The sequence below is a fragment of the Panthera pardus genome, unplaced genomic scaffold (genome assembly GCF_024362965.1).
Source record: "Panthera pardus isolate Hobbes unplaced genomic scaffold, ASM2436296v1 HiC_scaffold_10, whole genome shotgun sequence".
Classification (NCBI taxonomy): Eukaryota; Metazoa; Chordata; class Mammalia; order Carnivora; family Felidae; genus Panthera; species Panthera pardus.
Window position 1 is genome coordinate 38,707,930 of NW_026526655.1, and position 576,716 is coordinate 39,284,645.

Sequence of the window (576,716 nt, forward strand, 5' to 3'; positions counted from 1 at the left end):
CCTTTCTTCTCTACCTGCTTCCATGTGGCTATTTGATTTATTTGTAACGCAGTTAGATTCATGAGTGCCAGTCTGCATTCTATCTTGTGTTCTGTGTGCATCCTGGTTGATTTTATTTAATTTACATATAGTAAAATTCACTTCTTGTGGTGTAGAGTTATATGGGGTTTGACAAGTTATTAGTCTTAGTCTCCCACCATGAGAACACTCTCCTCGCTCTCAAAACTCAAAACTCCATCATGCTTCCCCTTTCTAGTCAACCTCTCCCCCCACCTCCTAACCGCTAGCAACCACTGATATATTTTCCATACCTATAATTTTGCTGTTCCAAAATGTCACATTAATGGAGTCCCACCCTTTTGGGTTTAACCTCTCTCAGTTACCAGATGCATTTAAGATTGATCCATGTTGTTACATGAATCAATAATTCATTTGTAACTCAGAAAGTTCTTTTCAGTTCTGGGATGATAGACTTCCTAGAAAAAGCTATAAAGATAAAGCATGGTCTTGAAGATTATCTAAAGTATCCTACTGTTTTAAATTAATAAGGTTACTGAAAGGTTGATAATGATGTCCTGAGAAGACCCCAAGGAAGAACAAATTGAATAAATAGTTATATGTGGAATTGCTTATTCTTTTTTAAAGTTTATTTATTTTTTGAGAGGTGGGAGAGGAGAGGGAGAGAGAGAGAATCCCAAGCAGGCTCCGTGCTGTCAGCACAGAACCCAACACAGGGCTTCATCTCACGAACCATGAGATCATGACCTGAGCCAAGATGAAGAGTTGGAGGCTTAACTGAGTCACCCAGGCGCCCCTGGAATTGTTTATCCTTATACAGACACAGGCATGCTCTCATTCCCACTATCTCCCCAGGGAGCTTACTCCTTCACTTACCCACCTTCCTCCTCTACTTGGTTCCTTCTCAAAAGCCTAAAAATAGGGCGCCTGGGTGGCTCATTCAGCTCATTGAGCGTCCAACTTCAGCTCAGGTCATGATATCCCAATTCGTGAGTTCCGCCTGCATGGGGCGCTGTGCTGACAGCTCAGAGCCTGGAGCCTGCTTCGGATTCTGTGTCTCCCTCTCTCTCTCTACCCCCTTCCCCGTTTGTGCTCTCTCTTTCAAAAATAAACATTAAAAAAAGCCTAAAAAAACACATTTTCGTGACACTGCTTTGGTAGTAGGCTAGCAATACCTCCCTCAATCTTTCATTGACAAACTTTAGGAAAACATGATGTAGCAGAAATAATGCTCCATGTACTAAATGTCACCCTCACCCCTAGATTTCATATGTTGAACCCCTAATCCCCAACATGATGGTATTGGGAGGTAGAACTGTTGAAAGGCAGTTAGGGTTAGACTAAGTCCTGAGGGTGGGATTAATGCTCTTAGAAAAAGAGAAAGAGACACAAGATCTCTCTCTCTCATCCATCTGAGGATACAACAGGACAGCCATCAGCAAACTAGGCAGAGGGTCCTCACCAGACACTGAACCTGCCAGCGTCTTGATCTTGGACTTCCTAGCCTCTAGAACTGTGAGAAATAAGTGGGTTTTGTTGTTTAAAAAAATAATAATAATTCATTTATGTAACTTACTAACATTCCACTGAACGGATACATCTGAGTTTGCTTATTCATTCACTGGTTGAAGGACATTTGGGTTGTTTCCAGTTTTTGGTGATTTTTTTTTTAATTTTTAATGTTTTATTTATTTTTGAGAGAGAGAGCATGAGCAGGGGAGGGGCAGAGAGAGAGGGAGACACAGAATCTGAAGCAGGCTCCAGGCTCTGAGCTGTCAGCACAGAGCCTGACATGGGGCCTGAACTCACGAACTGTGAGATCATGACCTGAGCTGAAGTCAGATGACTTCAACCAACTGAGCCACCCAGGTGCTCCTGGTTTTGGTGATTATTAATAAAACAGGTATAAACATTTGCAAAGAGCTTTTTGTGTGAAAACAAAATTTTCATTTCTCTCGGATAAACCCTTATGAGTGGGATTGTGGCATTATTTATTAGGTAAATTAATAAGAAGCTGCCGAATTGCTTTCCAAAGTGGCTCTACCATTTTGCATGTCCATCCGTAAGATTGTATGACATTCTTAGTTGCTCCTCATCATTGTCCACACTTGATATTGTTAGCATTTTTAAGCCATTTTACTAAATGTGTAGTGGTATCTTGCTGTGGTTCAATTTCCATTTCCTCAATGACTAACGAAGTTGAACATATTTTCAACATGTATATATCTTTTGCCCATTGTTAAAATCGAGTGGTTCGTTTTCTTAATTAATGGTGGTTTATTTCTCAAATAAATTCTTTGAGATACAAACCCATTATCAAAATATTTTTTGACAACATTTTCTCCCCGTCTGTGGCTTGTCTTTTTATTCTCTGGACATTATTTTTGCATGGCAGAAGTTTTTGATTTGTTTTTAACTTTAAGTAATCCTTATACCCAATGTGGGGCTTGAACCTACAACCCTAAAATCAAGAGTTGCTTGCTCTGCCGACGAAACCAACCAGGTACCCCCAGAAGTTTTTAATTTTGTTAGAGTCCTACTTACCAGTTTTTCTTTTATGATTAGTGCTTTTGATATCATACCTAAAAACTCCTACCCTAGTCCTAGGTCATGCAAATTGTTTTTCTTACATTTTCTTCTAGAAGTTGTATCATTTTATGTTTTACCTTTAGGTATATGAATAAGGGATGAGGTATATGTTGTCAGGGTTTTGTTTTTGTTTTTGCTTAGGGACATCCAATTATTCTAGCACCGTTGTTGGAAAAATTACCCATGATTTCTCCATTGAATTGCCTTGGCACCTTTGTCAAAAATCAATTAATCTACCTAAAAGTCATGAGCCTGTTTCTGGCCTCTCAATTCTGTTTCATTGATCTTTGTGTCTCTCTTTCCACCAGTGCTACCCTGTGTTCAGTTAGTGTAGTTTATAATAATTCTTGAAATCGGGAGGTGTAGTCCTCCTACCTTGTTCTTTTTCAAAATTTTTTGGCTATTCTAGTTCTTTTGCCTTTCCTTAGAAAATTTTAAATCAACCTGTTGATACCTACACAAAATTCAGCTAGGGTTTTAATTGGGAATATGCTGAATCTATATATCAAATTGGGGAGAACTTAATATATTATGGAGTCTATCAATCCATGAACATGATACATCTCTACACTTTTTTATGTCTTCTTTGACTTCTTTAATCAGTATTTTGACGTTTTCAGCGTACAGGTCCTATACATAGTTTCATAGATTTATATCTACGTTTTCATTTTGGGGGTGTTATTTTAAATAGCAGTTTTTTAAGTTTCAAATCTGAGTGCTCATTGTTACAACATAGAAATATATAGAATATAGAAATAGTGTATAGAAGCATACTTGACTTTTGTATTTTGATCTTTTATCCTGCGACCTTGCTAAACTCACTTATTAGTTTTAGGAACTTTTAAAAAATGTATTCTTTGGTCTGAAATAATACAAAAACAAATAAAAAAAAAAAACATAAATAAAACCAACAAAAAAACTAAAAACTTTCTCTTTCTCATTTGTTTCTCATCTTGTTCTCATTTCTCATTTGTTACATTGATTAGGATTTTTAATAGGAGTAGTGAAAGAAAGATATCCTTGCCTTGTTCGCACTAAATTTGATATTAGTTGTGGGGTTATTATGGTTGTCCTTTATCAGGATATGTAAGTTTCTGGCCATTCCTACTTTCCTGAGAGTTTTTATTGTGAAAGGTATTAATTTTTGTCAAGTACTATTGAGATAATTATATATTTTTTTCTTCTTTAGTCTAGTAATCTGATTAATTACATTGATTTTTCAAAAGTTTAACCACCTTGCATTCTTAGGGTAATACACACTTGGTTGATCTGTATTATCCTTTTTATATATTCCTAGACTTGATTTGCTAATAGTTTGTCAAGGAGGTTTATGTCTGTATTTGAGGAGGGATATTGGTTTTTATTCTTCTTTCATTATAATGTGTTTGGTTGTGGTATTAGGATAATTCTACCCTCATAAAATGTATGGGTATTTCCTTTTCCTATATTTTCTGAAAGACATTGTATGGAATTGGCATTATTTTTTTCTTAAATATTTTTTAGAATTTGCCAGTGAAGCATCTGGACCTGAAATTGTCTTTATTGGAAGGTCTTTTAACTACAAATTCAATATCTTTTATAGTTATCAGACTATTGGGTTTTTGTTTGTTTGTTTTTTTTGTTGTTGTTGTTGTTGTTTTGTTTGAGTGAGTTTAGGTAGTTTGTATCTTTTTAATTTGTCCATTTTTTTCCAAGTTGTTGATTTATGGGTTTAGAGTTATTGGTAGTCTTACCTTATTATCTTTCTACTGTCTGCATGGATCTGTCATGACAATTTCTCTTTCATTTCTAGTACTAGTAGTTTTTGTCTTCTCTCTCTCTCTCTCTTTTTTTTCTCTCTCTTTTTTTTCCTGGTTAATCTGGCTAAAATTTTATCAATTTTATTGATTTTTTTTTCAGAGGAGTAGCTTTTGGGTTCATTGATTTTCTTGATTGTGTTCAAGTTTATTGATTTTTTCCTCTCATGTTTATTATTTAAACTAGAACGCTTTTGAAAATAAAAGGTGACATTATTAATAATTAAAACAAGACAAAAGGCACAAACTGGAAATGTTCTAGGAAAACCAGGATATATGGCCACGCTACCTGTAGGATACATAGGATGAGGAAAAAGGTAGATGGGAACTTCTATGCAAATAAAACTTTACAGTATATACCTTTTAGTATTATTTTGATTTTATTATTTTATTTAATTTTATTTATTTTAAAAAAAATTTTTAACGTTTATTTATTTTTGAGACAGAGAGAGACAGAGCACGAACGGGGGAGGGTCAGAGAGAGGGAGGCACAGAATCTGAAACAGGCTCCAGGCTCTGAGCTGTCAGCACAGAGCCCGACACGGGGCTCCAACTCATGGACTGCCAGATCATGACCTGAGCCGAAGTCGGCCGCTTAACCGTCTGAGCCACCCAGGCGCCCCTAATTTTATTTTTTTAAGTAAACTTCATGCCGAGTGTGGAAACCAGTGTGGGGCTTGAACTCATGACCCCGAGATCAAGACCTGAGCTGAGATCAACAGTCAGCCACTTAGGGGCACCTGCGTGGCTCAGTTGGTTAAGCATCTGACTTTGGCTCTGGTCATGATCTCATAGTTCATGGGTTCAAGCCTCGCATTGGGCTCTATGCTGACAGCTCAGAGCCTGGAGCCTGTTTCAGATACTGTGTCCCCCTCTGTCTGCCCCTCCCTTGCTCATGCTCTGTCTCAAAAATAAACATTACCGGGGCGCCTGGGTGGCGCAGTCGGTTAAGCGTCGACTTCAGCCAGGTCACGATCTCGCGGTCCGTGAGTTCGAGCCCCGCGTCAGGCTCTGGGCTGATAGCTCGGAGCCTGGAGCCTGTTTCCGATTCTGTGTCTCCCTCTCTCTCTGACCCTCCCCCGTTCATGCTCTGTCTCTCTCTGTCCCAAAAATAAATAAAAAACGTTGGAAAAAAAAAATAAACATTACCAAAAAAAAAAAAAAAAAAAGTCGGCCACTTAACTGACTGAGACATCCAGATGCCCCAGGATTATTTTGATTTTTAAATTGTTTGAATGTATGACCTATTCAAAAAATAAAATAAACGTACTTCTTCAATGTACTTCAATTGTACTTCAGAACTGGTAAAATTCCCGGCATATAGAAAATCTCAATGTATAAAGTTGAATAAATGAATGAATCAGTCAGTAAGCATTGAGGAGTACCTAAGTTTTATTGGAGAGAATGGGGTAGTATTATATAGCTAATTCTAAATGTCTACAACATATGTATCAGAATTGAATGATTGAACCAATCGTTAAGACCTGTAGTCTTAACCTGCAGGTTTGGTAGCATAAGTATTATCATCACAGACTTAGTTATTTTGTTTTTATTATTTATATCTCCTTTTCTTGCCTATTTTCATTTGTGGCATCTTACGTACAAAGAGTAAACTGCAACTTGCTTTAGGATATCAGGGGGAAGGTACAGATTCATTGAGGGTCTCTCCAGCTCTGCTCCTTTTGTTTACAACCTACGCCCTAGTTCCATAGTGACTGCAGGGATTTCCATTTTCCTACATGGTTCTATATGTATGTCCTTAGCATAAAATTCTCTTCTACATGATTTTTGGTCAAGAGAATCAATGCAAAAATGGGAAAACCGTTGCAAAATAAGATCTATAAGTGGTTATTTAGAATTCAACATCTGAGTGAAATGTTATAACTGTAGTCAGGACCTTGGTTCAGTTGTTTCTGAGACATAGTTACATTCTTAGATATTGAGTATGTCCTTGAATTCCATGAGTCAATAAATCAGATGAATAGCATAAAATTGTTTTATTTATGGAATGAAAAGGGTCAAAACATTATTCATTTTTCTATGACTTTGGGGAAAATCACATCTCTCTCTTAAAAACACATTGAAAATATGCACATACACACATATCTTAAAGAACTGATATGATGAGTTAAACACAAGTAATACATTCCAACAAGTATTCCTGAAAACAACAAGAATGCTCTTGGTTATAGTCAACAAAGATTAGTCCAGCCCTTCAAAATACAAGGCTCTGAGGTAAGCTATGTATCAGTGTCACAGCAGAAATATGTTGCATCCAAAGTGTAATAGAATTGTTTCTCTTCTGGCTCTCAACAAATAGAAAATCCATATTTACATTTCTTTCTTCGTTGTTTCTCCATAACAATCAATACAGAGGGCCCGCCAAGGTAGTAAATTTAATTGAACGTATTGATGATAAAATCAAACTTCTACATTAGGTCTGAAGTGCATATTGTCTCTTGAAGTCCTTGACAGCTTGACTGGTTTCATTTTCTACCCCTATATACTGCCTTCCTGGAAAGCATCCTGGCTTCTTAAAATAATTATTTATGAAAAAAGTCTTCTCTAGCTATAGTGCTATCAAGATACAATTTCTTTTCTTATATAAACTGAACAGCTTAATAAAATCAAAAGGACTACTTCTTATATGATAATGAAAGAATTGGGTTCCTCAGATTTTTCTTAAACAAAAATCTTTGTCCTAGAAATATTGACCAATATGCCTGACTCTCCTATTCTTTAGCTGTATGACCTTGGGAAAGTTACTAAATTCCCTGTGCTTTAGTCTACATATTTGTAAAGTAGAGAGAATTAAGTTAATAATACCATTAGAAGACAATCGTCCATAGATCTCTCCTATTTCTCTATGACTTGTAAGGAGAGGCATTGACCTCCCTTTGTTCTGGTCTATCTTTTCAAGAAGATTTGTATAGGGAACAGTCTTGAAACATAGACTGTCTGCCACTGGAACAAAGGCAGGTTTGCTTACTAACTTTTATAAAAGATTTGGATTCCCTAAACTCAAGGATCCCTTCCTGTAACATAATCCATGTGCAGTTATCCACCTGAGCCAATCTGTGATGCCTCTCTGGTGCTTAGGAGAAAGGGGAACTAATACAAACCTGCTGCTACATATGCTGCTTGTCCTAAGTAACAAAGTCCTTTGTCTCTGATTTGGGAGTTTCATGTCTTTGTCAGCATCTACGAAACTGTGGCAAGATAACTTGTTAGCTTGCAAGTAGGATAAAAGCTCATACCCTTTATAGTTCTTGATGCATGTGAAAGACTTAGAATCTGGAATGTAGAAAATGCTTAACAAATGTTAATATTTACCATCACCCACATTAACTAGCTAGCTTAAAAAATACTAAGATTTGACTTAACTATTATGCTTCTAGGAATTTATCTGGCTGAAAGTTGCATAAACGGATGGATACTTATTATAAATTTTTTATAATAAAATGTGATACCGCATAACAGAAAACACTCTAAAACTCAGTGTCATACAAAAGAAAGCATTTATTCTCAGAATCACAATGTCTACAAGCTGGCTGGGAAAGCTCTGTGTGGTCTCATTCCAAAAGAGGAAGGCAAAGGGGGTCAGTGACTACCTGGAGCATGCTCTTCCTGAGAGTGATAGAAGAACCAGAGGGCAGCCCAAGTGCACAAGCACATTTCAAGCCTCTGCCTGTGTCACATCTAGTAACATCCCAATGGCCAAAGTATGTAATGTGGCCAAGCTGAAGTCAAGACATAGGAAATTATACCAAGATCACTAGGAAGCCACAGCAAGGGTGTTAGATGGACTATAGGAGAGAGGAAAATTGGAATCTGTAATTTAATCTACCACAATCTTCAACAGGAAGTGGTTAGGTAATAATAGTACAGTAACACTAAACAGCCGTCAAAGAGAATGAGTATATCTGAATATACTAAATGGAAACTGTGCACCTCACATTGCTGGATGAAAAGAACAATCGTAAGATATGTATGTCATCCTATTTTTATTTAAAAGAAAAACTTTTGAATATATTTATTTTATGTGCCTAGTAAAGAGTTTGAGAAGGTACATAAACTGTTAGTATTTATCTCTCAGGATTGGAGTTGGGAGATGAGAACTAACTTCCTTCCACTTTATATTTTATGTATTAACATAAATACTTGTGTATCATTGGGAAATTTTTTATAGATATGTATTACTTTTATAATAAAAACTTAAAAAGATATAATAATAAAGCAAAAAACAAATACTAAAAATGACAAAAATGTTTTTATCTCCCAGGTACTCTCTAGTTGATAACACATTTCCCATTCCCTTTCCCCAGTCCCCATAAGAATAAAATAACATCCAGTATCTAGAGGTTTTAGGTCTGAGGTCCTGTGCTATAAAACTTCATTCTGCTTCAGAAATTATCTGTTTTATTCCTCATAAAGCTCATTTTAATCCTATTGGGTATCTTGGTGGAGCAGAGCATTACAAAGAGTATTTGAAGATTTCCTGAGTTTCTTAACATTTATTTTATATATATTTTTCTGTTTCAAAATTCCAATTTGTTATAGTAGATAGATAGAGATAATTTCCATTTCTCAGTTGAGAACTTTGAGTATCTTTCCATTCATTTCAAGAATGTTTACCTTCACTTCATGGAGTATTGTTACAATAGCTACTTAAAATTTTTTTTAATGTTTATTTATTTTTTGACAGACAGAGCATGAACAGGGGAGGAGCAGACAGAGAGGGAGACACAGAATCCGAAGCAGGGTCCAGGCTCTGAGCTGTCAGCACAGAGCCCAATGCGAGGCTTGAACCCATGAACTGTGAGATCATGGCCCGAGCCAAAGTTGAACACTTAACTTATTGAGCCATGCAGGTGCTCCTATATACTTTAGAGTGTTACTTCCAACAGCTAGACCAAGAGTCAGCAAGTGAAGGCCTGTGAACCAAATCTAACCTGCTGCCTGTTTTTGTATGGCCCATGAGCAAAGAATTGTTTCCATACTAAACTAAAGCTTTAACTAAGATTAAAGTTTTAAATGATTGGGAGAAAAATCAAAAGAAAGCTAATATTTTGTGACATGTCAAAATTATATGAAATTCAAATTTGTTTCCGTAAACACAATTTTATTAGAACATAGTTATATTCATTCATTGAAATATTATCTATAACTGCTTTTGTACCACAATGACAGAGTTGAGTTGTGACAGAAACAATATGGCCCACATAACCTAAAATATTCCTTCTATCTGTCTGTTTACGGAAAAAGTTTGCCCCGATCTGGGTTATCTCAGACTTTGCATCTGTTGATTGTCTTTTCTCTTAAAAGTTGGTCATATTTTCCTGGTTCTTTGTATGTTGAGTAATTCCAGATTGTGTCCTAGACAGTTAAAATATTATATGGTGAGGCTCTGACATCTATTCCGTGCATGCATAGCTTGGGAGTGAGCCTGGGGCTTATGTTGGTTCATACACAGAATTAGAAGATATTCTCCAGCTCTCTGCTCTCTGATATTTCCATTATTCTCTACAATTTCTGAGGGCCCCTTTTCCAGTACTGTGGTTAGAAAGATGGAATTTCTCTCAGAGTTATAGTTGTCCATGTTGATACATAGTTACATACAACTGAAGTTTTCTTTAGGTCAACACTGAAACAATAGATAACAGAGAGAGAAAAAAAAAAAAAAAGCAAAGCAAAGCAAAGAAAAGAAAAGAAAAGAAAAGGAAAGAAAAGAAAAGAAACTCACCCCCGTAAAGGTCTTTCAAGTGTTCAGTCTTCTCCATGAAAGAAGTCTCCATGACTTGCTGTTTTTACTCAGAGTGCTCAAGTAGTTGCTTTCATATGTTGTCTAGAGTTTTTCTTTGTATAAGGTTTTAACTCCTGTAAAGAATTAAGGAGATGAGATTTCCAGGGCATAAGCCCATTCTAAATAATATCTTAATAATTCATAGGCTACTATTTGGTGGTAATTTTGCTGTAACATCTTAAACTTCTTGGGATTAGGAATATGGAAAAGACAAGATCATTGTTTGATTTACTCAGGACATCAATACCCATGAATCCTGAGAATCTTTACTAGAGTACACTGGGTGGATGAATTCCTATGATGAAGCCATGTTGACCTGCGTGAAGAGGCTTATAGGCAATGATAAATCAAAGTGGACTCAAAATACTTATTCTGTTAGATTTTGTACAAGAAGTTGTATGGTCAGTTAGGACTCCTGTTTGCAAGTGACAAGACGAAGAGAAGAAGAAAATAATTTTTTTGCGAGCCTAGGGATGGGGTTAGTGTGATTAAAAGGCTAATGTAGAAGATCCTAAAGGTTTTTGTGGTAGAAAGCTCCCAAGGAAGCAGAGGTCAGAAAGAAAGATAGAGACATAGAGACAAAGAGATTTGAAAATTCTATGCTGCTGGTTTTGAAGATGGAGAAAAGGGCCATGAGCCAAAGAATGCAAGCAGGCCCTAGCATCTAGTAAAAGCAAGGAACCAGATTCTCCTATAGAATCTCTAGAAGGAACAGGTCCTGCCAATACTTTGATTTTAGCTCATTAAGATTGATTTTGGATTTCTGACCTCCAGAACTGTAAGGTAATAAATTATAATGTTTTAGGCCACTACATTTTTGGCCATTTGTTACAACAGCAATAAGAAACTACTGCAGTTAGCTAAGGCACAAATAGATCCAAGGAGTCAAATTATGTCATGAAATCTGAGGCCCAATCTCTTTTTCTCTCAACCACTTCCACCTACCCACTCTCACTTCTGCTTATCTTTTCTTTTTTCTTTAATGTTTATTTATTTATTTTGAGACAGAGAGCCAGTGATAGTGTGAGCAGGGGAGGGGCAGAAAGACAGGGAAAGAGAATCCCAAGAAGGCTCTACACTGTCAGCACAGAGCCCGAAGCAGGGCTCAAATTCACAAACTGTGAGATAATGACCTCAGCCAAAATCAAGAGTCAGACAGTTAACCAATTGAGCCACCCAGGTGCCCTTGTTTATCTCTTCTTGACCTCATTTCTGTTGCGGACTCAGGAAACATGGCTTCAACCAGCACCAGTTTTACCTCTTTCCTATTGTGTATATTCAGAGTCAAATGATGCTTTATCCTCTAGAGCCATTTAAGGCAATCTCAGAGGACTTTGATTGGCTTGGCTTGGGTCAAGTGTCTGCCATTGAACCAATCATCCCAATAAATGGAAGAGGGCACAGTTATAAGGCAGAATTGCCTGAGTCACTTGCAGACCCCCTTAAACTGAGGGGTAGTAATGTAATGGCAATCCCACTAGAAACACATGGAAAAAATAACAAATTCTCCAAAGGATTAAGGGGTGCTGATGAGACAAAGAGAACAAATGTCCACCATAGTTCGTCATTTTACTAGCCAAACCCAGCAAAACCACATTAAGGATAATGTCACACATAACCCCTAATTCCTGTTGAGATTACCAAGATCACAAACCATTTCCTTCCTATCAGCATGTCTACACTCCCTTGTCCACTTTCCCAGTTGTGTCAGTTAACGTTATTAGATCTTTCCTTTAGTGACAGTAAGCTCAAAATAGTAATGGCTTAAATAAGATAGCCATATGGGGGTGTTGTTTCACTCTCATGAAAACGCTGGAGGTAGACAGTTCAGGGCTGGCAGATGCCGGCTAGATGATTTCTCTCTTGTTGTCTACCATTCTTAGCAAGTAAATGCCCCCCTAATGGTCCAAGATGGTGCCTCAGGCTCTACCCATCATGTCTGTGTTCCAGAAATCAGGAAACAACTAATAAAGAAGAACACATCTCCTTCCTAAAGATATTTTCTGGAAATTGAACACATCCATTGATCTGAATACAGCTATTTAGTTTGGTTCTCAAGCCACCAGCTCATTTCGTAAAGCTGGTGGGGAAAATAATTGAACTTGAGGGAGGAAAAGTATGACTTTACCACTTTCTAGTTTGGTGACTTTGGGAATTCATAATCTGAGACTCAGTTTCTTTATCTGCAATTTGACAGTATGAAAGTTAAAATAATTTTTAACAAAAAAGGCTATTCATTCTTTTAGTTTGTAACAGAAAGAATGTCCTAAACTGATTGTATCCATTTCTTTTATCTGTCCATCTTTAGGCACTGTAATTGGGTGATTAGTTTCATTACTTTCTTGTAACGGCCATCTAGAATGGCCCTGTTGACCTCCATTCTGCAGAGTCCCAGTAGCCTTTTTTTTTTTTTTTTTTTTTGCCTTCATTCTTCTTGACCTCTTTGTAGCACATGAAACCATTGATTACCCTCCTTTTTATTAGCACACTCTCTTCACTTGGGTTTCGGAATAAATCACTCCAAATCAAGCACAGACAGACTTAAATCCTCAAGCTGAGCTGAAACTAGGCTCTACATCATAACAAAACTTGACTGTAGTCTTAGGGGAAATGGAAGGGAAGCATAATACAGACTACTGGCTACGAGATATGACTGTTTTTGTAATTCTGGTTCATCCGTACAGCATCACTTCTGCCTAGTTAACACATGAACTCATGGTAGAAGCCAGTTTCCTTCCTCTTATAAGGGGCTTCAGGTACATTCTTGCAACCCAGGCAGAGAGAGAGAGAGAGAGAGAGAGAGAGAGAGAGAGAGAGAGAGAGAGAGATGCCTTCTTACCCTATTTAGGGTTTTTCTCTTCCCAAGATGTTTGGCTGTGAAAATAACCATGTCTTTCAGAATAGCTTGTATACCCTTCCCCAGGATGAACCTTGATGTACAGTATCCAGTTTCAATACAGGAGATGCACTCCCAACAGTAGCAGGATAGCAACCCTAAATGCCTCACTTTCAAGTAGCAAACAAAAAAAATTTTTTTAACATTTCTCAAACCTGTGTTGTTACCTTTTAAATAACACCAGATGTTGGACAGCCGTAATTCAGTTCAAGATGAACTTTGTCAAACCCAGTCTGGTGCCTTTTGTGACGCCTTCTTCCATATGAGATGAAAACATCTGCACATGCTTCCTGCAGTTCTCAGGATTACAGGATATGATCTGTGATAACTTCCCAGACGAGAACATAAGCATCTCAACAAACGTAGGAACATTTTACAGGCACAGGGCAGTTTAAATCTACTCACAGTAAGCGTGTCTCTAAAGAGTATATAAACTGCAGAGATTCAGCTCTGGCTAGGGCGAAGAGACAAATTCATGATCAGAAATGCAGTTTAACTTCTTAGAACCCAAAGCAGACACTTGGGTGCCCCAGGCCCATGTAATTCTAGCAGAGCTGTGGGGGAAAATTCCAAGAACAGGGCCAGTGTTAACTGTATTCTCTGTCAACTTCCATATATCTTAGAAGTGTGAACTCACTTAACTCATTGACCAAATAAATGACCATTTCTTGCTTGGGTCAGAAACTATGGAAACTTTAGGGCAAACAGAAATTAATAAGACAAGATTCCAGAAGATAAGGAGGTCACTATCATATGAGAGACTGAAACAAAAAGAAATACCCAACTTTCTGTGATCAAGAAAAGCCCAGGTGGCTCAGACTGCACATAGGAGGGGCATCTGACTTAGACAGGGTCCAGGTAGTGAGGTCTAAGAAAGTGTTCTGGAGGAAATGATGCCAGAATTAAGTAAAAAGTGATGAATGGGAATTTTCCAGTTAACTAAGGACAGAAAGGGAGCACCGGGTAGGAGGAACAGTCTATACCAGTATATTTGCAGTGAAAAAACAAGATGCATGTGGGGAACTGGATGTGTGGTGTGAGGAGAGCGGAAATGGTGAGAAAGGAAACTAAGCAAGTAGGAGTAGTTGGATCAAAGTTATGCTAAGGACTCTGAAATTTTTTTTAAAGTTTGTTTATTTTTCAGGGAGAGAGTGAGTGGGGGAGGAGCAGAGAGAAAGAGAATTCCAAGCAGGATGTGGTACTTGATCTCACAAACCCTGAGATCATGACCTGAGTAGAAATCAAGAGTTGGATGCTTAACCAACTGAGCCAACCAGGTGCCTCAAGGACTCTGAATTTTGTCTTGAACCTGTCTGATTTTTCCAAGTCCCCAAAGTCATTTAGTTATGGAGTGAATTCATTAGATTTATGCTTTTAAAAAGATACATTTGGTAGTCCTATGGGAGTGGATTGGAAACAGTAAAGGTTAGAGGCAGAGAGACTGATTAAAAAGGCCGCAGTGATATCTAGGCAAATGATTCTAAAGATCTGAATTTATATATGGCATCCTTAAAGAATTAGGAAGCTATTCAGGAGGCAGAAGTGGTAGCCCAAAGGGATTGTTTGAATGTGGGGTGAAGAAGAGGGAAGAATTCAAGATAGCTTGATAAGTAGAGTAAAATATACAGTCCTTTAAAAAGATAGAGAAAAGGGGTTCCTGGATGGCTCAGTCAGTGGAGCATCCGACTCTTGGTCTCAGGGTTGTGAGTTCTAGCCATTGTTGGGTGTGGAGATTACTTAAAAAATAGTCTTAAAAAAAGAGAGAAACAGAGAAAAGAAGTAGAAGATGAAGTTTGGGGTGTATTAGTTCTGTCTTGCTATGTAACAAATTTCCACAAACTTAGCAACTTTAACATATTTATTATGTCACAGTTTCAGTGGGTCAGGAAGCTGGACATGACTTATTGGATCCTCTGCTTTAGGTCTCACAGGCGACAGTTAAGGTGCTGGCCAAGTTGCATTCTCGCCTGGAAGTTCATCTGTGGGCAGGGAATCTGCTTTTAAGCCCACTCAGGTTGTTGGCAAAATTCATGCCGTATGGTTGTAGGACTGAGGACCCCACTTCATTGGTGATGATCAGCTGGAGGCTGCCCCCAGCTCCTTGAGAACCAGTTGCAGTTTCTAGAGGTTTGCCATAGATTCTTGCCACATGGAATCTGCCAACATGACTACCAACTTTGTTAAGCCAGCAAAGAGAGTCTCTAGTGTGAGTCAGCTGGCAAGAGGGAATCTTAGAGAACATCATGTCCCAGAAGTGCCATCTCCTCAATTTTGCCACCTTCTACTGGTTAGAAGCAAGTCACAGGTCCCATCCACTCTCAAGGGGAAGAGCTCACGCAAAGGTGTGAACACTGTGTGGCAGGAATCAAGGGTCACCTTAGAGTCTGTCTGCTGCTATGGGGAAAGATGAGTTCAGTTTTGGCATGTTGAGTTTCATGAAACCTCCAAGTAAAGATGTTCAGTGGGATATGTTAGTCTAGAACCAAAAGACAGGTTTGGTGCTGGAGCAATAAATCCACAATCTGCATGTGGAATATAAATGGTAACAGAAATGGTGAAAGTAGAGGGTATTGTCCAGAAAGAGTATATACGTAGGCATCTGAGGAAATGGAAATGAACTAACATACTCTCCTTAAACTTAAGGATCGTCAAGTTGTTCCTTAGCCTTCTCCTTTGCGCAGTGAGACAATGCAAAGAGCCGCTTCTATTTTCTCCATACTCACTCCTTTTTATATTTTTTGTTTGTTCTCCTTCAGATGTTCATTTGTTTCTGTACATTACACTCAAATGAAGGAATTCAAATTAGAGGCAGTACATCAATAAAGGTTCTGATAAATCCTTAGTAAAGCAGAACTACCTTCAGAGTATCTCATTCTCTCTTTTGTTTGCCCCCATTAATATAATTTTAAACTTTTAAATAATATATTGTATCCTAAAGGTTATTTTACGTACCTAAGACAATATTGTAAGAAGCCAAAAATAATTGAAATCTCCCCAACATAATTAAGAGCCTCAGATCATATCTAATAGTAACTTAAAAGAGTAAGAGGGGAGCATGTAGTTATTGATTCGTTTGACACATTAATGTGGGCATCTGTATTGAAGGGTAATACATAAAAAAGGGAAGAATGTCAACCATGTTACCATAAATATATCTGGTTTAGTTCATGAGATTTTGGAGTCAGAATTTACAGGAAAATTATAAATTGTGTAAATTAGGAAATTGCATACATTACTTCTTATAGTGTGTGTGATAGCAAGTGACCAAGGGAGTTGAAAATGAAAGGGTAGTGGAGTAACAGCTAAGGGGTGTGGAATTTCTTACTGAGAAAATAAGGATGTTGTAAAATTGGTTGTGGGGATGGATGCAAAACTCTGAAAACAGCTGTAGTGTTCAGAGATAAAAGTTCTAGTTTAGTAACTTGAATTTTTAATTTATGGTTTTATGGAAGGAAGCAGTTCACACATCAATTAAAAATTAAATTCATGTACCTTTTGATAATAAATATGTTAATTTTTAAAAATATTTATTTTATTTTTGAGAGAGAGAGAGAGAGAGCGCGCATACAAGCAGGGGCAGAGAGCTCCAACTCACAAACAGTGAGATCATGACCTGAGCCAAAGTTGGATGCTTAACCAACTGAGCCACCCAGACGCCCCTATATGGTAGTTTTTAAAATACAGAGAAATTGTGTTATTATCCGTTTGCCTTTCCAGATCCATTTGCTACCCTTCTCTTTCCTGTTTTCTGCCATAAGAAACTGGCCTCTACCAATAGATCACATAGCCTCTCCTGCCATCTAGTTGGTTTGTGGCCAATGGGAGGCACAGGCAGGTGATCAGAAGAGGGAGGGAAGAGAGCCTGGTATTGATTTTCCCTGGTAGACCTTGGTTTGAACAACAATTGAGATCTTCTAATTCCTCTACTGAAAGTCAAAGCTGCTGTCAAACCCCTATCCCATGCTGTAACTCACAGCAGATTCTGGAAACATTAGTCCCTCTCTCTGCCCTTTCATGTTCAGAGGTGATAAGGACTTCCCACTGTTGCTACTCCCTGGATGTTTTACCATGTCTTGTTCTTTAAAACTGCCCATACTTCTATAAACAGTCTCTGCATTACCCTCTTTATCACTCTGTTTCTAATTAACCCTTTGTGCCATCATCAGCTTTTTGCTAGGATCCTAGCCATATTAGGATTGAACCAGAGTATATCTTGTGTCTGGATATACACATATGGAGAAAAATGTTAGCAAACACCAAAAAAAAAAAAAAAAAAAAAAAAAAGGATGCGAATGATATTCTATCTTCAGGGTGGTGGTTATTTCTGAGGAAGAAAAGGAAAAAGAAAAGTGGGAAGTAGGGGGTTTTAGCCATATCTAAACTATCTTGGTTCTGAAAATAATATTTAATACACAAAAACTAAAATAAATAAGGCAAAGAGTTCGTGCTTGTTTAATCTCAGTCATGGATACCTGGATGTCTATTTTCTGTATTTTGGAAAACTTAAGAAAGGAAATAAAATCTACCTTATTATATTATTTAAAAAATTGTTTTAATGTTTATTTTTGAGAGAGAGAGACAGAGAGTGATAAGGGAAGGGGCAGAGAGAGAGAGACTGAGACACAGAGTCTAAAGCAGGCTCCAGGCTCTGAGCTGTCAGCACAGAGCCCAATGCAGGGCTCAAATTCATAGACCCTGAGATCGTGACCTGAGCTGAAGTCGGCTACCCAACCGAACGAGCCATCCAGGTGCCCAGTTTTTTTAATGTTTATTTATTTTTGAGATACAGAGAAAGAGAGAATGAGTGGGGGAGGAGCAGAGAGAGAGGGAGACACACAATCTGAAGCAAGCTTCAGACTCTGAGCTGTCAGCACAGAGCCCAACACGGGGCTCAAACTCACAGACCACGAGATCATGACCTGAGCCAAAGTCGGATGCTTAACCGACTGAGCCTCCCAGGCACCCCGTAAATTTACCTTACTTTAGATTAAACCTATTTGTAAAAGAACCTACTGTATGACATGTGCATATGGATTTGGTGTACATTCACTAAGGAAAGGGAAAACAAAGCCTGAACATTGAAGGTACTAGACTGGTTGAATTGCACACAAGAAATGAGCTTAGTCTATGTGCATAAAAACAGGGAGAAGCAAGCTTCTATTGTTCCTAGGAGGTGATGTGCTGACATTACCCATTTTAGAGTTTGCATGGAAATAGTGTCTCAGGGCCATGTAATTTCTTGCAAAATGTATATGCCAATAAACTTGGAGTAGATTTAACCTTGGGGCTACCACCAAGAGAACTCTCTTCTGTTCTGGGGAAGACAAGAGTTCAGGAATGATGGTGTAAACAGAATGGAAGACTGAGGCCAGCTGTGGGCTAGGAATTAGACATGTTTGCATTAAATCCTCACTTCTTGAGGTAGAAACATTTTTGCTAATTATTGTATGGCTCAAATTCTCAAAGTTCCTAGAGAAGTCTGTTACGAAACTGGTAGGCTGACCCAGTAAACCTCCTAGGAATTCTCAATGTCTCTGTAACATACTTGGCACTTTACTACCCTCCCCTGGTTCTTAGCCATGTTGTTTGTGTGGGATGGATCCCACTCACATCTGTAGGGGTAGGCCCTGATTGGTGTGGGTGTAAAACAAAGGAAACAATATATCCCAACTCCTTCCTTTTTCTTTTCTTTCTTTCTCCTTCCTCCCTCTAATCTTCTCTTCCTCCCTCCCTCCCGCCCTCCCTCCTTTCCTTCCTTCCTTCCTTCTGTCCTTCTGTCCTTCCTTTTCTTAAATTTAGTTTGAAAGCCCAACTAATTATAGAGGCACATAGTGCAGTGTGACTCTCAAAAAATACCCTCTGATCAACTGACAAGGTAGATCTTCTGAATTAGACAATATCAGACAAGAACTGTGTTTGGCTGATAGTAATATAAACACAAGGAGTGACTTATGTACCCAAGAGTTTATTCTCTCATGTAAAATAAGTCCAGAGTTTGGCATTTCAGTCTGGTACAGTGACCCTGAAAGTCCCAGGGTTATTCTGTCTTTTTTGCTTCATTATCCTAGTCATGAGTTCTATTTCCAGTGTTAACCTCAAGGTCCAATGTAGCTGCTAACATCCAGCCATCATGTCTATGTTTTGGGCAGAAGGGAGGAAGAAAAGAGGAAGAACAAAAGAGTGCATTTTGCAGTTAAATCAACTTCCTTTAACTGTTCTTCCTAGAAGTTCTGCCTATTACGTCTCTTTGACCAAAATTTAACCTTATAATTGCATCTGGGAGAGAAGTTTGTAAATTTAATGTTTCAGCTGGAAATACAGCTACTTATGATAGACTGATTAATGGCCAGCTTCCTCCTCCAAATCTATGAATGTGTTACCTTACATGGCAAAAGGAACTTTGCTGATATTATCACATTAAGAATCTTGAGGTAGAGATATTACCCTGAATTATCTAGGTGGGTCCAATGTACTAACAAGGGTCCTTAGGGAGGCAAAAGGGTTAAAGGTAGAGTAGAAGAAGGGGATGGTACAATGGAAGGGGAGGTTGCAGTGATGAGCTTTGGAGATAGAAGAAGGCGTCACAAGGCAGGGAATATAGGTGACATCTAGAAGCTGGAAAAGGCAGGGAAGTAGACTCCCGGAGAGTCTCCCCATGGCAAGCCTGATGACACTTGGACTTTTTAGTTCAGTGAAACTGATACCAAGCTTCTGAACTCTAGGACTGCAAGGTAATACATTTGTGATTTACAAGCTGTTAAAATTGTGGTAATTTGTTACAACAGCAGTAGAAAACTAATACAGTGTTCTGTTACCAAGGAAACAGGTTCTAAACGTTTCTTCTGGCAGGAGGTAATAAATATGTGAAGTGTTGTGCAACCCCCAAAACCCATTGCTGCTTTGGTACAGCTCATTAATCAGTCCTGATAAACCCCTTGCAAGTTGAAAATCAGGTTAGGTTGAACATGTGTTTAATAAACCTGACTTACTGAACACCATAGCAACTAGTCCACCTTAAACATGCTCAGAGCACTTGCATTAACCGACAGTTGGGAAAATCATCTAAAAGAAAGCCTATTTGATAGTCAAGTATTGAATACCTCGTGTAATTTATTGAACACAATACCGAAAGTGAAAACCGGAAGGGTTGTATGGGTACAGGTAGCTGTAAGTGTGTTTATTGGTTGTTGACCCTCGTGATTGTGTGGCTGATGGGGAGCTGTGGTTCGCTGCCCCCGTCTAGCGTCATGAGCAAGTATTGTGCTGCATATCACTGGCCTGGGGAAGAAAGTCAGAATTCAGAATTCAAGGTACAGCTTCCACAGAATGCCTATCACTTTTGCACCATCGTAAAGTTGCAAAAATCACAAGTCAAACCATCATAAACTGGGGGCCATCTGCAATCATAAAAGTATGACGTATCGAAAAAGAGGATGGCCTTACCCAATGCACTTTAATTTGGAACCACGGTTGGCTGAAAAGTCCTCTCACACTTTAATTTCATCAGCTATTTAGCTTGTAAAAGGTTTAGTTGGTTTGTTTTTGGGGTTTTTTTTTGGTGGTGGTAGTGGGTTGGGGGTGTAATAACACCTATATTTGCCACAACTTTAGTTAACAAAAGAGAAAAGAATGTATTTGGGACTGGATTTCAAAAAGTGGTGGATTGGAGAGTTCATAATTGTATTAGGACACCTACCTCTAGAAATCTGATTGTTAGGAATACAATGGTTACAAAAGATATTTGGACAATTTTAATGACAGTGTAATTTGCTAACTTTGTTGATACATGCTAAGCATTTTGAAAAATTTCTTCTGTTGAATATCCTCATTGAAGTTGTAATGAACCAGAATTCTTCCCCAAAAGGAGCTTATGAAGGCCACAGGGTTTTCTGGTTTCCTTTGACAGCTAGGTGGGTGAGACAAATCTTATTACGAACAAACTAAACCAACATAAATGCCTAAATAATAAATCAATCAATAATAATAATAAATAATACCAAATGCTTAAAATAATAAACCACCATTATTATTATAAACAATCACATGATAATTCTCATAGAAAAATAATATTTTCTTTAGATGAGTCAAGGCAAAATGGAATGAAAGCCTTTATTGCAGGGTTTCTTTCGTGATGTTTCAGAATGTTGTTTAAACAAAGTCCCTCTGGCATGGCAACTGTTGCCAGGTAGGGCTTTGCTTCCTAAGGAGTTCAATGAGATGACGCTGTTTTTAATCAGTGCACCACAGGAACCATATGTAAGCTTTAGACTGACTACATAATGCTTGTTCCCACCAGTCAACATCCAGACAAAATAAACAAGAACCAAAATGGCCACTGTACAAATCCTTTGTCTACATACAAGTCTATGGGGAATTCTGGACTTCAAGTGGAGGGCTGCTGGTGCCACAAGAGTTTCTTAATGGCCCTTGGGTTTGGTTCTATGATCTTCCTCCAATAGTGTAAACTCTTAGCTTATTTTGTTATAAAATAAGGTAAATAAAACTCCAGAAGAGTGGTTTTGTTGGGTGGTAAAATATATGTAACATAAAATTTACTACATAAAGTTTTGTTTTTGTTTTTTTTAAAGAGCATGATCTGGGGAGAGAGGCAGACAGAGAGAGAAATTCTTTTTTTTTAATGTTTATTTATTTTTGAGAGAGAGGGAGAGAGAGAGAGAGAGAGAGAGAGAGAGAGAGAGAGAGAGAGAGAGAACGTGAGCAGAGGAGGGGCAGAGAGAGAGAGATGGAGACACAGAAACCAAAGCAGGCTCCATGCTCTGAGCTGTCAGCACAGAGCTTGACGTGGGGCTTGAACTCAAGAACTTCAAGATCATGACCTGAGCCAGAGTTGGACACCCAACCGACTGAGCCACCCAGGCGCCGGGAGAGAGAAATTCTTAAGCAGACTCCATGCTCAGCGTGGAGCCTAACACGGGGCTTGATCCCATGACCCTGGGATTATGACCTGAGCTGAAATCAAGAGTTGGATGCTCATTTAAAAAAAAAAAAAAAAAAAAAAAAAAGAGGGGCGCCTGGGTGGCGCAGTCGGTTAAGCGTCCGACTTCAGCCAGGTCACGATCTCGCGGTCCGTGAGTTCGAGCCCCGCGTCAGTCTCTGGGCTGATGGCTCGGAGCCTGGAGCCTGTTTCCGATTCTGTGTCTCCCTCTCTCTCTGCCCCTCCCCCGTTCATGCTCTGTCTCTCTCTGTCCCAAAAATAAATAAAAAACGTTGAAAAAAAAAAAATTAAAAAAAAAAAAAAAAAAAGAGTTGGATGCTCAACCAACTGAGCCACCCAGGTGCCCCACTACATTAACCATTTTTAAGTGTACAGTTTAGTGGCAGTAAGTAATTCACAGTGTTGTACAACCGTCTCTTATCATTCATCTTTAGGACTTTTTCATCTTCCCAAACTGAAATCTGTACCCATTGAACATTTACTCCCTATTCCCCTTCCCCTTGGTTCCTGGAAACCACCATTCTACTTTCTGTTTCTATGAATTTGACTACTCTAGGGACCTCATATAAGGGGAGTCAGACAAGATTTGTCCTTTTGTGTCTGACTTAGCATAATATCTTAAAGATTCACCAATGTTGTAGCACGTGTCAGAATTTTATTCCTTTTAAAGGCCGAATAATATTCCATGGCATGCTTATACCAGATTTTGTTTATTCTTTCATCCAGGGACATTTGAGTTGTTTCAACCTTTTAGCCATTGAGAATAACGCTGCTATGAACCTTGGTGTACCAATATGTGTTGGAACAGGAGAGCAGTTTTTAAGTAGGGAAGTGCGTATGATTCACCCAGGACACATTCTGAAAATATATACGACAAGAAACGACTCATGGAGGCTTTGAGTCAACAGGTGTGGAGGTGAGATTCCAAGGCACACATCTGACTACAAATCACTGCTCTGATGTATCCAGAGGCACATAAAAAATATTTTTAATTTTTTAATGTTTATTTATTTTTGAGAGAGAGACACAGAGCACAAGTGGGGGAGGGGCAGAGAGAGAGGGAAACACAGCATCCGAAGCAGGCTCCGGGTTCTGAGCTGTCATCACAGAGCCTGATGTGGGGCTCGAACTCACGAACCATGAGATCTTGACCTGAGTCGAAGTCAGACGCTTAACTGACTGAGCCACCCAGGCACCCCAAAAAATGTTTTTAAAAAACATCGATGGAACACTTTCCAGAAATAGTCCAGCCTAGGAAATTATTTCTAAGAATTTTGTGAAATGAAACCAGAGCATCATCATTATTTCATCATTCATTCATAATCTAGAATAGTTGTGATGAAGGAGCACCTGGGTATCTCAGTTGGTTGAGCATCCAACTCTTGATTTCGGCTTAGGTTATGATCTCATAGTTGTGAGATCAAGCTCTGCTTCAGGCTCCGCTGGACATGAAGGCTGCTTAAGATTCTCTCTCTCCCTCTCCCTCTCCCCCTCCCCTGCTTGTACTCTTTTTCTCTCTCTCTAAAAAAAAAATAGCTGTGATGTTGAACATTATTATTTGAGATAATATCATGATAGAAACTTCAAAACTGACAATGAATACCCCACTGGATAAACCAAGTTGGTGGTCATCGGTCAGTGGATCTACAGTATTGTCCCAAAGAGAGAAGCTTTGGTTCTAGAAGTGGTACTGGTAAATTTTTTTAAAAACTTTTTATTGAAGTGTAGTATAAACATAAAATATTTACCCTTATGTAGATGTAAATTTTCACAAACTGATCCACTTGTGTAAAGAGCACCTAGACTGAGAAAGAGAATATCACCCTCTCAAGAATCCCCCCTCATGGTTCTCTTCCAGTTATAATCCCCACCTTCACCCCCACACCAAGGTAACTACTATTGTGACTTCTAAATGGCAGTGATTAGCTTTCCTGCTTTGTGCTTATATAAATTGAATCATACAATGTATGACTCTTTGTATGTCTTCTTTCACTCAACATTACACTTGTGAGATTCACCCATACTGTTGGTTAGTTGTAATTTGTTCATTCCCATTACTTTATATAGCATTCCATGTGAGTGCTATTTGGTTTTGTTGTTGTTTTCATGTAGGCATATACTTGAAGTGTATAAAAACAATGTATTGTGGCAATTAAATTTGTAGGAAAAACCTCTAAAAATATACAATGACTGTATTCTAACTCTGTGTCCACCATGATGCAAACATTTGATCTATAATTTGAGACTCTAAAGGATTTAAAAATTTGTTAAATGTTTATTTATTTTTGAGACAGAGCATGAGTGGGGGAGGGGTAGAGAGAGAGAGGGAAATACAGAATCCGAAGCAGGCTCCAGGCTCTGAGCTGTCAGCACAGAGCCTGACACGGGGCTTGAACTCATGAGCTGTGAGATCATGACCTGAGCCAAAGTCAGACACCCAATAAACTGAGCCACCCAGGTGCCCCAAGTCTCTAAAGGATTTTATCCACCAGAAAGGAGACCACCTGAGCTGATGACCTTATGGTTCTGGTGTCAGATTCACTTCTTGAAGTTAATAAAAGGAAGTCTGGAAATATAACTCAGTGTCCTGTGAATTTGGCATGAATTACAGGTGAACTCCAGGTGAATTGATAAAATTGAAGTTCTTGAACCTTCAAAACTGAGTTGTAAACTCTCAATGAATCTAGGTCTGAAATTACCTGATAGAAATTGATTGGAGCTCTATTGATCTGAACTTTATTGATCTGAATTGTAGAAACTGTCTACTTTAAATGTACTTCTGTACCTAAATCTATCATTTTGTAAAGTGTAAATATCCTGGAAAAGAATGCCAAACAGGAACCCAGCAGAAAACATGCTATGCTGGAAAGTTGTACAGAATGTCAAGAAAAGTCTACTCACAGAAACTTGGGCAGAGTTAAGATAACCAACAAGGAATGTTGAGGCACTCTGGGACCAGAAACAGTGGGGAAACTGTTACTATCCATAGCCACAAAGGAGTAAGGGAAGGCAATAAGGTCCTAGAGTCCAGTGAGGGCTGGAGTAGTAGAAGCCGGGCTGTCTGACAGGGTGGGTGCTGGAAATACATCACCATCTCAAGGAGGGAGTTGGGAAGAAAACACAGTCCAGCCCCTCTCTTTTATACCCTCTAGTCTCTTCCATTGCGAGGGAGCAAGGGAGCCTATGATGCAGTCCATATGGGTCAGTCTCCCAGGACACAAAGCAGGGCAGAGAAGGGAGAGACGTGGGTCTCCGGAGGAGGTAGCTTGGCCTACAGAGAAAACCAGTGTGAAAGTGTAAGTTGTATGTAGTATAACATTGGCCCTAGGACATGGGCGAGAATAACACTTAAAAGGGCATCATAATTAAACTTTTTGTATATTTTATATTATTTTTCTAGGGCCTCACCCTTGCCTTTAATTTCACAATGTATTTTCTAGGCTGCTGTTTCATTTTCTGTCTTCTTAGATTAACTTCATCACCTGTTACCTCTGTGTGACCTTGAACTAAATCATGACATAAATGCTTTGGCACAAGTTTCAATAATGATACAACTTCCAGAAAATATGTCTTTTCTTTGGCCAAAGCTATAGTTTTCTCCCAAGACAGAATCATGTTTAGGCTGGAATTCTGAGCCAAGTAAGAATTCTGGGTTTATTTGACATATTTGTTCACCAACAAGGAACAAATGACAGCTATGGTATACATTTTGGATTTTTAAAGCTTTGATGGTATTTCTTAATTATATAACCAAAATGTTATCCTCTTGGGGGATCTCTTTCCACATCTTCAAGTTTATTTTGGCTTCTCCTAAATTGTGATAGCCAAATTGTGATAGTCATTCAAAGAGCAACTTGGGGCTCTTCATATGTGAATATTATTGAAAGTCCTGTAAGAGAGTCCTTAAGAAAGATGCTATAGGGGTGCCAGGCTGGCTCATTCATTTGGGCGCCTGACTCTTGATTTCAGCTCGGGTCAGATCATGGGATCAGCCCTGGTCAGACTCTGCGCTGGACATGGTGCCTGCTTAAGATTCTTTTTCTCTCTCCCTCTGCCCCTCTCCCCTCCTTGCACGTGCGTGCATGCGCTCTCTATCAGATTAAGAGAAAATACTTTAAAGAAAGATCTATAAAGAGGAAAACAATAAGACAGTAAGAAACTAATAAGGAAGTCAAAGAAATGCATAAGTGATCTGAGGTAGTGGGTGATGTGAGTCTTAAGGAAATAAAACTTTAAAAAGTAACTTAAAAGCTACCTTATCTTAACGAAAGGGACAATACACCATGGTGGAAAAACACTGGATGAGGAGTGAGAGGCCTCGTGCTAGTCCTGGCAAGTGACTTAGCCTTTCGGTGCTTCAATTTCCCACCTATTAAGTTGAGATAACAATGGAATTAATTTCTTAAATGAGATATTATATATTGAAGTTGTTTGAGACGTTAAATATTCTTTGTTAATGGTGCAGTTGCAATATTTTAGAATTGTCCCCTGATTTAGTTTCCCTTATTGATAAACCCGACTTTTTTGCTTCTATCCTGGCCTCATTAAGGCTTAGCAATGAGGCTGGGTTTGGGAAATAGCACATGGTGTGAAGACGTTGGACAGCAGAAGGGCTCATTTTTAGCCAAAGGAAGTTCCAAGTGGACAGGAAAATAAAGTAAAAGAAGGACATCTCTTCCAGTTCTGGCAGGTCATGGGAGAAGAAGGTAGACAGGGATAGGAGAGGCCCATCGTGTGGCAGATGTGCGTCTCATAACATATGCCCTCTCCAGGCTTTGGCCTGGATATATTAGAGCAGGGACACTTGCTTCAATTTGTTTTATTTATTTATTTATTTATTTATTTATTTATTTATTTATTTATTTATTTATTTATTTATATTGCGGTAAAGCATACATAACATAAAATTTACCATCTTAACCATTTTTCATGTATAGTTTTGTGCTATTAAATACGTTCACATTGTTGTGTGACCATCACCACAACTCTTTCATCCTGTAAGACTGAAACTCTATACCCATTAAACAGTAACTTCCCATTCTCCTTTCCATGCGGTCTTTTTGTCTTCATGATTTTGACTGCCCTAAGTACCTCGTATAAATGGAATCATACAGTCACAAAACTATATCTTTATACATGTGTGCCCCCAAAATAAATTAGTAATTCTTTAAAAAAATTTTTTTAATGTTTTATTTTATTTTTGAGATACAGAGACAGAGCACGAGAAGGGGAGGGGCAGAGAGAGAGAGACAGAATCTGAAGCAGGCTTAGAGTTGTCAGCACAGAGCCTGACATGGGGCTTAAACCTACAAACTGTGAGATCATGACCTGAGCTGAAGTGGGTCGCTTAACTGACTGAGCTACCCAGGTGCCCCAATAATGATTTTAAATGTATTGGCCTCTTAAATTATATAGAAAACAAGATCTGGAGTTACAAACCAAAGTTATAGTAATACTAACATTTACATTAATGATATTTTCTTTAAATGCATTAATCTTTTAAATCATGGGGAAAACAAAAAGTGCAGTAACAAATCATTGTTACAATAATACTAGCTTTCATAATTACCTGTGTATTTTTCTTTATTGAGATCTTTATTTCTCCATATGACTTCAAGTTATATGTCCAGTATCCTTTCATTTCACCTTGTAGGACTCCTTTGAGCTTTTCTTGCAGGGCAGGTCTAGTGGTCATGGATTCCCTCAATTTTTGTTTATCTGGGAATGTCTTAATTTTTCCCTCACTCTTGAAGGACAGTTTTGTCAGATATGGGATTCTTGGTTGAATTTTTGTTTTCTTTTAGCACTTTGAACATATCAGCCCACTGTCTACTGGCCTCTAAAATCTCTGATGAGAAATTGAAATCTGCTGATAATCTTAGATTAATGTGAGGATCCCTTGTATGTGATGATTTGCTTCTCTTTTGATGCTTTCAAGATTGTCTTTGTCTTTTGATACTTTGATTATAATGGGTCTCTTTGAGTTGATCTTGCTTGGAGTTTGTTGAGCTTCTTGGATGTTTATATTCGTGTGTTTCATCAAATTTCGGAATTTTTCAGCCATTATTTCCTCAGACATTCTTTCTGTCCCTTCTCTCTCTTCCCCTTCTAGGACTCCCATGGTGCATATTTTGGTCTGCTTGGGGGTGTCCTAGTAGCTGCTTAGGCACTGTTAACAGTTTTAAGTCTTTTTTGTTTTCTGTTCCCCAGACTCAATAATTTCCCTTGTCTTTCCTAATAATGTGGTAACTGTAAACCAGATTCTCCCACTTCCCCAAGGTTTGATGTTTTTTGTTATTTTTCTTTTTAAGTTGTGCTCTATATCTGGACCAAGGACGAGCCTGAGTTGTAAACTTAACGCCTCCTCAGGTGACCCTTTCCCTGGGAATGTATGGTCAGTTTCAAATTTTTCATGTATATACAGTAACTTTTGAAAGTCTTAATCTTTAATGTCTGGCTCTCAGAAGGGTAAAAAGTGAAAAACTAAAGGGGGAGAAAGGGTACCATCTTTTTAAATCCCTTAGAAATCCCTTCAGCCAGAGGGGGAGGGTTTAGTATCAAGGGGGTTAGGTGCGACAAGAATGGTTACCTGCTTTTTTTGTCTTTACCTCTGTGATCAGAAGCAGCAATCAGTGATCAGAGCACAGATCCCAGATATTTGGAGGACAGGGTCCTTTTTGCCCACCCTGGCTCCCAAAAGCTGTGTGCAAGTTGCTCAAGGACCATGTACAGAGCTGCCTGCCATGTGGCTGAGGATGGGGGATGGGTAGCTGCTACTGTAATAAGAACTGAAATTGACCCAAATTAACCACAGTTTACCATACAAGTATTCCCCTGACGTTGCAAGCCTGCAACAGACCCCAGAGTTCTAAAATAGTTACCTCAGACAGATTCTGAGAGTGCAATTATTGTCTAAGTGGAAACAGATTCCTAGTGCTTCCTACTCCACTATCTTCCCAGAATCTTCTTCAATTCATATTTAGGGTTTAGTGAGGAGCTTGCCTCACAGGCTGCCCTGGCACCAACTAAAGGGCAATTGCATCAATCTAGAAATGACCCACTTTGGTTGTGCTCACATTTCATTGGATAGAACTAGTCACATGGCCACATAACCATAGAGCATCCTGGGAAAAATAGAGAAGCACAAAGTGATTGGTAAAAACCAATATATTTGTCTTCTGTTCATCAATTATCCAGTTGTCCCACTTTCACCTGTGACAGACAGTGAACTAAATCCCCCAGTGAATCATGTCTTTGTAAATCCCTTTACTTGAATGTGGGTGAGGTCTGTGACTTGTTTCTAAGCAATAAAATATGGCAAAAGTGATAAAACATTAGTCTCTTGATTAAGTTATGTTATATAAGACTCTGTCTTAGAAGACTGGAAAGATAGATTCTCCTACTGGCTTTGAAGAAACAAGATGCCATTAGTTCTAGAGCCATAAGGAGATGAATTCTGCCAACACATTGATGGAGTGGGTTTTTTTCCTAGTCAAGCATTTAGATGTGAATACAGTTGGCAGACGTTTTGATTGCAGCCTTAGGAGACCCTAAGCAGAGGTCCCCATTGAGCTCTGCCCACATTTTCCACCCACAGAAACTATGAAATAATGTGTTGTGTGTTAAGCCACTGAATTTGTGGTAATTGGTTATGCAACAATAGAAAACTAATATATTCCTGTATTTAAAAAACACTCATTTTCTCCCTAAAGAAAACAATACAGTCATTTTTTTTTCTGGTTCTAAATTCAAGATCTTTGATGTATAGTCCTCTCTATCAAGTCCAGATGTGGTGCTTTACGGTGTAGTAACAACTTATGATGTAACAGGACAAGATATCTGCCTCCTATGAAGTCCAAAATATAATGATGGACACCCATAATAGATACCACATTCAGAAAAGAAAATAATGGAAGATATGCAACAGACTTGTCCAGAGTAACTCTGAAATCCTATGGGTAGGTATTGTTATATATCCCTGGCCTGGCAGTTTGCTAAGTTTCATGATTAAATTCTGGTTTTGCCCTTGGAGAGGACCTCCCTTGTCCATTGTTTCTCTCCACCCTCATCCTTTTCCCTTCCACCTCTGTGAGGTTCTTCCTTCCCCATTATCTTGCCTGGCCACATATGAAATGAGAAACATTATGTGAGATCTCCTTGGGGAGAGTATACAACATTCAAAGTCTGCTCCTTGCACATGGAAAATTATAAGTCTTGGACTGACAAATAATTTTTTGTCTGGGCTCGTGGTTTCTTTGGTAATATAATTTTCTCTAAAATAAACTGATTTGTGATTTTTCTTTTTTGCATCCAATCAGTAGTATGTTCCAGTAACTGCACTCAAAGTGTTTTTTGAAACATAAGTTTTAAACCTCTCTCAACTACATGGTAACCTTGAAGCTATCTGACCATACCCTCAAATTTGATATTTTCACTGTCTGAGTTTTACTGAGCTTTTGTCTCTCAAAGTCTTTATACATCCCATTTTTACTGCTTGGGATCTAAAGCAGTCATCCTTTCTACCTTTGCAAAGACCCAAATATCTAGACTCCGTGTATTCTCTTTCATTTATTTTTGAAAACTGGTGACTTATTTCCTAAATCATCTACTTATTGTGATACTTTGCCATGTGCTACCAATAGCTTCTTTTTTTATATTGTGGCATACTTGACGTACAATATCATATTAGTTTCGTGTGTATAATAAAGTGATTCAGTATTTGTATACATTGTGAAATGATCATCACAATGTCTAGTGACTATCTGTCACCATACGAAGTTAATACGGTATTGTTGACTATATTCTCCATGCTGTTCATTACATGCCTGTGACTTATTTGTTTTATAACTGGAAGTGTGTACTTGATTTCCTTCACCCATTTTGCTCACCCACCAACTCTCTCCCTTCTAAGGCAATCACCAATCTATTCTCTGTTTTATAAGTCTGGGTTTTGTTTGTTTGTTTTGGTTTGGTTTTTAGATTCCACATATAAGTGAAATCATGTGATATTTGTCTTTGTCAGACTTTTTTCATTTAGCATAATGTCCTCAAAGTCCATCCATGCTGTCATAAATGGCAAGATTTTGTTCCTTTTTATGGCTAAGTAGTATTCCATTGTGTGTATGCACAGCTTTTTTATTCATTCATCCATTGATGGACACTTAGATTGCTTCCATTTCTCAGTCATTATAAGTAATGTTGCAATTGACATAGGGGTACACATTTCTATTTGAATTAGGGTTCTCATTTCTATCTTTGCATAGATACCCAGAAGTGGAATTGCTGGATCATATGATCTATTTTTGTTTTTTTGAGGAATCTTCATACTGTTTTCCATCATGGTGGAACAATTTACATTCCCACCAAGAATGCTTGAAGGTTCCCTTTTCTTCACAACTCTCCAATAGTTATTTCTTTTTTGTAATAGTCATTCTGACAGGCATGAGGTGATATCTCGCTGCAGTTTTGATTTGCATTTTTCCAATAATTAGTGATGCTGAACATCTTTTCATGTGTGTATTTATCATCAGCATGCCTTCTTTGGAAAAATGTCTATTCAGGTCTTCTACCTATCTTTTAATCAGATTTGTTTGCTTGTTTGTTTTGTTATTGAGTGGGATGAGTTCTTCATGTATTTTGGGTATTAACCCCTATTGGATATATGATTTACAAATCTCTTCTCCCATTCACTACCAACCAATGGTTTCCATCACTGACTAGTTGTTTCTTCTAATCAATTTACTTAGAGCTGCGGACTCAGTGGCACAAGATAAATTTTAGTTATTATAGCAACATTTTATTGTTTTTCCACTGCATATCATTATAACCATATTTCTAGCTTCTAATATTAATTTCCTTGTTGCTTGCTACTGAACTCCTAAGTAAATGACACATATTTTAGGTTTTAATTATAGCAATACCCTACTTCAAAATACCAGTTTCTGTTGTAGTCAGGATCATTAATGCTGGCTCATGTAACAAATAACCCCACATCTAATTATCATAGCAGTTTATTTCTTGCTCACATCACAGTCTCATATCAGTTAGTCAGCTTTCCTCCAAGTGATGGTTCAGGGATCCAGTCTCCTCCTATCTTGGGATGACACCATTGCAATATATAGCCTCTGTGGTCTCAGTAAAGGTGAAGAGAATGAGAGAAGTCACATTAGATTCTTAATCTCGAGGTAGAAGTGACACCCATCATTGCTCCTTAAATATCTGCCAGAAGTGATCACATGGCTATCCTAAGTACAAAGGAGAATGGAAAATGTAGAGGAACATATGGATATTGTAAACACTCACACTTTCTGCTGTATCTCATTTGACCTCTCATTCCCTATCCTATTAGAATATAAGCTTCACAAAGGCAGTGATTTTTGTCTCTGCCCCTCACTTTTACATCCTCAACACTTAGAAGAGTACCTGGCTCACAGTAAGTGGTTATTAAATATTTACATAAGGAATATATGAATGGGAGAATCCAGAGCTTTTCACCACTGATAATGGGTGAGAAATTGGAAGAAAATGAGAAAAGATTCCAAGCAACCAAAATAGATGCCACAAAATGTAGGCACTAAAGCTCAAGTACATTATTCACTGACCCTCCTCCTTTCCACAAGCCATTCTAGACAAAGTTCTAATGAGAATATATATCTAGAGTATAGATTCCATGCAAGACATAAGCAGGAACTTAAGAATGAGATGTGATTATCAAAAAAAGAAAAGGTGATAGGAAAAATATGGGGTTCCAAGAAGAAGGTTACTTTTTAAGTACAACAACAACAAGAAAACTATAATGGTCTAAGGTCATTTGGTGTAGAGGCCAAAAACCTGCTATATACCTACATAGTACCTAACGACATCACTGAATTACAGCACAGTAAATAAATCATAGCCACTATGAAAATAATGAGGCAGTTAGGTTTGGTAAACTTTCTTTAAAAATACAGAAAAGTTGGAATACATTTAAGTTCCATTTTGGCATTCACATGAGTACCCTTATCTCAGACCCCAAATGCCCTAATTGTAATTCACCACTTATTCCCTTCTAATGGTTGATAGATAAAATACGACAGGAATGGACGTCTCAAAACATTATTGTATTTAGTCATTTCTGTGGAAGCTCCCACCCCATGAATGCTATACTGATTAGGCCACGTTTAGAGTATCTGTTTCAATAGGGGAGAGGTCCATGTTTTTTGGAGTCTGAAGATAATACAGCTCAGAACCTTCTTTAAGAATACACACACATACACACACACGAAAAGAATACACAGTTTAGATATTTTTTTAAATATTTATTTGGAATTAAAAATCACAACATATTACAAATTAAAATAAATTCACAAGTATCAGACATCAACAAATATAAACAAATACAATTATTAAAAAAATTAATTGCCTAATATACTTTTACAATACTTTCCCCTACATTTTGGCTGTATACTGTTTTCTTCTTCATGTAAAAATGATTCTGTCACATTTTGTTCTATAGCATTAATAGCTATTTCAGTATTTCCGTTAGCGTAGTTGATTGAAATTTCTTTTTATTATTGATACTTTAGAAGAGTTTCTTTCCAGTCTACAGTTCATTATTGGAAAAGTTATATACATTTTTAAGATTATCGTCAAATATGGAAAAATCTCTACCAAACTTCTTTCCCATATATTAAGGTGTGGGGGGATTTTCCACATTCCAGTTCTGGGTCCATGTATTCCAAATATTGTCGACCCCGTTACCTGTATATTTACATGCTGGATCCTGAAGGACATATTCATTTGCTGATAAGGTGTCTGGCCCTCCACCTTTGTGTCATAATAACCTGTGGTCAGATAACTGTAGGCCTTTGAGCTGCTGGAATAGATGTCACTGTTACTACAGGCTGTGATGCCCATGAACTACATACATTTATTCCACTTACAAAATCAATTTCCCCTTAGCCGGTCCCCAAATGTCCACGACCACCATAATGCTTCCAGACTGAAGGGAAGTTATGACAGAATGGAAGTTAGATGAAAGGATACAGCAGGCTCTTGAGATTAAAATATTTTACTGTTTAAACCTTTACAGAAATGTGAGACCATGGGAACATGTTGCTAGGATTCCGCCTGTGGTGTTAGAAGGGGCTTGATGCTTAAGTTTCTTGGAATCTGCCTTTGGGTTCAGCTTTGGACACTACACTTCAGAGGCAGTGTTCACAAACTTGAGCACATTCATAGAAAGGAGGTAACCTATGATGATGAAGAGTCAGGACACTCATATAATAAGCAGTTAGAGTCCATGCAAAGATCTTGGGAGACACAATTCAAGTAGTGTACAAGTCTGTCCTCAGTTCTTGGAGTCCTGTGAGGTAAAAGAAGTATTATGACTCAATATTAGGAATCACTTTTTAGGGTTAGGCCAGTTTCAACATACAATTGATCAGCTTGTGAAATACGAGTTTTCTTTATAGGAATGGTTTAAGGGGAGGGTTTAAGGAGAGGCTACGTGAGAACCTGTCACGGATTCTGTGAAGGGGAGACTCATATTAGGTAGTGGCGGTGATAGGGGATGGGGGGGGGGGGTTTCAGTATGAAATAACCTAACCCTTACACACTTTTACAAGTCTGAGATTCTAGGATGACTTTGCTATTAATTTTATTTGACACCTTAGCCTCAGGTTTAATGCTTGATAAATGGAAAATTTTAAAGATTAGATGGAGCTACTTTTAAGGTAAGAGGAAAAAAATTTTTTTCTTTAAACCTAAGGGCAGCAATAGAGATTCATTTTAGTGTTATTTATTTTTATGCTTTTTTTATTTAAGGCAAGATTCTAACATAGTTAATCAATACAGGAGGTTAAAGGTTGGAGGTATGGAGTTGCTGGGACTAAAGCAAGTTGTAGAAACAGAACATCATGTGGGATCTCTACGGATCCTGATTCTTCTAGTAGGAACAAAAAGAGGCTTTTTTTTTTTTTTTTTTTTTTTTCTTGCCATGTGCTGGGAGGGGGGTTCCTCAATTCTGTGGAATAGCCTAGCAATGGACAGATGTCTGGGAATAATGAGTCAGGGCTTTTCTATGACAGGTAACAGAACACAATTGAAACTGGTCTAAGGAAATAAAGAGGAAGGGGATTTATTGGCTTCAGGGGTAGTGTTCATTCAGACATATTTGCCTCCTAAGGCTCAAAAGGCATTATCCTCTCTCAGCATTCCTTCCCTTGAAGTTGGCTTCCTTCACCTGCATTAGTGGTACCTGTTATCACTGCCTTATTAGTTATCCTCGTTTAAAAGGCTTCTTGTTCTGAACTGATTCAGCGAAAGCCCCAGATGGAGTTCTCCGACCAAGATATCCATCTCAGAACCAATCTCTGTGGTCTGGACTATGATGACTGGCAGTTCTGGGGAGTGAGGATGGGAGGTGTAACCATCCAGAACCATTAAGACTCCTGGGCAAGAGGGAGGGGTAGTTCCCAAAGCGGGTAAAAAATTTTTTTCTTTTAACAGAGAAGGGTGGGGAAGATAGATAATACTGAGAGCACACACTCAAAAATTCCAAAATAATGGATATCCATTATTTAGGGGAGGGGACAATGTTTGGGGACTTCCTCTATAGGGCTATAGTTGTTAAACTGTAAAATCAAGTAAATCTTTCCCACATATGGATAGATATCATGCATAGGGGGCAAGATCCTTACATTTTGGCGTTTTTACTCTTTCCTCCAAGTGGGACTGAGAGTCAATGAAGATGCTACAGAAGAAGTAAATGGAAAGCTGAAGCTATTAATGCAGTAATTTTTTAATTTAGTGCCCTCTTTAGGCAAAGTACCCCGAAGCACTTTCAATAATCCATTTTTATTATGACCACACCCCGTGTAGGTGACATGAGTATTACCGTCTTGCCCTTGCAGTTGGGGAAACCGAGGCATGACACTCCTCCATTCAGCTTTTCGGTGGGATTTGGGCAGAGACCTGCTTGCATGACCTCAGAGGGTCTCCTTCCTCCACGGCGCCTCTCAGAACTCTCGTGTCCTTCGGCGTGGCAGGAGAGAAGCTCCGGATCCTCCGCAGCCTCGGGATTCGTCTTCCGCCCGGCTGTACCCGCCCCACTCTCCCGCACCTTCCTCAGGAGGTCCAGCTGGCCAAGGTCTGGCTGTCCCTCCCGTCCTTCCCCCTGCCCCCGACTCCCTTTCCCCGGTCCCCGACGTGCAGGAAGCCCCCAGCCAAGCGCCCCGCAGGAAGGTGCGGGCAGATGCTGCCCAGGCGTCTAACGGGAGGGGCGCCGGCGCCGCCGGAGGTGAGCGGGCCGGCCCTGCGCTCTCCAAGGGCCGGGGCGCAGGGGTTGGTTGGGGCGGGCGCCCGGGCTAGCCCGGCAGGAGGAAGGTGGCGGCGGGAGGGAGGCCGGGCCAGGCGGCGGGTAGCGGCGAGAGGGGAGATCCAGGCGGGCCGGCGCACTGCTCGCGGGCGACGCCAGGAGAGCAAGCGCCGGGGAGCCGGACGCTTGGGAGCCGCTCGGGCACGCGCCGCGCCCCGCCGGGGTCGCCGAACTCGGCCGGAAACCTCCTCGCGGCGCCCGGACCCCCGGCGCCCTCTCGAGCGCGGGCGGGAGACATGGCTTCGCGCGTCCCCGCCGCCGCGGGTGCTGACTCGACACAATCGGCGGGTCGCGCGGGGGGCGCGGCGTAACCCGGGGGTGGGCGGCGGCGCGGAGCCGCCAGAGGAGCTCCGAGTGTCGCTGGGAGCGAAGGAAGATGCCAGCACAAAGGCGAGCGGAGACCCAGCCCGCTGCGGAGGGCGGCGGGAAGAGTCGCTGAGGGGCGCACCGGACGCGCTCTGCTCTTGCGCCGCGTCTCTCCCGTCGCCGCCTCGGGTCGCGGGGTCGGGGACGGCAGCGCAGGGTCCCTGGGCCCCTTGGCAGCGGCCGCCGCAGTGGGGAGCTGCATGCGACGCGCGGCGGCGCCCCCGGCCGCCTGCTTTCCCCGCGGCGCGCACGGACCGGCCGGAGGGCGCCGGGGCCGCCGGTCTGGTCGACTGCGGGGGCGCCCTCCCGCCCCGCGGCCCCGTTCCCACCCGCAGCCCTCGGCGGCGCCGAGCCCCAGGTGAGTGTGCGGCCGGCGCCGGGCCCTGGCGCCGCAGGTACCGGCTAGCGGGAGGTGCCTTTGTTTTCCTTCCTCGCGCTCCGGCGCGGTCATTCATTTGACATTTTGGCTTCCGCTACCTTGAAATGCGGGCGAGAGACACCGGGACGTGTTTTCTGCTTTGGTTATCCGAGGGAGCTGAGACTTTCGGGTCCGTTTGGGCATCATTTGAGGGAGAGGGGGCTTCATTTCTTTTCGGTTAGGAATGTTTTGTGAACATCCTCTGCTGGAGCTTGGGGCCTGGAGAAAACTGGGGCTGCAGATTTAGACGTAGTCGTTTCCGAGGACGTGCAACTGCAGAGGTCTGGCTCTTCCATGCCTGTCTTTTCCTCCCTTTGCAGTGCTCAAGTGTTTTTCCTTTATGATTACCAACTTTAGGAACATCTTTACAGGCATGCTTATTTCTCTAAGAGTTGGAAGTCTTTGGAGACAGTATTGAGAGCTCACAGAGTTACAGGAGATCGATGTTAAAGTTCGAGAAGGCAAGCATCGGCGATCATCATAGATAGAGGTGGACGGTAGGCAAACTTCCTGGGAGGCTTTAGCCTTCCTGGTATGATTCTGCTCTCACTGCCCCAGAGTCAAGGAAACTCTGAATTCTCGCTGTACCTACACCTTTGCCAAAGGGTGAAACTTGTCTTTTCTTGCGCAGTTTTCTATACTTTGTCTTTTAGAAGAAAAAGATTTTTATGTAATTAGTAGAGTCTTCCATTAGACCTGGTGAAATTTCATGTATTCGTTTGTCTTACCAGTATGATTTTCATTTTACTGTTTCTCCTTTTCCCTCAAGGGCTCATTTCTTCGTTGCCTAGAGAGAGCTTTCCCCACCCCCCTCCTCCCAACAGATGGCTGTACCCTCTGAGAGATTATCTTTAACATGACACTCACATTACCTATACGGAGAAATCAGTTATATGGCTTATCTTTGGCATTATTAAAGCAAGAGGCCTAATCTGGATGGGGATATTATTAATGGTGTGAAAATCTGGAGCTTGCTAATCTGTTTGGTCATCAGAAGATTCCTGCAGGGATTGTTTATATAGTGTGGGAGACAGATGGCATCCTTAGCAGACAAGAGAAGCCCGGCATAAAGGGTCATTGTATTTTTCAGAAACTATCCACTTCACTGTTGGGAGGAGGGGTAGGGTGCTGTGGAGGGTGGGGAAAATGTAATTTTGATCTCCCAAAGGAGACATTATAACCTTACCATTTGATCTCCTAACCAGTTAATTTCTTCTTTCTTTGAGCATTTAAAAAGTCATCATTAAGTTGTTTGTTTTGATTATTTGTTTGGCACATTTTGGTCTCATTTGTGGTTATGTGAAGCAGTTTAAACAGTTATATTAGCGAAGATGTCTTTGCATTTAAGATTACCATACCACCTTTGGGGAGAAAACAGTCATAACTCTCTTAGCTCTTGTTCATTTCAACAAATGGCCCCTTGCTCGCATACAGTCTCCTCGCTGGAAGGATGGTAGTCCACTCTGCATGAATTCATCCACCATCTCTATGGCAGGTGGTTCCCAGTCTTACAGCCCTTGCCCCCAGAGCCTCAGCTATGGATAGTACTTACCTTCTGTAATTAGTTAGCCCAAGACATTTGCTTTACCATCACCTCTATCACAACTTTGAGCTGACTTTGGCAGCGAATCTTTATGAATGACCATGGAGTCTGTGAAGAATCAAAGTCATTCTGAATATTTGAGATAAGCCAGCTGGAGCTTTTCTGCTCCATCCAGTATTATAGCTCTTTATGTGCTGTAGATTATAAATCTGGTCTTCCCTCTCCGATTGTGAGGGAAAATATCCCAGCAAATTAATATTCATCAGTGACAGGACTAGATTTAATGAAGAACATGAGCAATGTTTGACCCCTCTGAACAGGAAATATGGAATAAAAGTAAGCATTGGCTCTGTTTTTCTTGGGCAATGTGATCTTGAGAGAAAATCATGGTTTCTTATTCTTTTCAAAGACTTTTTCACCCTTGATCTCAGCAAAAGGCAAAGAAACTTAGGTTGTTACCTGTAGTTGAGGACAGATGCTATAACCTTTTCTGTGGATGAATGTATTTTGCGGGAGAGGTGGCTTTTGGGCTCTGTCCAGTTTCAACGGGTGCCCTAGCGTCAGTGAAAGGATCTAACACTCGAAATACTTTTTATTTTTTATTTTATTTTATTTTTTTTTTTTTAAATGTTTTCAACGTTTTTTATTTTTATTTTTGGGACAGAGAGAGACAGAGCATGAACGGGGGAGGGGCAGAGAGAGAGGGAGACACAGAATCGGAAACAGGCTCCAGGCTCCGAGCCATCAGCCCAGAGCCTGACGCGGGGCTCGAACTCACGGACCGCGAGATCGTGACCTGGCTGAAGTCGGACGCTTAACCGACTGCGCCACCCGGCGCCCCTCGAAATACTTTTTAAATCACTGGCTGGTATCTGTGTACCCTCTTACCAAGTTGCTGTCTCATGAAGTGTTGCTTTAAGAGAAACCCGAGGCTCCAGGCCTGAGGCTTGCTATGAGCCTGGCCTGGATCCACGTTTTAGTGTGTTGCTTTTTTTCCTTGGGTAAAAATGGAACCAGTTTTGCATGGTGCGTTGAATAGGGAAAGGCAGCATGGAGTGAAAACCTTTCCATTTCCATTGTTGAAAGCCAGGCGTGACCTGAAAGAGAGAGGACTATATCTGAAGTTTGGTTGACCTAACAGAGACAGAGGTTGCTTCTTTATACACATGATGTCTTTTGTATGGGAATATGAATGGGGAATTAGAAGAGTGACCAGACCTCCTAGTTTGTCTGCAACAGTCCTAGCTTATTCCTGTTGACCTATCTTAGTTATCAAAAGCACCCCTTTTCACGTTTAAAAGTGCCCTGGTTGGGATGATAAATTTTTTGGTCATCCTAGATGTTAAGGAATCTTGACTTTTCTTTACCACCCTCTCCGGACCACAGATTTGTCTTTTATTCATTATATGCAAAGATAAGCAAGACAAACAAAACAAAACAAAACAAAAAACAAAAAATGCACACAGAAAAAAATATCAAGGAAGATAGAAGAATGAGGTAATTGATTATGTATTTATTTACACATACAGGAAAGAAATAGTTTTATCCTTAAGTTGCTAAGTGTCTGCTATGGCTCTAAGCCTATGTTATTATTGTCTTTCAAGAATGTGAGGAGCTAACACTTCCCCGTTTACCTAGGGCCAACAGGGCTTGCAGAGAAGAATGTGGTGAGCCTGCTCAGCCCATGAAAGTTCTCATAGGGGTTTGAGATTGTGCAGGTGACCTGGTAAGGGTTTGGGTTCCAAACCTAGATATTTGAAGCTTGTGGGATCTACTTCTGCAACTATTGCTATCTACCTCGCCGAAGAATTGCCTGTTTGAAATAGTTCACTTGCAGTTCTGGCCAGTATGTGTTAGAATTAATTATGGCTGTCACCTTTTCCATACGCACTCCAATAAAATCCTCAAAATTGAGGTCAGCATAGGAAGGGGTTTATTTATCTCCTTTATAACTTGGATGACTATGTAATTCTTTTGTCCAGACAAGGACGCTTTTGAGAGTAAAAAGTAGCAATAACTGGAAGAGGCACTGGGTCAACAAGCATAACCTGGGACTGTCCCAGGAAGATGATGATGTATGGTCATCTTAACTATGACCCAAGCCATTATCTTTTTATGAAGAATACCCATAAGATGGAAAAATGTCTTTAGCTTCTTCTAGATTTGTTCAACATAATTTTTTTTTAAACAGAGGGAACAGTTAAAACATTTTTTTAAAATGTTTATTTATATTAGAGAGAAACCGAGTGCAAGCGGCAGAGGGGCAGAGAGAGAGAGGGAGACAGAATCCGAAGCAGGCTCCAGGCTTTGAGCTGCCAGTACAGAGCCTGATGTGGGGCTTGAACCCACAAACCATGAGATCATGACCTGAGCCGAAGTCTGTCGCCTAACCGACTGAGCCACCCGACTGAGTTCACCCATGGGTGAACACCCCATGTTCAACATAAATTTTTATGCATGTGCATGCATATACATGTATGTGTGTATTGTTTACACAAACATTGATCATATGTCTATAGACGTGTGTACTGTAAGGTTGAAATAAACCATTCAAGAAGGCCTAGTTATTTGGAAAATTGTGGCCTTCATAATCTCTTCTATGGATTGACTTTTGAACTAAACTCTCTGCATCCAGCCTGTCTAAACTTTAAATCATCTCCTGACCTTGTGTAGTTTGAATACCAATCTGTTAGTATAATTCTTGTTTAAAAATCAGTGTTGGTTCTCACTTTCTGTTTAGTTCTCAAAGATCTGCAGATAGTTTGGTGGTTAGAAAGGAAAAGCAATGAAAACATTTTATTCATTGGTTCATTGACTCAACTACTATTTATTGGGCACGTTTCATAAGTCAGTGTCTCATCTAGTTGCTGAGGATATACCAATGAATAAAACAAGAGATCCCTGCCCTTGTGAAGTTCTCATTCTCTTGGGGCGGAAGGGTGGGATGGGAGACAGATAATTAAAAAAATGAATAAGTAGCTTAAATAGCATGCTAGAAGGAAGTACATGCTTTGGAAGAAAGGGAAAGTAGAACAGGATAAATGTGTTTGAGTAGCCTTCCTGGGGAAAGAGATCCTAACTTTAAGCCAAGACTTTGAAGGAGGCTAGAGAAGTTACTCATACAGAGTTTTCCAGGTGCAAGGAACAGCCAGTGTGAAAGCCTAAAGGATGTGTTCAAAGATTAGCAAGAAGATCAGCATGATGGGGTGGGGTGACTGGGTGGAGTTGGAAATGAGATCAGAAAGGTGTTATAGAAGTGGCAGAGCATGTAGGGCCTTGATATTACAATATGAAGAGTAATTACAATGTCAGCAGAAATCCCATTGTGTTCTTAAAACTCATAATATTAAAAAATTGTGTTTGTGCTATGAAGCCTGCACTGGTCAATATGACTTACATTTCACAAATAGTGCACTTCATCTTGGTTAATATACTCTTTGTGTCATTTGCTTACTGTTTATTTGTTAAACTAGCATATTTTTGGTTGTTGCTAGTCTTAAATTATACCCCCATTTTGCAAAAATACAACAGTGGCTCAAGAGTGGCTCTTTGAAGTGTGAAAATAGTAATTAAAATAGTAATGTAAATGCTGGGGTTCAGAATGTCATAAACATGCTTAGAGAACTCAATCCTGCTGCAAATATAAAATGTGAAATCTGTATGTATAAAAACAAGGGAATCCGTGATAATCTCCAAACAGTAACTGAAATTGAAAAGTGCTAACGGAAGTATGATGATGACTATCTTAAAGCTGTTTTTTTTTTCTTGACTTTGCCATCCATTCGCTCCTAATTCCCAGTCGTTCCCTGTTATGAAACTGTCCAATAGTGGCATGAAGCCATGGATGTTTTGGTGTCATTTTCAAACAAAGCACAGTGGCTTCTCTGTTATACCATTGAAGTTTTCCAGGACAAGCACACAACAATGCTTTCCATTACAAAATTAACATATCCTATTGCTACAGGTAGGGAAGGGACTAAAACCCTAGTAGCATCATTAAAGGACTCTTGTAGCAAAAATAAGAATGAGTCATATTATTGGATAGACACTTGCAAAATCGGCTAGATAGCTAAAGACAAACATCCTTAAAGAGAAACCAGAAGTTATTGACAGAATTCCTCTGTCAAATGACACGGTTGGCTGTTGCATAAGAGCAGTGGAGTAGCATGTGGAAGAGCGATTCCGATCAAGTACATACTAGCAGATATTTCACTTTATGGTTGGATGAAACCACTGAGGTCATGCACAGAATGAATCAGCTCTTGGCGCTTGTTCAGGGAGGAGTGCTTGGTGATGCTTTGTTCATTTATCACTGAAAACTCGTGCTACAAGAGAGGAGATTTTTCTTTTGGCTAACTGGTATTAATGAGACCGGAAAAGTTGCTAAGGGGGCAGGACTTACAGAGCACTAGTTTCATGTTCGAATGAGAAGGTGATGGCTTTGTAAAGAAAAGAAGCTGTACCGAGAAGCCAGTCTGTGTGCTGCTCCGTTCACAGAACAGATGTAGTGCCTTCTGATCTTGAGGAAATACTAAAAGAAAGAGAGAACTGGGTGTAGTCAAAGTGCAGCCCCTGAGTATAGGAGTGTGCTGTGCAAAGTGACAGGCAGGGAGCATAAGACTGCTTTTCCATGCTGACATATGCTGGCCATGTAGAGGGAAGGCACACGTAAAATATTTTATCTGTGGAGTAAGACGAATGTTTCTTCATGGCACCGATGAGAAACTATTTCTCTTCTATCAAGTGGCACACCTCAGCGATATACTCTGCCCACAGTGAGTGATGTCAAGGACAGGGAGGGAAGGAAGAATTGTCAACAAATAAAACAATCTGCAACAATCTTAGGACTAAGAAATTTTTTCATTAGAGAAAGTTGGAGATCTACATTGACTGTAAAGGGTTACGGAGGTAATATTTTCAGTAATGGACAGTCCTTTAAATAATAACCATATTTCCTCTTGATGACCCATTAAAAGAATAAGAACACAAAGAAGTAGAACTTAGACCTACTAATTTGATGGAGAGAAGGTACAAGTGTATACATGGTATTTGAGAGCATGTAGAGAACCATGCTGGGAGGAACCTAGGCTTTTAAGATTTTCATGGAGATACTGGGTGTTAGGGGGGGACAGGTAGAAAGAGATGGAGAAGTCTGACCATTGGACATCACTTTTTATATACGTTTGCCTTAGGCTTGGCTTCATTCGAGACAAATGGAGTTGATATTCAAAGGCTTTCAGGACATGATTTGTATTGCCCCTGACCTAACCTAGAAAAAATAAATGATCTCTAGTGGTCTTGGATTCTCTATGCATAGGCCTTCTTCCCTTCATCCCTCCTTCCCTCTCTTCTTCCCTCCCATCTTCTTTTCATTTGTTCTTTCCACCTTAAGTCATTTAATTGGCATCTTTAAGCTAGAAGAGACTTTGTGAGCCCATCTCTTGTATCTCCGTGTCTTAGGTGGATACCTGTGCTACCCAGGGCAAGAGGGATAAGGGCCTCTAGGGAAAGGAAATTCTGTTCCTTGCTCAGCTAACCCACTCTAATGTGTAATGTCCAGTTATAGCACGCATTTAAATTTGAACCCTCATTCTTCAATAAAGATCCATTTCCCTTTTTTTGAATATAAATAAAGATGGAATCTTTGTCTTTTGTCTGATAACCCTTCTATATTGGTCACCATTATTTACTTCTAGAACATAAGCGATTCATGCACTATTCATTGAACAAACATCGAGAGCTATATACGTGCCAGGCTCTATGCTAAGTGATAGGTATAAAAGAGGTTGATAATTAGACATGGCCCTGCCCAGATAAAACAGAGAATCTAGTAGGAAATAGACAACAAGGATATGATAAACAAATACATACATAATTGCAAAGCAAATGTGGCAAAAATGTTTACATTTGTTAAATGTGGGTGGTGGTATATGGGCTGCTATTAACTTCTGAACTAGATGAGCTTCTGAATATATATTTGCAATGTTTCCTAAGTAAAAAATGAAAAAATATGGTCGGAAGCATAAGTACTTTGTAGAGGGGACTTCAATAGACGGTGGAGTGTAACAGAGACTTCCTTTGGATGGAGTAGTCAGGGAAGACCTGAAGTGCACCTCATTGCCTGCCTATGTGAGAGGGATAAGGGTCACTTGGACAGGGTTCAGAGAAGAGTCACAAAGATAACTGATGACATGGTTGGAAATAAGACGTATCTATGAGAACAGTCTCGAAGAACTGGGGATGCTGAGCAGCGGGAGAAATTTACCTGATGCGGCGGGGTTGGCTGTCATTTTGTTAAATTTATAGGGTCTTTTACACAACCACATTCTCTTCAGTCACGTTCCATGCTCAACAGCAGGCAAGGCATGTTATCCCGGTTAGAATTATGTGCGAGAGGAAAATTGAACTTTTGTGCTTCAGCTGAGGAAAAATTGGAAAGGAACTGAGAGACAGACCAGTTCGGCCTTCCTGTGAAGAAATATCTCTTTAATGTTCTTCACAGGCGGTCATCAAGTTCTTAGGAGATCCTTTTCATGCTTCCTCTACTCAGAATGGGGTGGTGGTGAGTGGGGCACTCACTCTGGTTTACTTTTATTAGGCCAGTCTTCTTTCTGTCCCGTAGTAAATACCCCAGACTCTTCTCTCCCTCAGTACCTTCCTTCTACCACAAGAGGCACTTCCCTCCTGGAACACCCACCAATTGAATTTACTCTCCAGGCCCCGTACCTCCATTGCCTTTCTGTATACAATCTGAAAACAGTAGTTTTCCCATTTTTCCCTTCTTACCTTTCTGAAGAATATGGCATTTCTTGTAGCATATGTAGCTTCCTTTGTCAGTGACTGACAGAAAGGGCGGGTAGAATCAGTGTCATAATCTGAGGGGATAGAAGGAAGTGGGTTTGGTTTGACATCTTCCCCTCCAGATGCTGATATGCCACCCTCATATCACTGTTTTATAGTAGTTAATATCATAATCTTCTTTGCTTTAGATGGTGTACTAGTTATTTTGTTTCCTACCAGCCTTTCGCCAACTAGGTTTTAAGCACCCTCAATATGTGGAAACTTGGCCAACACCTGTGTATAATGCCCAGTATTGATCATGGAGTGAATATACAATTATCAATGCCTAATGGTTGAAAGGCATTGTTTCTTTCTCATGGACCATTATGAAAGGTTATTATTTATATAAATCAGATATTAAGTTGGCACAGATACTAAATAATTAACATTTTGTAGTTTTTAAAATGGCAGAAAGTCAAGTCTTGGGGGTCTGATTCATTGAGATAATTCTAATCTCAGAACTCCTTCTTCCTTTGTAAGTCTTCTAACTCCTTGCTAGTCAAAGTGTAGTCCATAGACCGGCAAGCATCAGCATCACCTGGAAGCTTGTCAAAAAAAAAAAAAAAAAAAAAAGAAATGCCGAATCTCAGGCCCCACACCAGAACTACTGTGAATCAGAATCTGCATTTGAACAAGATCCCCAGCTGTGTTGTATTAGGGAAAGCAAAGTTGGAGAAACATTGTTTTAACTTACCAGAATCCCGAAATTTAGGAGGAGCATTTATCTTCAAAGAGAAGGAAGACTGGAAATGAGGATTTCATCAGTCTCTGGGTGAGATTGTCAGTACTTTCTGCAGTGTGGCCTCATTACGCTGCTTCACGTAGAAGTTTCCAGGCCAGAAGATGTCTCTGTAGGAGTGTCCTGGAGGAATTTAAGTGGGTGATATGTGTGAGACATGATGGTGATTACAGGAATTTGAAGCAGTTGTTGGAGCGAGAAACTAGGAGAGCTTGGTAAAGGCGGAGGGGCGTGGCCATGCAACCTAATACTGAAAATAAAGGAAGAGGTCTTCCCTTTAGAATCTGAAACAATTTCTGATGCTGAGGGCTTGCACTTGACTTAAAGTCTAATGCCTCCAGAACCAGCAGGTCACAGATGAAACCAGCTGGATGTGGTGTGCATGGAGACCTTGTAGAGTGGTGAGGATCATGGGAGAGGCATTCTTCATCAGAGGGGAGAGGGGGCCACTCAGCTCGCTCCGTTGTTACCACATGGGAATTTGGGTCTAGCATGGCCAAATCTTCACATTTTTCAAACGAAGCTAGAAATGTAAGTTTGTATGTAAAACATCTCTTGAGTGGTAATTAAAATGTTTTTAGAACAGCACAGGCCAAACAAAATTCATATGCTGCCTGCATCTGTTTTACAACCCTTGTTCTGGAGCCACAGAACATATGAGATTGTATCACTGCTCAGCTTTTGTGATGCAGGGCACCAAACACAGAGGTGTTTGGGTTTTGGTAGGGACCATTTTGGATCGTTATTAAGTAAAAGAAATGAAAGACATGAAAGAAAGGAGCTGCATTTGTGTTGATGACCTGACAAAATGTATATGTGCAGAACCTTGGTGGCTAAAGGTGTTTGAAAGAAAGAGTTGGGGGCTTAAAGGAATACAGTTTAGGTCCTGTGAGATCTGAAGGGGGTTGGGACGAGGGTGAGGAAATGGAGATATGGACATTTCTTGGTACACCCAAGCTGGGATCCCACACAGCAACACAGCAATCAGGGCTGGAGGGCTGGACCACAACTTGGACATTCTTGTGTTGGGAGAGGAGTGTGACGGGAAATAGAATTTGAGTTAATTTTTCTTTAGCATCTGGTTGTTATATTTGGATGCCAGCTAATATTGAACGTTTGCTGGAATTAGATTTTCAATTAAAGTTTGTCATGGTAAAATTAGCATTTTATATATTTTGAAAGTGAAAACTAGGAGAAAGAATCAAAATTCTTTCCAAATATTTATTATTGATGATGTTTCTTGTTAAAAACTAAGTTCCTCAAGGATCAGTACTGTTTGTTATTTGTCTTTGCATCCTGGCATCTAGAACAGTCTGGGTTAGTGAATGTTTGTTGGTCTGAAATGATTGTAAGGCAAAATGTAATTTATTTTTCATCTTGGAAAATCATTCTGTAGGTATTCATTTTCCTTACTGATTAAAAAAAAACGATAGCCTTATTCAGATAATAATCCTCATACCATGAAATTCACCATTTTAAGTGTACAATTTGGCGAGTTTTAGTATATTTGCGAAGCTGTGCGACCACCACCGCTAGGTAACTTCAGAACCCTTTCATCCCTCCCAAAAGAAGCCCAGTTACCCATTAGTTACTCACCGTGACCCTTCCTCCCACCTCCTGGCAACTGCTGTCCTACATTCTGTCTCTATAAATTTGCCTATTCCAGACACTCAATGTTTGTGAGATTGCGTCCCGAGTTGGGCTCCCTGCTGACATCATGGAGCCTGCTTGGGATTCTCTCTGTCCTTCTCTCTGCCCCCGTCCAGCTTGCTCTCTCTCTCTCTGCCTTCTTCCCACTCACATGCAAGCATTCTTTCTCTCAAAATAAAATAAATAAACTTAAGAAAAGGTGGAGTTATATAATATGTAGTGTTTTGTGACTGGCATCTTTCACTTAGTATAATGTTTTCAAGGTTTATTCATGTTGTAGTGTGTATCAGTACTTTGTTCTTTTTCTTTTAGAGAGAGAGAGAGAGAGTGAGTGAGCACAGGAGTGGGAAGGGGGACAGAGAGAGAGAGAGAGAGAAAGAAAGTCTTTTTCAAAAAGATTCTTTTTAAACTTTTTTTTTAACTTTGTTTTGAGAGAGAATGAGCACAAGCAAGAGAGGGGCAGAGAGGGAGGGGGAGAGAGAGAATCCCAAGCAGGCCCTGTGCTGTCAGCACAGAGCCCAACACGGGGCTCGAACTCACAAACTGAGAGATCATGACCTGAGCTGAAATTGAGTCAGACACTTAACCGACTGAGCCACCCACCCAGGTGTCCCAAGAGAGAAAATCTTAAGCAGCCTCCAGGCTCGGTGCAGAGCCCAACACAGGGCTCTATCCCATGACCCTGGGATCATGACCTTAGCCAAAATCAAGAGTCAGATGCTCAGGCAAATGCTCAACCGACTGAGCCACCCAGGCTCCCCTATTTTGTTCTTTTTTTATAGCCAAATAAAATTTTACTGTATGGATATCCCACATTTTGTTTATCCATTCACCAGTTGATGGACATTTCAGATGTTCTCACTTTCTGGCTGTATTATGAATGATTCTGATATGAAAACTTGTGTGAAAGTTTTTATATGGATATGTTTTCAGTCCTGTTGAGTACATACCTCAGAGTGTAATTTCTGGGTCATATGGTAACTACATTTATCATTTTGAGGATCTGCTAAACCATTTTTCAAACTGAGTGTGCTATTTTGCATTTCAGTCAACGTGTGAAGGTTCCAATTTCTCTGTATCCTCAGCAACACTTGTTATTTATTTTTCTTTTTGACTTTAACCATCCAAGGAAGTATTAAGTGCTATCTCATTGTGGTTTTGATTTGCTTTTCCCTAATGACTAATGATGTTGAGCATCTTTTCATGTGCTTATTGGCCATTTGTATATATTCTTTGGAGACATGTCTCTTCAAATTCATTGCTTATTTATTTATTTATTTAGAGTGGAGGTGGGGTGGGGGGGGGGCGGGGGAAGAGAGAGAATCCCAAGCAGGCTCTGCACTGTTAGTGCAGAGCCTGAAGAAGGGCTTGAACTCACCAACCGTGAGATCATGACCTGAGCAGAAACCAGGAATCCGACGTTTAACCAACTGAGCCACCCCAGGCACCTCTCATTGGTAGTTTTTAAATTGCGTTATTTTACGTTTGTGTTGTATGAATTTGTTTTATATCCTGGATCCTAGACCTTTATGAAATACATGACTGGAAAATATTTATCCTATTTTGTGGATTATCTTTTTACTTTCTTGATAGTGTCATTTGAAGCACAATCATTTATAATTTTAATGAAGTCCAGTTATTATGTTTTTCACCCTTGTGCTTTTGGTGTCATACCTATCCTTGTTGGTCTAATTATTATGTAAGTTGTGACAAGTAGAATATTGACATCTCCAACTATTGTTGAATTGTCTTTCTCTCAACTCTATCAATTTGTACTTGTGTATTTTATAGTCCTGTTCTGAGGTACATACATTGTTTATATCATTATGTCTTCCTTCTGAATTGACTCTTTTATCATAAAATATTCTTCTTTCTCTCTAGTTACAGTTTTTGTCTTAAGGTCTATTTTGTCTGATATTAGTATTGCCAATCCATCTCTTTTTTTAAGTTGCTCTTTGCATGATGTATCTTTTTCCATCTTTTTACCTCCATCCTGTTTGTGTCTCTGAATCTAAAGTGTCTCTTTTAGGCAGCAAGTAGTTGGATCACTTAAAAAATATGTTCTGCCTATCTCTGCTTTTTGACTAGAGTGTTTAGCTAGTGACTGGAATGTTTAATTTATTTGCATTTAATGTTAATTACTGACAAGATTTTATTTGTCTACCATTTTGCTATTTGTCTTCTGTATGCCTCAGGTCGTTTTTATTCAGTTCCTTCATTACTGCCTTGCCTTGTGTTAAATATCTATTTTCTAGTGTGCCATTTCAGTTCCCTTGTTGCTTTTAATTCCCTTGTTGATTTTCATAGGTCTTTATTCTGTCATGACTGATAATATTATTATGATATTTTTTGAGTTATATCATTACGTTTGCTGTGGGGATTACAATAACCTTTTTAATTTAAAACAGCCTTACTCAGATGAATTTCGGAAGTATACAGAAGCTTCAATATAGCTCCATTCCTTGCTTTACATATTACAAGCCCATCACTGCACTTTTTTTTTTAAAAGTTTAATTTTGAGAGAGAGAGCACACGCGTGCATGTGCAGGCAAGTAGGGGAGTGGCAGAGAGAGAGAGGGAGATGGAGGATCCAGATCCCAAGTGGGCTCCCTGATGACAGCAGAAAGCCCGATGCGGGGTACGAACCCATGAACCATGAAACCGTGACCTGAGCTGAAGACAGATGCATAACTGACTGAGCCACTCAGGCTCAACTGTCAATGCAGTTGTTCTTAAATCAGATAATAGAAAAGGGTTATAGCAAATACATTTATGTTGTCTTTTACATTTAACTACGTAGTTAGCTTTACTGATTCTCTTAATGTCTTTGTGTAGGTTGGAGTTAATGTTTGGTGTTTTTTCATTTCAGCCTCAAGGACTAACTTTAGTATTTCTTGAAGGGCAGATTCTCTAGTGACAGATTCTCTCAAGTTTTGCTTAAATGGGAATGTCTTAATTTCTTCTTCATTTTTGAAGGATAATGTTATTGGATATAGAAGTCTTGTTTTACCTTTTTATTTCACTGCTTTGAATATGCTGTTCCACTGCCTTCTAGCCTTCTCTAGTGTCTGATGAAAAATCAATTGTTACTGTTATTGAGAATCCCTTTTATGTGGTAGACTTTCCTACTGTGTTTAAGTTTCTGTCTTTTGACATTTTGACTATGATGTGTCTTGGTGGGGTTTCTTTACAGTTTATCCTACTTCGGGTTTGTTGAGCTTCTTGGATGTATAGATTAATGTTTTCATCAAATGTGGGAAGTTTTTGGCCATTATTTTTTAAATATTCTTTCTGTTCCTTTTCCTTTCTTTGGGGGATTCCCCATATGCATGTATTGATACAATATTTGTTGTTCTCTAGATCTCTGAGGCTCTGTTAATTTTTCTTCATTCTTTTTTTTATTCCTAAGACTGGATAATTTCAACTGACATGTCTTCAAGTTCGCGGATTCTTTTTTCTGCCTATTCAAATTGTTGAATCCCTCTAGCGAATTTTCCATTTTGGGTATTGTACATTTCCACACCTGAATTTTTAATCTTTTTTTTTAAATAATTTTTGTCTCTATATTGATATTCTCTGGTGAAATATTCTTTTTCTATTCTACTTTAATTCTTTAGACATGGTTTACTTTAATAATTTGAACATGCTTATAATAGCATATTTAAATCTTCGTTTAGTATGCCCCATCTGGATTTCTCAGGGACATATTTAAAAAAAATTTTGGGGGGCACCTGGGTGGCTCAGTCAGTTAAGTGTCCGACTTCAGCTCAGGTCATGATCTCGTGGTTCGTGAGTTTGAGCCCGACATCAGGCTCTGTGCTGACAGCTCAGAGCCTGGAGCCTCTCTCTCTGCCCCTCACCATGCTTGTGCTCTCTCTCTCTCTCTCAAAAGTAAATAAACATTGAAAAATTAAAAAAAAATAAAAAAATTTTAATGTTTATTTGTTTTTGAGAGAGAGATAGAGAGAGAGAGAGGGAGAGGGCTCAAACTCATGAGCTGTGAGATCATGACCTGAGCCAAAGTCGATGCTTAACTGACTGAGCCACCCAGATGCCCCTCTTAGGGACATATTTTAATTTACTACTTTATTTCCTATGCAGGGACCATACTCTCCTATTTATTTGTGTGTGTGTGTGTGGGGGGGGGGGTAGGTTTTTGTTGGAAAGTGGACATTTCAAATAATATCTCATGGCAACTCTGAAAATGAGATTTCATTCCCTCCCCAGGGTTTGGTAGTTTTGCTCTTTGTTGTTATTTGTTTACAGACGTTTCTGAATAAATTCTGTAAAGTCTGTATTTTTTGTCACATGTGGCTACTGAAGCCTCTGCTTAGTTACCTTAGTGGTCAGCTAGTGATTTGACAGAAATTTCCTTAAATGCTTGGAATGAATAAGTCCTTCCATCGGTGCTGAGAAGCCCTGGGTGCATGTTAGGGTACATCTTCAGCAATCAGCCATGCTGCTATTTACAACTCTGCCTTGGCCTTCAGTTGCTGCAGGCATAGAGGCTCAGTGTCAGCCAGAGGTGAAAGATGAGGGTCTTCTCAGATATTTGTTGCATGTGTGTGTAGTGCTACATATGCATGTGGTCTTCTATATCCCAAGGAATATGTCAGAGCTCTTCAAGTCCTTCTATGTACGTCTTATTCCCCAGATTTTCGTTTTAAGTTTTTTTAGTCAGCCTCTCCCCCATCTCCTCCCCACCCCCCCCCCCCCCCCCCGCCCACAACTGGTATTGTTGCTTCAGGTGTTTGCAGTGTTGAACAACTGTTTTCTTTTCTTTTCTTTTTAAATGTTTATTTATTTATTTTGAGAGAGGGAGAGAGAGTGCGCCAGTGTGTGTGCACACGCGTGTGCATGCTAGCAGGAGAGGGGCAGAGAGAGAGAGAGAGAGAGAGAGAATCCCAGGGAGGCTTGACACTGTCAGTGCAGAGACTGACACAGGGCTCGATCCCACAATCATGAGGTCATGACCTGAACTGAAATCGGGAGTTGGAGGATTAACCAAATGAGCCACCCAAGTGCCCTAAACAATTGTTTTCAACAAATGCTGAGAGGCTAGAGCTTTTTCCAATGAGTGATCCCTGAGTTGGGCCCAGTAAGCACAAGCCCAGAGAATGGGGCTTTTCCAGATAACTGCCAGGTCAAATAATGACAGTTCTCTGGGATAGGGCCTTTTTAGGGGAACTCCAAACCCATTTTGCCTTCTCATGGATCACTAGAGTACTGGCTTTCTCAGTCATTTGTGGCTGCAAGGATGCTCATTTTCAAGGGTCCTGTGATACTAGGGAGAGAGTGATGGAAACAGGGAAATTAAAATCCTACAAAACTCAGTGTTCTTGTTGACATTCAAACATTCATGACTCAAGTATCATTGTAATGTTGTAAGTCTTTTGTTTATTTCCATAATTTTGAAAAAGTTGATTTTGACAATTTTTGGTAGCTTTTGTGCTTTTATGGAGGAGCAAATTTTGGGTGATTCTTACTTGGCTATGCTGGAAGTGCTTCCCCCTCCTACTGAATTTTACCACTGGCTGCTAGAATGTGATGTTACAATTGATTGGCTTCTTTTTTTTCCTCTTTCTTTCTTTCAAGATTTTGAAGCATGTTTTTTTTTAATTTATTTAATTTATTTTTATTTTTTAGCATTACTTATTTTTGAGAGAGAGAGAGAGAGAGAGAGAGAGAGAGAGACAGAGCATGAGCAGGGGATAGGGAGAGAGAGACACACAGAATCCCAGACAGGCTCCAGGCTGTCAGCACAGAGCCCATTGTGGGGCTTGAACCCACAAACCACAAGATCATGACCTGAGCTAAAGTCGGATGCTTAACCAACTGAGCCACCCAGGCGCCCCAGAAGCACAATTTTTATTACCTTTTTTCATCTTTTTTATCTGTTTTTTTAATGCTTTTTATAGGTATATACTTCTTTAAACATCCATGTGTATATTTTAAAAATATTTAAATTGAGGTAAAATACACGTAACAAAATTTTGTTGTCTTAATTCACCATTTTAAATGTACAGCTTGTAATGTTAAGTACATTCACTCTGTTGTATAAGCAATCTCCAGAACACTTCTCGTCTTGGAAAACTGAAAATCTGTACCCATTAAACAAAAATTCCCCCTTTCTCCCTCCCACTAGCTCCTGAAACCACCATTCTACTTTCTGTCTTTATGAATTTGACTACTGTAGCTACCTCATATAAGTGGAGTCGTGCAGTATTTGTTTTTTTTTTGTGACTGGGTTATTTCATTTAGCATAATGTCCTCCAGGTTCATCCAGGTTGTAGTATATGTCAGAATTTCCTCACTTCCTAAGGCTGATTAATATTCTGTTGTATGCATTTAACACATCTTATCTGTTCATCCATCAGTAGACACTTGTGTTGCTTCTACCTTTTGCTATTGTGAATATGAGCATAGATCTACACATCTCTTTCAATTCTTTTGAGTATATTGCATTTATTTATTTATTTATTTATTTATTTATTTATTTATTTATGCATGCTTTGTGTGGCAGCATGTACAGAAATACCCAACTTGATAGTTTTCTTAAACAGGTTAGTAAACTAAATGAGTTGCTCAGATTTTGCTATACAGTACATTCTTCATTTGACCCAATTAAGTACTATTTTCTGATTCTTCCTGGACTTAGACATTACCTCACTTGTTCTCCCATTTTTAAGCTGGTAAAGTTGAAAAAATTTTAGATGACTTGACGCCATGTCAGGGGTTAGGAAATGAATAAATCACAAAATTAAATGGAACCCAACTTCCGATTCCTAGTTGAAACCTTAAGTTGCTGTGTTTTGTTATTTTTTATGTACCTAAATAAAAAAGAGTGTAGGGATAAGAATTCTTGTAATCCTTTTGAATAAGAAACCAACATGGGATTTCATAGTTTAAATTTCATTGATAAATGAGTAGGCTACTGGGGACGCATATTTAGGGATAGAAAGTAACAGGTTTAGTCATGTAATAGATGTGAGTGGCCATACATTCTTTGTACATCTGGGGAGCAAGCTCAAATACCTGCACCACGTGGGAAGGTAACATAAATCTGTGAAGCAAACCAGATGAGAGCTCTGGTAAGCTGGACCTTACATGCAGTTTCTAAAGGGACAGCTGTTACCAGCTCCTTCCAGAGTGTTGCCCCAGGATGCTACATGAGCTAGTTTTTCTTTCTTTCTTTTTTTGTTTATTTTTGAGAATGACTGACAGAGGGTCAGAGAGAGAGGGAAACAGAGGCTCCAAAGTGGGCTCTGTGCTGAGAGCAGAGAGCCTGATGCAGAGCTTGAACTCGCAGAGCTGTGAGATCATGACCAGAGCTGAAGTTGGATGCTTAACCAGCTGATCCACCCAGGCACCCCGATAAGCTAGTTTTTTTAAAAAGAGAAATTAGAATTTTTATGTGTAATATTCTTATTTAAAAAGAAATGGGCAGATAATTTAAAAGTGAAAATAAAAAATCGTGCTGCCCAGCCAAACAAGATTGCAAGCTGGATTTATGACTTTGATTGAGGTCCAGGATAGTTATAAATTCAGGGGGTAGCCTGTTTGATGGATACCACATAAGCGATATGTTTGTAGTAATTGGAGAAAGTTGACTAGGGTAATTACGATAATACCATTTCTAGTATTGCAGAGGACTATAAGGGTCATCTAGCGTGTCTATTTTATCATATAAAGAAACAAGACCCACCAAAGTTATGTGACTTGCCGTGGTACCTGCTAAGACTCTTGGAATCATGCAAAGCAAGCTTAAGGATAACAATGCCAGCTGCTCTTTCTTAGTCCAAATGCATTTGGACTTCTCTTGTGTTATTTAAAAAAAAAAATTTTAAGCTTTATTCATTTTTCGGAGACAGTGAGACAGAGTGAGAATGGGGGAGGGGCAGAGAGAGAGGGAGACAGAATCCGAAGCAGGCTCCAGGCTCTGAGCTGTCAGCACAGAGCCTGATGCGGGGCTCGAACTCACGGACCGTGAGATCATGACCTGAGCTGAAGTCAGATGCTTAACTGACCGAGCCACCCAGGCTCCCCCCTTGTGTTCTTATTTACAATAACTTAGGTTTATATAGAGCTTTTCCATGTCATTCACATATGTCATCTCCTGTAATCATAAGTTGTAGCACAGAGGTTATTCTCCTCGGGCCAAAGAAGAAACTGAGTTCCAAAGAAGTTTTGTGACTTATTCAAGTTCACATAGCTAGCTAGTAATGGATAGTGTGCCCATTATACTTTCTCTTCAGCCTGAGATACCTTTGAGATTATTACAGTGGGACAACAGACACAAATGGGGATAGTCCTTGGTAGTCTGGGACAGGGTCACTTAGTGATAGTGCTGAAATTAAGGATCTAGTCGCCTTATTTGTATTGTAAACCTCACCCGTCACAGCGGGAAGATAAATAATATGATAAAATAAAGGTTTCTTAAGGAGAAAACACAAATGCTGAATAGACCAGAAGGCTATAAAAGTATCCTGCAGAAAAAGTAGACAGAAGGCATTTCTTGGATAAGTTTTGGTGTTTATCAAGGAGGAGTTGACATTTGAGACAAAGTTTTATTTCTATAATTTTTCTTAGGTTTTTGACTAGTGCTTTTTAAGGCTTGTTGTTTTCTTGCACTTAATTTTATTCACGCTTCTAGTCTCTATTTTGCATGAGGTGGGGGTGGGTAAAGTTCAGTCCTATGAGGTTTTAAGTTGGTGTCACTGTCAGACATGCTTTTGGGAACTACAGTTTCATATAATGAAAATAGAACGATAACTACCATAATATAGAGTTCTTTTATTTAGAGATATATTTGAGGGTTATAATAACTTCCCGATTTTTAAAGAAACATATAAGTTGACCTTGAATGAAGTTCTAACTAGTCTAGCTAAATTTGGAAATAAAAAGATATTAAGAAAGAGAGAACATGGGGCGCCTGGGTGGCTCAGTTGGTTAAGCGGCCGACTTTGGCTCAGGTCATGATCTCGCGGTCCATGAGTTCAAGCCCCGCGTCGGGCTCTGTGCTGACAGCTCAGAGCCTGGAGCCTGTTTCAGATTCTGTGTCTCCCTCTCTCTGACCCTCCCCCGTTCACGCTCTGTCTCTCTCTGTCTCAAAAATAAATAAACGTTAAAAAAAAAATTAAAAAAAAAAAGAAAGAACAAGTGAAGCAAAATATGCAAAATCTCCAATTAAATATATCTAAAGGAAATACGTCTGCAGTGATGTGTTTTATTGTTTTATTTATTTATTTAAGTTTATTTATTTATTTATTTTGAGAGAGAGAGAGAACACGTGCATGCCTGACGATGTGGGGCTCGAACTCACAACCTGAGCCGAAACCAAGAGTCGGATGCCGAAATGACTGAGCCGCCCAGGCGCTCGAATTGTTTTCTTTTTAGACATGTGTATCATCAAAGTGAAACAAGACTAACTAGATAACTGTGGTATATAAGATTAAAAATTTGTTTTCATCCAACAACTTTTGGGGGAAATAAAATATTCCATTTCTTAATTTCCAGAATCTGAGAAGGTTTTATTTAGTGCTTGCTATTTAATTCTTATTGAGGGAGGGATGAAATTAATCTGGAAACAAACTTAAGAAGGCATATTACCACAGATATTTTTATTATATGAGGTAGGGAAGCCTCTGACTTTTGCTGAAGAATGTAGTTAGTTCCAGGATTTCTTTGTGACAATAGCCCCTATCAGTGTTGGCTAATTAATTCTGGTGGAACACCCGGAATTATGGGAATGGCCCATTCTTGCACTTTCCATCTACTTTTTCCTTAGGGCAACTAGTTCTGTAGGTATGTGGTCGGCTGCCTTAGAGGTTGTCTCAGGTGAGAGATATACCAACTGTTTTACTCTGGCAAACAAGGGTCACCGGTTTAGGACATTTTTCAGCTAGCAACATCTTTCTTGTTACTTAGCACCCAATCGCTAACCCAGTGCCTTCTATTTTATATTTATTTAACATCAGCACCCCATTTCTGTTACCACTTCTTATGGTTGTTTGGGTATGAGCTAAGCTGAGGAAGTGTCCTCAAAATTACAGTGGCCCTAAAGATAGAAAAGCTTATTTCTCTCTAACATTTTCTCTGGCCATTTTTCACTTATTTTTTATCTGAGGTAGTGTTTTGGAAAAACTTCAGTCCTTCCCTCCTGTGTATCTCCTTTGCGTTCACACAGAATACTTCACTTCAGACACTTCTGGTTACCAAATGTGTGGAGGTTTTCTCCTAATAAGCAGTTCTCTGGCACACCAGCTGGTTGTCCTGTAATTTAACTCATTTCTGACCCTGTGTGCCTGGAGACAGCATCAAATGCCACAGGTTAAGGGCTCAGTTCCACAACTCTGCCATTTCACATGCCAAACACAAGTAGTAGGTCTCTAGGTTACCTATCACTTCTGGTCAACTTGGCTACGAATTGGAGGTTCCCGTGACCTTTGGATTAGATTAATTTGCTAGAGCGGCTCATAGAACTCAGGGAAACACTTAGGTTTACCAGTTTATTAAAGCATATAGTGAAGGACGCAGATGAATAGCAAGATGAAAAGATACCTAGGGTGAAGTCTGGGAGGGTCCTGAGTGCAGGAGCTTCTTTCCCTGTGGAGTTGGGGTGCACCACCTCCCAGTACATGGATGTGTTCATCCACCTGGAATCTCCTTGAACCCTATACTATAAGGATTTTTATGGAGGCTTCATCACCAAGGCATGATAGATCATTCACTCTATTTTCAGCCCTTCTTTCTTCTCAAGAGAATGGGAGGTAGGGTGAGAACACCAGGCTTCTAATCATGGCTTGTTCTTTCCAACAACCTGCCGTCATCCAGGACCCCACCTAGAGTCACCTGATTAGAACAAAAGACACTTCTATCTCCTAGGAAATTACAAAGGTTTCGGAAATCTTGTGTCAGGAACAGGGATCAGAGAGTACTGCATATTTTTTTCTATTATTTCACAGGTAGATGGGTAGTCCAGGATGGACGGGCCCTTTAGCACTGCTTGATTCCTGTGTTTTGTTGCTCCGCCATCCCTTAGGGTGCTGTTGTCATCTGCATGGTTGAAGCTGCCTCAGTTCCACATTTGTGTTCTAGCCTGAGAAAGGGGAGAGGCATGTAACACGGCAGGTACATACATCACCTCCACTCAGTGTGAGAACGTAGTTCACCAGTGAGAACTGTTGGTGAGAACTTAGTCCATGACCACATGGAAACTGAATGGAGGCTGCAGATGTATCCTCTTGCTGGGCGTCCATATGCCCGGCTATTACTCTGTGACTAGGAAAGAAAGGGACATTAGATTTTGGACAATGCCTAACAATATGCCATAGTTATTTAACTTTTCTGAATTTAGTGTCCTCATCTCTAAAATGTTGATAACAGTACCTGCCTCAGAGGATTATCAGAAGATTAGGTATGGTAATTTGTATACATTATTTACTCAGTTTCTGGTATGTAAAATATGCTCAATAAATATTAGATATTAACTATGAAGATGTTTCTAATGACAAGAATAACTTCCTTTTTTGTTTTTCAAAGCTTAAAGAAATCTTAAGCAGTATTTTACTTCAAGAGAACTGTACTATTTAAAGTAGTAAAAGGCACTAAATACATGGAGACAACATATTTTATAGGAATGTAATGTCTAGGCTTTTTATTTTAGCTTACTTTTGAAAAAGTATTATTAATGGAACATCTCATGCTATTTCTTAGAATGGTTTTAATGTGGATAACACATAAGTAGGTTTTGAGGTAAGTAGTCCATTAGAGTAATTTAATTTCGCTTGCAAAAATTTTAGTTGGATTTTTCTTTTAAAATGGGTCATCGCCAGAAGCAATTCATTTATTTGGCAAGGTGTTCTTAGCGTATAGATTTGCTGCAGAAGTGAGAATTCTAAAATGCCTCTGTAACTTTAAAAGTTGTTTTCTTGGTATTTCGCTGGGACGAATAAACTATAAAATCTCTTACTAACCTGAATCCAAACTTCTTTATTATTGATTTTTTTAAGTTTATTTACTTATTTTGAGAGAGAGGGAAAGAGAGAATAAGCAAGAAAGAGCGTGTGCATGCGTGTGTGCACAAGTTGGGGGAGGGGCAGAGAGAGAGAGAGGCAGAGAGAGAGAATCCCAAGCAGGCCCTGCACTGTCAGTCCAGAGTCCCATGCAGGGCTCGAACTCATGAACTGTGAGATGACCTGAGATTAAACCAATAATTGGGCACTTAACCAACTCAGCCACCCAGGTACCCCTATTATTGATATTTTTAACATATACCAAAGTAAAGAAAATTTGCTATTATTTTAAACTGATTTTGAAAGTACAGAAAGTAATCCCTACTTTTCCTGGCATAATACTATTGTGATTATTTTAGTGTACTAGATATTATGTGTCATTGGTAGCTGGAAAGAAACCTTTAAACAAATGATCTTTAATCCCCATAGCCAATTGTAACTATTTTCGAATTAAAAAAATAACTTTATTTTGTTTTGGGTTCCTTGTTTATTTTATCCTGTCCGTTGTTAAGGATCATTCATTAACTTAAAAAAATATATTTTTTAATGTTTATTTGTTTTGGAGGGAGAGAGAGAGAGAGCAAGTGAGCACATGAGTGGGGTAGAGGCAGCATCTGAAGCAGGCTCCGGGCTCTGCGCTGTCAGCACAGAGCCCCACATGGGGCTGGAACTCACTAACTGTGAGATCATGACCTGAGCTGAAATCGAGAGTTGGATGCTTAACTGACTGAGCCACCCAAGCGCCCCTTCATTAACTTTTTTGAAAGTAATTTTTAGCAAAGTTTTTGGTTAAAAAAATAAAGATAAAAAGAGGCTAGACATTTATTCAGGAATCTTCTTTAGTTTTGTGAGATAGTATGTTAATTTGGTTCAAGCAGAGTCTTTCCATTGGCAGTGTGTTTTAAATATGACAGAGCTTACCTATCAGTCTATTTGTGCATTCATCCCTTACTCTCTTTAGTGATAAGGACATGAGAAATAAACAAGTGAAGAATAGGTTAAGTTTTGTTTTGCCTTAGCATCTCTCAAGTGTGCTCATTTGTTGCATAAGAATTCTTCCTTGGTTTGCTATTTCTTGGGCCAAATGCCAGAAGGGAATATGTGTGCCATCTGCTCTGTCATCGTCAGTTTGAGATCGAATTCCCCCAATTTAGATTTTCTCATTGATTTAACCTGCAGCTTTTGGTAATTTTTTTTCTTGATCTCTGGTATTGCTGCTGGCTAATTTTGTGAGTGAGCTTAAGATGACCTTTTCATGTACATTTCACCCTGAACAACGTGGGTTTGAATTGTGTGGGTGCCATTATACGTGCATTTTTTCCATAAATATAATTGAAAATTTTGGGCAGGTTTTCACTTATGATTTTCTTGACAACATTCTCTTTTCTCTAGCTTACTTTATTCACTATGAGAGTACAGTATATAATACAACATACAAAATATGTGTTAATCAGCTGTTTATGTTATTGGTTGGGCTTCCAGTTAATAGTAGGCTGGTAAGAGTTTTGACTTAGAAAGTTATGCGTGGATTTTTGACTGTGTGAGCATTGGTGCCCCTGACCCTTGAGTTGTTCAAGGATCTACTGTGGGGAGACAGGGCTGGAGACACAGCTACCAGCCTTGTAATCTCTTACATTTGACTTCATTGTTCACTTGGTGTGGAGCATTGCACTAAGGACAGTTTTGCATTTTATCAAAGGGTTTCTCTAATTGTCTCTAAAGATAGTTGAAGTACTTGCCTCGGAAAAAATGGAAAGCAGAGAAACAGAAATGAGCACTCTGCTTTTCACCTATTATCTTCTGGACTACCCTGCCCATTAGACTTTTGATGCTCTGTTTTATTGTTAAATATATTTTTATTATGACCTCTCTAGATTTGGAATATTGAATGCATCATTCAGAGAGGACTGTAATTGTTACCACACTCCAAGGGTAAGTTAGTGGAAACTTCTGTAGTAGGAGGTATGAGGTTGAGGAACATAAGCTTTTATGTAAAAAATAAGGCTGAGGGGAAAAGAAACACTCATGAGTGTTTAAATTAAACAAAAGTTTATAGCCTTTTTCTTTCAACTTTTAATTTTGAAAAATTACTGTGAAAAATTTGAAAAAAAAAAACTTATATACTCTTCATCTGTAGCAATTGTTAACCTTCTGTCATATTGGATTCTCTCACTGTATGTCTATTTTTTCTGACCTTTTATTATTTTAAAATGTCTATTTTTTGAGAGAGAGAACGCATGCACGCACACGGGAGAGGAGCAGAGAGAGAGAGAATCCCAAGTAGGCTCTGCACTGTCATCGCAAATCCCGATGATGAGGGGCTCCAACTCATGAACTGTGAGATCATGACCTGAGCTGAAACCAAGAGTTGGATGCTTAACCAACTGAGCCACCCAGGTGCCCCTGAGCTTTAAAGAATAAGTTGCAGACACCATTGCACATCACCCCTAAATACATGTTTCCTGAGAATAAACACAGTCTCCTACCACCCCCAGTATTACTGTTACTGTTTTTATCATTGTTAAACCTAAGAAAATTAACCATAATTCAATAATATCATTTCATGTACATTTTATGTTGAAAGTGGTTGAGTAATTTTTTTTTTTAAGTTTGTCCGTTTTTATTTTTGAGGGACAGAGAGATAGAGTGGAGGAGGGGTGGAGAGAGAGGGAGACAGAGAATCCCAAGCAGGCTCTGCAATGACAGCGCAGCGTTGCCGGACTTGAACTCATGAACTGTGAGATCGTGACCTGAGCTGAAATCAAGAGTCGGATGCTTAACTCACTGAGCCACCCAGGGGGCCTCATGACTTTTTTTTTTTTTTTAGATCCAGGATGCAGTAAAGTTTCATGCATTGCATTTGATCACCCTGTCTCTTCCTTTTGTTTCGTTTTATAACACTGTTTTGAAGAGGTTAAACCAGTTGTAGAATGTTCCACATTTTGAACTTGTCTACTTGTTTCTCAATTTTTAGAATCAGGTTAGCAGTTTTGGCAAGAAGACAGTGGATGTGATACCACTTACTGTGCCACAGCAGGAGGCACATGAGGTCTGATCATCCTGCTGTTGGTGACAGTGAAATGGGTCACTTGGTTAAGTGGGGGCCTACCAGAGCTTTCCCATGTACAAGTACACTTGTCCTTTTATGAGTGGTAGGTAATCTGTGGGATGATGCTTGAGGCTATGTGAATATCTTGTTTCCTCGTTATCTTTTCCCAAGAACTTTTACTATTTATATGTGATTGTTGCCTAAATCAATTACCTAGAGATTGCAAAGGGATTATTTTCTAATTTTATCATTCCTTTTCCACTGATAGCTGGCATTTTGCAAGAAGAAATTCCCTCACCTCCCCCATTAATATGGATTCATGAATTTTTAAAATTAGATGTTATAATTATCAACATTACACTTTTAGATGTGCAAATTACCCTAAATCTGGTGCCATTACAAGCCAGCTCCTGTGTTCTTTTTATACATGACTTCTGTACTTTTTGAGCACTTCCCTGCTTTTTCAGAAGACATATTTTTTAGTGACTCAAGTGAAGTAATAATATTTATTTATAATAAAAGAAATAAAGGTATCTTAGACATTTATACAAATTGATTTCCTTCATTCCTTTCCTTTGATGGAATGTTCTCCTTTCCTTGTAATATCAGTGATATGTGCATAACTGGCTCATTGAAGATTACAAGCATATCAAGAGGCCAATTTTTGATTTCTCAAAGCTAGTCCTTTTCTGATTTATGATTCAAAATAAACACTCCTGTGTGCTATCTCCTGGGACCCTCTCTGATCCCAGAGAGGCAGAATAATGTGGATGCTTAAGATGGTAAAAAAGCTTTGGGACAGCCCTCCTCACATACATCTCTGCTCTGTCCTTCCTTCCTACCACACACTTTGTAAATACGGTGTATACTGGAGCTCGTTTTCCATTATCTTTCCCAAATTTTAATTGGAAAAACCCCTACTGCTTCTCTGACATCCACTTTACCTCCTCTATTACCAACCTCTCTTTAAGCATTAACCACAGAAATTGCCATTTGAAAGCAGTTTAAATAACTTATACAGGGACAAGTCATTACATTTTAATTACTGGGGCCTTATCAAGAGAAATTGCTGTCAAGTATACTGAAATTGAATCCCTCTTTTGTAGAGTTCTTATATGAGTATGTGTAAGAATTTATTTCAGTACATATGACTTGGGTTGTCTCTAATCGGTTGGAGGTTGAGAGGAATTGGTGGATGGAGGCTGGGCTGGTGGGAGGAAGGAAGCGGTCTTAAAGGGGTCTGTTCCTAGACTGAGGTTATTTCACCCACCTGCTGGATATTCTGTTTTACCACTGCCTTGTTGAAATCTAGGTATCTAGATGTCTGAAGCATTGTCCTAGTTCACCGTTCTTACAAGCCTGTCAGAAAGGAAGTAAAGGATTTGGCATCACTAATACTCAGTGAAACCATGCTGTTTTCTAGTGAATGCCTGTTTTTTTTTTAATCTGCCCTAAGTTCTCACAGACTGCTTATTCAGTAATCCATTTCAGAGGTTTGGAGGACATGAAATCAAGCTCTGTGATTTTCAGAATTTCCCCTTCCTCCTAGCCTTGGCTCCATTCTGAGGGCAGTCCTTTTCCTGCAACTGGATGTTGGTTGTACTCCTGAATAAGGTAAAACTGATCAAGAAGTCATTGTATGGCCCTCTTTTATGGAAGATTATTCTTTTTTTTTTTTTTTAACGTTTATTTATTTTTGAGACAGAGAGAGACAAAGCATGAATGGGGGAGGGTCAGAGAGAGAGGGAGACACAGAATCGGAAGCAGGCTCCAGGCTCTGAGCTGTCAGCACAGAGCCTGACGTGGGGCTCGAACTCATGGACCGTGAGATCATGACCTGAGCCGAAGTCGGACGCTTAACCGACCAAGCCACCCAGGCGCCCCTGGAAGATTATTCTTGAGTGCCCACCAAGAAAATGTCTGCAGACTCTGTTTTGAGAAAGCTGTCTTAAATAAAACCTATTTTCTGGAAATGCCTGTCAATTGTTTCTGCAAATGAGAAGTCTTTTGTCATTGAACTAGTACAATGTATGTTTTTTAGGTTATCCAAAATATGAAGGCACAATACATAATTTGTGTAAAGCTCAGTTTGCTGGGGCCAGTGTGAGGAACACTGGCATGTTAGTGAAGAAATGGAGGCTGAGATCTTTGCTGCTAAGGGCTCTTCTGGCTGTTCTCTGCACATCAAGGTCACTTGGGTGCTTGTTAGAAATGCAGAATCTTGGGCTCTGTTCTAGCCTGTTGAATCAGAATCTTCATTTGAACACTCTCTCCAGGTGGTTCACATACAAATTAGATTTGGGAAGCACTGAAAATCATTTTTTGTGAGCCTGTCCTTCTCTGCACATTAACTAGTTGGGTGATAAAGGCTTGTTGTGTGAAGTACCTGCAGATATTAAGTAGCATATTTTGGAAGATCCTTCTTGAGTGAAAGCATTTCCCATATATGGTGTAAGCTCTTGGCTCAATATAGTAGTTAGAGATCAACCTTCCCACATCGCTCCTCCCAAGAAGACTTAAAGAGATGTTTCCAAAATGCCAAGAATATTATTTTCAAAAAGTGATTTTGCTAGTCATAGGCTAGCATGCACAAATACTCCCCTCCCATTCCTTGCTTGACATATTCTTTGTATTTTGATGATACCACGGGGCTAAAATTTTGAAGTCCTGCTTCAACTTGTAAGGAAAACTTACAGAGAAAGGCTTTAGGCTGCCTCTGTTGTTTGCTGGATAGCCTGTTTGTTCCACGGCACTCGAGGGGTCGGGCATAGGTGCTGATTTACTGCATTACCCTGTGCGTAGTACTCAGCCGAACATTAGGTGTTTGTCTTTCACGTTAACCCAGCATTGGCTTTAGTAATGTTGATGGCAGCTTGATATAAGTCAGGTTTCCCCAGCTTTTTAGATGTTTCACTTAGATCTGGAGGTGATGGGGGTGATGGTGAAGAAACTGAGCCACCTCACCTCATGAATCTCCCTCAAGTCTCTAGATATTTCTGAGGGGAAGGTGGGTGAGATATGCCTCTGACAGGTTAATTAATGTGCTGTTGAAGCAAATGCCTTAAGCCAGTGCCAGACTGCAGGTGCACCCTACTGGCTCAGTCCGGTGGGAGGTCCATCGGGACCCACGGGTGTGAGGAGCTGACCGAGGGCAGCAGTATGGTGGTGTGAAAAAGAGTATTGCATTTGGAATTCGTGGGATGTGGATTTGAATTCCATCTCTTCTGCTTTTTAGTTTTTGACTTAGTAGCAGTTATTTAACCTCTGATTTTTGAGTTAGATAATTATAAAAATAAGGTTAATTGATTTCTTCCAGGGTTGTTGTGAGACTCTAATGAGATAATATATTAATAGCCTAATACTGTGCTGGCATAGAGTAGGTAACCATCGAATATTAAATACACATTATGATATACATTTTGTATATTAAATAATTCCTTACCAGTTTTTTTTTTTTCCTCAGTGCCTGCCTCAGCTAAACTAAGTAGGGATTTAAGTAGCTTCTGATAGTTTTGTTCATCAAATATATTTCCAAGTGATTCTTAGCCAGGTAAGCATCATTTTTTGTTATCATCACTATGGCAGTCCTTGGCCTTCAAAGGCACAGTGTTTTCAGCCTGGCAGATTCATCAGCTAGATCATAGCCAGGAGGGATTACATGTCCAGAAAACTGAGAATATTCCATTTTACACAGAGGATATGCCAACATGTAGTCGGAGTCAGGAAAAAGTGAGGATATGCGTAAAGCAGTAACGTTAACTTGTGATGAAAAGGGCTTTGGTGAATTAATCATGTTTGAGTGGTTGCAATGTGTAGAATTATTTTTCATGAAGAAGGCTAGGAGATGTGCTTATTACTATTATTTTATTATTGAATCCTTCTTTTTTCCATGGATCTGAAGTGCACTCTTATCATCTAATAAAATTTTATATATACCTCAAGTCTTTTATGTAGTTAGATTTTTTTTTTAAGCTTAATTATTTTGAGAGAGGGTATGTGCCAGTGTGTGCTAGTGGGCAGAGAGAGAGAGAGAGGCAGAGAGTGAGAGAGAGAGAATCCCAAGCAGGTCCCATGCTGTAAGTGTGGAGCTTGAACACACAGACCATGAGATCATGACCTGAGCTGAAATCAAGAGTCCGATGCTTAACTGACTGAGTCACCCAGGCACCCCTGCAGTAAGCTGTTTTGATAGGACCCATATTGATATTTTTTTCTTTACTTAATCCTACGTGAGGGGAAATCTGTTCATTCTTGATGTAGGCCTTATTTATCCTTATTCTTGTAGGCCTTATTTATCCTTATTCTTGGTGTCCTTATTCTAGGCTTACATTATAGGTTTTGTAATCCTCGTTTGGCCTTTTAAGTTAGAGGGCTAAGTGCTGTGCATTGTGTTACTGTGGGCTCTATTGTGTATAGATCTGTTGTCTAAAGCAGAGATTTTCTGATGTTGTGTTCTTGTTATCTTTTTATGAAGGTGAGAATTTATTCCTGGATGATCTGAGAAACTTACAGGTAATTTCCAAGCCAGCAGTTTTGCACACCACAGAATCTACTGCTTATTGTTCTTCTAGGCTAAACGCCAGCAATTGACTTCTTATTTGTGCACTGCACACTGGGAAGTGTAGTTGGCGGGAACTAAAGTGGATTTGGTACAAGAAAAGAAGTTTTGGCATATGGGGGGCAGCTCCCTGCTGCTTTAGAAAGCAGCACAAGAGAGTGGTTTGCTTTCTTTTTGTGCAAAGCCCAGATTTGGGCAGGGAAGGGGTGGGGGAAGTGCAGATATTTTTTGGTAGGGAAGGAATTCTCCTATATGATCACCTGCTCCCCTTCTTCAATTTAGGTCTCAGGGCTTCAAATGAGGGTCAGTTAGGAGATGTTTCTGTCAGATTTCCAGGACCTTGAAAATGTCACAGAGAAGTCAATGAGCCAATGAGTGTAAATCAGGGGTTGCTTATTTTCTGTCATTGTAATTCAGAAATCTTAAAAAAAAAAATCTCTCTATTCACATCTCAGATGTCTGGGAGATAACCTACCAGGTGAACAGCTTTTTGTCTTCTGTGGCACTTAGGGCTGGGTCACTTGAATGAGATCCTGAGGTTAGTGACGGTAGAGATCTTATTGGTTTTGTGAAAATGACACTAGCATATAAATGTGTTTTGAGGCTTGCATGGGTTGAATATTGTTGATGGCTCAAGTTAATAGTGTCTTTGGTGAAAAACTCATGCAGTCTGTGGGGTATCAATTTGATTAAATATAAAGCTCTGGAAGAGTCTCTTTTGGTCTAGTGAGTCATCAGCCTGAAGGCTTCTCCAGACAGTTGTTTTGCAAATCAGAGTTTAAATGCATATGTCCCCTAGACCAACAATTTTGTGCAATTTTCTACCATGTTTTCTTGGTCACTGCTTCATTCTGCTAAGGAGACTATGGCAATTGGGTAGTGCCTGGGAGTATAATTTTGTTGCAGGATGTGATGCAAACACCTATTACCATTTGTAATGCTCTATTTACTTGTTTACTTGTTTTTTTTATCTGTCTCCTCAGTAGTCTTTAAGCAGTGGGCACATTTATTTTATTCTCCACTGTGTGCTCAGAGCCTAATGCTGTATTGGGTGTGTGATACATGACTTACACATATTTGCTGAAGAAATGAATGAACTTGAAAGAGTCTAAGTACCTTCAGGTTATGGGGGAGTTACAGACTTAAGTTTTTGACTTTTGTTGGCTAACCCACAACTTTGATTAACTGGATTCTAAAACCTCTTGCAGGTTTTATAATTACTGCATGTAATCCATACTGTGAGCAGAATTTGAACAAAATGATGTTTCTGGAGAACTGTTGTTTGCCTGTGAAATCTATTTTCTAATGACTTGCAAAAACAATTGTTAGCTTCTAGTGTATCTAAATTTGGCTCCTAGAAAGCAGCTATAGTAAAACATAATGGCTTGTGAGAAAGGATTGGATTTTCTTCCCTTTGTGCCCACCATACCCAGTCTTTCTGGGGTTTGGAACACAGCCATTTTTCTTCTCTGGCCTTGACCAGGTTAGGTTAATGGGAACAGGTGTGGTAAGGTGGGTTGGAAATTTGGAGGTGTTTTTGGATCTAGGTTTATGTTGAGGGGGTGGCGGTCCTGGAGACTTCACTCTCAAGCTGGATCTGGAAGTTCGTTTCTCCTGATTCTCTGAAGAGGAAGGATCTTCACCTTCACTGCCATTCTCTCCTCCACCTTGTTCCACTGAAGGAAAATCTAGTGGAACCAAATGGGAGGAGACTCTTGGCCAGTAGCAGAGGAGGAGGAGATGAGCCTGGGGCTCTGGTTGACAAGTGAAGACATGTAAGGAACCATAGGGAAACAGGAGAGGAAGGACTTCCCTGAGCCTCCCAAAGTGATCATGGTAGGAGCTGGGATTTAAGAAAATCTAAAATAACTCCTTTGTACCATCCTCTGTACTGTATGCTTCATCTTGTAATAGTAAGATTTTTCTTCTAGTGGACTGTATTTCTGGTTTCTCTGAAGTTGAAGGTTAGGTCATCTTCTGTGTCTGAGGCAAACAGAGGCTGTCTGGAAATTTTGAGGAGAATGGAGAAAGTCAGAAATAGTTGTCATGTAAGTGGACCAGAGAGCTGCCCTAGGGAAAATCTAGAAGGATTTCCAGGCAGCTGAGGCCTGAGGACTACTTTGGGGGAATATAAATGTGTCTGGCACAAACCTAGTTGGTCAGCATCACATGCTCCAGGAAGCCTGCTTTCACCATAAATCCTCAATTCTGATTTACAACTTAAAATATCCCTCACTGATAGTCTTACACCAACTTGGTCATACCTTACAATTCTGATCATTTTGGGCTGAAATGTTAGTTACTTGCATCTCTCTCCTCAAGGACCAGACACGTCTTGATCCTTCTTTATCTATAGGATACAGTGTTGTGCCCATCTCCTACTAGGCTCTAGGTAATGTTTGAGTTAACAGAGATTGGGAAGAGAGGGAGAGAAGTGATTTAGGATGGTATATTGTTAGAAAAGCTGGAAAGTAGAGAATGTTAAGAAAGAGCAATATTCAACAGTAAGACATACTAGTATAAGAAAATTCAAGAATGAGAAGTATTGCATGTGGCATGAAGGAAGTCACTGATGACCATGGAGAAGAGAGTTTCCGGCAAGATTTCGATCGTGAAGTCAGACTGTAATGTCTTATGGAAAGAATATATGATTAAATAAAATCACATTTTCTCAACATTTACTGTAATTTTCAATTCATGTTGATTCTCTCACAAATCAGGGAGTAATTATTATACATCTGAGTTTAAAAGAAATTTATAATCATGTTTACCATTTAAACAAAATTATCAGACACTAACTATATTTGGATGTCTTGAAACTGTATAGTATAGCAGCGAAACACATCTTTACATCGTTTGGGGGAAAATTACACATTTGTAAAGAAGCATATTAAATTCAAGCATTTGTTCTGAATTACCATTTGGAATAGAGTTTTAGTGGTAAACAAGCCAACTTCTGCTTGGTGGTGTCTACAAATTCTTAGTCTTTCCACTTCCTAGAGTGGAGTGATTCAAAATAGTTGTGATTTCTATAGTCTGCCACTTTGTGTAGCTTGAAATTTTTTGTTCTTTTAAGGTGTCCTACAAAAATGCTTGTGAAAAATAGTATCTAATTACTGTTTTTCCTGCCCCTATGCTTGGCTGTAAGAGTTAGTGTATTTCTTCCTAATAAAATGAGGTGGGCGTGTTTTGTATTGTTTTCATTGTGAAACTTTTTTTTTTTTGGTCCCCAAGGCATTGCATTTCTTTGCCTCTTTCTTAACATATTAAGCAGATAAAGCTGTTTACCTGGTCTGTTGTGATGGAGATAGGAGGAACATTTGGATTTCATTGAATTTTCTAGTATGGAGACAATGGCAATAAAAATACTGGGCAAAAAGACACATTTTTACATTTTATCCTAATCAGAAGTTTGAATGTTTAGCACGGTCTTGCTTACATGCTAGCAATAAGGCATGAAGGATTTAAAATCTTTTCAGTCATTAATCTTTTGGGGTGTAATTAAGGTTCCTTTAGCATCTTGTAGTTGACTGTATTTGGTCGTAAACTGCAACAGATTACCAAGGCAGAAAATCAGAATGGAATGTTCTCATTCATCAAACATATACCTTTACAAAAAAGTTTACTTAGAGGCCTATTAGGTCTGTCTGTCTGGTACATTCTTACAATGGAATTCTATTTTGCCATTAAAAGTGATGATATAAAGAAAAAATGTTACCAGAAGATAGTCTTTGTAGTATATTTTTTTAAGACAATAAAGTAAATCACAAAATAATAAAAATTATAACATGATCTCATTTTTAAATCTATTTACCTATGTATTTATGAGTAGAAAAGAATAGACTGGAAGGATATGTGCCAAAATGTTAACAGTGATTATCCTCGAGGGTTAGAAATAAGAGTGACTTTCCCTTTCTTCCTAATAATTTTGTAGAGACTAAAAATAAATAATAAATTTGAAGGGAGAAGCTATTTTATTATTTAAAGAACTTTTGTGAATATTTCATATCTGTTGTAATTTCTTAATTTCCTTTTTTATTTAGCTCATTTCTACTTCACAGAGATACATCCAGAGTGACAGAAAAAAACAGCTTCCCAGTTGTGATTCATTTGTAGGGGAGTCACGTCGCCATTAGGACTGGAATTTAAGTTGGGATTGGAAAATAAAGCTGCTTGTCAGGACCAGGAATGAAATCTGAATGGAGACTTAAAAGCAGGTTTTAGGATCTAATACAAGTGAAGGATGGAAGGCCAGTCTACCTCTGCAGGTCCGGGGCATTAACAAGTAGATGAGTTAACCAAACTAGTGTCAGATATCAGCCTGAGATTGCAGACTGAAATCCAGTTCACAAAGGTAAGCAGATAGGCAAGGTCAGAGTACTGACACCATTAAGTTAAGTAAATCTCAAATAGAAGTGACCAAGGAGCAAGTCTCTGATCATTGAAAACCCAAGAATTGGGCAAGTCTGTATTGTTAGCATAGCCCAGCAAGTTACAATGTTGTCTTTCCTTTGAGGTCCTTTGAAATCTGTCAACTAGACCCTGACGAATGACTGTCCTCTCAAACCACTGAACCATCCCCTCTCTCATTTTTTCCTGCTGGTTCACGTATCTTGTGAGAAATGGTCTGTGGGCCAGTACAACCTTGAATATTATAGCATTGCCTAAAACGATCAAGTTGTTTAGTAAATATGCTTTGCAATGAGTATCATTTCTTGTTCAGTTTTTCTGGGAAGACGCAGAGGTAACAATGAAGAAAGTTGCTTGTGTTATAATCTGTCTTCATAGACACAAAAGCACAAAAGGCTTTTTTTTTTTTTTTTTTTTTTTTTTTTTTTGGGTAAGGAAAAAACCCCTTTTTTGTAAGGAACAAAAACTATAAGAGTAAGTTTTAGAGTAGTGCCCCAATCTCTCCCCACTGCCCCCAGCAAATTCATATGTTGAAGTTTAACCACAAATACCTCAGAAAGTGAACTTATTCTGAGTTGAGGTCTTTACAGAAGTAATCAAGTTGAAATGAGGTGATTAAGGGGGGGCCCTCATACAGTGTGACTGATGTCCTTCTAAAAAGGTCAAGTTTCAAGCTCAGCCACACGTAAAGGGAAGACATTGTGAAGAGACATCTACAAGCCAAGGTAAGAGGCCTAGATCCTTCCCTCACAGAACCAACCCTTCTGACATCTGGACTGTGGACTCGCCTCCATCTCTGTGAGATGATAAAGTTGTTGTTTAAGCCACCCAGTTTGCGGTATTTGTTATGGCAGCTCTAACCAAGTAGTGCAATTTAAAGGCTGAGGAAGATTTTACTTTGTCATTTAATCAGTGCCTTTAGTTATTACAATGACCTGTGTGGGTTTTTCAGTGCAGGGCAGGAGAGCTACTTTTCCCATGTGATTTAGGAGTCTCTCAGGTGATTGAAGAAGGTTAGGAGCAAGGGTGTGGTTTATTCTCAGATCATCCAGATTTTCCTTCATATAATAGTTACCTAATTATCTTTCAGGTCTTTTACTATTTTTTTTCTCTTTTTGTAAACATTTGTCAGTTTTATGTAGTGACTTCATAGTGGATTTCTTATTGGTGTTATTTAAGCAGTGAGTTTCATGCTTATATTAAATTCATACATACTGTGGAGAACAGATCTCACTCAAGTTTCCTCAGGTGATGGGAGCTGCACAGGGAAGAAGGCCCCCAATTGATGTATGAGAGTATAATTTCACTTAGTTTTCCTTTGGTTGCTAGTGTAGGGATTAATTTCCTTGCTGCCCTTGAAGCTAGGCATGATCATGTGGTAAAATCTGGCCAATGGGGAAGGAGTGTACCCTCCATTCCTCTTTCTGCCTTCCAACTGACTAGGGGATGGTGATACTTGAAAGAGCTATCTGGAACTGGAAGTGGAAGATTTTCCAGTGTGGACTGGTTACATCTGGACTGTTAAATATTAAGATATAAATATGGCTCTTGTTCAAACCATTTACTTTTTGGTTTTTGTGTAATCACACCCGAGTCTAAAGCCCCAATGAACATATCCCAGTAGTTAGAGGAAGGTAAGGGCTCCAGGTCTCCCACCAGTTCCCCCATCTCTAGATATGAAAGCCAAATGTACATTTGTAAGAGGGCATACAAATATACCTACAACTTATTTTATAAGTTTAATAAAGTCTGTATTTTTGCCCTTTGGATGTTCCTTGGTTTGCTTAAGAGATTCACTTGAGGCAAATATCACAATGTTGTAGAGGCAGGATTCAATTAAACTTAGAGTTGGCATTGGACAACTAAGATCATCTAAGTAAACTGTGCCTGAGTGCAGAATCCAGCCTGGGGCCTGTTCCTGAGAACGGCCTGGTGAGATTATACCCCTCATGAAATGGTGGGGTACCCCTGAAGTTTTTATACCCAACTCACAATCCTTTTTTTAAGCTTATTTATTTATTTTGAGAGAGAGCGAGATCACATGCACTTGTGCATGTGTGGTGGGGAGGGGCAGAGAGAGAGGGAGAGAGAATCCCAAGCAGGCTCTGTGCTGACAGTGCAGAGCCTGACATGGGGCTCCAACTCCCGAATCATGAGATCATAACCTGAGCTGAAATCAAGAGCCAGACGCTTAACTGACTGAGCCACCCAGGCAACCTGCCAACTCAGAAGTCTTAAGTGTCTCTGATTTCAACAATAAAAGCCTACTTCTAATGTCCATTTTGATAATTGACAACCTCAGCTCTTTAGTAGAGGTAAAGATAACTGAAAAACTTACAGTAGCTGTCTCTTAATGTGGCCTTTTCATCCACCGACCTCATGTTGTATTGTAAAGGAAATTTGAGACCACATTATAGTGGCTGGAGTTCTTTCCTGTTACTTGTCTCCGCTTCTTGCTGTGTCTTCTCTGTAGTCTTAAATGCTTCCTTCCCCCTACAGACCTCAAGATTTGAATTATTCTTGGCTTCTCTTGCTTTAGAGTTTCAGCTTTTACTTTCTTTTGATTTTTTTTTCTGTGCTATTCTCTGACAGCTTTCCCTGTCAGAGTTGCATTCACACACTCTGAGAAGGGATCTTACCGAGTTGCTTCATCACTATTCAGTACACTTTGTCCCTCCTGGGGTTCAGCTCTCATGCCTGGCCACCTTGGAGGCCAGTGGCCTTCCTCGTGTCCAGTCTCTATCTGACACGTTTAGGTCAAGCACCAACCCCTCGGCCAGAGAGCTGTAGCCAGGGTTGCAGGATATATTTTACAAAGGTTGAAAATTTGTTCAAAAGAACCTGTTTCAGGACCCCTTGTTCTTGGAGGGAGGGCAGACACCAAGTTTCTAAGACTCCTCTCCAGTACTTTCCTTGATGCTTGAAACTGAACAGTGACATAAAAGTCACAGACCAGATATTCTGGTAAGTTGTCGACAAGTGTAGTTAAATCCACACAACTGATGTTTAAAGTGTCTGCCAGACACTGTGCTAGACTAGTGATCAAGTCATCCAAAGAGCTGAGTCTAGTGGGGGCGACAGAAGCAAATGATGATAATGGTTTGAGGAGAGAGAAACTGTTTGCTTCTCTCCATGGCGTGGGTTAATTGGGACAAGGGGCTGGGAAGTGGTGCTGGGGGAGGCACTCAAAGAATGTAACCACACACAGGATTTGTGCCTGAAAGGAGGAAAAAAGTGGTACACTGCAGCCATTATTTGCCTAACAGGTGCTCCGATTGGAGCTTAGCTTACAAAGATGTATACTTTTGTCTTGTCCTACAAATTGGAGTGAGCATAAACAACTCCTTGTAATCGAAATAATGTGGGTTTAAAGAACCGACCTTAATCAAAGTATCAGAGCTATGTGTTCACCTTAGTGGAAAATATCATTGATATATTCCCATAGTCGGAAACTGTTGAGTACGTCATTTTGCTACAGTGAATGATTTTTTGATGCTAGAATTCACTGGAAGAAATTCACAACATTTAATTTGAATGCGTTACGAGTTCTCTTGGGTGCCATAGAATTTAATCTATTAAGTGGTTTTCGATTATTCTTGGTACTTGAGATCCAGTGATGCATCCCCATAAGAACTTGGGAACAAGGGATATGTGATTGCCCTCTGAGAGCTGGTTAAATGGAGCAGAGACAGGCTTGCCAGGCGGATTGAACATAATGAGCATGGTTTAAGAAACAGTGTGTCTGTGCAAGTGGCTCTGGTCAGATGTTGAAGGACAGAAGGATGCCCAAGGATGAGTGTTGGATTGCCTTGGTGTGGATACTAATGCATTAAGCTACTTTGATGTTGATTAAGCATTCAAATCATATTATAAACCTTCCTTAGTCGAATTCCATTTTCTCTGTGAAAGCACTTATATAAACAAGAAGAAAGGACTTCTTTTTGTTTACAGGAGATAGAATCCCAGCTCAAAGTGAGTTAAGAAAGGAGTTTATTTTCTCTCATAAGTGAAAAGTTCATTGGGTATCCTGGTCGCAGGCATGGCTTGGCTTCATTGTTAAATGGTATTATGAAGCAACGTCTCTCTCCATCTCTTGCCTTCATTTTCAGTCAAAGCTCTCTCATTTTGAGGGGGCTTTCTGCATCTCCCTGCTCACAGTTTAACAATCCTGTCAACTACTGGGACAGGTTCAGCTCTGGGACTGGCCACTCCTGGGACATGTGCCCACCCAACCATTTAAACCATAAGTTCTGTTAATGGGGAATGAACAGTTCTCAGAAATGAAATTTTGTAATCAGAATAAAGAGGAATGGATTTGGATAGGTGGAAATGGCAGTTTTTCTGTAGTTCGGTTATTTGATTTTCATGTATGTGCCCACAGAAGGAAAATGCACTTGCCTCCATGTTGAGTGTTTATGGCTCCTTGACAGAGTTCTTCCTGTAAATGAATACTTTGGCATTCTGTAAGTGTATGTGTTCACATACATACACGCCCAACGCCCACCCCTCCCCCCCGCCCCAATCATACACATAGATCTTATGAGTTACAATAAGGTGAATTTGCCTGAGAGAAGGGTCTGCTCTGAACAACTAATCAGGTTCCAAAGCCTTCCAGAGACGGGTGATGCAAAGTCTGGACTTGAGCAAGAAAAGCCTGAGGTATGAGACCCATAGGAGTCTCCTCTACTGTTCCCTCTTGCTTTTCCCTTTTGAATTCCCACACCGATTACCACATTGTATGTGTGGTATGCCAGTTTTTAAAAAGGCCATGGCATCAGGAAGAGGTGAATTGCCCTAACAGATCAGATCTGTCATCTAGCCAGCTTTGTATTTAATGTAAATACTCTTAGAGACCTCTGACTTGACTTGCTTTTTGGGAAGTAGCACCATCCCTATTTTTACACTGTGAAAATAGGACTTTGGATGGAATTCATTTCCCAAAAATGGTACCTGTGGAATTGTGAGGTAATTTTGCAAGAGTGGATTGAGACTTTCTGGGAGACTTATACATTGATCTATTAGAAATACCTGTATCTGTCTATCCCAAGTTTAATGCTTAAGATTATATTATTATTTAAATATATCTATGCTTGTATGCATGTACTGTCCCTGGAAGGAAACAGAAGCTAGTAACAGTAGTTGCCTCTGGGGGCGAACTGGTGGCTGAAGGAAAAGTGTGTGAGGGAGACTTGCTTTTCATTATTTACTCATTAATTGTCTGAATATTGTATGATGTGTATGTATTACTTTTCCTAAAATTATGGATGAAATAAAATGCCTAAAAATCACATTATGAGCAGTTTCTTTCATCAGGAGGTAGTTTTTAAAGAGCCAAGTTCTAACTTCTGCTTAATTTTCTCATGTTTATTTTTCATTTCACCAGTTCTGGTGTTTCAGAGTATTGGGTTAGCCTTTTCTCTGTCCAGTGTGGTTTTAGTTCCATGCCTTTCTCTTGCTCTTCTTTGTGTCCTGTGCTTTCCTTTAATTTGTAGTTTTGTGTTTGTATTTCATTCAAGTTCTTTTCAATTTGGCCGGCTTTTCCTTTATCTATTTGCAAAACATTGAGATAAAATCTCTCTCTCCCAAAATAAATAAACACTAAATAAAAAAAGAGTCTTCCCCCTGGTTTTTGACACTTGTCTTTTTGGAATAAAAGCCAAAAGGTGTTTTTTTTTTTTTAAATGTTTTATTATTGGGGTCTTTAAATATGTGGAGTCAGTTAAAACAGAGAGTCAAAAAGAGATTAAAAAATTTCTGTGCACACTCACCAGTCTTTTGAGAAGACTGAGGTGTTCTCTCTGAGTCTTTATCTGCTCATGGGGGTTCCTCATGGGCTTTCTTCTGTGAGCTGCACCCATACTGCCTCTTCCATGCTTTGCCGTTCCAACCTCTTCAGTAGGGAAAGTATGCAGACTTGTGAAGCAGTCTGAGTCAAGAATTCTAGAATTTTAAGATTTCCTCCAATCCTTTACTCATTCTTAATTTGACAGAAATATTTTTAGGTGCTTGCCTTTACCAGATCTTTCTAAAGTATTTAACTTGGTTTCCATAGTTACTACCACTCTTTCTTTTTGCTCTCAAATTTCTGGGATTTACATAATATTTAATTCAATTATATAATTAACAATAACAAGTAGAGCTGGCATAAACAGGTCTGGGAACAAACACAATTGGCTTTGGTGGGCACATGACTCAGCTGGTGGGAACAAAGGTGCAGAGGCAGCCTGGAGGGCAGCCTCCCAGGGGCTTCTGGGAACATCACTCAGGAGGGGCAGAGAGAGAGGGAGAGAAAGAATCCCAAGCAGGCTCTGTGCCACCAGTGCAGAGCCCTACACAGAGCTTGATCCCACGAACCATGAGATCATGACCCAAGCTGAAATCAAGAGTTAGATGCTTAACTAACTGAGCCATCCAGGCACCCAAGGTAAGAGAGTTTTTTAAGATAAAGATACTGATGGATAGAAGAGTACAGATGAACTGAGGATAGTTTTATGTATAGTCTTCTTGCTGCAATGCTAAATTGCCATGTTTTTTTTCTTTTTAGTTGCTGCTACTACTCGTATTCTCTGTCGTGTAAATAGGATGACCAGTCGTTTGTGTGATCATTCCATGGAAAAAGTGAAATGATTAAAAATATTGTACATCCTCATAGTGATTTCTTTGTTTTAGGAAAAAAATGGGTAATAGAAGATAGTATTTGAGATTTAGACTTTTTACTAGATCCTATTCCTGAAGCCAAGACTACACTGTATGTTATCTAATGTGAGAATAAAAATAAATAAATAATAAAAAAAAAAGATTCAGAGATTTAGACTTTTTAGGCACAAATACATTCCTCTCCTATACTTGATTACCAAATACTGATCAGTTTCATTGATATTAACAGATTTCTTTAGCATAGTAACTTTTTTTGTTTTGTTTTTTAGAGAGAGAGAGCATGAGTGGGGGAGAGGGACAGAGGGAGAGAATCTTTTTTTTTTTTTTTTTTAGTATTTATTTTTAGTTTTGAGAGAGAGGTGGGGGAGGGTCAGAGAGAGAGAGGGAAACAGAGGGTCTAAAACTGGCTCTGTGCTGACAGCAGAGATAATCTTAAGCAGGCTCCACGCTCAGCACGAAGCCTGATGTGGGGCTCCATCCGACAGCACTGGGATCATGATCCAAACCAAAATCAAGAGTTGGATGCTCAACCAACTGAGCCACCCGGGTGTCCCATAGCACAGTAACTTTAAAAGAAATTAATGAGGGGGCACCTGGGTGGCTCAGTTGGTTAAGCATTCGACCTTGGCTGAGGTCATGATCTCATGGCCTGTGAGTTTAAGCCCCGTGTCGGGCTCCATGCTGACAGCTCAGAGCCTGGAGCCTGCTTCGGATTCTGTGTCTCCCTCTCTCTCTGCCCCTCCCCCACTCTGGCTCTGTCTCTCAAAAATAAACATTAAAAAAAAAAGATTAACGAATAGGTATTTAATGGATACAGCGACGACTTGCTCTTTCAATTTTTAAAAGCCTTAAAGGAACAGCAGAGTAGCAATCATGGTGATAAAAATGTGTACAAATATTTGCTTATTGACTAGTATTTTATGGAAAGCTCTTCCATGTTTTCTGTCGTTCAAACCTTACCACTTCCTGTGAGGAGAGATGGTGGGGGATATTATCCCCATTTGACACATTTGTAAAATGAGCCTCAGAGGTTCAGTGATTCACCCAAGGTCCTACAGTGGTTGAGTTTCTCAGACAAGAACTCAGGAGTGTCCAGAATTTCTCTTCCAACCCACCTTTAGTCTCAGCTTAAGGCTCTAGGATACTTCTGCACTTCTGCCACTTTTCCATGCCATTTGGACAATAGTTACTTGCTTTTAGGACTGAAAAATTAAATAGACTCTTTCTTTGCAGACTACCACTTCTCACTGTTGGAAGGACTTGTTTTCTTTGTTCTGAGATATTTTTTCCTACCTTCAAAGTGTGTTTCAGCTCCAAGGAGACTGCCATGGCAGCAGGCTGATTTGGTATGGAGGCAACAGCTGGTTTCCTTGCACGTTACTAAGCTTTTATTTCTGGTAAGTTTTTTTTTTAAATTTTTAAATTTTTTATTTTTTTTTATCGTTTATTCATTTTTGAGAGACAGAGAAGAGACAGAGCGTGAGTGGGGAGGGGCAGAGAGAGAGGGGGAAACAGAATCCGAGGCAGGCTCCAGGCTCTTACCTGTCAGCACAGAGCCCGACGCGGGGCTCTAACTCATGACCCATGAGATCACGACCTGAGCCGACGTCGACGTTTAACCTACTGAACCACCCAGGCGCCCCTATTTCTGGTAAGTTTTGACGAGCAGCCAGCAAGCTGGCCTCTGTTTCCTCTCATATCACCAGGATTGTCTTTCATGTAAAAATAAAGGTACCTAGGAGAAAACCTTATACAAGCAAAACCAAAAGTGTCAGAACATGTTGGCTTATGATACCTTTGCATAGTTTTACAGATGCAGAGTTTTAAACAAGACAAATCTTTGTTTTTTTAAAAGAAACCAAAAATCCTGGGATGCCTGGGTGGCTAAGTTGGTTAAGGGTCTGACTTCGGCTCAGGTCCTGATCTCGCGGTCTGTGAGTTTGAGCCTTGCCTCGGGCTCTGTGCTGACAGATCAGAGCCTGGAGCCTGCTTCGGATTCTTTGTCTCCCTCTCTCTCTGCCCTTCCCCCATTTGCACTCTGTCTCTCTCAAAAAATAAATAAATGTTAAAAAAATTAAAAAAAAAATAAAAAAGAAAAGAAACAAAAATCATGAGTAGGCATGTAGGGGCACTGGCTAAGTTTGTGATTAACTGGCCTTTCAGGTACTGCCGTGATAGAAGAGTATTCTAAATTGGAGCCCTAACTTTCCCATAAGTGTAATGTGGGCAAGGTTTTTAGAACCCCTTTGCAGTAACCTCTCTGAGGATTGTGGAGGGTGCAGGGTACCTTTTATGCTGTCAAAACAAATCTGGAGCTGCTGGGCTGGCTGGAAAATTAGCCTTTTTATTGCCCTCTCTGTCGTTCAGTGTTTGCCAAACTGTGGTCCGGAACTGCCTGCATTAGGATTTCTTGGGGTGGGGTTTAGGATTCTTAATTAAACAAACTTTCCAAGTATTCATAGATACTTTAAGATTTGACAGCTACTGGCGCCTTTCTCATTTCCCTTATTTGTCTTAATCACAAGTAATTGAGCTACACTAAGGACAAATCACTTTGTGGAAGGGGGTGAGGAGGATGCAGGGGAATGGTCTCAAAAAGGTAGAGAAACAATTGCCATTCTCGACAGTCTCTGTTAGACTCTTGAGTCTTTCTACTGAGCGCTCTTCGGTCACACCTCAGCCTGGTCTGTTGTCTGCCCTGGTTCATGTTGTCCCTGGTTTTACGAGAAGTATTTTCATATTTATAATCATCTGTGCCCTGACTGGTCTGCCTGGCAGTCAAGAGCTCTGCATCTCCCCATCCTTGGCTTCAGTTGAATTATAAACCTTTGGATATAGCTACCTTGTCTCTAGATTGGATATTTGAGTTCCTCTTGGCTCTATTGCCTTCTATCCAGAGGCTTTCATTCATTCATTTTTTTTTAAAGTTTTTTATTTCAATTCCAATATAGTTAACATACAGCGTTCTGTTAGTTTCAACAGAAATTCAACAATTTCATACATTACTCAGTGCTCATCATGATAAGTGTACTCTTTAATCCCCTTTGCCTATTTCACCCATCCCCCCACCTACCTCTCCTCTGGTAACCATCGGTTGGTTTGATCTCTATAGTTACAAATCAGAGGCTTTCATTCTTCTCCCTTCTCATCTTGGTCCCATATACATATACAGCACATTCTCAAATTCTAAACAGTTTTTCCCGATATACTTTTTTGCTTTTTGTTTTTGTTTATGTCTACCGGAAACTCTCATAGTGTTAAGGTATTCAGGTTCTTCCACGAAGCTTAATTCACTTTATATGGTAACCGAATTGTTTCCCAGGAGCAGGAGGCTTGTGATATGGAGGGAGGACAGAGAACAGTTTTCCTTCTTCTTCCTAGTATAGGAATGACTTTTTGCCTACTCCTTTTCTTCCACTAGATCCACTCTTGGCTTCTGTATTTGAAGTCAGGTGATGGAGCTCTGAGGTGAATGATGCATCCCACACACAGGAGATGGCTGATGTGTGGGGAGCTCTGGCTTGTTCACTTGTGGCTGCTGCTGCCTTTCACCCAACACCACCACTGATGTAGCCATCAAAGACCCACTGAGTTAGAAGTCAGGACTTCTGGGGTGCCTGGGTGACTCAGCTGGTTAAGCGTCTAACTCTTGGCTTTGGCTCAGGTCATGGTCTCATGGTTCATGGGTTCGAGCCCTGCATTGGGCTCCACGAAGAGCCTGTTTGGGATTCTCTCTCTTTTCTTCTCTCTCTGTCCCTCCCCCACTTGTGCTTTCTATTTCTCTCTCCAAATAAATAAATCTAAAAAAAAAAAAAAGAAGTCAGGACTTCTAACTAGGTGGATCAATGCTCATTAGTTTATTCATGGAGTGCATTGGCCATTTGGCAGATTAATATGGAGGGTGACTGGCCCCATAGCTCTCAGCTTCTAGTCCAGAAAATTGGATGACATGCTGTCTGAAGATCATTTGCCCTGTAACTTTTTGGAATTTATAATCTCCTTTTCCCATTCAAGCTGGAAGTGAGTCCTAGAAGGGGGTCTAGGCACCAAATAGCAAGGCTAAAGTTTTTCAAGAAATTATTATATACTTTTTGCTTCTCTTTCTGCTTATCATTGGAACAATTCTAGAAGTTGATGGAGATAGGAGGTCTTTTGTGAGGCTGAGCATGCCAGCTTTTAAGATTTATAGGCTTTAGACACATAATCTGGAAAGCAAGTGCCCATGGACATTTCTGATTTTTCTACTTCAGCTCTCTTATGTGATCCTGTGGCCCCTACAGTAGTCCCTTATGCAGGATGCTGCCACAGCTGTCGTAGTTTAGAGTGGCACCGTGCACCAAGGTGAACCAAGAAAACTAACGAACTCAGAAGTGGACAAAGCTAGAGTGTCCGTGAATATTCTAGCAGAGCATCGGAGGGTTCTCATATCAGGTTACTCGCCAACTTATTAAGTGTGTCCTCCATATCCAACATTGGTCATTTAGAAAAAGAGAGTTTGAGTTTTTAGGATGCTGTATGGTTCCTAAGAGCCCACTTTACCTTTTCAGGTTGTTCTAAAGTGCTCCCAGATTATTAGGCCTCTGTCATCCTTTTCTTTCCTCTGTAGCTGTTCTCTGATAAATGTTAGGATAGAAAGCGATCTAATTAAATTCTTCATAGTATAATGATTCCCCTGAAGGTGGTTGGATTTTTTTTAAACAAATAATGCTTGTTGACTCATATCTTTAATTGGTGACATCTGAGGCAATGTATCATAATGAAGTGAGCAATTTCAGACATTCTGAACAGAAGTGAAGGGACAACACAAAAGAGGTCTGTAAGCTCTTTCTGCTTTCTCTGACTTTTGCTGCTTTTGAACTCCTCTCACCTCTGCATTTCCAAAGTGACTGTTAATAGTTTAGGGATGGGTGAGATGGGGGGTGGGTAAGACTAGCCAGGACTATTATGTATATGTTTAGGGTTGACTTTGCCACAGACAGACCTAAAAAACTATATGGTAAGAGGATAAGGCTTTTAATTAATTGTCTTGTAGTTTGCCTTAGCAAATCTCTTTATCTTTCAATACATTATGCAAGGCATTACATCAGACTCACCCAAACTGCCTATGGCATGTAAATGTGATGTGGAACAGTATAAAATTTCTAAACATTGATGTATTTGGACTAGCGTCCTTTCTTATGCATTATGTTGGAAGCAGCCCTTAAGAAATAACAAAGCCAGCATGGTGAGCAGTCTGTATGTCTCACATTGGTGGTAAGGACCAACCACATCTATTTTAGTATGATCCTGATTTTGAGTTTCTGCATTTGGAGTCGTTACCAACTTTCTGAAAGCAACACTGATTTTCACAGACTGGGAAATCTGTTTTCCCTCTTCTGGGAGTGCTGTGAGAAATGAGACTTGAAGCTTTAAATATGGCTTTTTAGGGGCTAGCTTTTTTAGCAGTTGAAGAAGAGTTATGTCGACAATTTGTTTTCTTCCTAGTCATTTTGTTGTGCGCATTGTGGAGAAGACTAGTTAGTTGAGGAGTTAGCTGCTATGCTCATTTAGTGTTTGCTATTTAAAAATTTCCGCATTTAGATGTGGGGAGCTGTGGGGTAATTGAAATGGGATATGATTTCGGTATATGAGGCTTGTAGCAAGATGCTTTGCCCTCACACACACTGTGGCAAGAAAAGCATGAAAGTGTCGTGTTGGTCTGGTTAACCCTGCCCGGTGTGGTGAAACCATGAGAGGAGGCAGATGAAGCCCATCTTGTTCCCCAGTAGAGACTGGCAGTGGAAATGCTGAGGCTCAGGCAGGCGGTTGTGTTAAGCAGGTTCTTGGGAGCTACTTTTAGTTCTTTGAAAAATTTATATCTCAAAGCCCCAAATCTCCCTCCTGCGTCACAGCAGCTGGCCTACATTCACCAGAATATGCAGCCTCTCATCTGATATTTATGGGTGGTGGAGTGAGGCAGAAGAGAAGAGGATTTAACTATCATTTCAACCCCGGTTTTCATTTCCAAGGCTGAAAAGATTCTTCTGTGGTCCTCAGGTATGTATTATTTAAAGAGGAAAAAAGTAACACATTCCCTCTGATGTTTCACTGGACTCACTGAGTTGAGATCTCAGAGCATGTTGCTGCTAATAATTGATTCCTGTGTATTAATGCTGACATATGAGCGGCCTAGTGTGTGTGGCAGGGAAGAGCTACATAATTTAAGAACAAAGCAGAGTAAAGATTTTTTGCTGCACATGGACAGGAGGTCCTGACATATACTGAAGACTCATTTACAGCCAGACTGAACCTTTCCTGTGGTCAGGCAACACATCTGGGAAATAGGACTATAAATAGCTGGATATTAAAATTTATACATACTACTTTCCAATTGGCTGATCTCATTTAGTTTAGGACACAAAATTGGGACCTTTTAGCAGTCTCATATTAACAGTAAAAACAACTGAAATCAGGATTCTGGGAATTGTGTGCAATAGTAAATCAGAGTGCAGTTATATAAAAAAAATACTCAGCCTTTGCTGATAACTGCTATCAAAAATGAGGTTATAAATTATGTACAGTAATCCTTTTTTACAAGGCTAGTATTATATTTTCACCTCAAGCAAAATTTGGTTTCTTGTTCTTGATGCAAAACAAGAATTGGAGGTGTTATAAAGCTTTCATCTTAGGCATTTAATTAAATTCTGCAATCTAGCATTGACCTCATACTGTTTTATAGTGAGGTAAGCTGAGCCAGAAAAAAGTCAGTCTAGTTTAAGGTGACAGTAACAGAGGCACTTGCCTAATTAAACACATTGTTAAAGGAAGATCAAGAATGAAATTACATCTGTATATTCCTTTTCTTGTGCTATGGACAAGAGAACAGATAATTTTGCTGAGATTAAAGAATAGGAGCTTCTCTGTCTTACAACCTTAAAATTGAAGGGGAAAGCAGGAGTATGGAAAGGGAAGTGAAATACAAAGTAAGGGGAAAAAAAAAGGCAAGTTGTCTCTTGGCTGTTGTGATTCAAAATAATTAAAGGACAAAGTTCATCTATGGTGGTTGAGGCTGCTTCAAAATATGAAAGGGGCTCTAGAATGTCCCACATCAATGACAGACATTTGTCTTCCAGCATCATGGCTTTGGAAGTAGATAGAGGTCATCGGTTGCTAATTCCCAACTAACTTGGGGGTCTTTCTTGGTTTCTCGACAAAGGATAAGGTAACTAAAGTTTGGACATATTTGCAATATTATGATTTATTTGTTTACTGGAAGATCAGCTGCCAAATCCCTGGCTTCCAGAAGAGAAAACATACTAGCTAAGCACCTGTCTTAGTCTTCAAACAAACATGGTTAAGATGCAGTTGAAGTTCTATCCAAGGTGAAGAAAGACATAGTAATAAGGCACCTAGTTGGTCTCCATACCACATAAATTATATGCTATGGGCTTGAAAAAAATTACAGCTAAAGAAACTATATGCTATCTAACTGTCTTCAACCCCCAAATATTTTGAATATATTTTCTTAACAAAGTGTTTTGGGAAGCAACATAGACTGAAAGGTTCACTAAACCATGCCAAATTATGCCATACTAATCTCTTCTTCTTCTCCGCCCCCACCCCCCCCCCCCCCCCGCCTTTTGTCCTCTTCCCTTTCCTTCTCCTTATTAGTGTTTTCTAGAAGTAAAATAAAACAAAATATGGAGATATTTCTAGATTGTAGTGAGGTAATTGACAAGATCTGTTGAGATGGCATTGTGGTCAAGATGGAGGTTTGCGCCCCGGATCATATGTTAGGTGCCAGATCCACAGGGTGCTGCCAATGCAGCAGTAGATGAGTGAGAAGTGGCCTCTGTCTGCAAAGAGCTTATAGTGTGTTGAAGGAAAGAGACTATTACAAAACAAAGGGTAGTAAAATATGTTGAGATAATGGTGGTGGGGGTGCAGGATCTTCTGTTGGATCTAATGGATCCTCAAGGTTAGGGAAGATTTGTCCAAGATAATCTTTAAGCTGTGGTTTGGAGGCTAATAGCTACATTAACGTGGGAAATGGTAGAGTATTCCAGTCATAGCCCTTGCATGTACAAGGACTCAGAGGTGAGAAGGACATGGTCTCTTCACAGACCTGAAAACCATTGAATATGGTAAGCGCATCTGTTAAGGTACAAGCTTAGCTGCTGTAACAAAGTCATCCCAAATTATAGTAGCTCAAATAAGACAAATTTATTTCCTCCCATGAAGTTGTCTGGAATTGGTCGACAAGCCAGGTTGGTTAGGCAACTCTATTTCTAAAGGAACTTAGATTCCTTTTATCTTTATCATTCATTTACCAGTGAAAAACTGTTTCAAGCATCTTTCATACAATTAATGAACCACTGGTGTCTAAAGTGATAACTGAAAGTCAGAAAGAAGTCTGCTATTGGAATACATATCAAGGGGAATGGAGCCCAGACTTAAGGTTAGGGATAATTTCTCCATGGAGGTGAGAACTGAAGTAGAAGTTGGCAAGATGCAAGTTAGGAGGTGGGAGAGTTCCAGGCAGAGGGAAGAACATGTGCAGAGAACCCATGGCAAGAGGGAATATCGGAGATTTAAGGAACTAAAAATCACTGGGTTTAGTATTAGATAGGGTATAATTTAAGGTGCAGCAACACAGAGACCACAAATTACAATAACTCAAACAAAACAAGTTTACTTTCCTCCCATAGAACAGCAGCTTCTAGAGGATGGATCCCTGAATAGGGTGTTTGCAATGCTAGCAGGAGTGAACTCTTGATTAGGGAACTTTAACTGTGAACTAATTGTCTCATGTTAATTTATATATATACTATATACTATATACTATATACTATATACTATATATTATATAGTATATATTATATACACACACATATATCACCATCTCACTATATTTTAAGAAGTTTAGGATTTATCCAAAGGCAAATATGAAGCCATTGGAAAGAAGGGAATTAAATTTATAATTTAGAAAGGTGGCTCTCGTTTTAATGCCATGAATGAATGGGTGGGCAAGATGTAAGGCTGGGGGGCCAGTGAGGCTATTGCTGTAATCCAGATGAGAAAGGATATGGTGATAAGGATATGGTGATAAGGGATGGTTATCTGTTAGCCATAATATAGTTAATAGGCAGAACTTCGTGGAGTAAGAGTTTCTCAGAGATGAGCTATTTTAATCTATTGCTATCCAGGGCTGAAATTCATAAAATTATATGAATTCCAAGAATTTTGAATGTCCACAAATTTATTTTGATGAGGGGTTGAAAAATCAAGTATTCACTGTGGCCTAAGAATAGGAAAACGAAATAAATAAAGCAGACCTATTGTAATGTTGGGAGGTTATGGAGAACTGGATAGTACATGCTGTCTCCAAAGGGGTCAGATATCTTCAGTTACAGCCAAGTGTTGTCATTTATAAATAAAAATTCATTGTTGCCAGATCTAATTTTTTCCCCTTTTATCTTGGGTTGTTATATGAAATCTTCTGATTTTTAAAAAATGTTTTATTTATTTTTGAGAGAGCACAAGCAGGGGAGGGACAGAGAGAGGGGGACAGAGGATCTGAAGTGGGCTCTGTGCTGACAGCAGCGAGTCCAGTGTGGGGCTTGAACTCACAAACCGCGAGATCATGACCTGAACTGAAGTCAGATGCTCAACCGACTGAGTCACCCAGGTGCCCCTGAAATCTTCTGATTTTGAATGTTGACATCTAAGTAAAAATTAAGCAAACATACGAAGTACTGTGTAGACCAACATTGTAAGGACCAAGCAAAACAGGTCTGTAAATGAGATTTGATTTGCACAGATTCATGTGTGCTTACGTCTTAATAACTGTATTAGTTTGGGTAGGCTGCTGTAACAAAGAAACCCGGTGGCCAAGAGAACAGAGATGTTTATTTCTTATGTGACAGTTCCAATGTGAATGGACTAGGTGGCTGGACATTGTTGCTCTTCGTAATCTTTCAGGTACTTCCCAAGTTGTTGTTGCACCATCCCCAAGTAGAGTGTTCATCTTCATGGTTAAAGTTGGATCATTACATCTGAATTCCAGTCCTCAGAGAAAGAGAAAGAGAACACAGATGAAGTATCTATCCATATATTCATAAAAACTCTTACTGTTTTTTTTTTTTTAATTTTTTTCTGGCATACTTCCTTATTAATTTTTATCCTTATAGACTTTTGAGCCTGGCATGATGGATTATTAGTCCTATTTAACAGATAGAAAAATGAGGTGTAACTAAGTTGTAACTTACCCAGGATCACAAAGAGAATTAGTGGCAGGACTAGAATCTACCTTGACTCCCTTTTAATAATAAAATGTCTTTGAAATGCATATGTAATACATATTTAAATAACAGTTTATTTGAATTCCTGTTATTGAAGTTCAGTCACTTACTGAAGCATGAAAACAGATGGCAATGTATATTTTTCCTCCTGGATACGTTATCATATCCCTCTTCCGAAGTATCATTCTTGTTGGCTCTTGACATCACATGGAGAATCCACAAAAGCCAACGGCCCTTCAAATATTTTGTAAGATGATTTTGCTCTGGTAGTACCAGAATATTCTTTTGTCTTAAATGTTACAGTTTAATTGTGTGCAGGAACATTGATTCCTTATAGCATGGTGTTTACATGTGGCTAGAGCTCTCAGCCTCATTCAATTTCTGTTTCTGAGAAAACTATTAGAGAGTGTCATGGCCAGAATTGCTGTCATTAGTCAAGTCACTTTTCTAGGTCTGGGTAACCACAACTGTGCACAGATAAGTGAAATTTCATTTGACAGTTTTGGGGGCATTTCACTAATACAGATCAGACAAAGCCACAGAATTTCCAGATACTTTCCAGATACTGTCTTTTGTTTTTACTCAGGCCTTTGAATGAAACATTTAAATAGTGGATTTGGAGTTCTAGAAAATGAAACATTGTAAGGATGTGGAATTCTCCTCTGGCTTTTATTAGAAAAAGGAAAAGAAGGCTTGACCATTTAATTGTGGCTGCTCTGATGAAGAATGGGCAGAACAATGAAGCAGTGATGTGTTGACAATGCCTTGGATATACACAATAGAAAAGCCTTCTGTTTTGTTTTGTTTTGTTTTGCTTTTTGAAGGAGCGTCATGTTCTGGTTGGTGGAGCCCAGGATTATAATGCCCATATACCAGGATTCTAGTTGCAGTGTTTCTGCCACTGATTCTCAGCATTGACTTTGGAAATAGCTTTCGGTTGCTTCAGGCAACAGATAATTTTTAAATGAGTGAGGGTGAGTGTGTTCTACCCCCCACATAGAGAACAGGATGGTGATATTGTTGCTTTTATGTAATTTAATTTATGTAATTAAAAAAATAATACATTTGACTTGTTTTCCGTTAGTCAATTTCCAGTAATGTAGGCACCAGTGTTAATATTTAATTAATTGTTGGATAATGCATCACATACTTCTGCAGTTGAATCATTTAAAGAAATATATTTAAAAGTCTATGTCATATTTATTGAGGGAAGAATTTGGCATATTAAATAATGGCCCAAATGATCTGGAAATATAGGTGGATATAAAGATAGCACCACCAGTACAGTCGCTGTTACCTTCATCACCAATATTAGGCTGTTGTGAAGGTTAAGTGAAATGATGTTCTCCTTTTTGTTTGAACCCTTTTCAGTATATTCCAGTATATTCCTATGCCACATAGCCATTGGGTAAGGATATGAGAAACATTAAGGAATGCATGGGAAGCTTGTCCCAAGCTGAAAACACATACTTTCTTTGATGTATCCTAAAACCATACTGTTTTATGTTTTAGCTAGCTTCTTCCTGTTTATGGTGTATTTTTTCTGACTTTATAAATAATTCTGTCTTATATATGGTATAATTATGACTCATATTTCCTCTTATGAGAACTGAACATTAATCTTTTTTAATTTTAATATTTATTAATTTTTGAGAAGCAGAGACACAGAGCGCCAGCAGGGGAAGGGGGCAGAGAGAGAGAGGGAGACAAAGAATCTGAAGCAGGCTCCAGGCTCCGAGCTGTCGGCACCGAATCTGATGAGATCACAAACTGTGAGATTGTGACCTGAGCCGAAGTCGGACGCTTAACCAACTGAGACTCCCAGGCGCCCCAAGCATTAATCTTAACTAGACAGGATTCCCTCAGACCTACCTGTCTCATGTTAACTGTTCTGCTTATCCATGAGGCATTGATGCACATTCATCTTTTGAAGTTACAGTTGAACAACTGTTTTGAGTATTGTATTACAAATGGATCTGGTTCTGCACAACCAGTAGACTCATCTGTTTTGGTAACTATGTCTAAACTCCAGTAATTAGGAGTAATTTCTTACTGGGTTATAATAATGAAAGCAAGTTTCAGACTTCATTCCACTGCATATAAAGATGTTTATTAGAGAAGGTACGAAATAACCCTATATAACCTGTTCTTTGAGCTCTGTGAATTCTCAACAGTCTTTCAGGTGCTCTCTAGGTGCACATTACAGGTGCCAGGTTTAATGCCATATTCTAAATGCTCACTCGGTTTTTACTTTTTGACAATCATTTGAGATTTATAGACAAATTGCGAAGATAATACAACGTTTTCATATACTTCTTACCTGATTTCTGCTCCTGTTAACTTTCTACATTACCATGATTTATCAAAACTAAGAAATCAATATTATTATTATCAGTATTAACTATATTCCAGACTTTTTTCCATTTATATCCTTTTTCAGTTCTAGAATCCAATCTAGAATATCACATTGCATTTAGTCATTAGACTTTTGTACCAGGTTCATGAAAAAGATCAGTTTATACATCTTAAACACCACTAATTTTAACCAATGAATATTTGTCTCTAGTATCTACAACACCTGTGATCAAAACCACCAGTATCAGTTGGAAAGAGATAGCCAGCTGCCTCTGGGAGTGTGGTTCTTTTGAGTAAATATCAGCTGACCACCAGTATAGTGTGTAGTTCCAGTTAGGGTAGGAGACAAAAACTAACATACACATGCATTTCATATTGCTCTGCTATGGTATTTGAAAATAAATTCCAGGTAATCTAACACTTGGGCTATATTGAAGTTCTGTTTAAGTTAAGTGTATGCTATAGATTATTGATGAAAGGAGATCCTTAGTCCTTTTTAAAAATTTATAACATTTTCTACCCTAATTATAAAAAAATAGTACTTTTATTCACTTGTCAGACATACAGAAAATATAGAAAAGCATACAAAGTAAACATTCACATAATTCCTGTCATACTGATTTTCTTGGCTTAAATGTTAATTTTTCCCTTAAATCTAATTACCTCTGTGACCTCCAGAAACAAAGAAATACTTTAGTCTGAATCTGTATCCATCTTTCTCTGACTTAGTGTTTCAGAGAAGCTTTAGCCTTTTTGCCATCAGGAGTGGACTGGACTCAAGAATTGAGGGGCAAGGAGACGAAGTGTTTCCTAGCATAAATTACTACTTTTAAGTAGAGTTCATTATGGAATTTTACACTTCTGTGTTTTCAAGAAGTATAAAGATGTGCAAATGTTCCTCAGAACATAAACTAACATGCTAATGTCATAGCTGAATAAAAGCTGCCAATGCTCTTTTCTGTTTATTTTGAATTATTATCATTATTTTTTTGTACAGTTGTTGAGTTACTGATACGGAATTGTGGGAGAAATTGATGACAGTGGCTTTGCATGTCTGTTTTACTGATAAACCTGCGAAGGTAGAATAGGGTACGGGGGAAAGTCAGGTTCACACAATGGGGGCATTTCGTCTTGACTCCACACCACCTTCTCAAGTTTAAGATTGGGCATGGATATGTCATGTAGCCTCTCCCTGCCTTGTTTCCTCACCTGTAGCACAGGGATGGTGATGAATGCCTCAGAGGTCCAAAGGTTACATTAACTCAGATGACGTGTGTAAAACACTGAAATACATGGTAGCTATTATTAATATTCAACGTATTTCCTTTTTTTTCCTTTTTAATTTATAAATTGAATCAGTTCCAGTCATGAGGCAGGCACATGTTGAGTTTTCCTCTGTGTGTTAAGATCTGGACATGGTGTTAGGGACATCGAGAAGTGACATGTCTGGGTTCTCAGGCACTGCACAGAGTAGTAGTGGAGACAGATGCCAACACCATGGGACGCGGTGGGACAGGCATTGTGGGAAGACTGGTGAGGAGTGAGCCACCCAGGCCTGTCTGGGAGAGGCAGAGATACAGGGAGGACACCCAGGCAGACAAGAAGGCAGTAGGCACTGAGCTAAGGCTGGGTTTTAAGTTATTGGGCAAGGGTGGTGCATGGCACAGAGGAATTAAGGATCCTACGGCTAATTTTCTCCCTACAGCCTCTTACCGTGAACTCTTTAAAGGAGTTCTCTGCAGTCATGCGCAGAAGCCTTTTGTAAAGCAAGCTACCACCACATGGGTCTTATAAATTTGGTTTCAGTATCCCCTGTCCCATCTAGGTGCCTCTGTGTATTTTTTAAACATTACACTTAATTTTTTTTTCATATATTTTTGGATTATAAAAGGCCTATAACAACATTACAGAAAATTTTGAAAATAAAGAAGAGGGAAAAAAAAGTCCACAATTTGCTAGCTGTGTTAATACAGTGGATTTCATTCTTTGTTCATCTTATCCTGAATATATATAAAAATTATCTTCCTCCATTTCCTTTGTTATAGGGATAAAATTTGATTGACACAAACTTTAGAGGAAGTCTAAATTGTAAGCCTCATGCTCTGTATGTGGTGTTAAAGGAAAAAGGGTTACAGTAAGGATGGGTTACCCCACAGGATTCCCTGGGTGATGCTTTGAGGCAGAATTATGGGAAATTATGTGCCCCAGGCCTTTTTTTTTTTTTTTTAAAGCAATAGCTGCCTCCCCTAGTTACTGGTGATCTTGAAATTGTGGGGAGGTGTGGCTGGGGTGGTTCACAGTGTTCATTACTTAGGACAGAACAGTTTTCACAGATTTTTACCTTATATGCTTCTACTATTGATTACGTAATATTTTCTTTTCTTTTTCTTTTTTTTTTGAGACTGAGAGAAAGTGCGAATGCAAGTGGGGGAGGAGCAGAGGGAGAGAGACAGAGAGACAGAGAGAGGGAGAGAAAGAGAGAATCTTAAGCAAGTTCCACGCCCAGCGCAAAGCCCATCTTGGGGCTTGAACTCTCGAAACTGTGAGATCATGACCTGAATCGAAATCAAGAGTCAGTTTCTTAACTGACTGAGCCACTCAGGCGCTACTTGATTACCTGATATTTTCTATTTACTTACTTTTTATTTAACTGAAGGAAATTTATTTTAAAAGGTAGCTCTATACTATTATTACATGATTAAGAGAAGGTCACTCTAGCATTCATTACAATGAAAACAAATGAAAACAACATAATTAACTTCTAGGTGGATATGGATACTTGCCAGAGGCCCTAAACCAAATTTCTGCTCTTTGTTAAAATGAGAGATGAGCAGGTGTTGAAGATTTGTTGGTGGGATCCTATCATTAAACAGAGACTATTTCATTAGAACTATTGGAATAAGATTTTTATATTGTATGTGTGTAATTTACTTTGGAAGCGCTTCAACATAAACAGCATGATTCTTGGCTAATTTTCTCCTTACAGGCTGGTATCATTTCAGGCACCTTAATAAGGAATTAACACCTTCGGTATTGGATACTTAGAACTTCAAATATTGGTTTTCTGTTAATTTTTTAATTTTTTTAGAGAGAGAGCATGCGAGTTGGAAGAGAGGAGCAAAGGGGGGGGGGGAGGGAGGGTGAGATAGAGAGAGAGAGATAGAGAGAGAGAGAGAATCTTAAGCAGGGTCCATGCTCATCATGGAGCCAACTCCCACAACCCCTGAGAGTTGATCTGAGCTAAAATCAAGAGTTGGATGCCTAAGCGACCGAGCCACTAAGGTGCCCCAGAACTTCAAATATTGTTATAGAAATATATGCCAGAGGATTTACTTAGCTTAAAGGATGTTAGGAACAATTTTTTATCTGTGACATGATTGCGAATTGTGTGAATGAACTGTGGGAAGCCCAGGAGGGCTCATTCTGCCATCTAGGTTTTCTGGTGTCTCTCTGGGAGTGTCTTTCATCTTAGGTGGTAATAGGAAGTGCCTTAAGAAAGTGGGACTTCCTTGAGCTACAAAACAGGTTTGGTGCCTGCTTGCTAAAGTACTTTTGGCTGAATTTAGTTTATGACTTGATTTCATAATGTACTACCCCGTAGCGAGGTATATGAGGAATGAGATATATGGCTTATACCTAGCTTGACAGGTCCTTCCTAAATGATGTAGACCCTTCCTGAACAGGTCAGCTTGCAGTATCTTTCTTCCTCTGATTCAGTGTGATTGAATGCCTTGTCTATGACCAATCAACACGTCCTGAATTTTTGGACAATATAGCCCAAGGGAAATCTTTGTTTGCATAACTCTGGCTTGTTTTCTAGCAGTCTTGGGTAGATCAGTATTTTTCAAATTATCTGTGGAGAAGGTCAGGTTTTTTTTTTTTTTTTAATTTTAATTTCCAATGCATTGTGGACTGGTACTCTGAATTACTAGAAAAATAAAATAGTGACTGTGCATACAAAATAGAAGTGTAGACTTTTTAAAATTAGGTTTAACAGATAACATGACATTTCAATAAATAACAAACCTAACATAGGAAAGAAGAGAAAACTGTGACAATGATAATTATGAAAATTACACAGATTTCTTGAAAATGTGTATATGTGTAGGCAGTTACTTTAGAGAATTGTTATTGCATTCATACCTTTCTTGACCTGCAGTTGTAACTAAACAAGTAGTTATAAGTGAAGTAGTGATCTCCATATGCACACTTTGAATATAAACTGTGTGTATATCAGTATTTATAGTTTCTAATTCTCCAAATGGGCTTGCTTCTTGCTTGTGGATGTATCCAATATAGGTTGAACTGCTGACATGCTACTCACAATGCATGTCTACCCAAAATGTTTAAGGTTTTGTTTTAATAACACTCACAGCAAAGAAGCCAGGCTCACAGAAGATATGTTTACAAGAATGGAAAAAGTATTTTTATAAATCAGTTTCTGCAAGCTCAGGATATTCATTTCAAACTTTTATCCAAAGTAAAGCAAGTAAGGCTACTATTTTCACATTAATCTTCTGTCCTTTGTCAGTAATCAATTTCAACAATTTTGTAGTAAATCACTTGCTTCTTGAAGAAAGATGGACACCTATTCAATGTTATTCATGACTAAAATACATACACATTTTTTTAGGCTTAAGGAATAAGGGTCTAAAGAATAAGGGTTACTTAAAGAATAACAGTGGAGTAGATTGTCTTATGGCTTTTTGTTTTCTTTGTCTGAAATAGTGTATGAGTAGTATATTAAAAAGTAAAACCAGCTGAAGAGTTAAGTCTTTTTTACATAGATAACAGAGGTAAAATATTGAAGGAAAGTTATAAAATGGTGACCCCCAAACTTGATTTATTTGGTCCACTATAGTTTTTAAAAAATTGGTGTGTCATATGAAAAAAAATCTAGTTTTCTAGTATATCTTTATTAAAAAAAATTTTTTTTAACGTTTATTTATTTTTGAGACAAAGAGAGAGACAGAGCATGAATGGGGAGGGTCAGAGAGAGAGGGAGACAAAGAATCTGAAACAGGCTCCAGGCTCCGAGCTGTCAGCACAGAGCCTGGGGTGGGGCTCGAACTCACGGACTGCGAGATCATGACCTGAGCCAAAGTCGGACACTTACCCAACAGAGCCACCCAGGCACCCCTCTCTATATCTTTAAAAAACCCTAATATTTGGCCCCTTGTGGGGCCTGCATCTCTAGGTGACCTCAGTCAGTGCAAGGTCTCCACAGTCCCCACCTTTCACACAGGGTGCATATAGCTGCTTCATTAATTTTCCTTACCTGCCACCCACTGTGGACATTGGAGTTTGTCACCTCCGGTCCAGAGTAATGTCTGAGTGTCTAGGGAGCAGGCTGTGTTGAGGGTCACCATCTAAAAGAGAATCCATCAGGTTGTGGCACTAGTGATGTCATACTCCTGTTGCCTTGATTCTCAGAGCTTGCTCTGAATGGTTGCTGTTCTCCTTACCCTGTCTTCTACCTAACTCTGCCCCTGCTTTCCTATTAGCCTTTCTAGAAACCTCTACCTATCAACCTCTATCTGCTTGCCTCTTATGGCTCTGTCCTTTGGATTACACATTTTTTTCTCATGTAGTGCTAACCTTACAATACCTCTGGTTTTGCCTTTGTATATCCCTTATTCTGGAATATTCTTGATAGCACTGTTTGTTTCCTTAATTGCACTTACCATAGTTTGTAAACATACACTTATTTATATGTTTACTTATTTAATCCAAAACTGTATGCTCTATGATGGACCATCTCTGCTTTGTTCACCACTGAATTATTTTTTTTTTAATTTTTAAAAATATTTATTTGTTTCTTACACACACACACACACACACACACACACACACATACACACACAGAATGTGAGTGGGACAGGTGCAGAGACAGAGGGACACACAGAATCTCAAGCAGGCTCCAGGCTCTGAGCTGTTAGCACAGATCCTAACATGGGGCTTGAACTCATGGACTGTGAGATCATGACCCGAGCTGAAGTCGGACACTTAACCGACTGAGCCACCCAGGTGCCCCATGTTCTCCACTGAATTCTTAACCCCTACTACTATGTGTGGCATACCTAGGACATTGTCATAGTTGATGGCTGGATGAAATGAAGGTGTTGGCGCAGTAGGCTTGAGGGTGGGTGGTGGAATTGATTTGCACCCATGCAGTGTGCAGTCACCAGTGAATCCTAATTTAGAGCTATTTGAATTATTTGAATGATTGAATTATTTCAGAAAATGAATGGAAATATTGATTGATGGTTTAGAAGTATATTAATTATTTTTTTGGTGCTCATGATTTCACATTTAGGAATGTGATATTTTATACTTCCAAAAATAATTTATTTACTGTATTTTACATTATTATCAATCAGATTTAAGTGTCTAATTTTTAGAGATTTTCAAGAAGGTAGGTCCTCCCTACTGATGGCTTGTGGTTGTAATTCTGAGGGGAGAAAAGAGTCACCATTAAATTAGCTTCATACTAATTAAAACTGCAGGCTACACAATAATTAGAACTGTTTGTCCATAAGGTCTTCTGGGCTTTTGATCACACCATTAAAAAATAGATGGTTAAGTAAAAAAAAAAATATGATAATCCTTATATTTGTGGAAAATAACTACTGAAATTCTTCTTTAGTGTTGAGAGCTGGAGGATTTTTTTGTTTTGTTTTGTTTTGTTTTTTCAAATTATGAAGTATAGCAATTTAGGGAATCATTTTAAAGAAAATCTTATAGTCCTACTAAACCATTTTTATTCTTGACCCAGAAGCTTATTTAAACATTTAATAAGTTATTTTTTGTCCTAATTATGGTAGAAATATCTTTCACAGAGTGATAATTGTGATTGTTTGAAAGCTCAAGATTAAAATATTCATAAAAAGAAATCCTATAGGGAATGATGGAGTTCTCTTCAGGGAGGAGCAAAATGGAGGGGAAGGAAAGAAACAAGAGTCATCATCCCCCACTAAGATGCCATTGGGGGATGAGGAGATGGAGGGCAAAGAGGCAGAGTGGGGACGGTTGGTCGGAGAGGCACATTCTGGGATAATTTGCATATTCTCAGAAATAGTAGTGGGAGGTTGGGATGAAGGAATTAAATCTGCTGAAGAACCAAAATACTGTTCTTTCTTATTATACCCCCACCTACTCATCCTACACACATCCCTCTGTACACACTGATGCTTTTTTATAATCCATGCATGTTGAAAGTCAAACATTTGATGTGCACCAGCTGCAGTGAGAACCCAGTAGGTTTCTTCTGCAGGCTCTTCGATTGTAATCTTGAAAAAAAAGTTTACTGGTTTGGTTTTCTAATTTATATTTTAGTTGCACCACTGGGAAGGGTGGAAATATTTGGCTTGTTTGTCTCGAATACACCCAGAGATTGATGGACTCAAGCTTCTCTGTTTGACACAGGTGGCTTATTAACTGTCTTTTCTCCTCTCTGCAGTCGGAGTACAGGAGTAGAAAACAGGTTAGAAGAAGTAGGTCATGAGAGTTAACTGAAGAAAAGTAAAGTAACATATTTATGTCTCTTTCCATCTTTCAGAAAGCAGTACACTTCTAGACAGCTGCAGAAAGGTAAAAATACTTGTTTAAAGTAGTCTGTTTTTTTTCTCTTAATACCTATTGTATAAATGACGTAAGCTAACAATATTTAACAAACACTAGCCTATTACAAAATTTCCCAGGCCCGTTTAAAACAATGGACCTAGGTTTCCAGAGCATATTGGAGTCAAAGAGAAATGTTAATGTCAGAGGAGAATAGCTGGACAGAGATTTTGGTCAACTGCTCTTAAACCTTCTGTCCATTGCCTGGTGGTAGAAGGAATTTGTTAACTTCTCTTGCCTGTAGCTCCACTAGGGAAAGAAGACTCCCTGTGGGGTGAATGTCCTTTCTCTTAATTATGACTCTTTAGTTAGGTATAGTGTTTAGGTAAGTTTTAGAGTTGGTTATTTGGAATTCAAAATGCATTTTTCCATAGAAATAAAGTTTTAATTCAGTGATAGGGGTGCATGGTAACAGTGAAAGAGCCCTGGACCCAGAATCCGATTTGGAATTAGATGTTGCATTTTGTCTAAGCCAGGGTTTCTCAACCTTGCCAGTATTGACATTTTAGACCTGTTTTTTTGTCCTGCAGGATTGTCCTGTATTTCATTGTAAGAGATGTAACAGCATTTCTGACCTCTAACCTGGTTGCCAGTAGCAGTCATCCAGTCATGACAATGAGAAATGTCCCCTGGGAGGCAAAATTGTCCCTGGTGGAGAATCCCTGCTCTAAATGTATGATGTCTAAGACCTTGGACATATTATCTAACAGTCCTCAGCCTGTTTTTCTGTCTATAAGTTAGGTACTACTTACTTCAAAAAAGTTAATGAATTGTCTTTAATTTGTAGTCTACATGTGTCTTTATTAATATATGTGTGTATATATATTACTTATATATAATATATATGTATATTAATTATATATAATTATTTCTGGAGTAAAACCTGATGGATCATGATATATTGTTCTTTAAAAGAATTTTTTGTATTAGATTTTCTAATATTATATTTAAAATTTTTTATACATAGAGTCATTCATAAGTAAGTTTGACCTATGTTAGTATTTCTTCAAATATGGTCCATATGCCAGTACCAAGTACTGGGAGAATGTAATCTACTCTTAGGTAGTATGCAGATAAATATTGCAAAAATTGTAATATGTATGTAATTATTCAATTAATTTTGACAGGTGATACTGTTTTTCATTCTTGACAGTGATAAAAATTTATTTTTTAGAGTAGCCAGTCAATTTAAATGAACATTAATAATATTTATATGTACTATTGGTGATTTCTGGATATGTTAAAAATTGTGAAGATGGTTTGAGGCACATAGGCCTTTAAAGTTGTGTGTGTGTGTGTGTGTGTGTGTGTGTGTATTTGCTAGATAAATGGGTGGAGGTGAGTAGGAGAGTTATCTATATCTATCTATCTATCTATCTATCTATCTATCTATCTATCTGGTTTGTTTTCCATATTCTATGAGCCTCATTAATGTTCTGAAGCTTTTCACGTAGGGGTTATCAGTTCTTCAAAGGCTTGGTGGAATTTACCTTTAAAGCTGTCTGGGCCCATTTTATTTTAGAGGTGTTTTCTGTTGTTTTTGTATTGTTTTATTCAGTTTTTAATTTTAATTCCAGTATAGTTAGCATACAGTTTTATATTAATTTCAGGTATACAATATAGTGATTAAACCATTCTATACATTACTACTCAGTGCCCATCATGATAAAGTGTACTCTTTATTTATTTATTTATTTTTTTAATTTTTTTAACGTTTTATTTATTTTTGAGACAGAGAGAGACAGAGCATGAACGGGGGAGGGGCAGAGAGAGAGGGAGACACAGAATCGGAAGCAGGCTCCAGGCTCTGAGCCATCAGCCCAGAGCCTGACGCGGGGCTCGAACTCACGGACCGCGAGATCGTGACCTGAGCTGAAGTCGGACGCTTAACCGACTGAGCCACCCAGGCGCCCCGATAAAGTGTACTCTTTAATCCTCATCACCTATTTCACCCATCCCTCCACCCACCCCCCCTCTGGTAACCATCAGTTTGTTCTCTATAGTCTAAGAGTCTCTTTCATAGTTTGCCCCCTCCCCTTTTTTCTCCGTTGCTAATTTGTTTTGTTTCTTAAATTCTACATGAGTAAAATCATCTCATATTTGTCTTTCTCTGACTGACTTATTCACTTACCATTATACTGTCTAGCTCCATCCATGTTGTTGTAAATGGCAAGATTTCATTCTTTTTCCTGGCTGAATAATAGTCCATTGTGTGTATATACCACATCTTCTTTATCCATTCATTGATCAGTGGACACTTGGGCTACTTCCATAATTTGGCTATTGTAAATAATGCTGCAGTAAACATAAGGTGCATGTATCCTTTTGTGTTTTTGTATTTTTTTGGGTAAATACCCTGTAGTATGATTATTAGATCATAGGGTAGTTCTATTTTTAACTTTTTGAGGAACCTCCCTACTGTTTTCCACAGTTGCTGCACCAGTTTGCATTCCCATCAACAGTACACAGGGGTTCCTTTTGCTACACATGTTGCCAATACATGTTTCTTCTGTTTTTGGTTTTAGCCATTCTGACAGATGTGAGGTGATATCTCATTGTGGTTTTGATTTGAATTTCCCTGATGATGAGTGATGTTGAACATCTTTTCATGTGTCTGTGGCCATCTGTATGTCTTCTTTGGAGAAATGTCTGTTCATATCTTCTGACCATTTTTAATTGGATTAGTTGTATTTTGGGTGTTGAGTTGTACGCATTCTTTATATACATTAGTACCAACCTTTATCGGGTATGTCATTTGCAAATATCTCCCATTCTGTAGGTTGCCTTTTAGTTTTGTTGATTGTTTCCTTTGCTATGCAGAAGCTTTTTACTTTGATGTAGTCCCAGTAGTTTATTTTTGCTTTTATTTCCATTGTCCTAGGAGATAAATCTAGAAATATGTTGCTGTGTGGCCAATGTCAGAGAAATTACTGCATGGGCTCTCTTCTAAGATTTTTATGGCTTCAGGTCTCACATTTAGGTCGTTAATCCATTTTGAGTTCATTTTTATATATGATGTAAGAAAGTGGTCCAGTTTCATTCTTTTGCACGTAGCTGTCCATTTTCCCAACACCATTTACTGAAGAGACTGTCTTTTTCCTGTTGTATATTCTATCCTCCTTTGTGGAAGATTAATTGACCATATAAATGTGGTTTTATGTCTGCGTTTTCTATTCTTTTACATTGATCTATATGTCTATATTTATGCCAGTACTATACTGCTTTGATTACTACAGCTTTGTCATATAACTTGAAGTCTGGAATTGTGATACTTCCTGGTTGTTTTTTTTTTTTCAAGATTACTTTGGCTATTTGAGGCCTTTTGTGTTTTCATACAAATTTTAAGTTTCTTTGTTCTAGTTCTGGGAAAAATGCCGTTGGTATTTTGATAGGGATTGCTTTAAATCTATAGATTGCTTTGAGTATTATAGATATTTTAACAATAATTTTTCTTCCAACCCGTGAGCATGGAATATCTTTCCATTTTTTTGTGTCACCTTGAATTCCTATCATCAGTGTTTTATAGTTTTGAAAGTATAGGTCTTTCACCTTTTTGGTTAAGTTTATTCCTAGGTATTTTATTATTTTTGGTGCAGTCGTAAATGGGATTATTTGTTTTTAAAATGGTTTTTATAGTTTCTCATGTAATTATTGTTCTGTGTAGTGTTTTCACCTCTTTTTGGTCTTATTTTGACCTTGAAAACTTGCTTTATTTATTTATTTATTTATTTATTTATTTATTTATTTATTTATTTAAATTTTAGAGAGCAAGAAAACATGAGCAGGCTCCATGCTCAATGTGGAGCCCAGTGTGAGGCTCCATCTCATGACTCTGGGATCATCACTTGGGCTGAAATCAATATTGGACGTCCAACTCACTGAGCTAACCAGGCATCTCTTGAATGCTTCTTTTAAAGTATACACCAGTTCATGTTACACATTTACTCCTAACTGTACTTGAGCAAGCCGAATACACTCCAGTTCCCTTTCCCTTTGATCCACATGGCTCCATTCTTTCTCTGACCACAGCTTTGAAAGTTGTTCCTCCTTCCTTGTCTCCCTCTGACAACCATCTTTGTTCTTCGTGGCGTGTATTACCATATGACATGCTATGTATTTACTTTTGTCTGTCCTTCGATTCTAACCCCCAAAGGAAAGCTCCACAACAGAGGGACTTCACCTGTTTGATTGTGATAGCCCTAGTACTTGGCATATAGAAAGGCTTCAGTAAATATTCATTGAATGATTTGATATATTTATATTTTCCTAGAAAGTTATCCACTTGGTTTAGAGTTTCAAATTTATTGTCATAAATGTATTATTCTCTTAATACCGTTTTAGCAGCTGTGTCCTCTTTCTCATCTGTAACACTGTTTATTTGTGTTTTCCTTCTTTTTAAAAATGAGTGTGGCCTCTGATTTGTCTCCTCTCTTGGTCCTTTCACAGTATCATCTTTTGGTTTATTCATCAAGTTAGTTTCTTTGTTTTCTCTTTCATTAATTGCTGTTTTTATCCTTATTAATTCTTTCTGCTGTCTTAGTGTTTAAAAATTATTTTTTAAAGTTTTTTTTTAAACTATAAAGTCTGGTTAATACAGTATTTTACTCTTATTATTGTGGGTCAGCCCTTGAAGGCTATTTGAGGCCCCATGTAGCCAAATAATACACAAGAATGTCTAGAGTTGGCCATTCATCAAGTAGGAAGCCAATTCAGTGGGAAGAGTAGCTTTGGAGTTTCACAGGTACAGGGAGAACTCTGTTGGGTGTTCACACATTTCCTAGGTTTGTCATCTTGAGTCACTTGCTTAATTTTTCTGAGCTCAGTGGATAAACATGTGGGTAGTAATAATGGTTGTAAAGCTTTAAACATGGTTCCTGAACATGGAAGGCATGTTCAAAAAGTCCTTCCCTCCTGTCTTAGTGCGTGATATATAAGGTTTGATCATACATGCTCTGTTCCAAAGAACTCACGAGTAAACCAATAAGTCAAGTCGAATAAAAGAGATACATCAGAAGAACAGATGGGAGGGGACTTGAATTCTTGTGAGGGTGAGGGCTGGTGTGGAGGAAGAAGGGGAGAATTATACTAGAGATGGAAGTATAACATGATGTAGAATGTAACTTAATGGAGAGGTTTGTGGGCCTCTGGGCTGGCATGGACCTGGTAAGTATTTCTCTAAAGCCCATAGCCTTTGCCCAGTGGATAGAGGAGAGAAGGGAGGGTTAACTGTTGTGATGGGCACGTGAGACAACTTGCCAGGTGTCTCTGACTCAGAGGGACCGAGAGGGGAATTAGTCAGGTGGAGGCATCTAGCAGGTGAGCCCAGGAGAGTATGTACTGCATCTCTATGATTGAAGGTTGGGTGTACCAGAGTCCTGGCACCACTGGTTAGCCAGGCATTCATTGCATGCCTCTGCCATTTGTGAATAAAGCAAGTATGGGATGCTCCCAAATTAGAAGCATCTATGATTATTTTAACAGTGGCAGTTGCTGAGTTGATGGCTCTGACACAGAAGGCTCACAAACAGCAGAGCAAAGCTGGTGGTGGGAAAGGTACTTTACTTAAATTTTTTTTTTGGTAGGGGCGCCTGAGCAGCTCAATTGGTTAGGTGTCTGACTCTTGATTGTGGCTCAGGTCATGATCTCTGGTATGTGGGATCGAGCCCTGTGTCCGTTTCTGAGCTGACAGCTCAGAGCCTGCTTGGGATTCCTTGTCTCCCTCTCTCTGTCCCTCCCCTGCTCACATTCTCCCTCTGAAAATAAATAAAGAAAAAGTTAAAACTTTTGGTATAATTTAATAAACAACCTTTTTTAATGTTTATTTTTGAGACACACACACAAGTGCAAGTGGGGGAGGGGCAGAGAGAGAGAGAGAGAGAGAGAGAGAGAGAGAGAGAGAGAGAGGAGACACAGAATCTGAAGCAGGCTCCAGGATCTGAGCTGTCAACACAGAGTCCCGATACAGGGCTTGAATTCACGAACTGCGAGATCATGACCTGACCCGAAGTCAGGTGCTCAACTGACTGAGCCACCCAGGTGCCCCTAGACAACTTTTTAAACACTGCTGCTTATGTTGGAGTTTTTATTTGTTTGTTTGCCTTTCTGTATTTCTGAGGTGGGTAGAGCTGGCCTTTAGCAGAGTCTTAATAAATATCAGTTCCCTTCCATCTTCCTTCTTGTTTCCTTTCTTTTTACCTGAGTCTTCCAGGCTGTGTACTCAACTTGGCCTTTATAGGGAGACAGCACTCCCGCAACAGCAGAGTACCTGGCCGCTCCTTTTCCCCTCCCTCTGCTGCTGTTGGCAATCTGGGTGGAGGAATGCAAGGGTTCCTCCCTTGGGGTGGTGGAGATTACCTGTTGGCATCAGGGTAGTAGGTTGTTTTTTCCTTGCCCTTGACTCCTCTTACCCTGTTGCTCAATGCTGCTCTTGACTGATTCTGAAAAGTATGATCTGCTTCTGTACAGACCACACTAATGCCCTTTGCACTGGGTGAGAGGCCATTCCTTTGGCCCCCCTTTCTATCCCTCCCCGTAGGGCAAGGAGTCCACAGGGCTAAGTGAATATGCCCACCTGGAGCCTGTGTCCTGCCTTCTGGAACACCATCTGGGCACTCTGGGTACATTTCCCTTCCCCAAAGCCCTAAGCCTGCTTCTGGGACTGCTTGGGCCTCTTCATGGGGTTTCTTACTGAGGACACATAGGGAAGCCAGGGTGCAAACCCAAGGAGTGTTTAGAGGTACCTATTTGCAGGTAGTGTGAATGGAGTTTGATGAGCTGGCTTAAGTGCCCACAAGTATGCACAGATGAGGCCCCTTTGCTGGATGGAGCTGGGGTAGATAGAGAAGGGTATCTTGTACCTCCAGACCCCCACATTTTGGTTTGAATTCTCAGTTCCACCCTGACCTTTCAGGCCATTATGAGGATCAGAGTAGGAGAATAAAACATATTTATTAGTTAAATTTATAGCCTTTAAATATTTAGACATATGGAGGTCAGCTTCCATTTGTATACTTGCCCTGAACCTTGCAAATGTTAGCAGTGGACCTACAAAAGAGCATTGCCCCAGGCAGGCACTCTGCTGTCTATTGGTGTTGAGAGGATCAAGGCTGGGTGAAGAACATGCCTCTCCCACCAAATATCAGCTCCATTGGGCAGGAACCATCACTCCTACCGCTCACCATTGTTCCTTAGAACAATGCCTGGCACATGTTGAATGAAAGAAGGACTAGTTATGGGATCTGAGCAGCAGTGGAAGGGAGGGAATTATTCAGCAGGAGAGGGAAATACCGTTACTGACTACATTGGGGTACAATTATGTGTAATAGACTGATAGCTGTTCCAGGGTGCTCTCTGGTATCCATTTTTCTTTTGGATCATATGAAGTTTGAAAATTTTTGTATCATTTAGAGACCCTTGGTTATGTAAATTTGATAATATGTTCTTGTTTCACTTTGTATCTGTATCATATTTTTGAGGGAAAGGAGTTCTACCATAATTTCCTGATTCAGGTTTTCACCACAAATATCCATACAGGATGTTATGTAGTTCAATTAAGTTGGAAGAAAGAAGGAAAGAAAGAAAAAAAAAAGAAGGAAAGAAAGAAAGATAGAAAGAAAGAAGACATATAAACAAAACCCTAGACTACCATAAATTAAGCCAAAAAGGGGGAGATACATTATAAAAACCATTGTGATCGTTATTGATTATTGAGACTAAATTTGTTAACAAAATAGGAATGCTGTATTTTCTGAAAAATTTTTCAAAGAAGTCCTAGCACTATTTTGAAAGCATTTTCAAAATAAATAAAACTACCAAGGATATCAAGATTCAGGTATATCAAGATTCAAGGCTAGTCCAGGTTTTCATAGTGAAGAATGCTGATCTCAGTGTGACTTGAGTCATTTGAGACCTTGATTAAGGTCGCTGGAAATCTAGCCCATTTGTGGATGTTGGGAGAGCATGCTAGGAGAAAAGGTCAAGTGGGACTCATCCTGTGTCATGGTCTTCTTTGGGAACGTACAGTAGCTGGAGCTGAGGAAAACGTTATCTACTGATCTTGTTTCTGATTTTGGAAAACTATGCAATGACTCTTTCTCATGCTCAAGAGAAGTGTAAGCATTCATATTTTCAAATCAGAAGATATGTTTTCTCCTATTCAATTAGAAGTAAGCCTAAGTCACTGAGTGTTTTGATCTATGATAGTACTTGTGGGTTTAGATATTGACAGGTTTTTTTTCGTGTTTATTTATTTATTTTGAAAAAGAGAGAGCAAGAGAGAGCGGGGGAGGGGCAGAGAGACAGGGAGACAGAGAATCCCAAGCAGACTCCATGCTGTCAGTGCAGAGCCTGACACAGGATTTGATCTCGTGAACCGTGCGATCATGATCTGAGCTGAAATCGAGTTGGATGCTTAACTGAGCCACCCAGGCACCCCAGATTTTGAGAGTCTTTTACTTAAAGAAGTATTTAAAAAATCTAAAGCAGGAGAAACTCTGTGCTTTCATGAATATACATACAAAACACATGGAGGAGTTAGCCTATTAGTGCTAATTTGAGAATTAGTAGTTTGTTCCCCAGAACATTCTCCTTTTGTCAGTTTTTGTACTTGTGACATCTCTTCCAACTCTTTAATATCATGCAAAATCTGAAAGGAGAGTTTCACAGAAAAGAAAACATTTTTAAAAATATTAGTCATCTTTTATAACTTATGATTTAAAAAAGTTATTTGGATATTTTAGGATTTTCACAAAAGAGACAGATAAAATGCATTTCTGCAGCTACTAGAAGGTTATTGTTTTCACATGGAAATTCTGTGTATTATTTCTTTATTTTCTGAAAAGAACCGACTTCTGAACAAGGATTAAATTCCGTAGGTGGGTTCATTATATTATTATTATTTACGCTCATTTTATCTTTCTTCCTTATCCTTCTCCACCTTTGTATTCAAAAGAGAAAAACCTTCACTTTTGGAAATGGGTTAACCAAGACAATTAGGGCAGGAAAAGCTAAGGATGATCTCACCGTCAGAGATTTGCTGTCCATCTATGGGCATGGTGTCCCTCAATCAAAGTGTGCTTTGACCTTGGTGTCTGAAGTGTTGAATCCTGGATAGGCGACCGCCCTGTTGGCAGACAGGGTCTTGGACAAAAAGAAGTAGCACAAGGGAAATATAGATGAGAAATAGAAATGTGGAGGGGATGCTGGTGTTCTTAAGTCCAGGGTAGACTAGATTAAAATTATTCCCAAGTTCTGTTCCGAGACATTTTGTATGGGGTTAGAAAAATTCCGGCCATGTACTCAATTTTAATTAAAGCTGAGGTTATTCAACTTTAAGGAAGTAAGTGGTAAAGTGGTAAAATAGTATTAATGGTTCTAGTTTTTTTCTTTCCTAAATATCTTTGTTTGGCAAAATAAAAAGTCAGTTACTCTATGTCAGCCTGCAAAATGTGTTTGAAGTTTTATTATCGTGTGAAATCCCAAGGCCTGCCATTCACTCTTCTAGTGGCAGCGCAATTATTTTTTTAGCTTTTGGTGTTTTTTTTGTTTTTTTGTTTTTTTCCCCCCTAGTGGTGTCAATTGCTCCTATGGAAATTGTTTGAAACGCTTATGTCTTTTAATGGTGGAGTGTTTGTACATATGTCTGTATATACACATGTGTGTTTTGTGTGTGTGTATTAAGGAGATCAGCCTACTGCAAATGCCAGTGTTGTCTTTAGGTCATATGGTGAGGAAGTGAGCTTTGAGCTTGCTTTATTTTGAGTTACATTAAGTTATATGCTATTTTTTCTTTTTCTAGAAGTTGATGTTCAGAGTTCTAGATCCTGCTCAAAAAAGTCGAGGAAAGGAGGTTCTGTAGTTCTTGAGAGTGTTTTTCACATGTATTATCTCATTTAATTCTTACAACAACTTGGAGTCATAGAGACAGCATTATTCATTGGAGAATTTTAATTATGAGCAAGGGGTTTGCAGTCTCTCTTTTTTTCTTTTTTTGAAGAGGGACATTTTTAGGGATGGTTAAGGTTAGAAAAAAATATATAGTAGAACTTGAAATGAAATGAAATCCCAGACTCATTCCATCTGTTTTCATATGTTCGTAGAATACAGTGGCAGTATAATGCACCAATGGGTTTTGTTATGACAAAGTCTGTTCTCTGAAAGGTCATGTAGCATAATCCTTAACTCAGAATGATAAAGAACAATGAAGTTAAAAAGAAAAAACAAAACAACAAACCCTGAGGAAAAGAACTTTCTGGAAGTCCTTGGGTTCTTTAGGGAGGTGTTAGTGGTTTGGTCAGTATTGATGTTTAGGGTAAAGTGCTTTCTAATTTAAAAAATGCATGCATTTGATTATGTTGTTGAGTCTAAGAGTAAAAAGCAAGCCCCAGAATTTAATGTAATATGAATATTGACAAATGAAGGACTCTAAATTTGCCTTTGAGAAGATTACCAGTAAAGATAAAAGATGTCTGGATTTAAAAAAATATATTTATTTATTTTTGGGAGAGTGCAAAGGGGTGAGGGGCAGAGAGAGAGGGACAGAAGATCTGAAGCAGTCTCTGTGCTGATAGGCTGATAGCAGTGAGCCTGATGTGGGGCTTGAACTCACGAACCTCAAGATTATGACCTGAGCCGAAGTCAGACGCTCACCCAACTGAGCCACCCAGGTGCCCCTGTCTGTAGATTCTAAGAATAAATGCAGCATCATTTTCCATGGTAAGCCCCTATCTAAATAGCTTACCTTGTAATGCATTCTCAAGTCTTTTCAGGGTCTTCTTGCTTTGATAAAATTTTTTAAAAATATTTTTTTAAGTTTATTTATTTATTTGAGAGAGACCGAGCACAAGTGGGGTAGGGAGCAGAGAGAGAGACAGAGAGAGAGACAGAGAGAGAGAGAGAGAGAATCCCAAGCAGGTTCCATGCTGTCAGCACACAGCCCAGTGCAGGGCTTGAACTCACGAAACCGTGAGATCATAACCTGAGCTGAAACCAAGAGTTGGACACTTAACCTGACTGAGCCACCCAGGCGCCCCTAAGGTCCTCTTGTTTTGAAACTGTTAAATGCATAAGGGATTACTTGCATTTATTTGTCAGATGTGTTTAAGTTCGTACGTGAGCATTGATGTAAAAAAATTCAGAATGTTTAAGCCTGGGGAAGGTACAGTGAAGCTAGTACTATAGTCCTGCAGTCAGAATGAATTTAAGTTTTGTTTAAAAGCAGTTTGTCAGTACATCATAAGAACTTTAAATATATGACCTTTTCTTTATTTTTAAGCTTATTTATTTATTTTGGGGGGGGGGAGGGGCAGAGAGAGAGAGAGGGCAAAAGAATCCCAAGCAGGATCTGTGCTGTGAGCACAAGTACGGAGCCCATCGCAGGGCTGGATCCCACAAACTGTAAGATCATGACCTGAGCCGAAATCAAGAGTTGGATGCTTAACCAACTGAGCCACCCAGGCACCCCAAATATATGACCTTTTAATTTTACTTTGAGATCCCTGTTCAAAGAGTAATCAGAAATCCATACAGACCTTTATTCCCAAAGATGTTCACCATAATATTATTCATAAAATGAAAATAAAAAGGACCTTTGGGCTATTCCAGCAAATGGGAATGGTTAGAAAAATTATGACATAGTCATGCAATATTTATCTAGTTTCTAAAGTGACACATGGTGAGAATTTTTGATTAAATGAGAAAACACTTCTGCTAGAATGTTAAGTGAAAAAAGACAGGTTGTAAGATTCATATGACTTCCAATTATTAGGAGTGACAGTAGCTCTTGAAGTTCCAAAATGTCTTGACTTTTCTGGTGAGTGGGTGCATTATTATTGCAGAATAGAGACCTTGTGATTCATTCAGTTAAGTCAACAATCATTCATATTCTGTCTACTCTGCCAGATATTGAGCTGGGCTCTGAGATACAAAGGTGAAATGCCTAAAATCTTTAGTATCTGGTTGCAAACTTAATATTTACTCATAAGTTGGGGCGCCTGGGTGGTGTAGTCTGTTAGGCGTCCAACTTCAGTTCAAGCCGTGATCTCTTGCAGTTCACGAGTTCGAGCTCCATGTTGGACTCTGTGCTGACAGCTTAGAGCCTGGAGCCTGCTTCAGATTCTGTGTCTCCCTCTCTGTCTGTTCCTCCCCTGCTCACGCTCTGTCTCTGTCTCAAAAATAAATAAACATTAAAAAAGTGAAAAAAAATTTACTCGTAACTGTTTACTAGTAAGCAGTGGAGTTCTAGTTAAATGTCACAGTGTGGAATTTGTTCCTGGGTGGAAGGCTTTGTTTGCTTTAGGAACCAGGGTGGGGCAATCAAGGTGCAGCAGAAAAAAAAAAAAAAAAAAAGGCCAGGAAAAACAACTTACTTTAGGAAATTTTAAGTGCACAGGTGGGTCTGAACATTTTTGGCACATATTTTGGGAGTAATCTATAGATCCTGGAATTGGGATTTAGGAGTAAAATTTTTCCCTATTTCTCCCTCTGCGAGGCTCCTAAAGACCTTCGGCCAGTCTGGTTTGTAGTAGTCTGTACTATTAACCACTTAACTGAGAATTCCTTAAAGGCAGGTACACAGATTTATTTCTCTTTTAGTCCATTTCTCTCTAGCCTTTCATGGTGTCTGGCTAATGGTAGGCACTCAATAAATGGTTGGAAAAAATGACTTGCTGGTGTATTTATAGTTAACAACTGCTGTGATACAGAGTAGATGGATGGAGAAAATCCAGGTTAATATTTGAATAACATAAAAAAACATGACCTCCTCAATGTCAGTACTCTTCTGCAGTGAACATTTAAGAAGACTATTTACAGGACAGTGAGGTTATATAGTATTTTATACCTACTATCTCACAGGACTTAATAAACTTGAGACTAATTATAAAACAACCTAAGCTCCTTGGAAGAAAAGTGCTATGCATATCTGAATTGGAAATTTGATTATTTTTAACTTCAGTGGGAGTTCAACGGCAAAAGAAGAGTGAAAAGGGTTTAAGATTTGGAGGAAAACATGCTGTAAAAAGAATATGAGTGTGATAATTATAAAAAATGTTTCAGATTAGTCATACTGATAGAAGATAAACATGAGAATTCTATATATATATGCATATATAAATACATGTATTTTAAATACATGTGTTATATGGAAAAATTAATCAGTGTTTCTCGTATCAGCACCAGTGTATTGCACTTATGATTAATAAAAAGAAAAATTATTGAAAACATCAGTAAATATTCTCTCGGTCTTATGTTTCAAATACTGTACTGGTATCTGAGGCCGCCATGGCCCAAGGGTTTTCTATTTTTTTAGTGATACAGGACACACACACACACACACACACACACACAGAGTTAAAAAAAATATGTACAAGGACATACTATAGGAATTTCAGGCAGGTTTTTGTTTTTTATTTTTATTTTTTAAGCGGGTCTAAAATTAGTCCTTTCAATCTCTATATGTCGTTGGAAACTTGTGTGTAGTCAGGCATGGGGTTGAAAGCAGATAATTTTATAATTAAAGTTCCTTATATTGTAAATGTAAAGTCAGATATTTGGAAAGATAAAGGACATACATCTTCCTTTCCTGCTCTAAGACCATCCGTGGCACTTCTTGCCTGTAAAGTCCACAATTCTGTCTCTTTTTTTTTAAACATTTATAGTCTGTTTTTAATTTTATGCCCACTACTCAGCATTGTGAACCAGGCACTAGTCAAATTGACCTTCCCTTAATTTCTGCCTCTGTTTCTGCTAAGTATGATGCTAGCTGACATGTGCCCTGTGCTAAGAATCTTACACATTGTGTCTCATAAAATCGTCATGGTGACTGAAAGATAGTTGCTCTTATTCTCCTTCAGATTCATTATTTTGTCCAAAGTCACACAGCTAGTGAGTGCCAGAGCCTTAATATAAAGCCAGCTTCTCTGACCAGAAGCCCATGCTTATGCTATTCTGTCTTTCCCTACTATTTAGATTGCCCTGCTGTCTCTCTGTCTGCATGTCTATATCCTACCCTTTTCTATAGGTGGTCTCTCCCTCCTTTGATGGCCCATCACTTTATATCTCTGTAGAGGTGTCCATTATCTTTACGGTTTATTATAGCATTTTTATGTTACATACGTCATCTTCCCCACGAGCTCATGAGCTCTCTGAGTATAGAGAATGACAGAGGTTGCATTCTTCGAGCTTTTACTGATCACCTACAAAGTGTCTGGTATCATGTTATTCCTTTCCATGCAATTATCTCATTTAATCCTCCCAGCAGTGCTGGGTAGAAGAACTCCAGTGCATTTTACAAAAGATCAGAGTGGGCAAGTGCTGGAGATCACAGAGAAGATGCAAAGCCAATATTTATATTCTGAGTCTTGACTCTGAGTCTAGAGCTCTTTCCACCATGTACAGAAGCCTCATTGAACCCTCAGTGGAGTGCCCTGCATCTGGGAAGCATGTGATAAAATCTGTCAAGCAAATAAAGATGAATCGCCTCAACTGGGACCCAAAGAGTTCTGTGTTTAAAAAATGTACTGGGAAGTTGTAGTAGACTTGAATTTTTGGATTTCATATATTTAGTTGTGTACTGGACAGTCTTGAACATCACAGATTGTCTTGGTCCCCTCAGCTGGCATGCCCTTCCCTTGTGTGCTCTGTTTTTGTTAATGGCAGTACCATCTAGACAGTTGGTCCAAGAAATCTAGGAAATTTCCTAAACTCGTCCCTTCTGTCACTGCTTTCCTTTCCTCCCCACTCTAACCAAAAACGGAGTTCTGGAAATTCTATTTCTTGAGTATCTTTTAGTCTGCACCATCTTCTCTGCCATTTGGGGTCATTGCAATTGTTTTCAGGTTTTCTCCTCTCCATCATACCCTCCACATTGCTACTTGACTGTAATTTCTAACATGGAAATTGGAGCATCTCACTTTCCAGCTGAAAATTCCTTTTTGGTGGCCCTGACTGCCAATTTGGCAGCATGGCGTAGGTGTCTATGATCGGGACTCCAGCTCTTTGTCCAGCCTCAGTTCCCACTTCTACCCTCTTGGCGGCACAGCGTGTATTTTGTAGTCTAGTCGCTCAGGAAATGCTTATAGAGAGAAGCCAATTTTGAGTAGTAAGTAAATAGGCTTTGCCCCTCCAACTCCCATTTAGGAGCTAATGTTGAACTATTGTATAAATTTGATTGTAATTACTAACCTCTCGTCCAAAATTTGCTTTTTGAAAAGGATTGAGAGCACCTGGGAAATTCTCCTCCTCCATCTCTAGCTAAAATTATGGCCAGTTAGGTCTTTGACAGATCAAGGAAACATAGATTTTTAAAAAAGAGATGGACAATACCCTAAGCAGTGACATCCCTAATTTGGTCTTTGAAAGATAATTGGATTGAGCATCGAGATACACAGAGACTCAAAGATAAAAAACAAACAAACCAGAAAACAAAACTATATCCATTAGTAGCAAAGACATTTCTGAATCTCTGTTTATCATCTAATTCTGATCTTTTTGGAAGCATTCAGGCAGATTTTTGTGAAATATCCTGAAAGTGCTTATTTCAGTCAGCTATCTCTATTCTGTACCCCACCCCCATAACTTTATAGCAAAGTTTGTATCTTTAGGGGTTTTTTTAAGTTTATTTTATTTATTTTGAGAGAGACAGAGACAGTATGAGTGGGGGAGGGGCAGAGAGAGAGGGGGAGAGAGAGGGTCCCAAGCAGGCTCAGAGCTGCCAGTGCAGGGCCAGACTTAAGACTTGAACTCAGGAAACTGTGAGATCATGACCTGAGTTGAAACCGAGAGTCAGGTGTTTAACCGACTGAGAGCTACCCAGGCACCCTTGTCTTTCATTTTTTTTTTACAAGGTTGTTGATAAAGTTACATCTCTGCTCTCTAGCATCACAGACTTAAAATATGTTTGTAGTTTTTGCCGGTAAAATGAGTCTATTAAGTTTTGTGAAATTTTTGTTAAAGAGGGGCAATTTTTCTGGCTGCCTCATGGGTATGTAATGTGGAAAGCCTTAATTGTGGAAAGAATATTATATACAAACTTTTTTCTTACAACTTTATTGAGGCATCATGTGCTAAAATTCACTCATTTTAGCTATATGATTCAATGGTTTTTAGCAAATTTTTGGGTGTACATCACTACAATCCAGTTTGGGAACATTTTCATCACCACAGTAAAATTCTTCGTGCCTTTACTATGAATCCTTTTCCCATGCCCAGCCCTAGGTGACCACAAATATACTTTCTCCTTTCTAGATATAAATGAACTCCGGGGTGCCTGGGTGGCTCAGTCGGTTGAGCATCCGACAGCCGCTCAGGTGATCTCATGGTTCATGGGTTCAAGTCCCGCCTGGGGCTCTGTGCTGACAGCTCAGAGCCTGGAGCCTGCTTCTAATTCTGTGTCTCCCTCTCTCTCTGCCCCTCTCGCGCTGTCTGTCTCTCAAAAGTACATAAACATAAAAAAATAAAAAAAATAAATGAACTTCCACAATATGTATTGTTTTGTTTTTCCTTTTCTTTTTTCTTGGCATATTTTTGAGGTGTTGTAGCATGAATCAGTTCTTTATTCCATTTTATTGTTGAATGATGTTCCATTGTATGGACATACATATGTTATTTAGCCATTCACAGTTGATGGACATTTGAGTTTTCACCTTTTGGTTTTGATGAAAAATGCTGCTATTGAACATTTGTGTACAAGTTTTCATGTGGATGTAGGTTTTCATTTCTCTTGGGTATATACCTACCTAGGTGCGAGGTTGCTAGATTGTATTGGTAAATACATGTTTAATTTTTAAAGAAAATGCCTGTTTTTCAAAGTGGCTGCATATGAAGGTTCTTATTGGAATAAATCTTTTTCAAGTGCTTTGAGGCGTTCTCTGGATCAAATGAGAGCAGACTGGTGAATGAATTTAGTTTGTGGGCAAGTAAATCCCATCATTGTCAGGGAACAGGTGGAGGAGTATGACTGCTTTTATAAGAAAGATGAAATAGGAAAGGAAGAGAAAATAAAGTAGAGGGAAAGAAGGGCAACCCCATCCTCCAGCCTTTGAACAAGCACTGTTGAATTGTTTGTTTGTTTGTTTAATTTGGTTTTGGTTGTAGTTTTTCAGTGCTTATCAAGGATAGTTCAGTAAAATCCTTTCCCAGGAAGGCCTAGCCCAGTGAATGGAATGTTCCAGGCAACTAGTCACCTCTATCCCATTTTGTTTGTTTGCATCTGTGTGGAACCCCACGTGGGTCTTTACCTTTATCCTGTAAATGTTTTCTAGTCCCTGTGCTCTTCCAATTCTCACCTACCCTATTCTTCTTGGCTGCTTAGCTTTTCCCTGTTTACAGTCTTCTGTGCAGATGAGTTCAGATATTATCATGGGGTTTAAAGTATCCTCCAACGAAAAGAAGAAAGTTCGGGAACAGGGCATTCCTATTCTTTACCTTTTGCTGTGCCATCCCACTCGTATTTCCTTGAGTTCCTCACTAGTTCACGAGATCCACTTCCCAAGGCTGGGGGCCAAGTGCATGGGCCATCCCGCACTGTTAAAATGACAGTGGCAACCTTGACTGCCTAGGGAGTAAGCATTTGAAACAGGCTTTGCGGTCTATTTTCACACTCCCAGGGCTGTTTTTGTTTGGGATTCTTTAGTTTAATGGTTTGAAGGAAAGGATTTGGATTAAGTTGACTCTATGGGATTTTCATTACTGTGCATATCTGTGATGTGGGTCCTTTTGATCTTTCTGCTGGTCAGTCATTAGTCCCTATTGAATTTAGCTGTGTCCCTCCAGCACACCACTGAATTATAACAGTGTCTTTGAAAATAAATAGCTTTGAGGACCTTAGAAGAAAAGTAGTACTTTGTTATGGAAAATGATAGCTTTGTTATGATAGGGTGGTTATAGCTCCCTCTTTGAGTCCTTGTAAAATCGGCTCACAGTTTCTAGCAAAGCATAAAAAACAAAGCACCGTTTTGAAAAGTGTGTTCCGTCTACCCTCCTATGAGCCTACTAATTTACAATATTATACTGTCTTCTGATTGGCAAAGCAAAACAATACTGAGGACTCACTGCCTCTTGGAATTCCAGGTTTCTTGAGGTCATCTCTGATGTGGGAAACAAAGGCAGAAGGAAACATAGATAAAATTAAGTTTCCTTATAGCCTACAGCCCACTGACAAATACTTAAGGCAGGCAGAGTATAGCGTTCCTCCAGGAACTCCCAACTGTCCTTATGTTAATACTTTGCTACAGGGAAAAACAGCCTTAGCTTGACAATAGCTAGGCCTCCAGGATCCTGTGAGTCTTTTTTAGCATATGAAAATCCTTTTGGAAACTTCCCCTTGCCTTTACCTCCCCTAACACCCAAGTATAGAATCCTCACCATCCTGGGGCAGCACTTTCTGCCCCGGGGTCCTGTCCTCATGCTTTAATAAGACCACCCTTTTAGCACTGAACACTATCAAGAATACTTTCTTGGCTGTCAGCTCCGAACCCCAATATTTTCCACATGAATCCTCCACTGTACGTACACTTAAAAAAAAGGAACTTAAATAAAATTATGAGAATAAAAGAAAGTAACTCTAATTTCATTACTGCAAAAATGTTTTGAATTCATTTTGGTTGATACGGAATTTTTAATACAATATACTTTGTGTAGGTGATGTTTTACCCTTTGCTTTTTAGTTTATTTTGGTCTGTGTGCATTTTTATGCATGTTTTAAAACTTTTATGTATTTTTTTAAATGTTAATTTTGAGAGAGAGAGCAAATGTGAAGGGGGGAGGGGCAGAGAGAGAGAGAGAGAGAGAGAGAGAGAGAGAGAATCCCAAGCAGGCTCCTTGCTGTCAGGGCAGAGCCTGGACCCAAGGCTGGATCTTATGTGGGATCATAACCTGAGCCGAAATCAAGAGTTGGACTCTTAACTGACAGAGCCACCCAGGCACCCCTGCATTGGATTTTTAAACTAATGTTTTTTGAATGCTTACTATGTGTAGGCAAAGAGTTTTGTGTTTGAACTCAGGTATTATTTAATTTCCAAAATAACCTAAAGGTCACCGTCATTGCAGAAAAGTAGGAAAATATTGAAAAGTAAAAAGAAAAACTCATTAGCAATCCAGTCTTTGAGAGGTAACATTTTGGAGAAATTAATTTTATTCCTTTCCCCCTGCCTCCAGGTTTATATGTGTGCAGGTGTGTTTTATATGGTGTGTATGTGTGTATTCTTCATTACAAAATTAAGGTATTAATGTATATGTTGTTTTGAAATGCACTTTTTGTTCCTTTAACCATGTATAGCGGAATGAACATTTCCCCATTCCATTACATATTCTCTTATAGCATCATTCTAATAATTTTTCCTCCTTATTGTAAAGGGAATGAATGCATTGTTATTTAGTGAGCCAATTCAGAAATATAAAGATAGAATCACTGTTTTGTGTTTATGCTTTGAGACTTTTTTCTATTCTTGATCTCCCTTAAAAGAACTATTTACATGTGGGTGGAAATATTTGTCAGGATTATGATCTGACATGCCTTAACTCTTACTGGTGTTTGTAAGAGGGGAATTGGGTATTTTGTTGTTTTGGATGGAAGAAAGGATTTGATCCTGTTCCTTGTAATATGCCCCTGAGAAATGCAATTTTAAGAGACTGGAGAATATGAGCAAACTGACCTACATGCACTGTTGCTCAGTGTGGTAATGATAATCCTCCTGAATACTTCCTAATCTTAGAATATGTACAGGTACTTTCCCATTTTAAAAATGAAATATAGTAAATGAGGTTTTAAAAACATCATCCCACTGTAGTTCTAGGATTATAGTTTTTGTTTGTTTGTTTAACTAAGCCTTGTTCACATTCCCTAGCCAGCTAATTTAAGGATAATTAAGAATTTAATTCATGTGTCCTGAAAGACCAAAGTGTTCCTTAAAACTGGGGCATTTTGGAGAGATCTTGTTGCCAATGCTCTCATGGCAATACTACCTAATTAATGCATTGATCTAATAGAATTGTTGTTTTTATCTGAACATCTTATAATAGTATCACAGTATTTGAGTCATGCATTTATGGTCAGTATTACAGTTTTGAGATGATTAAATTCACTTAGTATTTGGCCCCTGTCTTAGAAAACATCTGTATCACAGTCAAATTGTCTAACAAGGTATTGCCTGCTGTGGGAGGTAATTTCAGGCAGCTACCAGGAGACCTTCTGCGGGCTCTGTGACCAAATAGGTCAACTTATTTCTCTGGACATATGGTTCCACCCTATAGGGTTAAGGTCTCAACCTTGCATATTGGAGCATTAGTAAGCAAGGTCTGAATGGGGTTAAATTTTTCCAAGAATAGACAGGGAGCCTTTCTTTATGAACTGGCCTGAGTATTATCCCCCAGAGATCGGTGATGTAGTGATAATTACCCATCTTTTATGGTACCACTACAGCAATAATAGCAGTCTATTTAAATCTTATGTTTGAGGATTTAATATCAGCCCTACATTCCTAATGAGGAAATGTGTAGAAGTGAGAAACACAATTTCTCCGGACTTATATTTGGAATTACATGGAAAAGGGGTGGACCCTGAGCATTTTTATTCTTGTTTAATAGTTCCCTTGGATGCTGGGTTGCAGTCTTTGTTACCAGGTTGAACTATCATTTCATTCATTAAGCTTCTCTCAAAATAGGGCGGCATATGGAGTAATAATTAAGGGTGCTCGATTCTACATGTCTTCTTCCATTTCTGTCCCTTGCAGGGGAAAGCTGCCACCCACACTCTGGGCCCAGAGAAGATGTTGCCACTGATTTTATTTATTCTATTAGGAACATTCATGTGTGTAATGCTGGCCGAGTGCATGGACTTGAGGGTTTTCCAAAATCATCATTTTTCTCTGAGCCCAGAGGGATTGCATCTGTAGCATGTGACAGCGTGAAGCCTGGCCACCCTTGCTGTGCTCTGACATAATGAAAAGGCCTAACTGCCCGGTTCCACTGCTTGCATGAAAGTTGTGAAACATGCAGGCAGCTCCGTGGGGAAGCCCTGGAGAGCTACAAAAATGCATTTAGTTTGCGTACAGAAATTACCATGTGACATCTACTGATAGGGCCTTCAGAGCATTTCCCCATCCTCTGAATTGTTCTTTGCCTTTCCGTTGAGTTATTTCTTTTCTTCCTTTCTCCCCACCCCCACTTTCTTTCTTTCCCTTGAAACTAACAGAAGGCTGCAGGAACTAAGTAAGGCCTGGGCTGGACTCTGCCCCCCACAGACAAGGTCAACTACCATCAAAACCATGGTGCCAGAATCTGGATCTAGAATACCACCACACCCTTTACAAAATCCACAAGAATTGCCACGTTTCTGTCACTATTTCTGTGTGATATAGGTGGGGAAATTGTAGATGCTATATTTGACATTGGTAAGAAGTAGGAAAAACATGGTATGATGAAAGATAGTTCTGAATTGACTCAGGGATTTATCTTCCTGTGTTTTGAGAATTTCTACTTTTTACTTATTTTACTGGTCTTTTACTTTCTAAGTTATCCTCCTTCCTTACATTTTTAGATCACATTTTTCTTCCTTCCTTCCTTCCTTCCTTTTTTTCTTTTTTATTTAGTTTTTTATTTTTGAGAGAGACAGACAGAACACGAACAGGGGAGGGGCAGAGAGAGACGGAAACACAGAATCTGATGCAGGCTCCAGGCTCTGAGCTGTCAGCACAGAGCCCGATGCGGGGCTCGAACTCATGAACTGTGAGATCATGACCGGAGCTGAAGTCGGCCGCTTAACCGACTGAGCCACCCAGGTGACCTGATCACATTTTTCGTCTTAAAACTCATTTTAAATTTTAAAAAATTAATTGTTTTTTAAAATCTTGGTGTTATGGTGATAAGTCATCTCCTTACTTTCCTTTTCATCTCACTGGGCAGTTGCTTTCCTGGTCTTTTTCCCAGACGCGTTTTCCTCAATCCTCTTGTTACATACTGATGTTCTCTCCTCCTCTGTGTCCTTGACCTGATCTTTTTCTCTCCCTGGTTTCAACTCTGTGCTCTGCTCCCAACTCAGTTTCTCTGAGCTACACTTTTTCTGAAGACCTCCACTTTGATGTTTTACAAATCCTCGCACTCAACGTGCCCGGAACGGAACTCTCATTTTCTTCTGTTTTCTCTTCTCTAACTGCTTTTTCTCTTGTGATCTTGATCTTCAGAAAGCGAGGACTTGTCTGGACTTCTCCTTCCCTCAGTCACCACGCCCAGTCAATCCCTCACAGGGCCCTGTTGGCTCTTCCTCCTCCTCCACAGGCCCCATGGCTTCCAGGCTGGTTTGAGTCAGACCCGCATCACTTCTGCTTTAGAATCCTGTAATAGAACCTCTAGCAACTTCCAGCGTTGTCACCCACCCAAAGTGCAGCCAGAGGACTGTTTACCACACTGGATGTGTAACTTTCATGCTTGACTCCCTCAAGCACTTCCATGGTTTTCAAGATGAAGTTGAAACTCAAAGGTACATTCAGAGCCCTCTATGATTTGACCTTTTCATGCCTCATCACCTCCATGGTTGCTGTCTTGCCACACACTTCATCCTCAGATCACATTTGCACATCCACACCCACACCCACACACGTACAGATGCACAAGCACCACACTCATGTTACCTTCCCTTGTAGATGAACCGTTACAGTTTCCTGAACATGCCATACTCTCTTATTCCTTTGTTTTTGTTTGTGGATTTGATTTTGGCAATCCCATTGCTTCTCCTAATTATTCTTCCTTTGCTTCTACACCTGGCTATCTTCTTGTGATCCTTATTTAAGACTCTGAGGGGGCGCTTGGGTGGCTCAGTCGGTTAAGCTTCTGACTTTGGCTCAGGTCATGATCTCACAGTTTGTGAGTTTGAGCCCTGCATCGGGTTCACTGCTGTCAGCACAGAGCCCTCTTTGGATCCTCTCTCCCTGGCTTGTGCCCTCTCTCTCAAAGATAAATAAATATTAAACAACAACAAAAAAGACTCCCGAGTAGGCACCATCTCTTCTGGACGAAGTGACCTAACATGTTGGGTATTATTCTATGCTTCAGCGCTCCTATAACTGTGGCCACAGCCCTGTTGTATCATTTGTCATTTTGCCCTGTAGTGAGCTTTGTGCTTATTTGCTCCTTAACTGGACCAACTAGTTAATCATGATGTAAAGTCATCAAGGCACAGACCTATTCATTCATTCATTCATTCATGCATTCATTCATTCATTCATTCATTCAGTAAGCATTTGAGTGCCTTCTACCTACCGGGCATGGGTCCAGCTGCTGTTTTATTTGTATCTCTGGGCTTAGCACTTAAAATGTAATGATTGGAAATAGTAGGGTATCAGTGGGTGTTTTACAGTCTGGGAAAAGGTTTTCATCTGAGGATGAACAAATATCCTGGACAAATACATCAAACTGGTAGCAGTGGTTGTCTTTGGCTCTGGGAGTTCTGGTTATTTATGCTTTTTTTTTTTTTTTTTACCTTTCTCATTTACATTGAACATCTGTTACTTTTAGTAACACACCTTAAACATGATAAAGAAGAATTATAATTATAAGAGAAAGTGATGGTATTGTAAGTCATTGTATATTTTCAAATGAAAGAAGTAGGCTATAAAGTAATATATTCCAGAGAAGCACAGTTTTTTTTAATGTATGTTAAAAAGGGGGCCTTAGACAGAAATAAACCTTGAGTATATGGTGAAATAATCTTCAACAAGGGTGCCAAGGCTGCACAATAGGGAAAGGATAGTGTAGTCAACAAATGGTGCTGGGAAAACTGGATATGCACGTATGCAAGAAGAAGATGAACCTTACACTGTATACAAAAGTTAACTCAAAGTGGATTAAAGACCTAAATGTAACCCTGAAACTATAAAACTCCTGGAAGAAAACGTAGGGAAAAAGCCTCATGATAATTGGATTTGGGAATGATTTTTTTGATATGACACCAAAAACACAGGCAACAAAAGCAAAAAGAGACAAATGGGACTCCACCAAACTTAAAAACTACTATACAGCAAAAGGGCCAGAGTGATAAGACACCTTACTGAATCCAGTACAATATTTGCAAACCATATATTTGATAAGGGATTAATATCCAGAATATATAAAGAACTCCTACAATTCAAAATGAAAAACCAAGTTATGTAATTAAAAAAGGAAAAAGGTCTTGGATAAACATTTCTCCAGAAAAGATACACACATGGTCAACAAGCATATGAAAAGATACTCAATTTCACTAATTATCGGGGAAATGCCAATCGAAACAACAATGAAATATCACCTCATGCTTGTTATAATGGCCATTATAAAAAAAAATAGAAAATAACAAGTATTGGTGAGGGTGTGGAGAAATTGGAGCCTTTGTGCACTGTTGGTTAGGAATGCAGAATTGTGCAGCTGCTATGGAAAACAGCATAATGAGTCCTCAAAAAATTAAAAATAGAACTACTGTATAATCCAGCAGTCCTACTCGTGGGTATATATCCACAAAAGTTGAAACCAGGATTTTAATGAGATATTGCACACCCATGTTGTAGCATTTTCATATTGGTCAAGAGATAGAAACAACTTAAGTATCCATCAGGGTCTATGTTTTCCAGAACTGTGGAGACTAGTAGATGCAAACAGTTTGTATCTGCTGTTCAACTTACAAGGAAAGATTTGAACAATTAATAATTTGAATAATAGCTACATCAATCGAGTGCTTCCTGGTACACTGTTTCAAGCATTATGTGAAGCACTTTATACTCACTATCTCATTTAATCCCCACAAAAAGCCCTATGAGTTAGATACTGTCACCTCATCTTTTAGATGAGAGGCTTGCCAAGTCCCAAGCCCTCATAACTTGTGTGTGCAATCTAATGTCAGATGATGGTGATAGGAAATTGTAGAGTAAAAAATAGAATGGTAGGGTTTTTGCAAGTTGGGATTTTCTTTTTTTTTTATTAAATTTTCCTTTTTTTACATTTATTTATTTTTGAGAGAGAGAGAGAGAGAGAGAGAACAAGTGGGGGAGGGGCAGAGAGAGAATGAGACACAGAATCCGGAGCAGGCTCTGAGCTGTCAGCACAGAACCCGATGTGGGCCTCGAACTCACAAATTGTGAGATCATGACCCGAGCTGAGGTCAGAGGCTGAACCAACTGAGCCACCCAGGCTCCCTGAAAATTGGAATTTTCATATATTCTTTGGAAAACAGGCTATATCAAGAACAGGCCTAGTATCTCATTTTTGCTTCAGAGGAAAACTTACCTCTTGAGGCTACAATTGGCTTCACTTAAAAAAATCTTTGAGTTAAGTACTTAAGTGATTTCAGAAGAAACATTAGTAGCATCCTACCATTTTGCTTCCTAATAGGTAATTCTGTAGAAGTTTGTGGCTGAAGAGCTTTTTGTAATTAACTCTTGATTTGCATACCAGACCTGTTTTGTGAAGCTGAGCCTCTGGCTGAATGCTGAACTGACATGAAACTTTATTAATGTAATGAACATTTATTTAGCAGTTACTAAGTGGTAGGTACTGTGCTTAAGTACTCTCGTGTGTTATTTCATTTAATCCTTGCAAAGTGTTGTGGATACAGTTACCATTATTTGGCCAATGAGAAAGCCAAGGCTCAGAGAGGTTAAGGGCTTTGCCTAGAGCCACAACAGCTCATATATTGCAAAGTTGGGACTCAAATCAGGACTGCCAGTCTTCAAAGCACCTGCTTTTAGCCACCATATTAGATTCTAATTCAACATATATTCATATGTTAAAAGACCTTGAGTTTGAGAATGGAATACAAAACTGTAAACTAGTTGGTCTCTTCCTTTGTCAAGGAAATGATATCATCTTTATAATGCTAAAGTTGGAAGTAATCTATTATCAGTAAAAGACTTTGGCCCTTTGAGTAAGATGAACTTTGTGCTTTAAAGACCTTCTCCTCCATTCAAGTTCAATATATTTTATTGATTTGTTTGTATTTTTTTTTTCCTTGAATTTCTTCTGGCTACTAGCCTGATTTTATTTAAGAATCTGTTTTCTCTAAGGTCAAGTGGCTTCAACCTAAGAGGCCTCAAACTGAAGTGTAGTAGGAATTAAATTTATTCTTAAAGGTTTTTGCCTGTTAGGTCATTTTAAATGCACATTAATCTAACTGTGAAATAGGTACCCCGACAAAGTAAATGACAGGCATTTTAATTAACGTATGGCAACACGGATTTCTTTTCCTGACTTTGCTTGTGAATTTGTTATATCTCTTCCTTTCCTGAGAAATGAAAGTGATGTGAGAGCACTTTGGGTGTACTCAGGTGTGCAGTGCATTTATTCTGCATGTCTTTCCAATTGGTGTCACCCCTGAGACCAGTTGTGCTCTCCTCCTTGCTCCGGGGCATCTCTGGAGTACTTACTCCATTGTGCTAGCTCGAGTTGTTGATGCACTGGCTTGTGGGCTCCTTGATGGTGAGAAGGTGTCTTCCTGGAATTTCAGATCTCCCCTGATGCTGCCAAGTGCCTTCCATGTAGCAGGTACTTGCTGTGTGCTTGAATGAGTGAATGGGGCACTTGGCAACTGTGTCAATACATTGGGTGACCAAATGGAGTCACATCCTAAATTGCTTCTTCAAGACTATCTAGTAGCCAAGTTGCCTGAAATAGTTGGGAAGTTCTACCATTATAGATGCTCGGTATATTTTTAGGTTTAGATAAAAATGAAGTTCATTAAATTTGAAAAGTTAAGCAACCAATCTAAAAACACATTGTAAGCTTACCTAAATTGAAATTTATGAAGAATATGCAAGGTAATGCTGTACTCACAACTAAGTATTTTAAAAACAATAGAAAATTAACTCAGTGCTCATAAGATCATTCTTCATATTCTGTGATAGCAGGGATACTTGCTGTTAAAATAATATGAAAACATACAGTGTGAGTCACAAAAATGATGCCATTGTTGTGTATATAAATTGCTTATTTACTAACACACTGTGCTCTGGCCATGTTTTAAAAGACAATAAAAAACCTCCTTTAATCATCTGATATAACTGATAATGAAATATCTCAAGTGTTTGTATCATATCCTCAACTTACTTATACGTAGGCTAGGGGTAAGACACCAGAATTTTGTAAACATGTTATCACATTTTATAGGACATTCATAAATATTAAATTTATAACCTTAGAATGAAGGCAGAGTGAATGTTAGCTTTAAAGATGGGGAAATTGACGCCAGTTGAGATTGTGATATGCTCAAGTACACACGGCTAGTAACTGACAATTGGAACTTGAACTTCCATTTCCCTGTTTTTAGTCCCATGGTCTGTCCAGAGTTCTCCTTTTCTAAAATACATGACACATTTGTAAAGAAAATGGTTCTTAGGTATAGTCTGTGCGTTGAGTTATATTTCAGATCACTGCATTAATTAATGTTAGTGTTGGGCACTATACCTAATGCCAGTAGCTCCTAAATTTTCAAGATAAGCTTTAAGAAAATAAGACCTTGTATAATGAGTTTTTGATTTATTCTACATATAATAAAGGTACTTTAAAATATCTTGCATAAGCAGAACTACCTACCCATGAAATCCTGCCACTTCCCTTCTCCAAATACTGCCATATAACCCGATGCTTAACAACAGCAGAGGAGCTTAGTTTGTCCTGTATTATACTTGAATACTGAACTAATGAAAGCTGCCAAAAGAAATTATCTTCCTTAAAGTTTGTAGTGGAGCTGAAAGGAGTAAGTGTGTGTTATTATTTAAAGGCTTTGGCTTATAACTCCTTAGAAATGGTCTTTACCATTTCTATGCTTGTGGCATAAAGTGGAAGATAGATGAATGTCTATACTATATATACTACTACTTATACTTAATGTATATACTATATACTTATACATCTTATAAGTATATACTTATATGTATGTAGTGTACATATACTACTATAACTTTAGTATAAATGAATGATATGGTCAGTAAAGGGGACCAATGGAATTAAATGTTCTTATTTTAAAGTCTTTATGGAAGATGTGGGTCTTGAGCTGAGTTGTAGAAAACTGTTACGATAGAAGCAAGGTGGTAGCGTGGTGGGTAAGGGGAGGTACTCTGGAATCTGACATCTTGGGTTTAAATCCTTGCTCCACCCTCTGCTAGCTATATGACCATAGAGAAGTTTCTTAAATCCTTTGGGCCTCAAATTAATCATCCATAAAATGAGAAAATCAGTGGTACCATTCATGGGGATGTAAAGATTAAAGATATCAATACCTACAAAGCACATAGAATTGCTCCTGGTGGATAGTAAGTGCTCAGAGATTGGTAGCTACATGTGACAGTTGGGGATAGAACTGTAGTGTGGTAGAAAAATTTGGGAAGCCAACAGCAGCCCTACATTCTCAGGTGCTTTGTGACAATAATTCAGTTCCCAGGAAGACTTCTGACTTGTTCCAAATCTTATGGAATATTGGAGAAAGGCTGACTAACCTGGGTTCCTACCTTGTGCTACCATTTACCTGAACTTAAGTTTCCTTGTAGATTATCCTGAGACCTAAACACCTGTAATTCAAGTTAACAAATGGAAATTGAGTGTCTGCTGTGTGCATTGACTGATATCAGCCAGGTTTTTTTAGGTTATAAAGAGAACCTCACTTTCTGCCCTGGAGGAGTGAACAGTCTAGTGGAAACAAGTATCCCTGCTTAGGCTTAACCAGCGTGTTGCCAGCACATAGTAGATCCTCGACGATTGTTAATTATCCTTCCTTCAGGACTCCTTAAATCCAGAGGGTCTCTGGAAATTCAGATTAGTGCTAGGTTTGCCATCCATTTAGGGCAGGGGTTGGCAGACTTCTTCTGTAAAGGGCTAGATAGTAAATATTGTAGGCTTTGCCGGCCATATTGTCTCTGTTGCAGTTACTAAACTGTGCCATTGTTGTGAGAAAGCAGCCATAATATGTGAATGAGTATGTATGGCTGTGTTTCAGTAAGACCTCATTTACAAAAACAGGTGGCTGGGGGACAGTTGAGGTAACTGGACTGTCGAGACTGGATTGAAGATGGACGGGCCTATGCGGAATCTAGATATAGACCACTGACTTCAATGTACACTATTTATAGTATGCCCACTCCTAGAAACATGCCTCAAGAATTAATGAGTTCTGTTTCTGAAGAGAAGTCAGATGTGGTAGGCTGCCTGAAACAGGATAAAGTGGGTTGTTTGGGAGGTGAGAGTGGCAACATGGTGGGGCCACACAGAAGGGTGATGTAGAGTCCTCCGTGCAGACATGGTGGACGGTTTTGTGGGAAGGCTTTAAGAAAGGGCATGAGGAAGAATAATTGATGTAAATTTTAATCGCATTACAGAGGATGGCATGAAGGTGAGAGAGGGAGGGTTTTTCTAAGTATAAAGGGTGAAATGGGCTGGAATGGCAACCCAGATATTTGAATGAATGTCATAGATTCATAGATGTTGGATTCAGAAGGGACCTTAGACATCTGGCGGTCCAGTCCTCTCATTTCAGTGATAACGGCATTGAGGCCCTGAGAGGGGTGGTGATGTGATTGGACTTCTTTTAGTGGGTGGCCAGCTCTTTAATCCAGGTATCCAGATTTCTTTTCCACTCTGTCTCTCAGCAGCAAGATGCCAAGAACTTTAAGACAGAAACTGTGATTTGATCCCCATTATGAGAAAGCTGCCTCTTTAAGTTGTGATTGCCCCCCCCCTCCCCCCCCCATTTCCAAAAGAGTGTTTCTTCTGTGAAGAAGACTGAGGAGATTTTTAGCTTGACTTTCTTTTGAGATCAACCTTTTGCTTGTCATACAGTTTGGGCAGATTTTTGCCGGGGCTCCTACAAACCCTTGCCTCTCTATGCCATGGCCATTAGATTCATTGTAATGGAATTTCCACAGCAGGCAAATGTAGGCCCCAAACAGGTCCCAGCTGGCAGGATGCTGAACTGAAGTCCTGCTCCTGTGCAGGCTATGATTTTGTGATTTCTGTTTACAAACATGGATTTTAATTGTTGTCAGTTCTCTGGAAATGTTTCTGTCTCTAGATGAATTTTTATAGCATTGGCTGCATTCCAAGATGCCGGTTTAAGGTGGATGGATCAGCCTTCAACAAAAGTAGTTGGTAACTCAATTTTATACCTAACTTTCAAGGAACAGAGAGGAACACAGAAGGGGGGCTAAAGCCGTGCTCTAGTTTAGCCAAGGCAACCTCAGTTTAGCATGATACAGTCTCTAAAACCTGAACAAAGTATCATCTCCGGCAGAATTCCTAAGTAAATGAACGAATTTGGCAGCTAGTGGACTGGCTACCATGTACAAAATACGGTGCTAGAATAAATGATCACATTTAGTATTTGAAAATGTGCTGGACCCTGTTGCTAATAAACTATTAACATTAACATTGGTACTGTTATTTCACAGAATGTTAGACCAATACTCCATGACTTTGGTACAGGCAGTTTAAATTTCTATATGGCAACTAACAGGTATTATTATTAGAACTTACAGAAATGTAGGTTGTCACGTTAGTGTTCAATTTGGTAGTCATTGAACTACTACTAACATTGAATTGGAAGTCATTTTTGGTTAATGGTTATTGTGAAAATAGTCAGTGTCTGTGAGTACCATCACTTGAGACACAGCATCTGGGAGTTTTATCTCTTACATTCAAAATCATACCTTCAGAGTATGGAAGGGTTTTTAGAGATTCTGTAATCTCACGTCTTCATGGTGCATATGAGGAAGGTGGGGCCTGGAGAGGTTTAATTGTTTACTGACAGTCCTATATGTTTAGTTATTAGCACAACTATGACAAACAACCCAGATCTATTACTAAGAAGTCAGGAGTAATTAGATTATTTTTTTCTTTTGGGATGGTAGCAGGGAGGAGATTTTAAGAATCCTGTCACCTTCTCTACATTAGTTTCCCGAGGCAGTGTTTGTACTCTCTTTTCTCTGGCCCCTGACCTGTAAACCAGCCTTATTCCCTGCTCTTAAGTATTATACAAATTCACCAAGGATTTTTTTAGTGCCTAAATGTACAAAACACCAAGGAATTGGCCTTGGAGGAATCAGAACAGCGTAAGCTGGTCCCTGGTCCTAAGATTCACCAAGGCTCCTGTCCTTCTCTGCCCCGAAGAGGAGAGAGGGTCGGGATTGCTGCAGAGGATGGGAACTTTCAGACTTGGCAGGTGCTTTTGTGGCCTGAAGGCCATGAGAAGCTGCAAATGGTGGATTGTGTTTGTCGCATCTTAGGGCATACAGTACAGACCCGGAGTGAAAGAAGAAGCATGAGCTTGCCCTAGCCACAGTCAGGAGGGTACTGCCTGGATCCTGCTGGGCTGAATGAGGGCATGAATGTAGGAGCTGAAAGAGGCTTCAGCCAAAGACATTTAGCAGAGGAGGTGACTTTATTCCTGGAAATTTACTATTCAAGTCCACAGGGCAGTAAAGGAAAGGCACAGGGACTTGTGAATTTGGTGGCTGGGAGGGGAGATGCACGTGAGAGAGAGCAAGCAGGGAAGGATGGTGGATGTGAATGGTGCACCCCATTAAAGGACGTCCTGCAGGCATCAGGGTGAGCCAGGCAGCCTAAGGGAACCAGGTTGGTGTGCGCAGTTTGAGAAGAATTGGGATTGAAGGAATTTTGAACACAAATCCTAAAAGAAAAGCTAAATTTTGATCACTTAATAAGGGTGCTATGTATGGAAAGTGCAAGAAGAGTAACCTAGTTGAGATCAGAGTAACGTGACTGAGTGAAATCGATAGCGAGGTTTATAAAAAGTCCCTCATCACCATACTAGTTATGAACATGAGATGGACGCTTCCTGTGGACCAGGCACCTTTTCGTGTACGTCTCAGCCTCCAACAACGTAATGAAACAGCTGCCATTATCATTTCCTGTTTTAGAGGACATACAGCCATTGGGTCTTACTCAACGTTTTGTTGCCCAGTCTCAGAAGGGGTATTTGAAACCAGGAAATATAATACCCAGGCTTGGACTCTTAACTGTTTTGCTTTCTTGTCTCCTTATCCATACCTATAGTGCCAGAGTTAATCTAAAACACTAGCAGTTCCTTAATTTCCTTAAATATTTTGGTCTCCTAAGTGTCATAATGTTTCATTCCCTCCACAAGGATACAAAACACTTCCACACAAGGCCCACACACTGCAGGCAGTTAATATATCTTGTAGATCTCTTTTCATCTAACGAGCATTCTATTTTTTCCTTCGTCCAATTTAGTTTTTGAAGAAATTGAATGATTTGGCCTATTAGAGTGTCCCCCACAGTCTGGACATTGCTGAATGCATCCCTTGGTGTTAGTTTAATACATTCCCCTGTACCCTGTTTTTTCTTATAAATTGGTAGTTGAATCTTGGAGGCTTGAATAGATTCAGGTTTTGATTCTTTTTTGTTTTTTCGGCAAGACACCTTCTCATACTTCAGAGGTGGTATTGTGTTCTCACACAGTAGATTCTGAAAGCTTGTAGGAGAAGGTTTGTAACTCCAAGGTGTTGTCAGTTTTCTTGGGAAAAAATGTTCCCGCGGACTTAATGGGAAAGGTTGGAAAACCTTCACCCCAATTCACCTGGATGCGTTGGATGCCCTTCCCTCCCTGTGTCTTCAGGGCACATGATTCCACAGCACTTAGGAAACCAAATGATCTGCTTTCGTGTGTGTCTTCTCGGCGTGACTTGTGGACTCTTCAGGGGATTGTATAATTCTTGATTTTTGTAACACAGACCTCAGCATAATGCCTGGCATGTAGGCACATAAGATTTATTAAATCCACTGAATAAATAAATTAATGAAGATAAATGCATTCTCAAGGCATGTTTCAATCCATGGTTATTGCTGTGCTTGGCCAGTTGTCCATGTTGTCAGTATTTGGGTGCTACAGTATAAGGCTTAGAAATGAGGAAAATAAGAATGCTTCCTTTAATTCCATTATGAAATCAATACCCATGTGGAAGTTGTTTAGTCTTTAAAGTACCTGTTTAGGGGCACCTGGGTGGTTCAGTTGGTTGAGCTTGATTTTGGTTCAGGTCATGATCCCAGGGTCGTGGGATCAAGTCCTGCATTGGGCTTTGCACTGTGTGGAGCCTGCTTAAGATTCTCTCCCTCCCTCCCTCTCTCTCTCTCTCTCTCTCTCTCTCTCTCTCTCTCTCTCTCTCTTCACCTCTCCCCTGCTCTCTCTCTCTCTCTCTCTCTCTCTCAAATACAAAAAAAAAAAAAAAGGTTAACTAATGAGGAACCGTAGTTTTCTTGAGGCAAGCTACCAAGTTGTAAGTGTAGGCAAAATTGAAAATTGAACTGTATTTGCTTGTCATTGCTTGTCACTGGCATACACAGTGACATTTAGAAGACAAGAAGCAAGAGAAGGAGGGTATATGACTCGTGCAGTCACACGGGCACACCACTAGGAAGGGCTCTGCGCTTGGGGTACAGTCCTCTGTGTTTGCTATTTTGAAATTCTTTTTTTTTTTTAAGGTTTTATTTATTTAAGTAATCTCTACACCCAACATGGGGCTTGAACTCATGACCTCGTGATCAAGAGTCGCATGTTCCTCTGACTGAGCCAGCCAGGCGCTCTGCCAATTTGAAATTCTTAATTTTGTGTTTGAATTTGTGTTTTTGTAAATAAAGTCTGATGGGACAGTGGAGCTTGTCTAGGAGCATGGAGCCCCGCCTCTCCAGACTTGGCAGCCTCCTCCCCTGCTCCCTGGTCCTCTGGTCCTGCTCGGCCTGCGCATACCCTGGTCATCAAGTAATCACTATCACCCTTTGTCCCCTGTGGGAGACTGGGTGCAGGAAGTGTCAGGGTCCAATATGTATGCCCTGTGGTGTCTTGGTGAGGGGCATGGTGTTGGTCATTTTCACCTTGGGCTGGCAGCACCATAATGCTTTCAGCAGGTGATTTGATGCCCCTCACCCACTCGTTATCCAGGTACTGAGTATGTCCTAACGTAGATGTTGTAGATGTTGCAATTCCTGGGATAGCCTACCTATGGTGGGTTGGGCTGCATGCCCTGTTGCAAGGGGAATTGTCTGGCTTGGCTTCACCTCCCCTGGCATAGACATTGTCCAGCAGCTGGTGGGAGGGGGAACCCACTGGTTAGTGGGCTGCACACTTACACCAAGTCATGGTGCGGGCCTGTCTGGTGTCCCTGAGCGTTTGTTCTGGTCCAGGGAGTACCTCTGTACTCAAGGGGTCATGCTATTAAATAGCAAATTAAAAATAACATGATAGGTCAAGAGAGAGGAAGACCATGGAAGAAAGGAAAAATATATTTCTGTATCTTTAGCAGCATTTTTATCTTACTTTTTTTTTTTTAATCTTTATTTTTAAGAGAGAGAGAGAAAGAGACAAAGTACAAGCAGGGGAGGAACAGAGAGAGAGGGAGACACAGAATCTGAAGCAGGCTCCAGGCTCTGAGCTGTCAGCACAGAGCCCGACGCGGGGCTCGAACTCACAAACCGTGAGATCACGATCTGAGCTGAAGCTGGACGCTTAACCCACTGAGCCCCTAGGTGCCCCCGTCCTACTTTTTGAACAAGGAGTTAGCTCCACATTTTTCTTTTGGATTGGGCCCTGCAGATTATGCAGTCGGCCCTTGAAAGAAGGCAGCAGAATGCATATGGAAAAAGGGGGAATTTGGTCATTGTGCAGCTAGCTCTCTTCATGGGGAAGGAGTGTGGTCAATTTACTTGGAATATTATGGGAACAACATCTTCTAAGCTGCCTTGTGGGAGGTAAGGACATCTGTAAGGACATCTAAATCCCTTAGTCTTTGGTTTCACTGTTCGCCAAAGCAGTCGAATGATTATGATTTGTCTTCCATGAGCTTAGCTAGGGGAGAGAACATAGTAATCAGATGAACTTTAAGTTTTCTGATACCTCAAGTTTTCTAATACCTCCTATCTAATAAATATAGGTACCTCTTATTGTAAACTAAATTAATTGGCGTTATGGTTTTCTATGTTAGTGTAAGCTTATTTTATGAAAATCCACCTCTGAAGATGCCTCCAGCTTGGTGGACTGTCACAGATAGGTTTTTGAGCCTCCAAGGCTGAGGGCTGAGTTGAGTTGTGGTCCGTGAATCCCGGCAAGGAGCGACACCCGGAGAGGTCTCTCAGGAGATGGTCTGTCACGGATTTCCCGTGAGTGAGTCCACCCCACCGCAGTGTGCAGGGCACATAGGCACTTCTTTTCCCAAAGCGTTCACAGCCTGGACACAAATAACAACTGTGACGCTTTCTCAGACCTTGAGCAGATCAGGCATAACTATACCTCTTTCGGCAGCACCTAATGACCTGTAGCTTCTGGGTAGGATGAGATTAATATGTAATTGACAGGGTCAGGGAAGCCAAACTAAAATTGTGAGACTCTACCTAATTTTAGAATGAGAAACAAGTTTGTGGTCTTCAAAAGATCTTTTGAAAAACATTTGCTGCCAAACACCTGCTTTGCCATATGCTACTAGTACTTAAGTAATCCTGAAAGCAGGGGTGAGTTTTCACAGAAGAGTTTAATTATGAATGCAAAGCCTTCCTGAAACTTGCTAATGAAAGCTTTCCAGTGTCTACTGACTACAAGTGATAAGGTGATGACTGGAGAGACTGCAGAGGGCTAAAATTAAGTCCATTATTTCTTCCCAGTTAAAATATTTATTCTCAAATGCACGTCAGAAACATTTCTTGAGTACAAGTACTTATTAAGTACAATGCACATATGTCTTTGTACATGTGTATAATGGTGGTAACCTGCTGAGCTATGCACGGGGTGGGAAACATGACTGAGGGTCAGATACTTCCCTTAAGTAGCCAACCGACAATAGAAAGGATGTTTTAAATAGGGCTCTGCTTGCAAGGGACCTCAAACTTGCTTAAGCAGGAAAAGGATACTTTTTACCAGTGTAACTGACACTCTAGGAAAGGACAAGGTGTTGTGTGGCACAGTGCAGACGTCAGAGAGTGTCTCTCACCTTTCACCTCTGTGTCCTGTGGCCCGTCCAACTTTCCATTCTCCCAATTCAGTGCTTTTCCTAGTCCCTGTTTCCACTTTGTCAAGTGCGCATACCAGAGCCCCTGGCTGTGGCTGAGGGTGGAATGTGTAGATTGCCAGAGCCTGGCCCCCTGCTCCACCCTGGGGGCCTCATTCAATTCTAGTGGACTACTTATGGAGGGTACTTGGTCCCCAGACAGAAACCAGGCTTTTATTACATGTGGAACAACCCAAATGCAGCATTGTTTCACTATAGTGGATGAGGGAGTACACAAGTAGGTATATTAGGACAATAAAGTACACAGTGCCGTGTGTGGAGCAGGATGAAAGAGAAAAAAAATCTCGTGTCGGGGAAGTTGGAGATGCTTTGTGAAGGACACCTCCAAAACTGATGTGATTTGCTAGAAATGTGGAAAAGAAGGTGTTTCAGGCAGACCACCTCTTTTATTGGGACGTACAGGGAAAACAGATGGCTGAGATAGGAACAGGGTTAGGGTAGAATACAGACTGGAGAAAAGGTATTTGTGGGGGAGTGATGGTGTGGTGGGAAAAACCTTTGGGGTCATGTTGTGAAAGATCTCAAATGCTGGGTCAGGTATCTAACTTAGCAGGCAGTAAGGAGTCTTTGAAATACTTCTTGACATGGGTAATATACAAATAGAGCTGCAGTTAGGACACAGTAGGAGGTTCATGATGCACTGAAGCAGGGAGACCCGTTAAGAGACTATCTCCGTCCTTCAAGCAAAATTATGGTTGTGGGAGTGGAAAGTCAGGGCAGGATGACAAAGAAAATATGGGACTGGCAGGAAGAGTCAAAGATAACTCAAAGCTCTTGAGGCAGGTTTCTGTTTATAGAAATAAGGAAGTCTGGAAGAGGGAGCTGGTAGAGGAAAAGGAGAGAGACCCCGAGTTTGTCCTTGGAAATATTGAGTACTGTGTAAACACAACATAATGTGCTGGGTTAAGCATTGGATGGAGACCCAGGTAGTGGAACAAAGTAGCTATGGCTCAGTGACCTAGTGATTTTCAATCAGGGGGCAGTCTGGGACGTGTGTTGGGACAATTTTGATTTTGATTACAGTACTGGGATTTAGCAGGAGTTGCTCTGCCATTCTTGAGATGTCCCTCCACAAGGAAGAGCTGTTCCCCCCAGATGTCAGTTGCACATCCTGTTGAGAAGATTGAGAACCCCTTGCTGACCATGGAAGTCTTGTAGGCAAGTGTAAATTCCTGCTCCTTGTTGCTTATTTCTGTAATGGAATGATGAGTATTATGCCAAAGGCTGTAGATACTTTTGGAATTTTACTCCCACCTTCCTCTTGATGGAGATGGGGAAAATGTATGGCAGAGACGGAGCTAGAAATGATTTCAAAGGCCCTGGGTTCACTTCCTTATTTGGCCACCGACTTGTATATACTCACAGTGGCCAGTTTTCTGCACCATCGCTTCTTTATCCATTACATGAGAAACGGAGGGCACGGCTCTCCCCCTCAGTAATAATATGCCGGTGGAATGAGCTTATGCTGTACTATATTGTGACCTCTTTTCAAGTATTTTACAATTATGTACCCTCCTCTTTGGCCCTGACATTGGCTCTTTGGCCCTGACATTGGCTGTGTTACTTTTCAGTAAGTGGGGTTCCAGTGGGTCCTCTAATGGGTGCTGTCTGACCCCATTTGTCTCTTAGGATGAAATCCAGTAATCATGAAGTTTGTTATAAGAGACCACATTTTATACCACAACTTAGAGGTTGTCTTTTCCCTTGCTTGGGCTGCTGTGTTTCTATTCGGCCATACAAATCAGTAAGCATTTCCAGTGAATTGAGAAAGTGGTGAAGAAGGCAGCTTGCTACTTTCTCATATTGTAGACTTCCTGTTCTCAATCGCAGGGCTGGCTTCCTTCTTCTGGTATGAGTTGGGATCTCCTCTGGTACTTTTGTCATATTTTTTTCTGATACTGTTCTTGATGAAAATGTTTATGGGGATTAGGTAAAAAACAGCTGTTGAGAGTGACGTTAAAATCAATAGTGATAATACTAACAGCAATAATTTCTCTCCCTGACGTACGTTTTTAACCCATTCTGGTTAGTGGGTATAAGCAACAGAATGTTCAGACTGACTTTAAGGAAGTATCCAGCCAAACCCCAGTAACTGCAGAGCTACTGGGCAGTATAACATCCACCTTTCACGTTAACGAACTGTAGGAAAAGAAATGACATTACATACCAGCAGCCAGGAGGCATGTCTGTGGGAGTGGGTCTGTTTTTACGAGAACCATTTTGCATTGTACAGGGTTTGTGTGAGGAGTTTTTCCTTCTCCATGCTGCCTGTTTAAATTCTGCTCTTCAGAGCCTAGGTCAAGTTTCCCCTTTGCTTGGAGCCACTCCTCATGCCAGGGACACTATGATTTCTCCTTTTTAAATTTCCTGCTGCTTCTGTTTCTCCAAAGCCACTGTCTAAGTCTCTCTGGACATTTGTTTCATGAGTGGGACTTGTGTTTAGGAGATGTTTAGCTCCTGCAAGACGGTGGTGGTCCTTGGCATTCCCTCCTCTGACGTTATCAGCAAGCAGCGGGAGCTTAGTATCTTCCTGTCTGTTTTATTCAGGTTTTACTTTAAAGAAGTACGAAGCATTCATTCAGATTTTTTGACAATAAACACTTGAAAAGAATTAAAGGAAAGTCAATTAATAGCATAGACTTTGTATTAAATTATGACACAAATGAAAATGAATCCCCTGGGACACTTGAAGGGATTTTGAACATGAATGAATTTTGCGTGCATCCCATTTAGAATTTTCCTCCTGAAACACTTGAAAGCTGAAAAAGCAGAAGTGTTTTCTTTATTTTAAAAGCATGCAAAATTTCCTATAAATGGTCTATTAATTTTTAGCTTTAATAAGGAAATTTAGATTGAGTTTGATTTTTTTTTTTTTTTTAATGGCAGCAATATGATGAAGTGAATTGACCAAAACTTTTATCAGACAACTGCTGGAAAAATATTCATGACAACTTTCTTCCACACATTAAATATGGGCTAATTTCTCCTTTTCTTATATTCACTTAGCTTTTGCTTTTTTTTTTAATGTTTATTTTTGAGAGAGAGAGAAAGAAAGAGACAGAGTGTGAAGAGGGGAGGGGCAGAGAGAGGGGGAGACACAGAATCTTAAGCAGCCACCAGGCTCTGAGCTGTTGGCACAGAGCCAAATGTGGGGCTCAAACTCATGAACCGTGAGATCATGATGTGAGCTGAGGTCAGATGCTGAACCGACTGAGCCACCCAGGTGCCCCATTAGCTTTTGCTTTTAATGAGTTGAGGATATGATATTATTTCTATCTAGATTTTTTTGCATTGCCTGCAGGGTTATAAACACAGTCTTTTACTGTTCAGAATTCTGCTTTCCTATGTACTCCAAATTTTAAGCTGTACTTTCTTCTTTTCTGGGTTTATCAGTAACCAAATTAAATAATAGACACAATATAAAACTAGTGAGAGCTTTGGATAAACTATACATTATTGTATTTTTAGATTTTTAGGTGTTTAGTGTCTTATGGATTAAAAAAGACCTACTTTGATAATTGTTAACTGAATTTTTTCATAATAGCTCTGCAAGAAGGATTAAAAGATAATGCCCAGTTTGGTAAAGATGAAGTGAAATAGGCCCATTCATTCATTGATAATGAGAATATAAATTAGGAAATACAGTCTTAGAAAACACCGTTAGATACACCCCATACTTATATGTTTTCTTAAGTGATATCTGTTTATAAATTGCATTTGTAAGACATCTCAGATATAAGCAAAAATGAGGCAGTATTAGTGAAGTGTTAACCAATCATTGAATATTAATACCTACTGTTTTTCGAGAGATAACTTTGTTCCAGGCACTGTTTTAAGCATTTTGCATGCATTATCTTATTGATTTGTCCCAACAACTTAATGATAGATGTGCTATTGTCACCTACCTTTTTTTAACTTTTTTTTTTTTTTTTTTTTTTTGAGAGAGAGTGAGTGAGCAGGAGAGGGGCAGGGAGAGAGGGAGAGAAGGAATCCCAAGCAGGGTCTGCGCTGTCAACATGGAGCCAGACACAGGGCTCGGATGCATGAATCAATTAACTGATGAAGTCAAGAGTCGGACGATTAACTGTGCCACCTGGGCTCTCCCCTCCTTTTTTTGATGAGGAAATTTAGGTGCAGAGAGACTGTGCAGGTTGCTGAAGTGATAGAGCCAGAAATGGAACCCAGGCTGTTTGACTCTAGGGTTAGTACACCACACGAGTTTTTCCTGTGTCAGGGAAACATGTGGAGAGGTTCTGTGTTTGACAAACATGGTAAAGGCTGAAGGTTGGGGGGGCGCCTGGGTGGCTCAGTCAGTTAAGCATCCGACTTCAGCTCAGGTCACGATCTCGTGGTCCGTGAGTTCGAGCCCCACGACGGGCTCTGTGCTGATGGCTCAGAGCCTGGAGCCTGCTTCCGATTCTGTGTCTCCCTCTCTCTCTGCCCCTCCCCCATTCATGCTCTGTCTCTCTCTGTCGCAAAAAAAATAAATAAACGTTAAAAAAAAAAAGGCTGAAGGTTGGGAAAGTGTGGGAGGGGGCTTGAAGACAGGATAAACAAGGAGGGTCCTGAGATCAGCTGTGGGCTTGCCGAAACGTTCCTCTTCTGTTGCAGCACCCTGGTTTGCCTTTTGAAACCTCCCTTCTTCCTGATGCCAGGGGTGGGCATCTGACTTGGGCTGGGCCAATCATAGACATCCTTGTATCTCCCCAGCCACATGATTGGTTCTGGGATGAGCACATAACCCATGAGAGGCCAATTAGAACTGATAAATTTTCATTCTGGAAATTTTACTGAAATTCTTTAAAAGGAGATGCTCTCTTTTCACTGGACTTAAAGCTGGGGAGATGTAAGCCTGAAGCTGCTGGCAGACATCGTGTCACTGTTAAGGTAAGACCCTCCTAGAAAATGAGGATCATGCAGAGAAAAGCAGAGGGAAGAGATGCAGAGAAAGGGATCTAGTATTGATGAAATCTCCTGGATCCAGCTATGGATCCCTTCCCCTTCGTCTCCTCTCTCTTCTCTTCCTTGCTTCTCCCCTCTGTCCCATTATTTGTAGTTGAGAGAATTCTAGCATAAAAAGTGGAAAGATTTAGGAACTGTCCAACCTGGACAGATATTCATTTCTGCTCCTGGTTTGAAGGAGGAACTGTTCAACTGCATCAAGGGTACAAAACTGAGTGGGAGCTGTGTTGTCTGGGGAGTCTAATGAGCCTCTCAGAAGAAACCACTGAGAAAAGACTTTGGTTACTGATGCTCTCTGGGAGGCAGAGCTGTGGGACCACGGACCAAGCTACTGTCGTGCATCAGAGAAATTTGTCAGCCGTGGACACCCATCTATGGTTAGTCCTCTCTCCCTAGGCCCAAAGGGTTGGCTCTAGGGGATGGGAGCACGATACATGCCATGTTTCTATATGGAACATATTCTAATAAATGGGCCTCTTGCTTTGAGAGCCTGGATGTTAGCGTGATTAATTTGCTTAGTTTCAGGCACTCGAGGGAAGAAATTAGAAAACCTAGCAAATGCTTTCATCAAAAACTTATTTATCCTGAAATGACCTATTATATTCTATTGTGTATCTGGTAGGAAGCAAATCCTAAACGAGTAATCAGCAGTGGAGACAGGATGGAAATTGATAAATCTTTCCATTATCATATATGAAATGGCAGATAGCTTTCTAAGCTTTGCACCTTTTTTAGAGATATGTAGCTCCCTTATGGCATATCATAAAATAGGTGTCTGTATAAATTGGTACTGCTCAAGGCCTGTGTTAGACTTTGTGAGCTAGAGTCCAAATGAATGTTTTTTTAAAATATTGGTGTGAGACCATTATTATTAAAGCAAAATGTACACTCTCCTAGTAACTATCTTACTGTCCCTTGATTTATGGTTTAATGATATTTTTAGTATCCAACCACCTCTATTTCTGCTTCTGCCAGAATGCAGGCCTTTATGGTAGCTGGTTATGTGCACTTATTACTTTGTTGTTAAACTGACAAATCACACATGTGAATATATACTCATCTCATTGCATTAAAAGGTGTATTTATTTATTTATTTACTCAAATACACAGTGTGTGTGTGTGTGTTTTTTTTTTTAATGTTTATTTTTGAGAGAGACAGAGACGGAATGCGAGTGGGTTAGGGGCAGAGAGAGAGGGAGACAGAATCCGAAGGAGGCTCCAGGCTCCGAGCTGTCAGCACAGAGTCCGACGCGGGGCTTGAACTCACGAGCTGTGAGATCATGACCTGAGACGGTCAACCGACTGAGCCACCCAGGTGCCCTAAAAGGTGTATTTAAGTTTTTTATTACACATTTAGTAAAACTATTTATTTTTATCATGAATTCAGTTCGCAGTAACTAAGATCACTAGTGTAAAGACCAAGCAGTTTATTTTAATTTAATTTAATTTAATTTAATTTTTTGAAGATGTTTATTTATTTTGAGAGAGAGAATTTATTTATTTAGCATACACAAGTCGGGGAGGGGCAGAGAGAGAGAGGGAGAGAGAAAATCCCAAGCAGGCTCCACGGTGTTAGTGCAGAGCCCCATGTGGGACTCTGTCTCACGAACTGTGAGATCATGGTGACCTGAGCCAAAATTAAGAGTCGGATGCTTAACCAACTGAGCACCCCCAAGGAGTTTATTTTAAAATGCAGCTTCTTTGAACAGTTATTTATAGTAAGATGATACTACTTGATTTTATATAGTTTATTTTGTTGGAAGATTACATTTCAGCCTAAAGGGTGTGTGCAACACATTTTCTTTTCTGGCTTCTGAAGTTGGCTCTGGAAAGATTCTAGCTGCATTGTATCAGGCAAAATCCTACACCCTCACCCACATTTTCTGGTGATGTGCCATTTTCTAAATATGTCCTGCCTGTTCCAAAATGAATATCAATAGCTGGAAGCAGTTGGAGAATGTTAATTTAGCTCTTGTGTTAAAGAGTGGCACTCAGTTTCCTAGATTGTGCCCTGTTCCCATGTGGGTTTTTTAAGTGATTTATTTTCTTTCTGTTTCTTTTCCCTTCTTTTTAAAACAAAACGTTCAACAGTAATGTATTCAGACCTGGTGCTGCATTGGTTGGCATTTATATCAACCCTTATCTTGAAGCCTGATATAAAATTTCATCTGTAGAGAGTTGGTAGAGTTTGTTTATTTATTTTGAGGGAGAGAGTGAGAGAGCGAACACAAGCAGGAGAGGGGCAGAGAGAGAGAGAGGGAAAGAGAGAATCTCAAGCAGGCTCCACGATCCTCACTGAGCCTGACACAAGGCTCAGTCTCCCAACCTGTGAGATCATGACCTGAGTGGAAACCAAGAGTAGGACACTTAACCGACTGAGCTACCCAGGCACCACTCAGACTGCAGTTTTAACTTTCTGGTTTAAGATATTTTCCACTAATAATTTCTGTCTTAAAAATCCAGTCCTGTTCTAAATTTCTGTTTTTAACCTTTAGGGTTTGGGTATAGATTACTTGGATGGGTGGTTTTTAAAGTTCATTAATGGTCATCTTGAACAGTGGTTTTTAATCTTTCTGGACTTTGTACCCTGGCCAGTAAAGTTTATTTTTCTTAAAATTTTTTTTAAAAATGTTTTTTTTTTTTTATTTTTTGAGAGAGAGAGTGAGAGCACACAAGCAGGGGAGGGTAGAGAGAGAGGGAGACACAGAATCTGAAGCAGGCTCCATGCTGTCAGCATAAAGCCTGAAGTGAGGCTCGAACCTATGAACGATGAGATCACAACCTGAATTGAAGTCAGAAGCTCAACTGACTGAGCCACTCAGGTGTCCCAGTAAAAGTTTACTTTTGAATGATATACACTTAGCACCATGCAGGACCATATTGTAAATTATATATTATATAATTAATATAAATAATTTATATTGGTGTCTATTATGCATATTATACAACAGACAAAAACCTAGGAATCAAAAAGATTTTATGAGAAAAAAATTCTGTTATTTTTTTCTTGAGCCCAAACGTACCTCACTTTAGAGACCACTGATTTAGAAAGGAGAGGTTATTCATTGCACCTAGATGGTTCTTTTTGCGCCATAACACTAATTCCAGCTTGATATTTTTGAAGGATGTGGCTCTTAGGAAACTTCAGAATGAATGTAACTTGAATAGAACTTTTGGTCATAATTAATTGCTATCAATTCTTTATTAAGGGAATGTGGTTACCAGTTCCCCAAAACAATATCTTAAATTTTTATTATGAAGTATTTAAGAAATACAAAGAATATAACATATGACAAATGCCCATATTTTTGTCTATCACCTTAAAAAATAAAACATTACTTCCCTCCTGCAGAGGGATCCATTCTTTTGAATTTGCTGTTTCTTATTCCCATGCAATTAAACACCTATGTTTGGGACCCAAACAATGAGTGATCATTTTACACATTGTAAGTTTTATGCTAAACATACATACAATGTATTTATTTTCAACTTTGCCCCACTCCATACATGTTGATCATGGGTAACTCAAGTTTACTCATTTCCACAGCTGTATAGTATTCTAAAGTTTGAAAATACTGTGGTTCCTCTATTCTATAAGTGACATTTGGTTTTTTTTTTCCTTTTCCTTTTCTTTTTTTAATTCTAAATAATACTGGTAGGATTTTTAGTGACAATCTGTTACTATCTTCCTGTTTATCTGTTACTATGTTACTGTGATTTTTCTAGAATGTACCTGGCATGGGAAGTGCTAAATTGCCGGGGTATGTGTACCTCTTCACATATGTGAGGTACTCCCCACCAAGGGTACACAGGGATTTCCCCGGCTCAGCATCTTTGGTAACACTTGGTATTGTCAAATGATGAAATAATGTGAAATAATATCTCATTGTGGCTTTATCTTTTCATAATATGTTTTATTGGCTATTTAGGTTTCATTTTCTATAAATTGCTTACTCATATATTTTGCCCAGTTTTCTGTTTCATTTTTTTCTTACTCTGTTTACTCGGTTGGTCTCATATGCTTGTACACACACGCATCCACAATGATTCAATGACCTTCAATTAAAAAAAAAAAAAGTAAAACAGACTTGTTTTTCTTCTCACATGTGGCCCTGATATGGTATCATATCCTACTCCTCTCCTTTAGAAAAGTCATCGCTTCTCCTACAAGGTCACATTGCAGTGTAAGTAAGCTGTCATTAGGTTGCTAAAAGGTATTTTACAGCCTAAGGGCTGTCGAGGAAGATGAGGCAGATAAGTCGAGGAAAGAAACAGCAGTCCAGGTCTGCTGTAACTCTCATGAACACCTGCAGGCTTGGTTTAGATACGTGTGTGCGGATACGTGCACATCGCGCTGCCCTTTGTTTCCTTCCTCTTCCAGTCCAATTTCCAGTGTTCAGATCTTGCCGACCCTAGAGTTATTTTGAAAAAAGACTTTACACCTTCATACATATAGAAAACCTGTAGCTGGAGAAGTGGAAGCATTAAAAAGCAGTGGAAAAATGCAATAGCTTAAAGCAGTGCTACTTGAAGTGTGCTTTGCTGACGGGCAGCCTCACCAACCCTTGATAGTTTGTTAGAAATGCAGATTCTCAGCTTCCACCCAATCCTGCTGAATTAGAGGCTGCATTTTAACAAGTGAAATTTGAGCAGTTTTGCTTGAAAAATGGTTTTTTTTTTTAAATATTTTATTTTTGAGAGAGAGAGAGAGAGAGAGAGATTGCAGGAGTGGGAGCTGGGGAGGGATAGAGAAACAGGGGACAGAAGATCCGAAGCAGACCCTGTGCTGACAGCAGCAAGCCCAAGGTGGGGCTCAAACCCACAAACTGCGAGATCATGACCTGAGCCGAAGTCAGACCCTCAACTGACTGAGCCACCCGGGCGTCCCGAGAAGTTTTGCTTTTAAACAGAGTCCCAGGGGCACCTGGGTGGGTCAGTCGGTTAAGCGTCCAACTCTTGATTTCTGCTCAGGTCAGGATCTCACAGTTTGTGAGATCGGGTCCCGTGTTGGGCTCTGCACTGACAGCATGGAGCCTGCTTGGGATTCTCTCTCCCTCTCTCCCTGCCCCTCCCCCACTTGTGCACTCACACGTGCACCCACTCTCTCTCTCTCAAAATAAATAAATGTTAAAAAAAACCCACATAGAATCCCAGTCAAGGTTGACCTGCCCCAGAAAGGACCCCTCCTCCACTAATCTTCTCTCCCAGTAACTGAAGCCTGGGCATGGGTGGGTGTTGACATATACCATACATGTACCATATGAACATGCGTCGTATAATTTGAGTCTCTACCAATGAGAGGTTCATTTAAGTTCAGTGAATCTATTCGCTCCTCTTTAAAGAAATAACTAGGAGAATGAAGGGGCTACTAACAATTTGTATGTTAATGATTATAGACCTTGTTGCTATCTGCTATTTTATAAGGAAACAGAAGTCTTTTAGGAAGAGAAGAGGAGGTTGTTGTGTAACATGGGTCACTTAGGGAGTAGGCTGAGCCTGGATTGGAGAGGCTGTAAGGGAGACTAGGGGAGCCTGAAATTTATTTAGTAAGAAGAGGAAGTATGAGGTGGGATAAAGGGAACATTGAGGATTTTGCTCAGAAGTGGGGAGAACACCTTCCCTTTTCCTTCTTCTGCGTTACAATAATTTGTATTGCTAAGACCCAGTATTATTCTAACCTATCAAGTTTAGCCTGGAAAGTTAATTACCATTTCTGACTCTGTTTTTACTCATCAGTTTTCTACTGAGTGTCATTATGGGCACATAGCACAATGGGGTTGTATGCACATGTAGTAGTCCTTTCCTGGGACCTTCGAGCCGAGGAAGGAGTCAGGTATGAAACCAAAATTCTGGAAGGTATGGGAGTGAACTAAGTCTGTGTCTTCCTCTCTCACAGGATTACTGTGGGGATTTATTGGGGTCTGCGAAAGGCTCAGTGAAAGTTTTCAGTAAGTTGTAGCTCTTCCTCCCCTTCTCTCCACATGCACCGCCTCCCCCCAACACCGGCCAGTCCTTCCCCCTCATCCTATTCCAGTTTGATTACAGTCTGTAGAGTTTAGCACTAAGAGGTTAGTGCTCAGAGTAGTCGTTGTGCCAGAATTATTTACAAGGTGCAAAGATAAGAAGGAAGGGGTTTTCTATGGGAAGAGCCGTGTGGGGTTCCCAGTGAATGGCTTAAAGGATGGATATGCATAGTTTTTGTAAATGTTGAAGATGAGAATCACCTTCATTTAAATCCCGATAATTTACAACTTGCTGAAGACAAAGTCTAGGCTGAAATTTCCCCTAAACTATTTGGGAATCCCTCATACAAACTTTATGAGGCAAAGCTGGCATCAGCTGTTACTTGTTAGGTCTCAGCAGATGGCTCGGGGTTACCAGGTGACATGCCAGGGTGCTGTGCTCAGTGCTAGCATGGATTCTAGTCTAACAAGTCTGAAAACTAGGGGGTTTGAGATTATCAGAGATCAGAACGAAAGAATTAAAGATCATAAAAACAAGGAGGTGAGCAAAATTGGCAAGAATATTCCTAAAATACTTTATCACTGTCTTCTCAGAACTTCAGTAGCTCCCTCTGCCTATTTAGCTTCCCAGGTATCCTTCCTCATATTGGCCCAAAGTCCCCTTCTGGCTCATCTTACTCCTTTACCTCTTCGTCTTGCCCATTCAGTAATCCCCCTTGGGATGACTGTTTCCACTCTTTCCAGTTGACCAAAACCACAACTGCCAAGTAACTTCTACTTCAAATCCCATTCCCTCTTTGTCTTTGAGCTCTTCCTGACAGTTTTATCTGATTTGGATCCTTCCTGCCAACTTCACTAGTATTTTGTACACCTGCCCCTCACAGCATTACTTCTGTCTTGACCCTCTGAATGCTTTGGAGGTTCCCCAAGGGCTAGGGACCTTCTACTTTTCTATTCTTGCTAGTTCTTACTGTTTCTTGCAAGTGATGATTTCCTAATGTAAAACTTAACACTTACTAGCCAAACCCAGGAGCAGAATAGATTTGGATTTTTTGGAGAGGGGACTATTTGGAACAAAATCACAGAGGTGCAAATACTTTCCTCCTGGCTCATCTCAGGCTGCCAACTTGAAGTCTCTGAAGTTTGGGATGAAACACACAAAGTCAGTTCCTGAGCCAGTTGAGAGCGAGCTCCAGTGCACCATATAAAGGGATCCCTCACTTCCCAACTGGTTACCTAGTCTCTGGAACCAAATATTAATAGATTTGAATAACATGGTTTCCTTTACTGTCAAACTCATGGATGAGGCAGGACAGTCATTTGTGCTTGATCATTGGATTCTTCTATTATGTGGTTGAAGTGAAGAGAATTCTTAGCCTTTAGAGTAACTTTCTAGTTTCTAAAAAAATAGTTTTATAGGCTTCTATGTTAGAGAGCCAGTCAAGAGGTCATGGGATTGGATCTGAGAGCAAAGTTTTATAGCTATTTATTTGGACAGCTGTAAAAGTAATTCTTTGCAAGACTAAGTGCATAGCAGATGTTCAGTAAATATTGGCCAGATGATTGATCTAAGGAAAGAGGCAAGAAAGAGGAATAATTTCTTTGTATATCCAGTGGAATTGCACAATGCACTATAAAAGTAATGTAAAACAAGAAACTGCACAGCTTTTTTTACATAATGTCTGCTTGGATCAGTGGTCAACCAGGATGGCCAGGGATTGGCCTGGTACAGTTAGGAAACGAGTTCATTTGAGCTTAATGTAAGTACAGGTATTTGTAGAGAAAACGTGCTAATCTTTATCATGGACTAAGTAAAAGATAAGGCAGGTTCCTTAAAGTAAAATTAGGTTTAAAAGCAGTAGAAGAAAGGATGGATTTAAGAGCACATTAGAAAGAATGGTAAAAGTTGGGTCCATATTGTCCTGGGCACGTGGTTATTTTTTATTTTTTTGATGTTTATTTATTTTTGAGAGAGAAAGAGACAGAGCGTGAGTGGGGGAGGGGCAGAGAGAGAGGGAGACACAGATCTGAAGCAGGCTCCAGGTTCTGGGCTGTCAGTACAGAGCCTGACATGGGGCTTGAACTCACAAACGGAAAGATCATGACCTGAGCCAAAGTTCGATGCTTAACTGACTGAGCCACTCAGGTGCCCCCACATGATTATTTTTAAATCTGTTCTTATTTTCGAGGACTAAAGACACTGAATCCAGCATTATTTTGATTATTTGAATTTGATTTCCTAATTAAAGCTAACTATTGCTTCACAGATAATCTAGATAAGAAAGTTAAAGGCTGTTGCCTTTAATAAACACTGCTGAATTTGGAAGATTAGCTTAGCCAAAATCTTATTTTATAACTTGAGATTCTAAAAAGCAATAGAAAATCGGCCCCTTAGCATTTCCCAAAATATTCCAGTCCATCTGCTTGAAAAAATTACTGCCAAATACTTTAATTTGTTAGTAAGAAAGAAAACACACTGACTCCTAAAGCTATCTTTTGGGTTTTTTGTCCTCCATTGAAGTGTATATAGAGGGTGTTAGGATTACAGGCAGATACCTGCATTACCATTCTCCTGGTTAAGCAAATGTTGTACAGACTTGTAATCTTATCCTCTTTGGAGGTTTATCTTCCTCTGTCCTACCATACATATTAAAAAACCTGGTTAGGACACTTACCTTTTGCCCTCCTTGAATTCTTACGGATTTGAGCATAGCCAATGAGATGATCACAGGCTCAGTGTTTGCCTCCTGTTTGTAAAATCCTTCGAATTATACTTCAGGTTTTTGACTTTTTCCCTTTCTTGACTGCTTGGTAGTTTTGTAATGGAAAGAGGATTGAATGTCTGAATTTAGCCATCAAAAACTTGTCATTTCATATCTCTTAAGGAAACAGAGTCTACTTAATTTTGGTGGAGCCTTCATGGTTAGTAAAACAGAACAAAACAACAAAGACCCTGATGATACTTAAGTTGTAATTCTAACTCCTGCCAATACTGTTTGACTCTGCATCTACATTAAATTCTTTCTTTCCTACATAACATTTGCAGGTTTTCAGGTGAGAATTCTGGGTAATGTTTAAAGGCCCTGAAGGGGAGTTAGATAAGGCAATAAATAACAGCTGGTGATAATGTGGCAACATATGCTTTCTTGGGTGCCATTTTCTTAATGTTCATGTCGAAAGATCCAAAACGAAATTGGAAGCAATAGGGATGGGAAGGGCCCCCAAAGTGGGACGCAGTTTTACAGTATTCCTCTTCCAAAGTGCTGGTAGAAGAGATTGCCCCAAAAAAACTTGGATATGGATTAAAAGTAAGATAAAAGGACCTGATTCAAATCAGCTTGGAAATTGTTTCCCTTTATAATTTAAAATATTATATGATCAAGTTTAAAGCACTAATAAAAATATTAGCTATCTTTCTGCAATGGCTACTGTTATAATGCAGATACCAGTCTATATTACCATTCTGAAGCATAGCCCCATAGTTTTGAACTTTCATTTCTATTAAAATCTCCACTTTTTTTTTGTTTGTCTTTTTTTTTTTTTTTTTTTTTTGAGAGAGAGAGAGAGAGCATGCAGGGAGAGGGGCAGAGAGAGAGAGAGAGAGGGAGAGAGCAAGCATGCAGGGAGAGGGGCAGAGAGAGAGAGGGAGAGAGCGAATCCCACACCTACGGCACGGAGCCTGTTAGGGGGCTCGGTCTCACAAACCGCAAGATTATGACCTGAGCCGAAACCAAGAGTCTAATGCTTAACTGACTGAGCCACCCAGGCGCCCCAATTTCCACTTTGTAGTTGCATTTTTATATTCTCAGAGTGGTAGTGGTGGTGTGTGGGGATGGTGGTGGTGCGCAGTCTGACCTGCATGGTGAAAATCTGCCTTGGATCTATTTCAATCTATTCCCAAATATTTGAGGCACTAAGGCCTCTCTCGTCTTTTTTAGAGAACTCATCTCAGTAACCCATACTAACGATCACCACTGATAGAATGAACGTCTGTTACAGTAACTACTGCTGCTTTTCTTTTATTCTAATCTTGTGAAAAAGGTGAGACACCCCTTCTACACCCACAGGGCTATTGGTGTATCACTGGTGATCATGAGTGAAGACAGAATTGGGTTATTACAGATCCCCATGGCTAATTGCTACTTAGCAACAAACTTCTATCAGTACTCAGAAACCCTGACATTATTAGTACCATTGGGGAACGGGAGAATTTGCGATTTCTTTGGCCACTGGTGTGATCAGGGGGTTATCTCGGTCTCGTTGGGAATTCTCCTTGGAACAGGGGACAGTGAGCCGGTGAGAGCTGGTTGCCCTCAGCTGGAGCTCTCACCTGTTTGTTTTTTGTCTTAGGCCACTCTCTTCAGGTTTTCTCTTACGTTTTATTTTCTAGTCTTTCTGTTTGCTCGCCACTGGATCTCCTTAGAGTATACATTTCTAATGTTAAAATGAAAGAGTTGTTTTGACCTGATTTCTGTCCATCAGTACTGAGGATTGTTAAGCATGATGATGAAAGATCATTTCATTTTGTTCAGTGTTTGTTTGTTGTTGTTGTTTGTTTCTTTCTTCCTTTTGTTTGTTTGTCTGTTTTGGTGGTGGTGTGGTGGTTAGGAGTTGATTCAGAGATTTACAAGTTTATCATTTACTAAAAATTCAAAACTGTCTGCTTTATACATAAATGGCCTTAATGGAAGACCTATTAATAAAAAGGAACATGTTTTGGTTGTATTTCTGGGAAGTAGTGATTACATTAAGTTTTAAGACTCTATTCAGCTAAGACCTGATTAAGGCAAAACAAGGAAATGGCCATCTGGAAAACACTATTAATGGATCCAGAAATGCCACTGTCACTTGAATCATGTAATAGAATTTGCACTGAAGAGAAATGTGGTGGGTTGAGTAGAATCCAGTCTATGAAAATGTCTTGTCTTTCTAATTCTATTCTTCCTTTGGGCCAATTTATTTTGCATTTCATTTCCAATGAACTATAATTTTCTGTCACTTTTGTACATAATTTAACATTTAATTTTTGTAGTCAGTCCCATGCTACTTGTTGTTTTTGTGATGTTGTCTCCCCAGCTGGACTGCAAGCTTCTAGGAACATGTCTTTCCTTTTTGTCTATATTCTGCAGCGCCTAACATGGTTCTGGACATAAAATAAATGCTTAATGAATACCTAGTACTTAGTAATACCTAGTACTTAGCGGATCAGTGTGTTCACATTCTTGTTATCTTTATCACCTGGTTTTATAGTTTTTGCTCTGGAGCTTTTTAGAGTCTTGTATCATTTGTTTCAGCACCTAGCAATGCCAAGTCACACATTTTTGCCCATTGGTGGCATGTAATAGGTCAAGGCAGAGACTGCCAGCCTTACAAGATCTTTCACTGTCAGAGACTGGGTTGACTCAAGTGTATAATATAATGGAACTGGTAGAGGGCAGAGGAAAGAGAAACAGTTCCCAGTGTATACCACTGTGGTGGATTTAAAGAATTATGGGCACTACCACTTTTGATTCTTTGGATCAGACACCACATATTTTATTGAAATATGTGAGAGTATGGTCAATAGTTAATAGAAGTGTCAGGAATAGGACAATGATGTGAGTAAGTTGAGATAATCAATTGATACTATTTCTCAATTCTCTGACCCGGTTTGTAGAATATATTATTCTGTAGATAGATATCCACATTCTTAAAAAGTATAAATTTTTTAAGAAGAAAGTCTTTCAAAAGATTTTTTATATGTGCATACATTGAACAACTCTACAAGATGACTTTACATGAAACATAGTTGGGAGGGAAGATACCGTGTAGTGAAGCATGTAGTTGAGAAATCTGGGCCGTAATTCTAAGTCTGTTTATTACAAACTGTGTGACCTTGCAACGAGAAATCATACAACAACTAGAAAGTCAGTTGGCATTATCACTGAAAAATTAAAGAATTGGACTAGATTCTCTCTGGGAGACCTTCTAGTTGTAAAATTCTGGGTAAAAATGAAGCAATGGTCAATACTTGGCACTTGACATGATCAAGGCTTTATGAAATCAGAGTAGAGACTGATGTATCTAGTGTCTTACCAACCATGTCAGCTCTTCAACATTTAAAATTTCGTTTCTTGATTCCATACTGTATCTCTGCATTAGGCACTATTGGTGCTCTTTCAGATGATTTCTATTTCTTAGGCTTTGTTTGAGTATTTCTTCTTTGCTTGGAGCTTTTTTTTTTTTTTTTTTTTAACGTTTATTTATTTTTGAGACAGGGAAAGACAGAGCATGAATGGGAGGAGGGTCAGAGAGAGAGGGAGATACAGAATCGAAGCAGGCTCCAGGCTTTGCGCTGTCAGCACAGAGCCTGACGCGGGGCTCGAACTCACGGACCGCGAGATCACGACCTGAGCCGAAGTCGGACACTTAACCGACTGAGCCATCCAGGCGTCCCTGCTTGGAGCTTCTTATAGGAATATGAGTAATGAGTATAAGTATATATAACCAATAAACCTATTATTTAGGAATCTTTTGGCTCTTCCAAATGAGTAGTCCATACATATTTTATACGTATTGGTATATTAAAGAATCAGGAAAATTAAATTTGAAGTGTATTTTTAGTGAAAAGTGCTGTAACTACTCCAAGGGCTAGTTTTGTTGGATTAGTGTGTTTTGCCTGGTAAACTCCCCTTATTTTACATTCTGTGGAAAAATAAATCCAGAGCTTCTTAGCCACGCTCAGTCTTCTTCAAGGGAAGTGTCTCCGAAGGGTAAATGGGAAGGCCATCTGGTCATACTTAAGTGTCATTTTACTTCTCCCGCATGCTGGGATATGGTTACTCTTATTTGCTGATTGTTGTGATTTCAAGTGATCAGTCTTTCACCAGCCCAAGTTCAAACTATGTCTGCAATGCCTGGAGCCCTGAAATTTCTCCTGCTTTTCTTCAGAGGACAGCTGGTCAGTAATGACTCCCAAAGAACCATTTGCAATCTGTTTATAGAGTGCTTTTGGAAGACTCTGTGTGGCAAAGGCAATGTGCAGCCAGTGGGGTGGCAATATTTTCCTTGTTGGGGGAAGGTAAATGGGTGATAGGAGATGATGTGGGCAGCACAAGCTCATAACCTAGGGTCTAGCACATTTCAAATGCTCAGTTAATATGTTATTATTCTGCCTTACAATTTAGTCTCTAGGGTTATAGACCCCAGGCAGTCAGCAAGCAGGCTCATGTATTTGTTAAGACTTAGGGAAGATCTTCCAGAATATTTGATTTCTTATAGGGTTTTAGCACAGTGTCTTTTCTGTTGTTTAATTTTTAAAAAACAAGCTAACTGTTCTGTGACTTGAGTATCCCTCATTTTGGGGATTAGCCGTGGGCTTCTTAATATGTACCGAGGGCTTCTATATCTAGAAATAATACAGGCTCCTTTTCAGAGGGTACAAGTAAAGGAGGGTGAATTGTGAGAAATGGAGTCATTCTTTTGAAATTTATATGCTGTTTTTGGATGAAAACACAAGGAGTAAAAATACTAGATCAAATTGTAGCTGTTTAAAATTAAAGGGCATGGGGCGCCTGGGTGGCTCAGTTAGTTAAGCGGCCAACTTTGGCTCAGGTCATGATCTCGCGGTCCGTGAGTTCAAGCCCCGCATCGGGCTCTTTGCTGACAGCTCAGAGCCTGGAGCCTGTTTCAGATTCTGTGTCTCCCTCTCTCTGACCCTCCCCTGTTCATGCTCTGTCTCTCCCTGTCTCAAAAATAAATAAAAACGTTAAAAATTTTTTTTTAAATTAAAGGGCTTTATATTTCTGGCTGCAAATGGTGGTTCAAACTTTTTGTGTTATTTATCAGATTTATTTCTTTAACAAAAATAATTGATTTTGGATCATTAGACAAACTACATTATTGTCTTTCAAATTTCTTTTGCTTCACAAATCAAGTAATATAATAATTTTTTTTACTTTACATTCTTAGTGTTAAGTATACTGTGTTCTTTACTGAAAGTATGTGCGAATTTAATTAATAAAGCTCATTTCAGGTTAAAATGTAAAAGACTTTTCCCCAGAAGAATGCCACAATTTAGAAACAATGCAGAATTTATATTTAAAGAGTACTTTGTAAGAAAATGTGTAGAAAAAGTTGCTATCACATATTCTAATTTTGAATTTTGAAATACTTTAAAAAGCTTCTGTTACTATAAAATCATGAATGAGATAAAGATATTTGTGACCACTAATATTTTCACCTTTGTTTTAGAAATTCTAACCCATGCAATTATCCTGGAAAAATAAATCAGGAACGTACAGAAATCACCATTATTTGTAAATGATACGGTTGACTGCTTAAAAAAAGTTAGGCCAAGGAAAGTAAAATCGCTTATAAAAATTAACTAAGGTGGCCTCTGTTTAATCCCAGTAAGAATTGAGTAAATACAAATTAAACAAAAATGAAATTTGTTTTTACCTCTCAGATGGGCACTATTTAATATAATAAGAGCAAATTTTTATTGAGTGCTTACTGTGTATCAGGTGTTGTAGTAATTCATTTAATCCTTAAAAGTAACCTCTGTGGTAGGTATAATGATACAATCCCTGTTTTACAGAAATCTACAGAAATGTTGACTAACTTTCCCAAGAGCTAGTCCATAGCATACCTAGGCTTTGAACCAAGCTATAGAATTGTAGCTCTAGAACCCATTTTCTTAGCCGTTAACCTGCCTCCAGAGATTGATAACATTCAGTGTTGGTGAAGGAGGGTATCAAGAATGAAGTAGCTGCCTTCCCTATACTGCACGTATGGGGAATATTCACTTCAACTTCTTTCTCAGTGGCACTCTGGTAACACTTGTCAACACCTTATGACCCGGCAACTCCACTTCTAAGAATGTATCCTAAGGAAATAATCAGGCAAATGTGCAATAATGAATGTATGAGGATATGTTTACAATGTGATTTATAGCAATAATTACATGACCATCTTGAGGACGTTGTTTAACTAAATTATGCGATGTCACACCATGGAATGCCATACGACTATTTTAAAAGGACGGCGTGGTGCTATGTTTATTAGTAATAATGCCCCCATTACATTTTGCATGAAAAAGAGTAGGTTGCAAAACAGTTTGTACTCTGTAGTATGTCTCATCTATTTATACGTTTAAATAGCAATGCATGCATTTATAGACCAGACTGCAGTGGGCTGGCATCTCTGAGTGGTGGTGTTATGGATGATATTTACCTCCTTCTTTATCTTTTCACATCTGTTTTGAAATTTTATGATGGTATATATTATCTTTATTGTTGGAAGAAAACCCTAAAAAAGTATTTATTTTTCTTATTCCCTCAACTCCTTTCTCCTGTGATACAGTTAGGTTGGTAAGTTCGATCGTTGGTTTCGTGCTTTCTGAATGTGAGCCATGTCACAATTTTGTTTCTGAAGTTTCAACTTCCAGTTATGTATTCCTGCACCCAGACTACTCCAGAGTCCTGGGTGTGCCGTCATTAGGTGGGGCTCGTGAGCTTTGCAAGCACTCTAAACTGCAGAGCCACCCTTGTTGGCTTGAGCTTCCTTATTTAAACCTGATTTTTCCATAACCTAATTTACATAAAAATAGAACTCAGAGTAACTAGATGCAAGCTACCATTGAACATTAGAGGAGATGACATTTTAAAGCTGCATTTAAAATCAACAAATATCATTAATAATCAGGAATCTTTTGTCAGGTCAAATTTTTGTTTCATGATTATATATGCAGATCCTGATTAGAATGTTCCTTTCTTCTTCAATCTTAGTTTGATGTAAAAAAATCTCCCAAAGCTTCTGTTTTGTTGCACACCCCTACCCTGGGTTTAGACTTGGCTGGTACTGGAACACTTTGGACAGTTTCTTTTTTATTTACACTTTGAGCACATGTGCTTAAAACTAATTTAGTTGGCAAGATTCTTTCAAAGTCCTCTTTAGAAGTAATTGCCTGGCAAATTTTAGCATCACTCCAGTCAGGGACCCTAAACTTCTATGATGTAAAAGAAGAATTACAACTAGTTTTTTGCAGGGAACCCCAAACCCTCAGTGATTAGATGCTTTCAATTCATAAAAGTCTGTTTTCTTAAAAAAGAATAGAGCCTACCCCTTTCTCTCTTGTATGAGTGGGTTGATTTGGTTACATGGTTTTGAAGGCATTGTGAATACATATACAGGTCTTGCTGAGTTCCCTAAACATATTACTTAGAACATAACTAATTACCATTAAAAGCAGATTTACCAGAAAATAAACTAGTTTTCGTTGGAGACCACAGTTTCATCATGAATTCTCAATGGTCCTTGTGGATGAGGCTTAGTCTTGGGATTGATTTGCTGAAATCATAGGATTATCTCACTGGACAGTGGCCCACTGATAAGCTCTGCTCTGAAAATATACCAGGCCCATGAAAACATGGGGCGCATGTTTTTTCCTTAGAGCTTTGGGATCAGTCACTCATTTGGCTATGCATAGACAGGGCCCAGAATTGTTTTCTGGGGAAGTTCTTGCCCAGAAGTGATCCTACCTCCATGCAAGAGAGGAGTGGCCTTTTGTGTGGGCGCATGTACTGGTCAGCTTCCTTCATATTTGTAAAAGAATGAGACCCTTCCCAGAGGCTTTGCCCCTAGTCACTTGTGTCTAATATTCAAGGTCAGATTTCTGTTAGTGGACATTATCTTGAACTTATGGAAAACTCATTTATAAGAAGTTACATTCACCAAGACTTGCTTAGAGATATGAAGTCTGGTTATTGCTCTAAGCTATAAAATTTAAGTCTAAATTTTATTCTTGAGTTAAACTGGAGTATAGCTACTAGACCAGTACCATTCCAGTAGAAGTATAATGCGAACCATTCATGTTAATGTTTTTAGGAGCCACCCTGAGAAAGGTAAAAAGAACAGGTGAGATTTGTTTTAGATCTATGTAATTTAATCCAATATACCTAAAATACTATCATTTCAATATGTAATCAATATAAAAACTTATTAATGAGATATTTTACTTTTGGGGGGGTACTAAGTTTTTAAAATCTGGTGTGTATTTTATACTTACAACATATCTCAATTTGGACTAGCCCTATTTCAGATGCCCTATAGCCACACGTGGCTGGTAACTCTTATAGTGGATAACACATTGTAGACCATTGTAGAGCTATGTGCGAATGTGCCTGAATTGGAGCTATTTTTGTTAAGCCAATGAGATGTCATGAAAATGGTAATATAACAGCACTGTCATACTTCATGTAGATAGAAGAATGCAGAATAGTAACTTCATAGTACCATGAAGACTAAGGAGTCTGTGGGATGCTAGAAAGTTCAGAGACAAATTAATGACCTATTTCTAGTATCTGAGCAGTGCTGAATGGCACAAGTCCTAGGTATAAACTTTACTCCTTGGCTTGCTTTCCCTTGCTGTTTTGGCTTACTTCTTTTCAGCTTATTGAATGTCCTGTGGCAACATGTCATGTATTTTTTTGTGTGTGGAATAAGGATGGGGATACATAAAGCCTTGCGTTATTTAAATTGTTATTAAGTGTAAATAATTATGTCAGTCTAAATTTTATGGAAAATAGAATCCAAAAAATTTTCCGAAGACTGAAGTCTCTCGGTTGACTTTTGGTTCTTTTAAATTTAGTTTAATAAACTTGGATGTACTTGGGACAATGGTATCTAAGTCATTTGGGCTAACATGGGACTATATAGAGATACTAACTGGTGATTTCTTATGTTAGCAGTTTTCAAATTTCAGCATTTATCAACGTTAACTGGGGAATATATTAAAAATCTGACGTCTGAGCCCTGCCTCACAGGTAGGTTAGGATTAGTAGATTTGGGTTGGGGTCTAGAAAATGGTAGTTTAACATGTTCTCTTGGATTTCATATTCCTGGTAGCTGCTTCTCCCATTTTCTTCCTAACCCTAATCTTCCAGAAAAAAAATGCTTTCCATACCTGACACCCACAGTCTTTTTCCTTTGGTCTTTTCCCCAGCTCTAGCTTTACTGAGAGATAACTGACATACAACATTGTGTAAGTTTAAGGGGTAAAACGTGGTGAGTTGATACACATATATTGCACAGTGATTACCCCTGTAGTGTTAGCTAACATCTCGATCACATCACATAATTTCAATTTCTTCTTTTTTTTCTTTTTTTTTTTTAACCTTTATTTTTGAGACAGAGAGAGACAGAGAATGAACGGGGGAGGGTCAGAGAGAGAGAGGGAGACACAGAATCTGAAACAGGCTCCAGGCTCCGAGCGGTCAACACAGAACCCGACGCGGGGCTCGATCTCACAGACTGCGAGATCATGACCTGAGCCGAAGTCGGACGCTTAACCGACTGAGCCACCCAGGAGCCCCAATTTCAATTTCTTCTTGTGATGAAAACATTTAAGATCTACACTCTTAGCAACTGTTAAGCATATAATACAGTATTATTAACTATAATCGCCATTAGATCACAAGAACTTGTTCATCTTATAATTGGAAGTTCGTGTATTTTGATCTCTAACCCCCCCCACCATTCTCCCCTGCCCTCTCTCCCTACCCCCTCACCCCCCCCTCAGTATTTTTCTTATCTCTCTTCCTTGCCTCTCTCTGGCTAATACTGTGTTTTGTAGGGCAACTCCTTATGCAAGGAACCCTCTAAGTATATATTCATTATTATTTAAAAAAATGGATGGGTGAGAAGAGAAAGACAAAGGATGGGACTTACCTGAGTCCTGTGCTGGAAGGGTTGCCCGCATTGGCAAAGCCACTCTTTCAGATCTCTGTTACATACACCTGCACATTAAAAAGTTGTCAGAGCCCATGGAGAATGTCCTGAGGGAGGGAAATTGCTACTTATCAACTTATAATAAATCTGTGGCTCATAACAAACAAACAAACAAACAAACAAATAAAGACTTTCTCTGCCTGCAAAGCTTACAGTAGATGGACCAAAAATGAGAACCAGAAGGCTGGGGAGAAGGCAAGGCATTTCTGGTAACTCAGAAGGTCTGTTTTGGCAGTGGGAGGCTGTTTGGCACCTGCCTTTAGGACATTGACTTTAAACCCTGTAAATAGATGATTTTATCTTCCCACCCCCCAATTTTGTGGGTAACCCTAGGTACCACATGATGTGGCCTAGGTATAGAAGCTATAGGGAGCTGTGATACATGGTCAGAGAAGCAGGCTTTAAGGACCTAAGTGTGGATCTCAGCTGTGTCACCCACTCGCTTGGTGCTCTCATCTGGAAATCAAATCTAGAATTACAGCTTCATCATAGGGTAGCTGTGGAGATAACATGGGGTTGAGGGTGGGGGCAGAGGGTACACAGGAGGTGTCAGAAAAGCAGGCCTTTTAAAGTGAATCTGTTCAGGGGGTGCCTGGGTGGCTCAGTCGGTTAAGCGTCTGACTCTTGATTTTGGCTCAGGTCACCATCTCACGGTTCGTGGGTTTAAGTTCTGTGTCAGGCTCTGTGCTGTTAGTGTGGAGCCTGCTTGGGATTCAATCTCTCCCTCTCTCTGTCCCTCCCCTGCTCTCTCTCAAAAATAAATATAAGAAAAAAAAATAAAGTGAATCTGTTCATAATGGGAAGCCAAGTTTTGTAGTAAATAGGGGGAAAAAGGTTTGATCTGGACAAGGAAAAGTTCAAATTATGGGTATCAGTTTATCTTGCATACAACAAAATTTAGATTTAGTCACAAATATGGCCTAATTATTAGAAGGAAAAAAGAACAAATGAAAGCGTTGACATTTTTTAAGTTGAGGGGAGTTAATTTTTTCAAGGAAATTGTATGATAGCACAATGTAATATGTGTGTTTCTTACCACAACTGTGAAAGTCTTACTACAAAAACTGCCAGGGCTCTGTCGACTTTCCCACAGCCTGTGTTTAATCCTGTGACATTCAAATTGCTCTTAATTTTTTCCGCCTTCACTTGTCAACTCTTCTAACTTCACCAGACCCTTTTTAATCGGTGGTTTTGCATGTGCTTCAAGAAGTTATTCAAAATCTCTTTCATTGACTTTTATGAATTCCTGAATCTCTCACTAGTTCATGCAGTTTCTCTTTTCAGTCAGTTTATTCTTGGAACATCTGAGGCTCCGTGAGTGACTGACTGACAGATGTGATTGGCAGGGATCAACTCTATCATTGCAGGGAAGAAGTAGTTGAATGGGGATGAATTTAAAAAGTCTTCAGCTCATTGTTTTGTGAACTGTTTTGCTTTCTTCCTCGGCTCCTTAATGGAGTGGAGCTGGATAATGAATACCTAGGTAAAAAGATCATTTTTTTTGTCAAAAGAATTTGAAAACAGTAGTACCGTGAAAATGTAGGTAGTTCTTTTGGGAAAGGTTTCAAACATTTTCTATCCTAATACTTGAATCGAGATTAATCAAGATTAATCCTTGCTCAGGATCATGATGCTGAGCAGAACGGTTTCCTTCTCCATATGCTGCACCTTGATGTTCATTAAATTTGTTGGTTCTTCCAGATGATTCTGCAAACCACTGGGAATCTTGGACGTTGGGTGGTTTATTAATTATTATTTTAAATTAGTTCTTTTTTCTAGTCTTAAGACTTTATGTTCCTTGAGAATAGAGTCTGTTTCGTCTGTGTTTCCCTGGAGCTAGAACAATGCCTCACACATAGCAGGCACGGGAAGTTGCTGGTATGAACAATCAGGTCAGTTTAGCACTCTGTATTTATGACTTACATGTGACTCCCCTCTCTAACATGATTATTCCTTGTTGTTTGATTATATCTCATTTCCCTTTTTCTTTCTGAGGTGCTTTTGTTAACCTCAGTGATAACAGGAAGCATCAGTTGGTAATCTCAGACTTTGAAATTTAGCCTGTATGTTTGCAGCTTGTGCCCACAACTATTTCAGGTGCCAGTGAAATTGTTTCCATTAGAAAACTTAGTGTGGTGGCGTATCATCTGGAAAGTTAAAAACAACAGTTGATCGTGTCATTGAATGGACGTTGTTCTTGGTACTCTGGTGAAAAAAAGGTCTAAATATATTTGCCAACTTAGAGGTGACATCTGTCTGTCATTTCCGACTCTTCATGAAGCATACATTGTAGTGGGGAGAGACACTAGACACTGGAGAGATATTAATGATTTATACTGGATATTAGGATGTGAAAGTGCTATGGAGGAAAAATAAAGCAGGGAAAGTGTAGTGCTGAGACAATTGAAATTTTACATGGAGTGGTCTGGGAAGGTCCTACTGAGATGGTGGCATTTGGTAAAAATGTGAAGGGGTAGCAAAATGAGCCATGTGGATATTGAAGAGAAGAGCTTCTGTGGTAAAGGAAACAGTAGATGCAAAGGCCCTGTGGTTGAGTATAGCTGGTACCTTCCAGGAGCTGCAGTGGGACTAGGATAGCATGAGCATGGGTGGCCACGGTGGTAGATGAAGTCAGAGAGGACAAGATGATGTGTCCTCATAGACCATTATATGGGTTTTGGCTTTTATTCTAAGTGAAATGGGGGGCCTTGGAGGGTTTTGGGTAGAGAACAAATGATCTGACTTCCATTTGAAAAAAATCATTCTGGTTGATGTTTTGAGAATAGACAGCGAGAAATCGAAGATAGGAGCAATGAATGAGATGGGTTTTTGTTTTGTTTTGTTTTGTTTTTAAGGTTTACTTATTTATTTTGAGAAAGACAGCAAGTGAGCAGGGGAGGGGAGAGAGAGAGGGAGACAGAGAATCCCAAGCAGGCTCTGCGCTGTCAGTGAAGAGCCTAATGAGGGGCTTGAACCCATGAACCGTGAGATCATACCTGAGCCAAAATCAAAAGTCGGATGCTCAACCGACTGAGCCATCCAGGTGCCCAAAGGAGATGATTATTTATTCAGAGGACAGATGATAGTGGTTTGGATCAGACTGAAGCCACTGAAAGCTAATTCCTATCTTCCCATTTTTGAATTGGATTCTTTCTTTGACTTAGAATTCACTCCACATTTCCATGGCCTGTTCATATCTTTCAAAGTTCAGCTCAATTTTTCTCATTAGGCTTTTCTTAAACACTGCAATCCCTGCTGACTATTCTCTGCAGTGAATTCTTACTGACTTCTGCACTTACATCTTATAATATAGAAAGGAGTTGTTCTCTATTTCTTTCATGTAGGTTGATTGGTTTTTATTTCTTTCCATTGGATAGCAAGGACCTTATCTTGTACTTTTCAGCATAGAGTAGGCACTTGACTTAATAAATCCTTTTTTGAATGCCTGGCTAAATTCTAAAGAAAAGTCCACGTGTGCTCCTACTGTTGATTTGGTCCTTTCAAATTCTTCTTTCCTCATTAGTGGCAGTTAACTACATCCACTCATTTATTTGAAAAACATTTACTGAACACTTACTATTTTGCTGAGGATATAACATGCAAGAGAAATAGAAATTGTCCTCGGAGAGTTTATAGTCTGGCAGAGGAAGACCTGAATCTTCATGCTCAGATTCTGAGGCGTTGTGAGGTACAGAGGATAGGAATGTAAAGAGGCTGTGGGAGGGGCGCCTGGGTGGCTCAGTCGGTTGAGAATCTGACTCTTGGTTTCTGCTCAGGTCATGATCTCCCAGGGTTGGGGGATAGAGCCCTGCATCCAGCTGTGCACTGAGTGTGAAGGCTGCTTAAGATTCTGTCTCTCCCTCTGCTTCTCTACCCTGTTCATGCTCTCTCTAAAAGAAAAAAAAGGCCCCTGGGATTCAATAGTAGGAGAGTTGCCTTCTGGCTGGGTTTTCTTCAAGAAGGGTGGTCTCCAGGCCTTGAACGTGGGTGGGAGCAGTAGGTGGAGAGAATGGCGTGGACACTGCCAAGAATGCTGAGCGATTTCATGCTTAGCAGAATAGATGAGTTCTCAGGGACAAAGTCTGTATGCGACTTTTTCATGCATTTATTTAGGGAAGTATAAAGAAACAGAAGACCATGAGGGAAGGGAAGGGGAAAAAAAATAGTTACACACAGAGAGGGAGGGAGGCAAACCGTAAGAGCCAAATACAGAGAACAAACTGAGGGTGGATGGGGGGGGTGGTGGGGGACAGGGCAAAACGGGTGATGGGTATTGAGGAGGGCACTTGTTGGGATGCGCACTGGGTGTGGTACGTAAGCGATGAACCACCGGAATCTACCCCAAAAACCAAGAGCACACTTTACACACTGTATGTTAGCCAATTTGACAATAAATCATATTAGAAAAAAAAAGAGGAAGTATAAAGAAATCCACCCTTCAGGTTTCAGCTTTATCAGCCTAAACGTCACTCCCTGTGAGAGGCCTGCCCTGCTCTCCCTGCACAGACTTGGTCCCACCCCTGCCCCTTTGTTTGCTTCCGTCCTGGACCTGTAATTATGTTCCTTGATCAGGAGTGCTGTCATTGAAGGAGTGCTGCAGGGTGGCAGAAAACACCAGAGTCAGAGAGGCCTGCTGAGAAGTGACTGTCTGGATAGGATCTGACACGAACTTGGCTTAGTCCTGCTGTGCTGGTGGGAATGGAAAGAGAGAAGCATTAAGGCTTAAAAAATGTGCTCTGTGGAGTGCAGGGTACCTGCAGCCATTGCTAGTGTTTCTAGTTATGACCTCTGGGTGTTTTATGGAATACAGTCGATTGTCTTTTCTAGCAGCTTTGGACAATCAGTAACTAGAAGCTTATGTTTTGCGGTTTGCATTGCAAGGAAAACTTTCCCACGAAAATGTGTTCCAGCCACCACAAAGTGATGCAGAATGTTTAATATCTGAATTCCACTTACCAACAATTGGTAATTATCTGCAGCTTCAGCTAAAGATGATGTTTTGGGGTGTATTCCATGCGAAAAAAAAAAAAACATCTTTCGCCCTAGGGATGTTCAGGGAGTAGAAGTTTAATATCTTTCAAAAGAGATGACTTTAAAATGAATTGATTCCACTTCCTGCACTCAAACCATCGATATTTGTCAACAGATAAGCAAACCACCAAAAGTGCTTGATATACAAGCAAAGGCTTTTTTCTTTTTTTAAATATTTAGACCGTAGAACTTCATGTGTATTTACTAAAAAATAGGTTGGCATTTTAAAAAGGCATTGAAAATACATGAAGTTTTGATTCCCATTTTTTCTAATTTGCCATAATGTTTGAAAATGACTCTTGAGGGGTGCCTGGGTGGCTTGGTCGGTTAAGCGTCCGACTTCGGCTGAAGCCATCATCTCATGGTCTGTGAGTTCAAGCCCCGCGTCGGGCTCTGTGCTGACAGCTCAGAGCCTGGAGCCTGTTTCAGATTCTGTGTCTCCCTCTCTCTCTGCTACTCCCCTGTTCATGCTCTGTCTCTCTCTGTCTCAAAAATAAAAAAAGTTAAAAAAAAAATAAAATAAAGAAAACGACTCTTGAAGTTTTATTCGTCTTAATTTAGTAGAATTTTAAAAATATAGATTAGTGTTTTAAAAAATCAGGGGCGCCTGGGTGGCTCAGACAGTTAAGCGTCTGACTCTTGGTTTCGCCTCAGGTCATGATCTCACAGTTCGTGAGATCGAGCCCCATGTTGGGCAGTGTGGAGCCTGCTTGGGATTTTCTCCCACCCTCTCTCTCTGCCCTTACCCACTGGTGCTGTGTGCTCTTGCGTGTGTGCTCTCTCTCTCTAAATAAATAAACTTAAAAAAAAAATAAAAAAATTGATATCCATGCCAATTGAATACCATTCCAGTAAGGGACTCGTTACAATCTACAATCAACTTTTGAGGTACATGAGTAAAGTTGTTGCCTTTCTTCTTCCCATACTTGCTATCCGATCCTATATTCTTCTCTTGTTACATATGTAAGGGTCTGTCATTTGGGTGCTCATATTTTGTTACTTTCATTTTTCTTTCTCTTTTATTTTTGTCCAGCATTCGTTTCCTCTTCTTCTAGTTACAACCATTCCCCTTTTTCTGAGGAAGCTGCCTTCACTTTTGGTCTGGATGCCTTTTGTTCTCCCAGGGTGCCAGCAAGCTTTGTGAGACTGCCTTCTCAGCTGCACAGCGTCTCACTGCACCTGCACGTCTGAGTACTGTTAGTTTTCTTTTTTAAAAATAATTTTTTAAAAGATTTATTTATTTTTGAGATAGAGAGACAGACAGGCAGACAGACAGACAGAGACAGAGCATGAACAGGGGATGGTCAGAGAATAGGAGACACAGAATCTGAAGCAGGCTCCAGGCTCTGAGCTGTCAGTACAGAACCCAATGCAGAGCTGAAACTCACGAACCATGCAATCGTGACCTGAGCCGAAGTTGGACGCTTAACCGACTGAGTCACCTAGGCGCCCCTATGTTAGTTTTCAAACTGGACATTTTAATGGATAAAAAATTACATCTCATATTTAAAATATTTGTTTTTTGATATGTAATTATCAATTATTTAACTTTTTCCTTTTGGGAATTATCTATTCACACCTACAAAGGAAAATTTAGTAGTTGAATTAAAAACCTTATTGAATTTAAGGAACTCCAAAGAGTTAAACCAAATCGTAATGATTTTCTCTTATTTATCTCGTATATTCAGCAATTGAAGGTTAATACAACATCTTGAATGCACTGTTGGACTCAGTCTTTAAGATTAATAGCTTTTTGGGGGGCGTCTGGGTGGCTTGGTTGGTTAAGCTTTCGACTTCGGCCCAGGTCATTATCTCACGGTCCATGAGTTCGAGCCCCGCGTCAGGCTCTGTGCTGACAGCTCAGAGCCTGGAGCCTGCTTCAGATTCTGTGTCTCCCCCTCTCTCTCCCCCTCTCCCACTCACACTCTCTCTCAAAAATAAATAAACATTAAAAAATTTTAAAAATTAAAAGGTTTTGGAACTTAAAATGATTTCTTCCCATTTGTGTACATTCCTTTTCCAGACTGACATGTGGACTATTTTTATATTGTGGATCCTAACATATTATTTGGTGAAACTGTGAGAAGGACAGGCTTTTTCTAAAGAGCAGGAGCCTGGAGGGTAAATTGCATTTTCTGATACTTCTCCCCCTGAGAAGAGGAAGTGAGAGGCAGGCAGCTTGAGTCAGCTGAGGCTCTCTGTCAAATGCCCTGGAGTCCTGGAAGCACTTACTGACAAGTGTTGTAGCAGGGATTTTCTGGTATTAATCACCTTACTAGAACATTCTTGCTGAGTAAGCTGAGTATTGGGGTTATGATTATGTAGGATAAACACTGAGTGATGACTATGATTGCTTTCTTTTAGCAGGAGGTATGGTGGAAATCCACTGGGAGAGATCTGTAGTTGGGAATTTGGTGATGACTTTCTTCATTTCCTGTGTCAACTGGCCTGGCAGGTCTGATGGGTGGCTGATTTCTCTTCCTAGGTTTCTCACATCTCCGCTTATTGCAGGCTAATTATATTTTCTTTAGTGTCTCTTGACATCTTTTCGCCCTTTGTTTCCCTCATTTATATAGTAAAACACACACGGAGTTTAAAGCATGGTATAGTTGAGTAGGGGTGTGTGTGTGTGTGTGTGTGTGTGTGTGTGTGTGTTTATGTGTTTTTGTTTTTGTTTTTTTTGGAATTTGAATGGTTAAACAATGTTGTTATAGCTTTGTTTATCAGTATACAGTCTAGGAAGTTAAAATCCTAGGGTGCATTTCTAGTTTGACATGGAATGTTGTCAGTACTTACCCTTCAGGTGAAATTCAGTAAATTGACATTCACCTCCAGTTTCTTGAGCAAAAATATTTTAAATAAAGATGCTTGCTTAATGTATTTGTCGTCTGCTACTGTCTCTGTCTTCTGCACAAAATCTGCTGCTTTTGGACATGAAGTCATACACTAAGGTGTTTTGCAATTTGCTTGGTAATTACATCTCTGTTGACCTCTGGAAGAAAAGTGATTTTGTTTTTAGCTGTTGTTTAAGCAGATGTCCGTTATCCGAGAGAGCAGCATAGTGCAGACCTCATCGTAAATCGAAGGGGGTGGGGTTTAAGGAGTGCTTCATCATATTACATTGTGTCCTTTGGGAATGGGACCTAGAGCTGCAGCAGCGCTCCTCAAGGGAGGGATTGTCTAAGGAGCTTCCAAGGACCAGCTTTCTGTGTAATAAGTATGGTGGGTACTAATCAGTTTCCCTTACATTGGCTTTATCTGTAAAGCTTTTCAGAACAGCATGGATACTTATCTGAAGAAAATTTGTCTTTCTTATTGCATAAGGCTTAGGTATGAAACCAAGAAGCAAGTCAAGACTTCTTAGATTTCAGTAGGAAAAAATATAAAGTAGCCATTTGCTGTCATTTCAGTAGCTAATTTGCCCATGTGGGAATAGTGGTTTGAATAAGGTAGTTATAAAGGAAAATTGTATCTATAATATTTAGAGTGGTTTGTTGTTTTTCATTTTCATGCAGCCTTGAGAATTTTTGCATGATGTTTGATCTTATTTACTGTTGAAACATGAACTCTAAAATATACTTTTCTTTTCCTATAGGGGAGAAATGAAATTTTCCAATACAGGCTTGGACTATTGTCCCTCATCGTAATCTGAGCATTTTATTTTATTTTATTTCATTTTATTTTATTTTAGGGAGAGAGTGCACTCACTTGTGTGTGAGTGGGGGAGGGGCAGAGAGAGAGGGAGAGAATCTTAAGCAAGCTCCATGTGAGCCCAATGCAGGGCTTGATCCCACGACCCTGGGATCATGACCTGAGCCGAATCAAGAGTTGGATCCTCAACCGACTTAGCCCCCCAGGCATTCCCTATTCTAATTTTTTTTCTTTTCCATTGATCTAAGTTATGTAAAGTAAAATATCTGACTGAGGCTTTTTTATTTTTAAAAAATTTTTTTTAACATTTATTTATTTATTTATTTTTGAGACAGAGAGAGACAGAGCATGAATGGGGGAGGGTCAGAGAGAGGGAGACACAGAATCTGAAGCAGGCTCCAGGCTCTGAGCTGTTAGCACAGAGCCCGACGCGGGGCTCGAACCCACGGACCGCGAGATCATGACCTGAGCCGAAGTTGGCCGCTCAACTGACTGAGCCACGCAGGCGCCCCTGAATGAGATTTTTAAACCCTGGACTAGTAAGGCTTTTAGAGATGATTTTAGTTGATTTTAATTAACAAACAATAAGGCTATTATTAAGCAGAAACTTGCATTTGAATATTTATTTTTATCCCTGGCTTCATAATAACCAGCAACTCGACCCACCTTCACAAGAGTCTTTGGGACATAGTGACTTGGGTATATTGCATTTACTTCCAACTCACCGAAGATCGTATTGATTTTCTTAGCCCCATCAATGCTTCTGGGATTTTATTGCTGCTTGGACTGAAAATCCAGAATTTAGTCCTGATTTTTCCCCACTTTGATCCCCTGTATTCATTCTGTTGCCACATCTTTGGGCTCGCTCTTTGAAATATTCCCAATTGATATATTTCCCTTCTGTGTTACTAAAATCCGTTTTTCAGCACTCAGTGCTGGATTCCTCACTTAATCAGCTTCTGACTGGTTTACCTCCTCTGTTACCCTCCTTTTACAACCAGCCCTGCAGAGGCTGTCAGATTAAGTTTCTCATACTTATATATAATGTTTTGACTCTTGTGCTTGAGACCCTGCAATGACTCCTGCTTATCACTCTTAGGTTCCAGCTGACTTGTTTTCTGTTCTGTGCCTGAGGTTCTTCTAATCTCACCTCTCAGTTCCTGGCTTGTGGGTGCCGGGCTCTCAAAGTTCTTTCCTAAGTGGATTGTTTGGAAATTGGAGTTATTATTTTTTTTAAATGTAGAAACAATTATTTAAGAGACGTGGTTGAGTTAAAAGCTATAACTCAAAGGGCTGTGTATCCATATGTAGCTGATTTCTGGCTTCTGGGAGCCAGGAGCCATGTTGAATAGGGAGGCAGGGGAAGAATGGACTATTTTCTCCATGGGGTCATCTAACATGAGGCGGAACTTAGAGTAATTTTTCCTGTGTAAAAAGGTAGTCTTCAGCATTTGATTTCTCTTAACTGTCTCCCAACCCTTGGAGCTACTCCAAAGTAAATCGTGCATTAATTAATTCAGTAATTATATTGTTACTAAAAGTAACAGTAGTTGCTTTTTACTGAACACTTTCATGTATGATTTTTCTTAAAAATATTTTTTAATGCTTATTTATTTTTGAGAGGCAGAGCATGAGCAGGTGAGGAGCAGAGAGAAAGGGAGACATATAATCTGAAGCAGGCTCCAGGCTCTGAACTGTCAGCACACAGCCCATTGCGGGGTTCACGCCTGTGAACTGTGCAATCATGACCTGAGCTGAAGTCGGGTTCTCAACCGACTGAGCCACCCAGGCCCCCCTCACTTAAGATTTTTCTTTTCTTTTTTTTTTTTAATTTTATTTTTTATTTTTTTTAAATTTACATCCAAATTAGTATATAGTGAAACAATGATTTCAGGAGTAGATTCCTTCATGCCCCTTACCCATTTAGCCCATCCCCCCTCCCACAACCCCTCTAGTAACCCTCAGTTTGTTCTCCATATTTATGAGTCTTTTCTGTTTTGTCCCCCTCCCTGTTTTTATATTATTTTTGTTTCCCTTCCCTTATGTTCATCTGTTTTGTCTCTTAAAGTCCTCATATGAGTGAAGTCATACGATTTTTGTCTTTCTCTAACACTTAAGATTTTTCTAATCCTTACAGCAATCTTTCATGGTACTTTAAAGTCATCTCCATTTAATAATTGAGGCAGGGTGAAGTTCAAGCATGTGCAGCTATTGATTTATAAACACAAGTCTTACAAATAACCTATGTGTTTGTGAATCACTTGAAAGAATAAGTACTGTGTGAATGTTTGTTAAAGAAATATACAGATAACCTCCATCCTTTCTCCATGTCAGCTCCTCCCTTGCCGTACATACGCACCACTGAGACACTGTTCCTGCTTTTAAAGACTGTGTAGCTTCAACAGACCTGGTTTCTTTTGCTGTTTAGAGACTTTTTAGTTTGATATAGTCCCAGTTGTTTATTTTTGCTTTGGTTGCCTTTGCTTTTGGTGTCAGATCCAAGAAAAATTATTGTCAAGACTGATGTCAAGATGCTTACTCCCTATGTTTTCTTCTAGGAGTTTTATGCCTTCAGGGTTTATTTTCAAATCCTTAATCTGTTTTGAGTTGGTTTTTGTCTACTGTGTAAGATAAGGGTCCAGCTTCATTCTTTTGTGTGTGGCTGTCCAGTTTGCCCAGCACCCCTTATTGAGGAGACTGTCATTTCCCCAAGCTTGCATTCTTGTTGGGAGAAGTATGCAATAACCAAATAAATAAGTACATGGTACTGTGTGGCACATCAGGTTATGGTAATTGCTATGGAGAAAAATACAGCGAGAGAGGAGAGATGGGGAAGAGATGGGGTGTTGCGGTCTTAAATACGATGGCCATTCTATTTAAGAGAGGAGGTGACATTTGAGCAAGTTCCTGATAAACACTGATGGGTTACATTCCTGTGAGAAGGAAATTGAGCAGGTTAACCTGTGCTCAGTGGTAGATTTCAGCTGTGTTTAGCACATGTCACAATTTTCTGTCTTGCTATTTTAAAATTTAATTTCCACAAGAAATAAGTATATGGGGTGGGGGTGAAAGAAAAGAGGACCATTCCTGAAGGTGGGGTGTCTGGGAGAGGATAAACCTAAAAGGACTGGTAGGGAAATCTGCTTGTCCTTAATTGCCAGGGGGAAACTGTGCCCTGTGAAATCAAGGGCCACAGGTGCGTGATGGCCTTTGCCATCATGTGACCTCAGACTATAGAAGTTGTTTCTGACATCATCAGTCGACAAGTAGAATAATAGGTTTTATTTTGACAGCAGAAGATTATTGCATGGCCGGGCTTTCATAAACACTCTTTAGGGCTTTACGTCTGGGAGGCTTAAACCTAATTCCCTCGCATTGTAGCACTAATGCTTTGTGCTTGTCTGTCTCTTGCAGCTTTGTAGGAAGCTAACCTCAGGATGGCCAGCTCAGCCCGGGAGCACCTGCTTTTTGTGCGGCGTCGAAATCCCCAGATGCGGTACACATTGAGCCCAGAGAACCTTCAGAGCCTCGCCGCCCAGAGCTCCATGCCAGAGAACATGACCCTACAGAGGGCAAACAGCGACACAGACCTGGTGACCTCTGAGAGCCGCTCCAGCTTGACTGCCAGCATGTACGAGTACACGCTGGGGCAAGCCCAAAACCTCATTATCTTCTGGGACATTAAAGAGGAGGTGGACCCCAGTGATTGGATTGGACTTTATCACATAGGTGAGTGACATAAGATGGACTTGCATGTGACGTAGAGCATATGTTTTTACTCTGACAGTTTCCTAGTTTGTATTTTTTCCTGGAAAAAAAAATCACCCACATACAAATAAACTCAGCAAATTCTGGGAATTTTTTTCCCCAGAAAAATTAGAGTCAAAAATGATAAATACCTTTGCTGATATGAATTTGTGGTTACATTTCTACCCTGATTAAATGCCAGAACCTGAAGATTTTACAGTGTTTTCTTTTAAAGAAAGAAAAATTCACATTGCCCTTGATCAGTAGTCCCATTTTGGGGAGGAGGCGGATATTAGCTTTTACCTATATTTTTGAACTGACTGAAAAGAAGTCTAGGTTTAGATAACTGATGTGAGAAAATGTCCTGTAGTTTCTAAAGATTGAATTCCATGAAGAACAACCTGCAGTCTGTGGTGTCTTTTTATATCAAAATTCCTGATGTGTGCTTGATCAATTAGGTGAAGAACATGTCATATTCTCTTAATAAATGACTTAGAAATAGGTTGCTGTTTGTTTTACTAAAAATGTCCCAGCTGTACTTAGCTAATTTGTACCTGTTATTCCTAGGTGAGCGAATGATGAATGGCACATGCCAGAAAATATAAAATTTGTTTTGTTGAAAGCAAAAATCAAAACCTATCAACCAGGCTTAAAGAAAATCTAAATTAAATGTGATAATGGGACGCCTGGATTATCATCCAACTGTTGATTTCAGCTGAGGTCATGATCCCTGGGATTGAGTCCCATGTCAGACTCTGTCCTGAGCATGGAGTCTGCTTAAGGTTTTGGTTTTTTTTTTTCCTCTCTCCCTCTGCCCTTCTTCCTGATGCACAGGTGCTCTCTCTAAAACAAAGAAACAAAGAAACAAAGAAACAAAATCCTTAAAGTTGGGGAACTTTTTCACTCAATGAAGGGAATTCTTTTCAAAATTTAACATCCAAGTATTTTTAAAAATTTTTTTTTTTTTAACGTTTATTTATTTTTGGGACAGAGAGAGACAGAGCATGAACGGGGGAGGGGCAGAGAGAGGGGGAGACACAGAATCGGAAGCAGGCTCCAAGCTCTGAGCCATCAGCACAGAGCCCGATGCGGGGCTCGAACTCACGGACCGCGAGATCGTGACCTGAGCTGAAGTCGGACGCCTAACCGACTGAGCCACCCAGGCGCCCCAACATCAAGTATTTTAATAGAAAGACATTGTTGCTTTCACTGCAGATTATAAGCCAAGCATTTTGTTGTTGTTTTTTAATGAATAAATTAGGGGGAAATAAAAGACCCAATCATTTATGGCAGTGCTCCTCAATCAGGGGTGGTTTTATCCCCTACAGGACATTTGGTGATGTTCGGAGACGTTTTTGGTTGGCACAGTTGGGTAGGGAATGGGAGACCAGAGATGCTTCTACACATCTTGGAGCGTAGTACAGAACAGCCTCCCACAACAGTTCTCTTTTAGCGCCACTATTGACAAATTCCGATTTAAGGCAAAGTAACATCCTTTCAGAGATTTTATTAAAATGTTAAGCCCACTAAAATTGGTGTTTCTCAGCAACAAAGAATTGTATTTGACTAAAATAAATTGATTTGTATTGCTAATGCAACTCCTTATTAATCATGCTGGATAACAAATCTAAAATGGCAAAAAAACAAAATTCAGGAATTTTTATATTTTCCTCTTATGACAACAAAACAAAGGGAAAAGTCTTCAGAGTTCAGCATTTTTACCCAAGTGTGTTTAAATATATATATTCAAAATTAGGAAGGGAGGATTTTAAAAATTATATTTTTATATCTGCTGTCTATTATATTCACTGAAAAAGTTACAGTTTTGATGTGACTTTAGAAGTAATTCTTTTGATTTTGATATAACTTCACCATTTTGGATTTCACAAAACTGTTTTATTTGTTCTTTAATATGATTTTTTTTTATATGTACCTATCTTCCAGTTCACTAACTTTATTTTTGCATTTTCATTCTGTTGTCAATCCCATCCAATGGATTTAAAAATTTTACTCATTTGACTTTTCACTTATAGAATTTGCATTTCTTTCCCTTTTTATAGATTTTATTTTTCTTATGAGATTCTCTTAATCTTATTAGATTTCTAATGAGTATGTTAACTCATTCAGACCATATTTTCCTTCAGTTATTTGAATTGAATTGAATTGAATGTAGCTGCTTTAAATTCTCTGCTAAATCCAGTGTCTGGGCCCCCTAAGGGGCAGTTTTTGTCGTCTGTAATTCTCTTGACCGTGGATCCCATTTTCTTGTTTGTTTGCACATCTAGCAGTTATTGATTTTACACTGGCTGTTGAGAGTTCTAAGTTGTCGAAATTCTGAATTCTGTGGAACAATTTTTATTATTCATCCATTCATTCATTCATTTATTTTTGAGAAAGTGAGAGTGAAGCGGGGAGAGGGGCAGAGGGAGAGAGAGAGAGAATCTTAAGCATACTCAGTGTGGAGTCTGACCTGGGGCTCCGTCTCACAACTGTGAGATCTTGACCTGAGCTGAAATCAGGAGTCAGGCACTTAACTGACTGAGTTGCTCAGGCACCCCAACAATTTTTACTTTAATGTTAATTTTTATCCAGTAGGCAGATTTATTTCTTTGCACTTTCTAGGTATGATTTTCCACCTCGTTAGGATGGATCTGTGGAAAGCCCAGTGTGGTTCCCCAGCACTTCTAACTTGATGGGATATGGGATTCAGCCTCTAAGTTTGGTCTCTCCTGTGGATTTTGTTAGGGCTTTGTTAGGCCTGGTACTTCTTCCAAAGCAGCATTTCTGATGTCTTAGCTAGATGCCTGGAATGATGATCAGGTGTTCTTTTTCTTCGGCTGGGTCATAACTCCCGTGTTCTCCAGCACTGCTGGACCTCACGGAACTTCAACACACTGTCAGCCCTGTAGCAGCTGCTCTCTGGAAGGCCTTGGTAGTGTTTCCCTGCACATGCGCAGAGCAGACATTAGCCAAAGGCCTGGGGGGCATCCCGATGTGCACTTCTGGCCTCCACCCCTCCATAGCTCTTTCCTTTCCTGTGCCCTGCCTGTTGATCTCTGCATCCTCGGCTTGTCAGAACTTCCCAGGACTCCAGCTCCCTGCGCTGCACTTGGGAAGTCATCACCTGGCCGAGATCTGGGTGGTCATAGAGTCACCTCCTGAGTTTTTCTTGTCTCTGGGATTTTTGTCTTCAGCCACCTGCTGTGCAATGTCTGCAAACCACTGCCTCACAGTTTTACAGTTGGTTACACTGGGAAGGCCAGTCTGGAACTAATTATTGGCCTATGCCCTGAAGCAGAAGTTTTCCCCATGCTTTTGATTGACAGCAGGGAGTAAGCGGTTTCATTTTATTTTCCCATTAATAAATGGTAGTGGAAGTCCCGTATGTTTGTTAGTTCTTCTTAGTATGTCTTCTAATAGTTTTAGGTCCGTGGCAGGGAAGAGAGGGCAAGCACTGGAGCCCTCAGGCCTCTTGAGCGACCGGGATGCACACGGAGACTAACATTTGCAAGTAAAAATAGCACTTATGTAGAACTTGGTGTGCTTGGGCATGTTGTTGGTCTCAACAGGTCTTCTGCAACCAATGACTCTGAAAGGCCCAGGTCCCAGCATCTAAGACATTAAGTATGGCTCATTTCTGTAGTTGAAGGGCCACGACTGTGTTTAGAAGAAAAGCCTGACTTCCCTGGGACCTCAGAATGACTGAACAGAGACCTGGCCTTAAGCAGAGACAGCCATTTCTCCTGAGGCTCAGATGGGCTATTCTGACCTCTAGACTGGAGGCAGCCTCACTTCTGTGGGGACTTTGCCATCCCATGTGGAGAGGGATAGATGGCAGCATTGTCATTTTTAACTGACAGCTGTTTCCAGATCCTTCTTCCTTACAGGGTGAGGGTTAGGCAGCAAGCCATTCATCTAGAGCAGGTAGGCCCTCCCCAGATTCAGGAAAGTTGTAAACTTATATGGCAATCCAACCAGTGACTAGCGTAGGAGTGGGCGGTGAGCCAGGCCTGGCCAGTGAGATGTAAAGGAAAGTCTTTGGGGGAGCTTCCTTTTCTGGTGAAAAGCCAGAGCTTCCTGTAGAGTCATTAAACTTCCCCTTCTCTTGTACCTGGGAATCTGTCAAAAGGCCATGAGATCTTGAATTGGTGCACCTGTGTATCCACCGTAAGACATCAGTCAAGAGTAAAAGCCAAGGATGACAGAGCAGAAAGTTAGGATGAGCTTGGACTGTCACTACAGAGTTCTTGCTTCATGTGAAAAAAATCTTCCCCTCTTTGCTTAAGTCATTATTGTGAAGCTTTCTTGTACCTGTTGTTAATGCTGAGCTGCTAGGTGGTATTGACATGCAGAAGGGAAAAGGAGGGACATCAGAGGTTTGCGAGGGCAGGAGAAAGAATGTGTGGGCCACTGCAGTAGTTACTACTCCCGGGAGTGTGCCCAGCACCGTTTCACCAGAGTTAAAGACTACCAGGTTGTGTTTTATAAAAGCAACAAAAATCTGATACCAAATTTTTGAAAGTAGTAACTCCAAGCCAGGCGGAAATTTTCAGAAGTTTAATAGGACCAATCGTGTGAGGGAAAGAATCTATGAAATGAGTAAACTAAGTAACCTGAATATATACCAAACCGTTTTCTTGGGGATTGTTACGTGAAAGTGGTGAGGGGATACATTTGGAGAAGCTGAAAGAAAAGAGGAAATGCAAGGCCAGGATGGGGAAAAGAATTTCAGCGTACAAATGACGTCACCAATTTAAGGCTGTTACTGCTAAACAGAAAAAATATTCTCTCTCAGGCTCTGACATAGGTGCACGTAGAATCTAGGGTTCCTAACAATAGCACATGTGTCAGGTAGAGATTCAGACTCCTGTAGCTCTTGGTAGGAAGCAGCCACCCCTCGTTAGCTGGATCCTGAGAAGCCAGGCTGTTTCCTAGCAACGCCTAGTTTTATTTGCGGAACAGAGAGATGGTCTCTATAGAAATCAATCCCCAAGGGAAAGGATTTGGGTGGAACGTCTGGCCGGTGAGGTGTGGTTTAATGGCACGCCCTGCACTTTGATTGTGTTTCTCTTGGCTTACATTTTCTTACTCTCTAGGAGTGTGAGTGTTGTTTGTGTTTGGCTAATTGTTAATAAGGTTTTGCATTGTACAACTCAGTCCAGATGACTTTTAGCTAATCTGGAGAGAAAATATATACTCCTGGGTCAGAAAAATAAATTGTTCTCCAGGCGTTTGAGGCACTTTATAGGTCCTATTGGGAATACAAAGAAAACAAGTTGAAAATATCAAAGCGCCATTTGGGGAAATTTGGGGTGTGAACACAGTTCTTAAAACAGGTGCTAATTATATTTTCTCTCTCCAGAAAGTCTCACATGCACCCTGAGATTTTCACAGACGATTGCAATGTAGCTATAGCCCTGAATCTCCAAATTACAACAATTAGTGCCTCGTAAATGGTTTTCAGAAATCGCTGGATTTATAATTTATTTTGGTCTCCATAATTAGAAGTGACCTCTGACAAGATTAACACTGCCACTCATTGCTTCCTTCCAAGCTGTCTAAATAAAAAGAGCCAAATGCTTAAACATGCAAAAACACTTAGGGTACCCAACACAAACAACTTTCCATGAAAAATCAAATGATCGCTGTTTAAAGAGGAGACAGAGCATATTAAATTCGTTTCAGGTTCACTATCTAATTCCCCTTGACCTTTGGTCTTGTGCTTTTATTTCTGGCTGTTCAAAAGGAAAACACTTCAAAAGGCTTACTTTGCTGTTTCTCATTTTCAGGCAAGTTGAAGTCCCTAAACAGAGCTAGGAAAACTCTCCTTATGAAAATTAGAAGTATAGAGTGTGCTGTGCACCAATGCTTCTCAAAGTGTGAGTCTGCGATTTATCTGTGACGAGATAAGAAGTTGTCTCTAGAATGTAAATGAATGCCCTGCATCCTTCATTGAGAAAATGTCACTGATAAAAAATTAAATGAAATAATGGGCTTATTGATGTAGGTATTTCATATTCTGGCTCAAGCTTGTCTTGCCATAGACCAGGAACAAATAGTTTGCCAGCATTTCTCTGGACCACCCTCAGTGTCTGCATGCCGATTATATCTTCAAAGGTGAGTGAGTGGCACAACAAATGTATTTTACTCTACCTTAAAAAGTATTATGGCTTATGTATTATGATACTTTTCATATTTCTTTGCATTTGGATGGTAAAAAAAAAAAAGTAGGATTGTAATAGTTAACCAAGGCAGTTAGAGTATGTATTTTAGACCTTTAAGATCCCAGAATTTAAACTGGTATTTTATAGATAAAAAACTAAGGTTCAGAACGGTGAGCCATACAGCTAGTTGGGAGCTGTCAAGGCTGGAACTTAAATGTCTTGTGTCTCAGTCTTCATTTTCCCCCCTTGTGTTGCAAAATGGAGTCCAGTGTTTTCCACCCTTTAGTTATTTACTCAGCACCTTCTTGAGTTTTGCCACATTGGATTACCCCCCCCCCCCCCGTACTATTAATATTTTTCTTTAAACCATCTGATTAAGACAAACAAACACACAAGCAAACAAACAAAAAACTGGTTATCTACCCTGACTTTGTTTTAAGTAGTAAGGTCTGGGACAGGTTTTCTGTGTTAGTTATATTTCTTTCCAACATACATTAACTGTTAAAAAAAAAAAAACAACTTTTGTCTGTGCACCACCAAGATTATCACCCAGAGCATACTTTGAGAAACTCTGGGGTTATCAGTGGTTAAGAACACAGACTCTGCAATCAGACAGACTAGTAAATTCAAATACATTTACTAGCTTGAGTGAAATATGTAATATTTTTCAACCTCCTGTCCTCATCTGTAAAAAAAAAAAAAAAAAAAAGAAAGAAAAAGAAAAAGAAAAGAAAAAGGAAAAGTACCAGTATGGTAAGAAATAAGATACTATGTATAAAGTGCTCAGCAAGGTGCCTGGGCTTTTTGTAAGGTCCTGCTAATTGCAAACTATCATCCTTTTAGCTACTGTTAATCATTTTCCTGGTGGTCCGAAGCTGCACTGCAAACTTATCCACTGGTTGAATCCACAAGAAGAGATTTCTGGATTAAAGTGACATACCAGGCCTCTTCTGCTTACAAAAACCAAAACCCAGTCCTTTGAATCAGAGTTCTAGAAATTACATAATAAAGCATTTAAATTTTCAATACCAAATAATACAGGATTTTAATGTGAGCATCACGTAGGTTCTAAACCAACATGCTTTTAAAGGTGATGGGAAAGCTGCAGTTTAATCCAAAATTCAGTCAAATGGAACAAAGAATTTATGTATGAAGTATTTAGTTTCCAGAATAGCTATCCAATATAGCAAAGAGTGACTTGTTCTTAAGCTCTTTGGTATTTTGGCTTGATTGCTGCCAAAGAAAAGTTGTTTCAGGTCATGTGTTTGCATTTTAGAAAATGCTTTTAGAACCTAAGAGCTTTGAACATGAAGTGGTTTTTGGAACAACTTAACTCTAAATTACTTTTTGTTACCTAGTTGTACTAGTCAGCCTCAGTCAGATTATGCTGTGCAAATGAGCTAACCCTGAGTTCTCAGTGACTTAACAGAACAAAAGATGATTTCTTGCTAATGCTATGTGTCCAGCATGGATTGGCAGGGGGTTTACTTTGTACTGTCATTAAGGCATGCAGGCTCAGCATCCTCTTGACTTTTGCCATATTGGATTATTAAAGGTTCTGCCATCTTGTCATGACACCATTTGTAACAGGAGGCCTCTCCAGGCAAGTGTTCAGGGAAGAGAGCACTGGAGACCCCCATACCAGCTCTTACATGCTTGGCCCCAAGGTGACATATTTCATTTCAGCTCAGGGTCCACATTCAGCAGTAACCCCATGATCTGCCTAACTGCATAAAGACTGGGAAATGGGGAGAAGCCCTTGGCCATGTAGTGAGCAGTCAGTGTCTCTGCCATGGTAGATGTGTCTTGCTAACAATGTGTCTGGTCCTCTAGTCTGTTTCAAAGCCTAAGACATCTATTCTTGCATGGTCTGGAAGAATAGATGCTGGGGATTTAAGAAGTGTCATACTCTGGTATATACTTTATAAAGTGTTCAGGAGACTGAATGAGAAGCACACCCAGAGCAGGACCAAGGACAGTACCTGAACTATGGATGTACAATAGTTAGAATCTGAATTCACAGCATTGCATTGGCATCGCAGACCATCACAGATCTTTCTTAGAATATGCATGTTAGAGATTTGGTTTGCAGAGAATTCCATGTATTTAAACTGGTTATGGAAGAGTTCCCTGGATAGTAGGCAGGCTTTAAAAAGATGGATGGCTCAGTGTATCCAAAGAAGTTTTAGTATATTTTATTCCCTAACGTACTGGAAGAAAGCCATACTTGAAATAGGCATTCTTCTGTCTACGTACTGAGATGGTGAGGCGGTTTTTATTTTTTATCTGGTTATTCTAGGAAAGTTATCTGAGGTGTTTTTTTCCCCCCCTCATGTAACTTGTGTCACTTTTTCTTAAAGGATACTTATATAGGTGCTATAATTAGTAAATGCGAGATGATTGTATTTTGTGATGGAGTTAAGATGGCGTTGGCATGAGGTTTAGAAATTCTTCGTTCTGATAAAACCCATTACAAACTCACAAAATAATTGCTTCCCACACATACTATTTTTATAATGTTTGTTGGAGTTGTCTTTTCATGCTTTTCTAAGGACTAATGGGCACATCAATAAGAAAATACATTTATAATGTCATCTTTTTATCCACATATCTCTCTTAAAGTCTGTTATCAATTGCTACATCAGCTTCCTTTGGTTAGTTTTTGCGTGATGTGTCTTTTGCCACTGATTTCCTTTGAGCCATTCTTTGGGATGCCTCAGATATATCTGCTGTGAATCATCTATGGTTTTATGATTTTTAATCCGATCTGAGTGACCATCTTTTAAAATTGGTGCATTTAGTGTTTTACCATTTGCTGTTATTTTTTGATATATTTGGACGTATTTCCATGTCTTACTATATTTTCTGTGTTACGTGCTTTTTGGTAGTTATTTTTTTCAACCTGTTTTTGTGCCTTCCATTGAAATGATGACGTTTATTTACTCCCTATCTTCCACATTTTTCCTCATTTTATTTGCTTGGAAGTTAAACATTCTAGGTCTAGTCTGTTAGCAGTTATCCTTAGAATTTTTGTCATGTATTATTGAGTTAAAGGTTAAAATGAATCTGTGTCTTCACACATCTCTCAAGCTGTACAAGGATCTTAGAACATACTCATTGCAATCACTTCCTTCTCCACCTTTTCTTTTACTATCGGCAACATTTAATTCTACCTGTTTTGGGGTGCCTGGGTGGCCTGGTTAAGTGTCCAACTCTTTGTTTTTTTAGCATTTATTTTATTTTGGGGGGAGAGAGAGAGAGAGTGTGTGCGCGCACAAGCGGGGGAGGGTTAGAAAAAGGGGGACACAGATCTGAAGCAGGCTCCAGGCCCCAAGCTGTCAGCACAGAGCCCAATGTCGGGGCTCAAATCCACAAACTGTGTGATCATGACCTGAGCCGAAGTCAGATGCTCAACCGACTGAGCCACCCAGGCGCCCCTGAGAGTCCAGCTCTTGATTTCAGCTTAGGTCATGATCCATGGTTGTGAAGTCGAGCCCCACATTGGGCTTCACGCTGGGTGTGGAGCCTGTTTAAGAGTCTCTCTCTCCCTCTCCCTCTGCCCCTCCCCTGCTCTCTCTCTCTCTCTCTCTCTCTCTCTCTCAAAAAAAAAAAAAAAGAAAAAAAGAAAAAAGAAATTCCAGCTTGTTTTAAACCCCTTTTCCCATATTAGTCATTGTTATTATTGTTGTGGGTTTTTTATAGACAGGGATTGTTCCAGTTTTTTATTCTTCATAAAAAGCCACCAGAAAACTTAGTGGCTTAAAACAACAATTTATTAAGTAGACAATAAGGATTAAAACAAGAGACTGATCTGAATCAGCAGCACTGGAGTTCATGAGGTTTGATTTTCTTACAAAACACACATGCACACTCAGCAAAAGTTGCATTCTAAGATAAGTGGAAGCAAACAGAAGTTTCAAATTTAACTTCAAATTCTTGTTGATGTGCCAAACCAAAGAATATTCCTTTCTTTTTTTTTTTTTTTTTTAAATTTTTTTTTTCAACGTTTTTTATTTATTTTTGGGACAGAGAGAGACAGAGCATGAACGGGGGAGGGGCAGAGAGAGAGGGAGACACAGAATCGGAAGCAGGCTCCAGGCTCCGAGCCATCAGCCCAGAGCCTGACGCGGGGCTCGAACTCACGGACCGCGAGATCGTGACCTGGCTGAAGTCGGACGCTTAACCGACTGCGCCACCCAGGCGCCCACCCTTTCTTTTTTTTATTGTTAATGTAGATAATGATAAAAGGTACCAGGTATACCTGAACTCTTCTTGTCATTTTCTCCAGTGGGTTTTCCCTTTTATGTGTTCTCTCATTCATTTTGCACATTTATTATTTTTTTAATTAAAAAATTTTTTAATGTTCATTTATTTTTGAGAGAGAGATAGAGCACAAGCAGGGGAAGGCAGAGAGAGGGAGACACAGAATCTGAAGCAGGTTCCAGGCTCTGAGCTGTCAGTCCAGAGCCTCATGCAGGGCTCAAACCCACGAACTGTGAGATCATGACCTGAGCTGAAGTTGGACGCTCAACTGACCGAGCCACCCGGGCACCCCTGCACCATTTATTTTTATCTTTATCTTTATTTTTATTTTATTTATTTATTCCTTTAAAGTTTACTTTTCAGAGAGACAGAGACAGCATGGGTGGGGGAGGGGCAGAGAGAGAGGGAGAGAGAGAGAATCCCAAGCAGGCTCCACACCACAGCACAGAGTACAATGCGGGGCTTGAATTCACAGAACGATGAGATCATGACCTGAGCCGAAACCAATAGCTGGACACCTAACCGACTGAGCCACCCAGGCACCTTTATCTTTATTTTAGACCAGTCTTATACTTGCAGTCTTTTGAGTTAGAATAGAGCTGTGATAACTATCAAAGTCATTGTATTAATTTCTGACAGTTGTTTCCCACGGTCTGGCTGACATTACTGTTGGATTTTTGAGTAAATATAGGCTTTCTTTACAAATGTATGTACTTCATATGGACAGCAGAGGAACTGTGAAGAGCATCTCAGATTTTCAGTCTAAGTGGTAGGGACCAGAGTGTCATAAGTTGGATTCAATGGTGACATGAGAGAATCCTTCCTCTACGTCCTGTTTTGTGTGTGTGTTTTTTAATTTAAAATATGAATTGCAAAACTCCCAGTATATGCATGTTCATTGAGAAAGCCTGAATTTTCTTTTCCTACATAAAAATTTAGCAGTTACTTGATCACATTTTTCTCAATTTACTGTAGTTCATAAAATCATTAGAAGAACAACACTAACTCCGTAATTATATCTAGAGCTTGAACTGGGTAGAGTCCAGCAGTAGTAGAGTGGCGAAAAGGATGGTTTTGGAGTGGGGGTGTGGGATGGGTCTGGATTCAAGTTCTGGCTCAGCTGTTTAGCTGGTGTTTGGGAGTTATTTCACCATTCTGAGCCTCAGTCTTTTATGTAAAAATGGGAATAATATCAACCGTATACATTTGCAGGGAAGGTGAAACAAGATGACATCTGTGAAGCGTACCCAAAGGTAGTTGCTTTGTAGGAGGTAGCCGCCACCCCACCCACAGGCTTTGTGGAGAGTCTGCTATTTGTCTGCCACTAGGCACTGGGATACAAACATGAATCAGCTCGCGTTTTGGTGGGGTGAGAAAGAGGAATGGTTCTGCGTGTTCGGGACAATATTACAGAGGCCACGAGAGCATGGTTTAATGCCTGAGATGGGTTCAGGGACTGGGAAGGTATAGAAGGTGCCTCACTAAGATGGTGATATTTATACTTATCATCGAATAGGATTTTTTTTTTTTTTTTGGTACTTACATGAGAAAACATCATTCTGGGGGGTGAGAATTTCATATGTACGTCTCTTTCTCATGAAGGGTTTATGTCAGCTTAACTTGAGGATTGCACCTCCTGTCCTATCCCTTTTTTGCCTGGCTGACTTATGTGAATCCTTTTTTAAATTTTCTTTTAAAGAATTTCTTTTATTTTTTAAATGTTTGTTTTGTGTGTGTGTGTGTGTGTGTGTGTGAGAGAGAGAGAGAGAGAGAGAGAGAGAGAGAGAGAGAGAGAGAGAGAATGAGCATGTGCAAGCGGGGGAGGGGCAGAGAGAGAGGGAGAGGGAGAGAGAGAATCCCAAGTAGGCTCCACGCTGCTGGCTCAGAGCCTGATATAGGGCTTGATCTCATGGACTGTGAGATCATGACCTGAGGTGAAATCAAGAGTTGGATGCTTAACCAACTAAGCCAGCCAGGTGCCCCTGTGTATCCTTTTAGATAAGATTCAGAAGTCACCCACTCCATGATGTACCCCCAGAACTAAGGCAGGCAGTTGGTCTGTTTTGCTGCTTCCTTAGGAACTTTTTCATATCAGTGTTTCAGTGCCAGTTACTGTGTGTTGTAATTTGTCTTTTTCCATGTCTGTCCCTTCAGTTGCACTCTTAACTCCTTCACTGTGTCCTGTGCACGTTGTATCCTGAGCACCTCACCCAGCTGTCTGTGCTGCCTTATTCATGCAGATTACTGAATTTCACTGAAGAGTAGGTTTTAGGCTAGGGCAGTCATGACAGAAAAGTGAGTACTTTTTTACTGGAGATTTATTCCATTTATATAGTTTTCTCCTCATAATTTTATTCAGATTATTTTTGGTATTCATTCACTCATTTATTTGTTCAACAATATTAGGAGTTTATTATATACCAGGCATCTGAAATAAGTTTTAAAATATCTGTATTTAAGATCATAGTTAAGGAGCTGTCATTCCAGTTGTTTTTTTTTCAATCATCACATAATATATTGGCCTTTTGCTTCCTGTTTCTGTACCTATGGATTCTCTCTTCAATATGGAAAGAGCTATGTGTTTAAATAGAAATGAATTTATTCCCTGAATTCAGTGTGCTTACTGCTTTATACCCTCATTCTTTTTTGTCCTTATTGTCTTGTTTCCAAAAATATGCATCTGCTGTTCTAAGCAGTGATAAGGGTTTATCTGAAAGTTGTGGGTAGTTTGGCATGAAGAATATCTGTTTGCCATTCTAAAATGTACTACCTTTATATTCACACCATAATTACTAGACATCTGTGACCAAGTGCTGGTATAAAATTGTTGATGGATCAAAGAATGATCGATCATCTTTTTACTCCATAAAAATATGTACAATAGTTTTGGGGACTGTAATTATAGCACTAACCTATAATATTGGACACAAATATATTACTGTAAGAGTAAAAAAAACCTTGAAATTTCCAACTGAGAATTTGCATTAAGTTAATGATAGGATTTTAAATATTTGTATACCTTTTTAAAGTGTCCAAATAGATAGATTTTTTAAAGTGTAAGTCTGTGGCATATTTTTGATAGGGTGAAGCATTCCATGCAAAAAGGAAAGCCGTAAGAATTCAGTGAACATCTGGAGGACATTAAATTTTTAGTTTTGAGCTCTGTGACAGCAATTTTTTTTTTTTCTGTTCACTTAGCTACCAAACCCTGTCATTCCTGAGCTATTTCAAGGAGATAAACAAGGTGAACTGTGTATGCACATGCCCCAGTGTAACTGCTGATTTGAGCAAGGTTATAGGTCAGCAACTGTCAGGTAGTTTAGAATTTTCTAGTTCATCATATGATTTATTTGCCTGAATGGAGAGCTATGAAACAAATAAAATTGCTCAAAAATTTTTTATGTTTATCTATTTTGAGAGAGAGAGAGAGAGTGAGTGAGGAGGGTCAGGGAGGGGCAGACAGAGAAAGGGTGAAAAAGAATCCCAAGTAGGCTTCATGCTGTCAGCTCAGGGTCCGAGGCAGGGCTCGATCCCAGGAGCCATGAGATCATGACCTGAGCCGAAATGAAGAGTCAGACGCTCAACCGACTGAGCCACCCAGGTGCCCCAATAATACAATTACTTTTTACAAATTAATTATTATTAGTTGTAAAAGTCTCTCCAGCTAGAGTTATCATGTTTGTGTTATGTGCTGCTATTGTGGAACCTCCAGAATTCCTCATTTTACATAAATTTCACTCAAATGTAGGGAAACTATTACTTATTTAAGGAAATCGAAAGCTGGTAGTGAAGTGTATTTTTCATCATCTGGAATCATTAAATATATGATCCATTTGTTGAAGTTTATTTTAAAACTTAGAGGCACGGAGGTTTTAGATTTAAAAAGGAAATTAATGATCATTTACTCTGCTGGCCTCATTTTACAAATGAGAAACTGAGGGCCCAGATGGATTAAGTAATAAGCCACGGTTGCTCAGTAAAGTGGTTGGAAAAAACACAGTGTTTAATAGGAATTTCCTCCACAGTAGGGTTGCTTTTTAAAGGGAGTTAGGTACTAAAGTCAATTCCTGCAGGTGATTTTGAGTTTAGCTAAAATTACTCTCGAAAAACCCCAGGAAGGCAATAGGACTTAACACCGAGTTTGACCCAGCTGGTTTTCCTTCAGTATTGGAGCAGACTCCTGTCTTAGATTGAGTGCCAGAGAAGTTGGCTTGTGTTTAGGAGCTGTTTTTATACCCCTCGAACCCTATCCTTTGAAACTGAATTTCCACTCAGCCTGGTGGGCCCCTTGAAAGAGCTGCACCCTTCATGCTCCCTGAAGGGGCACACGCTCAGAGTCTGGAAAGGTTCCCATGCAGTTCAGATCGTTCTCTTTCTCAGTCTCTTGTCTTGTACCGACTGGGCGTGTGTGGTTACACTGGAGTGTGTGAAATGAGCATTTGCTGTGCCTCCCCTGAACATCGGTTCATCTCTGTAGATTCCATAGAGTACGATGAGTCACTTCCTTTACTGGAGGCTCAGAGAGATTTATTTTTTAAGTTGTTTTTGCTAGTTTTTATAGCACTGCCGAAAATACTCCCCCAAATACTTATTGTCCATTTGTCTGAGCAATACTTCAGTGAAAGAATTTTATTTTTTTAGAGCTGTCAGAGTTTTTCAGATATGCGTAAATACTTCGTTCTGTTACGTTTGCTGTTTCCTTTCTGGGGCAGCGCTCCGATCCCTGAGGTTTTGAATCCAAGGGTTGAGTGTGTGCATGAACTCCAGGCATAGGAAAGACTGAGATGATCTAATATGATTGTTTTGGTACACAATCTCCTTTGCCATAAAGTATCAAACCTACTCATCTTTTTCTAAACTGTAACTGATGAATTTATCTTTTCCTAAAGGCAGACGGGAGCAACACCTGTGAGTGTCCATGAGCTGAAATATTCCAAACATTCTTCAGATATTGAAATATTTCAAAATTACTTTAATAACTCTATTAAGAAAGATATGAAGAATTAAATGATGTATATGCAGAAATATTATGTACAAAAGGTTACAGGAGGACCCCTGAGCCCCTACTGTTTTCCAAAACCATGCACTTGCAAGTCTGAAAAGTCACACACCAGACCTTTTGTCAGCCTTCACCGTCCTGGCCTCAGATGCTACCTGCTGGCCTTTCATTTTGAGGCTGTTTCTTCATTTGGCTGGGACACTGTCCTGACTCCCCTGGTTTTCTGCCCATTTGTTCTTTTATTCTTTACTGAAACTCCTTTCTTTTCGTACCCTCTTGTAGGTGAATTTTCTTTTTTTTTCTTAAAAAAAATTTTTTTTAATGTTTATTTATTTATGAGAGGGAGACAGAGGATGAGGTGGGGAGGGACAGAGAGAGAGAGGGAGACACAGAATCCAAAGCAGGCTCCAGGCTCAGAACTGTCAGCACAGAGCCCACCGTGGGGCTCAAGCTCATGAACTGTGAGATCATGACCTGAGCTGAAGTCGGACGCTTAACCGACTGAGCCACTCAGGTGCCTCTGAATTTTCTTTTTTAGTATCTCCTTTCTTGAATGATTTCATTCACTCCCAGTTTTTAGCCAGTCTGGGCAGAAAGCTTTATTTCTAACTAAGGGTGGCTGAAGCCATCCTGGCCCATGAGAGCCAGTTGGGCACATCTCCTCCTGTCTCTGTGATCAGTGTCCTCACATTGGTGGCATGAAGTCAGCTGTGAGGGGAGCATGCATGCCACAGAGAGGGGTGCACACTGCAAATCAGGGCTGTGCCTCGCTCTAGCTAGCCCAGAACCAGCTTGCTAGCTACCCACTATCTAACCCCAACCTCTGTCTAAAGCTCCCCAAACCATTTCTCTCTGAATATCCTATTCCTTCTTTAAACTCAGCTTATTCAGGAGCACCTGGGTGGCTCAGAGTCAGTCAAGCATCTGACTCTTGGTGTTGGCTGAGGTCATGATCTCATGGTCTGTGAGAGTCCTATGTGGGTCTCTGTGCTGACAGCACGGAGCCTGCTTGGGATTCTCTTTCTCCCTCTGCCCCTCCCCTGCTCTCTTTCTCTTTATCTCTCAAAATAAATAAATAAACTTAAAAAAACAAACAAACAAATAAGGGCGCCTGGATGGCTCAGTCAGTTAAGAGTCCAACTTTGGCTCATGATCTCATGGTTTGTGAGTTCAAGCCCTGCATCAGGCTTTCTGCTGTTAACACAGAGCCCGCTTTGCAGAGCCCATGTCAGATCCTCTGCCCGCGCCCCCCCCCCCCCGCCCGCCCCTCTTCCACTTCCTGTTCACGCTCTCTCTCGTATTGTTTTAGTCTCTCAGGTTTGAAAATCGCTCAAGATTTCAGTTAGCAGTGTTTCCTGGCATTGTCACCTCTTTTGATTCTCATTTCATGTGTGTCTTTATTATTAGCTTCCTAAATAATCGCCTCAATCTAACATAGTCTAGTCCAATCCATGTTCCACATTCCTGTCAAATAGTTAGTAAATAAAAGTTTATTTTTGCCAGGCATTAAGCTAAGTGCTTTACATGTTTCATCTCATTTAATCCTCAAAACAATGTTATGGTGTAGTCTATCAGTTGGGATTTGTGACGGACTAAAAACAGCCAAACAAACCTAGCCTTTCCCTGGACCAGTAAGTGGCCGGGAGAATGGCATATGCACATTGTCCTCTAAACCACCAAGGGCCCATCTGGAGGTGGGGGTGGGGTTAGTGTTATACAGGCCACACTGCTGAGAACGGGAAGGGAGATGGAAACTGAGTAATGCAACAAATGTCTAATTTAGGCAGTTATTAGTATTCTCATTGTATAGAAAGTAATAGGCTAAAGTTAACTAGCTTCTCCAAGGTGTTTTCAGTTAGGATAAGGAAGCGTTGAAACTCTCCTGACTCTGCACCTTATGCTCTCCGTTATCCTTTGTCATAGACCTCCCCACTTATGTAGCAGAGGCTTGTGGTCAGATGCTTTGGCTGTGAAGTTGAATAGACCTATATTGGCTTTGCCACTTGCTTCCTGTGTGCCACGGGGCAAGTTACTTACCCACTGGTAACCATATTGATCTCCTAGGAAATAAAATCCTCAGTTGGATTTTTCTGCATACATACGACACAGAACTTGGTTTAGTAAGAATAAAAGAAATGTCGACTATGGTGGTGATGATTAAACTCTTATTTCAGCAAGGCAAAGAACATAGTTGCTGTACTGGCGAGTATAGGGCATAATTTTGGATAAAGTGTTTGTTGAGTTAAAAAAGAAAACAACCAACACTATGTGTAGGAAGATGTGATGATGAAAACTGCACTCCAGGCATTAAAAAACATCGTTAATGTGCAAGACTGACGAAAGGGAACTTGTCCCGCATCAGCTGAGGCTCCTAGGTGGAGGGTGACAACCACTGCCACATGCCAAAGTGAGATGCTTGACCACCCAAGCAGCTCTCATGAAGAAGATGCCCAGAGTCATTGTCATGACCCTTACCTGGCCACCCGGGTGAGAGAGGAGTTGTCGATTTGATGGAGGATTGCCTTGGGGGCATTGTCAGTGTGCTGGGCGGCCATTGCATCAACCATATACATGCTGGAGCGAAGTAGGGTGCTTCCCTCTACCTCAAGTCAAGTGAGAGGAATATCAGGGGAACTGCCCTGATGGCTTCACGAGTGTCCTCTACCGTGTGAGGGACACATTGGACTGGTGTCTGATCCATGCCTGAGGACTTGAAAGGTGAGGAGCTGTGGCTGGCTCAAGGATTGTGGGCATGGCTCATTGGCAGTGAGCTGCACTGCCTGAGTTTTTGGGATAAGAATGTGTGTTTTGGTGGACGAGGGGTGGGGTCTGTCCATAACAGAACTGGTGTTGGGTCACTGTCATGCTTGCTCCAAAACACTACCAGGAGGAGCTGATGTTACCTAGGGGCCATTCAGAGGGACAGGGCAGAAGACCTTGGCAGAAGGAGACTAGGTGTGCTCCGGGAGGGCCATCATTTGTGCGAAAGGGGGTTGTGAGTAACCACAGCAAAGAAACTGCAGGTGGGAATCCCCAAAGTGGGGTATTTTTTCCAGAACCCAGGAAGTGTCCCCTTGTGTGAGAGAGAGAGACCCTCGAAGCTCAGAGTGTTGGCAGTAGATTGTGGCAGTGCCCCTTAATCATACCTCCTCTGCTCCCTAACCTTACTTTCTTCCACCCACTGATAGTCTCAGAGAGTCAGAAACCGGTGAGAATTAGAGAATCCAGTGACACCCCCCCTTTCTTTCTGAAGGCTTTCTGCCTGAAGCAGGCTTAGCTAAGAGAGAGGAGAAGATTTTATTTTAACTGAAATTTGAAAATTTAACTGGGACACAGGACTGGACATTGCTGCATAGAAGTGAACCTTTTTGTGATTTGATGTGACCAGAGGACTTTTCCTTTATCTCAGAATGACCAGAGAAGCCAAGGGGCCTGCTCTCATTTCATCCAGTAGTGAGCAAAGAGCTAGTCCCCCAGAGCAGATTAGAATAGGTAGCAAGGTTAAAGAATAACCTTGTGTTAAGTTACGCCCTGTGTGTCCTGCTTGCTGAATGTAGCAGTTGACCAAATACCCAATTGTAAAATTTACATTGGCAGATATGGGGTTAAACATCGTCTGGCATTTGAAGTGGAGAAGACAAGTTGGGATTTGTTTGGTTTGACTGTCAGGTTGCAAATTGAGATGTTACAAGAATGGACATTGGGTGGGGTTTTAGTCTTAGATTCAAGGGAGAAAGTGAGCTGACTTCCACAGGCACAGTAGGATAGAAGATGGTACTGTTTGGGGAAATGTTACCTTTGTTTGGTCCCTTGCTTCTAAGTCAAAGTCTTGCTCTGACTTGCTTCTAAGTCCGTCTGAGTTGACTGATAGCTGTGCTCCAGCTAGTTCCCCTGGAGAGAACCATTTTTGAAGAAATATGCAGGTGGCATTAGGCTCTGAACTATTTATGGAAAAGCAAAGAATTTCACTCAAAAGTAGCACAGAAGAGAAAATCAGGGACTGTATTCTCAGTGGTTTTTGACGGTATTGGTAGAATACAGCTGGGAGTAGAGGTGAAATAGAGTGCGATCATCACTAGAACCAAACAGCAACACGTTGAGGCAGATTCTGCCTCAGTCCTCAATGCAGGAGGCACAGGGTGGTGGAAATGACGCCACATGTCCCTAAGATTGGCCTCGGCCTTCTTGTAGAGACCAGCACGAACCGACAGAGAAGTGAGAGATGGTGTGGGCAGTCTGTATAGCTGTGGTAAACCTCAAAGAATAAAGGAAGAACTCTGAATTAGTGGAAAAGAAGGCTCAATTAAGATTTTACGTTTTTGGTGGGGTCTTTACAGAGGTATCAAGTTTCAATGACGTCATTAGAATGGGCCTTAATCCACTTGACTGTTGTCCTTATGAAAAGGGGAAATGTGGATAAAGACATGCCAGATAGGAAGAATGCCATATGAACGTGAAAATGGCCACGCACAAGCCAAGAAGAGGGGCCTGGAATGGACCCTTCCCTCATCGTACTCAGAAGGAAACAATTGTCGTCACTTGATTTCAGATTTCAGCCCCCCCCAGCTGTGAGACAAGAACTTTCCCAGTTCATGGTACTTTGCTATGGCAGTCCTAGGAAATGAAAACAACAGATACTTGTTTAAAAACAGGGACTATACCTCAATAAGAATGCTTAAACTGAATAACCTGATCTTCCAGTGTAATTTTGATCAAACTCATAGTAAATTTCAAATTCAATTGCCTCCTCAGGAGCTTTGAGGCCATCCCAGGCTGCCACTTTCCTCTCTTTGTTTTTCAACAGTGCCCCCACCCCAACCGACACCACTGTCTCCTGGGCTTGGACACCCTCTGGTATATCTCCTTTTATGTTCAGTGCCCTAGATGTCTGGACTTTTCCACCCTGAATCATGTCAAGCCTGTCCTCCTTTCCACAAGGCCTTTGTGTTGAACTTGGATTGCTTTTCTAAACTCCCACTGCTTTTTGTTTTTTTGTTTTTTTCCTGTTTTTCCTTCTTCTGTCTAGAAAAAAAAATTGTCACCTCTAGAAATGGTAGCACCCAGTAAGAAGAAAGCACTATTTGAATTCACCACAGATCCTGACCCTTAATTAAAAGATGCTACTGCCTCCAATTGGGCTGTTGCCTTTCATGACATTTGGAGCTCAGAGTCTGTACTTATCTGGGTGGGCTGTTATCACAGCTCTTAGCACACTGTGCCCTTACCACTTGTGGGTGCATGCCTTCCATTGTATACCATCAGCTTAGAGACTGGCCATGTCTTAATCATATTTGGATCCCCAGTGCTTTGTACCCAATCCAAATTCAATACAACTTTGTTGAGCCAATGAGCATTTATTTTTTATTTTTTTATTTTTTTTTGAGCCAATGAGCATTTTAAAAGGAAAACTGGGATTCAGTGTCCTATAGTTTGTATTTCAATATGACATACAATTGAATTCTGTGATGCGTTGTTGCATCTGAAATGTTCTTCTAGTCTTTAGTTTCAGGATGTTGTTGATTTGGAGAATGTTTTTAGCCCTAGACTGAAGTCCGAAGATTTTATGGACCCTCTATTCCTAGGGAGCTTAAGGACTTTTTCCAGTGGTTTAGGTGTGTTGATCTGGTTAGACACAGCTGATGGACCTAAATCATTGCCCCCCCCACCCCCATTTTTTCCATAATCTCTTAAAGATTTATTTCTATGAGTTAGACTGGACACAGATGATCATTTTCTAGAATCCATCCTGTGCTTTAAACCACTCATCTATTTTTAAGTTCCGCTCTCTGTGACTGAATTTTTAAAAATCTGGCTGACAGTACAATGACAAATTGGTCCTCCTGAGTGACATTCTACTTCTTGCCGCTTTTAGGATTGTGTCCAAATGCACTTTTGCCATTTACCAATTAAATACTTCCCCCAAGTGTGTTATGTGCACTTTTATTCTGAAGAGCAAGATGGTGGCATGATGATGATATTTACAAATCCTTGCATCCAGAAAGGAGAACACTTACTTGGACGAGGGACAAGGGCATCTACATCTTCTCATGATCAAATGGTGCACAATGACACTGCCATCCTATATCATAGGATAAATCTGTGCTGGCTTGTCAGGGCAGCTATTCTTAGGAGTCCTTTGCTGCTCTGGGAGAAACATTTAACTATATGTTATTTGTTGCCCAAATAACAACCTCATGTTTATGAACCCCAAACTGTACCAAACCAGGGAATTCACTTTAACAGATCTTTCATGATTCTTGTGCCAGGTTTTATAGGTAACACCCAGTCTCTACTTTTAAAGAACTTACTATATAAATGAGCTCAGGATGGTAGCTCTGGTTTGAGGCTGGAACTCTGGTATTAGGGCAGGTACTTCTTCTAAGTCTTCTTCTGGAAACGTGGCACTTAAAAAAAAAATGTTTGTTTATTTACTTATTTTGAGACAGAGAGATACAGTAAGAGAGAGAGAGAGGGTGAGAGGCAGAGAGAGGAGAGAGAAAATATAAGAATACCAAGACATGGGGCTCGATCTCATGGCTGTGAGATCATGACCTGAGCTGAAATCAAGAGTTGGATGCTTAACCGACTGAGCCCCCCAGGTTCTCTGCAACATGGCGGCTTTTATTCTTGCCCTCATGCCCAGTGGGCTCCTTATAAAACCTCACCATTGCAACAGGAGATAGAAGTAGCACCTGCTTAACAAATATAGCCAGGAATGCTCTGTGGGCCTTTAGCCTAAGTCTAAAGGAAACCCTTGGCCAGCTGGAGGCTTTCTGAAACTTTCTTTGATGTAATTCAATAATTAAGAGATCCAGGGAACTTTAGAACTATGACCAGGTTTGCCCACGGTTGGCCAAATACATCAGACTGAAGAAGTACCAAATCTCGCTCTTGCAAATGGAGAGAAGATTGGTCAATTTCTTGGTGCTGCACAGTTTTTGGAGCATATCCTGTTAGGAGACCTCTGAAATTAGGATGTTCTCCCAAACAGAACCACAAAACCTTAACTTTTAGACCCTGCAGGGATCTTGAGCTCACTTGTTTCTCTTACATTTTAGTCAATAAAGCAGAGGTTCGAAGACTTGCTTAGGTTTTCATTGCTACTTAGTGGGAATATTAGGGCTAGAAGTCAGATCTCTTTGTTCTCTGTTGGTTTTGCATTATGTGTTTTGCCTATAGTCTTTCTAGCCAAACATTGCATTCAGTGGTGTGTTGATAAGCTGGCTGTCTCTAAGACAGACACACTCCGATTTGTAGTGTTTATAGATTTCCACAGTGTAAATACTTCCACCATGGCCAATTTCAAATTATCAACAACCTAGCAGACAGATTTCAAGATTCCAGAAACTGTTAATACTTGGTTCCAGCACGCCACTGATTGTATTCTCCTGCCTGGTCTTTTGGCTCTTGTTGATGGCGTATCAGTGACCAATGGCTTGTGAGGTGGGTAGGCCCCTGTGTTGATAGGACATAAAATAGTGTGGCTAAGAGAAGGGACTGTTTCATTGACTAGCTCAGTTCATGTGGCTCCAGAATTCCCTGGATTCTAATCTCTTCATAGGACTCTGTAGTCTTTGAGTTACATTTGATAATAAACACTAGATGTTAGGTGGAGGTATATTTCTTTTGTTCTAAAGCATTTTGAAACAGTCATGTTTTGGGACTTGGAATTCACTATTCATAAAGATTCTGCATCTTGAAAGTAAATCCAGTGGAGGATGCAGAGTTTCCCATCGGTCTAGTTATTCATTTATGTTTGACTGTTACCACTGCATCTAAACCTAATTGTGTCACTCCTTCATGTAGGTATTTTGAGTTGGGAGATTGGAGGGGATAGGATACTGGGGACAGTGTAATCAGGACTGCATAGCAGAAGAACAGATTCTAGAGCTGGAAGGGCCCTAAAGATAATCGTCACTCGTATTCTATAGGAAACTTAGAGACTGACTGAAATCAGCACATACTCACACAGCTGTTGAGAGCCAATTGGGATCATAACCTGTGATTCTTGATAATCCATTCAGTGTTTTTTCCGTTACAGCATTATAACTATTTGATGACTATTTGTCCATTCAGAGCATGGAAGAAATATAGCAGTATGTCACTAGCTTCTGACTTCAGATTGAATAAATCTTAGATTTTCTACATGCCTTTTGTTCATATTAAGAAGTGGAAAATGAATTGGAGTACTGATTTGGAGGACTGCCTAGGGCTTGTTTAACCCCCTGCAACTTCTGGTACCTAAGTTGCCCATGAAAGGCCTCAGAAAGTGCTGGATGATGTGAAATTTGAGGCTTTTCAGAAAAAATAATCATTAAAGGTTTTTTATATATGCAGAGTGAAATCTTCAGTAGTGAGATAAAGAATAACACATCTGCTTTATACTGAGAGGAAGACTTGGCTCTGATGTGAGTATCAGTTAATTCCACAAGCATTTGATACCTACAACATGCCAGGCAGTGTGCTAGTCACTGGGAACACACAAATGAATAAAACATCAGCTTGGTTTTCTAGAAACATGTAGCCTGTGGGAGAAGAGACATGTGAAAAAATACCTTTAGCATAATCCTCTTTTTTTTTAATTTTTAATTTTATTTTAGAGAGAGAGTACCAGCGGGGGAGAGGGTCAGAGGGAGAGAGAGAATTTCAAGCAGGCTCCATGCTCAGTGCAGAGCCCGACGCAGGACTCAATGGGATCATGACCAGAGCCTAAATCATGAGTCAGACACTCAACTGACTGAGCCACCCATGCGCCCTGATCAGCATAATCTTCCAAGGACAGTACATGCACAGAGCACATGATGGCAGAGGGGTTTAGTTTAATATGTGTTTTCACTTGTTCATTTAGGCTTAGCAGGGAGAGCACTGAACAAGCAATTAGGTTTTGGTCCCAGCACTGCAGTGTCTGACCGTGTAACCTGATAGTAATCATTAAGCATCTTTCTCTCTGTGCTGGAGAAAGGAAGAATCATGGTGAACTCCTAAAAGGTTATCAGGGAGATTGAACAAATGTCAATGAAAGTGTTTTGAAAGTATTGTCTGCCATACAAATGCAAGTTGATTTTCGCTTTCAGTTTGGAAATAGGTAACTTTTTCTTAAGCTCATATTCTTTGACTAAGCTCTCTATAAAAACATTCATTATCAAATATTTATTGGGCACCTACATCCGTGTCCTGAAATACAACAGTGAATTAAACAGAGAAGGTCCCTACTTGTGGAGCTTATATTCAAGAGGGGAAAGAAAAGATTAAAAAAGTTTTAAAAAGTAAAGAAAAATATCAGACAATATTTCAAGTAAGTACAATGAAGATAATAAAAACAGGATAATATGATAAGAATGGTTGGATAGACTTTATATTGGATCAGGAAAGACTCTTTGAAAGGTGACTTTTAAGCTGGATGACAAGAAGGAACAAACAAGGCAAATATCAGAGATAGGAAGGAATGGTTCTAGCACAAGCCCTAGGCAGGAACAAGCTTGGCAGCTTTCAAAAATGGAAAGAGGACCAGTGTGGCTAGAGCACAGTGGATAAGAGGGAAATAGGGCATGATGGGGCCAGAGAAATAGACACATTGGATCACAGAGAACTTTGTAAGCCATCATAGGGAGTTCAGGTTTTATTCCAAACACAGCGGACCGGTGAAGGATTTTAACTAGCAGAATAACAAGGTTTGATTTTTTAGAGGATCATTTTGGCTGTCAGTGGAGAATGAATTATAGGTCAAAGTCTCATGGCAGTGAAGGTGAGACTAAATATGGGCTTATCCTGGGCTTATAGCAGAGAGGCCGATAGAAGTAGAAAGTATATAGGATATTATTGAAGATAGTGTCAACAGAATTTCCTCATGGTTCAGTATTGGATAATGTGGAAAAGAGAAGAATCTGGATAGCATCTTAATTTTTGACCAGAGTACTTCAGTTTACTGAGGGGAGGAGTAATTGGGGGAACGAGGCGGGAAGAGAAGAGGCAGTCAAGAATTGTTTTGTTTGTGTCAAATTTGACATCCTATTAGACTTAGGTGCAGATGTCAAAAAGGAAGTTGGGTCTGTGAATCTGGAATCCAGGAATCATTAACAAATAGATAGAGCTGGAGGAGGCTACCTTGAGAGGGTATATCCCTACACTATCTAGAGGGGGGTCTAGGATGGAGGCTGTGTAGAGGGCAGAAAGAGTCACAGAAGTCAAAGGAAGTGTGGTGAGGAAAGAAAACCATGTGAAGGAGGTGTCTTGGAAGCTACAAGAAATAAGTGGCATATAATCAAATAGGAGAGAGTAATCAACGGTGCTGGTTAGAGCTTGAGAGGCTGAGTACTATAAGAGTAGTGACCATGCGTGTCAAAAAGTAATGACCATTGGGCTTGGCAACATGGAAGGGAGATCATTGGTGTCTTGACAAGACTGATAGAGATAAAAGTTGGGATGAAGTGAGTTGGGGGGAGAACGTGAGGTGAAAAAGTGGCTATTTTGGCTGCAAATCACTGCCTTGAGAAGTTTGCTGTGAAGAGGGTGAAGCAATGGTGTAGTGCCTACAGGGGCATTCAGAATAAAGCAAAGGCATTTTTAGGTTTTGCATTATTGGATATGATCTAGTAGACACTGTCCAGATGACACTGATGATGCAGGAGAGGGGATACTCACAAGAGATAAATCTTTGAAAAGATGAGAGCAGATGGGATTTAGAGCACAAGTCAGGCGCCTGGCCTTCAACAGGAGCAGAGAGATTTCATCTAGAAGAGTAGAAAGCAATGTAAAGATGTATCTAGCGGCGGATGAGTGCTATGTCTGCCAATGAAAATATGAGTTTGCTTCTATTTTTATGCATTTGAAGGTGGTGTAGAAGGGTAAACATGTGACATAGTCACCTAGGGAAGTGAGAGAGTGCGTATATCAGAGCAATGTATTAAGTTTCCTGGCATATTGAGTGCCATGTATGACTTGGGGTCACGAGTCTAATGGAAGACTGGGGAACATCCTTGTGTTTGGTTTTGTTTTACTTTTCCATCGGTTGGGTGTCAGAGGTGGTCTAAGTAGGTAGGTAGGTTCAACTACCTTAGAGCTTTATCATGGGGTATAGTGAAAGGAGAGAAGGAAGATGGAGTTAGAGGGTGATTGTAAGAATGGATCAACAAATCTAATGGGATAAGGAGGATATTGATGACTTGGGGCTGATTGATGGAGAAAATGAAAGGGAGGACCTGAGACAGAATGATTTCTGGACTGGGAACACTGGAGCTGGTGAGCTGGGAGGTGAGGAGGTGTTTGAATGCAGAAATATGCCAAAAGATAGAAAACAATTTCCAAGTTGGTGAAAGAAAGCCCCAGGAGTGAAAGTCCATGTGGGGTTTAATGTGACTATTTTGAGGGTTTCTTTACAATAAAAAAAAGTGGCCTTACATTCTCAGTTATAAACTTCTGACTAGGAGAAGCCTTAGAAGACCCTTTGAACCTTCCTGGATGGTTAGGACAGGTTTATTGGATGCTGGGAAATGAAAACATCATTTTCTTCCACCAAAAGGATCTAGGAAGGGACTTTGAAAAATTTCTTTATTTCTACATAACCTTAGCAGACATGACACAAAGAAGCATGACTAATACTTTGGGCAAGTAAGTACACATTTGTGGGGAGAGTGATAGGGAGAATTATGCTTTTCAACTATTAAAGAATACAGCGGGGCTCATACCCAGTCTCAAATTCTAGTACCATGCATTTCCTCAGCCATCGACAATGATTTAAAAAATCAAGTTTATCCAATGTGGATATTACAAGTTGCTACAGATACTTTAATTAAAAGAAAGCAGTTTATTGTTGACTTCAAACAGAAAACTTTTCCCTGGAACTTAATTACATATAGTAAAAACCTAATAATACAACGTGATTAGGCAGCCACAGCCCATCAGTCATTTCGTTGTGTATTACTAAAGCCAGGTGTCACCTAAAGCATGGATCTTAAGTGAATATGAGACCCAAACCACATTTATGTAACATAATTTTAAAAGAAAGTCTGGAAACTATTGAAAATGTTGATGATGTAGAATTGAAGTAGGACATACTTGATGCACAACCTGAGTGAGAGCTTGAAAAAAAATGTCTGGCTTACCATCTGTCTACATATATAAAAGTGGGAGACAGACATGTCTCTGTTTTTAAACATTTCTTTCAAAAGATCTAAGGTCCTATTACATTTTGTCATACGTCTTCCCTGTGTATCTCCTTATACCTACTGGTCTTAAAGCCATGGTTATCTTCCCTGAAAAGAATGAACTTTGCAGAATGTTTTGGTTCATTTCCTTGAGAGCTTTCAGGCTTTAGAATTTTTTCACTGACAAGAGATAGCTGTAAAATTTTAGGGAAGTGACTCAGTGTCCTAAAATAAATCTCATAAGTTGCTGAGGACTTTGTAATCAAGTCACATTTTGCAGAGATGAGCTGCATAGTATAAATGTCTTTTTGAAAGGACATTTTAAAAATCATGGCATCTTGAAGATCTGAAGATTTGCACTTACTGAATCTCTTTCATGTGATGAGATGAATTTTATAACGGAAGAGTCTTCCTTTGCCTGGAAGTCTATTTAGTCCATGTGTTTACCCAAGTATATGTAAAAAGCAGAAACATTCAGCGATCTGTTGCTTTAGTAGTGTGATCAAGTTCCCTAAAACATATCTATTAAACACTTCCTTGCACGTTATATCAACTGTCAAAGAACCAAAATACAACAGTTAGTTGAGCATCCTTTTGGTAGCCTGTGGCTGCGTGGAATTTACTGGCTCTTCCTATGCATGGGCTCTGCCGTTCGCGGCACAGCGAACACTGGTCGTCAGCTGGGGGGAGCTACCCAAGATTATAAACCCTCAGGCAAAGAGTCCACGTGTTAGTTAATTCTCACTCTGTTTGGCTTACAAATATTTAAGTTTCCTTCATAAGGACACATTCAGTCTCCCCAGTTAAGTTGTTGGCCATAGAAATTTTGTTTGCCCTCTTACAGGTTTTTTTGGTTGGGGGTGGGGATCATCAAAGGTACACTGCAGTGGTTTGTATTGGGGAACCCTGAAGAACATTTCATTCAATGTGCCGCACTATTCACTCTGACAAAAAGCTGTTAAACAAATGACAGGAAGATGTTACGGAGCACAGTCTCTCTTGGGGACTGAACAATCAAAGCAAAAGCAGCTCAAGTAACCCATGGTGTGGAGATGCACCATGTGAAACATGGATGGCTAGAAGTTTCGCACTTGGATTCTCATGTTGGACAAGAGTTCCAGAGTTTCTTAGACTAAGAATAAAAAATATACCACTGCAAGCCATTCCCCCAAAACTGAATCCAAGTTCTGTTAAATGACCAGCTGCTGTGTACCTGCTTGATTACTGAATTTCTGATGAAAGTTTGTCATTTCTTTTTTTTCTTCAGTAACTTAAGGTTATTATGGCAAGTTTCTCTCCTGGTGTTACCTACTTATTGCTGGTACTCTCTCCATGTGATGGTCCCGTTAACAGTAGTCATCCCTTGATTTAATGTTTTAACTTACCTAGGGAATTTTGTTTTCCATCAGAAATCATGTTGGTAAAGGAAATGGCCTCATTAGTAAAACTTTTTTATCAAAGTACAAAGGAAAGCTCGTCAAGTGTTCACATTTCATTTTAAAACATCTGTGTATATATGTTCACATGTGTAAAGCACCTGTGAAAGGTAGATTGTTACCTGCCATGATATCTTGAAATATTTGGTAAGAAGAGGGGATGGTCCATATTTTTAGAGGTAGAGTTTTTAAAGAACAATGTCATTTAAAACTTGCTACAAGAAGATTATTAATTTTGTAAAACTTTGAACAATACAAGTTGTTTCCCTTTCTCCACCAAAGGTAAGAAGTGTTAATGATGGATTATCATTAACATTATGTAGCAGTACATAAACACATCAACACACATGCACGTATGCACACACAAATATACTTTTAAATGAAAAAAATATTATGCTAGGCATATTTTTCTGTAAATTGCTTCTGTAAATTTGCAATGTGTCTTGAACGTTTATCCATTTCACTATTCATTGTTTTTAACTTCTTCATGACATTCCCTAATATGTTTGCACAATGATTAATTTAACCATTGTCCTATTGATGGTCATTTGGGTTGGTGCCACAGTTTGATATTACAAACAATGCTGCAGTAAATATTTCTACACTTGTATTTTTGAGCATTTATGTCCATATTCCTAAAAAATTAGTTTCTAGGCATGGAACTGCCAAGGCAAAGAATATGCACATTTAATTTGAGAGATACTGATAAATGTCCCTTCAGAAACATCATATCAATTTACTAAGGCATGAAATTAAATTAGAAATTGCCCAAATTATAGGGGTTACAAGTGTGCTGTATGATTAGGGCATATATTACAGATGATGTTGTATACCTTTTTGGGTTGCATAGAAATTTTAAAATCTTTAACTAGACACAATAAGAAGAAGAAGTTATTTTAAACTTTGCATTTTACATTTTCTAAGAATGCAGGTTAGTGGCTCAGAGAGAGGGCAAAAAGTCACTATTTGGCCTTGGACATGGTGGCGAATGTAGGGCATCGTAACAGGAAGGTGCTATCTGGAAAAAGATGGTCTCTAGTCAGGGTTTCATGGTTTTAAGTAAACAACTGACTGGGACTCCATCCAAGAAGGTCTTTGTGCTAGGACAATACAGATCTTTAGGCTGTGGAATAGAGTTAGAATAACAAAATTTCCTGTGCATGTTTGGCTTATAAATATAACCTCTTTGAAAGCACATTTTCAGTTTCAAGTATCCCATGCTTCTGAACTATTTCTAGGCTATCCTGTTTTAGTCAAAGGGCTTGATTTTAATACAATACACAAGCTTATCTTTTCATTCAAGAACAAAATGGTATATGTTTTCCAGAGGTATGCCGGCATTAGTCATATACCCTACTCTGCTTCCCCCAACACGAAAATCCTTCCTCTGTCTGTCCCATTTCCTTGCTGATGTATGTAACAGAAGTGATGCACTTTCTCTGCAATGTTGGCAGCTATAATTAGGCTCTCATTTTGGAAAGGCCTCAAGAATTCCACAGTGAAGGTTGCAAAGCACCAAACACTATTCACTGTGATTAGAAAAATTGTTGAAAATCAGAGATTTGGTTCTTAGATTTATGAAAAAGCTCGTGAAAAACTGGCCTCAGGAGGGAGCTAGTTAATTTCTTATAAGACAAATTCTCCATGCTTCCAGATTCTAGCGTAATTTTTCTTATTCTAGGGGGTTCCCAGTTATTAATTATTCTTACAATTCAAGTATATAATGTAGTGTGAGTGCCTACTGTGTTAGGACCTTCTCTAGGAGTTTATTTAAATCCAGAGGACTCTTTCTTATCTTGAAAACGTGTCAACATCTGGTATAATTCCTCTCTTATCTAGAAAATGTCAGTAGACATGGCACTGAAGGGCTTTTGAACTAAAGGGCTATTAAACTGTGTAAAGATGTGTTAATATTTGCTTATAATTTGAAGTATTCTCTTGAAAACTTGTTAGGCCTACAAGTCCAAGCATCTGTCACCCCCACTCAGGAGAACAACAACAGTGATGTTCAGTAGGCCTGGCTTTGAATCACACCCTCGTCACCTCCTAGCAGCTTGAACCTGGGCAGATTATGTAAATTTACAGTTTTGTCATACGTCAAGTGGCAAAACAGCTCCTATGGGACTAGAAAAAGAAATGAATAAATGTTCATATTTGATTTTGAGGAAGAACTTGATCATGAGTTGCTGTTCGTAGAGTTGGGACTTCATTCTCAGTTTTGTGGAAACTTAAAGTCATGCTTCCCCAGATTTTATACCAGAGTATTCCTATTGCAGATGGTGGTAAATAAGTACGTTAGTTTCCAGGGGCGCCTGGGTGGCTCAGTAGGTTAAGCGTCCAACTTCAGCTCAGGTCATGACCTCACAATCACTGAGTTCGAGCCCCGTTGCGCTCCGTGCTGACAGCTCAGAGCCTGGAGCCTGCCTCAGGTTCTGTGTCTCCCTCTCTCTCTGCTCCTTCCCTGCTCATGCTCTGTCTCCCTCTGTCTCTCAAAAATGAATAAACATTAAAAAAATTACAAAAAAATATCATTAGTTTCTGAAAATTTAGCCCAAAGTAGTCTGCTACCGGGGTGAAATTTTTTGACATCTTATTTTACCTCTTTATAATATAAATATATTTTCATTTAGAATTGCTTTTTTAAAATCACTGGTTAAATTAATGTTCCTTGGTGCTTCCCACCTTCTTCAAAGTAGCCTCTAAAAATTATGCTCTGTGTTTGTAATGGGACTGGAGGGGGTCCCCGAACACCAGTGCATTTTTCTGCAGCATGCATATTTAACGTGAGAGCCAGTGCCCGAGAGGAACTCTAAGACTATGAAGGCCCATATGTAGGGGTCATTTTGAGATTGAGAATGGATTTTTTGGCTAACACATCATCACTAATTGAAATAAAGTCATGCATGCAGTAACATTGGATTGTAAACATATGTAGGTTTGGAAGCCATACTTCTATCTCTCTCTTTCTCTTTTTTTAAATGTTTATTTATTTTTGAGAGGGAGATAGAATCAGGGAAGGGCAGAAAGAGAGGAGAGAGAATCCCAAGCAGGCTCCATGCTGTCAGTGCAGAGCTTGACCTGGGGCTCAAACTCACATGAGATCAAAGAATGGGATGCCTGACTGAGCCACCCAGGTGCCCCATCTCTATTTTTAAAATTTACTTCTCCTCAGATTCAGTGAAGCACCTGAATCTGTAGAATAAAATGAACATTTTAATTTTTTTGTATTTGTTTAAATTCAAGTTAGTTAACATACAGTATGGTATTCGTTTTAGGAGCAGAACCCAGTGATTCATCACTTACATATGACACCTAGTGCTCATCCCAACAAGTGCCCTCTTTAATGCCCATCACCCATTTTCCCCACCCCCATCAACCCTCAGTTTGTTCTCTGTATTTAAGGGTGTCTTATGATTTGCCTCACTCTCTGTTTTTATCTTATTTTTCCTTCCCTTCCCCTATGTTCATCTGTTGTGTTTCTTAAATTCCACATGAGTGAAATCATGATGTTTGTCTTTTTCTCTGACTTACTTTGCTTAGCATAATATACTGTAGTTCTATCCACTTTGTTGCAAATGGCATGATATTTTTGATCTTCAAATAGTATTTCATTGTACGTATGTATATATATCACACCTTCTTTATCCATTCATCCGTCGATGGACATTTGGGCTCTTTCCATAATTTGGCTATTGTTGATAGCACTGCTACAAACATTGGCGTGCATGTGCCCTTTCGAATCAGCATTTTTGTATCCTTTGGATAAATACCTAGTAGTGCAGTTACTGGGTTGTGGTGTAGTTTTATTTTTAATTTCTTGAGGAACCTCAGTACTGTTTTCAAGCAGCTGCACCAGTTTGCATTCCCACCAGCAGGGCAAGAGGGTTTCCCTTTCTCTACATCCTCACCAACATCTGTTGTTTCCTGAGTTGTTAATTTTAGCCATTCTTACAGGTGTGAGGTGGTATCTCATTGTGGTTTTGATTTGTATTTCTCTGATGATGAGTGATGTTGAGCACCTTTTCATGTGTCTATTAGCCATCTAGGTGTCTTCTTTGGAAAAGTGTCTATTTGTGTCTTCTGCTCATTTCTTCACTGGATTATTTGGTTTTTTTTTGGGTGTTGAGTTTGATAAGTTCTTTATAGATTTTGGATACTAACCCTTTATCTAATATGTCATTTGTAACCTTTTATTCTCACTGGACAGACAAGATACGGGGATACAAGATTACAAAAGATTCATAGCTATATACGGTGGCATAGGATTAGGTGAAGAATGAGATGTGGATAGTAAATGATATGTTTAAGAGAGAAAGATTCCACTTTGGACTGAAAGCCAAGGGTGGTTTCACAGAGATTCATAGAGGACTTGATTAGAGTTTGAAGAATGAGTGGGATTTGATTGGTTGGAAAATGACTCATTAGGGGGATTTCTTCTTTTCCCTTCCTATAGCCAAGCTGCTTCTAAGTCTTAATTGTTATGTCTTTTACCAGATCCTGAAACACCAAATTTATTAAAACCTATAGCAATATCTCTTGCTTGCACAAAGACCTAGTAATTATTTAACATTTCTCCCTTGTTGAAGTTGTTAACAGGTTTATTTAAGCTACCACATTTTGCCAGGTATCTCGGTTTCTGTGCATGCAGAATCAAAACATTTTCCCCCCACGAACTTGGCCATATTATTTGTTTTCAAAATTTTTAAGTTGACCGTTAGCGTTCTCCATCAAATTTTGAGTCCTTCACATCCAGCTGAGATTATTTCAAGGCCAGTGTGTCTTCTCTCATTCATCACATGGACAGATACTGATTTCCCAGGCCATTTTGTCCTCCTCTCCACCCACAACTCCTCCACCTCCACCTCCACTTTTCCCCCCTTTTTCCCTTCTATGTATCCTTTTCTTGATTTTGCCTGCCTAAACCACCTACCTCTTTCTTTTTCTTTTAAGTTTATTTATTTGAGAGAGAGAGAGAGCGAGTGAAGGGGGTGCAGAGAGAGAGGGAGGAGAGAGAGAATCCCAAGCAGGCTCTACGCTGTTGACACAGAACCCTACCCCGGGCTTGATCTCATCAACTATGAGATCATGGCCTGAGCCAAGATCAAGAGTCTGACATTTAATTGACTGAGCCTCCTAGGTGCCCCCCACCTACCCTTTCTTGAGAAAAACTCCACTTCCTGCTGATGTGCTCCAGGGAGGGCATGCTTTCTACAAGGTTGTCAGAGCTCTGTGAAAACTTGTTATTATTATTTTTGAGCTCACTGTGTCTCTAGCAGGCCCTGCCATACACATCTTTGGGTGCAGCGGGGGAGGATGAGGCAAGTGAAAACAGTGGTATTGGAAACATTTGGAAAACAATGTCTTGGCATGTATGAAGGAAGTGGTAGCTAAATACGTCAGTGGAGACCCATAACTTAAAGAGTTTAACTGTTGGTTTCCAAGGGAAAATAGATTGTGATGATGGAGCACATAAATAAAAACAGGAAAAGTACCCTGAGTGTTTACAACTAATGATGTTCTGTGCCATTTGGTAGGAGATGAAGGAGGGTTCTGTCACTATTACCTGTAAAGTTGTGTAGAGTGCTAGCAAACCTGTTACGCATTAACATGTTTTTTAAAAATAATAAAACAAAACCCCCCTGCAAAAACCAAATTCACTTATATCCTCATTCTCTGCTGCTTCCCAGCTCTCAAAATAACTTAGCCCAGGTCTATAGAGACTGGCTGGAAGCAGTTTATGGGTTTAGATGCAGGTCATAGGAGGGTATGAATGGGGTGGGTACACAGTGGAAAGCAAAGGACACTGCTTCCTCTGTCACACCAAACGAAACAACTTCCATTCTTTTATATGTAGAAGACGTCACAAAGGCAGTTTTGTTGTTTTTTGAATTGGAATATATGCAAACCTAGGCCTGTACTATATTTACAAGACAACAATTTTCTGGAACTGGCAGGGACTTGATCAGGCCACTTGTACTCATTCGTGCTTCCTTCTTGATCTCTGGAACCAGCTTGGTCACCACTAAGGAAATGCCTGTAGGCAAATCTCTAGATATCTAGAGATTTGAGGCATATTTCTCCAATAAGAGAAATAATGGGGACACTTTCATAGCTCATGTTGAGCATTTAAAAATTATTCTTTGGAGGATTGAAACAATCACATGTTGCAACCGGAAATGGATAAGAATGACTGTTTTTATGTGTTTATTTCTATCGCTATTAGATACTCAGTGAATCTTTAAAAATGGCATTTCTGAACTCTTCTCCATGTAATAATTTACTATCTATTCTTGATCTTGTATATATTTTCTTTCATCATTTTGTATAGATCTTGGGAATTAACCGTATTGTTTATTTAAAAATTGTTTTTATAGTTTGAATTATAAGCTTTTCATTTACTTTTATGCGGTTGCTTTCCTTAGTATATTTTTTATTGCATTTAGATCTGCAAACTTTTTCCCCACTCCCCCCAATCCTGATCCCTGGCAACCACATTCTGCTTTCTGCCTTTACGAATTTTACTACTCTAGGTACATTGTATAAGTGGAATCATACAAAATTTGCCTTTTTGTGACTGGCACGTAGCATAATGTGTTCAAGATTAATCCATGTTGTAGGGGTGCCTGGGTGGCTCAGTTGGTTAAGTGTCCGACTTCAGCTCAGGTCATGATCTCAGGGTTCACAAATTTGAGCTTTGCTTCAGGATCTGTGCTGACAGCTCAGAGCCTGGAGCCTGCTTCAGATTCTGTGTCTCCCTCTCTCTTTGCTCCTCCCCCACCCACATTCGGTCTCTCTCTGTCAAAAATAAACATTAAAAATTTTTAAAAAAGATTAATCCATGTTGTAGCACGTGTCAGCATTTCCTTCCTTTTCAAGACTGAATAAGATTCCATTGTGCATACCACATTTTGTGTCTATCAACAGTCATTGATGGATTTGAGTTACTTCCACCTTTTGGCTATTGTGAATAATGCTGCTGTAAACATGGATGTATAAATGTCTGTTCCTCTTTCAGTCTTGTGGGTACTATCCAGAGGTGGAATTTTTGGACTCTGTGGTAGTTCTATGTTTAATTTTTTGAAGAATTGCCCTTGTATTTTCCACACTTCCACAGTCTCCAGTGTTCATTTCCACCAGCAATACATAAGAGTTCTAATTTCTGTCTTGTATTGTTTTGTTTTCCTAATAGACATCTTAACAGGTGTGAAATGGTATCTTATTGTGGTTTCAATTTGTATTTCTGTAATGGTCAGTGATGCTGAGCAACTTTCCATGCCCACCTGTGTATCTGTGTTAGAGAGATGTCCATGCAAGCCTTTTACCCATTTTTTAACCAGGTTTTTTGTTGAATTGTAGGGGTTCTTCATATATCTTGGATATCAGCCCCTTAATTTGCAAATATTTTCTCCCATTCTCTGGGTTGTCTTTTCATTCTGTTGATAGTGTTGAAGTTTTTAAATTTGAGGAAATTCATCTTATCTACTTTTTCATTTGTTGCCTTTGTTCAGGCATGATATACAAGATGTCATTGCTAAGTCCAGTATCATGAGCTTTCCCCCTATGTTTTCTTTTAAGAGTTTTATAGTGTTAGCTCTTATGTTTATGTCTTTGTCCATTTTGAGTTAGTTTTTTTATATGGTGCAATGTAAAACTCCAACTTCATTCTTTCCCATGTGGATATCTGGTTTTCCCAGAATTATTTGTTCAAAAAACTTTTGGGGTGCCTAGGTGGCTTGGTTGGTTGGGCGTCCGACTCTTGATTTCAGCTCTGGTTGTGATCTCACAGTTGTGGGTGGGATCAAGCCCTGCGTTAGGTTCTGCACTAAGCGTGGAGCCTGCTTAAGATGCTCTCTCTCCCTCTACCCCTGCTTGTACTCTCTCTCTCTCTCTCTCTCTCACAATAAATAAATTAGCTAAGGGCTCCTGGGTGGCTCAGTCAGTTAAGGGTCTGACTTCAGCTCAAAGTCATGGTTTATAGTTCATGGGTTCGAGCCCCACATTGGGCTCTGTGCTGACAGCTCAGAGCCTGGAGCCTGTTTGAGATTCTGTGTCTCCCTCTCTCTCTGCACTTCCCCTGCTCACTCTCTCTGTCTCTCTCTTTCTCTCTCTCAAAAATGAACATTAAAAAATTTTTTTAAAAATAAATAAGCTTAAAAAAACCCCCAAACTTCCACAAAGTACTGCTCTTTTTCCATTTAGTGGCAAGCATTTTTAAAAATAATGTTTTCAAGTCTGTCATTTCTTTTTCTCAGAGAAGCTCTGTGTTATATTGGGCTTTGGAATCATGCGAACCTGAGTTTAGCTGTAGCTCTCTGCTAACTGTATGATGTGGGGTGAGTTAACTGACCTTTCTGAGCCAGGATACTGTATGGATCATCTGCCTGTCTGGCTCCGGTATCTACTTCTAGATGGTCTGAACTCTGTCATGGACTGGAGGAGTGGTGTTTATTGACTCACTAAAATTCAGGCAAAGAGATGGAGGAAATATTACTCTCAAAGTCAAGATACAGCAGAATTTAGTTTCCCTTTATCTAATTAATTTATCTTTTAACTTATGTATTGAGAGAAATAGAAACCAAATTGTATTCTTATTTTTACTCTTCTTATTTGTAATGTTTTTTCTGGGATCACTTTATAGGAATATGCAAGTTTTGTTTGTGAAGAGTGATATTTTCATGTCTTCCTTTCCTGTATTTATTTACTGTTGTTTCAGTGTTGATTTCTATTACTTTTGGATTTCTTTCATGTTTTGCAGCAATGTTTCTGAAACACGGTGGCACTTGGCATGTTTTGTATTTTATATTTTGTCAGGGGAATGATTCATGCTTTTCCATTAACTTCTCCTATGTCTGAGATTTATAAACTATTATTTTGATGTGTTAGAAGATGGAATATATTGTGTTACATTGCTGACTACACACTAACAAATAAATCTTTTCTCCTAAGTCCTTGACTTGAACATTTACTATTAAAGGAATGGATTTCTTTTATGTAACACATTTCCTTAAGCTTCTGTGCACAACACTTTAATTAATGAATATAAAGTTTAAAATCAAATAATTAGAAGGATTGATCCTTAGAGACCACATAGCCCTGACATAAAACAAGTTTCATCTTGCATGCCTATCTGAGTTGAATAGTAGAAGCTATATAGAGTACTATGTTTAGTAAGATTGAGGCTTCATTCAGGGAAGAGTTATGTAATCCATTAGTGGGGTTTGACGGGTGGGAGATGAAGAGAAATATTATTCAATTTTATTCTATTCTGTTACCAATTTTAGCCCAATCTATTTTATAGATTAAAAAACTGAATCTAAAAAGGAAAATGGTTTGTACGAGTTTACATAGCGTATCTGTAGTGGTTTGAATAGTCTTCCCCAAATTCATGTCTATCTGGAACCTCAAAATATGACCTTATCTGAAAAGTGGACCTTTGCATACATAATTAGTTAAGATAAGGACATACTGCTTTAAGATGGGTCCTAAGTCCAATGACTGGAATGCTTAAAAAAAGAGGAGAGGACAAATAGACATAAGAAGTCTGGGGGAAGACAGAGGCAGAATTTGGAGAGATGTAGCTACAGGCCAAGGACCACCAAGGATTGCCAGCAACTACCGGAAGCTAGGAAGAGGCAAGGAAGAATTCTTCCCTGTAGCCTTCGGGGGTGCATGACCTTGCCAACAACTTGATTTCAGACTTCTGGCTTCTGGAACTCTGAGAAAATAAGTTTCTACTGTTTTTGATTCTTCATCACGACAGTCCTACAAAACTAATATAATATCTGGGATTAGAATACATAATACCTCCTTATTCTATATCCAAAGAGTTAAGTGCAGCTTGAGAGAGAAAGAGTAGAAGAATTAAACCTTGAGAAGTGGGAACTCTGTAGGATTATACATGATAAACTTTGGGGTTCCAAATGTGAGATCATACAATCTAAATTATACATTTATGAGAATTAAATATTATAATGAGGGAAATATCAACTCAGTACAAAACTGGTACAAGGATGTTCTTGACTGAGTGCTGTGTTAGTCAAGATCCATGCAGAATGTGGATTTAGGTAATTTGAGGAGCCTTCCATGCAAGGTAAATAGGGCAGGGCATAGGGAAATCACAAGGGGTGATACTTGGCTAGTAACAATGGAATGGGGTATCATTACCACTGCGAGGCCTGAAGACACAAGAAGAGGGGACAGTTACTAGAACCTGGATAACAGAGAGCCAGGTGGAGAGGGTCACCTGGTAAGAGCTCTGTAACCTACAGGAGACCTATATATTTAGGACTGGGAGTTTGATATCCCAACCTTTCTCTTCTCACTCCCTTCTATCTCTTGTTGGTGCTCCCTGTTGACTAAACCCAAGTGCAATCTTGAAGACAAAGGAACTCAGTGATACAGACCTCACAAGTCAGTTTCCCAGGGCAGAGAGCAGAGCAGAGAAAGGTACAGAGTGGATCATGGGTGGAGGTGGGGCAAATAGACAACCTCCAGTACTAATGCCAACAAATCTAAGAATATACAATGTAGAGTTTCCTAGACAACATGCCAAGTTCAAATCAGAAAGTCCTCTTATCTAAATACTTAGCTCATTCATCATGAACACAAACATCAATCTTGTTTGGTATGAGTGAACTCTTAATCCTCTTCTCTCCTAGTATATTGTGTCTTATGGTGACAGCTTTTGTAGAAATGTTTGTTTCTAAAATGGTGAATGTATTGGCCCCTGCAGGCCTTAAGTATGAAAGTCCTGTACTAATAAAAACAAAACAAAACAAAACAAAACAAGATGGTGGATGGCATAATTTCCCCCAGGCAGCTGAAGGTGCATTCATAGTACTTTCTCTGCCACATTATAAATTGGTGCAAGTGCAATTGCTGTTTTGCAGATGAGAAAATCAAGGCACAGAAAAGGCTAGTAATCTACTCAGGATCATGCTTACTATTCCATGCAGTGAGTTTCGCTGCTTAGTCTGAGAGATGGTCCAGTAGCTGCTGTGAAGTCATGATACGTGATAATTTGGGGAATCACAAGGAGTGCTTGCAAGAATGTAAAAATAATTCCCCCTCAGAGAATTAAGCTATAAGGTTGATATATTGATCGTGCCAAACAGCCTTAACAAAAAATTGCAAAGTTCTCAGCCATGTCTTAAAATCACGAAAGCAGCTGGTAAAGAGCATGGATTTTGAAAACTGGTGGCCTGGATTTAAATTTTGACTTGGCCACTTTTTCTCTGTGACATTGGGTAAGCTACTTGACTTCGTTGAGCCTCAGGTCCTCATGAATAAAACAGGCATCATAATAGGGTCTGCCTCATGGAGCTGTAGGGGAAATTGTAAGAGCCGGTGCGTGCAAACCATTTTATATGGTGCTTGACATTGAGGAAGTGCTGAAAAAATGTTCACTGTGACTATTCCAAGCCCTGGCTGTTAACAGACCTGTTTTGAAGTAACCAAAGAGGTTATGAAAAATCAGAAGGTGTCTTGGGTAGTTGTAGAAGCTTAGAGTGAGCAATGAGTGTCTGAAAAAATGTGCTGGCCTGAGGATGGGGTGTGTGTGGTCTCAAGGGCCAGAGGCACATATATCAGACGGTAGTAGTCATCTGAAATTATTCCCCTACTTCTGATTTCTTGCTGCCAAGCAAACATGTGATGATAGTTTGGCTCTCTGGGTAGTTTTCCTAGAAGGCCAGAAGATATAAGAATTAGGCCCCCTTCGGGGCGCCTGGGTGGCTCAGTCTGTTAAGCATCAGACTTCGGCTCAGGTCATGATCTCATGGTTTGTGAGTTCGAGCCCTGCATTAGGCTCTGTGCTGACAGCTCAGAGCCTGGAGCCTGCTTCAGATTCTGTGTCTCCCTCTCTCTCTGCCCCTCCCCTGCTCACGCTCTGTCTATCTCTGTCTCTCAAAAATAAATAAAAATGTTAAAAATTTTTGTTTAAAAATAAAAGAATTAGGCCCCCTTCAAAGCTACCTTTCCTCATCAGCTAAATCTGCCTTTCTGATTCTGACCAACTCAAGGAGCCTGACAGGATCAAACCTCTTACACAGCCAGGAGGTGGATCCAGAATAGCAGGGGATTCCCAGAGTCACAGTCTCTTAAACTGCATTCCCCAGGCTGTTCATAGGTGTTATGTCATAAACGGCTTAATCAGTTAGATCACTTTATGACATCATGGAAGTCAGGAGCCTTCTGGGAACTTTTAAAAAAAAAATTTTTTTTTTAACGTTTATTTATTTTTGAGACAGAGAGAGACAGAGCATGAACAGGGGAGGGTCAGAGAGAGGGAGACACAGAATCTGAAACAGGCTCCAGGCTCCGAGCTGTCAGCACAGAGCCCGACGCGGGGCTTGAGCTCACGGACCGCGAGATCATGACCTGAGCCGAAGTCGGCTGCCCAACCAACTGAGCCACCCAGGCGCCCCGGTCTGGGAGCTTTTATATTTGCTAATAATGCATGTTGTGAACCTCTAAGAAGGGGTGTGTAGTGTCTACCACATTCTCTCCTTATTTGACCAAGAGCCTCCTTTCCTAACAATTTCTCAAAGCACCCAGGTTTCTCAAATTGCACTTTGGAACACACTGTGCTTCTAAGGAAATCTCTCTCTGTAAGGCTGCTCGATAGCACATCCATTTGCTTGCAACAGACAATCACGCGATATGAGAGTTACTTGCAGGCATGGACTATTCTTCAATGAGTGCTGTGAGGTCTGTGTGTCACCTCGTGTCTGGAGACAGAAACCGGACATGGTGAAAAATGTGTCCTGAATGATCCATACAGTGACTAATTCCTAACAGATTGCACTTCAATCACAATTTATGTGGGCTGATCTATGCTTCAGAATCTAGGAACTTTTGCTTTCCTGTTACCTGTAAAGATTATCCCCTAGAGAGGTTTATACTTCTGTTCAGTTTTTCATGGGGGTGTTTCTCACTGTGGCAGTAGCCATCTCCCCAGTGCTAGTCTTCCCTGCCAACAGAAGTTAACATAGGTAATAATCAGAAAGCACTCTGTAGACAGTGATTCTTATATGTGACAGGTAAACACATCCAGTAACCCTAACAGTTTTACTTCTGCAAAACTGCCACGATAGTTTGCTTTTGGTACCCAGCAAAATTTACCTCTTATTTCACCTTTCTAGATTTCCAGGCTTATATATTGAAAGTCATACATATGATTAATTGCTATAATACATTAAGGAAAATGAAAATAAGTACATGTTGAAGGCGCATGAGTAAATGTGAGGTAGCCTAGCATGGGAGTTAAACTCATGTAATCTGAAGCCAGATGTTTGGATTGAATCCTGGCTCTGCTACTAATCAACCATGTGGCTGTGGGTGTATTACATAATCTCTGGGTGGCTTACTCAGTTTCACCATCTATAATATGGGAATAATAATAGCATCTAAGTCACGGAGTTGATGTTAGGATTAAATGAATTAATATTCATAACACATTATAAACAATGCATGACAGATACTACATATAAGGTGTTAAAGAAGGTCATGAAAAAGCAAAAAGTCGGTCTTTAGGAAGTGACCTTTCCGTACGATTAGAAAAATAAAATAGCATTAAATTTTTTTTAATGTTTTATTTATTTTTGAGAGAGAGAGAGACAGAGTGTGAGCAGGGGAGGAACAGAGAGAGAGAGAGAGGGAGACACAGATCCAAAGCAGGCTGCAGGTTCTGAGCTATCAGCACAGAGCCCGACATGGGGCTGGAACTCACAAACCGCGAGATCATGACCTGAGCCAAAGTTGGACACTTAACAGACTGAGCCACCCAGGCACCCTAAAATAACATTTTAAAGAATGTTTTTTAATAACTCAGTGCTCATAAGCTTGATTTAATTTAATTGAGGCAAATGAGGACTTTGAATTTGATAAAAAAATTATCTACTGCTGCTATTTTTTGGTGAAACAGGAAGTTGCCAAATGATATTCCCAAAGTAACAGCAAGGAAAACAAATGCCCTAACTTGGCGTATTTTTCTCTTACATACATCACACTCTACACACACCTCAGTGGTCTCTTCTCTGCTTATTAACTGTATGCTGGGATGTGGCCAAAGATCCTGATCCCCGGGAACATGTAAGCATATTCTCAGGGGTGTACTTTTTATAAGAAGTTTTAAGTTTTGTGTTTTTGTTCCAGGGATGATCCCCCCCAAAGAATTTAAATCTTTTCTGACTCATTAGGATCATCAGTTTATAGCATTTGTGCTTATAATGTTGCTGTCGCTGAGTAATACTGCTTTCATTGTCTGAGCTTATGAGAAAAGACAAAAGGTAGATTTAATATGTAAGTGATGTGCTTGAGCCAAGGAAGGGCCAAAAACGAGGATTTCATGGTAGTTTTCATAGAGAAAAATGAACAGAACTGAGTTATCCTCTAGCATCATGCGTTATTTTCATGATGAACTCAAAATAGCCTTTGCTGTTAACAGTCCATGTAGCAACCTCATTATCGTCCTGGCGAAGCACCAGTTATCAATTACAGTAAATGAGCGTTGTTAATTAGAATTTTATTTGTTTTTTTAGTTTTGCTTATAATTAACACATTTTATGGTTTTATGTATTTGTCTAGTACTATTGACATTTAATTATGTATTTATGTGTATATATTATGTTAAAAATGACTTATCTGCATTAGAGACTATGCCAGAATTTCCCCCTCCTTTCTATAAGGGATCCATGCATTAGTGAAATTCAAAAAACACTGCCTAGGGAGGAGATGGTCTTGGCCCTGCTGGAAAAGAGACTCAGAGCACAGAAGGTCAAGGAGATTTTTCCCCTTTCCTGACTTGGCCGTGCCGGGTGTCCAGCTTATCAGCCGACACAAATCAGTGCTGTACACAGTGGCTGCATTGGAAAGCTGATGCAGACAGGTGGTCTGTTTCTTTATATCACCCTCATCTCTCTGTTCCCTTTACATCTTTAAATGTTCTCTTCTGTCTTCTTGCTGCTCCTCATGCATTTTCTAGCAAGCTTCTGTGTTAGGGTCTTTGCACATTGGTTCTCTGTGCCTGGAACACAAGGCTAACTCCCCAGAATTACTCACTTCTTTGCTCCTGTATCACCTTCTGAATGAGGCTTGTTTTACATTCCTATTCGTGAGTCCTTTACCCACTCCAGTATTTTTCCCCAAACACGTATCATTTTCCATTGCACGCTGTAATTTGCCTATTATGTTTATTATTTATTGTGTCTCTCCCTCTTTCATTTTCTGTTAGAATGTCAGCTCCATAAGGACAGGAGTTTTTTATTTTGTTTAGTTCACTAATATATCCTGAAGGCTTAAAATAGACGCTCAATAAAAAATCTTAAATGAACTTGTCATTTTACTTTTTTCTTAGTACAATTCTTCATAATTTATAGCCTATGTTTCTTGTTTCCAAAAAGTTTGAAGGATAGGGGTAGTGCAGGCACAGTTGTATATAGTAGTAGGTGGAAGTTTAGGATACATAGCTCTGTACTGTCCTGACAGTTTTTCACTTTAAATGAGGCATTTCACATTAAATGAAACATATTTAGTATGTATTTACAGATAGTCTTCCCGTCTGCTTAGTTTCCTGTGGACTATTTTGGAATAAGTAATTAAGAAAACCAACTCATCTACTATAGCAATTGTTTTAATTCAGATAAATTAGAATCCAATAAAATGCTTTGTATTAGTATTGCACTTGACCATTTGAAGAGCACTTTGATAAAAATTCCCTTGTATGTTCTTTTCATCAACCATGACTGGGGTGACAGGTATTTTTAGTCCCTTCACTGAGGTTGCAGAGAAGTTAAAGAACTAGTTTAAGGTAATGAAAATGATTTTCTAAGACCTGAAACCTAGGTTTTTAAAGTCCTATGTAGGACTTTTTATAGCCAGTTATGGTATCAGATTATGGGGCAACTAATGGAGAGGGAGGACAAAGAATACAGAACCTCAGGAAGGCATCTGATAGGATGAAACGTTAATTTCTCTCTACTGAGATCATATTAAAAGATTTTCTTTAATATTCCCATTTTCAGTGGTCTAGTGAACACTTCCTATTAAGTAACTATAGCTTTTATATTCTGATTAAGTAAATGAGCTGTTGTTTGTAAGGCAGCGAAGGCTTTTACATCTTAATGAGATTACATTGTGATTTATTGCAATGGGATACAGAAAAGAAACCATCAGAAAGTGACTCAGGAGATTTATGTTAATGTCATGAAGTTATTGAGAAATTCAGAGAAGAATAAAATAGATTAAACCTAGGTATTTAGAATAAGTGATTAGTATTTTATAAAGCATACAAAAGAAATTAATCAACTGGCAGTTTAGTTTAGATTGTTGTTGTTATTATCCTTAGCTCGGGACATTGTAATGGAGGACTGTAAAAAGTAGTAGGCAAGGGAATTACAAGTGGTGTTTTCATCATTTCATTGTGTAAATACTCATAAATTTGTGTTCTCTTGTTTGCTTTCCCAGACCCCTTATAAGTAATTTCACATTGTTATTTTCCTTACCACCTTGTGATTTTTTTTTTTTTTTCTTAATGCGGCCATTCTTCTGGCCTGTGAGAGTTGGGACCAAACTTTAATCATTTTTGTGTCCCCAGAATCCAGCATCTATTTGACCCATGGAAGGGGCTCACCGCCTGTTCACCCTCAAGTGAATGAGGAAGTGTAATGAGCAGTCCTGGGCTGGATTTTTCTTTTAATCAGACCTTCAGTTTGGGAGATCTAGATTTCATTTGTTTTTGGATTTGCACAGATAGGAGAATTGGGAGTTAGACCATCTGACTCTAGAGCGGAGCAGACACTCAGCCAGTTGCTGTAAAACCATTGCCCCATCTAATCCTCAACAACTTGTTAATGTTGTATGATTTTCATCCCCATCTTATAGATGAGGAATGTGGAACACAGAGACATTAAATTACTTTTCCAAAGTCACACGGTAACAAGTGATAGAACAGGATTTGAACACAGGGGATATATTTAACCACTGTACTAAAATGTTTTACTTTTTTGCCACAGAGCAGAAGAGAATATAGTTTCCATGTTCACTTATCAAAGATTTGCAAGGGGAGGCATCTGGCTGGCCCAGTTGGAAGAACGTGGGACCCTGGACCTCAGGGTTGTAAGTTTGAGCCCCACATTGGATGTAGGAGTTACTAAAAAAAAAAAATAAAAACTTAAAAAAAAAGATTTGGAATGAATGGTATACATATAGCATGAAAGTTCACTAAATGCTTTAGGTTTTTGGTTGAAATGTTCACCTTCCATTTTATACCTCAACCCACCTCGGTCTAGCTTTTGGCTTTTGATAGTCACTGCCCCCGCTAAGGTCATTAGGGACTTCATCATTGCTAAATGGACTTTTTTTTTCAGGCTTTAGCCTCTAATCTTTGAGAATTTGTTGCTGTTGATCTCAGATTCCTTCTTGAAAATGTATATATTTTTGGCCTTCCATGAGACCATTCTCTCCTAGTTACGTGCCTACATTTGTTTCTACTTTGTCCTCTATTGTTTCTTCTTCCACTTTAAATACTGGTGTTCTCCAGGTTTTTACCCTAGGCCATTTTCTTCTAATTTTGTGCTTGGCACTCTCTGAGAAATGCATCCATCTCCATGGCTTCAGCTAACACCCATAGCCTTCAAATCTTCAATTTTAATTGTTTCTGAGTGCCATCATTGTATTTTCAGTGTTGACCTGACATCTCTATCTGAATGGGCCCTACACTCCTCAAACTCATTATAACCCAAACCAAATTTGACCACACCCCCCATCCTGTAACCAGTTCACCTCTTCTTTTCTCTAATGTTGCTGGTGGCGGTTACCCACATAGAGATTTGTGGCTTATTCTTAAATTTTTCTCCATCACCTCCCCCCAAGCTGGTCTGGTCAGTTCACCTCTTCAACATCTACTTCTACCCCCACTGCCTCTGCTCTTATACTTGTCATCTGTCCCCTAACTTTGCAGCACGCTTCTGACTGAAGTTTTGCTACAATCTCTTCCTGCTGTAATTCATCCTCTGTGTTTTCACTAGAATCATTTGTCTTATAAAATACGATTTTATCCCTGATTATGAAAGTTAAGCTCAGTGAAAAACACGGAAAAGACAGGAAATAGAATAAAATAAAAAACTACTCGTAGTCCTGCTACCGTCTCCAATATAATTCTTACTAACATTGAAGCCAGTTACACTTTTATAGTACAGTGTGATCATCTCAGCTACCCTGATTTAAAACCTTCACCATGAAGGTGGAAGTGCAGTTGCCATCTGAATCTGTTGGTGTAGATAGCTTGTTAAAGGCAAGTTAGTTATGAATAATGCAGGCAAAGTAAAGCATTTATTGTTATCCGATGGGGAACACAGTCCTTCGTCATCTTGTACAGACTGTCACTCCCTTCTTTTTGAGGTTCATAAACTTTGTCTTGACTGCAGTGATTTGCAAACTTTGAAAATATCCCTAGTTTCTAATTTTATTTAAAAATGGTTATGTTAAAACCATTTTAATACAGAGTCTTTTGCCATGTTTGAAAAACCACGTAATAAGGGCCTGTTTTACTTTAAGTGATATAGTCACATGGCACCAAAAATTATTTATTTATTTATTTATTTATTTATTTATTTATTTATAGCACGAGCAGGGCTGGGGCAGAGAGAGGGAGAGAGAGAGAATCTCAAGCATGCTCTGTGCTGTCAGAGCAGAGCCCCACATGGGGCTCGAACTCAAGAACTGTGAGATAATGACCTGAGCCAAAGAGTTGGACACTTAACCAACTGAGCCACCCAGGTGCCCCTGGATCAAAAAATTTTTAAGTGAGAAAAGATCTAGATTGAAAAGTATCCCTGCAACCTCTCCTGCATTTCCAAATCTCTCCCTTTCTCTCCAACAGGTAATGATGCTTATTACTTTCATGCTTATCCTTTCAGACTCTCCATATACACATGAGTAGGTGTATATTCTGCCTATGCTTGTGTATACATATATGCAAGCAAATGCAAATATATACATATTTTTAAATTCCCCTTCATTTTCTATAAAAATTAGCAAAGTATGTATATTCTTCTATACCTTGATTGTTTCACTTTATATATTTTGTAGATTTTTGCATGTCAGTATATAGAAAGAGCCCCATTCTTATATATTTGAACACTATTTTAATTGTTGAGATGTCCATGTTTTATTGACTGGTACGCCTGATAGAGATTTAAATTTTCTCCAGCTTTCTACTACAAACAAATAATGCTTTTATTTTATTTTTTATTTTTATTTTCTTTTAAGGGTTTATTTATTTTTGAGAGAGAGACAGAGTACAAGCAGGGGAGGGGCAGAGAGAGAGGGAGACACAGAATCTGAAGCAGGCTCCAGGCTCAGCTCACGGACTTGAGCTAAAATTGGACGCTTAACCAACTGAGCCACCTAGGTGCCCCGAACAAATGATGTTTTAATGAATAATCATATATATATATTCATATATATATTCATACTATATATATATTTATCCTAGGCCATTTTCTAATATACATATATATTCATATATATATTCATATATATATTCATATTATATAGGCCATTTTCTTCTAATATATATATTCATATATATATTCATGTTCGTATATGAATATATATATATATATATATATATATATATATATATTAGAAGAAAATGGCCTAGGATAAAAACCTGGAGAACACCAGTATTTAAAGTGGAAAAAGAGACAATAGAGGACAAAGTAGAAACAAATGTAGGCACGTAACTAGGAGAGAATGGTCTCATGGAAGGCCAAAAATATATACATTTTCAAGAAGGAATCTGAGATCAACAGCAACAAATTCTCAAAGGTTAGAGGCTAAAGCCTGAAAAAAAAAGTCCATTTAGCAATGATGAAGTCCCTAATGACCTTAGTGGGGGCAGTGACTGTCAAATATTGAAGCCAGAAGCTAGACCGAGGTGGGTTGAGGTATAAAATGGAAGGTGAACATTCCCACCATATATATATACATGAAAGCATTCATTGCAAGGATTCTTATTTTCAACTGAGGTAAAATTCACTTAGAATAAATTAAACATTTGAAACATTTGAAAATAATAAGTTCAGTGGAATTTACTGCACTTATAATTTTGTACAACCATCACCTGTATCAAGGCCAAAAAACATTTTTACAACCCTTAGAGGAAATTCTGTATCAGTTAAGCAGTCATTTTCCAATCCTCTTACCCAGCCCCTGACAACTACCAGTTTGCTTTTCTGTGTCTATGGATTTACCTGTTTTGCATATTTTATATAAATGGAATCATGTAATATATGACCTTCTCTATGTGACTTCTTTCACTTAGCATAATGTGTTTGGGGTCCATCCATGTTGTAGCATGTATCAGTGCTTCCTTTCTTTTTATGACTAAGTAACATTTCATTGTATGTATATACCACATTTTATTTATTCTTTCATCCATTGGTAGATACCTGGGTTATTTCAACATTTTGGCTTCTGTGACTAATGCTACTGTGATCATTTGTGTAGAGATATTTGTTTGAGTAACTACATTCAATTCTTTGGATATATATACCTATGAGTACAATTGCTAAATCATATGCTATTTCTGTGTTTGACTTTTTGAGGAACCTCCAAACTTTTTCAAGGCAGGTGTACCATTTTACATTCCCACCTGTAATGGATGAAAATTCTGATTTCTTCACATCCTTGCCAACACTTATTATTATAGCCTTTCTAGTGGGTGTGTGGTGATATTGCCTTGTGATTTTTATTTGCATTTTCCTAATGACTAATGATGTTGAGCACCTTTTCATGTGTTTCTTGACTAGTTGTTTATCTTCTCTGGAGAAATGTCTATTCAAGTTTTTTGCCTATTTTTAAATTGGGGTTTTGGTCTCTTTGTAGTTGCATTGTAAGAATTCCTTATATATTCTGGGTATTAGACCCTTAACAGATAAATGATTTGCAGATATTTTCGCCTATTCTGTAGCCTGCCTTTTCACTTTCTTGATGGTCCTTTGAAACCCCAAAGGGTTTCATTTTGATGTAGTTCAACTTACCTATTTTTTCTTTTGTGCTTATGCTTTTGTTTCCATAATTAAGATTCCCTTACCAAATCCAAGCTCATAACATTTATCCCTATGTTTTTTTCTAAGAGTTTCATAGTTTTTTCTTTTACATTTATGTCACTGATCAGTTTTTGAATTAATTTTTATATACGGTGTGAGAGATAGGGGTCTGATTTCATTCTTTTCCATGTGGAAATCCAGTTATCCCAGAAACATTTGTTGAAGAGACTCTTCTCTACCTATTGAATAGTCTTGGCACCCTTATTGAAAATCAGTTGATTATGATTGGGTTTATTATGTATGGGTTTATTTCTGTACTCTCAATTCTATTACATTATTCTATATATCTATTCTAGTATTATTACTACACTGTTTTTATTGTTGTAAATGCTTTGTGGTAAGGTTTTGAATCAGGAAATGTGTACCTTCCAACTTTTTTTTTTTTTTTTTTTTTTTTTTTAGATTGTTTTGGCTATTTGGAGCCCCTTGCAATTCCATATGAACTTGAAAATCATCTTTTCCATTTCTGAAAAAAAAAGACCTTTGGAATTTTGGTAGTGATTGCATTGAAAGTAGATTGCTTTGGGTAGTACTGACATCTTAAAGATATTAAGTCTTCAATTCATGAATGTAAGACATCTTTCTATTTACTTAGGTCATTTTTAATTTCTTTAAGCAATATTGAACAGATTTCTGTGTACAAGTCATTTACCTACTTGGTTAAATTTATTCCTGGATATTTTATTCTTTTGGATGCTATTGTAAGTGAAATTGCTTTCTTAATTCCCCTTATGGATACTTATTGCTGGTGTATAGAAATACAATTGATTTTTGAGTTTCCATCTTGCATCCTACAATTTTGCTGAATGCATTTATTAGGTCTAATAGTTTTTTTTTTTCTGGATTCTTTAGGATTTCCTATATAATACTTTGTCAACTATAAATAGAGACAATTTTATTTTTTGTTTTAGTTTGCCTGACTTTCATATCCCTTTCTTGTCTAATAGCTTTGGCTAGGGTTTTCAGTACAATGTTGAATAGAAATGTCAAAAGCAGACATCTCTGTTTCATTCCTGATCTTAGGGAGAAGGCTCTCAGTCTTTAACCATTAAGTATGATGTTAGCTGTGGGCTTTTCTTTTCTTTTTTTAAAGTTTTTATTTAAATTCAAGTTGGTTAACATAGAGTGTGATATTAGTTTTAGGTGTGCAATTTAGTGATTCAGCACTTCCATGCATCACCCAGTGCTCATCATAACAAGTGCCTTCCTTAATCCTCATCACCTATTTAACCCATCTCTTCCCTACCTCCCCTCTGATAACTGTCAGTTTGTTCTCTAGAGTTAAGTCTGTTTCTTGGTTTACCTTCCCTTCTCTTTTTTCCCCCTATGTTCATTTGCTTTGTTTCTTAAATTCCACATGAGTATAATCTTATGGTATTTGTCTTTCTCTGACCAATTTATTCGGCTTAGCATAATCCTCTCTAGCTCCATCCATGTCAGTTGCAAATGGCAAGATTTCATTCTTTTTATGGCTGAGTAAAAATCTACTATATGTATCTGTATATTGTATATATGTGTATATCTATATCTATGTCTATATCTATATCTATATCATCTATATCTATATACATATACACCACATCTTTATCCATTTCTCAGTCAATGGACATAATTTAGCTATTATAGATAATGCTGCTATAAACATTGGGATGCATGTATCCTTTTGAATTAGTATTTTTGTATTCCTTGAGTAAATACCTAGTCGTGCAATTGCTGGATCATAGGGTAGTTCTATTTTTAACTTCTTGAGGAACTTCCATACTGTTTTTCAGAGTGGCTGCACCATGTTGCATTCCCACCAACAGGGCAGGAGAGTTCTCCTTTCTCCACATCTTTGTCAACGCCTGTTGTTTCTTGTGTTGACTTTAGCCATTCTGAGAGGTGTGAGGTAATATATCATTGTAGTTTTGATTTGCATTTTCCAAAAAATGAATAATCCAATTAAAAAATGGGCAGAAGACATGAACATTTTTTCAAAGACATACAGATGGCCAATAGACACATGAAAAGATGTTCAACGTCATTCATCAAAAAGATTTTTCTTTTTGATGAGCGGCTGTGTATATTTTAATATCATTATAAACTCATGTGTTTTAATGAGTTGCAGAGTTTTTTAAATACTCAAACTGTACCATTTAGGGCAACAGAAAAACTATATAAGAAGGTTTTTCAAGAGCAGTTGTATATTTTATCTCTTGTACCTCCACCCAGAACCCTCATTTTCTGCAGGTAACCATTTTGTGGTTGTCCTCTTCTTTATCATCCCCACATTTGTTTGTTTGTTTTTCATAAATAAAAGCAAATTTGTGTGTGTGTGTGTGTGTGTGGCGTACCATAGCACTGTGTATACTATTTTGGCCCTGTACAACGGCTGCTAAAATGGTTTGGCCAAGTTGACAAAAAGATGACAAGGCAGATGACAAGTCCAGATATAAAGTCAACAATCTGACTCCTGAGCTTGGGCTCATAGTGGCCTGCTTATACTTATGGCAGTCCCATTGACTCACAACCCAATAGAGACCCAAAAGGAGGCTTTTGTGACTTTTACTTTCAGAGTAATGAGTAAAGAAGTAATTTGAACACAGTATTAGCAATGGAACCTGGTTTTCAAATAATTGTAAAGATGCCATGTGAGAATGCATCAGAATAAACTTGTACCAGAAAGAAAGAGAAAAGCTGTTTCTTGGTTTTGTTTCCTTTTTTTTTTTTTTTTTTTTTTATGTATTTCAATAGTTTGGTTGATTCAAATTTTCTATTTTTGATTTAGCAATATTGATTTGATTTGCTGGCAAGAAATGGGGAGAAAAGCTTATTCTAAGCACTTTAAGATATAATATTTGTTATTACATGATGAATTTATGAAATGGATGCTTTGCCTCAATCGTGCATTAATTATTCTGAGGCCATTTCAGGAAAATCTCCACCCAGATAAGTTTTAGTACTTTAGATTATTAATGTAATTCTTCATAGCAGACAACTTTAAGCAGATAAAGAATTAAAAGGAACTATAATATAGTTTGCCTTTTAGCTTATATTTGAAACTCTTTCTGTCTCTTCAGGATTTTTGGAATTTACTCATTTTATCACTAAAAGTGTAAGCAGCTTTTCCTTGGCACTAACTAGTGAGTAGCTTCAACTAGGTTTCTTTTTAACTTAGAGTTTATTGTTATTAAAACTTCCTTGGCCTGCCAGTGAAACTTGAGCATCGTCAGAGTAGTCTTTATAAAGTTTGTAACTCTCTTCTGTTTTTTTCCTTAAAGAATGAAAAATTATTTTAATTTATGTTTTGTTATCAGATTCTTCTTCTTCACTTCTCAATGTAATCGGTTATTTAGATGTGCTTTTGTGTCTGTTCCACACTTAGTATTTCTTCAAATTTTGTTTTAGCGTTTGTTCCTAAATACATAAATTTGGACACCAGTAAGTTATGAAATACTTCACACTTAATGATGTTTAAGGCAAAGTCTGAGGGAAATAAAAACTAATTTAGAGAATCAGCGCTTATTTAATCAAAAACATATATCAGATGTTTCCCCAAATTGGAAGATTGTTAGCAGTATGAAGGTTAATAAAATATGGTTCCTATCCTCAAAGAAGATAGACTGATAGAGGGAATTACGTAAGACAGTGTTTCCAAGTGGACCAGATTCTTTAACATTGCTGTAAGAGGAAAAGATTTTAAAAAGGGCATATGTGAAAGTACTTTGCATAGTGGTTGATATTTAATGACACAGAAGGTTTTAATTTTTTAAAATTTTTTTAAAATTGAGGTATAATTGACATATTAATGACATGAGTTTTAAAAGTGTTATCTTGATTTTCAAAAGTAAAAATTGGTTTTCTGGTAAAATTCATTCAAATTTCTTTAAAGAAAAACTGGAAATTGTGTCTGTGGTCGTGAATGCTTGTAATGGTTGATTGTACTGTGATTTTTCTGAAATAGCCTGGAACTCTGAATTTTTTATATTTGTGTTTGATTTATATTGATTCACAAATCCGTTTAGAGCAGATCTCTTTGGGTTGATGACTACTGAGTACTTGAAGTTTTGAATATAACCTTCAATTTAGTTAGATTCTAAATAGTTTTCATGTGATACCTTTTGCTTCAATTTTTTTCTTACTGTTCCTTTACCAGATGTCTCTTGAATCTGTGTCTTGTCCCCTAGATATGTCCATATGATGAATGATACTTGTGTTTTTCAGCATCTTGAGACGTGGGTTATTGATAATATGTGGTTAGCTACAAGGTCATTTTTTTTGGCAGCTCCATTTGACAAGTAAAAACTTCTTTTGAATGAGTACTTTAACGTAAGTAATATTTTCCAGCGTCAGAATATTTATGATTAAATATAGATTAGAAAGGAGAGCACAGAGCATATAGAAAGATAAGAGAGATGCCAAACTTAATTTTTTTTTCTGTATTACTGTTTCTATATTTTTTCTGCAATACTAAGCCAAATTGAAGCCTCTATTTTCTGATTATAAAGTAGTGCAAGTTCATTATAGACAAGTTGGAAAATATGGAACAGCATAGGAAACACTTGAGTCTTCCTGCCAAGTGGTAATTATTATAAGCATTTTAGCATATCCTTTTTATAACGATATTTTCATAAATATGAGTATTTAAGAATTTTGTTTTGAGTATAGTTGACACACAATGTTACATTAGTCTCAGGTATACAACACAGTGATTCGACTTCTCTATATATGTTGTACTATGCTCACCAAAAGTGTAGCTACCATCTGCCACTATACACTATTACAGTATCACTGACTATATTCCCTATGCGGTGCCTTTTATTTCCATGATTTATTCATTCCATAACTGGAAGCCCATATGTCTTCATGCATTTTGCCCATCAACTTACTCCATTCCCTCTGGCACCCATTAACTTGTTCTCTGTATTTATAGGTCTGATTCTGCTTTTTTGTTTATTTGCTTATTTGTTTTGTTTTTTAGATTCCACCTATGAGTGAAATCATATGGTATTTGTCTTTATCATTCTGACTTATTTGACTTAGCATGATAACCTTTAGGTCCATCCATGTTGTGGCAGATGTGTGTGTGTGTGTGTGTGTGTGTGTGTGTGTGTGTGAGAATCACATCTTCCTCATCCATTCATCTGTCAGTGGACACTTAGGTTGCTTCCGTATCTTAGCTACTATAAATGTATAATAAATGTAAGGGTGTATATATCTTTTTGAATTATTGTTTTCATTTTCTTTGGGTAGATACCCAGTAGTGGAATTATTGGATTCTATGTTATTTCTATTTTTAATTTTTTGAGGACCTTCCATACTGTCTTCCACAATGGCTGTTAAAATTTCCATACTATCCAAAGCTATCTGCAGATTCAGTGCAATCCCTATCAAAAAACCAACAGCATTTTTCACAGAACTGGAACAAACAATTTTAAAATTTATATGGAGCCACAAAAGACCCCAAATAGCCAGAACAATCTTAAAAAAAAATTTTTTTTTTAACATTCATTTATTTTTGAGAGAGAAAGCGACAGAGCATGAGCAGGGGTAGGGGCAGAGAGAGAGAGAGGGAGACACAGAATCTGAAACAGGCTCCAGGCTCTGAGCTGTCAGCACAGAGCCCGATGCGGGGCTTGAACTCGTGAACCATGAGATCATGACCAGAGCTGAAGTCGGACGCTTAACTGACTGAGCCACTCAGGCGCCCCATAGCCAAAGCAATCTTGAGACAGAAAAGAAGCTGGAGGTATCACAATTCCAGATTTCAAGACATACTACAAAGCTGTAGTAAGCAAAATATTATGGTGCTGGCACAAAAATAGACACACAGATCAATGGAACCGAATAGAGAGTCCAGAAATAAACCCATGCTTATACGGTCAATAAATCTATGGCAAAGAAAGCAAAAATATACAATGGGGAAAAGTCAGTCTCTTTAATAAATGATACTGGGAAAATTGGATATCTACATGCAAAAGAATGAAACTGGATCACTTTCTAACACCACATACAAAAATAAACTCAAGATGGACTAAAGACCTAAGTGTGAGACCTGAAACCATAGAAATCCTAGAAGAGAGCACAGGTGGTAATTTCTCTGACATCACCTGTAGCAATGTTTTTCTAGATAGGTCTTCTAAGGCAAGGGAACAAAAGCAAAAACAAACTATTGGGACTACATCAAACTAAAAAGTTTCTTTATTTTTGCACAGTGAAGGAAACCATCAACAAAACAAAAAGGCTGCCTAGTAAATGGGAAAAGATATTTGCAGGTGATGTATCTGTTAAGGGGCTAATAGCCAGAATATATGAAGAACTTAATATAACTCAATACCAAAAAAATCAGATAATTTGATTAAAAACCTGGCAGTGGATCTGAATAGACATTTTTTTTCAAAGAAGACTTACAGATGGCCAACAGACACATGAAAAGATGCTCAACATCACTGTTCGTCAGGGAGTTGCAAATCACAACCACAATGAGCAATGAGAGATCACCATATACCTGTTAGAATGGCTAAAATAAAAAAGACAAGAGATAACAAGTGTTGACAAGGATGTGGAGAAAAAGGAAGCTTTGTGCACTGTTGGTAGAAATATATGTTACAAACTTTAAACCCAATTAAGCTCATATTGTGCGTACAGCTCTGCAGTATGCTTTTCACTTATTGTATCATGAACATTTTCCATGTCATTAAAAATTGGGAACATTGTGTGATGGCAACATAATAGGGTATAATGTGGCTGTGCCATACGTACGTATTCATTTATTTTTGGATACTTACATAGTAGTTTCTAATTATTACAGATCACAACACAGTGACCACTAAATTTACATGATCTTAAGTGGCACATATTTTTAGAACATGTGTCTTATTTTGCTTAGTAAGCCATGGCAGATAATTTTTTTTCATGTGTAAAATTATCCTTACTTTTCTGGTATTTATGTTTTTTTCCCCTTGTACTATTATCCTTTACTGAAGGAAGTTTTTAAGTTTAAAAAACAATGGCTTTTTAAAAATGCGATTGAGATGTTTATTTATAAAGTCTGAAACAGATTAGAAGGTAAAATGACAAATCCTGATGACAGCAGTTTGTAATGGAAATGCTTACAGACCCTTAAATATAGCTTGGTAGGGAAGGGCGGCAGGAGGGAAACAAGTTGTTACAGTTTGTTCCAGGAAAGGCATTTTGGATGAATGCCATCTTTTACAAGGATGCCTTGTGATTTTAGTTTTATCCACTGCACTTAACCTTTCCCAAAGTGATTGCTGAAACAAATGTATATAGTGCAATAGAAGTCATTAACATAATTCCTTTCCTCCCAAGATGTTATTTGAATTTTAGTAAAAGCATTGAATTTGTGCCAGATTTAATCATGTCAAATAACCTAGAGCAGAATGACTCCAGAAGTCAGTTCAGCTGCCTTCGTGGTGGAAGTATCTATTTCGTGTTAAAATTTGTCACAGAAATAAAATTCTAAAAATTTTTCTAGATATTTCAGTGATTTGGTCTTCTCTGTTGAGAATAACAACATTAATATCTGAGAGTTTATTGACAGTGAGTACATACTCTTTGCCAGGCACTGTCTCCTTACTGTATGTAGCTTTACAGTCCTTCCCAAATTGTGCTGGTCTTGCATTGTTATTGTCCCCATTTTATAGATGAGGGAACTAAAGGTCAGGAAGGTTAATCATTTGTCAAGGTCTCATGTCTAAGAGATGTCCATTTGGGCTGCAGAACCAGTGCTACTCTGTACTGTATTTACAAGCTGTTGGAGAGATCTTAGGCATATAAGTAACTGACTAAATGAGAAAATGTCTTAAATTATATTAAAACATGTTAGTAAAACATAATGAATAAGTTTAGTGTCTGACTTATAATTTTTAAACATTACAGAACAAACTTACATATTTAAAGGTTGACTTTATTCTTTTTGAAAAAGGGACACAATTATTTAGGGGGAAAAAAAATCCTCACTTTTCACTCTTCCTGGCTAGAGATCTTGGCAAGCAGGAGCGCAGTTGCTATTATTGTGACTTTGTCTGTTGTGTGTACAGATACATGCTGCCAGATTCTGTGCCCCACACCTTTTATAAACACCATATTTAACTTGGAAGAGAAAAAGTTATTCTTGGCAACACTCACATGGCAAAAGTAGCAACTGCAAGGGCCACCAAACAGTATCCTGACCTGAAGCTGGAATTGTGAGAATATGTCTAGAATTGAACTTACTGTCTACAAGGCACGTCTCAATAAAGGAGAGAATTATTATTCAGTTTACCAGGAGGCAGGAAAGCTGCAAAAATGAGATCTATGTCCCATCTACTTATGTATTGATGGTTTGTGCTTCTTATTACTGTTGTCATTGCCAGATATGAAGATCATTAGGTAGCTAATAAGGACCCAGTACTAAGATGACCAAAGTGGTTGAAAGACCTTCTTTTTTGAAAACAGCCTGCAACAGTCATTTCTTGTCAGCAAAGACGCACAGATAGGGTGTTGGTATGATGATGGAGCTCTTCACTGAGCCCTCAAATGTTAGAATGCAAGGGTCTCTTTGAAATTTGAGAGACATACATTTATAATAAGTGAAATGTGCTGTTATATGCGTCGAAAGTAATTTTTTATGAAATTTTACTCAAGTGTTAACCAAAAAAATTTTTTTTAATGTTTTATTTATTTTTGAGACAGAGAGAGACAGAGCATGAGCAGGGGAGGTGCAGAGAGAGAGCGAGACACAGAATCTGAAACAGGCTCCAGGCTCTGAGCTGTCAGCACAGAGCCCAACGCGGGGCTTGAACTCACGAACTGTGAGATCATGACCTGAGCTGAAGTCGGACGCTCAACCTTCTGAGCCACCCAGGCACCCCTAAAGTGTTATTTTGAGACGTGGCACAAGCTAAAAAGAAAAGTTGACAGATCCACAAAAACATGTAGATTCATATATTGCTGACAGATTCAAAGCGAATTAGTATGAGAAGTTAAGGATGTTCTTACAGACATCATTCAATAAATTCTTTCTGGCTGGTAACCTTTGAGATGGTACCACAGAAATCCACTCTTGTGTCCAATCTTGGGCTCACTGCACAGAGCAAGCACGGTCAAACCCTCCTTTCTAGAACCCACTAGTGCTTCTCAAATTTTCTATGGCCTTTCAATCCCATCACGGACACTGATCTTTTGTAAAGTACAATAAAAGTAGACCTAGGGGTGCCTGGGTGTCTCACTTGGTTGAGCGTCTGACTCTTGATTTTGGTTCAGGTCCTGATCTTGGAGTTCGTGGGACTGAGCCCCATGTTGGGCTCTGTGCAGATAGGGCGGAGCCTGCTTGGGTTTCTCTCTCTCCCTCTCTCTCTGCTGCTCCCCCTTCCTCTCTTTCTCTCAAAATGAATAAATAAATAAACATTAAAGAAAAAAAAAACTTAGAAAAATGAAATGAAAACAAGATCTACAAAATATAAGCCCACATTTTCATTATTATTATTATTATTATTACTGAACAGACTTAAAATTACTCTGACAAATTTCTGTAAAAGTTTGTAAAGTCTCATGTTCAATTTCTGTCCTTCTCTCAAATCATTAGCGATAAGTTCATGGCCCAGTGCTGGTCCACGGCCTATATTTTGAGGAGTACTGTTCTAGACTTATATACAAGCAAAAACTTTTTTTTTCTCATGTTAGCATCCCTTTCTGTGTTCGTGTTTTCTGTACTTGCTTTCCACTCTACTCACTTTTTTCTTCTTTTAAGATAGATTGAACATAATCATCATGAGAATTGTTAGGAAGGAGTACACTGCAAAGATACAGAGATGTATGTCTATTTTTGAAGTTTCTAACAAAACACATTTGCAAAACCAAATGTGACATTCACATATTCATGTCCATTAGTGTACGGTCTAATTAAATTTTTTTTTTAATTTTTTTTTAACGTTTATTTATTTTTGAGACAGAGAGAGACAGAGCATGTACGGGGGAGGGGCAGAGAGAGAGGGAGACACAGAATTGGAAGCAGGCTCCAGGCTCTGAGCCATCAGCCCAGAGCCCGACGCGGGGCTCGAACTCACGGACCGCGAGATCGTGACCTGAGCTGAAGTCGGACGCCTAACCGACTGAGCCACCCAGGCGCCCCCGGTCTAATTAAATTTTGAGACTGCAGACTAGTGTCTCTTAAAGTATAGTTCTAGTATTATCTATATCAGAATTAGTTGGGGTGATTGTTTAAAATGCAAACTTCTAAGACCCATCCTATATCTACTGAATCAGAATTTCTGCTCTTTGCTCTATGGAGTCTGATTTTTAAGTTTATTTATTTTTAATTTTTAAAAAATGTTTATTTATTTTTGAGAGAGACAGCATGAGCAGGGGAGGGGCAGAGTGAGAGGGAGACACAGAATCCAAAACAGGCTCCAGGCTGTGAGCTGTCAGAACAGAGCCCAACACGGGGCTCGAACTTAGGAACTACGAACTTGTGACCCGAGCCAAAGTTGGACACTTAACCAGCTAAGCCACCCAGATGCCCCTATAGTTTATCTAGTTTGAGAGAGAGAGGGGTGGCGGAGAGAGAGCGGAGGAGGGACAGAGAGAGGGAGAGAGAGAGAATCTCAAGCTGGCTCCACACTGTCAGCATAGAACCTGACGTGGGGCTTGAACCCATGAACCATGAGATCATGACCTGAGCCGAAATCAAGAGTTGGTCGCTTAACTGATTAAGCCACCCAGTGCCCCTGGAGTCTGAATTTTAAACATAAGTCCCAGATGTTTGTAATATACAATATAATTTGAAAACTTTTCTTTCAGAGTTGGGAATTTATGTGATTATTTGATTCTACATCATGCACTGTTGTGGTAAATTATAAATCCCAATTCTGAAAATGTTCCCTGTGTGAATATAGTGGAGTTTCTATGTATGTACTTCCCGCCCTATCCGAGACTCTCCAGGATATATTATTGAGTTCATTGCTATCTCAGCTATATGCAAAGCATAACTGGGAAAAGGTAATGTTCTCATTGTACAGATAGAAGCAAAATATACACATAGACAAATAAAATAATTTTATATCCTTCCTTTTTTGGCTTCATTTTATTTTCTTAGTTTTACATGACTACAATCTATTTTTAAATTCACCCTGTTGTACAATATAAATTTATTTGGAATAATAAATAGCATAGGAGCAGAACTCGCTAGTCATATGTAATTAAATGGTTGTTATGAATTGAATGAGGGAGGTAGGATTGTATGTAAACCACCGTAAAATTTCATTAGCAATACATTAACATAGGATTAATACAAAATTCATCCATAAGTAAAGATATAACATTCTTAGGTATTTATATAAAATTCACCCATAAGGAGAAATATATCTTAGAGCTTCTGGATACAGGTCAGTCAAAGAAAGGAGACCCCATTATAGCTGCTTCTTTAATTATGTTGTAGAGATTACTGAAAGAAAAAAAAACAACATTTATTCTTATTTCTGCCTTTCACGTGTTTGGCACATTACATCTGCTTGTGTGTATCTGTCTGTTAGAGAGAGAAAATGAGGGTCATCTATTCATGTTAATGAAAGCAATGGATCCCAGTTCCGATCATTTGGCTTGAGTGGACATCGATAAAGGGATTTTCTTATCCACCTAAGATGAGAAAGTCAGTTTTGGGGGACATTACTGTCTTCCAGAGCATAATGATAATTTCCCAGATGAAAGTGCAAAACCCTAAGAAAACATGCCCGTACTTGCTTCTACTGAACTCAGAATACTTCAGAAATGTTGCTGTTGTGAAATTGTGCAGGCTTCTGGAAAGTCTTCCTCTGCACCTTTCAGCCTTGCCATTATGTGCCCTTGATCAAGTTACCAGACCTCCCAGAGCTCACTTTCCTTATCTTAGGGATAATAACACCTCTCAGAATTGCTGTGAGGATTCTATCAGTTAGTGATTCTGAAATACCGAGCACAGTTCTTGTCACTTGATGAACAGTACTTAGTTATTTTGGGGGAAAGTTGTATAATGGTGGGAAATGTGCGGATAAGCTTTGATGTCATGCATACCCTAGATATGAAATTCAGCTAGTCTTTTGCTCTGTGATTTTGCTATGCATGAGCAAGTTATTCAGTCTCTTTATCCCACAGTTTTCTTATTTTGTGAAATGGGGATTGTAACAACCAGCTCAGAAGGTTCTCTGAGGATTAAATGAGAGAGTGTATGTATACACTTATAGTGCCTGGCATGTGGTAAGTTCTTAATAGATAACAGATGATAGCCCTTATTGTTTTTATTTAATTTGATTACCTACCAGTTTCTAGGCTAAAATTTAGAAACCATGTATTTCATGTACAGTCGTCAAACTGATTTTTATTTGAGGCTCTACCCTTGATCTTTTAGCAGCTGTCTCTTTTTTGAATGAATTTTCAAAACGTTTTCTGATGTATACACAGACTGATGTGCATTTCCATTGGAAGATTTGGGGAATCTGAAAACAAAGTGGTGAGGAGGCCAGCATTCATCTGGCTGTTTAAGGAACACAATGTCACAAGAAAAACCCTCCGATAAAAGTTGCAGCACATAGGCAGACACTTGCTACAGGACTGAAATAATGCATATGGGATAATATGATGTCAGTCTCAGAGGCATGCAAAGTGCAGAAACACAAAGGAAATTCATAATGGGCTTTTCAGGAAAATGGTTGTTCCTTCCTGATGTGCTAACCTTGATTCTGTTTTGGGTTTTTGGTGCCAACATAAAGCTAGATGGAAGAGACACTGCTGAATTTTTCCATTGTCAATTTGTATCGTAATCTAAGAATTGTGTCTTTGCTCTCCTCTACTCTTTTTTTTTTGGAGCTTACTCATTCTTTTTTTAATTTAGGTATAGTTGACACACAATGTTATATTAGTTTCAGGTGTACAACGCAGTGATTCAACTTCTCTATACATTGTGCTGTGCTCACTGCAAGGATACTACCATCTGTCACCGTACTATTATAGTATCATTGACTGTCTTCCCTATGCTGTGCCTTTTATTCCCATGATTTATTTATTCCGTGAGCTTTTGGGAATAAGCTACATTAGTTAAATGATGTCTTTTTAGTTCTATGATTAATCCATTCAGTATCCATAAAACATAATTTCACCCATGAGCATCCTTGCTAGATCAATAGCTTTGAATGTTAACAACTGTGATATCAATTGGCTTTCAGAAAGAGATCTTGTGGAGATGGGATGAAAGGACAATTTTCATTCCTCTATTCTTTTTTTAAAGTTTATTTATTTTAAGACAGAGAAAGAGAAAGTGAGCAGGGGAGGGGCAGAGAGAGAGGGAGAGAGAGAAAATCTCAAGCAGGCTCTGCACCATCAGCACAGAGCCCGACATGGGGCTCGAACTCATGAACTGGGAGTTCACGACCTGAGCTAAAACCAAGAGTTGGGGGGCGCCTGGGTGGCGCAGTCGGTTGAGCGTCCGACTTCAGCCAGGTCACGATCTCGCGGCCCGTGAGTTCGAGCCCCGCGTCGGGCTCTGGGCTGATGGCTCGGAGCCTGGAGCCTGTTTCCGATTCTGTGTCTCCCTCTCTCTCTCTGCCCCTCCCCCGTTCATGCTCTGTCTCTCTCTGTCCCAAAAATAAATAAAAAAAAAAACAAAAAAACCAAGAGTTGGGTACTTAACCAAATGAGCCACTCAAGTGCCCCTCATTCCTCTATTCTTTAGCTTCCCTTTCTTTCCCTCTACACTGATGCTTAAAATTTCTAGTCTATTCTCCTTCACTGGCCTCATCTCTCCCTTACCCTCTGTGTTCTAGTCACACTGGTCTTCCTTCAGTCCATGGAAGTGCCATGCTGCTCCCCATGCTAGGGCCTCTGAGCAGCTCTTCTATCTGGAATGTTGTCTCTTTTCTCTTTCCTCCCCTCCTTATCCATCCTTCAGAGCTCAGTTTCTACACTGATTCCTTGAGGAAGGTTTCACTTATTTTCTGGCCTGGGTCATGTCAGCAACTCGCCCGTTCCCTTATGCCCTCTTTTTCCTTTGTAGCGTGTCTCATAGTAGTAGCTAAAGCATTCATTTTGTATTTGTTATTTAAATGTGTCTCCCTGTCTCTAAAATAGAAGCTCTGTAAGAAAAAGCAGAGGCTGTGTTTGTCTTGTTGAGAACTATCTCCTAATGCCTGGCACCGTATGCCATCATAGCAAGTGAAAATGCTAGGATGTTACATGGATGCAAATATTGTATTAATGTGCTTCCCATTTTACTTGTTGATCTTCAAGGTCTTTCTTCACACTGGGTTGTGGTTTGGAGAAATATTCCTTTATATATTCCTAACATGTATAAATTTTGAGGTCTGACACTATGCTGTCTTGCTATACCTTCTCAATGCTGTAGTCCACTATGATTGAAGAGGTACAGCCTGAACTACCTGTGTTTAAGAAATACCACCTCTATGAAAAGGTGCGTGTATGTGATGGCCTTAAGTCTAGGCTCCAACATCATCTCACATCCCTTGATCCACTTTATAAGTTTCTTGGTCAACTTGGAAATCTAGTCTCCTATGACAATGGCTTGTGCTGTGGGGAAATAGATTTCCTTTACATAGGACAATAGCCTGTTTGACACATGTGAACATCGATGACACATGGACGGACCAGAGCCTAGAGTTCAGCTAAAGTGGCCTGTCTGGCAAATGTTACACTATTTGGAAGGTAAAGAATCGTGGCTTGGAGAGCCAGAGTCATGGGAGCATCAGGTGAACTTCATGGAGAATCTGTTGGTCCATAACTAGGAAGTAAGCAAGCATTCAAGACTAGACGCTTTTGACTGGGGCTGAAAACAGAGATGCTGACATTGATGAGAAGTCTGTTGTTCATAGGCTGTAGCCACCGTTGATGCCAATAAGAGGAAATGAACTCATCCCTTCTAGATTACTTTTTCCTAAACTCCTTTTGGTGACTCCGTCAAATTAGTGAGGTGACTGCCATCTTCAGGAGCGTTATCTGAGAAAGGCAGTGCACTGTAAAAGAGCTTGGGTTTGGGTGTTGGATGTCATTCAGATCCAACCTGAAATCCTGGCTGTCATCACTTCTCTGGGAGCCTCTGTTTCCTCACCTGTAACATAGCTCTAATAACATTATTGACCTCAGCCTTGGAGCGCAGTGCCATTCGTGAGGCTATTTTTATAGCGTCTGCGATGTGTCCCTGGTACATTGTAGGCATTGTGTACATGCTTGCTCTTTGGGTGTTCATTAGCATACACCCAAGAATCTACAGTGATTTTCTCTAAGACTGGGCAGAGTTTACATGTCAGAAGCAGCCTGGTGGTGATTCTGGAGTGCCAGGCTTGCTGTGCCCACACAGTTTATTGCCAAAGCTTTGTGGCCCGTGAAGCTTCATGGCAAACTGTCTGGATTAAGGGACCAGTAGAGAGTAAATTGCATTCACTAAATGTAGCGCGGAGCTTGAATCCAGCCTGTCTCACTTCACAGCAAAACGTGTGACAGTTGAAGATATTTTATCTTGCTTTCTTGGAAGCTTTCTGGAGAGATACAGTCTCGCACCCTTTGATTACATCCACCCATGCAACTGACACTTAATAATTGCGACAACTGCCCTGGGTGGGCCAGCTTCAGGAGGCCCCTTTTCCATTAAAGAATAATGCATCTCATCTGGAAATTCTTCCGCCACAACTTCTTCCTTGGATAAGACAAGAACACAGCTAGATGGATGTTTTGCATCCATTTTTTTCATTAAAAGTGACATCTGAAAATAACTTCAGGGTTGATAACCACAGTTTGGGATTTTCATTAAAGCTGTATGATGTTTCAAAAAGTTTTAGTTGATTTTTACAGTTTGAAATCCAAGTCCACATATTTATTTTGGATTAGTTAGGATGCTATAAGCCTATTTTAATACCCTAAACAAATTCTTTATCTTATTAATCATAGTAGTAAATTAGAGTTTCCAGGTAATGGCTACTCTATTCTTAGTAAATCAGACAGAAAATTCCCCTCTCTGTGATAACAGTTTGTTGACATCAGCTCACTCTGTATGAGAGAGAGAGTGTGTGTGTGTGTGTGTGTGTGTGTGTGTGTGTGTGTACACATAACTCATTCTTTGGAATTTTCCCAATAGAAAAGCAAAGGAAGGAAGCTGAGGGGAGGATGGGGTGATTGCATCCTGTACCCTTTACAGGGTGTGGCCACAACTGCCTCAGCGTATGGGATACTAATAGGTTATGTTTTTTCATTAAGGATGCCTGAACAGTGGTAAGTCTTGAGGAAGAGTGGGAGTGGCTCTCAGTGTTTTTTTTAGCCAGACAAGAGTATCCTGGCAGAGGTCTGCTCAAATCCTGCTTAGGATTTCATTTCTAGAACGTTGGGAAAGAGAAAGAGAAGCAGGAGCATCAGTGAAGTGGACCTGCAGAGCTCTCAAAGCCACGTTAGGACTCCAGACCTGCCTGACTTCAGTTCTGGCTGCTTCTATGAATGGAATTGCCAAGTGGATAGGCCAGTGCATGATTTTAAGGAGAATGAAACAAGTTTCTTCTTGCTGCTTCCAAACCAGATTTGAAATGATGATGGATTCAACCCTGAAAAAGGCAGAGAGAAACTTTTGGGGATTATGTGAGGTAAGGTAATAGGAAGTTCTGTAAAATGAGTTCTACTGTCACCTAATTCCTGAGTCTGACCCTTAAAAAAATTTTTTTTTAAAAAACTTTTATTTATTTTTGAGAGAAAGAGAGTGAGCAAGCAAGGGAGGGGTAGAAATACAGGGGATGGAGGATCTGAAGCAGGCTCTGCGCTGAACAGCTGAGAACCCGATGCGGGGCTTGAACTTACAAACTTTGGGGTCGTGACCTGAGCTGAAATCAGATGCTTAACTGACTGAGTCACCCAGGGGCACCCCCTGAGTCCAACTCTTTGAGATTTACAGTTCTCTTTGCCTTTCTCTTTGAAATGTTCTTAAATGTGCTCTCCTCCCAGCTCGATTAGGGATAGCTATTAACAAACCGTGTGGTGTGCTTATCACATTTAATCACTTGACAACTCAACAGCCATCAGTACAGGTATTAAAGCATGTGAAACTTTTACAAATAAATATGCAGTCCCTTTGCTGATGTTCTAGAGCCCCACTGGTTTCAAATAAATTACTTTACTGTGATGTTAAGTACAGGTTCTACCTACAAGAATGTGTGTTTTTTTTTTTTTTTTTTTTTTTTTTTAATGTCATGCGATGGAGTCTAGATTTCATGACAGGTTATCTGCTTCTGGCCAATAATGTTTTTAGACAGATTTTTAAAGCTCTTCTCTCATGAATGAGATGTTAAAGCAGATTTATTTGTAATGTAACGTTCATATGGACAAGGATTCATAGACATTCACATTTTAGAAACTGTTGATTAAACAACAATCTTACAAAAACACTTGGAGAATAAATTCACGTTTTTGTTAAGATTTCCTTGTGGCAAACTGACCCAGCTTTCAATAGACTTTTGGAATCTGCTTAGATTGTTTAAGAGCCAGGATGAATACAGGGATAAGTTTCAGCTCTATCCTAATCCTTTATAAATTAAATGTTTTCAATGAAAAAATTTACTTTTTGGCCCTAAAATGCCACTCAGTTGTTCTCAAGGTCGGCAGGGATGTTATTTTTTATTGTCGTATAGTGTGCACCTGGCACACAGTGCCGGAGACCCAAGGATGCTATCATGCCTACACTGCACTGGACAGAACTAGCAGTGCCCCATTTAGAAACATACATAAAAGCTCAGTTTAATGAAAAGTAAGGTGATGGTTTAGTAAGGATTCAGGTGAGCGGTCCAACCTTTGGGAAGGTCATTCAGCCTCTGGTCAAGCCATTTTGGGGAGGCACCCGCAGGGACTAGCCACATCTGCAAGATTATTCTTTAGGATTAGTAGCAATGAATGTTCCAGAACGATTGCTCTCATATACTTCCAACTAATATTTTCATACTGAGTTTGAATCAGCTCCAGTAAATATTTGGTTCACTTCAATAAGGGTAACCTCCTTCTTTACATAAAGTTAGCTATGAAAGTTCCTGATCCTTGTTGTATGAGCTCACTAAGATCAAAGGTGTAATTTACCCCCAACCAAAGGATCCTTTTGCATTGAACTTTATATTTTATAATGGTTGCACATTTCTCAGAATCTGTAGCTATTAGGTTCATGTAAAAGTAACATCCTGAAGCATCTTAGAGGTTGCTTCTAAACTTCATTTAGTATTAAAAAGGTTTATCTTTGAGTGATAAATTAGTGTGTATATGACATTTAAAAAAATAATAATTAGGGGCCCCTGGGTGGCTCAGTCAGTTAAGCATCTGACTTCAGCTCAGGTCATGATCTCACAGTTAGTGAGTTCAAGCCCCACATCGGGCTCTCTGCTGTCAGCACAGAGCCTGCTTCAGATCCTCTGTCCCCCTCTCTCTCTGGCCCTCCCTTGCTTGTCTTCCTCTCTCTCAAAATTAAAATAAATAAATAAAAATAAATAAGTAATTAGAAGAAAGAAAGAGGGATATAGAATTAACACCTCATTGTCATTCCTGGCAACTTTTGAACACACATAGTACCACCCAATCCATGTTTCATTGTATAGGAAGATGAGGGCATCTCTGCCTGTCTTTATTAGGCTGAGCTTAAAGCCTGACAGAATTTTAGGCTTTGAGTGACCTTCCACCTAAGAACTGCACAGACTGGTACACTCTGTGTGAGAGACTGTATTCACATGTAATGGCATAATGTGCTATTGGTGTATGTATGGACTGCACTTTTGTTGCACACTCATTTGGCATCCAGATTAAGAAAACAGTCTCCAGGGGCGCCTCGGTGGCTCAGTCAGTTAAGCGTCCGATGTGGGCTCAGGTCATGATCTTACGGTTCATGGGTTTGATCCCCGCATTGGGCTCTGTGCTGACAGCTTGGAGCCTGGAGCCTGCTTAAGATTTGGTCTCCCTCTCCCTCAGCCCCTCCCCTGCTTGTGCCCTGCCTCTCTCTGTCTCTCTCTCTGTCTCTCTCTCTCTCTTTCTCTCTCAAAAATAAACATTAAAAAACATTAAAAAAAAAAAAAGAAAACAGTCTCCCAAGACATAAGTAAGCATACTTTTGTTTTATATATATTTATGAGAAATTAAAATAAAATGAATTTATTTAAAAGAAATTTAACAAGTAAAACCTAAGGAAATGAGATTGAGGAACTGTGCTTTTGAGTATTAAAGGAAAAACGTAACTTCTTAGAAAGAAGGAAGAAATGGATTAAGAGATTTTTAAACCCCACACATTTAGCTCCTAAATATGTGCCAGGTTCAAATACTGTACCCATGTACTCCTCACAGTTTTCTGAGCTTGGTGCTGTTATCATTTGATAGATTGAAGAAATGGAGTCTGTGCAGTTTTAAGACTTGCATAAGGTTATGGTTTCAGCAAACGAGAGAGGTGGAATTTAACCTCAGGTCTGCTGTTTCTCAAAGTTCTGGGATCTTAACCATCACCTAAGAGCCACTGCCCGACAGCTTCATTATCAGGCAGTGTATTACTCTCTTGGTCCTTGAAATAAGTGGTAGGTACCTAAAAACATAAAGCATACTTCTGTGGGTGAATAGAAGGCCCATGTGGACTAAATGCCAGTGATAAATTAAATATGTTGCGTTAGGAACTTTGTTGAGTTACTAAGTGATGGAGAATCTGAGCTTTCTGTCTTGACAAATTAAGGTTGAGTGTGGGAAAGTTGGATTTTTGAGAGTTGTTTGGATAAAGAGGGGAGAGGAAGAGCATGGTGGGCTTAGAGAGTGAAATCCAGGATGGTGGTTGGACTTGGAGAGAGCTTAGAGACGGATGGGTCACCTCGCAGGGTCATTGGACTGACGAGTCTGGAATTGATTGCCAGCCTTTTGCACTCAGGGAGGCTATTTATAGCTGCTGCAGCTCTGTCTACACAGGAAAGATGGAGACGGAGGAGGGTCACGTTTAGGTTATGGTTCCAGCACTCAGTGCTGGGCCTGGGCGCGAAGCATGGTGGGCCATCCTCTCTTGCCCTCCTACAGCCCACTCTGCACACAGCAGCCAGGAGGATTAAAAAAAACAAAAAACATGGATCATGTTACTCCCCTGCTTCAAATCTTCCAGTGACCTCCTATCAGCATGGAATCCAAATTCTTCACAGTGGTCTAGAGAGAAGGTGTGGTATAGTATCAAGGAACATGCTGCACATACTAGTTTTGGGATCGTGGACAGATTTTCTAACGTCTCTGTGCTTTAGTTCCCATCATTAAGAATCTGATAGCGGTACCAACCTCAAAGGATTGTTAGAGGTGTCCGTGAACTGGTAAAGACAAAGCGGTAAGACAGTGCCTGACATATAAGCCATCTCTGAACTGCTCTTTACTGTCTGGTGTTCTGGGCCGTGACTGAAAACTCTCAGAAGGTATTTGGCAAAATGAGTTCAAGTGTTGCTTCTCACTGATCTCTTGGTGGTTCCCTCCCTGTCAAAATGAGTGTTTGGTTGAATAGTTTGGGCTCAGGTATCTTACATGGGAAGTTGCTTAGCAGAGCATCTTGCCTCTGCTCAGTATGTCTGGAGGTGTGAATGTTCAGGAGGCCTCCTCAGGGGTGTGCTTAGGACTTGTCTGTATCACCCAGTGTGGATCTAGTGAAAGATTTCACATTCTCCGAGTTGGGCTCCCCCACCCCTGGTAGATGGCCTGCCTAGAGGAGACATCCATAGACATCTCTCTCATACTTGCAGGTGAGTGGCCTTGAATCAACACACAGGCGCCCACCCTGCCGGCCAGTGCAGTGATACACGTGCCTTTCAGAGCACATGAATCCCCAAGGCCAGACCTTACAGACTTGTCATCAGCTCTTCTCAGCCTCTGTTGCTTCTTTGTCCTGTGGTGTGCTGTGCCTTCTTCTCCCATCTCTGGCACAGTGCAATCAGCCACTCCTTCTGGTATCTATGGGAAGATAGCTACTCAGTTGACTACCTACCAGGCCACAGTCGTTAGTGGGTACATGCTCAGCTGGCAGTGTGGTATCAGGATTGATCTGACACTTGCTCTTTTTTCAACCAGAGAGAGCTTCAGTGTAACGAATTGGGCATCTAGGGAGACTGGGTTAAAACTAATGCCACAGTTGCAAATTCATGAGGAATTTGTTGATGAATTCTCATAGTGCTGCATAAGATTGGTGTTCTTGTGTAGTGCAATCCGTAGTAAAGACTCACCCCTCCCTTGGGATGTAGTTCAGATCCCAAAGTCATTGTCAGAGTTTTCCTGTCACATTGCAGCAGCAGGAGTCCATAACCTGCCTAGAACATTCTGGTAAAAATTTTGCAAAAATTTTTGCAAAAATTGTTAAAAACAGTCAAACAGTCCCTGTGAAGGTGTGGTCTTTGCCCAGATCTATAATGATCATTTTGGGGCGCCTGGGTGGCTCAGTCGGTTAAGCATCCCACTTTGGCTCAGGTCATGATCTCGCGGTTCGTGAGTTCAAGCCCCGCGTTGGGCTCTGTGCTGACAGCTCGGAGCCTGGAGCCTGTTTTGGATTCTGTGTCTCCCTCTCTCTCTCTGACCCTCCCCTGTTCATGCTCTGTCTCTCTCTGTCTCAAAAATAAATAAACGTTAAAAAAAATTTATAATGATCATTTTGATTCAAATTGGAGCTTAATATTACTTTCCAAATCCCAAATCCCAGGGCATCTAAGTTTTGAGTATAGCCAGAACAAACCAGGTCCCTGTGTGATCCAATCATAAGACATATGTAACATTGAATATAACATTGAATATAACTTCAATTTGTATCTAAAAAACAATTTAAAACAACTTAGGTGTTTATGCCATTTGTGAGAAAATGTGGGGAGGGATTACTTGAAAGCAAAATAAAAGTTGCAAGCATCATTTTTCATTTCTCTGGCACAATCTGTCACATGGCGTCTTTCTCAAAAAATTCTTCACCGTGTCTTAACTCTCCTGGGTTGATTGATAGAAGAGGAGGGCTTTGAATATAAGCAGTTTTGTTCATATTTTATTTCCAGCACTGTATGCAGGTTTTGGAAATATTAACAGTCATAGAAACATTTCCAAATCCAAATTATGTTTGGATATGTTTGAGATGTCTGGTCATGTCTCCTATATATTATCTTAAAAGCCTATTCAGAGTCCTTTTTCTGGAATCCAGAATCAGGAAAAAAATAATCTTTTAAAGGTAATTTTTCACACTGATCTCTGTGTATGAAATATTATGGGGAAGGAAGAGTTTTAAAAAAAAATTACAAGTCTTTCTGCTTACATTATTTTAGTTTTTAGTGTCATTTTAAAAGAGAATTCATTATTTAAATTACTCTTTACAATCATGTTGTACATTAATATAATTAATCTTACTTTTCTAAGGATGAAAAAGATAACATCCTGGGACCCAGGCAGCAACAGTAACTTTTACCACTGAATTCAGCTCTAAACATGGCCACTTGTTTGCTGCTTCTGATGACCACTCATAGAACTAAAAAATGAACCCTGGGAGGTAAAGCAATATGTCTATGGAGCAGTGAAGCAAAGGAATGGATGAGACACCTTAATGACTGGCTTAAATGTGTAGATCTTCCAAAGGATATCTCCATATGTGCCTCCCAAATATACATCAAACTCGGTAGATCCCGAGCCGTATGAATTACACACAGTCATGGGGATTGATAATTATTCCTTCTCTGTTCCTCTTTAACACTTTATAAAGTATGTACACCTTGGTCATAGCATTCTTCACATTGCATTGTACCTTATGTGCCAGTCTTCCCCCACCACACTGGGGACTCCTGATGGCAGGAAATGGGTGTTCCTTATATTCCATAGGGGGCAGTCCGTAAATGCTTTTCATGAATGAATGAGTGAACGAATGAATGCACAAGCTGACAAATTGGAGGCACAGTAGTCAAAGAGAAGTACAGTGTCCAAAACATCGCTGTGATTGCTCAATATCCCTGGAAATAACCATGGAACAGAGTTTTATCATGTGTGGTCTTTGTAGTATCCGTATCAGAATCAGCTCCCTAGGGTACTTGCTAGAATTCTGTTTCCTGCATCCTGACTCAAACCTACTGAACCAAAAATCTCTGGAAGAGCAGGGCAGGAATCTGCATTTTAAATGAAGCCTGCAGGGTATTCACTGTGAGTAATGAAGTTGGGTAATCATTGCTATGGAGGATCAATTAGGTAAAGGGGAAGTAACCAAGGATGATTTGTGACCTAGTGAATGTGCAGGAGATGTTAAGTCTGCTTACAGAGATTTTGTTTAAGGCCCTGATGTGTTCCTCCTAAAGATACTATGGTTTTAATGTAGGAAAAGGGGCCTGTTTTTAACCTTATTAATTAGACCTGAGAAAATTCTCTGAGCCACCACAAAACAATATAGTTAAGAGAGTTGTGTGTGGCAATCTTCTATCTCTATGCCTTTGTTTTCTGGGTCCAAACACTTAATTTGTTTCTCCTTTGGAGAATCGGACTTACTAGGTTTAATTCCAGTATTAATAACAGAATGAATTGAAATAGTCCTAAAGAGTAATTAAAAAAAAACACTAAATGAAATCACTTCACAAAAGTATCATGGATTGTTAAAATAGGCAAGAGTGAGATTTTCACAAGTTTCCTTGATTGTGTTCCCATAATATTCATAAACAGGTATAAAATTATATTAAAAGGATTTTAAGGCTTTTTTTGTGTGTGTACTTTGCTTTTCTATTTAGAGAAAATGTACCGCCAACGAGACTTGTAAGAGAACAAAGAAGACATATGAGACATGAGTGGACAAGCTTTATATAAACCCTAACAAACAAGATTAGATTTAGAGAAGGTATTTAGGTACATGAATTAAACATCTTCAGTGTTACTTTTTTGTAATTATATTCCAGCCTGAAAGTTACCTAAGTCTCTAAAATATGCACTCCTAGAAAATAGACTATTTCAGTTGGAAAACAGACATTTGAATCCTAAAAGGAAGGGAAATAAGAAGGAGAATGGGAAAGGGAACAAGGAAGGTAATATTCAAAGAGCAAAAGCAAAACCAGGAGAGTGTGCCTCACAGAAGCTGACATGTTTTTAGGCTGAAAGGAAGAAGTAAAAATCAAGGTGAGAGGTGACTGATGGAGAGGATTGGGTCAAAGTCTCCACCATAACAGGGTAGAACCCTGTAAAAGAAGGCAAGGAGTAGGTATGGACCCAGCAAAGAGGGCATTAGGGAAATGAGACCTCATGTTCTCCATGGTTTGGATGCTACCCTGCTCCAAGTAGGAGCTTGGAAATTAGCTATGGGATGTGAGGACGGTGGGACAGATTTGAATATTTGTTAAGAGAAATGGAGAAAGGAAGTAACTAAGTATAAATGCACCAATTGATAGTTGGCTTTAAAGGCCAACATTTCTTTGATCAATCAGAACCTTTATTTAGTGGGGGGAAAATAGATTTATAATTATGTCTACATTCTACTCATAAGGGATTTAGAACCCTTTCTTTGGTATACGATTTTATACTCAACTATTTTTCTTATTTGGAGTAGGGACATTTAAAAAAGACCAAATCACCTAATATGCATGTTAGATGAGGAGAAAGAAAAATAACTCCTACAGTCTGGGAAAAAATAAACTGTCCTCAGATATCCATAAAAAGTAGATCTCAGCATAGAAATACTGTCACAGAGGGGTGCCTGGGTGGCTCAGTCGGTTGAGTGACCGACTTCGGCTCAGGTCATGATCTCACAGTTTGTGAGTTGGAGCCCCGCATCGGGCTCTGTGCTGACAGCTCAGAGCCTGGAGCCTGGTCCGGATTCTGTGTCTCCCTCTCTCTCTGCCCCTCCCCACTCATGCTCTGTCTCTCTCTGTCTCAGAAATAAATAAACGTAAAAAAAAATTAAAAAAAAAAAAAGAAATACTGTCACGGATAAGGTGTTCTGGGTCTAGACTAGAATTGACCTCAACCTAAACAAAGTGTTAACCTACTTAAAGACGAAATTTTACTCTGAGGGACCAATTAAAATTGGTCTTCTTGAAATACAAGGAATGAGTCATTTTAGCTGTTCTTTATATGGTGTGAGCAAGGCTGGCCAGAGGTGGGCCAGCTAGCAGCCGTAGGAGCCGTAGTAGTGATGGAGGTTGTGATAGTTGTATCAGAATAATTTGTCCTGTTTGCCCCTAAGCTAGTTTATTTATATGGACTTGGTATTTTCAATTAAGGGTAACTGCCACTTGATGGCAGGAATGCTTGTATCTGTCAGGGATAATGAATTATCAGAAACATAATCTCATCAAAGAAAAATTTCAATCCAGAATAAACAGTATTAATCAACTTGAGTATCTTCTATGTGACAAACACTATGCCTGGTGGGGAATGAGATCTTCCCTATGGAGATTTACAGGATGGTCTCTTGCTGTCGCATTTTAAATCAGAACAGATCCATCAAACTTCTGCTCTAGGCCTGCCTATCCTAATTCTGACCCATTTCTCATCATATATGGCACATTTGAGTTCCAGATGAGCCTAAATAGTCCTGGTACATTTTCAGCATTTTGCTTCAAGGGGATAGTCTGTTTTTCTTTAAATACAAACGTAACCAAATGGAGTTGTCCACATCACCTATGAACCAAAGAGGGGAATTCAAGTCAGAGATATATGGCTTATCCCAACCTAACAGGAGCTGAGGGGTAAATTGAACACGTGACTCTAGATCTGTTTCTTATGTGCGTGCGTGCAGAAAGGACAGAAAGAAAGAGAATCCCAAGTAGGCTATGTGCTGTGAGCGCTGAGCCTGACTTGGGGCTTGAACCCACAAACTGTGAGGTTATGACCCAAGCCAAAATCCAGAGTCAGACACTTAACTGACTGAACCACCCAGGCACCCCTCCTCCCCTGTTTTTGTTTGTTTGTTTGTTTGCTTTTTTTTTTTTTCTAATTTACGCTCTAGATACATTTCTTGGTTAAAGGTCTTAGAAGCAAGCACCCATTCCTGTTCTCCCTTATTTCCTATTCACATAGTATAGTATTTCTACCTTGAAGTGGATGTGGCTGGCAAAGAGTTATCAGTGACCCTTCTTGGAATAAGAGATGCCTATAGTGGTTCTCTGTCAAAGTTCTTTTTCTAGGAATGTGTACGTGACGTGTAGCTCAGGCATCACTTTCTGTTCGGGACTCAGACCACTTGCAATAGTTTGCATCCCATTACCACCTCCCATTCTATTTCTGCTCCTCAGTGGTCCTTTTTCCCAAGTTTGTGTCAGAAATGCGTACTTTGGGGCACCTGAGTGGCTCAGTTGGTTAAGCGTCAGACGTCGGCTCAGGTCATGATCTCACAGTTTATGAGTTTGAGCCCCGCATCAGGTTCTTTGCTGTCAGTGCAGAGCCTACTTCAAATCCTCTGTCCCCTTCTCTCTCTTCCCCTCCCCTGCTTGCTCTCTCTCTCTCTCTCTCTCTCAAAAATAAATAAACTTTAAAACAAAAAAAAAAAAAAAAAAAGAAAAGAAAAGGAATCTGTACTTCATTTGGCTTACCTGATGGTTTTGGGAGAAAAGGTGGGTAACAGCAGAAGTACAAACCTTAGTGTGAGGTTGCATTAACAAGTACAATTTTATTACCACTGCTTTTTATCGCTGTGATCCTGCTGATTGCTCCCTAAAGGAAGATGCAATGCTACTTCGTCTTTCCTGAGGCCCCAAGAGGAAACTCTCACAACAGGATTTTCAGAAATGTGTTATGTGCATAGCCATGCTTCTAAAAAAGTATTTTGCATAGCTGGGCACTGTCTACTCCCGATGCATGCTTTCTGTGCCTTCCAAGTGACCAATAGCTTAAAAATAGTACATTTATTTGCAGAAACATGAGAATCACTCCTTCCACCTAAGCACCTCTGCCCATTAAACTATCTTTTAGAAGGGTAGCAAGTACTTTGTTGTCTAGCCTGAAGCAGTGATGCAGTCACAGGGATTCGGGCATGATGAGTCTAAATCACTGGTTGATTTTTAACAGGTATTTCTGTTAGGAATTGTGTTAAACTGCAAGTAACAGAAACCCAACCACAGGGGCTTAACCAAATAGGAATTTATTTTTGCATAGGTAGCAAGAAGTCTGAAGGCAGGTAGTTCAGGACTAAAGGACTCATCATGGTTACTCCTAGCTTCTGGCTCTGCCATCCTTAGTGTATGGTTCTCATCCAAGAAGAGGGGAGAGGGAAGAGCAAAATAGGATTGCTGGGTCTGTCCTGTAGAGCTGGGAAGAGCAGAGAAAGAAAGAGAGAGTCCTAAGTAGGCTCTGCTCTGTCAGCACAGATCCCAGTGCAGGGCTCGATCCCACAAACCATGGGATCATGAACTGAGCAGAAATCAAGAGTGGGATGCTTACCCGACTGAGCCACCCAGGTGCCCCAAGTCCGTCCTCTTTTTAATCAGGAAAATGATAGCTTTCTCAGAAGTCCCATCCAGTAGACTTCCACTTACACCCTACTGGCCATAACTAGATCACATGCTACCTTTAGCTGCAAGAGATTCTGGAGAGATGAATATTTTTAACTGGAAACATTGTTGCCTTGGATAAAATTGGGGTTTAGTTGGCAAGGAAGAAGCTCAGTGGATAGGCAGTGATTGAGATCTGCCCCGAGGAGCCACATGACATCTTTCACAACCAGGTTTAGGTGACTGCCTTTTAAATATTGACATTGTTGGGGTGCCTGAGTGGCTCAGTCGGTTAAGTGTCCAACTTCGGCTCAGGTCATGATCTCACAGTTCGTGGGTTCGAGCCCCACGTCGGACTCTGTGCTGACAGCTCAGAGCCTGAAGCCTGCTTCAGATTCTGTCTCCTTCTCTCTCTGTTCCTCCCCTGCTCACGCTCTATCTCTCTCTCTGAAAAATAAATAAAGATTAAAAAAAATAAAAAAATAATAAAAAAATAAATATTGACATTGTTGGGGCCCCTGGGTGGCTCAGGTGGTTGAGTGTCTGACTTCAACTCAGGTCATGATCTCACAGCTCGTGGGTTCGAGCCCTGCGTCGGGCTCTGTGCTGACAGCTCAGAGCCTGAAGCCCGTTTCACATTCTGTGTCTCCCTCTCTCTCTGTTCCTCCCCTGCTTGTGTTCGTTTTCTCTCTCTCTCTCAAAAATAAATAAACATTAAAAAAATATTGGCATTGTTGTTCTATTTCTGTGATGGAATGGAGTGGTGTGCCTTGTGTTGTTTGTTTAGGAGAGCAGGTGATGGCATGAGTGTTTATGCTTTTCCATTCTTATAAAGAACAGTGGCTCCTTCTTGGCTTTTCACAGAAAGAATCTTTAGCTTGCAATGTGCCTAATGCAGATGGCATGGGAGGACCTTTCCTCCTAGAGTTCTTTGACTTATGAATATGATGAAAATAGTAGGCTCCAAGTGCAACCACAGACACAGACAGAAGTCTCCCAGAGCTGGATTATCTGACTCCTCGCTATGGCCCATGTTTCTAGTTCTTTCATGCTCGGAAGCGTGAAAAAAAGGGAGGTTTTTCTTTTTCTTTTTTTAAGTTTATTTATTTATTTTCGGAAAGACAGAGAATGGAAGGGGAGGAGCAGAGAGAGAGGGACAGTCTCAAGAGGGACGTGGGGCTTGAACTCCTGAAACGGTGACCTCGCGACCTGCAATGAAATCAAGTGTCCGATGCTTAACTGACTGAGCCACCCAGGTGCCCCCTTTGTTGCAGGGGACGTTTCTTCTCAGGCCTATTCCCTTGAGCTTGGGACCTTTTCTCCAGCTTTACTTTATTTTGGTGTAGCTCTTACTTCACCATGTCTAATTTATCCCAGCTCTCAGTTAAAATGTATCTTTAATCTTTCCTCCTGGGAAAGGGGTTTGGGGAAACAAATGAAAATATCTGACTTTAAGAGCCAGTATCACTGTATACATTTTCATGTGCCTGTAAAACTCTGAATGGTCTTCTTTTCATGTTTTCAGTTTTATTTTCTATTCTGGGCCCTAGGACAGAACTTCAAACTAGTGTGATGAGGGCAAATTATAGAATATGAATCCTTTCAGCCTTTGAGGTGATGGGGCAGAGCTGGGTGCAGCCAGAGTTTCCCTGCCTGCCCTTTTAAGTTATAAGCATGTCTTTCGTTTATCCCAGTGTGTCCTACAAATATTACCCTTTTCTGTGTGCCAGGAGGTCAGAAAGCTTGGAAAATGCTGCTGTCAGGCTGATTCTTCAGGTTACTATCCATACAAAAGCCTAAACATTCTTTCTCTCCTTTTCTTGTGTTGTTTGAGGTTTACGGCCTCTGGCCTTTTGTAAAAGATTATCCTAGCAGACATGGTGACTTGGTTGGTATCTCCCAAACACTGTTCGTAGCAAAGCCATACTGTGTCCTCACTCATTTTCATAGCTTAATGCCCCCCCCCCTTTTTAAATGCCATTTTAAGTTCTATTATATTCTCTCAATTATGCTCTTCCTTTCTTTTTTATATAGGATTTTATAGATGGGAGCACACCCAACTCCTTCCTTACATATCAGCTCACCATTGACGCTGAGATAGTTGTAGCCTGTGTTCTTCCCAGTTTTGCCTTTTGGCAACATTGATTAACTGGGCCAAGCCCACAAACGCCAACTTCTTTCCACCCTGTCCCCAGTTCCTCAGTAGCAGTGCAAGGACAGAAATGCAGGGTAATAATCTGCTGGGAGCTGGTCAGTAATAATAGTGTTCATTAATATTTCCCCCTTTATCTTTTTTTCCTCTTATTTCCTTTTTTCCTTTTATTTTATTTCCTTTTTATTCTCCTTTTATTTTAACTTGTATTAGTCTGAACTAAGGGAGGAGACATAGGTTGTGATTAAGCTGAAAAAGTGTTTGTTTGGTTTTTCCAGATGAGAATTCTCCAGCCAACTTCTGGGATTCTAAAAACAGGGGTGTGACTGGAACCCAAAAAGGGCAAATCGTATGGAGAATTGAGCCTGGGCCCTATTTCATGGAACGTAAGTACTCAGCGAGAAGTAGAAGTTTGTTACTGAAATTCCATAAATATACAGAAATCTAGGGAGTCTTGTCTGAATTTATTATAAAAGTTTCTGGCTCTGATTTTCATATTTATGCCATGTATCCTCAAACTGGGAAATATATTGTTTTAGAAAATGCTCGTTAGAGAATGTTCACATATTTTGAATAAAGTATATGTAAATATATATGTGTGTGTATAATACATATACACATTACATATATCTTGTGAATGCATAGTATATAAGTCATGTTTGGTTATTTTAATACTTTACACATTTTTATATACCCTTGTATCTACATTCGTAATTCATATTTATTATATTAACTTCCGGGAGCAGAAAGAATAATTCAAGATTTCAGTTAACTTAAGAATTTTATTTGTCTTTAGAATACTTTGCTATTATTTTTCCCAGCAGTGGAATAACTGTTGCATTCGGGTCCTCGTCTTTACAATTAGATGAGAGAGTCTGGGCAAACTGCCATAGAGGTCAATTTTAAGAATAAGAAATTGGCTGTGGGTAACTCAGCCATTACCCCGTTGATCTGATGTTGTATTTCTTTGCAAATACAAATGCTTCTATATAGTACATGGCTCACAGAAGTAGCTCATCTCTTTTTATTTAGGGTGAAGGAGAGTATTTATATTTGCCACTAATGTTATTGAGAACATGGTGTATACATTTTTGTAGGCTAGATAGAAGTGTGAATGAATACATGATTTACTGAGTGGTTCAAGTTAACTTTTACATTTACACAGTTCTTCATTAATGTAGAAAATGGGCTATTTAAAAATTTTCTGAGTTGTTTAGTTTGTGTAAGAATTAACTTTTCTATATTCAAGAGATTTAATATAAGAGAGAGAGTGTGTGTATGTGTGGATATTAGTACTGAAGGATTGTACTTATTAAACCTTAAAATATAAAGTAAGGTTTGATTAAATGGGAACATGCTATGAGCTTACTTTTATTCAAGTATATAAATTTTTATTATATAAAAAGTTATTTTCAAAGATTGACATCTGTTACTTTGAATTGCCATTAAAGACATTAGATTATTTCTTCCACATCCTTACTGGTAAGTCAGCATTTCATAACTTTCTCTAATCATGTTTCTCTCTCCTAAGAACTATCTGTTTTTCATAGTTCAATATTTGACTAGGGTCTCTTGAAAACCTAAAGGGAATGTAGTTTTTAAGGGAAAATGTTCATGATATATCAATAAGTGAGGGGGGAAAACAGGTAGATACACACAACATAATTTAACTAATACCATAACATATAGGAAAAAGTCTGGAAGGAGATTTGCCAAAATGTGAACATGGGTTGTTTGCGAGGAGGTGAGATTATGGGACATTTGCTTTTTTACTTATTATTTCTACTTTATTTTCTACTTTACTTTCCAACATTTGGCCCAGCTGGCAGTACCATCTATTAATAAGAAAAAGAAGTGGGGAAAATGGAATGGGTTTACTTTCATTCAGTGTGATTCCTCCTTTGAAAGGATGCCAGGGTTTAAGAGGCTGACGTAGCAGAGAATCTTGCCAACTGAATTCCAGGGGAAAAGGTAAAACAACCTTCCTGTTCCTTCCAAAATGCCAGCCTGCTAGGAATGATTGCCTCCGGATGGACTGTGTAGCCTCATACCATGGGGTTCAGGTGAACACCGGGAAAGATGTTAGTATCACATACTGTTATAATTTGGAACATTTTTTTGTGAAAAGCCCCACTTGCAGATATTTCATTTGCCATGACTGATTTTTTTTAAGCTTTTATTTATTTTTGACAGAATGAGAGAGAGAGAGAGAGTTGGGGAGGGGCAGAGAGAGAGAGGGAGACACAGAATCCGAAGCAGGCTCCAGGCTCCAAGCTGTCAGCACAGAGACTGACGCAGGGCTCGAACTCATGAACCATGAGATCATGACTTGGGCCGAAGTCAGACGCTTAACTAACTAAGCCACCCAGGTGCCCCTGCCATGATTGATTTTATTTCTCCTCCCCAAAGCGTTAGAGATTCGTAACGTCCTGGCCGATCAGGATATACTAATATCTCTGTCTTGAATGTTTTTCTTTATGCTTCACTCTAGTGTTTAATAGAAATAAGCTTGACATTGACACTAGGAGTTGGGAATGAAGAGTAGGTTTTTGTTGTTGTTTTATTTTCTCCTCTAAATTCCATCTCAATTCTTCACACACAAAACTAGAGAAAATAAAACTGGCAATATTCAGCAATGAATTTTTGTAAGGACTAGGAAAAGTCGTGTATGTTAAAATCCAAGACGGTGAATGAGAATTACAGAAAGTTTGGTTTTAGAATAAATTTATCTTCATTAATCAGAATGAGGCCTCTTTCAGCACACATTCATATCCTTTCAACGTGTAAAAACCTAAGGTGGTATTTATCTAAGTGCTTAGTAGCGTAGTCCGTGTCTTTTAGACATCATTTTTTTTTTTAACCCCTACAGCAGACCTAAGGGGACTTCCGGCACAGTGAAGTTTTGCTTGAACCTCTGGAGCCGATGGTGTGGAACTTCTAAAAATTGGGTGGGGAGGGGTTAGACAGCTTCTATATTTTCAACCTCTGATCTTGAAAACTTGAGACATTTAAAACTTTTGCTTTCATCTTCAGAAAGAAAATTTATCTTTAGCTCAACAGAAGTTCAGGCAAAATAAAATTAAAATTCTCTGAAAATTGCCCTAAGTGCATGGGCAAACCTTGATCTGAGCCCCCTCTAAGCTCTTTCTGAATGTAAAGATGGCTTTAGTTTGTCTGGAAAAAAACCCAGAGGAGGCAGGCAGCCCAGACTTCTATTATTACAGGGCCTGCTTAAATGAATTTGAAGGACAAAGACAGGTGTAATTTTGGGCACATGACCTTCCTAGACCCTGGAGAGGAGGATCAGCTTCCTCTGCACCTACTTGTCACCAAACTGTCAGATAGTCCTCAGATGAGCTTATGCTTGCAGAAGCTGAATGGGTCATCTTTGCAGGATGCATCTTGAGCTTTGAAATGTAAGAGGTTTCAAAGTTGTCTTATCATACTAGGATGTCTCTGTTATTCTTTGTAGTCTTTCACAGACTTTGGCCATTCGTTCATTCATTCATTCATTCACTCAGACCTGCTTTTGTCATTCCTTCATTCCTTCTATTCATCTGTCCATCTCTGTCTCCCCAGCCATCATGAAGTATTTATTAAGTGCCAGCTGTGTGCCACACACTATTCCAGGAGCTCACTAAATCCTGGATCAGTGAATGAGCTTAGAACTTCATTGCTGTGTGATAAACTGCTTTGTGATCATTGAGGATAATATCAGAACATTGATATTTGTATAAATGATATAGTGCTTTCACACATCTTACCTGTCTCAGCCCTGGGAAGTGGGCAGGGTTAGGAAACTGAGCATCAGACGTGTAAGTGGCTTGTGTCTCTGATTGGCACTCAGGTTAGTAAGTATGATTGCCAGCATACGGTGCCTTGACAAAAGGCCTTTGCTTTACGAACGGCTTTTTGGGGAGGTAAGGGAGGCAGGTGGCGTTGGTACTGTTCAGAGCCTTTGCCCTAAATATCTCCATTCCCAGGCCCTTCCTGCCAACATCAGAAGGCCTTTTTTTTGCCCCTTGGATGGATTTGGTGCTTTTTATTTTCCACTCTCATACATTAGGTTTTGGATCCTGTTCATTTGCTAATCCTATTAGGTTTCCACTGCCTCCACACCGATATTATCTATCTTTGATTTTCATGATTGTTTAGCTGAGCTTTAGCAGAGGAGGAGGAGCAGAGCCATTTTAGGCTCTATTGGCCCTTAGTAAAGAGAAGATAACTTGTAGTAACATATAAATGATAGGTTAGCGGGGCGCCTGGGTGGCTCAGTCGGTTAAGCATCCGACTTCAGCTCAGGTCATGATCTCATGGTTCATGAGTTCGAGCTCCGTGTCGGGCTGCATGCTGACAGCCCAGAGCCTGGAGCCTGTTTCAGATTCTGTGTCTCCCTCTGTCTCTGCCCCTCTCCTGCTCATGCTCTGTCTCTCTCTCCCTCTCAAAAATAAACAAACATTTAAAAATTATAAATAAATAAATAAATAAATAAATAAATAAAAAGCATGTCACTGGAAATGTAAGCAGACTTCCTCAAAAGCATGAAGATTAAAATGTATTTACTTTTTCCAATTTGTGGCCTCTGAATAAAAGAGCCTGTGAATAAGAGTCATAGTACGAAGAATATAATAAAAGCACACAGGACAATGGTGAAAATCATGTTTTAGAATTAATTGCTTTAATTGTTTTAGAATTAATAAAATCATTAAGTTGAATTTTTTAAAGATTATTCTTTTTAAATAAAAATGCTTGAAGGAAGAGCATCTCCATTTCATCTACTTTATGGTTCAAAATATTCAGCTTCTAGAAACCTGGGGAAAACGCACACTTTCTAAATAGGAGCAAGCTATTAGTGACTGCCTAAGTGAATCTTGTTGCTATTTAAAGTGATGGATGAGATCCCAGCCTTTGAAATAAAACCATTTCTTGCACAGGGTGGCCTGTAGAATCTTTTTCAGAGAGGGCTTGAAATGAAGTTTTATACTAATGCCTGGAGTTAATGTAGCTGAGTTGAGATTCTTTTTAAAAAATAATTTTTGAATAAGTAGTGTATGAAAGAATATAATGTTGAAAAGATCCAAAGGTAAACGTATCTCCTCAACTTCATGCCCCAGTCATCAGTTTCTCCTCCCCGAAGGCAAGCACTTTTACTGGTTTCATTTGATCTGTCTGAAATAGTTTATTCATATACAAACCCAGAAACACAATGGTTGCCTTAAAAATGCAGTGTCATAGGGGGCACCTGGGTGGCTCAGTCGGTTAAGCATCTGACTTCGGCTCCTGATCTCACAGCTTATGAGTTTGAGCCCCATGTCAGGCTCTGTGCTGACAGCTCAGAGCCTGGAGCCTAGAGCCTGCTTCGGATTCTGTGTCTCCCTCTCTCTGCCCCTCCCCCACTCACTCTTTGCCCCTCCCCCACTCATTCTCTCTCTCTCTCTCTCTCTCTCTCTCAAAAATAAACATTAAAAAAAAAATTAAAATGCAGTGTCAGGGGCGCCTGGGTGACTCAGTTGGTTAAACATGCAACTTCGGCTCAGGTCATGATCTCACGGTTTATGAGTTCAAGCCCCGTGTCAGACTCTGCACTGAAAGCTCAAAGCCTGGAGGCTGTTTCAGATTCTGTGCCTCCCTCTCTGTCTCTCTCTCTCTCTCTCTCTGTCCCTCCCCCACTTGTGCTCTCTCTCTTTTTCCCTCTCTCTCAAAAAAAAATATACTTAAAAAATTTTTTTTAAATGCAATGTCAGAATCATGCAATTATAGAAACCCCTTTACTTAGGAGCATGGTTAAGTTCCTAAACCCTGTTCAACTTCCCTTCCACCTCCCTGACCTCCCCTCCCCCACCCCAAACAAGCCCAAGGTACTATCTCCCCACAATCCCCCTCCCATCACCCCACAGCACCAGTGCTCTGGGAGATGTCTTCATTAAAATTAGTAAATTAAAAATTTAAAAATAAACGGGCTTCTATGTCTGGTCAGCATTTAAATAGAGGCTGCCAAGTCTTTATTGTAGTAAACCTTTAAATGAAAGTATCCTGAAGATTACTAAAAGGCACCAAAATATATTTCCATAATTCATGACTGGCTTTAGCCGTTCAGAAGGGACCTCTGAGAGAGGAAGATGCCATTTGGGTGGTGCTTTCTTCCTTCCTTCCTTCCTAGGCTAGAGCGGGCCCAGCCAATGGCAGGTCCTTTTTTATTTTTTAATTTTTTTAAATGTTTATTTATTTTAGAGACAGAGAGGCAGAGCACAAGCTGGGGAGGGGCAGAGCACAAGCTGGAGACAGAATCTGAAGCAGGCTGCAGGCTCTGAGCGCTCAGCACAGAGCCCGATGCAGGGCTTGAACCCACGAACCATGAGATAATGACCTGAGCTGAAGTCGGACACCTAACCGACTGAGCCACCCAGGTGCCCCCAATGGCAGGTCCTTATAGGCTAATGTAGGAGGCCTCCTCACCCTTCTCCTGTATTGCTGCCCTCTGAGGCAACATGCTTTTTTTTTTTTAATTCAGTCCATTTATTTAAATGTATATTGTACGTAAGTTACAAATTCTCACTTCTGCCACTCTGCTAGAACTTTTCTGGATAAGCCTCCATTTCTTCCTTGATCCTGTGTTTTACAAGTAATGTGAGGTTACTATCTGTGTTTTGAAGGTTATAGCTGACAAACATCTGTTTGTTGGTCTTCCTGGCTAAGTGCCGGGTAAGATCAGTGGAGGTCATGCCACAAGTGTCTCTGAGGAGGGAGGTAGACCGGGGATGGAATCATAGTGGCTGCACAGGGCCACGGCGAGGTTGCACAGGTGCGGCATGGCCCCCACCCACAGGAAGAGCCAGTGTGTCAGCCACATGACGTGGATGTGGACGAGCTGCTCCCACAGCCTTGTGCTGAAGTTGTGCAGGGAGATGTCCCGATCTGGGGTGGCCCCTCCATGCTGCCCGTTGGGCCCAGGACCACAAGCACCAAGACCCCGGCCCCACACCACCATCACTGGCCCAACCAGACCCTAGCAAGCGAGCCAACATGCTTTTTATAAAAGGCGGATTTTTTTTTTTTTTGGAGAAAATTCTCTTACTTTGTATATACATACACACATATTTTAATATATATATTTCCGTAATCTGAGACCGTTAGGAGGAGATGTTGGCTCCCACATCGGGCTATGGAGAAACCATTCTCAGCGATCATTCATCGCTCCTTAGGCCTCCGTCTCCCCTGCCTGTGCACAGGGCTGGCTGGTGCCACAGGCAGCGGGCTCCTCCCTTATCTGATGCTCGGTCATCATTCATATGTTTACTGTTATCTGTCCATGTATCTGTTTCTCAGAAGTAGCTTTTTGTTTTCCTCTTGCAGTTAGTGCTTACAGACTGTAGCTAAAGTAGGAGCGTGAATGCCAGCTCCCCTTTCCACCCTTTTTTTTTTTTTTTTTTTCCCTTTCCACCCTTTTTGAGTCTTCTTCTAGGTTACCTCTCTCCACCGCTAAAGTGTTTAAGCACGTCAATCAGAATGCAGCTCTCTGTCTTTTCTCTCTCACTCAGAGGAGATTGCATTTAGTAACACCATTTAAAAAAATCTTGAGTGACCTCATAAAACACTAATGTTTGAAGAGGAATGCTCTCACCTTGTCAGGGTGGAACGTTGGTGTATTTTAGGGGACAGAAGTCTTCACTGGTGTTCTGCTGAAGGAGCCGGCGTGTTTCAGTCCAGGTGCAAACGACTAGTTCTGTCCAGTACTGTGTTATTCTCTCTGATGACCAGCCTACGTGTTTGGTTCTGTAATGGGTGATCTGTGCAAATCCCCTTGGCTTTGCATCTAGCCTTGAAGCATTATGAAGCTGTTAGCTCTGTCGTGTTTTTGGCGATCATGTCCACAAAATCTATCCTGTGCAATTCAGAATGAGTTTATCTTATAGTTTCAAGGATCCTAATTTGTCACTGGGGTTGGAAACTTTTGTTATAGCAAGGAATAAATAACACCCCACATGGGTTCACTACCAAAGCAGGCCTGGCTATCAACATCCTACACACAAAAATCAGCAGTCCCTTTTTTTTTTCCCCCAGTCTCATAATCTATTACCTAGCTGACTCTTAAAACCTTACAAAAGAGGAGATAGCATCCTGACTTGAGAGGGAGCTAGGGGAAGATGTCTTATAAAAATGCACTTCTCTTTGTGGAAAAATGAGCTGCTCACTCCCTTACCGCTGATCTGATCTATGAGGTGCCGCTGCAGGCGGATTCCCAGACCGCTGGTTGCCAGCATTTTGAGTGTGATCCTAATGAGCTCATGCCTGCAGAATTCAGTCCTTGTGCACACCATCAGGCTTGTTCTGCTTTGGCAGGCTTTGTGCATGGTGCTTAGCTTTGTTCTCGTAGAATACATGCTCTTGGTCTTGGAAGAAAGCAAGTGGAAGAGGAGGGTTTGCACAGACCTGTACAGCTGTCACTATTTCAGTAATAACCAAAAGCTTGTGTTAATGTTCGGGAAAGTCCTTTGCAGAGGTGTTCCCAGGCAAGTGAAGTCATAGTGCGGCTAGAATTCCTGTGTGCGTCATCTTGCTGTTCCTCAAACTCAGCATGCTTATTCCTGCTTCCCTGCTTTTACCGCCCCTCACCCGTTATCATCTCTGCTCCATTTTTCTCATCTAGAAGTGTGAGTCCAGACCTATTTGTTCCATGAGGACTTTCTGACTCCACCGTGTCGTCGCTCATCTTCTCCGGGGTCTCCACACTCTGCTACCCAGCCGCTCTTCCTTTTTAGCCCTTCCTGTAAAATTGTCATCCTAACAGCTACACAAAGAACACCTGCTAGACCAGAAACCTTTCTTTGATTCTCTTGCACTGTCAGGGATATGTTGTGATGGGTACATGGTAAAAATCTTTTGCTTGATGATGCTAACTACATTGTGAGTCACTGCACTGTGATCATCATGCATAATGGAAACACTCAATATTTTCCCTCATGACAGAGCTAATTTTTTAAGCTTTAGTATTTTGTCATTGTTAGAAAAACGTAATATAGTTTTGTATTCCTGTATGTAGTATTCCTAATCCTATATAAATTCCTAAAATGATTTTTTAAAGCATTCTATCTTTCTCTTAAAATCGGCAAACCAAATACACTGCAGGAGACCATTTGGTGCAGTCAGGAGAGTTGATAGAAGAATAACTTCTTGGGGAGAATCCATCTAGTGGCCCCACTTTAACAATCCAGGTGACTCAGTTGAGAGAGGAGCCCCACTTCTCTAGGCTGCGACTCTTCCCTGGTGCCTGTCCGTCAGCATCATTTCCTATGACATCATTGCCTTAAATGACACCTTGGGGAAAATGCGTCTTGTAGGGACACTACAGTGACTCAGATACTCTGTATACAGAGAAATTCTAGTGGCTGTGGGTTTTATCTTTGACACATTTTGCCTTCATGGTCTTTCAAATTGTAATTACTTTCCAAAATCAATAATTGGCATTTGTATTGCTTTTCATCAAGCTCAGATTTTATGTGTGTGTGTGTGTGTGTGTGTATGTACACATGCACCTGTGGGGAGAGAGGTATATATATCTCCACATATCTCTTATCTGTCTATCTATTTATCCATCTATCTATTTATCTATCCAGATCTATATATTTATATATCTATATGCCAGTGGTTCCTAAATTTGATCCCTGTTTAGTGACTACATTGAAGCCACCTGAAAAATTAAAATACAGATTCCCTATCACTGCAGAATCTATACAGCATTCTTTTTTACTCTGTTAGACTGCTTTTTTGTATTTCCACTAACAGTGGCCGTCTATTTTGTAGAGGTTAGGAGTGAACGCTTTGGAGTCCCACAGACTGGGTTTGAGTTCTGACTCTGTCATTTCCTGTTTATTTGACCTTCTGCAAACTCTGGCACTTCTTCTGTAATATGGGGATGGGAATTTCTGCCTCCCAAGGCTGAAGTGGGTATCAAATAACAACATGAGCGGCGACAAACCATGGTGTCTGGTGCGCTGTGGAGCGCCTCAATAAATGGTGACTAGTTTTCTTCCTATCCCTACACTATACATATTTTGGTATGTTGTTTTGTGCATTATTTTTCTCATATCTTTGGGATATTCATAGAAAATTTCAGAGAATTCTGTAAAATCAAACAGGAATTGGTGTAATTTATTTCTTTGATTGGAAAAGAAGGGATTGATTATTCAAAGAGTCTAGAGTAGGATCTTCTGACAGGGGGTGTGGCAGATTTCTTCAGCTGATTCCTAAATGACTAGTTTCAGTGTTGAAATTACTGTTTTTCTCCAATCAATTTGCAGCTGAGATAAAAATCTGTTTTAAATACTACCACGGCATTAGCGGAGCCCTGCGAGCCACGACCCCCTGCATCACTGTGAAGAATCCTGCTGTGATGGTGAGTGCCCCTCATTGCCGGCTTCCTCATGAGGTCCCCCCGGGCCCTCGGCTTCTATTTTTGCCAGTGCAACTCTGGCAGGGTTATGAAGAACGATGAAAAAGGAAAAACGTAACAGCGTGGGCACTGTTGTAGGAGAGGAAATAACTTACAGGCTGGCTTACCTGGATCCAAAATACGAATCGTGGAAAAATATGATTTGGTTTATAACAATTCTGCAAATGGTCAACTCTTCGGAGAACCCATTCATGAAGCAAATTAGTGAGTATGCCATCAAATTTAGTCTTAAACTTGGTCTAAATTTAGTCTGGGTGACTGGTTGGGAGGAAATGGTGGCATTGCATCTTACCTGAGTTTAATTTACATGAGCTCAGTGAGTAAGAGGGGAAAATAGCAATTCAAATCCTGTGTGATTCTACCCGCAGTCATCTTTACAAGCTTTCACTCCAAAGAGTGTGAGATGGGGATCATGCATGTGCTATTCCCTCAGGAGGTCTGAGCACCAGATTCTTAGATGCCGAGTTGGGCGCTAGAGCCTAAATATACCACACATTTTTAGTATAACATGGCCACTCAATGGAAGCCCCCCTCTTCACTAGGCCCTCAAGTGAAGAAAGAGATGCCTGATTTAGTTTGGAAGGAAACTGGTTGTGTTAGACTTTTGAAGGCAAGTATATATATACATTTTCAACATGGTACTTTCTGAAGGTTTATTTTTCACAATTTTGTGGTTTTTCACTCCATTGACTAAATTTAGAATCTAACAGCTTTGTAGTATGTACTCATTGTAGATGGGTGGTTGGGTTCAGGTGGTTTGGGGAGATTCTTAGAGTCTAAGATATGTAAAGCATTTGAGGTTTAATAAGCCATTAATAAAAATCAGGTCATGAAAGCAAAGAAGAAAAATATTGACTCCCACAATGTAGAACCTTTATCACAGTGTGTGTGCGTGTGTGTGTGTGCACGCACATGTGTATTGTGTATGTGTGCATTTATAGATGCAAGCATTTTTGGAAATAGGCAAGTAGTCATGTTGACTCCCTGAAATTCAGAAAGTAATCTCTGCAGGTCGCATTTTGAACCAACAACGGTATATCATCAAGTCTTTTCTTTTCATTTATTCACTCAAACAAATATTCATTGGGTACCTGCTAAGTACCAGCCGTTGCACCCACCATTGGGGATGACATGACAAGCAAAAACTCAGTCCTTTCTTTCACTGGTCTGGTGGGGACAAGAGACATCATTAAATTAATTTATGTTTATTTGAGTGATAACTGCTGTGAGGGGGAGTAAAATGGGGCTATGAGGGCACATACTAGTAGAATTTATCCTGATCAAGTAGGTCTTGGAAAGTTTCCTTGAAGAAGGAAGATTGTTTGCAGGACAATCTGAAGGATGAGTAGGAGATACTTAGGTGAAGAGGTGGGGTGGGGGCGGGGTGGGTGGAAGAGCATTTCAGGTAGTGGGAATAGTATTTGCAAAATCTTTAGTATCCAAATATTCTACTTGCATTTGAATTATATTTGAGTTCCCATGTAGTAAACACAATTTAGAATTTAAAAGAATAATCCACATTTATTATACAAGACTTTGAAGGTCACCAGGAGAATAACAGTCATTGATTACAAAATCTGCCATGCCACATACTAAGCAGTGGAATGTGCTTCAACTGATATTCTAAAAAGAAAAGTTACAAAACTGGAAAAGTGAGGTCTTTAATAATAGAACCTTTGAAAAATTAACTGTGTGTGCAATTAGACAGTAACTTCCAAACATGATTTTCTAGATTCAGATTTTCTTAGACGTGAGCAACTTAAGTGATCAGATATCACTGAAGGCAGCAGGGTTTTACAGCATAGTGAACACTGGTCTCATTCCATTGATTTTGCATTGAGATTACTCTGTCAAAGCCTGTGGATAGTTTGTAGATAATTAATTTTCTTCAGACAGCTTTTAGAGAACCATCAAAGCTTCATAGATATAGCTCTGGCGGTCAGAATAGAATATTTCTGTTCAAAGGGTGACAATAATGGAATTGGTGGTCAATAGATTTCTGACCCAGCTGAGACAATTTGGGTGTATGTCCAAAATTGGAAGTCTGGGGGACACCTCATGGGGATAAGTGCTGTGCTTCCATGATGGTCACCTAGGTATATGACATGTGTCTAGTTATTGTGACTGATTGACAACATTGATATTTTAGTTTGATTATTCCATGACCATATGCAAAGAATAGCCCTGGAGGAAGTGTCTGAGCACCTCTCTAGGGAAGAAAATGAGCTGCCATCATCATCTTATGGCCTCCTTTCTCATATATCCTTTTGCAATGAATCAAGGATTTTAAAAAAGTTGCGTCTTTTCTGTCATTTGTACTTTGACGTCATTGTCATTCATCAGAGTACTCAGTGATACGTGTCTCCGACACTTGGAACAGGAAATCCTTTGGCTTCGGGGACAGATAAAGGCTAGCATCACTCACTACCATGTATTGTTTCAACACTCGGTTGTCAGTGTTCCTTCTGGGTTTTCCTGGAATGAATCTGTGGCGTGAGTGTATTTAAAATCTCTCTTTAAACATTGAGTGCAGATGTGTTTCTTATCACCGATGTTCCTGTATCTAGTGATAATGTTTGGTCTTTCCTGGCTTTCTTGTCATGAATGATGGAATTGAATTCATGGAGTATTACTTCAGAAGAGCATTTGCCTCAGTTGTAGTACAGGACGCTATCTGTGAATTCTGTGAGAGTTGTTTCACATTAGCTTTTGCCAGACAGTGGTTTATATTTTTAAAATGAGAATTTGAAGGCATTTTCTTGTGTTTCTATAATATCTTATAACATTTCCAACACGTTTAAATGAAGACTGACCATGAATCTTTTTCATCTCCTTTAACTCACTTAGCATCAGTGTAGCTTAGCAGGAAGAGACTTCATGTTTTTGGAGGGAACACATCTTATTGGGCGGTGTGGTCCATTTGGTGGGAAGCTATGGTTTATCAGGCTGTACTCAGGACTTGGAGGGCAGGTTGCTGAGTGTCTGTCTCACAGTAGTCTGTACCACCTCACGCTGTTCACTACTCTATGGTCCAGGGATGTGTGTGGTGAAAGCAGGATGAGACAGAGACAGCCATCCGTTACCTGGCCAGTTTGCTGCTGTGTCTTTTCCGATTAAACTGGGGATGATGAGTCAGAGAGAAACAACGCAATATGGTAAACTTTACATACTTGTTGAGAGTCAATCCAGAGTTATCACAAAGTTGGTTTTATGGATGAAATAAATTAAAGATACCTGGATGATACCTTATTATACTGCAGATGACGTTTGAAAACATCAGGAATCAGTGAAGTGCCATGCAAAATAGTTTTGATTAAGGTACAGGAAGTAGAGGGGCACCTGGGCGGCTCAGTCGGTTAAGCTTCTGACTCTTGATTTCAGCTCAGGTCATGATCTTATGGGTTCGTGGGATTGAGCCCCACATTGGGCTCTGTGCTGACAGTGCAAGACCTGCTTGGGACTCTCTCTGTCTCCCTCTCTCTCTCTCTCTGCCTCTCCCCAACCTGTGTGTGCACACTCTCTCCCTCAGAATAAATAAATAAACATTTAGAAAAGGAGAAGGAAGTAGAAATTTATATTTCAAAATTTAAATAGAATTTATTTAAAAAAATTTTTTTTAACGTTTATTTATTTTTGAGACAGAGAGAGACAGAGCATGAACAGGGGAGGGTCAGAGAGAGAGGGAGACACAGAATCTGAAACAGGCTCCAGGCTCTGAGCCATCAGCACAGAGCCCGACGCGGGGCTTGAACTCATGGACCGAGAGATGACCTGAGCTGAAGTCAGACGCTCAACCAGCTGAGCCACCCAGGCGCCCCTGGAATTTATTTTTAAATTGTTCAACTTTGCTTGGATTAGTAAAGTTTTATTTCTTAGCAGTATATGAGGTTAAAAAATTGAAGGATAGTTAACATACAGTGTTATATTAGTTTAGTGATTCAACAATTCTATACGTTACTCAGTGCTCATCACATTAAGTGTACTTTGTAATCCCCATCACTTATTTCACCCATCTCCCCATCCACTTCCCTCTGGTAACCATCAGTTTCTTCTCTATATTTAAGAGTCTCATTTTTTGTTTGTCTTTCTTGTTGTTGTTTGTTCATTTGTTTTGTTTCTTAAATTCCACATGTGAGTGAAATCACGCTGTATTTGTCTTTCTCTGACTGACTTATTTCATTCCGCATTATAGTCTCTGGATCCATCCATGTTGTTGCAGATGGCAAGATTTCATTGTTTTTATGACTGAGTCATGTTCCATGTTCCATTGTATGTATGTGTATATATATGTCACACTTTCTTTATCCATTCATCTATCAGTGGACACATGGGTTGCTTCCATATCTTGGCTATTGTAGATAGTGTTGCAGTAAACATAGGGGTGCATATATCTTTTCGAATTAGTGTTTTCATTTTCCCTGGGTAAAAGGCCAGTAGTGGAATTACTGGATCATCTGGTAATTCTCTTTTTAATTTTTTGAGGAACTCACATACTGTTTTCCACAGTGGCTCTATCAGTTTGCATTGGTGGTGTATGATTTTTTTAAAATTTCTTAATATTTATTTATTTTTGAGAGAGAGAAACACAGAGTGTGAGAGGGGGAGGAACAGAGAGGGGGAGGGAGACACAGAATCCAAATCAGGCTCCAGGCTCCGAGCTGTCAGCACAGAGCCGACATGGGGCTTGAACTCAGCAACCGTGAGATCGTGAACTGAGCCGAAGTCAGATGCTTAACCGACTGAGCCACCCAGGCGCCCCAGTGGTGGTAGATGATTTTTTGAAAGGTGAGGGAGTGTGGCAAAGTTTAGATGGAAGGGTTCAATCCAAAGTTTAGAATTAAAATGTGGTCTCTGTTTCCCAATTATTCAAAATATATTCTGCCTTCAGTTCAGTCTCTTATAGCATTGTGGGCTTCTTTGTTAGAGAACTGGGAGACCTTTTTTTTTTTTTTTTTTTTCCTAGTGTACCATAAATGGAGCACTTACTTGTACATTAATTGAGAGAAAGGCTAAATTTGCCATACTCGGTGGTCCATAAATGACAGGTTTCAAGTGAGATAGCCTTTACACAAACTTTTACAATACAATAATCAGTACAACAGCACTGCAGACTCTTACAACTGCTAATTATAATAGCTGTGCCATGTACCTGCAGCACAGTAAAATATGAGTCTACGAGGGCAGTGGGGCATCCACATGGTGACTCAGAAATATTTGGCAGGTAATTGGAGGGTAATTCTACATATATGTGGACGAGTTTGAGAAAAATCACCTGTTTAGTTTATTCTGTTTTCCTAGTAAATCTAAAGGAATCTGGTGTTTGGTTTTTAACTGAAAGGAATATTTTAATATAGTAATAGTAATGTAAGTACATTCACTACATATCAGCTATATTCTTATCAAAGAAGTAAAAGGACATAAAGTAGGTTGATTCCTGTCCCAGGAAATTTAGAAGTTCATATTGGTTTCATTTGGGGTAATGATTTAATTTAGGTGTGACTCTTTCTCTTGTCTCTGAAAATATGCATTTTTATGTGTCTGGATTCCAAGATTTATAGTACATGAAAGGCATATACTACAATGCATGTTTGATACAAAAAATCATCACATTTGTAAATATATGTGGTTCCCTAAGCACGTTGGGTACCATCATACTCCTGTGAAACTTCAAATATGTGCTTTTCCTCTGCAGATGGGGGCAGAAGGCATGGAAGGAGGTGCTTCCGGAAATCAGCATTCTCGGAAACTCGTCAGCTTCACGTTGTCAGGTAAAGGTGTCTTTAAATGTGATGTCCAGTTTGAAAGTGTATAATTTCAAAGGCATGAATAGTCACTTCTGTCTATAGATTCTTTTTTTTTATTAAAAAAATTTTTTTTAATGTTTATTTTTGAGAGAGAGAGAGTGAGCAGGGGAGGGACAGAGAGAGAGAGGGAGACACAGAATCTGAAGAAGGCTCCAGGCTCTGAGCTGTCAGCACAGAGCCTGACATGGGGCTCGAACTCATGAGCTGTGAGATCATGACCTGAGCTGAAGTTGGATGCTCAACCGACTGAGCCACCCAGGCACCCTTACAGAGTCTTACATATGATATGTGAACTATTTATTTTTTTGGTAAAAGTTCTGGAAATTCAAGTATGTTTCTTACCATGAAAAAATTAGACTACTAATATAAATTCAGAAATTATTTCTTCCAGGTTTTCTAGTGATAAAATGACTGTAACTATGTACAGTTACTTAAAAACAACACTGTAACATATGCTATCCCTACTGGAGAACTTTGGTTTTGAAAACTATGTATGTGCTTAGCTCATCTGAAGAAAGGAAAATATTGGAGACTAGGAAAAATAAGCCAAGGTTACTCCTATTTCTGTGGAGAAATTCACATAAAAGTTGGAAAGCTGATAAGGCAACTTTTTGTTTATTTTCTGATTAGGGAAATCTTCTAATTGCTTGTTTGTTTATGAAAATGTGCTGCTTTTCAGATTGTGAGTTAGAACTCATCTGTGTTTTGTAAGTTTAATTTAGTTGAATCCAACAGTTTAAAAAAAGAATAGGGGGAAAAATCAGAGTTTTTCACCAAAGGGAAATATTTTTTCATAGAACATCAGTTTATACAGACTGAAAACTTTACACACAAAATATACCCACACCTATGTATGTGTATACTGGGTTTCAGAATAAAATATATTTCATATGTAGATCACGGTCAAAAACATCTGAAAGCTACTGATTTAAAAAAAAAATTGGCAGTCATAAAGTCAGGAAGACACTAAGAAAACCAGTCTTTGAAATGAACTTTTAAAACAGACAACTGTGCTATGACACATATAAAATGCAGTCTAACAGATGTCTGTCACTAAAAGATGTTTTGTTTTCATTTTTCCATTGGTGCAGTGCTTCTAAATTTTAAATTAGATTCACTTTTCTTGGCTGCAAAAAGTATTGTGGGTGAATATTGACATTGTCAAGAGTGAGAGAAAACTGATCTTGAGAACAGACATTTCCATGATGTATAATTACCACATACGATGAAAGTGTGCACATTAGTTCATCGCTGGCCCATGGCCTTCCAGAGTATCCATTTCTGTTCTAGCATGTTCCTACTCCCCTATATGAGTTTACTTACTATGAAAGCCTTTTTTTGCCTTTGGTTCTCTGGTGGATCTCAGAAGTTGTAAACTGGTGGCTTATGGTTCAATTTTGGCCAAGAAGTATGTTTTGGTTGGAACCCTCAGGTTTTAAAACATATCTAGGTTTTTCGAAGCGCACTTTGAAGTTCCACTGCCAGTGGAACTTACCCTGTCTGTGTGTCTCCTGGAAGCATTTATTTGGCTCTGCTTTAGACCTTCACAGTCCTGAGGGGTTGCAGGTACAGAAATCCTTCGTGTATAGGTAGGGAACAGTTAGCCCACCTCCATGGTTCAGAAAATTTACTTTAATCATACCGTGGTCTTCTTAGTTTAGACGCATTGCCTTAAGCTTCCAAGTGATCAATATCATTCCGAATGCAACACACACATACTGATTTTGACTCTAGTGGGGATGTTAATTAACTCACTGCAGGAGAATGACCATCTAGAACTTGAAAACCCGAGGATGTTTTCCTAAAAAGTAGGAAATAGCTTTGGGGCATCACCAGATGCTTCTTCTTTAAATATAATTTCTTCCAACATCCCACCTCAGTGCACAGGGTGGCTGGCTACTTTATATCTGTTTTACTTCCTAATGTATGGTCAGTTATTTGCAGATGATGTACAGAAGTGGCTAAAAATTATATAAGATGAAAGCAGTTCTATAATGGTAATTCTGAACAATTAATCCAGTTATAGCATATTGACAGTGATAATAGTGTTTAGCGAAGAGCATTTATGCATTGTAGAATGTCTGCCTGCAAATGTTCTACTCTTGATTCTCTGTGGTAAGTAGGGACACAAATTAGTGAATTCTACAGCTAAAACAAAAGCTGTTTGTGTGTTTTTTTTTAATTTTTTAACGTTTATTTAATTTTGGGAGAGAGAGACAGAGGTGCAAGCGGGGGAGGGGCAGAGAGAGAGGGAGACACAGAATCCGAAGCAGGCTCCAGGCTCTGAGCTGTCAGCACAGAGCCCAAGGCGGGGCTTGAACTCATGAACCATGAGATCATGACCTGAGCCAAAGTGGGACGCTTAACCAACTGAGCCACCCAAGTGCCCCCAAAACTGAGTTTCGGTTACTATCTTAATCCTCTTCTCCAAATAAGACTTTAAACTAGGGTATTTAGCATGTCATACTTTTGTGACTTTGAGGTCTGAGTTGGTCTATTAGGTGATGCAGACATTTATGAGCAGTAAAATATGTAAAAGACAAAATGGGGAAGCCAGAGCAGAAATGAGACGGATAAAGGAACAGAATAATCAGACTACAAATAGTTGGTAGATTCTTATATTTATTAATGAAGATTTATTTGTGCAGCATTCCTTGTGGAAAAATTTGATATGAGGGTTATTTAATAGTGGCGTCTTTCATCACAGTGGCATAATCTTCTGATGGAATGCTTTTTGTCCAAAGGAATGCTTTGCATGAATAATTTAGCTCTGTCATGCTTTGTGGCAGCCATTTCTGTCCATGTTACTCCTCATTTACTGCAAAGAAATCCCTTGTTTAGAAGTAGATTTAGTATCTAAAGACTATCATTCTTCTGTCTTTGAGTCTGAGGCGAGCCTAATCGAGAAAGGTAAGAAAGTAAATATGCAAATTGTTTTCCTCTCGGAGCTATTTTATGCCAAATAAAGCCACTCGTAAACATGTAGCACCATTAAACTGATAGTGAGTTGCAGATGCTGTGTTAAGATGACTGTGTAGCTTATGAAGTGCCAGGAGTGGGGACTGTAAGGCTAGAGAGACGACAGTGGCTTCTCTGAAGTGCCTTACTCATCTTTCTCTTCTCCTTCTCTTTTCTCTTCAGATCAAAGATCTTACTGTATTTCATGCAGTGTCCTTAGCATAAGGGCCTCCTGGTTGAATTTTTCGGTCTTTGCTGACATATGAAACTCAGCTGTCAGTTAGTTGTTATTAGACAGCACTCTGGGCCACAAGTTCTTGTTGGCCATGGGTGAGCCTCCTCCAGGAATGGCTCCCTAGACAATGTGGTTCTATGGGCAACCCCACCAATTCTGTCCCTCTAGGAAAGACTTTGAGTTTCAAGAATGGGCTTGAGTAGGATGACTCAGGGAACCTGCCATCATTGACAGTCACCATACAGAGTCTGTTGCCCAGCTGATCTGGGTAATCCAAAGGTCTTTGGAGGTTCAGAGGGATCTGCAGAATTTTTCTCTGGACTAGTGGTCAGGACCTCCCTAGACTGATCATAATTGTAGCAAGTTGCTTAGAAATGGTCCGTTATTCCAGAAGCTTTCAAGATCCCTTAGCTCTTAGGCCAATCTTATTCAAACTGATATTCTCAGAAAGGTGTTGAGGACCCGGAAGAGCTGGGTTTGTTACCTGACATGTTGGTGTCCCTTATCCTCACTCCTTTGAAAAGTGTCAGTCTCTCCACTTACCAGATTTTAGCCAGAAATTTTAGCAACTCACATACTGTGAAGTAGCAGCTGGTGAATCTAAGATGTTCTGGGACAGCCATCAAATATTTAAGTTACTAACCAGTAGACTCACAATTATTTAATACAGCAGGTAGCATTCAACTTTTAGAAATATTTCTCATTTTCTTTTCCCCCTAATATTCATTACATTTGTGGAAAATATAACATTTTAAATGTGGTACAACTGAATGTGTGCTCTGAAGTTTCACCCCCAATTAAACATAGGTCTGTAATTTCATTATATGTATGTAGAAGAGATTTAATTTTTCTCTCATGAAAGAACATATTAGCATTCTTTTTTTTTTAAATAAACTGTTTCCTAAGAATTTCTCTCAAGATACTGTGTGAAATGCTGGTTGCCAAACCACATAGCAAAATGGTGGTGAAGACGCACGTTAGAATCAAAATGGTTCCCAGGAAGTCAGTTTAGGTACATGAGGTGATGGTAAACGTTTGGCTTCATTTATTCAGCCTGTCAAGAGACTCCCCCTCTGCTGGAATTATTCATAACTCACTTGTCCTTACTTATCTCAGTGATCATAGTGTGAATAACTTTGTTATTGTTTTACTGTTGTTTACCCCCCCTCTCCCTTTCTCTCCCTCCCTCCCCCTCTCTTTCTTTCAAGATCTTAGAGCAGTTGGGCTAAAGAAAGGGATGTTCTTCAATCCTGATCCTTATCTTAAGATGTCCATTCAGCCAGGGAAGAAGAGCAGTTTCCCCACCTGTGCCCACCATGGGCAGGAGAGAAGGTCTACTATCATCAGTAACACCACTAATCCAATTTGGCACCGAGAGGTAAGATGATCCTCAGGGATCTTCTACTTGACAGGAATTTGGCCAAGTTCATCTCTCTTATGTGTAGTGTTGAGCTGTTTATGATGAGCATGGGCAAGATGGCTAAGATATCTCGGGATTCTGTTAGGAAGAGTGTAGGAGGAGAATGAGACAGTCCCTTGTAGCCAGGGCCAGGAATAGGGCAAAGCAGGTGAGGTCCTTGATCTCGGGTGCATGACTGAAGGGAGCCAGAAGACTCAATAATCAAAATTAAGATTGTAGTGAAATATTTTAAAAAATGAAAATCAGTGCAAAAAATTCATGATGAACAGATATTAAAATTTTAAGTAAGGACAGGTTCAATAACATTGACTTGCAGAGCCATATTCGAGCCTGAAGCAGAAGGAAAAGTCAGTAACACTGATCCTGTTTTTATTTAAAATTTTTATGTTTTTACACCCAAAACTAATGTAACACTGTATGTTAACTAACTGGAATTAAAATAAAAACTTGTAAAGCCCCCCCCCCCCAAGTTTTCTATATTTTGTTCTAGTTATGTATTCAGTACAGATTAGAGGAATTTCTCTCCCTATGGGCTTTGGCAAATGTTTTTTGGATTTGTAGATTTTGGTTAATTAAGCCGTTCAAGGTAGTTGTCATCCCAAGGGAAGCCAGATCGTTGATGTGTTGGTGATAGATACTTTGGTATCTATACTTTGGTGATAGATACTTTGACGTTCCTTCCAGCCACATTATGCTACCAGTCATCTTAGCGCACCACATCAGTGAAATCAAGCAAAGCGTTTTCTCATTAGAACTAGGGAAAATCAAGGAGTGAACAGAGATATTGTTTCTCATCTAATGAGCAAAGCATGAACTCTGCCACCATTTCTCAGAGATCTAAGACATGTTTCACATACTGGTGTTAGAGTGTTTCTAGGTAAACCTTTATTGGCGTAGGAGTTGCATAGTTAATCAGATCATTCCCTAGTGTTTAATGACAATATGTTCTAACTTTGTAGAAATATTTCCATGGGGAGGGAGATGATTCGGGGATCTAAAACCAGTTGGAAAAAAGGTACTGCTCTTTGAGACTTGCCAGCACAGCAAGATGTTTCTCCTGAGAAGTTCTTATAGTTACTTAAATGGATTAAATATTGCGTGTTTTCTTACACCTGGTTTAAAAAAACTGCTTATGATCTCCACATAGTAAAAAATTCTTAAAGGCACATGACTTAATTTAACATATGTAGAAGCCTAGAAGACATAGCATGTATCTCACTATGAGCTTTAGAAGGCACATAGTGGATTTGGTAATGATATTGGCAATAACTTTCTTTTCCTAACATTTTATATTTACAAAATTCTTAAATTTTGTGTGCATAATAAGGTCGCATAAGGGATGAGATCATCATCCATCCATTTTGATGGTTAAGAAACTGAAGCTTGAAGTGTTTATGTAACTTAGCTGTTCAGAGGCAGAAGCAGTGCTTAAACTTTGCTCTTATTCTAAGCAAGTGCTTTTTCCATGAAGCAAATTACTAGATGACATGGCCCTTTGGGGAACTTCAACTGTTATGACTAGATAAACTTAGTAGTGCCTAAGTATAAAGCTGGCTGGAACCTTTCACATCACTGTGGTTGAATGGATAATATCAGGAATGGGATGAAACGATTCTGGTTAGATTCCCGGCTTCATCACTTATCCGGAGATCCTCGTCCTTAAGAAGAAAATTTTATCTGAGGCACCTGGGTGACACAGTTGATTAAGCGTCTCTTGATTTCAGGTCAGGTCATGATCTCACAGTTTGTGAGATCGAGGCCTGCATAGATCCCTGCCTGGGATTCTCCCTCTCCCTCTCTCCCTCTGCCCCTTCCCTCTTGCCATGCTCTCTCTCTCTCTCTCTCCCAAAACAAACAAACAAACAAACAAACAAACAAACAAACAAACAAACAAACATTAAAAAAAAGAAAAAGAAAATGTTATCTTTCTAAAGATAACATGAAGGTAATGTATGTGAAAGTCTTTGTAAACGAATAAAGCTCTTTATATTTATTTTAGATTCTTATTAATAACCAGTCTGATTTTCTCCAATGGCATTGCTAAGCAAAACAACAAAACTTATGTTAGCTTCATATTTTTATTTTTCTGTCTCAAAAGAAATGACCCTGTGTGCCTTTTAAATTAAGTAATTTCCCTTTAAGCATCGTTTTATTTTCATATTTGTCAAGAGAAACCACAGTATTCTGTAGGTGTTTCTACTTTAGCCACTAAGTGAAAGATATTTTAACCTATGCTGTATAATTTCAAAATACCATGGGATTAAGAATTAAAATTGCTGTTAATCAACTACAGTGGTTAATGTGAAACTGTCCAATAACAGGATATTAAATTTCAAAGACTTGAGATACAATAAATATAGTAAGTGCTAAAATTGTATTGTGCAGTTTAATATTTGCTAACGTCTCCTAAAACTGTTGAACCAGGATCCTAAGCTTCTTTTGTGACAGGTCCTTAACTGAGGCCTTGTAATCACTGTGAATGCTGATCATTCACTCAGAATGACACTGGTTGTAGATATTTCTAGCAATGTGGACTCTGGGTGTCATTAGGATTTGAGAGATCCCATTTTCTAAGTAATAATAAAATGATATAATTTCGTATTTGTCTTCCTTTTGAATCACCACGTTATCTGTTTTTATTTTCAGAAATATTCCTTTTTTGCGCTTCTTACTGATGTCTTGGAAATTGAAATTAAAGACAAATTTGCCAAGAGCCGTCCAATCATCAAGCGTTTTCTGGGGAAACTAACCATTCCAGTCCAGAGGTTGCTGGAGCGGCAAGCCATTGGGTAATCAGCCCCCACTTGGAGGGATCTTGTTGAGATTAGTTTGCATAGAGGCGACTGAAATGAAACTTTGTAGTCCTAGGACTTATCTTAGTGATAAGAAGTGGTAAGGTAATTCCTTTAAAATTAAAGTGTTCGTATACTCATTAAACTGTGCGGGACAAAAGGCTCTGTTTTCATTATATACCTTTTTTTTTTTGTTTCTGTTTATTGTATCTGTCTTTTCCAAGATGTGCTTACCATTAGCATGGCAGTGTCAGATGTCATAGTACTCAATTGTTTTTGAGGATATTGAAATCTTGCAGTAAAAGCTTCTCCCCAGAGCCGGATTCCAGCGTCAGGTCGACAGCTCCCTTATCCTAATTAATCCCATCCAGACAACTCGTTATTCCTGAAAAACAAAACCACCTTGTTTCAGGGCCATTTAAAACAAGACCTTGACTCACGGGAGATATTATAGTAGAGCTCCTACCTGCACGTTCACTCAGGCAACTAAAGTTTACTCACTGAGAGAATTTAAAAATGTGATTTCATGTCTGTTTTCTTTCTATGAGCTTTTTGTAAACTGTGAATAAAGTAGTTAAGAAATCATAACATCGCTTATCATAAATGGTAGGTATATTTTTGCTTGGTAGTTTCCAACAAACTCAATAACACTGCTGCTCCGAGGTAGCACTCAGGGTACTTTTCTTGTATCTTTTTCATCGTAGGCAACATTGTGAACATACTGCAACAGTAACAGTGGTAGTGGTGATGGGGCATCTTGTTTTGTATCTTTTTCACTGTCAGAACATGAACAAATGGTAGTGGCAGTAACAGTAGCAGCAGCAGCAGACTATAAGTAGTAGCAGCAGAAGTAAAAAATAGAAGTAAACAGTGTAAGAAGATGCCGAGAGCTTATTCTGTGTCAGGGGTTAAAGACGTTCCTCGTTCCTCGCATCAGCCCCCGTAATCTTCTCAACAGCTCTGGGAGGTAAATAATGTGATTACACCCATTTCAGAGATGAGGAATGTGAGGCTAGCAAGCAAGAGGCAGAGCTGGGATGCGAGTTCAGATCCGTCTGCTCTAGATCCTGGCAGCGCCCTAAGGAGGGGCAGCAGTGTGATATTATTCCAGCTAACTAAGGAAGGCTGGTCATTCACATTCACTCTGTAACAAATGAACTGTTCTGTTTCGGCAAGTCATAATTTACTTGGGCATTAGTTTCCTCATCTGAAAAATACAGTGTTGCGATCAGTGGATCTCAAAGGCCCCTTCAAAATCTGAAACTAAGAGATTCTAATGGATTGTAATTCTCTGGCTGTCAGAGACCATGAAATGTGTGGTTGAGCCAGGACACATGAAGTAGAAATATTATACTGAAATCTTAGCAGCCTGATTTATCTGATAAAAGCTAGGAAATCACAATTATTGCTTCTGGTAGAGATACTATACTTGAGGAAGTTTTTTAAAAGTTATTTTTAGGATTTCTAGAAAGTGAAAGATTTTAGACAGTCAGAATTAACTAGGGTAAATACAGTATATCTGTCATTTAATGTATATAATTATAATCATATAATTTATATCTCACGCTTGCTAAAAGTATGAATTTATGTACACCAGTAAGAATGATCAAGGCAAAATAAAACCTTTTCAGTGCATGAAACTGTTGTTGACTTGTTGGCTTTTCATTTCAGCTGTTAAACAACTGGACACTTAGAGAACTGCCAGTCATGAATTTATGTGCACTGGAAGGAAGTCCAGCATGAATTTGTAAAATATTGGAATTAAGAAATGTTTCTGTATAAGTATATTTAAAGCATTGCCTGATACAGATACTTGGGGATTTGCTTTATTAGATAAGAATGACACTACATACTAGTATATCAGCTATTAACACCTAAATGTGTATTCCTGATCTGATGATTGCCTTCCATCAAGTGATTAATTCATCTTGAAAAGTGCTGGGTTCTCATTACTTATATGTTTGGTAGATTACAATCCTCTGAGGTAGTTGAGGTTTTACAGAATGTGGTTTGTAGAATGAGATAGAATCCTTACTAAGTGCCTATTTTGAAGGCATTTGTTTGAATGTAACATTTTACAGTGTGGCCTGCGTTTGTCCAAAATGCAGATCACTTTCCCATGCTTTGTCAACCCCTCTGATTACATTAGAAAGAGAATGTCTCAAGTAGTGAGAGTACTTCGGCACTTATTCTTTGCAATTATGTATCATAATGATATATAATATACTGCTCACAACAGTATATCACAGGAAGAGACAGGATGAGTCAGGTAAGACTGGGTAAGAACGAGAAAGCAGGTGACTCTTCCGACAGGCACTCAGCAAGGGACGAAACCCTTGACTCAGAATCTCCCAGGAGGGAAGATTTCCTGTATTTATAGGTTGAATAGTTGAATTGAGTTATCTTGCCAGTTTGGTAAATAAACAGTACTAACGCTTGTTAAAATTCTTCTTTCCAAGTAAAGAGTCTCATTTGTTAATTAATTTATTCAACAAATATGTGTGTATGCATATTTAGTGTCTTCTAAATGTTAAGCACTGTGTTTGGTATCGGGGATATGTCAGTGAGCAAAACAGATGGATGCAGTTCTTTTCTTACAATTCCTACTAAACACTTATTTCCTCGCTAAAATCCATCACTTTTATAAATCAACCTCAATACCTTAATTTTACTGGCTGAGGAGGAGAAGAGGAGGGTCAATTTATTTTTAACAAAGAAATGAAGATTTTATTTTTGCCAGGACTTAATGCCCAAAGAGATGGGTGAGGAACCACAGTGTTAAAGGCAGGTCTGTGTAATGTGCTGCTAGATTCATGCATCAGTGGGCAAAGATCAAGAACCTCTGTGTGTTAGGTGCTATCTAAATACTGGGAAGTCAGTGGTAAGAGAAAGAAAGAGATGCCCCTGCTATTATGCAGATTACAATCATTATATAACGTTATTTGAACACTCTAATGTAAAAGTAACGTAACCATGTCTAGTAGTAAGAAATGCCTGTGTATCCCTTTGCAGAATTTTTTGTAAATACCAGTTGAAGCAGGAAAAGCATTATAAAAGCAGGCACGTTTCGATGAACCATGAGTAAATTATGTCATTAAAATGCATGCTCCTGAAAGCAGCCTAGAACCACTGGGAATATGTAAAGTGAGATGGTAGTATGATGACTACAGAGCAGGGGCTTCTGTGTCAGATGAATCTGTGATCTCATCCTGGGTCTGTCGCTCATTACTAGTCTGGCCTCGGACAAGTCACTTACCCTCCCCACGCCTTGGTTTCCTGTTCTAGAAAACAGAGCCAGCACCTGCCTCACGCGGTTGCTGAGAGATGGTATATGCACAGCCCTTAGCTGAGTGTGCCTGGCACACATCATGCACTCAAAGTGGGAAACCAAAGTGTCAGTTGAGAAAGAAAATATGACAATGTTTCTAGGGAAGAAAAGCAAAAGAAAGAAGAAAAGGAAATCATCTTACAGTTTTAAGAAATTCTCATAAAGTCAAAAGACTAACAGCTGAAGTGGGGTTTTATAGTAGCCTGTGCTCTTTTAAATGGATGACATCCATTTGGAATTGTGCCAAGAAGGTAGAGACGAACAAACAAAATAGTTACATACATTCATAACAAATGGCAGACCAGAGACTCTAAACTGTACGGTGGTGCAGGTATTAGGTAGAGGCATTGTTTTCCTTCTGAAGTTGCCAGTAGAGGGCAGTGTGAGAGCAGAGATGGCGTGATTTGGTATCCCTTTGATTATTTTCCTTAATTAAGAATACATCAGATTCAGAATGAAAGTTGCTTCCTACAAGGTAATGATGTAATTGCATTTGACTTTGATCAAACAAATGCAGAATTACAAAAGATTTGACACCTCCATCCTTAAGGAGGCTGGTAGCTGGAGCGGGGGGGGGGGGGGGGGCAAGATGGGGCCCTGGTGTGGTTCCCTCGAGTACGCCTCTTAGTGAGGCAGCAAGATGCCACCACAGCAGCCCATCTAGCTTCTCCACTGGCATCACTCACAGCGCACACTGGGAATCAGTTGATAGCCAGGCCCCCCCAGTGTGAGGGCCAGCCGCTCCAGCCCCCTTGCTCTACAGGTAAGGAAGGGAGGTTCAGCGGCCCCCTTGCCGCCCATAGCTGGAGCAGCTGTCAGAGGCAGCCGCTTCTCCCCCTGCTGTCTCCTGACTTCAAGTACAGTAGCATGGTGCCCTCCATGCCGCTCTGTGATGGTCCTTCCCTGTTGTGTGCTTGTAGGATCGGTTTCTTCCAATTGTGCTAAATGCTAAGGAACCAGGCCCTCTGTGCCTTTATACCTGAGTCAAAAAATACCAAAAACCGTAGACCTTTCACAGCTCCTTGATGACCTTCAAAATATGCTTTTCTTGGTCACTGTTAGCAGTGATGTGATACTGTATTGCATTTTCTGCTTACAGAGTTCTTTTCATCCTGGAGTTTATAAGTATTCCCTTGTGCCAATGAATCGTATTACATTGGACTATCTATACCGTGCCTTTGAGCCTTTTATTTTCTTTTGAGTCTGAAAGTTTTAAGAGAAATGTGTAAGATTTAGGGGTGGCCTGCTGAAGGAGGTGAAGGCTGACACCAGTGTATTTCTCCTCTTACAGGGATCAGATGCTCAGCTACAACCTTGGCCGAAGGCTTCCTGCTGACCACGTGAGTGGGTACCTCCAGTTTAAAGTGGAGGTTACATCTTCTGTGCATGAAGGTGAGATGTCTGGATGAGTACATCGCTGTACCAAAAACTGTTCGGTCTTACTCAGTTGTCAGTTTGCATGTGAATAGAGTTGAATTTGTGTCCTGTTCTGAAAATAAGATAGCTTTTAAATGATTCCTGCCAAAGCTTTCCAAGCAGATATGAAAGCTTGTTTATCAAAAAATATCTCTTAGGTTTATGCCTGCATTTGGAAACCAGGCTATAGAATTTCTAGTAATAGTGAACATATAGAATTCCTGTGTTAAAGTGACCAACTCATTTAGTCGTGAGTGGCTAATCTTAGCAAGTCAGTAATACCGTGAAGAGACCTTAATGGGATGATTGAATTCGTTGAACTGATTGGTGGTAAAGGAATAGGACGTTAAAAGTTTGTTATTACCACTTTGTTTTCATCAATGCCGTTTTCCCCTTCAGATGCTTCTCCAGAAGCTGTTGGCACAATACTTGGAGTCAATACTGTGAATGGAGACCTAGGAAGCCCTTCTGACGAGGAGGACGTGCCGGGGGGCCATCATGACAGCACGCTTTGCTCTAATGGGCCAGTTTCTGAGGACAGTGCTGCTGATGGGACCCCCAAGCATTCTTTCAGGACTAGCTCTACTCTGGAAATAGACTCAGAGGAATTAACCTCTACTTCTTCAAGGACCTCACCTCCCCGAGGACGTCAGGATTCGCTCAATGATTACTTAGATGCTATTGAACACAATGGCCATTCCAGGCCAGGCACGACTACCTGCTCGGAGAGGTCCATGGGAGCCTCTCCAAAACTAAGGAGTAGTTTTCCCACCGACACGAGGCTCAACGCAATGCTTCATATCGACTCAGATGAAGAGGACCACGAGTTCCAGCAAGACCTGGGATATCCGTCTTCCTTGGAGGAGGAAGGAGGGCTAATAATGTTCAGCAGAGCGTCAAGAGCTGATGACGTGAGCCTGACATCGCAGACCAAGCCAGAAGACAACCCAGTGGAGATTGAGGAAGCCTCCACAAATGAGGCTGCTTCCTTTGAGGATAAGCCAGAACATCTTCCCGAGCTTGCAGAGGGCTCCTCACCCTCGGGCCCAGTCCCAGATGAAAGTGAAGGTGGCCCAGAGTCTCAACCAAGTGCTGAGCAGGGCAGCACCGAAGTGTGTGGCTCTCAAGAGGTGGATCAGCCCACGAGCGGGGCAGACACAGGGACTTCCGACACGTCGGGAGGCAGCCGCAGGGCCATCAGTGAGACCGAGTCCCTGGATCAGGGGTCTGAGCCTTCCCAGGTGTCCTCTGAAACAGAGCCCAGTGACCCTGCCAGGACAGAGAGCGTGAGCGAGGCCAGCACCAGGCCGGAAGGCGAGAGCGACCTGGAGGGCGCCGACAGCTCCTGCAATGAGAGCGTTACCACGCAGCTGTCCTCAGTGGACACGCGGTGCTCGTCTCTTGAGAGCGCACGGTTTCCCGAAACCCCAGCCTTTTCTTCTCAGGAGGAGGAAGATGGAGCCTGTGCAGCAGAGCCCAGCAGCAGTGGCCTCGCTGAAGGGTCACAGGATTCCATACGTACTCCCAGTTCTTTACCTGTGGTGCAGGTGCCCGCTGGAGAGGAGGAAGGAGCAGGGGCAGACTCGGCCCCTTTACCTAACCAGGAGGAGGTCGGGGAGGTCTGGCAGCGGAGGGGGAGCTTGGAAGGAGCTGCTGCTGCTGAGAGCCAGCCCCAGGAAGAAGGGGATGCCGGGGATGCCCACGGGGCTTGTGAAGGGGCCACTGCCCAGGAGGAGGGCGCCACTGGAGGTAGGATGTACAAGACAGTACGGCTCTTGGCTCAAGCATACTGCTTAAAGAGAAGTTTTGTCCCTCGATGTAAATTATACTCACATGTTCTCTGAGTTCTTCACCTTGGGGTTCAACAGTTAGCTTTTTTTTTTTTTTTAATGGATCTTCTCTTTTTAAATTAAGAGGCTTGTGAAATAGCAATCTTCAGATTTTAATCATGAATCTCCAGTGGGACCTGAGGTTGTAGACACAAAACCAAACAGGCAGGTAGCTTTCACATCAGTGTAATCTGCAGGAGTTTGCAGGAACATCGTAAGTCACTCTTCTTTATATAAAACCTTCAAAACAGAACTTCATATGTACTTTGCATCAAGTGTAATATTTTTGACTTCTGCAGTATGGAAAAAGTGAACTAAGTTAGGTGATGTGTTCGGACACTTGAAGAAAAGGCTATTTTTAGTATCTCAGGATGCCAATTCACACATAAAATTTGTATTATGTCTCAATGAATGTGGCTTGGTAGAATGTTTCCTTTGAAATGTTCTATTATAGATGTATCAGAAAGGCTGAGGATAATTTCAAATGCCTAAATAGCATAGAATCAGAAATAGGAATGATTTATTTATTCTGTAATTTATTTTTCTACCTAAATTATCCCCTTCTCCTCCTCCTCTTTTCCTTTTATTTGTGTTTTTGTTTCCTTCATTATCTTGTGGCCATTATGTGACCCTAAAGCATTAGTGCATGAGCGGGTCCAGCCAGGGTGGAAAAAGGTGGGGGAGGGAAGGGATAGGTGCAGAGGGACATTTCTCTAGAAGACCCTCTTCTGCCTAAGCATTCATCTCCTCTTCTCTTCTTTTGTTTCTGGGTCCTCATATGGAAAATGAGAGACCCTGAGGAAAGAAAAGAGACTAGCTCCAAGATTTGTGCTAGGTGGTTTTTGTTTGTTTGTTTGGTTGGGTTTTGTTTTTTTTTTACAAGACTGTTTTGATACTAAAGAGGAAAACAATACCCAAGTGCCTTTTTCTCTTTAATCCTAGGTTCTCAAGCCAATGGCCACCAGCCATTGAGATCACTGCCTTCAGTACGCCAGGATGTTAGCCGATACCAGAGGGTGGACGAGGCTCTTCCCCCAAGTGAGCGCCTGTGAACTAAGGGGTTCACCTTGATCAGAGGGTGCAAGGATGGCGGGCAGATCCTTTCCACAGAACCTAAAAGATGGAAACCCACTCCCTGAGAGGAAGGGACCTTGGGGCTGCCACTTGACATAGCAGATGTAGTCTGGAAAGTGCTAAGCTGGTGACTCCTCTCTGGCACTGTTCTGCTGAACGAGCGGGCAGCTGGGGGAAAAGTAAATACTGTAATGCCCACAGAGTAAATATTGTAATTGGGGAAACAGATCCAGATATTTGGGACAATTGGGTTTATAATAGAAACTTTTTAAAATTATGCCTAATGGCAGCAAGAATTTTCAGTTAGTAGACAAATGGGTACAATCTCTTAGCAAAGCCTCACTCTATGGAATATACTTCTCTCTACTTAACAGCATTTTAAATCATTAAATACAGGGCTCTGATTTTTTCCTTGGGGATATGCAGGGAACTATTCATAATTTCAGAAATTGGTCTACCATTTATTTGGCACGTGACAATTACTGGGGATTTGAAATATATGTTATTTCTTTCACTTTCATTTTTCACTTTGAAGGAGGGATGGCTGAGAATGAGGGATTCTGGGAAATAGTTATGCAACCTGTATCCAAAGGTTAGAGTGATATGGCCAGTCATAATCTGGACATAATTTAAACTCTGTTATAAAGTGATATTGCTCTGTAAGAGCAAGCATTTTGATGAACAGTAACAAAGCTCAGTAAATACTGCTTGTAGGAACGTACTGGAGTATATATCTTTCTGCCTTATTGCTTTTCCTTCTTATTCACCCTCTCTACTCTCCCATCTTATATGTGACCATAGCAAGAAGCTGATGCCCTTGGCTTTCAGTATTTTAAAAGTGGTGGGGCAGAAAGGTGGAGATGCAGGAGTATGCATTTATAGAGTTAAAATGCTGAGTGCTTTGTTTTGAGGAGTGTTGACAAAAAAGCTGAATGGTACTATGATAATAGGCCAAAATATTGGCTTGATCCTTTGGAAATTCTGTTACGTACAGTTCCTTCCCTTGTTCATATATTTCAATAATTGAGGGTGGTTACTTATAGGAAGTATGTATTTTAAGCAACTTTTAAAAATAGACCAAGGGATTAATTAACCATTGTATCATTTTAAGCAGATGGGAGAACAAAAATATCCTTATTGCTTGCCCTTGGAGAAAAGATTAGAGGCAGAAAAGGAAAGTATTCCTCGGAGATGCTTCGATATAATAGGAAAAAATGAATTGGGAACATGAGGAGAGAATTCTGGAGAGCTTTCTTTATATGTGTATGTGGATTGATAGTAAGTCATTCGAATTTTAGAGGCATTGCATCACATCAGGGTATAGATAAATGGCATCTTCCTGGCCACATCTAATTGCTCTGAATTTTGTTGAACCATAATTTTGGTTTTCAGATTATAACTAATAAAGACAGGTACTTTCCCGCTGAAATTATGACCACTGTTTGTGGTATTTCAATGCACTTATTTAAGTACTGATATTTGCATTACACAGAACGTATTTTAGGATTAATAAAAAACAACTGGCAGTTTATTTTAATAGGTTGTTATCTCCCACAGCAAAGAAGGAATTTAATAGTATATCTAATTTAATGAATGACTGATGAAGAGGAGAAAAATTCTTTTTTTTTTAAGTTTATTTATTTATTTTGAGACAGACAGTGTACAAGGAGGGGCAGAGAGAGAGGGAGAGAGAGAGAGAATCCCAAGCAGGCTTTGCACTGTCAGCCCAAGGAGCCCGATGCTGGGCTCGAACTAACGAACCCGTGAGACCATGACTTGAGCTGAAACCAAGAGTTGGGTGTTTAACCAATGGAGCCACTCGGGCACCCCAGAGGAGAAAACTTTTTAATTCCTCTTATGCAACTTGCAAATACGGGGGTTTATATTATCAAGGAGAGGTTACAGATTACGGTCAGAGCATGCCTGATTACTGTCCCCACACTGAGCATGCCTGATTACTGTCCCCACACTGTTTTCCCCTCTCCTACTCCTGTGTCTGTCTCTTCTTTTCAATAGTTTATTTAATCACGTGGCTGCCCTGCTAGTTGTCTATCCCCAACCTAGTCAGTTCTCTGCCTTCCTTTCGTAACCAGGCGACTCTACTACAGCCTCTGACTTTGAGCTATGGCATTCCATATTCCACACTGTCATGTGCATTCTGCCTTCATGCAGCATCTCCCAGGAGGCTCAGCTAAGGGGCACCTGCTTGGAGTGTACAGATGAGTCCATCCCTTAAATGACCTGGCTGAGTTATTTTAAGGCTAAGAGTTGTATTTAAAAAAAAAAAAAAAAGTTTATTTATTTGAGAGAGAGAGAGAGAGTCAGAGAAAGAGAGGGGAGAGAGAATCCCAAGCAGGCTCTGCAATGTCAGTGCAGAGCCCAACGGGGCTCAATCTCACGAACCGTGAGATCATGACCTGAGCTGAAATCAAGAGTCAGATGCTTAACTGACTGAGCCACCCAGGTGCCCCTTAGAATTGTACTTTTAACACTATTAATTATAATACTTCAAACTTGCATGGTGCTTTACAGTTTACAGAGCACTTTTACATGGTTGTTAAATTTTTATTCTTTGTTACATTTTTGTGGGGTAGGTCAAGTGGATCAATGGGTAGAAATTGGCTAAAATGATTCTTTCATTTTATAGATGGAGAAACTGAAGCCCAGATAAATTAAGTAACTTGTTTAAGATCCCATACTAGTAAAAGTTGGGGCAGTCTTAAGCCTTCTTTCTCTATTAGATATTCTGATCTAAGATTAGACTGTTGTGTGGGTTGATGAGTATAAATTCTAAAAGTTTACTTAGCAGCAAAGGTAGTGGCTTATATTGTGGTATGTTATCTATCAGGTGCAAACAACATCTTAAATCAGAGGCTTTGGAGGTTTCACTGAATCTTTATTATATTGTAGTGTTTTGAGGCCAGACCTAGGAAGGCTCAAAAAGTGCTCAATTTTCTCTCTTTTTGCCCCAGCTAATCAACTGACTAGCTGATTTATTTTGAGAGCGAGAACTCAGCAGGACTCTTACCTAGGAGCCCCTGAAGTGTAAGAAAAGCAGTTGTAGTGACCATACGAGCATAGCCCAGACAGGTTTGCTCTGTTAAGCATCTGTATCAGACTCAGAAGCACTTTTTCTTCCTCCCAGCCAGGTAGGGCCGGCTACTGACACATTGTGTCTTAGACTTTGATACCCCCCTCACCCCCATTATTGATTTTTTATTTTCCTAATTGTTTTTGTTATTTGAGCTTACTTTCACCTTAAAAATACTTATGTATTACCATATGGCGAGGAAACCACCCAGCAAACTTGTGCTTCTCTCTGAAGATTTACAAACTCAGCTAGGGGGATTCAGTGGTGTCCCTTGCTGTACTGCTTCCCTGTTACAGCTGATCACGTGGTGGTCTATGCATCAGTGTTATAACTTAGTCTCTGCACATCTCTTTGAGCTCTTCTTATGGATGGCAGTTCTCCTGGCTTTTCTGCTGCTTCTTCCAGTCTTATTCCTCCTGTCTCAGGATCGGGGAACTCGATCTTTGTCTTGGACTGACAAAGGCTGCACAGCTGTAACGATGTTCGACCAGTTGTTTTCACAGCCTTACCCTTGCTTTAGGCCATGGATCCTGCGATAGGACCTTGTGGACTGGGTAACTCTAACCTCTGACTGACAGATGGTCTAATGGTCCCTACAACGTCCTAAGAACCACCCCCTCCCGCCCCCACAGCGTCCTAAGGGCAGCTTGGCAGTATGGAGAGCCTTTGGCTTAAATCTGAATATGCACTGAGCACTAAGAATGTGCTTATCTTCTTCTGAGGTGATTGATGGTGCTGGCAGCTGGAGGCAGTTCAGGCTGAAGCCCACCAGAACATCATCAGCAAGACAAATCTTGGTCATTTTAGCATTAACATAAGTGGAAAGAAAAAAGAATGGCCTGCTTAGCCCCTTCTGAAAAACGATTTTATTTTTCCTCCTGGGTCCAATATAATTGTCACTTAATCCCTTGCTGCACTGGGGACAATAAAGAACTATCGAGTAAGTGTTTTCCCTCTAAAAGGGTAGGAATAGGATTAGATACAAGATGAACAGTCTGGATTAACAGATGAACAGTCAGACTCTTGTAGGATCCCAGGATTATTGCCATGTTGTTAGGATTAGTGTATTATTTAGGTGGTGGCTTCCAATGGGCAGGTCTGGAAGAACGCAGGAGAATGTTTATCATTCTTTGGGGTTGTGCACTTTCATTATTAAAGCATCCTTTGACATGAAGGTTTAAAAAGACAGCAGTGACTCTGAAAGGTATAATTAATCTCACTTTCTACTATGTTCAAGGCTAGGAGCTCTTATTTTCTAAAGCTTAAAAGTTAGTTTTATGAGAGGAGAATTGATGTTTTTTTTTTATTTAAAAAAAAAAATTTTTTCTTGATGTTTTTATTTATTTTGGAAGGAGACAGAAACAGAACATGAGCGGGGGAGAAGCAGAGAGAGAGGAAGACACAGAATCGGAAGCAGGCTGCAGGCTCTAAGCCGGCAGCACAGGGCCCGACACGGGGCTCGAACTCACGAACTGTGAGATCATGACCTGAGCTGAAGTTGGACACTTAACTGACTGAGCCACCCAGGCACCCCAAGAATTGATGCTTTTAATCTAAAAGCTACTTTCTTTAAAAATTGACCCACCATATTAAGGCCCACCATATGCATTTGTTTGAGAGATTTATAAAAACTTTTTGTTCAAACATAGTGTACACACAGAAAAGAGCACATTCTCCCTGCTGAATTCTCCCAAACTGAGGGCATGTGTGCACTGGATGCCATGTCACTGGCACCCAGAAGTCTCTTTGTGCCCCCTTCCGATTACTGACCCCCACTCCTGAAGGGGAAGTGAACCTTCCATGCTGGCCCTCAAGTCACAGAGAAGTTAACTTGCTTTTGTACTTGGTACAAACGGTTACCTCCTTGAGTGTCAAAATAAGGAAAAACTAATCTTTTAAACGTTGTTGTCCAACATCTATCGCAAAGCTTAATTTTTTCCTCAGAAGTACCTTTAGTTCGTTATAACCTCATTATCCCATCATTTGGTGGAGATACCATGGTGGTTATAATTTCTTATAGTTGATTTATACATTTACTTCACAATGTTCAGGTTCTTCATCTTTCTTTCTTGTTTTTAATGTTTATTTATTTTGAGAGAGAGCACAAGCATGAGTGGGGAAGGGGGCAGAGAGAGGGAGAGAGATTCCCAAGCAGGCTCCATGCTATCAGCGCAGAACCCAATGCCGGGTTCGAACCCACAAACCGTGAGATCATGACCTGAGCCTAAATCAAGAGTCGGATGCTTAACTGACTGAGCCCCTCAGGTTCTTCATCTTTCTAAACCCAGTTACAACTAATTCCAGGCCTACTCATGATTCTCTCACCCCCTTGGTTCTTGTGGTTTACGAGTCCCCTGAAATGTCATTCTATCTAGTCATTGATCTTCTTGCCAATCTCAGTGCTCTCTGAGATGTGTTCCTTTCTTCACCTCATTGCCAGCTGGACAGACAGTCCACTGGGGGCCAAGGTCTAGTGTGAAGGGACTGAGAAAGAAGCATTTTGAGATGAGGAGGGATCGAAGGGATGACCCCTGCTTCCTTCCCACATATGCTGATTATGAAAGTTGAAAATGTGTAAGACCTTCCTTGTTCTACCTCCCTCTGGTGCCCTGCTGAGGGATTAATGCTGCGACAGTAGCCTTTGGTATATACTTTGACACACTTTCTAACTCTGACTTCCCCTTATTGTGCACCTATTTAAAGGGGGCACAGGGCATCTGTGAGTCCACTTCCTCCTGGATTCCAGTTCAGAATATTTAGGCTGAAGTTTAGTTTCTTGTAAGCCTGCACTTCATGACCTCTTAGAAATTTAGCATGAGCTCCATGGGTTTACCTGGTAAATTAACTGCTTTAAATTCTTAGAAATTTATGTCCGTGTTCCTCAAATTTTAGTGCGTCTAGAAGTCACTTGGGGAGGTTCTCAAAAATGTAGATAAGTGAGTCCTAGCTTCAGATAGTCTGGTTTTACAGACCTGAGGTTTGTCCTGGGAATCTGCATTTATATTGGTCCTCAAAGTGATTCTGACACGTGCTGTCAGAGTCCCAAACTTTGAGAAACGTTTCTGTAGATAACAGTTTTCAAACTCTTTCACTGAAGCTCTTTATGAAAATGAAGTCTTACGTGGAAGACCAGTAGGCACAACAGATAATACGGGGGGGCTGCAATGGCTAACATGGTGTTGGCAGATAGTTCTGGAGCCCCAACACTCAGCATCCCAAAGCCCCTGGCTTTATAAGGCTAAATTAATTAGAGTTTAGTTTGCAAATTCTGGCCTAGACATAAGATGTTGACAGGTTCTTACTGAACCTAATGTAGAAAAATGGGTGTCATTTTGAAGATTCTTATAATTTTAGAACTGAAAGAGACCTTAGCAATGTATAATTCTGCCCTCTAATTTTTCAGGTAAAGAAACTGTGGTTCATAGAGGTGTAATGAGTTGTTGAAGGTGTCATAGCAAAAGTGTGACAAAGCCATGGCCAGAAACCCCAGGCCTTCTTCCCGATTTGGTGCACTACATATACACACATCTCGGTACACTGTTCTCAGGCTCATGGCGCACTGATGATATACCCCATTGTACATTGTGGCAAGACAAGGAAGTAAATGCCAAGTTCCCAGTCTTCTAATCCTGCCTGTCTGATTTTATCATGATCTCTGAAAAAAAAACTTTGATGTTGGGCAATGAGTTCTTAATATGGTTGCTTGTACCCAGAACAAACCAGGTCCAATATAAAAATTTATAAGATGTAAAATAACCATACCCACCTCTCTCCTTTGATAGATACAATAAAGAGCTCATCTTTACGGAGGCTCTTCTACTGTCTTTTTCTCGATGGTAGGGTATTGACCACTTGGGTAAGAATGGATTTTTGTACTTCCTGAACAGGTCAAAGACCTAACATCCTTTCTCAATCCAATGCCAAGTGTCCATTTGAAATCAGGAAGACAACATTACTCTTTATGGGAACTTAAGTAACAACGTCAATTTAAAGCTATGACATTTGTGGGTGCCTGGGTGGCTCAGTTGGTTAAGTGTTCAACTTCGGCTCAGGTCATGGTCTTGTGGTTTGTGAGTTCGAGCCCCGTATCAGGCCCTCTGCTGTCAGCATAGATCCTGCTTCGGATCCTCTATCCCCCTCTTTCTCTGCCCCTCCCCTGCTCTCTCTCTCTCTCTGTCTCTCTCAAAATAAAATAGACATTTAAGACATGACATTTGGTAGGGATAGTCTGTCTGTTTTAATTAATTAGGTTTTTTTTATGTTTTAAGTTTACTTATTTATTTTGAGAGAGAGAACATGAGCAGGAAGGGTGAAGAGAGAGGAAGAGAGAGAGAATCCCAAGCAGTCTCTGCACTGTCAGTGTGAGGAGACTGATGCGGGGCTTGATCTCATGAACCCATGAGATCAAGAGCCAAAATCAAGAGTTGGATGCTTCACTGACTAAGCCACTCAGGCACCCCAGTAGGGGTAGTCTTAATATACATCCAACATCCCGTGTTCTTAGAAAGCACATGTTTGGACTTCTTTTTCTTATTCTTCTCATTGCACACAGAGATATCTTTGTTGAAATACATCAAGGTTATTCCTGGACTTTGTGGAAAGCGAACACAAGAACCATTCTTTGTTATGGTTTCATGTTCTTTAAATTACTCGTCCATTCATTTCATGCTGTGTGCAAGGTATGGTGGTAAATATATTTGGAGATTCCCCACCCCACCTCCACTGTGCTGCCCATGTGACCTCATAGAGACCACGTTCAGTGGGGTAAATTCTTGTCTAGTTTGCTCAAGGAAAAAGTTCTGTGTTTGAAGATAATTTTTTTTTTACTTTCTTCTGTCAGAAAATGGAAAGTATGCAACAATGTTTTCTTTTCTGCCTGAACTGCCAGAAAACCAAAATTTAGAGCCAAATTTTAGTTATACGCTTATCTTGGGAGTTTGGCAGCACCTCTCTTTCTACTTCCTTTAGTTGGTTTCTGTTCTGTTTTTATCCCTCATTGACCGATTCTCCATTTTTAAAATTGAAAGCTAACTGCAAACAATTTTGGGAGAAGGAATGGCCATTTGTTTTCTTGTGCATTTGGTTTGCGTAGAATATGTGCTTGAATTACCCTGGCTCTAATGAGATGGCATAATTGCTTCTCAAGATCTTTGAGATGGGAAATATGCAAAGAGCAGAGCAAAACAATGGAATAGATCAAAGGGTTTTGGAGAATCATTCCTGAAAAGGCTCTAATGTAGTAACCATTTGTCAGCTTATGGCAGGCTGATCATGAGGTCATTTTGAAATGTCCTATTGATGGGATTGCAGCTGGGGCCAAAGAATTCAGATTTGGCCGGCTGGTTCGTTGTGAGTCTGCGTTACCTTGGAGCATGAGTGGCACTGAATTTGTTTGTCTCTCTGGTGCTTTTTCTCAGCGCAATTTTTCTTTCTCCTGCCATTTGTTATAAATTACCACGTGCTAGGAACAACAAGAACAGATCTTTCCACCTCCCACTGAGGCAGCCCGCAGTGATTGTCTGGTGCTGGCATTCAGGTCTTTCCAACCCTGAGAACTTTGTTGGAATCCTCACTCTGTTCACCTCCAGAGTAAATACCGGAGGAGTCAGGAGCAGGCATGCCTTCCTACTAGTCTCCAGGATTAGACCCATGGTATCTGTTGATAAGCTATGTGATGACATGGGGAGTTTTGAAATAATTGAGCTGCTAAGGAAAAAGTTGCATATTAATTTCAAAAAATATTTTACGCAGAAATGGAAATGTGTAAAGAACTTTGCTGGTTAAAGAATAGATTTCTGCTGTTTTCACATACTGCTATATAAAATCGCACTTTCCAACTACAATCCATTTCAGACTTGTGCCTTTTGAAAAGATCAGCTCATGCTTTGTGTATTTTACATTTATTTATTTTTTTTTTCAACGTTTTTTATTTATTTTTGGGACAGAGAGAGACAGAGCATGAACGGGGGAGGGGCAGAGAGAGAGGGAGACACAGAATCAGAAACAGGCTCCAGGCTCCGAGCCATCAGTCCAGAGCCTGACGCGGGGCTCGAACTCACAGACCGCGAGATCGTGACCTGGCTGAAGTCGGACGCTTAACCGACTGCGCCACCCAGGCGCCCCTCATGCTTTGTGTATTTTAATAGAATGGCCTTTTAGAGAGCCACAGAGGAGGTATGTCTGGCTCTGCTTTCTCTGTTTTTGTGTAACATGCACTTAGGTATTTGTTTACAAAGATGAACACAATCAATGAGATTGCTTAAACAGAAAATTAAATAATGTTTTAAAACATTGTATTTATTTGAGGTTGGAGGCAAGTAATTACCCTGCTCTGAAAATGTATTCATCTTTGGGAAAACGCAAATGGGAACTTGTAGGTAATGATGCTATTTGATGCCTGGGCTAGCATTATTTTCTTTTGAAGACTACATGTACCAAAATTTTATGTAAATATGCACTTGGAAGGTTCTAGCTATGATTCTTTCATCTACGATGGAAAAAAAAAGGAAATCCATTTTTGGTGAAAATGATCGTCAATACCAATTTCGATGCAAATACCTGAAGTCTTTGCAGTAGACCAGCTACTTGTATTTTTATTTTTACTTATTTTTTAAAGGTTTATTTATTTATTTTTGAGAGAGAGAGAGAGAGAGAGAGAGAGAGCACGAATGTGCTAGCAGGGAAGGGGTATAGAGAAAGGGAGAGAGAGAATCCCAAGCAGGCTCCATGTTGTCAGCACAGAGCACTACGATCTCATGACTGGGAGATCATGACCTGAGCCAAAATCAAGAGTTGGATGCTTAACCAACTGGGCCTGCCCCCTACTTGTATTTTTAAAATACTGGCAGTTATACATGAAGATGAGCATTGTGGGCAGATCTGGAAGGATTCTCTACATTCAGAAACTCTTTAAAGGGTTGGTATTACACCCCCCCCCACACACACACACACAAACAGTATGTTTACTAACTGATCACAACAGATCATGAAGTGGACTGGGGGAAGTGCCTGATTATACAGTGAGGTATATGTTATTAGCCCCAATTTATAGCATGTCAGGGAAAACACATGCTGAAATTAATGACCCACGTTAATGGCCTCAGGTCCTCTTCTAACCAGCCTTGGTGCATTCCTGCTATTTAGATTGGGAAGCACGCATTGACAGCCACGGCAGGATCTTCTACGTGGATCACGTAAACAGAACCACCACGTGGCAGCGACCAACAGCTCCTCCCGCCCCTCAGGTGCTGCAAAGATCAAACTCCATACAGCAAATGGAGCAGCTGAACCGGCGGTGAGGATGCACGTTTTCACTATGACTGTTAGTGGGTGGTTGGGCTTATTTTTACGTGGGCCCAAGTAGAAAACATGGTTGTCTCTCTTTCATCTTTGCGTGCCCTGTCATTAAGATGTAGCTGGTACCTCTTTTGATTTAGAGACTTTCTTGAATTTATCTTGGTTAAAAAAATAATAACTATATGCATATACCACTTGTTTTCTTGTAGAAAAGAAAGTAATGATGATGCTTTTAATCATCCCAAGGCATTAATTTTTAGCAAAACAGAGCATATACATATATAATTGAAGCCAAATATCTTTCTAAATATCTAGAATCTCCATTCATCATGCTTCTTTATTATTAAGCTTTTTAAATGTTGTTCTTTTTTTTGAGAACTAATTGCTATGAAGTATAAAAAGTTCTTTTCTTTAACAATATAAGAATTTAGTTTTCTTTGGTTAAGGGCCACAATTTTTTTTTAAGTTTTATTATTTTGTTAGGAAAATGTTCCACAAACAACAGACAGAAGAAATTCAATGCATTGTAATTTACTTTTAAACAACAGATGGCCCAGAAGGTCAGGGAATGGAGGTTTGGGGAGGTAGGCCTGAGGCTGAGAAGATAGTGATGCCTTCTGGGCTCTGGGGGAATGGTTGAGCCTTCTTTTAGAGGCTGCCGTGATGTGATGGTAGGCTCATGATTTCAGATACCAGAGTATTCGCAGAACCATGACTAACGAGAGGCCTGAGGAAAATACCAATGCTATTGATGGGGCAGGAGAAGAAGCTGACTTTCACCCAGCCAGTGCAGGTAAAAGCCTTTAGAATTGTTTGCTTGTTTTTAAAGTTTGTTTATTTATTTTGAAAGAGAGAGAACATGGGCAGTGGAGGGGCAGAGAGAGAGAGAGAGAGAGGGAGAGAATCCCAAGCAGGCTCCATGCTGGCAGTGCAGAGCCTTACTTGGGGTTCAATGCCATGATCCGTGAGATCATAAATTGAGCCAAAATCAAGAGTTAACTGACTGAGCCACACAGGTGCCCCTAGGTTGGTTTGGTTTGTAATCTCACAAAAGTAGAAAACAAATAATAAGGATTTCCAAGAAACGAGATTTTCCTTTTAGTGAACTTTTGTTCTTCAATAAGATCTGGTAATCAAATGCAAATGGCAGAATTCACCAGAGACCTCTTCTAATCCTTGACTTTTTGTTAGTGCTAAGAAAAGAACCACAAAACCAAATAGAATATAAATGACTTTAATCTCTGGATCTGTGGGATAGTGGAAAATGATTGAATCTGATCACTTAGAACATCTAAGGATGCATTAAAATGTTAGTAGTGGCTAGAAATGTTCAATTCTATTTTCGTCAGGTCTTATCTATGAATTTGCATCAAAGAAAAGAGTATTCAGAGAATTAAAATAATAGCAAATGATATAGGCATCCTTTGGTTCTTTTAAAACATAGACGGAAGTGAATAAGTATGTTTCCAGTACACGGAAAGGTTTCCCTAAAAGCCTTTGTGGTCTGCCCCATCTAGATTTCCGACGAGAGAACGTCCTGCCCCACTCTACCTCCAGATCCAGGCTCACGTTGCTGTTACAGTCCCCCCCTGTGAAGTTCCTCATCAGCCCAGAGTTCTTCACCGTGCTGCATTCTAACCCTGTGAGTATCAAACCTAAGAGTTTGTAATGGAAAAAGTCACTGGCCAAAGGAAATTATCCTCATATATGTGATAATGGTAAGAATGACAAGAGCTAATGCTTGCTGAGCACTAAGTGTGTTCCAAGGTCTGTATTAAGCACTATTTATGTTTTAACCCGTTTGGTCCAAAGAAACCTATGAGTTTGATAAAACTCTCATTTTTCCAGATAAAGAAACTGAGGCCCAGAGAGGTTAAATAACATTCCCAAGACACAGGCTTCCATTATGGGATGAATAAATCATGAGAATAAAAGCTAGAGATAGGAAATACAGCCAATGGTATTATAGTAGCATTGTATGGTGACAGATGATGGCTATACTTATGGTGAGCATAGTATAGAGAGTGGGTAAATCACTGTGTTGCACACCTGAAATTAATGTAATATTGTGTGTCAACTATACTTTAAAAAAAAACCCAAACAAAAAAAAACATTCCTAAAGTTATACACCTACTAAGTGGTATCATTGGGGTTAAAATGCCAGAGATACTAACTCTAGAGTCTATGCTCTTGATGACCACCTTATTTTGCCTGCAAAAATGTGACTAAATATCTGTGTATTGACAGCAGGCAGTGGTCAGGTCAGTCTTTGAGACTGTGATACATGTTCTCTGAAAGAGAAAATATAAACTTTATACATTGCTGTAATCTGAAAAATAAATCAATGCGTAGAGGAATGTTTTAAAGATATAAGAAGTTTGCATGGAAGTTCAGGGTTTTATTTTTGAGAGGGGGAGGCATGGTGATGTGTTTAGAATGAAGTAGATTTAAATTTTTGTCCTTTTACTCATGTGTCTATTGTTTAGAAACCCTACCTCTGTGATTTTGCTATGGGCCTAAAAATGTTAGTATCAGCTAAAAGAATAAATCTTTTGTTAACCAGAAGATTAAAAAAAAAAACTTTAGTCCTTCAGTCTTTTAGTTATTGTTCTAAATAGAGAGAAATCACTATGACTCCCTCCTTTGCTTCTTTGCTTTCATTTCCTCAAGCCCTGAGTATTAACCAAAATTACCGCTTTTCCTGATCTTGATTCCTTAACCAAGAAACCCCTCACATACATACCATCCCCTTGTTTAATTTTTCAGGACAACCAGTCTCTCTAATTCTGCCCACAATTATTTTGGAGTTAAACCTGGGTTAGAAAGTTTTTATTTTGCTCAAAAAACATTAGGGGTGCCTGGGTGGCTCAGTCAGTGAAGCGTCCGACTTCGGCTCAGGTCGTGATCTCACAGTTTGTGGGTTCGAGCCCCGCGTTGGGCTCTGTGCTGACAGCTTAGAGCCTGGAATGCTCTGGATTCTGTGTTTCTCTCTCTCTCTGCCCCTCCTTTGCACATGTGCGCTCTCTCTCTCTCTCTCAAAAATAACTAAACATTAAAAAAACTTAAAAAAAAAGCATTGACCTCCTAAAGAAACTAGAATATATAGGGTGACAGTGAAAATGTTGCACACTTATTTTTTGGTCATGCAGCATGATATTTGTCTAAAACACTTCTAGAAAAAAGAGAAGGGTTTGAAAATACTATATAAATTAAGCCAAAACTGTGTGTGTGTGTGTGTGTGTGTGTGTGTGTGTGTGTGTAGAATAAAAATTAGAATGTGAATAGGAAAGCATTTTGGTTAGAAATTGGTTGGTTAGAAAGGATTTCTTTGTGATGTGAATCTTGTATCACAGAATAAATAATGGATATTAGTTGGTAAAAATCGTGTAGAATGACCTTCTAGGTGGAAGATATGCATGAACAAAGATGGAAGTAAAAAATGTGTCTTATATGCATACTGAATTCTTTCAGTAATAAATATTACTGAAATAAATAAATAAATAATTTATTATAAAATTTACTTATTATAAAATACATAAATATTACTGAAAACATGATCTATGCTAGAAATTATGGCAGGTGCTGCAGACGCTGGGGAATAAAGTAAAGTTCTTTCCCCAGGGTGGACAGAGAGTAAGAGCAACTTTAGGAAGATGGCTGCAAAATGCCTCTCAGAAGAACTAGTTTTGAGTTAAGAGCTGAAAGATGAGAAACCATCAGTCATGGGAAAAGCCAGGGGAAGCTCATTTCAAGCAATTGAAGCAGTGAGCGCAGGGACACCAGAAAAGTGAGCAGACTGTACAGGGCTGCTGTATCATGATAGAAATGGGGAATAGTGTGATATTAAGTCAGAAAGTTAGCAAGATCCAGATCGTGGATCATTCTGAGATCATGGGGAGCCATCATGCACTTAAACTGACACACCCAATGTGGAAACTGTAACTCTGAAAGACAAGAGTGAAAGCAGGATGATGAGAATGAAGGCTCTTTCCTGGTCCAGGGAAAAGACAATGATGACTGGAGCCTTGGGCTTGGCATGGAACTGGAGAGAAGTGCATGGATTTGAAAAACATTCTGAAGGTAGAATCACTATGATGTGGTGAGGAATTGGTTGTCAGAGATGCGAAAAGGGAAGAAGCCAGAAATACTTTTAGGGCTTTGGTTTGGCCAAGTTGTTAATTATTTTGGATCATGGTGCTAGTGTAGCAATAAATAGCTCTAAATTTGACTAGGTAGCTCTTTATCTCTGCCAGGTGTTTAGGTGTAACATGGTGGGAAAAGGGGCATTATGTCACACATCTCAGAGGGCTGAGGGAAGATAGTAATTAGAGGAAGGTTTTCCTAGCTGCACATGGAGTGATTTAGAATGAGGGGAACAGTGGCCGTAGAAGTCCAGCTGGATATCCAGTTGACCCTTGAACAACACAGGGGTTAGAGTTGTCAACCCCACACACAGTTGAAAATCTGTGTTTTGACTCCCCAAAAACTTTACTAATAGCTATTTTTGACCAGAAGCCTTACTGATAAAATAAACCAGTCCATTAATAACACATTTCAAATGTATATTATTTACTGTATTCTTCCAATAAAGTAAGGTAGAGAACAGCAAATGCTATTTAAAAAATCTTAAGAGTGTTGTAAAAAATCCACATCTAAGTGGACTCACATAGTTCAGACCCAAGTTGTTCAGGGGTCAACTGTAATACCTTCATCATGGCATGAGTTGATAAGAGCCTGGACTAGGAGGTGAGGAAATAGAGAAGAACCATCCGACATGAGAGGAACCACAGGCAGAGAGTAGGCAAGATTTGGTGGAAAATAGATAGAAAAGAATTAGTGAACAATAAGAGGAAAGCAGGCATGGATGCTCATTTAAGGGAATGGAAGAAGAAGAACACATGGAATTTAACACAACAGATTATACACCGTAGGAAAACCAGAGATTACAGGGCTGGGTAGAAATCAGCATAGTTCGATCACCAGGACTATGGTCCAGAGGTGAGGTGGGTGAGGTCATCAGTGTGTTCATATATACTGATGTTAATGTATTTCTGTCTTATTTCATTAGCTTTGCTTTACAAGTATAAGCATCTGTCTGGCTCACTGATTATTACCTCCTGGTTTACAGGTTTAGCTTGGAGCAAAGAGGACTTGGGACAGGGGTGAGCAATGCATAGCATGCCAGCTGTTCTCAGGTTTCATGCAAGAGGGATTAGATTTACCGTGCATTCAATTTAGCAGTAGTTTGTTGATTCCCTGTTACGTGTTGGGCACTATACCAAGTCCTAGAGATACAAAGATGACAGCAACTGTGGACCCAGGAGTCCCATACTTGGAAACACATCCCCATGCAATGAGCAGAGTTACAAGTGCCATAGTGGAAGGCTGCAGAAGTCTCCCTGCTAGAGTGAGTGATTCACTCAGGGCAAGGCACATGGAAGGGTAATGAGTGGGTTTGCATTTGAGATATGTTTTAACAACTGAACAGGAACTTACCCTAGAAATGAGATGGGCCAGAGCACTTTTGGTAGAAGGAGCAGCATTTGCAAAGCAGAGGTTCCTGGAGTTGTAGAGCAGTGTTGATAATCATTATGGAAGTACCAGAACTAGTACAGAAGTATAGCAGTTTGGCATTGCTGGTGTGTTAAGGGCATAGGACACTACTGAAAGTCAGGTTTGAACCTGGCAAGGGAGGCAGAAGCTAGGTTACATGAACCTAAATTCATGTATGGGACAATTTTAGGAGATGGTAGGGGCTTTTACACAAGGAAGAATGGGCTCACATTTAGAATTGATACTGTAAGACAATATCATGCTGTGGTGGGAAGAGCTTTAGACTTGAAGTCAGATAGCTCAAGTTTTCCTTTATTTGTTTGCCCTTTATGCATTCACTCAACCAGTATGTATTAAATGCCTGTGACTTGCCTGGTACAGTCTGGACTGGGAATAGACTACTAACCAAGACAGAGTAGATTATAAATAACAAACTAGTGAACAAGAAAAGGCCATTCGAGTTATGCAGTGTGGCATGAGGTACAGTACACTGGGCTAGGGTGTACTTGGGGATGAGCTTCTGGAGGCACTGCTTTAGATCGGGTGGAGAGGAAGACCTCTTTGAGGGAGCCACATTGAAGCTATTGTAAAATGTCAAGAAGCCAGGAGGGTAAAGGTCTGGCAACAGAACCTTCCTTGCCAAGGAAAAGGAAAGGCTCTAAGACTTGAAAGAATTTGAAGTGGTATATATGTGGTATATAATAAGGTCAGAGAGGTGGGCAGGGCTTCAGTATGATCTGGCAGAGTTTGGACTTTGTTCTAAATGGATTTTATTCTAAAGCGATTTCCTGTAGGGAATAATTTCAGGGTTTGAAAGTTCCTTCTAGGGTTGTGTAGGTAGCTCAGTCGGTTAAGCGTCTGACTGCAGCTCAGGTCATGATCTCGCGGTTTATGGGTTCAAGCCCTGCATTGGGCTCTGTGCTGACAGCTCAGAGTCTGCAGCCTGCTTCGGATTCTGTGTGTCCCTCTCTCTCTGCCCCTTCCATAGCTCATGCTCTGTTTGTTTTTGTCTCTCAAAAATGAATAAATGTAAAAAAAAAAAAAAAAGAAAAGAAAAGAAGAAAGAAAGTTCCTGCTAGCTGCTTTACCAAGAATGGGTTTTAGAGGGCAAGACTGATATCAGAAAGACAAGTGAAAAGACCCTATGGGGACATATAGAAGGAGCTTGAACTAGTACAGTAGCAGTACATATGATGACAAGTGGATGAATATGGGACATATTCTGGAACGAGAGCAGACATTCTTGCTAATACATTAGACTATGGGGAGAAGAAAAAGGAAAGCCTACAAGAAAGAGCAATTGATTGGATGGTAGTGTTCAGCGGTTTGCTGGTAAATGTTCAACAACTGACTCTAGGAAAAAAGTGTGTGTGTGTGTGTGTGTGTGTGTGTGTGTGTGTGTGTGTGTATCTTATAAATTTTACTGAGTGAAGGATGTATAGCACACAATTTAAAAATAATGATAAAATATACACAAAATGCTTTTGTTGCTTTTTGCTGAAGTCTTGTATCCCTAGCCAGCCTACCATTGTAGTTCACAGGCAAGTTCCCACATGAATATATTCATTTGCATTAACCATTAGGACAACAGTAAAGCAAGGGAGACACAAGGCAGAGCTTCCTACTCCTTTGTCAGTGAGGTCGGTAGCACCTTCTTTTTGAACCAGATAATAGCTTTTGAATACTGGACTTCTATTTCTTCATTTGTGTGTGTGTGTGTGTACACGCGTGTGCACGTGTGCGGGCTACTTGCAGTGTAACAGCACAATGTGAAGTTTAATCTGTATTATTAGCATTTTATTTTCTCCATCAGTTTCTTAAGTCTGGACCTTACATCTAGAAAAAAGCAACACACTTTAACAAAAACAAAACAAAAGCAAAAACAAATGAAAGCTGAAAGGCTTTTGGGCCAAGGACAATTTGTAAACAAATGGCTGTGGCTACATTGCAAAAAAAATTTGCTTGCAGACACAGCCAGCCAGCCTATGGGTCCATCGTTTGCCTGCACCTAGCTAGGCAGCCCTCAAAATAATATCAAGGCCTGGTTTGCATTTACTGATTTTTGTAATATTAATACTCCCAATGTAGCTGATTTTAAGCTACCAATATGACCTCACTAATCACCAAGTTCTAACTTGACTTATAGGCTGCCTTCTTGGGTACAAGTTCCTCGTCACTTCTGTGTTTCAAGTAAAGGCTGGATTCACAGTTATTGGGTTGTGATAAAAGGCTATAGCTTTTAAAGTTGGTCAAGTTCTATAAATAAATGCGTATTCTTAGTTCCCAAACCTTGGAGATCCTGGTTCACTAGGTCTGGAGTGGACCTTAGGCATTTGTTTGTTTGCTTGTTTGTTTTTTAGGTTCCTTAAGTGATTCTGATGCAATTGGTCTATGACCTATAATTTGGGAATTCCTAGAATAAAAAAATACTGCGTTAAATGACCCCTCTGCTTTTGTCACAACAGTAACGCATCTGGACTTCTGACAACTCATCTATTTTAACAACATGAAGATACTCAGCAGCTTAAAAGTTTTTTTTAATTTCTTTTGTCTTCATGTTTTCATCGTCTTTCCCCTTTCTTGGGCATGTTTCAACTTTTTACACTGGGAAGCCAGTCTTGATTTTAAAGTAATCTCTCTAAAGCATTTAAACTTCTTTTTCTCCAACCTGAACTGTCTTCATTATTAGCTACAAAGATGATCTGTGCTGTGCGTCTATGCATTTCTGTAAGATTTAAATTCTGTTGGGTTTAGGAAGTCTTATTTGCCTGACTTTTATATGGCAGGAATTAAAGTTGGAGGATTTATCTCACTAATGATCTCAACATATGAATTTATGGGAATAAGTCACACAAATTTTTTTGTAAAAGGGCATTACTTGATGAAATTAAAAGCAAACTTTTATTTGGTTTCCTCATTTTAAGATTTATTATCTAGTGTTTTTTTGCTTGAATTGTTTATTATCTATAACTGTTTCAGTAGCTTCCTTGTTTATATTGTTGAAAATGCTCAACATACAAAAGGAGTATTCTTTTTATGATTTGAAGATAATCAATTTATGTTGAAAAATACTCATGAAAATAGATTTCATGTAGCAGTAACTTACTTAATTTTTATTGAAAATAATGAAATTAAGTAGACATATGATTGTCATAACTCTAAAGGAAAACTTGAGAAACAAAGTTTTTTTGTTTTTTGTTTTTTTTTTCAAATTTTGCATTGCGGTTGCTTTAAGATATATACTGCTGCCCTCTGCTGGTGTGATCAGATTTCTTCCAATATTGTATTCATAAACTAACTCTGATAACTCAAGATTTAGTTATTAGTGTCATGTCTTTTATAGTTGGCATGCCTGTGTTTGTCTAATTAATGTCAGATGTAAATACGTTTCCTTATATGTAACTGAATAATGTTTCCAACATACACGCCAAAAATTATTATTCTCCTTTTAGTAAGCTGTAGAAATACATTAACTCTACCATTTAAACTTCTTGGTAGTTAGGGGCGCCTGGGTGACTCAGTCGGTTGAGCATCCGACTCCGGCTCAGGTCATGTCTCATTGTTCACGAGTTTGAGCCTCACATTGGGCTCTGTACTGACAGCTCGGAGCCTGGAGCCTGCTTCAGATTCTGTGTCTCCCTTTCTCTCTGCCCCTCCCCACTCATGCTCTGTCTCTCTAACTCTCTCAAGAATTAATAATAAACATTAAAAAAATTAAACTTCTTGGTAGTTAATGGAGAAAAAAAATATTCAAAAATACATAAATATATTCTTACAAGTCAGGAATTCCTGCTATTGCAAAATACATGAGTTGATAGTTTACAGTTAGTTTTGCCAAATAAGTTAAATTTTCCCTCCGTTTTACTCTTTAGCTAGATGAAAACAATGTAAGATCCCTTATGATTAAAGCGGAGACAGACTATGTATGAGAACTATTTCCATATCCCAGCATACATCTTATGGAAACAATGTTACTTGATTTTATTCATAGTAAAGTTTGTTTAGTGAATAAGGTATATGAATGCTCACATCTGTTCCCTTGTGAATATGAGAGACATTTGCTATAGATGCAGTGATGATATTTTTCAAGTGTGGATTCAGAGTACCTATTCTTGATGAAGGATTTACAAAATAGGAAAGATAGATTTTATTTAGAGTTAATATACTTGCCTGTGTTATTGAAAAGAACCAAATTAGATGAAATCAAGACTGGGCCAGGTAATCCCAGACATATGTTCACCATAACACTAAAGAAAGAAAGAAACCTGCCAGAAAAAGAAAAAAAGGATTGACTATTATCTGCATTGTGGTTGGTTGATAAGAAATGAATATTTATATATAATGTTCTTATTCTGTCACCAAATGGCAATAACATTCCCCTCAACTCCTCTCAATATTTTTCACTTCTAATACCTTAACACACTTAACTAAACAAAACACATTAAGCTCTGAGGAATGTTATTTTAACAAAATTCCACTAAATAAGTTCAGTTCATCATTCACGCAGCCATTGGATGTTCATTTCTTGCATGGGAAACAAGAAGCAACCAAGAATAAGGTTAAGAAAGGAATTTTGGAATAGAGAAGCAATAATTGAAGAGGACCTTTTAAATCACATGAAAGGAAAACAGTGCATCCTTTAGAGATCATGTAAAGGGGCTTCATCTACTATTAGCAGTTGCCAACTCGCCTTGCTACTCGTGACTCCACATGCAGCAGCTTCCCAGACGAGATCGTTCTTTGCATTCTACACATTACCATCTTTTTCTATAAGACCAAAACAAAACAACAGCCCAAACACCGGAAAGATCCTCACTCAGCCAGAAACACCGAACCACAGAGGGAGAATGAAATGCCTCTTTTCTCTTAACCCACAGCTTTCTTGTTGTCCACTTCCAGGAAGACTAAACTCTTTTAATCTAATCCCACCTGTTTAGTGTTTCTCAAGTCTTGGGACCCCTCTTATACTTAGCTCTGCTAGTTTTATCTGTGTTTCAGTATTTTCACTGCTACTGTGGCCTTCGATTTCCAAACTCTCCTTTCTGCCTCAAGGGAACCTCTTCCTCCCACCTTTCCCTATAATGTTCCTTACCATCCTTTTGAATCATGGGGCTGTGCTCATCCCCATGTGTGTATCCTTGGGGTTTAACACCGGGCTTATGACATAATTAATGAAAGGTTATGAAAACCTTCTTTAGTTAATAGAAAATGGGATGCTGGCCCAGGATCTTCAAAGACCTCAAAAGTAGAAAACAATTTTACTGCTATCATTCATCTGTTATAACATACGTATGATAGGTACAATCCCTTATATATTCCTTTAGTTACTTCTACTCTGTATTTTTATAGTGATTTTTTACCTCTTCAAAGCAGTTTTACATCCTTTGTTTCATTGGATTTGAACCTCACATGCCTGTGAAGAAAGCAAGGTAGTTATTATTAATCATTTTACAGTTGAGCAAAGATGTAATCTCTGAGGCAGAGATTAAATGATTTTCTTTGTCTCTGTCCATGAGTGACAGGGCTGTGGCTAGAATCTTCAGTGTAATTCTGTATAAAATGGAGTATAATTATTCTTTCTGAAATATATTTACTTATATATGTATAACTATATATTAAAAAATAGTGTATATGTTAAAAATGAAATATGTATTAAAAATATAATAAACATGTATATAAACATATAAACACACATAACATGTGTATAAATATATGTCACATGTATATATACATAAATACATATATAAATAAATTTACACATGTATATGTGTGTGTGTGTGTGTGTGTGTATAGTTTCTTTATAAAAATGTAGCAGTATGGAGGGATGTTCCTATTTGCCTTAAGGGTTTTATATAGACACTTGCGCAAGTCTTGCGCATGTTATTCAGACTTGAAAAAGCTATGGTTCCAAAGATTGTTTGCTAGTTTCCAATAAATCTTTCTTGCACTTATTTTACTTTCATAGATGCTTTTTTAGCAGATCACTTGAACTTGGCCCTGTATTGTATGTCTTACTGAGAGGAGAGGAGGAAAATGAAAACACATAATTAATTATACGATCAGCCATAAGACTCCTGAACTGAAAGAGCTGTGTGGCCCCTGGAATTACTTCCAGCTTGGGAAGGAGGTTCTTTCACCTAATCGCTACTTCTTGCCCTAATGAAGTTCTCCTTTTCTTCAGCAGAATGAGGAGCAGGTCTGGTGCTCTAGATAGAGTCGGGATGTGGCCTATTTACTTACATTAGAGAGGGGAGGAAGAAATGAGGGGGACCAAGAGATATACCTATTTAGAACAACAGGTAATGTAACGATTTATCTGGCAGAATTATCCCATGATAATTTGTCCCCAAAGAGACTGATTAGGATGTATGACTTGAAAGCTCATTGCCGACCACCACTCAAGCTAGTATGGTCTCAGGCCTCTAAGCTTGCAATGGCTTCCGTGAAAATACATCTGCAGCAAGAAGCCAAATGCAGAAAACAGATGCCTTGCTGATTGTGCATAAAACACCGAGACAGGGTCAGCCACGGGCTAAACTATTAGTTAGCTAATGTTTGTCTCTGACAACCTCCAACTTCTTTTATTAGTCTCCTTCTCCGCTTTCATGGTATCACTTTCTTATTCTCTCATGCTCTCTAATTGCCCATAGCCTCTGTGTAGACTTGCCTGCGTTGGCAGTGTTCTGTGCTCTGAGCCTCACAATTTCTCACAGCCATCAAAGCCTCCTCTCATTTAGATTATCAGGTTGAAATACAACCTCAAAGTATTTTATACTCAGGTGTACCAAGGAGTTAGTGCACTAATATTTGAGGATGGTTCAGTGTGGTCCGTCTCCCTCTGTCGCTGCCTTCCATCTTTCCTTCTTTCCTCCCTTCTTTCCTTCCTTCCTTCTTTCCTTCCTTCCTTCTTCCCTTTCTTCCTCCCTCCCTCCCTCCCTCCCTCCTTCCTTCCCTCCCTCTCTTCCCTCCCTCTCTTCCTTCCTTTCTTCCATTTGTTTTGATAGGAAAAAAAATATTTTAGTAAAAAGTATATCATGATGGTGAGTCAATCAGAAAAACTATATAAAAGTTATTTTATGTAGTTTAAGCTATATGTCAATAATAGCAACCAACAAATCTCAGTGGCTTAAGGGGACAAAGGTTTGTTTGTCATTCCCAATTGGGTCATCAAGGTTCTGTGATCCCTGTAGTCATTCAGGGATTGAGGGGCCCGGGCTGGGGAGCAACCTCCATTTCAAACATCACTAGCTTCTATGATAAGTACCAAACATAAGAAAGCTCTAGAAGGATGCACATCATCAAAAATGCTTTGACCAGAACATGACACATCTTGAGGGATCCTGGACAGACAAGAACAATATTAACTGACCTCATTGTCATTCATCTTTTATCTTCAATAACTATCACAGTACTGGGCATAGAAAAGGTAGTAAATGTTTATTAAAATGAAATTATTTCCAGAGATTCTGGTTTCTTTGGGGTTTGTTTTGATCTACCTTAGTGTATGAAATAAATAACAGAACCTATGAAGTAAAGCCTGAAGGCCTCCAGACTCAATCTAGTGGCCTGGGAAGCTGAAGGTAAGAAGAATCCTTTGAATCTATCTGAGAAGAATGGAATTTCAGAGTAGGTCATTCACCACCTTGTAATTTCATGAATATCATCTTCTGTCTGATAATTCAAGGAAATAGCTCCATACAGTTACTCCTTTTCTACTTCTTGGCACATGATATTATGTGATGAATCTTTGTCGACTTATATGTTGATAGCCATGGTTTATGGTCAATTTTTGGAATCTTGTTTAAGTATCATAGAGATGAAGAATACAGCATTTTTCACAATACAATCACTTTTTTTGTGTGGTGGAGTTTATTAAACATGCATTTCAACTGTATAAATTCAGCCATATATGTATATATGTGTACACACACACACACACACACACACCCAGAAAAAATAGAGAACGAAAAAAAAATATGTATACAGCCCAGGCAGTTCAGCCTGCCATTCTATTCTCTGAGATTTTGCCTCAAAGAAGGTGTAAGATGAAAAACTTTGATCTTTTCTGGTCTCAGTTGGATTTGAGTCTCAGTGATTGCAACTCAACTCAGGCCTTTACATGGACTCCTAATATTCAAATATGTGGCCAAGCATTTTTCCATACAACTTGGCTGCTAAGTGCATGCCAACTGCTTCATCTGGTGCTCACCCAAAGACCAGTGATCTCTTCCAGTGCTAGAGCAAAAAACTGGCTATGTTGGGGGGTCCCTGTGAGGTGGTATATTTGTGTCTGACATGATGTGACTTTGTGTGCTTTTTTTCTAAGACCAACTTTAGGATCTAACATCCCCTGTAGAATGAGACTCCACAGCATTCTTGTTCTTTAGAAAATGAGACCTCATCAGTGAAGATACCTTACTTTCTGTAGTCTTCCTATTTTATTTTCATCAAAATATTGTTCTCAGCCTGCTGCTTCCATGTGCGGGTCCAGAGTTACGTTGAAGCTGATATGCCCACTGGAAGACTAAATGTGCCCTCGAGGACCATGTGTGTTCCTTTTGTGGGTCCCAGGCCGGTTAACATGGGCTCTCCATTCTTTCCTCCAGAGTGCCTACCGCATGTTTACAAACAATACGTGTTTGAAGCACATGATCACCAAAGTCCGGCGGGACACCCACCACTTTGAACGCTACCAGCATAACCGAGATCTTGTGGGATTCCTCAATATGTTCGCCAACAAACAGCTGGAGCTGCCAAGGGGCTGGGAAATGAAACACGATCATCAGGGCAAGGTAACATGGGGGAGTTGCCGCGTGGAAGCTGCCGAGTGACCGCGGGCTGCTTGTGGCTTTGGCAGTGGCTCTGCCATTGAGGGAGGGCTGAGAGCTTTTGAGAGGTGAAACCTTCCCCGTCCAGGTTCCAGTGAAACCTGGACTACAGGTTGTTACTACAAGCAGCGATATGCTGTTCTGGAACAGTGTGTGGAGCAGACAGGTGTGGGGTCATTTGTTTGGCAAACTACTCCCTTTTGCCTGGATATTCTTCTACCTGTAGTCACCATTTTCTGCTGATCAGAGAAAAGATTTCTTAGGCAGTGACACTTCTTTCTCAGTTGTACAGCTTGTGTGCTGGATAGTTTATTTAAAAGTTGGGGTGTTGTTTGTGGAAGGTGGCTAGGAGGTCAGTAAATAACTATACAAGGTGTGTCTTGTGACCTCAGTGATGTTGGTTCAGAACCCTGATTTTGTTATATGAAACAGCACTCACGGAGTAATTCATTTATGATGAGAAATGCATAATTGTGTCACACAGGCCAGAGTAACCACATCTGCACTCTCTTTATAGATAGATGAACCAGAAACCTGGGCTATGATCAGGAAGTTGTTATGAGTAAGAAGCAGAATGAGAACGTTAGTAATTTTTATAAGGTGTTTCTCAGCTAAGATTGTATTTATTTAACTCTGGTTTAGTACCTGCTATGAGCCATGAGCTGTTTAAGATATATTTAAGCTCCTCACAACAATTTCATAAGGCAATGGTTACTATTATTGCCACTTACAGATTAGAAGCCTCAGGTCCAGAATGGTTTGGTGACTTGCCCAATGTCAGAGAGGGCAAGTGACCAAACTGTGCTCTAACCCAGGCAGTCTGGTGCAAGGGTTCGTGCTCTTAACCGCATATGCTCTCCATGTATTAACTAGCCTCAGTTTCTCTATATGTAAAAAGACTTGAAATACATGACTTGAAGGATGGAGAGGATTAAAATGACATGATATTTAAAGTATTTAACCATGCTTCTCTCATTCATTCAGCAAATGTTTATAGAGCACCAATGCAAAACAGGTAAGCCAGCTATTTCATAGGATTGCCATTCTCATGGAAAGAGACAGAAATAAACAAATAGCATGCCAAGTATCGATTAATGCTGTGATTAAAAAAAAACAAAACAGGGGGATGGAGTCTAGAGAAAGACAGGAGTGGGGAATTATTTTATACAGGGTGGCCAGGGAATGCCTCACAGGTAAGGCTATATGTGAACAGAGATCCAAATGAAGCGAGGAGTAAACCATATAAGGAAAAGAGCATTCAAAGCAAATGAAATGTTTAAGGTACTCAATAAATGCCATCCTCCCTCAAGGTACCCTAGCAATAATAACACAGTAGCATCTTATTCACTTGAACTCAGCTTCCAGCTAGCTTATCTGAGAACCTATAACCAGTCCAAATAGATGTTACAAAAGGCATGTATTTTAATGCATGGGAGGAGCCCTCAGACTCTCATTGAAACTATTGACTTGATTTCTAGAAATTTTAAAAATAAACCTATCATTCCCAGCCAAGAGAAGATTAGAAGTCTCAAGCATGAAATTTAGAATAGATGAAAGAGAATGGATTTGTGATTATGTCCCTGGCAGGGAAGCCTTTCCAGGACACTAGGAAGCTGGAAGCAGGGCCACCTGGCATTTCCTGTACTCTCTCCTCCCAGAGAAGATGGCACATTGCTGGTGCTAAGTTTGGTTCAGCAGCCTGAGAGCCCAATGTTGGTAAACATTCTACTGAATGGAAGAGCATAGGTTGTCCAAGTAAAGACTTAGGAAAATACTGATGGTATTATACCTGGGTATAAAAGAGAAGTACCATATCAGGAATTCAGATCTGTTCTCAGCTCAGACAAGATGTCCCCTGTGTCATGAGGAGTTACACTCATTAGAGAGCCATGGGTCCAGGGAAAGCCCAAGTTGAGATAATGCTGCCATATATTTCTGCTCTGTCTAGAGACTTAACTTACTAAGTCATTTTTGTATCCTTCACTAAAGGAGATCAGGAACTTTTGTATACATAGTGGGGCCCTCCTTTCCTGCCAGTCATAACTTGCCAGACACACTTCAGGAGACAGCTGCTTATTAATAATCCCTGGACCTTGAGAAAAGTTTTAAATTACATTTAGGACACTATTTAAGAAGAGTTACGATGTATTCTTAAGAACAAGTTCTGTCTCATAGTCTTTATAAAAGTTTCCATAGTTAAACACAGGTAAACATTATCTCAGCTATGTGGGTAATGCAACTATGTATTTTATTCCCTGAAGGTTTTGGACTTATTTGGGAATTTCAACCTAAAGTTGCAGGAATTGTAAAGAACCTTGAGTGTGGGCTAGTAGATAGTTGATCTTGCAGTCTACTGGTGGCTTTGCATTTGAACGCTGCTTGGCATGAAAAATATAGAAAGACCCCTTCTATATTGCCTTGTGGACAAAATGGATTATCAAACAGGCCTGAAAGCTTATCACATTAGCCTGATCTATGCTTTGTGCAGTAGGACTTTAATTTTTAGTTAAGTTGGACACCTTAACCGAAGCAGGTATATCTCCCTGTGATTCCTCCCACCTTCCTTTACAAATGACTGGCTTCCAGTTGTCTGAAATAATTTGAACGAACATTTGGAAGATGTTTGTGCTAGGTCTGTAGAGGGCTGCACTGCATTTGGCTGCATTTTAGATATCATAGCTCTTATCCTCCAAGGCAGTTAATAGGACTTTTTCTAGCCCTGAAATTTTAGCTCACCCCCCTTTTTTTTCTCCCAAGATTTTATTAAATGCTACACTGCATATAGTGTAGTATTGGTTTCATGAATGGAATTTAGTGATTCATCACTTACATACAACACCCAGTGCTCATCCCTACAAGTGCCCCCCTCCTTAATGTCCACCACCCATTTAGCCCATCCCCCTACCTACCTCCCCTCCAGCAGCCCTCAGTTTATTCTCTATCATTAAGAGTCTCTCATGGTTTGCCTCCCTCTCTATTTTTATCTTGTTTTATTTTTCCTTCCCTTCCCCTATGTTCATTTGTTCTGTTTCTTAAATTCCACGTGTGAGTGAAATCATATGGTATTTTTCTTTCTCTGACTGACGTGTTTTGCTTAGCATAATACACTCTAGTCCCCCTTTTTAATGAATTGCTTTGCTCCCAGAACATTTAAAGGGAGTAAACTTTTTCCCACTTAATATAAAACACTATTAAATACTACAAAGTTATTTTCCCACAGTGACTACTGGTTTTTAGAATTGACATGGAACAGGATATCCAAGTCCTCCTCTACATGGAAGGAAATGCTTCTCAAGCAGAGTGTTTTCAAAGTTAGCTCTTCAGACTTACAAAACCTGGCTCCATCTTCTCTTCTCAGTTGCCACATTTTCTTTTTGTGTTTTCGTTTATAGTCATTCAGCACATATTCACATCCTTCTGAATGCCTCATATGTGCATGCCCCTGTGATGGCAGTGATGAAAGCCAGCAGTGTAGCATTAGGCAGTACGGAGCTTTGACTGTGTGCTACACACTGGTGTAAGCACTTATATTAGTTCCTTTCATGCTCACAGCAGCCTTGTAGATAGCTGCTGTTTTTATCCACATTTTAAAGAATGTGGAAACTAAGGCAGAGCATGGTCAAGTGAACTGACCAAGGTCCCACAATTAATATGCAATTTGAACACAGACAGTTCAGCTCCTGAGTCTGTGCTCTTATTCTGCCTTTCACCAGTGAGCAGGGAGAATGGATGTATTCTCACAATCATAATAAAGGTAGTAGAAGGTACCACAGGATTTCCTACCACCATCGAGGAGGTGGGGACTTTCAGATGCATCATTGAAGGACAGCATATAGTGTGAGCTGCTCTTTGCAATCTGGGCGTAAGTGATCAGTCCTTTCTTGTATCCTCACATAATTTCCCTTGTATTGTTTTCATGACATCTATCTGCATCTGTCTCATGCTATAGCCATTAACATGTTTTATCTCCCCAAGCAGATGATCCCTTTCTGGGGGGTTCTTGTATTTATTTTTTAATTACCCTCTCTTCCACCTCAGTGCCTTTTACATGGAAGGTTCTCAAACAAGTTTGATGTATGAAACTTGTCACCTGTAGTTCCCCAGTTTATAGTAATTTCTGCTTTGGACAGATGAAGACTCCCTCCCCACTTCCTCCTCTTTCTGTGCTTTCACCAGAAATAGCTCCTAGATTTGCTCCATTCGACCTCTCTTAATGCCCATGTTGCCTTGGATCTTTCACAATATTGTTTAAATAAGGTGGTGATTATGCTCGTACTGCACGTTAACAGTCTTCAAGTTGGGGAGACTTTTTTCTAATTACTTGAAGCCAAGGATTTAAATTGGGTGAAATTTCACAGGATTCTTGATCTGGTATCCTCTTTTTGGAAGTTCAAGGATGAATCATGTCCTTGACTCACAAAAAAGAATAGAAATAAAATACTGTTTAATTAACTATTAATTAAAGAATAAGAACAAAATCAGGCTTGCCAGGTGAGATAATGATGATAGTGATAATGATGACAGTGATACTGATGATGACAATGATACCTGCAGTTATTAAACTCATGCCACATGCCGGGCACTGTACTAGGTACTCTCCTATGGATGATCTTATTTGCACTTCATGGCAATTTATGAGGTGGCTGTGATTATTATTATTATTATCCACATTGTGTGAAATTTAGGGATGGTAAATAATGTGTATAATTTTAGCAAGCAAGTGAGGAATCCAGGAGTCAAACACTAGCAATGTGACTTAACCACTGTTCTCTACTGGAACGGATTGTCTTTGGAAATGAGAGATCCTTTATTGAGGGTTCCAGGCCAAATGCTGGGGTTGCCAGTACGCTTCAAGGCTGAGACATAGATGGATGCCCTGATGAGATCACAGGTATTCTAGCAGAGGATACACCACCAGAGACATATACGTGGCTTCATACTTAAATACCATTGATTTCTTATGCTAGGGGTACTTAGGATAATGAAATATAATAATAATAATAGCTTATTAGATGCAAGGCTCTATGTTAGGGATATTATATTAGCTCATTAAACTTTCACAATAACCCTATGGAATAGGTTTTGCTATACATGAAGGAACTAAGGCTCAAAGAGATTAGGTGTGTAAGTAAACTCTTAGATACAAACCCAGGTCGTTCTGTATTCAAGGCCGTTAGCAGTTTTTCTATAAAAGATTAGACCTTACTGGCCACTAACCACCTGACTTACTTGAAGTATGTCATTTATATTAACTGGATCTGAGTTTCTTCATCTCTACATACACATTTTTCATGTGCTTATTGGTCATTTGTATATCTTCTTTGGAAAAATTTATGTTCAAATTCTTTGCCCATTTGTAATTGGATTATGTATCTTTGTATTATTGAATTGTAAGAGTTCTTTGAACAGTATATTCTGAATACTAGTCCCTTATCAGATATATGCTTTGCAAATACTTTCTTTTGTTCTTTGAGTTGTCTTTTGACTGTCTTGATGGTATTATTTACAACACAACATTTTAGATTTTGATGTAGTCCAGTTTATTTGTATTTTTTGTTGTTGTTGCTCATGCTTTTGGTGTTGTATCTAAGAAAACATTACCTAACCCAAGATCATAAAAATTTACTCCTGTGTTTTTTCTAAGAGTTTTATAGTTTTAGCTCTTACATTTAGATCTAGGATCCACTCTGAGTTAACTTTTTATATGGTGTGAGGTCAAGGGTTCAATTTAATTTTTTGCCTGTGAACATCTAGGTCCTAGCATCATTTATTGAAAAGACTATTCTTTCCCATTGATATCATTAGTTATTAGGAAAGTGACAGAACTATAGTGAGACACCACTACAGACCCACTTGATAGGCCATCAAAAAAAAAATCTCAAAAATAATAAATGTTGGCAAGAATGTGGAATCTGGATACTCATATGCTGCTGGTGGGACTGTACAACAATACAGCCATTTTGGAAACAATTTGACAGTTACTAAAAAAATGTTGTGCAAAGAGTTGCTAGATGATCCAGAAATTCCACAACCATGTATATACCCAAGAAAAATGAAAATACACTTTCTTCTATAAAACTTGTACACAGATATTTCGTAGTAGCATTATTTGTAACAGCCAAAGTGTGGAAACAACCCAAATGCCCATCAACTGATAAATGGGTAAATACATGTGGTAGATTCATACAATGGAATATTATTTGACAATACAAAGTAATGAATGACTGATACAACATGGATAAGCTTTGAAAATGTTTGCTAAGTGAAAGAAACTGTCACAAAAGATCACATATTATATGATTCCATTTATATGAAATGAGCAGAATAGGCAAATCTATAAAACTATAAAGTGGATAGGTGGTTTCCTTCAGTTGGAAGTGCAGTGGGACCTATAAATCCTTGATTCTTTAGATTTGAAGTTGAGATGATATGGTTCAAAAACTAGATTTGCCATGAAATATGTAATGCTTTTGTTTCTGCTTTTAATTCCAGGTTTCTTGTTCAAAATTCTACTGTGTGTTGTGTTTTAATCAGTATTTTCTTCCATTACTTGATTTTCCTAATTATTTTGATTCTGTAATGGTGGGACTGGAACTGAGCCAAGTTTTATGCAAGATCATCCTTATGAAACTCTGATCAACATCTGTGTTTATGTGTTGGATCTAAGGCCTAGGATTTTCACCTAACATATATAACACATTTTGACTTGCCTCATTTTAAAATGAAACATAAACAAAGAAAGCAAGCCAATATATAAAAAAATTCTGCTTGCTTTTTATTGTAATAATTCTTAAATTTTTATACACTCTCAGTGTAAAAACTAAGGGTAATTTGGGATCTGGATACAGTATCAATATAAATGTTTTATATTTTTGCAAGAAATATGCATCAATAGTATTAAAATGTGACTTGTTTAAAATGCTTCTGATTCTTGGCTGGGTTTGATCATTAGTATGTGCTCATGGGGATAATATATTTGGAAGACAAATATGCGCTTTAATAAGAAAAACCAAATGTATTTAACCTAGGAACTAACTTACTCTCTTTCTTTCTTTCCTTCTCTCTCTCTCTCTCTCTCTCTCTTTTTTTCTTCCCATTGTTAATTTGATGGATTTGAGAAAATTGTGCTGCAATGGGGTCAGAATTTCTGGATCCATCACTATCTGACCTCTTTGAACCTCAGTTTTCTCTAAAGTGAGGATTAGTAACCTATCCTTTCCAGCTCCTGGGACTGGAAATAAATGAGAGTTTCATCAGTTTAGAATTTCATGAAAATGATAAAGATATGTTATTAATGGCCAAATCCTTTTTCTAATAGGAAATATACAATGGTTTTATAAAGAAAATGATGTAGGATTAGTATAGTGTCCCATTCTTCCTCTTAATGTACTGCTGATTTTCTGTACCCATGATGGTCCAACAGAATGGTTTTTTCAAAGTAGGGTTCCTTTTGCTATTGTTTTTTGTTGTCTTTGTTGTTCATGACCACTCCAGGGTAGTCTGTCTTCAGATGTTTTCTCCTATCTTAAAACAACCCAGAACCATCTCTTTCTCTACCATGGCTATTGTGGTCATTCTGGTTGATTTCTCTCTGTGTCTCTTTGTGTCTCTCTCTGTGTCTCTCTCTTTCACACACACACACACACACACACACACACACACACACACGAGCTAATGGTGTAAGTTCTAATCCAAAACCTGACAGGCTTGAGACCCAAAAAAAAGCCTATGTTTCAGTCTGAGTCTTAAAGCCAGAAAACACCAATATCCCAATTCAGTTAGGCAGATGGATTTACCTCTTCTCAGCCTTTTGTCCTATTTGAGTTCTTCAGTTGATTGAATTAGGTGTGCCCACATTAGGGAAGGCAATATGCTTAACTCTGTCAGCTGATTCAGATGTTAATCTCATCAAGAAACACACTCACAGACACATCCTGAAGTGTTTGGCCAAAGGTCTGGGTACTGGTGGCCCAGTAAAATTGACATATAGAGTGAACCATCACAGACCCATGTCAGGGGAGTATTATCAGTGGAATATCTATTGCAGAGGGTTAAGGATAACAAAGAGAAAAAGGCAAAATGGCATTGATAATTAGAAAAATACCATAAAGCTTATTATTTCTTTTTTCTACTGTTCGTTTATTTATCTTGAGAAAGAGAACATGTGAGTGGGGGAGGGACAAGGGGGTGGTGGAGAATCCCAAGCAGGTTCTGCACTGTTAGCACAGACTCTGATGGGGGGCTCAATCTCACAAACCTCGAGATCATGGCTTGAGCTGAAATCAAGAGTCAAATGCTCAATTGACTAAGCCACCCCAGGTATCCTGCTTATTATTTCTTAAGTTCACACAATGGGATTATCATTTGGTTCAATTTTTAGAAAAGAAAGTTATTTTTTGATTCCCCTTCCAGATGTTAAATATGGAATAATTTTTTCCCCCCTCCCTTTTGGCTTTGTACTCGCAAACAGTATAACACAAAATGTTTTACCGAGATTATTCTACATGGGCTTAAATTGAAATACTAAGAAACTTGAAACTTTAAGAATAACATATCATAAACTTCATTTTTTTAAATAAAAATCTAAAATGCTAACCATCTTTTTATTTAAGGTGAAATGTCTTTTCCCATATTTTCTTGTGTTTTTTTTTTTTTTCCTACAAAAATCATATGCTATATCTCCCAGCTAAACTTGACATCCATTTCTATACCCAAGCTTGGTAACTCTAGAGCTTTGTGACTTTGGATGTCAGATTGGGGGTTTGAGTAGCAGAATGGTCCAAATAACCAACTTAGATGACCATGGCAAGTAGAAGTTATGGTTATGAGGATAGTTTTTAGAAGAGAACAAATATTTGTACAGTGAAAGTTACCACAGTTTGAGCCTACTTCTCATTTTACCAGAGTATAATAGCCTCTGTGGCTGCAGAAGTTGCCCCCGTGATGGCATAGGTTTTGGTTGTATCCCGCAGGAAGCTGATAGCCACAATTTATGGGGTCAGGCTCATCTCAATGAGTAAAATGCAACTTAATATTTGGAAGTCTCAAGTGAATTCCTAAAATACCTTAACAGGATAAGTTCTACACTTTGAGAAATATGCTTTTTGTTAGTTTGATGACTACATTTCTTCTTTTTGTGGCACATCTCTAATTGCTTTGAAGTAATACCTCTTTGTGGTGGTTACCTGGTTTAATAACCTGAAGTTATACAGCAATCCAGGTGGACATGGAATGAAATTCTAAATTTGTAAATCGCATTGTGGTTTTTTAATGATCTCTTGCTGATTTTTAAGGGGGTAAAAAGGTGTTAGATTAAATAATAATAAGTCACATAAACACACATAGGAGGTAATGGGAAAGAATATTTCTGGGACAGTGTACCGTTTTGAATGAGAGAATAGAGCAGAAATTAGTTTCATGAGTGTATTTCTGAGTAAAATGCTAGACTCATGGAGTCTTGAAGGAATTATCCAAGTATGGAGATGGCCTTTGTCTTTTATTTTTAAACAGTTATCTTCATGACTTGCACTGGATATTTTTTATAAAATACAATATGCTATTTTTAAAATTTTATGGCAGTGACTTTCTGCTCCACCTAAAATGGGCTGATTTGGACAATTCCATCCTCAGTCTTCTATAGTGATGTGCTGCTAAATGTTTAAAACCCAGCTCTCCAGGGGAATTGTGGAGGAAGGCTGATGTGTAGAATTTGCCATTTTCTGTGGGGTAAATAACCAATTTCAGGCTGCCAGCATATTCCCCTAAAATCTCACAGTCAGCTCTCATGAGCTGGTACAAGCCATCCCACCATATCACTGGCTCTCCTAATATATTTCCTACAGCTAAATACCACCACTCCTAACATGTAAAGTACCCTTTGGCTAATATTTTATACCTAAAGTGTTGAGGATATTGTATTTATCCACATCTGCTAACTGACCAGCTGTTTCCAGAACTCTAGCCCAAGCACCATAGATTCCTGTTTTGTCTCCTCATGATTTTAGGTCTCTGATCATAGCAGTTTAAAAAAAAAGACCTTCTTTAACTTATTTTGTGACTAATACAGATGTCATGAAATATTTGGGATCACTCCTTCTTTCAAAAGACCAAGTGATGGAAAACATTAGCATGACTATTTTTTTACTTATGATAAACTGTATCAATCAGCTTTTTCATTTCTCCTACTGCTAAGAGCACTGTTGGGATATAATGCAAAGAAAATAATAGCATGTTTATTACTAATAATTGGATAAATACTAGGGAGGGAGCCAAGAGCTGAGAAGAGATTGATATTTTGGAAGGGAGAGAATATGAGTATGATCTTCATAAAAATTAAGGTAGATTACAATTAAGTGTTTTTTGAGCATTTCTAAGACTTTGTAGAGTTGAGAAGCCAGAAGTAAGAACAGATTCAATATGCAATGCTTCTGACTTATAAATTGTTGTTCTTTTATTGTTTCCCTTGTATATATACTACATCTTCCCCATCCATCCATCTATCAATGGACATGTAGATTGTTTCCATATTTGGCAGCTGTAAATAATGGTAACAGTAAACATGGGGATATGTATATCTTTTTGAATTAGTGTTTTTGTTTTCTTTGGATAGATACTCAGAAGTGGAATTGCTGGTTCATCTGGTACTTCTATTTTTAATTTTTGAGGAATCTTCATGTTGTTTTCCACAATGGTCATGCCAATTTACATTTCTACCAACAGTGCACAAGGCTTCTAGTTTTCTCCACAACCTGGCCAACACTTGTTATTTCTTGTCTTTTGATACTAGCCATTTTGTCTAGTGAAATGATTTTGCATTATTGGTTTGATTTGTATTTCCCTGATGATTAGTGATGTTGAATTACTTTTCATGTGCATGTTGGTCATCTGTATGTCTTCTTTGGGAAAAAAATGTCTATTTAGATCCTCTGCCCATTTTTAAATCAGATTGTTTTTGTTTTTGTTATTGAGCCTTGAGTTCTGTATCTATTTTGGATATTACCCCTTATTGGATATATGATTTGCAAATATGTTCTCCCATTCAGTAGGTTGCCTTTTTATTTCATGGATAATTTTCTTTGATGTGCAGAAGCTTTTTAGTTTGATGTAGTGTCATTTGTGTGTGTGTGTGTGTGTGCACACACGCACGCACACACGCCTTTGCTGCCATTACCTCTGAAATCAATTCCAAAAACATATCACCAAGAATGATGTCAGGAAACTTATCATCTATGTGGTTTTCTAGGAATTTTATGGTTTCTGATATTTACATTCAAGTATTTAACCCATTTTCAGTTAATTTTTGGGAATGGTGTAGGATAGTAGTTCAGTTTCATTCTTTTGCATGTGGTTGTCCAGTTTTCCTAATCACATTTATTGAAGAAATTATTCTTTCCCCATTTTGTATTCTTGCCTCCTTTGTCACAAATTGATCATGTATACTTTGATTTATTTCTGGGCTCTCTATTCTAGTCTGTTGATCCATGTGTCTCTTTCTATGCCAATACTATACTGTTTGGATTACTATAGCTTTGGAATAGATAATAGAGTTTGAAATTAGGGAGTGTGACTCATTTCAGCTTTGTTCTTTCTTAAGATTGCTTTGTTTACTTGGGATCTTTTGTGGTTCCAGATTTTAGAGTTGTTTGTTCTATTTCTGTGAAAAAATGACATTGGAATTCTGATAGGGATCGCATTGAATCTGTAGATTGCTTTGGGTAATATGGGAATTTTTGCAGTATTAATTTTTCTGATCCATGAGCATGGCATATCTTTCCATTTATTTGTGCCTTCTTCAACTTCTTTCACCAATGTCTTATAATTTTCAATGTACAAATATTTCATATCCTTGGTTAAATTTATTCCTAGGTATTTTTTTCTTTTTCATGCAATTGTAAATAAGATTATTTTCTTATTTTCTCTTTTTGATAATTTGTTCTTAGTGTATAAAAATGCAATATATTTCTATATATTGATTTTGTACCCTGCAACTTTACTCAATCTATTTATTAATTCTAACAGTTTTTTAATGAAGTCTTTAGGAGTTTCTATATATATAATTATGAAATATGCAAATAATGATAGTTTTACTTCTTTCTTTCCAATTTGGATGCTTACCCCCCTGTCCCCCCCCCCCCACCCCTCCCTCACCCCACCCCCCGCCTAACTACTCTGGCTAGGATTTCCAATACTATGTTGAATAAAAGTGGTGAGAATGGGCATCCTTGTCTTCTTCCTGATCTTAAGGGAAAAGTTTTCAGCTTTTCTGTCTTGAGTCTAATGTTAGGTGTGGGCTTGTCATATATGGCCTTTTTATGCTGAAGTACATTCCATCCATACTCACTTCATTGAGAGTTTTTATCATAAATAGGTGTTGAATTTTGTCAAATGCATTTTCTGCATCTATTGAAATGATCATACAGTTTTATCCTTCATTTTGTTAATGTGATTTATCACACTGATTGATTTCAGATTTTGAACCATTCTTGCATTGCTGGAATAAATTCCCCTTGATCATGGTATATGATTCTTTTGATGTATTGTTGAATTTGGTTTGCTAATATTTTGTTGAAGAATTTTACATCTGTATTCATTGGGGATATTGGTCTGTAACTTTCCTTGTGTTCTGTCCCTTTCTGGTTTGGTTTTTAGGTAATGTTATCCTCAAAAAATGAGTTTGGGAAGTGTTCCCTCTTTTTCAATTTTTTGGATGAGTTTGAAAAGGGTAGTATTATTAAATCTTATTCAAATGTTTGGTAGAATTTACCAGTGAAGCCATCTGATCTTGGATTTTTGTTTCTTGGAAGTTTTTTGATTACTGATTCAATGTCCTTAACAATAATTGATCCAGTTGTATTTTCTATTTCTTTATTATTCAGTCTTGGAAGATTGCATGTTTCTAGGAATTTACCCATTTCTTCTATGTTGTCCAATTTTTTGGCATGTAATTACTTTTTTAAAAATTTTTTTTAGAATTTTTTATTTTAGAGAGAGGGAGAAAGAGCAAGAGAGAGAGTGAATGGGGGGAGGGAGCAGAGGGAGAGAGAGAGAAAATCCCAAGCAAACCATGCTCAGCATGGAGCCTGATACGGAGCTGAATCCCAGGACCCTGGGATCATGACCTGAGCTGAAACCAAGAATCAGATGCTCAACTGATGGAGCCACCCAGGCACCCTGACATGTAATTTTTTATAATTCTTTTGTATTTCTTTGGTATCAGTTGTGATTTCTCCTCTTTTATTTCTGATTTAATTTATTTGAGCCCTCTTTTTCTCCTCGTCTGTTGTCTAGTTAAAGGTTTGTCAATTTTGTTTATCTTTTCAAAAAAACAGCTCAGTGAAACTAAGGTCTCTTCTATTGTCTTTTTAGTCTCTATTTCATTTATGTCCTCTCTTATCTTTATTATTTCCTTCCTTCTACTAACTTTGGAGTTTGTTCTTTTTCTGGTTCTTTTGGGTATACAGTTATATTGTTTACTTAAATTTTTTCTTGCATCTTGGAGTAGACCTGTACTGCTATAAACTTCCCTCTTAGAACTGGTTTTGCTGCATCCATAGATTTTGGTATGTTTATTTCCATTTTCATTTGCCTAAAGTCAGTTTTTAATTTCTCTTTTTCTTTCTTCATTGACCCATTGATTGCTCAGTAGCATGTTGTTTGATCTCCACATATTTGTGATTTTCCCAGTTTTCTTGTAATTGATATCTAGCTCCATACTATTGTGGTTGGAAAAGATGGTTGATATAATTTCAAACTTCTTAAGTTTATTGAGAGTTGTTTTGTGGTCTGGCACATGATCTATCCTGGAGAATATTCCCTGTGCATTTGAGAAGAATGTGTATTCTGCTACTTTAGGATGGAGTATTGTATGTATGTCTATTAAGTTCATCTGATCTGTTGTGTCAGTTGAGGTTAGTGTTTCCTTATTGATTTTCTGTCTGGATGATCTATCCATTGATGTAACTGGGGTATTAAAGTCTTCTACTAGTATTATGTTGCTTTCAGTTTCTCCCTTTAAATCTGTTAATATTTGCTTTAGGTACTTCTGTGTTGAGTACATAAATATTTATCAATGTTATGGCTTCTTGAATTGACCCCTCTATTATTATGTAATGTCCATTTTTGTTTTTTGTTACAATCTTTGTTTTAAAGTCTGTTTTATCCAATGTGAGTATAGCTACCTCAGCTTTCTTTTGGCTCTGTTTGCATGAAACATCTTTTTCCATCCCTTCACTTTCGGTCTGTGTGTTCCCTTACATCTAAGGTGAGTCTCTTGCAGACAACATATATAGGTCTTGTGTTTTGTTTTTTGTTTTTAACCATTAAGCCACTCTGTCTTTTGATTGGAGAATTTAGTTCATTACATTTAAAGTAATTACTGATAGATGTGTACTTATTGCCATTTTGTTTATTGTTTTCTGACTGTTTTGTAGTTCCTCTCTGTTCTTTTCTTCTTTGCTTGCCTTCCTCCCTTTGTGGTTGAATGCTTTCTGTAGTGTGATACTTAGATTCCTTTCTCATGATCTTTGTGTATCTACTACAGGTTTTCACTTTGTGGTTACAATAAAGCTCGTATATGGTAGCCTATACATATAACAATGTGTTTTATGTTGATAGCAAGTTAAGTTTGAATGCATTCTCAATCGCATTTTTACACCCCCCTCCAGACATTTTACATTTTTTTTTAACGTTTATTTATTTTTGAGACAGAAAGAGACAGAGCTTGAACGGGGGAGGGGCAGAGAGAGAGGGAGACACAGAATTGGAAGCAGGCTCCAGGCTCTGAGCCATCAGCCCAGAGCCCGACGCGAGGCTCGAACTCACAGACCGTGAGATCGTGACCCGGGCTGAAGTCGGACGCTTAACCGACTGAGCCACCCAGGCGCCCCACATTTTACATTTTTGATGTCACATTTTACATCTTTTATCTTATGTATGTTTTAACTAATTATTGTGGTTATGGTTATTTTACTACTTTTGTTTTTCAACTTTTATACTGCCTTTATAAGTGATTAATTCTCTTCCTTTGCTATATATTTCAGTGAGTTTTTTCTGTTGTATGGTTTCTTATTACTAATTAGTGCCCTTACTTTTCAGCTTGCAGAGCCAGTTTATTGGTAGTAAACTCTTTTAGCTTTTGCTTGTCTGGTAAATTCTTTATCTCTCCTTCAATTCTGAATGATACCCTTGACAGATAGAGTATTCTTGCTTAGAAGTTTTCCTTTTAGCATTTTAAGTATATCATAGCGTTCCTTCTGATTGGCAAAGTTTCTCCTGAAAAATCTACTGATTATCTTATGGGGGTTCCCTTTTGTATAACAAGTTGTTTTTCTCTTGCTACTTTTCAGATTCTCTGCATTAGGGGCATTTTCAGCCATTATTAACTCAAATAGTTTTCAGCCCCTTTCTCTCTCTTGTCTCCTTCTGGGATCCCCTAAAATGCACATGTTATTTTTGCTTCATGTTGTCTTACAGGTCCCTTAAGCTATCTTCACTTTTTAAAATTTTGTTTTCTTTTTGCTGCTCTGTTTGAGTGAGTCCCACTACCCTGTCTTCCAAATCACTGATTATTCTGCTTCATCTAGTCTGCTGTGGAACCCCTCTAGTGTATTTTCAGGTATCGTATTCAGTTATTGTTCAGCCATTGTATTCTTCAGCTCTGTGACTACTGTTTGGTATTTTCTGTCTTTTATTGAGATTTTCTCAATGTTCATCCATTTTCCTAAATTTAGTGAGCAACTTTTGACCACTACTTTGAACTCTTTATCAGGTAAATTATCTCCATTTCATTAGCTGTTGTTTTTTTTTTTTTTTTTCTGGAATTTTATCTTGTCCTTTCATTTGGAACATATTCCTCTGTTTCTTCATTTTGTGTGACTCTGTGTTTGTTTCTGTGTTAGGCAAAACAACTGTCTCTCCTGGTCTTGAAGGGTGTCCCTGTGTGGGCAATGAACCTTGTCATTTAACCTTGCCCTAGTTCTCAGTCGTCTCTCATGGTGCCTGTCCATTCATTTCAGCTCCGTGGGGTTCAGAAATGCAATCCCCCCTGGTTACTGGAGCCAAGTACTCAGTGGGTATCCCCTGTGTGGGCTGTCTACACCTACTGGCTTTGGGGAGCTGGGAGGGAAGCTGGGAGTGGGACAGGGCTGCAAAAGCAATAAGAGGGCTTAGGGTGCTCACCGACTGCCTCTGGCCAGTAGCAGTAGCAGTGTCAGGGAATAGGGCACCCACCTCTGCCTCTGGGGTGGGGGTGGGAGTTGGCCCCAGCAAATTAAAGTGAGAGTGCAAACATGGCACCCACCAGTACTTCCACTCCTGGAAGGAGTCCCAACAGGCTTTTGCCCTGTGGCAGATGCTTTGAGATTAATACATGAATTTCTTCACATATGATCTAGGCTCTTAACAAACTGCTGTTTTTGTGCTGGATCCCAGGGCAAGTGAGTCTGCACACAACCCTTTTCAGAGCACAATGTCTGCTCCCTACAGCCCGATGATTTTTCTGGATGTAAGTCTTGTTGGCTCAACAAGTCAGATATCTTGGGAGTTTGTCTCTCCAGTGCAGGTCCCAAGGAGGTGGGTGCCTGACATGAGGCAAAAACCCCTCACTCCTCAGGGAGGATTTCCATATTTGTGAGACGCCTCCCAATGGTTGCTACACTTGGGGGTGGGATTTTTGGCGAGATCTCTGCTTCTACCCATCTCACTGTGGCCCTTTTATCCTTTGTTGTGGAGTAGTTGTTCAGTTCTCTTGTTTTTTTTCCGGAGGGAATTGTTTTCTTATGTAGCTGTAGATTTGTTGTGTCTGTGGGAGGAAGTGAGTTCAGGATCTTCCTGTGCCACCATCTTGAACTGCTGATTTCTCCATAGCTCTTTAGAAGAAGATAGAAGATTTGACCTTCTTTGTGGAGCAGAGTTACAAGTGCTTTTTGTTTTATTTTGTTTACATGGTCTTTTAATATGGATTCCTGGTTTGGCAGAATGTTAACTGGAAACAATTTCAAACTTCTGTAACTTAGATTTGTTGAGCCTGAGGTTGGTATTTCTTCACAAATACTGATGACTTTTTCCTTTCTTAAAATAATAGAAGCTTAAAAAAATAAAAAGAAAGAATTGTGTAAAGAGAGAAGTGTATTTTGTTTGGCCTCGCTAAAATACCACTTGGCTCCAACCAGCCCGTATTTCCTGACTCGACCATGCCCTGAAGCAGTGAAAGGGAAGAAGTTTTTCAAATGAGATTTGAGTTTGTGTATTTGCATTCCTTTCAGTTTTTGACTGTGTTGTTAGTCTTAGTTGGTCCTGCACTGTGAAGCTTGAGTCAATTTCCTTAATAAAACTTAACAGTAGGGAATCCATGTTGTTCAAAATTTGCTTTTCTATGGCTAATCTGAAAAAGACTCATTTTTTGATAGTTGTTTTTTTCACGTAGTCTACATTCTCAGCATGCCGTTTATCCACATAGAATTTATAATACATGTTAAATGCTTTCATAAATAAAGGCAGGTGATTCAAGAACAGTGACATAAAAAGTGACCCAAATTAAAAAAAAAAAAAAAAAGTACTAGGTCAACTTCATTACTGGCTTGAACTACTTAGGATATCCTGTGGGAAAGTGATCCACTTTTCTGACATAATTGATTTGTGTGTCACAAATAGAAATGGCAAACCTAAAATTGGCCCAGGAAGTTTTCTGTGCTTTTCTCTCTATTTTAAAGTAGAATACATTTTTCACAGCTCAACTGTTACCCGAGTGAGTGGTTACCTTTCTGTGGAAATAGCAAAGCACCAAGGAAACCTGTCCGTGGTCACACAGTGGGTGGGCAGAGTCAAAATGCATGCCAAGTAATTGTGTCTTTGTGCTGCATTCCGTTAGTGCTCTACCAATGTGATTTTGATAGAGGTCTTAATCAAGGTCTCTCTCCCCAAGTACTTGGCAGAGTTAAAAAAGCATGTGTAAACAATATGCACATTTGATTTGACTCTGAAACTGACCTTTTTGTGGGATACAAATAGCACCTATTCCCCACCCACAGCCATACCTCCAACTGGTTAGTGATGCAAATTATGGAAATTGTGTACCGTTTGCTGTCTGGCGTTAGTAGCCTTTTCAGTGTTGAAACAGTGTTGAGGCCCAGCACTGTGAATGGCTGTTATTGCCAGTCTAATTCAGTAAATACTTGAATGCTTTCTAACATCACGTACGATGTGAGGTGCGAGGGGAGTGGGAGGAACATGAAAAGGAAAAGATAGGGAGCAGAAAGCAGAATGGAAACAAAAAGATATATGAAAAGGAGACAGAGGGGAAAGAGGTACTGCTCATTGGGCTTTAGCGTCAGACAGAAAGGTAAGCTCAAGTCCCAGCTTTACAGGTTCCCAACTATACATTTTACTTAAGTCGGGAACTATTATCCAAGTATATTGAAGCTGACCAACAATGAGATATCATTATTTATCAAATAATGAAAATCTTTATTTATAATGGTGGTTGCTGGCTTATGTGTTCTTCTGTGTTTTTAATTTTACAAAGACCATGTTTCCTTTGCATTGCAGAGGAGACTTCAGTGGATCAATTAGGATTTGGTTCGGCTGCACTGTGACAGAGACCCATACAAAGTTTAATATACAGGATTTTATTCACTCAATAAAGGAGCTCAGAGGCAGGCAGTCTGGGGCTTTTAAGGTGATTCCTCAAGTTGTGAGAGCCCTGGCCCCTTCCATTTTCTGCTCAGCCATCTTTCTTTCATCTTTATGGCTCAGTGTGGCTGCTGGAGCATCCTTATCTCAGGGAACAGAAAAGATGAAGGACAAAAGGAGGGCTTGACTTTGTAAAAGTCTTCTTGTGAGGAGGTTTCCCAGGAGTATCATGTGACACTCTGTTTACATCTCATTGACCAGAACTTAGTCTGGGCCACACATATCTACAAGGAACTCAGGAAATGTAGTTTCACTGGTTCTCCATTTTTTTGAGCTTCGTTTATGGAATACAGCAAGAAGCATTGTGATCCTGGGAAAAATGCCTTAGAAGTTAAAACTTATTATTAGTACTAATAATAGTAACATTTAAGAAGTTATAGGCACTACATGAGAACCATCTCATTTAACCGTCCTTTGATGTAGGTGTTACTATCCCCATTTTACAGAAGAAATTGTGGTTTAAAAAAGTTAAGTAAGTAGTTTGTCCAAGGTTACATTGCTAGTAAGTAGTGGAGCTAGCTCTCAGAACCAGGCTTGTCTTTTTCTAGATCCCAATAATTTGATTATTATTTTGCCTCCCACATCTCGAGTCTTACCTTGGTAGTTTATTCATATCTACAATGGGATGTTTTAAAAACTCCTATTCTGTGGTTTTATATTCTTTAGCTCTCCACGTTTTTCACCTAACACACACACACACACACACACACACACACACACACTCACACACACACACACACACACACACACCACACACACACACACACCCCTCATTGGTTTTTTAAGATCTTTAAGTATTTCTATGCTTATGTAAAAGAATGTGACTTTTATTACTTGATTAGTTCATTGTGAGTTGTCTCTGTACTTTGGTCAAGATACTAGCATATTAGAATTTTTGACAATTTATTATTTTCTAAGCCTCCAACTTTCCCCCAGATGCAGTCCCAAAAGCTACCGGGGATAACAGGATGAGTAAGAAAGAGTCCTTATCCTCAAGGCATTTACAGTATAATTCTTTAGAGAATTGGTTTTAGACAAGCCTCTTAACATCAAATTACACTGTGACACTACATGTAAATCACAGCTGACCTAGATGTGCACACCCATTTATCCTTATAATTATAAGTGCATCATTGTTACCTCTAAATGGCTACCCATCCCTTCAAAACATTCCAAAGAAATTAGGTAGAGTAAATAGGCAATTCTATTTTAGTACTCTTTGTATTTTTCCCTTAAAAAACATGGCTTATATTATTGTTTTAGTAATAAAAACTTTAATAAAGATACATGGCTGATTATAGTATCTATTATTTTGAAATGCCCATTTGTAAAAATAATTTAATTTCTATTTTATGACACTTTGAATAGTGGCAGAAATGATGTACAAGTATATTAGAAGCCCAAATCAAATGGGGACCAGTATGACATTTGGGACCAGAACCTGCCAATATAAGCCTATATAGAATTTAGCATTGGTGTATTATTTTTTTACAAGATCAGAGAAGACAGGTGTTCCACCTGACATGTTAGGAGAAAGAGAGCATTACCTAGGGATGTGAGGCTGATGACATCATCTCCTACAAGACTTCCATTTAATTCAGTCTTTGTACCTGGAAATCGGCTATGGAAAGAAGGGACTGGCAAAGATTCTCATTCTGTATATTACTCTGCTTTGTTTTCTAGTGCACCTACTGCTTAAAGTTATTTCATTACAAAAAAATAATTTTTTTTCCTATTTGTGGACTACATTGTTTCGCCTGTTTCCTGATTATGTGTATACAGAAACATTTTATTTCATAATGGGAAGGTGATTGATTTTTTTATAGATATAAATATATCATCTAAACCTGGTATTTGCCTAGGTGTATTCATTCCTAGACTTTAAGGTACTTTTTAAACTGAGCTCCATCAGTTTAAGAAGTCCGTTCTTTTTTGCTTAGGTTATTTGGCATATATCATGTGCCCTGACACTTGACTTACAGGTTAAGTGTCTCCTGACTCTCCTAATCATCTCTCTTATCTTGATGACTTAATTAACTTTATCTGATCATGGAAAACTTACATTTTCTAATTGTCCTGGAGATAATGGGCTTTGTTACTACCTAGAGTGAATTTTACTTTGAAGACTTATACCATTTGGCTCTTAATAATAAGGATAAATAGCACTGGCTTAGAGCTTCAGAATTAAACAAACACAAAGAAACAGTTTGTACTCATTCATGATTTCTTGTCATCAGGGATTCTGCAGTAAACACAGTAGAACATGATTCCTCCCTCCTTTCATGTTATGGGGAAATAATTGTTTATTATGAATGAAGCAGACATGTTTTTATACAAAATCTACAGCTCAGAGAAATTAAGTGACTTGCCCAAAGTTATTGTAGGTGATAGAATTTGTATGGATGTATGTGATCAATGATTAAACTGGGAAGGTAGATGGGAAGGAGATTTTAAAGTCTTGGAAAACCTCCAAAGAGTTGGAATGTTTTTTTTAGATAAACACTGGGTAGCCAGTGGAAGCTTTGGACTGGAGCAGTGATGTAATCAAAGCAGTCAGAAAGAATATTCTGCTACTGAGGTGCCAGCTAAAGGAATACGGTTGTAGAGATGTGGAACAAGAGAAAACTCTGAAATAACGGGCTGGTCATCAGGCTGGGATGAAAAAGTAGAGAGGGCACTACCCTGGGAAAGTGGAGAGACTGGGGCTGACAGCATGGGAGAGGAAAAGGAGCAGTCAATGATGGTGAAGTTTTAGGTGATAAAAACTTCACAATAACGACGGATAGCAGTAAGAGCTTAATGAGAAGCCCAAATGCCCTTTCATATGGCTCCTTTCTCAGATCCTATCTTTGATGACTGTTCCTTAGAGTATTTCCTAAAACCAGGAATAACGTTCCCCAAAGATTAAAATTAAAAGGAAATGGAGCTAAGATCGTTACTCAGAAGTCAAAATTGGGACTTTTCCTGAATGTATCAAATGATAGGGCAGCTAGGACAAGTGTGTGGCACGAATGGACTACTGATTGAGGGGATTGTTTCCTAGGCATTTTTTGTCGACCACAACTCCCGCACCACCACTTTCATCGACCCCCGGCTCCCGCTGCAGAGCAGTAGACCCACGAGCGCGCTGGTTCATCGGCAGCACCTGACCAGGCAACGCAGCCACAGTGCAGGCGAGGTGAGTCACGCGCCTTGGGGATGGGCCTTCGGGTTCATGGGAGCTGCAGGGATGTGGTGGTTTGTGGAATCTCTTATCGTTTTGTTTTTCCAGTTTGATTTAGAGATTATCATTTGGAGACTGAAAAGTGCTGGAATGCTGGCAGGGCTTCTCTGAAAATACCCAAAGCCTAATTTACACATTTTAAGAGCTAGATATTTGAAGAAAGATGGAAGAAATGAGAGAATTTTTTATATTCAGAAGATGGTGAGAGAGAATTCTCCATGTAGTGAAAGGTTCAAGAGAGGATGGTGGTAAACCCTTTTGCCCACCTAAGGACAGCTTCAGAGGAAAAAATAGGGCTAAAATTCAGTGACATATGGGAGGTTTTTTAAGTGAGGGTTGCTGGATTGGATTAAAGTCTTTAGCCAATGCTATGGGTTGTGGTGTCCTCACTAATAGTCTTTAAAATCATGATATATTGGGGCACCTAGGTGGTTCAGTCGGTTAAGCATCTGACTCTTGATTTTGACTCAGGTCATGATCTCACAGTTCAGAGGTTCAAGCCGTGCATCAGGCTCTGTGCTCACAGTGCAGAGTCTGCTTGGGATTCTCTCTCTCTCCCTCTCTCTCTCTGCCCCTCCTGCTCTCTCTCTCTCTCTCTCTCTCTCTTAATCTCTCTTCCTCTCAAAATAGATAACCTTAATAAAATAAATAAAAATCACAATATATCTGAGCATTGATTCATGTACTCTAAGGAAGAGAAAATAGGCAGAATTAAGAATTCCTAAATTACTGAATTACTTGCTCTACTTTACTGGCTTGCAGTGACCTGTGGTAACCACATGGGGGCTCTCTAATAGCCTAACCCACCCCCCACCGCCCCCACCAAGACAAAGGAAATAGTCTCTTCCTGTTTCCCTTTTTCTTCAGCAGCTTAAATAAAAGGAATGCTTTAGGTCAACTTTGTTTCTCTTTAATACTGGCTTATGTGTTGAATGTATGTCATCACTTGGTAAACATTGTTTCTAAAGATTTGCTTAGGCAAAAAGACTTAAGATTCTTTTCCTGCGTTCCTTTTTAGGTCTATGTGCATATTCTATTTTCAGTGTTACACTATAGGTCAAAGAGTTTTGTAGACTCTGTTATAAGGAAAATTATGAATGCGATAAATAACTGGATTTGATTCATCAAAATTCTACTCTTGGAATTTCCCCTCGTGATTTACAGACTTGTGGGTTTGCTGGTTGTATGTGCAGAATATACTTGAGAAGCTCGTATAAAAATGATATATAAATCTATTAGAAGATGAGGTATGCACAAAAATATTTATGTTTTATGAGTAACTAATAAATCTTTACTTTGCTGCCATGGAAACCATTAGTGGTGACCTGGATGATGCCAACAGCATTCATCCTAAAAGCTGAAAACACACCTCTCACCTTTGGACTTCGTGTGTGATGTGTATCATAATTAGGGCCCTGCCTGACTTTATCACAAGGCCAGTGCACTTTAGCCACTTGTATTTTTTTTTTTTTTTTTTTTAGCCACTTGTCTTATCTTGACTTCACCGTATGAGCCGGCTGCTTGGTCTGGTCAGGTCTGCATCAGATTAATAGCTGTGCTCCTTTTGCTTTCAGTTCTTCTGCCTCAGAACTTGAGTTATTTCCATGGTCTAGTAGTGGCCTGTTGTGGGAGAGGGATCCTAAGGCACACATTCAAATGCAAGTGAAGTTATCTTCTCCTGTTGATGGAGACTGAGTGGTAGAACAGAGCTAACCCCATAAAGCCTCAGCAGTCAGCCCCAGCCTTGTCAGACCATTTATGGGAAGGTGTTTTCTGGCACAGCTGTCGGAAGCCCGCACACCCTGCCGTGCTACACACATTTATCTGGCCTTGCCCACCATCTAAAGGTCTCCTTCGAGGAAGGAGGGTGTTGAAGAGAAGACATTTGGCTGTTCTGGGAAATAATGACACATGACCACGTCCTGACAGGAGGGAAAGTATATGTCCGTGTATTGAATGATAAGTTCTGTGACTGGCAAACAAGGTGTAGTTAATGATTGAATCTCCTCTGAGAGTGGCTGACTTCGTTCTTCAAAGCCAATAATTCAAGAGACGCACAGCGAGCAACTTCGATTATACACATGAGTCTTTCCATCTACTCTCTTATACTCATTTAGCAAACATTACAGGTAGTAGAAATTTTGCTGTATCTTCCATCCAACAAACTAATTCTTACCAAACACGTGCAGTGTAGAAACACGATGGTTGAGGTGAAGGATGCCAATAACGTATGTTCCTTGTTCTTATTAAGGAGAAAATGTGTGAAACAAACCATAATACAAATGAGTAAAAATATGAATGAGGGGCGCCTGGGTGGTTCAGTCGGCTAAGCATCTGACTTCAGCTCAGGTCATGATCTCACAGCCCCATGTCGGGCTCTGTGCTGACAGCTCAGAGACTGGAGCCTGCTTCGGATTCTGTGTCTCCCTCTCTTTCTGCCCCTGCCTCGCTCGCACTCTGTCTCTCAAAAATGAATAAATGTTAAAAAAAAAATTTTTAATAAAGTCAGCTTGAAGGGAAGGCAAGGTTTCATTGGGGAGGGGGGTTGCTGTTTGAACTACACTCTGAAGAATGAGTGAGAGCATTCTTGAGGGATAAACAAGCAGTGTAGGATAAGAATGGTAGTTTTAGTTTTAGGACCTTTAGAAAAACCCCTCCCCAAGCACCTAACACATACGATGTGATAAAATGGCTGTGAAGGTTTCGATGGGTGGGAATAGAAGCTCTGTTTTCTTTTCTTTTTTTTTTTTTTTTTTATGTTTATTTAACCTGAGGTGGGGGGGGGGGGGGCGGCGGAGAGAACACGCGAGTGTGGACGCACATGAGCAGGGGAGGAGCGGAGGGAGAGGGAGAGAGAATCCCAAGCAGGCCCCAAGCTGTCAGCATAGAGCCCTACGCAGGGCTTGATCTCACGAGAACCATGAGATTGTGACTGGAACCGAAACCAAGAGTCAGACACTCAGCCGACTGAGCCATCCGGGTGCCCCTAGAAGCTCTGTTTGAAAAGTACCAATTTGTAAATCCAATATGTTATTTGGCCTTTTGTTCTCTTTCTCTCTAATACTTCTGTTCTACTATCATCTTAAAAGACGTGTGTAATACGGGCAAGGAGGGGATGCTAAAACAGAAGCTAAAGCAGTGTTGGAGTTTACTGATAAGACTATTAGTGGGCATTTTTGTTTACCTACTTGTATGTATGAGTTTCTAAATCTATAATAGGTACAGTAAATAATTTCGGTTAGGGCAGCCCTATGGTAGCTCTTCCACAGCTGCTGCGATTAGCTGCCTGGTGTGGGAGGTTCAAACCAGAAAGAGCTGTTGTACCGGGTGCTCTAACAGGCATGTAAAATTGCTCCTGAGGAGATACCACACCAACCCTGAAGCCCACACGAAGCCGGCTGCTCTTCAGGCTCTGCTAAGGCAGAGAATTCTCCGAACTGCCTTAGCCAAAAGAAGGTATAACCTGGCACTCGTACCCTCTAGTGTATTGTTCCAGGTTTTTGTTTTGTCAAACCAGAGGTTATTCCCGATGAACAGGTCTGCTGCTGTTCAGTTTCCACAGCCCCAGTAATTGTACTCATATGGAACTACCTCGATACCATGTGGTAAATAGTCACTGCCCCGGCCCCTCTCGAGGATACGGATGCCTGAACCCTTCCCCTCGATTCGGCAACTAAAGCAGAGCTTGTGAGAACCCTGTGTCAGCTCCTCACCTGGCATCTGTTCCCATCAGTTGGTACTTAGTAGTCGTCAAGTATTTTGAACAACTAGGCTTGGTGTGCTGATTTAAACCAGTCTCGATCTTTTTGCAGAACATAAACGATGCTTTTGTTTGCAGGTAGGAGAAGATTCTCGACACACAGGACCACCAGTGCTCCCCAGGCCATCGAGTACATTCAATACAGTCAGTAGGCCACAGTACCAGGACATGGTTCCAGTGGGTATGTCATCCCATTCCAGAAACCTTTATCTTTGCTTTTCCTATCAGTGTGAATCATGCATCCTGTGCTGATACTTCTCTATCGGCAGCCTGCTACTTTTGCCCTGTACTGAGAAACGTGCATTATCCCTAAGAGACCAATTTGAATCGCAAAACACTTCTGTCATACAAAATCCTATAGAATGAGAGTTTTTATCTTGCTCTACGTTTTCTGAGCAGAGCTATTATATTAGATTATTGAAGTTACTCTTAAGGCAAATCTATTATGTGGTCATTTCACATTAAGCATTGGACAAGCATATATATTAGTTTATATATAATGCTCAGGACAGAAGTTTTTAAATTTTTTTAATGTTTATTTATTTTTGAGAGAGACAGACAGAGAGAGAGGGAGAATGAGAGCATGAATGGGGGAGGGGCAGAGACAGAGGGAGACACAGAATCGGAAGCAGGCTCCAGGCTCTGAGCTGTCAGCACAGAGCCCGACATGGGGCTCGAACCCACGAACTGTAAGATCATGACCTGAGCTGAAGTCGGATGCTTAACCGACTGAGCCATCCAGGCGCTCTGGTACAGAACTTAAGTGGTGTGTGAGCCTACGGTAGCCTCAGAATAAGAAAGCAATTATGGCACATTCTTAAGGTTTTGGTAGAGAGCTATGTAGTTGTAGCAAATACAAGGCAGCAAGAGCCTCCAAAATTATAAAATACAAATAAATGAATGGGGCAAAGAGGCCTAACCAACAACTCGAATTATTATTCACATGATGAGGTTGACGTAGATCGGTTTTCACACCTGGACCCCTAAGGCAGGTGGAGTAGACAGGTAGGTGGTAGGAGGCCATGTCAGCTCCCTGCTTCATCTTAAATTTGAGTAGTTCTCCATTTGTCTGTTTTTACCTTAAAATTTTTACTTCTTTAAGAAAAACTTTAATGTGAAATATAAAGTAATGCCTGTGGGCATTACTTAGCTAAAGAAATTTGACAAACACTGGACAGGAAGAAATCTTGGATCAAAGTCTAAGAGTCTGTGTATTATTATGCTGTTATTAATAGGATACTAAATGCTGCAGAGAGAATTTTAAAGTCGTATGAAATTATTGCTAAAAAAGTTACATAGTCTCTGATCTTGAATGGAGTGTAAAACCCAGTGACAAAATTTCAGCTATCAAAGTGTTTTCTCAAACAAACTATAAAAAGTGTTCTCATTATTTTTGTATGAGGAAATGTGCAGTTAGGTACACTTCAAGTTTGACAACATGGGATTCCATGTTAGCAGGTAGTATTTTTTAAACTTTATTCACATTTAACTAAAATATGTATGCACAGGTGGCCTGATGCATAAAATGTGAACTAGCAAATGTTTAGAGCATTATATTTCTTTTGTTTGATCACTTGTGAGTTTAAGTAAGGCATGTTTCTTGATCATATTTATGAACTGAATCAGAGTCACTGATGTTTGGGAATTCAGATATTCAGTTCTGTGATTTAAATATGTCCATATTTCTGATTAGAAATAGATATAATCAAGATAAATAATCTTAAGTAAACAAATTAGTTTTCTTGACAAAAGAGGTGTTAATTATTATAGCCCTTAATAAATTTTAATTAACTATTTTTAAATTTCTATAGACATTAGCCAGTCTTGACAGAGATGAATTTTTCTTTTAATTCTATGTACATAGTTGATGATTCCGTTTGTGTTGTAGCTGTTGGTATAGTTGGTTTGGTAAAAAGCTAAGTGTGGCTTAATGGCATTTATTTCCACAGAGAATTTGGGAATGGTTTGTCTTCTACCTTTTGGTAGTAACTGTTGCTGACAACTGTTTTTCTTTTTTTTTTTAATTGAAGTACAGTTGACATACAATGTTATATTAGTTTCTAATGTATAGCATGATGATTCCACACTTTGATACGTTACTCAGTGTATATCTGATACAAAATCATTACAGTATTGGTGACTGTGTTCCCTGTGACGTACTTTTCATCCCTGTGACTTACTTATTTTGTAACTGGAACTTTGCCCCTCTTAATGCCTTTCGCCTATTTTGTCTATTCTCTCAGTCCCTGCCCTCTGGGAGCCATCAGTTTGTTCTCTGTATCTATGAGTCTGTTTCTGATTTTGTTGTTCATTTGTTTGTTTTTTAGATATCACGTAAAAATGAAATCACACAGTATTTGTCTTTCTGGGTCTGACTTATTTCACTTAGATAATACTCTCTGGGTCCCTTCATTTTGTTGCAAATGGCAAGATTTCATTCTTTTTAATTGTGAAGTAACTTTCTATTATATATATGTATAATATATATATTATACATGTATAAGATATGTATGTATATAAGATATGTACCACATCTTCTTAACTCATTCTTCATTCATCTATCGATGGACACTTAGGTTACTTCCCTATCTTGGCTATTGTAAATAATGCTTCAGTGAACAGAGGGATACATATATTTTTTTAGAATAAGTGTTTTTGTTTTCTTCAGGTAAATATACAGTAGTGTAATTACCAGAGCATATGATATTTCTATTTTTAACTCTTTGAGGATCCTCCCTACTGTTTTTCATAATGGCTGCACCAATTTACATTCCCACCAACAGTAAACAAAGGTTCCCTTTTCTCCACATCCTTGCCAACACTTGTTATTTCTTGTCTTTTTGATACTAGTCATTCTAACAGGATGTGAGATGATATCTCACTGTGGTTTTGATTTGTATTTCCCTGATGATTAATGATTTTGAGCATCTGTTCATGTGTCTGTTGGCTATCTGTATGTCTTCTTGGGAAAAAGAAGACCTATTCGGGTCCTCTGCCCATTTTTTTAATGGGATTATTTGTGCTTGTTTGTTTGTTTGTTTGCTTTTGGTGTTGAGTTGAATGAGTTCTTTATATATTTTGGATATTAACTTGTTTTTGATATATGATTTGCAAATATCTTCTCCCATTCAGTATACTGCCTTTTCATTTTATTGATGTTCCCTTTGCTATGCAAAAGCTTTTTAGTTTGATGTGGTCCCAATAGTTTATTTCTGTTTTTGTTTTCCTTCTTAAGGAGACATATCAGAAAAATGTTGCTAAGGCCAAGGTCCAAGAGATTACTCTCTAGGTTTTCTTGTAGGAGTTTTATGGTTTAGGTCTTTAATCCATTTTGAGTTCATTTTTATGTATAGTGTAAGAAAGTGGTCCAGTTTCATTCTTTTGCATGTAACTGTCCTGTTTTCATGGCACCATTTATTGAAGAGACTATCTTTTCCTTATTGTATATTCTTGCTTCCTTTATTGTAGATTAATTAGCCATATAAGCATGAATCTATTTCTGGGCTCTCTATTCTGTCCCTTTGATCTGTGTGTCTATTTTTGTGCCAGTAGCCTACTGTTTTAACTATTGTAGCTTTGTAGTTGAGTTTGAAGTCTGGGATTGTGATACCACTAGCTTTGTTGTTCTTTCTCAAGATTGCTTTGGCTATTATGGGTCTTTTGTGGTTCCATACAAATTACAGATTTTAAGATTGTTTGTTCTAGTTCTGTAAAAATATGTTGTTGGTATTTTGATATGGATTGCATTGAATCTGTAGAGTGCTTTGGGGCATATGTACATTTACCAGTGTTAATACTTCCAATCCATGAACATGGTATACCTTTCCATTCATTTGTGTCATCTTTAATTTCTTTTATCAATGTCTTCAGTTTTCAAAGCACTGTTGTATTTGGGCAACTTTCGTTCTGTCTCTTTACCTCTCTGGATGGCTGCTGCTTAGTCAGAAGATAGTTTTCCATTTCTAACAATTGCTTATGAGGTTGATTTTGGTAAGCAGTAGCTAAAAACCATCAATATCTAGAATCTTGTTTGTGATCTCATCCTGCAACTTGATAATAAATATGGCTTATGAAATGAGTTTAATTTGTGCTTAAGTCACACCTAATACATCTAAGTCCGATAATCATATAACAGGTAGACACAAATTAGAATTTAAGCATCTGTAGTGGCTTCAAACTAGGACTTTGAGTAAAAGGAATATTAACCACAAAAAACAGACTTAAAGTTTGGATTTATGTGCATAAACTTAATAACAGATTTTTAAAGCATCATCATAATTTTTTTTTATTTTTTCAGCTTACAATGACAAGATTGTTGCATTTCTGCGCCAACCCAACATCTTTGAAATTCTACAGGAGCGCCAACCTGATCTTACCAGGAATCATTCACTCAGGTAACTGTTGTATTAGTATTTGGTTCAAATTCTGTAAGCCCCAACTATTAAATCATCAGTAATACTGATAATCATCTTGGAAATTCACTCTTTCTTTTTGGCAGTCTGAACAAAGGCATCTTGTACACAAAGACTTTATGTCATCAACAACCAGGTCATTGTAGTACTGGCTTTTCTCTATTAAGTATAAAGATTGAATAAAATTGACTAAGGAACCTAGAACCCTCTTTAAAGAAGAAATATGAAAAAGAAACAAAAATTCATAGCCAAGAATCCATCCTTGATCTGCAGATTATAATGAAAATAATAAGACACTAACCTTTTTGTGTGTAGCTTGAATAAACAAAAGTAACTTAGAGTTTACTGAATTGAGACTTATAAAATCCTAGGCTTGGTATTCACATTTTTTCATAATAAACACAGTGGAACCCAAGGAGGGAATCTGATCCCCTTCACTGTCCAGTATTTCCCTGCATGAGCCCTCTATTCTAAATAGCTGTTCAATGCATCACACTTAAGTCCAGTTTTACTTTCCTGAATACATGCTGTTCCTGTTCCTGGCAAGTTTTTCTCTTGTGTGTTTGACAAGAAAAATCTTTCTCATAAAACTCAATGCAAACTACCTCTTCTTGAAGCCTCTCAGCTCCACTGTGAGCTCTTACTCTCAAGATCTAGACTAGTGTTCCTCAACCTTGGTGTGGTAAGCATCAGTGGAGATGGGAAAAGATGTGAGTTTCTGCTGAAAATGTGACATAACTCAAAGCTCATTTGGTTTATATGCTACCTTTACTGGTAGAAATATGTTTTTGTCCAGTGGTGCCATCTTGGCCCACAGCCAGTGATTCTCCAAAACTACTGTATTTAGTTGTATCAAGCTTTTTTCATCAGAATCACCTGGGGAGCTTTGTAAAGTACAAAATGCCAGGTCTTCTCTCCCCTAACTCTTCTCCCTTCTCTGAATTTATACCCCCATCCTCCTACAACTTGTCCAGAAATTTAATTCAGGAGGTCTGTGGGAGAGCTGAAGCATTTAATATCTTAAAACTTCTCCATATGATTCCAGTGGCACATTCAGGTATAATAACCTCTGTTCTAGACACTAATTTCATAATTAATTATGTAGTATATCACATTGTCCTTTATACTATTTTGTTTATGTGACTTTCATGCTGTAATTTGACTTTTCAAATCCTTATGCTTTTTTTTCAACTAGACTATAAGTTTCTTACAAATATGGATCTTCTTCAACTCATTATTTCTCCTCCTTATTGTTTAAATATCAAGAATATTACTTGGCATATAGTGAATGTAGATAGATACATAGATACATAGATAGATATATACACAGATAGATGGGGATAGAGATTTTCTTGTTGATTTGAAAATAAATTGTCAAATATTCTTATTATGTTCTTAGTCTCTCATATCTTTTGTTGAGGTATCATTGATATACAATATTATGTTAGCTTCAGAAATACAAAATAATGATTTAATATTTGTATATATTGTAAAATGATCACCACAATAAGCCTAGTTAAGGTCCATCAGCACACATTATTATAGATTTTTTTTCTTACGATGAGAAGTTTTAAGATCTCCTTTTAACAACTTCCCAATATGCATTATAGTATTATTAACTTTAGTTGCCATGCTGTACATTACATCCCTATAACTTACTTATTTTATAACTGGAAGTTTGTACCTTACGACCCCCTCTGCCCATTTTGCCCACCCCCCCCCCCCAATCTCCTGTCAGTCTCTTATAGCTTTAAAGATGTCATTAGCTTCCAGAGTTTCTAAAGGCTACATGTAATTTCAAGTATGAGTATAAACATCGCTTACAAACAAACAGAAATCCCAGTTTCACATTAGTTAACATCTAACTCAAGTCTCAGTGCTTTTCCCAACCTGACAAGCATGCTGTTCCCAATCACAAGAAAGTCATAAAAATTAGACGAGCTGTCATTTTGCATATTCGTGTACTATAGCATCTACTCAGTAATCCATGGTCCACTGGAGCATCTTGTGTAAGAAGTTTTAGTTAGCAAAATTGCATAAATAAACTCCTCAGTTGTCTAATGAGAGATCTTAGATTCCGGACCACAAAGCAAAACAAAAAAACAAATCTCTCCTCTTTTGCTAACCACAAAATAAGGAGAACTCTGTTTTCTTTCTTTCCCACCAGCTCTAGCCCCACTGCATAGACATACTTCTAGTCAGTATCTATTCCTGTCAAAGTACCCCTCCCCCCCCCCCCAAAAAAAAAAACAAGAGGAAGCCCAAGGTTTCTACTTTTACTCTGCTCTCCACATTATTATTTACAGCAGTTTAACATATCTTTACATTTCCACCATGGGAGATATCAGATGATTTAATCTACCTGAACAGCACATCTAACAGCATCGTTGTCTCCAGTGATTTGACAGAACCTTAATAGACCCTAACAGAAGGAAAACTGCTGGGCCCCAGTTGGTATCTTTCAGTTTTGTTTTTGTCTTTCTTTCTGCTTTTCAAAGTCTTAAGTCTCTGATCTCCTAAAGATTGGCAAGGATTTTTCTTTTTTGGTGACACCCAGGGTCTTCAGCTGAGCCCATTCTTCTAATGTAGCTCTCACAGGGTGATCTAATGGCAAGAAGTTATTTGATAGGTTTTGAGATAAGTTTCCACTTTATTCCAAGTTACTTACAAGTTTCTACTTACGCTTTCTAAAACTATTTACAGAATCTGATCATAAAAAGCTTATGCTGTCATGACAAGTAGAAGGAAGCAGGGACATAAATCAATGAGATAATCCTGTTCCTCTTAGAGTGTGTGTCATGGTGCACTTTTATTTTCTGAAAAGTTTGTGGTAGTTAAGCATCCTGCTTATCACAACAACATAATAGGGAAGTTCTCAAATCTAAGAGAACATCCTGCTTTTATAGTGAAAAACTGCATCGTAAGAAGCATTCCCACAAACGCATGGGGTGGGGAAACAGTTGGGGCTCTTTAATCTCGTGTTTCAGTGATACCTTTAGTAAAAGATTTATGCATGGGATAGAGCCACTGTGTAATTGTGTGTCAAAGGTAACAGTGGGCCTTATATTCATATTCCAAGCGAGGCTTCCATACCAGCATCCTTCTGTGTGTATGCTTCCTCATCTGTGGCACAGCCGCTTAAAAGAAATATCCCTTCTTATGCTCTCCATGAGTATAATGAGGAAAAGTGCTAGCCGGAGGGAGAGTCAAATGGATACACCTATTTACTTTGTGTTTTTCTGTTTGCTTGTGATTCCTCCTAAACCAGAGAATGGCCAGCAGTTTATTTAGTTTGTATCCATGTGTAGTTTCCTCTTCCGTGAGACTGCACTTGCGTATCTGTGACCGTGGAAAGGCTATGGTTTTCTATGCAATGGGATATGGCTTTAGCTTTCAACTGCTGTATTTAAGTCACTGCTCCCTCCAACTTTATCTGTCATGCAAATGTGATGCTACCAACTTTTCCTCTCCCTTTTTTTTTTTTTTTTATTTCCTCAGAAAAGATTTATTTCCTTGGCTAGAAAACTCAACATCCATAAGTCAGTACCACCTCCTTCAAGTGGGCACTGTCCTCCACGGATTACTATATCCTACTAGGGGCTCTCATTAGAAGACAGTATTCATGCTAAGAAGCTTTTTATGTATGTGACATTAAAATAAAAGTCAAAATAATATGTTCTAATATTTTATTTGGAGACAAATATATTCATTTTAAAAAGAACCTTTTAATGATATTTTATTAGTGAATATAATGAATACAAATTCAATGAAATTTTTGGTATTGGTATTTGTACAACACTACATTATGAGCAAGGATCTATGTGTCATAAAACTGAATTAAGAGTTGAGAATAATCACTCTTGTGTGGTTATGAGGTCTAGCCAGTAAATCTACTCCCTGCTGGTCTAGCTTTCCCCAGGTATAGGGATAATTATTTTGGGTTTCAGGTTGATTCCGTTTCTATTTGTGAGAATCATGTGACCATAACAGACCTACATTTCCAAATCTTATGGGAAGTAGAAATAAACATTGATCTTTCCACTGTGTGGCTCTATCCTTCAAGTCAGACCATGTCCTGTGACTATAGTAAAGGGTATGAACAATCAATCAAATAGTCGATGCTAATTCTCCTTTCTTGGCGTTACACCATTAGAGAAATCATGGGATTTCTCTAAAATTGCCCTCAGGCAGTGTTTTTAAACCATGTATTTTTGAAGGTGTTACTGAATGGTATGTGTGTACAGCGTTTGCAGTCCAGAGAGTTTTTGTGGTTTCGAGGCATTGCTGCTTCTGATTGTTTCTAGTCACGTGCCCTTCTTGAACTTCACCAAAAATGTTGGTTGGTTTCAATGAGAGTATGTTCTGTGGGAATTCCGGTCTTGAGACTATGTTCATTGTCCTCAAATGATCTTCTGCTAGCGTTGATCTTCTGGGGTGATTCTGTGCACTTGAGGAAGTGGTTACAAAGGTCTAACTGAGAGACAGCAACAGCTAGCAAGCTTTTCCTGTGTTGTCTCTGTACAGTTTAGTATCTTGTTAGAATAGTTGTAAATGTTCGTAATAAAAGATTGCCTCTTTATCTGCCTTTGCACTTCCCTCGAGGGGGGGTCTTTTTTAGCAAACAATCTGATGTCAGCTTTCTGCTTCTCTTTTTCTGCGCCACAACAAAAAATGATAGTTTATTTCAGACACTGAGTGGAGTCAGAGAAATTTGTTAGGAGCCGACTCTGTTATAATCTTGTGCCTGGTTGTGTTTTACTGAGCATTCCTTATGTGCATAGCACAATGCTAGGTACTTGGGGAACCTGAAAATAAAGGAGGAACGGCTTTTGCTTTGAAGAAATTCATATTTCAGGGCGCCTGAGTGGTTTAGTCAGTTAAGCGTCCAACTCTTGATTTCGGCACAGGTCACCATCCCACCGTCAAGGGACTAAGCCCCATGCACTGACAGCGCAGAGCCTGCTTAGGGTTCTCTCTCTCCCTCTCCTACTGCCCCTCCCCCCAACTCATACTCTCTCCCCCTCCTCTCTCTCTTTCTCAAAAAACCCCCTCATGTTTCAAAAGGAATTTATGTTGTAAGTGAGTGGCCGGCCCAGTGAGAAAGTACACTGGAGGACGTGCTGGAACGTATTCTAAATGACACACAGAGAGAAACATACCCATGTAGAGAGGGTCAGATAGAAAGTGTTATTTGAGTATTATCTTAATCCTCGTTAGGAACCACGAAAATTGAATAGGATTTCTTCATTAGAATGAATGCAGTGAAGATGGGAATTAAAAGGACTGTGACAGATTCCTTCTAACTCTGTAAATTGATAAAATAAACTTGAATAAATATAGTAATATAGCTCTCAAATGTCCTTCTAATCAGAGTCATATGTATCTTTAATAATACTGCTCAAGCTTGTTATGTTTATTTTAGTCACTGAGTGGACTCATGGAAAATTGTTAGGAGCCAAAACTGTTATTTTCCATTCTAAAAGGAAAAATATTGCAGACCTACAATGTTGACTTTAATCCCTTTTATTTTAGTGAAATGTAAGTGTGCACAAATATAAAATATGCAAACACTTCTTACAACTTTTATGAACTATAAAACCAAAAGACATATAAATTAAGTAAAAACTTTAAAAAATAACATTTAATTGAATCATATTAATGTGAGATTTTGTTGTTCGGAATCCAAATTACCAATATTGAGATCGTGGTCAGTGGAAAGATACATTTGTGCTTTTTGTTTCACTTGTGTTTGACTTGATTCTTTCAATTTTGTATCTAATGGTTCACCAAGTGCATCTGTGGCAATATTGTGGCCATCATTTTTCTAAATCAATAGCTTATTTTTGTCTACTGATTTACCTACCAATTTTATTTTTACCTACTAATTCATTGTTTTGATGAGCCAATTCATTTAATACCCCCCCACTGCAATACTAAAGAAAAAATATTTTTAAATGCACCCTGTGATGATTCTACCACTACTTTTCTATTTGTAAGAAAGTATTGTAAAACTTGTTCTTATAATAAACTGTGGCATCTTTAATGCTTTAGTTAACCTAAATGCATAATTTACTTTCAAAATCAGGGGCACGTGGGTGGCTCAGGCCGCTAAGCATCCGACTTCGGGATAGGTCACGATCTCACCATTCATGAGTTTGAGCCCCACATTGGGCTCAATGCTGACAGCTCAGAGCCTGGAGCCTGCTTCAAATTCTGTGTCTCCCTGTCTCTCTCTGCCCCTCTCCCACTTGCACTCTGTGCCTCTCTCTCTCAAAAATGAGTAAAAACATTTAAAAAAATTTCAAATCCATTTATTTTGTTATCTCTTTAGCCTATAGCAATTTATACATATACATAACCTTGCCCCAGTTCATCAATGTCAGTATGCAAATTAATACTGCAAAAGAAAAGCTTTGCCTTTTTAATTGGTAAGAGAGTTGTGTGGGCGTGGTAGATGGGGACTGCTCCTACCATACTTACCATCCAAGGCCCCGCCCACCTCATGGCCTGCTCACCAACACTTTCCTCTCTGATCTTGGAGCAACAACTGTCTTGTCAATGCAAACAGGAGAACTGAAGTCAAATGGCAGTGTTCAGTCATAAGTGTCATTCAGATTATCCAAAACGTGCCTGCCTAAATAGTAGCAGTTTTGATCCTCAATGTGAAAATGCGGAATTTTTTAATTCCCCCAGAATTTGAGATGATGTCTATAGATTTCTCACAGACAGTGACGCCAGTTTGAGAAATACTGGTATGGAATATCAGGCAAATACCTAATAACCAAGATGTAGTTCCCGTTTGTTTTTGTTTTTCTTAGAAAAGATTGGCGACATTTCTGAGGCTATCTGCCGACCTTCTCTTCCTCGGCCTTCGTGTGCTTTCTTGACGTTCAGTGAACCAGTGCCCTCTTTGTTTTTATGTGAAAGGACTTTATGGGATAAGGGTGGGTATAAGGCCTAAACAGAATCCAGTGAAGGGAATGGCCCTATTTTATTTAAATATTTTCATATAATACTAGAATTGGCTTTCTCTCTTCCAGTGCCCCATGAACTCTTTGAGAAAGGAACTAGGTTGCCTACCCTATTGGATACCTAGTGTGTGATAACCATGCCCAGCACACAGTAGACCCTCAGAAAAGCGAAAGAATGAATGTTAGTATAAGAAGGTCCTTAGTGGTACAGTGTGCACCAGATGACAGACAGCCCCAGTGTCGTGTTCCTGAAAGCATGTGACTCTTAGCTGGTCAGTGCCATAAATTAGCTGGCCTGGTAGAAAACTAGCCTCAGCTTGCCTCTGGTATGTTCTGGCTTAAAGAATCAGACCAGTTGCCTTCACTGTCTAATAGTATCTGAAAAGTGATGAAAAGTTTCCCAATTGGCGTATTTCCTCCGGTGTCTTTCCCTTTCATCGCTCTGTCATCCGTGTGACTCAGGAAGCTGTGATCTTTTCCTTGTTCCCAGGAAGCCACAGTCCACATCACTCACCTTGCTCTGTGTAGCTCCAGTTAAAGAAGTGGGAGGAGAGTGTGCACCCTGTTTGTTTTCTCGTTTGTTTGTTTGCCTGATCCATTGTGATGACGGGCTAAGGAGATAAACTGTGGATTTATTGGAGATAGCTTTTGATTGTTCAGGATCAAAGTATGTTCTTACTGACCCTTATAAGAATATTTCTTGGATTAAGTTATTGTTCATTTTTCTCCAAGACAGCTTTTCTCCATTGTAGCTTTTTTCTTTATCTTATACAAATTAATACGGTGTGCTTTAAAATAGTATCATGTAAATGAAGGGAAGCAACAGGAAAATTTGTATTAAAATTTTATTCATATAAAGAATTGAAGATAGTAGCATATGGTGACTCATCAAAAAGAAAAACAAGCCATTTTTACATAATATGTAATAAAATAATGGCAGAAATAGCTCACATTGTCATGTTTGATATGTGTAAGTATAAGTATATACACATTTGCACAGGTATACACATAATCTGTTCCACCAACTGTAGTAACTAAAAGTGTTTTGGATTTTTCGGTTATTTCAAAGAGCCATATGCCTTTATATTGAATATATAATAAATAGATACTATCTGTCTCCAAGTAAGAATGTGCTCATCACACATAATTTAGAGGTATACCCCCAGGAAAATAGATGAATATCCCTACACACACGTGTGCGCTTTTCGGAATAACAGGGAATTACCCTGAATGATCTAGACAGTTGCTCAGATTCAAGCCCACAGCAGGCTTTAACTCAAAGCAAAGACTGGGTTGGATGGTACCACTACCTCTAATAGTACATGGGCAGCAAAATGAATGAAAGCAATAAAGGAAGCTTTTTCCAGCATTAGGACGTGGTGATGTTGATGCTCACTGGGTCCTCCTTGAAAGCAAGGACCATGTCTCTCTTGGATGTGGATTCCCGTATTATGCATTAGATACCACATGATAGATACTGTATCTATAAATGTTTTATATATATAATGCTTATATATATATGTTTACATAACATATAACATAAATATTTATATATGTTTGTATAACATTGTGTGTGTGTGTGTATGTGTGTGTGTGTGTGTGTGTGTTGTGGCTACTATTTTTTAAATGGTACCTAAGTCACTCAGTTTTGTTTCAAAAGCCTACCACATATATTTTGAGCTGTTTCTTTGCTTGCATAGGGAGAAGATCCAATTTATCCGAACTGAAGGGACCCCAGGATTGGTGCGTCTTTCAAGTGATGCAGACCTTGTCATGTTGCTGAGGTAGGTAACCAGCTTTTGAAGTAGAAAGTCTTTCTGTCATCAGATACTATGGAGCATTTTGGAAAATAATATGCCAATATTTGTAGCTTAAGAATGTCTCCATTATTTTCAAAGACTTGTGGAATACTTATGTTGAAAATGTAGCATGCTGGTTTAGTGATAATTCATTTCAGATTGCATTTCTTATCCTAAGATCTGTTTGATATATATTCTTTTACCCTGGTGATAAATGAGGTGGTGCTGGAGAAGGGCAAGGTTAGTAGAGGCTGATGGATAAAATGTCCACTCACAGAATGGAACAGAAGGGTATACAGGGCTTTACCCCTTTGGAGTAGAAGAGAGGTTGAATTTATATTTTCTTTCAATTTTTTTTTTTCCCTCAAAGTGTACTTTTCTCCTTTTTCTGATTTGTCCTGATTTTTTAAAATGATTTTGAGAGTTTAGGTTTTGGAAGTTAGATCAGAAAGTTGCAATTTGGTGACTGGTACTCACTGCCAACTTGATGGCCCTTCAAAAAATTAACCAATTGTGGGGCTCCTGGGTGGCTCAGTCGGTTAAGCTCCCGACTTCAGCTCAGGTCATGATCTCCCGGTCCATGAGTTCGAGCCCCACGTCGGGCCCTGTGCTGACAGCTCGGAGCCTGGAGCCTGTTTCAGATTCTGTGTCTCCCTCTCTCTCTGACCCTCCCCCATTCATGCTCTGTCTCTCTCTGTCTCAAAAATAAATAAACGTTAAAAAAAAAAATAAAAATTAACCAATTGTATTTTCTTTCCTGATGGCTAGATCAGCTTTGGTTTTAAATTTTAGAGAGTTTAGAAGGGAAACTGGCAAGTTTTCATAAGAGTTTTCATTTTTAATATTATCCCGCAAAAGTAGGAGGCTAGAGTAAAATAACACCTTGCTCTACCCAATAGTCGAGACACTCACCACTGTAACTTCCAAAGAATTAAAGGGAAAAATCATGCTGAACCAACCACACGGTGTTTTATTTATCCCAAAGTGCTAACGATCTCATTTGTGATATTCATGATGATCTACACCCTAACCATTTCTAACTGCCTACGTGGTAGTTGCCCTATTTGTAAAACTGAAGTCAAAAAATTGTTTTCCTTTACTGGATAGTTGGAGCATAATTCAAATCATGTCCCCCAGAGACTTCACCTTACCTGATTCTGAACAAGACCTGTTGGGAGGCAGGGTCGCTTCTCAGTCTGAGAGATGACTGTGACTCTGCCGGAGTGAGCTAGTTCTGAAAACAGACTGTTGGTCAATTAGTATGTGGCATGATGTTTCTACCATAGTTTAGTTGGTGATAAAATAGTTTTGTTACAAAATTCTGACTAGGATATGACATTCTCACTTCATTCTAGACATCTAAAGCTTTTAATTTACACTAAAGAATTCTGCTTTTGGAATTAGTAGAAACAAAAATGATTACAAAACAGAAATCATGATTATTATTCACCTTGTCTTAGTTAAATAATCTTTAGATGGTATAGTCCTAAATATTTTAAGTTACAAGATAGCTTAGAATATTTGTACTTTAATAAACACTGCTGTTTGCATGAGTTTCTGTGTGTTATGTGGTTGAATTTTAAAATATTTGAAAACTGATGTACATTTATGTTTTATGTATGTTTATGTGTATGTATATACCTACATACACACACGTATATACATACATATATAAACACATATTAAGAGCAAGACTACACTTTCCCCCATTTGGAAAATAAGCATGTTCTTTGAAGTTAATGGGTCTTTGGAGAAGCATGAGAAATTCACTTATTAAATAATTGTTCTATAATTACTACATGCAAATGATGTTATTCAATTCTAGAGTTATTTCATTTAGATGATGAAATGTAATTTATTATTTTAATAATTGTACAAATGGTGACACAATTATCACATGTGTCTACTTAAATAATGTTTAATAGTTACTAAAACATTTTCAGATATCTTCAGTTCTTTATTTTTCATTTTACTTTGGAGTTTGAGTAGTTTGAATCAGTGACTATAAACTCCAGCAATGGGCTAGTTGCACATGTAGTGAAAGACTCTGTGTCTATTTTTGTTTTGTGTCTATTTCTTAAAAAGGAAAATCACTCTTCGTACAAATGGACTTGATTATCGGCAAGCCGCAGTGTAGACATGCCTTAGTTCTAGGAAATTATTCAATTCAAAATAAGCCCATGTAAGGTTATTTTCCAAAATAGCTGTTCTAAAACTCAGGAATTTGTAAACGACCTTGCTGCATTTGTTAATGATTATTCTATTTCATATATTCTTTCATTCACTCAACTCTTATAAAAAATGTACCTCTATCAGATTGATAAATTTAGCTGCATTAGAATTTTAAATTTTATATAATGAAGGATACCATATATAAGGCATAATGAAAGGTAACACCCTGGAAGAATATATTCACAACCCATAAAACAAAGATATTATGAATGCACAAAGAGTGCCTTTAAATCAATTTAGAAGAAAAGAGCCCAAGAGAAAAATGGGCAGAGGGTATACAAAGGCATGTCATAAAATTGAAGTAAGAATAGCCAGTAAACTTACAGAAAGATGCTAGCAATCATAAAATGCAATTTCCAGTAATGAAATAGTATTTCACACCATCAGATTAAAAAAAATCAAAAAGTGGGATAATATATAAGATGAGATTTAGGGACTCTACTACTGTCTGGACTTGGTGGGATTACAATTTCTACAACTTTTTCAGAGTACAATTTGACAATGCCTTGTATAGTTAAAAAGGCATACGTGTTATGACAGCAATTCTGTTTTTAGATACATACCATATTTATACTAAGAAATTCTTCCAGGTTCATGGGGCAAGAAACACAGGATCCTCATTGCACCGTTACTGATAAAAGCACAAAGTTGAAAAAAATTAAATGTTTGTTAAAAGAGACAGGTAAAGAAATTGATTTGTTCATAGAATGGACTCCTGCATAGCAGGTAAAAGTCATAAACTAGATACTTATGTGGCGACATAAGTTCAAGAATGTTATATACTTACATAGCCCTTATGTAGTTTTTTAACAGTGCATAAGGCAAAACTATATTCATCTATGGATATATATTATATATATAAAACTATGGAAGGGGGATACCTTGTTAAAGTCCTGATAGAGGAGGACAAGAGGGGCTTCACTTACACACTGTACACATACAGATTATACATGCATGTATATGCAGATTTATAAAGATCTGTACGTATGCATGTGTGTTTGTCTGAAGCAAAAATAATAGTGATAACATTTGTGAATCCTGGATGATATCTCTCAAGTGTTTTTATATTACTCTCTATCTCTTATGTATTAAATTTTTCTAATAAAAATATTTCTCTCAATATAAAAGATATCAAAGTACTGATTATATTTAAAGGAAATGATAAATGTCATGGAGCCAAAGGACACAGGTATAGGTATCCGAGGAGAGTGTGCTAATTCTTGCTCTTCAGTTAATCTAGTTATAGGTTTACCGACCTTTGTGGGATCAACTGTTACATGGGACTTTCCCTTCAATTAATTTTAAATTCACATTATTTCAATGGTCATTGATTTATTGACAAAGAAAAAGGACCTTTTCGGGGCTCAATTTGGTATTATACATATGATTAATTCCTCCTTCTGTTTCCAAAACTTTTGACTTTCGTAGTTTAAAAGTGGAAAGATGGCTTTAAAAAATAATATCATGTCTAAAAATTTGCTACGGCCGCGTGGCAGACGTGTGCATGTGAATGAAGAACCAGCGCAAGAATCATCAAGTTGTTATTGCGTTGCTATAACCCCGGATTTCTCAGCCTCAAAAGTATTGCCATTTTGGTCTGGATACACCTTTGTTGCAAGGAACTATTCTGTGTTTTACAAGATGTTTATCAGCATGCTGGCCTCTGCCCACTAGATACCAAAAGCATACCCTTTCCCAATTATGACAACCAAAAATGTCCTCCGACATTGCCCAAAGTCCCCAAATGCTATGAGAGGAGTGCAAAACTGCCTCAGTTGAGAACCAGTGCTTATAACCCTTGAGAGTCTTTTCCTTAATCTCTGAGTGATTCAACTGCTGCTCCTTTTCTTCTGAGTGTTTTCTGAAAACAGGTAACAGGTTTCTAGATTTGGCCAAGTGGGAGGAAAACCTGCTTCTACCTCTTACTTAAAAAACACCAGGGCTCTTACTTTTATTATTATTTTAATTCTACTTCATCAACTGTCAAGAGCTTAGTGCAATTGGTAGTGTTTTTATCAGAATATTTAATGAAAAGTCTGTCATTCTAAGATCTCATGTCCCTGGTTAATATCTTTTAGGAGAGTCCTAGAAAGAAAAATTTCAATAGGGAAACAAAAGACACTGGACTGAATAATCTAAAATCAAAATCCTCACATTTAAAAAACACTGTGAAGCCCGAGTAAATAAGGGAGCTAATTATTTAGGAGTTGTAATTATTTAGGAGGTGTTTCGTTTTATTTGGCTTTTAATTGTCCAGTTAAATCCTGAACCCTTTACATATTGAGACCCTGTTGTATATTTTTTAGAATGAAGGTAGAGAATATATTTTGAGCTTCTGTTATGAGTTCTCAATAAACATTGTCTGCTGTGTTTGAGTCTTATTCTTAAATCTAAAAACCTAGGTACTGTGATCAAGCAAACATGGAAATTCAGACTCACATATTAAAGTGGCAAAATAGAAATCTAGGGGAACAACAAATAGTTGTTCTAGGGAAAGACAAACACTATATGATTTTACTCGTATATGGAATTTAAGAAACAAAACAGATGAACATAGGGGTAAAAAAGAGAGGCAAACTGGAAAACAGACTCTTAACTATAGAGAACAAACTGAGGGTTGCTGGAGGGAGGTGGGCGGGGATGGGCCAAATAGGTGATGGGGATTAAGGGTACTTGTTATGATGGACACTGGATATTACATGTAAGTGATGAATCACTAAATTCTACACCTGAAATTAATATTGCACTGCATGGTAACTAACTAGAATTTAAATAAAAACTTGAAAAAAAGGAAAAAAAAATCTTGTTGTCCAAAGTTGGTAGGAAAATAGGCAAATAATCACAGGTTTCACAGAAGTTGCAACAGACGGCTGTTTGTCCCAAGAATTACCTACGGGAGGAGGACAAGCGCTCCCTCTGGAATGTGAACTGGACCTCAGAGTGAGAAATTGACTGTCTTACTCATGTGGAATGAGGCTTCTCCCCACCTATTTGGCTAAAGTATGCATTTTGTTTCTTGTCTTTCCCCAGTTTATTTGAAGAAGAGATAATGTCTTATGTGCCTCCACATGCCTTACTTCACCCCAGCTACTGTCAGTCCCCACGTGGCTCCCCCGTGTCCTCTCCCCAGAACTCGCCAGGTGAGTCCCACCTGCTGCTCACGGTGAATCCTCTGAGAAGTGTACCCTAAAGTCAGACCTTCTGCCCTTTGTAAAGGACAGTAAGGGAACACTTAGGGCGTATCTTTAGTGTTAGCACAAATGCACATTGTGTGCCACGGCTTGTTTCCATGGCAATTAATTTTGACAGGAAAATAATGACATTCCGAAATAGGAGGATAAATGTTAGCAGTATGATATACTCAGATACAGGATTTACTTTTCATTATATCATGTAGTGCCTAATATATATTGGAACATATCAGGACACAAAGTGTTATGTTAGCTTTGGGATTTAAAAAGTCCTAGTTAGAAATCTTATTCTAATAAAAAAGAAATCTCTACTTTCAAGAAATAATACAGGATTAAAATTAGTTGAATGGACTTGGATAGTTTTTTCCTGCAATAATCACTAAGTGCATTAGATAGGAAGACTAGAGACACATGGGTAGATAGAACATATTGCTAGAGAAAATAAACTAAAATTTTTATAAAATTTTTAAGTTCATTTATTTACTTTGAGAGAGAAAGCGCACACACAAGCAGGGGAGGGGCAGAAAAAGATCATGACCTGAGCCGAGATCAAGAGTCAGAAGCTTAACCAACTGAGCCATCCAGGCTCCCAACAAACTAAAATTTTTAAGTTCAGATTCTTTTTTGAAAGAGGTATGGTATGAATTAAGCAGTAAGTGGATGTATGGATGAATGGATGGTAGAAAATGCAGTTTAGGAAATGAGTTTTTTAAAGGAAAGTAGTCATCATGTTGACAGAACATCAGCTGTATTTATTTTTATTATAGGCCATGTATTGTTTACACTTTAATAGCTATCAGAATTTAAAACTATTTTAATAGAAATACAACCTCCATATGTGTCCCTAGAAGCCACTCTATGGTCTTTGATATATGACATGTTTTCATAAATCCTATGATAATGAAGCTACTGCCTAACTGAATACCACAAACAGGAAAAGGTCTATTAATTTGTTCTTTAACACAGATTTATTGAGCATCCAACTATGATCCAAGCAAGGAATTAAGACTCTGTGCTACAAAGATGAATAATACCATCTCAGCCTTTGAAGGATTGATGGTGGGGCACTGAGTCCACAAATAACTCTGTAAAGCCCTGTGGTTAGTTCTGTAATGAAGAGAAGTTTGGGAACACAGATATGGGAACGGTTTTTTCCTTCAAGACTGGGAGCGGGTGTTTGGGGAAAGATGAAGACAACAGGTATGAGTGAGCCTTGAAGGGTGATGAAGGCGAGCCAAAGGAAGGAAGGTGTTCTGGGTGAATGAGGAGCATAAGCTGAGTCTCAGAAGCATGGAAGTAGTTTAAGCCAATTAACAGATACAAGTAAGAGCAAGTTCTCAAAGCTCAGGTTGGAAAGATAGGCCAGGGCTAGTTGGTCATTGAAGCTTTATTTTGTAGTCCATATGGAGCGACTGAAAATTTATAAACAGAGGAATATCCTGTTATACAAAGATCAGTTTAGTAGCAATTTGGAGGCTGGATTAGAAGACAAGAGAATGGTGGGGTGCCTGGGTGGCTCAGTGGGTTAAGCATCTGACTTCGGCTCCAGTCATGATCTCATGGCTTGTGGATTTGAGACCCGTGTCGGGCTCTGTGCTGACAGCTCAGTGCCTGGAGCCCACTTCAGATTCTGTCTCCCTCTCTCTCTTCCCCTCCTCTGCTTACGCTGTGTCTCTCTCTCAAAAAATAGATAGATAAACAAACAAACATTTAAAAGAAAACAAGAGAATGGAGTCTAAGAAACCACTTGGGAGGCTGTTGCATTAACCTGGGTGACCTGCTAAAGGGCTGGATTAGAGGTGATGGAGAAACAGAAATTAGTTCAAAGGATATGTAGGAGATCTAGACACGAGGACTTTGAGTCTCCACCACCGAGACTACTAGGCAGATGGCAACACTATTGGCCAAGGAAAGGAAAAAGATTAGACTGGAAGGGAGAGGTTAGATGAGTTTAGTTTTGGATATGGTTTGTTGAGGAATCGCTGAGCCATCCAACTAGAGATACCAAAGACGTCTGGAAAAGATAATCGTGGAGCTCAGGAGAGGTTGGTGGCCAGGCATATACATATGCTGGTGGCAGTTGAAGCCCAAGGCAAATTAGAGGAACTAAGGAGGACAAGCTCATGGAAAGAAGAGAAACCAGTGGATGGTAACATTGAGGAACTCCAGTATTTAAGGGATGGGCTGAGATGGAGGAGCAAATGAAGGAAAGAGACCCAATGGATTTTGGAAGAGAATTAGGAAAGTCTTTTCAGGAAAGCCAGGCTTCAAGGAATAGAGAGTGTGGCCAAATCCTCAAAGCATTCAAGAAGGATAAGGCCTGAGAAGAGGCCATTGGATTTGAAAGTCATGAAGTTATAAATGTCCTTCGCCAGAGCAATTTCTATGACATGAGAGGTTATAAACTCTACTGTGGCCAGTTGCAGAATGATATAGGATGTAAAGGAGAAACCAAGAGTATAGAATATTCTTTCATGAAGTATGTGGGTAAGAAAAAAGGAAAATAGGACAGTACTTAGAAGGAGAAGATGGGTTAAGGAAGAGGTTTTAGGATGGAGAAGTTGAGCATGTGTGTGTGCAGAGGTCAGAAGATGTGGGTGGAAGGAAACTAGTTTGTTGGAGCAGCGATCATACAAGAGACCCATGGGAAGGCAGGATGCCGGAGACAAAAGTGAAGGCCAACTTTGGAACAAAGTAGGGTCACCTATTTTGATGATCCAGGATGAGAAGAAATAAGTATCTGACACTTCAAGTAAGTTTAAAGGTGTAGGGGAAAAATCGATGGAATGTATAGCTGGCCTCAATCGTTACTGTGTGTGACTTTGGACAGTTTACTTCCTTCCCTGAACGTGACTTTATTTTTCTATAAAATGGGAATAATAGCAAACACCTCCCATGGTTACTTGGAGGAGAACACCTTGTCTGGTGCCTGCAACATAACAATTATCTGATAACTGTTAATTTATCCCCTTTTGCTTTCTTTCTGGAAATCTGATCCTGAGAAGTGTAGTTTGTCCATGTTTAAACCATTAGTAACTGGGAAATATGAATTCATTTCTCCCTGATTTGCACAGCTGGCTGCCTAGGTATTTAATTGTTCTGACTGGTCTTTATCTTAGCTAGGAATTATGATGGAGTTTAAATGGGTCGTCCCTTTACCTGATGCTTTGTGGTTAAAGAAATGAAGGTGTGGGGCGTCTGGGTGGCTCAGTGGGTTAAGCATCCGACTCCTGATTTAGGCTCAGGTCATGATGTCACCGTCCTGAGATGGAGTCCTGCATTGGGCTGCACTGCACTGACAGTGCCTGCTTGGGATTCTCTCTCTGCCCCTCCACCACTCATGTGCACACTCTCCTTAACACACACGCATTGTCTTTCTCTCTCTCTCTCTCTCAAAAATAAACATTTATAAATGAAAAAGAAAAGAAAAGAAAAAAGAAAAGAAAAGAAGCTGTATGGATTATTGCTCATTCCAGTCAAAGCTCTCCTTCCCAAGGGCTTTTCTTCAGCCCATCCTCCCCAGGAAAAAGGTGGATCAACAGATCCCGTCCCTTTCCGATCCCTGCAGAGGCATGTGCTCTTGGAGACTGGCTGGGCATTCTTTGAGACCGTATGAACATTCTGAATGGTGACTGACGTCGCTCCTTTTCATTTAGCATCACAAATGTACAAGAGTCATCCATGGTGGTAGTAAAAATGCATTCTGGAAGCACAGTTTGAGTCAAATGATTTCCAAAGATATGGAACCCAAATATATCTAAATTGCTAGCAGTGTTTGTGGTGGTTTTAATTTCCAGGGAGAATCATCTCCACATTTTTGGGCTACTCAGTTTCAGGGGGCTTTATTTGATCTTGAAATTGGGATGAACTGCCTGGTATCAGTGGACATTACTGTAACTAATTCCACATGATATTGCAAGGCCAAGACTAGCTAGCCTCATTCACCCTGTGGAGGAATCTTCTGACTTTTTGAGTAAAATAGCCTCTCCTTCTACCACTTTCCTGAAGTTTTTTTGTAAAACACATTTCAAACAGATTTTTTTAAGTGGTCTCTTCATCCTTCTTGTGACTAGAATTCCATCTCTTTTAGTATGAGGATAATATTCTGAAAATTGTGACAATAATAAATTTGAATGATCTTCTTTCAGAACGCCTCGGGATCTGGTAAACTTTCCACACTTTTCCTCATTTGGGGCATATTTACATGTCTTTTCAAGTGCAGAAGAGACAGGGGCTTCGGAAACTTTGACTTGCTGCTTTTTGCAGCTGTTAGAGTGCTCACCTACAATTTGTCAAAATTTCGGAATGTGAAGGTTTGTTTTTCTAGGACCGTTATAATGCCAGTCCCGACCTTAGCTATGCCAGAAGGGAAAAATCTTTCCAAACACCATATAGTTCATTATGCCAAATATGGGACCCAGAAGTTTATTTAAGGACCTTTTGTAACTCTACATTTCTAGGAATTTTAATTCAATAACACCTAATCTATCTAATATTATTGAAGATGTGCTCACTTATGTGAATTTTCCATGTAACCAAAGTTATGATTAAGTGTCAGAGAATTTGTTTAACCCACCATTTGCTGAAACTCTTTCATAAATACTTTGTATTTCTTTCTGCTTCCCCATATCCAGTACATTGGGGATATTTCGTGGTTCAGGGGCATCATCGTACAGAGCTGTTATTACTTGACTGAGACCGGACTATCTGGAAGCTAGGCCAGGTCACACTCAACAGAATTAAACAAACAGACCAGAGAGCACTGAAGAGCCACGGTGGTTCTTTGCTGAAGGTTGTCTTGAAGGCATGGCTTTGAGAGGGAGTTATTCCCCACCTCCCCCCGCCCCCCGCCGCTGCACTAGGACCCTCTTTTCCTCTCTCTCTCCCTCCAGAGTCTTAGCATCTTGGCTGCTGTTTATCTCCTGCTCTTTTCTCTTTCTTTCTCTCCTTTCCTCCCTTCTTTCCACTCTTCCTCCATCTTGCCCACAGCCTGAAGTAGCTTTATGCCTTTGAACTCTGGGGGCTCCAGGCACTGACCCCGCTGTGAGGTAAAAAAATCTGCATATGACTTTGACTTCCCCCAAAACTTAACTACTAATAGCCTACTGTTTCCAGGAAGTCTTACCCACAACATACAGTCAATTAACACGTAGTTTGTATGCTGTATGTATTATGTCCTACATTCTTATGCTAAAGTAAGCTAGAAAAAAGAAAATGTTATTAAGAAAATCATAAGGAAGAGAAAATACTACAGTTCTGTACTGTATTTATTGAAAAAAATCCACATATAAGTGGACCCAGTTATAAATCTGTGTTGTTCAGGGGTCAACTGTACTTGTTTTTAGAAAGTATCCTTTCTCTTTGCTCAGCCCCACAAAGATGTACTAGGAACCAAACACTACAGACAAAGGATGGTCCTTGGATGGGTGGAGACAGAGGAGTTGTGATTCCAGAGACTGAAGGAAAGCCAAATACGGTCTCTGTCACAATATATGGGTGTTTTTATGTTTGTTCTATTGTTATTAGTCTCTCGTGTCCCCAACCCCTAATGCTGTAAGAGAATACCTGTTACTGGCATTCCCTACAGCTTTGCCTTTTCATAAATTTCTTCTGGAGTACATGGGTGGCTCAGTCAGTTAAGCATCCGACTTTGGCTCAGGTCATGATCTTGAGCCCCACATCGGGCTCCGTGCTGACAATGCAGAATCTGCTTAGGATTCTCTCTTCCCCTCTGTCTCTGCCCCGCTCCCATTTGCGCTCTCTCTCAAAATAAATAAATAAATTTTAAAATAAATAAATAAATAAATAAATAAATAAATAAATAAATAAATAGCTTCTGATTTTCAAGGATTAAAAAATCAGCTTATCAGGTTGGTTTTTAAAAATAGTGTGTAAATACAAAGCACCAGCAAACTCAAAACAGTGATCTAGGGCCTTTTATTGCTCTTAGAGAGTAAAGCAAAAATGCAAGGACTTCAGTGCTTCTGCTTTGTGGCAGCCATTTTGGAGATGTTTTTTCACATTAATTGTCATTGTTGAGCCATGTTCCAGAAGGTGGAGTTTTCCAGAAATTATTGTAATGCTTGATGGTTTGTTCTCATTCACTAACAAGGAATTGTAAAATAATGATGATGATAATGATAATAATAATAATAATTTTTTTAAAAAGTCATAGAGACTTTTTTTAGAAAGTGAGCCAGGAAAGAAATGGACTATTGAGCCATCCCAGTACATATCCAGAGCCAAGCTTGATTAGACCAAGCCCCATCCCATCCAGTGCATGGTGAGTGCTACTCATCAAAGCAATCTGGGATCCTGGGGGCACACCTGGAATCCAAAAGACCCAGACTTCCTAGCGGTTTGATGCCAAAATATTAATGCTATCACCTGAAGTGTTTTGTCAGGTAGAATTCTTTAGTTTGTACATGATTAAGCAATTTTGTAATGATAAATGGAAATAGTATCATACTTTATAGAAGTACTTTAGGTCTGCCTAGCAATGACAAAGAAAAAAAAAATAATATCTGTTACTGAAATTTTTTCCTGCAAATAATTAACATAATGCTGCCTACCCATGAAGTCAGTCATGTATTTGATCAGTTCTTAAATGCAACATTGTTTTTTTTTGTATCCGATTTTATTTTTTAAGACCATAAGGTTACTCTCTATAGGAGTATTGTATCCTAGAACTTTACTGGCAGTTATGTTTCCCATACAATTCTATTAGCTCAGTCTTCCAAGATCATTTTTTATTTCTAAAGTGGAAGTAACATCGTTCCTGCCCTGGAATTTCTTGGCAGTGACACCTGACTTGCATTAAGAACTTGACAAGGGCCAGGAGCATAATTTATTGTAATTTTTAAACCATGAAGTAATGTATAAACGATTTTTTTTCATAATAGAACTATTAAGCAAAAGAATTTTTGCATTTAACAGTTTCTGTCTCCAGGGTCTCTGTAATTGAATCTCTTTACCTGAGCATAAGTGGAGTCAGAGCTAATTTTTATTGAGTGTCCATATTGATATTGATGGAATGCATTATGGCATTTCCCACATCCTTTTAAACGTCTCAAATTATACAGCAATAGTATGTGTGCTTTTATTTTAAGCAACCAACTTTAGAATCATGTTTCTTTTGAGTCCTGAAAGATTTTTATTCAGTCTTTTGTTTTTCTTTTTCCTCTTCCCTATTAATGATTGTGTTCTTGAAAGCTGATTCATGACGGCTGCTTTCTGAGCTGTCTGGGTTTACTAGCTTACAGTTTCTCAGACTGCAGCACCAACAGCCTTATGATGCCATCCCTGAATGGCCCTGTGCTACACTGCCCTGTCCCCCAGCCATGCAAGAGAGCAGCCTTAAGGTGGTGGAGATCATGTTCCTTCATGTTGCAAACGGTGCCTTTCAGATACACAGGAAGCACTGCCTCTGTGTTGGTCTCTGGATGTTGCCCAGATGTTTCATTGGTTACATTTGACCTTCCTGTAGGGGATAATGGGTCTCAACCTTGGCTGCACAATTGGAATCTGCATAAAACACTTATGCCTGGGTCCTGCCGCACAGATTCTGATGTAACGTGCCTTGGGTGTGGCCTGAACATTGGGATTTTTTTAAAGCTTCTTGAGTGATTCCAACATGCAGTCAGGATTGAGAAGCACTGCCGAGGAGTCTCACCTGTATCCTTGAGCTTTTAAGGTCAAGTTTGTTTCCTTTATGACACAGTTCTTAGCTCTTTGGCTAAAAGATTCATAAACATGCCAACGGACCTCTGGACAAATCATTGATCGAAGGCCAATTCTATTAAAAATCCATTCTTGGGGCGCCTGGGTGTCTCAGTCGGTTGAGTGTCCGACTTCGGCTCAGGTCGTGATCTCGCTGTCTGTGAGTTCAAGCCCCGCGTCGGGCTCTGTGCTGACAGCACGGAGCCTGGAGCCTGTTTCGGATTCTGTGTCTCCCTCTCTCTCTCTGACCCTGCCCCCATTCATGCTCTGTCTCTCTCTGTCTCAAAAATAAATAAACGTTAAAAAAAATTTTTTTTTAATCCATTTTTGGGATGCCTGGCTGGCTAAGTCGGTGGAGCATGTGACTCTTGTTCTCAGAGTTGTAGGTAGGAGTCCCATGTTGGGTATAGAGATTACTTAAGAATAAAATATTTTTTAAAAATCCATTCTTAACACCCTAACACATTTCCCCATGTCTTTAGTATTTACTTCTATGCAGATAATATCAGTAACAGCTAACACCTACGCAAAGGAACCTCAGAAAGTGCCTTATGTACACGAACTCATTTAATGCACCGGTGTGGGCCTGGTCTCCCGCCGGAACTCCAGTACTGCATTTTCAAGTGCCTATGGAGGATACCCACCCTGAACAGCTCTCGTCTCCAGCACAACATGTATAAAGCTTCATGTGCCTCTGTCTACTAGCATTTTCCACACTTCTTTTAGCGTCAGATGGACCTGGCTCAAATCCCAAACCTACCATTCACTGGCATATGACTTCAGTTTCCTTAGTTACAAAGTGGTGATGATGGCGATAATAATAATGTCTGCTTCATAAATTTGTGTTTCCCAAGATCCTCTCTGTAAAGTGTGTGGTTTCTAATGCATAGCAGGCACTTAACAAACGACAGTTACTGTTATTGTTTAAAAACTTCATCGTGTTACCATCAGAGCTTCCTATTTTTCTTCCTTACTATCTGTTGGCAATTCTTATTTTACACTGTAAACGTTTCAGTGAGTCACCACACTGCCCTCAGGCCTCCATGGCTGCAGTGAGTCCTAACTGGGTCCCCTCCCTTTGGATTCCTCCCCTCCTTCCCACCCTGAATCCACTCAACACATTCTGAAAACCGTTGCTGAAAAACCACCATGTGTTGGGGCGCCTGGGTGCCTCAGTCAGTTAAGCGTCCAACTCTTGACTTTGGCTCAGGTCACGACCTCATCGTTCGTGAGATTGAGCCCCACGTGGGGCTCTGCGCTGACGGCACTGAGCCTGCTTGGGATTCTCTCTCTCTCCCTCTCTCTCTGCCCCTCCCCCACTCGCTCATAATAAATACATAAACGTTAAAAAAAAAAAATACACCATGTGTTATGTTCCTCCCTAGCTCAGAAATCTCTAAAGTCCTCCCACTGCTCACTGCATCCTGTCCAAACCCCTCAGCTAGGTTTTTAAAAATTTCCTCACATAATTTGGCTCCAACTATCTGATTAAATGTCCCAGTTACTCCGCACACGCCCCTGTGCTCTGAGTTAGTAGGGTCTCGTCAACCGTCTTTCAAACGTGCATGCGGGGCTTCTCCCAGCTCTCGCTGCCCTGCCCCAGCGTAAGATATAGATTCTCCTCTGTTTACGAGGCCTGGCTCCAATAAAGCCTCCTTTTGGTGATCTTTTCATCTTGATCTCTGCTTACCCTCCTTTACTATCACTTTTCTGTAACACTGATCCCAAATGCAAATACTGGGGGGAGCCAGGCAATCAAGATCATTGAACGGCTGTGGCACAGTCTTCATTTAATGGAGCAGCTGGCCACCTTGGCCCGAAGGAAAATGCAGGCCAGTTGTTGAAAGAGTTCCCCAATAATTTTCAAGAGAAAAGCTGTTTTATTCTATTTTTTTTTTTTACTTGAAATCTCCTAATATTTAAATGTTGGTAGTTAATTTAAATCTTTAAAAACAATTATATGCCAAGCAAAATAGATCATTAGGGCTGAGTACAGCCCCAAGGCTGTAGTTTTGTCTCCTATGCTTTATAGTTTGTTGACCACATGGTTTAGGACTTAATTATTTATCTAACTGATGTGTTTTATTTCTGTCTTCCTAACCAAAATATCTGCTTCAGCAACCCCACCTTCCTCATCTGTACATACGTTGCTGAACTTAACATAGTATTAGCGATGGATAGTAATCACTTAGTTGACTCATTAAAGAAATATTTAATGAGTTTGTATGGCATGTCATTGCACAAGACTCCACAATTTTTGTTTTCTGGTTCCTTTCGTTGTGTTGTGAAATAGTTCATGGAAAGGTTCAGCGTTTTTTGTCATGGCTCTGCGTCTGATTCCCATATTTATCATCAATTTTGTGTCCCAGCTTGTTGGTTAGTCACTCTGTGGCACAAAGCTAGATTTTTCTACGAAAAGAGGAACACGCTGTGTTACTCATATTTTATTAATGAGACTTACCATTGGATGACATATGAAACATCTTTATTTTTCTTAATGTTTATTTATTTATTTTGAGAGAGAGAGAGAGGGAGGGAGGGATTGAGCCCACGCATGGGGGAGGGGCAGAGAGAGAGAGGGAGAGAGAAAATCCCAGGCAGGCTCTGATAGCACAGAGCCCGACACGGGGCTCAGTCTCACGAACTTTGAGATTGTGACCTGAGCTGAAATCCAGTCGGATGCTTAACCAACTGAGCCACTGAGGCACCCGGATGTGGATGATCATAGCACTTGGCACGTATTAGGAGTGTAACAAATAGCATTATTATTTATTCTTTGCTTTGCCAGGAAACATGGTGACTCTGCAGTTATGTCTGAATTCTGTGTTTATATCAAGAGTATTTTACCCTGCAGTATAAAATGTATGTTAATTATAAGTCTAAAGTAATTTTCGGTTATAGTGCCTATCTAGAAGACATTTTGTACATTTTTCATAGGGCAAGTCTGGAAACTCGCTGTTCTTGCTTTATATACCACATACTTTCACATTGTAACTTCCTGTATAATTGCCATGATATCATCTCAGCAGCAAGCAGATATTCCACCCTGAACAGTTACCATCAGACATGAGTAACTCTGCTTGACTCATATTAGTTTGGACTGAAGAGGGAAACATATTTGACACACACATGGTCACACATTGTAACTATGCAAACAGAATTGTTATTCTCAACCAAAAAGTCGCCTAGAAATATCTTAAGACTTTACTTCAGCTCTGTTAGAGCCTCCAGCTTGAAGAGGTGAAAAGCAAAGCCACTGAAAGAATTGCCTCCTTTAACTTGTTGACTGTGTTCTCATCCCCCTGGCAGTGTTTTTACATGGTGATGTGATACATCAGGACATTGCACAAACCGGGACCCTTCTCTTTTTATGGTTTGCTCTAGGTACTCAGCGTGCCAATGCCCGGGCTCCTGCCCCTTACAAGCGAGACTTTGAAGCCAAACTAAGGAACTTTTACAGGAAGTTAGAGACTAAAGGATATGGACAAGGCCCAGGGAAATTAAAGTAAGTCAAAGTGATACAAACCACAGGCTTGGGTGATGGTGAAGGGATGGGATGCAGTTGGGAATGTAGGAAATTGATTGTGATTTCAGATGACCAGTCTTTGTTTTAGGCAGTGTAATCATTTTGGTAATGATATGTGAATTACAGGATCATCGAAAACAAAGTTCTGGAATTAAACACCATTCTGCTTAAGGTTTTAAAACAAACACCTTGTTCCATGTAAAAATATAGGCAAAATAAAAAGCTGATTTATTTCTCCTGAAAAGTACCTCTTTGTTTTTGCTTGTAGTACATTTGACAGCCCTAAGGCTGTCACAGTGTCCTGTATCAGTCTCCTGACCTGACCTGACTGTAGGAACACTGCTCAGCTTTGTTTTGTTCTGTGAAATAAATGTCACTTGTCCAATGAAATATGTCATGAATGTTGTTTCTGCCTTTCTTTACCCACCTTTAAATGAGGAAATTAAACATCATCACACTGTTTGGCCTAGAATTATTTTCATTCCCTACTTATCCCTACTGCCTTCATCCTCTCTTCCACTGCTGCCCCGCGTACCCACTGGAGATCACTGTGCCACCTGAGAGAGGGCAGAGGAGGAAGGGTCCCCACTGCCACACCCGTGATGCTGGGTGCCTGGGAGGAGATGCAGGAGCCACCCCCAACTCCCCAGCTCACTGCCCCACTGAGAGGCAGTATATTCACTCCAGTATATTCACAGGTCCTACTTTCTCACCCTCAAAGTACATCAGCTTGAGATTCCCCTTTCTCACGCTTCACTTAAGAAGTGCTTGAGCTCAGGCTTCCCTGCATTCAGCCTGTTATTTCCCTTTCTAGGACTGTCTGTACTAACTGCAAACTGATACCTTCAGGATGACTTTTATTACCATCATCACAAGTAGACTGTCGGCTATGAGTATCGTTCATTTGTATCTGTCACTCGGGGAACCTCAGATTCACTTAATTTGAGAATTAAATTAAGCATAGTCATAAATGTGTCTTCTTTGGAGAGCGTGGAGGGTTTTGTTTTGTTTTTTGTTTTTTTTCCTTCTGGTTCTGATAAGTCTTTCCCTGCATACTTAGTAATTGAATTCCTTGTCTAGGTACATTCTCACTGAAAACATGACCTCATAGGGCTGTCCTTTCTTTATTAACAAAAGCTTTGGGTCTGTGTTGTTTTACAATCATCTTCCTTCTGGGGTAAATTGATTTGGCCACTCAGAAAGGACTCATGAGCCGTTTTCATATGTTGTAGGTGGAGTGCTCCACTTAGGTAACCATTTGCTTGTGTATTTTGACTTCTACTGTTAAGAGCAAAAGCCAAATGTGTATTATTGCAGACGACAATGTAGTAAGTCACCGCAATTTTCACCTAGTTAATTATGGCAAGTGGGAATTGAATCAAAAGTGTCCGGTTCTGGAAAGATAAGGATTAGGAAATAATCTGTTTTTCAAATTGTCTCTTTATGGACAGGTTAATTATCAGAAGAGATCACTTACTGGAAGATGCTTTTAATCAAATCATGGGCTACTCCAGAAAAGACTTACAGAGAAATAAGCTGTACGTCACATTTGTCGGGGAGGAAGGGTGAGTAGAACAGAGAAGTGGTGTGTGGAACACAGACTGCGGCTGCACAGTGGATGCTTCACCACGTGGTTGCTGTGGTTGCCTGAAACAGGAAACCCTTCTGGCAGGAAATGCCATTCTCATACACTTAAACCTCTGGGCTTTTTTTTTTTTTTTTTTTTTTTTTAAGGCTTCCTCTGGTTTTTAAATCATTTGACATAGAAATTCTTGGGTAAACGCTAGTAACTATAGATCATTTTGAGAGCAGAAGCTCGTTTGGTTTCTTCTCTGTGCATATCTCTTTCTTAAAGGGAAAAAGTGGGGCTGTGAGGGACAAGCCAGGAATTCTGATATCTGTGAGCATGTAATCTGCACTGGGGTGGAGGGAGTACATGCTTCACCTGTTAAAGAAGCTTGGTTTCAGAGTCACGAATTAGAATCCTGCTCTTCTACCTGGAAGCTCCTGAAACAGTAACTCCTGGGCCTTGGTTTTTATTTCTCTGTCGCCAGTTTTCCTCTTTTTGGGGGGGCAGTAACACCTACGAAAATAACCACCTGCCATAAACAAATGTCTTCAGCCTTCTATGACTCTTCCGTGAGTGTGCTTGTGGAGATTAGGGTTAAGAAACAAAGGAGCAAAGACTCCTACGCACTGTTTATTGCGTCCTCATAGACCTAACAGCTGTTCTGTAACACTTCAGAAGGTGACAGCTCTCGTCTTGTCCAGACCCCTTCCTCCTTCCTCATTTCAGGTCTGGGTTTCAAGTCGCAGCACCTTCTTTGTAACCCAGCCATCACGAGGGCCAATTTAAAAAGTACCACACGATAGCCTGAACTCTGGTTGTTTTCTTGACTCTGTTGATTTGGATCATTTTAAAGCTACTCTTCTCAGTCCTGCCCATGAAATAAAGTGTGCTAGATTATAGACTCATAGTAGTAATACCCAACCATTCAATTGATGCAGCCATTCAATATATGGTTAATTTGGAGGCTCCAAAGTGTACAATAACTTGCACATGCTGAACTAGGTAACAGCAAAATCAGGATTCAAAACTAGGCTCTTCATCCAGGACTCTTGGACCAGCACTGGGATAGAGGCAAAACTCCTGAACTCTGCTCTATCAGAATTTTTTCCTACCTGTGGATCTTTTCACTCTTACAGCTGACTGATAACCACTAGTCTCATCACATATGCTGTTTATAGTCCCAGCTGTAACTACACTGAAGGAAAATATTATATGGGAAAACAAGACTAAGTGACAGAATTTGGGCAGAAGCTTGCCCGTGACTTGTTTTCATTGCTGAAGTACATTAATAGACTTCTAGCTTCTGTTGGCTTAAGATGCAGGTGCACAGTTGAAAATGAAGGCGAATGTTTTAAGCCTAATCATAGGTGTACATGGCATTCCAAATATTTCCTTACATAACTAGTCTCGTTTGGGTGAGAATACTTTTCCTCCCCCAGGAGTCCAGCTGCCTTCCTTCTTTGTTTGCACAGTTTGTTGAGATCTCAGAGATGTAGGGAAGAGTCTTTGGAGGCCCTGGTACTGAAGTTCGAATAGAACAGATGCTTATCCTACTTGATCATCCTCAGGTAGTTGTCCTATGATCTGGACTGATGACATCTGTTCCTAGGAGGAGGCCCAGGCTGAGTGTGGTTTGATACCTTTGTATCCGGTTGCCACTAATGTCCAAATGTTTCCTGTTTCCATCACCTGTCTCCTTCCTGTAACCCCAGAGGGAAAACAAGAGGTAGGGCATTTTGAAGTGTGACCTCAGCCATCAGGAACAATCTTAATCAAGCCCCTTCTGTGTATGGCTTATTGAAGCTGGAATAATATGGCCAGGTAACTTCTGGTCTCATGTCTTTATTCATGTCAACATCATACACATAGGTTATTAGCTATATATATACTTAATTTTGCTGTTAAAGCATTGAGAATACATACCCTGTTTTAAAAGATTAAAATAGCACTCTTGCTGAAAAAATAGAAACCTCAAAAACAACATATAATTAAGAAGTTATTTTAGACTTTGCCACCTTTTCAGACACATTGATTTAATCGCATTAAAATTGAAGATCATAACATTCCTTTCTGGATTATAATCAATATTCAAAGTGAAAATCTACCTAAATTTTTCTATTGAAGTATAAGTGTAGAGGTGAAAGTTTTCCATTTCTCTCCCTCCATCAATTTTAACGCTCTCAAAACGTGTCATGTCTAGCCCCAGTAATAGGTATTTAAAAACATATACACCCAGTGGCTAGTTTTGGTTTCTAATATTATTCTTCAATAAAAAGAACAAGATTCCTTGGAGAAATGACTGATTCTAGGACTGCCGGGAAGTATACAAGATGGAGCTTAAAGTAGCTTGTAGTGCAAAAAGTAAAAAAGTGCTCAAAACATCCACAATGGTAGGAGTATGTCACAGAGACTCCAGAACCAACTGAAAGATCACCCAATGGCCCAAGCTGGAATAATTTGAGCAACAAAACCAAGTAGGATTAGATTATAACCCAAACTATAAAGTAAATATCTGTACTGATATAAATACATGATTGAATAAGTAAATAAATAAATGACGAATAGACAAATCTGTGCAGAAGATTTCCAAATAATTCAACATAATTCCTCACTCCTTAATTGTGGGTTGCACATAATGACATTCTTCCAGTAGTATAATATGGGAAGGGGGAAAAAGAAGTAAGTCCAGAGTGGAGAAGCCTGGCAAACACATAGCCCAATGATCAAGGTTAAAATCAACAGTGATATATCATGTTAATAGTATATACCCTTCACGTGATGTGATGAAAATGGCACTTATCTCCACAATCTTTGGTCCCCCAAACCCATAATGTGAGTCTATCCATGAGAAAAACCTCAGATAAATCCAAATTGAGGGACGTTGTATAAGATACCTTACCAGTACTCCTTAAAACTATTAAGGTCATCAGGGGTACCTGGGTGGTTCAGTCGGTTAAGCGTCTGACTTCGGCTCAGGTCATGATCTCACAGCTTGTGAGTTCGAGCCCCACATCAGGTTCTGTGCTGACAGCTTAGAGCCTGGAGCCTGCTTTGGATTCTGTCTCCCTCTCTCTCTCTGCCCCTACCCCACTAGCACTCTCTCTTTCTCTCAACAATAAATAAACGTAAAAAAATTAAATAAAAAAACTGTTAAGGTCATCAAAAACAAGGAAAGTCTAAGAAACTGGCACAGCCAAGAGGAACCTAAGGAAACATGACAATTAAACATTAATATAGAATTTTGGATGAGATCCTGGTATAGAAAAGGGACATTAGGTAAAAACTAAGGAAATCTGAATACAGTATGGATTTTAGCTAATAATAATGTCTCAGTATCTGTTAATTAATTATAAATAATGTAAGGTGTTCATAAGAGGGAAACTGGGTATATAAGAATTCTCCGTATTATCATTGCAACTTTTCTGTAAATAAAAAAAACTATTCTAAGACAAAATATTTGCTAAATGAAAGCATATAGTCAGGATTTGGGAGATTTAGGAAATGTTTCCCTAAACAACTTTTCTTATTTCCCTATTGTCTGATGAGAGAGTGCCACCAGGGTGATTTTGGGTATATGTGTACTTCCTTCTGCACTTAAGGTCAGTAGAATAACATGTATATAGAAATGGTTAATTCTGTGGAAAGTCCAAATTATTAAGGGTAATGGTGGGGAGAGACAGGGAGAGAGAGAATTGTAAGCAGGCTCTGAGTTGTCAGCGAAGAGCCGGACTCAGGGTTCAATCTCACCATCTGTGAGATCCTGACTTGAGCCGAAATTAAGAGTCAGCCGCTTAACCGACGGAGCCACCGAGGTGCCTCAAAAGGGATTTATTTTTAAGAAAACTGCATCTGCTTGCACTCCAAAAAAGTATGAATTAACAGATTCACAGACTTCAGCTCTGCTTTGAGCTCTTTGCATAAGTCGGAAATACATATATATTATTCTGAAATGGAACAGCTGAATCAAGAGAAATTATGAGAAAATTTATAGTCAGAAATTTACAGGATAACTACAAATTCCATGTAAGGTAAAATTAATCTCAGAATATTGGTGATAACCAATGTTCATTTTTAAAAATACAAAAATAGTCCTAGAGCCTGTGAATGCAAGTGTGTTAGTTGACAAGTAATTATTATTTCTCACTAAAATAATGTTATGGTTGGCTTTTTACAAAAAGTAGACAGTTTCTAAGCACACCACTGTGATTTAATTTGGTTAGAACTGGAGGTTTTGTTCTAGTCATTACATTTTCCACCCAAGTTAATTTGGTTATCTGCCCCTGCAAAAAAGGGTAGGAAGTCAGCAGTGGCAGAATGGCTGGAAACTGAGTCATCTTGACAGAATGTGGTGGGAAATTGCATGCATGTGGTTGCCTCTTTCTGTTGGGCTTCTGTCTGCCTAGAAGTTGCTTCTTTAGGAAGGAGGCCAGTAGAGCACTGCATATTCTCCAGCATATTATTTTCTTCTCAGTTAAAAGCCCTAGCAACTAAAGCTTACGTGGTGTCAAAAGTTAGCTAGGCAGACTGTTGTATTCTGATAAGGTGTCCGGGGCCATTAACTTCTTAGTACCCTGAACAGTAAGGCAATAATGGCCTGGATAAAGAAAGAATGTTTATACTGTGATTGCCTCGCCTCTTTTTTCCCCCCATGGCCAGATCTTTAAAAGGCACCTTTCTTTAAGGAAGAATGAGTTCATTATATGTGAGGTGCCATCTATTGACATCAATCATCTGTCTTGCAAAACCACGCTTAGACTAGGGAGGGGCTGTGTGCAAACAGTTGTAGTTCGGGGGTTTAAGAACAGATGAGCTCCTTCTGTGCTGTTTCCTGAGGCAGGCAGATGAACATAACTAAGGAAGATGAGATCGGAAACGGTTTTCCTGCATCTCTGCTTATAAAATAACCAGAGGCTCTTACATATGACTGGTCTAATCCTTGCTAGAACTTGTTTGGAGTCCTGAGCTTGACCATTTATTCCTCAGGAGTCAGCCTATAAAGATGCAAGTTAAACTTTATGGTGCTGCTTGTTTTTCTCCAAAAAGAGACATTTGCAAGGTGATCCCAATAATCCAAGCCCTGCTGAAGGGTACTTCTGCATAGGCTTGGGCTTGGTATCACCAGGCAGAATTTTGTTTGTCACACTAATTGCTTGCAAAATTCTTTACTCACCCAGCAGGCCTCCTTAAGTAGCTCAAGAACTAATGCCTTGCTGCTATAAATACCCGAGGGTGAATCAGAAGGTGAGTAGGAAGGCCATGTTTGCCTGAACCGACTATTAAGAGAGCAAAGCTTTTCTGCCTTCCAGAAAACTTATAGGAAACAATGGTGTGACTTCCTACTGCCACCATCCTCCTTCATTCAGTACTCTACTTACGTGGTAATACTTTGTTTTTGGTAATTTTGAGTTGGAAACAAAGGACAGGAGAATAAAATTACAAAATTAATTATTTTAACAAGTATTGAATACCGCTGACAACTTGGGTGCTGTTGGCCCAACAACGAGGTGGTGTTTAAAATGCTTCCTCAGCACTTCGTGGGCTCAAAACTACACTGCCAGCCCAAAGACATCTGTGCATATTCCGAAATGCCCTCAGATGCAGCTGTTGTATGGCTACCCACCCGTTGTCTGGAGTTTCTGTACTTCCGTGCCAAGCCTTTAGCTGTGGAACCAACCTAACTGGCAAAACAGGAATGTAACAAACGATCCCTGTGATATGAGTCATATTAACTATTTATATGGAAGAGGTTGGTAAGACATTGCAGGAAGCACATGCACGAGATGCCCTGCTAGGACACGTCTTACTGAATTAGGTAGACGTGTATCATTTGTAATCTACAGCCTGGTCTCAGATATGCATTCTAAGCTTTGGATGATAATCAAATCAAATGTTTAAAACTGTCTTGGCTTTAGAGTGGCTCCATCAGTGCTGCTAGAGTTAAAACACACACACACACACACACACACACACACACACACACACGCACACACCAGCAGATAAAAACGTGACCAGTTAGAGAAGATCCATTTTCCTCCTAGAGGAACTATTATTAGCTTTGTTCTCTCTTGGGGGTGGGGGGGGGGGGAAGGAGTTTTACTTTTCACTTTAACACTTCAGGGAACACTCTCCTTATCTTTAGCCAGAATCAGCTCTAATCATAAACAAAAAACCAATCAGTGAGGTCCACTTTTGTTGTTTTAAAAACTTTACCATATTAGAAGATATTAGATCTGGAAAGGGACAAGCACCAAGCTAAATATAATTCACTTGAGTGATTTCTGACAATGTGTGCAAATCGAGTTGTCTTTTAGGGATTGGCATACCCTAATATCACTGAATAAATCTACCACCTGAAGGCAAACTTGTGCAAAATTATTCACTCTGCTAGATTGTCAAATAACAATGTAAATTATGTTGATTTTCTTTAGAGAGAGCATCAGAGAGCTCCACTCATGGATTCAACAATAGACATTGATCCCCTGTGGTAGATCAGGCTAAGGTACTTGGAATACAAAAATGAGAAAGAGACACGGTCCCCTTCTCTGTATGGTTACAGCCTAGATGTGCGGATAGGGGAGGCAAGCACATAAACAGGTTATTATAATACACTCTGGTAGGTGTGGTATTATGGAAACACTGAGAGTTGAAGCTCAAAGCTCTTTCTAACTGAATGCCACTGTTTAATTTTAAGCAGCTATAAGCCCATTTTTCTTAAACCAGTTGTCTCTTTGTAAGAAAACCGTCTTATAAAACTGGCTCACGTTTCAGTTGTCTGTGGCCCTTCATGTGCCTCAATTGTGTCTGAAAGGCCCTTCAGGTCAGGGACCACTGCAGACCACAGTCTCACACTTAGTAGTTGTGACTATTCTTAAGGTTACATATACCCTAGGGTACTATAGTCATTATTTCCTTGAAGAGATCTTCACTAAACATGAAGATTTATAGTAAGCCAGGTATTTTAATAAAGGAGCATTTTCCTCTTCCTTTCTTTGATCTTCCATTGGCCAAGTTTCTGTGAAGGCCAGATAGTAAATATTTTAGGCTTTGCAGGCCATACATTTCTTGTTGTACTTACTCAGTTCTGCCACTATAGTGGGAAAGCAGCCACAGATAACATGTCAGCAAATGTGCATGGCTGTGTTCCAATAAAACTTTATTTACAAAGCTAGAGGATGGGCCAGATTTGACCCTCAGGCCATAATTTGCTAACCCCTGCTTTATAAGCAACATTTTTATTAGTCTTGATAACATTTAAAATGTACTGACTGGTAGGCTGTAAGGAGTAATGAGCATTAAATGTGGGGTCAGGAAACCTGTGCCAAGGCCTAGAGTTGCCCCTGCAGCTTTCATTTGATCCAAGTCAGTGATGTCCTTCAGCCTGAGTCTTCTCTTCAGTAAAATGAGGGGATGGACAAATGACTTCTAAGATGCCTTTGATTGGCATTCTCTATTTCTGGAAAGACACAAGGATCTGATGATGAAATTCACCATCAATAGGAAATTTAAAGGGACATTTGCATCCACAAGGATCTGGGTAGACTGGAATGTGGACCATGTTTCACAAAGTGAAATTTAGTAGGAAGAAGTATAAAGTCTAGTACTTAGGTCCTAAAAAGATACAGCGACATGCAGACAGGAGGGGAGAGTCTTGGGATAAAGCAGCACAGGTGAAAGGTTTGAGTTGATGACTAGCACATTATGAATCAACAAAGTAAAGCGGCTGTCCCACGAGGAAAGATGGCTTTAAGCTGCATTAGCAAGAAGAGTGTCCAGGAAGAGAGGACAAGGGCTCTTTCTAAGCTCTGTGCTGACAAGACCACACCTGAAGTATTGTTATCAGTATTAGACACCACCCCTTAGGTCAGACTTTGACACCCTGGAGAGTGTCCAGAGCACAGGACCAGGGTGGCAAGGGAATTCCCAGCCCTTTCCTTCAGAGGAGATTGAAAGACGTGGCCATGTTCAAGAGTGGGGGAGGACGCAGAGAGCCAGGGCTACCAAAACTGCTACACTTAAGAGTTCCTATAGAAAATTACTTCTTGAAAGATTTTATATCTTTACATCTAGGTTAGTACTGAAAATATAATAGGCACTCAAATATTTGTTGAAAAAAAGCCTAAGTATGTGAAGAGCATTCAAGTAGAAGAAGTATTCTACTTGTTCTCGGTGGCGTCAGAGGCCAGGAGTAGGACCGAGGGAGGAAGCCACAGGCAACTGCTGCGGTCTTAGCATGTGGAGAGGTAGTCTGCGTCATTGTGCCTGGGAGGCAGCCCAGGTGCTGCTTTGGGAGTCCCCATGGTAATCTTAGCACAGTCTCACCAATGCTGGTGGTCACCTGGTAGCTACAATTATATTCAGCTGCCTCGAGACAGCTGCGTCATGTCACCTTAAGGCCTCTCGGGTTCTGAGAGCGTGTGTTATGTTTGCATTTTTCTGCACACATAGGTTTCCTGTCTACACTCGTATTTCCCCAAGTGCAGTGAGGACTGGAGATGTATGAGATGATTTTAGCTATTACACAATCTGACATTTTTTAAATATTTACATATTTCTTTTAATGTGTATTAGAAAAAAATAAAGCTGGCACATCATAATTTCATAAATGTTATGTAAGACATAATACAGGCTACATTAGAAAAGCAAGAAAATTTAAAGTTGATAATGAAACTTGGTAAGCACACTTAACAGTACCTATATATTCAGATATGGCAAAAGTTGACAAAGTAGTATGTGAATAGCTGAAGTACGTTCTAAGTAAATTCTATTAAACTCTCAACGAAGAGCTATAAAAGCCATTTTATTTTGCTTACAAGTATCCCATCTCTTTCTTCCACCTATAACAAGGTAATTTTTCTCTGTCACACAATCCCATCACTGGAAAAGACTCAGATGATTTTCCTTTTTCATTAAAAAAAAAAAAAAAATGCAGTAATGCCGATGGAGAAAATTCCAGAAGAGAAAAAAAGTAGAGTGAACAAAAGAAATCTTACAGAATCCCACCACCCAGCTTCCCGTTCCCCTCCAGCATTCCCTCCTTTCTTTGAACCCTTGTGTAAACTTGTCATCGTGGGATAGATGTGCTTTATATTTTTCATTTTAAATTTAGCATATCAAATCACTCTATTACAAGCTCCTCTTTGCTGCATTTTTTGCTCTCAGCATTCTTGGCCACTTGTCATTCCTCAAAGCTAACGCAATTGCTTCTCATGCGTCTCCTTCACCCTGATGTCTTTCTAAGTAAAATGGAATTTACACTGTAGTTCAGGTGCTAGAGTTTCAGCCTCTTCTCTGGATACCTTCGTTTAGGAAGCTTTAGACACCCTCATTTTACTTGTCTATAATTTTCCTTGGTGTTTTATAATTTAAAGTTTTCACTCGAACCCTGTCATTCCATTTTTTGGGCCTCTGATCTCCCTAGGGGGTCTTGTATCTGTACTCTCCTATCACCAGTTCAGGAAAGTCTCTTTCTTCTCCCATTTCAAAATGTTTCAGAAATCCATAAGGACTCCATGTCCCATGGATGTAGGTAGCTGATACTCTCTGGTTTTACTCTGTTTAAGTATTTCCCAATGTACTCCCTTTCTCCATAACTCCATTCCAGACATTGAAAACATTTACTTTTTTATATGTGTGTATATATGCAACCAAATTATTGGCATATTGCCTGTTTTATCCGTTATCTGATGTGTAGCTTTAGCCTTATATATGCCTCATACAAATGCCCATTCCACTATTCTGGGTCAAGACATGGATAAGATTGGGACTCATGATCATTCATTTTATTCTGATAGTCCAGACATGCGGGCAATTAGACTTGTAATGACTGTTCTATAGAAAGCTGAGCTCTGTAGAAAATGTGCCCAATATATAGAAAAAAATAAGAATAACTGGTTATTCTTTCTGTGGAATTTTTCTAAAGGCTGGATTACAGCGGACCTTCCAGAGAGTTTTTCTTCCTCGTATCCAGAGAACTCTTTAACCCATATTATGGCTTATTTGAATATTCAGCCAACGACACATACACAGTACAAATAAGTCCCATGTCTGCTTTTGTAGACAATCACCATGAATGGTAAGTACTTTTTCCTCAACACTTTTTTTCACTTGATTTTCTGTGAGAGTATTTTTTATAGGAACCCCTATTTCTTTTAACACTTTTTTCCTTGGAGAAAATCATATTTTCAGTTTCATTTGACTCTTATTTTTGTTGTCAAATTTAAATATGCAGGCAGTCTCCAAGCTAGGGATAGATTATATTCCACACTTGATCATAGCCAAAAGACCGAGAAGTAATATATTCCAAAAGACCAATTTTAAGTGAGTTGGGTAGAATTCAAAAGGTTTTTTTTCTCCCATTGAAAGAAGGTTCCAGATGATGTTAGGTTCCCAGCAAAATCACTAGATTCTGCTCTGCACCTTTGGGCATCTCTGAGCTCTGAGATGGAGTGGGAGAAGGTCCTGGCCCAGAGGTCGGGCAGCTGCTAGAGCAGCCCTTGGGGAAGTGGCCAACACTGGGGGTGGGGCAGAGCAGCTGGGGTGCTGGCTGAGGGTGATGATGGCATTCTAGTAAGAGGGAGGGAGGGTGCGGTGCCCTGGAAGAACCGATAGTAGAAGAGAACCTGGCAGAAGGACACGGGCTCAGAGTCTCAGCAGTGGCGCTTACCCTATTAGCTATTGAAATTTGTAGCCAGGGACTGCTCCTTTCCTATTTTTCCACATAAAATCATCAGGGAAAACTGGTATAGGATTCCCCTCTGGGGATTACTTTTTCTGAAAATCCTGAATTGCACTCTTTCCAAATGTCCTTACATACCTTTTTAATCCCTGCGTTTATACACTTTAAATACTCTATAACCCCTATTTGCTTGTTCCTCTTTATTTATAGTAACAACAACAAAAAAGAAGTAAGTAAGACTCATGGAAAAATTCTCTTTGAGTCATGAAGGTTAATATTGGTGGGTGGAGGGCATTAAGTTTGAGGACTTATTCTTCAAATTAACTCCATTTAGTTACAATTTGGAGTCCTCTTAACTGTAGCTATTACAGTTGTGCTACCTTAGGTGGAAATAAAGAAAACAAAGCTGCTGGACATTCATCTTAAAATGGCTGTCTAATACTAAAATCACAGATGGACTGTATGGACTTCAGTGTGGATGTACACGTTTGGATCCCTTTCTGAAAGAGAAAATAAGTGCACATCTCAGCAAATCCAATCATGACTGATGTATTTAGTAAAGTTTCCAAAGTGATTCAGAATAGGATTGAGCCTTGAGATTTTAGAGAACAGAATGTCCCATGAGGAAACTCCCCCAAAGGTCCACATGCATAATTCTTGGATCGTGACAATTACCATCCGGAGTGCAGTTTGAGAGAGACCAGGTATAGGAACTTTCTCACTTTGAGATTGGGCTTTTCCTCAAGAGGGGATTGCTAGTGGGTTTGTATTAGAGAAATTCTGCTAATATTCTTGCAAGCAAACTAGAAGGGGACAGCATTTCCCCCACCACCGCTGGTCTCAGTCTGTCATCTCTGAGAAATGGCTTGGGGAAATTTCACTGACATGCTCATGGGGAATTCGTGTTGACCATGTGGGGTGCTACATGGTAGACATTGTTAACATGAGGTGAAGGAATTACTAACAGAGTGAAACAGATTTTTTTCAAGTAAATGTGAATATTTGCCTAATGAAGACACAGGCTACAATGCACACAAACTCTCACGGACCCAGTAAACGATCAGTCCTGGACAAACTTAGATGATTAGAGCTGAAAGGCTTTCTAGAAGTCAGATAGAACAATTTAGAAACTGCTTCATGATGTGTAAGCTGTCTTGTGCTTTTTCTTCACAGGTTCCGATTCAGTGGTAGGATTCTTGGTCTTGCGCTAATACACCAGTATTTGTTGGACGCTTTCTTCACACGGCCCTTTTATAAAGCTCTTCTCAGAATGTAAGAGTATTTTTGTTGCTTGTGCAATTAATATGTCAGAATGTAATATTTCTTTTATTAAAAAAGGGCCTTTTGTCAGTGTCATGCTTAGATGTCTGAAGCTAAAACAGTTTCAAATATGGTCACTGTGTTTTCCCCAACCCTGTATTTCTGTCTTGCCCCTAAAGTCTTAGTTTTGCTTTGTTCTAGAAAATTTATTCTCATTTGTTGCAACACATGTTTCTTCAAAACAATTGTACTTCAAATACAGCACTGGAATTCCTGTGGTATTAATGCCGATTATTAATAGAATAGTTGTGGGTTAGTCTTGGTGACTCACAGCCCCCTATCCTTTATGAGAAGCATTTTATATATTGCTTAATGCAGACTTCAACTGCTTACTCTTGGTCCAAGTTTTCATTCTCCTTTTGTTTTGTTTTTGTCTTATTTTTTGTTTGTTTGCTGGAGGTGGGCAGTCCCTTATTTTTCTTGAGACTTCCCTATATGCAAGATAGTAATTTATTATGGCAGATGAGAATTTAGCATTCACAGAACTTTTTCTTCATTGTTGCCACAATGAAAGATTGCAATTATTGTAAAATGTAGAGCAAACAGTTTCTGTCCTGTAATCAGTAGTCATTTACAAGGCTAAACAGGAGAAGGCAACTGTCTGGTGGGGTAGTAGCTCAAACTTGCAAGGAGAAAGCACAGAATGATTGCTGGGTTCTGTCCAGCTTATTCCCTGACAGAGGCCTTGTGCCTGCTTTCTGTAAAATGGAAGCCTAGACTTCAAATGAAAAGCAAGCGTTTCTAATGGGCTCTTAAGAGGGTCAGTAGGAAGACTCTTTGCTTTCCTCCCTTTTGGTGTCTGGGCAGATGAAACCCTGGGCAACTGGGCACTGTCCATTTGCCTCTCGGGTTCCCCTTGTCCGATTTGCACCTTCCCATTTCATTGCCTTTTCTCATCTTCTCCTATAAGCTTCCTAAAAGAGTGGTCTGTGCTGATGTGCCCTCAACACACTTTAGCCTGGCTTCCTTGCCACCAGTAACCCTTAGAAGCTTTTAAAGAATATCCTGTAGTCCTCATCTTACTGTATCATCCTATTGCTTTTGATACTGTTGACCACTCCCACCCCGAACCCCACCCACTTACTTTGTGTCTTTCCTCCACTGGTGTCCCTGACACTATTCTCTCCCAGTTCCCCTTTTATTTTTATGTCTCCTTCATGGGCTTCTCCTCTGACTTCCCCTTAAATTTCGGTGTTCCTGGAGCTTCCATTCTTGCCTCTCCCCCCTCCTGCTTTTCTCTCTCTATGTGCTGTCATGGCGAAATGTCTACACCTGTCTCTTCTCCTACTGGCTCACATCTGCACCCTTAGTCTTAATCTTTGAGTTAGAGGCTCATGTGGTCAACATTCCACTGAGTGTCTCCACGTGCATGTCTCCTAGGCATCTCAAAATCAACATGGTGACCACTAAACTCCTCAATTTCCTCAACCTAAAAGTGTACCTTCTCCCATGTGCCTAGTCACAGTCCATGGTGCCAGGATTCTCAGGTCACTGGTCAGAAACCGGGAGTCACCCTCACACAGGGATGGCAGGTACACAGCACAGATTCTACTCTTCCCTACCACCCATTCCACTGCCATGCTGTGGTTCACAAATCATTTATCATACTTTTCCCCACTGAATTCATTTTGGCCTCAGGAATTTTTTCAACTTATAGTCCTCAAGACTGGCAGTTAATCAGAGCTGGCTTGCAACATGAGAGCAAACATTCATTTGCTACCCCTATTTTGATAGCCTTCTTTATACCCCTGATGATACCATTTACTAATGCTCATGTTTACCTCTTAAATAATTCTTAAATTCATCTTCTCCTGTCCACCCTTAATAGCTGTGCTCTTAAAATAAAACTCTTATCTTATTTTGGCCAGATTACTGTAGTGGTCTACTAATTGCCTCCACCATCTGATGAGAACCACTCCTCTCCCCACCCCCATCTTAAGTAATCCTCTATACTACAATCTCCAGAGAACTATTTAAAATCGCATCTCACATCTGATCATGTCATTTCCTGTCCTAAAATATTTCAGTAGTTCCGAAGCATCACGCTCCTTAGAATGATATTCAAGGCCTGGTCCCAGCTACCTTCCTAGCCTTCTCTGGATGTTATGTCTTGTGGTTAACTCTCTGATACTACCAGTATGCTTGAGTATTTTGCATATTCCATGGCCTTGTGCTTTTTTGTTAATGTTGTTCTCTCCTCCCTTTCTTTTCCCCCTTCTCCTTCTTTTCATCCATTTCCCTTTACTTCTCTATCTTTTAAACAGCCTCCAAATTTTGATGTAGTACCTACTCCAAAAGACTTTCCTGAATCTCCAGGTTGAAGTCCCGCATTCTTGCTATGAGAGCTCCCTGTACCTACCTTATCGTTGTTTTTAATTGGAGTGTAACATTCATGTAAGAAATACACAAATTTTAAGTGTTACCCAGCCTAGGCTATCATCATCACCTTATATTAATTGACCTATTTGTGTGCCTGTCTCCCCAACTAGACCATTAGCCCCTGAGGGCAGTAACTGTTTATCAAGTAGCTGTTAAGATGTCTGGCACATCCTTGATGCCTAATAAATGTTTATACTGAACCAAACAAAATGACCTCTGAAATTGGGCTGATGGGGGGAAAATTCAAAACAACAAAAGCAAATCAGTTGTTACCACCTTAAAACTGGGCTATATAACAGTAACTCCATTGTATGCAGATCCTCTCTCCACAATGAAAAAAGAGGAAAGAAGTATGGAAAACTATTATAATTGTAGAGAGATTCCATAGCTTGCTGTTTTCAGAAACCTGGAAAGAACAAGAACCATGAAGAAAAAGGAGATGTATGTGAATGTGGATCACTCAGTCTAGTCTTTGAAAAAAATAACAAAGTTCAAGTACAGTATAGAAACACACCAAAAATATCTAATTATGAGAACAGTGTTTTAAGGTGGTATAACATAGCCAAAAGAATATGGGACTCAGGCTGTGAACACCTGAGTTCCAGTTCCTGCTCTGGCATTAGTCGTGAATGACTAGGCAAACGGCAGCCACTCGGACAGGCTGGTTGGTTTAAGGCATTTTATATATCCAGGATTTTTACATCGTATAGCGTATTTTTTTTTTTTTTTATTATTTAGCTGCTTTGGTTACTGAGTTTGACTGAGAACATTCCAGAAATCACTGCCTATTTTGTTGACCTTGTTCTTGTCTTCAATTCTTAGTTTCTTAAACCCTGTGTCTGTGGGGTTTTCCTAACAGTCATCCCTACATATCTGCTTCTATCTGTTTATCATCTTAGTCTGTGTGACCTGAGTGATCTAGAATACCTTGATGAAGAGTTCCACCAGAGCCTGCAGTGGATGAAAGACAATGATATCCATGACATCCTGGACCTGACATTCACTGTGAATGAAGAAGTTTTTGGGCAGGTCTGTGTATGTGAATCCCCGGTGACTTAGCGTGGTAATTAAAGGCTGTTGGTTGATGAAGAATTAATTCATATGCGTACTTATTTGTGGCTTGTTGGGTGGTTTCAACCCCCGTTTATATACAGTTATAATAATTTTGGCTACAAAGATTATTTTAATACCAACAGCAGAGTAGGATGGTCTAATTTACAGATTGTGGTAACTATTTGTGTGTTATAAGCAATCTTCTTTTTATTTCCAACTAAAATATCCACATAAAATTTTAGAATTGCCTTGTATAAAATACAGCTTTTCAAAGTCCATGCTACCCCAGAGTTGAATATTAAATTATTTAATTGGCATTTGTACTTAACTCTCATTCATGTTTAAGAGCGGAAAATGTTTTGAAGCTGAGGGATGAAATAATGTTTTGGTGAAGGTTTGAAAACATGGTCGTTGGTTAAAAACATTTCTTTCAAAAATTATATACTGTTTCATAAGTAATATTCTTATTTACACATTTATGTTTGGCTGGTCTTCTGAATTTCGTGTTTTGGAAAAGAAGTTCTCAATGTAACATTCACTTAAATGTAATTCTGCTTCCTTAAGGCAAATCTTTACTTAAATATTGGCTTTTGATATGTAGTTGATTCTGAACCCTAATGGAATTTGCGAAAATATGTTTTTGCCAAACATTCCAATAGCAGTGGGGCAGAACCTGGAGCTAATTTATTTTCATTTAAAAGACTTACTAGTTTAGTCAGGATTTAAAATTTAACCTCCAGCACTCACAATATATAGATTTTTAACCACTGAGGCTTTTAGACATCAGCTCAATGCCTAGTTTTTACTGAGCACCAGTGTGTGCGTGGGCTCCATATTGCACCTCCCCCCACTGCTGTGGAAACCCCCCTCCCGCCCTGGCCAGGGCAAAGACAGGTAGCGGGGTGATTTCGGCTCATTGGTAGCAGTGTTCTTCTAACATCAAGAGTATTTCTTTATGTTCAGTGTTTTGTTTTGTTTTTTAATCTCAGATTACCGAACGAGAATTAAAACCAGGGGGTGCCAATATCCCGGTCACAGAGAAGAACAAGAAGGAGTACATCGAGAGGATGGTGAAATGGCGGATTGAGAGGGGTGTTGTTCAGCAAACAGAGAGTTTAGTGCGTGGCTTCTATGAGGTAAAGACAATCAGAGGGAGTGGGGTTTTGCAGGCTGCTATCTATGATACCACAGTTCGTCTTCTGGTGCTTTATTTGTGTGCTATGTTTCCATTTTTCTTTTGTTATATTTATTACTGCACTTTCAATTTAAAAACTCCAATATATTTTGTATGGGTTTCAAGAACACAAAAAAGTTCCATGCCCCCTTACAAGAGATCTTTGAAATAAAATGATGAATTCAAGTAGCATTTCATGACTTAATGACCACTAATAACAGTGAAGTCATACGTCTTACTCATGCTTTGATAGGGGTGATCACGTCTCATGCTTGCTATGTGAAGTGATTGTATCTTAGGGTTTGAATGAGTTGTTACAAATACTCCATGTGACTTCCTTTGGAGGAGCACTAGATCTTTTTAAAAGAGGAAAACAAACTGGATTTATCAGTGGTCAGTTTTAAAATGAAAATTCTGTTGAGGAGAAGCTCATCCATCTTGTCTTAAAAATATATTTGTCGAGAGCATTGCATTCTTCAGAGTGCCTACACAGAGCACTTCCGTCCTATTCCTAAAATTCCTTGTGCCCTCCTTTTCTGATGAGGCTTAATTATAGCTGAGATTTCTCCTGACTCGCAAGCCATGCCCTGCATTCTTTTTACTCCACAGGTGGTGGATGCCAGGCTGGTGTCTGTTTTTGATGCAAGAGAACTGGAACTCGTCATCGCGGGCACAGCTGAGATCGACCTGAGTGATTGGAGAAACAACACAGAATACAGAGGAGGTGAAATGTGATTTAGAGATGGCTGAAATTTTACGTTTCATATTAAGGGGAAGCAAATGGTTAGCCTGAATGCCAGCCTGAATCCAGGACAGGCAAGGCACTCTGTATTATAATCATAGGTTTGCCACAGTCTCCTCTGAGACCTTGGGCAAGGTACATTCCCTTTTCCTAGTTACCTCATCCATCAAGTGGAGGAAGGACTGTTTACACACCATCTGAGGATGTCATAACTGTTAATTGTTGGTGAAGAAATGTGACCATAAGAACACTAATTAATTGTTTTATGGTGTTGTTAGTGAAGCACCTAGGAACTCACATCCACCTGGTCAAACTCCACCTCTTCTCCCTCCATTCTAAAACTTGAAGCGACACACCCTCTAAGCTTCCCAATAGAGCAAAGGCAGTTTTTCTGCGTTTCACTGAACTACCTACCAGTCGTAATTCACGGTTGAAACACATAAATGGAATAAGACCTGGTTCTCAAAATTCAAGAAGCTTATTGAACAGGCCCTTCTAAACTCAAGCATGAAGTTCAACTGAAAAGGAAACTACTGTAAGATTAGTTAAAACCTGCATCGTATGACAGTTCACCGCCTGGGAAGCTTTAGAAGTGGCATTTCTGTAGATCACTATAAATTGTCCATTAGCAGTTGGGACTGAAGCCATTGAAATCTCATCACTGAGTCAATAGACTTTGAAAGGGACCTGATGGTGGTCCAGAGTTAAAGTTTTATCCCATAATTTTAAGCAAAGAGAGAACACCTTTTCTGAAATTTATTGCAGTGTGATAGTCTTCAGAAAGTCATGACAAATAGCAGTTGCTTTTTGTTGTGATTTTGGCTTTTGGTTTTTAACTCGGAATGTAAGGTTAGCAGCAGTTCTGAACTTGGAGAGTAAAAACTACAAACTTTAAGTCACTGAATTAACCACTTAGCGGAATACACTGAGAGCTGAACATCTCTATCTTCAGTTATCTGTAAACGGAAACAAAAGATTAAAAAAATTTTTTTTTAAGTTTGGAGTAAAAAAAAAAAAAATAACCTTAACATTTGCTGAATTGCTTTTGTTCTTGCCTGTTCATGGCTCTTCCAGCTCATCGCTGTTGCCGTGGGCTGGCCATGCGTGCCCATTTTCTCTGAAAGGCGGTATTAAATTGCAGTCTCTCTTGCTGCTATTTCTGAAACCCAATTGCTACGATGCATCTTTTCCCACTGGCCCCATGTGTAACCCATATGTGGCCTTGGTTATTGTAACTTTGTTAACCAAGCTCTTTTTACTACCTAGAACACAATTTTCTCCAGCATGCTACATAACTTAAAAATCTTACCATAAATGCCATTAGCTCTTCCTCCCCCCACCCCCACTGGCAGATTCTAATAGCAACACTGTTAATCAGATCAGCCATATTCATCTTTACGTATTGTAAGCTTTATTCACTGTGTATGTCTACTCAAGTCCCTATTTCCATGGTTATTGTAAATCTTTCCAAGTGAAATGCTTGGGAAGAGAGTGCTCCGGGTGGGGAGGCAGAGAGATGGTGAGATACCCAGCTGTTTGCTGACCCAACTAGCTGGCACTGGATGAAGAGGCAGCTCTGCCACCTGCCATGTGGTCATTAGGCAGCTGTTTGTAGAGAATCTGAAGAGACACTTGCTGTCCTCCTCCTCCAGAAGGTTTGGCACAAACAGCAAAGGAGAAGCAGAAAGGGGCCTGATTCGTAAGATCAGAAGAGCTATAAAGAGCCACTGTGCTTATTTTATAGATGAGACAACGATTTGCTCAGCACCAAATAGCTAGTTTCTGCCAAATGGACATGGAGCCTGTATAACACCATGTCCAGTATAAATATATTTACCTTTCACTTGGATCCCTTTCTTGTCCAAAGGGCACTAAGCATCACTGATCAAATGGTAAACGCTAAGGCAAAATTTCCCCCAAATTCTACAACCACTGTAACCTGTGAGCAAAAATTCAAATTCAAATAGTTTTTTACCCACCTTGTATGTTGGACTTACTTGTGCTGACTCGGAATGAGAGTGGCTTTGTGTACCTCGAGCACGTGAGTTAATTGGTTTGAATCACCAATTGTACCTTAATCTTCTCTCAACTTAATTTTTCTCCGATGAAAGATTTTGGGATCCACACGTACTGCCTTAATCCTCCCAGGGATGATACTTTTGGCATTTTATTAAATTCTACTAAGCTATGGAATAAAAGTAACATTTAGGTTCATGGTTATTTGCGATTTATTAGTTGAAGGAAATAGAGTAATAAAATTACGATTTCCTTTTTATTAATAAAAAGTAAGTTGATTTAAAAATATGAACATTATATGTAGTTTTAAAATAGTTTGCAATTAAGTATTTTCTTGTATACTTATTTGATTAACATGTCTCTCCTTTACCAGAAGCCCTGTAAGGGTCCGCTTTCTTTGCCACTGTTACCCCCAAGCTTAGTACAGTGCTTGGCATAGTGATACTTGAAAATTATTTCTTAAATGAATGACCAAAAGAGTTAGGTATTTCCAGTAACAGCAATGATCTTTTTCAGAAATGGTATGGTTAAAATGACAACTTTGTTGTTCTTCTCTCCACCAGTTTTGTTTACTGACCACTAAATGGAAACAGAGACCTCCTAGTTTCATTGAGTATTGTCTTTGTTTGACTTTTGACACTCATGTGATTGTATTTACAGTGTTATTCCCTAGCCTTAAATGATAAACAACCTTTAAAGAATCCAAGATGATGATTTATGTCTGGGGGTCTTTTGTCGACACGTCATGGTGTCATGTCATCTTAACATAGAAAAGTCAAAGTAATGTGGGCTTTCCTGATTGGTTTAATAGGATATCATGACAATCATATTGTAATTCGGTGGTTCTGGGCTGCAGTGGAAAGATTCAACAATGAACAGCGACTCAGGTTGTTACAGGTAAGATGCCATTAGTTAATTTTTTAATGCATTAATATAATTATTATTGGAATTGCTTATGTTTAATAATTGCTAAGTACTCAGTAAACACACCCCATGTTTGCCTGCAAATGTGGGATACATTGTTTCAGACTCTTCTGATTGCATGTTCTGTGGCTCCATCACTAGGCAGAACATCCCCAGCCACGTCCAAGCATCTCATGAGAATTTTGAGGAAAACCAACTCCAGTCCAAGAATCCCAGGAAAAACACCTGCCTTCAGGGCAGCTTGGTCCCTTCAACATGAGATCCTGGGGCACTCTGCAGGGCAGCACCTCTAGCAATAGAAAATGACCTTCAGTCCCTTAGGAAGTGACCAGGTCTTTGAAAAAGAATCTTTTCTTTTCTTCCATGTAACTTTCCACAAACTTGAGATAACAGTGAAGTTCAAGGATACTGGGGAAACTAACTCATTATTTTCTTGTGGTGTTCATAGTTACATGGGCATTTGCTGGTTGATCGCAGCCAAAGAAATACCGGGAACAAGGCTTCTGGATGCTTAGGCAGAGCTTACAAATAGATTGGGTCTTAACTCCTTTGGATCAAGGATCTGGTCCTCATTTATTCACCTCAAGTTGATCAGGGACTGATGCCAAGTAGACTTAGGTTGATTGATACACCTACTTTATTTATCTGTAACGGGAAATACACCCAATTTAGTCTCCTGAGCTGGCTAGCCGTACAGGATGCTTTATCTACTAAGACCCTCTGGATCTCCTTTTCTTTTATAATGCACTGTCTTTCCTTAGTGTTCCCCAGATCTTTGTCAGAATTCTTGTGTTGGGTTTTTCCACACCCATGGAGTTTTGTCTTCAGGCTTTCCCACCAGTGAGCAGCCTGCTGTTCTTCCCTGAGGGCCCTGCACATGAATGATGCCATGCGTTGGTCAGCAGCTAGCCTCTTGGTTTCACTTTATCCTTCTGTTTTCTTTGGTTGATAGTTTGTCACGGGCACATCCAGCATTCCCTATGAAGGATTTGCTTCTCTCCGAGGGAGTAATGGCCCAAGAAGATTCTGTGTGGAGAAATGGGGGAAAATCACTGCTCTTCCCAGGTAAAATAAAAAAAACAACACTTCTGTACTGTCATGACAGGTGTTCCAGGTGAGAGAGACCTTTAAGTCATGCGTGTATTGATTAATTACTGTTTTTATATTAAAAGTTTGGGAGAGTGGAAAAAAGCTTTTAGAATGAATTTATCTTTGATTACCTTTCAAAACGGAGGAGTAAAAGATCTTACTGGGCATACTTAAAATGCATGCATACATATCTTTTTCTCTTTTTTTATTGAAGTATAATTTACACATGATGTTACTTTAGTTTCAGGTGTACAAAATAGTGATTCGACAAGTCTATACATTATGCCATGTTCACCACAAGTGTAGCTACTATCTGCCCCAAGACATCACTATTATAATATCATTGACTGTATTCCCTATGCTGTGCCTTCTATTAGCCTAACTTATTCATTCCATAACTGGAAGCCTGTATCACCTTCTCCCCTTCACCCATTTTGACTATCTCCCATTCCCCCTCCCCACTGGCAACTATAAGTTTGTTCTCTCTATGAGTCTATTTCTGCCTTTTGTTGGTTTACTCATTTGTTTTGTGTTTTAGATGCCACATGTAAGTGAAATCATTCGGCTTTCTCTGTCTGACTTATTTCACTTAACAGAATACACTCTAGGTTCATCTGTGTTTTTACAAATGATAAGATCTCATGTTTTGTATGACTGTGCAACATTCCTCTGTCTGTGTGTGTGTGTGTGTGTGTGTGTGTGTGCATGCGCGCGTGCAGGCACATGTGACAGACACACGCACCACATATTCTTTATCCGTTCATCAGTCAATATGGGTTGCCTCCATATCTTAGCTATTGTAAACAATGCTGCAGTATCTTTTTGAATTAGTGTTTTCATTTTCTTTGGGTAAATATCTGGTAGTGGAATTACTGGGTCATATGGTATTTTTATTTCTAATTGTTTGAAGAACCTCCCAACTGTTTTCCCTAGTGGCTGCACCAAGTTACATTTCTACCAACAGTGCATAAGGCCTCGTTCCTTTTTCTCCACATCCTCGCCAACACTTATTATTTCTTGTCCTTTTTATTTTAACCATCCTGAAAGTGATAGGGGATGTTGCATTGTGGTTTTGATTTGCATTTCCTTGATGATTAGTGATGTAGAGCATCTTTTCATGTGCCTGTTGGCTATCTGTATGTCTTCTTTGGAAAAATATCTGTTCACGTCCTTGGCCCATTTTTAATTGGATTATTTGTGGGATTTTGGTGTTGAGCTGTATAATTTCTCTATATATTTTGGATACTAACCCCTTATTGGATATATCATTTGCAAATATCTTCTGTTATAATACAAAATGCTGTATAACCAAAGCATTTGTTAGCTTTAGTGAAACAATGTTGGTCATCACACTGTGGCTTCTTATGATTGTGGCTCTGACTTAGATGTTCGCAGCAGCTCTCATTTTAAGTATATATGAATAACTATTTAGAATCCCGTCACTAAAAATTGCCACTATGGTTTCTAGAGAGTATTAAATCATGTCAAGATACTCTATACCTCTTTAACTTATATCATACATGCCTTAGTGCCATGTGAATGCTCTCTGCATTGATTCTCATTCATAATAAGATAATGCACTTCCCTGGAGTGAAAAAAAATTGCTTTGCTGCTGCTAATAAATTTAAGAGCCTATAAGGTAGTAGTTGTGAATATAAGTGTTTGGGGTTGAATGGAGAACTGGAACTGAAACAAAAGAAAAGGAGGGAACACATGAATAAAAGAGGAATGGAGGAGAGTTGATTTTAGAACTCCTTTATGTAATCAGCAGTAACAATACAGTATTTTTGAGGTAAAAAAGACTTCAGATTGCCTCTCATTTTACTAATAATAAAACTGTGGGGCACCTGGGCGGCTCAGTCAGTTGAGTGTCTCTTGATTAGGCTTAGATCATAATCTCGAAGATTGTGAATTGGAGCCCCTCATAGGGCTCTGACATTGCAGAGCCCGCTTGGGATTCTCCCTCTCCCTCTCTCTCTGCCCCTCCCCCGTTCACATGCTCTTTCTCAAAATAAATAAACGTTAAAAAAAGCCGCTGCAATCTGCGGGGGGGGGGGGGGGGGTGGTTAAATGATCTTCCCCAATGGTATTAGGTACCCCAGGATGTCATCCTGAGTTTTTTTTTTTTTAAGTACAAGTAACTTTGAGAAACCTGTTAACAAGACTTTCTTCCTAGCGATTGCAAGACTCTGTTTCTTAATAATTGTTTTCTAAGCATCAACATATGACAAGAGGGGCACTGAAAATACAGATACAGACGGCAATGAGCAGTGCAAGCTCAGGGCCGGCGTAAGCCTCCTCAGTCACCCTCAGTATATTTCAATCTGTGAACAGAGGCACTACATCCAAACCCCTAAGTATTAGCCAGCATACCTGATGTTCCAGATTTGGGAGACTGTAATTTCATTATTTAAAGAAATATTTTCTTTATACCTGAATCATCCCTCCCCCACCCCCACCTTAAACACATATTTGTATCTCAAAAACAGATTCACACTGTCTGATTAAGGCTTTGCACCATTCTGAAAAACTCAAGGATTAGCATCAAGGAGGCAGGAAATGGCAGATTAATTGTGCCACCTTACTCTTGAAATCTGTTTTTTATAAAGATTTATTTTTGTAAAGTAGATGGAATAAACTGTAATAATAAGCAGATATAGAAGTTGTTCACATTTAATCACTGCAATTTTCACTAAACATGGTAAGCAGAGAAAGGTAATTTGATGTAGACCTGAGACCTAGCTTCAGAGAGACTGGGCTGCGTTCCAGCTCTGTTGCTTACCTGCAGTTGAGTCTTGGAGAAGTTGCTTAATTTTTCTGAGCCTCGGTTTCCTTATTTACTTTGTAGGTCAGTAATTCTGAGGATTCAATGCAATCATTCATGTAAAACATTTACTGCTGACCCTGGCCTTGAGTAGTTAGTAGTGGCTGCCATTATGATTTCTGTCACCATCATCTGTAAAATATATCAGGCAGTAGTGTATTGGAAGGAGCAAAGGGTTGGGAGTTAGAAGATCTGGGTTCTAGTCCTGCCTCTGCCACCAGCTAACTCTGGGACCTAGAAGATCACTTGATGTGCAAAAGGCCAGGGAGAGGGTGGTATATTAGGTTTGGTTGAACAAAAACTTACAGTGAGAGGTTTCTGAAAATCTTGGGAGTCAGGCTGGTTCACTTTCTACTTCCCCCTGAGAGTTGCAGGAAGTTTGTGTGCTGACTCATTATAAGTGATGGTGTTCTCCATTATCATTGCATACACACAGTTGGGCAACAGACGTTGTTTCTTCCTTTCTTCATTATGACCTAAGGTTGGTTCTAGATTCCTAGTTTTACCCAGATTATAAAAATGCATAAATACAGATGATATATGAAGCACGTCAGGCAAGCAGACTACTTTTGTATCTTGTCTATAACAGGCTCTAACGTTTTAGATCTGATAGGGAGAAATAGCTGTTCAGCCATTCTGCTCCACAGGTAGTGAGCTTATCTATTGGAGAGGCATGCGTGCAGATCAAAGAGCAAGGATATGCTGGCTTTCTGCTCCGAAGCAAGAGGCCTGATCCATCTCTGCAGAATAGGGACAACAATGCCCTGCTCAAAGAGGATGTGACAAGTGAGTAAGATAATGCATTTGAAAGTCCTTAGAGAGAGTAGCTTTTCTTTGTTCTTTTTATCCCTTGATTCTGACTCTTCCGTAAGCCCACCATACTGCTATAACTATGAAGATGTGCTCCTCAGAGAAAGTACACTTGGAGGAAAAATATAACAAGAAGAACTTCAATGCACGACCATATATTTTTTCAGAAGTGATTTTTTGACTGATAACATTGGCGTCATCCTTTGAAATGCGGGGTGTTGCTTAAATGTTAAAAAAAGATCTGTAAGATTGTCTGTAGTCTGAAGAGATTGTTCTATATGACTGAGGCCATTTCTCCTATCATTGAAACGGATATACTGAAGCCATTTTTCCAGCTATTTCCTGATAGGTTTAAGTTGCAGAACTGAAGATCTGGTCTGTCTCATGCTGGTCAACCCCAATGTATTTCTTTTTCTTGTTAGTGAGACAGTGTTTAACATGTAAAGTAGGACCTCTCTTTTGACTGGAGACAAAATGGATGGGTGTTCTTCTTACTTACAAAATGTATTCTATAAGAAGTCTGGCATGGGGCACCTGGGTGGCTCAGTCGGTTCAGCGTCCGACTTCGGCTCAGGTCATGATCTCACAGTTTGTGAGTTCGAGTCCCACGTCAGGCTCTGTGCTGACCGCTTGCTCAGAGCCTGGAGCCTGCTTCAGATTCTGTGTCTCCTTCTCTCTCTGCCCCTCCCCTGCTCACGCTTTGTCTCACTCTGTTTCTCAAAAATAAATAAATGTAAAAAAATTAAAAAAAAATTCTGGCATCATCTCATTCAGATATGAGAGGCTGTAGCCTAGAGAGCTGGAAGTGGCTGTACAGAATGAGGGTGGGCAGTTCTGGCAAACGGGAGGGCATCTTAGCCTTTCTAGACACAGATGATGGAGGGCTTTTCAACCTTTCAAGCAAGCAAATTTGAGTCTTATTTTCTCAGATTTCCTAGTCTCACTTTGTGGTAGCACTACTTACATTGTGAGCCAAAAAGTGTATTAAAGTATATAGGGTTGTTTCTGAAGTCAGTACAAGTTGAGTCCATGGCTCTTTTTTTCTCTCTTGTGGTAATGAAGTAACTAGAGACGCAGATGATAAATAATGATGGAGGCAGACGGGTGTCTCCGCAAAGGCTTATAGCCTGAACACATTACTGCACTTCCTCTGCTCTGCGGTTGGTAGTTAGTTCTGTATTTTGAGTTTCTGTAGATTTCCTATCCCCTGGTGCTCTGATGTACTTACGAGACAGTCAATTCACTTTATGGCAATTGCTCTTAAACATTCTGAAAGACAGGATGCTAACATGCCAGCCTGGAAAATGCAGGGCAAATCCTCTCTCCCAGCATGGTATGGAGTTTATGTGTTCATCTCTGAAGGTTCTTGCCAAGTAGGATGATGGGACAAAGGATTTGGAGAGCTGCAATAATGATGGAGGGGTAGTGGGTTTTTTGAAGGGGGGGAAGCGTTTTGAAAATGGCTGTGTCTGGAGATTATTGTGAATGAAATGCTGACCCAAATTAAGAAATAAGCAAGAATTAATTATGAAATGGGTGTCTCGGGGAGACAGTTTCTCTAGTGGACTAGAACTTTAAAAAATAAAAATATTTTTTAAAGATACAACTTTTTTCATTTTTAAAACTCTGCTTTTTATTCTTATGAAAACATTTACCAAAAAACAAAAACAAAAAGGCCAAGAAATTCTTGTTCTCCTCAGAAAGCCCCTCCAGACTAGTGCCCCCAGTGCACCTGTCACTCTGTCATACTTTATTTCCTTCATTAGACATACCCCCAACTTAATCATTATGTTTAGTTATTGGTTTACTTGTTGATTTTATGTCTCTCCCTCTAGGATATAAGCCCATGAGAACAAGGACCTTGTTGGAATTGAATGTGGCTTTGCCCATAGTGCTGAGTCCTGGCATATAATTTGCACTCAGTGAATATTGTTCTTAGTGAATTCTTCTTTTTTTTAATAAATTTTTTTAATGTTTTTATTTATTTTTGAGACAGAGAGAGACAGAGCATGAGCAGGGGAGGGGCAGAGAGAGAGGGAGACACAGAATCCGAAACAGGGTCCAGGCTCGGAGCCGTCAGCACAGAGCTCGACGCAGGACTCAAACTCATGGACTGTGAGATCATGATCTCAGCCAAAGTCGGACGCTTAGCCGACTGAGCCACCCAGGCCCCCCTGTTCTTAGTGAATTCTTAAACTTAGGGTATGACTGTGGACTACTCCAGATGCGATATGCCAGAGTCACTTTTGTATCTCTGTATCCTCATCTGAACAATTGAGATACATACCAGTAATTACATCACAAAGTTGTCTCGAGGATGAACTGAGGTAACACATGCAAAGTGCTTAAAATGAGGCCTACTACATCATTCAATAAATGTAGCCATTATTTTTTTTCAAGTTTATTTATTTTGAGAGAGAGAGAGCGGGGGAGGGGCAGAGAGAGAGGGAGAGAAAGAAGCCCAAGCAGGCCCCGTGCTGTCAGCATGGAGCACAATGTGGGACTCAATCTCATGAACCATGAGATAATGACCGGAGCCAAAACCAAGAGTCGGACACTTAGATGACTTCACCACCCAGGTGCCCCTAGATTTAGCCATTATTACTGTTGTTCCTAATATCTAGCCCTCAGAGCTGGCATGGTATATCTTTGGGTGGGCGAGAAATGTGCTATATCCACTCAGGATATTTATATTTTGCTTGGACTTCCAGGAGTTTTCGTCCTGGAACTGTTCCCTACTGAGTTTTCTACTACAGCTTTAAATTCTTACATTTAACAAGTGTGTAGTCTTCTTCATTTACAGGTGAAGAAGCTCACAGTGCGTAGGTTGAAGTTTCTTCCGCCGATCATCCCCAGATGCAGGAATCCCCACTATGGGGACATTCCACACTGTATTTATAAATCCAGGTACATTTTAACCAAGGTGTCCTATTGAAACTTTGGAAGGCATTATTAGCAGAGAGACTTCCTCTAAAAAAGCCTTTTGATACTCATTATGCATTTATTGTATGCAAAACCTTGTGGTAGATATAAGTTGATCTCTGTCCATGTGGACCTTAACAGTGAAGGAAGTAATAGACATTTAAATGAACAGGTAACCAACATCATTGGCCACCAGATGGGATATGACAAATGAGTAGTGGGGGTAGTAAAGGCCAGAATTCCCTTCCCTTGATTCACATTTATTGAACACCTGGTGAAGGTCAGGGATTATTCTGTGTCACCATGGATTACACAAATATTTGTGAACTAGTCTTAGCAGGAATTCCTGTTCTAAATCTCATGGTCTAAGAAGATATTAATGGGGATATTACAGAAATTATGAATATTTTAAAAATCCTAACAAGTTTTACCTTTATTTGTGTTTATAAATCTATCTATCTAGGCTAACAAAACAATCACTGGATTACTTTAATTGAATTTTATCATTCTGTGTGATTGGTAACTTTGAATTTTCATGCTGATTCCAAGCTCTGAACTCATCGTCTATTCCCCCACCCATTTCCTATATTTCCTGCTTTGTTTAATGGTACCTCTGCCATCTTACTCCCCATACTTAGTCACCGGCTACCTTTCCTCTATGGAATAAATGGGAAAGGTCTTTGCATGAGCACACCTCACTTCCTGATGTGGTCCTGCCTCCCCAACTGGCTTATGGTCTAGTCTTGGCCACTGTCACTCAAGTACTTTTACTTCTCGAGTTTCCTGATGATGCATTGTTTCCCCATACTTCCGGGCAGTCTGCTAAGAACATCCTTCTCCTTGTTGTTTATCCAGAAAAACCCTATACACCTACAAATCCTTCAAGGCTTGGCACAAACAGTATCCACTTAAAGCCTTTCCTGACTCTGCGGAGCAGACTTGCAACTCCTTGTATTAAAATTGTTTGTGTGCAGGGCCACTAATAGCTCATCTGGATCTTTTGGATTAATTAGACAACTGTGTCTTGTAGCCTTGTGGAGGAATGCAGCCCTGAGTTAGGGCTCATGGTTTGGTGAGCATAGGCAAAGGTAGGCTGGATTTTAGTGCCCACTCACCCAGCCAGATCCCCTAGTGCAGAGCACAGACGGCACAAGCTTTAGGGCCTCCGATTTGCTTGCATATTTTGATGCCAGGTTGTAAATTCTCCTTGTGGGCAGAGGCCAGACTTTACTTCCTCATCTACCAGGGGACAGGTTAATGCCTGGCATGCAGTAGGAACTCAGTAAGTAATTGTTCAGTGAATGAAGGAATAAATGAAATGTTGTGTAAATTGAAAAATCTTTATTCATCACGGTACTTTGTGTGGGGAGGACAAGCTTTCAGAATATGGCATCTTCAGGGGGAGAAATAGTGTAAGAGGTTTTACAGGGAAACAGCCTTGGATGCTGCCAGAAGTGTCATTGAGCCCTGAATTAGAGGCCCCGGAGAGCCTGGAGGAAACCCCCCTTTGCGTACTCCACAGCCCAACTACAGGCCCACTCTGGCCCTGCCCCCAGCAGCCCTGACAACCAGAACTGCAGGCACACCTGATTCCCTTAGGGGAAAGCCTGTGGACACTCACAGAGGCAAACTGTGGCCTTGAAAGGTAATTTAGGTCAGGAATACTCACATTTTCAAAGGAATCTAGACATTAACAAGTAATATGTTCCAAGGTTCCTTAGGAATTTTCCAGAATGCCTGTGTCTGCTTTTGACTTATTAATTACTTGATAAAGAGGTGGGAATAGGAGTAAGGAGACAAATCTGAAGGATTATGCACCACTGCTGATTGGAAAAAAGAGAGTACGAGTAAAGCACTTTCTAAATAATAATGCAAGTACAAAGGATTTATTAGACTCAAATATATTTTGTTTCTAGGACTACACCTACTTGATAAAATGAGATCCGTGATTTTCTCCTTCTCTTTCTCCCTCTCTCTCTGTCCCTCGTTTTCTCTTTTAATTTAAAATCCTGTTTGTAATTTCTTATTTGTCTTACATTTTGAGTCCTAAAGCTACCAAAAAATCAGTCCTGAGAAAATGGGGAATCAATTAATAAGTACACACACACACACACACACACACACACACACACTGAAAGAGAGAGAGAGAGGAGAAATTCATTAATTTACTGTGAAAATTTAGAGGGGATTGTGATACTTTGGGCTCACTGGATTTAGATAATTGACTTGTCTATCTATAGGAAAGAAGAGAGAGTAAGCATGTGACCTGGTTAACGTTTGAAGAATACAGAAAGCACCAAGAGATTAAGTCATACCAGATGTCTGGAGGGCTTTAAATCTTCTTTATATTGATGGCTGCACGATTTCCCAAAGATGGGTTCAGACCTGTCCTCCTTGAGTGGTTCTGGCTGCATAGATTAAAATGAGGTAAACTCATTATAGCCTTAGTGTAGCTGGCTTTGAAAGATTTGAAAAATGTCCTTTTATTGAGACTGAATAACTGGATGTGCTTTTGCTGCCAATGTCAACATAGTCTAAGAGCCCTCCTGTTATTTTCTGCTAGAGTTTTCTTAGGACATGGAATGGGGCGGGAGAGGGAGGAGTGTGAAAGGCCTCAGAGGATTGTGTTTTGTTTTGCTTTTCCTCTTCTTGGCTCATACTGCAGGTTGATGGTAAATATTGGGCAATTTATTTAACCACACTATTCCTCAATTTCCTTATTAGCAATGCTGTCTTGTTTATAAGGAGTTTTGAAATTTTTGCAGGCATACAAAATGCTGATGTAGATAGCCAATGTCGATATCTTATTTCTCATCCACTTGATGTCTGTCCAGTGGTGGAGACCACCTGCATCGGACTCACTTGTAGTGATTGTTAAAATACGGATCCCTAGGCCCACCCTAAACTTTCTGAATTAGAACCTTAGGGGGTGGAGCCAAAAATCTCCCAAGGTAAACAGGCTTTTTGGGTGATTCCGAGGCACTTCAATGTGTCCCTTAACGTACCTCTGCTTTCTGGTAAGCCTGAGATAGGACTGGATGGTTTGAACTGAGCCTAAAAATCCCCTGGTATCTCCCAAGGTTTTCTGGACTGACCTAATGCAGACCATTTTCCCCAGAGCTACTGCATATTGTGATTGAGTCATTCATTTAAAAAATATTTGAAGCTTCATTTGGCTAAGCCTTGCCATCAAAATGTATGTAATCTAATATGATGTTCAAGTAGGATGTCCTCTAATGTATGTGGTCTGTGAACTAACAGTTCACAGTCAGGAGTAGGATAAAATTAACACTCAGACTTCAAAAAATGAAAGAACAGAGCCCATGAACATTCCTGCTTTCGGTTTCATCTTGGACTTCCCCTAGGTTGGGGTCCTATTTTTGATTTGGCCACTGACTCAACTTTGACCTTGGGAAAACCACTTAATCTTTCTGCAGTTTCCCCCTCCACAGTATATATACTCTCCATCCTCGTGAAGCATTTCCTAGAGAAGCTATTTAGTTTATTCAGAGGGAAAGTTCTTTTATGGTAACCATATGTTATACAACTAGATATAATTTTGGAAGCAGTGATCATCTTAGATTATGGATCAGTAATGGTGATTGTGTCTTATGACTGAAGAGGATCAAAAAAAGTTGTCCAGTCCTTCCCTTTGTGTTGAGATCTGAGTCTTTAGAGAGAAGAGTACTCAGGCTTAAAAAAAAACCATTCAGACTTATAGATTTACTGGATAAGATACCATAGTATCTGCAAAGATACTACAGAAACTGCAGAGAGAGAGACATGCCGAGTTCCTGTTTCTCTGCTCAGATACCGGGGAGTGGAAGGATATCTGTTTACTCTCAGCTGTGCCCCCTGCCTATCCTTGATACGGTGATTCTACTGTATTACATTCATCACACTTACCTCCTTTCCTTGGACTGTTCTACTGCCTTGAGACCTGCAGTCATTTTCTATTGCTGCATCACCGATTAGCACAAACTTAGCACCTTAAACCAACACACAATTATATCACTTTCTTCGGATCAGGAGTTCACGCATGGCTCAGCTGGGTCTTCTGCTCAGCATCTCACAAGACTGAAATCAGGGTATTGGCTGGAATGCATTCTCATCTGGAGGCTCAACTGGACCTGCTTCCAAGCTCTTTTAGGCTGTTGGCAAAATTGTGGCTATAGAATCCATGGCAGGTGACTTCTTTAAATCCAGCAACATTGAGAGTCTCTGACCTCCCTGATGCTTTTTTATTTTTTTTTAATTTTTTTTTAACGTTTATTTATTTTTGAGGCAGAGAGAGACAGAACATGAACGGGGGAGGGGCAGAGAGAGAGGGGGACACAGAATTGGAAGCAGGCTCCAGGCTCTGAGCCATCAGCCCAGAGCCTCACTCGGGGCTCGAACTCACGGATCGTGAGATCGTGACCTGAGCTGAAGTCGGACGCTTAACCGACTAAGCCACCCTGGCGCCCCTGATGCTTTTTTAAAGGTCTGGCCTAATTAGGTCAGGCCAACCCAGGATAATCACCCTTTTGTTTAACTTAAAATCAACTCCTGGCTTTAATTACATCTGCAGTATACCTTCACCTGTGCCATATTCCATGGATTGCAAGTTACAAATCCCACTCATGCTCGAAAGATGGGGATTATACAAAGGCCTGGGTCATGGTGAGTCATCTTAGAATTTGCCTGCCACAGACCCACAGTGAATTAAAATTCTGCAATTAAGTATGTGCAAGAACTTAACTGGGGACTTTAAACATTACTATTTATGAATCCCTATTCCTATGTATGTGACCGTTCTGTTAATTCTTAATTAGCTAAAACTAGCCTCTAGTTAAGGGAAAATATTTGGTGTCAAGAGGGAAGGAACAGGCTTAACTAGGGTGTGATAAATTACACCGATAGTCATGCCCTGTCCTAAGCAAATAAACCATTAATTAGGGATTATTGCTTAGCTAGCAAATGGGTCATCTTGAACTATTTTTATTTCCTAATTCACCCAAAATGACTCAATTCATGAAAATGAGTTCACACGTATCTATTCAAGATTACAACTATGAGCTACTCTTTTGAGAAAAGTTGTCCCCAAAGTTGATCTATAGCACTCTTTAATACACCAGCACTACCAAAAGAAAAGCATAGACAACAAAAAACTCCTACTGGGTGTAAGCAATAATGATCACTTTTTCAACATCCTTCTTATCAATACACTGAAGACAGAATGACAACGTATCAGAAATGGATAACAAAGAACCAGGTTTACGTTGTTCTGTAAATAAAAGGCATAACTAAATTAAAAAGTGAATGGCTGAAGAGATTAGCCAGAGATAATACAAGAGTTAATCTCTTTATTTTGTACTGTTTATGCCAATCAATAAGAAATCCTAAAGCTTTAAATGACAAAATGGACTTCACACTCAGAGGATGGCTGTTATAAAAATAATAATAACAATAAATATTGATAAGGATGTACACAAATTGGAACCCTTGTTCACTGCTGATAGGAATGTAGAATGATGTAGCCATTGTGGAAAACAGTATAGCAGTTCTTAAAAAAATTTACAATAGAGGGGCACCTGGGTGACTCAGTCAGTTGAGCTTCTGACTTCGGCTCAGGTCATGATTTCATGGTTTGTGAGTTCCAGCCCTGTGTTGGGCTCTGTGCTGACAGCTCAGAGCCTGGAGCCTGCTTTGGGTTCTGTGTCTCCCTCTTTCTCTTCCCCTCCCTGCTTGAACTCTCTGTGTCTCTCTGTCTCTCTCTCTCCCCCTCTCTCTCAAAAATAAATAAACATTTTAAAATAATTTTTTTTAATTAAAAAAAATTTACAATAGAATTGCTATATGATCCAGCAATTCCATTCCTGGGTATATACACAAAAAGAATTAAAAGCAGGGACTTGACAAGATACTTACACACCAATGTACATAACATTTTTTTTAATAGCTAAAAGATGGAAACAACCCTTGTCCATCAGTGGATGAATGGATTAACAAAATGCAGTATATACCTGCAATGGAGTATTATTCAACCTCAAAAAAAAAAAAAAAAAAAAAAAAAGGAAGTTCTGATCCATGCTATAATATGGGCCTGGAAGACATTATTATGCTCAGTGAAATAAGCCCATCATAAGGGACAATGATTCCAGTGACAAAAGGTACCTACTATAGTGAAATACATAGAAAATAGAGTTGTGGTTGCAGGGGTAAGAGAGGATTGGAGTTGGTGTTCAATAGTATAGTTTCAGCTTGGAAAGATTTTAACGTTTCAGAGATGGGTGGTAGTGATAGTTGGAAAACACTGTCGATGTACTTAATGCTACAGAACTGCACTTAAAATTGGCTAATACCAGATGCCTGGGTGGCTCAATCAGTTGAGCATCTGACTCGGCTCAGGTTGTGATATCACAGTTCATGAGATGGAGCCCCGGGTGGGGGCAGGTGCAGAGCCTGCTTGGGATTCTCTCTCTTCCCCTCTTTCTGCTGCTCTTCTGCTCATTCTCTCTCTCTCCCTCCCTCTCTCTCTCTCTCTCTCTCCCTCCCTCTCTCTCTCTCTCTCTCTTTCCTTCCCTCTTTCCCTCCCTCCCTCTCTTTCTCTCTCTCTCAAAAAAAAAAGAACACTTGAAAAGATAAACAGGCCAAGGAGATGAACATGTAGGTCACAAAATAGGAAACGTTACAAGCAAGCTAACTTGGAGAAAGATGCTCAGCCATGTTGGTCACCAAAGAAATGAAAACTTTTATATTTCATTTAACAAAGCATTATCTTTTAGTCTAATGGGATAATGAATGTCATTCATCTAAATACAAAGCCCGGCATATAATTATATTCAAAACATATTTACTTCTCTGCTTCTTCTCATTTCCCTAGAACAGAGATAAAGTCTTCATTTAATAATTCTATACTGGTATACACACAAGGACTATCCTAGTACTATCTTTTAAACCATTCTAGGACTATCTTTTAGTATGCTAGTTTAATTTTTTTAAAGTTAAACGTCTTTGGGATGCCTGGGTGGCTCAGTTGGTTGAGTATCCGACTTCGGCTCTGGTCATGATCTCGTGGTTCATGGGTTCGAGCCTCACATCGGGCTCTGTGCTGACAGCTGAGAGCCTGGAGTCTGCTTTGTGGATTCTGTCTCCCTCTCTCTCTTCCCCTGCCCAGCTCATACTCTCTCTCTCTCTCAAAAATAAATAAAACATTTAAAAAAAAAAAGCTAAACATCTTCCTTGAGGCCTCCAAGTTGAGGTTCCAGTGTAAGGGAGATACAACAAGAACTACATTAACAAGAATTATATTAAATGCAATTCTGAAATAGTTTGTTATGTTAAAAACGTGTTTGGGTACAATGATTAATTAGATGACTGCCCCCCATATATCTAGCATTTGTAATAACAACAATCATAAACTCTGAGCCAGTACCATATCTCTGTCCTAAAACTGATATTCTTATAATTGAGCCCCTTTGCATTCCTGCTCTAAAAAGGCACGTGGCCAGACACCTGCTTGATTATCTCTTTGTTATTTTGTCATTTCCATGAGTCATGATTATCTTTTGGCAATTTAATGAAGGCAACTAGAGCAAATCTTTTTGATGGTAATGAAATGTAGCTAACAATACATCCCTTATTTATTGGTCAAACAGTGTGAGCCAGGCATGATATTAAACACGCTTCTGTTACTTGATTTAATTCTTTAATTCTTCATTTAATTCTTTGGATCCTTCTGAGACAAATGATATTATTCTCATTTTATAGGTGAGAAATGGAGTCTCAGGGAGTTTTAATAACTCCAAATCACACAGCTGGGTGGTAGATCTAGAATTCAAACCCCGGTCTGTTCAGCTTCAAACTTCTCATCCTTCCATGGCACTAAACTGCATCTAGGAATATAATTATATTTACGTCTTAAGGGTAAAGTGATTTATGAGAGTGAAAATTTAAACATGTAACTTTGTAAAAATAGTCCATCAGTAATTATAACTCCTAAAATTACATATGAATTTGGGAGCAGTTTTTTTTAGTCAACGTTGTTTAGCCCCCACAAAGAAGCTGTTGTACATTCAGAATAAAATGCTTCCTATTCCATGTCAAAAGTGCAGATTTTGTTCCTGATAAGATGTACTATTTGGAGACTGTCTATTTTTTATTGTGATTCAGGTGCAAATAACAGGAAAGCATATTTTTTTCCTATCTTGGCAAAAGGGGAGGTATTTCTAAAAAAGAATACTTAATGTAATGATTTAAATGGCCATGATTTTGTACTGCGAGTTAGGAGAAAACAGATTATAGCACAGGATTGGAAGAAGTAACAATGGTCTACTGACCTCGGCAGGAAAATCCAGCCAGGGAATTTCCCCAAGACTCTAAGCCAGTCTTCAGAGATACTCAGTGCTCTTCTGTGCCCAACAAAATGACAGAATGTAAAACCCTAGATTTTCTGAGACATCCATGCAAAATCAAACTCTGAAAATGAATTACTTTGCAAGAACTTACATTCATGTCTGTGTAAGTGTTGAATCTCTAAATTGTACACCTGAAACTTATATTACACTGTATGTTCACTAACTGGAATTCAAATAAAAACTTAGAAAAAAAGTATAACATCAAAAGAGATGCAAAAAATCAAACTTGTCTTTGCAGTTCTTAGACAACTAAACAAAGCAATATGTATGTAATGTGGATTTTAAATGGTTGTGAAAACAAAGAAAATATTTTTTTTTTAACATTTATTTATTTTTGAGACAGAGAGAGAGCATGAACAGGGGAGGGGCAGAGAGAGAGGGAGACACAGAATCTGAAATGGGCTCCAGGCTCTGAGCTGTCAGCACAGAGCCCGACGCGGGGCTCGAACTCACAGACCGTGAGATCATGACCTGAGCCGAAGTCGGACGCCTAACCAACTGAGCCACCCAGGCGCCCCAAGAAAATATTTTTTAAATACCCCATTCCTCTTTAGAAATTCAAATGTTTTCACAGTTTCTCCAAAAAATAAGTGTGAAAATTGGCAACAAACAATCTGAATATGAAAGACGAGCATGAACACATGTGTGTGCATGCACGTGCGTGCGCACACACACACACACACACCCCAATCTCATTTCGTTCAAAGCACGTTAATCTTTGTACTGCTGCTTCTGTTTGCAGAGCTCACACTTGTTTCAACCGTCTGGATCTCCCCCCGTACCCATCATTCTCCATGCTTTATGAAAAACTCTTGACAGCAGTTGAAGAAACAAGTACCTTTGGACTTGAGTGACCTGGAAGAACGATGCCAGGCTCTGTATGGACAGGCAATTTCAGAAGCTGCTGTCTAGAAGAATGACTGAATGTTGGAAGTTTCAAGAGTATGCTTCCACTAGAGTCAAGCTGAGTGTTATTATTTTCCAGGAACACATGCTCTGTCACAATGGGGTCCGGATAGTGGTGATGAGTCCTCTTGGAAGGATTTGGGTGAGCTTGATGCCCAGGGAACTACCCAACAGTCTTTCAATCAACAGTTGTTGACTGCCAAACTTTTTTCCATTTGTGTTATGTTCCAAGACAAAGATGAACCTGTACACGATCAGCTCCATGGTAACTTTCAGGGACTCGGGAGAATCTTGAAACTTACCTTTGAACGCGGTTCAAGCCCAACTGGCAGCACTTGGCCCAATCTCCAAATTAGCTCAAGTTAAATAATATAATAAAAACAAATATATTTCCTAAAAGTACATTCATTTAAGCCCTACGTTGTAGCAGAATATTCATTTTCTTGCTATGAGTGCCTGCATGGTGTGCACCATAGGTTTCAGCTTTCATGGGACACAAGTGAAAATGAAACCAAGTCAACATGAGGTAACTTTAAAGATTTGCAATAAGGTGGTCTGTGACAATGTATATGCAAAGTGGTATGTGTGTAATTATGGCTGAAGACAAACTGTTCTACAATGAATAACTAATGACAGATTTTATGCTTTATAATGCATGAAAACAATTTAAAAATAACTAGCAATTAATCACAGCATATCAGGAAAAAATACACAGTGAGTTCTGTTTATTTTTCATAGGTTCATTATATTTATGTTCTTTAAGATGTATATATAAGAACCTACCTGTTCCGTATGTATCACCTGTTCCATTTTCATGTTCCATGCTTACTCGGGCATCATGCTAGTACGTATCCTTTTAAGCACTCTCAAGGGAACAAAAGGGCCTTTTATTTTTATAAAGGTACAAAAAAAATTCCCCGAAATATTTTGCACTGAATGTACCAAAGTTGAAGGGACATTACAATATGACTAACAGCAACTCCATCACTTGACAAGTAAATAGAAAATAGCTTCTAAATCAAACTTCCTTCACAGTGCCATGTCTACCACTACAAGGACTGTGCATCTAAGTAATAATTTTTTAAGACTCACTATATGTGATAGTATGATATGCATTTATTTAAAATGCATTAGACTTCTTCCATCCATCAGATACTTTACAGGATGGCATTTAATACAGATATTTCGTATTTCCCCCACTGCTTTTTATTTGTACAGCATCATTAAACACTAAGATCGTTTAGAGAGCCATCAGCAACACCCAAGAGATCAGCTCTCTTTAGTAATAAGAATTCCATTTTCCCTCATCAGTGAAGACATCACAAATTGAAACTCTCAGTACTATATTTCTAAGCCTGCATTTTCACTGATGCATAATTTTCTTATCAATATTAAGAAACAATTTTTCTATGGTCTCTCAGAAACTGCATGATATCACTAATGTTATTTCTGCTTAGTTTTATCAGACGATGTTCTTCATTTTTATTGCTTTTGGGGTTATTTCACATCATTGTTTATTTCTTGACTTCTGGCCGTAACTAATCAGAGTGAGTTCTTCAATAGAGTGAAGTTAAATCGTGGATAATAAAAGCATTGGATTCACATTTGGTTTGCCAGCCTGTGGTTTTACAGGCACTGCCCAAACACCTCTTTGAGAATTATAAGTAGCCATGGAATTCCTATTATGGGATGTTGGCAATCTTGTATTTTATAGAGTCAGATGCATGGTTTTCACAGATGGTTTGTAAGAACTAATTGCTCTCCTGTTGGTTAAGCTATGTTTACCATTGAGACCCTCAAGAGGAATACCACTCATGCTGCGATCCTGAACTAAAGACAGGTACTATAGCATGGGGAAATGTTCCCCCAAAAGGTTACAGAAATCTGGAGATAAGAAAGGAAGATTTATCTGTGTACTATAATTAGACCAGGAAAAAAGGGAAGAGAAAAAAATTTTAATTGGAAATGTTAGCTTGTATTTACTGATCATGAATATAAGTATATATTTAATTTTGCAAACTATTTTCACTTGTTTGTATCTTTTTCATTATAAGGAAAAATAGTATAACGTACTTTTTCAAACAAAAAAACAACCCACATCTTTGACGGTATATAAGATGGTTCAGAGCTGGCATTCTCTAAGCAGCTGGTATAAAAAGTTACATTTCTTTCAAAAATAGACCATGTTAGCTTTCATTTTGGTTTGTGACACTTTGCTATCATGTTCCACATTATTAGGTAAAAGAAGTTTGAAATAAAATGTATCTCTTTAATTATTTCTAACAAATATATTCCTTGTTAAGGCATCTAACTTCTTCCCAAATAACAGGATAATCATCTGCTGTTGCTACTGTTCTCAGAATTGGGAATTATCGAAGACATACTTAACATATCAGAACACTATTATAACTGATCTACTATTCATAATCAGTAAAAAAAAACCATTAATAACTGTGAAAATATTAAATAACGTTTCTACAGAATAAATTGGACAGTAGCATCTGCTACAAACAGAAATACCCATAAATATTTTCTTTTGGACTCTGAGCCTAGATGACTTGGCTGTATGGTCTCGTTTTCTTTAAGAAACTCAGGAGTGATGCTTACACTCTGCTGTCTTCTATAAAAGACAGTCATGATGCATCATGTATGTTTGTAGAACATCTCTTAGATGAAGCAAGAGGTGCACTCTTGGCCTTCACTCTGTGCCAACCACTATGTTTGATGATAGAGATGTAGGATTCAAAAATCTGCCCTTGAGAAGCTCACAGTCTAGTGGAGTAGACACCAAGGTTTAAAAAAAAAGTATTTTTAATAAAATTTGTCATGTTTTACAATCAAGGAATGAGGAGAGAACAGCTTGTTCCATCTGGGAGATCCAATGAAGGCTTCATACATGGGAGATACTGTGGCTGAAAATAAAAGTCACATAAATAGTAACTAAGAGCATGTAATAGTGTGTCAATACTGGTCAAGTGTGGAGGTCCAGGGTACATTTACCCACGAGGGTTTACAGTGTGCAGGCGGGAGCCGAACCATGAAGGAGCAACTCAAGGATCTTCAAATTATCAAAGAAATGCCAAAATTAAATCCAGTCATTTCCCTCTGTTTCCTTTCACCTGTCCTTGAGCCCAACTCACTTCTGGGGTCAAAACATTGATTTTGTGCACAAAAATGAATAGATCTTGGTTCAAGAAGCATGGTCACAATTTTCTAGCCTATGTTACGTTTATAATTTAATAGACGTTCTATAATCAATGAAGGAAAACCTCTCACCTGCATAACAATCAGGAGTGCTAGAACTGCCTTCAAATGGTTAACAGTAATGTTAGACTGTGTGTGTGGTGCTTTAAGGTTTCAAAATGCTGTCACGTGCATCTTCTTTTGCTCCTCATGTACTTTGTGGGGGAGAAGGTATCAATGCCCGCTGGGTTGACACTGGTTTTCATGGATGGCTCGTAAGATCCATTTCAACACTTTACGGTTGCAATTCTAGGCTTCACTTCAAGAAACGTGGAGGCTAACGTTTCTTCCAGCGTATTCCACTATCAGTGAAGTTTGCAAGATGCTTCATCTGCCCAAATTCTCATTTCTTCAAACAAGCGCTCTTAAAATGTGACACCTTCTAAAAAGCCCGTGGAAGAAATGAGTGTATTCACAGAAAAACTCCTCATGGACTTAATATTTGCGTTTTACTACTTGTTACGAGAAATTTCAAACCATGCAAAATGGGATGGCTTTTGGTGGATTTCTATAGTACAGTTCAGTTCTCTAGAATATAATTTGGAAGCAAGATAAGGTTTGAAACAACCACTTTAATCAGGAGTTTTACTTTATTTTTCAATTCTTAATGAAGATGGATCCAGAGCTCTGGTAGTCAGGTTCCTGTGATGTGGATGAAGGAACCCCTGCAGATTCTCTTTTCCTCTCTGTCCTCTTCACGTTTATTCACTTTTTTCTTTCTTTCTGCACAAATTGTATTTATAACTTGACCACTTCTAACTAAAGCAAACATCTTATAATAAAGAATCTGAAAATCTTTCCAACTTAACCCTCTTGGGGAAATTCCCAAGGCAGGCAAAATGATGATCCACCATCATTAAAAGATACCCATAACCCTGCATAGTAAAAACATGCAAATAAAGAATGTGACCGAAACTCCAAACTGGGTCTGAGCTTTAGGCCTTATTGTGCTCCTCTTATCTGCTTTAGTGGATGACTAAAAACACTCTAGATCTCAGACACCTTACTTGTAACCATAAAACTTGAGTTGAAATTAATGAGCATGTCACTTTTAATCAGATTCTAATTTTGAAAAACGTGTTACCTTTCTAGTTCAATTGTGTTTTCCAGATAGACTTGTTTATCTAACACGGAAACAAATGAATGCCAGAGATATTAAGCTGTCTAAATTTTGGCTTAAGGCCAACAGCGGTCCACTAGAGGCGTAATAAAAACAAAAAGTAGGAAAGAGAAGTCCAGCGGTTGTGTTCCCCACCTCTGCCAGAATGTAATGCTAACTGTTGACCAACTGTCAAGACTCAGAAGTGGTAGCTGCATTCCAAGGAGCTGGCACAAAGGATATAATGAGTGTGTGTGTGCTACCCTTATCACGGCAAGCTGGGCCGGGGGTGCAGCGATGATTAAGACAGGACCGTAATAGAGGGAAAGATACAACAAGGGTTGGAAAGATCATCTCAGGACCTGCTGGTGGGAGTAGGAACATGTACTTCAATTTGGTTTCTGACTTTGGGGGGGGGGGGGGGGATAAAAAAGAATGCTGCCTAGTAAGGGCACTGCTTGATAATCTGCCTGGTGGGAAATAACCCTCATTGTATCACTTCAGTAGATTGATAACATCTTCTCTATTGCAAAACAGAATTTAGCCCCAAAATATTAAAGCTAACCATAGCTGAATCAGGAAATTTGACAATTGGGCATTAAATTATGTCGTGGATTTTATTTATCTTCAGAATTATTACTGATATTATTGAGCTTTCTATATAAGTAAAAGAAATGGTGTAGTTAGACATATTTATTTTGCTTAATTTGTTTTTCAGCAGACATTCTTTGACATTAGAATAGCTTTTGGGACATTTTCATGGTTTCTAGTGGTGACTTAAATGTTCCCTGTTAACCCAGAAAGCAAAATCCTAAGAATTAGGTTGCTGAATTGTAAATGGAGACCTAATCAGTGTTTCCAATTTTTCAGGAAGTTAATCAAGACTGAACATACACTTGCTTAGATTCGATCTGCTAGCTAGTTTATTTGCCTTTCATGATGGCACAGTTTGGTAGAATTGGCAGGCCCTAGTTGTATGGTACTTGGGGAACACAGAGAAATTATGTTTATGTATGTGATTTTTATGTCTAGTGGCCTTGGGCAGGTGATATCTTTCTATCTAACTTTCTTTTAGGATATTACAACCCTGAGGAGTGTTGATAGGTATGTTGTATGATTCAAACTGAATCAGCTATTACTGATGCAGGTAAGGAACCGTCAGTAAACTTCTGGTTACTACACCTTCTGTAAAAAAGGATGGATAATGTTCAAGAAATACCTTGGAAGGACTAACCAGGAAACACACAGAACTGAGTGTTCTTTTAGGACCCTAAAGCTCTAAAAGCTGTTATTACAACCTATTTTTCTTTATATGATATCGTAAGTAAAATTTGAAGCTGTTAATATATTGGAAAGTGCATAAGATTACATGTTTTTATAATAGGGATGCAGGCATTCCAAAATAAATAAATAAACATACATGCATCTCTCTTGCCTCTTACTGAAAGTATTAATCTAATTTTATAATAATGCTTACTTTTTAATATTAAGGCTCTGTAAAAAGAAACATTTATTTCTAAGATTTCAGTAGAGCACAGGTGATGTATTTTTTTAAGCCTTATCATTTCTTTTCACCAACTCTACCCATGTATCTACTATACCATGTATCCCAGTTAACAGCTATGTTTCTATTTTTGTTGAGTTAATTTAAGCTTCATATTCATTCAATGTGACTTTAAATATAGAATAACAATGGGAGGTATTTAGTACTGGCATTAAGACCATACAGCTCTCATTTCACCTTATATTTAAATTCCATCTATTTTTTTTCAAAGCTAATAATGCAGATTGTTGACATCCTTGAAATGATTTGTGGGTGGTATTAAATGGAGCCTGGGACTTTGAAATGTAGACTAGATGTTTGTTTTCTGGAAAGTTTGTATTCTTATCCTCACCTGAACCCCTGACTTTTGTGTTGTATTTTTTTATGATTCCAAAATGCTTTGAGGGAAAGATATTTTAATGTGTACAATTTGTTTTATTTTCATACTGATCTCTATTTTTGTTTAAAACCATGTTGCATCATGAAATCACTTAATCCAAAATAAATCTTCTTTAAAAAAGATAGATTATGACTTCTCTGTGATACATTTGGGAAAGAAAAAACTCAAAAGGAAAGAGAACAAAGTAGGATAAAGGTCTTGTGGGATTAGTATGCAGCTTTGTGGATCCAGAAAGTTCTCTTCGTGATATTTATAATTAGGAATCCATTTTGTTTATCCCTGAAAGAATGTTTCAGTATTTGATAGCCCCATCAAATAATGTTGAAGAAATGAATTAATACAAATCATAGTCTCTTAACTCACATGGGCTGAGACTATTTGTTAAGCCATCTTGGTTGAACGCTTGTTTTATAAACACATATGCATACCACCACTCCCACCACCACTACCAATCTAATCCAGGGGTCACATATTCACAAGCCTCCAGGGATCAGTTAGGTATTGCATGAGTGAAACTGGCTGGATGTAAGCAACAGAGAGTGATTGGATTTACCCAAAGACGGCATTCTAATATTTTACTCCAGCTCTAGTCACATAAAATTTAAGTCCAGTGTTGAAAGATCTTCAGATTTATCAAGAGAAACCCAGAAATCTAATTTTTTATGTGATAATTCTAGATCTTTTTATTTTATTTTATTTTATTTTATTTTTAATTTTTTTTTCAACGTTTTTTATTTATTTTTGGGACAGAGAGAGACAGAGCATGAACGGGGGAGGAGCAGAGAGAGAGGGAGACACAGAATCGGAAACAGGCTCCAGGCTCCGAGCCATCAGCCCAGAGCCTGACGCGGGGCTCGAACTCACGGACCGCGAGATCGTGGCCTGGCTGAAGTCGGACGCTTAACCGACTGCGCCACCCAGGCGCCCCTAGATCTTTTTATACTGGGTAAATCAACGCAAATAATGTCTGTAGGTTGAATTTGTCTTGCAGGTCCAACCAGTTTGGACTCTTCATTTAATCAATTTAAGCAATATCATTATCTGTTATACTTGATTCGTAGTGTAAATGAACTGAGCAAATAAAATATTACTAAGACAAGTAGTTGACAGGAAGAGATGGGGAAAGGAGAAAAGCAGCTCTATATGAGGACAGTCACTAAAGGATGTATTTGAAAATGATCTGTGCTTACCAGTCTTTCTGAAAAAGACCTGTGTTAATTCGTATGAGTTGAGAACATCCTTGTCAAGATTTCATGGAACAGATGTGCCATTAAACTCTTCATTCTATATTTTAGACTAAAAATAAATTTCATACATCACATGAAAGTAGTTAAAGCAAAGACTCATCCTTTATCATGACTAACGTTTCAAGTCGTTAGCGAAAGGGAAGAGCAAGAGATTGTGTTCATGGCACCAACTTCCTGGTTTTTGTGTCATATTATTCCATCTATAACATTTGACCTCAATGTGCTTTTATCATGATACATTTATCTGCCTTCATTATATTCTTGTATTAAAACATGAAACCCATTTAGTTAGTGAATGTTTTAATAATGCATAATTTGCCCCACCCTACTAATTGCTCCTGTGAAGTCTTTCTTGGTACTTTTTTAAATTTCATCCTTTAACTAGAAAGCATTTAACCTCTTTATCAAGGAGGAGAAAAGATTTTTTCTACATACTTTGCTGTATTGATCAAAAATGTTAACCTATTAATGGCTTTTCTCCCCCTTCTAAATGGGTACTTCCGTCTATAGATACTAGGTTGACTAGTATAACATTTGTCAACCAAAGTAAATTTTGGAATAACAATAATTGAAATGAGAATTTCTGGGGGCACCTGGGTGGCTCAGTCGGTTAAGCATTCAACTTCGGCTCAGATCATGATCTCACAGTCTGTGAGTTCGAGCCCCGTGTTGGGCTCTGGGCTGACAGCTCAGAGCCTGGAGCCTGCTTCAGATGCTGTGTCTCCCCCTCTCTCTCTGGTCCTCCCCCGCTCGTTCTCTGTCTCTGTCTCAAAACTAAATAAACATTAAAAAAAAAATGAGAACATCTGATAAAGATAAAATGTTTACATTGATAGAAATGAGCTTCACACATTTCATTTTCCCCATTATTATAGGTTCTCTCAAAAGATTTTTATTCACTGATTGTTCCTTTAGAAAGGAAAAACAAGCAATTTTCCAAAGCATAAATCATTGGAACTGTATATACATACATATATATATATATATATATATAGTCAGATATATATAGTCAGATATATATATATATATGACCATTTATATAGTTATAAAATACTACTTCTTGCTATACCAAATAACGTAATAATTCCTGTCTAGTTGGTATTCAGCTGGCATTGGAAAATACATTCTAAATCAAATCCTTCAACTTTGTCATGACATTACCAACACATCCCTCTCCCTGCTTCCATCTCCAAATTAAACCCTAAAATCAAGGCCAACTAAAGACCTGCTTTTTATTACTATGAGGCTTTCCCCTCAATGTCCAATGCAATCTTCTGTGAACTAGATTAAAACATATGAAAGACATTTTTTGCAGTAAGTGGAGTCAACTCTAAAGAGACCAAAGGAGGTCAAAAGGCTTCCTACACCTGTGTCTTCCTACACTCCCATTCACAGCTTTATTAGTCTATGTCTTACTTAGAGGGAAAGGCAAGTTCCAGGAAGGGAAAGCCAGCCTGTTGATATATGAATCTGGATATGTAATACATGACTCTGGAGCTCGTCCAGATTGCCCACTCTTCAACTTCTCAAGGCAAAGAACCCGGAATGGAAATAGTCCAGAAAAAAGGGGTGAGTCCAGAAAAATAGGAAAGCCCCAAAACAAGATGGCCAAACATGACGGAGGTTTCAGCAGCAACCCTTATCTTCCAAACTAATGGCCTGGAAATGCAAGAGAAATTTCAAGTGATGAAATACCAAAAGACAACAAGACCCAAATCTGGGTCCCTGAACCTGACCAGTCCAGATCAGCATTTCTTTTTCTGAGGATGAAATGAGGGGCTATACGTTTCCCCTGGGAGCAATTTCATTCTCCACTGAATGGCTTCCCAGAACAAAACAAAAGAAACGATCTTTAATTGTTGACTATAGAACTACTCACCAATTATTGATAATTTCCATTACTCCAGTTCCAGTTAAGAAGCCATGTCAAAAAATTTTAAATGTGGGTCACTTGGATGGCTCAGTCAGTTAAATGTCCAACTTCGGCTCAGGTCATGATCTCGCAGTCCGTGATTTCAAGCCCCACGTTGGGCTCTGTGCTGACAGCTCAGAGCCTGGAGCCTACTTCGGATTCTGTCTCCCACTCTCTCTGCCCCTCTCGCCCCCTCACTCTTAAAAATAAACATTAGAAATTAAAAAAAATTTTTTTAATATACCACCAAATGATCATGATAGAGGACCCTCCAAGTATGGAATTGTAGCTTGAAGCCAGCCCTGCGAAACAAAATTATTTGTTTGCTTCATTTAGTTCTAAGTAAAACTTTCATATATCATCAAACTTGTTTTTAATTTGAAAATAGGAATTTTCCATCATTAGCTTTAATAACAACTGGTCCCTTACTCCCCCAACTATTGAAGCAATTTGATGATCCAGGGAGATAGCACTTCAATTTTGCCTATGCCTTGAACCGACATTGTGTACCCTGGGGTGTGCACGCACTGGTTCAAAAGGCAATGTCTATATCATCAGAGTCTCTTCCTCACACAATACTACTGATGATTTGGAGCTAAAATGTTTGGGTTTGTTTGCTCTCATCTGCAATTAACCTGTCTGTTGTATCACTCATAACAATGTTTAAGGAGGAATGAAGATAACAGGCTGTCTGAATCTTGGAACCAAGCAGGAATGCCAATAGTTTTGTGGCTGGAGTATATGTATAGAGTTTTTCTAACCAGTCACACACAGTTTGGGTGGAGTGATGGTTGTACACATACATGCTAGTAAACTAATGTTTCCTCACTGACTTTGACCTGTCCTAAGCTAAGGCACTTAGTTAAGATATAAAACATATTTGAAACATTAGCCCTGCTCCTTGGAGAAATGACTAATGCTAAGAAATAATCAAGAGAAGCCTGAAACATCTTGTAGTGCTTGAAAGTAAGGAAGCACTTAAAAAAAAAGTCCCAAAGATGGGAGTATGTTAAAAGGATACTGGAACCAACTGAAAGAGCTCCGATGGCCAAAGCTAGAACAATTTGAGCAAAATAAATAAGGTAGTATCAAATTACAACACAAAATATAAAATAAGTTCATACTGATATGTAAATGATTGAATAATTTATAAATGAAGAAACAAATATTCCATGAAGAAGAATTCCAAATAATTAAAGACTCTACCCTTAAATGTGGGAACACTCATTATAACTTCCTTCCAAAGAAAACAGCACAGAATGCAGGTTGGGGAGAAGAGTAACTTCACAGTGAAGAAACCTGACAAACACTACCTCAGCCAGTTGATCAAGGTCAATATCAACAGTCATAAATCACGTGGTTAGCATGTTCTCTGGATATGATGTGACAAAAATGGCGCTTTACATCTGTGTTCTTCCTCCCCAAGCCCACAACCTCAGTTTAACCATCAGAAAACATAAGACGAATTCCAATATAGAAGCAACCTACAAAATACGTGACCTCTGCTTCTCAAAACTATCAAGGTCAAGGTCATAAAAACCAAGAAAAATCTGAGAAACAGAGAAACAGCTACAGCCAAGAGGAACTTAATAAGACATTGTGACTAAATATAATGTGGTAACCTGGATAAGATTGTGGAATGGAAAAAGGACATTAGGTAAATACTAAGGAAATCGGAATAAAGTATGGACTTTAGTTAATAATAGTGTATCACTATCATACAAGCTTACCTAATGTTGATTAATAAATAGGATTTGATGAGAACCTGAGGGCTATTCTTGGATAAACGGATGAAAACAACCATATTTGAGAGAATGGTGTGAGGCAGTACCTTTCCCACCAGAGTGTCATGTGGCAATAAAATTCAGCTCCATACACAACCTTTTCAACAATATTTGGTTGGTGGCAGCAGGGGAATGGCCTAGTGTTGTGAACTTTATGTGGAGGTCACTTTTAGGTAACAGGCTTGAGCAATGGAAACTTGAATGAAGCAAAAGGGCCCATAGTGACTACTGAGCTGATGCAAACAGGCTCATTACATGACCCACCTCGAAATAGCTATAGGCCCTGTCTGACCAATGGGCTACTTGCAACCAGGCCGAGTTCCTAACATTACCAAAAGTGGAAAATTCCATATGTTCCCAGACTTCCTCACTCTACCCTATAACTCTAGCCCCTCACCACCGCCTCATGGCAGACGGTCGCTGCTATCCTGCCTGCTGCTCCCTTGCAGTGTATTCAATAAACTTCCATCTCTTGTAACTGCCTTGGATGAATTTTTTCACTGCCCATGCCACCGGTCCCCACCCAATCAGAATGCATCACAATTTACATGTGATTAAAAGGAACATTTACTAATAACAACTAGCAATTATCATCCATACTTACCGGTATTATATAAAATGGAATAAAATTTAACACCCACATGAAGAGAGGGGCAATCTCTGAATAAATAACTATCTTTTTAAATCATTTTTATTAATAATCAGGTTGTAGTCTGTTATTTACAGCCCAACAGTCCTAACTACTGCATTCTATAAAGCATGAAGCACTATATCTGGCATATAGAAAGCGCTCAAAAAATGATGACTTGTGGGAGAAATTTTCTGGTATCTTGACCTCCTATGTGAGGTGGGCACTTTCTTACCTAAAAGAGTCCTGCTCTGGTGTTGAAAAGGTAGACTGGCTTTGATGACGCCTATTAACTGCTCTGCTGGAGGTTCCTGTGGCTCTCACCAAAGGGATCAAAGTGTCTCCCTTTGCTGTGGCCCATTTCTCTCTCAGTGGGTCCATTTGTCTCAATCACATTCATGAGACAGTTGTTAGAGTCTGTTCTAGCCTCTGAGGAGACCCCACTTCTTCACCCATTGTGTGTCCAGACATGAGAGCCACATTTTCCTGTGATACTAGAAACCTGGGAATAGTAGCGTGTCAGCTTTATCCAAGAAGCAGAGACCAGCTCTTGGTCTTCCCTTTTCTGAGGGTTCATGTCCCCACATGCTAAGGCACCAAGGTACAGTTTATAAAAACATGGCCTTCCTCCACCAGAGTGGCTAAAATTAAAAGGACCGATGATAGCAAGAGTTGGCAAGGATAGAGCACGGGGAATTCTTTGCATTGCAGGTACAAATGTAAATTGATGTAACCACTTTGAAAAAGCGACAGAATTGACCAAAATTAAACATATAAATAGCTATGACCAGCAGTTTCACTTCTGAGTGTATACCCAACAAAAATGAGTGCCTATGTCCACCAAAACACACTTTCGAGAATATACGTAGCACTTTATTAATAACACTGGAAATAATGCAAATATCCCTTAACATTAGAATAAATAAATAAATTGTGATTATATGAATACATTGGAATACAACTTAAAGATGAAAAAGAATCAATTACTGCCACAAGCCACACAGATGAATCTTGTAGACAAAAGAAGCCCAATACAAAAGAAGGCATATAGTGAGATGTGAGCCTGTCATGACAGAAGTCAAAATAATGGTAGAAGATAAAATGATGGAAATATTGACTGAAAAGAAGTGCAGAGGAACCTCTGGTTCCCATTTCTTCTAAAAATGTCCCATTTCTTCATCTGGATGGTGGTTACAAAGACGTGTATAAGGATGTATGTTAGATTTTATCTAGCTATATACTTAAAATATGAGAAGTTCTTAAATGTAAGTTATAGGCCAACATTTTGTTTTCATAAACAAAAAATTTTTAAGTGAATTTGCTTGATGGGGCACCTGGGTGGCTCAGTTGATTCAGCATCTATCTGACTCTTGGTTTCTGTGCAGGTCATGATCTCGCAGTTTGCGAGTTTGAGCCCTTCATTTCTCTTGGGATTCTCTCTCTCTCCCTCTCTCTCTGCTCCTCCCCTGCTCTCTCTCTCTCTCTCTCTCTCTTTCTCTCTCTCTCTCTTAAAATAAATAACTGAAGTTAAAAATTAAAAAAATAAAAGTGAATTTGCTTAAAACATGGTCTTTGAAATATGACTAATCTATCTCCATATTCCGGCTCTACCATTTACTTGTTGCATGGCCTTGGGCAACTTCACCAGCGTGAGTCTCACTTTTTTCATTTGTGAGGTAGGGGTAATTTCTTTCTCACGCGGTGCTTTTTACCTTATGTAAGATAATGTGAATCTAACACATTGCTTTGTACTTGGTAAGTTCTTAGTATATTTACTTCCCTTTCCTCTTCTGTCCTGGCTGATTGGCAGCACCGTTCTAAATATTGTCTTTAGGAAGCCATCAGATCTCAGGCCTATTTTAGGGAAAGGAGACTGACCTATCCTAACCCAAAACTTAACCCAACCTTTCCTAAATCCGATTACCAAATCACCTATTTCCTTAGATCCCTTTGGAAACTCTTCTGGGAATGACTCACTCACCCCTCCATCCATCCATCCATCCATCCAATCATCCATCCATCCCATCGACACTTACTGAGTTGCTACTTGTGCTAGGCACCATGATAGGTGCTGGGGAAACTGGTGAAAAAGCAGATGTAGTTCCTGTCTTTGGGAATTTATAATCTCATGGGGAAGACAAGCATTGTAAACAAATAAATCCATCATTACTAATGATGATGAAAAGTGCTATAAAGAACAGGGGCAGCGATGGACACAGAAAGCCTCTCGGAGGATGTAACATCTGAAGTGAGAATTGAAGGTGCAAGAGCAACCAGTCATTGGAAGATCAGAGGGAAAGCTCCTGCAGTATCCTGTCATTGAAGTCTTATAACATCCGAAATAATTACATAGTATACATAAAAGACATAAGCAACGCCAAAGAGGATCTTCTCACCTGTGAACGCCTGCTGCAACATCTGTTCTGCTTCTCAGAAAGAGTTTTCTGCATAGTTCCTGTTCCTTAGAAGTTAGACTACCAGAGAAGCAGCTTTCTGCTATAGTAATACAAACTCATTTGTATAATGGGTTATGGAGATAGGACATATGAGGAAATAAGAAATGAGAACAGGTAAACTACAACTTAGGATGTAGTGCAGTATACTGAGAAGGACATGGGATTTGTTGTCTGAGTTCGAATTCTGTCTCCGCTTCTAAGTGTGTGACCTCAAGCAGGCCACTTAAATTCTCTGAACCTGAGTTTCCTCATCTGAGAAACAGGAATAGTAAAGGCTATCTCAAGGTTGTGTTTCAAGAATTGAATAAAGTGACACATACATAGCATCTTTCCTGAAAACGTATTAGCATGCTTTATTTAAAATATTCCTGTCACTTCACTACGAACACTTTAAGCCTTTGTGCTTGTGTAGTCTCACTACAGAAATGTCAGCTTTTGTAAACAGGTGTACTCCTTTCTCTTAAATATCTTCTGGCAACCTTGGCTATTGATTTGGAGTTCTTCGTTCTAGGCTAAATCTTATTATTCTGGTAAGTCATTCTCGACTTTCCTAATTCCCCACCCCAAACTGCCCAGGCAATCCAGGGCAGTAGTGGAAAGGGAGCATGGCTCAGCAAGTTGGGAATACAGGAACACTAAGTTTTGGGGTGATATTAGGGCTCCCAGTGCTGTATGGGCCTGCAGGTAAAATAGCCGTGGGGTTCAGCCTGGCTTGCCATCTGGACTTTGGGCCCTCCTGACAAATTACATCCTCCTTTCTTCCCTGTTGTCCATGCTTGCTCTATGGTAGGGCCTCCTATAATGTCTCAGAGAAAGAGTTGGGGGTTGCAGAGGAGAGAAAGTAGGTCAGATAATTTTGCTCCTTGGATAGTTCTCTCTCTTGGGGGTAGCCTGGAAGGGCCTACAATCTTCACTTCTAGACTGAACACTGACCTCAGCTGGAAAAGTCATTCTCAGAATCTTTTTTCTCATTTGTAAAGTGGGATAACTCTAGCCTTGTGCATGGGAACCTCAGGATTGTTGAGGCTCAGATAAAACATAGCATGTGGAAGGTCCATGTTAACTAAAATGCTATACAGACTTCAGGTGCTATTAATATTAATATAGTCTGTGCCACACTCAGCATACAAGCCTGACCTAGAACCTGCTCGGGACTGAGTTACTATAAGGGGACTTATCTAGGTCAATTAGTAATGGAAAGTGCCTCAAAGGTATTGCCTATTTTTACTATGAAAGAGCAACCTCCTCAGAGATAATCTTCATAGTGAGAAGAATTTAAGGTCTGGAAGATTAAAAGATAATTAAAAAACTATACAAAACTAGTCTATTCTGATAAATTGCATGATTTATTTGGGCAAATCTAAATGTGCCGTTGACCTGGGTTAAACCAAGCAAGACTCACTGAAGAAATGGGAACTGATTAAATCTTTATTTCTGCAATTTCCTGTTCTTAGCAAGTAGAAAAAAAGACAAATACTCTGGGTGAGAGACAGGAAGACACAAAGACAAATGATTTTATGCCTGTGCAGCTTCTCTCAAGTACACCAAGATAATCATCTGCAAAGTGTGAAAAAAACAACCAACCTCTCATATTTCAAAAGATGTACCCCCATTTTAGGCTTGCAAAAAAGTAGGTTTTCATTGGTTATTACATGTGCCTGCTTTCTTATTTCTCAACCTGTTTCCAAGGTAGAGTGTGCTGATATATGCTTTTCTGTTGACTTCTCCTATAAACAAAACTTTTCTCGGAGAAGTGAACTGTGGAGATATCAGAATCCAGATCCAAGAACGCCTAAACTTAAACCCTGACAATCAAGGAGCATGAGAGGGAAAAAGGATAGGATGCTTTCCTTGTATGTTTTTCCTGGATTTCAAAGGATCCTTATCTGAGGTAGCATTTCAGCTGTAGAAGAAGATACTTTTTCTAGTCAAAGTTAATTGAGGTCCCTAATAACCTGAGTTATCATGAAATGGGAAGATCTAAAGGGCCTATCTGGCCCACATACTTTTCACCTTTGAAGTCTAGGAAAAAAATGACCGGAATAAAATATTTTAAAATTTGCTTGCAAAATTGTAGAAGGCAGAACCATTCCAGGCCCTAGGAACTCAAATAGAAAAGCATTATATTTTATATATCACATTAAATAATAATGAAAAGTAACCTCATAGGAATCAGTTCCAAAATCCTTTCTGGATAATTTGGTACATTTGAAATCTTGTGTGCTGTTCATGTCTTTTTAAAGCACTCTGTAAAACAAGATACTCTCAAATGTGTTAGAACATTTCTGTTTTGATTGGCTCAGAATGGCTGGCGGTACTTGAAATGATTTATAATGAACTAAGCACATGGCATGGCGTCATCAGTCAGTCTCTTCAGAGCCTCTTACCCATTTTATAGAAATTGCATAACCTGGGAAGTCACACAATGAAAATCCTACACTCTGCTGGTTAGAAGTTGGATCACAATTCTAAAATCCAGGTAAAAGTTTATAGCTAGAGTAGAAGGCCAACATTTTTTTCTCATCTTTCCAAATGCTAAGCATTTCAATTTTTATATGTAGTTACTTATTTTCTATAGCAGATAAAGCATAGGCAAGTTTCACTTTTTCTTAGCCATGGTTTATTTTGTGGAATTCTGGAAACGCTGATATTAAAACAAGTCAAGATATATAACTATAGAACTCAGGAACCAATTTTTGGAGGATGCCTGCGTGGCTCAGGAGGTTAAATGTCCGACTCTTGATTTCAGTGCAGATCATGATCTCACGGTTCATGGGTTCAAGTCCCGTTTGGGGCTCGCACTGACAACGCAGAGCCTACTTAGGATTACTCTCTCTCCCCCTCTCCCTGCCCTCCCCCACTTCTGTGTGTGCTCGCTCACTCTCTCTCTCTCTCTCAAAATAAATGAATAAACCTTAAAAAAAATCTGTTTAAGAGAAACCAATTTTTGGTATGTTATGTCAGAGTTATTAACTGCAAGCAATTAAGCCACTCTGGATGGTTGAAGCTGCAAAGGAACATACTTAAAGGATATTGTGTGGCTCATAGAAGAGAGATCTAGGCTGGAGAACCAGAGTCAGGACAAGATAACCAGAACAATATCCAAGATCATGTCCATGGATCTCTCAGGTGATTCACAGATTTTCCAGGTGAGGACACCATTTCTGTCGCCAGATGGGATTCTAGGTGGCAATTTGTGCGGCTGGCACCACTAACATTGGCTAAAGGAGAGGCCACAAGAACTACCACTTCCAGGACCTGATGTACCTGCCACTTCTGCTCTGTGACAGAGTTGTTTCTGGGCCCAGCCTCCCTTGCTCCAGATTGAGGCTCAAGTGTATACAGGCGGCTGATGGAACCTAGGGTCACTGCTCCTGCCCCAGCTGCAAGCGAGGGCTGGGAACGTGACTACTTGGAGCTTTTACTTCCACAGACTCAAGACGTGAGGAATTCTCATAACACTGGAGGGGTTAAGATACCGTGTGTCCATGGAATGACAAATGTCCCAAAGCCAAAAGAGTAAACTAGCCCCTATGATTAGACCAGTAATTCTCAATCTTTCTAGTTCTCAAACGTTCTATACTTAGAAATTACTAAGTACCTTAAGGAATTTTTATTTATGTAGGTTATATCTATATATCTGATATCTATCATGTCAGAAATTAAAAGAGAAATTTAAAAAATACTTATGGATTCATTTAAAATAACAACAATTACATGTTAACATAAATAACATGTTTGATGAAAAATGGCTGTATTAAACAAAGAAAAGAAAATGATACAGGGTGATTCTATATTGTTGCAATCTAATTTCTGGAAAACAGTTGGATATGGGCAAATAGGAGAACATATCTGCTTCTACATTAACCTGTTGTCAGATCACACACTCTATAGTCTCAGGAAAACTGAATCATACATTTGTGAGAGAATAAGAGTGAAAAGGGTAAATATCTTAGTATTGTTATAAAAATAATTTTGACTTATAAAAACTCCCTACCACAGTTTGAGACTTGTTAGATGAAAGATTCAATTTGTGATTGAAATTAGATGGTATATACTATATTGACACGCACAATTCTTTGGATCCCTTTCTGCATTCCTGTCACATATATTTTTATCCAAGAGTTGGAAATTTTGCTCAGAGGTTGACAGGATTGGGCCTGCATCAAATTACTAATATAATAATACTCTGAATAGACTGCAAAAATAATGGCTGGACTGTATTTTAGTTATTTTATGGAGTTTATCCTCTCCTTTGATCTCAAAGATTATTTCCAGCTTTATTTTCTTATTCTATAACCCTAAATATAGATATTTTAAGCAATGGCAGAGTCATTCATTCTTCTAAACCTTTTTATTTTAGGACAGTTTAGATTTACAGAATTATTGCAAAGACAATACAATTGTCTTTGTACCGAATTATTGCAAAGACCCCACAACCAGTTTCCCCTACAGTATCTTAATTATTAATAGGGTATATTTGTTATAATTAATGAACTGATACTAATTCATATTGTTAACTACTTTATGTAGTTCATGCTTTAGTCAGATTTCCTTAGTTGTTGTTCAATGTCATTTTTCTGTTCCAGGATACCACAATGTTCATCACAATGCCTTAGGCTCCACTTGATTGTGACTATTTCTCGGACTTTCCTTGTTTTTGGTGACCTTGACAGTTCTGAGGCATACAGGTCAGGTATTTTGTAGGATGTCCCTCAACTGGAATTTGTCTGATGTTCATGGGTGAACTAGGGTTTTGGGTTTTAAGGAGAAAGACCACAGAGGCAAAGTGTCATAATAAGGGTAGGTGTTATCAATATGACTTGTGTTTATTTGTTAACCTTGATCACCTGGCTTGAGGTGGGTGAATGTCACCTGGCTGTCAGAAGTTTTTCACTGTAAAGTTACTCCCCTCTCCCCCTGCCCCCTCTTTCCACACTGTACTTTTTGGAAGAAAGTCAGTATGCATAGCCCACATTTAAGGGGAAGGGAGTTACAGTCTACCAGCTTTGAAGAGTAGCTATATAAATTATTCATAATTCTTCTGCAGGAAGGATTTGTTTTTCTTATTTATTTATTCAATTTCTTTATATTATTATGTACTCATGCACATCTATGTTGTACTTTGGGTTATAATCCAATATTACTTTATTTATTTAACATGGCCCAAATTGTCCCAGCTTTGGCCATTGGGAGCTCTTCCAGTTGGCTCCTGGGTGCCTTTGACATACCCCCATCACTGTATGGTGGTTTTATTTGTTTGTTGGAATTTCCTTCTTCATGGCACTACACAATGTTCCAGGCCCATCCATATGTTTCCTCCTCCAGTCCTAGAAGCATCAACTTCTCCAAGGAGCTTTGGTTCCTTTTATTGGAGAATGGAATTAGAAACCAAGGCCTGAGTGGTAGGTGTGCTGATTGCTATTGTCATCGCTTTTATATGCTCTGACACATGTCTATACATATCCATAAATATTTCTATATGTAAACATTTGCATGTATATTAAGTTAAACATTTGTTCATACCAATGTCTGTAACTTGAATCCACTGGCACATGGAGCATTCTAACCCCTTCCTCTTGCATTCGTTATATATTTGTAAAGTTACTTTTTAAATGGAGAAATTTTGGAATGGTAGTTGTGAGAGGAAACATAAAGATGAAAAGATCAGGGGCTCCAGGATCTAAGGTGAATTAAACACCCAAGACCCTCTACTCTGTTGTTGATAGCTATAGTTATTAAATATCCACAGTAGTATATATCCATATGGTAGAGGATGAGCTTGAATCCTGGTTCCACTAGTTACTACTCCACTAGTAATTCAGATTATTGTGGGGAAGTATATAACTTCTCTGTCCCTTAGGTTTTTTTTTTTTTTCCTTCTTTAAAGGAGGAAAATATAGCACTTTACTCATGGGACTGTGAGGATTAAATGAGTTAACACAAACCACACATTTAGAACAATGCCTGGCTCAGCGTTCATGAGCTACTGCTATTCTTACTCTATGGGGTAAATATATTATCATTTCCATTTTACAGATGAAAAAACAAAAGAGGCATGGAGATATTTTAACCTTCTCAAGCTCTCACAGCTAGTAAATTACAGACCCCCCTTTCTCATAATATGGGCCCTTTACAGGGTTTCTAAACAACTCTATACTTAACATCTCTTTTTGTAAAAATGAAGCTATGAAACACTATTCTATATATCTAAAGGTAAGGCTACCTATAGAAAAAACTCAAGGATGCTTTGAATATTCTCCGGGTTAGGGGTGTTGTAATAATCATTAATATCACCATTTCCCAAATTACCAACACTTTTGTGCAATGAAAGCACTCAGCTAGTGGAGTAGATTGGCCTCTCAATGCTCATGCTGTCACCTTAAGCCGGTTGAGGCAAGGATCCTTCCCAAGGAGGGAGTTGGTGGAGGTTAAAAGTTGGCTCTGCCTAACCTATACCTGTTACTACCTGTTGTAAGAAGGCTGCCCTAGTGTAGCTTTGCTATTTCTTATTTTACTATTTCTTTGTTCTACTCAGTATCTACTTTCTTATAAATACCAGTGACTCTAATTTCCTTATTGCACACAGCCCTGGACGTCAACAGTTGTTGACCTTACAGCTTCATTTTGAACCTGGGTGCCTCTACCAGGTGGAATTGGAAGGTGGAAGCAGTTCCCTCCCCCTCCCCTTTCTTTATCAGTGACTTTACCATAATTCTTCCCCAATCATCTCTCTTAGCATCAATCATAAGAGTTGAGGGAAATCATAAGCATCTTATGAACTCATTAGACAAATATTCATTTAGGACCTACTATGTCTCAAGCATTTGGCTAGTCACAAGGTGCAGTAGTAAGCCAGATATCTGCACTCCTCCTCAGAGAGCCTGCAGACCACTGGAAAATAACAATTGCTTGCATGGCTTACCCTTGTCGGGAAATGTGCTGGGTACACTACCATATTTAAATCTCATAGAAGTAGCTATTATTATTATCTTCACTTTACAGATGAGGAAACTGAGGGTTGCCCAAAGTCACACAACTGGAATTGGGCAGAACTGAGACACGAATGTAGGGCTGTCTGATGCCACACATTTAGCCACACATACATCCTCTCTCTCATAGCTTTCATGAGGCAGGACCTCGGGGTTCGATTCACGGGTAGCGGGTAGCAGCTTTTCTACAACTCTGCTGCAGTTTCTACTGAATACTTTGATTTGCAAATATAAAGGAGTCGCTGGAGCACAACCTCAAACAAATTGTGGTAGACAGCTGGGAGAGGACAGCTGCAGACAGAAAAATGTGGCCGGATGCTCTGGGGGAGGGCAAGATAGATGTGCAGTGAGGCAGCTCTGAGTGGTGACAGGCCAAGGTAAGAGACACTGCAGATTAAATCACCTAGACCCCAGACCAAGTGGAAGGAGACCTTGCATATTCTGGAAAACACTGCCTTTATCAGGTTAGCACGTACAACTAGGTTATAAGTACGTTTTTCTTTGTCCATGTCATTCAAGTGATTATTCAAATACGTTTAAAAATCCGTTGAGAAAAGAAATATCTGTTGAGTTGTTGTTGTTTTTCCCGTAAGTCTGATGTAATGACATAGACCTCAGGACTAAGAATCGGGAGACCTAGATTCTTATCCAGATATGCACCAACTAGTTCAGTTGTGTGATCTTTTGCTAGTGCCTTAATTTCCGTCATTCTGGGTTGACTCCTTCCTAAAACAAGGGAATTGGGCTACCGAGCCTTACCGATTTTTGAAATTTCAAACTGCTGTAATGCTATGATTACTGAGCACCTCCATTGTGCTGGGGCTACATTAAACATTTTGAGGTTTAGAAGCAATTAGAAGCCACATTTCTAGCCCTGTGGACCTGTGCTGTCCAATACAGTAGCCACCAACCACAAGTGGCTATGGAGCACTTGAAATGGGGCTGGTGTGACTAAATCACAATTTTATTTCATTTTGATTAAATTGAAATTAAGAAGTGGATACTGCATTTAGTTACTGAAAACTTTTATGTTTGAAACAATATAGGGATGTGATTTTTCTTTCTCAACAGTAAATTTTGTGCAGTCTAAATACAATGGAAATTTAGCATCTGAATTGGAATGTGTGGTAAATGTAAAATAGGCCAGACTTAAGACAATATGAAAAAAGGATGTAAAATATCTCACTAATAGTTTTGTATCGATTATATGTTGAAATGACAACATTTTGGATATACTGGCTTAAGTGAAGTATATTATTAAAATTTATTTCACCTGTGATTCTGATTTTTTTAATGTGACTACTAGAACTTTTGAAATGACACAGGTGGCTTGCATGCTATTTCTTTTGGATGGTTTTGGAAGTTCATACTCTATAAACTGTGGTGTGGGGGTGGTTTGATTGGCAACCTAGATCCTAGTCAGTGACAGGTGCTTTGGAGAAAAGAATAGTATAACCCTTTGAGGAAGACATCTGTCCCGTTCTGACTCATTACTCTCATCAGGAAAGACTTGCCCCAATTACCTTTGCTAACTGGGTTTGTTTTAAGAGAGCCAGGGGATGTGGGGACTCTGGGGTCCCCAGTGCTTCCAAAATTGGGATGACCTATAGGCACCATGGATAAAGCACTGTGACTATCCATCTAAGTATACCCAGTACTCCTCCCTCTACCTGGACTAGTCTGTGTCCATTCAGCCCGAATACCCCTGTTGGGTGGAGGTTTGAGCCAACCTCCTTCAGAGGCCATTGCTTCCTGCCCCTGCCCCTGTGTTGGGCTGCCTTTAGCCTGGCCACAATTTTCTAGTTTATTCAGTTGAAGACAGGTAGCAGTGTCTGTTTTGTTCCTTCCACATGGATTAAACTGTAAGATCTTGACACAAAAATAACCGGTAAGGCTTTCTTCAGAAGGAGCATACGTTAATGGCAGGAGTTTTGAATTTGGGCCTTCCTGGCTGTGTTAAATTCAACCCTCCTCTGCATCTGTAAAGAATAAATGCACTATCAGGGAGGATGTGTCCAGATATCCCCAGTCAGTATATGTTCAGCATGTGGTGACAGACCTGCTGTGACTGGGGAGGGTTACTTTCCCTGGGCACAATATGATGAACATTGTGGCATGAACAGAAAGGACCACCACCTCTGGTCACATACAGTGACTCATTTGCAGTGACTGGAAAGGACCACTGTGTTAGTCTGCTGGAGCTGCCATAACAAATACCTCAGAAGACATGGCTTAAACAACAGAAATTTATTTTCTCACAGTTCTGCAGGTGAGAAGTCCAAGATCAAGGTGTCAGCAGGTTTAGTTTCTTCTGAGGTCTCTCCCCTTGGCTCGCAGATGACTGTCTTCTCACTGTGTCCTCACATGGTCAGCCCTTAGGCTGTGTTGCAATCTCTTTTTAAAATTATTTTTTAAGTCAAGACATAATTTACAGACATAATATTATATTAGTTATGGATATACAACATAATGATTTAATATTTTATACATTGCAAAATAATCACAATAAATCTAGTTACATCCATCATCGTTAAAAACACATTTTTTCCTAGTGATGAGAACTTTACGATCTGTTTTCTTAGCAGCATTCAAATATGCAGTACAGTATTATTAACTGTAGTTCCCATGCTGTATATTATATCCGCATGACTTAATTATTTTATAACAGGAAGTCTGTACCCTTTGACCCCCTTCACCCATTTCTCCCATCTCTCACCCCTCATCTCTGGCAATCACCAATCTGTTCTTTATCTATGAGCTTGATTTTTTTTTCTTTTGTTTTGCTTTTAATTCCATATAAGTGAGGTCGTATGGTATTCACCATTCTCTGCCTGACTTATTTCACTTAGCATTTATTTCACCTTGAGGCCTATCTACATTGTTGCAAATGGCAAGGTTTCATTTCCTTTAATGGCTCAATAATATTACCTTGTATACATACCACAATTTCTTTATCCATGCATCCATTGATGAACATTTAGGTGTTTCCATATCTTGGCTACTGTAAATAATGCTGCAACGGACACGGGAATGCATATATCTTTTAGAGTTGATGTCTTCGTTTTCTTTGGGCAAATATGCAGACGTGGAATTACTGGATATATACTAGTTATATTTTAATTTTTTTGATGAACCGCCATACTCTTCCCTAGTGGCTGCACCAATTTACATTCTTACTTCCAGTGCACGAGTACCCTTTTTTCCACATCCTCACCAACGCTTGTTATTATTAATTTTTTTGTCTTTTTGATAATCACCATTCTGACAGGTATGAGGTGACATCTTATCGTGGTTTTGATTTACACCTCCCTGATGATGAATGATGTTGAGCATCCTTTCATGTACCTGTTGGCCACCTGTATGACTCCTTTGGGAAATGTCTATTCAGTTCTACTACCCATTTTAAAATCAGATTGTTTGTTTTTTTGCTATGAAGTTGTATGAGCTCTTTATATATTTTGAATGTTAGCACCTTGCCAGAGAATGATTTGCAAATATTCTCCCATTTCAGTAGATTGCCTTTTCATTTTGTTGATGGTATGATCTCTTCATCTTAGGTAACACTTACCTATATAATCTCATTTTGCTTTAATTATCTCCTTAAAGGCCTTATCTCCAAATATAGTCACATTCTGAGGTACTGGGGGTTAGGACTTCAACATACGAATTTGGCAGGTACACAGTCAGCCCATATAGTAACCATTATCTTTGGTCAGTATGTGGCATTCGAGGATCAACTTAATGAACTCTGTGGTCAGAGGCAATGACCACAAAATGACCATTAGGTCACAAGAGGATTTCCTACTCAAAGGAATGAGAGCAAGATGTGCACCTTTGACAAGGTTGTGAATGACTTTAGGTAAATTAGGTTGAATGGAGGGACATATTGACTCCTGAATTTTATTGCAAGGCACAGATGGTCTAGTCTGCTCCTCTGAACCAGCAATTCCTTGTTACCTGAACCATAGTTCCTGAGGCCAAGCAACTCGGGTAGAACATCCTTGGCATAATGTGCTAAATCCTGGCCGGCAAATCTGACATCAGGCACAAGGGTTAACAATCTATTTAGGGGCATAAGAGAAACATGGGATGAGTATAATGTGTGCAACATAAGGCAAAGAGGTGATCAAGCTGGGAGTGGAAAGGAGAAATCAGTAAAGATTTCTGATTTCTGGAGAGGATAACCTTCTCAAAGTTGGAAACTGATGAACAGGTGCTGATGAGGATGATGGTGAAAGTCTAGAGCTACGGCAGAGGCTGGAAATGCAAGGTACGCAAAGATCTTCTAGAAGTTGATTGGTTGGAGCCTAGGGCTTGTGAATGCAAGGAGGGTTGATTTAAAGCAGTGATGGAGGGAGAAAGGTCTGCCTTTAGGTGTGAGGTGATGTGGGACTGGCTTTACTGACAAGAGGAGAAGGCAGATTGAGTGTGAGGAGAATAAGAGCTGGCGAATGATCAAATGTTAGACTTGAGGAGGTCTAGCGTTACACACACACCAAAAATCACCACAATGATGTAGTCCCGTGATTCCCAGAGATTACTGGTTCCAGTGCTGGTACTCAGACCTCTGGGGTACTGCCCCAGTGCTCATAAAAGAAAAGATAGGAACAGTCTTACCGGTTTGTGGACTCTTAGATGATGATAGCTAAAAAGTGCATTTCACCATGCAGCTTTCAGTTAGTTTGCTTGCTTCCATCATAACTGTAGACTTCTTTAGTCAGTTCAGTTGTTAACAAGAAACTAGATGGAAGTATTCTCCAAGCGAGAGGCTTAGAGAATAAGCACATTAAACTGTGATGAGTCAGTTAAGTAACAACAAACTTCATTAAATGATTATGAGGCATTTTATGCATTTATCTTAAGAAAAATACAGCATGAAGAGCAAAGAAATGGCTTGATCAGAATTTGCTTGGCCTACTGGGATAGAAGAAAACCTTCTCTTTAAGTGTTGACTCGGGGCGCCTGGGTGGCTCAGTCAGTTAAACTTCTGACTTTGGCTCAGGTCATGATCTCATGGTTTGTGGGTTCAAGCCCTGCCTCAGGCTCTGTGCTGAAAGCTCAGAGCCTGGAACCTGCTTCGGATTCTGTGTCTCCTTCTTTCTCTGCCCCTCTCTCACTTCTTCTCTGTCTCTCAAAAATAAATAACGTTAAAAAAATTTTTTTTTAAATGTTGACTAAATGTTACAGCATTTCAAAACAGAACTTTTCCTCTCCCAATATATTTTCCCAGTAATCTTCGACAATTACTGTAAATATACTCGGCAACCAATCCTACATTATATATATTTTTAAACATTCAATGGTGTCTTGCAGAGAACGTTCAACCTTTTCATTCTCTTCAAGGGATAACAAATCCTGAGCAGGTGCTGTGCGCTTTCATCTTTTCCCTTAGCATCCTATATGCAAAATCAGCAATTCATCCTAGGGGGACTCTCCTTTACACTGCTCTCAGCTATGCCTCAGGACTCCATTTCCTCAAGCGAACTTTAGTGGTGGCGCTCAGGCTCCATAAAATCCCAAGCGATGCTGATGCCTGCCAAGTTGTAGCAACCTGGGGCTCCACTTGCGGAATGGGTTCAAGCCATAGAAAACATGACTAGGAAGAGTTAGAAAACAAGTCTTTGGTAGACACAGAAGTTTGGGAATGACCGAGCAGCTGGGAGTAACTTTACTTCTTCCTCTTCCCAATCTGCAGATATTCACGCCTCGTGGGCTGACCACTCTGAAGGCAGGTAATGGTGCACCCAGTTAAGGTTACAGCCCTGCGCTCAGCCCTGGCAGCGCTGGTCTCACCCCTCCCTGGCCGCAATTAGCCCGGCGTCCCCACCTGCTCGGCAGCTCCGCCCAGCCTCTGGCCCGCCCCGCGCGGGCCACACCCTCTCACCGCTCTGGGGCCCCTCCAGCCCCGCAGCACGCGCCACCGGCCGGCGCCCCGCCCCACCCGTCACGTGACAGCCCCGCCCTCCGTGCGCTCTCGGATTGGCTCTCCCGGCCGAGGGGGTGGGTCCTAGCATACAGCCCTGCCCCGCAACGCGGCTGCAGTTTTCAAACCTCAACTGTAATCTCCGGTCACCGTCTCTGCTGCCGTCGCCGGGAGCCACCTCACAGGGAAACAGGTCACTGCTGTTGGCCGTTGTCCAGAAGAGTAAAAGTGGGTCCTGCCACGCTCGGAGCTACCTGGCGCCTCACTGGGCTAGAGCTGGAGAACAAGTCCTGTGGTGGCCACCGGCGTGTGGCGGGACGGGAGCCCCCTTGGAGGGGGGCAGCCCCGAGAGAACCTCCTGTGGCCCGAGCGGTCAGTGTCTTCCGATTCGCGCGACCGCGGTCCTGCCGCGACTGGTGGGTAGGCTCGGGGCTTCGATTCTGAACCCGTGAACCCGCCCCTTTTACCCTGGATACGGAGACCCCAAACGTGGGAGGGGTCCCGAGGAGGGATACAGGCAGTGTGGGCGAATTAAGGGTCTCCCCAGAACTCCGACCGTCAGCCTAGTGGAGGTGGGTTGGGACTCTGCCTCGCAATAGGTGGTCCGACTGCCCGGGGCCCGTCTCTGCTCTCCGGCCGGAGTCCTGCTTCGCGAGTTCCCTCGGGTTCTGGGCGAGGACGGCCGGTGGTCCTCCCAACCCCCCACTCAGCGTGTCTTGCGTGTGCGCGCGGTCGCTTGGCTCGCCTGGGCTCTCCGGGGTGGCGTCCCGCGGGGGCTCCCTGCGCGACCCGCTCACTTGTGCCCCTTCCACGTTGCGTCGATGTGGTCCTTCCTGTCCCTCCCGAGTTCACAGCTGTGCTGTGGGCACAGGACGTATTCACCTCTGGACTGGTGGACACGTTCTGCTCACAGCTGCCTTTGGTCTCGAGAAAGTTTGGTGTTCATCTCGTGGGGTATTTTCGGTAACTGCTTGTGAACAGTGTCTTAAAGTCACTGAATGGAGCAGACGAATTGCAGTTGTTTCAGTAATGTTCAGCGATCTGATTTTATTTTGATGCCGTGTAAATCACTTAAGTGTAGACGAGTCATCCTCAAACTATACAACTACGTCATGGTTACAGTATTGAAGTTTATCCAGCTCTTGGTTTTATTATGTAGGGAAAAGCGCTTCATTTGAATTCCCGTGGAGGGATTAGTAGAGACAAAGTTGAAAGAGACTTTATGGCAGCTGGTAGCTGATCGTTTTCTTCCTCGGTCTGTGATGGGACTAAGAGACACTCGGACGCAAACTTGCAAATTAAAATTAAAAAAATACATTTAAAAATCCAACCAGGTACTGATCAGATTTCAATACTATTAGGTCTGTGTATCGCATTCACTGTTTTGCCAACGTAATGTTTACCTCTGGTACCGGTGAAATGCTGAACCTTGGCAGAGATGTTTGATGCGGCGTGGCCCCTTTAAGTTCTCATCTTTGGGAATGTGTGCGCTGAGACAGCGTGGTCTGCAGGGAAGATTGGGCAAGTGGTGGCCTAGGTATGTAACCTGGCAATATAAGCCCACGAGTACAACTTTATTAAAGGAAAATATAATAAGCCAATTTTCTCATGGATACACTATTTTACAGTTTTATAGTGAACTGTCCAGAAGTAAGTTTTTAACAACTTCTAAAGTGTTTGTTTTATAAGTATTAAGCCATTTACCCATAGAACTTTGTATTTTTGAAAAAGTTGTCCATAGAAGCAGTGCTCTAATTTAAGTCCCCTCTTCTTCCCTCTTTATCCTTCTGTGAGATGTTTCATTTTTAAAAAATTTTTCTAATATTTTAATAAGCAGAATTAGTATCTGCTTATTTTTGAGATGCATAACATGCATTTTAGGTTATTTTCTAAATTATGAATCAAAAATTGAAGTGAAGTATATTTACATGGCAATATATTTAAGTTTTGAAAGTAAAACTTGTGTAGTCATTTGAAAGTCTTTCTTTTTTGTGTGTGGACAGAATGGTTGTAGGTAGTTGCTTTTGGACTCTGAATAGTGAATTACAATTTGGTTAAGATAGAATCAGTTTTTAGGAAAGTCAAGCCTTGACTAATTAGTCACTATGTCAGCACATTAATAACAATTCTGAAAAAGATAAAGGCATTTTATGACATGTTTCTAATCAAACAATTTTATTTTTAAGCTTGCATTTGGCAGTGCTTTACTTGTGTTAAGTAAACATTTAAAAGCTTTGTTTTGAAACTGTTTGATAATTATGAGAGAATATCCTTATCAAAAATTGCCTGTTGTCCTCAAGAGACCCAATTAAAAACCCATGAATCAAGGAAATCAATTGCTGACACTTTCACTAAATCCTAAAATTGTCTCAAAATTGCATGCATATTATATTGTAGTGCATATTTCCTGTATATAAAATTGGCAGCTAAGAATAGTGCTGCTAGATTGACTGCTTTTAAAAGATTTTGATTGATTCTTGTGTTTTTTAAGAATTCTTTTGCATTCTGTGGCTATTGATTGTATCAGTAACATTAACAGTCATTTATATACTTCCTTTCCACTTGGAACAACTTTAATGTTTTAGTTGCTATAGTTTTCCGTAATAGTGATGACAAAATTCAAGGATTTTATTTTTAAGTAGCTTATATTCTCTGGTAGACTAATATTAAAGGATATTTCTTTGAATATTTCAATTAACAGATGTACTTATAAATTAAGTTACAAAAAAATAAAATTACAAACATATTTTTGTCTAAATATGTTGTGATGTAATTTTCAAGACATATTTTGTTAAATTTTTAAAAATATCTTTTATTTCCCCCTTTTTTCCAATAACATTTAACCCTGAACTGGAATGCTACTTTAAACATCTAAGCTAATCAATTTCTTTCAATATTTGTAGTGTATTTTGGTGCATCCCTGACCCTTTGCAATTTCTCCACCATAAGAGGGCATAGTTCTACTTTAAGCATTTAAAATTTTGATATTAACAATGAGATGGTAGTTTCATCTTTAATCCTTAAAGGATCATATTCCATTTTGTGTTGTAATGATTACTGAACAAACGGTACTTCAGTGGAACGGTGTATAAACAGTACTTTATTTTACAATAGAAACTTAATTTTCCATTTGATGAATGACAAGCCCTATGTATTTGTTGGTCCACTGTATTTCTGTTTTTCAGCATCTTCCTGTCCTGTTCACATTATAGGGTTTAATTTTTCCTTCTGAAGGTAGAAGAGACAGCCCTGGGCTTTACTGTCATGGCACACAGTCAGGCATGGGGTCGTTACCTGGAACTTCAGCCCTTGGGTAGTATGTGCTTAGACTGGTTGGGCTAGAGTCAGCTGGCTTCCTTTTGTGATTTCCAGGATTAAATTCCTGACTTACACTTCCTATTCAATCTTGAAAAACAGACAAAACAACAAAACCTATTATTAGAATATAGTTAGTAAAAGGAATATAGTCTCTTCCTTGAAATTAAAAATCCTCTTCATCCCTGTCCCTTTACTTCTAATCAGTGGCTTAAAAATGGAGTCTTCTGCCATCCTAGCAGAAAGTTCTTACTTTATTTTGATGGACACTAGATAAATAACTCTCTAGTTCCTCTGTTTCCTAGGAAAAACTGGTAGCTATTAAATGCTGACATAGAAAGGAGTTCTTTCCCCGTAATCTTGTGCCTTGCATTGTTACCAGTTGCCTTTTGAATTTTCTTCACAATGATGTAGATTGGTCAGTCCTTACCAGGACAAATTTCTGAATTTACTGAATGAGGTAGCTTTTAAAATATTGATATTCTTAGCTGAAATAGGTATTCACATTAAAAAATGTGGCCACTTAGTCTGAAAAGACAGGTAAATACGAAATAAATTGTTGGTATTACATTACAGTATATGAAAAAATAATTTTCTCCATTTATCTAAGCTTTATGGCTATGCTGTTTAGAATTTAAATTCTCTAATAGCAGTTTAGAATATTTCTTATTTTATTTAGCCAAGTATTGATTAAGCAGAGACTAAGCTGCTTGAAGCTCCAATACTATTAATTTCAAGATGGATCTCAAGTTCTGCTAAACCCTTGAAGATCCGAGATGCACCTAAAAATTCTTGTTGCTGTATTTCATAATTCCTATAATTCAGTTCATCAAACATTAAAAAAATTACTATCTGGTGCCAGACACCATGATGGGAGTTTAGACTCACAAGTAAATGTTGCTGCCCTTTAGACACTAAAGAGAACTGCGGCCTAACATGTTACTTGTTGAGGTAAAGAGGTCTGTCGGGGGTCCTCCTAGTCCTCCTCTTTGAAGTATAAAGTTCAGGCATTTAGACCAACCTGTGGGTTTTAGGCAAAGCTTCCTGGGGGAGGTGACATTTTGTGTTGAGATATGAAGCGTGTGTGAGAAGACTTAGCCTTTTAAGGAGAAGTAGAAAGAATGTTTCAGAGATGTGGAGGCAAAAAAAAAGTGTGGCAGGAAATGAAACTGGTGTGTACCTGGCCTCAAAAGGCTTTTCTCTGCCATGCAGGAAGGGCTTTAGCTTATCGGTACTGGGTAGCTAATGAAGGGATAAAAGCAGATGATTTAATTCTGTAGATGTTTTCATTTATTGTATATTAAATATTCTATTCTTATAAAGTATTTTTATTGATAACTTTGAAATGAATATTGTGATGAATATTTTTAAAAATAGAGCTATTTATAGGTTGTTTTACTTCTGATCACATCACATTGCTTTCTCCTTTCAAGTAAGTTAAGGCCCAGACCAAACCTAACATTTCCTCTGTTACTTCCTTCACTGATCCATATCTGAATTCTTATTGTAATTATTGTAATGGGAATTAATGAAAGAAAAATATTTGAAAATAAGTTTGAGGTACTGTATAATTGGAAGCTTAATTTTATCTTGCCTCTTACTGTTTCTAGTGCTTGACTGTGTCCCTGAACACACACACACTCACAGTTACCTACTAAGTCCCTTAAGATTTTTTTTAATTAGTATAGCCTAATAAAGTGTTATGAAATGAATTTCAAATAGATTGGGACATATTGGCAATGTAGAATCAGCTATGTGAATTGTGGTAGAAAATAAGGAAAGGTCTGGGGTTGTTGTTGGAGTTAAAGAGAAATTGGTGGGAAGGCACAGAGACAGAGAGCTGACTGATAGCCTTCATGTACCCAAGGATTAAATCTTACATGATGGGCAACCAGATGTTTGTGGGAGGTTTAGACAAAGGTAACATTCATGGTCCATTATATGTAAAATTGGCCAAAGGAGAAGAAATGGAAAAATATCTAGGCCCTGGCAACTGGTTCAAGTGCAGTAAATAGAAGGAAAATATAGAACGCTATATGTATGCCTTAAGCAGTCTGTAGTATATTAACAATAAGTAGGTAAATGTCAGGTTCTGTCTTCAGAAATGTGCTCGCTTTTTTTTTTCTGAGACGTAGCTGTGTTCAGAGCTAGTCTGAAATGTATCACAATTCAAAAAAAGATTTTTGTATTAACATGTATTTAAAAGAATTGCTGATTGCCCAGTGCTGTTTTCAGCTACATTTATAGTCATAAAAATGCCTGTGGGTACATTGAGCATTATGAATGTGAGGGAAGGAAAAGTTGCTAGGGTAAAAAAATTAAACATAAGACAGTGTCCAGTATTAGGAAATATTATTAAGTAGCTCAATTAATAAGGCCCTAGTTATATTATTATAATCCATATCAATCCTTTTTTAAAAAGGTCAGCTCTTTTCTAACATAACTAAATAATAGATATAACAAAACTTAATATTTATCTGTATATTTGGATATCACATTTTGCAGTTGTTGGGCAGGGGACCCAGGATAAGTCTAGATTTTCACAAGTGATACTCATAATTAAGGTGTATGTTTTAAGGTTACAAATTGTTATTCATTATATAGAATTGTATCTATGACATTAATTTAGAATTTGTTAAATTGTCTTTTCTGTCCAGTATTAAACAAGGCATTAATTCTTATTTAGTGCTTACCTTGAATGCTTATATGGTCTCTGCATAAAAGCTGAAATATTATTTGGATAGTGAACACCATCTGCTCTGTATAAATGCAGAGAAAATGCTGAGGCCTTAAAAATTTTGAGCAATAATGTCTCTTGAACCTACAACCAAGTAAACCCTTAATGTGTGAAGAGATAGATTTTTCTGTTGCAAGTGGGCAAGTTGCTGCATTTAGGGTCTCATCATGTATATTCACAGCAATATTTTTTCTCTAAGGCATTTCCAAAGGCATTTACTAATTTTTGCCCTGCTTAGTGTAGATACTTTAAAAGCAGGAAAGTATAAATACTGTCATGATCCCACCACCCAGAGATAGCCACTATTAACATTTTGCCCTAATTTCCAATCCTCTCTTTGCTTTTTTATTTTTGCCACAAAATTATCATGTATATGCTTTTTGTGTCTTCCTTTTTGCACTTAAGCTTATATGAGTTAAGAATATTCTTTGGAAGCATGGTTTTTGAGTATATACATCTTATTTTTAGGTATATTTAAACATTGTTGGACTTTGGAATTCATTCAATAAGTTTTTTTTTCATTATTATAAATTATATTTCATTGAGCATAAGTCTTTGACCACATCTAAGACCCATATTGACTCAGGAAACTTGAGAGCAAAAAATACTTACTCATAAAATTAGTTCTGTTAGAGTTCTTATGAATACATCACTTTGTAGCTGATATATCATAGCATGAGATAAACATCTTAGATTCTACAGTCTCCCTGAGGTGAACATCAGAGTCAAGAGCCTGTACTCTGTCTCTGTGAGTGAATTTGACATGTTCTTATTCTTGTATTTCCCAAGGCCTGATTGATGGACACTGTTGGGAATTTAGCCCAGTTTGTATACATGATACAGTTATATCCCTTCTTTATGTGTATATGTATGTATAATATAAATATGATCATAAGCAGGCATATTCATAGACTTTGAGATTTAGAAAAAAATTGTAAAAGGCCAAAGATGACCTGAAAAAAAAAGTAGATTGAGCATAGAAATTGGTAACCATATTGATTTTTCTGAGAGGAATATATGGCCAATGTAACTGAGTGCTATCAGAACTAAGAAAGTACATAAATAGTTTATCAAAACACAGTAAAAAAAAAAAATAAATAAATAAAACAGAATTTTAAGAGTTGAGTGTAAGCTAACTTGGGGTGAGAAATTTGTATATGAAAACAGTACAAACTACTCAACAGTACCCAGAGACTGTGTAGAGAGTATCTTTAGGTAGAATATTAACAATATTTACTTACTGAACAATCATGATGTACTCTCATGACAAGCACTATACCAGCATCCTTCATCATGAATTCATCATATTTTAATTTTAATCTTTAGAGTTCTGTGAGTTCTTCTGAGAGTTCTATTATAATCCATGCTTTAGAAGAAACAGAATTCAAGCTTTCTTCACTGGTAATCAGAGAAATGCAAAGTAAATCACAAGATTTCATTTCCTTTCATCACACTACAATAGCCAAATTTAAAGGCCTGAATGGGACAAATGTTGGCAAGAAAATGATAAGGTCTCCCACCTAGTGATAGTGGGAATGTAAACTGGGCATGTAAAGAAGGGACCAACTTCAACTGTGTCAGTGATGTTATTTATTTTTATCATATTTATTTTTTATATTTATATTTTATATTTATATAATATTATTATATTATTATATTTATATAATATAATATTATATTATTATAAAATATAAATATTTTATATTTATATTTCTATTTATTTGTTATATTTATTTTTAATTTAAACGAAATATGGCAAAGCAATAAGATTGAAAAAGTGTTATATTTGTATCCCTTCTTATACATTTGGAAATATATATATATATATTTTATAAGTAGCTATATTTGTTTCCCACACTGCCATGACAAAGTACTGCAGATTGGGTGACTTAAACAATAAATTTATTCTCCCATAATTTTGGAGAGTAGAAATTTGAGATCACGGTGTTGACAGTATTGGCTTCTTCTTAGATCTTTCTCTGTGGCTTGTAGATGTCCTTTTTCTCCCTGTGTCCTCACATGGTTTTCCCTCTGTTTCTGTGGCCTAATCTCTTTTTATAAGGACACTGATCCCGTTGGATTTGGGCCCCCTTAATGACCTCATTTTTAACTTAATTACCTCTTTAAAGGCCCTAACTCCAAATACATTCACCTTCTGAGGTGCTGGGGGCTAGGACTTCGGCATGTGAATTTTGAAGGGAGGGACACAATTGGCTCATAACAGTGGTGAAGTTAAATAATTTAGTTAAGATCTCATAGGTGGTATGATGGTTAAGTTGGATTCAGACTCAGATGTGATTCAGTCCAAATGTTATTTTCAGAATGCTACGCTGCTACCCTTAGACCACTAGAGATGTACACCCAAACTAGTTAGGTCTTTGTTTCTACAAAGACCAACACATTTAGAGAAAGAAAAAATTACTGACTTAAGAATAAAACCACAAAAATATGGAAACTGAAAACACTGAACTCTTATCACACTGCTTTTTAAATTGAATATAGTTGGCATTTGAATTTAGGAAGGTAAACAACAGTACATGTCAAGTAGGAAATAAACAGAGGAAAAATGTGGCAGAGAAAGAACAAAAACCCTACGGTGTTATTGAAAGAGGGTGCTAGAAGAATAATACTGGATCTTTTTTTGGTAAACATAGGAGGAAGTCCTAACTATTGTAAAATATATAGTCTGCAATTATATGAATTCAATTAATGTGAAATGGTAGTTTTGTTAAAACTGAATATATGTAAATATCACAAAGTTGAAGATAAATATGGGTTCAAGGTACAGAACTGTAGAATAAGGTTTTATATACGGTCACTCATCTAACAAAATTATAGAGCTCAGTTCTACCAAAAGAAAAAACTCTTAAGACCTATAAAAGTTTGAATTTAATATTGAAATGTAGGTAGTCTGTGAAATAAGTTCTGTTTCTTGTAGTCATTCAGATGTCAGTAACAAAACTCACAAAATGGGAATTCACCACCAAAATTGTTTGGCCATGAGAAGTTATATTTAAAATGAGTAGTCATTACCCTGCTGTGTTAAAATCTTGTTATGTGAAGGTATAACTTCAAAGAATGACAGTTTAAAAATTAAATTGAATGGTTGCTTATATTAAAATTTTATTATAACTATTTTCTAAGAATCTGAGAGGTTTGAGGATTTTTATAGTAGTTTTATTATGAAATAAAGTCAGTAACTTAGTTCAAGTACCATAGAGATGATACCAGTTTGTGTGTGTGCTTTTTGTTTTTCTTCCTTCTGGGTCGAATGTGCTGTTTAAAAATCTTTCTTTTCTTTTTTTGGGGGAGGGAAGGGTTGTGTCTTACAGCTGTATTTAGAGCTATAAAACATAATGTACATCCTGTCTATCTGAGATAACATCTTTTTTTTAATTGCATTTAAGTTATATCCTATATATTCTCTTTTTTAAATAGGTAAAAATAAGTGACTAAAGAAGCATATCTGGGAGTCATCTAACATGTCGAGGAGAAGATTTGATTGTCGCAGTATTTCAGGGTTGTTAACTACAACTCCTCAAACTCCAATGAGAATGGAAAACTTTAATAGTTTTTATACACTTACGTCTAAAGAGCTGGGAAGGTAAGGAAATTGTGTGGTATGTGTGCTGTTTAAATTCACATATTGAGGGGCACCTGGGTGGCTCAGTTGGTTAAGCGGCCGACTTCGGCTCAGATCATGATCTCGTGGTCCGTGAGTTCGAGCCCCGCATCGGGCTCTGTGCTGACAGCTCAGAGCCTGGAGCCTGTTTCAGATTCTGTGTCTCCCTCTCTCTGACCCTCCCTCGTTCATGCTCTGTCTCTCTCTGTCTCAAAAATAAATAAACGTTAAAAAAAAAAATTAAAAAAAAATAAATTCACATATTGAATTTTCTGGGTCTATAGTTTTATAAAATTCACTTGATCATTTTAAAAAATGGTTGGAATTCTAGAAAGTCATCATTTCTTCTATTATTATACAGGATCTAGTTTTAACTGACTTGGAAATCAAATCTGTAGAGAGTTAGTGAGCTTGTATGATATATCCCACCTAGCTTAAGAGCCCCTGATAGGAGGTCAGGGTTCTTAATTTGAGGCTGTGCATGGCAACAGATAGCTTAGCATAGTGGACTGTCAAGTCCAAATCCGGGCTCTGCCATTTCCAAACCGTGTGACCTCAATTAAATTTCTGTACCTCTTAGTGCTATAATTTCCTCATCTGAGAAGTGGGGATGAAGATAATTGTATCTATCTTCTATGGTTGTTATGAGGATTAAATTAGTTAATATTTGTGAAGTAGTAGAATCTTATTAATTTTTGTTAAAATTTTTTAAAATTCCTAGGATATTGTGCTGGGCTACAAAACAAATAAGGAGGGCCTCCTCCTCTTTTTTCCTAAATTAAACAAAAAGACTTAACACATATTTGATGGTATAATTCTGTATGACAAACAATGCATGTTCTATAAGTAAAACCCTGTACTTAACGCTAACACTTACCTGTTTTGCCTGATGAGAGTGTAAATTCCTTAAGGCCAAGGGGCAACCTGGGATTCTGCAATTTAGTACTACCATTTTAATATATATGGAAGTTGTAAAAATAGACTAAGATATTTATGTTATATGTTCAGCATCTTTGAACTTTAAATTAAAGACATTTAGCAGAGTTGAAAGATGGTGATCAGTTTCTATCTTCGGTTTGATTTTAGTTCTGGAGGTAAATGTTTTGCTTATCTTAAATTAAAATGGTTTGCTAAGTCTGTGTTTGTATTGATAGATCTATAGTAAGATAGTATGATTGATTTTTATCTTTGAAAATCTCAGTGTGAAAACAAAAGTTGACTGGACCATGAAAAGTAATTCTGTTCTTGGTGATCTTTTACAGGAAGGGTGACAAGTCTTAGCCTTATCAGTTGTTGGATGCAGTCTTTCTTTTGCAAAATAAGGATGATAACATCTACTTCATTAGACTAAGGACTAAATATGAAAGCATTTTTCTTAATTCCTGGCATATTTATTTATTTAATTTTATGTACAAAGTATCTGGGTGTTTTAATGGTGTATTGAAAGATACAGTTTTAAAAACCTTTCAGGATGTTTCTTGGAAGGGGCACCTGGGTGGCTCAATCAGCTGAGTGTCTGACTTCAGCTCAGGTCAGGATCTTGTGGTTTGTGAGTTCGAGCCCATGTCAGGCTCTGTGCTGACAGCTCAGAACCTGGAGCCTGCTTCAGATTCTGTGTCTCCCTCTCTCTCTGCCCCTTCCCCGCTCATGTTCTGTCTCTCTCTCTCTCTCTCTCTCATAAACATTAAAAAATTTTTCTTAAAAAAAGAATGTTTCTAGGAAAGTGTTTAGTTCTAAATCTGTGATTATTTCTGTTTGCATTATAACAGGAAGGAGTAAGTTTTACTTTTAGTTGCCTGTATCTCACATCAAATAGTGATAGAATCTTTGCACTGGAAGGACTTTGGTGGTCAGTGGTGGTCTAATACAATTTACGCAGCAATCTTTCCTATACTTTTCTTGACAAGCTGTTTATCCAGCCTTAATTTGAATGCTGCCGTGATGGGGAACTCATTACCTCAGAATGTATCTGTTCCATTTTGTGGGTGCCTCTTAGGCACAGAAGGTTCTGTTTTCTACTCTACTAACATCTACCCAATAGATGTGGTTCATCTTTTGTAGCTGCATGTAATGTCCTTGTAAAAATTCTTCAGAGATTTGAATATGGCCAAACATTGCCAGTTTCCTTAAATGCTCATATTATGACCTAATTTCCAGACAGCCTTCCTTGATCCAGTTACCTTCTTCTGGACTCCTTGTATTTTTCATTGTCAGTCTTAAAATGAGGAGGCCTAGAGTGTACACAGTTTGGTCAGTATCTTAACATCTAGAATGCTGTAAAGGTTTATTGAGGTAGTTTAAGATTCCATTGGGAGTCTTCTTTCTTTTTTCTTCAACAACATGTCAAATATGTGTCATATAGCATCATGTAGTATATTAGTAAAAAACACATTAAATTGGAAGTCAGTTGACCTGTCTTTACTGTGGATCTAAAGTTGTGTGATCTACTTAGTTGTGTGATTTCCTTTTCGTTGAGAGGGTGGACTAGATGTCTCCAAGTTTCCTTCTATTGCAAAGATGTTTGGCAACTGCTTTGAGCAGGTAACTGAATATAAAAAGCTTTGAACAGTAAACACAATAAAGGGGATCTTTTCCATTTTTCTAAGTTATAGTTTGATCAGTAACTGTACATATATTTATTAAGTTAACTTTGCAAAATAAGGGATATTATGGGGGCTAGAAAGTCTATAAAATACTTTTTCTTTTGAGAGATTTGTAGAACCTAAACTTTGGGGAGGACAGTATTAATAATTACATTGTTTTATAAATGAGATACTATCATAAATAACAAGCCTGAACTTGAATCAGGTGTATTTTTTAACATTCTAGAGCAAAAACTCATAATAGACTCTGATTAAAACAAACTCAGATTGGGGCGCCTGGGTGGCTCAGTCGGTTGGACGTCCGACTTCAGCTCAGGTCACGATCTCACAGTCCGTGAGTTCGAGCCCCGCGTCAGGCTCTGGGCTGATGGCTCGGAGCCTGGAGCCTGCTTCCGATTCTGTGTCTCCCTCTCTCTCTGCCCCTCCCCCGTTCATGCTCTGTCTCTCTCTGTCCCAAAAATAAATAAACATTAAAAAAAAAAAAAAAAAACAAACTCAGATTGCTAATATCCCATCTTCTAATATCTTTATGAAAGAGACCTAACATTTTTCTTTGAATTAATATGGGCTAATGAGTCAGATGGTAAATTTTGATATTTCTTTTTTTTATTAAAAAAAAATATGTTTATTTTATTTTTGGGAGAGAGAGCAGGGAGGGGCAAAGAAAGAGAGGAAGACACAGAAACTGAAGCAGGCTCCAAACTCTGCGCTATCAGCACAGAGCCTGACGTGGAGCTCGAACCCAGGAACTATGAGATCATGACCTGAACCGAAGTGGGAGGTTTAACCAACTGAGCCACCCAGGTGCCCCTTGGTATTTCTAATTAGTAAAACTTGATCAGTTGGAAATCATGATCTTTCATCTGTCAATAACTTGCTTTAAGTTCTTCCACTATTGCTACTAACTTTAATATCCTATACTAATGCACAATGAAAATTAAGATCAAAATACTGTTTTTCTTGAGGCTTTACATTTTGAACTATGTAAACATAATTCTAGCATGTGGTGTGAACTACAAAAGTCTTTTAAATCAAGTTGATCTTTCTAAATCAACTTTTTAAAATTTAATTTTAAGATGTTAGTGCTGAAGAATTTATTTTCCTTTAGCAGACTAAAAGAAAATATGTAAAAGTTAACAGTTCGTTTTAGACTATTCTCAAAAAACTTTGCATTGTTCCTGTTTTTTAACATGTTGGATATGTTTTTTTCCACCCCTCCCCCAACTGAGGCAAGGTTTCTTAGGACTTCTTGTGGTTAGAAGGGTGAGGCAGATGCAGAAATAAACGTCAGCTTCCTTTGTGGCTCACCCTCCCCCCCTCCTTTCACATTTTATCGTCTATTCTAGAATGCAAAAGGGTAACTACTAGCACTTTTCACTGCTGGGAAATCTAGTCAGCTTTGCCTTTTTAGGTTATGAATTAAGTATTGTTGTTAAGGGTATTTAATTTTCTTAAATATTTCTGTTAAGTTTGATACAGGAAAATTATGATAAAAGATTATTTTTGTTACTTCTAAACTGCAACTAACATTTTAGAATAGGAAATAAATACTCTTTCCTTCCTAAGTCATCTGATAATTATGGTAAGAATATTTACCTTATTTAACAGCATATACATTTATATATATGTAAAATGTTACTGGAATTTCAAATAACTTTTAAAAATATAAATGCTTTAACTACAGGATATAAACTAAAATAGCACAGTGTATGGTATTCTAGTAGGTGCATAGCTCTTGCATTCATTCAACAGATATTTCAGTTCCTGTTATGCATTAGCAAAGTGTACAGTTTATAACAACTGTAGTAATTAGAACAAACAGGGTCTCTGCCTACATAGGACTTTTACCCAGTGGTAAGCACTGACAGGTAAATAAATAAGTACCAGCATCATTTGGTCACTTTTGTACTGGATTGTTTAAAAAAGCCTCATAACAATACATGAAACAATGAGGTTAAAAAGTGTTACCAGTTAATTTTGCTCTTTGTTCCTGAGAAGATTCTGGCTTATAGATGTAATTACAAAATTGCAGCAGAACTTAATTGTCACAGTTGGTAGTATAAACTTTTTTTTTTTCAGAGGGACAATTTTCTTGGCTAACTTGTTTCTGTTTACTTAGTTTTACAAGGTGAATTTCTGTATAAAACTCAAAATTTCCTTTCTGTTTTAGACACACTTTCACTTCTAAATGTGAGTGAGAATTGGCAGAAGTGAGTTGCACTTCTTAAAAAATGATCTTAAAGGGAGGAATTGTTTTGTAGTGATTAGAAGAGAAAGCTAAAAATTCACCTTCCATAGTTTAATTCTTGGCACTCCAATTCCATATATGATGTTTCATGAGTCATTTAATCTTAGTTTGACTTGATTTATCCAGTATAAAATCTATAAAGGGTAGTTTGAAGACAAAGACTGATGACCTTTTTGTATGCTCATTGAAATGCATTGAATTGTATTGCTTTTGCATATGGTGAGAAAGTGCCTTAGTTTAAATTATATATGCCAAATCTTAAATGAAACGTTCTTTCCAAGAATCAGGCTTGTGCATGCAAATTTATTGAGTTGTATGTTTTGATGAATGTAGAAGAGTCAGATTATAGCCTGGTCACTTCTTTTGGCATTGTAGCATACTTTTTCAGCTTGGTTTCCTGTCCTTTTCACCGGCACCAGTTTTGAAGAAATGTGGGAAATAAAGAGTAGGAATCCTTGTCATCCTGGCCCTTGAGAATAGCAATTAAAATAACAATCAAACAATTTATTTTGTTCCCCCCTCCCCAACCCCAAATACCAGGTTTTCCTTGCTAAGCACCTGACATGTGTTAGAAGTCAAATTGGAGAAAGAAGAGTTAGGGAACAAAAGTTCTTCTCTGAAGACCCTTTATTTATACTTCATATGTTAGTTTGAGCCTTAGGATATAGGTTCTTAATCTTGGATCCTGTGGACTCAGGTTTAGAAGGTCGATAGATGGGCTTTGAAGTCTGAAAACCCTCTGGAATTGTATGTAAAACTTTCTGTTTAAGGGCATGCGTACATTTTTCTGGGTAGGCAGTCAGTTGCCTTTATTAGTTTCTTAAAATAGTCTTACTCAAAATAGCTCTCGATCTTTGGGAAATTAGATTTTGGGCAACTATACACTTAGTATAGTGTAGATTTAAATTTTGGCTGAGATGCTGAGCACTTCTGTTGGAGAGAGCTAAACACCTACTTATTCCTAAAATGATAAACATGACCTTAATGGGTGTATTTGTACTTAGCTATTGATAACTATTAATTTTCTTAGTTGATCATGAAGTGTCTCTGGATACTCTCCGTAGGATACATATACCTCTGTTATCTGTTACAGGCTTCATAGACTACTGGCCAATATTAAGAGATTTACTGGAAAAACAACTACTAAATTAGTGATAGAAAGTTTCAAAGATTGTTAAACATGGTGCTGAAAGGCAAAGCGATTACACTGATACAATGAAATGTCAAATACCCACTTTTGCTTTAATTTTAATTTTTTATTTTGGAAGGAAGCTGTTTTGATTAGAGAGTTAGTGTGGTACCCTTTTAAAGGTACAGTCTTTGGAAATAGACTAAGATACATATACTCTCTGGGCTCTGCAAAACAATTTCATTGCTATGTAGGATTGTTATGATATTTAAACACAAACATTTATAACAAGAGTATGGCATGGAGTTGGAATGCAAATGAGATCTCCCCTACAATGATAACGTATTATATTAACAGTGATGAACAAATACAGTTATGTCTTATCCTGTTTTTACATTTGCCATTTTAATTTTTCTGTGATAATAATATAAATTTCATAGAAGTATATGTAGTATTTGATTCAGTTAAGAGAACATAGTTCTCAACTAATGGCATAGTTGTTTGAAAGGATTAATTCTAAATTGGAGTTGTAACTGTGTGTTATGTTAATATTGTTCTTTTTGGAAAAGTTAAAATTGACTGTCCTCATTTTCCCCCCAGAGGAAAGTTTGCTGTGGTTAGACAGTGTATATCAAAATCTACTGGCCAAGAATATGCTGCGAAGTTTCTGAAAAAGAGAAGAAGAGGACAGGATTGTCGAGCAGAGATTCTACACGAGATTGCCGTACTTGAATTGGCAAAATCTTGCCCTCATGTGATTAATCTTCATGAAGTCTATGAAAATACCAGTGAAATCATTTTGATATTAGAGTAGTAAGTATATACTTTAATAAATTTAAATAAATTTGTAGTACTTATTTTAATTGGTGGGATAAAGGTGGCTTGAAATGTTAAGAACAAGAATGATAAAAGTAAGACAAGAACTTATAAAGATTTGGGGGCACCTGGGTGGCTCAGTCTGTTGGGTGTCCAACTTTTAATTTCAGCCCAGGTCATGATCTCACAGTTCATGAGATCAAACCCTGCATTGGGCTCTGCACTGACAGAATGGAGCCTGCTTGGGATTCTCTCTTACTGAGTCTCTCTGCCCCTCCCCCACTTGCACACACACATGTGCTTTCTCTCTCTCTCAAAATAAACATTTAGGAAAAAAAACTTGTAAAGATTTCTGTTGATAAAATATTAGAGAGACATGGTGTATATTTGAATATTTTCACATATACACAAAAACTAATCAAACAGTACACACAAAAAAACCCAAATGACATCACAATGCTTGAGGAATGTGGTGAAACAAGTATACTTTCATTGCTAATAGCATAGAAAGTCGAAGAGTTTTTGTGCAGAACTACCTGATGGATAAATAGAATTGAAATCATTTATATAATTTATCCATCTATTTGAAAAAATACATCCAAAGGAATGACTCATGGAGAATAGAAGGGTGAATTTGCATGAAGGTGAAGGTGTGCTTGTCACATTGTTTGTTGAAGAAACACATTTACTTAGTATTGTGTAACTTGTGAAAAACTGTTAGGAATTGTAGCAATAAGAAATAAAATATATCTCTTCCCACAACTCAGTGAAAAGCTGAAAACACCCAAATAGTCAACAATTCATCACATTAAGCATGGGGTAGGTCATGGTTAAGCCAACTGGCCGGTTAATTAGTATATTCACATGTGACTCTAAAATAGTACCTTTATGAGTGACAGTTTGACACATTTATTATATGTATATAAAATGTGTTTGAACATCTACAACAATTGGAAAAGGTTAGCTAAATTTATGTTTAATATGCTTTTAGCGTCTGATAATTTTTTATAGAAGAAATCTATTTTATAATAAACTAAAGAGATTAAGTATTTACTTCAGAAAAAAGTGCATTGTAAATATGGTAATTCTTTTTAGTGGTTAACCTGCATCATTGCCTTTTTGAATGTAAAAGTATATTATGTAGCCTAGGGGTGTCTGAGTGGCTCAGTCTATTAAGCTTCTAACTCTTGATTTTGGTTCAGGTCATGCATGATCCCAGGGTCATGGGCTCAAGCCCCGTATTGGGCTCTCTGCTGAGTATGAAGCCTGCGTAAGATTTTCTCTCTCTCTCTTCTCTCTCTCTCTCTCTCTCTCTTCCTCTGCCCTTGTCTCCCACTCATGCTCTTTCTCTGCCTTTCTCTCTCTCTCTAAAATAAAATAATAAAAAACAAAAAGTAATATAGCCTAATTTTAGTATTCAGGTATTTTAAGGATGAAGAAGTTTGTTTATATATTTGTAAAAAGTATGTTTTTATACCAGGAAAGTTGATTACCTAGAATCAACTTATAAATATGAAAATGCTTATTTTGCAAAATGTTAAACTGGCAAGTAGTTCATTTAAGAATGAATACTATGGGGGCACCTGGGTGGCTCTGTTGGTTGAGCGACTGACTTTGGCTCAGGTCATGATCTCATGGTTCATGGGTTCGAGCCCCGCGTCAGGCTCTGTGCTGACAGCTCAGAGCCTGGAGCCTGCTTCAGATTCTGTGTCTCCCTCTCTCTCTGCCCCTCCCCTGCTCACACTCTGTCTCTCTCACTCTCTCTCTCTCTCTCTCAAATATAAATAAATGTCAAAAAAATTAAAAAAAAAAAAAAAAGAATGACTACTATGAGGGTGCCTGGGTGGCTCAGTCAGTTAAACATCTGACTTCAGCTCAGGTCATGATCTCACGGTTCATGGGTTTGAGCCCCACATTGGGCTCTGTGCTAACAGCTCAGAGCCTAGAGCCTGCTTTGGCTTCTCTCTCTCTCTCTCTCTCTCTCTCTCTCTGTTCCTCCTCTGCTCACGCTCTCTGTCTCTCTCTCAAATAAACATTAAAAAAAATTTTATTAAAGAATTAATACTATGTACATTTCCCATAAAACAACATACTAAGGTATAATATAACACCTTCAAAATAAGTTAGAATCACAGAAATGCCCAGGATACTATCAGTCTGATTTCATTTTTCATATATTTTGTGATTATTTTTGTTAGATTAATCTAACCTTTAAAAAGTTATCTACTTGGGTATTTTGCTAAGCAAAATAAGTCAGTCAGAGAAAGACCAATACCATATGATTTCATTCATATGTGGAATTTGAGAAATTTGATAGGTGAACATAGGGGAAGGGAAGAAAAAATATAAAAAGAGGGAGGCAAACCATAAGAGACTCTTAAATACAGAGAACAAACTGAGGGTTGATGGGGGTGGGGGATGGGGGTGGGTTAAATAGGTGATGGGCATTAAGGAGGTCACTTTTGGGAATGAGCACTGGGTGTCATATGTAAGAAATGAATCACTGGGTTCTACTCCTGAAGCCAAGACTACACTGTATGTTAACTAACTTGAGAAAAAAAAAAGTTATCTACTTGCATGACACTGCACGTTTGAAGTATGTGAAAAGGAGCTAACCTTTTTCAAACATAGTAATGGAATACTAGTTTTAGAGAATGAATACATAGGAGCATTGAGTACTTTCATAAAATTTTCTTTGGGGGATTTATCTAAATAGCAACAACAAAATATATCAGAAAATTTTGACACATTTTATGGTTGGATTTTGTTCATACTCTGAAAATTGATTCAGGTACCCTGCCAAGTAAACTGAATTCCATAAGGGCACAATTGTACCTTATGGCTGAAGTGTATAGCAAGCACTCATTAAATGTATAAATGGATTAAAATAATTTAAAAAAAAATTTTTAATGCTTATTTTTGAGAGAGACAGAGCATGATCAGGGGAGGGGCAGAGAGAGAGGGAGACACAGAATCTGAAGCAGGCTCCAGGCTCTGAGCTGTCCACAGAGAGCCCAACATGGGGCTTGAACTCACGGACTGTGAATCATGACCTGAGCCGAAGTCAGATGCTGAACCGACTGAGCCACCCAGCACCCCTGAAATAATTTATTACTAGATCAACTAAGACCTACTAAAATTTATTGCTAGAATTTGGTTTAGTTCTTACTACTTTTTGGGTAGCATTGTCACATCAGATAATCTCAAAGGTAAAAATGTAGCCAGGGAGACTTAGTTATTTTCATAAGGTGGCATAATTTTTTATGTGGTGAAAGTAGAACGGTGAAATCTTTTACTCTAATAACAATTACCAATCTGATCCCCTCCTCAAGTCATCCTACATACTTTTCTTCCTTGACTTTTTTGGTACAAAATTTAAAATCTTCAAAGAAGTTGAAAGAACAGTATAATTAATACTCATACTTTTCAGTTTGATTTACCAATTGTTGACATCTTACCACATTTATTTAGCCTTTTGAAAGATGTATAACACATAGGTTTACATGACATTGTACTTCTACTAAAGTACTATTATCACACACAACATATATACAAATACATATGCGAATGAAGGCAAACACTCCAAATTTCTAAATTTGTTGGTTGATGTCCCATCAGAGGACAACTCTTCTAATAGAGAAAAAGGAGGTGTACCCGAATATGCCTTCCAGGGCAATGATAATGGTATATAGGAGTCTTTTATCTCTATAGAGAGATTTTTTCCTCTCTAGTCACTGCTCTTGTGTGGCTTGTTTGACCAAATCATCTGCTTGTCTACTACTCACTGCTTACATTTATTCTAGTTTCTGCTGACTTCTGTAATCTGCTTCTTGTGTTATCTGTTCATTCCCTCCTCTTAGCTCCTCTTCCTAATTTTCCGTTTCCCATAGCTCTACCTGTGTCCTGCTTTTATGGGAAAAATGGCAATCCTACAAAAGACATTGGTCAACTTACCAACCTAAAAAGAAGAGACAATCTCATTGGCTGACAATCATAATATTTGTTTGATTTTGTTACTGAAACAAACAAAAAACCCTTAGGATACTTTTGGTTATAAAAGTAATACCTATGCATTGTGTTAAATTTAGAGGACATAGAAGATAGAAATTATATGTAAACTGGTTACTTTTATGGCACGTTCCTATATTTTAAAGTTATTTTTATTTTTTGGTCTGTGAATATATACCTTCAGAAACAAAGCTTTTTCTTTCCCTTTTCTTTTCCTTCTTATGACTGCTCATACATATGACATGCTTCTTCCTCTTGTCAGTCAGTGAGACTTCTGAATTTCAGTTTCAGCTGCTCTGAAGAATGACTGCCTATTCCATCATTCATTCATTCAACAAACCTTTATTGAACACCTTCTACATGTCAGACACTGTCCTGTTTTACCACATAGAATATGCTTTACTTGAGATATTCTTTTTTTTTTTAATATTTTTTTTATGTTTATTTATTTTTGAGAGTGAAAGTGAGAGAGAGCATGAGCCGGGGAGGAGCAGAGAGAGAGGGAGACACAGAATCTGAAGCAGGCTTCAGGCTCTGAAGCACAGAGCCCGATGTGGGACTCGACCCCATGAACCATGAGATCATGACCCGAGTCAAAGTCAGACACTTAGCCGACTGAGCCACCCAGTCACCCTACTTGAGATGTTCTTAAATATACCTTATAAATTTTTGAATAACCATCTGGGGGGGGGGGGGAGGAGGGTTTGCATTTTTTTAGATTTAATCTTCAAAAAAAATGTATGGGTGCCAGAGTGACTCAGTCGGCTGAGCGTCCGACTCGATTTCGGCTGAGGTCATGATCTCAGGGTCAATGGGATCAAGCCCTGTGTTGGGCTCCACACTGGGCATGGAACTTGCTTGGGATTCTCTCTCTCTCTCTTTCTGTCCCTCTCCCCTGTTTGCACTCTCTCTTAAAAAAAAAAAAAAAAATCTATTGAGCTCAGTTATGACTCTGTTTTACAGATGGTGAAAGACAAATAAATGACTGATCCTAGTTATATTGCTGGTAAATAGCAGATTTGGGATTTAAATTTATATCATTTGATTCCAAACCAAGGGCCTTTTTTCTATGCTTTTGTCAGCATTGTTTAGATTTTCAATTCTTTTAAAAATAATAAAGATTTGGGAAGCTACAGTACAAGATACTGGTTAAGAATGCAGATTTTTGCCCATATCATACAGACTCAGGTTCTGGTTTCCTGTTTACTATGTTACCTTGTACAAGTAGCTTAACCTCTTTGTACTTATTTCTTCATCAGTCAAATGGGAATAATAACCCACATAGTTGTCATGAGAATCAAAAGTATATGTATCTATAGAGAGAGACTAGATAGCTATAGCTTTTACTTAACAGTTTTACAGTATTTAAAAATTGTCATTTTTAGGTCAATGATTTTCCAAGTTTCTATTTGAATTTTATTTCAGTGCTGCAGGTGGAGAAATTTTCAACTTGTGTTTACCTGAGCTGGCTGAAATGGTTTCTGAAAATGACATTATCAGACTCATTAAACAAATACTTGAAGGAGTATGTTATCTACATCAGAATAACATTGTACATCTTGATTTAAAGGTAATGTACCATATGATTTTAAGTAATATAGCATCTTTTTTCCTTCTGCTCTTGGGATGCATAATTGCAAGCTGGATTTGGTAGGAAGCAACAGTCAGATTATGACTCTCTGTACTGCACTGGGTGCACTTGTGTATGTGTGCTACATGGACTTAATTTTGTATTGGCAGAGAGGAGAGGACTGCATGTGCGAGCAGATCAAATTAATCACTGGGCTCTTAAAAACCATCATTCCTCCCTGTTCTAATTCTTCAATCATTGTACCCCATCCCACTCTTACATCCTGGATTTCTCATCTTGTAAAACTGCCCCATCTCTAAAATACTCTAGCCTAATCTCCATCTCTGAAGATAACCTCCTTCTAGTGCTCATTTCTTTGCTCCCATTATATTCATTCATTTTTCTCTTGAGATGTTTAGTCTTTTGGCCCCTCCATTTTTGCCCCCCAGACCATTCAGTCCCCTTACTCAAGCCCTGAAATACCATTTTAAACTCTTACGTTATTATCCTTTCTCTTTATCTTTCCTCCACAGCCACCCAAAATCTCAATCAATCTGTGTCTTATTTTTTGAACATTGGATTCTTCTCTTTCTATATTGTCTCCCTTTGCATGATCCTTTGCCCTTCACTACCACTTTCACCATAATGATGATTCCCAGTTCTCTTTCCTATAGCCCAGACTTCTCTCCTAAATTCCAAATTATTTTCTTCAACTGCAAATTAGGTACCATTTGGGTATCTTGTACAAACTTTGTCTCAAAATTTGTCTCAAACTAGACTTTCTTTCTTTTTCTTACCCCATTTTCAAAAGAAAAAACATGTTTGTCTGTGTTGGGCCCCCCTCTGGAAGAGGGTAGTGTTAAGTACCTAGCAGCCCTGCCATGTCCCCTACCAATAAGCTGTTGTAAAAACAACAATATGGTACATATCCGGACGATCATGCCCCCACAAACTTGCTGTTGGGTCTTTCTCCTGCTAAGGATAAACCAAGTGTATTACATAACACCACACAGCACTTGAGGTTGGGGATGGGAAATAAACCTGGCTTTGTATATCCTAAAGCCTGTGGTTGACAACAGTAGATCTAATTACCCTTACCTCTTCTCCTTTAATGTCTCTGTGATTTAATAATAAACAAGCATTGGGTTTTCCTGAAGTTAGACTTAGAATTCTTCTCACAGACTTTGGGAACAGCACCTTGGCAACTATTTGGGTTATGACTGTGGCAAGGAATTTTGTAATAGACTTCAGCAAAGTCTCTTGGTTCTGGGAAGCAATGGGTGACACTTTCCATGCATCAATATATCTTATTGTCTAAGCTAATAGACCCAGAACCATCATACTGAACCATTTTCTGTTTCTGGAAAAGTATACATTTTTTATTCCTTCATACTTTCTTTCATGCTGTTCCCTAGAGTGCCTTTCTAACCAGAATACTCCTATTTATTCTGTAAGGTTCAGCTTAAATATCATCTCTACAGCAAAAGGTTCTTAGACTTTATAATAGGCAGAATTAAGTAGTCTTGTGTTTATTATTCAGTTTATCTCATAATCACTCAATCTATATATTCATCTAACTTTGTTTTCATCCAAACTAAGAATCCTTTGAGTATAATTTTACCTTTATTTATCATTGAGCATAAAGCTTTTGCTAACTAGTAGTTCAGTAGATGTTTGGTGAATGACTTAATGAAATGTGTAATAGCTAAACATTTAATTTACTTCCCATCTGAGACAAGTATTCTTTTATTGTTGTATATTACTTACCAATTTTTATTGTGCTTTATTTAGCCACAGAATATATTATTAAGCAGCATATACCCTCTTGGAGATATAAAAATTGTAGATTTTGGAATGTCTCGAAAAATAGGGAATGCGTGTGAACTTCGGGAAATTATGGGAACACCAGAATACTTAGGTAAGAACTTCCTTTCATTTTATACACCATTTTGAAATTTATCAACTAAATGTTATCTCTATAAAGCCATATTTTAGAGCATGTAATTCCAGGATTTATTTGATTCAGGTATTTTAATGCATTAAAATTTGGTTATGACACAATAAATGAACTTTAGTGAATGTAGGACCATTGAGACATTCACAACAATTCACATGACATTGGACATGTAAATTCAGAAGTTAATGTTTGTGTGTAACAGTTTATTACATAAAGAAAAATGGGTGAAGGGGAAGTTAGGGAACAGGAGAAAATGGAAAAAAGAGGAAAACAGGCAGTCACATGGCCCAGTCATTTTTACCTTTGAAGCCTGGGTGTTGGATAAATGTCATTTCTATTTGTGTCCTGGTCCCAACTCTGAAGCTGTTTATAAATATACATCATCTTCAGTTTTGCAAGAATTTTTAGCAGGACTACTTGCTTTTTGTTGCTGCTGCTTAAAAATGTGAGGTTTTGCCTAGGGTTGTAAAAGGAGGATTTTGAAGAAAAAGGATGTCAAAAAAAGATCTTATGATTAGATAATCTGGGAATATTGTACTATATCAACAAATAAAATCATGCAGGTGAAAAAAATTTAAGTTATATGAAGCAGCACATAAATTTATTTTAATTTATAAAATTCATCTTTTTGCACTTTTTTGTTGTTGCTTATATTGATACCCCCATGCAAGTATTGAAAAGATACAACTACACAGAACAGGTGCGACTCAGCAAGGCAGCTGACTTTCCCCAAATGAAAACAAAACAAATTACTAACTTTTGAATGCAAATAGGGACAATAGTGTCCTAGAATAAATGCTCGTAATTATAGATAACACAGCTCACAGAAGTATGTATAGGGTGGTACGTTGTGTGATGGACAGACAAATATATGACTCAAAGTCTTTATTAATAAAAATGTTAGGCTTTAGGAAATAATTTTTGTGAAGCAAAGTTATTATTCAAGCATAAATCCTAGTTTGGCCTCTACTAATTTGAAATTTATGATAATCACAAGATATAGAGAATTTATTTTGCACTTAAAAAGTTGGCAGGGAAGAAGATGATGGGAAGTTAATTACATAGGAAATTAGGTTTTTGATAGTCTAAGAGGGATATTGAATCTACTTGAAAATGTAAAGCCCTTCCAGAATGCATAATTTACTCATAATGTTGTTGTAAATATATATGATTCTCTTTACTCTGAAAAGAAAAACTTGAATCAGTATAAAATAACACAAACTAATTCTTAACAGAGTAATCAAACTACAATTTTTAAAAAGATTCCAGTGTCTAAAATTTTACTTCTTCATAATTGTTTTTCCTGAGATTGATTTAATGATTAAAAACATTCCTCCATAGCTACTGGTTATTCCAAGAATATTATTTGTGCTTTTGAACCTTCTGAGTATATATATAATTTGCTCAACATTAGATATGTTTAAATGTCCAATCACAGGATAACTAATACTATGCTAAATTTCTATCAATTTGATATTATTCTTTAAAATTAAAGCAGTTTTATTATTATAATTATATATAATATATATTATAATTTTACATATATATACTAAATATATATAATTATTGTAAAATAATTTTCATGTTTTTAAATTTGTCAGTATTGAATTTGAATTTTATCTTTGCTTTCAGCTCCAGAAATCCTGAACTATGATCCTATTACTACAGCAACAGATATGTGGTAAGATTTTGTTAGTTACCTAAATGCTTTCATTAAAAGTTTGGTAGAATATATATTCTGCATTTCTTTGATTCCAAAGAAATGTAAATAATAAGGCTTTCTATAAAAGATTTTTTTGAAGTATCATTACTGTGCCACAAGAAGGCATTTATCTGTACATTCTTTTTAAGTAATACTTTGGCTCTGAGCCAAAAGTATAGAAATAAATAGGAAGATCCCTTTCCTGAAGGAAGACTCGGTCTAATAAAAAACGAAAATAGTTGCAGTACTGTGTGATATGTTCTGTAATAAGGTAAAATACTTAATGAGCATGGAGGAAACAGTAGACAAGCACCAGATGGGAGATACCTAATCTAGGTCTAGATGAACTGGAAAGGTATTTGGTATGGAGAAAATGAAGTCAGGTTTATACAAAAGTTTAGTTTTAGGAGATTATATTTCTAGGGCATTGTGAGTTTCTGTGGCAAGCAAAATCATATTTTGAATATCAGATGTCATAAGGAGTAGAACGGGAATTGATACTAGAACTTTAGCTGGGAACATGGTGGGGGTCTGACTCCATAGTCCAAGTGGAAGAGTTTAGACTTGTTCCCTGTGTTCCATGGAACTGTAATGGGCTTGCCAAGGAAAAAAGGTCCTACGGCTAAATAAGTGGGAAACATGCACTGTATGTGTTGTCTTTTTCTGCCTCCTAAGCATCAGACTTCTCGTGAATGTGTTTAAGGCTTTGAAAAGTCTTGCAATGAAAAAAAATCCACCTATCCAATTTTGTACTTTGCTAAACTTGCAGACTCTGTTTGCAGAGAACTTCTGTTTATGTCGCACAGATCATTAATATGTCTTTGGGTACCATTTAGGAAATGCTGCCCTTTGAGCAGCTTTGTGTACTCAATAAGGGTGTCTGAATGAAGGGCAGACTATAGATATCATGCTATATATTTGATACATTATATTTATAATTATGTAACATGTATATTCCCCTTATATTCTTTTTCTGTGAGGCAGACTTTGAGATAACACAGTTATTTTAGTTTTAATAATATAGGAAATTTGAAAAGCAATTTAAAGTCTATAGTTTACAAGTTCTGAGGACAGGAATCTGCTAAGTATCAATTTTACTTTATATAAATGTTTTCAGATTAACATATGTTTTAAATTCCCCTCTTCTCCCTTCTTTGTTTTTCAGGAATATTGGCATAATAGCATATATGTTGTTAACTCATACATCTCCATTTGTGGGAGAAGATAATCAAGAAACATACCTCAATATTTCTCAAGTTAATGTAGATTATTCAGAAGAAACATTTTCATCGGTTTCACAGCTGGCCACAGATTTTATCCAGAGGCTTTTAGTAAAAAATCCAGAGTAAGTTATAACATTAATGTGTTTAAGTACAATTACAAAATGAATCCTATGTCTGTTAAGAAAGATATATTCTAAAACACTATACAGCTTTAAAAAAAAAATTAAAAAAAATAAAATAAAATAAAAAAATTTTTAAAAAAGGGGCGCCTGGGTGGCTCCGTCGGTTAAGCGTCCGACTTCGGCTCAGGTCATGATCTCACGGTCCATGGGTTCGAGCCCCGCGTCGGGCTCTGTGCTGACAGCTCAGAGGCTGGAGCCTGTTTCGGATTCTGTGTCTCCCTCTCTCTGTGACCCTCCCCCGTTCATGCTCTGTCTCTCTCTGTCTCAAAAATAAATAAACGTTAAAAAAATAAATAAATAAAATAAAACAGTATAAAATTATTAGAAGTATGCTCTCAAGTTTCAGATAAAATGGGAAGAGAGGTGGTATAAGAGATCATTAAATACCAAATCTATAACTTCAAACATGGTAAATACAAAACATACAGCAGGAAATTTTGGAGTGAAGAGAAGATTTGGGTTATTTCTCTCGCAACCTGCTACTAAACCCTGAAATTCCCTAAAAGAAATAGAAGGTTTACAATACACGTGGCTGGCTGCGATAGACTTTGTTGTGACTAATCTGTAGTCAAGTAATTATAGTTATATGGGAAGTGTAAATTACTGATTGTCAAACGTTTAAGAATCAAATGCTCTTTGACCACCTGCAAAAGAAGGGGATTTGAAACCATGGTTTAGGACTCTTACTTCACTCATTGGCAACTCAGAGCCAGGACAATTCACTCAGAGCAGGAAAAGAAAAAGTTGGCCTCCCATTTCTTTACCCAGAGCAGCCCCATTTACTTTAAAATGCCTTGGGCTCGGATCCTGGTTTTGTTGCTGTCAGGTCTTTTATCTCTGACCTTTACTTAATCTCCTGGAGGATTCAGTTTCTTATCAGTTTAAGGAAGAAGAACTCACGGGTTTGCTAATTATTTTATTGGCTTAATGCAAATCCACACAAATTTTCACTGGCCGTGTTTTGGACATAAATGGTTATTTAATAGTAGTATAGTAGTAAAATTGCTTCTGGTTATTTTCTTAAATAGTTTTTTCCTTAGGTTCTAAAATTTTAAAATGAGCCATTAAGTTTTTAAAATCAAAAAACGAACATAAAAATTTCTATAGTGAGTAAATTCACTTCTTTATAATCAGAAAAAAAATGAACATAAAATGATCATAAAAGATGAAGATAAAGACTAAGAAAACATGTTGTAATGGAAATGGTGATTGTGTTAAGGTTGTAGGTCTGACTATAGATAGGTATTTTCCTAACTTTTGAAAAATTGTGATATTTGACCATATTATTTTCAAAAGAGAAAGCAAAATGTAAAAACTCAAAATACTGGATAAACATCATTCAAGAGCAGCCTGTATTTTTGAGATTTAACAGTATTGCTTTTAAGAACACAGAATAATAGATTATAAATTACATGTTTTCCTTCATAGTTTCATGTCTTTATCTCTTTAAAGATATTCCTTTATCCTTTATTCCTTTATCAAGGAATTTTATAATTTTACTAATTTTTACTTGTGAGGCTTAACATATGTCCTCAAGCTTTTTGTCTAGTCTTACCTGTAAGCTCCATGATGAATTGAATTTTCAGCACATGTCAATATTAAAGAAACTCTAGGTACTACAATTTTGGTATTGTTATTCCCTCTATACTATGAATATGTGTTATTTTCATAATAAATTAAAAAAATAAGTCTATAGTGTATCAAACTGCAGATGTTTCCAACTTGATTTTTAGTTCTCCATTTTCACTTGATGCTTTCTTTTCAAAGGAAAAGACCCACAGCAGAAATCTGCCTGTCTCATTCTTGGCTACAGCAGTGGGACTTTGGAAACTTATTTCACCCTGAAGAATCTTCCACTTCCTCTCAAAGTCAGGATCATTCATTAAGGTCCTCTGAAGACAAAACTTCTAAATCCTCTTGTAATGGAACCTGTAGTGATCGAGAAGACAAAGAGAATATTCCAGAGGATAGCAGCATGGTTTCCAAAAGATTTCGCTTTGATAACTCATTGCCCAATCCCCATGAACTTGTTTCAGATTTGCTGTGTTAGCACTTTTCTCTTTGACTTACTGGACTGAATTTGGAATTTGAAATCTACTCCAATGTGAGATTGTGGTTTGTAGCTTCATTTATGGCATGTTTATTTTGTAAATGCACTTTTGCATAGAAGTGTTTTAATGCCAAATTATTAGTAACAAGCATAATTTCGTTTCCTGTTCTGAGATACTAACTCTTCAGAGAAGAAAATATTTAAATATATGACAAAAATAAAGCTATGCATGTGAGTTTACATGTTAATTGAAGAATTCAAGTTCAAATGGATTTATCAAAATATTTTACAGGTGAGGAAAAAATTGATTCGGGTTTATATTATGGTTGATATAAAACTGAACAAAACGAAGACATTTGAATTCAATAGGTTCTATGAGGTAAGTTCTATATACATGCCTCTACTGACAAAATTTTATTAGGATAACAATGTCAAGTTTAAGCAAGAATATTTACTATTTTTATAGATGTGGGATATTTTATATTTGAAAATATTTCAATCACAAATATTTTGAAACTGCCTAAGATTTCCAGGATATATGATCTGCTACATGAGACAAGTCCTTTAACCAGAGCAAAGAGGGAAATTATAAACCCAATTAGGGATATTCTATACAAGTTGGAGGAAAAAAAAAAAAGCAGCATGGTATCATTTTTTTTTTTTGACTCAAATGTCTTGCCCTCTCTCATCATACTTCAGATTTAATAAGGACTGAAAGATGGAGACTTAGATTGTACACAAGTGTAGAGGATTTTCATCTTCCAGAATTTCTGAAGTAGAAGATACTTAAGTAAGACTGCATGTGCTCTATTTTGGGTGGCCAAACATATTTATTAATTGAGCGTAGAAGAAAATGCTGACTTATTTCAGCAACTTACAGAATTTTAGATGTTTTCTAAGTCTTAGGATATAAGCCAGTCATTCAGAGTTCTAAAAGTATACATAAAAAAATATCACAGTACCAGTAAGACTGTTAACACAGTGCCAGAGTCCACAACAGCAAGGTGGATGTGATCATAAAACCTGATGACATTATGCTCTTCTAAAGTTCTTAGGTAAAATTCCAGTGAGTGATGAGGCCCAGCAGAGGGCCATCTGCAGGGTAGCCTTATAATGGTCTTTTGTTGGAACCAATGCAAGAGTCTAAGGACAGAAGGGTGGCTGGTGACTGTTTAGTGATAATAAAGGGAAGTTTACTCCTTTTATGGTTATCTTTGATGATTTTGCACCTGGTTACTATCAAAAATTCTGTTATATTATCATGTTAGGATAATTACCTCATGATCATGTTACTATATCAAATTAAATTATATTTTGACAAAAAAAATTCTTGAGTTTTCCCCCCTTGAATTACATATTACTGTAAAGTCTTTAACTTTCTGAAATTTGATAAGACTCCAAATAACTTAAAACTGTTTTTAATAGCCATCAGTTCACTTTATTTGACTAAATGGTGAATTCCTTTTAAATCTTTAGCATGCCTTAAAGAAAAAGTTATTTCTACTTGTGTGTGTATATGTGTATATGTATAGGTGTATGTATTTATGTATAGATAGATAAAATATATAGTCTTTAGACACCTTTCTCTTAGAGATTCTTTGCTGTACTATATTGTGTTCAACTCAGGTGCCAAAGGAGCTCTCTTCTTATGGACATGTAAATATACATTTAAATTCTTTAAGAAATAGTTTGTTGGTTCAATAAACTAGCCATTGCAAAAGCTAAATTGGGCTCTTGTATATCTAAAACTGATGAGTTTTTTCTAAATTGTAGATTGTCTAGTTATTTGCCTTCCATATTAAGCTAATGCAGGTAAAATTTAGCAAGCCATTGGTGAAAGAGGATTTTTACAAAAGATCATACTTTATTTTTAAATTTCTAGAGGAATTATGCCATAGTAAAAATTAAAAATAAAAAAAGTGTTTGAATTTTAAATTATAAGCTGATTCTTAAAAAATATTTTATGCCAGCTTTCTTTTAATATGAAGAATCTTAAAATAGTTCATCTGCTGCCCCTTAGTTACTAGAATACACAGAGTTGTAAATTTCCGTACCTTTTTTCCTAGCAATTTTTATTACAAAAACGCAACAAGGAGTTGCACAAACAGCATACAAATTCAGTTTTTTTCATAAAGGTTAATTTAAATATTTTCACTGTTTGAAATGTGAAAATAAATTAAACCAGTATTTAGGGAGAACTTGTTGACAAATGACTCAATTCTTATTCTTTTTCTCCCAAGGTTGAAAACAAATATCAAAAGTAGATGATGTATCTCATTAAAGCAGGAATCTTAGCCCCTCTGAGGTGACCAGATGTCAGTAATGCTTAAACACATCTGAAAATTAATGTTAAATTGTGGTGTGTTTATAAAGTTTTATAACTTTGCTTTTTGGACAGATAGGATTAAAAAATAAAGTACAGATGACAGTTACGATTGTCATTTTAATTTTTTCCCTATGGTCAAGTTAACTCTGAGCAGTAAATTTATAGGGGCACTTTAAAGAAGTAAGCAGTATGTGTTCTACAGTCTGTAATGAGATTAGGCGCCTGTCCCAGAAGGTACATCAAAACATTGCTTCCTTTAAAGAAAGTCTTGTTATAAAAAGTCAGCTGATTAATGATATAGTTCATTTTTATTCTGGCACAAGTTTTTTCTTTCATTTGGAATGGGTTGCTAATAGCTCATGGACCAGACTTTGAATAGCTTTGCTCTAAATAACATTTATAAATTGATATCTTATAACTGTTTACATTTCTTCTGTTTATTTTTGAATTTAGATTTTTATATCTGTCTTGGAAACTTGTCTTTATTTGTTGTGTAAACAATTGTTCTTTAATTTCAAATTGTATTAAAATTAAGTTATCTGACTTCCAATTTGGAGAATTATTATCAATTTAGAATTTTATAAGACTTTAAAGAAGTTTAAATTCTAATTGTAAATTTCACACAAATTACAACTGCCCATCTTAACTTTCATTAAATAACTGTGTTGCTTAAGCATACTGACTGACATTATTATAAATACTTCAGAAAAAAAGTATATATATATATAGATATATACACACACACACACATATATATATATATATATATATATATATATATATCAACTTAGTGATCCTTTTGGTTAAAATTAAAAAGTGCTTTTTTACATTTGTGACTGTCTTTTGCTTTAAAGTATTTCTGAGTTTGTTAAGCAAACTTCCTTGCCTGGAGGTCCGAGCCTTGACACATGTCATTTTTGAACTCCTTTCCAGTACATATGTGTTTATTAGATCCTGTCTGTTAAAAAGCCACATAAATTTGAAAACAAGTCTATTCTCTGGTAATAACTAGATACTTTCAGAAAATGTTAGTAAGTGGCAGTGTACTACATGTTTCATAAGGATGAATAAGGGATTTTTATTTACCCAGAAATGGGTGAACTGTTTCTGTTGTGTCTTTGTTTTTAGTTTAAATAAATTGACTTTTTAAAAAAGATGAATAAGGGATTCTTTAAGAAATGTATAATCTGATTATGTACTAAGGTACAATCACATCACTTACTGTAGTTCTATTCCAGTGAATACTAACACATTGATAGAGGAAATACAGGGTTAGGTTCCTACAAGCTTCTGTTTATAACATTTTAGCCAACTAATCAGTGCATAACCTTGTTTTATGTAGGTTTTTATTTAAAAGGATCTTATTTAATACATATTGTTGATTCATTAACATTGACTTCACACCAGCAGCACTATAACTCATACCTGAATGAAGCTTATCTAATAACACATAAGGCACATTGCAGTCCTGTGCTTATAGGAACATAACTACAGAGCACTTCAAAATTATGATTTGGGACATTTTAAATACCAACAAAAAGCCCCAAAATGCAGAAGGCATGACACTAAATAGACTACAAAATGGACATTTGTCTTACAGTTTGAGAGTTGAAATAAGAGCATCACTTTGCTCACCCTGAGATGGAAACGCGTGTCAGGCATCTCAAATTTTTTACCACTTTGATGATGTCTCCAAATGATTGTGAAAGTACTGTGCATGTTAATTTGGGGTTACAAATACATTTTAGCAAGGTATGTGTGTAAGTATATATGTTTAGCAAGTATGTAAGTTCACAAATACGGAGTTCATGAATAAAGAGGGTCAACTCCACATTGCTAAAATCATCACATAAAAAGTATGAAGTGTGATAAGAGAGAAATGTTGTGCAGAACTTAATTAAGTCTGAGGAAGGAAAAATTGATGTGTTGGAACTTTTTAAATTGTGAGCACTTTTCTTTTCAAGTTCCATGTTTTCTTTTTCTGACACAATGGCATTCCCAAACTTTTCTCCGTAGCCCCTTTTTCCTCCTGGACACTGAAGTTATACATATTATCCTTATTTGGGTGTAAGAATACTCAAATGTAAAATAGCTCTGAGTAAAATCATGATCATATACTCTCTTTCTGTATCACCTCCTCACCCAAACTTCTTGGCTTCCTGTTACCTCCCTTAGTTAACACAGCACTGTTTACTCACACATCACAACTGGATATCTCTAGGTGTCATTCTAAAAATTTTGTTTCCTTACTGCACCTCTTCTAAGAGTCATTAATTTCTATCAATAAAGTCTTTTTATATATCTTATGCTTATTTTCTCTTGATTCTCACTGGTGTTCTTTCATCTAGATCTAGATTGCATAGGTCATCTAGAAAGAGGTCAGCAAACTTTTTCTAAAAAGGACCAATTATTAAATACTGTAGGTTTGGGTCGCCTGGGTGGCTCAGTCAGTTGAGCATCCAACTTCGGTTCAGGTCATGATCTCACAGTTCGTGAGTTCAAGCCCTGTGTTGGGCTTTGTGCTGACAGCTCAGAGCCTGGAACCTGCTTCCAATCCTGTGTCTTCCTTTCTGTGTCTGTCTCTGCCCCTCCCCTGCTCACCCCCTGTCTCTCTGTCTCTCAAAAATAAATGTTAAAAAAAAAATACTGTAGGCTTTGCAGGCTGGTGTCTTGTCACAACTAGTCAATTTTGCTCTTAGAGCATGCAAGCAGCCATGAACAATATGCAAGCAAATGGCTGTGGCAGTAAAACTTTATTTGTAAAAACAGAGGATGGGCAACATTTAGTTTGTTGACCCCAATCTAGATTATCATACTAATTCTCTTAGCTCTAGAATGATTAAAATGAGAGTAGAGCCAGAAAGACACAGGGAAGTGAGCCTTGTTGGCACTCACTTTGTCTAGCAGATACCCAAGAGGAAGAAGACTGAGTAGTCATTGGATATAATGAATTTTCTAGAAAGGTAAGTTTGCAACGAGCTGAGAAAATAGAAAGTAGAGACCACAGGTATTTTTGGTCTTCCAAGAAATCTAGGGGGAAGGGAGGAGAACAATAGCTTGAAACGTATTTTTAAAAATGTTTTAAGATGGGGAAGACTTAAAGACATTAATAGGCAAAGGAGAGAAGTCTACATGGAGGCAACAGTCGAAATGCATAAGAGTGCAAGATGATTGATGAAACAAAATGACAGAGAAAGTGATGAGATCACAAGCACAAATGCAAGGGTCAACTTTGACTAGAATAAAAACTGTCTCCCAACAAAAAACAAAGAAAAAGAAAATGGGTGACAATAGAGGTGTGAAGGGACAGGATAATCTTTCTCCTAAGAAGACTGCAGCTAGTGGTCTGCTGAGAGTAAAGGAAATAGAGGTGGGTGTGGTAGGAAGAGTAAAAATTTGGCGAAAGGTGAGGACAGTTGGTCAACAGTATTGGTCAAATGAATGCAGCTATCAGGAGAGACAGACATTAAATACCAAACATCTTATTTTGTTACTAAGTAGTTAATTGTGTAGTGTGTGGCAAAACAATTTTTATAATACTAATTTGTCATTTCTGCCTATATTCCTTTTATATCAGGAGACTGTGCTTCTTTATGTCAGGGACATATATAGTAGCACTCAAAAATAAACCCCAAAACTCTGTTCCAGGGTATTATTTAAGTATTTGTATTTAAGTATTTGTTATTTGCAAATACTAAAGCGCGTTGAGAAGAATAGAGTTTGAAGAGTGGAAAAGGCTCAGAAGGTGACAAGGAGAAAGATCTATAGGTCTTAGAGCAATAAGAAACTTGCCTATTTCCCCATGCACATTGAATATTGTGGGACCTTGTAGAGAATGGTCCAACAGCAGCAATGTGGCCTGTAGGGCTAAGGTAGAACTAAAAATGCTGTGTGGGTTAAACATTGTTGCTGGAATGAGCATGGCAGAGAAGGAGAAGATAGCATTGAGCCTGAGAGGAGGTTCTCATGTGGATCACATTAGAGCATATTCTCTTACTTTGGACAACATCCTCATGAGGGGAATGCTTCTACTGGAAAAACATCAGTAGGCTTCATATCATTGGTTCTGACAGTATCCCTTGGTGGCAGCTGAGGGCATGCAACTACAATGCAAGTCTCTAAAAGTAACCCTACCATTGATGAAGGAATGAGATTGGCTAACCCACCAGCCAGAGCCAGTGTCTTTCTCGATTGCCTTCCTCCCTTAGAATGCATTCAGCTCACTGGGAGTAAGGGATAAACTGGAAGTCTGCTGGGTGGTTTCTGAAATGCTTTTGAGTTCTGGATGAAAGCAAGAAATGCTGACAGTCCCAAGCTCTCTGCCATCTTGGATGAGAACTGTTTCCACCATTTTTAAATTATGAACGAAGGGACAAGGGAGTCCTGACATTATTGTTCCCCTGAAGTCACTGAAGTAAGAGCAGCAGTCATTTCCGTCTCAATTTTTCAGTTTGTGATTTTTATAAATGTCCTATTTGGTTAAGCCACTCTATTTTGGGTTTTCTGTTATTTGTGGCTGAAAGCACTTTTTTAAGTTTATTTATTTTGAGAGAGAGAGAATGAGCGAGTGAGTGCACACATGAGTAGGGGAGAGGGAGAGAGAGAATCCCAAATCTGATGAGGCTCAATCCCATGAATAATGATATCATGACCTGAGCCTAAATCAAAAGTCAGATGCCCAACGAACTGAGCCACCTACGCGCCCTACAACTGAAAGCATTTTAATTGGCACAATCATCAATATTTTCCAAACTTGAATTCCTCATAATGTTATTAGGTGTCAGGCAAAGGAAGAAAGCATATATACTCAACTGGGTTTTAGAAACACCAGTTCAACAGTGCTAAACATGCATTCTTACTGCAGGATTCCTTGGAGGCTTTACTCCGGGAACCTATGTGTAGTGTGTGCTATAATTACTTTGATCATGTTAACATCTCTTTGGATGGTATCCATGGACATGTACTTGGAAAGCACTGTACCAGATGCTATATCGATACACTCCAAGAATGTCTAAATATCCGGCTTATCCAGGAATAGAATTCAAGTTACTTTGTAAGAATCAGCTCACAAGAGCTGGAGAAGAGTCTGAGAAGGACAGACTTTTTTTTTTTTTGTCTAAATGAGACTCATTTTATCTAAATGAGACCATTTGCATTTCCACACCTAAATGCAAAAGCCTTGTATTAGATACAGGATAGGATGTACATGGATATGTAGAAATATATAAGAAGAAATTCATTATAGGAAATGGCTCACCTGATTACGGAGGCAGAGAAGTTCTATGATCTGCTGTCTGTAAGCTGGAGAGCAGGAAAGCTGGTGATACAAATCCTAGCCCAAATTTGAAGGCCAACAAACCAGAAGGGTCAATGTTGAGGGCCAGAGAAGATGGATATCCCAGCTCAAGCAAAGAGAGAAAATGTTCCCTTTCTGTGCCTTTTTTTTTTTTTTTTTCCTATTCAAGCCCTCAACTAATTGAATGATGCCCACCTGCTTTGGGAAGAGTGGGTAAAGGGTGTCCTTTACTCGCTCTACCAATTCAAATGCTAATCTCTTCCAGAAACACCCTGACAGACACACTCAGAAATAATGTTTTACTAGCTATCTGGGCTTCCCTTAGCCCTGTCAAGTTGACACAGAAAATCAAGCATCCTGGGCCTTTCTGTATCTTCTGGATTCTTCCTTATTTATCAAAGCTTTCCTGTAAGAATAGAGATGTTCTAACACTTTCCCGTATACTTTCCTCACTATGCACACACACAATTTTCTATCTTCTTTTTATAATAGTAAAAGTTTTACTTATAGGAAACAAATAGATCTTCCATTTTATTGAAATTGACTAAGTCCTTTTCTTTAAAATATATTACTATGAAAACTGTTAAAGAATCTCACTAATAGGCAGGGTGGGTGCAAGTGTGGGTAGAATTAAATGAATAATCTCTCACATTTAGGTCCTATGCTAACCCTATAGTGTGGCCAACTTTCAGAATAAGCAAAAAAAAGTCATTATTTTATAATTAATAGGAAAGATTCCACCTTCTGTGGCTCACCACTGGAATTTAAATTTAGTGACTGTAATACCCCTTTGAAAAGCCAAAAGAAAGATATATGCTAATTATACCAATATTGCTAGCCAGATTGTAAAATGCAACTGGGTCACCAAATACAGACACAATTGTAAATGTGCACTCTAGTTATACTGAATAGTAAACAAATGAATGCAAGATGTATGTGGAGAAAATTATGACGTAGAATGATTAAACAAATAAACCATAACAGATTCTCCATGTCATATAAGGCATATCAGAGCCCTTCCTTTCCTTGTAACTCAGTCATAATGAATAAATCTATGAGGCTTCATGATCTTTCCTGATTATAATTGAATTAACTGCCTAGATAGTCATGTGAAGTCAAATTTTATGATGAAACATTGTGATTTGTTTCTTCCTTTGAAAGAAGTTGTTAGCCCAATTTATTAAGAACGTGATTGGTTTTTTAATTGGGATTTGCACAAAAAGGCTTCTGAAATAAATGAATATTTAAGTAATCACAGACTAAAGACCATTGAAAACCAGCTATAAAGGGAGAAAAAAAGCTGAACCATTTATTTAAAGGCCTTTTTGGCCATTTTAACCTGTGTGAACATCAATTACTTCTTTATTTTACAAAACAGCAGTAATCAGTTGTTTGCTTCTTTGATTAGTTCTGGTCTGAATTCATTTAATACTAATGATTAAGCATGGGATACTGCAAATGAACCTGTCTCTTTTCTTCCCAGAAATAGAATAATTACAATGGCCAATGCCTGGGGCCTTTTATATTACTAAATTTGTAAGAGATTTAATTACTTTGGCTTTGCTCCAGTGTCCCAAACAACGCACACAAATAGTCCCACAACATTGTGTCTAAGTATCAATTTTGGAAGGTCTTTACAGCATGTGTTTATAAAATGGGTGCTTGTGGGTCTGTGTAAAAAATACCACCTGCCGGTATGCCTGTATCCAGAGATATATGGGACATAAAGTAAATGAGGAAGAATAAAGTCTGCTAAGGGTCCGCTATGAGTCAGGAATTATATTTGGCTCCTTTATTCATACTGTCTCATTTAATCTTCGCAACAACCCTGAATATCCCCACATTGTAGGTAAAGAACTGAGACTCCAAGAGGTTAAGCAGTTTTCAAAGTTAGCTAAGTACCGTACTTGGGGATTTGAGCTCAAGTCCATCTGGCTTCAAATGCTGCCTGTATCCTCTCTATCACAGCGTATTTGAATTAAATTTTCCAGGATTAAATGAAAAAAAAAAAAAGCTAGGAGAAAGTGATTGGAATCTATGACTTAAAAAAATGTTAGGATCTAAATTTTAATTTATATACTGTTTGATTAAAAATTTTAAGTGTACCATAAAGTCAAAGTTAGGATAGAATAACCTAAATTGCAATACTGAAAACATTACAGAATGTAGTATTTGCTAAATAGAAAAGAGAAACATAAATAATTCACTAGTGTTTCCTAGTTAGCCATTGGTACTGTACAAATAGGTACTGTAAGATGGCCTGTATCGACACACAATTTACTACATGTGGAGAAGATATTGGTATGAGTCTTACGTATTTCTTTATCTCTAATATCTGAGAAACCTTCTTTGAAAAGGTAGCCTTCAAATGAAGGTCTTCTCCAGGCAGAATTGTCTCTGAGGCAGGAAATGCCCGGCCCATTCAAGGAACTGGAAGATCTCCAGACAGGTGAGGTAAGAGACTGGAGAGGTGGGCAGGGGCTATGTTAGCCAGTTGGTCTTTTACTTTAAGGTCACAGGGTACCATTGAAAAGCTTTAAGTGAGAGTTGCACGTAATCCTATTTTGGGTTTTAGAAGGATTGTTGCTTGGATATTGTGTGGAGGGTGTATTGAAAGGGGGTCAATCTGAAGGCCCACTTAGGAGGATTATTTCATTTGTCCTGGCAAGAGATGGTGATGGCTTAGGAAGCCAAGAGAAATGGACAGATTCAAGTGAGACTTGAGAGGACCGATAGAGTTCCCTCATTACTTGGATGTGTAAGATGAGGAAGCTTATAAAGGATGGTTCTCAAATTGTTCTTTTGAGCAGCCATTTCAATGGTTGTCCATATAGTAAAACAAGGGAACGCTGGAGAGGGAAGCAGGTCTGAGGGGAAGCTGAACTCAGTGTTGGATGTGTGGACCATGATAATGGTTTTTTTGGTTATATAGGTTTGGAGCTTTCAGGTGTGGCCAGCAATAGAGATATAAATTGAGGTATTGTCATTGTACAGCTGATTGAATGAGGTTACTAGCTGGGAGTAGGGAAGTGAAATTGAGTCATGCCCTACAAAGCCTTCCACAATTCAGGTCTCCATATCAGAGTCATATTAACTTGCTTTGAAGCCATGTCTTTAGCAGACATAATTTGGGGGGGGAAGAGGTAAGATAAGATGGAGAGAAGTGATTGGAGGAAGAATGGAAGGGATTCAAAATGTCTTTTTAATAGAATACCCACATTCCTGTCAACAGAGAGGAACAATTACTTAAAACAGGGTTGGGGGTAGGGTACTGGCAAGTTCATGGGCATCTCTGCAGAAGTGGTGGTAGGTAAAACGTGTCTCTGTTTCTGTATCGCATTTCCTGCTTTTATTCATGCCCCCTTCCCAACTCCTTTAAAGCTGTGTGCTGAGGTTCTCTTCCTCTTGTGAAAATCTCTTCCCAGAAAAGATCTGAAATAAATTCACGCAAAAGTGAAGATGACTAGTATTAAGCTTTGAAAGTTAACCTTAATGGCAGCTTACATTCTCTGAAAATAACCACAGAAATATTTATGATCCCTCATGTTCCTCTACACCCTTGTCACTCCCATACTCTGTCCCCATTTGTGTGACTACGCAAATAGGTGTCATTTGTGAGCTGTCAAAAATGCTCGTGAAAAAATAAACAAATGCCAAGTAAATCAAAGTGGCCAGAGCCCATTTATTCTTAGGAAAGTTAGAAATGGAAATGATCTAATATGTGAGATTTATAGAGATTTTTTTTGAAATGTTTGCAATATCTGAGATTCAAATGTAAGTAAATCTTATTCCAGTCCCTAGATAAAGAAAGCTCACATTTGCTTCGAACTTACAGTAAAAGCCTGTGAATTAGATTAATTTCTTTCAAAAATAATTTCAGTTTCACTCAGGAAGCCTAACTCTGTTCTTAAAGAGGCAGGCATTTATGAGTTAACCATCTGAAACCTGACTAGAAACTTTAGTAATTATCTCCTGTGGCTACAAGATCCTCTCAAGTACATATAGAGAAATTTGATACCAAAAGGTGCTTTGCAGCCAGGAAAACTGTATTTCCAAGAATCTGGTGGCTCCATTATTGGTACCTTTTAAAATGTGGAAATTGAGCCAGTGTCTGAATATTTCCCATAGTGTGCTAAGATTTTCCTTTTTAAATAACAACTCTATTGAAATCTCATCCACTTAAAGTGTAAAATTAATGGTTTTTCATATATTTACAAAACTGTGCAACCGTTAACACTAATTCCAGGCCATCTCCCCACATAGAACCCCTGTGCCCGTTAACAGGCACTCTCTATTTCCTCCCAACCTTCCGAGCCCTAGGCAACCACCAACGTGCTTTCTGTCTGTATGGCTTTGTCTATTCTATACATTTCATATCAGGAGATCAAAAATAAGCAATCTTGGGCACCTGGGTGGCTCAGTCAGTTAAGCGGCTGACTTCGGCTCAGGTCATGATCTCGCGGTCCGTGAGTTTGAGCCCCGCGTCGGGCTCTGTGCTGACAGCTCAGAGCCTGGAGCCTGTTTTGGATTCTGTGTCTCCCTCTCTCTGACCCTCCCCCGTTCATGCTCTGTCTCTCTCTGTCTCAAAAATAAATAAACATTAAAAAAAATTAAAAAAAAATAAGCAATCTTTTGTGACTGGCTATTTTCACTTAGCATAATGTTTTCAGGGTTCATCCATGCTGTATGATGTACATATATCAGTACTGTATTCCTTTTTATTGCTGAATAATATTCTACTTGTATGGATACATCACATTTTGTTGACCCATTCGTTAGTTAATGGACATCTGGGTTGTTTCCACGTTTTGGCTGCTAGGCTGCCATGTACAGGTTTTTGTGTAGGTGTATGTTTTCATTTCTCTTGGGTATATACCTAAAAGTGGAATTGCTAAGTCAGATGATAATTCTATGTTTAACCATTGAGAAACTGCCAGACTGTTTCCCACCAGCAGTTTATGTGAGTTCCAATTTCTTTTCATCCTTCCCTACACTTGTTATTGCCTTTTTGCTTATGCTCCTTTTAATTGGGTATAAAGTAATATCTCTTTGTGGTTTTGATTTGCATTTATGTGATTACTAATGATGTTGGGCCTCTTTTCATGTGCTAATCGGCGACTGGTATATCTTCTTTGGAGAAATATCTACTCAGATCTTTTGCCCATTTTGAAATTGGGTTATCTTTTATTATTGATTTTTAGGAGTTCTTTATATATTCTAGATACAAACAAGTCTTCTTCATTTTTGAGAGACTACACCAAAGAAAATAAATATTAGATAGATCAAAATATCTGGTGTTAGCACCCAAAACTGAGATATACACATATACATACAAATAACTATAAGATACAATTCTTTGTATGTTTTGGCAAGAAAATCTCCTCATTATTTGGAATAAGAAAACCCTCAGTATACAAATGTTCAAAAGAATGTGCAAAATGTACAATAACAGAACTCAGTGAAGCAAATTATGGCATATTTATGTGGTGAAACATTATGGTGCCTTGAAAATGATAATTATGAATTGCTCTCCATGACCTTGGAAGACTTCTATGAAGCATCAAATGAACACACACACAGAGTATAATCTTAACTATGTTGTTTTCAAATGTAGAAAACAGTGCCTGTGTGGCTCAGTCAGTTAAGCATCCGACTCTTGATTTCAGCTCAGGTCATGATCTCACCGTCGTGAGATCGGCCCCGCATCTAGCTTAGCACAGAGTGTGGAGCCTGCTTGGGATTCTCTCTCTCTCTCTCTCTCTCTCTCTCTCTCTCTCTCTCTCTCTCTCCCTCTCCCTGTGACCCTTCCCCTCTCATGTTCTCTCTTTCTCTTTCTCAAAATAAATAAACTTAAAAATGTATAGAAAACAGACAAGACAAAAAAATTCTGGTATGTTAGTTGTGGCAGCACATGGGCAGCGGAATGACAGGTGCTGTTTTCCCCGTGCTCGGCATTTGGCTACAGTAAGCATGCATTTCTTCTATAATCAGGCATTTGATGGGGAAGGAGGCAAAGCTGTCTCAGCAGTAACACAAAAAAATGTAAAACTAAAATAATATACTATCTTTAACAAATTTTCATGATTTTGGAAGTATGTGGTTTTTCATGGCATTTCGTTACATCTTTGTGAGTCATGCCAGGAAGTTAGAGTCATCTTACCTACAAAATCCCACAAGCATTTATGTTGGACCTTATTTCCCCAAGTGTTTAAGATACTTCTTGGAAGTAGCTTGGCATACTGAAACACATTTCCTCGTTCAGAAACAATACTTTATGGTATTAGCATTAGCACAGCCCTCTACTTTGAAATATCTATGAAGTCCTGATCAAGGACAATTTTTCTTTGCTTAGTTTTTATTTGTTTCCTTCACATATTATTGAAAGAGAGGCCAGTAAAGCTTTGAAAAACAGACTTTGTGCCACAATAACTCCATGCAGCTCCTTTGCTCAGGGGCCAAGGATATTCCCAGGATGGAGGCAGGCACTGGATCTCTGGCCGCAGTTCCTGCAACTGCTATCATTTCAAGACAAACCACTAATTGCTGAGGAATTCACTGGGAGCTAAAAAGGAACTTTCCTTCACAGTGCACTCCTTGAGATCTCTGGCAGATTTCTTTTGTTCTCAGGCCCTGAGTTGTCATTATCCATGACAGTTCTCATTTCCTATTCTCCATGCGAATATATTCTAAGGCAAAACTACTTTTGAAAAACAAAATGTTCTGGTAGGTTTGGATCCACAGCGATACAGTGATGTTGGCACAGGGCTGTGGACACATGTCCAGAACTGCTGTTTGTAAATGTGATAGCAATTTTGCTAAAAATAAGGACTTTCTTTGCAATTTATGGAGGTATGGATAGAGGAGAAACTGGAGTTGTCCTTCATTTTTCAAATGCCCTTTCATTTCCTGCTGTGTGCTGATGTTTCAAAGTCTCCACATGAATTAAAGTTCCAACGAGATTTGCCATAGCGGTTTCTTGGGAATGTCCATAAATATTTTTTTGCTTTGGTTTTTGTTCTCAGCAGAAAGTGTTGCTTGTGATTATCCCTTTTCTAAATTACATCTCTTTTTAAGATCTGAAAAAATAAGCTTTTGTGTTTTTCAGGAAGCACATGATTTTTTTTTTCTGCCCTGCTTAAGACCAAGGGTTTTTACTTTAGGAGCATGGAGCTGAAGTTTTCAATTACTGATTCTCCAAGAAGGCAACAGTGCCTTCTCACCACTGACTTCCTGGTTTAAGTAAACTTTTCTCACATTTTTCCCGTAAGTGATCATTGTTTTAACAGGTTAATTATTTTACCACATAAAGTGGTCATTGTTCTCCGTGCTCAGTGCTCTGAATAAATCAGGCCCTTCCTTGTGTCAGGACACTCACCGCCCCCCACCCCCCCACCCCCCAGGGTTCAGCAGCACTAACCAATTTGCTCAGAGATTTTTTTATCCATCCAAGGACTTAAAAGTTTGGTAACGTTTGAACGAGTTTAAAGAAGAGAAAAAGAACCTTGCAATTCAAAGAGGATCCCTTGAAGCATAACCCCTGCTGGGCTCTAGGTCACAAAGTAGTGGATATATTACTCCCCAGGGCTTTGCAATATTAGCTATGGTGGACAGTGCCTCTTTTCTTCTACTGATTTGTTTACTTTATTTTTAACAACAGGATTCCGTTAAGGCAAACACACACACACACACACACACACACTCACACACACACAAATTAGGTAGGAATGCAAGGGCATTTCCAAGTTCAATTTCTTTCCATGGATTGCACTTTCTATTCCCTGGGGAATGTTGAGGAACGTTGGCCGTTGCTGACAGATCTTGCTGTTTGACATCCCTCCTCCTCAGGTTGGGCCACGTAGGACTGAGCAGGAGGCTTTAAATGTACCAACCACATGATAAACCTATTGATGGAATTATAGCTGAAGTCACTGAGCGCTTATTTGTCACCCATGTTGTTCCTTTTCTCATTTAATTCTCAAAACCTCTGGAAGAGGTCAATGTGATTGTTGTCTTTGTTTTGCAGGGGTTAAGTGAGTTGGCCAAGGTTACACAGCCATTGAAGGGCAGAGGCAGGAATTCAGGGCCGGCCACCCCATACCAGTGAATGTTGGCTTTCTACCCCTATTATTTTGGACTCAACTACAAAAGTACCTACATCTGTCAGCTCTTCCTATTATTTCCACGTGCTTCCCATGGACAGGAGTGCAAGTTTGCAAATCCCAGCTGTCCGCTGAAATAGTGCACAACCACCTCATGTATTATACAGAATGTCTGCTAGGGCACCAGAATCCTATGTGTTTACAGTGTTTTCAACAAATATTGCACTCTGTATTATTTGGAATTAAATTGATAAAAACTAGTAAAATGTACGTTTTAATACAGTTACTCTCTCAGGTGAATAAGGTGAATGCCATTATCTGTTTGCTTTAATAGCATTTAGAAGTTTATACAAGTTTAAGGGGCCACCTGGGTGGCTTGGTCGGTTAAGTGTCTGACTTCAGCCCAGGTCATGATCTCGCAGTTTTTGAGTTTAAGTCCCGCATCCAGCTCTGTGCTGACAACTCAGAGTCTGGAACCTGCTTCGGATTCTGTGTCTCCCGCTCTCTGCCCCTCCCCTGCTCGTGCTCTGTCTCCCTCTCAAAAATAAAAATAAACATTAAAAAAAATTAAGAAATTTATACAAGTTTAAGAAGCATTATATTACATCTTATCTATTTTTTCTCATTGAAACTATTACATTATATTTTAATTGTTATTAAAGTGGTAAATGCATTCACCATAGGAGATACTGAAAAATTAAAAAGAAATTAGAAGTCAACTCAGATCCATATATTTTATTATTTATTTTTAATGTTTATTTATTTTTGAGAGACAGAGATAGAGTACGAGCAGGGGAGAGGCAGAGAGAGGGAGGCACAGAATCTGAAGCAGGCTCCAGGCTCTGACCTGTCAGCATACAGCCCGAGGTGGGGCTTGAACTCACAAACGGTGAGATGGTGACCTGAGCCAAAGTCAGACGCTTACCTGACTGAGCCATCCAGGCACCCCAACTTAGACTCATATATTTAGGGATAACCACTGCTAGCATGATGATGTCTCTTTTAGTTAATATCTCATAAACATATTCTTGCTACAAAATATTATGACATAACATTATATTTAAGGATTATATACTGTATCATTGTATGACTCTAGCATCTTTTATTTAACCAATCTCCTATTTTTGGACATTTACCTTTTTTAACTATTCATATTGAAAACAATGTAGCAATTACCCTTGAAGGCAAATCTTTGTGTACATTCATCATTATTTCCTTAAGATAATTTCTTAAAAGTAGAACTTCAAGGCCAAAGGATAGGCAAAGCATTAGGACTTTTTTCTTTCTGGAAAAATTTTACCAATACTTTAAGGCCCAACAGCGAAATGAGAGTTACTCTCCCCCTGCAAACATTGAGTATTATCAATCAATGTCCAAATAATTACCAATTCTATAGGAGAAAAATAATATTTTGCTTTATTTTTCATTTTTTAAAGTCACTATGAGGCCAGACATCTTTTCATAGTTTATCAGCCATTTGTATTTCTCTTTTTTTTTTAATTTGTTTTTTTTTTAATATATGAAATTTATTGTCAAATTGGTTTCCATACAACACCCAGTGCTCATCCCAAAAGGTGCCCTCCTCAATATCCATCACCCACCCTCCCCTCCCTCCCACCCCCCATCAACCCTCAGTTTGTCCTCAGTTTTTAACAGTCTCTTATGCTTTGGCTCTCTCCCACTCTAACCTCTTTTTTTTTCCTTCCCCTCCCCCATGGGTTTCTGTTAAGTTTCTCAGGATCCACATAAGACTGAAAACATATGGTATCTGTCTTTCTCTGTATGGCTTATTTCACTTAGCATCACACTTTCCAGTTCCATCCACATTGCTACAAAGGGCCATATTTCATTCTTTCTCATTGCCACGTAGTATTCCATTGTGTATATAAACCACAATTTCTTTATCCATTCATCAGTTGATGGACATTTAGGCTCTTTCCATAATTTGGCTATTGTTGAGAGTGCTGCTATAAACATTGGGGTACAAGTGCCCCTATGCATCAGTACTCCTGTATCCCTTGGATAAATTCCTAGCAGTGCTATTGCTGGGTCATAGGGTAGGTCTATTTTTAATTTTCTGAGGAACCTCCACACTGCTTTCCAGAGCAGCTGCACCAATTTGCATTCCCACCAACAGTGCAAGAGGGTTCCCGTTTCTCCACATCCTCTGCAGCATCTATAGTCTCCTGATTTGCTCATTTTGGCCACTCTGACTGGCGTGAGGTGATATCTGAGTGTGGTTTTGATGTATTTCTCTTTTCATTACATTTTGAGAAGCAAAATTTTAAACAATTTTTCATTCAGTCTAAGCAATACCAAATATCTTGATGATAGTTTTAGATATTTTTTCCTAGAGTCCTTCTCCTTTATTTAGATGACAAGCCGTAGAATTTTAAGGTTGAAGGGTACCTTAATGTTTGACACATACCTGTGTAGCTTTGGTAACTTGGTGGGTTTTTCTGCTCTGAATGGACATGCACATGATGGGCACTAAATTAATGGAGAAATGTGAAATGAATGACTAATAAGACCTTTTTCTGACCTCACAGAGAACTAAAATGTTGAGTTGTCAGGTTATTTGTGGCTACAAAAATAATACTGGCAAATAGTCTGGGGCTATCAAATTCAGTTCCGTCTGTAATTGAATTAGAGACCCACATCCTTTTCTCCAAGGAGATGGGTGTACCAAACCCTGCCTTTGACAGTGTTCAGTATTACACAAGATTTCAGCCAATGAACAAAGTTTCTATTTATGGAAAATGTCAAGGGTGATAAGCATGAACGAGTAGTAATATCATTATTTTCTATCTAACTTACTTAATAATTGGATATGAACAGTGAGAAAATTTCTGCCAAACAAATACAAATGTTCTGTCCTAAGAAATTGAGTTAAAGTTTCAAAGGTTTGTGGAATCCTAAAAATCCCAAACCAATGCAAAACGAACACTTCAGATGGGGGCAATGGTAGGTAGAAAGTCCCATGGAAATGTGCACAGGTTTTATGTCAAAAAGAAAAGCATTCTTGAACAGCTAGTCCTCCCCTGCATGGGGCTGTGTATTTTTGAGAATTTGCATATCGTCACTTCCAAAAGGAATATTTTGTGGTCTCTTCCAGTTGCTTCCATCCCTGCATGCTCACGTGCACGTGTACACACTTGTTCCAGGATTGTAGTTCCTGGACTCTGAATTCCTCAGCGTCACAGAGTTTGCATGTCCCTTCTACAGCCCTGAGTCTGGCATAGCCCAGTTGCTCACCAAATGTGCATGATGGAATGAAAAAACAAACCTGCCAAAGCATACCAGAATAAAGGGTTCAGGTAGGTGATTCTGTCATTACCATCTCCACTGTCAGATGAGAAGACAGGCTGGTGAAAGTTGAGACTTGTTCAAGATTGGACTGTTGGTGACAGAGCCAAGACCTGAACTCAGATCTCTTGTTCCTAGAATTAGATTCTCTCAACAGAAGAAGAAAATGAACTTATGCATCTTTAAACCTCTATATCCATATCATAAAGGTGAATTTATTAGTATTGGCAAGGTTATTTTTCATTCTATATTTATTAATACCTGTCTCATTTCCCAAATAATTCAAGACATCCGATGAATGTACAATGAGAGAGAAAAAGAGAAAGAAAAGAGAGAGCGGGAAAGATTAAAGATCACACACTGGGAAAATATACTCTAGAAGTATAATAAGTAACACTTAGTACTGTATGCCAGATATTGTTCTAAGTGCTTTACATAAATTAACTCATTTAATACAAACAATGACTCTGTGAGGTGGGTGCTTACTATTATCCCAACTTTACAATCATAGGAAATGAAGCACAGAGAATTCCAGTAACTTTCTCAGGTCACAGAGCTAATATGCAGTGAAGCCTGCATGTAAACCTAAGTAGTTGTGGGCCTGAATCTTAATGCATGTTACTATCCTGCCTGCTAAATATATCCTTGGGATCTGTACTGCTCTCACTACTGTCTCCAGATCCAGGCCCTGAGAAGCTATGCCCCTGAATCTACCCTCACACTTGGTTCCTTTTTGCAGACTGATTATGCTTCCACTTTGGTAAGTAACTATGTATTAAGATCAGCATTTGATAAGACTTTTTAAGTTGTTCTCAGGAGGAGATTTGACCCATGTTAAGTCTAGACTCCAATTTTGAGTTCCCTTATTTACTAGTTGTGTGATCTTGGGTGAAGCACCTAGCTACTTTGTGCCTCAGTTTCCCCACTTGTCAAATTTGGACAATAATAATAACTATCACATGATCATGGTGAGCATGAACTCACCATGGATAAAAAGCACTTAGCGCAGTACCTGGTTCATAGTAATAATCGATGTCAGCTATTATTATTGTTATGAGAAAATACAGTACTTTTTGATCTTTCCACTTAGGCCCCAGAATGGTTACATTCTTGGAGAAGAATTTGAATCCTCAGGACTAAGAAAATAAAATCAGGCCCAAGTAATATACCCACTAACTGTTTGTAGCTTAGTATTAATTGAATCCTAGCTTTTGGTTCAACTGCTTGGCCTAAATTGGTAATTTTAGCTCAACCAGGCTCAGCTATAATAGGTCTTTTGAATTTTTATATCTACAGCCTTTCTAGATTAGTTTCTTGTTTAAAAACTTTCAAGTATAATGCTAATCATAGAAAGTAGAAACTCTAGAAATGTATAAAGGGAAAAATGTCTGTCAGTCATAATCTCATCTTCTAACAATATTAAGAATTAAATAAGACGTAATTCCTGGTTGTGGCACAGTGTCATTGGCTCATCTTTAATTAAAAATTGGCCATCTTTAATTTTGTTTATTCCTCATTATATAACACAGTGACTAGCAAAAGACCCATTGCCCTGCCCAGGAAGAAGACTGTTAGCAGTAACTGACCTCTATCTATTTGTTTTTTCCCTATTCCCCATGACCCTGTGCCCTCCTGCCAGAGAGGAATTTATTGTCCCAATTAATTGTCCCAAATTTTGTGTTTATTACCATTTCTCAATTTCATCAGGCACACACATATACACATGCAAAAACACATGCACATGTATATGAATGTGTGCCTAAATAGCATAATGTTTGGTTAGCTTGTTTTGATACATTATTTCTATCAAGACATATTATTAAAATTCACCCATGTTGGCTTATGTGGCTAAAGCTCATTCATGGAAAACATTTTTATAATATTTTATCATGGGCTGGATACCACAACTTATTTATCCTTTCTCTTGATACATGTCAATGGGCCTTTAGAGATATATTTCTTTTAAAAGGATATGCATTTTTTAATGTTAAGACCAAATGCCAAATGCAATTTTGCTTCTGCCTTCTGCCTGTTTCTGCACTTACCGTTATATTTAAAAATTTTCTCATTTCATTATAAATTTTAGGAATAATAACATCTCATTCAGTGGATATATCATAATTCACTTAACCATCTTGTTGTTATTAGACATTTAGATTGTATCTCATCTCAACTAGCACAATTACCATATAAACAAACATTATTGAATACAAATACGGTTTTTGAATTTTGTGTTATTTCCTGAAAACGACTTCCAGAAGCGGAAGCACTCGGTCAAATACCCAAACATTGTAGGGCTCTTGTATATACAGCCAAATCAGTTTGCAGAGCATTGGACTCATTTACACCCTACCCGCAATGATTCAGAGTGCTGTAGAAATGTCAACTGAGAGTCTGGATATTCATTCAAATCACTATGTTGTACACCTGAAACTAATATAACATTATATATCAACCCTACTTGATTATATATTATATATTATTATATATATAATATTACATATTATATATCAACTATATCTACTATGTCAATATACTATTATTTGGAATCATTCAGATAAATTGGCAACATTTTTAATTTTTCTTTCTGGACATCTGTTCTGTTTGAGTAGAGCCAGAATTAAGCCAACATGCTGCCACATGCAAATTGTTTTGTTTTGGGAATTCTTGTGTTTTATGCTTTGCATTTGCCATAAATTAGCCTCCTTCTCCCTTTATGTATTTCAGGTTGTTGTGTTCTTGAAGTCATTCTTTGGTTTATTTGGCATAATGAAATCTATAATGTCTCGTTTTTAAATAACTATCTAACTTCACTGAAACCCTTGTCAGCTTTAATAGGATTCAGGTGAGGGAATTTTTTGTTTCCTTGGCATAGGAATTCCAACTCTTCTGTAGATTATTTAAAGAGCATCTCAGTCTCCATTGCAGTGCCAACCAATATAAACACAATGGTGCCAGCATTTATGGGTGTCATTTTCTCTCCTGGAGGAAATCATAATGAATTCAATATGACGTTTATTATTGTCTCTGTCTATATGCAAGAATTGATAAAAATCATTTGGTTTCATTACATCTAAACTCAATAACAATAAAGTGGATAAACAGTGGTTAGAAAAGCCCGGTGGCCAAAGCATAATAGAAGCTTTTTTGGCCCAGATGGGTTGTAGCACAATACTCCATACACATTTTAAAAGAAGATGTTAGTTCAGAGAAGGGTCAAAGTCATTCTACAAACATACAAAAGACATTAAAAATATTGGTCTCCAGCTAGGTGAAGCCAAAGGATCTTGACTCCAAATCAATCTCAAGTTTTTTGTCTCGTTCATGAGTGTTAGACCACAATTTATAGAATTTATCTTTTTTCTATTGGTATCTTTCCCACAGACACACTTTTCATTTTTGTGCTATGTTTTCATCCACCCTCAGTTTAGGTTTGAGTGCTGCTTGTATTTAATTTTACAGGAAAAAGAGTTTTTTGGAAATAAAGGTATAAAATCATCCTGCAGTTTATGTCATGTATCAGGCCATTTTTACTGAATTGTTTTTACTTCCTTTTAAAATATCGTGAGAATTACCATTGCCTAACTTTTCCAAGGAGGAACATATGGACTATCAATGGCTTTCCTTTCTGTGCCTAAATTTCCCCATCTATAAAATGAGGATTAAAAATGGGGCATCTGGGTGGCTCAGTTGGTTAAGCCTCTGACTTCAGCTCAGGTCATGATCTCACGGTTCATGAGTTGGAGCCCCACATAGGGCTCTGCGCTGATGACTTGGAGCCTGGATCCTGCTTCAGATTCTGTGTCTCCCTCTCTCTCTCTCTCTCTCTCTCTCTCTCTCTGCCCCTCCCCTGCTTGTACTCTCTCTCTCTCTCAGAAATCATAAGTGAATAAACTTAAAAAAAAAAAAACAGCACCACTTCAGGGGCATCTGGCTGGCTTAGTTGGTAGAGCATGAGGCTCTTAATCTTGGGATCACAAGTTCAAGCCCATGGTGGACATAGAGCTTACTTTGAAAATAAAACAGCACAAGGAAACAGTACTGCTTCATGTAGCTAAGGTTAAATGAGCTAGACAAAATCCTTTGTATAATGATGGGCCCAGAGAAAGTGTTATATAAGAATTAATATTTTTATTTTTATTCACTCTAATACAAATATTTATGCTAATGAAATCTCCGGTAGACTCTAAACACCTGTCCAACTACTGAGAATCAATTAAGAAAAAATACTGACTGGAGGCACAAAATAACCATTATTGACCCTTGGTTTAGTAAACATTAATTTGAGGGCTGTGCTAAGCAAAGAAAAATATTAAATAAATGAATGCACTTCCAGGGCAGAAGATTTTGAGCAAAAACAGTGCAAGCTACAGACATGTGTGCATTTTGCTAAAAGGACAGCCTCCTCTATTTTGGAAGATTTTTCTGTCTGATGGAGTTGTCTGCTCATAAGGATCCTTGAGGAGGGAATGTCGGAGGTATGTGTATGCTCCACACACCGTTTACCATCCCTCCTCTTCCTAATGCAACCTGGAAAGTGGGCTGCCAAGTCCTCAGGAGGGGCCAGCTCTTCCGTTGTCCCAGGAGGTGAATCTTGATTCCATTCCCCACCCTGGTGAGTGGTTTAGAAACAGGTGAATCATTCCATTCTTGCTAATGCCACACTGTAACCAGGGCACAGGGGTGCAAGAGCGCCTGGCTCTGAGGGTCCCAAACAGATCAGGTTCGGCCACTTGCTGCTGACAGACGCCAAAGGTATGATGTGGAGTGGTGGTGAAACAAGAGGGAATTTATTTCAGTGAGGCCAACACTGAGAAGACAGAGGACTAGCATATCAAAGACAGTCTCCAATGTGCTGAAAATGCTTCCAGGCTTATATACGGAAAACACAGGACAAGGGTCAGTGGGTACATGCAGGTGGATGGTAAAGGTTAGGCTGATCATTGTCTTGGGGTCAATCATGTGGGGTCTTGCCAATGTCAGAGCAGTCCTTAGTACCTGAGGGTTCCTGTCACAGCATGATTTGCCTGCAGGGTCTTTTGCCTGAGTTAAGAGATAAGCTGGAAAGAGGAACTTAATCAGTCAGAAAGTACAGGCTGAGGTCAAAATGGAGGTAGTTGAAGTCCTCTTTTAACACGAGACAAGGTCTACTAGGGGACTTCTGGGAGAATGTTCCTGGAACTTAAAAAGGGATGCATGAAGGAAATGATTTCATCTTTCAACCTTTGGACATTAATGTGTAAGAGTGTAGGGATTAGAACCACAGCAACCCTTTGACCATGAGTGGATTAATCTGAAGAGATAAACCTTCATGCTGAGAATGGGGGAGCAGGAATTTGGAAAAGAACATGGATCCCTGATGATGTCATTGAGCTGCTGAATTAACCAACCTATAACACCTTCACTCTGTTACTCTGTGTTTTTTAAATTATTTTAAAAATTTTTTAAATGTTCATTTATTTTGAGAGAGAGAGAGTGAGTGGGGGAGAGGGAGAGAGAATCCCAAGCAGGTTCCACCCTCGGTGCAGAGCCCAACACGGGGTTTGACCTCATAATCATAAGATCACAACCTAAGCTGATATCAAGAGTCAATGCTTAGCAAACTGAATCACCCAGGCACCCCTCTATTACTCTGTTTTAACATGTGAGATCTTACATCTCTTAACTGTTTAAGCCAGTTTCAGTTGAGGCTTCTGTTACTTGCAGCAAAAAACATCCAAAATAACACAGAGGAACATACATGTAAGACATGAGGTACATGTCTTACGTGGCTCGGCAGAAATACTAGTTTCTTATTGCTGGTATAACACATTTCCACAAACTTTGGCTTTCAACAACACAAATTTATTCTCTTACAGCTCTAGAGGTCAGAAGTCCAAATTCAAGCTATTGGCAGGGCCGAGTTCCTTCTGGAGGTTTAGGAGAGAAGTAGTTGCCTTGCCTTCTTTGGCTTCTAGGACGTCCTACATTCCTTGGCCATGGCCCCGTCTTCCCATCACTGGAGTCTCTTGCTTCCAAGAGCACATCTCCCGCTACTGACTTGGCTGTCCTTCTGCCTTCTTATAGGGACACTAGACCTCACTGGATAGTCCAGGATAATCTCCCCATCCCCTCATAAGATAGAAATCTAAGACCCCTATCTTAATCACATCTACAAAGTTCATTGTGCCTTGTAAGGTAGCATAGTCACAGGTTCTGGGGATTACGACATTAACGTCATTGGGGAGAGGGTCATTATTCAGCCTACCACATCAGGTAAACTGAGCCAACCCCGGGAGAGTGGCCATCACAGCCAGATCACCGTATGTACCTGGGGAGGGAACAGCATGATGAAGACATTGTTAAACTGCCATTATTGTCTCCTTTATTTTCCGAGTCTCAGCCAAAATCTTTCTCTTTGCAAGTGATTGTATCTTAATTCCTAATCAGTAGCCCTAATTTAGCCCAGAATGATCAATCCTTCTTGCTTCATCTCCGTAATAATGACATTTGACATTTGACATTTAAAGTGGGCCGTTATTCTATGTACTATTTTAAGAACTTTATCTGCACTAAAGAAATTAATCCTCATAAACCTCTGTAATTGTTGCTACTTATATATCCATTTTATAGATGAGCAAATTTGACTTCATTTGTGTCAATTCACGCAGCTTACTATGAGTGCTTATTTTTTCGGCTTATGTAGGAGCCTGTGATGTGGTTTCTCTTCCAGAAATAGAAAATAAATTCAAGTTCTTACCACTGAGGACCAGTTAGGATGATTTTAGTTGCAATTTTCACCATATCCATGGGGGTTAAACAATTAAGAGTTTATTCTCTCCAAAAAGAAGCCCAGAGTTAGGATTGCAGGGTGGGTTAATTCAGCTGCTCAGTCATGTCAAGTTTCCTTTTATTAGGGAGGAAAGCCTCTTTCCAAAGCCCCTAAGCAGTGTTTCTCTTTTGGGTTGATCCCTGCGCTAGTCACTGGCCAAGAGGAATGGCCCATCATGACTCATGCTTGGGCCTCAGCCTAACTGCTGTGAGCACATTGCTGCCTGATCCCTGAATGAGACCAGGGGTCTATTAGCAAAGAGAGAAGAGAAGGAACCAAGGGGCACACACACCATAGAAAGTAGCATGGAAGCTAAAACCTACGAAACAACCCTATAACTGATCTCAAGGTATCTCCCGCCACTTGGAACAAATAGGACCTGGGCCCATTCATTGCTTTGATCCAAAGCAGACTTTAGAGTTACTCTTTGGCTGGGACTAGTGTGGTAGTGCATATAAGTCAGGGGGCATGCTGTCACCCAAGTGAACAGAGTGTCATTGGAAGCAGTGTTTGACTCCCTCCTTGTCAATGCAACTCAAAGGGTCCATGTAGTAAACAGTTGTAGTAACTTGGAAGACAGTATTATTTTCCTAAGGAAGGAAAATTTCTCATCATGGACCAAATATGCACTATTTCAGATAGGGACCTTTCATATTCACTGAATAATTTTTTTGAAGTTACTTTCTACAATTTTCCCCCAAATAACCTATTTCACCAACAGTAAAGCACATGATACCTCATTTATCTTCCTGTAGCAGAGCAGAGCTGAGTCAAACCTTCACTGCCAAGCAGGCTCCGGGGGCCGAGCCAGAGTCTGTGCTCAGCAAGCTCAGGCCTCCCGTCCCCACAGTACCAGCTCCTGTCAGGATCCGACTCTGGACCTTTAGCTCATATGTCATAGTTAGTGAACAACCCATTCCTGTATCAATGTCCCTGTTGCTATTGAACCACATTCATGTTCATTTCTTCAGAAAAGGAGGATTGTTTAGCCTGGAGTTTCCATCATATGGACGTGCGTATTGAAGCCATGTGTCCAGTCTTACTGTCTGAACATCCCAACAAAGCTAAGAGCAGCCACTTCACCATTAATCAACAATCAGATGAAGAGCTGACTTCGGAAGAGAACTTCTCTTGCTGCTGTGGCCTGCCCCACACTCTGGCACACTGAAGGACAGGTGGGCAGGAATCGGTTGGCCTGTTCAAAACAGTAAATGATGCAAGTGGCAGGACGCATCTTGCTTTGCCTTTGACTTGCATCACGGTGTCTCTTTTCTCCACTGCCGTTTTTGTTTTTCCTGTGTGGATCAAAGTCTCAGGAGTAATTACCCCTCAGTAAGCTCAGTAGTGCCCTTTGTACAGGTGGGGTCCTCGTCATTTGAGCCAGAGGATGGTTAACGTGTACATATAACATTACACAGAGTCCAATACTTTTCTGATAACTCCTATAAATTGTCTTTAAATTTTTTTTTAATGTTTATTTATTTTTGAGAGAGAGAGGGACAGAGTGCGAGCAGGGGAGGGGCAGAGAGAGAGAGAGGGAGACACAGAATCTGAGATGTCAGCACAGAGTCTGAGGTGGGGCTCAAACTCACAAACTGCAAAATGATGACGTGAGCCAAAGTCGGATGCTTAACTGACTGAGCCACCCAGGCACCCCTCCTAGTCAATTGTCTTGTGGGTCAGCAAAGCCAAGGATGAGGTTAAATGGGAAGGGCTGGTTTGGGGCTTTTTTGCCTGTTCAGTTGCATGGATGCCCCCATAGGTCACCTCTCTAGCCTGTGGAGCAGTGACAATGCAATGTGTTGCACACCTTGGAGTTGCCTTCATTCTTTCCACCAGGACTTGGCCAAAACACTCAGGCACTAGAGCATCTGGGAACAGCCTTCTCTGTCCCGGTCATCTATGTAGAAAGCTAAGGCAGATACTGGAAACGGTCTATTTTCTCTCCATTTCTGACACCCCTCTTGCTTCTGTAAGTATTGCTTTGCAATTGTCCTCACTGCCTTGCAAATCACTCAGAGCCCTGCCGGCAGATCTGAGATAATATCTCTAATTGAAAGCGAGAGGTTGTCTGATTTGCCTAGTTTAGGATGAGTCACTTGTATGTTTGAGAAGTGAAGTCCCAGATTCTGTTATTGATACTGGAAACTGTACAGAAGGAATGAGTCTGGAGTTTAGAACACACATCATGAATCTCACACCAGTGATGCTCTGGCTGTTCAGAGGGATGGAACAAGAAACAAATCTCTAAGGTGGAGGTTTTTGTGAAAAATCTCAGATTTTATTAGAGAGGTCTTTTGAGTACATAACATATTGAACTTTAATATTATGGACTTGAAAGAAAATATTTCCTTTGGAGTAGGAAGCCTCTGTTATGTTTTGGAAGAATTTTCCAGTAAATCATCTAACAGCTGCTTTACTGTACAGGCCTTGAAATTTTATCCTTTCATTGGTTACATACGCTTTTGCCTTTGGAAACTTCACATGCTTCTCTTTACCAGTAATATTTTGTTCCCAAAATATCAGCTCCCAGGGAGGATTTCATAAAGGCTGACCCAACAAGAAATGTTTTTGAGCAAACCTTCTGGATATCTTTGGCTAGGTACCATGCTCTATGTAAGTACACTCTATGTAAGATTATTACTTAAAATCCAAAAAGCCAGCCTACAGAGATAATGGGTTTGTGGCAAAAGAACATTCTAACCATCTCTTAACATAAAGGCATCTTGTATCTGTGAGTGTGGCAACAGTGATTGCACTGGGTACTAGTAGGGATGTAACGTGAGGGAGCCTGTGTGTGTGTTTGCAGTGGGAAGGTGTGATGGCACAAAGCCCTGGCAGAAATATGACCAGTGGCAATTGTCCCCTTCAGGTGGCAGATGGAAGATGGCCTTGACTGAGAGGGAGACACTAAATAAATACCTCCAAAAGGGAATAGAAAGGGAATAGCTTGCTTGGTGCCACATTATTGAAGTAAGCTTGCAATTCTCGAAGTTTGTTGCACATGAGGGTCACGTGGAAGGTACATGCTCCAGAATAGAGTCATGATGTGTTGATTTCTAGAAAGGGTCTGCTGGCTAGTGACGATTGAAAAACAGAAAAGAAAAAAAAATGAGGCTGGAAACTCACCAAGCATGACTTCAGTTTGTGGAGCAGAGTTATTGAAGTCCTTTAATGGAGGAGGATTCCCCACAGACAGTGTTAAGAACAAAGTGGGGCTGGAGAGGGGAGAGCAACAAGCTTTGCTCTAACAGGCCCATCTGACACTGGTGACGGTTCTTATGGGGTGGAAATAGAGGCGGGCACGTGGCTTCAAGTGTGGTCGGTCAGTGGAAGAGTTTTCAAGGAGATTTTTCAGTGGCAATTTGAAGAGAATAAAAACAGGAGAGGAGCCAATTAAAACTTTGGCAGTACATGAAAAATTTGCAAATCACTGGTGAACCTGGGTTCAATTTTGGCTCATCTATTGACTTTGATCCAGAATAACCCCTCATTTTTGAAATTCTATGCATTGGCATATTAAGAGGTTAATAAATAAAGTAGCTCTTTCTTACTTACATTCCCAGTGAGCCAGTCAGATCAATGGAGATAAAAAATATCAGTGTGGGGGGCCCTGGGTGGCTCAGGTGGATGAACATCTGACTTTGGCTCAGGTCATGATCTCATGGTTCATGAGTTCAAGCCCCACATCAGCCTCACTGCTGTCAGCACAGAGCCTGCTTCAGATCCTCTGTCCCCCCTTCTCTCTGCCCCTTCCCCACTTGCACCGTCTCTCTCAAAAATAAATAAATCTTTAAAAAACGTATATCAGCATGATTACTGACAGCAATTTCATTGGAGGGTATGAGTAAGTGGTTAAATAGGCTTGCTAAGATTCTGCACCCTTCTTCTTGGCCTTGATTCAGCCCAGCTGAGGGAAACTTGCATTTGCAAAGTGTACTCTTACCCGTGATCCTTGTGTCACATTAGTTCAGGCATGGAGGGAAGAAAAGAGCAAATTCCTAGTAGTTACTCATTTAAACATTGTTTAATAGAGAAGCTCTCCTCAAGTGAAACCGATGGATTTAATCCACTGGTGAAGCAATAGGATAAGAGTTACCCATCTAAGTGGTGCTCTTCTGTTTTAAAAAATCTGTACTTTTTAACACGATGGCACAAGTAGAAAATTATATGATTCATACATGACGGTAGGAAAAAGTGTATGAGTCTGTTTGAAGTTGGAGAAGCAATGAGCTTAAGGGCTCTGGGCTTCACAAGACTTTACAACCTTGGTTCACCTGTAACCCATTTGTGGCACACAGTTGTGCACAGGTGTGGGATCCAGGCAGACAGGCCTAAAGGATCTGCCACCTATTTTGTTACTATATTTTCTGAGGAAATCATAAGATTTTTCTCCCTTTAATTTGTTAATCTGTATGGTCTCTTTCCAATAACGATTTCCTCTCTGATACCAACTAGGTGTCCTACAACTCAATTTAATCCTGCCACTAACTACCCTGAATTAGCACAGACCCCATAGGTTAAGGGCTCAGTGCCACAAGACTGTCCTCTCACTTCAGGTCCTGGTCACAAGTTGCTGGGGTCCCCATAAGGCTGGCCAACTGGCTATAAATATAAGACTTCCCATGACCACCCCCCTCCCAGGTTTGATCATTTGATAGAATGATTCATAGAACTCAGGAAAGCTCTATAATTATGATCACCGTTTTATGATAAAGGACACGACTCGGGAATAGCCAAATGGAAGAAATGCATGCGACAAGGTAATAGGAGGCAGAGCAGGGCAGGCACAGAACTTACATGTGCTCTCCTGGCACACCACCATCCTAGCACACTGATACTGTCACCCACCTGGTTGCTGCCCAGACCTCGCTGTTTAAGAATGTTTGATCCAGGTTTCAGTAGGTAGGCATGATTGATTCACTCATTGAACATTGTGACTGAACCATCTCCAATCCCCCTGCCTTCCGCTCCTCAAATGTCAAGGGCTGGGACTGAAACTTCCAAACCTCTAATCCTACACTTGGTCTTTCTGGTGATCAGCTTTTATCCTGAAGGTTTGGTAGAAAGGGGTTCATTATGAATAACAACATACACTCCTTTCCCTCAGGAAACACCAAGGATTTTAAGAGCTTTGTGCCAAGAACATGAGACAAAGACCAAATATATTTTTTATTATACCACAACGAGGTAAATATATATTAATAGATTTTTCTGATGTTAAACAATTCTTACATTCTTGTATTTTGTATACTCAATTCACTTTGGCCTGCTAGTATTTTATTTAGGGTTTTCCCATTGTGAGAACGGCCTATAATTTTCCTTGTTCATATTGTCATTGTCTCATTTTATTAGCAAGTTTCATTTAGGTTTATTAATTAGTTGGGGATAATTTCCTCTTTTTTTTAGTGTTAGGAAAAGTTTGTTTAAAATTAGAACATGTTCCTTGAATGTTTCACTCACATATGGAAATTTCTGAGCTGATTTTACATTTTGAGAAATCTTTTAATTACTGATCCAGTTATGATAATGATTATATGATCATTCCGATTTTTTATTTCTTCTTAGTCTTTAGCTTTGGTAAGTTGCATTTTACTAGAAATTTGTCCACATCATTTAGGTTTTAAACATGTGGACATAACATTATTCATAATGTTTTATCTTTTTTCTTTTTTTTAAAGTCTTTTCTTAAGTTTATTTATTTATTGAGAGAGAGAGCACGTGCACACCAGTGGGGGAGGGGCAGAGAGAGAGGGAGAGAGAGAGAATCCCAAGCAGTTTCTGCAAGTCAGTTCAGAACCCAATGTGGGGCTCAAACTCATAACTGTGAGATCATGACCTGAACCAAAGTCAGATGCTTAACTGACTGAGCCACCCAGGCACCCCTTCATAATGTCTTTTCTTATATTTTATTTTCTTTTAAGTGTTTATTTATTTATTTTGAAAGAGAAAGACAGAGTGAGCAAACCTGAGTGGGAGAGGGGCAGAGACAGAAGGAGAGAGAGAGAATTCCAAGCAGGCTCTACACTCAGCACGGAGCCTATGAGATCATGATCTGAGCTGAAATCAAGAGTCAGATGCTTAACCAACTGAGCCACCCAGGCACACCAGTTTTTTCTTCTATTTTAATATTTGCTGCAATTATGCTCCTCTTTTCAGTCTTAATGTATTTTATTTTTTCTCAAAGTACCAAAGCAGAAGTTATAGCTTATGCTTGAACGTAACTCTTGTTGTGAGGCCTGTGAGCCTTTAGATACTTAAGGATGGCACTAATTTCTGTCATTTACTCCACAGATGGGTGTGAAACTTGTTTTGAATGCCTTTTTTTAAATGGAGGTAGAGGGACATTCCAGAGGTTTCCACTGGGCTTCCCGGTATGATCGCTCTAAGATGGTCCAGAGACCAACGGCCCAGTGTGAGAGTTGTGCCACCAAACGTGCCAATTCCAATTATACAGCCAGAGGGAAAAATCAGCCAATGTCAAAAGAACAAGAAATAAGTGTGACGATGAAATTAGTTGACAAGACTTTAGAACCATTTTTATAAGTATATTCAAGGATTAAAAGAAAAACATGAACACATTGAGAGAACGGAGAATCTCAACGGAAAAATGGAGTCTTTAAAAAAAGAGAATCAAATAGAAACTCTAGATCCAAAAGAATCAACATACAAAACGAAATAATCACAAGATAGGTTTAACACTGCAGAAACAAACAAAAAACAACTTGAAGACAGGACACAGGATCCATAAAAACTGAAGCACAGAGGGAAAGGGCTGAAAAAAAGAGTGGACAGAGCCTCAGAAAGCTGTAGACAGATAAACAATCAGTATATATATAATTCAATTATCAGAGGGAAAGGTATTGATTGGAACATAGAGTTATTTCAAGCAATAGTGGTCAAATATTTTCCAAATTGTATGAAAAATGTAACCCAATGAAACTGGGGAATGTGAAGAAAGATAAACACAAAAATCATATCAAAACATACCTTTTCATCAAATGGCCAAAAATCTATAAAAAAGAGAAAATATTAAAAGCAGCTAGAGGAAAGGGACATTACATGCAGGTGAAAATGCTGGCTTCTCACTAACAATGCAAGACAGTAGCAGAGGACATTTTTGGCCCATCACTAGGACTACTTCAAGCCATGTGCACTAATTCAGAAATTCTGCATGTTGTTCTAATACAGAGAGGCTCTGTACGGTGCTACTTCTACTCAGCCCCTCATCTCCAAGTTTCTGTATTAAATAAAACCAAATAGTAATCCAGGATCATACATTATAAAAATTATGCATCAGGTAGAAGATGATCTTGGATTTAATTCATCATCAATGTGCTGTATGAGAGTATGCATGCCACTTAATGATATCTAAAACTACCCTTATCTAATAAGCTGATATGTTTTTAGCAAAGAAATGTTAGTACAAAAAAAATGGTTCTGTTAAATGGAAAATCAGTAGTATAAACAATTCACTTCAAAAAAATTGTAATATTTATTTATGTATTTTTGAGAGAGAGAGAGAGAGAGAGAGAGAGAGTGAGCATGTGTTGGGGAGGGGCAGAAAGAGAGGAAAGAGAATCCCAGGCAGGTTCCTCACTGTCAGCACAGAGCCGGATGTGGGGTTTCAATTCACAAAACCGTGAGATCATTGCCTGAGCGGAGATCAAGAGTCTAGGCTTAACCAACAGAGTCACCCAGGTGCCCCTACAATAACTCACTTTCAAGCATCCTGAGAGAGGGATATCAAGCATGCAGATAAGAATACCAAGAAGAAAACAATAATGCAAGTTTAGAAAGTAGTGCAGGAAATGAGTTTATCAGGCTGCAGAAGTTAAAGCTCAAGAAAATCTTAGAAATATTGCTTCAGGATGAAGAGGTTTATATCACATGATTATTAAATATTTTATTGTAAGAGATTATTTAATGGCAGGAAAAATGCTTGTGATATATGATTAAATACTAAAAGAGAATAGTCACATAATAATAATGGGTAAAGTATCTTCCAGTGATAAATGGCTGGACACATAGATAGATAGATGGATGGATAGATAGATAGATAGAATGATAGAAGAAGGGATACCAAAATATTGGCAATGATAGAGTAGTAGGCTTAAAGATGTTTTAAATTTTCTTCCTTGTGCTTTTTTACATGACATTATACATTTTCTACAATAAATATGTCATTTAAAAAAATAATAGATTTGATTTTTTGGAGTAGTTTTAAGTTTACAGACAAATTGAGTGGGAAGTAGAAAGTTCCTGTGTTCCTCCTGATCTCCCCATCCGATTTCCCCTATTATTAGTATTAGTATAGCACATTTGTTACAGTGCTGAGCAAATATTGGTATGATATGAACTAAAGTTCATAGTTTCACTCTTTTCACAAATGTATTATGATCTGCACCACCAGTACAGTATAGTTTGTTATTTTTGCAATTAAAGATAAAATTTTAAAAACAAAAATAGTGATTACTATATAAACTACAGTGATAAATATTTCAGACAATGTGATGAGCTGTTTTTTAGCTTCACTGAAAATAACTCTAAGAATTAATTTCTATTTATTGCTTCTACTAATAACACCAATGGCTTGACCTAGAAAAATATTATCTTTATCTATTAATTTATGTATGTATCCTTTGGGTCTAAGTAAGCAATTAATTTCACTGAGGTCATTCTTTTTCAAAATATGGAAAAACTGGAAGATTTTTACATCTGTTCAATTACATGTCTAAAAATGCCAGGTATATTTGGGGGACACAATGAGTGGGAGGGTCATGGAAGACTTTGTAGAGGAAGTGATAGTTGAATTGGGACCTAAAGAATAAGTAAGTAGAAATGGAAACAATATATACAAGGTAAAGAAAGGAGAATGTCATTCATGCAAACCATAATAGTTAATAAATTGGAAGATTATATTATGTGAATTCTTATATTAAAGAAGAGTAAAACATTGTTGGATATTTGAGCAAAACTTATTGATGGAGTGCTTTTGAATTGAGTTGGGATAAAGTGAGATAAAGATACAGAGGAAGAGTAGACTTAATCACACGTAGAGGATCACAATCTGAGTAGAGGTTCTATGTTGCACAATATAGAGACTCTGCAAAGGGAAAAGAGTTAAGGAAGGCAAGTCTGGATTGGTAAGGAAGAAGGAATTGATGGATAGTCTTCTGAAATAGTTCGATGACACCAGACGAAGATGGAATCATTCTGGATTATTTTAGTATTTTTTGCCTTTAGGTGTGCATATTGGACAGACTAAGAACCAACCAACCAAGCAAACAGACAAACAAACAACAATTAAAGACCCATGCAATTACCCAAGTGTTCAGAGCCTGGATTTAAAAAGTGGCAGTAGGGCTAGAAGGAAGGGATGATTGTAAGACATTTCTATAAAAAAGCAATAACATAAGATAAACTTGGACTTGGAGAACAAGGAGAAAACCAAGGTGAACTCAAGATACTGATCTTGGAAGATTGGCAAGGCTGCAGGTGAAATTGAAAAATTGGGGAAGAGAAGGTCAGTTTTGGACTGCTGGTTTGGGACAGTAGGGTAGTTAAATGGAAAAGTCATGTAGATACTTGGGCACAAGACAGAAGTATTCGAGTGAGAGAGAACATAGCAGGGAACAAAGACTCAGGACTCATAAGCAGCAAGGTTGTATATGAAGCTTTAAAAGTAGATTAGCCACTGGCATGAGAACTGAGGGGAGAGAACACAAGTAAAGCTTTAAGGAATATCTACAAATGGACAGAAAAGGAAAGAGTGAGAGAAGTGTGAGAGAACTAGAAGAATGGGGCCAGGCAGTGTGCAAGACTGGGAAGGAGATCATTTTAAGAAGGAAGTAATAGCAACATCAAATTCTGAAGAGTAGTTAAGAAAAATAAGAAGTGGGTTAAGGTCATTAGCCATATTAAAGCTATTTCAATGGACTGTGGAAACAGAAGTCAGATTATAGAAGATTCTCAAAGAGATCAAGCGGCAAGGAAATCGAAAATGGATCAAGTAAGTAAAGACCACCCACTTGATGACTTGGGATACGAAAGGAAGGAGAAATGCCATGGAGTTTAGAAGAAAATGTCAATTAAACATTTAATTTAGCAGCTAAGAGATTTGTGAATGATTAAAGGCAGAAGGGAAGGAGTCTGTTTCCATATTTTTTTCTGCATCTACTTTTTAAAAAACAGCCATTGCTTGAATATTCTTTTAAAAAAATACAGCTCCATGCAACTCTTTTAAGAATAATGTTGCTTCAGTTATTAGTATTTGAATGTACATTCCTGTATTGTCCTCTTGAAGTCTTGCCTAGGTGTTTCTTAGAGACAAGGTGGGGCCACCCTAAGGCAGAGTCACACTGCAAGTGGGTCACATCACAGAGCTGCTATGTAGTCAAGATTTAGGACTATGACTTTTCTGTGTTATGGTTTGAAACTTGGGGAACAAGTGCTCCATTTCATGCGTGCTTCTTTATCCTTCATGACCTTGAAAAGCATTCTAATTCTAGCTTTAGCAACCCTTTATTCTGCTGTTTGAATAATAAATGATAAAACATCATCTGTTTTAGTTCTGTGTGTGTAAAAATGGAGTTGTGTGTGTTAATCTCAGAGTTTAATTTACAGCTGTCAGATTATCTTTCATTTTATGACCAATAATACAATTTGACTAAGGGGTTTGAAAAGAAAAAAGTCAGTTGCTGGTGATGAAAATGTTTATCAGAGAATCTATCTGCTATATTGTATGTGTAAATGATGGCCATTATATCATGGTAACTAATCTGTTCTAATTGGGAGTGAATAGTCAGCAAAAATTATTACATAAAGTTAAGCATAATATGTTATACTTCTTGGTTCTTTCTTTTTAAGAATCTGTAGTTTAAAGAAAGATAATTTTCAGATGCTGTCAGCAGAATGATTTAAACCATACCTACACATTTACCATGGATGAGTTCTATCGCCAAAATGCACGTGACAAGTAAGTTGAAGGAAAACTGACATGGAAATTCATCCAAGTATGTACAGATGTCTGCTTCCGGGAGAGCACTACAAAATGGTTAAAGTGAAGCACTAACAAATATAGTATAGTAGCAACCATGCCTTGTAAGAACCTACGTGGTTTGGGGAGACACATTTCGATGAAGGTTAAGTAGGAATGCTTAATTCAGGAAGGTTAAGTAGGAATGCTTCAATCCAATGATTGAATTGGATAAATATTATAGGTGTTTGGAAGGGTGAGTTCATTTGGGCTGGGAATGTCTGTTCAAGAAAGGATTTGAACTGGACCTTTATGGGGGTAGGAGATGAAATCTAGATTTGTGGAGGAAAAGAGGAAGTCATTCCTTTTAAGGAAAATAGTCCTCACCACACTTTCAGTGCTTCGTCTCCTCTCTCTACTCACAAGCCCATAATAGGAGTAGTCGATCACCTGGTGAGGTCCTAGATTTGACTTGGTCATGTAGAGCCCAGGACAATACAGGTCTGATGACACATGAACTCTTGCAAGAATGCCTTGCAAATGTGGCCCAGGTCACATTCTGTACGTATCACCAACACTTGACAAATACTTCAGAGCACATAATCTATGCATGTATGATTTATAAGGTCAATTTAAAAAGCACTTCACATGGAAGGAAAAAGGAGGGCCCAGGGAACTGGGAGGGTCTGCTTTTTACCAGGAGCTAAACTAGATGCTTTTCATACATTGTCTGAATCAGCCCCCACAACAATTCTAAAAGGTTGTGATCCCAAGAAGAAAATGATAGTTCAGAGATATAAAGTAACTTGTTTACCTTCACCAGTAGAGACAAAGTCAGGATGTTTTTGAGATATAATTGACATAAAACATTGTATTCATTTCAGTCTTAGTATTACTTGATATATGTATATATTGTGAAATGATTATCAAAGAAAGCTTAGTTAATATCTATCCAAAGCGAGGATTCATACCAGCTGATTCCAGAAAACAGCCTCTTTTCCTATACCGTCCACCTTCCCTAGAGATAGAAAACACATTTCCCCCCTCTAATTACCAGAAGCATTTCAGTGTTGAAGTTACAAGGAAGAAGACTTCTAAGTAGTTACAAGGTCAAATAAAGTATTTGGTAGGCTAAGAATTGTTGGATGGGGTTCACACTCAACCTTTGATCGGGCAAAGAGGACGTCTTACAGTATGTTCTTTGGAAAGATTACCAAAGTAAATAAAGAGAAAGTATTCTAGCTGCCCCAGGCAATCATGAAAATGCTACATATCTATGTGATTACCTAGCAAAGTCGAACATTTTATTGGGCGCGTAAAAAGTCCAGAGTGAAGTCAGTGCCAACGACCTTTAAGCCACCTAAAAACACTGAGCGTGTTGAAGTACAGCACATTTTCAAAGTCCATAGACATAAAGTCAAGAGTAAAGTTTTTGACACTTTGGCTTACAATGAATATATAACCAGAATTCTTAGGGAGGAAGAACTGATGTTTCTCCAAATAAAAATTAACTGGTTTTTATATTATTACTCCACACTGTCCAAGAAAAAAAGAACTAAGATATCACATGAAAAGATACCATATCACAAGCATATACAAAATAGCCTTTTAGTAAAATCTGGTTTAGCAAGCAAATCAAGTTACTTTCCAAACGTGTACTTTATTTAAGACTTATTTCTTGATGATTGCAAAAATATCAAAATTTAAAATATTCTATGATTCTATGGTCAAAGAGCACTTCGATAGGAAAAAAGTTCATTTTTTTCTCTCTGGTTTGCAGGTGAATATATCTCCCTCTAGTGTTCAAAGAAATAGAATGCACCCATTTGTGTTTCTCCAGATCTGGTTGTGATTAGTCGAAGGTCAATGTGTGGTAATAAAACAGCATCATTATTTGTTTTTATGGGAAATGGTCCGTATATAGCTCAGTATTTTCACAAACAAATACCACATGCATGAATTGTCAACCACATTTTGTAGGGTTCCTTTTGCATCTGAGATATCTGTTGTAACTCTTTGTACTTGCATAACTCTTTGTTAAAGGGTCAACAAAATATGTAATTTTTTAAATTGCAAGTTTCCAGAAAGAGAAAACAAGAGTCTTGGGGCCTGATCCTTGGATCACCTTTCGTTCTGTTTCTATTTACAGTCTCTTGTTTGATGATTTCATCTAATCTCATGGCTTCTATTACCATCTATCTATGGATGAACTTCCAGCCTACACCTTGACCAGAGCTATACCCAGAGTTGTACAGCTCCCTATCTCAACATCTTCCTTGGACATCTAACAGACATCTCAAACTTAACATATTAGAAAATGAAGTTTTTTCTTTTCTTGTACCTTCCATCTACCAAGTAGCTCAGCCAACAAAAAAACCTAAAAGTCATTTTACCATATTCTTATTCCTTACATGTGGTCCATCAACAAATCCTATCAGGTTCCTCCCCGCCCCAAATATATCCCTGATGTCTTCCTTCTCTTCATTTCCATCACTTCCCCCAAGTTTAAGCCACCATTGTTATTTCCCTGACCTACTTCAGTAGGCACCTAATTGGCCTTCCTGCTTCCTTTCTTGCCCCATTTCAATTTATGGTTTCTTTGCCTTATTAAAATAAGATCCTTCCTCACTATGTTCCTGGCTTTGAATGTGTCAAGTTTATTCTTACATTCAGGTCTGAGTCTTACTACCTCACCTGCTTCCTGGGAAAAACATTCCGGACATCACTGAAGGGCTGACTTCTTTTGTCATTCAAGTCGCAGCTCAAATTTCTCCTCCTATGAGAGGCTTTCAGTCTCTCCTGTTACCCCATTTCATTTTATTCACTTTTTGCATTTATTTTAATCATCTGAAATAAACAAACAAAATGCTCTTTTCTTGCTAATTTTCAATTTCTCTCTCCTAGAATAGAAGCTGGGATCTTGGCTGCATCCTCTCTCTCCCATGCCTAGACCAGTGCCTGGCCCACAGCAGGTGTTCAAGAAATATTTGTCAACTAAGCAAGATAAGGAAGATAAGGAGGAGTATAGGTTCACAAAGAGAAAAGGGAATGGGCAGAGAAAAGAATACCAGATGCTGGACTCTGCTTTAAGTTGTACACTCAATTTTTTCAACCTCATACCATGACCCACAAAAATAAAAAGCTGCCACGTTGCTTAAAAGGAGCATGTATAACATAACAGCACTTTTCCCCTCTACACAAGCTACGGTTTCAAAAGAAGGGGGTAAAGAAAATAAGTAGTAACAAATTACAACACAACAAGTCAAAACTCAGCAGCTTATACAATATACTTTACTGGAAAATAAATTTCTGATAAAAAAATTTCCTTAGAATCAGCACAAATTTGGACATAATATCCTTTTTTCTTCTTCTTCTTTTTTTTTTTTAAATGTTTATTTTTTTATTTTTGACAGAGAGAGAGACAGAGCATGAGCAGGGGAGGGGCAGAGAGAGAGGGAGACACAGAATCGAAAGCAGGCTCCAGGCTCTGAGCTGCCAGCACAGAGCCCGATGCGGGGCTCGAACTCACCAGCTGTGAGATCATGACCTGAGCCGAAGTCGGACGCTCAACTGACTGAGCCACCCAGGTGCCCCGGGCATAATATCCTTAAGCAAGAATTTGGTTCATGTGTAATAAAATCACTAAAAAACAAAACAAAACAAAAAACCCACCTGCTCAGCCAGTTAAGCTACGGACTCTTGATTTAGGCTCAGGTTATGATCTCATGATTAGCGAGTTCGAGCCCCACATAGGACTGCACGCTGACAGCGTGAAGCCTGCTTAAGATGCTCTGTCTCCCTCTCTTGCCCCTGCCCCATCACTCTCTCTCTCTCTCTCTCTCAAAATACATAAACACAAGTTTTTTAAAAGAGAAAAAAACCCACCCAAACCATGAGAGAAAACACAAAATTATACATGCAGCTGAAATTGACACCTAGGGAACCAAAATATCAGCAAGTCAATTTCTGTTCTCCATTTGGTCTTTTATAGTTGGTTAACAGTTTCTTTTCCCAGATAACTTCTCTTGAAGTGCACTTCCAGGTCACCTGGGTGGCTCAGTTGGTTGAGCATCCGACTTTGGCTTAGGTCATGATCTCACGGTTTGTGAGTTCGAGCCTTATATCAGCTCTGTGCTGACTGCTCGGAGCCTGGAGCCTGCTTCAGATTCTGGGTCTCCCTCTCCCTGCCCCTTCCCTGCCCATGCTCTGTCTCTCTTTCAAAAATAAATTAAAAAACATTAAAAAAATTTAAAGTGAACTTTCATATTTTTAGATTAGTAAATCAAAAGCATACATATATCTCTACCCAAGTTAAACACTATGTGCATAAGGGAATCTTTCAAGGAGATAAGTAATAGAGTGATAAAGTGCCTTTCTATAATTTGAGGGATCCAATGGTCTAACACATCTAAGCTAAAATTCATTCCTAATGATTTTTGAAATGTATCGGATTTTGTCAGGGTTTTGACTGGTGAGGACAGGGGATGACATCTCGGCTGTGGTCTTGTTGGTGATAGTACTGATTACTGTGAGAATTACTAGGGAAATTCAGTCCCAGGAGTGACATTTCTCTTGCTTGACAGGGATCACAATAAGGGACAAATACGAAAGAATTGTCTGCCAATTTTTATAAAACTGTTTTTTCTTCCATAACTCTGGCAAAGGTGCCCCACAGAAGACACGTTTGTTTGTTTATTTATTTTTAAAGGGTAGAAATATTGCTTTATTTGAGAAACTTACATCCAAATTACTTCTACGTGCTTTCAAAAATCCTAACAAGCATCCAAGAAGAAAACATACACAGCTTCCACAACAATAAGAACAAAAAACTGGGGTTGACGATTGCCCCAAATGACATTTCCTAAAAGAAAAATATATTAACCTTTCTTTTTTTGAGTCAGGGTAAGTGAAATGCACACATAATAAATACCATTTTCTTACTTTTACAGGGAGTAAAGACTGTGATCATGTTTTTTTATGAATATTAAATATGAAATACAAAATCCACTCTTCTGAGCAACATGGGGAAAAAAACCCATTCTTTAACATTTTAGTTCTCATGCAATGAGAACGGAAACAAAGGTCTATTGAATCCGCCTTTTCGATTCATATACTGCCTGTACTTCCTCTTCTGAGATACATTTATGGCATAGGCATTTATTTACAGAGCCGTCCACCTTTTTCCCTCTTGTGGAGTCCAAAGAGGCAAATCCCATTAACTTCACCATTTCGATTTCTTCCTCTGTTTTGCCCTCTAAGCCCTCCTCAGTAATCTGACGTTCTTTGCTCTTTGTTTCTTTCTTTCTTTTCCTCATCTCTTCTTTCTTTTAGTGGAGAAGGGGAAGGAGATGTGGATCTATGCCGTCTTGGGGATCTGGAGCCTCTTCTGTGCGGAGATCCAGAGCGGCTCCGTCGAGGATCTCTCTCCCGGGACCGGGACCTTTCTCGGCACCTGCGATCTCTGCTACGAGATGTGGACCAGGACCGCCTGCGCTCCCTCCGTGGAGAACGGCTGCGTTACGACCCATTGGGAATCGTCAGAAGACAAGTTTAGAAACAAGATTCTGTGAATGAGCAAGTGACCACCCAGAGGAGCTAGAAATGGAGGTCTAGCAGAAAAAAACGTAGAAAGTCATAACACTGGATGGTTGTTCATTTCTACTATGACTTTTGCGGTGGAGTGAACGGATGGTGAGAACAGCAGAGGATAGAAGGAGGAAAATTTGCAGATGGGGAGAAGGGTGGAAAGTGAATGGGCCTTTTCAGGGTCATCTCTGTCGAGACGGTTGCTGTGAATCCATCTGTCCCCTGCTGGCCTGTTTGTGTGGACCAGTACTCTGCAAGAAGCAATCCAGTTGATGTTGGCTTTCTATCAAGAATGCCAAATTCCTTTTAAATACCTGGGAACTGCTGGAACAGTTCTATTGGCAGCACCCGGGCAGCCACTTAAACCAATCCCACCTTCACATCTCGTGGTTAGCATCGCCTGTGGTATAAGCCCTCCAGCTAATGTTTTAGCTTCTCATGCTTTTACCTTTTAAGTAGGTTTTTGTTTCTTTTTGGCTGAAGAATCAACTTTCTAGTATTCTACTGGCTTTCAGATCTTTTCACTGTACCCCTGGGCTACGAAAACACACTATATCTTCAACCCATTCTTGGAACTCTACCCCTACCTCCAGGTTTTTACTGTAATTTATCTCCTTGAAGGCTCTGTTTCTACGTGGGATTTTTCCATTCTTCCACGTTCCAAGTTCAGGAGATGGGGTCTACAATATTTATCATCTGTCTTCCAGCAAAGAGTTCTTACTAATTTTAGGCTCATAACATCTTCTCTCCTACCTCATTCATTGAAGACTTCAGCTCACAGTTTTCCCCTCCACTCTGCTTACCTCAGCATCCATGGGAACAGCTATAGCCTTAGCTAAAGTGAAACTCCTTAGTCAAGCTTAGTTCCTTGACCTTTCATGACCAAAGTCCTTCACTACAGGCACCCATTTCCATGGCCACATGGGGGACCGTGTCAATGCCTGGAATTGCACTTCTGAAATCGCAGCGTCAATACCCTCACTCCTATTCTTTCTGCTTCGACAGCAGTTTCTCCCGCCACGTCTCTCTCTCACTGAGATGCCCACCTATCCTATTTAAGAGCTCCTTTATTGCCACTGAATAGCCTTTTCTTCCTTTATTGATTTTAGGTTCTGAGATTCTTAATTTCAACTTCACTCTTTTCAGAGTCTCCATTCTCTTGCTCTGTTGTTGTTGAAGGAGGTCATCAAAGGGCCACAAACTGGACCCAGGCATCTGGAGGCTCCTTTTAGCCCCCCTCCCCCACCTTGGAATGCACGTTCTGCCCATGTTTTCCATGCTTTCTACAGCTGACACCGTTTACAAGGATGTCAAATGAGGGAGCAATCTGCTGTTGAGCCCATCTGGATGTGACTGAACCTTGTTAAGGCCTCTATATAAACTGAAGATTCTAGCGGGCGGGTGGGTGTGGAAATCTGTTCGTCTTGTGGCTGTGGGAAAACAAGTCTAGTATGTAAGTTCCCTTGCATGTGAAACCTGTCACCTACCAATCTGGGATAACGTGCCTCTTCCCTGTGTGGGGGCCAGTTTGTGAGCCAATAGTTATCCTTCTGTCATACCAGCCTGGGAAATGTGTCATATGTTGGTTTTCTTTGAACCTGAGCCTGGTCTGTTGAATGTCTTTGGAGTTCAGATTTTTGTCACTACTAATTCGGAGGCTTCAACTTCAAATGATCTTTCCTGTATGTCCTTGATCACTTCCATTCTCTCTGCTTTCCTGCCAAGTAGTTATCTTAAAACTTCATTCTGCTCCAATTTTTCACTAACCCCTGACTCCTTTCTTCTTTTTCTTTTTAAATGTTTTTATTATTCATTTTTGAAAGAGAGAGCATGAGCAGGGGAGGGGCAGAGAGAGAGAGGGAGACACACAATCTGAGGCAGCTCCAGGCTCTGAGCTGTCAGCACAGAGCCCAATGTGGGGCTCAAACCCACAAACTGAGATCATGACCTGGGTTGAAGTCAGAAGCTTAACCGACTGAGACACCCAGGCGCCCCCCATTTTTTTCTTAATTGGTGTATAATTAACATGCACTGTTAGGTTAGCTTCAGGTGTACAACATTTATTGAACGATTCCATGCATTACTCTGTGCTCATCACGGGAAGCAGAGTCACTATCTGTCACCGTACAACATTATTCCAATATTGTTGACTGTATTCCCCATGCTCTTTCATCTCCATGACTTACTTTATAACTGGTAGTTTGTACCTATTAATTCCCTTTATTTCACCCATCCTCCCATCACCCTTCCTTCTGGCAACCGCCAGTTTGCTCTCAGTATTAAAAGAGTCTACTTTTCGGTTTGTTTCTTCATTTGTTCTGTTTTTTAGATTCCACATAAAGTGAAATCCTATAGTATTTATCTTCCTCATTTTACTTAGCATAATCTCTTCTAGGTTCATCCATGCTGTCACAGATGGCAAGATTTTATCTTTTATAAAATTTTTTTTAAAGCTTATTTTGAGAGAAGGTAGAGTGAGGGGGGTGGGGGGAGAGAATCACAAGTAGGCTCTGCATTGTCAGCCTGGAGTCTGATGTGGGCCTTGAACCCACGAAACTGTGAGACCATGACCTGAGCCGAAACCAAGAGTTGGACTCTTAACCTACTGAGCCACCCAGGTGCCCCAAGATCTTATCTTTTTTATGGTCAATTAATATTCCATTGTATATAGATACTATGTCTTTTTTATCCATCTATTGATGGACACTTTGGTTTCTATATTTTGGCTATTGTAAGTAATGCTGCTATAAACATAGGGGTGTGTATGTTAATTAGCAAAGGAGGCAAGAATATACAGCGGGGAAAAGACTGTCTCTTCAATAAATGGTGCTGGGGGGTGCCTGGGTGGTTCAATTGGCTAAGTGTCTGACTTTGGCTCAGGTTATGATCTCACATCTCCCGTGAGTTCAAGCCCTGTGTCAGGCTCTCTGCTGTCATCGCGGAGCCTGCTTCGGGTCCTGTTTCCTTCTCTCTCTGCCCATCCTCAGCTCATGCTTTCAGTCTTAAAAGTAAATAAAAACATCAAAAAAATTATGCTGGGAAAACTGGACCACTTTCTGACACCATACACAAAAATAAACTCAAAGTGGACTAAAGTCCTAAATGTGAGACCTGAAAGCATAAAACTTTTAGGAGAAAACATAGGCAGTAATCTCTGTGACACCAGCCATAGCAACATTTTTCGAGACAAATCTTTGGCAAGAGAGCTACAAACGTCAACTCTTGGGACTACACAGAAATAAAAATCTTTTGCATAACAAAGGAAACCATCGGGCAACGTACTGAATGGGAGAAGATCCTTGCAAGTGATAGAAAAGTTAATCTTCAAATATATAAAGAACTTGAGTTATTCAACACCAAAAATGTTTTTGATTTAAAAAATGGACAGAGGACCTGAATAAACCTTTCCCAAAGAAGACCTACAGACGGATCACAGACATATGGAAAAGTGCTCAGCATCCCTAATCACCAGGGAAATGTGAATCAAAACCACATGAGCTACACCTGTCAGAATAACTTGACTAAAAGACCTGCAAGAACAAGTGTTGGTGAAGATGTGGAGAAAAAGGAACCCTCTTGCACTGTTGGGAATGCAAACTGGTGCAGCCACTGTGGAAAACAGTATGGAATATCCTCAAAAAGTTAAAAATAGAACTACCATAAATCCAGTAATCTCACCTCTTACCAAAGGACACAAAAACACTCATTCAAATATATGCACCTCTATGTTTATTGTAGCATTATCTACAATAGCCAAGATATGGAAACTTCAGTAGTTAGATGATATTGCTTCCTACAGAAAAGCATTTTATTCCTCTAGTTTTGAGATTTAGGCACAGAGAGTTAAAGAAGGGGTTATGGCAGGGGTTCAAGCACCTAGTTAAGTTAGAAGAGGATAGAAATGTGATGATCAGTAATCAAAGGCTATTATTCACTTCTCAAGATAGAAGAAGCACCCTCTCTGCCTTCAGCTGTTCGGTGGGTGCACAGCACTGGCTCAGAGGCGCCACCGAGTGCCCTGGAAAGTGCCTCCTGCAGGATCCCACTACCAGTTCCCTAGGTGCTGTCCCAGGAGCAACCGATGACCGGAAACGGAGCCTGAGAAGGTCTGTTGCTTAGCAACCAATGCTGCAGGACGCTAGACCGTCTCTGAGCTGAGGGAGCAGAGGCTTCAGGCTGGGTCCCGGGCTGCCACTTGTCTTGCCTGAGGGGCGCCGGGCTGCAGCGATAGTGAAGCCACTAGGTGACTCGAACGCGTCCTCACAGCCATGAGCAGCGAGCAGGTGAGATGGTACTCCTCGCCCGGCTGGCCCCGCAGCGAAGCTTCCTTCCTATCTCAGAAGCGATCGAAGCCTGGTCCTCCAGGTTCCCCAGTCGTGATCCTGTAGGGTACAGCTTCCTTCACCCTAGTTACATCTGGGATATTGAGCGCTTTTCGTGAAAACCCTTAAATGTTTTCTTCCCAACCGTTCGTCCTTGATGTTGTCATGACAACCAACCATTTTAGCCCAGCGGTGCGCTAGCAGTTAAAACTACAGCTCCAGAGTGTCCCCAGCTCACGGTGGGGGGAAGCTGCGTGGGGAGTTGCAGTGGGTCTAGGCTCTCTAGGGTTGGAATCCAAGCCCTTTCCTAGCTGTGAGACGTGGGGGAAATCACTTTACCTTTCTAAGCTTTTCTCCCTTTTTATGCAGGGGGGCAGAAGGGAAGGGGCATCAGAACTTTCCCCATTTCTGAGGTTGTGAAATTCAAACCAGTATGTGAGAGGGTTTGGTAAGTGGCATATGGAATTTCTTAGGAAAATATCTCCAGGACAGGTAATAAAAGATGCATGTTGCAATACCTACTTTCCAGAACTTTCTTTATTGAACTTAAGAGCAACTGTAAACAAAAGAAATGCAGAACAATGGCCAACTTTTTAATGCGGGAACAGAATGGGAAGGAGTTAAGCACGAGCATGATTCTGGCTAGTGAGAAAAACAATTTTAACTCTCTAAATGAATATGGAAAAGGCTCCTTAAGTATGGTGGTACTGAATGAAAAACAGTTGCTGGAAAGCCTGTGGATTTTGCATGGTTTTTTTGTTATAACACTAAACTATAATTCTTTTTTTTTTTTTAATGCTTCATGCTTTTTTTTTTTTTTGTAGTGTTAGTTTATTGAGGAAAGGATGTTAAAAAGTAATTTATTCCCCTATCCATTGGGTTGTAGATTACTAACAAAATGTCAATCCTAATTGATCAATCAAATAATGCCTAAGTTATCAAGAAAACCTAGTTTTGGCATTTTACTGAAATGTGTAATAAACTGAAAACTAAGAAACAGACATTGATTCACTTACCATATAATTAGTAATTAGTGGTAAAAGAACAAATGATAAACAAAAAACAACAACAAAATGATTTAGGTAGCTAAAAACCTGAGCCATTAGATTAATAGAGTGTACTAGTGATTGTGAGTGATCCTATAATCACAAAGTCCTTTTAAAAATATTTACCATCGATATGCATTAAGCAACTTATTTGCATGTTGCTCTTAACAGGCTTTGGCCTGATCTTGAACCATAGCCTATGTTGTTGAAATTTAAAACACGTATTTATCATATTGCAGTGGTATTTCTTTTTTTTTTTTTTTTTTTTTTTTAACGTTTTTATTTATTTTTGAGACAGAGAGAGACAGAGCATGAACAGGGGAGGGTCAGAGAGAGGGAGACACAGAATCTGAAACAGGCTCCAGGCTCTGAACTGTCAGCACAGAGCCTGACGCGGGGCTCGAACCCACGGACCGCGAGATCATGACCTGAGCCGAAGTCGGCCGCTTAACCGACTGAGCCACCCAGGCACCCCTGCAGTGGTATTTCTGAACTATTATTTTCCAAAGCCCCAAGCTGACCAATTTACAACTAAAAAATATCCAGTGAAAACCTATTGGCAGTTAGGTTTTAAATTTTGCTTTATCTTAATAAAAGTGATGTTTGGAAATGACTTCCCTTATCCCTTCCCCACTATCCCCTAAAGGGACCTATATTATTGAAGAGGCATTATTGGGATCTTGAAAGAAAGTTACATGACCCCATCTAGGATTATTTCCATTTTTTTAAACACCATTTTTAAACAGCAGAGGTCCCTCTCTCACTGCTTTGGTTGTTTGGTAATTTTAAAACTCTTGGTACTCTCATTTATGCTAATTTCAAATGCAGTTTTCCTTTTGAAAGGATAAAAGCTTTTACATTTTAACCTAAAACAAATGGAATGGATTAAACTTTTGGAAATGCCATTCTTATGTGACATTTACTTATGTATTCATTTAGTTTGAAAAAGTGAGCAGGTGGTAAATCATATTTGCTGAAGGAGATTTTAACACATTCATCTCATTAGTGGAAGTTTGAGAGTGACAAGGCATTTTTCAGGAATAGCAGTCTGAGCTCTTAAGTTAGCTCTTTAAGAGAAACATAAATCTCTTGCAACTGCTCGTTTCAATTTTAAAATTAAAACATAAAGTAAGACATTTGAGCTTCATTGAAGAACTTTCAAGGGTCTTAATATGCAAAGATCATGGAGTGCCCCACAAATCGACTATATATGGTGGGCAGGTAAGGAGGAAAAAGCCGTCAACTCCTCTCTACCCAAGCACTTTTTCTAATTGTTAAATCAAGTACTGTAATTGTGCATTTATAGGATGCTTATTCAGTTTTCCTAAATATCTTCTTCATGTCCTTGCTTAAAGAGGAGGTCAGAGTAAAAACAGTTTGATATGAGGCCCACCTAGGTGATCACTTTGATAACCATAATGCAAATCTGTGACAACTACGTTAAATCAACCCTGATAAATTTTGAAAGATTGTTTTAACCAGACAACTTCATGAGATTGTTGATTTAACCTGATACATTCGCAGGTTCTGGTCATTTGATCAGAGTGGTTAAACTTAGATTATGCCAGATTTATGACCTCCCATCCGATAGACAAGTAGTTGAAAATTAAAATCAAAACGAAATGCAAAGCCAGACTACTTAAGGAAGGTCTAGACTCCTTAGCAATTTTAATTTTAGTAAAGTTCTGTTCGCTAGGATCCCACCAGAAAACAGATGACCATTTCAAAGGGATTTAATTGAAGGAAACCTACAAAGAGACCCTTTGCAAGTGGTGTGGGTAAGGTTAAGGCAAAGAGCCAACGAGGTTGAGGAGGCCCTTAAAGATTAACAGCAATACGAAGTCATTAACATTCCTAGGCCTGATCAGGAATTGCTGTTTACCGTTTATCATTTCAATTATACTTACCATTATCTAAAACCTGGTATGAGGTGGGGGTTTGGAATGGTAGCTTCCTGATAGCTGAGCTCTGGAAGAATTCAGCTACTAACAGAACTATGGGAAACAGGACATACTAGGAAAGAAATATCCAAAACGCTCTCCCCTCCTGCTCTCTAGTGTCCTACTGGTGCTTCTCATTGCTTAATCCCCACCAGGTTCGGCCTTTCAGGCAGAAAGCAAGGGTAAAAAAAAAAAAAAAAAAAAAAGGCATGGAGACTGGACTGGGCCAAACAAAGCCAAACCACCACAGAAATTACAAGTAGATGCAGCTTTCATAGACCTTTCCATGTTGACAAAGCAGTTGGGATAAAAAGTTTGTAAGTCTCGTGCAGATGCTATGATTCATTTTCCTATTCAAAATCTTCATACCTAAAAATCTCATGAAAGATGTAGAAGATGCTTAGGAAGAATATTATGAAATGATTTTGAAGGATACACTCCCAAGATCTGAATGAAGAAGCATTGTATTCATGAAAAAAGAAGAGTCAGTATCCTAATTATGTCAGCTTCCTTCACGTTATTCTAGAAATTCAGTGTATTTTTATCAAAATTCCCAAAAGTTTTAGGCAACATTGATGTTAAAATTCACCTGGTAGAAAAAAGGTCAAGATTGTCCATGGTAATTTTTTTTTATTGAGATGTGGTTGACATACAATGTTATATTAGTTTAAGGTGTACAAGATAGTGATTCAACAAGTTTATATCTTATGCTTACCACAAGCATAGCTACCATCTGTCACCATAAAACACTATTACAATACCATTGACTATATTCCCTATGCTGTACTTTTTATTCTCAGGACTTCACATAACTGGAAACATGTGTCTCCCATTCCCCTTCACCCATTTTGCCCATCCCCTACTTCCCTCCTTTCTGGCCACCTTTCTGGTATTTTTGGGTCTGTTTCTTCTTTTTGTTTTTTTTTTCTTTTTTTGTGTCCTGTCTAACTTATTTCACTTAGCATAATATTCTTTAGGTCCATCCACGATGTTGCAAATGGCAAGATCTCCTTTTTTAACAATTGAGTTGTATTTTATTGTGTATTTGTGTATGTATACCACAACTTTATCCACTCATATATGGATGGACACTAGGGTTGCTTCCATATCTTGGCTATTGTAAATAATGCTTCAATAAACATAGAGGTACATATACCTTTTCAAATTGGTGTTTGCATTTTCTTTGGGTGAATGCCCAGTATCAGAATAGATGGATCATAATGGATTTGACTTTTTGAGGAAACTCCATACTGTTTTCTGTAGTGGCTGTACCAATTTACATTCCATCAACAGTGCACAAGCGTTCTTTTTCTTCACATATTCACCACTTATTTTTGTGTTTTTCATTTCAGCCATGCTGACAGGTGTAGGGTGATTTCTCAATGTGGTTTGGATTTGAATTTCTCCGATTAGTGATGTTAAGCACTTTGTCATTTATGTTGGTCATTTGTGTGTCCTCTTTGGCAAAGTGCTTATTTAGGTCCTCTATTTTTTTTTAAGTTTACTTGTTTTGAGAGAGAGAGAGAGAGAGAGCACGAGTGGGGGACAGAAAGAGAGAGAGGGAGAGAGAGAATCTCAAGCAAGTTCCATACCACCAGCCCAGAGCCCAATGTGGGGCTTAAACCCATGAGATCACGACCTGAAACCCATGTGAGATCATGACCTGAGCTGAAATCAAGACTTGGATGCTTAACTGAGTAAGCCACCCAGGTATCTCTGCCTATTTTTTAAAAAATTGGATAGGTGTTTGTTTCTTTTTTCTTTTTTCTTTTTTTTTTTTTTTTGGTGTTGAGTTGTAGAAGCTCTTTATATACTTTGGGTATTAATCCCTTATTGATAAATCATTTGCAAGTATCTTCCATTTAGTGGGCTGCTTTTTTTGTTTTGTTGATGGTTTCCTTCACTGTGCAAAAACTTTTTATTTGTGTAGTCCTAGGAGTTGATTTTTGTTTTTGTTTCCCTTGCCTGAGGAGACATATCTAGAGAAATGTTGCTAAAGCCAATGCCAAAGAGATTATTGCCTATGTTTTCTTCTAAAAGTTTTGTGTTTTCAGGTCTGACATTTAGGTGTTTAATCTGTTTTAAATTTATTTCTGTGTGTGGTGTAAGAAAGTGGTCCAGTTTCATTATTTTGCATGTAGATGTCCAGTTTTTCCAGCAGTCTTTATTTATTGAAGAGGCAGTCTTTTCCTCATTGTGTATTCTTGCCTCCTTTGTTGTAGATTAATTTAACATAGGCATGGGTTTATTTCTGGGCCCTTTGTTCCATTGATTTGTGTGTCCATTTTTCTTAGTATCATAGAGTTTTAATTACTACAGCTTTATATTATATGACTGTATAATTGTGATTCCTCTAACTTTGTTCCTTAAGATTGCTTTGGCTGTTATGGTCTATTGTGATTCCATACAAATTTTAGTATTGTTCTAGTTCTGTGAAAAATACTACTGGTTTTTTGATAGGAATTACACTGAATCTGTAGATTGCTTTGGATAGTATGAGCATTTTAAGAATAATCTTTCCAGTCAGTGAGCATGAAATATCTTTCCATTTGTGTCATCTTCAAGTTCTTTCATCAATATTTTAATTTTCAGAGTACAGGTCTTTCACCTCCTTGGTTAAGTTTATTCCTAGGTATTTTATTATTTTTTGGTGCAATTATAAATGGAGTTGTTTTCTTAATTTCTCTTTATGCTATTTATTAGAGTAGAGAAATGCAATGGATTTTTGTGTATTAATTTTGTATCCTGCAACTTTAGTGAATTCACTTATTCTAATAGTTTTTGGTGGAGTCCTTAGGGTTTTTTATATATAGTATCACGTCATCTGCAAACAGTGAGTTTTATTTCATCTTTACCAATTTGGATGTCTTACATTTTTCTTGTCTGATTGCTATGGCTAGAACTTCTGGTACTATATTGAATAAAAATGGTGAGAGTATACACACTTGTTCCTGATCATAGGGGAAAAGCTGTTTTTACCAGTGAGTATGATGTTAGCTTTAGGTTTTTCACATATGGCCCTTATTTGTTGAGGTTTGTTTCCTCTAAACCTACCTTGTTGAGTGTTCTTATCATGAATTGTTGCTGACTTTTGTCAAATGCTTTTTCTGCATCTATTGAGATTATATGCTTTTTATCCCTTGCTTCACTGAAGTGGTGTATCATGTTGATTTCTGAATATTGAACTATTCTTACTTCCCAAGAATAAAGCCCACTTGACTGTGGTAAATGATCCTTTTAATGAATTGTCGAATGTGGTTTGCTGACATTTTGTTGAGGCCTTTGCCTCTGTGTCATCAGGGATATTCGCCTGTTGCCTTCTTATAGTGTTTTTGTCTGGTTTTTGTATCAGAGTACCGCTTCTTTTATAGAAGGTACTTGAAAGCTTTCTTCCCCCGCCCCTCCTTTTTTTTGATAGTTTGAGAATAGGCATTGAATCTTCTCTCTTCTTTAAATGTTTGGTAGAATTCACGTGTGAATACATCCGTTGGATTTTTGTTGGTTTTTTTTTTTTATTCAATTTCATTATTAGTAATTGGTCTATTCAGTTTTTCTATTTCTTCCTGATTCAGTTTTAGAAGATGGTGTGTTTCTAGGAATTCGTTCATTTCTTCTAGGTTGTGTAATTTGTTGGCATAATCTTTCATGGTGTTCTCTTATAATTTGTTGTATTTCTGTGGTGTTGGTTGTTACTTTTTTTCTCTCTCTTTCATTTCTGATTTTATGTGTCTTTTTTTCCTTCATGAGTCTGACTAAAGGTTTATCAATTGTTGATCTTTTCAAAGAACCAGCTCTTGGTTTCATTGGTTTTTGTTGTTGTTGTTTGTTTGCTTGTTTGTTTTTTCTTCATTTCATTTATTTATGCTCCTATTTCCTTCTTTCTACTAACTTTGGGCTTTGGTATTTTTTTTTTTCTTTCTAGTTCCTTTAGATCTAAGATTAGATTGTTTGAGATTTTTCTTGTTTCTTTTTTTTTTTTTTTTAATTTTTTTTTCAACGTTTATTTATTTTTGGGACAGAGAGAGACAGAGCATGAACGGGGGAGGGACAGAGAGAGAGGGAGACACAGAATCGGAAACAGGCTCCAGGCTCTGAGCCATCAGCCCAGAGCCTGACGCGGGGCTCGAACTCACGGACCGTGAGATCGTGACCTGGCTGAAGTCGGACGCTTAACCGACTGCGCCACCCAGGCGCCCCTAGATTTTTCTTGTTTCTTGAGCTAGGCCTGTATTGCTATAAATTTCCCTCTAAGAACTGTTTTTGTTCTGTCCCACAGATTTTGGGTCATTGTATTTTCATTTTTGTCTCCATGTATTTTTTATTTTCTCTTTGATTTCTTTGACCCATGGTAGTTAGTCTCCATGCATTGTGAGGTTTTCCTGTTTTTTTTTTTTCCTTATGATTGATTTCTAATTTCATACAGTTGTGCTTGAAAATGATAGATGATGTGATTTCAATCTTCCTAAGTTTATTGAGACTTGTTTTGTGGATTAACATGTGATGTATCCTGGAGAATGTTCCATGTGCACTTGAAAAGGATGTATATTCTGTTTTTGGATGGAATGTTCTGTATATATTTATTAAGTCCATCTGGTCCAGTGGGTCATTCAAAGATGCTGTTTCTTGATTTTTTTTCTCTCTATTCAGATGATCGATCCACTGATGCAAGTGGGTTGTTAAATTCTCCTATGTATTACTGTCCATTTCTCCCTCAATGTCTGTTAATACTTCATATATATAGATGCTTCAGTGTTGGGTGCATAAATATTTGAAATTATTATATCCTCTTGTTGGACTGATCCCTTTATCATTATATGATGCCCCTCTTTGTCTCTTGTTACTGTCTTTGTTTTAAAGTCTTATTTGTGGGATGCCTGGGTGGCTCAGTTGGTTAAGCATCTGACTGGCTCAGGTCATGTCTTATGGTGTGTGAGTTCAACCCCACATCAGGCTCTCTGCTGTTGGCACAGAGACCGCTTCTGATCCTGTTTCCCCCTCTCTCTGCCCCTCCACTGCTCGTACTCTCTCTCTCAAAAATAAATATTTTTTAAAAAGTCTATTTGTCCTCTCTAAGTATTGCTACCCCAGCTTTTTTTTTTCTTCTTCTATTGGCATGGTACATCTTCTTCCATACTCTTACTTTCGATCTGTATATGTCTTTAGGTGTGAGGTGAGTCTGTTGTAGTGTATAGATGGATCTTGTTTTTTATCCATCTGCCACCTTATGTCTTTTGATTGGAGCATTTAGACCATTTAAATGTAAAGTAATTATTGATGTGTACATATTGCCATTTTAAAAATCAGTTTATAGTTGTTTTTGTAGTTCTTCTGTTCTTTTTCTTGCCTTGTGATGACTTTCTGAAGCGTTAGGCTTGGCTTTCTCTTTATTTTTTTCTGTATATATAAAAGATTTTGGGTTTGTGGTTACTATGAAGTTCATATATGGGATAAAGCTGTCAATATATATTTAGCTGATGGTCATTTAAGTTCAGACACATTCTAAAAGAACTTTTTTTACTCCCCCTTCAATGTTGTATGTATATATTGTCATATTTTACATCATTTTATTCATAAGTTTCCTACTTTTAATTATGGCCTTTTTTTAAACTTAAAGAAGACCTTTTAATATTTCTTGGAAGACTGGTTTGGTGGTGATGAATTCCTTTAACTTTTGTTTGTCTGGGGAAACTCTATCTCTCCTTCAATTCTGAATGATAACCTTAATGCTTTTAAAATTCTCCCTTTGACTTTTAACATTTTAATTATTGCAGTGCTGTGCACCTCCTTGCATTCATTTTGTTTGGAACTCTCTGTGCTTCCTGATCCTGGATGTCTGTTTCCTTCCTCAAGTTAGGGACATTTTCAGCTATCGTTTCTTCAAATAAGTTTTCTTCCCCTTTCTCTCTCTCCTCCTTCTGGGACCCCTATAATACAAAATACTTGTTTGTTTGATGTTGTCCAAGAGATCCTTTAAGCTATCCTCAGTTTTAAAATTCTTTTTTCTTCTTGCTGTTGAGCTTGGGTGCTTTCCATGACTCTGTTTTCCAGATCACTGATCAATTCTTCTGCATCTGCTAATCTGTTGATTCTAGTGTGTTTTTCATTTCACTTAATTGTACTCAACTTGGATTTATTCCTCTTTATATTTTCTGTGTAGCTGTTGAAGTTCTCACTGAGTTCTACTCTTCTCTCCAGTCTGGTGAGCATCTTTAAACTCTTTATCAGGTATATGACTTAGCTGTGTTTCATTTATTTTGTTCGGTGGGGGGGTTGTGATGTTCTTTCATTGGGAGCATATACATCTGTCTCCTCATTTTGCCTGACTTGTGTTTGTTGCTATGAATTAGGTGGAATAGCTACTTCTCCTAAACTCAAAGGAATGGTCTTGTGTATGGTTGTACCCTGTAAAATGTTTGTGCCTTGTGGCTTTGGCTGGCTGGAGCTGTGTCTGGTGTGGGTTACAGGTTTGGGGCACTATGTGCTGCGGCTGCCCTGGTGGGATGACTGAGCAGAAGTAGACATGGGCTGGGGTGGAGCTGGGGCTTTTCATGCAGAGGTGCCCTGGCAGGATAGCTAAAACCAAAGTAGGTGCCAGCCAAGGTGCCTCAAGTGCCCATGCAGGGACTGCCTTGGTGGGGGAGTGGACTTGTGCAGGCCAAGGTATGTCCTGGGGCACTCCGTGCAGGGGATACCCTGGTGGGATGGCTGGGGCCAAAGGAGAGTACAATGCAGGGTTCCCAAAGTGCTTCATGCATGGAGTGCCCTGGCAGGGTGGCTGGAAACTGAGGCAGGCAGGGTTAAGGGTTCCTGGAGTGCTTTGCATAGGAGCTGTCTTGGTAGGAAGGCAGGAATCAAAGTAGGCATGAGCCGACAGGTCCCTGAGTGGTCTGTTCTGGGAGTGCCCTAGCAAGTCATCTGAAGCCAAGATGGCATAGGCTTGGAGTGTTCTGGGGTCCCTGGCATCTGTGTCACCTTGGCATGACAGCTGGGGCTGTAGTGAGCACTGACTAGGGTGTCCCGGTGTGCATTGCACTGGGGCTGCCTTGGTGTGTTGGCTGAGGTTGATGTGGGCTAGGGGTCTGGGGCTCACTGAGGCAGTAGACTATGGTACCTGGACCTTGGTCCTGTCCACACTATTAAGGTGGAGGGAGAATGTAAACCATAGTGCTCACCAGCCCCTCTAAACCAGAGAGAATTCCAGCAGCTCCCTTGCCCTTGGTGGCCTTTTGGGGCTGGATCTTTTATATTCCAGTTGCTCCTTTAAACTGTGGGGTTTTATCTGTGCCCAGGGTGTCTGGATGGAGTTGGTGTGAGCTAGAGACCTGGCACTCTAAGGCAACAGCCTGGCTATGGTGGCCAGACCCTCCTCCTGTCTGGGTTATCAATGTAGAAGATGAATGTAAACCATGGTGCTTGCCAGCCCTTTGAACTTGGAATGAGTTCCAGCAGCTCCCTTGCCATTTGGCGAACTTTTAAGGCTGGATCTTTTATATCCTAGTTGCTCTTTTATTTTACTTTTAATTTGTTTTAAATGTTTGAGAGAGAGAGAGAGAGAGAGAGGATGTATACACATGTGTGCAAACAAGGGAGGGGCAGAGAGAATGGGAGACAGGGGATCCTAAAAGGGCTCTGTGCTGACAGCAGAGAGCCCGATGCAGGGCTTGAACTCAAAAATTGGGAGATCATGACCTAAGCTGAAATGACTGAGCCACCCAGGCGCCCCTCTAGTTGCTCTTTTAAACCATGTCCCCCCTGCCCCCGCTGCCCTCGCCCCCCTCGCCCCCCATGCCCTGAACAGACAAATCTGCTCAGTCCCTCAGTACTATCCCTCTCCTCTACAGTTTGCAATGTTGGGGGTAAGAATTCCCTTCCTTTGTGTGTCTTCATCTCTTGCCAGTTCTCTGTGGCCTCTTTATCTTTTGTTGTGCAGAAGCTATTCAGTTAGCCCTCAGCTCATCTTTAGGAGGAACTGCTCTATAAATGAGTGTTGATTTGGGGTCTCCATGGAGGAAGGGAGTTGAGAGTCTTCCTACACCACCATCTTGGACCAGAAGTCTGTATCTGATTGTTTTTACAATAGTAAGGTGGAGAGAATTTCAAGATCTTTTGTGAAGTTACAGAAATTTGATACAATTTATTTACAGATAGACAACTGTATCAATGGAATTAAAGGGACAAATCAGATATGCACATACACATATGCTGAAAGGTTTGAAAGGGATTCTCCCTCTGATGTAAGGGAAACTTGCTGGAAAGCTACCAATCGAGATGGCAGTGAAACCTGCTGGAGGTTGTCTGCCACTGGATCAGCCAGGTACCTCAAGCTGGGAAGCTGCCCAGGGGCAAGGATACTGACTGACTGCTGACAGCCACACCGTGAGAGCATTGAGGAAAAGCACTGGAACTACGAAGAGTCCCTTTTTCTTACAGTGTCCCTTTTGAACCTTCTCTAATACTGTGCCAGCTGGAGAAATGTTTTTGGGTCCGGCTCGAGAACCATCAAGGAAGACAAAAAGGCATAGATGTGATGCTGAGAGCCAACACCTTTATAAGCGACCAAAGCACAACTTGTATTATCTCTTTTACAAATCCAAGTATCAGGCTCAATAGCACTTCTTACTTTAGATGAAATTCCTACAATAGAATTATTCTCTATTGCAAAGAAGACAAAGGTATTCTCTGAAAGTTATTGCAAGCAATATTTGTACTTGTTAGTAGTAATTGAGGGTATATTAGCCTTAGGATATAAAGGATTCAGAAAAAAAAAAAAAAAATTAGCGATGGAGAAGAGAGGCCAGGCTGAGGAAACTTTGGACACCATTTAGATTGAGATACATTCTGAGAAGAAGATAGGACCAGTTTTCCACTGAATTGTCTTGGCACTCCTGTCAAAAATCAATTGCCCATAAACAAATGGGTTTATTTCTAAACTTCCAATTCTATCTCTTTGATCTGTGTGTTTATCATTATGTAGTCTTCATTATTCTAGCTTTGTAGTAAGTTGTGAAATCTGGAAGTATGATTCTGCCAACTTTGTGCCTTTTCAAGATTATTTGGCTGTTCTGGGTCCTTATATTTCCATAAGTTTTATGATCAGCTTGTTTATTTCTACTAAAAAAAAATAGCTGAGATTTTGATAGGGAATGTGTTGAATCTGTAGATAATTTTGGGGGAAAGGGGTATTAATATTTGTCTTATAATCCATGAGCATGGGATGTCTTTTCATTTATTTAGGTGTCTTTTTTTTGTAAGTAATGTTTTATAGCTTTTATTGTACAAGTCTTATTAAATTTATTCCTAAGTATTTTATACTTTTTAATTCTATTATAAATGTTTCTTCAATTTTGGATAGTTCATTGCTAATGTTAGAAATACAATTGATTTTTCCCCCCCCATTGGTCTTGGATCCAGCAACATTGCTGAACTTATTCATTAGTTCTTATAATTTTTTGTGGATTCCTTATGAATTTCTGTACACAGTATTATACCATCTGTAGAGTATGTTTTAGAATATTCTGGAGGATATGTGTTTTTCTTAAATTAGACACTGTTGAATTTTGTCGAGTGAATCAATTATAGTATTAACAGAGTGAACAGTTATGGTTCTTTTTTTTCTTTGTATTATTTTCATGCAGGATAAATCTGCCGGCAAAGAAAACTCCAAGGCACCAGTAAGATTTTTACCACAATTGTCAATGGTAATTTACTAATATATCATCATACTTTATTGCTTTTATAATAAAGATGTACTAATGTTCATGCTTGCGAAGCAGTTACTGAATTTCTGGTTTTATTTTTTTATTTTTTTGGGGGGAAGTATATTTTATTATTATTTTAATATAATTCAGTGTCAAGTTGGCTAACATACAGTGTGTAAAATGTACTCTTGGTTTTGGGGGTAGATTCTCATGATTCATCGCTTACATACATCACCCAGTGCTCATCCCAAGTGGTGTCCTCAATGCCCATCACCCATCTTCCCCTCTTTCCCACCATCCCCCCCCATCCACCCTCAGTTTGTTCTCTGTATTTAAGAGTCTTTTATGGTTTGCCTCCCTCCCTCTCTGTTTGTAACTATATTTTTTCTCCTTCCTTTCCCCCCTGGTCTTCTATTAAGTTTCTCAAGCTCCACATATGAGTGAAAACAGATGATACCTGTCTTTGACTGACTTAATTCACTCAGCAGGATACCAAAAATCCGGAAGCTTCACAAATTGACATGTCATCCTTGCGCAGGGGCCGTGCCAATCTCTGTATCGTTCCAATTTTAGTGATATGTGCTGCCGAAGCGAGCACTGAATTTCTGGTTTTAAATTCTGTGCTCCATTGAACTATTTTCCAATGGAGAGCATCCAGGATGAACATATCTTGGGGAAAAATAACTACCTTAATGAGGGAAATTCTAAGTTACAACTACCGGTTTGCACGGAATATTTGAGTAATCTGAGTAAAAGAATTGTGAAGATGGGCTGGCAGAAGCAGTATTGGAATCAGGAAACAATATAGCTTTGTCACTAATGGCTCTGTGACGCTGGTGACTCACCTACCTCTTGGAGCCCCAGTTTCTAAGTCTTAAAATGAGAAAAGCTGATTGAATGATCTTTGAGGAGAGGCTTCTTCCAGCGCTAACATGTGATTTCTTGGATTTTGACATCCTTTGTCATTATTTTGAGTTTATTTTTCTATGGAAGGGGCAGTTAATAGTTTTAGTTGATAACGTGCTAGAAGTGTTAGATTTTACTGCAATAAAATGTACTCTCTAGTACTTTTATGTTGTGTTTAATTGAGTGACACTCTGGTGATTCCTGGAAGTTGAGTGTGAGTAGAGGTTCAATGCAAACATTATTTGTTTTGAAATATCTTCTAAAAACTCAGAATGAACTATAAAATCTGGATTGCTTCATGCAGAGATGATTCCTAATAATAAGAAAGACTTTTTCAGCTTAAAAATCTCAAATGAAATTTTGTTAGCGAATGTTCTTGAACATTTCAAAGTACGTGTTGTGATCGTGACTGTTTTTATTGATAATGCCAAGATTACCATACTGAGTTCTATAAAATAATAAAATCATAGCATCTTTTTTTTTTTTAGTTGTGCAAATCTCTCTGCTTTCTAGTTTTAAAGACTAAGATCCGAAATAGATATTTTCCCTTTAAAAATTTAACAAATTTTAAAACTGGAAAACCAATTGCCATTAGTTTTATTTTTATGTTACTAGTATATACGCTTGGAAATCTCAACAAAATTTAAATTTACTTACTGAACAAATATTCAATGGCTGAAACAAATAATTCTTTGTAGCCATCAAATGTATAAAATGATTTTGTTGCCTGATTTAAACCATATACTATGTTGTTATTAGACTGTATCTTCGTATTTTTCTTTGTATCTTTTTGGGTTGTAGGGCTTTTTAAAGATAAGTAATACTTTTAAGAGATTTTTTAAAAGTAATCCATTGAGTAAAAAATATTGTCATCTGAATATTAAGGTTTGCACTTAGATGGCATTTTTGTAGCTGTAGTTAAGACCTAGAATGATTTTCATTATAGACTTTCATGCTTCTGTAGTTGAAATCAAGGATGATTCAGCACTGGTGGTTCCCAATGTCCGTGAACTGGTGACCAGATTCTCCTCCTTCCTGCACACCACACTTGTAGCACTCGGACGTCCTAAATCCTTTATGGAGCACGATGGGAGTGAAAGAATGGAAGGGCAGACAGAAGGATGGAAGAGCATTGATTTTTAAGATGTCTTAGCTTATTACCTGTGAAAGAAGAGCCTGAAAAAAGGACTTGTATGCACTTTATTTGGGAAGTGATCCCAGGAAGCAGAAATAAGAGATTAAGGAGAGTAAAACCAGGAAGAAAGAAAAGCCAATCTGAGCATGTGTCAGTAAGTTCATTGCCACATTAACTGGCAGTGATCCTGCCATGACCTTCTGAGGAGCTTATACACTGCTTCCTGAAATTGTTGACCTGAATATGATTAGGGAGTAGCATTTATCCATCAACTCTCATCCCACATAGGTGGAGGTTACTCCTGGGATTGTTAACTTTCACCCACTTCTGGTTCCTCCTATATGTGTGCAGAATGGGCTACCTTGAGAGTCCCATTATATGGCATTGGAGAAACCCCACAGCAGAAAGCAAAGGACATTTTCTTGAGGTGAAACACTGTCATTCTATGTGAATTGAAGCCAGCCGAGAACTGTTCACTACAACCATGTGTGGAATCAGAGGCAAAGCCAGGAGGATGGGAAAGGATGTAAGGCACAAGATTTGTCATTTGAAGTCCCTTAGGGCCCTTCTCACAAGACTGCCAAAGAAGAGGGTAAGGGTAGCATATGCCTAGGTCATCACTGGTTAGGAAACTGCAGACTAAAATAGAACTACTTGTCAGCAAAAGTATGTAGATACTAATTTAAAGTCTACCCGTCTGATCTTATTGAAGAGCAACCTTAGTTAGGTGGTATTTTGGCTTCTGTGTGGCTGTTCTTTTTGGTTAGCCAGAGAACCACTACATATAAAATATTCTATTAGACGTATATTCTGTACTGCAATATAAGGAAACATGAAGGCCCTCACTGTTTACCCAGGGCAAAAAGGGTAAAAAAGGTGTTGACAGGACTGGGGTTGATGGCTCAGCATGCAGAATGGGTGGTGTAGAGATTCTAACTCAGAATGACTTAGAGTGAATGTTTGTGTAAGAGGCTGGGGTTGAGCAACGTGTTCTGTACATCTGTGATGGCTGCTATACAGTAGACCTCACATGAATTCCTTCTGTCTTGGTGTGAACATTCCAGGTCACTTGGACCATATGTCACAACCTTTTCTCTCTATTGTCTACAACCTCATTCTTACCATACCTCATTCTTGCTAACAGAAAGCCTTCCACTTTGAGATACCTGTTGCACATTTCAGCTTGCAAACTTAATGCTCATGTTTCCTTCCACATCCTGGGGTTCGCTAGGAATTGTAGAAAATGTTTGTAGTACAGCACTGGATATTCACCTGATTTGATGTTGCACTTTGGTAATTACTGTTTGAAGCTCGTTGCAACTTTTTTCTTTTTTTAAACATTTTTTAAAATTTTGTTTTCTTTAGTTACACTTTTGGGGGGGGCTTGGTTAACCAATTTTGTTTCTAAGATAAAGTTAAAATTAAAACCCATTTATCCAGCTCTATAAGACTGAATTAGTAGGTTGAGATGGAGTGGGATGAAGGGCTGGGAGAGCAGGATAGACACACATACACATTCTATTTCAGGCATGGTTTAAACAATAAACGAATTACCAAAAGAGTGCTATTCCTATTCAAAGAGACCACTTGCAATTGGAGTTAAAGAAAATCTAAACTTTTTTGATCTTGGTCTTGAAGAAAGAGCTGGACTGTAACAAGGAAGTACTGAGGGGACAAACTGATGGGTCTCTTTGTTAGCATATTTATTACCAGCTGACCTACCAGACCCCCAAATTTTAGAGACTTAACCCAACAGAGATTGCCCCTTCCTTGCATGAAGTCTGATGTGGGTCAGAGAGTCCCCTTCCACCCTCTACCTATGCCACTGTGAACATGGGGTCCCCTCACTGCAGGTAGCAGGGGCGGGAGAGTAGAGAAGGCACAGCAGCTCTTATACATCTTACACGTCAGTGCTCATATTTCATGGGCCAGCACAAGTCCTGTGGCTACAGAGTAACCAAGAGAAGCTGGGAAATGATGTGGTTCAGGGCGTATTGAGGAGGCTTTGAAAACCAGGGTGATGACTTGTGCCTGCTTTAATAGGGGGCTTTCTGATATTTCTGAGCAGGCAGCAGTATGATCAGACCATGTCCTGGGAAGGTTATGGTGACCGTCAGTTCCTGGCATTTTCTCTAAATTAAGGCCCATATCTCCTGTTGCCTGGATTAATTTTAAAAACCACTAAATTATTCTCCTTGCCAACTCTAGTCTCCTCCTTGTATATCTTGTTTACTGTTGTAAGGACCATTTATAAAAAATCCCTTTGAATGGCCTTGTATGGTAAATAAGATAAAAATAGAATTTATCACCCAAACTGAGATGCCATTGAGAGTGAAATTCCTACTAATTATGCTTGGGAAAGAGCTATATGCTGGGACTGTCCCAGCAAACTGGGACTTGAGGTCACCTCAAGAGGATTACAGTGGCTCTCTGTTACCAACCAGGCCAGTCAAGCCCCAAACACTTATGCTTCATAATATAGCAGCAACCCCCCCCCCCCCCATCCAGCTTTTCCTCACTCTTGATTTGGGTTCCTACTCAAACAAAACCTCTACAAAGTGGTCTCACTACCCCATCTAACTTAGCGCTTCTCTACCTTTTGCTATCTCTTTACCCAATTTTATTTTTCTCCATTGTACTTATTACTTGCTTACATTATATATATAATAATATATAATGTCTATTATGTATTACTTATATATAATATATAAAATATATATTATATGTATATAATATATATTATATATAATGATTTTTTTTCTGAAATGGCTGTTTATACCCACGAGAATGTAAGCTCCAAGAAGGAATAGGCTTTGTCCTGTCAGTGACTGTAGATCCAGTGTCTGAAAGAAAACCCAGCACATGGTAGGTGTTCGGTAAATCATTGTGCAATAAGACAGTGGTTATACTTTACACTTCGGTTGGGCCAAGTCCCTTTACCTTTGACCCCAATGTCCTCTCCTAAGCCTGATGTACTCATTTAGCTTCCAAGTCCTCGTTCATGAATGTTCCCTCTGTCTTCAATAAGCCCATTGCTGTCCTTTTCTGTGGAGATCCAACTATGCCTCAAGGCTTGGCTTTCATCCTTTCCCTCTTTGAAACTGTCTGTGAATACTCTGCTCTACACCATCTCCCTTCCAGGATGAAAGCATATAGTTTTTAATATTAACTAGACTGTGTGCTTTGTAGGGGCAAAGATGTCCTATAAAGAGTCCTTATCTATACAATATGCACAAAAGTGGCACACTACCTTAGAGTTTTAAAGAGAATTAAATGAGATAATTCATGTAAACTTCTTAGAACAAATATGCAACACATAGCATGATCATTATAAAATATATTCTAATCCTATTTCTTGTTTTACGTACTAAGACTTCAACATCCAGTATATATTTAATATATACTTAAACATATACTCTTTGTTTTTTTAATGTTTATTTATTATTGAGACACTAGAGCATGAGCAGGGGAGGGGCAGAGAGAGGGGGAGACACAGAATCGGAAGCAGGCTCCCGGCTCTGAGCTGTCAGCACAGAGCCCGATGTGGGGCTCGAACTCACAAACTGCAAGATCATGACCTGAGCCAAAGTCAGACACTTAACCGACTGAGCCACCCAGGCGCCCCAAACATACACTCTGAAACATGTCTCACTTCAGGTGAGTGACATTTAAAGGTGTTGATAGTTGCAGGCGGCTAGTGGATGCTGTTTTAGACAACATAGCTTTCAAGAATAGAAGAATAGACATAAGGAACAGCCACTCCTTCTATGTCTAAGGCAGAGTGGTCAAGGGAGAAACTTGGAAGAGCCATCCTTTCCTCAAAGCTTAGACTAAGACCTCTTGGAGATGGGTTGGCTGTGGCCCACTTGGGCGGCAAAGATGTTTGCAGAGATGCTGCAGGCTGGGAGTTGAGTAGACCACCTACTTGCATGCTAAAAAGTTTGAAATGATGTCTCCCTTTATGATGTAAGGGAAACTTCCTGGGAAGATGCCTATAGGGATGTCAGTGAAACCTGCTGAAGGGTGTCTGCCACAGGCTGGGAAGATGCCCAGGGGAAAGGATGCTGACTACTGATAGGCACTCCATGGAGCAAACAGGGGGAAAAACCCTGGAACCAGGAAGAAAAGTTCTCTTAGTGTTCTTTTGAATCCTCTATAATGTTGGGCCAGCTGGAGAAATGTTGATAGAGTCCTGCTCGGGAATCACAAAGCAGGTTAAAAAACATAGATTCAAAGTGGGGAGGCAATAAATCGATCAGTGGCTGAGGCACAACTCCTACCTGTTTTACCGACCAAAGGATCGTTCTCCACAGTGCTTTTCATTATGTAGATGACATTCCTACCATGCCCTTCCCCTCTATTCCAAGGGGATAGCAATGCTTTTCCCTGAAAAGTATAAATGTGACTTACGGCAACTTGAGGGCACATTAACACGAATGCGTCGTTACCTTAGGAAGCGGAACACCACAGTTGTCAATAGAACAAAAGTGTTATTTTAGTGATAGAGAAGGGTGGTAGAGCTGAGCAAGCCCTGGACACTAGCTGGGTTCAAGTAAATTCCCAAAAGTAGATGTGATGGGTAAGAAGTTTTGCACACTTTTCAAAGCTTTCTAAGTATTGTGGGATACCACCTTTCTTTCTTTCCTTGCTACAAAGGAAGTCACTCTAAGACAAATGATGAGAAGTTTAAAGTTGGTCTTTGAATGTTTTTGATGACCTATACCTTGCAGTAGATCCTCTGTAAAATTGGTTGAGTGAATCAATTGTGCCATTAAGAGTGAACAGTTTTCCTCCTATTTTTCATGCAGGATAAGTCAGCCAGCAAAGAAAAAGGCAAGACCCCAGGAAGAGTTTTACCCCAGTTGGCTACGGTAATTTACCTATATACTGGATCTTTGCCATTTTGAAAATGTCTTTCAAACTTGTAAATAAGTAACTGAACATCAGATTTTGAATTTTGGTCTCCATTTGATTATTTTCTGTTGGAGAAATTCTATGAGGTACACATATTAGGAAAAATAACTATCTTAAAGTAACTGTAAGCTATAATTTCCTGGTATGTCAAGAGTATTTCAATATTCCAGATAAAAGAATTTCCAAGATGGGCTAGCAGAAAGTTTATCAGTATTGGAGTTAGGAAGTGAGGTCTCAGGGTACAGCTTTGTCCCTAATGGCTTTAGTATCTGAAAGGATCATTTATCTCTGTGAGCTGCAGTTCCTGTGTTTGAAAATGAGAAGAGTTGGTTTCTTTGAGCTGTATCTTCCGGCACTGAAACACTATGCTGCAGAAGAGTCCTTAGATCTTGGTATCCTTTTAAAAATTATTATGTTTAGATTATCAATGTGCTATGGTAGAGGCAGTTCGTAGACTCTTTCATTTGGTAAGTGCTGGATATGATATGCTTCACTGTAATAAATTTTACCAGTGACTTTGCTAGTAATGTGGAGTTTAATGCCATCGAGCTGTCCCCTTGTGACCTCTGGAAGTTGGATTTAGGTGGAGGTTCAATGCAAACAGTATTTTTTTCTAACTGTGATAAAAGACACCTAACAAAAAACTTACCATTCTAACTATTTTTAATTGAACCATAGCTCAGTGGCATTAAGGGCATTCACATTGTTGTGCGTCCATCACTGTCCTCCATCTCCAGAACGCTTTTCATCTTTGCAAACTGAAGCTCTGTGCCCATTAAACAGTATCTCCTTTGTGTCCTGAGCCCATGGCAGCTAGCATTCTACTCTCTGTCTTTATGTGTTGGACTGCTCCAGGTAGCTTGTGTAAGTGGAACCATACATTTGTCCTTTGAGGCCTGGCTTTATTTAGCATAACGCTTTCGAGGTTTATCTAAAGATTATTTTTTTGAAAGATAATTTAAAAGCTACAAACAAATTATAAAATTGAATTTGTGTTGCTTTTTTTTTTTTTAATTTTTTTTTTAACATTTATTTATTTTTGAGACAGAGAGAGACAAAGCATGAACGGGGGAGGGTCAGAGAGAGGGAGACACAGAATCCGAAACAGGCTCCAGGCTCTGAGCTGTCAGCACAGAGCCCGACGCAGGGCTCGAACTCATGGAGCATGAGATCATGACCTGAGCTGAAGTCGGCCTCCCAACTGACTGAGCCATTCAGGCGCCCCGAATTTGTGTTGCTTTATGTACAGAAGATTCCTGATAATTTTAAATGGATGACAGTTTTCACCTGGGAAACTTAAGAGTTAATGTTCTTAAATGAAAGATTTTGAATATTACAAAATATAAATGTTGAAAATTTATTCATTTTTGAGAGACAGAGAGAGCACAAGCAGGGAAGTGCCAGAGGGAGAGGGAGATCAGAATCTGAATCAGGCTCCAGACTCTGAGCTGTCAGCACAGAGCCTGACATGGGGCTCGAACCCACAAGCTGTGATATCATCACCAAGCTGAAGTCGGATACTTAACCTACTGAGACACCCAGGTGCCCCTACAAAACACAAATTTTATTTTATTTTATTTTATTTATTTTTGAGACAGGGAGAGACAGAGCATGAATGGGGGAGCGTCAGAGAGAGAGGGAGACACAGAATCCGAAACAGGCTCCAGGCTCTGAGCTGTCAGCACACAGCCTGATGTGGGGCTCAAACTCACGGACCACGAGATCATGACCTGAGCCGAAGTCGGATGCTCAACCGACTGAGCCACCCAGGTGCCCCCAAAACACAAATTTTAATTAAAAACATGTTTTTGTGGATGACACCGGAGTATCATGCCAAGTTCTGTAAAATTCAGCCATAGAATGCTTTCCCTAGTTCTACAAAATCTATTGTAGATTTTATAGTTTAAAAGACAAGACTTGAAATAAAATAGACATTTTCTTTTGAAAACTCAACAAATTTTAACCCCCCCTCCAAAAAAAAAATATTATCCTGAGTTCATTGTGTCTGGTTAGCATAGAGGGTTTAGAAATGTAAACCTAAATTTTCTTATTTACTATTCAGTGGCTGAGTTGCATAATAATCCTTTCCTGTTGGTGGCATATAATAGTCTACAACACTTTTGTTGGCTGCTTTAAGCCTGGTTTTATGTTCATATGTATCTTAGGTTTTTTTTCCTCAGCATTCTCTGTGTTTTATATGTTACAAGGAAAATAATATTTTCAAGAGATGTTCTTATAAACCCATTGACTTAAAAAAAACAGCAAACTACTTTCATTTGAATATTAAGGTTTACACTTGGATGAAATTTTCCAGCAGTAGTTAAGACCTAGAATGATTTTTCACTACAAGGCTTCATGCTTCTAGAGAAGATCCCTGTAGTTGAAATCAAGGGTGACTCAGCACTGGTAACTCCCATTCTCAAAAAAAAAACAACAGGTTTTTTTTATTTGTTTTGTCTTTTCTCACCCTCTCTACACTCCTCACTCATAGCACCCCCACAAATATTAAGTCCTTTATGGAGCAAGATGAGACTAAAGGAATGGAAAGGCAGTCAGAATGGAAGAGCATGGATCTTTAAGTTGCCTTAGCTTGTTTTCCTGCGAAAGAAGAGCCAGAAATAAGTTCATTTGGGAGCAGGAGTAAGGATTGCAGAGAGTAAAAAGTAGGAAGAAGCCTGTGCAAGTATGGGCTTTCTATCAACGTGGTCTGGATCCGAGAGGAAGATAGAGATTCTGTCGTCTGTAAAATGTGTATTTTACTTTCAAATCCACCCATCTGGGTTTCTCGATAAGTCCTAGGTTCCAGCAGCAGTGGGTCTGTGTTCTGGTATTGCAGTAATTGGCCTGAGCTAATTTTTGTTGTCTTTTTAGAAGACCTAGCTGTTTTCCTGTCTGCCACAGTCCCCACCAGCTTCTCTTGTTCCCCAGCACTGAAGCTGAGTGCCAATTAGCCATCATCACTAGCCTTCCTCCCTCTTTTATGAGATCTGCCTACGTCTTTTAAGTATAAGAATATATGAACCCTGCCTTCGAGTGTGGAATAAATCCGTGAGTTGCCGAAGTACGAGACAACTGCTTAAAGCTATGAGAACAGGAAGATCTTTTGGAGCTGGAATGCAGAGAAGCTCATTAGCATTGGAGCCCAGCAGAGAGTCCTTCTCATTAAAATGGAAGGCCTAAAAATCACTTGCCAATGTTTGGGGGGGAGGGGAGGAGGCTCTCCGGAATGCCCACCCTAGTGTTATGTAACAGATGCCCGCATCAAACTAGCATCAGAGCCTTTGGTAATGTCTCCCAAATGTCACACGCCACAGCCATTCACAGGCTTGAACAAGGTTTGCTGTGGAGTGTGCCTTCTTTCCAGATGTCCGGATTTGTTTGAGAAAATGTCTCCTGCATTTCATGAAAAAAAAAAGTGGGTTTTTTTGTTTGTTTTGTTTTTTTCTGACCTTGTTGATTAATGCTGTTTGCATTTCCTGTTCCAGGTGAGCACAAAGCCCCAGTGGCAGCAGGCAGCTCCGTCATTCCATTTGACTGTAAAGCAGGCTGATGAGATTCCTGAACAGTTTAGCGTTAAAAATGAACAGTCCTATGGTAAGAACTTTATTCCAACTTAGACTTAAGGAAATTCTCTAGAGGGAAAAAAAAAAAATCGTACAACATTTTAGTTGAGAGTAGTGAAATTGTAAAACTGAAATGACATTTATGTCAAGTAGGAAAATTTATCCCAAATGTTTTCCCTTGTAAAATAACTGATTCCAGTTCGTAATTATTTCAGGCTGTTGTAAATGCTATAAAAGCTGATATTTTAAGAATTGGTGTTTATGTTAAAACTTCGATTTATTGTAGTCAGAATTTGCCTCTGCATGAAAGCCTTTTTTTTCTGAGAGCGATTTTAAGAAGTTGTAAATTTTGCTTCCAAATTAGTCATTTTAATATTTTTTTACTTTTTATTTTATTGAGTCCTCAGATTGATTACATTGAATATTAACATTTTTTTCATCATGGTTCTTTAAATTTTGAGATAGTTTTGTGTTATTTTAATCATATTTTTAATCTTCATTTTAAGAAGGTTCTATGTAAATTAATTGAAAACTAGAGTTATTAGCATATTAATCAAAATATAAATGAATATTCTTGAAATAGTCAAAGGTTTCTATTATGTTTAACTTCCTAAGACTGAAAGAAAGGTAATTGTACTTACGGTAACTTGAGAACTTACAGTGTGTAGATTTTTCTTGAAAGTTGCTTTAGCATTTTATTCTAACCACTTAAATGTTTTAGCTTTTTAGATGACTAACTTATGCTTTTTTTAAAAAAAAATTCAAGCTGAATACATGGAACATTTTGGCAAAAAGGGCAAAATACTAGACCAAATGGAGGATAATTATGCTGGACCATCTACTTCCAAATCCAAGAGCAAATTTCCACATAAAGAACGAGAAAACTTTAGAAGCACTCTTGTTAATGTCATTATGTAAGTTCTATAAGCTAAGCAGTATGTGTTAACCTTGTTAGAACCCCGGGTAACTTTTTATCTAAAAGTATAACAATTCCATGCATCTCTAAGGATGCCCCAAAGCCTTGTTGGAGTGAGGTCAGAGTACAAATAAAGACTGAGCTTAACCCTATGAAGTGTGTCTCACTTATTAAATATTACAAACGAAAAAGGTACTGATGTTAATGCTGATGTTGGCTGAGGGAGCACAATGTCTGGGAGCTCCGGTCATGGCCACCGTGGCTGGTGGAAGATAAGGTGTGGGTTTCCTCCCACCCCCATCTCTTCTGCTCAGGTAATGTGGTGTTGGGGGTCTCCTTGTCTACAAAAACAAGGAATTGGGGTGAAGCGATCAGCCTTGTGAGCAGGGCTGGGCTTGCCAGTTCTGAGTTGTAAGTCCGCTTAGAAGAGCAGTGCAGATTTAAGTCATTAGTGCCTCTTTACCTGTTTCCTCACTGCTTCTTGCTAGATGCCTGCTACACTCTTTGTTTATGACTCTCTAGGCACCCAAGCTGCCATTTGTGAACATAATTTCATGACACGTTGCAGGAAGTAACTTGCCCACAGATTCCTGTTTTACTGTCCCCATGTGGTACTTTAGTGGCCGAATGGCCACCTTGAAAGGGGGACAGTGGGTACTGTGTGCTGGCAAAGGGATTTTGTGGGAGCCCTGTGCAGCCGGCTTGCAGGTGTGCACCTCTGCTAGAGTAGTTTGAAGTTTGCCTTTGCCCGTAGGATCTTACCAGCTTGGCCCACTTTTTTGGATTAAGCACTCTTGCATTCCACAAACTGTGTGAAATCAAAACCCCAAACCATGGGCTGGGTAGCTTACAAAGTCTTGGAAGCAACTTTTTCTGTGCCCAGCATCCTGGCTAAGACAGATGATCTTTCTTGACACAACTTCCTGTGCCTGTCACTTCTGGTCCTTATCTGCTTGAGGATAGAGCTGGTCTTGGGTTTTAGCTTCACACAAGGGGCCTCACTTTGAATTCTTCATTTCACTCAGCCCTATGGAATCATCTCCTCACCTCCTGATTGACATGGGCTTTAAAGTCCAAGGCCCTGGACCCCATAAATGTAGCCTCAGGATTTTGATGATTGCCATTCCATTTTTTTTTTCTCCTATTTCCTTTTTTTTGTGTGTGTGTGAGCTCATCTATGCATTCAAAAGGAACGTGCCATATTCTCCAACATTTATAGAATGGTACTGGGAGGTTTTTCAGATTATCTTTGTTGTTGTAGTAAAAGAAACAGTAGTCTCTTTTTAGCCATTTTATGTCATTTTTTAGTTATGCCTTTTATAAATAGGATATGGATAGATATATTGAAATTCAATCTTAGAGTTTCTATACTTTAGTATTATGTTTAATCCCATTTATAGTTGTTGGCATTTCATATACATGTGTGCTTCTACCAATTTATTTTGTACTTTGTGTTTACTATATATTTACTATATTGCCTTTGCTTCTTTTTTCTTCTTTTTTCTGCTTTCTATTGAATTGAATTTTCTCTCTTCTCCCTTTATTTCTATTGGCTTAAAAGCTATCAAACACAGTGGTTACCCTAACATTTATTTATTTTTAATATTTTTGAATGTTTATTTTTGAGGGAGAGAGTGCAAGCAGGGGAGGGGCAGAGAGAGGGAGACACAGAATCTGAAGCAGGCTCCAGGCTCTGAGCTGTCAGTACAGAGCCCGACGCGGGGCTCGAATTCACGGACCTTGAGATAATGACCGGAGCTGAAGTTGGATGCTTAACCGACTGAGCCACCCAGGCACCTCTGGTTACCCTAATATTTAAAACCACATATTGTAATTTATACTTTTTAACGTTTAAAATTCAATTTTATCTGTCTTGCCCCTGAATAACACAAAGGGATCTTGGACTGCTCTAACTTAGCTCTGAACTTTCCTTGGCATTCTCCATGTGATCATTCTTCATTTTATTTCTACTAATATTTTTATAATATTTTAGTTCTACCAGGTCCTTATATTCCGCATACTTTTTTTCTTAACGCTGAGATTTACTAACATGTTTTCTAATTTCTTGGAAAATTGCCTTTGCATTCTACTCTTCTGGGTGCATTTTCTGTTTTGCTGAAGTTCATCCTTCAGTAGTTGTTTCAGTGAGAATCTACGGGGAATTAACTTGAGACAGTCATCTCTGTAAAGGTCGCTGTTTTGTCCTTACCCCTGAATTAATGACAAAGCTGGCTACAAAATGAAAGGATAATTGCAATTTTTACCTTATATCTGAAAACTTTGGGTGAAAAATATTAGCCAGGGCGCCTGGGTGGCTAAGTCAGTTAAGTGTCTGAGTCTTGATTTCTGCTCAGGTCATGATCTCACAGTCCATGGGATCGAGCTCAGTGTTGGGCTCTGTGCTGACAGCATGGAGCCTGCTTGGGATTTTCTCTCTCCCTCTCTCTCTCTGCCCCTTCTTCAGGTTGCACACACATGTTCTCTTTATCTCTCAAAATAAATAAACTTTAAAAGACAAAAAAATTGGTTAATATTTTTATTTTATGTATTGTTTTTCCCCAGCTTTATTAAGATATAATTGACAAATAAAATTGGAATATGTTTAAAGTGTACGATGTGAGAATATACGTATATATTGTGAAAGGATCCCCACAGTCAAGTTAGTTAACACATCCATCATCTCACATCTTCACCTTTTTTGTGTGTGTGTGTGTGTGTGATAACGCCTAAGTTCAACTTTTAGCAAATTTCAGTCATATAATAGAGTACTATCAACTGTAGCCACCATGACTTGTATCATTGTTGATGAGAAGCCTACATCACTCTATTTGTCATTACTTTATTTGCACTCTGTATTTGTACTCTGTCAACCTGTCTTTCTTTTCCTGAACAATTTTATTTTCAAAGCCTTCTAGAGAGGCTTAAAAACGGCTTCATTGAGATATAACTTACATACCATTAAATTCCTCAAGGTTAAGTGTACAATTGAATGAATTTTAGTAAATTTCTACAGTTCAACCTTAACCAAAATCTAGGTTTAGAATATTTTCATCATCCATAAAAATTTTGTCTGTTTCCATTAATTCTCTCTACCACTGGTTGCCCCAGGCAATCATTGATCTGTGTTCTGTTTTTATAGTTTTATCTTTTCTAAAATTTTATATAAACGGATTCCTAGAATATGTTTTTTTAATCCATTCGTTTTGTTTATTTTTGTAGTTTTGGGCTATTTGAAAGTGCTACTATGAACGAACATTTGAGTGCAAGTCTTTTTGTGGATATGTTTTCATTTCTCCTGGCTAGATGCCAAATTATAGAAATGATTGTATAGTAGGTATATGTTTAACTTTTAAAGATATTGCTGAACGGTCTTCCAAGTGGCTACACCATTTGACAATCCCACAAGCAGTGTACGAAGAGGTTTCTAGTTTTTCCACATCCATGTCCACGCTTTTTTTGTTTTGTTTTGCCTATTCTAGCCATTCTAGTAGATGTGTTATTTTATCTCGTTATGGCTTTAAAATTATATGCCCCTAATGACCAATGATAATGGGCATCTTTTCTGGTGGTTGTTTGACATTCATATAATTTCTTTGAAATGTGTGTTTAAATCTTTTGTCCACTTTTAAAAAATTGGGTTGTTTATCTTTCTACTAATGCATTGGACAAGTGCTTGAAATATTTCCTATGCAAGTCTCTTATTAGATCTATCTTTTGAAAATATTTTCTTCCAGGTTGTGACTTATCTTTTCATTTTCTTAATGGTATTTTTTGGAAAGTGAAAGTGTTAAATTTTGATGAAGCTCACATTTATGAATTTTTTCTTTGGTTGATGCTTTTGGAGTCATATCTAAGAATCCTTTTCTGTCACAAGATTTTCTATGTTTTCTTAGTTTATTCTTAAAACAGCTTTACCTCTTATATTTATGTGCATGATTTAGTTTATCGTATGAGATAGGGTTGAGGTTCAATTTTTTGGATATAGATATCTAAATGTTTCAGCCCCCTTTGTTGAAAAGACTATTCCCATTGAATTAGGTTGGCACCTTTGTCAAAAATCATTGGACCATATATGGGGTTCTGTTTCTGGTCCATTGGTCTATATTTCCATGTTTACACCACTACTATTCTGTCTTGATCACTCAAACTTTATAGTTTGAAATTAGATAGTTTAAGTCCATAACATTTATTATCCTATTTCAAAATGGCTTTGGCTATTCTAGGTCTTTTGCATTTTCATATACATTTTAAGACCAGCTTGTCAGTTTCTGTTTAAAAAAAAAACAAAAAACCCTTGGGGCACCTGGGTGGCTCAGTCGGTTAAGCGTCTGACTTCAGCTCAGGTCATGATCTCACGGTTCTTGGGTTCAAGCCCCGCGTTGGGCTCTGTGCTGACAGCTCAGAGCCTGGAGCCTCTTTCAGATTCTGTGTCTCCCTCTCTCTCTCTGCCCCTCCCCCACTTGCGCTCTGTCTCTGTCTCAAAAATAAATAAACATTAAAAACAATTAAAAAAAAAGCCTACTAGGATTTAGTAGTCATTGTATTGAATTTGTAGATTGATTTTATGATGATTGCCATTTTAATAATATTGAATCTTCTAGTCCATAAACATGAACTTTTTATTTAGTTTTTCTTTAATTGCTCCTTGCAATGCAATGTCTTGTGTTTGTAATATATGTCTTGTACTTCTTTTAAAAAGATCTTCAGTACTTTTTGATGTGAATGGAATTATTTAATTTTTGGATTGTTCTTGGCCAGTATACAGAAAAATCAACTGATTTTTACTTACTGATCTCCTATCTGTAAGACCTTACTAAACTTGCTTACTAGTTCTGGAGCTTTTTAAAAGATATCATAGAATTCCTATGTATACAATTATGTTGTCTACAAATACAGTTTTACTTCATGTCCAGTGTCTTCCATCTTTCTCCCTTTCCATTTTGCACTTGTTAGGTTCTTCAGTATATTTTGAAATAGGATTGCTGATAGTGGACTTCCCAGTCTTAGTGGGAAACCATTCAGTCTTTCACATTTATGTAGGATGTTACTTGTAGGTTTTTCACATACCCTTTATCAAGTTAAAAAGATTCCTTCTTTTCCTAGTTGGTTGAGAGATGTTACTGTAAATGGATGCTGGATTTTTGTCCAGTGCTTTTTCAGTGTCCATTGAAATGAGAATTCGTTTTTGTCCTTTAATCTTTCAGTATAGTATAGTAACTGCCTTTCAGGTTAAAGCTTACATCCCTTTCACTTAGTCATTATGTACAATCCTTTTTGTGTGTTGCTGGATTTGATTTGCTAATATTGTGTTCAAGGTTTTCAAGTCCATATTAATGAATGATACGGGTCTGTACTTTTATTGTCATGTCTTTGGCTGTAGGCCTCAAAATGAGTTGGGAAGTGTTTTTACCTCCTCTCTTTTCTGAATGAGTTTAGGTAGAATTGGTATTATTTCATCCTTGTTTGATGGAACTTTTTGAAGCCAACCAGACCTGAAGTTTTCTTTGTGGGAAGATTATTAATTACTCCTTCAATTAGTTTACTTGTTATATATCCAGATTTTCTATTTCTTCTTGAGTCATGTTTGGTATTTTTGCTTTTTAGGAATCTATTTTCACTGAAGTTGTCTAATTTGCTGGCATAAAGTTCAGAAAATAAGTTCCTTATTTACAGCCGTTCTACTCATTTTCTCCTTTGGTACCTGCTGACTCCAAGATCAGAGCCTTTCCTAAGGATCTCGTAGGCAGATTGGTTGTCTTCTTACATGAGTTATGGGCTATGGTGTTTTCAACTGTTTTTATCTGTCTTCTCTCTTCTTTTCATGTTCCAGAAATTTGTTGAAATATCTCAACTGATGATCCTCTAGTCTCTTTACAGTCCTTGGTTAAAATTACTGCCATTTTCATGAGGAAACTTGAAAAAAAGGGATGTTTTTGCCACCATCTTGACTCAATATCTCTATTGAATTAATAAAGAAAATCAATATAGTTTTTTCATTTTTAGGAAATGAGGTACATCATATTTTCTCTTTAGTCAGGTAAAGTGTCGCCTTTAGATTTATTTCTGAAAGGAATATTGTTCTGCTGGAAAGAGCATGACAGTTTGAGAGCACATATGGATGGACAAATCCTTGTTGTTTGTATTTAATTAACAAACACAAAGGGGAAGCTATTTAATCTCTCTGACATTCAGTTTCTCATCTGTGATGATTTCTCTGTCTCTTCTAACAATAGGTGTGAGGATTAGAGATAACATGTGAAAATGTTGAGGGCCTGACTAGGTGATCAATAAAAAGTTTTTATTATTGTTTCTAGAGAGCAGAATCTTAGCCTATAGCCACGGAATGATTGAATCCTAGAGTTTTAGAGCTGAAAGGATCTTCATTATGACTGCAATAACTTGTGCAGCTGGCCCTATAGCCCCCAACTTCCTCCTCACCTTCCCTGACCTTACTGCACTTTTCTAGGCAGGCATTACTCACACGGAGGATGAAGCTTGTTGGACTCTCTGGGTTTAGCAAGGTAAATAACAGGAGACTTTCTTCCATTAAAAACATGAACAACACAGTTATTAAGATCATATACATTATGGTGGCAGAATCTGCATGCAGATGTCCTGATTCTTGAAGTCCATTACTGTTGCATTAGTACCTCTTGACTGTATAATCAAAATGAGATGACTTTTTTTTATAATTAGAATAGTCAACCCTTCTCACTCCAAGTGTAGAATACCTTGAAGATCTTCCACTGCTCCTTTTGTATTCTTGTTCCCAAATGTCTGATAAACATTTGTTAAGCATCCACTATGTACGAATTAAACTAAGACATTACCTGAGCTATTGCATTGACTCTTTTCCCTGATCCATATAATTGAAAAAATGAGTATAAAGTTCACAAAGTATTTGACTCCTGGATTTGCAAAAGACAGAATAATTTAGATGATGCATCCTGGTATCTATCTTAGTATGGTATCTCAGACAGATGTTCAATAAGCCTCCAGTCTCCACTCACTGGGTAGTTAGTGGGAGGGAATATTTTATTATATAGCATCACTGAACTGTATCCATCTCAGATGAACTTGGGATCTAGAGCATGATACATTTAGTGATAAAGAAGTTAAAGCCATCCCAGAACAACTTGTTATTTTTCATGAAGATGTGAACTATGTCTTTCTCCACAGTGGTGCCCCAGAAGAAGTCACAAAATGAGGCTTGTATCTGGTATAGAGTTTGAACTGAATTATAGCTCTCAACCCTGTAGTATTTAATGAACAGTTAGCCAATAATAAATACATAGGAATGTATAAGCTATGTTACTCTTTGCTAGCTTGTATTATATATCTTTAGATATCTGAGAAATGATTTTTTCAAGAATTTATCTGTGTCTACATTTATAATATTTTCCATCAGTGCTCTTTTAAATCCCTTATTTATAAATAACTATAAATATTTTAGTAATACTGCAAGAGTACTCCTATAGAATTTCAAAGAAGAGAGAGAGAGAGAGTTTAGAGTCATGAGGAAGAATAAGCAAAGCCCATCAAGAAGAATGCAGCCTCTGAATTAGGTCTTGCAATCACTTCCAATGTAACTATCTCTATGAATAAAGAGGAAGTGTTCTGGGAAGAATGTGGTATCAAACAAATATGTATTATGTGCATTATAAATAAAATGTTCAACAGCTCATTCTTATGATTTAATAGGAAACGGTCCTGATTTTTTTATAGTTGACCCTTGAACAACTTAGGGGTTAGGGGCACTGACCCCGCCGCAGTTGAAAATTCGTGTATAGCTTTTGACTCTCCAAAAACTTGACTATTAATAGCCTACTGTTGACTAGAAGCCTTATAATATAAACCGTCATTTCACACATATTTTTAATGTGTATTATATACTGTAGTTTTACAATAAGCTAAAGAAAATACTTAGAAAAAAATACATTTACAACACTGTACAATAAAAAATATGTATAAGTGAACTTGGACAGTTCAAAGTTGAGTTGTTCAAGGGTCAGCTATATATCCATTAATGTATATTCTGACTGCCTTTCATGTTTAGTTGAATAGTGTGTTTATCATTTTCTTAGGCAACAAGATGCTGTCTTAGACTCAGCTAGCCCCGATGAAAGCACATTTCCCAAACTGACCACTTCTGCAATAGAGAAAGACATCTTGGTAATGGGCTGTGTCTTTTGTCGCTATCATTGAATGTAAAGGAAGCACTTGAAGATACTTTTATACTTTTGAGATTATTCTGTGCTCCTCTCTTGTGGAACTCTGTGGATGTAGTTTGAGCCCCATGTTGGGCATGAAGATTACTTAAAACTTCAAAAAAAAAGATTCAAGTCTAATTTCATATGTGTTAATCTGTTCTATTAGATTAAGATCATTGTCTCCCTTGCCACCTAGGACCACAATTAAAGAATCTCCGGTTTACTTGCTCCCTTTGTTAAAATGAGCCTCAGTCTTTTATGTGTCTTTATTCTTCTATGGGAAACTATCTTAGTTATATAATGGACACTTCACAAAGCATATTAACTTACTTTAGAAATACAATTCTTCTAGTATTTCAAATACAGAAGAATTGTTTTAAACGTAAACGTCAAAGACTTTAACATTACTAATTTGAGAGTGTTTTTGAAAAAATATTTTGATGTTTAAAATTTTTTCTCATAAGTGACATGTAAAAATTAGTGAAAATATATCAAAGTTGAATGTCCATTGCTAGAGAAATCCTATTATGTCCTAAAATGAATATTTTATGTACACCTTTAATAGCAGCTGTAAAATTATAATATGGACGATTAATAAGCCAATTGGAAGTTTCCTAAATCCTGTCATAGATTTCTGAGCTTAATGTGTAGGGATACTGGTTCACTTGCAGCTTGTAAGATGGACTTGATTATCAATAATAAAAGAAGAAAAATTAATTTACCACACTTTTACATATTTATAAAGCACTAAATTCTACTTCAGAATGGGTTCTGCTTAGTATGTTATATATTTGGTAATATAACTTGATATTTTATAGTTATCAACTGAAGTAAGAGCTTTAATTTTCATGAAACATCATGTATTTTTTAAATTTAGGGGATCTCCAATAGTGCCTCCAAGAATTGCACACAATACTTTGTTATGATTTGTAAATACTTTGTTTTCCTAAAACTTTGATTTTTCTCACTAGTTTTATTTTTGATGAACACACTTGTTTCATTATAGGACTAAACCCATCTTTTTTCTCCATCTTCTATATGCAGAGATATTACTATTATATTCACCATGGAATTGATACAGACCACGTAGCCCCAATGGAAGATTCTTGGCTAGAGCACGTATTGAATTTAGTCCCCCAACATCTAAAAGTCCTCACTAACAGCATACTTGCATTATCTGATGAAATGAGAGAAGATTATCTTCTTAGTGTAAAAAAATCCATAGGTAAATCAGTATTTTTGTTTTCTAACTCGAATGTGTCTTATTAACTGAAAGTTAATACCTATACTTGAAACTATTATATTATACTGCTTCTTGCATTGCTATTTCATTGCTTGAGATCTTAGGCAAATTTCATTAATAAAGTACTGCAAAAAATTTAAAAATCCATCTTTTTTTTTTTTGTAGGGTTATATCTTAGCAAAGGACAGGAGGTGATTAATTAAAAATTGTTGCTATGGACCAGGGGTTGGCAAACTACAGCTCACAGGTCCAAGTCTGGCTCACTGCCTGTTTTTGTAAATAAAGTTTTATTGGGATATAGCTATACACATTCATTTGCATATGGTTGGTGGCTGCTTTTGAGCTATAAGAGCAGAGATGAGAGGCACCTAGGTGGCTCACTTGGTTAAGCGTCTGACTTTGATTCAGGTCATGATCTTGAGGTCAGTGAGTTTGAGCTCTGCATCGGGCTCTGTGCTGACAGCTCAGAGACTTGAGCCTGCTTCGGATTTTGTGTCGTCTTCTCTCTCTGCCCCTCCCCCACTCATGCTCTGTCTTGCTCTGTCTCTCAAAAATAAACAAATGTTAAAAAATTTTTTTAAAAGAGCAGAGATGAATAGTTGTGATAGACACCTTGTCTCTGTATTTTTTAATTTATAATCAATATTATAAATAGTATATAAGTATTATATTTATAATGAAGCCCTTTACATAAAAATGTTGCTGAGTCCTGGCATAGACTGATAGATTCTAAGGCTGACTAATCATCAGAATAATTTTTAACATCCTGATTTCTGAACCCATCTGAATTAAAATCTCTGGAGGCAGGGCCTTCGAATCTATACTTAAAAGTTCTTGGTTGAGCATCCGACTTTGGCTCAGGTCACAATCTCAGGGTCTGTGAGTTCGAGCCCCACATTGGGCTTGCTGCTGTCAGTGGGAGTCTGCCTTGGATCCTCTGCCCCCTCTCTCTCTACCCCTCCCCTGCTCATGCACTCTTTCTCAAAAATATATTTTTTGAAAAAGTTCTCCAATTAATCGGTATTATAAACCTGATATAATTGATGTCATCTTTAAAACTGGAGAAATCATCATGTTTTGGAGTTGCCCGGATTCCTTTTGGGTAGGAGGGCATTTACTGGATTTGAGACTCTTATTGAGTGTCCTGGTAATGTAAAAATAAAAAGCCAAATCTTCGCGCCCAAGGAGCTCATCATTGTAATGAGGGAGATGGGCAAACCACTAATTACAAAATAGCAGGCACAATGAGGAGGGAAACAGAGGACATGCTGCTGTAAGGGAGAAGAGCTCATGCCTGATTTGGTAGGAAGAACTCTGGACATGCCTAAATCGTCTTGACACACAAACTGAATGCTGGGAGTGTGCTTAGTAGAGGAAATGGTGTGAACATTGGAAGACACATGTGAAAGCCCCTTCTGGGCTTGCAAGTGGTCATGATGGCCAAAGCATAGGGTGCATTTGGGAAGGGGACAGAATCTGAAGGGCCTTCTAGGCCTCTTTAAAACATTCAAACTTAAAGGAGAGTCACCAAAGGATTTTAAGCAGAGGGGTTAAAATATTTACATATTTACATTTTAGAGCGTCTTAAAGGACAGGCAGGAAAATTAGAGTTAACTGTGGATTAATATGACCACAGAAGATAGAAGCTGAAGTGTAGCTCCCTTTACTGATTTGATAACTGGATTGTTTTATGCAACTTAAAAGAGAACAAAGCAATATGTATGTTTCCTCAGTGGAAGGAAGCTACTATGATTGTATTGTTGACCTTCAGTGAGAACTACTTTTGGTGGAACAGCTATAAAGGAAAATGTAATTTTAAAAGCAATCATTATTTTCAAATGAAATAATAGGGACACATTGTTAAGAGAACACATACTCTCAAAGGCACACACATTACAGATTTTTCTCATAAATATTTTTATATTCATAAATGCACAAATTACTCCATTATTTTAAATAATATAATTTAAATAAATGATTTTAGTGCAATTAGTTTTGCAATTGCTTGGAAATATACTGTAATTAATATAAGGTTATTTACCAGAACTTTTCAATTTTCTTTTTAGTTGATTTTGTTTTAAAAGATCCTAGAGAAAAAGAGGATGATAAAAAACCAGATGAACTTCCACCCCATCGTGCTGAGTAAGTAATCAAGTTTCTCAAAGAATATTGATTATGTGACCCTTCCTGTGTAGGTGTATATAGATTCACACACTCGTTATATTTTCTCATGTACATGCTTATAACTTACGTACCTCATATACAACTGATTATTCTTATTATACTTATGTATTTAAGCCCTAATATGTTACATTTACAAATCCAGGGATAGATGGGTAGACAGACAGATGATATCTATGTTGTTAAAACATAAATACCCTGGTGAAAGAACTTGATACAGATCTTTGTATTTCCAAGGCTACTAGCACAGGCTTCACATATAATAGTGGTATAAAAGCTTGATGGCAATTGGAATGCGTAAAAACACAGTGCAAACATTGCAAAAAATATGCACATTTATAGTATATTGCAATTTGTTACATAGATTAAAATATAGAACATATAATAGAAAAACCCACTAGCTTTATATTTTCCTAAAATAATTAACATTTAGGAATAAATCTCTTAAATAGTTTAAAGAATAGAACTTATGTTTTTATGATTTAGTAAACAATTCAGTTTTTCTTTCATATTATTTAAAAGTGCCTCAGGTTGTTTTCCTATAACAGCCACAAAAAAGATATGTAGCCACTTCCAACATATCTTCTGTGGAAAACAGCTTTTCTCCTGGGGAAAGACAAAAATCATCTTTTATAATTGTAAAGGTAGTATGACTACAACTGAAAAACTGAATTAAGCTTACTGTATAATAAAACAAGATTAAGTGTTTAAAATCAGTGAGAATTAAAAAATTGTAGGCATCAAATGTAAATGTCTAAATATACTCTGAAAGATGAAAATGGCGAATCCTTAATATATTAAGGATGACTATTCAAGTCATAGGAGTTAAGCAGTAAATGTCTTCAAATAAGGACATTAGTGCTGGTGATTTGGGAAGTGTCCTTTACACATTAACAGAGGTTAAGTTCAAGGGGATTTCCACAGGTGGGCTGGACTATGTTCTTAAAATATTTAAAAAAAAAATTAGAAAAACTTAAACATTTAGTGTGTTGAAATTCTTTTAAGACATGAAAAAACTCTGCCTCTGTTTCTATTTGATCATTATGAGCTATTTGTGGACTTGATCAAATATTTCAAGGAAAAATTAGTTATATATTATAGATTCGAGTCTATGGGGCACCTGGCTGGCTCAGTCAGAAGAGCATGTGACTCTTGATCTCAGGTCATGAGTTTGAGTCCCATGTTGGGCGTGAAGATTACTTAAAACTTCAAAAAAAAAAAAAGATTCAAGTCTAATTTCATATGTGTTAATTATTCTAAAATTATTCCGAACCGTAAAAAGTATGACCTTTATGTATTTCAATACATAATTGTGTGTTTTGTTGTTACAGCAAGGGATATGTCATACTTTTTATTAAAATGAAGCCATTATTATTCAAAAAAGGACACTATAACAATACTTTCTTTTGATTTTGAAAGATAAATGATTATTTTTTCTTTCTTTTCAGGATGGAAATTCTTCCAAAGCCTTGGAGGAAATCTTTTTTAGCTGCAAGCAATTACATTAAGGATCACTTGAACGCAATAAACCCTACAATGTTGGCTGTACTAGATTTGTGGCACAATACTTTTAAGTGAGTACTTCTGGCTTTATGGAGCTTCTTTTCAAAAGAGTGATGAAAGCTGTTTTGTCACATCTTAATTATTTCTTTTACTATTTTAACTACAAATCAATAAACTACAAATTTAACATCAGTATTCAAACATGGTTTTAAATCAGCAATGTAGAAGTAGGGTAAAACACGAACATTGCCTTTTATCTCTAACCCAATTCTACCCCCATATCCCATACCCCATTACCACACACAGTTTAAGGGGTAATCACAGTTAAAGGGCTGAATCGTCATGCTGTGTTTTAAATCCCACAGAACATTAGCTGCTACAATCACCTAAATGGGGTAGAAACCTAGTAAATATTACCCACCTGAATGGCAGGAGTTGAAGTTCCTGGGTCTTCAAGTTGATACAGATTATGAATCACCTCACAGACACTGTCACGGTGGGGACAGCCCAGCTACACGTAGCAAGTGCTTGGCACGGCTGGAGGTGGATGCTGGTGGGCATTGTGGACCCTGGGTCCTAGGGCTGAGGACAGGTGGTCGCACAGTTTAGAAACTCCTGCTCCATGTTCCGCCCCCTTGTATGGCCTCTTCCAAGACACTGCGGGGCATCCCAGCAACATGCACCTGTGGACAGAGGCTTTCATAAAATATACAAAAGTAATACAGATTTATACTTCTTTTTCTTTTTTTTTTAATGTTTGTTTTTGAGAGATAGACAGAGCATGAGTGGGGGAGGAGCAGAGAGAGAGGGAGACACAGAATCCGAAGCGGACTCCAGGCTCTGAGCTGTCAGCACAGAGCCCGATGTGGGGCTCGAACCCACGAACCGTGAGATCATGACCGGAGCCGAAGTTGGACGCTTAAACCGACTGAGCCACCCAGGCGCCCCTATACTTACTTTTCTTAAAGAAGGTTTCCCTTCAGGAACCTCAGAACCTGGATGGGCCCTGCCTTATGGTAGAGGAGATGGCACCTTGTCTCCAAGGTGGCCTGGGCCTATTCTCACCACCCCACCCCAACCATTTCAACCCCCACAACTGCAGCCCAGTTACAAGTGACCTGCTCTCCAGGGTCTCCTGGGTTTTGTTCCATGTATTGCTCTGCAGGCAGGAGGGCATAGTAAATGAGCACGTGTTTCTGCCTCCCAAAACCAGCCAAAGGAAAGCTGCTGTCTTTAGAAGTGCATTAAGAGCTGTGACTGCTGCAGAAGGCAGCTGTTGTCTTCCCCTGGGAAAGCCCTGGACCTACGCTAGGGGCACCTCACTGACCAACTTCTCTGAACTCTTCCCAAAGTTAGGATCTTTAGTATGCCCCTTCTAGCCCTACTAGGGCTATCCCTGAGCTCCATTCCAGGAAGCGAAGCCATCCAAGATTGCTGGAGCGTGGCCACCATCTGATTTTAAGCTCTCTAGTTCACCCCTTGTCCTCCCTCCCTAGGTCTCTGTTTTTCCACAGGTAAAATGACGTGTGGTGTCCAAGGCCCCTCACCTCCCTCCCTCTGTCCCTTTCTGCCTTTTTTAAAAAACAAATTCTAGGGGTGCCTGGTTGGTTCAGTCAGTTAAGCGTCCAACTTCGACTCAGGTCATGATCTCATTGTTCATGGGTTCGACCCTACATCGGGGTCTGTGCTGATAGCTCAGAGCCTTGAGCCTGCTTTGGATTCTGTGTCCCCCTCTCTCTCTGCTCCTCTCCTGCCCATGCTCTCTCTCTCTCTCAAAAATGAATAAACATTAAAACATTTTTTTTTAAATTCTAGTTTTTTATGCAGATGTAACTTTATATAAACCTGTAAATGTGATCAGGTATATTTAAGTCCAGTATTTTTTACTTTGCTTGACTTCCACCAGCCTTTCTTTTCCTTATCTCTGCCCTTCTTCCACCAGCCCAGCCAAAGACACATGATAACCACCCATTGGGATATCTCCTATCACCAAATACATATGTGTATCCATACAATGTACACACGTACATAGCACAAAAATGGCTTTTGCTGGTCGGACTGCAGATTGTTAGAAAGGGCATCCTTTTGGCTTTCCATTGTTATAATGTAGATTTCTTGACCACTTGAATTTGGGTTTTGGAATGGGGAGAGGTTATCTCCTTGCCTGTGTTTTTCTCATTTCTTTTCTTTTGGATACTGGGGCTCAAATACTTCTTCCTGAAAAGACTCATGATTTAATTTTGCATGCAGTAATGAGGTCGTACTATGTAGTGCGTCACTTTCACAAGGGACGCTGGCATGCAGGAATACATTTCATTTTCACCATACTACCAGAGCCATTTTCTTTTATATCCACCCACACGTAGTGCTGGAGGCTAGGAGGCCAGGCTTCAGTGCCTCGTATTTTCCATAAAAGGCTACACTTTGTTGGATGATGTCAGAAGTTTGCAAGAGACAAACTGAGAGGAGGAAAGGGAAGAAAAAGTTCCAAAGTGGAGATGAAACCACAGTAAAGAATGGATGTGCCCCAAATTGGTGTCCATGTTCATGGCGGCAGGGTATTAGTAGCAGCAAGTGAAGCAAACCTCAGAGAATCCAGGATAGAGACAAATGAGAAAGAAGCTTTGCCTTCTATGGGTAACAAACTCCAAAGTTGCCCTTGTAGACATGAGTCACCTTTTCTAAGTGAATGTTGAGTGGTGGGCAGTCAAGAGGACTGCCTCTCGGAGTAGGAGCCAGCGTTGAATATACAGGGCATCTTTCCTCTAGGTGACAGTCATTTGGCCTGAATCTCAGCAGGTCTTGAAAATATAGGACATCTCTATGTGTGGCAGTGGGTTAGGGAATGGTAATGCAAAAATCATCCGAATGACTGTAAAAATGCATGTGTGGAAACCTGAAGGGGATGCTCTGTAGATGGGAATGTGCAAGTTCATGTCTTTGAGTAGTTAGATTTATAGAACCCACTTAATGTCAGAGATATCATTTGCAATGCAGTTATAACCTATGCAGCACACAGGTGTTTTTGCTTGAAAAACAGTATGTATATATGAAGACACATGTGTAAAGTGTGTGTGTGTGTGTGTGTATGTATATATATATGTAGAAATTATCATAGAATATGAATGACAGTAGTTGAATATAAAAGGAAGTCTAAGTGAAGCTTATGTTAAAATATAAAATGAATTTTTTAAAATTCATGATTTGAGTAAGGTGAGCCCAAGAAAATGTTTCTAGATTGAAATTTGGATTCACTTACCCAAAGGATTCAGAAGATAGAAGTTCCATCACTCCTGAATGCATTAAAAAGATGCTTAATCTAACTCACAAGAGAAATGGAAAGAGATTGAAATAAACACTGCATTGAGAAATCCTATTTCCTATCAGACTGGCAAAATTCCAACATCTTGCCATCACATTTAGTTGGCAAGGCTTGGAGAAATGGATACTCTTCTGAGGGGGAATTCAGCTATCAAAATTAAATTTTTTTTTGACATTTGAGTCCAGCAATCTGACTTCTGAGACCTTAGCCTACAGATACACCTGAAAATGTAGGAAACGATATAGGTATGATGTTCTTTGTTGTGGCATTTGTTGATAAAAGACTGGAAACAACCAAGTGTCCATCAATTATGGACCATATCAAAAAGTTATAGTACATTCATTCACACAGTGGAATACTACAGAGTGGTAAAATCCAAATGAACACAATCTCAATGTGCTAATGTGTAAAGTGTCCAGGATGTAGTAAGGGGAAAAATCAAGTGCAGAACGTGGTCTATAGTGTGCTGTTTTGAATGTAACGAGGGAGGGGGACTGGCAAGAACAAAACGTGTTTCAAAGAAAAGGAAAAATTCAGGGAACAAACAAGAAATGCAGGCACTTGGGGTGAAATTTGGAGGGTGACTTGGTCCCTTTAAGAAGTGATACTAAGTTTGAGAACAGGAGAACAAAATCAGAGACGGACTTGGTGCTAAGTGTGCAGTGTTGGGCCTGAACTGTTGAAATCCCTCCTGCTTGAAATCAGTGATGGATCCAAGGGTCAAGATGTGTTTCAACCTGTGATGAACATCACATGGCATCTTCCTTTAGCAAAGGTCCTAGGGTTCAGGACCTGAGTGATTTAGCCTATTATTTGGTTCTATTAATAGATAATTGAGATGAAGAAGAGATTTCGGCAGTTAGAGGACTCATCATCATAAAACTTTGAGACCTAGAAACCTAACATTATTCTCTAGCTAACCAAGTTCAAACTAATGCAAAGTAGCAATCTTTTCCCTTACTCCTATAGTCTTAAACCAGTGGTTGAAACTATTGTTCTACTGCTAGGTTATTGTTGGGATCATCCTGAGAGAATAAGAGTATCTGGTCGTGTTGTTCTCATCTTTGTAACAATTCAGACTATGGACCAAATGGGAAATGTTGTCAGGGATTTCATGGAAAGTTGTTGAACTCTAAAACATGTGAAAAGGCCTTTCAATTTCAAGACCTCAAAGATGGATAGCCTATGCCTAGAATTCTGCCTCAAATCAAACACTAAGGAGCTGCAGGAAAAATTGGTCTGGTGGCTGAGTGGCAAAATGAATTCCAAAATGAATTGACATGTAACATATTAGTTTCAGGTATACACCCTAATGATGTGATGTTTGTATATATTGTATATATATTGCAAAATGATCACCACAACAGTTTGGTTAACATCTACCCTCGTATATAAAAAATTTTTTCTTGTTGATAACTTTCAAGATCCACTCTCATAGCTACTTTCAAATATGCAGTGCAGTATTATTATCCCTAATCACCATGCCATATGTTACTTCCCGTGACTTACTTATTTTATAACTGGGAATTTGTACCTTTTGACCCCCAACGCTCATTTTGCCTGCCCTCCAGCCTCTGCCTCAGGCAACCACCAACCATATCCATGAGCCTTGTTTTTGTTGTTGTTTTAGATTTCATATACATGAGATCATAAAGGTATTTGTCTTTCTATGTGTGACTTATTTCACTTAGCATGCCTTCAGGGTCCACCCATGATGTCTCAAGTGGCAAGATTTCATTCTGTTTTATGGTTGAATAATGTTCCGTTGTGTGTGTATACCACATTTTCTTTATCTTGCAACGGACATTTAGGTTGTTTCCATGTTTTGGCTATTATAAATAACACAATGAACAAGGGGGTGCATAAATCTTTTTGAATTAGTGTTTTTGTTTTCTTGGGATAAATAACGAGAAATGTAATTGCTAGATAATAACATGGTAGTTCTATTTTTTGTTTTTTGAGGAACCTCCATATTGTTTTCCTTAGTGGCTGCACAAATTTAGATTTCCAACAGGAGTACGCAAGAATTCTCTCTTTACATTCTCACCAAAAGTTGTTACTTCTTATCTTTTTTGTAATAGTTATTCTAACAGGTTTGAGATGATGTATCATTGTGGTTTTGATTTGTATTTCCCTGATGATTAGTGATCATCTTTTCATGTACGTTTTGGCCATTTGTATATCTTCTTTGGAAAAATGTCTATTCAAATATCTGCCCATTTGTTAATCAGATTTTTTTTCTATTGGGTTGTATGTGTTCTTTATAAATTCTTTACATTAACCCCTATCAGTATTTAATTTGCAAATATTTTCTCCCATTCAGTAGGTTGCCTTTTCATTTTGTTAATGACTTACTTTTGCTGTGCAGAAGCTTTTTTATTTAATGTAGTCTCACATGTTTATTTTTTTGCTTTTGTTGCCTTTGCTTTTGGCATCAGATCCAAAAAAAAATCATTGCCAATGCTGATGTCAAGGAGCTTACCACCTATGTTTTCTTCTAGGAATTTTATGGTTTCAGGTCTTACATTTAAGTCTTTAATCCATTTTGAGTTAATTCTTGTGTATGGTGTAAGATACGGATTCAGTTTCATTCTTTTGCATGTGGCTGTCCAGTTTTCCCAACAGAAAATCTTAAAGGTATAAATCATGTATAACAAAGATCCATAGCACTGTAGTCAGAAAAGGAGTTGTATGGAGAATTGTTGACTAGAGTAAGCACTGTGTTTTCTTAAAAAAAAAAAAAAAAAAAAATCAAAACCGGACAGGATCAAAATATTTTGGTACAGTAGGTCTTACTTGTGAGAACTCTACCACACCATGACACCCTAAAATCTAAGGTTGCTTTCTTTTCAGAGTGGGTGCAATTTTTGTTTTAGGAGCTTTGTAAGCTTTGAGCTTCACCTCTTTTCCTGTTTTTTAATTGTTCCAGTTTGAAACCAAAAATAAAAACATGTCAACTCTCTTCTATTTCACAGTGACATTTCATGCTCGTGTGTTCCTATTGAATTTAATTACATTAATTATTTTAAAATTAAAATTACGTTTTAAAATCTCAGGTTTTTAAATATTTTATTAAACACAAACCTTAATGAGCCTAGGAATATCCTATTTTGGAGGAGATCAGTTAACAAAAATATTAAATGCAAAAAAAAAACCTCCTGCCTTAATTATTGTTCATTTTTATCTCTTGCAGAAAATTACGTTTAGTTGATACAGAAGAATTTCATAATCGCCAGGATGCATTAGAGCTATCAGTATTTCAGACCATTGTCATGAAACACATGGAATCTGCCAAAGAGACTCTACTTAAAATGTAAAGTTTTGAAGTTTCATGGAAGAAAACAAGTTTAAAAATGTGATTGGTGGGGAACTATATTTTAAATGCATTTAGAAAATCCCATTAAAACATTTTTAATTATTCCTGTTCAAGAATTAAATATAATGTCTTTAAGTGCCTTGGTCCGTAATGTCCATCCAGAAGATGTCCTACACAGCACAGATGATGCAGAAACTAAAATGATTATAGTGCTTTCTTCCCCCAATGTCTGGTTTCTACTTAATGCTCTGAGAGTGGGGTTGAATGTAATGGGAGGAATGATCATCAACTAATCCATTTGCTAGATATTTATGACATCTATTAATATGTATAAGGCACTGTACCTCTTTGATTTTGCTTTTGGATTGGGGATGCAGAAGAGTTTAAAGCATGATTAGGTGGAGAAAATATATTCTTTAAATGAGTTTACAATGACATTGAGAGGTTAGACCTCTCAAATGATTAATTCAACATCTTTTTGGTTTGACCCTTCAAAATGGAATAGCCAGATATGAAAATTATTGATCTAGGTGCCAGACGATATGCTGTGAAACAATACAGGAAAACTGTTTCTCTCGTGGGTTATTAGGTTGTTACAAATAGGACATTAAAATTAGGTCAAATTGCAGATAACAGAGGCCGTGAAACTCCAGCATGGCTTCATGATTTCCAAAAGTTATTTAGAAATATATCCTGATAGTTGAAGACTGAACCTTTCCTTTATCTTTTTTTCTTCTCCAATATGTTATAATCAAATCTTTGGCATTATTTGAAAGAACTCTAGACTTTTATTTAATATTAGTATTTAGTTAACGTTCAACAGAGGAGAGATGTAGAATGAAACCCTATCATTACAGAGAATAAAATGACCTCTTAAGACAGAATACAAGTACATTTTCTTGATCTATAACTTCAGAGTTATACCTCAGGAATATATTACAACTGTAAATTTTGGTAAATTGGGTGTCAAAGTACAGAGCAGAGTACAGACCTTTATTGAAAACTTTTGCTGAGAGTTGTAGACTGATGAGCTGTATCTCTTGATGCTTCCTGATTGACTCTCAGACAACACTCTGACCATACTTTAAATAGTGAGCCAGAATGTGTTTATCATGGCTAAAAGGCAGAACATCACCTCACCACAGTGAAGAAACAATTGGTAAATGATTAATTAGGACCTCTACCCGAAACCCAGACCTTTCTTTGCATACTCATCCTTTGCTGTTATGCAGTAGTTGCTATGGTTTATCACCCTTGCCTTCTGGAAACCCATTTTTCTAGGTCCATGTGCCACTGTTTCTTTTTTTTTTTTTTTTAATTTTTTTAAATGTTTTTATTTATTTTTGAAAGAGAGAGACAGAACATGAGTGGGGGAGGAGCAGAGAGAGAAGGAGACACAGAATTCGAAACAGGCTCCAGGCTCTGAGCCATCAGCCCAGAGCCCGACGCGGGGCTCGAACTCACAAACTGTGAGATCATGACCTGAGCTGAAGTCAGATGCTCAACCGGCTGAGCCACCCAGGCACCCCAACTGTTTCTTTTTTTAATCTGTTTTTCCCCCAGCTGTACTTAATTTTACTATCCCTAAGAATAGAGGCCCATCAAGTGCAAACCCCTAAGTTTGCTCTTGTCTTCTTTATATTCTTGACAATGTCATGATTTCATCTGTTTCATCTGTCTGAAGATCTTATGCTTTTGGAGTTCTAGGCCCTTGTTACTAATTCTGTACTCTGTATCTCCATGCTATATCAGCATCAGAATCTCAGCATCTCCATAACAGGGCTTATTCTTTCTTCCAGATCTGAGACTCTACCTGTTCTGGACCATTCCTAGGCCAAGTTGAAAACTTTATGACTTTTTCTGTCTCTTGGTTATCATCAACATCTTCACCACCTCCAGCCTGCCCCCAGCCATAAGCAGTGTATGGCTGTGTTTTTTCTTAAGCTGAGATATAATTCACTTACCCTAAAACTTACCACTTTCATGTGTACATATTAGTGGTTTATAATATATTCACAAGTTTTTGCAATAATCACCACTAATTCCATACCCCCAAAAGAAACCCTTTATCTGTTACCAATCACTCCACATTTGCCCTGGCCATCACCAATAGACTTTCTATCTCCATTCTGAATGTTTCATGTAAGTGGAATGATATAATATGTAGCCATTTGTGTTTGGCTTCTTACACTAAGCATAATGTTTTCAAGGTTCATCCATGTTATAGCATATATCAATACTTTATTCCTCCTCATGGCTAAATAATATTTCATCATATGGATCTAACACATTTTGTTTATCCATTCATCAGTACACATACATTTGTGTTGTTGCTACTTTTTGCCTATTAGGAATGATGCTACGAATGTGTTTTCAGTTCTCTTGGGTATACACCTAGGAGTAGAATTGCTGGGCTGTATAATAACTCTATGTTTAACTTTTTGAGGAACTGCCACAGTGCTTCCTAAAGGGTCAGATTTATGTTCCTACCAACAATGTATGAGGGTTCCAATTCTCCACATCTTTATTGACACTTGTTATTGCCCATCTTTCTGATTATAGTCATCCTAATAGATGTAAAGTTCTTATTGTGGTTTTGATTTGCATTTCTCTGATGACAATGTTGAACATTTTTTCATATGCTTATTGTCTCTCTCTCTCTCTCTCTATATATATATATATAATATACATATCTTGTTTGGATAAATGTCTATTCAAATCATTGCTCTCTTTGTATTGAATGATCTTTTTGTTGCTGAATTGTAAGAGCTCTTTATATATTCTTGTTACTGAATCTTCATTGGTTACATGATTTGCAAATTTTTGTCTCTTTATGTGGCGGATCCTTTCACTTTCCTGAGAAGTCCTTTGAGGTACGAATATTTTTCATTTTGATAAAGCCTATTAATTTTTTTATATATTGATCTTGTGTCTTGCAACCTTGCTAAACTTGCTTATTAGCACAAATAGTTTTTTTGTGTGGAACCTTTATATTTTTCTCTATGTAAGGTTGTGCTATCTGGAAATAGAGATAGTTCTACTTCTTCATTTCTCAGAAGCATTTGATTTTTTTCTTCTCCTTGCCAAATTGCTTTGGTTAGAATCTGCAGTACAGTGTTGAAAAGAAGTGGCAAGGGTAGACATCCTTATTCTGTTCATGATGTTAGGTAGGGGAAGGCTTTCGGTCTTGCAGCATTTAGTTAGCTATATAGTTTTCCTTTATCAGGTTGAGGAATTTCCCTTTCATTTTTCGTTTCTTGATTGTTTTTATCATGCAATAGGGCAGATTTTGCCAAATGTTTTTTCTGCACCTGAGATCGTAATGGGTTTTTCTACTTTATTAACATATTCATTTTAATATATTGAACTAATCTTTCATTCCTGAAATAAGTCCCACTTAGCCGTGGAGTATAATTCTTTTTATGTGCTACTGGATTCCATTTGTGAGTACTTTGTTGAGGATTTTTCTGTGTATATTCAAAAGGAATACTGGTCTTTAGTTTTTTCTTGTGATATCTTTGTCTGGTTTTGGTATAATACTGGCCTCATAGAATGAGGAAGCATTTCTCTCTCTCTCCCCCCACTCTCTCTAGGCAGAGTTGGTAAGAATTGTTGTTAATTCTTCTTTAAATGTTCTATAGAACCTACTAGTGAAGCCATCTTTTCCTGGGGCCTGGTCTTTTTATTTTTTTAGAAAATTTTCTGGTTTTTAGCTCAGCCTCTTGTTATAGCTCTATTCATGTTTTCTATTTCTTTTTGAGTTTCGCAGTTTGTATCTTTCTAGGAATTTGCTAGATTAATTTGTTGGCATATAATTGTTCATTAAATCCATTTGTAGTTTTTAAAAATATCTATAAGGTGAATATTAATGTTCTCTTTTTCACTCCTAATTTTAACAATTTGAGTCTTTCTTTCTTTCTTTCTTTCTTTCTTTCTTTCTTTCTTTCTTTCAATTTTGGTCAGTTTAGCTATAGTTTTGTCAATTTTGCTGATCTTTTAAAAAGCCAACTTTTGAGTCTGTTTTGAGTCTCTATTTTTTTAATTCTCTATTTTTTCCACTTAAATCTTTATTTCTTCTTTTCTCCTTGATTTGAGTTTAGTTTCCTCTTCTTTTTCCAGTTTTGAGTGGAATTTTAGGGTATTGAGTTAAGACCTTTTTTAATTAAAACAATTTTTTTTCAACAGTTATTTATTTATTTTTGAGGGACAGAGAGAGACAGAGCATGAGCAGGGGAGGGGCAGAGAGGGAGACAGAGAATCCGAAGCAGGCTCCAGGCCCCGAGCTGTCAGCACAGAGCCCCATGAGGGGCTTAAACTCACAAACCGCGAGATCATGACCTGAGCTGAAGTCAGATGCTCAATTGACTGAGCCACCCAGGCACCCCCTAAAGTTATTTATTTATTTTTTTTGAGAAAGAGAGAAAACGTGAGTGCAGGAGGGGCGGAAGAGAGGGAGGGAGGGAGGGAGAGAGAGAGAGAGAGAGAGAGAGAGAGAATGAATATCGCAAGCTGGCTCCACACCATCAGTCTGGAGCCCAATGCAGGGCTTGAACCCATGAACCATGAGATCATGACCCAAGCAGAAGTCAGACACTCAACTGCTGAGCCACGCAGGCGCCCCTCCAAGATCTTTTTTTATTTTTTAATGTAGGTGTTGACCACTATAAATTTCCCTCTGGTCATTGCTTTTTTTTCATTCTGTGATTTTTGGTAAAGTTTTCATTTTCATTCATCTCAAATTATTTTCATATTTCCCTTGTGATTTCCTTTTTGATTGGCTGGTTCTTTAGGACTATGTTGTTTAATTTCCATGTATCTGTAAATTTCCAGAGTGTCCTTCTGTTACTGATTTAGAATTTGTATGATTTCAATCCTTTTGTATTCTTTGAGACTTAGGACAACCAACTATTTTTTTATCTTCTCTCAGAAGCCTCTTCTGTGTGTACGCCTTTCCCTTTATTCCCATTGCAACTACTCGGGGCAGGCTCTTTTAATCTCCCAGGTAGCCTACAAACTACTGGCACATGAATCTTAACCCCTAATTCATTGCTTACCTTTCATTGACCAAATAAGTCAACATTTCTTAACCTTTTTTAAGGTCTTTTGCAACCTGGACCTAACCTATCTCTTGCATTCTCAGTTCTGAAAAGACTTTCACCTTGGGCCATGCCTGGAGAAACTGTCATGTTAAATAGGACATAACTTCTAAGACTAGTCTGTAACTGTATCTTACCACTGTTAAGTATTCAATGGGTAAAGGCTCTTTGTTCTCCTTTTTAGCCAATTATTGATTTTTATTTTTATGTTTATTTATTATTTTTGAGAGACAGAGAGAGACACACAGAATCTGAAGCAGGCTCCAGGCTCTGAGCTGTCAGCACAGAGCCCGATGCGGAGCTCAAACCCACATATCGTGAGATCGTGACCTGAGCCAAAGTCAGAAGCTTAACTGACTAAGCCACCCGGGCACCCCCAATTATTGATTTTTAAAATAGTTACGTATTTTTTTTATATGTAGGATGGGGATTCTAGGAAAATTTGAAAGTTGTTTAGTTGCCTCCCTCTTAGCATTGCCGTCTTTGCACACGTAATTATATCAAATTGAATCAGAGGTTAAGGAAATTAAACAGAACAAAAGCTTCTTGAATGCCATCACCAAAATATTGTGATTCACACTATTTATGGTACTTCTTTTTTTTTTTTTTAATTTTTTTCAACGTTTTTTATTTATTTTTGGGACAGAGAGAGACAGAGCATGAACGGGGGAGGGGCAGAGAGAGAGGGAGACACAGAATCTGAAACAGGCTCCAGGCTCCGAGCCATCAGCCCAGAGCCTGACGCGGGGCTCGAACTCATGGTCCGCAAGATCGTGACCTGGCTGAAGTCGGACGCTTAACCGACTGCGCCACCCAGGCGCCTATTTATGGTACTTCTTATTACTGGAGAAGTTTCTCTTCTGTCCTTCAATATGCAGTCCAAATGACATTTCTTCTGTGAAATCTCTATGGTTACCTCTTGAAAAATTATCTCTCCCATCTGAATACCTCTGATACTTTATTCTGTTAGAATTCCTTCCTTTTATAATATGTATTTATGTGTTTGTCTTTTCCTCCATTAGCCCATAAGTACTTTGAAGACTGAGTAACAATTTTGTACCAAATGTTTTATACATAATAGGGAGCCTTTGGGACAATGGCTGAAAAATTTTTAGATTTTCTTTTTTTTTTTTTTCTTAAACTTTTATTTTTTTAAATTTATTTTTGAGACAGAGAGAGACAGAGTATGAATGGGGGAGGGTAAGAGAGAGAGGGAGACAGAACCCAAAGCAGACTCCAGGCTCTGAGCTGTCAGCACGGAGCCCGACGCGGGGCTCGAACTCACGGACCTTGAGATCATGACCTGAGCTGAAGTCGGACGCTTAACTGACTGAGCCACCCAGGCGCCCCAAGATTTTCTTTAAAAAAAAAAAAAAAAAAAAAAAAGACAAACGCTTTATCCAGTGATATAGCCCCAAACTTATTCCATCTCTTGTCTGAACTACTGGAAGTTTCTCAGTCTCCTTTCTTAATCTAGCTTTGCCCTTCACTACTTGGTATTTGCCTCTTGTCCTCTTTATTTATTGCTTAAACAATGACAACTTACCGGAGAATTATCTACCATGGCTTTATTTTGGAGCATGAGGCCTTCGCAACTTCTTGTGTTTAGTTCTCAGGTTGTGCAAAAGTCCTTACAGACTTTCTCCCACTTATTTCTTCCTATTCTAGGAAGAAATCTTTATATTATCTCTATTACAGACAATGAAATGATTCACATATATTAGCCCCACTTATCCACCTATTTTTTTCTTATTATCCTACTTCTACTTCAGGTCGTTTTCTCACAATCTTCCTCATTTCATTTCCATCCTTCAGTGAAATGCCATCTTCATTATAAAACCCTTCTCTGTTACTTACATGGAAAATTATATTTTAATCCTTTGACTTCAAGACTGTCTTTCTGCTATGACACATTGCCTTCATTATTATAAGAGAAAGGATGATGTCATATCTTTTTATATCTCTTGTGACACTGTTCCTAATGCACAATAGATGCTAAACACGTATTTGTTAAAGGAATGAATACATATATTTAATATTTAGATCTCTCTTGGAGCATTCAGGCAACTCCTAAAAATATGTGCACTCTACTTTTAAAAAATCCATTATCTCTTATGAAAGAAATATTAACATTCCTTAATTTTGTAGTGTTAGTGGTTTTATAAATTGGAAACTTGAATTTTTGTTTATAAATTTACTGTTAGCCTTTTATTACAAAGATACATACACATTTGAAACTGTTTTAAATCAGTCATTCTTTCAGGATTTCACGTTGAGGGGAATAAGAACATATACACTTGATTTTACTGGTTTATCTTGTTTTCAAGTCATTGTGAAAAAGCATAGGATAAAATTCAACCTATTTGGTTGAACCAAATAACTCTCTTGGTCTAATCAGATATTTACATTTACGTTTAACAAATTCGTTCCCTGAGGAACATTTTAGAGACTGGTAAGGAGTATTTTGTAATATCCAATAGTTTTTATTTCAGTAGTATAGGAATCATGGTTTCAGGAGTTAGACTTACAGTTTTTTCTTACAGCATCACATTGTTGAGTCATTTTCTATCGGCTATGATGAACATTTCTTTTCCTAGCAAAAGTGAAATATGCTACTGCTTACATTTCAGAGGGTGGATAATGTCAGTGAGCAATACAGCTCTCTGTGAAGACCTTTGGATGTCCAGAAGTTACTGTTAATGCTTAATGTAAAAGGAGTAATTCACTGAAAGTATTAACTTCTAAAAGTCTTTTGTGCTTTCAAGGTGGTTTCCAGAAGTGCAGAATATTTATTACCAAGGTAATAAAAAAAAGCAATTGCCAACTGGTGACAGCAATGCCAAATTGGAATCTTTTTTCAACTGTGCTGCTACACTTATGACTTTACAGCTGCAGGAACTCACTTTGGTCTCCATGCAGGATTTCACAGACCTAATTGCACGACCACCAGTAAGTATGGTGTAGTTACACCAGTATTCATCTACTAATTTCTTTTCAAAAGGGAAAAGATAAAAAAAAAATCTACCAGTAGAAGATGAGGAAGTAAATCTTTAGACCACTTACCTGTTGTAAAAAAGTTAGCGTCAACCTGAATATTCAGGATATATGATTCTCATCACATTGCTGCGGATTAGTGAAGAGAAGTGAAAATTCTCATTATTGGGAAATTTGGGTCATGATGGCTGGAGATTTCTGCAGGGAACTCTTTTCTTTCTGGAAGAAGGTCCTGTTAGAATGTGAGCTGGGCCTAAGAATTGAAATGTTCTCTTGGACTCTTTCTTATGTGATTCTAGTGCCCCACTGCTATGCATATCCTCCTTTTTCTGGAACTTTGACACTATAATTGATCTGTAGGCCCAGTGAATACTAGATACCAACAAGTTTAGCTGGAAATTGCTCTTGACCTTTTTAGTAGAGCTCCTCATTGGCTTAATTGTCTAGGGCATAAGAGGAAGGGTGAGTTCCCATGTGTTCTAATTGGGACCAGTGCACTCTTGAGTCTCTCTCAATTCATGTCAATATTCACATACACTTATGAATATTTTTTGCAGGATTCTGTTAGAGCTTTTGAACATCCAGGTTTCATCATGAGGCTGATTCTTGAAAATGACACCATTAAGTTTGAACCTGAGTTCAGTGACTATATAGACATCCTTCTAAATGTGTATGATATCATGATTAAGGTTGTCAGTTTTGTGCCAAGAGTTGAGACCAAATTGTATTCCAAATGGGTAAGTAACAAGGATATTATGATTGTTTGAATTTGCATGATGATATTCACTTCAACCTCTAAAAGCTGTGGACACATATCCTCTGCTTTGCATAATATAAATGGCCTAGTAACATTGACTTATCAGAAAATTTTAATTAAAAAAAATACAATTTTCCCATTAGCTGCTCTTACAGTATTCCTAGTTTCTTCCTAGTCTTCCACTAGACTGAGAATTTTCTTAAGGGAAAGTTTTAAGTTGTGACCAGGTTTAAAGCAGTCAGTGAGTATTGGCTGTAGCACACAGGCCATGCCATAGACCTCCATTACACTTTGCTAGCTCTGTAAAACTGTCCCCCAGTCGATGAGACTCTCCTCATATATCTTTTCCCAAAAGTAGTAATGTCTCTGTACTTCCAAATCATAGATTCTACTTCCCTTCTCTCTTTGGCCATTTATTTAGCAAAGCTATGCTGAACTATGACATTTCAAAAGTAGTTACTGCAATCTAGTATATGAAATGAGCGTGTCTAATTCCTTAATTGGAAAGGTTTTCAAGCTTTGTAACTCCAACCAGTAGCTTTCTTGTTTTAGTTTTAAAATAGTTTACAAATATTTCATGTATACAGGAGTCCAAGAGACTATTGTGTAGTTTTAAGTGGTAGTAAAGTTAACCCCTATCTACTTACAATCTAACTAGAGAAATGGAATATTAGTGATACATTTTAGCTCTCCCTGCTCCCCACTGCCCTTCCCTGTTCACATTCTTCTCTTTCTACCTTATTATGGGCTTACAAATGTAAGAACTTCATGCAGGGAAATGCTTGAGGCCTTAATTTAAATTGGTTCCTTTAGAATTTGCATATTTTACTCTGGAGGCCTCTGCAGACCAAGGACCTTTGTTTGTTTTTTTTTTAATGTTTATTTTTGAGAGAGAGACAGTGTGTGAGCAGCAGAGGGACAAAGAGAGGGAGACACAGAATCCAAAGCAGGCTCCAGGCTCTGAGCTGTCAGCACAGAGCCCCATGCAAGGCTTGAACTCACGAGCTGTGAGATCAAGACCTGAGCCGAAGTCGGTCACCCAACTGACTGAGCCAACCCAGGCGCCCCTTACCAAGGATGATTTTTAACAAAATTCTTGCAGAGAATTTCATGGAAAACACTGGCCGTGTGAATGCTTACCCAAATCTGAGAACAGGCTGGTGGTCATAAATTCTTACGATGGCCATCCTTTTCTTCTCCACTGAAAAACAAGGTCTAACCAGGATATTTTCCTTAATTTTGCCCCCTCATTGAAAGGTCCCATCACCTTTCAGCATTCTGAAATTTTGTGTCACATTTCAGTGTTCTTGGCTTCCCACTGGTGTATCAGTTATGACTTCCCTTCTCGCTCAGGCTTGAGGCTTTGTTTCCTGACAGCTGTTTTCTCACTCCATTCTCCTCCCCTGCACATAAGCCCACTTTGCTGGAGACTCATGAAAGCAAAGCTTAGGCCACCAGCGATCAGCAATCTCCAGGGCAGTTGCTCACTTCTACACACAATTGCCTCTCAATTCACGTGTTCTCTGCCGTTTGGCCCCTAGACTTGCCCTATTATTGCTTCCTTAGCTTCCTTAGCTATGTATTATAAAAGCTAAATTTGGCAATTTTTCCAATATACTTCTATGTTTTGAACTAGACAGTTATTTTCAGGTTATTTATTCCTCATTTTGCCAAAAATAGAAGTCTCTCGAGAAATGTAGTTTACTTTGTCTTTTGTTTAATTTCAGTCTACTGCCTCCTTCTCTGGTCATACACTGCCTTTTTTCAAGAATGACTTTTGAGGGAGCTTATGAAACAAATATAACAAGTTAATAAGAATAACAGTAAAACCTTGATTTGCGAGCATAATTCATTCCAGAAACATGCTTGTAATCCAAAGCACTTGTATATCAAAGTGAATTTCAAGAACCATTGACTCATTTGTGATCATGTGACATTCAGGATCATGTACTACTTGTATTGCAAGACATCGCTCATTTACCAAGTTAACATTTATTAGAAATGTTCACTCATCTTGCAGAACGCTCACAGAACAAGTCACTCGCAATCCAAGGTTTTACTGTACTAGATGTGCTCAAAGTGGAGTAAAGGATTACCATTATTTGAGTGAATACAGTTGCTATGATTTAATGGTTATAAAATATGGCTCCAGGGGCACCTAGGTGGTATAGTCGGTAAAGCAGCCCACTCTTGGTTTGGGCTCAGGTCATGATCTCATGGTTCATGAGTTGGATCCCTGAGTTGGGCTTTGTACTGACAGTGCAGAGCCTGCTTGGGATTCTCTCTCTGTCTCTCTCAAAATAAGTAAACAAACTTTAAAATAAAATAAAGCTCTAAGTTTCCTGGTTTCTAAAGTGAAGAGGAAAATTGGACACGTTTTCACTAGGATTAAACAGTTAATTTAGACTGCTCAGGTATTTTTCCTGGTATCAGATTTTGAGAGGGATGTCTTAAATGGGACATTGTACATGAGGTAGTGTTCTGAAACCCTATGTGTCACCATCACCTGGTGACATTTTAAAAATACAAATCCATCATCACCACCTCTTGCCCTAGAGACGTGAATTCAACATGATAGTTGGTTCTTAGAAATAGTTTGCCAGAATCATCTAGGGATATTTTTCTAGTGATCAGTTAGGTTTGGAAACAAGCAATATAGGTGGTACTTCAAGTAAGATCGTTGAACTTGGTTTCAATGACCTTTGACAACAACTGCAGAAGTGGCACTCATGGAAGAACTTTCATAAGAACTGTTCTTATCACAATCTTTGATAGAAACTGAAGTGAAAATAAAATACACTTTTTTGGGGGCACCTGGGTGGCTCAGTCAGTTAAGCGTCTGACTCTTGGTTTTGGCTTGGGTCATGATCTCATGGTTTGTGAGATCAAGCCCTGCATCAGGCTCCTCTCTGACAGCACGGAGCCTCCTTGGGATTCTGTCTCTCCCTCTCTCTCTGCTCCCCCCCCCCCACTAAAATAAATAGTTTGAAAATTTTTTAAATACAATTTTTTCACTAAAGTTCTCAAGAAGCATCTAGTTCTAAACAATAGAATTTCCTAAAATCCCACTAGGGGGCATAGTGGGCAAATGCACTCCAGATACCCGAATAAATTACCCAGGTTTCTAAGGAATCCTTTGATGTTATCAAGCGAATGCTGTAGAATATCCCCTAAAGATCATAGTTTTTGTTGGTTACAGTTAAAAATCTCTTCTTCTGAATGAGAGGTAGAGCATGTATATTTTTAAATGTAACTTGATTCAAGGTAATAAACCATGCAGGCACATTTACTTGCCCTCCTATTTGAAAAGAGGAGACGAGGCTTTGAGATTTGCTTATTAAAAATTGTTATCTGATCCATTATTCCTATGTTAATAGCAGAATGCACATCTTGCAGCTAGGGATTAGTCTGCTCTAGTTGCTGTTCACAGAATCAAAGATCAAAGGTCAATGAATGAGTAAACAATTTTTTTTTGTTCTAGACAGATTACCCCTCAAGGTGAAAAAGTACTGTCATCAAAGAATATGATGATATGACATTGAGCTGGCTTATTTTTTTAAAAATAAAGTACAATGCAAGCACTACCTTCAGAAAGCTAGCATTTACAACTGCACAAATAAAATGTGGACTTGGGTATTTTTGTATGCTCATATTCTGCATATATTTTCAAGTGACAGTTCTTTCATCCATTTGGAAAAACAAAACACAACCGGGTAGCCTTGAAGGAAAACAAAAAACTAAATGAAACTTAGATATTTAATATCTTCTGTGATTAGACTGAATATCTTTCTACAGAGATTAGAAAATCAAAAAGACCTTGTGAGGAAAAAATAAAAGACAGGGGCGCCTGGGTGGCTCAGTCGGTTAAGCGTCCCACTTCAGCTCAGGTCACGATCTCCTGTCCATGAGTTCGAGCCCCGCCTCGGGCTCTGGGCTGATGGCTCAGAGCCTGGAGCCTGCTTCCGATTCTGTGTCTCCCTCTCTCTCTGACCCTCCCCCATTCATGCTCTGTCTCTCTCTGTCTCAAAAATAAATAAACATTAAAAAATAAATAAATAAATAAATAAAAGACAATATGGTACGATTGGCATTTTTGCAAAGATAAATACTATGGCTACCTAAATTTATTTTTCAAAACGAACGTTATTTTTCCCTTTGTTTAGGAAAGTAAGTCTAAACCAACAACCTTGAAGCCGATAATTCTGAATGAAATTATTGAGGCCCACAAAGAAAAGGTGAGGGAGGTGATAATGAGAGAGAGTGTGGCACCTCTGGAGCACCTCAGATGCTACGACAAGTACAACTTTCTGATCACCAGAAAAGCCGAGCAAGATGTTGATGTTTTCCTTGAAGAAAATCATAATTATGAGAAAATAATACAAGAAATTCGCAAGTACCAAAAACTAATAGAGGAAATACAGTACACATCTAGAAAGGTGAATGATCCATTCTTGCACAGCTGTTCTTTGTAACTAACGATCTTTTCCCAATTTCATTAGGATGTGTTTGTAGACCATGCAGTGAAAGAATCAGACCGTTACTCTCAACAGGGAAAATACTGTCTTTCCGTGTGCCAAACATGGCCGAGCCCTGCACAGGGTTCTTGTGCTTATAGGGCTGGAAGTCTAGTATTTCAAGCCTGACTTTTAAGTACTTACATGATGTGAGCCCTCAAAAATTCCAAGAACTTATTTTTTTTTTTTTTTGCTGTAATGTTTATAAATCCTTTGGAAAATATGGTAATTATACCAAAATGTGATTGCTTCTGTTTAGTAAGAGACTGGTAATTTAAAATTTTCCTTTGTCCTTTTTTATAGTTTCCACATTTTCCACCCTAAGCACGCATTCCTGTTTTGTATAGAGCAAATATAGCATTTAAATCCCTTACTATCTATAGCATTTAAATCCCTTACTATCTATTTTGCAATAACTCGATTCTCCAAAGTTCTTATATCCATTTGTTGTCCTGAAATAGAATTGGCTTCCAAGATAGCAAACTCTTGAAGGAGATTTACCCAGAAGATAGTTGTAAAATACAAATGAGCATTTAGAAAATCCTGCCTGCATCATATTAAAAAAAAAAAAAAAAAAAAAAAAAAACCAAACCACAAAAACTCAATCTTGTTAGATCATGCACACACAAAACCAATATTGTGAGAGAGGCAAAAGTATGGGACTTTTTTATTTCTTTTTATGTTTATTAAGCTTTTAATATTTATCATTGTAGACTATCCGTTTAGGAATGTTTGAAATTCGCTGTGAGGAATTAATCAGAGCTTTGGTGAAGCGAGCAGACATGATTTGTGGAAGACTTATAGCTAAAATGTTCAGAAATCATCAGGAAGTAAATACAAGGTATTTATGTGATATTGATTCGTTTTTTCAGGGGGATGTTAGATAGAACCAATTGTCATTCAAATAAAATTAGGGATTAGAACAGTGTCATCAGTGACCCTCCAAAAAGATAATGCCAAACTTATTTCTACTTGGTTTTGTTATTTTGTGACTATTGTTATTTTTCACCACAAATGCGCCTTCCCAATTGTCTCAGTTAAGGGGGTATTAAAATGTACGTTTTGTTTGTACATGTAAGATGGGTGTTATCTGACTTCACTAAGGTGAACAATAAGTTTGTATAATCAGTATACAAACTGGATTTTCAAAGTGGATTTACCCAGGAGTTGTCATGGCTCCTGATGGATCCTCAAATTTGGAACTTCATCTTACTGTAATTACTCTCTAAAGCTATGATAACTTGTTGTCTTAACTAAAACTTAATTGTTGACTAACTTGAAGATTTTTAGGAAAACTGGCTCATGTTAAATAAACTCACAGAATGTAAAGATGTAAAGCAGAATACCTGTTGATTTAAGGCAAGAAGTAGAACTAGTCTTTCAACAACTGGTTTTAGTGTTGCTCTTGGAACCTCTTTTCTGGTATCAGTTACGTGGAAAATCCCCCCCCGCCACCCATCCCCACCAAATACTCAGAAGTTTTGTAACAGTTACAGGATTAGAGGAAAAATTAGATCCTTGAAAAGAATATTCAGGTTGTGTAAAGCCTGAAGGAAGCTTGTATTAGGCACAACAGTAGGTACTTATACTCTAAATATGAACAAATCTGCTGAAGGAAGTTACAATATTGTAGAGGAAATAGACATACAACAAACTGATAAATTACAATAGGACTCGGTAAATATTGTAGTGAGTTACAGAAGTAGAACAGAGAAGGAAATGATGAAATTCTTTCACCGTGGAGGTTGGGGAAGAGAGGAAAATCAAGGGAAAGCTAGTTACAAAGAGGAAGAGAATACGTGAATTCATTCTGAAGGATGAGTAGTAGGAGTCTGCCAGGTGAACAATGTAAGTAAAAGAATTCCAGGTAGAAAAAGGTAACATGTAGAAGGGTGTGAGGTATGAAAATGGCATGGTATATTTTAACAACTAGGACTGATTTGTGTTCCTTTCACAGACACTCTGAGGAAAGAGGACTTGTGTAGAGATTCTCCAGGAACTAGAATCCTGTATTCAGCTGTAAAAGCACCTTTTCTTCTAAAAGTTGTGGAAGAATACTGAAAATGTCTTTTACTTGTAGCTTTTCATGCTGAGCGAAATATTTATTTTAACTTCATAGCTATTTTCCCTGCCTTCAAACTGCCCTCTGAGCTCGTACCAGTTCTATGTTTTCCCTTTTTCTCCTAATACTACCTCTCACCACACTCACCGGATTTACAGAGGACGTACCCGGAATATTAGCGGAGCCATTAGATACGAATGCCTCAACTTCTTGCCTCTACATGTCTCCACTCACCTCTGTATGAACCCCTCATTCTTGTCTCTGCATTTTTCAGAGGGTGAGAGTCTATCACACCACTCAAAGTTCTTCTCTTTGCCTATGGGCTCAACGTCATTGCCCTCCATCCTTCTGGAGCTGGTTCAGCCAGTCATCCGTCTCCTCTGTATCTCACTTAAATCTCTCCTTTGCTGTGGCTTCTGCCTTTCAAACTTAAAATCGTGTTCAAAACCCTCTTTCGTCTTCCACCTCCTCCCGTCGACTTCAACCCAACCTCATCACCATGTTATTTCTCTCTGTTTCATCTCACAGCCAATCTTCTTGAAGAAATTTCTACACATTTTACCTGGACTTTTTTAGCTTCCATTACTTTTTTTTTTTTTAACCTCACAGTAAGTTCATTATATTGGCCACAACCAAAATGAATAGGAGATATTTGCGTATCACCAGAGGTTTCTGAACATATAGACCCATTTTAACCATTCCCTGCAAGTAGAGTGAATCACTCTCTTATTTAGTACCACCTTTTTGGTGTTATCTCAACTGAATCTCTGGTAAGGCTCCTAAAATTCTAGATTAGAAGTGATTGTTTATGGTCCTGTCTTTTATATAGTATTATGAACTGCTTGAGAATCATTATTATATCTTCTCTACTTCTCTATCTCTGTCACTTAATATTATAGTTGGGTATGCAATAGATGATCATTAAATGTGTATTGAATGAGTATGGACACAAATTTGCTTTTAATTTTTTAGATATCATACAGATAAGAGCATCTTTATTTTTCATGTAATGGCACATTTAAAAAAAATTTTAGTTAACATACAGTGCAATATTGGTTTTTGGAGTGGAATTCAGTGATTCGTTGCTTACAAACAGCACTCAGTGCTCATCACGACAAGTGCCCTCCTTAATACCCATCACCCATCTAGCCCACCCCCCCCAACCACCTTCTTCCATCAACCCTCAGTTTGTTCTCTATCATTAAGAGTCTGTTAGGGCTTGTTTCCTTTTTTTTCCCCTTCTTTTTCTCATTTCTATATGTTCATCTGTTTTTTTTCTTAAATTCCGCATATGAGTGACATCATATGGTATTTGTCTTTCTCTAACTGACTTATTTCACTTAGCATAATACACTCTAGCTCTATCCACATTGTTGCAAATGGGAAGATTTCTTTTTTTTTCTTTTTTTTTTTTTTTTGATGACTGAGTAGTATTTGCAATGGCACATTTAAATAGTATATAGGGATGTATTTAGGAATAAAATTGAATTACTTAAGATTAATTTTGTTTGGTGTTTCAGATTATGTGATGAATTTGAGAAGATAGCTGAAAAAGCTCTTAGCACTCCTCCAAATACAGCAGAACTAATGGAAATGAAGGTATTATTTATAAACTTTTTATAGCCGTATGTGTATAAGTTAATTGTTTTTTCCCCAGCTGTTATTGTCAACATGATAATATAATAACAAGTCACTCCAAAAGTTAAGAGGCTTAAAATCATGCGTTGTTTTGTTTTGTTATTCTTAGCTCATGAGTCTGGAGTTTGGTGATTCAGGCTGGGTACTCACAAGCCAGTTCTGGTAACGAGTGGGTCACTCACTCAACTGGGTCAGCTAGTTCTCAGCTGGGTTGACTGGTGTAACTCTCTTTGGCAATTTGACTCTGCTCCACTTGTTCCTTACACTCAGGCAGGCTCACTGGGCGTGTTCTCAAGGCATCGTGGAGACACAAAAGCAAGTCCAGGTGTCCGTGCTTTTCAAGTTGCTCTGGGTACCACATTAGCTAACATCTCATTGGCCAAAGCAGGTCACATGGCCACAGTCAGCCTGAGAAGACACCACAGGGCAGAGTTTTCACCACTGGGGGAAGTGAAATATTGGAGCTCTTCGTGTGATTGAAATGCCATTGCACTTTCCGTTGAAATTCAAATTTTGATTGAAATCCTCCTCAGTGGAAGAGAGTTTACATCTTGAGAATATTACATCTTAACATATGTTTGTACATTTATTTAGAACTGTAAACCTATCCTTCAATAAAGTATTGTAGTTTTCGTCATACAGGTGTAGCCCATTTCTTATTAAATCTGCCCGTAGCTGTATTTTCGTTTTTGTCATTAAGGAAAGCGTTGTAGGGCTGGTGTCCGCTGCAAATTTGCACTTTTACATTTGTTTCGGTGGTGGGGATTTGACTAACAGTTGTCTCCCCAGCTAGTCCAGAAAGTCTCTGAGGGCAGAGCCCCAGTCTGTTGACCCCGTCAGGTGCAGAATTTCCAGCACCTGGCACGATGTCAGGCACCGTAGTAGGTGCCCTAAAATGCTATTCTGAAAGAAGGGAGGATATTATCTGCTTCATCTCTCCCAGAAAACCATAGCATTCTCTGGTTTTCTTTCTTTCTTTCTTTCTTTCTTTCTTTCTTTCTTTCTTTCTTTCTTTCTTTTTTTTTTAAATATTTATTTGTTTTTGAGAGAGAGAGAGAGAGGGAGGGAGGGAAGGAGAGGGACAGAAAAGTGGAGGGGTAGAGAGAGGGGGAAGACACAGAATCTGAAGCAGACTCCTGGCTCTGAGCTGTCAACACAGAGCCCGATGTGGGACTGGAACTCACAAACTGAGAGATCATGATCTGAGCCAAAGTCAGACACTTAGCCCACTGAGCCACCTGGGCGCCCCTCTGGTTTTCTTTTCTTTTCTTTTCTTTTCTTTTCTTTTCTTTTCTTTTCTTTTCTTTTCTCTTTTTTTTTTTTTTTATAATTTTTATTCTTTGAGAGAGAGAGACAGACAGAGCACAAGCAGGAGAGGGGCAGAGAGAAAGGGAGATACAGAATCCCAAGCAGGCTCCAGGCTCTGAGCTGTCAGCACAGAGCCCGATGCAGGGCTCAAACTCACGGACCATGAGATCATGACCTGAGCCGAAGTCAGTCACTCAACCGACTGAGTCACCCAGGTGCCCCATGGTTTTCTTTTTTATGTGTTGCCCAGTATTTGCTATTTTTTTCCCCACTGCTGTTGTGAGGAGGTGCTTGGAACCAATGAGAAGTAAACTGTGCTGCCGTCTCCTGTCTTGAACCAAAAGTCTACACTGCTAAGAAGTCTGTACATATTTATGCGAAGCATCTCCACAGCCTCTTTTTTGACTTGAGCTGTTCATTAAAATGCCATTTGTAATTTTTATTTTCCTGCAGGCTTATATTCAGAAAGTACAGACGACTGACATGGTTGAATTGGAACAGAGACTGGTGGATTCTAAAAACTGCCTTGCCTTCCTCATCGAGTGCACCAACTTCTCTCCAGCAGACATCAGGCTAAATAATAATGTTTTCCAATGGTATGGAAGAATGGACGAAATTTTTGATGAGCACAGGAAAATCATTAAAGAAAAAACAGAACAATATCAAGAAGGTCTTAAGGTTGGCATCATAGATATTTTAAATTATTTTCATTTTCTGGAAATGTTTAAGTTTTTACCTCTTACGTAGCATTGTCAACTCTGTTTCACGGGGTCACATATGTAAGCTTTCTCATATCATCAATTTTAGTAGAAGAGGGTATACATACTGCATCGATATGGTATCCTTTCTTGATTTTCAAGGCAAAAACTTCTAATATATTGCTCACAAATGACCATTAATAAAAATAGTGTTTATCTTATACAGCTTATAGCACTCTTTTGAGTTATTTTTACTGTGTAACATCAAAGCTCTTTTGGTGAAGAGCTTCATAGTCACTCAAACTCACCTAATAATTATGCCCAGAGTCTTTGCTCTGACATTCAGTAACTCTTACCATTTTGTGTGTCTTTCATAGAGGATGATTTGGGATGTCCCCTCGTCTACTTGTCCAGCCTCATTTTCTACCTCCTCCACTCCTTGTTCTTGACTTCTCAGCAACCCTGAGCAACTTTTAGGTCCCTGCCTTCCTACACCTCTCCTCTCTTGCACATTCTCTCCATTGGCTCGTGAGCACACGGCTGGCCCACACACGTTCTTGTCTATCTGTGTACCTGATTGACTTTCTCAGAATTCCCCTCAATCAGACCTCAATTCTGCCTCTCTGCTTCCATTACACTTTTAACACATCTCCACTGGACCAAGTACCTGATTGTTTATGTTCTTATCGTCAGGTGCATCTCCCCAGTAGACGGTCAGCTCTTTGACAGCAGGGCTGTTTGATTTGTTCCTTTCCTCCACTTATACCCATGGGCCGGTGCAGCGCCTGACACACTACAACAGTGTGAGCACTCCATAGCTATTGTATCAATAAATGGTTTAGTATTTTCAGTTTCATTTCACAGATGAAGAAACGGAGGTTCCCAAAGTGAAGAGACTTGTGCCTGGTCAGCCAGGAGAGATGTCCTTTGGTAGAAAGTCTAGCCTCTTCCTATCACATTACAGAAAATACAATTAATTCACGGGATCGTTGTTTAGAGAATAATTAATAGGCTTAAACAAAAACCTTTATTTTAACCTGTAGTCTAGGGGCACCTGGGTGGCTCAGTTAGTTGAGCACTCGACTCTTGATTTTGGCTCAGGTCATGATCTTGTTGTTCCTGAGATTGAGCCCTGCGTGCGGGCTCTGTGCTGAGTGTGGAGGCTGCCTGGGATTCTGTCTCTCTCTGCTCTTCTTCCACTTGAGCACGCACACACTTTCTCTCAAAAACAAAACAAAAAAACAAAACTTAAAAACAACAAAAACAACCTGGAGTCTATATTTCTCTTGTACATTTAGGTCATTTCAGAATTTTCTAAACCTGTAGAAAACATCATGATTGTATTAGACAAAGAAGTTACACTATAATAGATTATTAGAAAATTGCTAGGTGGCCCAGAATTATCTACACTTTGTTGTAAAGTTTACCATTCTAATTTTTTTTTTAATGTTCATTTATTTTTGAGACAGAGGGAGACAGAGCGCGAGTGGGTGAGGGGCAGAGAGAGAGGGAGACACAGAATCGAAAAAGGCTCCAGGCTCTGAACCATCAGCCCAGAGCCCGATGCGGGGCTCGAACTCACGAACCGTGAGATCATGACCTGAGCTGAAGTCGGATGCTCAACTGACTGAGCCACCCAGGCGCCCCAAAGTTTACTATTCTGGAAACTACACATAATATTGATGAATTTCATCCTCTCATTTTCCTTCCCCAACTGAGCCAGCGCAGTAAAATTGCCATGAACTAAAGAAGACAGAAATAAGCCTAGATAATCCATAAAATGTAAAATCTATTTTTGAATAACCCAGATTTGACTTTGAATATTTTATTAAGAGGCATTTTTTTTTTAAGAGCCATTTAATTTGGAGTGCCTTACCAGTGACAATTTTGTAATGAGCTTTTCTCATTACACAAAACAAACCTGTTTTATATTGGAAGGCTATAGTTTTTAGGTTTTAAAATCTGGATTTACTTACCTTGTCCTTGCACATTTCCTGTGAAAAAAGCCCATAGGACAAGGAAAATAACCTTGGAATATTTTGTTTTAGGATTGAAAGTTGAAAAACTACTGAATTCAGAACACAATTAAAGAAAGTCTGTCTTTTTCCATTGTTTATAAAAATGCCAGGGATCTCTTTATAGCCCTTAAAAAAGTGCAACTTTCTTTTAACCCCATACTTGATGATTATAAAATAAAAAATTCTTCTAAATCGTTTGTTAGCATACATTCTTTAGCATACTAAAGCATAATACCATTGTTTAACACATTCTTATTTTGTTGGTTAGAATTTCTTACACTGATAGTATAAGTTTAACTTTGTCTAATTTGTCAATTATAGGAATCTCAATCCATTATTGTTAAATCTTTTTTTAAAAATTTTTTTAGCGTTTATTTATTTTTAGAGACAGAGCATGAATGGGGGAGGGGTAGAGAGAGAGGGAGGCACAGAATCGGAAGCAGGCTCCAGGCTCCGAGCCATCAGCCCAGAACCCGACGCGGGGCTCGAACTCGTGGACCGCGAGATCGTGACCTGAGCTGAAGTCGGACGCTTAACCGACTGAGCCACCCAGGCGTCCCCATTATTTTTAAATCTTGACTGTTAAAAATTCTGCATGTTTTAGATCCCTGCCCTCTTCCAGATCATTCCTTTCTTTACATTTTGCCAGTGATAATAATAATTCTGATAATCCTTATAAATATTTAAATTTTCTTGGGATGCCTAGGGGTTTTGCCTTTAAAAAGTTGTAACAACAAATATTATTTGTACTAGTTACGGTGTGAACGGTTTGTGGAGGAATTGGAGAGTTATGCGAAACAGTCAGAAGAATTTTACTCCTTCGGAGACCTTCAGGATGTACAACGATACCTGAGAAAGGCTCAAACACTGAATGGAAAGTTGGATTTAGCAGCAGACAAGGTATAATTTTAAAATTTTTAAACGGATGAATTAGTTGAAAATAAAGAGCATTGAGCCTGTACCGTGTACTCGCCTTTTAAAAATAGATTCAAGTATAAGTGTAACTACCTTTACAGAATAATATAAATGGCACAAATATCACTACACTGTACCCCTAAAACTAATATGATATGATAGGTTAACTCTACTGGAATTAAAATTTTAAAAAACAAATGACAAAAATAGATCTTACAGACAAGCTTCAAGGAGAAGCAGCTTTGTTTTTTTCTTTTGATAGTTATAACATTCCAGTGGCCTTCATCTTTTATTTGAGAGATAGTTTTATCTCTATCTGCTTATTTTTAATTTTGTGTCATTTAATCATTTATATTATGTGCTAGCACCTGGTTACTACTTAAGTTTGCCTATCTTCACAGAAGCCAGTGTAGATTTGGTGGCCACGTTTTTAAATTAGACCCATTATCTTCTCCCATCAAGCCACATTGTTCCCAATATTGCTGTGTCAGAAGTCAGCTTTCTCATCAGAAGAAGCTGGAGGGGGAAAAGTCATACCCTTTGCCAAATAAGATGTTTGAGATTTTTAATTGCATTTTTTATAAAAAGGGGGAATATGAAAACAGACCATATTATGATGCTTTCCCATTTTTCTTACATTGAAAGATTTTAGTATCAGTTCAGGGAATTAAATAGTTTATAATAGTCACAAATATGTAAACACATGTTAAGAAAAGAGAAACTGTAGTTTTAAAATTCTATAGCCACTGGAATTTTGGGTAACCTGTGTAATTTATATACCTAACTCACACTTTTCGATTCTATACATTTCTCCTCTAAACCACCCATATCCTCACATACTTCACTGCTAAACAAAAAGGAAATTAATGCTTTCTTGGCCTCTTCTTATCCTACACATCTTCAAGACTCGTCTTCTCTATGTAAGCATCTATTCACCATGATCCCTTGCCTCTAAGTTGTAGCGTTGTAGCATTTTCAGTATATACTATTCATTTATATTAAAGAGCTACTAATCCAAGACCTCTTTTCTACTGCCATATTTTATTGTTGCACAGTTGCAACTAACTCCTGGGAGTTGGTATTTTGCAATATAGTACTTTTTTCCTCTGTTTTCCACAGTACCTGATACAATCCTATACGTATTGAAAATACTTAAGTTCTTGTTCGTTAATAAATGATGCTCTATCCTCAATATATCTGGATGGGCAAAGATTTCTTTATATATATTGTTACTATTTTAACTAACCTAACCAGATAGTGTTCTCTGGAAAATGTAGTAAAAAAGAAATAGAAAACAGAGATTACTGCTCAGTATTTCTGGATTATGGCCAGATTTAAGTTTAACTTTGGGGTTTAGTGAGGGTTTTGGGGTCACGTTTGATAAAAATATTTAAAAAATTAATACTGATTATCATTCACTTCCAGAATAATAAATCTAATATCTGTCATTCTAGATTGAGCAATTTAATGCTGAAGAAGAGGCTTTTGGTTGGTTACCATCAATATATCCTCAACGCAAAAAAATCCAAGATGGTTTGAACCCTTATCTTCGTCTTTATGAAACTGCTGTCGAATTTAGCAACAAATACCGAGGATGGACTGAAGGACCATATCATAAGGTGAATCCAGACCAAGTAGAAATAGATGTTGGAAATTACTGGAGAGGACTATATAAACTGGAAAAAACCTTCCATGATTCTCCAAATGCATTGGCAATGACAAAAAAAGTAAAAGCAAAGGTGGAAGATTTCAAGCAGCACATTCCTCTCATTCAAGTGATCTGTAATCCTGGTTTGCGCCCCAGGCACTGGGAGGCCATGTCCAATGTTGTTGGTTATCCACTGCAGCCAGCAGATGACTCCACCGTCTTCTCTTTTTTAGACATGAATTTGGAACCATATTTAGATAGATTTGAAGGTATTAGTGAAGCAGCTAGCAAAGAATATTCTCTCGAAAAGGCCATGGACAAGATGACTAATGAGTGGGATGCAATGGAATTTGTCATTCTTCCTTATAGAGAAAGTGGGACATTTATTTTGTCATCAGTTGATGAAATTCAGATGTTGTTGGATGACCACATTATTAAAATACAAACTATGCGAGGATCTCCTTTCATTAAGCCTTACGAAAAACAAATAAGGTAACGTAATATTTATATGACGCGTCAATGCTGTTATCAAAATTGTAACTTGTAGGTAATATACAGTTCTTTTTGAAAATCGATTCTGCAGTTCATACTTAATATTTTAAAGAGTAGTGTGTAAGGTTTGATAACCTTCTTTGCTTTTGGAATAGTACTTATTCCTTCGCTATGGTCTATAGTCATAACAAAGGTAGTGGACAATCAGCCTCCAGATATTCATTTTTATTGCCTACAATCTGATCCTATATGTTTGACTCAAAAATCATTTCACATCTATGTATGTAGTTTGTAGAACACATAAACTATGAAATTGAAGATAATGTCATTTTCCAAATATACTAATTAGGTTAGGGTAGATGATCCTTGAAAGTTGATTGTAATTTTCACTCCTGTACAAGATGGATGGCTGGGTAAGTGCAGAAGTATGAATATTATGACTCTAGTCTGGAGTTTCAGGCATCTGACATGGATGATTATATTAAATCCTTGTCCCGTCCATTTTTAAAATTTTTGTGATTTGTATTAAGCAGTTTATATTTTACCTTAAAAATGAGAGTAAATCCTGGGGCACCTGGGTGGCTCAGTTGGTTGAGCATCCAACTCTTGATTTTGGTTCAGGTCATGATCTCATGGTTCATGAGTTTGAGCCCCATGTCAGGCTCTGAGGGATTTTCTTTCTCCCTCTCTCTCTGCCTTCCCCTGCTCATGTGTACATGCTCTCTCTCTCTCTCTCAAAGAAATAAACTTAAAAAATAAAAGTAAATCCAAATCAGACTACCATCTTCAGTGTGAATTTGTATGACAAAGGAAAGCTAACTGCTTGGTAGTATCTGCCTCTGGTTATTAATGAATTATCCTAAACTCGAGTATGCCCTGACTTTGGCCCAGTCACTCTGGTTGCTCTGCCTCCTACCTTACTTGCTCCCAAGTGTTCGTCAAGAGTAATTTTTAAAACTACTCTAAAAGTGGGGCGTCTGGGTGGCTCAGTTGGTTAAGCATCTGACTTATGCTCAGGTCATGATCTCACAGTTCACGAGTTCAAGCCCTGCATCGGGCTTTGTGCTGACAGCTAAGAGCCTGGAGCCTGCTTCAGATTCTGTCTCCCTCTCTCTCTGTTCCTCCCCCACTTGCACTCTGTCTCTCTCTCTCAAAAATAATAAGGATACGTTAAAAAAATTTAAAAAAACTACTCTAAAAGTGGCATATTCAGATTCTATTTTTAAGGACTCTACATGCGATCATTAGCTCATAGGAAATTTTCTGTATCCATCAGGGATTAGATGGAGAAAAAGGAAAGAACAACAGAAGGTAGAGGCATTCATTTCTTCTTATAAAAGGAGGTTAAACAAATCATTGATAAATGTTGCAAGGAAGTACTTTGGAAAAGCATTTGATAATGCCCAGTGACTTTTGGAAACTTCTATTTATATATCTTTGTTTTAACAATCTAAAATTACAGATCACTAATTATAAATGATGAGTAATGTATTAATATACACATAAAGCTATCCCATCTCTAAGTTCTGTTGCCATTAACCAATCATTCTTCTTGATGGCTATGTTATCTCTTGTAGCATTGTGGTTGCAGTTCTCTGGGTTCAGATCTGGGTCTATTATTGGGTCTATTATTTATTACTGAACTTAAACCTGGTACTTACCTCTATGTTTACCCCATTGGTAAACAGATATTATACTGGACCCTATAGGATTATGAAGCGGGAGCAAATCCATACAGAGGCCTTAGAATGTACTTAATGAAATTAATAGTTTATGGTATCATTATGATATTTATTCTTGAGGAAATCTTGTCATTATTTTTGTTCTCCATATTTAGAAATGAATGCAGGTTAAAAATGCTTCCTACTCATGAAAGACACACTATTATATTTTAGATTATGTAGATTTTTCTTTAAAGGCCAGTTATATCTTATGAATTGAAATACTGTATTCTGGAAATAAAGGTTTTTTTGGGCTCAATTTTGTTTTTTAAAAAGAATGTTAAAGGAAATGAGTCATGGATGTAACTACCTTTCCTAAGATATTCAGAGTGCCCTTCGCTGAGAACATCATTACTGTCCCCAAAATCTAATTTTTCAATTTGTACCCCCTAGCCATGGAATTGAAATGCAGAAAGGTTTATTGCTATGACATATACAGAAACCACCCCATTTGTAGGTAGTTATATCTGAATGTGTGTTTTAGTATCAACATAAACATTGATGCTATTATTCTAAGACATATTTTGTACAACCAATTTGGTGATTTATCATTGAATGACGGTAGGTAGTTGAATGAAAATGGAAATAAGAGCACAGCATACAAGATTGACAATCCAGGCATCGTTGTGAGTTTTGTCATATGGAACATTGCTTGATTTGCTGTTGAGCCACTGTGTTTTGCTTCTCAGAGAATGGGAGGGCAAGCTCCTGCTGCTTCAAGAAATTCTGGATGAATGGCTCAAAGTCCAAGCCACATGGCTATATTTGGAGCCTATTTTCAGTTCTCCAGACATCATGTCTCAAATGCCCGAGGAAGGAAGACGATTTACAGCTGTGGATAAAACATGGAGAGATACAATGAAAAGTGTCATACAAGTAGGTAAAAATCTCTGAGAATGTAATTATTCGGTTGAAGTGACATGATTTTTTTCAAAACAACCCGAATAAGTCATTTTCTCTTCCCCCACATATGTTCACTTTTCAGATATTATTTTAGAATCCCAGGAGCAAGAAATATCAAAACTAACTAGATATCTTCTTATATCCTTGAGGTCCGAAGTAATTTGAATTATTTGATGACCTATGGTTCTATTAGTGGTGCCTACAGGATGCTCTGCTAGGAAGACACTGTACACAGAGCTCAATGTCCCCCTCTATTCTATGTCCCTTTGTTATGGGCTGCACCACCACTGAGATACACTGTGGTGGAAACATGCTAGCGTGCCACTCAATCATTGTTTCTCTTTAGGCATCTAAAAAAAGATGAGTTGCAAAGATTAATTTAAAGAGACCAATAAATACAAACAAAATGCAATCAATCAGTCAAAACACAAATACTGTGGAGGAGAACTTACAATTTTAGTTAAGGATGGAATTTGGTAAATACTAGTAACAGTGAAAAAGATACGATTTTTTTTTGTTCAATTCAAAAGACATTTACTGCCCACAAAGCACAGTGTCTATGTTACCAGGAAGTTAACATTAAAATAGAAGAAATATTAGTTATTAAATTATAGTCGTTAAATGAATGTAAATTTATCCATTGGTGTTTTTGATCAAATACAATATTATAAGGTAGGATGAGTATTATCTTAAAATTTTCCTACCCTAAAATACAAATACACATAATTTTATTATTTAAACTTTGAAACTGTGACTATAATCCTAAATACTAACAATACTATATCAACATCAACTATATATCTGCTAGGAAAATATTCAGAAAGATAGACATGGATTGAATAAGTTTATTTCATTTTATGTAATAATACTTGAAACAAATCTCTGTATAACCTAAACTTTTGTAAAATTAATCACACTGGAAGTCTATATTTAAAGAACCTATAGTGAGTCACACTGTAATACATTTAATCATCTCTAACGTATTTAAAAAATTTAGCCTTTCATATATTGTTTCCTTACAATGGGGCAAAACCCTTGTAAAATGTACACATTTTCATTTGGAAAAGGATGAAGTAGATTTTTTTTGGCTGCCGCAAAAGCAAAAGGTAGATGTTTGTATTCTCCTAGTTAAGATAATTTTTAAAATAAAAAATCCATTATTTTTTTTGTATTTGATCAAAATACTCTTCAAAACCTCAATCTCATGTTCTATCCAAAGCTCTTCTCCTCTGCACAGGGTAGGTAAACCTGAGGTTGCAGTGTTGGGGAGATGTGGGACTGCTCTCCCATGCTATGTCTCTCCTTCCTGGGCTTGTTGCCTGGTGCTGGGTCAAAGAGAATAAGGGAGAGGGAGGAAGGGGGAGAAAGATAGGAAGAGGGAGAGAAAGAGAGAGGGCAAGAGTGAGAGAGGATTTACTGATATAACTGATCCAGCCAAATTGGCTGTCCTTTTCATCAGTGGTCATAAGATGGACAACCTCCTGTGAGTGGTGTCCAGGCACTATATCTTTACTGTTGGTCATCACAACTGGTCTACCTTTTTCATCAGTTGTGGACAGTTGAAGTCCACAGATTGACTCAGTGTGGACAGGTGAAGACCCCTGGATGAGCCCTGGCTGCTAAGAGATTCTGTGTTGAGCATCTCTTCCAGGTTTGTTCATCCTTCGTGAGATCTGCCACCTTCAGCCTTCAGCCTGACCTTCCATGGTGGCTATTACCACATTTCTCTCTTGCGTGTGTTTCTAATCTCTGCTACAGCAGTATTTCGTAAGTCTTGATTTCATCTAGGGCTTGCAGGAAGGGGGTAT

General features: G+C 38.8%; 3 protein-coding genes, 2 long non-coding RNA genes, 1 other non-coding gene and 2 pseudogenes across 12 annotated transcripts in view; 3 read left to right on the forward strand and 5 right to left on the reverse strand.

The window, feature by feature from the left end:
- Nucleotides 1-36,089: 36,089 nt before the first annotated feature.
- HECW2 (HECT, C2 and WW domain containing E3 ubiquitin protein ligase 2) lies at nucleotides 36,090-405,900 on the forward strand. 6 transcript variants are annotated; one of them, XM_019428321.2, is made up of 29 exons: nucleotides 36,090-36,186; nucleotides 170,738-171,052; nucleotides 251,020-251,127; nucleotides 261,040-261,134; nucleotides 266,884-266,959; nucleotides 271,397-271,566; nucleotides 274,255-274,397; nucleotides 279,020-279,120; nucleotides 279,544-280,893; nucleotides 281,916-282,011; nucleotides 292,282-292,432; nucleotides 293,124-293,227; nucleotides 293,952-294,076; nucleotides 306,594-306,779; nucleotides 328,546-328,680; nucleotides 332,564-332,666; nucleotides 336,783-336,879; nucleotides 345,569-345,652; nucleotides 350,930-351,039; nucleotides 362,194-362,314; nucleotides 363,787-363,900; nucleotides 373,825-373,977; nucleotides 375,754-375,852; nucleotides 379,179-379,308; nucleotides 380,322-380,468; nucleotides 381,116-381,230; nucleotides 384,076-384,161; nucleotides 385,141-385,253; nucleotides 400,975-405,900. In XM_019428321.2, exons 2-29 carry the CDS (start codon nucleotides 170,761-170,763, stop codon nucleotides 401,084-401,086), a joined length of 4,716 nt encoding a protein of 1,571 aa, XP_019283866.2. In that variant the 5' UTR covers nucleotides 36,090-36,186; nucleotides 170,738-170,760; the 3' UTR covers nucleotides 401,087-405,900. The 6 variants fall into 6 exon arrangements, with proteins under 6 accessions (XP_019283866.2, XP_053762691.1, XP_019283864.2 ...); XM_019428319.2 differs by lacking the exon at nucleotides 36,090-36,186 and adding an exon at nucleotides 36,209-36,336; XM_019428318.2 differs by lacking the exon at nucleotides 36,090-36,186 and adding an exon at nucleotides 37,025-37,138.
- LOC109254421 (uncharacterized) lies at nucleotides 190,480-192,620 on the reverse strand. The gene is made up of 2 exons (XR_002074796.2): nucleotides 192,511-192,620; nucleotides 190,480-190,751 (listed from the first exon to the last, which is right to left on the reverse strand). It is a non-coding gene; the product is annotated as an uncharacterized LOC109254421 (long non-coding RNA).
- Nucleotides 257,249-257,729, reverse strand: LOC109254420 (proteasome assembly chaperone 4-like; annotated as a pseudogene).
- Nucleotides 405,901-424,674: 18,774 nt separating the features above from the next.
- Nucleotides 424,675-428,480, reverse strand: LOC128778202 (uncharacterized). Its single transcript, XR_008423606.1, has 2 exons — nucleotides 425,384-428,480; nucleotides 424,675-424,836 (listed from the first exon to the last, which is right to left on the reverse strand). It is a non-coding gene; the product is annotated as an uncharacterized LOC128778202 (long non-coding RNA).
- A 24-nt stretch (nucleotides 428,481-428,504) lies between these two features.
- STK17B (serine/threonine kinase 17b) lies at nucleotides 428,505-460,403 on the forward strand. Of its 2 annotated transcripts, none has more exons than XM_019428316.2 (8): nucleotides 428,505-428,781; nucleotides 437,856-438,021; nucleotides 444,620-444,832; nucleotides 450,269-450,413; nucleotides 452,205-452,331; nucleotides 454,003-454,051; nucleotides 455,238-455,417; nucleotides 457,245-460,403. In XM_019428316.2, the coding sequence occupies exons 2-8, from the start codon at nucleotides 437,900-437,902 to the stop codon at nucleotides 457,525-457,527; spliced, it is 1,119 nt and encodes a 372-aa protein (XP_019283861.2). In that variant the 5' UTR covers nucleotides 428,505-428,781; nucleotides 437,856-437,899; the 3' UTR covers nucleotides 457,528-460,403. The 2 variants fall into 2 exon arrangements, with proteins under 2 accessions (XP_019283861.2, XP_019283862.2); XM_019428317.2 differs by having other exon boundaries at nucleotides 428,505-428,737.
- Nucleotides 460,404-499,058: 38,655 nt separating this feature from the next.
- LOC109254475 (U4/U6.U5 small nuclear ribonucleoprotein 27 kDa protein-like) lies at nucleotides 499,059-500,326 on the reverse strand (annotated as a pseudogene).
- A 3,728-nt stretch (nucleotides 500,327-504,054) lies between these two features.
- Nucleotides 504,055-576,716, forward strand: part of DNAH7 (dynein axonemal heavy chain 7) — a 263,621-nt gene continuing 190,959 nt past the window's right edge. The window contains exons 1-20 of the mRNA XM_053906776.1: nucleotides 504,055-504,212; nucleotides 513,395-513,436; nucleotides 516,873-516,935; nucleotides 523,785-523,847; nucleotides 527,376-527,484; nucleotides 528,220-528,367; nucleotides 536,454-536,541; nucleotides 537,624-537,804; nucleotides 539,889-539,964; nucleotides 541,452-541,577; nucleotides 548,022-548,141; nucleotides 556,006-556,189; nucleotides 556,792-556,971; nucleotides 561,155-561,427; nucleotides 562,219-562,346; nucleotides 565,088-565,166; nucleotides 566,967-567,191; nucleotides 569,983-570,129; nucleotides 571,599-572,284; nucleotides 574,695-574,881. Of these exons, the coding sequence (XP_053762751.1) occupies nucleotides 504,198-504,212; nucleotides 513,395-513,436; nucleotides 516,873-516,935; nucleotides 523,785-523,847; nucleotides 527,376-527,484; nucleotides 528,220-528,367; nucleotides 536,454-536,541; nucleotides 537,624-537,804; nucleotides 539,889-539,964; nucleotides 541,452-541,577; nucleotides 548,022-548,141; nucleotides 556,006-556,189; nucleotides 556,792-556,971; nucleotides 561,155-561,427; nucleotides 562,219-562,346; nucleotides 565,088-565,166; nucleotides 566,967-567,191; nucleotides 569,983-570,129; nucleotides 571,599-572,284; nucleotides 574,695-574,881 (3,120 nt within the window). The 5' untranslated portion in view covers nucleotides 504,055-504,197. The remainder of the gene's footprint in view (nucleotides 504,213-513,394; nucleotides 513,437-516,872; nucleotides 516,936-523,784; nucleotides 523,848-527,375; nucleotides 527,485-528,219; nucleotides 528,368-536,453; nucleotides 536,542-537,623; nucleotides 537,805-539,888; nucleotides 539,965-541,451; nucleotides 541,578-548,021; nucleotides 548,142-556,005; nucleotides 556,190-556,791; nucleotides 556,972-561,154; nucleotides 561,428-562,218; nucleotides 562,347-565,087; nucleotides 565,167-566,966; nucleotides 567,192-569,982; nucleotides 570,130-571,598; nucleotides 572,285-574,694; nucleotides 574,882-576,716) is intronic.
- Nucleotides 517,429-517,533, reverse strand: LOC128772681 (U6 spliceosomal RNA). The gene has a single exon (XR_008416831.1). It is a non-coding gene; the product is annotated as a U6 spliceosomal RNA (small nuclear RNA).

Bases quoted from the DNA above. Each gene is read 5' to 3' on its own strand.
- HECW2 (XM_019428321.2), top strand. From the start codon at position 170,761: ATGGCCAGCTCAGCCCGGGAGCACCTGCTTTTTGTGCGGCGTCGAAAT. The intron at 373,978-375,753 runs GTAAGTACTTTT...TTTTCTTCACAG, and splicing joins GTAGACAATCACCATGAATG to GTTCCGATTCAGTGGTAGGA. The intron at 384,162-385,140 runs GTAAGATGCCAT...TTTGGTTGATAG, and splicing joins AGCGACTCAGGTTGTTACAG to TTTGTCACGGGCACATCCAG.
- STK17B (XM_019428316.2), top strand. From the start codon at position 437,900: ATGTCGAGGAGAAGATTTGATTGTCGCAGTATTTCAGGGTTGTTAACT. The intron at 438,022-444,619 runs GTAAGGAAATTG...TTTTCCCCCCAG, and splicing joins ACGTCTAAAGAGCTGGGAAG to AGGAAAGTTTGCTGTGGTTA. The intron at 444,833-450,268 runs GTAAGTATATAC...ATTTTATTTCAG, and splicing joins ATCATTTTGATATTAGAGTA to TGCTGCAGGTGGAGAAATTT.